This window comes from Pithys albifrons, chromosome 5, assembly GCF_047495875.1.
Source record: "Pithys albifrons albifrons isolate INPA30051 chromosome 5, PitAlb_v1, whole genome shotgun sequence".
Classification (NCBI taxonomy): domain Eukaryota; kingdom Metazoa; phylum Chordata; class Aves; order Passeriformes; family Thamnophilidae; genus Pithys; species Pithys albifrons.
The window spans coordinates 33,870,500-34,447,215 of NC_092462.1; the positions used below are offsets into that span (position 1 = coordinate 33,870,500).

A 576,716-nucleotide genomic window follows, 5' to 3' on the forward strand; every position below is an offset into this window, starting at 1 on the left:
ACTAATTATCTCAGGCAATGCTGTTTACACAACCTGATAACTCACTGGTACAGCTGTATATCTAAAATAAAATTTACTCTTCAGTCCCCCTAAAAGTGCAGATTTCTTTTCAATAATTGGTGGTTATTCTTGACGTTCTTCCCTGAACTCATTATTTTTGCCCTTCTCCTCCGAGTCTTCCTCTATTGTGGAGTCGGTCACAGTGAAACACTCTCAATGTGGCACAAGTGAAAAGGTTCTCAACTGCTGGACATCTCACATCTCTTTGAGTAGTAAATATTCATGTACAAAATTAATTTTCTCTCTCTTTTACCTCATATTCTCCACCTTGTAGTTTTCTTAATTTGGCTGAAATCGGGACTTTTAGATTCAGTTAACCCTGTGCTTTTCTCTGTTTAACAACTGTATTCACAGGAATTTCAATTCATATTTATGGGTCATTACAGCTGAATAATATTTAAATACGTCTTTTTTTTTTTTTTTCAATTCCTATATGTTCTACATTTTAGTTGCTTAAGATGAAGACCAAAATGCAAAGGACAAGCTGATGAGATGTGAAGAGGACTTTCTCCACATTAAACTGTTTCCTTTGAAAGGATGACCTGTAGTGACATGAGCTCCTCTACCTCAAATTGATTATCAAGGTAGCAAATATTTTTATTCCAGTACTGAAGCATATTACAAATGCCCAGAACAGTTTTATTTGAAAACTGAGACCAAGGATACATTGAAGTGTCACATTTGGACATAGAGCAGTAAGAGATTTTGTCTACAATGACTTTCTCAAGTCCTCTGTTTCTCTGCCAAAGATATTTTTTTACATATTTTGAAATGAGCACTTACCTTTGCATATGTCATCCTGTGCAAATTCTATTATCAGCTTGGGATATCCTCAAAGCTAAGAAAATTGTTCCAGATTTCAAAATGAGAACACCCTTGATTTAAATGGATGTTGAGAGCTAAGGATTGCAAGTGACAAAACATATTACTTCTTGAGTTTTGCTCAGGCCGTATTTCAGCCCAACATTAATACTTGCAGGTTTACATTTAAATACCTGCTGTACAAGCTCAGTGAGAAACTTAAACAAATCAAGTTTACTATTGTTCCCATCCCCAAGTCAGAATCATAGACTCCCAAGAAAAGTCAGGTTTGAAGGGCAGTTTGTAGGTCTCTAGTCCAACCCCCTACTTAAAGCCAGTTCAGCTACAATTTAGATGGGCACAATCAAGATAGGTGTTGAAAAACTCCAAGGATGGAGACTGCACAGACACTCTGAGCAACCTGCTCCCATGCTAGACTGTCATCACAGTTTTTCCTTATATTCAGCTTGAAAGTCTTGATTTAATTTATGCTGTTGTGTCTTGATTTTCTGCTATGCACAAACTATGAAGAATCTACCTCCGTCTCTTTTATAACATCCTGTGGGTAAGGGCAGGCTGCTGTTAGGCCTCCTTGAAGACGTATTCTCTCTGGGCTAAAAAAGCCCCTTTATGTCAGTTGTCCTCATTGGACTGCTAGGAAAAAAAAAACAAACCCAAACCAAAACCAAAGAACAACAACAAACCAAACCTGAGGTTCCAGCTCTTTCCCTTGTTCAAATTAAAGGTTTCAGTCAGGTCATCTGTATTTGAGAAAGCGGAACTTCAACTGTAACAGCGAGGAAAGCAAATATGGTGAACAAATATTTGTCTGACTTAACTGAAAATAATGGTGAGAAGTTGTGACCATTGTTTACATACACAGTCTGGATAATATTATCAAAGAAGGAGAATTATTGGAGGCAATTATGCCAGAACAAATTACATCATCATGAATAAAATTATGCTGGAAACTTTTACTGTTTTAACACAGAACTCAGTAAACGTTTGAAGGATTTTATAAACAAATATGAGAAAGAAGTTTGTGATAACTGTCCCATAAAATCTGGTATTTTACAAAGATGTTTTACAAATGTATTTGAAGATGTCCTCTTTCTTTTATTTTAAAATAGCTGCAGGAAGAGTCAGAGAAGGCTTTCTCCCTTTTTCTACTCTTGTCCAGGATACAGCATAACCTGGAATCTGTTGACTTTTAAGATGTTTTCAAAGTATTGGTCATGCATAAGACTGCTTGATAGAATGACTAGTAGGATAAGGAGAATAAGTGAAAATGCTAGTTAATGTAATTTTGAATTCTTGTAGTATTCACTAGGTATGTTCCTGTAGCAACTGATTGATACATTTTTCCAGAAGTTCTTAAAATGTACTACAGGTGTTCACTTCAAAACACCATGAAAAGGAGAAAAATTAGTACATATGGCTGGTATTTGTATCAAAGTTTTAATATTTTGTAGAAATAATTGAAGGCTACCAATTTATTTAGAAAATATCCTGCGAAGTATTTTGCTACCAGTCTTCTATTAAGTAAAAACAAATGTCTCACTTAAGCTCACGATGCTGTTTCAGTTCAAATCAAACTGAGTATCCTGTGGCAAGTAGGAAGAATTATGTAATGCTGTTCTTGTCTAATGATACATTCATAATTTGCAATTCTATAATATATATTTCAGAATATTTAATTTCTAACTGAAATGCAGACATTACCTTGATGTAACAAACCAGTTGTTCAACAACACAAAGAAATACCACATTCAAGCTCAGAAGATTCTGTTAATTGGAAGCAGTTGAAACTGCTGATAAAGAGTACCTACTTAAAATCTAAATAATACTATGATAGTCTTAAATGACCACAAACCTTTTAACCTGTATTTAATAAACAGCCTTATCTAATGACATGGTGTTAGTGAAAGGCTCCATAAAAAACTCAGAGTTCATTCAGTTGTTTAATTAGCAATATCTCTCTCAATTTGATATGATAAACCAAGCAGATGGAAAGTATACGAATGGAGAGAGATGAAAATATTCTGGGCCACATGAATAAAAAGAAAAATTGCAAGATAATATTTTGAAATAAAAATTTCTCCTAGTTTATAAAAGAGACATTTAAAAAAAACCCTTCAAACCTATAATGCTATAGCTCTGTTTTTAACATCTTATGTATTGACTGATATACATATAGTAGTACAGCAAATAACTAGCTGCTTATCCATAGAGAACATTATTTTAGAAAATACCTTTGGGCATGAACTATTAAAAATATCTACTACCAAACTGAAAGGAAAACTAGCATATTTTTTTTTACTTTGGTACTACTGTTTCTTTCCTTTGGTGACTCTTAAAATAGCCTGAGAGAGCCTTTTCTCCATGTCTCATAAATAATACAGATTTTAAAATACCTTAGGAAAAGCAGTTCTACCATTACAATCCATGGTGAAGAGCACTTGTCTTGTCCTCACAAGGTTTTCTCATACTTTTTCATGTACAGAAACAGACGACAGAACTTTATCGTCACGTACACTTGGCTTCTTCCATCACAATTCCATTATCCTCCACTATTTTTCTCTAATGTATTTCTGCAAGGAAATTCTAAGTCTTGAAAATTTGTAACAGCTTGTGAAAAAAAGTGTTTACCACAGATTAAGGCATTTGTTGCCTCTGTTTCCAATAGCAATTAGGAAAGATAGAATTCAAAATCAACTGCTGTTACATTGAATAATGGAAAATTGGAAACAGTGAAGACAGTGTTTGATTTTTCATTATTCAGTGGGATCAAACCACTTGTATACACCAGAAACCTACTAAAGTTCCAAACAATGGGAAGGACAAACTGCAATCTTGAGCTATTATATTGGATTAGCTAAGCAAAATACTGGGAACTGGTAATAGTCCTTTACCAAACTGCTTTAGCTAAAGTCCGAGATATTCTTGGGTTGGGAATAGAGAAATTGGTTTCAATCAAGAATTCTAAGCTGATTGATATACTAATTACTATGATGTTATTGACACAGTCAACTCTGTGGAGTTTACAATTAGATATTTTGGTCTCCCGTTTCTCATAATAAGCAACATAGTTTATTCAAGTTTTAAAATAGCTTCAGTTGCCAAACATTGCTAAGAGACAAGAATAAGATGCTACCAAAACTGACAAATGAGTTCATCTTCGATACAGGTTGGAAGAGATCACATACAGCATGGGACAAATTTCATTATGAGGGATCATTGTGGAATTCAATTTTTATCTTTGATGTTTAAAGGTCAGGAGAGGGCACAGTAAGTGTAGAATCCACCTACACTTGGAAGACCAGACAGGGAGTTGCTTAGCTGCGCTACTGGAGCACAAGCTTCTTGGTTTGGTCTTGTATGTTGGTACAACTTCCAGACTAGAGGTTTATAGCTCCAGAGGCTAGACTTGAGAATAGACATCTGTCTACATTCTAATCACTCAGTGCCTAATTAAGTAATAGAATCATAGAATGGTTAGACTTGGAATGGACCTGCTGGTCATGCCTCTTTTGATGCAGCCCAGGTTGCAGTTGGATTTCTGGGCTGAAAGCACAAATTACCAAGTCATATTGAGATTTTCAACCACAAACACACCCAAGTCTTTCTTCCTATGGCTAGTCTCAATACATTCTTCTCCCAGGCTATGCTTGTGCTAACAAATGAGCTGTAATTTGTAGCAGCCAAATGAAACTTCCAGTTAGTTAAGCTTTTCTAAAACGTTGGGTTGTTTTTTTCCCCCACATTGCATATATATAGAGATACATGATATATATCTTTTGATATATGTATATAATACACACTTTCAAATAAAGTCTGTTTACTTGCCACTTCTTTGTGGCTATATTGGACCATTCACCCAAGTCAGGACTCTTTAAAATTTATGGGGTTTATTCTCCTTTTGTCAAGCATTTTCTACATACAGAACATTCACATGGTTTAAATTACAGAACAAAAAATGCATGAGACACTACTGCAATTAAGTGAGTAACAGACAATTTACATGATTCTTGTTTGTTCACAATGGAGAAGAGCTGATAGAAAGGAAAACAGATTCAGTAGCTAGAAATGTAAGCAAACTTTTATCTCAGTTAAATCTACCTACCAGGAGGTTTGCTTGAGCTAGAAAGAAATCTACTGTACCACACAGGGCAGGATGCTAAATGCACACAAGAGTACAATGCTAAAAATTTCCAGATTTCTAAGCAATTTTACACAATCTAAATTGCAGTAAAATTTTGTTTAAAAAAAGATTTTTTTTTTCTGATTGCCTTCAGTAAATGGAGGTCAGTTTAAGAGCTTATAAGCATTCTTTAGCAAAAACTTAATAAAAATAAAAATACTCCCAAACTTCTAAGTCATTGCTCTGAGTCTGGATAGCTGTTTACTGTTGGCTTTCTGATTTGTTATTCTACTTTTGAGAATCTTATTTTTCCCATTTACATGTTTACCAGTGTTAATATTAGATTTTCAAGTAAACAAACTATAAAAAATACGAAGTTATTTTTGTCTGGGTTTTTTGCACTAATTCAATTGGCTGCATGGAATAGAAACCCCGTTGAGCTAACCAAATGGTTTAAAAAATATGAATCAATGGTACAATGAATAAGGAAAAATGTTATCTAGTGGTTGTAGACTTCAGTTCTTTGTCTTTTCGGGTTTTTTAAAATGCATTTTCTTTAGTTTTAATTAACAATTTCCCTGACAATATGAATGCTGTTTTGTGATGCCAGGTTTTTAGAACACAGTTTACTCTGAAAGGATGTGAGATATTTCTCTTCAGTACACCTGAAAGTCCTGGTGATGCAACCCTGTGATAGCTCAAAAACCTAACATATTTTTTTTTCTAAAAAAAGGTTAAGCTTCTGCAAGCAGCTCTCTCAACTAGGACTCACCATAAAAATAAACTCCAAAAGGCAGTGATCAGAAAACACTGCAAATATAATTTCTCTTTTTCTTTTTTTTTTATTCTCCATGTATGTTGCACAACTTGAGACTAGAAATTTGATACCAAAACCTTCTTTCCAATAATACGCAATCCTGTAGCAACAGTGGGAATAAATTTCATAATTTCTATGTTTATCTTTCATGTGAGACTTTCGCTTCAAGGCACAAAAAGATTTAACAGTGGACTAGACAAAACAGGACATAAAATTTTGGTCTAAGGAGTCAAAGGTTGTACAACAGCTCTTATTTTGTGTCTGAAGCAAACAAAACCAAAATTTGAATAATATTAAGTCTTTAATTTACAAATGCAAAGTATCGTATTAAATTTTCAGAACCTTTTTTTGGGGTGGTTTTTTCCTACTTCCTTTGAAATAATTTATTATACTTACCACCAGTTTCACTATTTAGTAATTTGAGACAAACAACACAATCTCAGCTGATAATTAATAAGGAGTACAATTTTCAAATAGCCACTGTTTTACTAACTTTTATGTGGAAGTTGATTCAAATTGTGTTCAAGTCAAAGAAATAACAGGTGTAGAAAGGTCTAACAATTTAAAATTAAAATGGTGTAAGTTTGAAAAATGGTGTAATTTAAGTGCAATGTACTGTAAAACTATTAATTTGGTAAATATCTAACACAGAACCTTATGCTTCTCCAACCCAAATTACTGTGTTGCCTCTCTCAACCTCAGTGATTTCACAATTTAACTTATTGAGTCGTCCATCCAGGATAAAGAGAGATTCCTTGGAAGGGGTCATGAGATACTGACCAAAAAGGCCACTGTCTTTTATAAGACGGTTCTTACTGTTCCAAGGCCATTCATCTGCCTTGATGGGCTCCTTCAGACTCTTCACCATCTTAACCTTGCCAGAGGAGAGCTCCATGAAGAGAACATCCGTCTGTGTGCTGGAGCTACAGTAGACATTGTATTGATGAGCTTCAGTGAATGACGGCTGAAAAGCTACATCAGATATGTGCAAATTAGTGTGAATGTCAAATGCATCCTGTATTTCTCCTCTCATCGTTATGGACTGGATCCTCATGAGACCTTTTGCATCATCAATGCTGACAAGGTAGTGTCCATCTGGAGAGATATGTGGTGTGCCTGTAACGTCGCCATTGTATCCAATCACGGAATCAGTAACACTATCCACTATAAGCTGCGGTAGGACAGCCCCAGTAGTATCAGGCTTACAACAGATAAAAAGATAACCTCCAAGATGGGTATAAGCCAGTGACTGAGGAATGCAATTGTAATCCTTTAAACTAATTGCCTTGATGTACAACATTGTTTCTAGATCAATTTTCTGGAGGGTGGGCTCATTCTTATGAAGAATATATCCAAACCTGAAAGGAAAAACACAAAACAAAAGAAAGTCAGAGCTACTGTGTGCTTTAGATACAAATGGGGAAAGCCACTGTAAGCAAAGGAGATGAATTAATATGTGCAGCAATGTATTGCTGTGTGTCTCTCAGTTTCACATGTTCCAAATATTTAATTTTTACTGTTTTGCAATTTACAGAGCACCAAATGAAACATTTAAAATTCATCTATCTGTTTAATGGGTAAAATTCTTCTTTGCTATTGACATAGGGGGAAAGATACACATTACTCTTAGCATATCTATTCACTTCTAACTTTTACAAAAGCAAGGAAGGGAAAAAAAAATAAATATCAATAGATAGTATATACAACATATTTGAATCCACTTCATACAGTTTTTCAACATTCTTGGGAACATAAGCTTAACCCAGTAGTCATTGTTATTCACATAATTATCTGAATCTTTCTTATTTTTATTCAGTAGAAATGAATATAATAAAAAGATTTAGGTTTATGCCTCCTAACTATGCAAACACCGTATTTCATACAATTTAAAAGACTCTTTATGCTTTTCTATACATTGAACATGAATAATGTGGTTAAACTTTAAAATTCTAGAGCTGATTGTTTATAACCTTTTAAATATAAACTATATAACTACTCTTTAATGTGTATGTATAAGGTCTAATGCACAATAATTTGACTATATCTATATGCAAAAAATCCCCATGCATCTAAGTATTATGGAGTCATGTATATAAGTTTTTCTTATCTACGTAGCTTTCATAGCATTTTTCCCCAAAATCTGTTTTCCTTTGGCACATTCTTGACATTTTCCTCTGAATCTTTGATCCTGAAAGTTGAATGCCTGTATATATAATCTAAAACCAGCTTTCATATTCTGTTGCTATAAAACCCTATGACAGCCAGAATATTCCAACAATGGAGATGACAATGAACACAAAATTTTCATGCTATACTTGCAACTCCAGTATCTTTACTAATCAGTGAATCACAAAAGTAACAGGCAAAAAAGGTTTTATGACATTGTTCTGTCAGTTCCTCCAACATAAGACAAAGTGAATTACCTTTGCACTTCCTGCTGCATTGATGTTAGAAGACTTTCAATTTTAGCCTCACCCTTCATACTGCTTCAGCATCATAGAAGAACAGAACTACTGAATTATTTCTACTGGAATGGACCTCAGGAGTTCATTTGGTCCAAATACTGCCCAAGGAACGGCCTGTGTGAACCAGACTGCCCGTAATTGCAAGTTGAGCTGATTGTGAGATCATTTTTGTCTTTGATTGTTCTGCCACTTATAAATATATGTAATCTGAATTCAATCATCTTGCTTAGAAAATGTGAGCCTTTTTTGAAAGTTATGTCAATATAACTTTACAATTCCTTTCACTTTTCTATTAATGAGGTCTGCTGTTCTGTCACAGAGAAAGACTAGGATCATCAGGCAGAAATTGATTTTTAGTTTTTTGGCCACCCTTTGTAAATTTTTTAGGGTACCTATAAGGTCACTGATTCCCAATTCCATCATTAATTAGTAAGCATTTTTCAGTTATAAGAAACAGACTTGTGTTGTATTATGTACAGAATCATCTGGTAAGAGAAAAGGTTAATTAACACAAACTGACATTTCAAACATCTCCATGTTAAATAACCAAGGCTACACACATAAGCAGTAGCTACAAAATGACAGTAGAATTGGTTTATTGATTATCTTTTGCATAACACTCTCCATTGTAGAGCATCAATCAGTGAGCTGACCATGGGCTTTCATAATAGGAAAAAGGGAAAATATCTAATTTTAAGTCATTATGCTGAAAGGTACTGAATAACTTTATTTGAAGCTATTAAATTAGTATTTAATCTATTTTAATGTAAGTACACAGCACAGACATTTTGCTTTAAATACTTTTGATCTCAATTTCAGTAGCAAACACACATAACATTTTTTGTGTTCGAGTTGGTTAAACTGACTGGTTTTGAAAATATTATTTTTCTCTTTCAGTGTATCAATATATAGTAATGGGAAATCTTATTTAAAAAAGAAAGAAAAGGATCTGAAAGAGTTGGGTTTAGCTTACATAGGCACTAAAACATAGACTAATATCCAAGTGAAATTTTCCAATATACAAAAACATACACAAAATCAAAACTGTGATATTGAAAATCTCATCAGGCATCATCTACATGATTAAATATATAGTTTTAAATATACAGTTTTAAAAGTCTGGCCTATTGTTTTCAGAAACTGTATTAAACATAGTTATAAACAGTTACATGCAATAAATCTGTAATTTAAAATTTTAATATATTTGATACATTTTATTGTGCATATGTGTCCTTCATATTTCATGGTACCTTTATTAAGCTATAAAAAAAGACTTAAAATTTCACTGTTTGTTTTGAGTTGCACTCTACTCTCCATCCCACTTGAGATAGAACACAAGTAATCTGTTTTTTTTTTTAAATTAATGAATTTTAAACCATTTTCTACCACAAAACAAATTTAACAATCTAAATAAACATATTTTAAATTCGTGAAACCCTAAAACAATTGTTTTCATTTATCATGTCATTTGGACAAGCAAAGACAAAGGCATCTTTATGCTGTCTGCCTTTTTTTTTTTTTTTTTAAGATTATTTCAGCCCATAGAAGTGACCCTTTTTTCTGGAGTAAAATACAAATGCAAAACAAGATTAACATCAATTATCTAAATTAGCAAATCTTACTTGCTGATTTAAATTGTGATTTAAAGGATGGATTTAAATCAATTTGAATCAAATAAATCTGCCTTGCTTGTGATTATTTGATTAAGCAGTCTTAATGATCAAGTTATGTGATATTTTTGCATTCAAATGTTACTCATTTCAAGAGGAATATATAATTTATTAATCTTTGCTTCTCAAATATTATTACCAGAATATATGTTTTTGAACCACAGGTACACTCAGCTTACATTAACTTTGATTACATAAACCCCTTGATGACTGGAACTGAATGTGCTCTCTGAAGCGAAAGAAAAAGTCTTGTACACCTTCCCTAAGAGTGATGTCAGTTGAAGGTGATGTCACAGTTGACATCTGGCTTTCTCCATGGAGGAGAATGCAGCCACTGTTTTTAATCCAGCTTCCCTTTACCTGGTGGTACCTTCTGCCAGACAAATGCCCTAAACTCTGCCAGTTAAGAAGTTTGAACAAGCATTCCACAATGCATGCCATTAAGATTAATTTAATTACTGTAGAATCATTTAAGTGCCTCAAATGTTTTTTGTTGAATAACCTAGTTGGTGTGAATGAATCGTTTAGGAGCCACAGAAGAGTATACGTATAAACCTTCCCGCTACCACAGGTAGATCTTTTAAAAAGGAAGTTTATCCACATCAAGGGATTACAGATCCCTCTAGTTAATCACATCCTTATTGTAAACCTAATCAGCAAATAAATCAGCCGATAACCTATCCTGTCTCAAGCATTTCAATCAAAACCTAAGTATTCTAGTTTCTTGTGCAGCTTTGTCTATCTCTTTGCAGCATTTAGTTTACAGTTCAAAGAGCCACAAGTAAGAAGCTTAAAGTATCTTGAGCAGATTTTTCCTACAATGTAAACAGTGGCTTCAGCTTTGGTAATTGAATTTAATTGAAACTGGCTTCAAGATTCATACCATCTTATCCTGATGCTGTATTTATTGCACTTAGGAGGTCTACTGCCCCTTGCTCTGAAGCTATTAAGAAACTTGATTTTATATGCTGCAGCAGCTAATCATGTATATTCTGATAAGCAGTTATACCTGAATACCCATTTACAATGTATCTTACCATTAAAGTGTACAAGGAGCAGTTTAATACATTTTTTTTGCTGTGATTGTTTATTTCTAAATTTGTACACTTAAAATTATTTACATCTATCCATGCTATTCATTGTTTTCTACATTTTCTTAATTGGAAAGAGGCTTGTGAGATATGCTCTTCCTTCTTTCCTTAGAGCATCAACTTCTCTACCCCTGAGAAAATATAATTCTATTTTCTTGTAACGTTAACACACAAAAGACTTTTTGCTTTATAATGTTTTCTAGTTCAAGCTTTAAAAAAGTCACTTTTTTGGACACAGATGTAAGGTTAGCCTAGAAGGGAATGTTTTTGGAGCTGAGTACACTAGAAGATCAGCTATGTGAGCAGCATAAAATGTTGAACTTAAGTAGCAGTTTCTACTTGACAAAGCACTGTACAGATATTACAACAAGTAAAGCAAGCTGAATGACTGGCCTAAGGCTATATAATCCACTGACAAAGTCTGGGTAAAAATAGAGGTTTTCTAAGACCCTACATGGTTTCTAACCTATCATGCTACAGGCTACCACTGCAACTGAGTTCCTAAACAAATAGATGTAAGAAAGTATATACAACAAAAATATATAATTTTGAATAAGAGCATAAGAAATCAACCTGTCAAAATAGTACTTTTGAATATTAAAAATAGACAGAACTTTGGACCTGAGAGGAAGACAAGACCCAAAGCAGGAAGCTGATACACCTACGTGAAGGATCTGCCCTTCCCAAAACCAGAAGTATGGCTGGCCTAAAGGAATTTATTAGAACTAATAGGATTTTATCAATATTATCATTTAAACAATTCTTTCTCGACTGTCATACTGTCGGTAACATTTAAGTGCTTCAATTAAAATTCAATAATGCTGGACAGAGGCTTATAAATACCCAAACACCCAAAAAATACAGATAAAAAGAATTGGGGGGGGGAATCATTTCAAAGCTGCCAGTCTTCTTGGATGTAAAAGGATTTGGCAAGCTGTGTGTTTGATATGTTTGTCTGCCTGTCAGTGAGAGCTGTGTGGCTGGAGTTTTGAGAAGCTGAACAAATTACTAGAGGTCTTTTCATGTGCCTGTGAGGTTTGTGTGACTGATTCTTAGTCTCCAAGAATTGCTAGGAAGAGGTGTAAGGATGGAAAAAGTAATGAAGTTCTAGAGGGAAGATACAGAAGGGAAAGGGGGAAGTGAAGAAAGCTGATAAGGAAAGCTAAGGATTCCATGTCTGATATAGTTAAAAAAACAAACAGAAACAAACAAAAAAATACCAAAACCCACACACCAAAGAATGAGAAAATATGCTTTTGATACCCAAAGATGAGAAAGTACTTTCCAAGCCACTAGCAACTGAGGAAGGTGATAAACAGATGTTTTATAGGAACATATATCTGTCAGGTTAGATAACTTGTTCCTAATAATTTTGAAAGAGTTGACTAGCTCTTAACATCTCAATAAATCTCAGAAATAAAAGGAAAATTTGAAAAGTCTTAAAAAAAAGATTGTTGAAATATTCATAAGTCAAAGCCAGGTAACCCAGGTATGCTGAATAGCTTGATGCGTATCCAAGGGAAATAATAAAATAGATGATATGAGAATGAGCTACAGAAAATCATGAATATAATGCAGTCGACATGGGTTTATGAAAAAAATGAACTTTGTCAGAAAAAACTAATCTAATTTCTTTATTAGAAAAATTTCTGAAGGTAACCGAATATTAGGAGGGCATACCTGTCTTGGAATAAAAACTGATACCTGACGAGAAAATAGTTTATTTGCAATAAAATGTAGTTGTCAATGCAGAATCATAATTTTGCAGGGAACTTTTGCTTCTGCTTGGTACAAACACTGATACTTCATAAAATTTTCACTGACGATTTTGATGTAAATATATGTCCATGACACTAAGGATGCAAATAATGACAGAAAAATCATTATTATAGTCAGTTCTTTGTTTAAGTAAATGTATTCAAAGGTAGCCAAGTGTAAAGCTGAGCAACTTGACATGTGGATAAAGAATGCAGGACTTGCACATAGAATGACATTCTAAAAATTAGTGAATATGAAAGGATTTAAGGATGACAGCAGACATGCAGATCAATTTGAAATCTCAGTCTAATGAGTCAAATAATTGAAGAATCAAAACCTCTTGTAAAGTCCTTGGAGATATATAGAGAGATAGTGAGTAAGAACAATGCAACAGACTCATATCTGTATTCTACTTTGGGGAGATGAGACTAAGAATACTTTTTGTAGTTTCATTTCTGCCCTTTAAAAAAAAGAATATTAAAAAATTAGGGAAAAGGAAAAATTTGAAAATTATTTGAGGAATGAAGACTGTGGGAAAATGCTTAAATGGACCTCTGAGGATGATGACACTGAAGACCAGTGCAGACCAGACCAGCCACAAACATGAGAGACTTGGTTGTGGGAGTTTGAAAGTTATGCATTTTACTGTAGGTTCCAGTTCAAAAGGTTTTATTGTCACTCCCCCCACCCTCCCCTTCCCGCAGTGTATTCCCCCAGTGGGCATTCCCCTCCCCGTGATGTCAATGCAGCCACCGCTGAGGCTGCTGCTGCTGCCGAAAGGCAGCAGCCATGACCTGCCAGGGCTATTCAGCAGGTTGGGCTGGGGTGGCTCCATTTCGGAATCTCTCTGCCTTGAGTTGCCAATGTAGCTGCCGGTGCCACGCCCACCCCTCCTATCGGTTTCTGACTCTGTCTTAACCCAATTGGTCATCTCACCAATCTATCCCAAATCCCTTGGTTCCTATTGGGTTTGATCCTTCCATTTCCCCTATTGGCTAGCTAAGTGCCCAAGTCACTCCCTTCTGGAGCCCTTACCAATCATGTCCAAGTTCCAGCACCTTCTCCTCAGAATCCTATAAAAGTCTCGTGATTGTGCAATAAAAGGTTTTTGTCACGAGTCTCTCTGAGTGAACAGAACCATCTCCTACCCCTCAATGTATAGAAGAAAATTATTTTGTGCAAAAGTCTGAGTCCAGCATAATAATGATTGCAGACTGAAATCAAATAAATTTAAATTAGGAATAGGCAATTTTTTCTACCAATTTGGACAATAAAAACTTGCAATAAACTGCCAAAAAATGTGGAATATTCTGTGGTGAGGATCTCCAGGTAAATTTCATTAATTGCTTGTAATGTTACAACTATACAACTGTAACAGCTATAATTTCCACTTGGGATGAAAGATGTTCTAAGCCTGGGATGGTCATTCTTTTGAGGTTTGTTGATCTAAATGTAGATCACAGTAGATAGGTTGGAGGAACAGCAATAGATCATGGAGACTGCCTCAAAACAGTTGTTTACACATAGCAGTGAGTTGCAAATAAATTTTAGCCCACTGTCCAATAACCTAATTGCTGCCTTCTAATCAATAGGTGAATCTGTCTGTACTTCCCTTCTGTGTAGTATCTGGAATCTTAGAATTCCAGTGCCAGATTATTAACTCTGCTGTCACTGCCAGATTTGCCTTCATCTTTCTGATGAAGAGGCAAGAGCAACTGTAAAAAAACCTAGTACTTAGCAAATTTGTCAGAAAACAGTATTGCAAGTCATTAAGGTGACAGTTGTGGATTGCACAGGTGGGGAATGCACAGTTTGGGGAATGCAAACAAGCTGTATTTAACAAAAAAGGGTAAGAAAATGTTTCCTCCAGTGGTGTTTATAGACCAAGTAAAATAGGGCCATTTCACAAAAGTGGTATTAGTGAGAGTTTGGTGTGAGGTCTCAGTAAACAAATCAGTAAGTGCATGTGCTGAGCTTTCACTATCCTAAGAGTTATTTTTCCATTCAAAGTAAAGCAAAGCTATTAAATCTGAGAAAAGAAGTGTTTACTACTACTCTGTCTTCTATAGGCAGCGGAACTCAACTTCAAGTTTCTATAATATTCTAACTTTCCAAAGCACTCAGCTATCCAAAAGGATTAAAAAAATACTTCTATTCATAATCATGTGATGAAATTGTGCCTGTGACCTACGTGAAAACAAGTAGTGACAGCTGAGGGTACCTTCACTTTTCCTGAATGTTTATAGATAGTTGATGGAATATTTAATGCAAAGTTTCCTCTCACGTGGATTGATATGTAGAAGCCGCCCACTATTCGCTAATCCCTAATTAATATTTATGAGACTCTCAACCCTCATGTCTCTTCTATGCAGTGAAATCATGCACAATATCAGACAGCACATAAAGGCGTTTGTCACAGTGCGTATTGAAATCCTACGTTATGTAATCCTGCCAGACACGAGAGCAAATCTTCACATTTCCAATAATTTAGTTTACAGTTAATGCAAGTGGGAATCTATAGACTGGGGGCATATCACTCTAAGTGGAGCAAATGCTAGAGCTGTTACATCTGTGATGGTTTCTTTCTTCACTTATTCCATATGCATAAATAAAGATTTTAATCCCAGATTTTCACAATTTTCAACCACATGTTGTGACAAGCAGTTAACTAGGAAAAATAATAATAATTAGCAACTCTACAGAACTTTCTGTAAGAGTAGTATACTGGATTTGGCTGGAATGGCATTAATTTTTATCATACCAGCCCATATGGTGCTGTAAATTTGTGAAAAAAGTGTTGCTAAGCTATCAATATTTTAGCTCCTGTTAAGTATTGTAAGCACATAATCAAGGCCTTCTCTGTTTCTTACTCTGCCTTCCCCCCAAGTAGGCTGAGGATTTAAAAGAGATTGGGAGGTGACACAGATGGCTAACCAAAGGGATATTCCATGCCATGTAACATTATGTTCAACCATAAAACTTCTTCCAGAGTAGTTGTTCGTCTGCTAGGTGGGGGCTCAGCTGCTGGCTGTGGACAACCCACCACAGGGTCATTAGTTTTCCATAATGAGCTTTACAGTACCCAGACAAAGAGAAACTGAAGTAACAAAAAATTTTACTTGTCCAAATCAACTTAAAAGAGACAGGGAAAATATCCTAAAAGTTGTTAAATGCAAAATGCAGTTAAAAAAAAAAAAAAAAGCAAGGCTCATATGGATGACTGCCCTATTTTTCTAATTTTAATGAAAAATCTCACCCACATACTTACAAGTAGCATAATTACAGTGTTAACAACAGGTTATAAATTATTACTTCTGTTATTGTCTCACAAAATATTCACGGGCAGACTTAAAGTATTTTTAAAGCACTTTTAGAGTATTTAAAATATGGGGTTTTGTTCCTAGTTTTACAGAACTTTAAGCCTCTGTGTAACACAAGAAAAGGGAACATCAAACCCAGAAATTGCACTATTCTTTTCCCAAAATAATTATCACAATTACCACTATCCTATTTCCCTAATTACAAAACTGCCAAACTATTAACCTGAACACTCACATTGTCAAGATGAAAAAGTAAGCCATAGAGTAAGTCAGATTAATATTCTACAAAAACTACTCCTCTCTCTCTCACCAGAGTATCAAATGTCTCAGACTAGAGGAAATCTTTCAATAAGTGGAATAATGTACTCACAGGAACTTGCCCATCACTGAGAAGTACCTTATGACATTAGGCACAAATATCAAACATATTTTTAAAGGTATTAATTTTGGACAACTTGCTAGGTGATATTGTTATGCATTCAGATTACCAGTTTTCACAAGTCTTACTCTCTTCTCTTTTTCATATCCAATTTTCACATTTTTATCCCTCCACAAAATTTCCATTGCCTTAAGTTCCATTGTTTCCAACAGGTATAAAGTGTAAAACCAGATTTTCTTTTCCTTACCTTTTATACAAGTTTCACTTTTAAAAAAATGTGAAACTGCAGATTATCACAGCACAACAGGAATTATATAGCTGGCTTCCTTTCACTGTCCAGAATTAAATATTCAATCACTGTGCTTTAAGGAGATGAGCTAGTTTCAAACCAGATTGAAACCTGAAACTGTTACTATAGCAAAATAGTTTATTATGGTTTTGAAAAAGTAATATTGGTTTTATACAAATTCCTGTCAAGTTCTTTATCCAGTCTGCTCTGCCTAAGTAGCTTTGACTATTGCATAGCTCAATGGGAATATTTTACTTTTGAGGAATGATCATAATTTTCCTCTCAAAAATCTTACATATCTGTTACATAATTACTCCTATTTAGACTAAAAATGCTTTGAATGTGATTAAACAATTTAAAATGTTTACATCTTCCTGTTCTGGTTTTTTTTGTGGTTTGTTCCATAAAAAAAGCTAGATTTCAATACATTAATTACAAAATGTATTGTAAAAATATCATTGATAGAAAGTGTTATGTAGTACTAGTGGTAAATGAACCTGAAAGATAGAAATTTGGCTGAAATCTTTAGTGTCTCACCCAGTTCTGTGGGAGTTTTCCTGGTTACAGGATGTTGGTCACATTTATGTGCACAACTCCCCACTAGTACCTTTTTTCCTATTTTCTAGTATTGAGAAAAGGTTTAATAAGAAACTTATTCCTAGAAAGTCAGTAATTATTGCCTGAACTTCAGCACTGCACTGCACTGCATCCCACTGCAACATCCCAATATTCATTTCCATAGCTGAAAAGGGTTGACATTGTTTTCAAACCAAAATACATAACCATTGCACAAGTAGATTATATATTGTCAAGACTTTTCCAAATTCAGTTGATATAGTCACAGGGTAAACACTCATCTTGGGAGTTGGTGTATTCCAGACTGACAAGGATTTTTCCATCATTTTGTTATGACTGTGTATAAGTGTGCAGCAAAAGATCCTTAAATATCTGTGATTTCTCCTATCTTCAGATCCTTCTTCTGTCATATAAATTCTACCGGACAAAGGGAAGAATAAAAGGGGAAAAAACTCACACTGATTTCAGTGCTGAAACTGCATGAAATAACACTCCCTGCAAGTTTACTTACTTCCAGTCTGAAGAGTTTTAATGGAGGTGTGTATTATCTGATGTAAAAAGAGCATGTGTTATGCAACATAAACATGCATACCTGCATATGTGTATGTATAGCAGGTGTAATACCTCAGCCTGCAGTTGAAGTGTAGGGAGAAAACCATGAACTAGGGCATCCCTCTTTTGACTGTTTTTACTGCTGATACCAGATGTATGAATGTATGGCTTGGCTTCGTGAACCAAGATTTGGGCAGGGCTCTCCCCACGTGGGTGTGCCCTTCCAGCCTGCGCAGTGGATTTTTTAGGTGAGGCACAGCATGTGCAGAACTGTCGCCACCCTTTAACTCTGAGCGAGCTTGGATGGTGATAGTGAAGTTCTTAGGACTAGAACTTACAGCCCCCAGTATTGCCAGGAGGTCTCCGATCTAAGTACTAAACCGGGGCTGACCCTGCTTAGCTTCCAAGATCTGGCAGGATCAGAAGTCAGGGAGGCATTTAACTGAAGTGAAAGAGTAAAATCCACTTTTTTCTTACGTATTCTGATTTCAGTCCTAAGGTTCTGAATGTTTCACTGCTTCTTTCTGCACAATCCTTATCTTCCAGATTTGCCTATGAGGTGTGCACTGATGTCATTTGAGGTCAAATGGTAGTACCCTTGAAAATAATGACCTTTCCTTGACCTCTCAAGGGACAAGCATGCTCTCTCCCCCTAGGATTAAACATAAACATTTTCCTTACACAGAAGATGAATTGGATAGTTGAATGCCTGTATAGCACTATCATACATAATTTAGGGACAACAGTGCTAGATCTCAAGTGTCACAGAGTACTGATGTGGTTCTGAGTGGTTCTGATAAAGATTTCAAGTAATACACTTTAAAATTAAAAAATGTGTACTTTAGATTAAGTGAGCATCCAAAATGAATGAATTGCCACAATGGCCAGTTTAATTTGAAATACTGTATTTTTTTATAATCTGGTCTTTTCATCAGTTTATTAAAAATTGATATATGAACCAGGAAATAAAAAAATCTACAAAACAATACATCTCTTAACTGTATCTCTTTCAGAGTACATAAACATATCAATTTGTTTATATTTACATCCTAACTGCTTTGAAATAAACAAGATTAAATGTATTTCTGCAGTCCTATTTAAACACAGCTGCTTCCCTCCTCTTTGATCACATCCACAGTCAATTAGGAGGTTGAAGAATTGCCATTTTGAATGTGCAGCTTTACTGCAGCTCCTCACTACCAAAATCATTCTCTATGGATAGCATTTCTTTCCTGTAGACACCTACATTTCTATGCATAAATATGCATGTCTGCATATGAGTTAAACATCTAAGTTGCTATTTTGACAGCAGAAATCTAGTCTATACAGTCAAGAGAGTCTCAAAAGTTTGCTAAGATGACCAGTACTAGAGGCCTGTAGGAGGTGAGAAAAATTGCCTCTGAACTCCGCTATCTGTAGAGACTAGATCTCCATTACAGCAGAAGACAGACAGCTGACTCCCATGGATACGCTGTATTTTCACACCTAAATCTAGGTGCCTACAACCTGAACCTCACATTGAACATAAGCACCCTATCAGCGTGAAAACATAATATTGAAATATAGTCTTATAAAGCTTATTTGGAAAATTGAAGTTTAAATGACTGACTCTATATCAGGATGTGACTAAGATAAACAATTATGTTTGAAATGTTAATGTCTGTTTCTCTGAGTCATAATAATAACTTCAGGTATCATATAGCTGTAAAGGCTGTTAAAGCTGCCCTTTGTGGTCAGAAATTTAAATGACAGCTTAGACAAACAGATTTCACTACTGCAAGTACCTGGATAGAAAGAAGAATGTCATATAATTCTCCATGCAAAAGAGCCCAAAGACCAGAGGGGTCCCTCACAGAATTTTCAGGGATTTCTGAAGATGGTTTTCACATCCCTAAGGATAGCTCTAACAGAAAACTCTTCATTCACTTCATTTTCCATAAAAAGTGTATTTTTCCAACTGTAACAATCAACTTCAGTATTTTCTCAAGGCTAGAGAGTCATCAGACAAAAATTCTTCAGTCTGCCTTGCATTTTTATATTTTTAGGGTTTTTCAGAGCTCTGAGAAGTGCATGGAAATCTCATATATGAATTTTCCCAAAGCAACTTTTTATCACATTATCTTAGTGAACTACATTTTCATGTCACTATTAAAATATTTGACATAGTCTGTTAGAACTGATGCCATAGCTACTGCAAGATATCAAGATGGAATCAGGTTGGAACACTGAATTTGCAAATGATAACCAATATTTTTCAAGAAATACTAAATATAATGGAATGTGGCTAGTAACCATGCTATATCTACCCATTTTAAAAGTTTAGAAAATTTTCTGCTTTTCAAAGAATATTTCTAAGTGTTTTTGTGACAGGAATTATAAAAGCTGTTCAAGGGAATTTTACACCATCTATGTTACCCAATTTTTCCCATTCTAAAGTATGGGTTCCAATGGATAATACAGGAAGAAATTCAAGCCTACTGAGGCACTATTATTTGAAGTAACTATACCCCTGCTAGGCCCAAATTGTCTTACCTTTATGTACTGTGTTTATAATGCAATGAGATGTATACTAGGTTATTGAGCAAAGCCTACTAAAGCAAAGGTCACAAGTGAAAAAAAATCATGAAGCAAGTCAAGGCAGGACTTAGACCAGTCCTGTATGAACAAAGTTTATTTAATTTGCTACATTTGAAAACCTTTCAATTCATCCTATGATAATATTACATCTTCAGCAGTTTTTCAAACTGAAGGATAAGACTGGGACAAGTATCTAAAAAAAATAGTGAGGACGCAGTCTTACTTTGATGGGATCCTCTAGCCAATCAAAATATGAATTAATAATTAACTGTATATTCTATACAAATTGACAAAACCATGTGAATTCTAACATTGCTTCATCGAAATTGTTTTTACAAGATTATCTTTTTTCCCATCCTTCAGATAGAGCAAGTTATTTTGCATCTCCTGTGCACAAAGAATAGCCAAGCAAGATACTAGTGTGGAGCTGCCAACAAGCAGCAAATTAACAAGCTGCCTTCCATTACACTATTTCCTTTCGTTAGACAAGCAATATATATTGCTTACCATTGCAACTGCACTCACCATAAAGAGGAAATATCTAAGCACTGGTTAAAAAGATAAAATAGATGAAAGCTTAGGAAAATTGTACCTTGAAATAAAAATAAATTTCATTTTATTTTTTAATGAATATATTAACATAAAACTGTATTTATTATTGAATTCAGGAAGATCAGCAGTATAGAATATGATAATGATGTAAAAACTGATGTCTTCTTTCCTTTTAGATTTTGGCCCTACACCCACAGATTACCCTCATGAAGTCAGAAGACATTTTTAAAATCTGAAATCAAACACTTCAGGAAAATCATGCTCTCAAATCCAGAAAGCAAATAAAAGGAAAGATCTTTAAATCGGCAACAACCAAAAATCAACTGTACAAGAAGAAAACAGCAGTATTGTTGTACAAAAGCGAATTTATATAACCTGAATAGTTTAATGCAAGAAAAAAAAAACCAAACAAGAAATATTATCTACTTTATCCTGAGTGAATAAAAATTGTGCTTAAAGTCATTCTACATTCTATGCATTAGACACATTTTTTTTCAAAATTTATGCAAAAAGTCAACCCAGGAAGATAAAATTCTATTATTAAAAATTTTTTTCAAATCTACTAACCAAGGATTTTCTGGGACTCAAAAGTAAATGCCATTAAATGCCCAAGAACAGTACCTTAGGTGTTCAGAGTCCACCATGATCCTATAAAAACTTCTAATCAGCCAGCATGGGAAACTACTGCCATTTAAGCAAAATTCTGAAATGGAAGCGTGTTATATATCAAATATTTTTTTTCTGTTGAAGTTATCCACAGTAGCACTGGAGAAGAAAATATTTACAATGAAGGAAAGGAAAAAAAAGGAAAATTGTTGTACAAACTGTTTACTTAGCTGTATAGCTCAATTACTGTCATTGGTGCTTTGTGCTTCTGCCATCAGGATAACTAAGGATTTTCTTAGAACTCAACATACTTAACATACAACACTGCAACCATTATTTACTTTATTAAAATTACCTTTCAATTTACACACAGGTGATTCTTAGGAACACTGCTCACACTGGTTTATTTTACTTCCAATGGCTTGCATTCACACCATTCAAATCATCACACAATTATTTTTTCTTATTTAAAGTGATTTTAAAATACACAACTTTTTACTGTCATCTTCTGTTACAATTACTGTAGTATAATGTAGAAATAAAATATTTACCTCAAGATAAAAACCACATTTTTCATTTTGGAATGTTTCTGATTTCAAAAACTGAGCACTGCAAGGGAAGGACACCAGATAGGCTAGAGACAAAAGTGCCATGAAAGACCTTCTGTGCTACACAGAGATTAATGACTGCTAACACCATCTGAGAGATCTGAATGAAAGGGAAGTGAACCTTAAAAGTAAGTATTCCAAGATTTCAGAGATCGATATGCACATATTTGTTCTGAAGATTTTACTCTTTTTTGATACTGCTTTTTATACACTTCATAGAAGTGAACATGGTTTATGTATTTCCACTCTCAGTTGGGGAGTTCAACGTGGAGAGGATTAAATAGGATGGCTGAGACTCCACAGTCAATGATGGCCAAACATACTAAAAGGATTCTTTCTTTATTTCTTTCTTTCACTCTCTAAGCACATACTGACCATTATTTTGAAAAATAAGAACATCAAGGACTTCAAGACAGGCATGTAAGACAGAAGGGAAGAAATATTTCCACAAAGAGCTTGACAGAATCCTGACAAGTACTATTTTCTTACAATGAAGGCATCTCATCAAGTTAAGCTTTGTGATCAGAGCTTGAATAGAAAAAAATATCCATTCCTAGATAATAAGCAACAGAGATAGGAATGAATAATATAAAATAAATAGGTTTTGGGCATTAGTAAGCTTTCAGCTTCCAAATTTATCTTACATCATATTTAATAAGATAAGCTCTGGACTAAAAAATGAGCACCACAAATTTAATACTGTTGAGCAAAAGCAAATGACATTGTAAGGACCATCAGCAAAATCCTCTTTATTATTGTGATAGTTTTCACATGGGTGGAAAAATCACAAGTGATACAATCTTTCAAGCATTATTTGTGGGAAAGTCTCAATGTAAGTTGTCTTCTGTAACTCAGCTGGATAAATCATGTAAATGCTTACAAGAGAAAAGCAAAAATTTCTTAACTAATTTCCCAATTTCATAACAAAAATAGTATATTCCCTAAAATACTATTAAAATTATATTAACATGTTCTATTTATTTTTCCTTTTATTTTTATTTTATTTTATTACTATTTCAGTTTACAATTTTTTTTGCAGAGCATTTAAATTATATCTCACTAGGGATCCAGAGAAGGAAACAGACTATCATCCCAAATATATTCAGATTACCCATGTGTAAAGAACAACCTGAAAATTTCCCCACAGCTGGCCAGATACTATCGTGGCTTCTTCAGTCATTTTTTTTAGATCCTGCGGGAAGAGCTAATTTGTTTTAACATTTTGCACAGAGCCCAGGACTTCTGGCTCACATTTACTGCTCATTTGCATAGGGTAGGGTTAAATCCTGAATTTTTAGGGTACTATTCATGCAGGACTGCTAGTTTTCTGAGGTCCGTCTTGTGAAGTACTTGTAAGATGTGTGTATACAATACACTTTTAATTATTGCAAATTGTTGTTCCATGATAACAAGGCTGACAAGAAATAAAACCGGAAATTCTAGGACAAAAGGAAATACCCAAACTTTTACATTTTTAGAATATAGGAATGTTCATGTTAAATCATAAAAGAACCCACACAGCAAAAATTTATTTTTAGTGTTGGCAGCAAATGTGTTTTTCTTGCTTGTACCTTCTAGGGAAGGATAGCTAGCAATTTAATAAAAAACCATCTCACTTCATTTTTAAAGCAATAAAAGTCAAATAAAGGGCTAGCTCTACAGACACAATGAACAAAATACATTCTGAAGATGCTCCTAAATGTCAGTACAAGGTAGAATAGGATTAAGAGGGTCTGGCTCTTCAGAAAATGTGGTAACATCAAGGTGGGCAGATGTCATATGGAATACACAGCCAAATTTATATATGTCAAAAGAAATAGTCAGCACTAGTACAGAATAAATAATGAGATAGAGATAGGGACTACAAAGGTGATAAATTACATATATCAAAACAGTCTCAAAAGATCTTTTTCTTCATTTTAAAAATGAAGTTCACATACGGTTGTAGCTGGGGATATGCAAATATTCTTAACAAATACTGAACTTTAGCAAAATTCCTTTCTCTCTTTTTTTTAAAACAATGACACCCTCCCCCCCAAAAAAAAAGACTGAATTAAAAAAAGATATTTTTTGGAAATAACTTTTTTTGGAAAAAAATATGATTAAATATTATTTGTGCATATAAAAGCATCAGATACAGCATTTGACTTAAAATATAAGATTGTCATAGGCAAAAATTATCAGGCACATTGTGGCAAGGTATGTTCTAACATGTAGATAATACAGGGAGTGGGGGTTGATTGGGGTGGATCTGTTAAATGGAAGTTTGGGAATTTTATTCACCATAGGAACCCATGGAAAGAGCTCAGACAAAACAGTCTTTATTAACAAACATATTTAAAAAATGGTTAATTACATCATTTTAAGATTGCCTCCAAGTTAATAGATGATTGTTTACAATTTGGGTTTGGGGTTGGGTTTTTTCTTTGTTTGACTGTTTTGTTGGTTTTTTTTTTTAATGAGTAATTAAGGCAGCACTAGAACAACTTCTAAGCACTGGCTACAACAAATTATGCACCATAATTGCAGTGAATATTTTCCTCTTATGGTTGATTACATTTTTATCCATTTCATTGTTTTGTGTATTTTCACACACCAATGGATGCTGAACATTTAAAAGCAAGTAGGTAGTAGGAGACAGGTGCAACATTTATTTACAGTAATTATTTGGCCTCTTCAGATGGATGGATGATACTATCCCAAAGGTAAATATTCCCATAATGACTTCTGCTAAAAAGGAAAAAAACAACTTGCAGTTGGAAAACAACACAGAGTTTAGCAAAACTGTAGTAGACTGACTAGACTTAAGCCAAGTTCTAGGCATTTTGTGAGCTTGATGCCTTATCTCGCGTAACCCTGTAAATACAGACACACGGAAGACAAGTTAATGGAGAAAGATAATAGGGTTTTATTATGTAGAAGCTTTCACGATCAAACCCATGGGGTTTGACTACTACGTCAGGAAGTCTCGGGGTTATTATACCCCTCATTAACATCCAATCAGAACTTTCATTTCTCCTTAATGCTCACTCAAAAGTTCTGTCAATCTACCCCCCTCATCATGGGGGGGCAGTTGGGCCTTCTCCTGTTATCTTGCAGGTGTCTGTTCAAAACATCTCGGCCTTGACAAGGCCTGAAATCAGCTTCTAACTTGTGAGAAAGGCACTTAATATTCCTTAAAAATCAGAGTAACCCAGCAGAGACTATATGATTCTAAAACCTTCTAAAATTACATTAAATTCTTAGGCATCAAGATAATGGGGAAAGAAAAGTAGAACACAAGGCAATTTTTCTTTTTACTAATGCTATAATTTTATAACACTACAAAGGCTTCTGCAATCTCTTAGGTAACATTTGAAGAGAAGTTTCATTTCTAAATAGCTACACTGAAGTGGAAACAGGTTTTGATACAATCTTTTTTTTATTAACAGCTCAAATTTTGGTTTGAGAGCTTTGTGAAGTTTTACTCAAGCTACCTAAGAGGAAAAGATTTGGGCATGAGTTAAATAAATTGGTCAAGCAATATTATGTATTGAATTGTCAGCTGACATGGGAAAAGGCAATGCAGAATAACTGATTCCAGAAACAAGATAGCTTTCCAAACTGATTTCTTCTATGTGTGTGTCTATGTGTGCATGCATACATATACTTTGAAAGGTTAGAAACACTCACAGATTCCAGGGCATTATAAAAATGCACTGAATAAAAATATTAAAATATTTGCATATTAGCTACATTTAAATGTGAAATTTATTATTAATTAAATTTCAAAACACTGAATTGAAAAAATAACTTTTAAATTAAAAATATTTCCTTCATGAATACCAAAATGCCTTGAACTAAGAAATGTTATGAACATCTCAGAACATTGTTTCAGTGACAGCAAATCTTGTGGGAAGATGACAGTTGCCTCATAATTTTTGTAGATGCTTTCCCACAGACACCATTGGGAATCCTTACTGCCTAGCACATTTTAAAGCCTGCAAACACTGGTCCTTGTCAGTTAGAATACAGGAGTAGAGCAGAAGGAGGATACAGGTGAATTGTTAATTTGGGTACAGGATATATCTTACCTAAAGCACTGGGAGTTCCCCAGTTTAAAGGTATACAGTGGCTACATTTATGGATTCCTAGCCATTTGGGGAAGGACATGTGAACAGAGGAGAACTGAAGTACAGAATACAGGTTTGACACCCTAAAGAGTACCTACACATTATTAAAAGGGTACTTTCAATAGTCGTTGCTGTTGTCAGTGATGGTAGTTAGGCAAAGTAAGTTTGAATGCTTTAAAGCTGCTTGAACAGAATGTCTCATTCTTCATAGTCCCTCTGGCATAAAGATGCTCTAAAATCTACTATTTAAAGCAAAAAAAGATTCAGAAAAAGATGTTTTACTGTCTTCTTTCCATCTTTCCCAAAAGATCCTATGAGTTTCTTTATTAAAAGGCACACATTCATGGAACAGAAGTGTCCTTCTTTCAGGGGGCAAATATATACAGAGAGGAGAAAAAATGATTGCAAGGTTTTCATTTAGCACTACTCTCACTAAGACAGAGTGGGAGACTGTGGAGTGAACCCCTGACTCAGCTGGACCTTTTCTGTGTGCTATGACACCATGTAGGATTCACTGACAGATTCACAATCAGCATTAGAAATTGCAGATAACTTTCTAGATATTTTCTCCTTGCCCTGGTACTACTGAGCTTTCTCTGATTCATCAAGCTTTCAAGCTATTTCCTTATTTTCCCTGTAGCATTATATATGTTTAAGGCTTGATGACTAAGAGCTGTCTCAAAACTTTATGCTCCCCTAATATGCATTGTTAACTGAGTTTGTAAAATATTAAATTCTCCCTTATCTTTGCACTAATTCATACCGTTTACATGAAAAAGTCAACCCTAAATTAAATCTACCTCTTTTGTTCATGTTTTGTCTAATTGATCCAGCATTTAACTCTTCCATGGTTTCACTCATGAACCACTGAATAGAAAGTTTTTTTTCTGATTAGGTAGGATTTTTCAAGAAAAAAATAATATTTTCTGTTTGCTTACTTGCACAGAAATACAGAAAATGCTCTCACACCCCTTCAGCTACTTCACACCTCTGCAGGGGCTTAAACTCTGGAATGAAATGTGAATATACTGATTCACTTCCTCACATGGATTTCGTTTAAAAAGGTTCACAGGAATGCATTGACAGTACATCCAATTACCACTCATAGAAAAGCTTAGTTTTTGGACTGTTTGTTACAAGGGAATAAGTACAATTTTAGAAAGACTGCTTCCCCTTACCAAACACAACAGAGACATAAAAGAGAGAAAAAGCTCAAACTGAGCAAATGTTAACTCTATTCAGATACCGAGCCAACTCACCGGTGAGTTGATTGCTCATTCTTCTACTTGTTAGGTCAGGTAACTGTATGACATTTAAAATACATGCTAAAAGATTAAAACATCTAAAAAGTTAGAGTTACTCTATTACAGTGAGTTCATTTAATTCTGCTTTTGAAACATTTTAGAGCAGTGTAGTGACAGACATTAATTTATTCCAATTATCTCTTGTTCATTCCAATTTACGAACAGTGGGGCTGAAATAATCAGCCCTTTTGCTCTTTAGACTTCCAAGAATAAATTTTCATGAGTATTGTACAAGTCATCTTTCTGCAACCATCACACATACTAATTGCAAATGTCTCTTTTTACGATAAGGAGTGGCATTAGTAGACAATTAAGGACAAGATCATTTGTTGTGCTGAACTGCTTTGGCAGAGAAATAACAATAAAATAAAACTGAATAAAAATAAAAAATAAAACTTAAAATTTTCTACTTAGTAATTGTATAAGGCAAAATATTGAAAATATATACTCAGTTCTTATAAGGTGCATCTACAAAAGGAAAACGCTTCAGTAATAACTGAAAAAAAAACACCTTAGGATTTGAACCATTTATTACAGAGTAACAGATCTCCTCCTACCTACTTTAGTGGCCCCAGTGCGTGATAATTTTTCAACAGAGCTAGAGGGACAGTTTTTTTCCAAGCTGTGTGCACTGAAAATATGGGCATGACAGTGCGCATGAAAAACAGTGCTTTATATTCATTCATTCTCTTGGTATAATTCAACGTATATTGACAGTGGGTGCACTTATCAGAGGTAAAACACAGCCAATGATAACAGCAGGACATGCTATTTTTTAAGATATGCAAGGAGAATATACAATTTCTGCCCTTCAGATCTTCAGATTTCCAACAGCAAGACTAAGCAAATTTTTTTGAGGACTCCTTCTAATAATAATCATTTCTGTTTTGTGTCATAGCCTCTTTTCTGTCACTGATTGTGCATTATACTACAACTAGCTGGCACAAGAAACTCATGAAGAGTTAAGGGAAACTGACTTTCTCTAAACTCTAAGAGTGCTTAGTGAGAAAAAGAAGGAATTTTATTTCCATCATGAAGGAATGCTTAAAGGCATGAGACAACCCCTCTCTCAGAGTCAGCAAGTGAACTAGTCTTGTCAAAAATCTACTCAGAAATTCTGAAATTAAGTCACCTGTATTTTTAGAGCATTATCATGGGGTGCCAACCACATCTATCTGCAGTTAAGGCTCTGTGTGCAAGTAAGGATTTGCTATCTGGAAACATCAGTGAAGTTTTCTACACATTACTAGGGAGACAATTGGTAGATTTTCCCTAAAACTAATAGATATTTTCTTTTCTTTATAAACACACACACACACACACACACACACATATAAATGATTAGCATATACAAAAGGATCACAGCCAAAATGTAGTTTGATTCCTAAAATGGTGTTTGCACAAAACTATTTCTCCTTCATCTCAGTAGTGGAAGGAAAAAGTATGACTCGAACATAAAAGAGAGGAAGACACCTTTCTAACATCCCAAAACTACTTGATGGTAGAGAACATTCCAAATTTTTCTTATCAAAATGATAGAATTTGTTTTGTTGTCCTCTTCTGTACACATATCAACTATACATCAATTAAAAAGAGGGTTCAAAGATAACAGAATTGGTCTATTCTTCCTCTACTTCTTTTGACTCATGCCTACTTTGTCTAGCTGATGCTTTGTTGGTGCATCACAATTGTTCAAAGTATGATGGTTATGCTTTCTGGCTATAAAACCAAAAGGTTATTTGCCCTGACTCCTACTATGTAATAAATGTAACATTACCTCATTCTGTGAAAGGTAAAATTTGGGAAAATATTTTTTTCATTGGGATAATTACTGTTTAACTCAGACCAAACATTATAATATCTTTTAAAATGTCTGATCTGTGGGAATTATCTGATGCTGAAGAGAGAAGTAGAATGTGTGTTTTCTATTTTTACAATGGGCAGCCTATTTGCATTTTCATATATAAAAATAACTCACCTAAGTAAAGCAAATCAATAGTTCCATCACTTCCTAAATAAAATTATTTTGTAATAAGTTTTAAATACTTAGATATGTACTACCAGCAATTACTGGTTTAGCTATTATTAAAAATAAAAAAACATAATGACCCCCTATATCTTTAAATTATTCTCCCTTACTTCTATTCCTAGATGTACGCAAGCCAACCTATCTTTACCTTCTATCCCCTGTTCTTTAGAGTGATTAAAGAATAACTGATTGGACAGAATGCACAGGAGACAGTAAACACTATAGATGGTAGTAAATGATTTGTGTTAACTATGTTACAAAACTTCATTCTTTTAAGTATTATGTCTTTTTTTTTTTGCTTAGAACTGCAAATTTCAGACAGTAGGTTTGGTGCTGGATGCTAATTTGGTAAGCCATACATACTGTCTTTTGCTTCATCATTCAAAATTTTAGTTTACAGGTGACAAATGCAACTAGCTACAGAAAGTTTTCATTTTTCTGGGAGGGACTGGTATTGCATGGTCAAAGGGAACTGATTTCTAAGAAACAGTAAATAGGTCCCTCGGGCAATTAACTGTGCCAATTAGCTTAGTCAGTGGGGTTATTTCTCTCATAGCTGTTTTTGCCAATTCACACTCATAAATTACTCCCCTGTTGGTATATACTCCAAATAATAATAAGCTGAAGCTTTTATGTTTGTTGCCTAACATCCTTAAGAAACACATGCTGTTATTGAACGGGATTTTTTGTTGTCTGGTGATGTTAAATTCAATAGACATTTTTTTCTACTTCACTACTAATTTGATGAATACAGTTAATTTAAAACCTTTCCTGACACACTGTTCACACAGTTCATTTTTAAAACAAAACAAAACAAAAAAACCCCAAACTACTTGCAGTTCAGACATTTTATGGAAGGCAAATTCTTTCACAACTGACTAACGTAAATCACTCTTGAAAGAATAAATGAAAAAATTAAAATACAAATTGTGTGTTAAAGAAATGTTAGGGTTTTTTTGTCTTTTCTAGAAAAGGCACTCAGAATTAAATAGCATTTCAAGTAAGCTCATGAATCAGTAAAAACAGTTTAGTGCTCCTGAATTGATTTTGTTCATTAAAACACCCAAATCTGTGGTTTTATCATTGGACAAAGTACTTTAGAAATTTTATTTTGATCTTTATCTGGCATGTGAATGCCAAAAAAAAAAAAGGAAAAAAAAGAAAAAAGAAAAATTAAAAATAGCAACAATGCTACAAGGCTTGAACGGATGTACATGTTTATTATATATCTGCAGTCACTTATCCAGTTTTACTCTTTCAGTATTTAAATGAATTTCGGATTACTTTTATTATTTCTGTGCATTCTCTTTTATTCTTTCATTCTCTTTTCTCTTAAGTTGCATATAGAAGGGGTGAAGTGACTCATCAGCAGAAGGTAGCTGTGACTCAATATGCAAAGCAGAAAGTGCCTACTTGACCAATTTGGGCAAAATACCAACTTAAAATAGTTTGAGTTAAACGAGTTCAACACTAGCTTTTGGATGACCTTATTTTTCTTTTCCCAGTCCTTATTCCCCTCCTTGTGTAATGTTTATCCCTATCCAAGTTTTTATTTTCCTATCTACATGAAAATTCAAGTATCTAAATGGAAGTTTTGTTGGAGTACCTCTACTACTTGCTAATTTATGAAGAAGTAACTTTTGTTCTCACAATGCATACCTGTTCCAAATGCAGCAGAAATATTTAATGTTTTTCTAACATTGAGTGTGATGCGTTTATGTACTCAATTCAACAAATGTGGTATTAATTGTACTTAAGTTCAATTTGTTATTCAGCTATATTAATTCACATATTTCTTTTTATATTGCTTATGGCTGATTGAGAATTTACTCTTTATTTCAGAGTTTGTAGAAAATTTAAAATAAAATATCTTTCATCAACAACACCTTTAGGAGAAGTGAAATGTTCTTTGATACGGAAGACTAGATTCTTCTAAGGCAAGTATAAAGTAAATTCTGAAATCAATTGTAAAATCATCGTAAATTGCATGTTTTGATATTTAAAAAAACTACCACTCACTATAATCAGAAATTATATCCTTTTTAATGAACATGCATATTTTTGTGATTTGAGATTTTTTGCTAAAAGTCAATGATGACATAGCACAGTTAAGAACATTTAATGAAAGCATTTCTTTAGATACTTGACCTTGGAATATCAGAATAAACAATGGAGTTAGTTGTTGGCAGAAGTGTTTTGAGACAAAATGGGTCTGTGTCAGCTTGCCAAGAAACTTAAGAGTACTAAACATACAAAGTGCTAACACACATTAATGCAATACTCAGATATACAAATCCTAGACTGCAGAAATATTCAATCCCTACAGGTAAAAATGAAAAGAAAAGAAAAAGAAAAGAAAAGAAAAGAAAAGAAAAGAAAAGAAAAGAAAAGAAAAGAAAAGAAAAGAAAAGAAAAGAAAAGAAAAGAAAAGAAAAGAAAAGAAAAGAAAAGAAAAGAAAAGAAAAGAAAAGAAAAGAAAAGAAAAGAAAAGAAGAAAAGAAAAAAGAAAAAGAAAGAAAAGAAAAAAGAAAGAAAAGAAAAGAAAAGAAAAGAAAAAAAAAGAAAAAAAGAAAAGAAGAAAAGAAAAGAAAAGAAAAGAAAAGAAAAGAAAAGAAAAGAAAAGAAAAGAAAAGAAAAGAAAAGAAAAGAAAAGAAAAGAAAAGAAAAGAAGAAAAGAAGAAAAGAAGAAAAGAGAAAGAAAAAATGAAAAGAAAAGAAAATTATGTATCACATTGTTGCTAATGCATTTTAAGGAAGAAAAATAGATTTTCATTTAAGAAGTCTTGGTGAGAGCTCTAGTTTATTCCTTTTTAAGTGTTGCCCTGTTTTCCTCACACTCTCTTTCTCTGTATCATTTTATTGTGTCTGGCAGGCACTGTTTATTTTCCCATAGCAGCACTCATAGCTGTCTCTTAAAATCCGGCTGGTCAATTTTTTCAATTCTTCCATACTTAGGGTACTTCTACCAAAGCCAAAACCTGTCTGTTCTTTGGCCAAACAAAGACAATCCTACATTCACTGAGAAAAACAATTAAAAGGTCCCAAGAATTTACAGTGTTCTCTGACATGTCTACAGCATGAGCCATTTTAACATCATATACTCAGCACCCATGAAATAAGACCAGTTCTATTTGTGCATTTTAACATAGTTCATGTAACATCTTCAGTCACATTTTGTTTTAAAAACAGAGAGCCTGATTGAAAAAAAAACCAAACAAAAACAACAAACAGGTAAAAAGAACTGAATGAGCAAGAGAGTAAGTTCATCAAGAGCTAAGTTATGTTGTATCACAATTCCATTTAAAACTCCAAAAGTGGTTTGGTTCTTTTATATTTGGTTGGGGTTTTTCTGTTTATTTTTGCTGTCTTTTTGGTTCCTTAATGAAGAGAATAACTCTAATAAAATATATATGTAATACAATGTGATAAATACTATATATGGCAACTGCTCTGAGCAGTAGAAGAAATTAACATGTATTATTTAGAAAATAAGATTTATGAAACTAAATTGAAGAATTATCTAAATGTTACAGTTATCAAATCATCAAGAAAATACCAGGTGATATTGTAATTCATTTTTACTATGTAGAGCAGCATAACTTTTTAACATTTGGTGAGATATGGAAGAAAACTGCTAATAAATGTATATATTCTGGTATCTAGCTTGTTCCAACGCAATACTGATGTAGGCGGCATGATCTCACACATTCAAGTTTTTAATTATTTTTTTTAAGAAAATATTTTAATTCATTTGAAAGTTAAGTATAATTTGGCTGACACTTACCTTATATGAGTGATGATGAGGGTTGTAGCTGGAATAAAAAAGTCATCCACTCTGTCAAATTGCTTTCCCACTGGCTGAGTATGGATTGTGTGATGAGAAACACTCCCACTGGCTTGTGTTATCACCTATATAAAGAAACATTGTTATAAGCTATAAAAATACACTTTCAAAATTTAATTGCTACCCAAAGTAATTAATACAGTTTTGCCTCTGTATTCCTTCTCTTGTATTATCTTTCAGTTACCAAGAAAATGAATGCAAATGATAGTGAATAAGGCTGATCATCATTACAGATGTCAAAGAACTCTTACACACCTGACCACTTGACCTTCATATTTACTTCTCCCCTCCCTCTTTTTTATCACCCTTGTATCTATATTTATTCATTTACATTACTAAAGCCTCCAGCAGTTTTTAGTTCAAGCTAAATTTTTTGTTGTGCTTTTTTACTTTTTTAACACTAGATCCTAGAGTGAAACTAAATTTCTTAAGCACATCAGCCAGAGTGAAAAGGTAAGATTCTATCAACTGATCCTCTGGAACATATGGCTATGCCAACTCCCAACTCTTGTAAACCATGAGGTAATTCAACATGGCACAGACATATTTCAGAAGAGCAAGTTGAGCTGAGTTTACATATTCCTTCCATTGTTATGGACCCATTTGCATTGAATCCCAAAATTTTGGACCTTCTCTGAGGTAAATGCTCATAGGTGAATAAAAGATAATTCCATATAATAGCCCTGATGGTATTCACACACATGCACTTGTGTGGATATTTTTAAAAAAAGAAAATAATCTATCATCTATAGTATAAGAAAAAAATAAGGGTGAGGATGATCAGTCACTTTAAAATATGGTAAGACTGACTCAATTATCAGCTCTGGGGAGGAGTGACAACTGAACTCCCACAAATTACTTTGCATGCTCAAAGCTACTAAGAATATGTAGGTGCTAAAAAAGTGTTTTCAAGTGTTACTAATCTTGCTGTTTTAATTTCTCTTTTTTTCTTACATAGAAATACATATTAAATATATAAGGATTTCATTAACTTCTGAAGAAAATGAAAACAAAGGGAAACAAAAATGAGTTTTTAAAGTATGATATAAAGACGATCATCATATTCTCAGGAGATTATTTTGAATAAGGAAGAGAAATTAAAGAAATAAAGTAATATAAGTAGAGCTTCTTGAGATGTTTCTTTACTGACTATTCCTAGGCTTATCACTGCTCAGAGGCATGGGAAAAGTAAAGATACTTTACAACTGAAAAAAACCCAATAAAGATGAAGCTTGACATCTCCAGAACATCAGTATAACATTAGTGACATAGAAATATGTCTAAAGTCCAGTTATCCTCTAATTAGGGACAAAACCATCATAAACAGCAAGAGTTTGCTCTCAAAAGACTGGCAGTTACAGGAAATGCTGCTGCTTTCAGCTATGTTCCTTATCCTTCTATCAGTTTGCCATTGTAATTTCTGACTAAGGGTGTTGAAAATTACAAAATAGCAAAGCCAAAGCCAGTTGTCTGACTTGTTTTCTGGTTACCTGAAATCATTTTGCTGCCCCTGCTGAAGCTCATGGTAATAATGGTTAAAGCAAAACATACAGTACATTGCAATTACACAAAGGTTCAGCTTGTCTAAATTTCCTTACATATAATGATTCTGATCACCTCACCTGCAAAGTTGGTGAATTCTTTTCCATGTTTCCCCAGCTCAGCAGCCAGACTTGATCATGTGATTTATCATAGTGTAGTTTCACTGGAACGGGATCTGTACTTACTGCCTAAAGCATAATAAAAATAGAAACCCTTAGTATCTGTCACATTTTCAAAGGAAAAATAATATATATTCTTGAATTAAAATGATGAGTAGACATGTATTTCCTGATGTTTTCAGGTTGTATTTAAAAATTATGTTGTCAATTGTTGAAACAGCCCTCTGATTAATTCAGAGTTCCTGCATTGCTGAAAATGTGGGGTTTATTCATTATATGCTCTAACACTTGGCATCAAAATTACATTATACTGAAGCTATTAGGATGCTGAAAACAAAGGTTTTAAATCAAGCAAATAAGTACTTATCTTCCTTCCCTGCCGTCACTCTCACTTTATACATATTGGTTGAAAAACTACATCAATTACTGGAAAATGGTTAAAAAGGGAAGCAAATTCTCAAACCACATACTGAAATCAATGGAAGGTGTTACTGCTTAAAATAAACACTATGTTACTGCACCTAAAGCCAAAAAGGGTTTATTTTACTGAAGTTGGAAAGATTGTTTTCATATGTTTTCCAATTACAGTTGCTACTTTTCGTAGACTTGTAATCACAACCAAATTGTTTTCCCTACAGCCTTGCCACTGTCTTGAGACATATGAACGAACCCTTTAGACAGTTGAGCTCTAAACTTCCTTTGTTATGTGAACTGAAGACTTCAGAGGTATGGAACAGGAGGATAATGCATTTGATTAAGAGATGTTTTGTACAAGGTAAACAACTGGGGGGATTACTTTTTTATTTTCATCATTAAAGACAAAAATAGGTGGAAATTGTTTTTTAGTCTTACCATTATGGAACTGTAAAGCACAGCTTGTTTATCAGTGTGTCAAGGAGAGTACCAGCTGGCTAATTAAGTGAATCTAATTTAAACTAATGATGTAGATCCTCAAGATAATGCACTAATGGCTGTCTGAGATTGCTGATGATACTTAACAGTACTCCTGAGGTGTTGCAAGCGACCGCTTCATCTAAGCAGAATTTGTTTTTCCTTTTGAAAATGGAAAATGAAGGCAGGTTGCTTACTGGCTCATTTAAAATCAGAAGTTACCCCTTGAAAGAGGTCATGTGTATTTGATAACATTTTTCTGCTGCACACTAGAAGTCAACTTGTTTAAAATAATACTTGGGATGTTATATAGCTAATTTGTTCAGGCATGTCAAATTTCCTTTTGGCTTTCCCAGACAAAGGTCTGACCCAAACATGTTCTTCCAAAGGACTGTAGGCTGCGTTCAGGCTCGGGGTCAAGGCACAGCTTGGAGGAGCATAAAGAATTGCCTGCAGGGTCAGGCACAGGTAGAAAAGCTCCCAGGAGAGGAGCCAGCTGCAAAAAAGAGCTAAGCAGCTCAGAAGTGGGCTTTCACAGCTAACCAGGCTGATCTGCCAGCAGCACACTATGGACTGAAGGATAATGACTGTTTACTTCAGCAAGCCTCTAAGTCATCCAAGTCAGTGATTTGCTGCTATACAGTACTGGACAACTGCAGGTGACAGGGCTTGCTTTCAAGAATTTACAAATTAAAGTAAATGCTTCTCTTAACTTTATAATGAGAATTACCTGGATAAGTATAAAACAGTCTCTCTCTATATATATGTCTCTAAAGATACACTATCCATGTCTGCAATACATTTTCATTTACTCTGCGCTAGAATCCTCTAAATTATTTATTTTGATAAATACAGCTGTCATAAAAATAAAACATCCTCAAATCTAGTTGTTACATATGTGCACACATCTCTTACATTAATTTTCATAGTAGAAAACAGTAAGTATAACATATATATATATATATACATATATATATATATTTACACAGAAAACAGCATAGTTACAGGACTTAAAGCCCTTTCAAATACATTTTGTTTTATTTACGTTTTTTTTGTGCAGTGACAGACATTTCATTAGAGTGCTGCTCACTTTCAAAGTACAGAATTATCACCACATTTGTTCCTACTATCATATGTGTTTTTTAAAAACTTGCATTTACAGAGCAAACGTGTTTTGTTATGTAGACTAAAAATAGTTACATGTACATCTATGTAATTAATAGCTTCTGTATTAACATGACACTGAGAAAAAAAGCAATCTAACAGGAAAAATGCTCTCCTTTCTGAACAGTTGATATTTTGAAAAAAATCATTTTTGTCCCTCCCCTGTGCTAGGCAGTACTGTAAGTAATGGAAATAGATTGATCTGACCAAAAAATTAAATTCCCTTCTGTGCCTCCTGCTTGTGCAAGTGTTTGTTTATGTGCATACCATATGAGTAAAACAACATTTACTGGCTAGAAAATGCTTGCTGCTTGCAAAAAATAAAACAAAAAAATAAACACATTGTTAAGACAGGACCATGGTCATTATAAGAAAAGCTGAAGAAACTATCTCTTGACTTGTCACTAAATTCCACATTAGCTGCACTTCACTTCCAAAAGCCATCTGAGATTTAGCAGTAGTTCTACTTTTTACAGTAGTTTTGCTTGTTTGTTTGTTACTTTTCAAAGTTTATTTTGAATAATGGCATAGTTAAGCTGGACACAGAGCAAGTCCCCTTGTATTTTTTCCATGTATTTGGCTAAGTCTATCATAGGAAACAATGTTCAGATTAGTAAAATATAGCAGAAATTCTGCTCAGGTGTCTAAAAGGGATAATAACATACTTGGTTTAATTTATTTATCTGGTTCATCTGTTCTCTGTGAGTTATACTGTCTTACCAAATGTTAGTGTTAAGTATTGTGAAATGGAAAGATAATTTATTATGAATACTCAGATGCCTAGAACCATCAAAACAGAGACTCTCATTCCTGCAAAAGGTTTCCACAGAGGGGATAAATTTTATTCTATACATTCCTATGTTCATAATATGGATATTACTAAAGTAGTGGAAAAGCAATGTTATTCTATCCCTCAAAATAAAATTCTTTTGAAAGTCCTTACCCCCTGGACTAGCATGAAAGCTTGTGGAGTACTCAGGTTTTAGCTCAATATATTCACTAAATAGCACAGACTTAGTGCACACAGCTCTATGTAACCTATTGACTCTGTTTAGCTCATTACAGAAATTTGAATCTGTCTAACTTGATCAAAAAACTGGACAATATCTTTATATATTTCTGGGGAAGAGTTGGTCTTTTAATTAGTGGTTAATTTACTGAATTTTACTTCTTAATTAACATAGATCATTGTGGTAAGCATCTCTAAACATTCAGATAATGGCAAAGCAATATATTTTTATACATATTTAAAATAATAACTAATGTAACTGAAGACAAATTAGAGTCTACCAATCAAACTATTTCAAAAAACCTAAATTTAAAAGAATCTTCAATTTCTCTACTATATTTCAGGGTGCTTTTTTTCACTGAAGTTTAAATGCTAATCAATGCAATTACATTGGTATTTCATCTCTCATCTGTAGAAAAGAAAGCTGGGACCTGAATGCCAGTCAGACACCATGGAAAACATTGCCAGACATTCTAGTCTTTCAAACCTGTGGATTGTACTATGACTACGGGTTTTTCGTCTCTCTTCTTGAAGAAATATATTGAATTGGTTTTAGAAAAAAGTGTTGTTTTCAAAAAAAAAAAAAAGCAGCGACAATATCTTCAACAAGGTTAGGTTGCTCAGAGCTCTAGCTAGCCTGACTTTGAATATTTCCAGGGATGGGGCATTTACCACCTCTCTGGGCAACCTCTGCCAGTGTATCACAAACCTGAATGTACAAAAAATTCTTGCTTGTCTCTATTCTGCATCTACTGCCTTTGAGTTTAAAACCATTACCTCTTTCCCTATTGCTACAGCCTCTTTCAAAAAATCTGTCTCCAACTTTCTTATAAGTTCCCTTCAAGTACTGAAAGGCCACAGTGTGGACTTCCTGGAGCCTAATACATCATGTATAATCCATACATTAAAGATTTTCATTAATTTATCACTGAAAAATAAAATGTCATGAAAGAAAGCTTTATTTAAATGGGTTTTTATTAAAAATTAGTTAGATTTCTGACTAAATTAAAAAAAATCCATGTTTTATTTAGCTAAAGAACACCTGTTTCCTGTGAATATGATGATACTAAAAGTAACCCTGTTTATATAATTTGAAACAGAATACTCAAGGTAGGGTCAAAACCTGTTTGTCAGTTTCATATACAAGTGTAATTTCTTCTAAGAATCAGAGCAGGATTGTTAAAAAGTTGTTAACTAGCTTCCGAACTCTTTGCCCAGGAAATAATTTTATTTCAGAAAAAAGGAACTACCCACCTTTAAAGAAAATGTCAATATTTAAGTGTACTTACCAAAAAAAAAAAAAGAGAGTTTAAATCTTCTCAATATGCAGAAATTAAGTTTTTAGAATTTATTGAGTTTATGGCTGTTATTTTCTAAGTTAATTTTCACATCTTTAACAGTTTCACAAAATAAAATCTGTCCCCATGCAAATCCGATATTTAACCTTCCAGTACAATATCATAGATAACACTGGATATATAAGTAATGAGAAAGAAACAAGAGTACAGTAGTTATAGCATTTAATTTGAGTAGCGGCAAAGAAATATCAAATTTTTACTCTATTCCAGTAAGACTACTAACCATTTGAAGCATATTGTGAGTCACTCAGGCCCTTCAGTTGTACCTGTATGGTTCAAAACCCCTCATATTCCTTTTAGCACTGCCTTATATCTTAGTGTGTTGGGTTTGCATGGCAACTTTTGGGTAGCAGAGGAACTATGTAGGTGGCTTCTCTGAGAAGCTGCTAGAAACTTTTCCCATGTCCAACAGAGACAATGCCAGCTTTCTCCAAGACAGACCAACTGCTGGCTGGCCACAACTGAGTCAATCAGGATGGTGGTAGAGCCTCTGGGATTACATAGTTAAGGAGGAAAACAATGTTATTGCTGAGAAGTAATTGTGGACAGATGAACAAGGAGTGAGAATGAGAGAAGTAGCTCTGCAGACATCCAGGTTAGTGAGAAAGAAGAGGCAGGAGCTGCTCCAGAAGCTAGTGCAAAGATTCCACTACAGCCTTTAGTGCAGACTGTAGTGAGGACAGGCTGTGCCCCAGTAGTCATGGAGGACCATGGGGGAACAGAGATCCACCTGCAGTCTGTGGAGGACCCCACACTGGAGCAGGTGGATGCCTGAAGGAAGCTCTGAATCCATGGGAAACCCACGCTGGAGTAGGGCCCTGGCAGGACTTGTGACCCCATAGGGGACCCAAGCTGTAGCAGTCTGTTCCTGAAGGACTATACCTCACGGAAAGGGACCCACACTAGAACAGTTTGTGAACAACTGTAGCCCATGGGAAAGACTCACGCTGGAAAAGTTTATATAGGACTGTCTCCCAGAGGAGTGACCATATGAGAGAGCAGGGAAAGGACTCATTTCCCTGGGGAAGAAGCAGCAGCAGAAATTACATGAAATTAACTGACCACAACCCCCAATCTCCATCTCCCTTTACTGCTAGTGGGAGAGGAGTAGAGATTCAGGAATAAAGTTAAGGCTGGGAAGGAGAGAAGTCTGGGGGAAAGGTGTTTTTAGGATTTGTTTTACTCCCCATTGCTCTGCTCTGATTTTGATAGGGAAATTTGTTGAATTTATTATCAAAGTCAAGTCTTTTTTGCCTGTTGTGGTAATCGGTGAGTGATCTTTCCTTGCCCTTACCTCAACCCTCAAGACTTTTTTCACCCCTGTCCAGTTCTGGAGGGCACTGACAAAGCTGCTTTCATGGGTATCTGACCTCCAACCAGGGTCAACCCACCACACCTGGTCTTCCACAACCGCTATGACTGCATTAATCCCTGTACTATAGCACTGATTTCTCTCTTTTACTCACTGAATTCTTTTCGTGAAGCAGAGTACCTCCAGCATCCCCGAGACCAAGAAAGAGGAGTAGAGAAAAAGTTTGAATGCATAGTCTCCAGTCTTGGCTAAAGGTTGTCTTTATTTATACAGTTTCAGTAATTTCTCTGTCTAAAAGCTTATAGAGTAACAGTCCTCCACCTTCTGTAGCTGAATCTGACCTTTCCTGTCAAAACTGGAAACACATGCTTGTGTAAAGACTCTATTTTAACTAATTCTCATTTTGAAGTAAAAAGTACCTCAAACCAGAAACTTCCTAAAGAAATCACTTCCTTGACTCCTTGATGAATATTTTAAAGAGCTGTTTTCATTTTATCTCCCTCCCAATTGAGAAGAACAGTCACTAAATGGAAACTGCTGCTGAATGTTGAAAGTGGATGAACTTTTTTCCAAATTATGTATTTACTATCAAGCTAATTGTATTTTTGTTTCTGAAATATGAAGGCAAATCTTAAGTTCTTGCATCCAAACTAGATTAACTTTTTTTAAAAAAGGAGAGGAATAAATACCTGTACAACTTTCTGAGACTGTACATCAACAATAAGAACTCTATCAAGTGTAGGCTGAGTTACGTAAATGAACTTGTCTTTTACATTCACAGCAGTTGCCCATACACATCGTTGAACAGGATCACCATCTGCTTTGGGACAAACTTCATCCTATAATTCAATAGAAACAGGGTCTGTTTAAGAATCAAAACAGTCAACAATACAACAGAAAGAGAAATTATACTGTTCTTTTTTAACTGTAAGATAAAATCTCAGAAAATGTAGGGAAGGAAGGACAGTTGACATTTGGATTTAAACTCATGTTAGCCAAATCACATGTCGTAAAGCGTCACACAACTCACAAGCACTTTAATGTAAACCATACACCAAATTTGTGGGATGTTTTCTAGAAATTCAAAAATTAGCACTGTTGGCCTGAGAAAGAATTCAATTTGAAACAGCAACATATGCAGAAATAAAGTGACCAAGATCCACGAGGCCTTAAAACAGAAAACCAAATTAGACACAAATGCTTTGTTACTGGGCAGTGATTATCAGCTCTCCTTGTGCACTATCACAGAGCCTTGGAAAGGAAGGTAGTGCAAGACATGGTAGCTGAGAACACAGCAGTAAGCCAGGCAAGTACATAACTGGGGAGATGACAATGCAGAAATGGAGAGAAAGAGGAGGTGTAGTGCATAGAGGCAAAGCAGCAGGAGTTGGATAAGACTGCTCTTTCAGTCACATGTATTACTGCTATGTTGCTTCAAAGATCAAGAAGTTTGGCTGCTTCTACCATAAGACATTCTCATGGCCTATTTTACTAGTGTTAAACCCAGTAGAACTCAAATGGCATCTTACTATCATTCCTTCCCTCTCTGCCCTGCAAAAAGATGAATTTGGAAAAAAAATAAAATTCTAGTTGACTTTGGAGAATTCATATTTCATAATTTTTATAACTATACACTATCACTCAAAATAACTAACTGTAGTTACATGTTCACTATTCATATTTCATATAACTACATGGCAATCATCACGTATGTATACACATATATATATTTATCTACCTATTTGTGAATATTTGCTTCCAGTGAAAGTTTGGGGTTTTTTTCAAAATAAAAAGTTACTTGGTCAAATATGTTAATGTTTGATTAGCTCAATTAGTTAAACCATGGTGCTAATAACACCAAGGTTGTGGATTGGACACCCTTATGAGATATTCACTTAAGAGCTGGACTTGATGACCTGTGTGGGTCCCTTCCAGGTCAGAATATTCTGTGAAACAGCGTGATTTTTTTTCCCTATAATGGACATTATATAAAAGCAAGGACCTTGAAAACACTCTGCTTGGAGAAGTACAGCATGAGTCAAGCTTTTTTATTTTCCTGACCTTTTGTTCTTTTTCCTCTTATTTTAAATTCCTTGCATCACAACGGACAATTTCGCAAAATCATAAGTATTCTTTCTTTTTGCCACTTTGCTGCTAATTCCTGATTTAGAATGCTCTGCCTTATACATTATAACTGGTTGCTGTGAAAATAATTATGATATGTCAGCAGATGATGACTTCAATGTAAAATGAGCAGCAAGAGCTGATGAGGTCTTAAGAATTCTAAGCATCAGGCTCCTTTTAAAAGGAATGGGAAAATTATGTGACAAAACATATCTGGCACTAAGCAATGCTCTTCAAAATGATGCATTTAAACATTAACTTTTCTGTATCATCAACACTATTTGCCTGCTGTGTCTCTATGTTTTAGAAAAGACTCTCAATCTTTTTATGTCAAAATAAAAAAATAAATCAATTTCCAGCTTTAACGGGGGAGTTTCTTTACAGAACATCAAAACCCATTGCTTGCTCCTATGTAGCTCTTAAACCTCAACAAAGGAAAGCCCTTTCAGAAATCACATCCTACTAAACTCAGATACCATGGGATAGCATATCATCAGGAACTTCAGCAAAACTGAGAAACAAGTAACAAACTAAGAATTTACTTTGCACTGATAACTGCATCTAGGCTGTTTTACACAGTCCTCTTTATTCCCCAGAGAGAACACCTTCTTCAAAAACTGTGTCTGTGAATGTTTGTAACAGGTCTATACAGTGCCATTTTTTTTCAGTCATCTCTCAGGGACTTGGTTTACACCAGTTTTGGGGACTGAATTCTACAAGGGCACATTCAATATATTATTCAAAAACAACACCAAGTACTGCTGAAGGAATCTGGGTTTGTCTCAAATGGCATCATGTGGATTAGTGTAAATGATTGTTCCAATAATACCTTCCCTTGAGGGAAGTAGAACAGCAAAATACTCTAACTTAAGCACTTATAACTATACTCGGAGATAAGCTACCTCCTTGTAGATAAGCTACATTTTCCTGAATCTGAGTCTAAAATACTGACTGACATGTATTTCTAAAGATTATTTCATCATAAAACCATATACAAATATAGCCTTTCATGTATATATATATATATATACATATATATAATCGCACTTATATTAGAATATAGAGGACATGATTCTGAATAAGCATATGAGTCACAGAACTTGCTCCTCATGTTCCACTTTAAATACAGCAAGCAGAAAGCATTCAAAAAAATTGAAAAAATAAAATAAAAGCAAAAAAATTGCTTTTCTAAAGTAACAGTAAAAATTATGCACCAAAATTCTCATATCCAAAATAGAGTAACTTTTCCCGGCATGAATTGGTTTACGCAGTTGTTCTCTAGTTATTCAAACCTACATTTATCTGAAGCTGTTTCAACAGACCTGAAAACCTGCTTTTGAAAACTTAATATTTTTATGATTAGACAGTTTAGTTTTCTTTTACTTTACAGGCAGTAATTCTGAGGCTCCATATTAATTTCCTCAGTGGTTGAGTAATGGGTTAAAATAATTTCTCCTTAAAATATATACATAAACCCACCATTTTCTTCTTCTAATTAATATGTGAACAATTTACTTTTTCCTAATTTATTCTCTCTGAAAAAAGAGGAACATCTGATAAAACCTTAATTTATTTCATAGTTGTATTCCCCCCAGACTTTTTAATCAAAAAGTGACTTGCCCTGTAACAAGTCAGCAGATGGAGGAAAGTAAATCCTTAGAGAAAGTTTTTCAAGATAGTCTGGGGCAAGAAAATCTCAACAGGAAACTTGTACTTGTAGATTTATATGTGCAAATTCTATGTTTATTAACTTACTGCAAGAGTCCTCAGTGTTTTAACAAGATCTGAGGCAAACTGCTTAAAAAGTACAATGAAATATCTATACTACGGCTGTCTAAGAGTAAGATGATACCAGCAGGTTATAACAGTGCATATTTTAAGACCTGAATTCACCCATTTTGTATTAAGTTCCTGCTTATTTGACATTCTGTACTAAAAATCAGACTGTGGACTTTTTTTTCCTGTTTTCAAACAAACATTAGTATTTACTACACTTTCAGTACTGTAAGAGTGTAAACCAAAGCAATTTCTGTGGACTGACAGGTATGTTTCAAGCTAATTTCCTATGGAAATTTTCTCTGCCATGTAGTCACATTATTTTGAAATTAAGTATTTTGCTCATCCCTCACATGTTCAAATGTGAGATGTCATAGTTCCCTGAAATATGGCCATTATGTGCTAGGCCTTGTAATGAAGAGGAAAAAAGGTTTATGTTAGAATGAAAAGGATTTTTTCATTAGTGTCACAAAAGGCATCTGTTTCAATTGCTTTTTTTCCAGTCTCCTGAAATAATTTTTCTAATTGGGATTCATTTTAAAGGGTAAAAATTAAAAAATATTACATAAGAATTAGCATTTAAGGGCTTTGAATAATATTAATTTGCAGAAGATAAATAGAGGTTTCATGTTACCAAGGAAAATGTCCCAGGCAGCTCCAAATGATGGAACATTTAACAGGTGAAAGACTCTACTTGAACCATGGTTAAGAATCTATTTGACAAGTTAAACAAACAGCTGTTGAAGCTGGTCTACCTAAGCAATACCCTGCAACAGAAAACAGAAATTGTTTTTGCCCCTATGCATCTAGAATTGCCACTATTGGACTAATAAATTTCTACTTTCACTTGATATTTTTTGGAAGACTCAAGTAATTTAGGAGATCCTGGGAAGGAGGGGAAGAGGATCTTTACAATTTCCTGTAAACCGTGATGATCCAGTAAAGCACTAAATCTTTTGCTTCACTTTAAACAAGTCTAATTGATTCACATGTTAGACACCCACTAAAGTGCTTTGCTGTATTGACACTCAGGTAAGTAAGAGGAAATTAAATATTTAGATAAGAGTTCTCAAGCATATAGTTAGTAAATTACATTTACCTTTAGCGAAATTAACATACCTAAATATGTACATGTATAAGTACTGCAACATTGTTCACAATACAGTGCAATGCCATGTAGAAATACCTGAGTTCATTCTTTTAGGGAAGCTCAGCTAAAGGTAACTAATTTGTGGATAGGCAAAGAGGAAACCCGGGGAGGAATACTGGAGTACCATGTGCGATATCCAGACATTTTCTGTGACACTTCCAGTGCCTCAACTGCACTGCAGTATTTAGAAATGTTCCTACACTTTAGCAAATGTCTGGCACTGAATCATGTATTCTGGGGTTTTACTTATCACTGGAACAGCTAATTCAGAAAAGTGTAAAGAAATGGGAGAGGTTTAAGCAAGGACATATTTCCTCTAAAGGTAATATGTTAAGAGATAAGTCATGGAGATGCCCTGATGTGAAAGGCTATGTAAAGCCACCTCAAAACATGCAGTACACCACAATGTCTGATTCATAAACGTATCTGACAGAGTCAAAGAGAATTACAAATGAGCAAATGAACTCATTCCAGTAGATGAACACATGCTGAACTTGATAAAAATATGATCCTGGGACAGAACTGGGTTATTATTTTTGTTTAGAGGAAACAGATTTTCCAAAGAGGTTTTAAGAATATATGATATTCTTCTAGGAAGAAATACTGTCTAAAGCTTTGAAGTCAATGTAATTTTTCAAGATTATACTACTGATGTTATAGTATTAGCAGTATATGCAAGGAATTTTAGTATTTTTTTTCATCCTGCTTCTAGGAAGAAAGTAATCTTAAAGGGCTTTTTCAAATTATTTTACTGAAAACTACTTTTCAATTTTTGTTTTTTTGGGGGTTTTTTGTTTGTTTGCTTTTTTAATGCAGAGTGAAAAACAATGTCACTGAGTAGGAAAATGTAAGGATATATTTTCCAAATATTTCTAATTCCTCTTAAGAATGCAATTTATTAACCACCATATATGAGAGAAGATGTTTTCAGTATTTAGGGGAATAAGTAGAAATATATTGAATTTAGTGGGCAAAATGACAAGAATGTAGGTATATATATATATATTTTTTCTTTTACCAAGAGGACATAAGTATTATGTTAATCTATGCCTGAGATGTTCAAAAAGGAAAAGGTTTTACTTATCCACTCTGATTATTACCATATTTCAATAAAAATACACCTCAAATCTAGGCTGCACTTTAGACCAATAAAATTTTTGCAGACTTCTTAAATAATCAGCTTTTGAATTTAACAGACATTAAAAAACCCCTTTTGGGCTTATTTTTGGCTGTGTCAACCTAATTTTACTTATGCAGTACAAATCAAGGTATGATTAGCTGTTCAAAGCATAATTATTCACACTAAAAAAAATCTTGTTCCAGAGTACAGCAGCCTTTGACATCAATAATGATAACTGAAGAGACAAATTCCATTGAGACAGTTCTGCTGTGTGCTTCAGACATTAAAGAAAAAAAAACCTAGAGAAAAAATCTCAAAGCGTACAACACATGGGATAGTATGTATTTCAAGGTCACTCATTCAAATCTAAGTGAGAAAAAGTTACTATTTTTGACAGGTGATAGATTACACAGAGTAAGTCTTAATGTAATGACTAGTACCAAGTGTTCCCATGAGAATATGCAAGATATCAGCTAGCAATTTGGTTAGCAGTAAAGGAAAAGCATTATGATATTCTATGGAAATAGAGAATACACTAGTGGTTTTGTGTATCCTACACATGGATATGGTGAAATCAGCTATAAATATGTTAACAATAAAGTTATTGAAACTACTTATATGAAAAGTTAGAGTCAAATCATCGATCATCTCTACTAACTTCAGTGGATCTGTGAGAGTGCTTATCAGTAAAGGGATTTGCTGCACACTAGCAGACAGCTTAATATAGACAAAACATCCAGTGGAGCAAAAGAAACCTTTAAAAATATTAACCTTAGATCTTATATTTAATAGAGAGAGAATCAATCCCTGATTCACAGCGATGAACTGAACTTGTGTGTTGTGGGTTGGGGAATAAAAAATAACAAGAACAAATTCAGAAATAAAGAGTAGAGAGCTGTTAAAGGACTGGGAAAGGAGAAAGACAGCCAAGGAAAATAAAGGGTTTGAAGAGTATACAAGGAATATTCAATCTAAAAGACAGACTGAAAGTTTGAATTTAATCTAGGAAAATACAGGAAACTTCCGGTTCACTGTTATAAGCTATTTATTAATTGAGAAGACATGAATTTATCAAGCATAAAACACTAAACTAGTAATAATAAATTCTTATCTAAAGAAAATTATAATTGATAAAACACTACAAATAAATTTTTAAAAATAACTTGCCTGAAAACCGAGGAGTTTTTCACTAGGCTTAATATGTCTCTGAAATTCACATTCCACTGGTTGTATTACTTTGATGCCATCTTCATAAAAAACATAAAACATGTTCCCAATTCCCAGACCTTAGGAACAAAAACACATTGAAATGTATAAAATTAAATAATAGCAAAAAAAAGAAAATTCTTGTTGAACCAAAAACCTAATCACAATTTTGGTATGAGATCAATTTGTTAATGAGGTAGTGTACCTTTTGTTGTAAATCTACAAAAAAACCTGTTACATTATTCAGAATTTCACGTAGTTTTCTCCATTGGCAAGACAGTGTCTTTATGAATACAGATCTAGAAATACTCAGTTTGATATCTGCAGTAATAAAGTGATCTTGTGAAATCATCTACACTGAAATCAAATTAATATAACATTTCCTTTTTCTTTTTTTTTTTTTTTCTGAGGGATGGAAGAGTTAACATAATTTCTGTATAACATTGAAAGAGAAGATCTGAATCTTTGTTATAAACCCTGATTTGATACTTCTTTCAGTCAGAAAAGGAAATATTCTTTATTCTATTCTATTGGAACAACAGAGTTGGGCAGATATTCATTCCAAGGTTGAAGGGCCACAAGTGTTTACAGAACTATTCGACCTTTCTACCACAATACTGCTGAATGAGAAGTATTGAGGAGCAGAAGGGAACCAGATCTATAGAATGAAGTCTCATAATATTTGTGATCACAGTCATGACCGCAGAAAAGAATAGTTTCCTTAGTTTACTGTGTGTCAACATAAGGCAACAGTTGTTTATTTGCTGTGTGGATGATTAGTTACTATTTTTAAAATTCCATGAAAAAAATCACAGTACTCATAAAATTATCTCTATAACCACTCTGACAGCTAAACTGTGGGCTACAATGATAAAATGTACATGTATCCTGGGTACAGAGCCTAAGCTTCCACTTGACATAATATTTGGTATATGAACACAGGGAAGTGAAACCTAGGAAAAAGATATTTGAGTCTGAAATTCTGCTTATCCTAAATTCTGAAGGAAAAATTACATTAGTATAGAAAGAACATGACTGAATATAAAATGAAATAATGAGAAAAATAGGAGCCGGTGGGGGGAAGTTTGTATTTGTGTATGGTATGGATTTGTGTATGTACACACTCATATAAAAGTTTCTGGTCCTATTAAGAATCACATAGCTAATACAGTCACTTAAAAGACAGTGACATGCAGAAGATTGTCAGGTTATACCCAGAACAGGCAAGTTCAATTATGCTTGAGAAATCTTCTGTAATAATTTCCCATTTCTGACCAAGTTTTCCCAAAAAGAAAGAAAGGAATCTCCAAGCAAGGTTTTCTCTTCCACTGATATCAAATCAATCTATTAATAGGTTACAAAAAGTGAGAGAGAAATGTGTCTGTGTTGCATTTGGTGTAGCATAGAATCAGGCTCAGGTTCATGGAAAACTCAGCAATCATATCTATTGAGGGCAAAAGGTGCACTCAAGGCAATACACTCGCTCTGGCCAATGGGCACGTTTGCATGCATTTGCAGGTAAATCATACAGGAGAAAATATGTTAAGGTCTTTCTATAGAAAATGCCTGACATTGTATCCTGTAGGGACAGTCTAAATTTGTAGGTAAACCTGGCTGAGATTAAGGTTTCCCTACTAGTGAATACAGTGTAGCTGAGCAACCAGCTTATTGTGTCTTGATGATGAGTATGTGAAGCTGGCTGGGGACAAAACAGGGTTTTCTTTTTGCCTTCACCTCATTGACTAAAGTATATAATAGTCATTAGCTGGATAAGTAATACCAGAACATGAGGAAGTAAATCAGATGACAGCCCTAGGTAATTCAGACATTAATAAAAAGGCTCCTAAAACTTCCTGCTCAGTTGCCAATACTCCAAGGCAGGCTTTCCAATGTACAGATAATATTTGTGTATAGTAGCCCATTCCAAACTTTTCAGGCTTTATTTCCAAAGTCTGGATAGTAATTTAATTCTAATTTATTATGACTCAAAACTCTTAATTTCAGTGAATGGCTACAAATACCTGCCCAAATATCTAATCACCTAGACAAGGCACTTCGTCACATCAAAAGCTCTTCCTGTAAACACTTAATTTTGCAACCCTCCACCACCAAATACAACCCAGTACATGTATAATACAGTGACAGAAGCAATAACAATAAATGCAAGTACATTTGCTTCATTTAGACTAAATGGATGTTTAAAATTGGTATTAAGATGGATTTAATAAAAAAAGTCACAGAGAAATTTGAATGTCTTTACCATAAGCACTCTGGTGAGCTATTATCCTTAACTGGTCTTTTTTGTCACAGACTTTAAGTTTTCCTAAGTGCTTTCTAACCTCTGAAAGCAACAGAGGACTTGACTTGAAAGAGGTGAGAACACCATACATTTGAAAACTTTGCTGTTAGAACTTGTTGCACATGAGTTTAATTATCAACAGTGGAATTGTATGAAACTGAACAGATAATTTATACTCTGCAAGACCAAAGGAACAGGAGGATCACAGCTGAGCTCCACTATAATCAGGGAACTAATTACTTATACCAGCTGAGCAACTGGTAAAACAGGAGTAAAAAGCCCCCAACAAACTAGTTCATATTTATAAACACACCCGGAATGCCAAAGGTTACTATGCAATTAAGCAAATTAAATACCAGATTTCTGAATATTTAAATAAATTTAAAACAAATTTTTAAGAAATATGCTGAAATACCATTTGTAGCATGAATTCATGGCTAAGCCTGATCTACTTAGTGCATTCTCAATCTTCCAATGAAAAAAAAATTAAACAATTTCTTACTCCTGAACTATATTAATTCTTAAACTGCAACTTTGAGTGAAGAACAGGTTACTTAGAGCAACAAAATGGGACCTCATAACACTTAGATTATGGTATTTTTCTGGATTATGAGATTAATCAATGAAATTATGTCACATATACAAGAATTAAAACCTATCTTTTCTATGTTAATACACCTGACTATGTCTGTATTTATATTTATCCTTCAGTTTATCACAAATCACAAGCATCCATTCCCCCTCCCAACATTTATGGATAAACCCTTCCTGAGTATAAGAATAAAATGTTTGTTTCATTAAACAACATCAGGTGTCTAAATTTTAATTAAACTGCTTAAGGTTTTGTCAAACAATATTGATTCATATGAGAAGATCAAACAGCACATAGGCTAACTGGTTGGAGGCTTTATCATGTCAACAAACAGAAGTTTAAGGTCTACATTTTAATTCTGAGTTTCTCATTGTATATTTTTGAGTAATTGTGTGAAAATTTTGAACAGCTTATTTCCTTCTCTTTCCCCAAAAGGAAAAATAGTTCATAAAGGTATGAGCATTTAAAGGATTATTTTCCACTTTGATTTTTATTTAAATGAAATCCCTCTAATATTGCAAGGGGGAAGGTGATTACTGTAACTGCAGAGTACAAACAAACACAAGAGTAACAATACATGAGTAATTCATCATAGTATAGAAAATATGAACAAAAGTAATCTCTATTAGTACCTTGCTCTCGCCACAATATGTTTGCGACTGCAGCATGTAAGAGAGAGAAAGAACAGAAAACATAAATGAACAAGAAGAAAACATGAACGATATATCAATTCTTAAATAATTATGATGCTTTAACCTCTGGTTCAGTAAAATACTTCTACAGATAAATCAATGAAAACAGTGAATTAAAAATAGTCCTCTATATCACATGGCGAAATTGTGATTAGCCATAATAGTTACTGGAGATGGGGTAAACCCCACATTTTCCCCAGGTTAACTCCATTAGCCATTATCAATAGTGTGTTTCATAGTCCATTACAAAAAGCATGTGCAATTTGCATACACATAAATTATGTATATTAATGACAGGTGATGAAATTTTCATCGCTTCCTTTAAGCATTGGACTTCAAAGATATTGAGTTAGGACATAGTTTGAGAGAAACGTGCAAAATCAAAATGCACAATAGATATTCTTCTGTATGGCTGTACTATCACACTACCAAAGTTTTCATGCTGTATAATGTTTGCCATTATCTTTGGAAGACCAAGATAGAAACTATAAGATGGTATGGTAACCAACTAAATATTTAAGTTGTTTTTCCATAAAAAAAATAAGCTTTTGTTTGGCCATCTTGTTTACAATTGAATTTCAAACCTTTGAGGCCAACAAAAATTGTATTTCCTAATATTGTTTTTCCTGCTTGAGAGAAAAAAAAAAGAAAGCAAATATAATTTTGCAAATGTTAAACATTTAGAGCTCAGCATGCCACAAAATAAAATTTTTAATACACCATCACTGAAAACTAAAACAAATTGTAATGACCTTGGCAAACCATAATAATAAAAAAAAAAAAAGGAAAGGGATAAACCACAGAAAATACATATATGTCACATATAGACATAATGAAATTGTGATGTTCATTAAAACATAGTGTTGCAAAAGCTAAAACATTAGTGTGCTTTACAAAAAAGCTTGGAAAAATTAATGAAAGATATAATTTTTAAAAGTATGTTGGTACATGAAAGTCCGTAAACTGCTGACACTTGAAGGCTGAGAGTGAAAACAGGCACAACTATCACTTCAGAAAAGACCTGGGTTTTATGATTTTCGCAGACATCTTTTACTGGGCATTACTGAAGACAGGATGAAGATGGGCTTTTTCTCATTCTTGAGCTCTGAAACAATATATAGAGTCCCAAACATGTACAAGGGTCTTTGGAAAAAGCACCAATCTACTTTCTGACAAGCTCATGATTCAGAGGCTTGGGATAACAGAACTACTTGGCTTTCTTTTTTTGTCTCCTACTATTTTTTGTCATCTGATTTTTTTCTTTTTTTTTCTTTGTCACAAATTGTCTTAATTTGTGAGCTACCTCATTATATGACCTTAGACACAATATTTAAACAGTCATTAAAGTGTCCTTTGACAAAATGAAGATGATTATTACTTCTTACCCTCAGGGTTTTGGAGTCTACAAATGAGACATCTCCAGAAAGCAGCAGCAATACTGAACATTAGAATAAAAATTTTCCTTTTTCCCAACACAGAACATCTGTGGAATTTTCAAACATGCTCAGTCTGTGTTTTATTACCATTAAAATTTTAAAATTAAAAAAAATAAAATAAAAGCTTTATTCTCTGGACTATTGTGCATGCATTATTTTTAAACACAATCCTTGGCTTTCCCATAAAATCTGAACAGTCAAAAGCCAGGATTAATCTTGTCACTTACTCAGCAAGTAAACTTTTATATCAGGAGGCAAAATTTCTGTTGAACTGCTGCTAAGATCAAAATGGAGTCAACAGGTTTTAACTATTTCTCAATCATCTGCCATTATATATGTCCTTTGGACTTAAAGTTGTTACTTTCAGAAAAGATTAGCTTTGAACTACATCTTGACTGTGTTGGCTGAGCATGCGTCCTCCAGACATCCAGCTGCTCTAAAAGAAAGTTCTTGTTGACTAAATTGCTAACACCAGTATGACTCTTAGAGTGATACGCAGTGCTGGCAGCATAACAGGGATTTGATTTTCAATGGCAGACATGAAAATAGTATTTAACAAGACTCTTCTAAATGACATTTGGCTGCTTATGTTCAAAATGTTTGTTTATTTTAAGCTAGACCTCTGACCATAAATTACATTCATGAGGCAGAATATGATCTTTTATTGACAGCTATTATTTTTTGAATAAAGACCTAATCATGGACTGAAAGTTTTGAGATATTGAATTATTTAAATTTAGGTAAGAAGCAAAAGTTGTTGATTTTCATAAAAAGAAACTTAATGAGGGATCTCTATCCTTCTGGCTTTAGAAATAAAGAAAGTAATTTTTTTCACTGCAGACTGGAAGCAACTGAAGGCATCCTTAAGATATTCTATGACCAAATGGAGAAGAAATTTGGACAATTTAGTAATGTTCTTCCTGTGAACTAAATATGACACCTGCTTTGCAACCACTATGCAGTCAAGTCTTTCTGTATAAAAAATGACAACTTCAAAGAGGGCACGCTAAGGTGCTTATGTTTTTTTTTCCCTTTGCAGAAGTGTTAATCAGTCATCTGTTCTTGGACACATGGGAGAGGTAAGGAAACGGCCCTGGGGTATGACACAGTTGACTTGTCTCTGTGTGGAACTGGTGCCACAGTCTTTGGGTCTAGTAGTACTGCCAGTTTTTGATTCAACCCCTTCTTTGCATCCAGCCTGTACTTCAGTTTGTCTTTGATGTCATGGGAGACAGTGTCCAAAAGATCCCTAAGGACAAGCTAAACCACAGCCACTGCTCCCCACATTCACCCTGTCTGGCTGCCAACGGCAGAAGTCTTTCAGGCTGACCAGGCATTAGTTCCTCATTGTAAATCCATGCTGATTCCTCTTAAGCACCTTTTTGGGTTTTTTGTGTGTCTGGCAAGGGTTTCCAGGGTAATTTGCTCCATCTCCATTCCAGGAATCAAGGTGGGGCTCATGCATCTATTGTGCCTTAGATTCTCCTTGACCTTCTTGAAAAGTAACACTAGCTTTCTTACAGTCTTCAGAAAGCTCACTGATCACCATGATCCTTCACAGATTTCCAAAAGTGGCCTAACAATGCCATAGGCAACCACACCCAGTGCTTGCGGCTGCATCCTATCCAGGCTCTTTGACCTGTGAATGTCCAATTTGTTTAAATAGTCTCAATCAGATCCTTGCACCATGGCTAAGGCTTCCTTACCAGAGAATGAATTCCTTCCCAAACTTTCTCACTGGCGTCACATTCCTGAAGACAGTTTTGCCAGTAAAGACTGATGTAAAGGAGACCTTCAGTACATCTTGGCCCCTTCCATGTGCATTGCAACCAGGTCCCCATCCTGCTCAGCAGCAGGGCCACATTTGCCCTAGCCCTAATTTTGGCTGCTGGTTCCTCACCAGACTCAGCTCCAGGTGGGTTCTGGAACATTCAAATTTATCCCTGAATGCCCAGACAGCAGCTCTAGATGCAGATCACAGTTCTGTTTGTATATATTATCTTACACAGTCTTTTTTATGTAGTACTGCAAATTAATTTCCACAGGGCAACCTGGAGGATTTTCTTTAAAATTATTTTTTTCTTCACATTGTGAGGAAATACCCATGTAATATATGGCACTTGAGATCCCATAAATTCAGCCATAAAGTTCTATTTTTTATCAGTCTTTTTTCTAAGGGTGACATAGGAAAGAAAATAAAAAGTAATTACAATTAGGTAACTGTGTGGAACTGCACAGCATCAAATGAAACTATTTAAGATGCTAAGTACAGGATACATTAATTTGTGTTAATGCAAATTATATGTATGATTTTGAGCTTTGCTCAAAAAAAAAAGGGCAGGATAAAAAAAAGTGCTTTAAAAGCCCAACATGCATTAATTTTAAAATTAATAAATCAATTAGAAAAAAATAGAGACATAACTTGAGTCCAATATAAAATCATAAGCACCAGCCTCACCTAACACAGATCAAGAAATCTCATTTATTTTTCTTAATGAGTCCTATAACTTCTGTTCAGGAAACATATCAAGTCTTGACAGAAAAAGTTCAATGCTGGAACAAATACATTTGTAGATAGAAAGTATGCTAAGGAACATATTTTTTGCCTTCCTTTTTGGTTAAGCAAAATTAATATTTTCAGCCACACCCTACACTCAATTCACAAACACACATGAACGTCAAAATGTAAGAATGCATAATTATTGATAGATCTCAGTAAAATTTTCTGGCTTCAAGACAGAATACCATCTTCTCCTGTGTCCTGTTTCTGCAGTTATTAAATAGCATCAGGAGATGTACCGGGAGCCTTGCAGAAGACGATGTATTCAAGAAATTTGTGACCTTGAGCAGACTCTGTTGGGCCTTGTACTTATGGCTTGGGAAGCCTGCACATTAGCATGGGGAGCTGCTGCAAGGGTATGTGCTGGAATGCCCATAAAAGCCTGTGCTGCACCCTTGGGCGTCTTGCGACAAATACAACAGTGCAACCTGTCAGAAGATATATGGGGCTTTTTGTTACTCCACATAAAAACCTCCACGGTATGGGAGGGAGAGGGAACCTCATCATGGACAGGATCTCTGCAACTTGCTATGGGAAAATCCACCCAAAATTAATACCATCTGCATAAATGCAAGATGCCCAGCATGTGAATGGATGTGAGATTTACTCCCTATCTATATTCCTCTTCCTAATATATCTCATTAAAGCAGCTATTTTATTACATCATTTGTTGTTGGGCCTTTTATATTGTCATCGAAAAGATCCCTGTATTGTGCCTCTCCCTCTTAGCAGTGCAGAACAGGGGAGAATCCATGTTTTCCTGAAAGAGGTTTTCTTTCTTTGTCTTTTTTTTTTTTTTTAAGCACAATTACAGCTCCATAAAAATCTCTCTTCTTGGTCCTTACATAGCTATTCTATGGTTCTGCGCTCAGCCCCAGCCTTTGATTACAGGTAGATAACATAACATCTAAAAGACTACTCTTCATCTTTGTTATTCATTGTTTATGGGCTGAATGGTAATAGGCTGCACATTTTTCACTAAACTCTGCCTTAGTACTTCATGAAATTCTGCAGCAGACTAACAGCAGTATAAATTCTTATCCACTTTGGATGGAACAACGGCAAAAATCCATGATATTTCTATTACTTAATGAATGAGGGTATTACAATATGACTTTCCAAATAAATCCTATATCCTTCTCTTTCTTATCACATTGGTAATAAATGTCATTACATTTTCTGTCTCAACAGACAATTTCAAAGATTTCAGCTACAGTGTTCTTCCCTGTTTACTTTTTTCCAAACATTTAAGGCACTTTGGAAATAAAGTGTGTGGGTGTGGGTGTGTGTATACATAAGACTGACGTTCAGTGAGTTTGTAGACCAAATGCTTCGGCTTACTTTCGGCTTTATAATTACCTGTTCAAATTTTCAGTAATCAGCACACAATACTGTATACCCAGATAAAAATAAGATGAGGGAAATAATTAAAAAACCCAAACAACTCCTTATTGAAGAACAATACTTTGTTTTCTTCCAGAAACAGTTTTCCTCATTCTATTGAATACTTTAGTGGTCCTTATCCAAGAAAACGCTCAATGGGATTTTAAAATTTGCAGTGACACTCAAAAGCTGTCTGAAAAATTTCTTTGTTTACTGCACTAAGAGAACAATGCAGCTTTCAATGTCTTGAAAAACAGGGGAAAGTAGCAAAAAGACACTTATGTGCATTATATATTATTCCAATAAACAGGAAATGTGAATAATCATTGTTCATGAATGTTAATTCCATGTTTTGTCAAAACACAAGGTTTGTATTCAAAATTCCTTAAATATTTTACCTGAATTTTTATCAGAACTTAACAGCTGATAAATAAAAAACAAGTTTCATATTAGCTGATTGTGCTAGCTTTGCAGCACCAGATAGAAAACCACTGTTCTTTTTCCATGCCTTCAATTCCATGATGGCAAGAGGTCACAAGTAGATATAATAGAAAATATGAAAATTAGGAAGATGCAACAAGGTCATATGACAAAAAGGTGTAGTTCAACATTATTTTTCTGAATTGTCCTGTCATAAACTGCTGTACTTTCAGTTGCATTAAAAAATAATTTCAAGATGTTTGAAGGGATATTTTCTGGTTCCTTCACTTATAGCCACCACAATTGTCAACTATTCTGATTAATCATACACACAGTGTAAAGAGAGTGTATCTGTTATCTTATTCTCTCATATCTCTAATGAATAAACATGTGCCCTTATGTTACATGGTAAATCTATGCCATCATTACTATCTGTTTGCTAAGCCACACAAGTTTTTAATTATTATTTGCACATTCAAAATAATTGCATTCAAAGTGAAGATGTGGTTAAGGTGAATTACTTTTTGCTCAGCTCCCACAATAGAACAGAAAAACCTTATGCATGTATCAGCTTTTAATTTTATTCTTATTTTATAAGAAATTCACATTTGTTGGTTTTATATACAAATGTAAGTATATAAAAACTAATCTATTTGTGAAGCTTTTTTTCCCCCCAAATATCTATTACTTGCTTCCTTCAAGTATTTTCAAAAATATTATGCCATTAAAAATTATATCAAAATTCTGTTCTGTTTTTGTGTAACATACATTTCAATTTTGTTTCAGGTTAGGTAACACAATAAACAAATATATTTTTAATGTGTATTAAATTATTATTTATCAGTTAGAAGTCAAGAGTTGACACTTTTTTTTTTGGTCAAATTTGAACATGTTAGCTGAATTTTGTATATTTTCTATAAATCTTTATAATGAATAATTTAAATCCTTTCCCATAACACATCGAGTTAATCCACTCCACATTAACAGGAAGAAAAAACAGTTCATGAGCTGAATTACTTGCAAGTTTGAAATGAAGTCTTGCCTACAATGCTGTCAACAAGTATAAACTTGTTTAGCTCTGCCATAAAATAAAATGCCAGCATAAATTATGTCTGAGGAAATTAGGTAAATAGGTACCATTCAGTATCTGATGTGACAGGGAGATTCTATTAAAATTGCATAAAGCCTTTCAGAGAGAATTTAGGCCATAAATCACCATCAAAAGGCTTTTAGTTTCATTCCCAGCTCAAGACAGTGGAGATGCCTCGTTGCTCATGATAGCCATAAACCTGTCAAGTCAGTAGCATTCCGACCACATAATCTCTTGTTAGGTGATAGGACTATGATATTACGTAAAAAAGGTACAGTTAGAGATAGATCTACTCAGTGGCATGGAACAGGTATATTATTTTTTAAATTTAGTCCTAAGACAGCATATAAGGCAGAGAACTTCTGTCCTGCTTTTTGTGATAAGGTGAAAGAATCTGTAGGATAAATTACTTTGCCATATATGATGATGTCATAGTGGGTGAATAGAGTAACACAAGAGTCTATGATTAATGATCAAAAATAAAAGCTACTAAATATTAAAATATCATCAAGTACTGTCAAATCATTCTCAAAAATGTCTTAATAACATTACTTGTTAACTCTCTATAGTGACAGGTATCTCCCCAAGGTGCATACATGTCTCAATAAAATTTAGAGAAACATCTAAATCATATTAATCAATGGCAAACTGAACTGCATTTTATAAAATGAATTTTTGAAAATCATTAATAGAAATGAAAATATTTCTAAAAAATAGAAAATAACAACCAACACACAAAACTATTTCACTTTAAAGGGAATATGTGTTTACATTATCTATGACTCAGGTTTGATAGGATTATGCTAAACTGAAGCAGAAAACAAACTGAAGCACAGCCAAGGTACTTGTTAAACTCATCAAAAACCAAAAAAAGTAAATGGATTTTTAAAGTTTTTTTACTTCAAAATACTTTACTAATAGCTAAAATAAGAATTCTAAGTACCTGAAAAATACCATTGAAAATATTCCCTTTTCCCTGATGATGAACATTTTTTATTTTCCTGTTGTCTATACTGTCAGATTTTCGACTTTAGAAAGAAATACCTATAGCCAGTGTGATCTGATATTCTATGTGTCTCAGATTACATGGGTTATTCTACTCCATTGTTTCCACTAAATATTCCTCTACTAGTCTAAGTCTTTCTTCCTATATTTTTTCTAAGTTAACAACATGAGTGTGTGTGGTATATTTATTTATGTATTATATTCCATATTCAGTTCATTTTGTCCTAATACTACCTGAATGGAACCTAATAAATTAATCCCACACATGAAAGTTGTAATTTCTTTCTCTATTTGTCATTATTCTTGCACTTTGTGTCAACAAAAAAGGCAATGACATGTTGTCTTCTACACCTTTCTCATTAATATATTGTTAAGATACACTGTCAAATTATCTTAGTCTTATATTTAATTTCTTCAGTTTTCACACAGTGTTTCTACGAGAGTAAGCTGATGACTGGTTTGCCTTATGGTTCCTAGGAGTTGGGCTGATCCAATCTGTGTTTGTGACTATCAAAGGGAGCCATCAACATTAATCTACAGTGCAGCTGTCAGTTTGTGTGTCATTGCTTTAAAAGATGCTAAATCCAGCAGTATGGAAGAGAAAGCTATCCATTAATAAAAGATTTGAGAGGTCCTTAAAATGCATCTGCACGTGCTACAAGCTTAGAAAATGAAAAGCCATCTTTGTCAGTTGCTGCAGAGATGCTGGGATACTAAAAGAGAAAGAAATAGGAACACTTAAGAAAAGAAGTAGTCTCATTTACAATGAACACCTCATTTTCCTGCTAACAGAAGTTCCAGGAATTTGATAGTCCTTTTCATCATTGCAGCAGCAAAGGCCCTGAAAATCATCACAGATAGTTGCTAAAGGTAGAAAAAATCACTGTTATATCAGAGCTATTCAAGGTTTAAATTGTACAGTTATGAACCAGTTTGGGGGGGAGGGTTTAATGTTCTATTGACAATATTCTTCTATAAATATTTTTGTCCTGCATTTGAACAGGAGCAGGATAATAATTGAAGTTGATTAAATATTTTCTACTGTAAAAAGGAACAAAAAAGGAAGTAAAACTATGTGTAGCCAAGACAAACATTTAAAATAACCACTCCAAATACAGTGCATAAAAATACTCACTAAAGTTGGTTCAAGTGTTTAGTCCAGTGCTATTAGTTTTGGATAAATTTCAGAATATATAATAAATTTTAAGACTGCCAAAAAGTATCACTACATATGCCCCCACTCCCTGCAACTTAATAACTCAACTAGCTGTAGGCTAGTTAGACTGGGGTATATATCCCAGACAGAAGAATAGGCACTTGCACAGAATTAAATTCATTAAGAAATCAAAGGACAAGAATATAATTATAAGTCAGCTAATAGGTTCTAAGGGAGACCAGGTCTTCCCATACTAACCTGATTATATTCTTTGATGTGATTTGTTGTTTGGTAGTGTAAAAATTCATGAAGTTGTAATCAAGAATTTTGCTAAACATCTAATTTGTTAACACGGAATATTCTGGTTAAATATTAGAATTATACAATAGTCATAAAGTATATGTTAATTGAATTAAAAACTGCCAAAGTGATAAACCTGAAAACAGTTTTCATTGTTAAATCATTAGTAAACCGTGAAGTTCACTTTCATCAATGATGTGTAAACAAAGTAATTTCCTAAGAAGTCTGTGAATTACCTGTAATGATACGGAACAGTTCTAAAAAGTTGGTTGAATTACTTTGTCAAATAAACTGTAAATTTAATTATATTTTGTCATAGCCAAATGCAAATCTAGAACCCATGGAAAGCACAAGACAGACTATGCCTAACTGGACAGGTGAAAAAGAACAGCATTTGAAAAGTGAGATCTGATAGGATATAGGGCATATGGGAGATAAACATATAAACATAAACTTTCATTGCTGATACTAGTGGAAAAAAAGGACAAACAATCAGTGGATGTGGAAAAAACCACATTATCAAATATATACTTCTCTATCCAGAACATTCAAGAAAAAGATAATACATTTGCTTCTGCAAATAGCTGTTCCCATTTTTTGAGAACTGTACCAAACCCAATTAGAATCCTCAAGGCAAAAACTGAGTACTATGGTAACTGTCTTATTAAGAGAAACGTACATCTACTGTGTGAGAAAAAAATAATATTCATATATTCATAGGGCAAGAAATCTTAGGAGGTCCTTTTAGTGGGGGGAGTGGACAAAGGTGGAAACTGAAAGAAAAACTGACTTCAGAATGGAAACTAAGCATTATTTTGAATTAGTGATTGTAATGGTTTGACCCATGGCTTCCTCAGTAACCATTGTATCTAAGGAAGTTACAAGTATTCCACACGTGTCTTCCACGTAGCAGTGGGGGAGTGGTTGTTCCTTCTTCCGGTCCTCCTCCGGTGCCTGGTGGTTCTCCTGTCCTGGGTGAGATTGTTTCATTCTTGTTCCCCTTCCTTGAGGTTTTTAATTGTGTTTCTTTTGATTCATTCAGTTTCTTTAGGTTGGGTTGGTGTCTTCCCTATCTCCCAGCTAATCAATCCCCTTTTCTCCCTTCCCCTCTCCCCTGGGGGGTGGGATCCTACGTATTGTGTATACAGTGTGGTTTGTAAATGTTAGTAAATATAATTTATTCTTTTTATCCAGTTCAGTTTCTTTAGAGTGCGTTTCTTTTCAGTTTTTTTTCCCTTTCCTTTGCTGGGAAAGTTCTGAGAGGGGGAAGGGGGGCCAGTCCAGGGTTGGCAACAGCCAGGACAAACCTGCGACAGTGATACTGATTAATAAGAAAAGAAAAATACCAAGAGAAATGAGGGATTTTTTGACCCTGCATGTCTGACTGAGGTAGATGCATATCTGTGAGGAGACACTTCAGGCAAACAAAACATTAGAACTGTGTTCAGGCAGAACGGGATGCAATTTAATATCTTATGAAATGGAGAAGATAGAATGGTTAGATAAAATGGCTCCATCATGCTTAAATCTATGAATCCATGAAATACCTGTTCTGAAAAACACGTTGGAATGCAACTAAACCCAGGTTTTAAACTACTATTTGTATTTACAAATGAGATTATGCCAAAGATTCCTTCAAACACAGCCGAGCTCTCTCAAGTATTATTAGAGGATCATGACAGTAGGGGAGACTCTTCTGTCTTCAATGAGATTTAGACCACGTCGTTAATCCCCAGAATGTTTTTACCAGTCACTGCAGGGGTTATTCAGCTATCACCCAGACCAGCTATCTCATTCTTGATGGTTTTAACTGCAAGCTTGAGGAAAAATGTAATTCACTGAAAAAGAAAAAAATCCAGTCTCTAGAGAATCAAACCAGCACAGTTCTTGCACTCAGAAATACTTTAGGTGGTACTATTGCTGTCAATATCAGAGGAATTAAAAAGGATCTAATAATAAAGAGCAGCAGACATTTATTGCCAGTACTTATAAGAGACATTTATACATGTAATATAAAAAAAATCCATTTCAACTTCAAATATCTAGCAAAAAATACCCATGTGTTGAAACTCAGTTGCTAAGTACATAAAATTTCAGCTACAGAATGAGTTAATTGGTAAAAGACATATCTAAAGTCAAGATATCTTAAAGAAAATAATTTCATTCCTCTCACCTAAAGCAATGTTAAAATGAAAGTGTATTTTAAGAAGTCTTATATTTAGTGAACATTGAAAAAGACTAAGAGGTGGTCAAACTATTCTTGAGACTGTCATCCACTATTCAAATATTTGTCTATGTGTGACAGAACAATGGTTCCATGTTCAGTGCTGGCATTTCATGATCTGGATGACAAAGGATTTTCATAGTTTTTTCCATTCACTTCCATCTCAGACTACCATCTTGAACCATTATCATCAAAATACATTGACTTTTCTTGGTAACTGGGTTTCAAATTTCTGAAACTGAAAACTATAAAATAAGTAGAGCCCTGGGAGAACCCTAAGTCATCCTCTGCATTTATATTTTTTTTGCTACTAGCATCACACTTCCCCCAATTCAGAATAGGCTTGCCATTCATTAAATTTCCTTTCTATTTATAATACAGACACATGCACTGCATGCATCTCTAACTTATCCTGTGTACTTTGAAAACATTGAAATCTGACAGCATTTTTGGGGCACACCAGTGAAGGAAAGATTTGCCTATTAATTATTCATAATAGTTTGGGCTTTAATGTAGTCAGAGGTGCCAGGAAATATATTTTCTCTTAGGAGCTGTTTACATGACCCATTCACAAAAAAATGAACAAGCTGTGCCCTTTTTGCCACATATATTAATTTTTGTCAAAGCAGTGAACTGAGTTTTGCATAATTTTTGGATATGATGAAAGTAAGATTCCACAGAAAAATAATAAAAATGTAGTTTATTATGCAAAATAGCACTAAACCCCAAAAGTTTTCATGTGTACATAAACAATGGGTCAGATAAGTACAAAAGTGAACATTTACTTTGACTATTAGACTTTTTAGGAAATAAAATACATGCACTGGTAATAATGGAATCATGTTCTGTATTCCTGATGTGGCTTATAAAATTACTGTTATGCTCAAGGCAGTGCAATTGTACTTCATATTTTAGAGCTTAACTATAAAGTTCTCACTAACCTCTAAATAGCAAATCAACTCCATGTTCAGAATGCCTTTATTTTGCTTTGATTTTTACCTTATGTGACATTACAAAGGAGAAAAGCTCAGACCAACTGACAAGCTAGTGAGAATTTTTTTCTAATTTTATTCAAAACAATATCCTAAAATCTTCCAAAGAGAGCTGTCCACTAAGGAAAAAGGGGAAAAAAAAAAGAGGTATTGGAAAAGCAAATGTGTCTGCTTTACTCTCTTAAAGGAGGATAAAAGGAAATTTATAAAAATGTCGTCAATGACAGATATAGTTTATATCAGATCATAGGGAATCACATTTCTATTCACCAGAGATTATCTTTAGAATGTGACTTGTGACCTAATCAGCAGACTTAAAGTAGCAGTAGCATTGTGTTTAATATGTTTGCTTGTAGATACTAAATTATTTCTTGCCAGCAGTGATCATTGCATGACATTGATTTTACAAATCCTGTGAAGTTAGCTGACTCGAAATTATACATCATATACAAGTCCTGAAAAAGTATTTTGCATAGGTGAGGATATCTCTAGAAGATCACAGCAGATCAGGTCTTCAGAAGACAAAATTAGGTAACTAAAACACTCGAAAACTAGACAGCTGGATATAAATATTTTGTTATAAGGCCAAACAAGTTATAACTAAACATCAACAAAGTAGAGTTTACAAGGGTTATGTAATTTGGCAACATCCACAACATTTTTCACACAATGCAAAAGGCAAACAGAAGTGTCCAAGCTACTTCATATCACCAGACTACCAGAAACTCAGCATGATCAAACAACTTATTTATCCTCAGCTGCCTTCTCAGAAATGTCTGAGCAGTCATTTTCACACTTAAAAAACCCCATTAAGACTTTTGAAAAGACAATTAGTGTTACTGAAGGCAGCTAAGTAAGATATTACCATTTGGATTATAAAATTTTCCTGCATAGACTTCCTCTGAAACATTTTAAGAATTATACATCTATGCGTAGCTGAACTCAATGCCCTGTGACTTGAAAGCGGCAGGCAGACTTGCATTGCTGCTAATCCTGCCTCTAGTGTCCTGTCGAGTACTTGGTACTGCTGAAAAAGCTTTTAGATAAACAGGAATACCCTAAAGTAAATGCAATCAGACTCACTAGTAAAAAAACTACCATTTTACTAGATGCATTTCAAATCTAACATTAAAGTAACAGAAGGGGAGAAGGGAAAATGGAAGCGAGAGGGGAGGAGAGGGGAGGGCAGGAGAGGGGAAGGGAGGGGAGAGGAGGGAAGCATAAACTCAGAAATGGATTCTTCTAAGCAGAGGAAAGTAATGGGAGAGGGAAGTATCAAGGTAGAAAAATAATCGGTAAACAGTTTATAAATCCCATTAGCATTTAGCAGAGGATGAAGAAACCACCCTTTGGTAGTAAGAGAGAGTTCTTTGGCACATTGAACTCCCAACCTGACAAGTGGATGTGACCACTGTTGCTCCGCATTTCTGAAGAGCCACTGTTATCCATGCACAAGACAGCATGGGCAGGCTAGAACTGATCTGGACTTACTGAGCACTCCAGCAGGTGAGACTGAGTCTTGTAATTACTTTCATGTCATGAGGGCCAATTTTGACACTTGGAATATCTTAGGAACATACAGGAAGAAAGACTGGGAAAGGTCTCCCCCCACACTCCCATCAACTCCCAGAAACCACACTAATATTTTGCCTTTCCCTTCACATTCCCTTCATACGCAACAAATCCATCATGAGGAAATATCAAAAATTTAACAGCAACCTGACAAATACGTTGATTCACAGAATGAATCGAAGAATTCATTCTGCTTCTAAATAAACTTCAGATTACACACTCTGCCTTCAGTGACTTTTAAAAAGCATTATTTAAGCTTCTTTTTTTTTTTAAATTAGCTATCCACACAAGATCATTTTAATTTATTTATTGTTTTACAGTTTTCATACCAATTAAATGTTTAAATCATGGCTATATGTATTTTTCTATTTCGCATAATACTTACGGGTCTTTCGAGCAGAATCTTCCACAAAAAGAGAAGAAATATCTTCATCCACCCCTCCTGCATTCTTTGCAATGCAAGTATATGCTCCTGTATCTTCATAGCGCACATTGCTAATGTGAACCTCACTACCATTTGCTGAAAGGAGAGGAAAAAAATCAACATGCAGATATGCAACATTGCTTTCAGATTATAAATTCAAAAGGGTTTCTCTGCTCATACTAATTAAACCATTTTCATTCCTGAGTTCATGACTTGGAGACATGCCAAATTAGTCCAAAGGTATTTAACTGGTTAGTGAATTACATGCACTATTATTCATCTCACAGATATCCAGAGTACCTCAGCCGATTTTGCACTTCAGAGCCAAATATCAGTCAGAGGTTTTATGAATGTTTAAATGACTATGACTGTTTCTACAATTGTGTAATTATTAGGTTTTTATTATGTTGCATTTGGTCACTTGACAACATCATTGGCTTTACACAAAATAACCCATGTTTCCATGGAACATAATGGGCTAAAATTTCTGTGTAAATAATTATTTTAATAAAATTATTTGTTTCTTGTAACCAGAGGCATCTAGGTTTCTTTTTGTATGACTGCAGTGCAACAGCAGGAAAATAGGCACATCGCAATTTTACATCTACATCAATGTAGGAGCTTATGGAAACTACTTCAGGAAGTGTACATCAGCTTGTGTAGGAATGTCAGCAAACAGTCCAGAGTTCACAGGCAAAGGTCTTTCAAATAATGTGATGTGACTAACAATGTGTACAGTGGTTTATTACATTTTAAGAACAGTATACTTGTTCAACTGGAGGAACTATACAAAAACCAGCTTTATAGTTTATTCTAAAGTACGGAGTAGCGGGGGCACTGGGTTATGATGTAATATCCCTCCTAGCTTGAAGCTAATGCATAGATAGTTTAACCCAGGAAAATTTGTGGGAAAATGTAATGAGATTTTCAGAATTTAAATTCAAATAAGTGCATGCAAAAAATTGACTTAAATGTTTTTGCTTAGAGTATAATCCTTTTTAAAATTTATTTATCATAAATATATGAAACAGAAGAACCCTTTTTATTTATTTATCATAAATATACAAAACAGAGATGGATGGGAAAAAAACCCATACACTCAAATCCCTATGGGAGAAATTAACAGCATTATGCTATGGAAGAGGAGTCCATCACTTTCAACTCATAGTGCAAAGTGTTTCTGCAAGGCAATTTTTCACAAATATCCAGGAGAGTTGTCCATGAAAAAAAACCAAAAAACCACAGAAAACTATGACACCTGCAGTGAAGGTAACTCTTTAGAGAAGCATTCACCATTCCTGTCCCACTGCTTCTTACAGTGCTGGCTGAGTGTTGTGCTATCCTAACTGCACATTCCAGTTTTGTAGATGAATGAGACAAGGTTTTGAAGGGAACGCTAATAGCATGAGGGTTTTGTGTATTTTTTTTCTATGGCTGATCAAAAACCACCAGAAGCACTGAAGAAGCATGAAGATTTTGTGCTGGACAGGTCCACTGATTTTGCTGAGTCCTGAAGATTCACAGATTAACTGTTGATTAATGTTAACTGTTGATTAGTTAAAGGTAAGAGTTTCCTATAGTTTGGGGTTTTGGTTTGCTTCTGGTTTTGTTGGTTTGTTTGTTTTGCAGGGGGCAGGGTGCATTTGTGTGGGGGTGTGGGGGTGTGTGCGGCGTGCTCACGCACAGTGTCTTTGTACACCCTTAAAGGTATGCTGATACCCCTCAGAAAACAGGAATCCATTTCAGCTATTTCTCCTCCTGTCCTGTCCTGTCCTGTCCATCAGGTCCCCAATTCTCACTAAGATTCAACTGATCTACAAAAAAGGTAAAGTTTGATCCATATTCTGATCTAAATTTATCAAAAATAATTAGATTGATATCAGTGTATTAGAACAAATATCTACAAAGAAAAACAATGACTGCCAATTTCATTATTAGTGTTGAATACCTATTGAATGGCATTAATATAGTTGTACTGACAAATTATGGCTGGTACTGGTTCTTGGGCTGCTTGCTCTACACAGATGTCACACATTTTTGAATAGAGAAGAGCATATTGGAATTTACTGGCAATCCTGTCAGTAAGTACATTCATTATTCCAACAAAGAGAAAGCAGAGACAATATCTGTCTTGGAGAGTAACTGGATAATATCTTTCAAAACATTTTAGTTTAGACTTCAACCCTTGATTAAAACTATGCAAGAAGGGCAACTAGTATACAAAGAATGCACTGATAAAGCATTAGCAATCTGCAGAAATCAGTAAATATGTCCCTTTACCTTGAAGAGTTAGCTGTTTGGACAACTTTGGAGTGATATCAATTCCATTCTTCAGCCACCCAAGCTGTGGATTGGGAATACCTTCAGCATGGCACCGAAGGCTAGCTGTCACACCTGGCTCCCTTGCCTGGCTCTCTGGATAGACTCGGATAACTGGTGGAACTGAAGACAGAAAACAATTATAATTTAGTGAAGTGCATTATATTAATTTTAAGAAAAATAATTATAAGCAATTCTAAAGGCTCCTGGAGCTATATAAAAAAACCACACAGATGTGTTATTAGTCAGTGACATTCAATGTGGAACTTTGTCACAGAAAATTTATGAAGCAGAAAGAATGTTGTCTGAGCCAAACCTGGTTTTGCTGCCTGTAGTATTAATGGCAAAAGTCCCAAGTCTAGTTCAATAGTTTGTGGTTGAGAAATAAGATTTTTATTTTTCTTTAAATTTCTTTATAAAATATGAGTAATGTTCAACATGCAAGTCATTATATGATGTAGAGAGATTGTAACCGTCCTGTTTCACAAACCTTAACACTTCAACTCTGCCTGTCCCCTCCCTCCAAAACACATATCATCAGTGCATTTTACCTGTATAAAACCTGTTCAAACAGGACCTTCTGGGCCCAGGATACCATTTGTCTTTATGTCTCAGTTTGAGAAAATTTGGAGGGGCAGAGACTTTGGAAAGAAGCCTCCTCCCTTGTATTCAATACCCATGGTTTCTCTGATACAGAGAGAGACCAAATACGTCTGGATGTAAGTGCAAAAAACCCCAGAACAACTCTTTACCAGGAAGAAGAACGCTAATAACAATACTAATAAACTGGGTTAAACCAATCGATGAGGATAAGTCCTGCCTACTGCACCAAACTGACATGGCAGCTGTCCTCCCCCACCTGGAAAAAACACATGTTGGCTACAGGACAGAGACAAGACAGCTGCCCTCCCATGTGGTTTGCCTCCCTCATGCCTGGAAAACTTGTCAGCAACAGTTCAAGAAGTATTTGGGTAATGGTCTCAAACACACTTCTTGGGACGTCCTACATAGGGCCAGGAATTGGACTTGAAGATCCTGATGGGATCCTTTGAATTCAGCAGATTCTATAACTGTGTGATTCTACAATTCTGTGATTCCATGTACATGATTAGTCTTCTGAGTCTATTAGGAAAATATAAGAATTGTTGACATCACTTTTTCAAGGTTTGAAAACTTGCTGAAGGATATGCTTGCCAACTGAAAATCTGCTACATACCGTAAACCATTATTGGCAGAGAGAGAAGATATGATATCACGATGGACATAATTCTATTGATAATGAGTGATTAAGCAAGATTTTAAAATCCCACTATGTATTTTTTAGATTTATAACTACATCTTTTTAATTATTTATAGACAGAATTTGCTTGAGGTTGTTTCTAACAATAAAAAAATTAACTGCAATAAGGTAAAAAACACATATTTCCTATTCTCCAAAATTTTGTTCAATGCAGCACTAAAGATGTGTATACTTAGGTTGTGTCACATAACACAGCAGGGTGGAAGATAAAGTATCAGCTGATGATGAAAGAAGATAAGATTAAAAATTAACTGTGTCTATTTTGGCATGAGATTAAATACTATACAGCTATTACCAAGAAATGTCTCCACATGCTGTCCTATTAGAACACAGAGATTCCTTAGATTTCTACATTACAAGAAATACACAAATGTATTCTACCTCAGATAGGATGAAACACTCAGTAGGTTTCAGGGATATTTTAATGTAGTTAAAGAGGAGGGTCTTTTCAAATAATGTATACAGAAAATTGCGCATAACCACAATATGCAGACTGTGAAAATATAATAAAATAACATAGAAGAAGGTTAAAAATTAGAAAATTATGGCTGCTAGTTTCTTAAACTACCAGCTGTGAGGAAAAGCATGTAAAAATCACAGATTTAAGGTTTTCATTGAGTTTCTGGAAGGGACTTTGCTTTCATGCATGGATCTTTACTTTTCATCTCAAGCCTGACATTCCTACTCCTGTTATCCCTTCTTCCCTGTTCTATTCTCCTCTCACCTAGCATCTGTGTGTTCCATACTGAGACCTTGCCTTCCCCACTATGTTCCTCAGACTGAGCCTTACTCAACGGCACAGTCAACGATCAGAACTTCTTTTGGCACTTCAGGTCCCAGTCTTGCTCCACCTCACTTCCTAAGGTCCAATTTTATGTTTGTCCTGTTAAGCATTTCTTGACACAAGGTCCTTTAGGCAGCCTACCTCATGTTGTAGATTTCCCACTGCAGCAAAGCCAAATAGCTTATTCCTCCATCTTGTCTCTAGAAAAACAAGGAGCTCCATCTCCTTAGAAACAGAATTGCCATCACTGAACACTCTCAAGCATCTCAGCAACAGAAACAACTTTTAGGACCAATAGTAGAGCATTGCCATTAATTGCATTCTGACTACCTATGACAGAATATTACTTGTCCTTTTTTTTGGTCAGTGAAATATTCTTATTACATATAAAACCTTATGGATATTTAACTACCCTAGCTTGAAAGATTTCTACTGAGCACTTGAGAAGAGATATTTTTAATGGTCCAGTTTCAAAGAATTGAATAGAAAGAGGAATGTATTAGTTTCATTTGGACAAAAGACAGGTGATATTTTTGGGACAACATTGTTGTAAAGAAACTTTTAGAAAATATTATAACTGAAATCAAATACTTCCTAAATAAAGAAACACAATCCCACCCTGCATGACAAGATGCTATTGTGGCTAAATTAAATACTCAGGTGTTGTTAGGAGATGTGAAAGTGAGGACCTGCTCAAGCAAAAGCATGTCTGAGGTTTTTTTTTACCATCTCTTATTTCTGTAGTAGATCCTGCTTCTTTTCACAGTTTTCCCAGCCATAGAGGTTCTTGCATGACAGTAGAGTTCATTTCTTGCCCTGTCTTTCCTCCTTTTGCTTCCATTTCCCATTTTCCTCAGGAAATCTGTGCCTATTACAGCTAGAGAAGTATTTCAACACTTGTTTTCCATTATAATTTTTATTTCATATTACCCTGAAGTCTACCTGTAATATAACATGAAGAAAGAACTGTGCGACTGAGGCACACACAGACAAATGAAATATTACTGCAGTTGTGGACTTTCAAAGAGATATATTCTAACATCATAATCTAACTCAAACTACTTTATGAGGGAGATATAATTACATAGGTTAAAAAGGGAGGGGAGACACCGCATGTTGGTATTTAGCAGAGTAATGTATAACACATAACTGAGTGAATCCTATATCCCTTATCTTTCAGTTAAAAAATCCATGTGAGACTGTTGGTTCTAAATACGGCACATATGTAACCATTCAATAAATCTTACATTTCCTAGAAACTTCCTGAATATTATTTCATTTGGGTCTGATGAGGGGATGGCGGAGGGAGAAAGGATAAAAAAGTCTGTTCAAGCTGTCTTGAATCCAGAGAGAATGTATATGTTCAAGAAAGAAATGGGTAATATATAGGGTAGGTTCTTGTGCTGCTGTATGTAATAATACTTCTCTTTTATTTAACTGAGATACCTTGGACTGGGGACTCCTTTCTTTACCTTAAGGTACCCAAGCCTTTTGTCTTGAAACCGAGGTGTGGAAAATTCTTGTCACCTATCTGCCAAGAACTCGACTTGTAAATCAATGTGAAATCTCAGAGAGTAGGATATTATTGTTAATACAGAAACTGAAAGAAAAAAGTGAAGTTGGTGCTACATATTTATTGCTTTGTAATATACACCATAAATCCGTACTATTTTTAGAGCAAGTTTGAATTTGAAGTCAGTCTTCCTTTTTGTTTATAATGTGACTAATGACACTTTGCTTGTCTGTCTAGAAACATCCTTCCAAATGTGAAATTCCTCAATTTTACACTTCAAAAAAACCTAAGCTAGTCCCTGTATATGCTTGCAAAATAGAAAAACTTGAATTATGCAAAAGATATTTAAAGTCATCTAGGTATCATGTCTATATTTGTCAATGTGATCAATGATATTAACATTTCTGGTTATGGACAGCATGGATCCATAACGGAATAAACATTGAGTTAATGAGAAAACTTCAAATTTCTAGGTATTTCAGCTCTTTCAGTATGCATTTTTAAGGCTTTGCGGGGTGGGTGGAGTGGAGGGGAAGGGGATGGGGAACAGGTATAGAGATCACATTCATGTAATCCTGAGAATGCTAATAACAAGAAAGAGTAATAACATTTAATAATCTTTTTATAACACATTAATATAAGCAATAACAAAAACATAAGGGAAAAAATTGTTGTATTAAGAAACTTCTGCTTTTTCACTTAATGCATATATTTCTGTTGTATTAAACAGTTGAACATTTATATACAGAGTGGTTAGCTGAATTTATTAATACCATCAAAGGGCGTTTTAGAGACAGGTGGTCCCACACCAAATACAAAAACACCTATTACAAGAATATCTTTGAGTTTGTTTCAGAATTCTTTTTTTTTCTGAGCACTGTTTTACTAATTTGTTTAGAAGAATTTTACCAGCATTTACCAGCATTCCCTATCAACTTTCAAATGACTGCTGTGGAAAAAACACAAAGGCTAATAAACCAGCACAAGGGAGATGATACAAATCCTTCTGAAACACGAATTAAGTAAAGACAGTTTTGAACTAATAAATTATGGAGTTGATATTATAAGCACTTTATAAGATTGAATTACAGAGCTCCTCTTTGTCTTCAGTGATAGTAAGACCATTACATATGACTCTCTCTGTCTAACAACAGACTTTCTAATCAATGGGATTTATGTCATGTGATGTCAAAAATAATAAAGGAAAAATACCTGATGGAATTAATTTAAGTATCAGTGAAATATTAGAAGAAAATTAAAAATAAAACTGACAGACTCAGATTAATACAGTCATATAGTCTCAGTCATATAACCTCAAAATTGTACACATTGAAAGTTTTAAGTATTATTTAAATGTTAATAATTAGGATTATTTTATGAACAGTTACTCATGTCCCATTAAAAATTTGTATTTTGGGCTTCTTTATAGTTTATATGAAAATTGTTAAATATCAACATTATAATATTGCTTACTATATTTACCATATTATGTGTATAAAAGTAGACTGATTATTTCACTATAAAACAAGTCTTTTACAATGCTCAGTAACTATTTTTAAGGTTCCAAAGGAAGCTCTTTATTCTTTGCTACTGTAGCAGATAATTCAAAACTAAAAAAAGTCTTAAAGATTTTAATCTTAAAAGTAAATCAGATATATCATATTTGCATATTAGTCAATGTAAAATAGGCATATTTATTTCTAAAAATATATGGCTGTACATAAATGGAAATCAAGAAAGGGTTTAAAATCTAATTACATTGTTTTCGTTGAACCTTCACATTATATCTTTGTGATCAATGAAGCCTTATTATCCCATTAACCTTTTGACTGACTCTCCAGTTAATACAAGTATCATTAGATTAATTAGTCATTATCACAGCCACAAGTACTGACCATCATTCCTGCACTTAAGAAGATTATTGTTTAGAAGTAGAGATCTAAACTGTGGAAGAGCTGTTCATTTGACCTTTAATCCCAATGGATTTACCTCCTTTAATCCACAACATGCACAGGAAATGATCCTATTGCTCAAAGGCCTCCTTTTCCTATTCCTTACGCCCCAAAATACCAACCAAAATCATGTTGGAACATACTATTCCAGTGCCAGCTTTAGGAACAGCAGGTTTACAGTGTTTTCCAGATTAAAAAGCAAAAAAACAAAAAAACAATTTCCTGACAGATCAGGAAAATCTACAGTTGTGCTCTCTCAAAATATATTTCTTAATTCTCTAGTTCAGCAGAAAACCTTCAGCTTCAGTGAAGTTTTGTCTCATTGTGTGCTGAACTGAGCCATTCATGAGGAATTCTAGTATTTTAACTGTTGCAATGCAGCTCTGCAGGATTATTTACACATCGGGATAGATAAGGAATGTCTTGACAGGAACATAATTTTGTTAATAAGTTAGAGTAAACCAAAACTCATAGAACAGAGGATGAATGTTGCTCAAGGACCTTCTAATGTGTTCAACTCATGAATAACACAACTATGTCTGCAAAAATTAAAATATGAATGAACTGCACTTCAATTTTCTCACTAGTTTAGCCACTATTTGCTACCTGGCTTTTCAAATGACAGAAAATAATCCCCAAAGAAAAGCTGAGGGAGTAAAAAAAGTTGATGCCATTTATTAGCTCAGGGAGGACACTCCATGTACAAAGTGTTGTGGGTCAGGAGTGAAAGAAGTTGGAAAAAAATATTTTAAAAAATATTAAAAATTATGAATAGATAAATATAAGCCAGCTTCCTGGTTAAACATAACTGTAAAGAAAACATGTTTACAAAACCAGAAACTAGCACTAAATGTCAAAGTCATTTAAAGTGTGAAGGATATTAACAATAGAAAAGGGGGAAAATGCTATTAAAAGAAAAATTAATCATATGAAAAACCAAAAAAATCTTGGAAGCTATATTTCATGTGCCTATCAATGAAAGATAAGAATAACAAAATATTTTAACATTCTTGAATGACATGTCAGGAAAAGTCAGTTATAATAAGGGTTTATGTAACTGAGCAAACACTAACAGAATAAAGAATTATGGCAATAGCCATGGCCAGGAAACTGGGACTATTGTATGCTTCAGGACAGAAATAGAGACTGTTAATGTGAAATAAATTTGGAGAAGATTGCAGTCAAACATGATTCTGGATAGGATTAAGTAGTAACATGAATGACAAACACTGGTAGTTTACTGTAGAAAGGGAGACTTAAGAGTCAAAGATAAATACGAATTGAAATAAGATGAAACCACGGGGTCATTCAAACATAACAAAAGACATTAAACCTCACATTAAACCACAGCAGTGGAGAAGAAAAACTTCTTGAAATAGTTCAGGAAAGAAACTTCATATAGGAAAAACAGTTAGAAGAGTGTACAGCATCTCTAGAGAAGGTAAAGGCCTGTCTTCAGGGAACTAGTAACAATGCGGTTAAGTTTACTCCAAGTGCAGAGTTCAACAAAGTGCTCCCTAGAACTTGAACAGATGGAGGAAAATATAAAGATCAAGGCTTCAAATCAAGGTGCCTGAAGTTAGTCTAATGAACTCATGGTTAGATTTCAAAATCATAAATGTGAATTTAGAAGCCTCCATCAGTTACAAAACCTTATGGAACTGCATTTTTTTTTATTCTTATATTAAACGAACCATTCTTAACACACTTCCCAGTGTGTTCTCCAGAATTTATAAATTAATACCAAAGCCTACTTTATCTATGTATATCTACATGTATATATAAAGCCACTTATTATTCTGCATATCATCACAGGTGCAAAGCAAGTTCCCTGGACTATCTTTGCACCTTTTAATAGCTATTATTCCTATGAAAGTAATAAATTAGAATATTTTATTGTTTTTAAAGGTTATTTAAGGGCAAAAAATGAAACATATATATTTTTTTTCTGTTAAGCTGTAACATAATACAAAAAACTAAAACAGCAACAGCAGATCTGCTTTAAAAATCCCAAACTGAAGTAACTTATGACTTGGTAATTAGAACACTTTTCCTTACCAGTAACTTGAAGAATATGTGTTTGATAGAGCTTATCATAGCCATCAGCATAGCAGGTGTAATTTCCCATATGAGTTGTGGTAACCTTAGTGATGTACAAGGACCCGTCATCTCCAAAATCCTACCAGGAAAGATTAAAAACAAAGTTATCACAATTAAGCCTGCATCTCTACAGTAATTATGTTCATCATCATCTTGGTAATAAAGCTGTGATGCAAATACCAAACATGAGAAATTTTAAATGAGGATATCTGTAATTCAAATATTATATTTGTGAATGGTGGTGTTGTTTAATCTTGCCACATATATTGTGACTGGAAAAGAAAATACAATTTTTCTTTTATCAACTAGTTAAACTCTGCAGAAGCAATATGTTTACTTAGCTATGATAGTTATTTGCAGAAGAAAAGCTAGGATTGGATCTGATCAGCGAGAAAAAATAAATCTCTGCAAAAATTAACAAGATAATTGACATCTTTTGAAAGTGTTGCCATCCTTTGAAATGAGCAGATACACACACACACACAGAAGAAAAATCCTAGGTTTCTTCAATTGTTCCATTAGATTCAGTGACACATTACAGAAGAACTACTGTTGTAAACTGATTTCAGGGATCTGAGATTCCTGAAAGCCAGTGTTTCTGATCAAGACCATGGCAAAGGAAGCTTTCAGTACATCAGCCAGCCTCTTATACATTTGGCACCAGGTCCTATGACCAGCTCATTAACAGGTCTATATTTTCTCTAGTCTTCCTTTTGCTGCTGCTGTCATCCTGAAACTCTGTAGACCTTTACATCCCTCATCAGATTCACTTCCAGAATGGCTTTGTCTTTCCTAAACCACACATTCAAATAGTGTCCCCACATTCTCCTTGGGTCACTTGTCCTTCCTTACACCTTTCGTCCTTTCATTTGAATTCTGTCAAAAGCTCTTTGTTCATTAATACAGGCCTTGTTCTTGAGCACAGCGAAGGTGATCCTTGAAAATCAACCATGTCTCTTAGACCCATTTTCTTTTCAATATAATCTCCTATGAGATTCTTCCAAGCACATCCTTGAACAGGCTGAAGTCTGCTGTCCTGAAGTACATGGTTGCACTCCAGCTTTTTGCCCTGCTGCCTCCTCTGAGGCTCCTTAACTTTACCATCTCATGGTCACCTCAGCCAAGGGACCTTTTTATTCCTAATCAGGTCTTCCTTATTTGTTTCTTCACAAGCTTTGTAACATTCTCTATAAATTCCTCAAATTCATAGAAGACTCTGTCCAAAGCTTGTAAAAACAAAAACCTCCGCTACAATCCTTCATTCAGGAAGTCTAAGTTCAACACTAAAAGAATTTTGACAGAAAAATATTACTACATGCTGCCTTATTCTTACATTTTATTCTTTGGACATTATCAATGACAAAATACTGGGCTACATTAACCCCTGGCTCATTATGACTATTCTTAAATTCTCACCTACAACTTTCCCAATTTACTGGGAATATTTTTTCAGTCCTGACTTTCCAGAAAGTATAATCTCAATGCTTTTATGTGCATATTTCCTTCAAGATTACTTTCACTATAACATCTTGAGTCTTCTTGTAGACTGAAATTTAAACATGAAAACTGAAATCTCTATGAAATTTCCTTTTTCAGTTTTCTTTCTTTAAATACACTTAAAATGTTATTCAGAAAGTATATGTCTCACTGCATTTCATCATTCAAATGTGAAAATCTAAACTTTACATTGAAAAACTCTATGCTTCAGATGATTCTGCTAGTTTTTCATTGGTAGAGGAAAATAGCACACCTAAAAATTAACCCATCTTATAATAATATAAAAAACTTGCCTTTCTCAAGGTAACTAGCTTTCTGTTTTAGCACTTTGGTTACACAGACAATATTTCTACAAAATCTTCAATATACCATTACATGTTAACACCACAAACACTGAAAAAGAACTCTAAGATTTAATTTTTTACTTTGATAATATGAACCGATACAACTGGATTTCCCTTCAAAATAATCCACCTGGCTAACTTCAACAAGCTTCTTAGTTGGATGTTTTGATCTTTATTTCTAAGTGTATGAAGCAGAAGTTCAATTTACCTTTTCCCCTGATTAGCTAAACACACATTTTCAAAGTGTTGATCTTCACCAGCATTATCAGAGGAAGATGAAAGAACAGCTGTTCCAAAGAGCCACACTACAGGTACTCATGTTTTATATAGAAAATGGCTATTATTGCTGTCTAAAATCTTCATCCTAATCTCTGCCAAAGAATTTGTGAACAAAATAGGACATAGCATGGAGGACATAGCTGCTACAGTGCAGTCTGGAGACTAGTTTAATTTAATGTTCCTTATGCTAAATTATTAGATACTGCTTGAAAGCACTTACCTTTTCCAGCCCTTTGACTGATTCACTATGGCATATAACATCGTTAGGTACCATAGCTATTTTTTAAGTAAATGAATGTCTGTGTTATGGCTTCTCCCTTCTTTCTCTTAGAAACCGCGGATAAAACATCCTTGTGGTTATTTTACTGAGACATCATTTTTTCAATAAGATTCACACCTGACATTGTTTAATCATTCAGAGACTGAATTTTATGGATGGCTTTTTTTTTTTTTTTGGTTGGTAGTAGTGGGTTTTGTCTAGTTGTTTGGTTTGGGTTTCTTATACAACCACAAAATAAATATCCCTAGTTTATTGTTCTAGCAAATTCAATGTTTGTTTTGTTAATTAAAGCACACTACTCAAAGAGAACCTGATGTTCTAAGCAGCATTTGAAAAGGGATGGCGAAGTGTAAACACAGCTATTTGACACTGTATGTTGGCAAATATTCAGTGTTTTATTGACTAGCTCCCAAGCTAAGTCACTGAAAACCCCTACATCTATGCTGACAGACACAGACATAGTTGAAAAGGAGCCTTCAAACATCAACAACAATAAATGCCAAACAGGGATTTTCTACCTATTGGAAAAAGAAAAAAAAATGATGTAAAACAAGCTCATTGTTTTTTTCAGTCTCCTACTGTTCAAAATAAAATGGCAAGGTACTTCTAGAATTACATTGAGAAACTCTAATTATTTTTGTCATACATAAAAAGAGAATTGAACAACTATTTTAACAAGGATTCCACTGGAACTCTGTTCTGTTGAAGAACTTGACATTTTAAGAATCCTGATATGTGTCATGAATAATGAGTACAATAATACATGAAGAAAACTTTAATTTGATAGTGAATCTTTGGTGTCTTAGTGTTCATACAATAGAAATCGAAAGGTGATTTTTGTTTTTAAATCAACAATTGCTTCCTTCAGTTTTATAACTTGCTTTCACATGTTATAACTTTGCATATGAGAGAGTTTATGATCATTTCCCTGCACTTCTTCATCAACAGCTCTACAAAGACTCTTCCCAGCTTCTCCCCACAGGAGAATACACAATGAAGAAGACTGCTTGAATTTATTTATCACAGAAACTAGTATTGAATTTGGATTGGTTTGTGGGATTTTTTTCCGGCATTATTTACCAATATATTTCTCTCTGAAATAACTTTTTGGGGATTTTTACTTTGTATAAAACCCTTCTGTACATAAAAACTTTAAGTATTCTCTCATATAGAGATCAAAACCTTCCCCTCATAAAGCATCTCCCCCAAACAAACAATATCATGTCTTTATGTTCCTTTACACTCAATCCATTCACACTGTTCACTGCCCAAATCTCACTTGTAACACATAACTGAGAATTCATTTTAGAGAACTTAAGTAGTTCAGGGAAACAGATCAGAAATGCAGATTTAGGTGCTCTGAAACCATTATACCCAAAAGCGCAGAAGACTTTTCTTAGTGTTTTTTGTTTTGTTTTGTTTTCCTTTGGTTGGGTTTTTTTGTTGTTTCTCTTTTGTTATTTGTGTTTGGGTTTTTTTTAAATCAGTAAACATTATTGTTGTAGAAAAGAAAGTCTAATTCTCTCACAAAATAACTTTAGATCTAAAATATTGGTATATAGTAGCCAAATCATTAATGTACAAAATTCAAACCAGGGATTAGTGTCTGTGTTTTCCACATTCTGAGTGACTGAGTGATCTAAAGAGTTAATCTCAAACTCAAAAAATGTGATATATTTTCTTTCTGGTTTATAAGTAGTTTTGTTTAGTTTGCCTGATTTGGTTTTTGGGTTTTTTGGTTGGTTGGTTGGTTTTGGGGTTTGGGTTTTTTTTGGTTTGTTTTTTGCTGTTGTTGATTTTTCTTTTTTTTTTTTTTTTAAAGAGAGCTATGAACTGGTTAAGGATATTTTAAAAATCTTCTCCTGTAAGCTCCATTTCAGGCAACTGATTCCATGTGTGTTTCCTGGAACTCCAGCAAGCACCAGTACCTCTACAAAGATACATAGTAAAAAAAGTGATTTTCATGCACCAAAGTTTACACTTATACACCTTCACAGTACTGATTTTATGGCACCCCTCTTGTGTAGGTCAGAAAAAACAACACAATCTTACGGTCTATAGTTTTTCAAGGTCTAAAGAACTTCAAAACTCCATATATTGAGGAAGGGAAGAAAAAATAAAAAATGAAACAATAAAGAAAATAATACAGGCTATGTGAACTGGAGATGTGAATTCTTACTTACATTATACTCAAACAGAAAAAAAAAGCTTACTGGGCCCTTAATAAATGAAATTAGAAAGCACAACATCATAGCTCTTAGATTTCATATAACCTGTATTTCTATTTGCAGTCTTAAAAAAAGAAAAATTACATGGCTTGAGTTCCTTTTAATGATGATTCACAATGTATACAGTGTAACACAGCTATAATCATGCAGTGAAAATGATAACACACTTTGGGTGCAGGTGTTTCCTTCCTTTTTAAAGGCAAAAATTATTTTTCTTAAGAGAAAAGTAAAAATCATTGTCTGCCTCTGAACTGAACAAGATAAAAATTTGAAGCTAAGGACTAAAATTTTGCATTGGTTTGCAATTCTGCATCAATAATTTCAGCTAACCAGATATTTTTGAAACAAAAGTTGTTTTCTAGTAAAAGCCAGTATACATAATTCCCTTTATTTTCTACACTTCCCTCCAAGCTTTCTCTTGGAAAGGAAGGTATCTCTAACTTCCTTTATTACAAGGACACAGAGAGTAGATAACCTTTTGAGGGTTAACTGGAAACAGTTTTAAAAATAATTATTTATGTATGCTTGGTTTGCCAGATAAACTCAGCTCAGGCTTTTCATGCCAATGTCAATGTTACAATTCCTATTTTCCAAGTAATCAGTTTTTCTGTTCACATTGGCAAAGTAATGCAACTCTGCAGTTTGTTGCTGCCTGTCAGAAAGAAATTAAATTCCACAAAGTAATCTGAAAATAATTGCATTTGGCACAAATCCAAGAGGTGTTTTTTTTTCAGTTTTCCTTCTGGCTTAAGAGGAAAACCAAAACCTAAATGTCGTAGGCACAAATTTTGCATACCTTCTCTCAGCTTCTTATTTTAAATCTGCAATAAGAACTAATCGGGAATCTAGTATAAATCCACTAGTTGAAGAACCAGCCTGTCAGAGAATTGTAAATCATGTCAAAGCCTAAAGAAGGAAAATACACAGTCTAAAATAGGCACTAGTATAGTATATACAGTAGAAAGTGACAGAATCTTAAAGCAAACCCTATGCTGAAGAATGTAACACCAGACAACAGTTCATGGCTATTAATGCAGACTAGCTTTAGTCAAGGGAAATTAATCTTTCTAAGCTTCTTTTACAGTCAGTTGAGACAGCTAAAGGTAGCAAAATCCTTTCATGGGACAGCTCAGTGGATCCTTCATTACTCACCGCTTTAGTTACCACCTCCCTCTCTCTGCTGACCATGGAAACAAACTTCCTAGCTACAATCAGACATTCTAAGCATTTAATTGGTCCCTCTGTTTCTTGACACTGGGGAGATTGTAAAGAAAAAACTAAATCACAAGTGAATTTTACAAAGGCTGTTTTTCATCACATCAGCTTTACCAGCTTTAGTAAAGTAAAATAGCTTTACTAGCATTATTCTACTGCTGCCTGGTAAACAGGTGATCATCTGGCGAGTAATTCAGAACATCTAACTAAATATCTGATGTTGAGAAAGTCTTTGTACATACCTTACAAAGATTGCATTTCAAATAATCAACAAAGAGATCACTCTCTATTCTCTCTTCCTAAAACAACACTTTGTAATGCATGAGCCCACGCCATTAGTTGAGCTGAACAGGATTTGTCTGTATTCAGCAAATCCGAGAAAAAGATTATTTCTCTGACTCTAAATGAACAGAATAACACTGTACCAGTTTAAATAATTAATTAGAGATGTATGATTTTCCCTTTAATCTCTCAGATACAGTAAGGACTGCAGTTTCACTTCATGAGGAAACAGTAACAGTTAGCAAATGGTAACATCCATTATTCCACAGAAAACATACAACTGCTTAGTGCTTTTCAAAAAAATATCAGTTGATTAAAATATGGTTTTGCTATTTTGAAATGTTACAAGCTTCCTAAGAACCTGAAGAGGGATGACACAAAAAAGCACCATAAAATCCCTCTCTACTAGTTTGCCAGTGAGAATAATTACTTCATTTTATAGGTAGATGTGTAAAGACAATTTGGATTTTTTTCTTGTTTATGGGAGGCACTAGGCACAAATGACAGCTTTGCCAAAGTACTAGAGCTCTTGAGGCTAGCCATAAAACATCACTAACCTTTTACTTCCCCCAAAACTCTGCAACTTTATGGTATCTTGCTATGAATCTGTAATAATGACTGATAATTTATTTAGACGTTCAAAATCTCCAACTGAGTAGATGAAGTTTATTTTAAATGAAAATTTTAGCATGCTCTGATACAGCTGTCTTTTTTATTGCTTCATGTTACACAGAGATCTTTAGAATGACTCATATACCATTCAACTTTTACTCCTTTTTAACAAAACAAATTGTTATGTAACCAGATTTAATCAGATAAAGTATTTGACATTAATTTCTCATACATTTTCCAAGCTAACCTCATAACCAGTGACAGGAATTTATAATAATTATCCAATTACAAAGGTTTATTATCAGTCCCTCAAATTATTCTATTTTCTTTTTTTTCCTTTTTTTTTTAATCATCCTTAATTGTAGATGCATTTATTATTACACTTCAACCTGGCTCTGCAAAGAGAAACTAGATTTGCACTGTGCAATGTACTTGGATCACATGCCAAAGTAGTATCTAAATGCTAGGAGGCCCCAGAGAAGCAGTACTGATGCAATTTATGCTTTAAGGAAATTCAGTTTAGGGGCAGATTTGTGGAATGAGCTAAGCAAGAGCATCTCCATTTTAAAGACTTTATTTTTGTAGGATTACTTCAAAGAAATAACTGAATACTTCCTAAATTTTCCTGATTCTAAAAGTATCAGCTCTTCATAATTACACTGTGATAAGATTTAATCAGTTTTCAAATACTTAGATTACAAGCACTTTAGCTTTAAATTTATTAAGTTTATTGGAGTTTTTGATCTTCCTATTTCAAAAAATTCTGGATTTCAGATTTAGTTTCATGAGTTCATACTCCTTTTTTATGTTGACAATAATTCATGTCTTTCTTTCCTGAAGTGTATTCATCTTACACTAAAAGAAGTCTTTTTATTTCATAGAAACAAATTTCTCCAGATGTTTCTCTAACAAAGTCAAGAGAATTTACAAAAAAAAATTAAAAAATCCCCAAACCCACAACCCTCAGACTTTTGTATTACTAAAATTTTCATCCAGGTTTCATCAAGTCCATCCCATGTATTTCTGAACTCTCCAGGAGTGAGACAGACACACATGCAGGTAGAGTGGCTTCAAGCTTCATGCAGCCTGAAAAAGGCCTGTGGGATAAATTGTGGCTTATCACAAAATCCTTTTATACAAGTGATAAGCCAACAAAAAGGAAAAAAAAAAACCTTTTCAAACACATATAACTTTCAAATACCATGCAGGCAAAACTGCCTAAAGAAAATAAAAACAGAGATTAGTTAGGAATCCCCTATTATGTGGTAGCTGAAGTGAAGATACAGAGGTAAGAAAAAAGGAAAAAAAAAACCTATTACTTTAAAATCTGATATAAGAATGATTAACTTTAGCTCATTCTTAATGTACAAGAGAGAAAAAATCATATTGCAACTCAAATAGTTTTCTTTGAGTTGATATCTTGTTTTATATGCAGCATTTATGTATGATCTACAAACAACAGTACAGAAAAACAGGGCTGGTCACACATTACTTGGATTAGTAATACAGTGTCCCTTTTGCCAGTTTGTTATCAAGTATCTTATATATGAAATGACCACATACATGGTTACAAAGATTTTGAACTGAATTCCTATATGAAAGACTGCTTTAAAATATACAGCTGAATACATACAACAAAGCCATTGATATCTGTTCATTGCCATCTTTTGCTCTTCATTTATAAAATGAAAATATTGGCAGTTTGAAAGCCAGCACAGCAGCTTCACTTAACAAGGGTCTAGTCCACACTGACAGGGTCAATACTTCAAAAATATTTTTCTTAGAGCCTTTTTAATAAACAGCAAATCCTATTCAACCTGAACTAAGCACTCAGTATGAGCAGGAGTACTACAAATATATGCTGAATATATACTAGGAAAAAACTAAAATCTGAGATAATCTGCATTTAATACCAATCTTAGTTATCTGAGTGGCACACACACACTGCCTTTGCTCAAACCACTAAGATAACATTCCATGTCCATCCTGGAATGGACTAATAGTCAAATCTTTTATTACAAAAAAAGTTTTACTAGGCAAGATCAATTCCTTGACATCAATGAAAGAAAAGACAATTCAGGGTCATTTTCAGCCACCTTTCACTGTTACCATGGAAACCAGTTGTGTAGGAACAATTATTTTGGTTTTGTTTAGGTTTAGATTTGGGGGGGATTTTGTTTGTTTATTTGGAGGTTTTGTTTGTTTGTTTTCTTTACCCTCCCTACAGATATTTTTTAGTGATAGCCTTTGTATTGCTTGGTTATAGTTTCTGGTCAGGTAAACTGTAAGCCACTGGAAGAACATCCTGGTATAAAACAAGTCAAATTACAGTGTTCAGAAAATTGTGTGGGAAAAAAAATCCAGAAAAAATTCAGCAGGTGCTGTCACTGACAAACATATTTTCTAGAATTTTGCCAAGTATGACTTCTGTTCTTTTACTAATACAAAGCCAAGATGTTATGATAAGCCTACAAGTATCATATATTTTGATAGCTGTTCATACACAAAGACAATAGTATAATACTGAATTTAAAAAAAAAACATTATTTTCTACACATTATGAACAATAACTTATTTCTGTTTCTTCTTTCTGTTACATATGTGTCTGTTAGATCTAGTCTGTGTTCAAGACACAGAAATGAAGCTGGAAATTTCTCATTTCCCAAAGGGATTGTGAATAGTGGTCATAAATATTTTCTGCCTGCTATTAACAAAGTAAAGAAATCTTGCTGATATTTAAAAGCTTTGTTCCTATTAACCACTCACATTTGTTATGCATGTAAAGTTTACCATATTCTGCCACTTGTAGGATAAATTGCGTATCATTTAAGACCAAAATGCCTAATTGAGGTACATGTGTTTCCTACGCATTAAAACAGTTAAACAAACAAACAAACAAATCACAAGAAATTTGAATTGCTCAGTTACAAATAAGACCATAAACCCCAGTTAAACAAAATACATATACAAAAGATTTATTTGCATCTCAGAATATCACAGTTAGTCATGACCATATTCTGGTGCTCTGTAACAGGTTCTCTCTTTTGTGATATATCCATTGCTTCAATTTTACTACTGCTTTGCCAATCACAGTAAGCAGTTCTCTTCTGTTGCAACAATAGCTAACCCTCTGTTAACATGATTCAACCTTCTACAAGATATACCAAAATAATTTTACTACTCAGTACACTGCTTTTACTTATATTTGTCTCCTGTAATTAATGTTTGCTTCTCTAAGTACTGTTTCCTGTACTAGACTCAAAATTTCTTTAAAGTACAAGTCCTTTATGAAGCAGGAAGCTATATATACTATATCTTCTCCTTTTTCACCATTTTCCTATGTTTTCATGTTAAAGAATGGGACAGCACCATTCATTGGAAAGCTTCTATGCTACTGTCACCATGTACAACTGTATTAAATGCAGCCATATTTTTGTTTTCTTATATACGGTACAGACTTTGCAAGACTGAAATGTATAGAAGTTCTTTTTCTATTACTGATCCCTCTAGCTAAGCCTTGGCTTCAATTATCTTTTATTCCAATTATTACTCTATCATTAACTGTTGCCAACAATATGCTCACAGAAGTCGTGTCAGAAACAAGGTCTTTATTAATCCATAGGAGGGGAAGAAAAGGCAGTTTTTTTCTTTGCCTTCCTTTTGCTATAATTTAAAATGTTAATTGTTTAACATTCACAGGTTAAACTTCAAAGCCTTTTTCATTAATGAATTTCTTGTCCGATGTTAAAACTAATGCATATCATGTCAAAAACATGAAGGCAAAACAGGATTTTGTCATCTTTTATGAACTATAAATGACAATAGAAGGAATTTTACAGAATTTCTAACATTTGCCAAATTGCTGTACAAAATTAAAAATATCTCATAGACAAAATTGTCATGGAATTGATACTTTACTGTGCCAGGGTATGGCAATTCTATTTTATTTCTCATTAACAGAAAGAGAGACAGACATTTTCCTGGAAGGAGCCCAAATGCTACAAAGGAAGTCATAGTCTCCTCTCAATTAACTAACAGGACAATTAGAAATGAAATGCATAAAAATTGCTGTTATTAATATTCTTAAGAGTAAATGGACACACAATTCTGTTTTAAAACCAGACAAGATAACATAATTAGCATGATAGTGGGTAAGTATGTATTCTCTTATTAAGGTACTCAGAAATCTATTTTCAATTTTTAAAAAAATATTCTTTTTCTATATTTCAATAAAGTGTCTAAATGCAAAGACATAATTTGAAAACATTAATATATATCCCTTAGAAAGTTCTAGAACAAAGGTTTTAATCACCAGCAAAATCAAAATATAATTAGTAAGTATTTTTGGGTAACTGTAAAAAAGCCACCTCTGTCTCGTATCTGCAAAAGTATATTAAAGAATACAGATTTATTGATTCTCTGTACATTCATCTGAATTTTCCTTATTTGAGGGTAGAAGAGTTTTTTATACCAAACCAAGCTAGGTATTATTTAGAAGCACTGTTTCAACTTCTGGTTGTAGTTTGAAGTGCTACAATAGCCAGGCATACATGAAAGGAGAAACAGATGGATGTCATTATTGCATCTATTCCCCAATTCATACTAAATTTAGAAAAACCTTTAGTTTGTCTCTCCTTTTTAACAGAACATATATACAAATGCTCTTTGTACACAAACAGAAGTAGTTCTGCATGTAGATTTTTGAAAAAGAAGCTCTAGATTATCAAGATACCTATGTAAAATCAGTGTAAAAATGGTATAAACATGAAAAAGAAAGGAAGACTACACATGAACAAGATAAAATTAGCACATGTCATTGGTGTGAAAGAGAAATCAGTCTGATCAAAAGTAGATCTTCAATAAAATTTAGATATGAATGGATGCTGAGGCTCTCATGTGCGTGGGTAGATAGATCACTGACCATTTTTATCAAAATAAATCTTAAATACCATCATTTGAAAATCATGGCAGACATATCCTTTCTCTTTTTACCCAGTCTTAGCCAACAAACTAATCAAGCTTGATCTAGACAAGTAATTTGCCCCATGTTCACTTTCACAAGCAGTGGTATCGATTATTTTTCAGGTGGGTAGCAATTTTCATTCTGAGTCAGTATAGGGTAAATACCTTGGTATTCTTCTGCAGTGGTTTTGTTTTCTGGGGGGTTTGGTTTTTTTTTTTCTTTGTTTCATTTTTTTTAAAATTATTATTACTTTTTAAAATATATAAATTTCAGTTGAGCTGAACTCCCAATATGTAATTATACCCTACCTATCCTAATTTTAGTACCTGGGCTGCTTGTGAGGAAGGGGAAGAAAGGGTTTCTTTTTTTTTTCTTTTTCATGTTTAAGTAATTGTGCCTCTCTGTTCAATGAAAGAGACTCCTGGATATCAAAGCACTTTTATTACTGGTGACATTGCCCTCCTATTTAATGTACTATAGCAATGATTTGAAAGTCAGGGCTGTGAACAACAGGAGGCCATTATTAAAAAAGCATCTTTCTCATGCTTTTAAGAAGGATTGACCTTTACTGCTAGCTCTAGCCTACTCCAGGTTGCTTTTGCAAGACTTTTCTAAAATAATAACCTGAAAAGCTTAATATTCTTTTTGTGTATTATAAAGCCTTTTTCTCATTACCAGAGTCTAGTAGGATAGCAAAAGTACTGCAAAATGACCTGGACAAGTTGAAGAAATAACTATGCAATTAGTAAAAAAAATTATACAGAAATTTAGCTGGTTTTCACCCAGTTGACAGACTGTATAAAGCAAAAAAAGTAAGATAGGTCTAAATCTTTACATAAAAATCGAACTGCAATTTTTTTCATGAAGTAATCAGATATTAAAAGCACAAAGTGAATTTGCTAGTAATAGCAATATTGATTTCAGACATAACCTGCTTCTCTATCCAGAAAAGAACAGATAAAACAGCAATTTTGAATTGAAAAAAAAAAGGATGAAAAAGTGATGCTTACAAAAATTTTGAAGTCAGCTTATAACACAAAGTATTAAATTTTCCACTAATTTTTAAATACAGGGAAGATGGGCAAGAGTGAAAAGAAAGTAGGGGTGATAAAAGTTCTGATGTCTCGGAAAAACGAAAAAGTAGAGGTTACTATAGCAGTAGGACAATAAGAAAGTATTTGAATAAATAATATGGCAGAAAACTCATGATAATCTAAATGCTTGCTGAAAGGAATACATTAATATAAATGAAATTGTTAGCTCTTAAATACCATAAAATATTTTCATGTTTCTACAGAGTCTGCTATATAGTATTTACTATAGAAAAGTCAGAACAGGCAGGGTGGATATAATTATGTTGTACAATGACAACAGTAATAAGTTGGTATTTTCTGTCTTTATATTCTAAATTTTCTTTTAAAAATTGAAAGAAAAAAAAAGTCTCTGATATATTTTGAAATTCCCAGTGAAACTGGACAGAATCAACTGCATTTTCCAAGAAGATATATCTATGAAGAACATCATAACAGTGTTCTGGACATCTTTGGTACTCATATATTTCAGCTCACACAGAAGGTCCTCTTAAACAACTAGTTACCATTTCAGCTACTCTTCTAACAATGTGTTCAATGTGTTAAGAATAAAAAAATTTAAAAATCCACAGTGTCCCTTTGACTTTTATTTTATTAACTGTTTCTGTCTGTAAATGTCAGAAATGTATAGCACTGCCTTTGAGGTAGTTTTATAATGGCTTGCCTAGAGTTATTTACAAGGATTTTTTCATGGTAAGGGTGAATGGATGGACATGTTTTATCAACACCTTTCACTGCCACAAGGGCTTTAATTTTGAAATTCAAAGAACCAAACAGGAAATACTAACAGATTCAGCTGCTTTGGATATAATCAGTAGAAACAGTTCTAGAATTCTGAATTGTTAGTAGTGCAAGACAAGGGACTCAGCTCTGCAGGAAACAATTACTTTGCCCCACTTTCTGATAGGGAAATGACCAGATCCTGATCTCAGTTTCACTGCTGAAAGTATGAGAGTAGATGATGGTCCACAGAACATAACTGTTCACCTCTGAAGCAAAGACTTTCATTTGTTATAAAGATAAAATGAAGTGCACTGATCGAGCACAAGAAAAGAGAAAGCCTATGAAGATCTTAATACACCTGCATAAAGAGAATCATCAGCTGGCTCAAAGTTAAAATAGTCCCCACCATAAAAAAATGCACATATTAAGCTGCAACATAAAGTTCTGAAGTATTAATAACTTCAGTTAAGCTAGATTTATGGCACTGGCATATCTAAATTATTTTAATGGGAATCAATACTGTGAATGAAATCTTGTTCCAATCTTTTTCACAGTATTTCAGTAACAATGAAGGCTACAGATCAATTTGGGTACCTGATTTAAATGTGTCTTTACAGTGTCATGAAAACATAATGTAGAGTCTAAAGGAGCATTCATCATGCCATCACTAAATATTAAAATAATCTCAGTATTCAAAATAAAACATACCAAATTCTAAAAATCACACGTGTGATTCATCCGAGTGCTAAAGAATTAAGTAGGCCTCAAAATCAAATTCAAAAAAAAGTGAAGAGAAAAAGGATGGAAGGGGAGTGAACAAAATGGTTGCACTGGTCATCAAGACTTTTGGTATAACTTAGAAGGAAATAAAAAAGCATTAGATATTTGACAAAGCTTATTGGCATTTTTGACAATAACTGTTTTCACTTTATTTTTTAAAATAAAATAAAGACACCAGAAAACAAAGATAGTATTCAACCCATTCAATAGAAAAGATAATTATGCATACTACTTAAAAGAAAAACTGTGTAAAAGATAACAGGCAATTCAATATAGGTAAAAATAGAAATGTGCTGACTTTGATGAGTCTCTGTTACTCAAATCTAACTACCTCATTAAAAAATCAGTAGAAAAGATATGAGAAAGATGTAACAGATGTGTCTAAGAGGTGCCATAAGCATAACATATAGGGAAAACCTACAGCTAGCCTTTTAGACAAACTTCACCTATCCTGTATGTAACACACAGAATACCACTGGACCCCACAGAAGATCTAACACTCCAATTGCTGCAGTACAATTTACAAATGAAAGCTCAAAATAAACTGCTCAGGATCCAGATTTTTTATTGAACAAGACTGCTAGCTTTTTGCTATGGTACTATGACTGAACAGTTTGATTTGCTCATTGTTGGACAAAAGGAGGAGCATCACTTCTGAAGGGAAGAAGGTTCTGGGGTTCCTTTCACATCACAGGACCCTTACACTTTCTCTCACACAAAGGTGAGAGTCTGACAGCAAAGACTGCAAGCGAAGAGAGACAGTGGGCAAAATTTAAGGGAGGAGGAAAACCTTCTGAGGAATGAAGCAAGACCACCCAAATAAGAAAGTCACTGCATTGACTAAACAATCCCTGCAAGCAGCTATTCCTTTTTTAGGACACTCGCAAAACAAGAAATTAGTTTACACGAATTTTGAATATGTATTTATCATGGTTTAGGAATGCTATTCCCCAGTTTAGCTTCCCACTGAAACCTTCCAAACCATGCAATGCTCAATCACTCCTTCTCCTCCTTCCCCTGTGGTGTGCTGAAGGGGAGAATTGGAGGCACAAAAGCTAAAGATTATGGATTGAGATAAGAACAATATACTGGAAATAGCAATGAAACAAGACAATGAACAGCAACAGCTACAACAGTAATGACAGATTGTACAAGTAAAAAATAGGCAAACAATTCACACATGATTCACCCAACACTCTCTCTGTCAGGCTACCTGACCAGGAATGGCTCCCTTCCCCCGTCCCCAGAAAACAAGTGAGGTGGTATAGAATAGCCTCTAGGTCCTAGACATGCCCCCATCTTGCTGCTGGATAAACTATCCCTGTGCTGGACAGAATCAGGACATTATTCTATTTTGATTATTATTCTTCACTTTCTTTAAGTTTAAGTCCTCTAGTTTATATCCTAATAATTTTTGGTTGGTTGGTTGGTTTGGTTTTAGTTGTTTGGTTTTTTTTTTGTCAGTTTTTTTTTGTTTGTTTGTTTTTGTTTTACTTTTAAGAGTTTTTAGCTTTGGGGAGCAGTTGAAAAACATCAAAGAAAATTCCCTGACATTTATGGTTCACTTGGGATTCTGTCAGAAGTACAAATACACACAAACACAAAAGTTCTTGGCAGATAGGGCATTTATATTTCTGACCATTGCCCTAAAGTCATAACTGTGCTGTATTAGGAACAATTTAACCATGCCTAAAAAGAAGCTTGTATGTAGGTCCATACCCTCCCATGGGAGAAAACAATGTTGAAGGGAATAATTCATGAGGTTCTCCTGAGATTTTCCTTAAGAATAATAAAAGGGAAAATAAAAGGTGAGAAGTTGGAAGAAAAAGAAGAGGTCAGATGTCAGAAATCCTTTCTATTAAATGTGCTTACTCTTTTGGACAATCTGGAAACCTTTCTATCATCAATTGCTGAGCAGAATTCTACAAAATAGAAGCTATTACCTTCTTTAGAGGACATTAACTTTTAGTGGTATTCTCCATTATGATATTTTGGGTTTGGTTTTACTGGTTTTTTTTTGTTTTTTGCTGGGCAAAGGAGAAATACGTCAATAAGGGAACACTGACTGTTGAGTGAGACCAAAAAAGTGACAGGTGTAATGTGGAAATCAATTCCAACAACACGAACAACAGAGAGGTTTTGAGAAAATGTAACCTACATTTAACTTCAAGAACCTCAAATGGAAATATTACATGCTTTCCATGAAAGCTGCCTAAAGAAAGATATGAGTTTTTATCAAAAAGGAAAAGTTGAACTACAATCCTTTGAAGTTACTGTTAAACTTTGCATGTGGACAAATCATCTCAGTAGATCTTGAATAAATATAAGAACAAAGGGCCTTCTTACAAGTCTGATTTCTCACATGTATAGGGAAGAACTTGAAGGCAAAAATGGAGGAAAATATCAGGAAATCAATAAAATAAAATAAGATACAAAAACTTTTAAAAGTGAATGAATTCATATTTTAAAAAGTAGTATGTATTGCATTTAGGAAATATAACTACTATTTTTCATATATTGGAATTATTTCTCTAATAAATAGGTTACACAAAACATATTCCAAGAGGTAAGTGGAAAGACAAATATTAAATTTAAGATGCAGGATAATAGAAAGGGAAAAAAAGCCTTTCTACATGTGTACTAAAATATCAGTAAAATGTCCTGTGATATCAGTTTTCTAGTGAGTCACAGACCAATTATATTACAATTTAGGTAAAGTAAAATTTGCAGAGGCATATAATTTTTCATAATTTCACTCAGATGGATGTTCATTATCCCTGACTCCCATCAGCTTCAGCAAAAGAAAGATTACTATTTGTGGAACTATAGCATCTTGCTACTAAGTACCATAAGAAAGGCTGAGGAGTATTAAGCACTTTTAAAACTATCAACTGGATATTAGCAGTTTACATTATTAATATCTGACCCCACACTTAATAGAAAATTTTGAAATGCACTCCTTAAATACAAATTTCTATTATCGTCTTTTGAAACAGTATTTCTTAATATTTCTTTAAAATGTCTTGGAGTATATAAAACATTACTCAAGATTCACTCTTAGCCATTTCAGACCTGACAGCTTTAGATATATATCCTGTATACTTTCATTGGATGTATAGAATATTTTTAAAAAAATAAAAAGTAGAAATTCAACTATCAATTTCAGTTTAGACTTGGACTCCTTTCCTCCTTCTTGTTGCATTTTTCCTTTTGGCAAAACCGTAGGACATCGTGTTGTTCTGAGTTTGTCCCTCCTTGAAGCAAATAACTTAACTGAGAACTGGAGAGTGCAAGAACTTAATTTCTAAGTATGAGCTTTTGCTATGATTTACAAAATCACATCATCTCTACTGCTTAGTCTGATTCATTTCTGTATAAGTGCTGACTTCCACTTATGCTGATCTTTGACGCATTTTGCCGAGAAAAAAAAAAACAACAAAACCCCAAACTTCTTCCCAGGTCACTGTTTTGTTATTTTCACAAAATGTACTACTGTTTACACAACATTATTACTCTTGAGATGCACAGATGGGGTTCCTGTATAACTGAGTAAATTAAGAATTCCCAGGTTAGACAAAACAGCATTGTAGTTTATAATATAGCCATAGTAAAGCCTTGAATACGCTGCCTCTGGGGTCATCTTAAATTATACAAGGATTTAGGGGGTTTGAACGTTTAAAATTGCTTGAATAAATACAACGCATTCTTTGGTGATTAAATAGTGACATACAATGGTGCACACCTTGTTTCTCTCTGCATTTGTTCCTTTGAAACAATATTTATTTAAGTATTAAATTCATTTTCCGTAGTGAAATATAAGGCACCACTCTTTTTTTGTTCAATTATTTTTTTCCCCCAAGGTTTTATTTTTATTACACTGCCTGAAATCATACTAAATTATAGCTATATAACAATCTTTAAGCAAATAGGGAACTGTAAGAACCAAAAACGTGAATATATGATGAACAGATTCAGAAAGATATGGAACAACCAAAGAAATATGGGGAAAAAAGGAATAAATCATGGGAAGATCTAGCAATAAATATATAGAGATCAAATCAATGGAAACACTGAGTCAGAAAATAAATTTTGAAGAAAAGAAACTCTGGGGACCAATTTAACTCAATGTCTTTATGTCTGCTCTTCTATTTTTTTTTTTAATCCAGACTTCCCTAATTCTTTATTCCTTCCTTTTGAGTTTACCTACAAAGAGCTATTAGTTTAATATCACATATATATATTTGAGTTCTATTAATTTTATTGTCTCACTCCATTGATATTGGACCTCACCTTGTTTTTCTATATTTGAATCAAAATTAAACTGCTAATATTAAGGCACTGAACTATAACATAATTTTTGCTTTAAAAGATTTCCAAGCTAACAAATAAGTTATGAATACTGAGATCTTCAGAACTATACAATCCTGTCACTGCAAGCTTTTATTCTCTTAAAAGTTCTCTTGGTAACTGTACACAAAATGCACACACTGACATAATCCTGGCACTCAGGTAACATTTTATAGACTTTCATTTTAATGTTTGTGGGTTATCACTCCAGTACACTGTCACGCATTTCCCCTGTCCTACTAAATATAAATAAATCTGGGCAATTATACCAATTTCAACTTTGCTTTGAGTGTCTGATCACCACTGCAACCTCGCTTCAAATTAGGCATCCCATGAGTCTTCAAAATTTCAGACTCAACTTTCTTCTAGCTGTGATAAGTACTTCAGAAGTGTGTTCTGGCTAATACCCAAACTTCCACTCAGCTGTTCTCTTACTCATTCCCCACCCATCCCCCACAGAGGGAGAAAATAAGAGTAATGTGAATGGGAAAGCTCATGTGTTCAGGTAAAGACAGGGAGGTTGCTGAATAATTACCATAGTGGGCAAAACAAGCCTGACCTTGGGAAATTTAGAGAATTGCTTCCCTTGACCTGCTCGCCACTCCTCTTTTGATGCAGCCCAGGTTGGCCTTCTGGGCTGTGAGTGCACACTGTTGGCTCATGTACAGCCTCCCATCCACCCGCACTCCCAGTCCTTCTCGGCTGCTTTCAATGACTTCTTCCAGTTGTTCTCATATCTGGGATTGCTCTGACCCTGGTGCAGCACCCTGCACTTAGATTTGTCGAACCTCACAAAGTTCTTGTGGGTCCACTTCTAAGGTTTGTCCAAGTTCCCCTGGATGACATCCCCATCTTTCAGGTGTGTCAACTCCACTGCTCAGCTTCATGTCAACTGTAAACTTGCCAAGGGTGTACTCAATCTCACTGTCTATGTCATTGATACAGATTTTGAAGCACCAGTCCCAAGACAGAGTACTGAGGGACAGCACTCATCACCAGACTCTACCTAGACAGAGAATCATTGACCACAACTCTATGGCTACGTCCATCCATCCAATTCACCTCTCTCGAATTGGAAATAAGGATGCTGTGTGGGAAATAAGGATGTTGTGTGGGACCATACCAAAGGCTTTGCAGAAGCCTAGAGAGATGACATCTGTTGGTCTTCCCTCATCAGCTGCTGCTGTCACTCAATCATAGAAGGTCACCAGACTGCTCAGGAAATAGGTCAAGTCCTTTAAGATAAACCTGCTCCAGTGTGGCTGTTGGGGATATCTGCTTCATCACCATGGAGCACCTCCTGCTCCTCCAGCCTTGGACTTACCCCTGTTGTTTCTCACTCTGTTCTGTACCCTATTCTTTCTCTCTCTCTCTTTGGTGTTTTATGCCCTTTTTAGAATGTATTCTCAGAAGAGTCACAAGTGTGCCTGAGGGGCTCAGCTGTGTCCTGCCAATGGTCCATTGGGACTAGCTGTGTATACCATGAGACAGGCCCTGTCCTTTTCACTCAGAGGTCATGGCTGCAGCCCATGCTGACAACACCCAGGCACCTGCACCTGGCAGAAGAAGTTCCTCTGTTTGATTTTGGCTGTTTTGGTTTCTGATTGGCTTTTTTTCATACTCAAAACATTTGTATCAAGCTTAGACAACACTTGATCTTTTCATGTCTGCAAAAAACTGTTCAGTTTGAGCTGTTAGCTTCATTATTTCCATTCAACATTTGCCTTCTATTTCTCTGTGTTCAGATGCATCTTCCTGTTCCTTCTCCAGCTTATGCCTCTTATTACACTTAGAGATAATTAGCTAGAACTCCATAACATTGTGGAACACCATGCACATTTACAGGAAGGTAACAAATATTGCAGAAAGGAGCTTGTGAACATGGGAAAGACACTTTTGAATGTCAGTCATATGATTAACATCAAACTAACAAAAGCAATTCTTATTTAATGGAGTTTTCAGATGATGCTGGGTTTATCCTAAGCCTCTCAAGTGACTTCAAGCTACCACTCAAGCAAGATGAGCTTTGAAATTGTCCCTTACATTACAAAGCAGCACACTGAGGAAGCTCAGGTTACTAAGAAAACTAACAAAAACAGAAACAAAACAAAACTGATGTGAAAGAAAAATTGCCACCTTAGAAATAAAATGTTAATTGAAAAAAAAAAAGAAATAAAAATAGACAAACTGGATGTTTGATTGTAACGATATCCCAGACACATATAACAGTTTGGGAATTTCAGACTTGCTTGGGTCAAACAGAAAGCACAACTTCCAATGTATCAATTTGTCCACGTTTATAACTTAGTTAATATAAAATGGTCAAAGCAAATAAGCATACTCACAAGCACGCAAAATACAGCTCCTGAAAGCCTGTTTTTAGAATTCTCTCAGGAGATGTAGTTATGTTTCTCATTTTCTATTTTACTCTATATTTTTGAGGTCTTGGCAAAGTTAGGTGGCAGATACTTGCCTTCCTAAAAAATATTTATAAACTATATTAATATTCCCCTTTTTGTTCTCTGAGAGGTACCATACACACTGTTGAGCATTTGGAGGAATAAGTAAAGGAATTAATATTATTATGAAATACTTATTTTGGAAAAAAACAAACAAACAAAACATTTCTATTGAACTGTTAGAAGAAAAGGTTGTTGTTATTATGATCTATTTGTACTAACCTGGCGTGCATTTCTTGAAATGTTAATTTCATAGATTTCTCTTTTTTTCTAGATTTTTTAAGACTGTATAATCCTGAATGTATATTGTTGACTGTATTTGGGCTGCAATTTAGTCCTCACATGATTTTATTGCTAAATTTATTATTTTAAATGATCAGTCTGTGAAACATCGTTTTTCTATATTTAACAACAAGGGCTCAAACACATAACAAAATAAAAACAAAAATTGGCAGGCATATAATTTCCATTTCTTTTCATTGAAACAGCAGGAGTATGGAGACTATTATATATTACTTTTCTACTATTTATGAAAAGTTTGATAATAAGCTGTTAAAAAAAGCTTTCTGTTACTTACACTGATATCTTCCAAGTCTAATCTATTCAGTATGACATTGTTTCTCTTCCAGATGATGGGAGGTCTCAGTGTTCCCTGGATGGCACAACTTAAGACAGCACTTTGTCCCACTGTTGCTGCAGTGGTACTCATTTTTTGATCTTCAGGCAGACTCAGCTGAACTACATCTGCAAATGACATATTGTTTGTAAGATCAATTAGCAGGCAGTTTCATATGGTTAATTAGCATGCATTTTTTTGTACACTGATAATTTAAGGATTTTAAATGGAATGAAAATAAAAAGAATTTCCAAAAACCCCAGGATGTTCAGAGGATTTCAAATAAAGGTCAGCGTGACATTTCAATTACATTGACTGACAAGTATCATGCTGTAAGAAGAAGCACTTAACATGAAAATGAATTTCAGAGGTAAGACTGTAATACACATGACGGTGTATCCAAAGTCAGACACTGGGTTATCTGACAGTTAATGCCAGTGCAGTGGAGCAGTCAGAACCTTCATTCTATTTTCTTTAATTTTAACTAACAGTTCATCATTATTCAATCTTTAAAAAATCATTAAAAAATTTAGACATGTGCAGGAGTTCAGACCTTGAATCTTTTTTACTCATCTATGTACTAAATAGCTCCAATATTAAAAGAAGGCCACTTCACTTCTTTGTCCCAGAACTCATTGGGATACTTGCATAAAAAAGGAGTGATATGCATCAAAATGATGGCACTGTATACACCCTTCCCTCTTTGTGTAACTGCCTTAGATTACAGGCTGATCAGCTGAGAGTTGGCTTTGTCACTTGGGATGTGCCCAACTAAAGACAAGATATCAAAATTTCATATTTGTAAGGATTTTCTCGTATTAGACAAAAGAACCATATAGGAAATGAAGATCATCCCAAATAGCAATTTTGCCATTCAGCTGATAAAGCACGAAAAATCTCCATATTTTTTATCTTTCATTCTTTAAGTAAACTACAAAAGACATCACATATCTATTATTTTTTAACTATCAAAATACTTACATATAAGAGAGATATTAATCCGTTCATTATAGCAAAGCAGGAATCTATAAGGAAGCTAAGATCCTCTATAGGTTCTTTTTAGCCTCATAAAAGCAACAGTGCATAACATTTCCCTTCAAAGTGCAAGCATTAGAAACGCATATTAATATCCTCAGGAAAATAAGCTTTGCTGTTCAATAATTAAACTCAACTGTTCAAAAATGTGATTAAAAATAATAAACATTGTATTTAGATCCAAAGAGATCCCACTCTGATTCTTTTCTCTTCTAGAAGGAATGTTCTGTGACTGAAAATGAAAGTGACAGTGCCCACCAGACATGCTCAAATGAGATTGACCTTTTTTTAACTAGATGAATTACCTGACAAAACGTGTTGCACTAAGAAAAGGAATAGTATTCATTAAATTGACTATTCTGCTATTTACTATAGGTTTTTAAACCTACTGTATCCTCAGGAGCACTTCTGTGTTACAGGAGATGGTTCTTCAGTGACACTATTATGCAGACTTATTGAGAGAGAACTGCATGGTTACTGAATGATTCAAAACTGGTAGCTAAGTAATAGTACACATATTTTGCCTCTTTACAGAGTTCACTATGCAAAGATCTAAAAAAAGTAAATAAATATTCTGCTATTCCATTAATAAAGTGGCAATTATCTGTATTTTTCTAAGTCACTATTCGGTTCTAAGAAAGCATGAAGTAGTGATCATGAAATCAGCTGGTCTTGCAAGGCCCTCTATGAAAACTGCTATGCTTCCCATGATAAACTGATACAGACAACTTAAATTCTGCAAGATTTCAAAGTCAATGATGACGATGATGATGCATAACAACACTCATTTTGCCACAGGAATTTCCTAAGAATTTCTTTACAAATTCTCAGCTTTCAATACAATATATTTACATGACATTTCCAGCTGCTATCTCATGCTTATAGTGTAACCAACCAGACAAATGCAAAATTTTGCAAAAGGAAGAAACAGTTGTACCACCTAGAACTGGTCAATGCACTGAGGTTGCATATTACTTAAAAGTTATGAAAAAATCCTACACAAATAAATGCACTAGAATCATTGCTTTCTTGCAAAATACTGAACAACATTTATGTAAAAAACCTTCATCTATTATAAAATTACATATATTTTAAGTTACTAATTCAGAGGAAAAAAGTTATATGTTACATTATATCTTTTCTTATTTTGTAAAGGGGAAGCTATCATATATGTTTTCTTCTTATTGGGGAAAAAAAAAGTACCACCCAACTCAAAAAGCCCTAAGCTTACAAGGTAGTACCTGGTGCTTTGTGACAGGTCACTCCCTGAAAATCCCTGTCCATTAACTGTCAACACCAATGGTGAAAGAGGCAAACGCTGGGGAGGAAGGGTGTGGTCTATGCAAAAAGCTCTCATATGCACAGAGCATCACCTCTCTCAGATCCAGGCTCCACGACATTCCATTGGAAACACTCAAGATAGGCCCAGGAACTACGTGATTCACTGACCATCTCTTTTTTCCTTCTTGAAAGAAATAAACCTGGTTATAAAAGCAAATAATTTTTTGACGGACAATGATGTCATGTCACTGAGAGATACCCCCAACTAGGATGACTCATAGCTTTGTATCCATTTTCCCTTTGTAAACCAATCATAATTATTTGAAGCTTATTCACGCATTTTTTTCACTTAATTTTAAATGAAAAAGGAGAGTAAAGTCTTAGAAAAATTGCAAGTGAAATTAATTCTGTTTACTGATGCCACCAAAAAGCAATAAGTTAAATGTGGATATTGTTGGTTACAGAGCAGTAATATTATGTATAAGTAGCCAGTCGATATTACCTTTTATAGTTTGCCATTATCAGCAGTGTGAATGCTCTACTATGGTATGCTGAATTAGTGAGCTTGTTTGTAACTCTTCCAGATGCAATATCAATCTGACATGGATCCCTGGTTCTTAATTACAAAAGTACTGGATACATTCTTTCAGATAAAGGAGAGAAATGCAAACAAAAAAACCCCAAACAACCCCATCATTTAAATAAAAGTTAGAAGTACAGTTAGGAGATGTAGACAGCAGAGAGCTGTGTAAAAATATCTGGTTGGAAATAACATAAAATGAAGCATAAAATAGGACAAAAGGGGTGAAAGCTATTGGGAAGACATTTTAAAACATTAACGCTGACCAGGGAAAAGGAACTCTTTCTGAAGAGACTCAAAAGTATCCAAGATTTTAAAAAATAAACCCACAAAAAAAAAAAACTCACCAAAACCACCCAGCTAAAACAAAAACCACAAACAAACAAAACCCAAACAAAACTCACAAAACAAGCAAACAAACAAAGAAACAAAATAAGTAAACCAAACCAAAAGTAATTATTTAAATATAAGACATTTCTGCATTGGCTGAGGAATGCGTATTATATGGTTGAAAGGGTTTGACAAATTCCCTGGCTGTTGCAAACATTCGACAAACTCCCCTACCCTTCATCCTGCTTAATGGGCCTGAGTCAAGTGCTGCTTCCTCCCACCATGTTTTTTATTACTGAAGTTATCACTATATTTGATCCAGCTTAAATTCAACACATTAAAACACATGAGAGAAAACTGTACACAATATTTAGCATTAATGAAGTGCAGTGTGTCAACTAATCCATATCTTTTCCTGCAGGACTTCAGTCAATAAGTCTGTAGAATGCAATTGCCATTTTCACACTGATCTCATCTGGTTCCTCACCATTGCCCTTTGAATGACAGGTCCACACAACTTTCTTCTAATCTGCTCTTTGTAGTGGATTACTTCTTGGTTTAAAGTATACTTTCTTACTATTAACCAAGTAAAATATCTTGTACTTTGCAGAATTAACTTTCATATCACGTTTAATGCGTCAGGCTTCAAGGTTATCCAGGTCCAAGCATTAAATAAGTTTGTTTTCCAGGTGGTCTCTGGAGAACTTCAATAATAACTCCTTCTTAAAGTGGTATCTTCCCATTTCATTGAACCCATATCTTCTCCCTATCAGCCAGCTCCTTATTCATTTTGTCATTACTAACTCCCAGGATTTTAGTTGATTAAACAGATTCTAATGTGTAATCATACCTAGTGCTTTACTGAAAATTATGAAAGCACTTCTGTTCTCATTACTTCTCTTTAGTTATCTAGAATCTATGTCATAGACCTACTTTTGCATATCCTTCAGTTAAAATTAGACCAAATTAAGAACAGTTTTTCTATTACAAATATCTTAATACTTTCTAACTTAAATATATTTCTAGTCTATTTCTAAAATATCTTAGTTACTGAAATAAAATGCAAAATGACATCAAATGAACTAACAAATGAAATTAGTAATTATCAGACACCTTCTGGTTTTGGAGGTATGCTTTGTTTTGAAAAGTCACATCATCACTACTATATACACCATTGATACTTTTGTTTTTAAGCTTAAAGTATTGGTTCATCTCAGTTACATGTCCCATAGACAGGCATTTTTGGAAGATATAGACAATGTATTCAGACAGGTTTCCCTAAATAGCTTGCAATCTAAAAGACGTGAAGACAAACACAGTGAGTGTGTTCACATATAAAGCTTTTAGCTCCACACTCAGGTTTCTTTAGAAAATGTTTTAAAATTTATTGACCAATTCAATGAAAAGCAACTAAGCAGAAATAACTTTGAGGAAGGTATTACAATGCTGCAAATTATGATCAATTAGCATAGAGCATAAGTGCTTTAATTTTCTCAGTTTGACCAATGTATAGTAATTAAATTGAGAAAGGCAGGCAAAAGAAGTTTTCAAAGCTGACATTTTGCAAAAATATCCATACAGCAATAGGAATAAATCAATAATGGAACTTTAATTTAAGAATTACTTTTTCAAGAGTCATACATCTTGGGTTGTCATTCTAAGTTAAGCTATATCGATATTCTTGTAAGTCAAGAGACAAAATGATACTATTGCACTTTTAAAACATAGCAGGGGGGTAAGGTTCTGTTAGGCAAAAGACGGTGTTAGCTGTACAGTTTGACAATCTTTCTGTTTCCTTAATCCTAAGTACTTTCAATGTACCTAATGCAAAACATTTTGATGCTTTAAATTTAGCACATTTACGAAAAGAGTTGTTATACTTGGATTTGAGTTTTCTGAAGAAGTTAAAAGAATAGACAGTAGAAGCTGGGCTGTTTCACTTCTTTCCCTATACATGAAAAAGTCTAATATCCAACTCCTTTAATGGCCCAGAATAGTGTGTAGGGGTCTGAACACATTCATAAAACTAATTTGTGATCTTAGAATACCAAAGCAGGGTACTAGAAAGAGAAACACTGAGGCATATGAAACTCCTTGAGACAAAGCTGTTCCTTACTGTATCAGGATGAGTAAAGAAGACCCATAATATCACTCTGACTAAAAGGTTTGGAAGCATGAGGAGATGTCACATTTGTAGTTTGTGCATCACTTTATAACTGATTATATTTTAAAGGAGGAAGGTCTTATTCAAATATAGACTACCTTGGTTAAATTAATCCCATTAACATATGGGCAATTTGAACCATCTTATTTACTTTTATAACTTCTATGTATTTATTCATAGCAGCCACAAAACACTCTTCGGAGTCTATACCATTGAATATTATGCCAAATGATACCCACTATTTAAATTAAGACATCAAGCTTATATTTACATCATTTGCCTATTTCAAACCTAATTTAAAATAAAACATCTCTAAAACCATGCAAAGAAGCCTTTTGTTCATGAACTACAGTAAGATCTGTACTTAATGGATGACATTACTTGGTGGCTTGAAATAGCTGAAATGAAACTAGGTAATGTGCCTTTTCCTCTTCTGGCATCGATCCCACTTTCCTCAAATTGACATAACAAAGCTTTTTCATCAGTGTCATTTTACTGTTCTTTTACAGCAATTTTAAAATCAGCACACATCACCATTAGCATGACTAATTTTGTCACTTTCTGGTTTATCTTCTGCTTTGAACTTGTAAACATATTATTCACATATTTAGTAGAATATTTCAGTATAAAAAGTAACAGAACATGGTTCATGAGTGGTTGCTCTCTAGGTTCTTATGCCAGTAAAGAGGGCCTTCTGTTCCCTAAATCATTTAACAGAACAAAGATAAACAAGGATAAAAAGAATAAAAAAGGCATAAATAACTTTTTCACAAGTCCTTAATGTTTTAGCTGCAGAGCTTGGATTAAAATTCAAGTCTTATTTTCAGCGTTATGCTCATAGCAGCAGAGGATTCTAGCTCTGTATTACAGCAATATGATTGTTACTCAAAACTGAAAGCTCTTACTGTTATAATTATCAGTTATTCATCTTTTGGTTTTGCTGACAAGAAACTGGAAAAAACATTTTTTGTTGAAAATATAGCATTGTAATATCTCATGTTTTTAGAAAGGCCTGTACTAACTAGTTTCACAAGAAAATTATCAGAACCCATGAAAGAAAACATAATCATTTTTGCCTTTATTTAATGTACTAATCAACGAGATTTAATGAAGAAGGATTGGTAGGTCATCCTAGAAAATGTTTATTTTATGAGTGAACTTACAGCTTTTCTGAAAGACAAATGTGAAGCGAACATGGTTTCTGTTTCCACTAATAAGCATAGAGTATTTTTTATTCAAATAACTAGAAACACTAAGAATGCTTCAGGTTTTAAAAGTAGAAAGTAGAATATGTCAGCTGACCTCTTGCTTCAGTGAACTTGATATCAAATTCTTTTATTATTGAAACAGCTTTCATCTTTGATTTTCTTAGGGCCAAAAATTACTACATAAGCAAATATCTTCTAAGAAAGTTCTTAAAAAATCATCTGAAGTAAATCAAATTACTAAATAAATTATAGATGATTATATCTAACAAAGGTTTCTAGATGTGTGCACTAATAAAATTCCTACCATTAAAGCAAAGTCTACATGATTTAATGGTTCTTTGAAGTAGTAAGAAGTACTTCTTAGGCTGTAAGAAGTAGCTCAGGGACTTTATGAGACTGAGAACTCGAGCAATAAAATGGTAGATAAATTAAACAGGAGGGAAAAGCATTAAACAACAGCAAAAGCAATCCTTTGAATCTAGATCAATGAGCTATAAGTTGAGTTGTCCGGAGAGAAACAGCAGAGTTTGATAAGAAACTTTATCAACTCCATCCTCTCTAGCAGAGAAAAGTTCAAATCAATGACTAGTAATTCTTTAGAAAGGAACTAAAAGCAAACAAAAACCCACATAATTTTGCTCTATGATTTGTCCACATGAATACCAAATACAGCTCTGTGTCCTCTCTGCCAAATAGGTAAAAGCACAGAGGAAAAACAAGCATGACAAGGGTATGAAGCAGTTTAAATACAAAAGAACTATCAGATGGGTTGCAATTCTTATTTTACAAAACAAGTTATGCAGAGAACTTTGGCAGAAGTCAACCAAATCATGGCTGTCATGGAAATGCTGGAAAATGTATTGATACCTTATTGTTTCCTCTAAGACTGGAAAGCCATCAAAATGACTAAGTGGGAGGCTAAGTTTTCAATGAAGGACAGTAATTTTCATATTTGAGGTGACACATCTGAAAAAAATCCTTTCCAAAGGCTTTTGTGGATTCCAGAATCTTACATGTACGTGAAGAGATTACACAAATGCTTGTGAGAGTAAGAACAAATTATAAGGTTATGATTCTTATGCTTCTTTAGATATCAACTTCATTTCATGTGGAGAGAAAGCACTGGACTAGCTGGACCTGGGGCCAATACAATTTTTATAGTGTTAAGGCATGTTTCTTAATTTTACGTGGAAATCCTCCAGTAAATGTGATTTCTAAGTCTTTAAAGAAAGAAAGCTTAAGTTCATTAAATACATTAAGGGAACATAATTTAGGGTATTTTAACATTTTTCATGAAAAAAGTAAATTAACTACAATGCAGTTAAATTAACAAACAGTGTGTACTACCTGAAAATAATTTGACCCTTCTGGTACTTTTAATTGCTTTTAATAGGATTTCTCTGAATGTCATTGCTCACATACTACAAGTGTGTTAGGTTTTTTTAAATGTTAATGATGGCAATCATTATAAAAAGTCAGTGATAATCACTTTCTTTTAATTTCAAATTCACAAACTGAAAGAGCTAAGCAAAATCTCAGAGTTTATTATGTTTTAAATTTAATTCTTTTTTCAATTAAATTAATCTCACTTGCTATGTCCATTCAATCAAACTCCTCCCCAAGACCTTATGCTTCTCACAAATCTGCACAGCCCAAAGCACTCAACAGGACTCAAGTTATAAAGGAGTGCAAAATGCCCTACTTTGATTCACTGAAATCTTTAGAAAAGTCAATAAAACATATACTTTCACTTGCTTTTCAGGGTACTAAGATCATTAAAAATAGTTCAGAAGTACAGTTCATGGACATTTGAGGAGTTGTCAATTCTTTAAGTCTTCCTTATCATTAAATACAGAAAAATGAAATGTTTCCATGAAGCTGTGGGCTGCATCTCATTTGAGATCAGAATTACCAGAAGTGCAGTATTAGAAGCACTGACTGAAAATCCAAATACATTCGTGGAGCTTCTCAAATGACAACTGTATCATGATTACTTTGTATCAAACCTGAACCAGATCAGACAGCTGAAGAATTACTTAATGGACAGGAAATATATGGAATAAGAAACCTGTAAAGATATGTCACTCAAGTCTGGCTAAAGTCACTTTAGAAAATATAAAGAAATCTCTATATGTATTAGTTTTTGCCAAATATTCTTGTATCAGTACTACAGGAATACGAGGTAAACCTGAGACTGTTTTGAAAAGTATCACTACGATATATGTTAACAATATGTACAGTAGTGCAGATAAAGAGTTCACTCTACAGACTGTGTTGTTATGAGAACCCTTTGAAGTTGCAGAGACCATTCAATTGTTATGAGAACTCTTTCAGCCTAGAGGAAAACATAGGCCAAGAAAGTCAACTCCTGATCTATATGACTTCAAAGTCTTCTGTTGCAGAGAAAAAATCAGTAATCTACTCCCATAATGTCAACAGCCTGTTTCTCACAGACAATATATTAGGGATAAACAAAACAACACAAACATTGCATGTCTTGATTGACAGACTAGTTTTTTCTCCTTATGAAAAAGAATGGAATTCCAGCTTTTATGCACCTACATCTCTTGAAGAGACGGTAAACAAAGTACTAAATAATAAGTTTCTCTCCCTCTTGTTTTTACCATCATCTCAGCAGACTGAAACTGCCTGCCCAACCTTAACATATCCTCTCAGTATGTTCTGTAACTGATTTCATGCTCCATTCAGTGAATCCTAAGGGAAATTTCAAAGTTCTTGTGGTGGGTTAACATTTGATTTGATGCATGTTACTGGAATTGCTGATCTGAAAACAGTCAGGTATGGATTCTTAGTGTATATATAAACTCACAATTTTTATAGACTCAATATTCCAAGTTAGACAACAATATATTTCTAGCCAATAAAATTGGTGCAAAAGTTAAAAGTATGTTTAGAAGGGAATTTCAGAGTAAATGAAGAATTAATATCCCAATAACCTACTGCCATTTTTAGACTTAGATCCCATTCTAAAATAACAGAAACCACAGCAGTCCAGAAACTATGAAAAGTCCAAATGACCTATTCCAATAATATCTGTCCTGATATGTGATGATATCTCACCCACAGCTAGGACATCTTACATGTCTGATCATTTGTATGGGCACATATGGATAATGACTGGGCATCCATAGCATTACAATCTTTCCTGATAAATTTTCTTAAACAGAGCTGTTCTTACTTTTTAAAAATCCGTTAAGTTTTTTTTTTATTATTTTATTTTAAGTTAAAAGAAGAGCATGTGTTAAAAAATGACCTGTGCAAAAATAAAGCAAAAATGAGAATCTAGCAGATTAGAGAGCAATATAATCATATAGACTTCAAAAGAGATTAATTAGAATTTCAAAAAAGCTCATAGACTCACAACCAATTTTCTCATTTAGTGTTCGAAACAACACTTTGCACTTGTATCCTCTGTCAACTTAGCAGAGAAGGAGTGGCTTTGTTCAGAATATGGAGAATTAAGATGACTCTCTGCAACACTGACAATGTCAGGAAAAAATACTGGGTGCCCTTGAGCTTCAGATGTTTTCTTTGAAATAGGAAAACAGTTCTTGCTATGCCGATATATTGTTAATAACTGTTGCAGAATTGGACTGAAACGTGTCAGTTTTTAAAGAACAATAACAGCAGAAAGCAATATTATCTAGTATTCATGCAACATTGATGGATGTTAAATTTAGTCTCAGAACTTTTTTATGGAATTTTCATTTTCTGAAGTTAATATTTTTAGATGCACATTACTGAACTTCAGATCTTTCAAAATTGCTGTGCCATGTCTTTGTAATGGTGGTGAGAAAAGTATTTAAGAAAGATGTACAAAAGAGAAAAAAATAGAAGAGGGATTGAAAAGGCATATTAAAAAAAATGATACTAACTGAAAAATTTTGGAAGTTACTTAGGTTGAAAGAAATTTTCCATGTCATTATTTACATGGCTTATCCTATTTCTTCTTGGGAAGGAACATTGTTCATTTTTGCAAAATGTAATGCAGCATCTCCAGACCTTTCTAGTTTTGTTATAACATCACATTAACACCAACTTATGCACATCACCAAGTTTCTGAAAACTGATACTTATATGCATCCTGTCAGCTTCTGTGCATTTCAACTCTCTCGTGACACATTTTTATACACTCGAAATTATCTACACCAGAGCGATATATTTTAAAATATATTTCAACAATTTTTCTTGTAGATTCTGAAGTGACAGAACATATGGGATAAAGTAAAGAAAGGTACGCTTACTTTCCACAATCCCTGTAAATATATTCATTACACTTTGAAAAAACAGAGAAAGGTACCTGAAGCCCTAAGCTGAGTATGCATTGATCTTGCATCACAAGCATATATGTGATTGCACAAATATCCCTCTCTTCAGATTATAATTATATTTAGTTAGTAGGGCAGAAAATGTTTAAGTGAAAGTCTTTGTTTTTTTTTGGTTTCTTACGTTTCTTCAGTTAAATATAAGTGTTCTTTCATTTGTTCAAGAAAATAAAAAGAATTACTAACAAAATTGCATTTATTCATTTGAGTTTTGGGTTATTTATAAATTAGTAGATTACTTTTCACTTTTGAAATTATGTAGACAGAAAAAAAAGGATTCTCCTGAAGAAAGCACTGGATGTTGCTCTGCTATACCAGAATCTGTAATAACCAGCAACAAAAACCTCAGAGAAGAGTGAGGAAGAAATGCAAAGAGGCCAGATCAAGATAGAGATTTCCACAACTGGGATGCACTGGCAGATGTGAGCAGCCTAAGCAATGGTTCTAAATAGTCCAACTAAAGTGGAATTCATCCAGGTAGATAAAACTCTTAAAACCAAGATACTTTTCCCCATGAAAATGCTTCAAAAATACTTATTATTTGATGGCATCTCTTCCACTCAAAAGACAAAAGGATTACTTTTCAATAATACCTTCAAAAAGCATTTCTCTTCAGGAAAAGAAGAGAAAGAATACATAAAAATGACAATTCATAGAAAGAAAACAAGGAAGATGGTATTCCATGACCACCGTGTTTATCTGCAAATCAATAATCACACAAAAAATGCTCATTCTATTTATACATATACACAACCTTACACAGATTGTTAGATTTAAAATTTTAAAATTATATTTTAAATTATATTTTGGCAGCTTCTCTGACTTACTTGCATTTAAAAACTGTTAATAAATCTTTGCTTTTTCTTCTAGCTGCTTTCCCTGCAGAAAATCGCTACATGGAATCTCAGATGCATTTAGAATAGCCTCTGCTTTTTTCTTTCCCTCTCCCCACTCTTTCCTTTCATCTCTTCTTATTCTCATCTGCTTTTATTTCTCCTAACCCTTCTTCCCCTTTTGCTTCTCTATATCACTACTCATATCCACTGATTTTGTTAGTTCTTCTTGTCCCTTCTTAAAAATATTCAGATATACTACTTATGCCATAGCTTTAGATACTGCAATGAGCATCAGCTGGTTTCTGTTACATCTGATAGTACCTTATTTGGCTTCCTCACTGGGGGAGCTGAGATGGGGAGGGTTCATGGTTATGCCATGGCTTGGTAGCCAAATTGAGGCACAATTTAGTGTGTTAACATGTCAGAATTTGCAGGAATGCACCCTTACCACATCCCGCATCAATTCTGGGCAAGTTGCTTCTATTCCTAAATGCACATCTCTTCATATATGGGAAGATGGGAGCTGTAATATTCCAGGAAGTGTGCTAGTCTGAACAACAGGGAAATCATGCCAGTGAGCACTTTATTTTGCATCCAACAACTTATCTCAGATATTTTGTTAAGATTTAGATCTTAATCTAAACAGTAAGACACTCTTTACACACCAGACTATAATTTGCTCTCAGAATAGCAGAAGTGTATACAATTAAGGATGGAAATATTAACCAGATTGTCTTCTACTGCTACTGACCTTTCAATTTTTTCCAAGATAAGAAAACAGTTGTTTTTCAAATCACTAATCAAAATACACTAGCCAATATAAATTAATACTAAAAACTACTCAGAATTTTTCATTGGTGTATCAAGCATATCAATATTTTTGTTAGGTCTCTCCATGTGTATCCTGTATAGGTCATCTGCTATGGACCCAGACCCTGGTCTTCTAAACTTCTATAAAACAAAGATTCTAGAAATCACTTCTTACATCACTCTTTTCTGATCTTTCTGTGTAGCTTTCTGCCAAGATCTGGAATGGCATTCTGCTGTCTACAGTGTCAAATCCTGACATCTCTGGAACAGTCCCTTAGCTGATATATGAGCTTTCCCAGCATCCCATCAAAGACTGTGCAGTTTCACAGTTTTATCTTCTCAGTCATGCATAAAACAAGCCAATGCATATTGCAGATTAAGATTTAAACTTTAAAATAAAGTTTTCAGAAATTGCTAGAAAAGTTCTCTTTCTTTCAACTTCACAGGACATCACCATTTGCATTAGGCTTTTGTCAGCCTTCACCTTTCTGGGAAAGATTCCTTCTCTAGGTCCCCTGTTACTCATCTGACAAACAGAAGACCAAGCATTTTCCACAAGCTATATCAGCAGTGAAATTTAAACTAAAGTTCTGCCAAAAATTCAGTCACTAAAAAACCTAGTTTGTATTCAGTTTCTACCTTGGATACTTTTGACAGCTTTTAATTTCCAGGACCCGACAAAATTGCAGCTGTTGTGAAAGCTGCTGAATAGTGAGCATAAACTACTGGTAACAGACTTTCTTTTCTTAATGTTCACAAACAATTCAGTCATGATTTTGCCCTTACATTCTATATTAATGAGGAATAACTGAATTTCATGTAGTAAATATGGCTCTAGCTAAATATTAATAGGGCTAAAAGGTGATGCTGAAAAAACCCAAGAATTAAATAAACAATCTGATATTCAGGATTAATGCAACTCTAAAAGACACCTTCTCACAGTGACACTTCAATTATCAGCTATATTCATTGACTGAACCACTTATGGTACTTTTCTTTAAAACATCTGAAAAACTTTAAGACAGATAGAAATACTAAACCATGATGACTACTTTCAAACAAACACTTTTCAATTTGAAGAATGCACAAAAGGCTGATAAGTACCATTAAACATATGAGAGGATTATATAATACATTTTCTAAATCCTCACAGGGTATCTAATGAGGAATAAAGTTGATAATGATTCATTTGAATGTTTAGCACCACCAGCACAAGGTTCACCCAGTACTACAAATCAGAAATTTTCAAGAAGGAATGCCATGAAGTTGAAAATAATGTTTTCCATTAAAACAGTGGCACGCATAGTATTTATGAATGGTGCTATATGATAAAACTATATGTTAATTTTTTGAACTTTGAATAAATACATTCAAAGTATACACCCCATGATCATGGTAAATTTAAATACAGTCTGGTAATGAATGAATAATAGTTTCATAAAAAGGTTTTAAAAATACAACAACATCAACAAATTTTCAGGCTGCAAAGACCGATGCAGACTACATTAACATCAGAGGACTTCCTAGAGAGTATGTATATGTATGCATGGCCAAACTTCGCGAACGAAGATTTGGGAAGGGCTTTCCTCAGGTGGGGGTGTGCCCTTCGAGCCTGCACAGTGGATTTTTTAGGTGAGGCACAGTGTGCGCAGAACTGGCCCCACCGTTTGAGTCCTGAGGTCCATCTGCCATGGCCGAGCAAGCTTGGACAGTGACAGTGAAGTCCTCAGGACTGTCACAGCACCTGGTACTAACTGGGGCTGACCCTGCTGAGCATCTGAGATCTGACAGGACTGGATGGCAAAGAGGCATTGAACTGCCTGGTACGGTCTCCACTGAGACTTGAACTCATGACGTGATCCAGAGTACGGAGTGCTCACCATTACACCAAGGGACCGCCTCTAGAGAGTATGTAAGGAACATTTTGCATGGTATACACATGAATTAAAGCCTGAAGTAGCTTCTTATGAAATGATAAGCAGTATGGTTAAAAAAAACAGTGAAGAACATCACCTTCTTTGACCATGGTTTTGATTCAGTCACTCACAAGACTGTTGGGGCCCAGCTAGGGAAGTGTGGATAGCATGAGTGTAATTTAAGTATTTTAGCATACCTTCAGGTTCAGAGGGCCATGGTCAGTGTTTTACAGATTAAGGGTCAGCTCACCACAATTTGGTTTCAATACTGGGCTGATACTGTTTTCATTGGCGACTTGGATGACAGGACAAAACGCACCTTCAGAAACCTTGCAGCTGGCACCAAATTCGCCGGATCAGGAAGCATACCTCTGCAAGACTGCCCTTCAGAGAGGTCTTTATAAGCAGACAGTATGGGCTGACAAACTGTGAAATTCTTCCAAGACAAATGACAGAGTAAATCCATGTAAAAATACATGGTCAGAAACCAGCTTTGCAAACATGGATTCAGGTAGACCACAATTTGAACATGAATAAAGGAGCTTGGCCAAGTGCCTGCCAGAATTCCCCTCTGACATGTTCTGAATTACTAATAGTAGCGGTAAAGGTTGCAAAAGGCAAAGGTGATCCAGTTCATTTAGCCCAGCGGGATTTCTGAAAAGCTCTTAACAGTATCGCTCAAGTCTTCATCGAGCTTTGAAGGGACAGCTACATGTTTTACAAACTCTGACAGCGTGACTTCATGTCTCAGTGTGAGTCTAGGGAGCAATAATACTGACATCACAGAAAAAGGGTATGGAAAGTCAGGCAAAGAAAGGTTAAATTGTCCAAAGTGTTCAAGAGGCCTAGGGTCCCAACATGGTACTGCTCTTTATCTGGATATCATTTCATTTGTTCAAAGTAGACTTTCAGTTTACTTCAACTGCATCTAAAGAGTACTCAGAACATCTGCAAATGTATGCTTTATCCTGAATATTGGAAATATGCAACTACGTCCAGATAAACAATTAATCTACATTGAATGAATTATTAGTTTGATACATTACACTAGATAGGAGTTTTGATGCAAAAGCAAAGGCAATTTTTCCACTTAAAAACCCACATTTGTTTACCATTAGTTTTCTCTTTTTTCCTACTGTAATTATCTGTCTTGTTCACTAAACACCTTTCAGCACCAATGATAAAAGATGCAAAAGTTTTAACAGACAAAAGATATTTTTGCACTATATTTATGATTCATTCTCCATTCTCTTTATCAAATAAGAAAGAACACCAAGGCATATGGGTAAATATAATTAAGATTTGCTTCATAATGCAGTAACAAAAAGCCAAGCAAAGTTGAAATAAATTTCTTTTATTAACTTAATTATATTAAAGGGATGATGTCAATAAAAAGCCACCATCTAGAAGTACTGAAAGTCCAGTTTACATGGATTTAGATCTTCAGAGTGTACAAATCTCCAAACTGATCTAAGAAACTGTAGGCCTAAGAGTTGAGATAGCCTCTTGTCTTTCTACAAGCATCGTTCACTACTTCTGCAGTGGACTCCACAATTAATTGGTGGCAGCCAAGACCAAGAATCAAGGATCACGGCTTTCAGTTTTAGATTCTGAGGGAGTGTTTGCCAATTACAGACTTCTACATCTTTCTGCTTAGAAAATTTCTTTCACCCTCTAACCATCTATTAAACTCACCCTCTATTAAACTGCTTCTTTGTGTACTTTGTCTGTTCAGCAACTCTTGTCACCAGTGTGATCATTTACCTACTTTCTAGTTACTGTCAGTGTAATCAATTGAAATTAATGGCTGCTTCACTGAATAACACAGAATTCTCAGAAAAACTTAGTAGCCAAATGCTCAAAGTGGGTTCACTGTGGAGTCTAAAGATATCCAGAATGGCTTGTTTAGTTAGGAGTAGCCTTTCCTGCTGCAGATTGCTTTGCATTAGATCATGTGAACAATGTATTGTGCTGCCAAAACCTCAACTTTTTTATCTAAAATAGTTAGTTTAAAAATAACTCACTTATTTTTAATTAACACACAGCATAAATATCCAATGCTTGACTGATAAAGTATCCAAAGTGCTATGAATTTTTGCCATTCCTTATTTCTGTAGAATGTCTTAAAACACTATGAACCAGAGGACATAATGCTTCAACTATTATCAAATATGCTCTTTTCAGTAGTCTGCAAAAATTTTGCTTCAAATACAAATATTCCATCATTGCAGAAGTTTGGCATATTCCAAAGTACCTTATGATAAACATCAGAGAATGCTTCCTTATTCTGTTTTTCAGATTGACAATTGAATAGTTAAAACAAACCTCAAAACATCTGTAAATCTAGGCCATCTGTTTGTAATGCAGTCATAATGATGAAAAAATTAAAACAACCATAACACTATATTATTCAAAAATAGGCACAGAACCAATTTTTTATGAGCTATTTTTTATTGTATATTGCAAACTGCATATATGATAATAAATTAATAAAAATGGTATTTGTGTAAGAACAATCAGTAATGTGAATCAGGAATAACACAAAATTAAAAATATATCTATTTCATTACTCCTAATGCTTTCTGTTTTTCTCTTGAAAACAAATTTCACAGGAAGTGAAGTTAGGTGTTAAATATATCTTTCCTACCTAGAGAATGTGGAAGTGTTAATTCAGTGAAGTAACAGTGATAATTGGTTTTGACCTTATGTGTTGTAGAATATGTTGTTGAATTTGTCTAAACAAAAAAAAGAAAAAAGAAATTTATGCAAAAATCAATTTATTTATGTTTGCTGTATTTGCACATGACTGGTTCAAGTAAAAACATTTTATCAAAATGCTAGGAGTTAGCATAAATATTTTCAAGTAATTTTACTCGTATAGATCCAAATTTAATGCTCTTGCTTATTGCAAATACAGATTATGAACATCAATATTGCATACTTGCAGTTACCTCAAATGAAACATTTAAAATGTCGTGGTTCAACCTAGGAAGTATTTCTGGAACTAATCAATAATGAAATGGGAATTTTAAGAGGAGAGTTGACAGCCCTGGTAATTCACAGTTTTATGCATGAAGCTTTCAGTTTATAAATATAATAGTTTACCAATTTTATTTACTGTGCACCTCCATTTCCCTTTCAAATTTCAAAGCTTTTTTTCCCCAGAACGGTAATAGAATTTCTAAACATTTAGGATCTCTGGATTTGTCCTGAGTTTATAAAACCTCATTTTGTAAAAACTCACCCAATTCCATCAGAACAAGAGGAAAGTATTCTAAAATAGTAGTTTAGGATTAAATTAGCTGAACATCAAAGGTAGTTAGAAAGTTCAAATCATTGCAGAACTACCATAGTTACACACACACGCACAAAAAAAAAAAAAAAAGTGTCCATGCAACTGTTATTCAAGATTTCCCTAAAATCTGCAGACCACAGTTACAAAACAGCTCCTCACACAAATCTTTAACATACATGTAAGTAGAAATCAGGGTAGTTTTAGTATTACAGATTCTGAAAAAAATCTATCAATTGGCTGAAGTGACTATTGACATTTAGAGGGAAAGAGAAAGCAAGCAGAACTGATGGTAGGCTCAATTACTTGACTGTATAGAGGCTTCTAACTTTCACTATTTGCTGAGCAGTGCTTTGCTCTTCCTAAGAATAGATGTTCATGCAAAGGTCCATAACTTTGTTTTGAACATGGTGACATATTCCTAGAATAAAGGCTGTGGGTATTCTGCCCTCAGCTTTGCGTACTTGGTATGTTTCTTTAAGATCAAAGCAGTGGGCTGTGCATATAAGAAGATCAGCACAAAGGTTAAAGGACAACCTAAAGACTGACTGGATTAAGCTATGACTCAGCACTTTGGTCTTGTATACTACAGTCTTAATCAAAGTATTTTCTGATCTATCTTTGCGCTAAAAATGGGCATCAGACCTTGTCACAGACTGTGAAATTATCTTCTTTCACTTTGAAATAATGTCTCTTCTTCAGTTCTCTTTTGAAAGAAAAGTCACCAGTTCCACCTGGTCATTCACTGGAACTCACATGTTCAATTACTTGTTCAATATCATTCAGACATGGAAAGAAAATAAAGTGATAAAATGTTCTGGGATAGAATTTATGCGAAACAATCAGGAAGTTTAGGTGGCAAACATAATAGCTGGTTTATTTGAAGACCTTACTTGTGATACTGGTATATCAAATTCAATATACTTAATTCAGTATTCAAAATGTTACATGAAGGAAACAATAAAAAAAGTGCCAAATCTTGTTTACAGAGTGATGGACTTTAAACTAGTTATCACTGTTTAGGTAAGAGACCTCTAGAGTGTAATTTGCAGTTTTATGAAAACATGTACTCAGTCCTGAAAATATATGACAATAAAAGGAATTATTAAGCAAAGACTGTTACTCAAAAAGAAAAGCATTACTATGCCACTGTATAAATCCATGTTGCATGGGTAACGTGACTGCTTTTTGTCCCTTCCTCCATAAAAAAACTTGTAGTAAAACTTGGGAAAAAAAAAAAAAAAACAACAAACACAAACATTAAAACACAAAGATGTGGGAGCTTTTCCATGCAAGAAACTGCTAAATGATTGTGGTTTGATGACTACAAAGGTATGTCATCAACTTAAGGAAAAAAAAGTGTTTCAGAGACTAGAAATATAGAACTGTTTCTTATTCTGCAAGAATTAAATGAACTATCAAGAAGGTGTGCACAAAGAAGGAAAAAAAAAACAACATAGCAATTGTGTCCAGGACTCATTACACTGTGAATGTCTGTGAAACAGAATTACATTAATTTCACATGGGTTAAAGTATCAAATCTATGAGTGAAGCGTTCATCAAGAGCTATTAAAGACAAGCAGTCTCTGAGACAAACATCACTAAAGAAAAAGTATATTAGAGGAATCTTACATGATTATGCTTCTTTTGCAATCTTCCCTAAGCACTCTAAGACCAAAGATTCTGCACTAGATGTACATTTGTTCTAACCCACAGAAGTTGTTCACACATATATGCTGTTACTCAAACTAGACATTAGCTCAACAACTCATAAGCAAGAACACATTAATCTTTGTTTAGCATCAATTATTTCTTAAATAGAGTGTTCAGCAAGTTTTAAAACACTGTAACTATTCCCTTCAACAAATACATCTCTGCCACATGTCTCAGTGAGGAAGAATTATAATCCTAATGCAAAACAAATTTTTAAAAAATGGCACTTTCTCCAGTCATTTATTCATGGCAGAGTGGTAACCAGATGAATTGTTTGGATCCCTACCATCTTAGGCAATCAGGTTCTCAATTCTTACTAAATAACTACATAGAGAAGGCTTATGTGGTTTTGCTCTCCTCCAGGTTTTCACTGTTTTGCATCTTTTTTAAACACGTTTTGACACAATATTGCACTATGTATACCTCTGCTTCATAGGCTTTGCATGACACCTTCTTTTTTATTGCAGCAAAGTTTCCTCAGGATTTAAGTTTGCAGTTCTTCCAATAGGTTGGGGTTTTTTTTAAATATTCCAAATATTTTATTATTTAAATCTAAAAATAAACCATTTACTTCAACATGTAGTAATGGTCTTATTTTATTAAATAGATTTTAATTTGGTGCTCTCAGCTACATAGAAAATATAACAACTATCTAGGCACATAAGGAAATAACCTGAGACACAGGTTTGAACATTGCACCCATCTCTTGAATTCAGACTAAATACATTCTTTTGTAAGAGAAAAAGGATTTTCCATGTTGTTTTCTAAAGAAATCAAATACTAAATATTATTTGAGTTATTTTTAAAGGAAGATAACTGACAATGAGACAATGTAATAATAATTTTGAAAAAATAGTTTAGAAATTATGCCTAAATGAATTGTTGAAATTGGTGACCAATTTTACCTATGAAATCCAGACAAAAAGAGGTCATGCCATGGGTAAAAAGAAAATGAGTTTCTTGCTAAATAATATTTTATGAGCCTATTAGTTTTCATGATAGTTCCCAATGAGTAATTCTGCCTTGAAGTAGAGATACTTAAAGTTCTTACTTTTGCATTAGCCAGCAATTGTCTCCTATAATGCCCAGTCATCACTCCTTATGTACTAGTAGTATTTTTTCTTTCTTCCCTCTGCCCCACTGCCTTAACGGAAAAGAGAGCTTCCTTTAAAATAGTAAAGGAAACTAATTATAAATTATTATTTTAATGTTGTCTTGAAATTTTCCTTACAATTTCTGCAGAAAGAAGTTTGTGGATGTGTGGACATCAGTCATAGACTAATCTTACAGGTACACTGCTTTGCAGAGATGAAAAGATTCTCAGAATTAGCAATATACGAAAACAGTTGCAACAATATCATAACTCACCACAGATACCCGATTCCTGTGAAATAATAGATCAGTTATTGTAGGACTTTGCTAACCGTAGTGGGATAGGTGTAATTTTTTAGCATTTATCTTTCCCTCAACATTCTGTGTCATTCTCCATAGCATTGAAATAAGCTCATTGAAAGACATGTAAGACTTCATTTTCAGGCATTTTGAGCCAGTAACAAATGTTATGCAAGTCAGTCTCTACCAGTCCTTTTGTTTGAAACAAAACTACTATAACTAAGGTGTTTGGTTCCAGTCTTCATCCTCTGCAATCCTGTATTTCACAGTGCTATCTCTAGCAACCTACATCACTGAACCAGGCAAAACCTCCCAAGTAAACACACTGATGGGATTAAAGATCAGCAGAACTCAAGGTTCATAAACAAAATCTCCTAATTTCTTTAGCATGTTCTGATACCCAAACATCCTGTGAAATATTACTTTCATTTACTCATGCAAACCTATTGTGGCTTTAAATTTGTTACTTGATTCCCTCAAAACAAGAAGAAACATCTTTTGGCATCTGGTCTTAGCCAAAGCTCAAATTCTAAATTTAAAGAAATCTAATTAATTTATTTAGCATCACCATGTATTTATGTTTTATTAGTGTTTCCATTCTAATTATATGTCCTTAGGAAAAAGCAGTTTTTTCACAATTAAGTGATTGGTTGATTTTGATAATTTTTATCTAGTTTTTAAATTACCCAAGTCAGCACAAATATTCTATTTCCTAAGAGAGACAATAACAGGGCTACATAAAGTGATGAATATCATAATTCATGAGAGCTTCATGACAATCATCTAAAATACTTGATCTTGCAGTACTGTGATAAAATATTTCGGTTTGTGTTTATCCAGAAGGAAGGCAGAAACCAGCTAAAATTTGAAAAGAATAAAAATCTTCAGCTGCATGATAGTACTTAATTATTATCAAATGTTTTCAATGTATGCTATAAAGAAAGTGTGTTAAAATCAATTATCTCCTACTTCAATCTAGCTCTGAACAGGCAGACTACATCAACACCTTAGCATTTCTCAGAGGACTTGTACACTGCAAAACAGCAACAGTTAAGTTGTTGGTTTGGGTGGAGTTTTTTGCTTGTTTTAAAGGTCCTTTTTTACTCAGAGACTTTTAAGTAAACAAACAAACAAAAAATGTTTCTGAAAAATACTCCAAAACAAACCACCACCACCACAAAACCCCAAACCCACGAAAAACCTCACACAGTCTTGCTAGGGAAGCATCAAATAAACACATTTATCATCATTTGAAAATTATTTGGCATCAAAATGAATTGACTTAGTGGCATGGGAGAAATTTCAGGCACATTACTTCAATTCATGAAACCATATTTAAAACCTCAATTGCTTCTAATGACCAGTTTAAAGCTCTGCCCACTCAATAGAATTTCAGCTGAGATTCTCTAGACTGAAAATTCATATAGCACAGGTAAGAATTTGAAAGATAGATTAGGTTGAGCTAAAAAACATTACCATGAAGTCCAATAGCTCCTTCTCAGTATTATGTTAACTGTTATTTTTAGAGGTTAGTGGTGAAATATAACACCCTTTGTAACAGTCTAATACACACAAGTTGTTGCTGAAAATGAATTAATGGCAGCAGGAGACAGAATAATACCTCTTCCTCTCTCAGAAAATGTTTCCTCTACTATTTTTTAATATGTTTTACTATTGATGACTCCTCATAGCTATAAAGTTCTGACTCAGATTCAATACTGAAGACATATTTGGGACCACATATTGAATTAATTGGAAGTATAGATTCCATAAGTATTTTTTGAGTTAGGTTTTGTGAATTGGAGAATAACTTGAAGAATGCAGTGGGAAGTCTCATTTCATTGAGTAATTCAGTATAGTTTGCTGGGTTTTTTGTTTGTTTGTTTTTTTAATTTAGCTTTTCTTGTCAGTGTTTTTTAAGTTCTGGTCTATTTTGCTTTAGGAACAAAGATAGACATTGCAAAAAAAGATTTCTGAATATGCACCTGCAATAATTGAATTTGAAAAAATAAAATAGAAGCTACTATAATGAAAGTGATGTTTTAGAATATTTGTTTCAAGATTGAGACAATGTAATAACTAGGCATATGTGATCAGAATGAGCTCTGTATTTATGGAGACTTCTTGCTGCTTGCCTTTCCACATGATTCAAGACACAACAAAGCACTGAGTTTGACAGTCATAATAGGCACTGGCCTTCCATCTCCTTCTAAAATGTGAGCCCAAAGACAAACTCTGTAATTTCAGGCAAGATCTAAAACTTCTGTAATAGCTGCTGTTACTGGAGTTTTATAAATCAATTAATAACAAATACTTCAGTAATAAGGATTGCTTGAAATCCCAATCTGATACCTCTGACCTGAAGGGCATTTCAAAACTCAATGTACTTATATATATAGAAAGCAATAGCACACACAGTAGCATCATGCATGATCCTGATTAACATCTGCACAACAGATTAGATATTGTTAATAGTGTTGAGTTGTGCTTGAAAGCACAAGTAATTCCACTGAAACTATAAAGCACGTTTAAATAGAAGTAGGGACTATATAATTGTCATATTTTGTTTTGTCTAGATAATTCCTTCTGACAATTTCTTGCACATTCAGGTGTAATTTTTACAGGCAAGTCCTCAGCTTGAGGACCATATTCCCTTTTCTGAGCATAAGATAACATCAAAATAAGTTCTACACTAACAATAGAAAATTATTCTGAAAGACATTTTAATTTTTTATTTCATTTTATGCAGAATATCAATTCTTACATAGAGCAGCTAGTTTGATTATGTACAATAAATTTGTTATTTATATTAATTATATTCACTCAGTTTTATTCATAAATGTCTAAATTAGTGTAATTTTTTCTAATGAAATCACAAAGGGAAGTGCCTACATATATATCTGCATCTGCTGAGCAATCAAACAAAATAATTTATTCCTATTTACTTGCTTCTGGTTTGCCTTGAGATATTGTAAACCACCATGAAGACCACCTGAAGTACCTGCTCTGAAATGTTATTTTAGATAACACTTGAAAGGAGGAAAACATGTAAGATTATTTATTTTATAAAAAGAGCACTGGAAAAAAAACAAAACAAAACAAAAAGTGATAACATTTACAGCTAACACAAAATTATCTTGTTGCCATAGGAGACATTAACCAAAGAAAGAAAACCCTTGAAAAATAAAGGAAGCACAGTGGTTGAGATTTAGTTCATAGATGATAATGCTTTCAAGTAATTGTGTTACTTCCTTCTTTTTAGCTTTTGTTCGGCTCCTTCATCTTAGGACTTCACCTGACTTTTCAGAGAAGTTGAATATATCTTTCCCTGTCTAAAAAAAAAACCATTTGCTGATACAAAGTCCTTTATCTTGGGGCTGGTTGAGGGAAGAAAATAAAATCAAAACAAAATACTAACATGGAGCTGGATTACTTTTAGGATATAATTTTACATGATGTGGCCAAAGAAGTGAAGGACTGAAGCAGCTGATTCCTTCAGTCGTCAGCTTCCAAAACCTGACTAACCTTCCTAGTTTATGTTCTTATGTTAAAGGACACAATTTTTTCAGGTTCCTCCCTCCATACACTATTGATCTTGATAAACTGTTATGACATATAGTAGACAAATAACTCAGAGATACATGCTGTAACACCAAAAGCTTGCCCTCGTGGTATGACTGAAAATGGCCCATAGCCAGAAAACCCCAGGTGTCTTGCCAATATGTAAAACCCTACAGAAGCCAGTAGTCATCTTCATCTGCTTGCAATATTCTGTGAACCTGAACTTGACACAAAACTTCAAGGCAGAGCACACCCTCTCAGGCATTTTCTTTCTGTATTACTACCTCAGCATCTGACCTTCTGAAGGGGGAAGGGATTTTTATTCCATTGCATATAGTTATCTATATTTGGTTGCCCTGTTTATTGTGAACTAATTTTATGAGATAAAATGAGACTATAAAAGTAAATCACAGAATATGAGCAAGCATGTATATGTATGTATTTATGTACATAGGTATAGATTTATGTGCATGTTAATATCTTAAAATAAGCAATGATTAATCTTTGCCCTTAAGTTGGTTCCTTTTCTGCTGCCAGAGTTAAAAATAGAATTGCTGGTATTTGTGAGGAAAATTTCTAAGTATGCCAATGAAAAAAAAAAAAATACCTGCAGGTGTTAATGAAACAGACAGATTTCTGCTACAAAAAACCAAACCAAACCAAAAAAGTACAAACACCTCATTTGAATTCTGTGAAGAAGTTTTGAATAGGATCTATTTCTGCAATACTGCAAAGACACATTTTCCCCACTGCCATTCTGAAGGAATAAAACATCAGTAACACTGGTGAACAAACTTCAGTGAGGAGAAGTTGACATTTCTCAAATCCACCACTCCACTACAGTTAGGGACAGAGGCAAATCCACTGGGAATAGCAGGTACAGGAGGACTGAGATTAGATTGCACAGGCACATGAAAATGGTGGACATACAGAAATGAAAAAGCCACTAAAAACAACAAGTTCCATTAGCAGGAGACTGTTCAAGTATTTTTTATGTATAGTAACAGCTATGTCTTTTAAATGTTTTTAAATGACACCACCATAATACTTTAGAAGATGATTCCCTAGAATCACTATTATTCAGTTATGTTTGAAATGTCCAAGCTGGTGAAAAATAATCTTTCCCCCACTGTAAAAAGGGACAATCTCAAAATTATCATATATAATCAAATACAATGTATTATTATTATTACTTATAATAATGTCTTTACAATATAATAAAATGGAATGCACAGTTGAAATTATTATGCTTTTAAAGAAAATTCTGGAAAAAATCAGGTTCATTTTTCTTTGGAATAAATATTTTCCATATTTCTCTGTCACTTGATTGAAGAAAATTAAAATGCTTAATTCTGTTGTAAGTGGATGTTTAATTAAGGAGATACTTGCGTGTGGACTAGTGTGTAGAAGATGTGCCATGAGTGCTTCTTGCATATATCTTCACATATGGATTTGGTTCCCTGTCTATATCAATTCCCTGTACCCTGGTAAATCCAGACTTGCAATTACTACTAACAGCTCACAAGCTTTGCCGCAAGCAACCAACGCAGGCCTCTGGACAGGGGCTGTCATACTCACTTTACCTTGGCTTAGTGTGGAGAGCTTGGTTTCAGCTTTGAGTCAGCTTGTTTAGCCATAGGAGAAGTAGTCAAATGACAGGATGGCTCATTTTATTTGTTTCAGTTTTGCTTAGCTTAGAATACTTTTATAGTGTTATATACTTTTTGTTAATGCTGATGAAGTAGGTCAAACTGACTGAATTGAAACTGTCTTGAGACCAAATGCAATGGAACCAGAGTTAATCCTCAAATTTATTTCAAGATCAATTAGTTTATCTTAATTACCGAGATAACATTATGTCACTTTTTTTGGCTTTTGGGGAAACCTACAATAAATTGCACCCCTTTTTTAGTTTGGTTTTTTTTTTTTTTAACAATGCAGTGAATATGCACACATTTTGTTAACTACATAGAAGAATGAATCTTGCTCTAGAAAATATCTTCTAAGATATCCTTATAATTTTAGATAGGGTCTTCTCTACTAGTATATTTCAACAAAGAAACCTAAATGATTCCTAATCTTACATAATCTAATGTTTTCATTATAATTCATAAGGCAATGCTTAACATAACATATGGAAATTATTTTCATTATTCAAAAGTTCATTAAAAATACATAACAAAAAGCTATTTTTACATCTAAAGTTTTACAGCAATACAAAATAGTCCCTCAGAGACACATCAAAGTCTTATTTGGAAGAACAATGTTATGCTTCCAATAAAACAAGGTTTCAGTGTTTGTAAAAAGCACACTAATGGTTGAAACATGTCTTTAACCTTCTTAGATTGCTATATGTGTTAAATGCTTCCACATAAATTTCTACATTTATGCATATAATCAAGACCTAGAAGCACAACACCTAGTCTTGTTACCATAGATACTGTGTGGGTGTGTTCTATAGATGCTGTATAATTCTAGCATTTTGAAAGCCAAACTTGTAACAAAACTCTAAATAAGAAAACAGGATATTTCTAGTGTTTTGCTGCTACAGATGAATTAATGTATCTCACTGTCACAATGTCCTAACATCTTCCACTTTCTCCGTACCCCTTCCCCTGACCCTTATTTCTTTGTTGTTCACTCACTTCTTTTGCATGAGTCGTGGTCTGACCCTTCATTTAATCAATTCAGGTCACTCAGCAGGATTGGGGTTGGGATATGGATGGCGAATATTTTTCTGCTGACTTAGTAAGTGACTCAGAGGAGACACTCTGAGTGTCAGGACAATGCAAAAAAGGCAGTCAGATAACCTCAGGAGCAGGATCAAGTTATTTTTAGGAGTTACAAGCCATTCATTCAGCTATACAGTATCAAAAAATCACTTTCTGAAAAACTTTCAGGGAAATAAATGGTCCAATGCTATACAATGGTCAAAATTAGGAAACTTTCAGGCAGTCTGTCTTGAATATCCATTTCATATTTATTATTCTTGTCATGCAACCATTTATTTTTTTCTTCCCCTCAGATCAGTTCATTTCTCTTTAGTTTTAAACTCCATAAGTAGTTTCAGATCTTTCTTTCATTTGACATCACCTAAAGTGGCTGAGAGCTCTCATCTGCTCAAAGATAAAGTACAAAAAGACTAAAGTAACAGGCTATAATGACTCTATGAACATACATCAATGTATAATCAAACTATAATTATAGAAAGAATGAGCAGAAACTTCATCTACACTGCCAGGTTTCTGAAGTTGGAGCAATAGCTATTGAAACTAAAGTCAAATTTGAAACTTCAGTCTTAGATTTGACGTAGATAAGAGTGAAAAATCATCAGTTCTGATCTGGATGTAACAAAATATATGGATATTGCTTTTAGCATGCTGTAGAAAAGCTCTCAATATCTTTATTCTTTCTGCTACTCACTACCATGTTGACCCTTACCCCAGTGGTTTTCATCAAGGTGTTTTTTAAGACTATCCACAATTGCCCCAATACTCTTTTGGCACTGAGAGAAAAAATACCTTGCAAAACTACACCACAAATCTTTATTTCCTACCAAGTCCTGTGAAAATATAAGGCACTTAATAGAAGTCTCACATTTGTTGCTGGATTTGTCAGGAATGGTCTTATCAGGAGTCATAAGTACAGGGTGTGGAGAAATATTTCAGTTCCACTGATTATGTCTTGAGCACACTACTTGCCACTTGTATGCAACACAGACTTATCAATACATGTTGACCTTAAGCAAGATTATTTATGACTTCTCTATTACCAAAAACCCCCATATATCTGAAGGGTTTGATAGTGCATATCATTGATTTCTGCTAAAAAGTTCTCTGCTATATCATGACTGTTAAGCTGTACTCACATTGAAGTACAGCACCCAAATGTATCAAGATTATAAAACACTATTTCACAAACACAAAGCAAGAAAGAGAAAAGAAAACTGAATGAGTAGGCAAGTCTTGGTACTTACAAAAAGCTCTATAGAACTCTTCCAGGGCTAGGTGCTTGTCACTGTTATAATCATCATATTTCAGCAAATCGAACACAGAGCAGTCAGACGGTTCCTTGCCAAGCTCATCCCGTTTTATTACCTGACAAGAAAATTATAACCATGAAATTACATTTGAGCTCTTAGAGTTCTCTGGTATAATTAATTGTTTCTAATAATCATTTAATAGATCATTTTAAGGTTGCTGTGGGGCAATGCACTACAACTGTGTAAAGTCAAGGATTTCCAGTTACTTTGTAATTATTTATTACAGTTTTAAAAGTTAATACCTTTAGGAGAGACTCTCTGAAACTACAGAAAAGTTCTTAGATTATACAGAGAATATATATACTGGGGATAGACAGAAGCTTTGTAAAGAAATTAAGAATTTTAAAGCTGAATTTGCTTTTTATATATAAAGGAAGAATGATTAAGAAACACTCAAATATACTTGAATAATTACCCAAGTACAAAAGGCAAAATATCTTTTTCTTCTTAGCCTAATTCCTAACCACATAAACCAAATACAGACACTTTCAAAACCAACTATTTTAAACTCTTATTATCCTACTAATTGCATCAGCTTCTTACAGGCTTTGGACAAGCCTATTATCTCCCCAAAGGCCTGTTATATAAGTAGCTGACCTGAAAAGGCTTCAGTTTCTCAATGAGCATACATACAAATTGTAAATAGATCATAATTAACAGCTATTATGTTTTTAGCTTCAATTAACTTACCCCAGAGAAATGTTCTTTATTATGTTCACCATTTTGATTTAAGTTAATATGTTGTAGACATAGTTAGATCTGACAAATTTTTAAGATGCTCTTAGTGATTCAAAGTTGTAATTTTACATGAAGCTTGTATTAAAAGTACTGTTATATAACAAAGAACCAAAACTAGTGCAACTCTTTGTTGTAATAGGGCACAGTTTACAGTTTTGTACCAGGCATAGAAAAAAAGGAATATTACTATAGCTAATTCCTAGGTAGAATAATTCTTCCAATCCTCTACCTGTCTCCCAAAATAATTGTAGAAACATCATCTTTGTATTAACATAGGATAACTTCTGGAAAACAGGGCATACAGGAGCTTTTGTGTTTCGGTTGCTCTGCAAAGGAATTAGTTCAGTTTCTATTCATATAAATACAAAATAGCTAAAAGAATAATAGAGAACAATAGGCACAGTAATGAGAAAATTCATGAACATTTTATGCTACCAGAAGTAATTTCCTATATATTAATATAAAAACATTATAAAAGATAATCACCTTGTTTGTACATTAGAGAGTATGAAGACCATTCACAAAGATAAGAAAAATCACCACAAAGCCACCCTTTGCTATTATTAATTAAAAATACCTATGTTGCTACCTGAATATTGTGTTAGCTACTCCTCACACTTTAAAAGCCCGTTTATTGAGTTCACATTAAACTGAATTAAGAAAAAATAAAATCGTGTAGATCATGCAGCTGGCACATAAAGGACAAAAACATAGGCTGGGGGAAAAACTTAGTAACTCTAAGTCCATTATAGTTATACTAGAACTACTAAATATGCAACTGTGTGTATTGAAAACTTTAGCAGAAATCACTGAGATTTCAAGGCCTTGAAATGTGTTCAAAATCCTAGCTGGTTCATGGACAAGGAACATTTAGGATGAGAAGAGTTGTTCCTTTTGTTGTTTGAAATTGTTTTAAACACCTACTTTCCCTAGCTTGAATTGCACAAATAAGGACGAAACTTTACACCTAAGGTGTAAGAAAAGCTTTCTCAAGCTCCAAAACACCTGTCCCTATAAGTATTACATTTTAAATTGCAAATTGGTGTTCTCAGTTTCTATTCTTTGAGTGGAAACTTGTCTCACAATAGTTTTCATTTATACTGGGTGAATTTATCTAAAATAATAACAACTTTGAAATATATTAGGTAGAATGAACGTGCTATTTTCAATAACGATACTACAGACACATTTATCATCCTAGCAATTATTTTGGTTTTGTCCTCAGTAAACCTCTCATTTTGATTATAGATGTAAGATTCAACGTTTGTTTATGTATAGACAACTTTATGCTGGGGATATACTTGGGGGTTCTTTGGGAAATACACACTCTATTGTTAAATTCTCCAAACATGCCTGTGAGAGCAGGTTTTAAAAGTTACAGGAGTGATTTCATATCATGATTAATCTTAATTATTTGCGATTTGCTGCTGAAAGAGCTGTTCCTTTCAGAATTCTTTTGTGCGGGACCTAGCCATCTCCCAGCTCTGCAATGGGATCTGTGGATCAGATCAACTCTGTGATCAAAGCAAAATTAACCCTTGTGGTGCTTTTGATGAGTTGGCTGGCTTTTCCTTCTGAAGGGTGGGAGATTAATATCTGATCATATGAGAAATGACTCAGAACCAGGTACAACTTCAAGGTATGGAAGCCTGGATTTTGAAAAATTGCCTGTTTCTAAAGCAACTTGGAGATCAATTGTGATATAAAGTTACAACCCACATGAGACTCTAGCAGAGCAAATATGACTGGCAACCAGGTCTTTAGCCAACAGAGAAGTCTTTTAGCAACTTACATAGGCATCAAGTGGTTTAGGATCAAGCTGCCTGTTCACAAGAATCCCTAAATCACCAGCTGAGGAGACCTTTTTCTTGTTGATGTTACCTTTCAATAGATCTTCACATACCAATGAAATTCCATAAAAAGCATATATAATGATACAGTGCAAGTATTCAAACAGACCAAAAAAATTTCTTAGTTCTGATTCAAGAAATAGTGGAATTCACAAATTAAGACTGTGAATGTTTTTTTTTTTTATTTCTAAATGCTGTCACAGCAGGATATTTTAATATTATCTAGTAAATACAGCCTGTCAGACACCCCCATTTTTCATTTTCTTCTACCTATGTAAGAGAAATAATTTACAAAGGCAGCTTGCTAAATATAATATGTTCTTGTAGGTATTTAGAATGTCACACACTACATAATCACAAGATAAAAATACTATGCAGTACCAATAAGGCATACAGTGCATGAATAATAACATCAGTAATTGAAAACTTGAAGAAACAGATGTCAGTAAAGAATCATGAATGGCTAAAACAATCCAAGTAAGAAAAAAGTTAGATGGTATGTACTCTTGAGGTGAATATAATGAGGACAAGACAGAATACGAAATTAAATTGATCATATGGTAGAATGTTTTCATAGAAAGTACCTGTGTTTTTGCACAATGTAATATAAGATCATTCATAAAGGTCAACTAGAAACCTCACAAAAACCTAATGTAAGAACCTCATATTTTAATGAAGATTAATAGGCTCTGTAGATCATTTTATCTGGAAGAAAAAAAGGCATGACTTCCTGGGGATAGGGAAGTCTTCTAAGTTCCAGGATCATTCTGTAGCCTGACCAAGTAATACTGTTTTTCTGAAGTGTAACAATGTAACAAGGGTTAGAAAGGCAATAGTGGGACTGATATTGAAACCCAACCTTCAGTTTTGGCTTGAACAGATTAAAATTTCATGTTGAGGAACTAGAAAGGAATTTACCAAGCTCAAAAGCATCTATAAAAGAAAACCAAAATCTGCTGAGACATTTTACCTTAAGAGAGCTGAGAAAAATCAGTCTTTATGGGTTTGAGGGAGGCGGAGAAGTTTGTTAGGGGTTTTGTTTGTTATTTTTTTTTTAAATGCAGACTTAGAATTGACTCTATCACATTTCATAGGTAATTTCACAAGGAAAAATAATATTTCAATTTGAAAAAAAAAACATTAATAGGGAAGGAAAAAAATGGATAACATTTATAAAACTGGAACCGAAAAGTTACAGGAACAATGAAACTTTTACGTTCTCCTTGATGTTTCAAATCAAGGCTGTACACTTCCTTATGGACTGGGGTTTTTTTCAACACATATTTTTTTAATTAAAAGTGTATGTTAAATAGAATAAATTTCATGTATATGGTACACCATAATCTGATCAAACTTGTCGGTCATAGATGATCAAACAATGTGCCTTAAATTTTAAGTTCCATTAGTGTACTAATCTCTGTCCATGAAGGAGAGAAGAGTAAAATTCAAGGAAACTGTCTTGAGCCAATTCATTTAACACAGCCTGTCTACTCCTTGGTTAAAATAGAGAGACAATAATTCATTAGGGAGAGAGAACAGAAACTTTAGTAATTTCTAAAATAGAAATTTTAGTAAGTCTAGAAACAAAATACTTATTATAACGATTAAAATCTCTTTAGGATTATCTGCACAATTTTATGATTGTGCCACACAAGTTAAACATGAATGATTTGATTTCAAATGTCTAAGTTGAAAATTCATACCAAAAAATGTTCACAACTATTTATACTCATAGTATTTATTTTACATTTCCTTAAATACAGTGAAGGATTTACTTTCCATATCATCAACCAGTAAAAGGAAAAATATATGGCAAAACTACTGCTCTGTTCGTAGGTTGTTGTTAAAAACCATAAATACTGATAAAAACTTATTTAGATTTTCAAATTAAATATTGTTTTTTAAAAATATGAAGCTTGTTCTTGAGAATTTAACACTCTTTGAAACATGACAGAAGGATTTGCATTATTTGGAAAATATTGCGCTTCTCAAAGGTATAGCAAACCATTCCCTGTTTCCCATGAAACAGCATACTATTAGCTAAGTTTGGAACCTCTCAGGAATTTACTTAGTATAACTCCAAATTTTAGGAGACTGAAAAAGACAATGTGATTAAAAATAACAAACTACACATCAGAATAGATTGTTTCATTCATTTCAATTTGATTTCTGACAGTCACAGTGAAAAAGCTGCAGATGCTATGAAAATACATCACAAATAACATAACATTTCCTTTACCAGTCCACCTTATCTGAAGTGTTATCAATAAGTGTTTTTTCCTTGCCTGTGATTGATGGTCTTTACATACCTCTCCAAAGAAAATGCTACAGAAATACAACTACAAACAAAACCTTCCTTTAAATCAAGTGTAGTCATTCTGTTAAAGTATGTTCATCTTTCCTAAAACCAATTATCTCATCACAACAAAATGACTCAGTGCTTGATAAAACACCAAGTACATCAAACACCGAACACTAAGAATTGTGCTAAAAATTAATTCCAATCTGCACAGGGTGGGTTCAATTACTTGTTCCAGCACCTTCCACAGCAACATAACTTTGTATAAATTGAAAGAATTGATCATTTTTGAAACCAAATTGATAAAAAAGTTTGGTAATTTTTTTTCCTTGCTTTAGCATCCCTTAATCTAGGTTAAATCAAGATTTATTTTCTGTAGGGTAACAACACCATCCTGTATTTGAAGCCTATAGTAGAGGGTTACCTTTGGGAATTTGATGTAAAGTGAGTAAAAATACAGGACTTGTGCATCATAAAATGGGTCATGACAAAGAGATTCCCAAGCAAACAGATATCTCAGCTGCCAAGACCCCATGAAGTGGCACATAAAGGGATGGACTCAATTTCATTTAAAGGTATTATCTCAATACTCAATCTAATATCTATGCTAATCAAGTTATGCAGTTCAGATACGAGTTTTCTTTCCACAAACTCTCCAATCAAAGGCATGTTTCCCTGTCTTTCCAATTCTGCGATTCACGGGGGGAAGACCTAATCTGACTCAGAAGATGTGTGTCCTTAGGTGTCTGCAAATATAATGCTGAAGTTACAAATGCCTGGCTCACAATACAGGGCCAGAATAGGTCGACCCTGAGATTACCACAGTTGGTTAAAACTTGGTTATAAAAATGCCAAGGTCATGGGTTCAATCCCCTATGTAGGCCATTGATTTCCGAGTTGGACTCGATGATCCTTGTGGGTCCCTTCCAACTCAGAATAGTCTGTGATTCTGTATTAGGACCATATAAATGGCATGAGTAAAATTCTGCACCTCAGAATTAAACACAGCCCAACCAGCATTCTGAGACTGTGTATTTGGATTTAATCAAGAGAAAACGATGAGTGCAAACAAAATTATGTTCCATACACCATTACACTTTGTGTCCACTTCCAGATGGCAGCAGTCCTTGAACCTACCCAGGAAACGAAGCTTAGTCCTGCTTCCTTCACAGCCTGTTGCTGTTTTTCAAAGGACACTTTCACAGGTCACAATTTAGGAATTATTAAATCAGAGAGAAGTAACTGAAGAAGCAAAACTGCTTTGCCTAACCTTGTGGTCAATGGCTAGAGAAAGGGAATATCCTAGGTAATCCCAGGTTCAGAAACTGTTTCTTCTGTCTTTCAATCACTAGGAGTGCCCAGAAAATCTGATGTCTAAAGATCCTTTAAAAAAAAAAATTAAATATACATGCATATATATTCTCAAACTTTAGGCATGGACTTCACCCTTAGTCAGAAAATGAGAAACTCAGAGCTGCAATATCACTTATAATTTAAATTTTGCAATGCTTACATAGCTCTGAGAATTATAAAGGCTCCGTTTGGACTGACAAAAATTCTTCAGGCTGTCTACCTAGGTATGTGAAATACTCATATGTTGAAAATATAGATGTGAAGCTATAGATCTAATGCTTAGATTTAGGATAGAATAAATCTCATTTTAAAAGCCATTAGTAGCTTCCCCCTCTCCACCCCCTTTCTTACATGCCTTTCCAGTAGATAAATAACTAATTTCCGGTCCAGTAGTATAACTCCACCATCCATTATGCAAGAATATAATGGAAAGTGCTTCTGCTTGATAAAAGCAAAGGCATCAAATGGAGACCAAGATCCCAGAGCTTAGTATGATGATCAGTGTTTGCAAACTTTATCTCGTTATTATACCCTAAAAAAGTCTCTCTTAATTTCACCCAGTCTTAAGCTTACGTAGAATTCTTATTTTTATTTTGAATGTAGAATTGAATATAGCACATGTTCAATTTTTCTTTTATTACTGATAGAAAAAATAGATAATGCAGTCTAAATTACAAGATATCCCTAATTAATAGGCAGAAAATAAATAGAACTATAGCTTAACAGGCAAAATAGTCTTCTGCCTATGCCTATCTAAAGTTGATTAAAACCCAAAGAGAAGGCAGACTCATTAACCCTTCTCTAAGTTCCAAGTCCTTCAAGTAACACCTAATAGCATCACTAATTAGATGCAAAATAAAAATTCATGAAGGTAAAAATTTAAATGCACAGTCCAACAAAGTATTTGGATCTGAGTTTGAGAAAACAATGCTGACAGAAAGATGCAATTTATATTAGTTCTGTCTGTGAGAACAAGTGGCAGGAAGTATTGGCTGATATAAAGGACAACATTATTATCATTATTACAGAAATAAAACCAACATAAAGGTGTTTGTTTGGTGTTTTTCCATTTTGTTGGGGATTTTTTGATTTGGTTTTTTTGGTTGGTTTTGGGTATTTTGGTTTTTTGGGGGTTTTTTTTGATTGTTTGGTTTGGTTTTTTTGGTTGTTTTTCATATCTTAGTGGCATGACATAAGGAACACAGTTTAGCAATCTTAATCTTGAAAGGAAAAGATGGAGCCATTATTCAGGTCAAGTTGTTTCATATAAAAGGACACATCTGTTCTCAATCCAAAAACAAGCAAGAGTTTATTACCAAATAGAGTAACTGACAGTGACTGACGCAAATCTGAGAAAAAAAGAAGTTAAAGAATAAACAACAGAAAGAAACCAATTAAAATGTTAACTATACAATTGGCAGGATTTAATGCTGTATTAAACAAACCAATTAAATACATAAGTGTTTCAGGTTACAATTTTTTAGGTTACTATATAGTAACTAAATAATTTATATATGCATCTCTGCTCATCTACAGAGAGTATACTTCTAAGGTATGGCACATTCCAGTGTACACATACCTATACACATTCATAAAGACAATAATACTTAACTTTCTACTTAAAATTGGTTTCTTTTTTAGTACATTTTATATTGGACTTTTGAATTGATGTTTTATGTAAGGATGATTTATATCCATACACGCACCTACACCCCAATCTTTTGTATTTATCTACAAACACACATGGATCCATAACACTATTCGCAGCTTCATAATGTTTTATGAGAAATCTGAATGTTTGATGTTACCTGCAACTAAAGGATATTAAACTGGTATCTGAATATGGCACACTCAATCTTACAGTAGTTCCCATAACTTCCACTTTTCTTTCCTTGAAACAATGATGAACTTGGTACATCTCCTAAAAGTGAGGGGTTCTTTTCTCTGTTTCTTAAGTGATTTTATTCGGTTTCACTCACTGGAATTAAATAACACTGAGAAAACTAAAAAAAAAAGGCAGAAGTGAGGATGAGATTTTATGAAACTGTAATGTATTTTCATTTGTCCTACGTTAACCTGGTAAATAAAAGAAAGATATTCAGGTATTTATATTATAGATACTAGTTCATAAATAAGGATGTTAAATTCTTTCTTTGATTCTAAAATGCAGATCGTTAAAAAGAGGGAAAGGAAGACGAAAATTTATTATTGTGATTATATACTCAACTTGCTTTTAGGCTATGTCACTTCCCTTTTCTATAAAATTTTGCTTTCTTAGTTCACTAGTGTATGAAGCAAACAGAAGAAAAGTAACTCTAAGTCTAATCAACTACAGATTATTTCACTTCACACACAGAAGGGACTTGAATTTCACTATTGAGCAAGATGAAGTGTTCTTAGAACATATGCATCTTTCTGTGATGGCAACCAGAAAAGTCTTACTCTTTTTAAAAAGGCAACTCCACCATACAGGAATAACTACATTCATCACTGAAAAAAATGCATTTTATTCCCATGGCTACACATAACATTTCTGTTGGGTTTTTTTCCTCTTTTATATAGCAAAACCAGTTCAGAGTAATCAAGTAGTATACAGAAATAGAAGCACTAGTATTTCATTTACAACTTTCTATTAAATTCCAGTTTGGTTTTGCATAAGATAAAATAGCTAAACAAATTAGTCTGTTAACAACTGAATATTCGTAGCTAAGTGGAAGATTCAACTATCTTCCATTATTTTGGATTCGTTTACATTTTTTCAAGGTGCTTTAAAAACAAAACAAACCTTTCACAGGCAGATACGTTAACCAGAGCTGACAAAGATGATGAAAATCCTGCCTATTTCACAGTCTGCACTTTTGAAAGGATATATACTCTTTCTGATTAGCATCTACTTCTCCAAATAGAGTGGTCTAAAAGGTTCATTTTACCAGTAAGTCCTTTCAAAATCAAGCTACATCTCACTTGCCAAGATAGGATTTGGAAATAAAGCATTAAATTATTTAGGCTCAACAATGAAAGCACTCAAGGCAGAGAAGAATTTATATGTAAAAAAAATGTTCATTTAGTCTGCATGGAGCTACATAATCCCAACGTTTTTCTATTACATTTACACTGTGTAATGGAGTTAAAATTACTTTTAACTGCAATTCTGTATTAGATTGCAAAGCCATGAGAAATATTACATGCAGACACTAGAATTGCTTGAATAGAGGGAAAAAATAGTGTGCCAATTTTAACTTATTTCTATAATACTTGAAGTTTACTTTAAAAAACAAAAACCTTTCTCACTATTTGAAATAGCTGTTTGGTGATTTTTTTTTTTAATAAAATACTACTCTTGTCTTTTCTGGACAGACATATTCCCTTCTTTTGCATGAAGACGCAAATTGAAGAACAGTATGACTTCTGATCCAAAACACTTCAATAAAAATTGTAGTGTTACTGCCACCATTTCCAATCTCCAATTTATTCATTTCAATTTTACATTAGATAAGATAACTATATGGACACCTACTAGATAATAAATGCAATCCAAGAGCCTGATTACACAGCAAGATCAAAGAGACATCAAATTTAAGATGCACTAAAACCTGAAGTGAATATAAATTAACTTCAGGAGTCCTTGTTTTCTACAACAAATTTGTTGCTATTCATATCTCCTTAATATGATTACATTTAAAATGTAGGCAGGCGCTATAATTTATAACTGCAGATTTCAAAATTTTGACTGCATTATGAGCACACTTAGAGGAATTCTCCTAATCCTGAAAACATTTTCTAGAGTACAGTAATGTCTCCCTGTTGATGGTTGACTCTAGCTGGTGCCAGGTGCCCATCAAAGCATCTCTTCTCAGCTGGATAGGGATGAAGAAATATAATGCAAGGCTTGTGGGCCAAGTTAAAGTTAGGAAGAGATCACTCAGCAATTACCAACATGGGCAAAGCAATCACAACTTGGAGGTAAATTACTGAATTCATTACTAATCAACAAGAGTAGAAAAAAAATGAGAAATAATCCCAAATACTAAAACACCTTTCCCTCATCCCTCCTTTCTTCCTGGACTCAGCTTCACCCATGATATTCTCTACCTTCTCCCTTCCCAGTAGTGCAGGGAGATGGGGAATGGGGCTGCAGTCCGTTCATCACACATTGTCTTTTCCAGTCCATCCTCCTCAGAGGGAAGACTCCTCACACTCTTCCCCTCTCACAGGAGACAGTCCTCCATGAACTGCTCCAACATGAGTCCTTCCCATGGGATGTAGTTCTTCATGACCTGCTATAGCGTGGATCCCTTCCAAAGGGATGCAGTCCTTCAGGAACAGAATGGTTCCTCACAGGATTTGTGCCTCTTTTTAAAGCTTACAGTATCAAACCACATGGCACTAACAATGAATTTATTTGCCATTAATCTTTAAAATGAATATTTTGATGTTTCTGCAATGAACTTTAGCAAAGCCACAAAGCACCCTGTCTGGGTTTTGAGACTGTTTGACCTGTTGCCATGCTTGTGGAAAAACGCTACAATTGCCGTTATAAATTGATTTTTATAGAAAAAAAAAGTATGTGGGGAAAAGTATGTATACAAAGTTTGAAAATACCATAATTGAAGAATTTTATAGTATTTTAAAACTATGTTTGATGCACAAAAAGAAAAAAGAAAAGTATACATGTAATAACTGAATAGAGAAGCAATAAATATAGTTTGCACATCTATTTATGTGATTCCTATGTATGTTACATGTGCATATAGTATATTCAGAAAAAAAATACTGTTTTTTGAGAAATATACAGGCACCAAACTTTCTTGAGAGCTGAAGTTCTGAAAGAGTCTAAAAAGCAGCAGGAAAATCCAATCTTATGAAAGTACAGAAAACTATTATTTTTAAATTAGTCTTTTCAAACAGGCAATTTATTAGTAGTTGACATGGTACCTACATTTGAAATCAGCCTCTGATCCTGGAAATTGACACTAAAATTTTAAAAGTTAGCTGTATGGAAATGATAACTCCAATCTAACACTTTGAGCATCATATATTCACTCATAAATATTTCTTAACACTGCCACACAACTTAAAATATAGGATAAAGGTCAACAGTCACATCTAACAAATCTTAATTTTCTTAGATTTGTAGTAGGTGCCTGGTATTAGACCCATTAATGCAGTTTAGCCCTAACTTAAATGAAATAATAACACACTTTTAGTATTACAGGAGTGATTTACCACACCATTTTAATTGTTTACTACTTCTACAATACACCTGTACAGCTGGAATGTATGGTAGTGTGCTGTGGATAATAAAACAACTCATGATCACAACAGCCAAGAGTGTTCTAACCCACTGCAGTATATTCCAAAGCGTTATATTCAAATATCCAAGGAATCACTGCATAATTTCTGAATCCTTCAGCGATTCAAAAATTCTCAAATGAAGTTTTCCATCTCAGAGACTCACAAACATTTTCTAAATTCAAGCATCCCAAGATATTCCATGTGTGTTTGTCCTAGCAAAGACAACTGAATAGCTACAGTGCTAATGGAAATAAAATCTAAATCTTACCTGAGATAATTCATTAGTGTCCACAAGTCCATTGTTGTCTGTATCAAAATAATTGAACATTTGATCTACAAGAATTTTCTTTAAAGCCATTTTCTCATCAATGATTTTATCTTTTGATTGTGCAATATATCTCTGATTTTGTAGATCCAGTAACATGTTTTTCACTTCAGTGTATTCAGTAGGTTTGCATTTATCCCCTGGGAAAAAAATACACAAAATAAGACTACTTTGAATTTTATTTCCTAATAAGAGTTAAAAGACAAAAAATACTAATAATTAAAAAATAAATGAGAAAGCAAAGGGTATTAAGTTCTTATAATAATACCAACAGGATTACTTTTAGAGATAAAGTATTCATTCTGTAGTAGTGTGATCCATGCCATTTCCTCTCCTGGCCTTCAGATTAAGGCAAAATATTTATTGCACTTTTAGATACTTAGACAAAATTTTCTGTGTATAGAAACTGAGGAAGGTTGTATCAATTTCCAAGCTTTCTCTTTTTTCATTTAGACCTTTCTAGAAAGGGTCACCTGAAGTGTTACCTTTGGTAAAGTATTTTGTATAAATGTAGAAACGTAATACATACAGGAAATTGTGCAAATATAGAAAACGAAACACTATATATTTCATAATAATATTTTACTTCAGAAAGCAGAAATTATGCTTGAGGGCTCATAAGCTAGCTCTACCTTTTCATTTACTGACCATACCAAACTTATTTGAACAAGAAAAGGTGGGATTGTCAGAGGAAGAGAAAGGATATCTTTGACAAGATCTGCTTTATTCTTTTCATTATCAAGTCTTCTATAAAGCGGAAATTGCTACAGCAAATGCCCTCCATACAGAGATTACAGACAGTACTTACTCTAAACTGAAGCACAAAATGTGTATGCCTGATATTCTCTAAGATGAGTTGCTGCATATTTTAAATTGAATAGAGAAACAATTTAGAAGGGTTTTGTTTTGTTGTTTTTTTTATTTTATTTTATTAAGATAACCTTAGGATTTCAAATAAGTTTTTTATAAGATGAGATATGTAAATGTGTACCAGAAAAATACCAAGTATATTTGTTGTAAGTATATATTTAGAGTTAACTACTACTTCAAGTAGTAAATTTAATGCTAGAGCAATACACTGATTAGCAAAGAAAGCTATTTGCATTCTTCTCTGTAGACACTATGCTGAAGATATAAGTATTAATGACAAACAGCTATTTATCTCACCAAAACTGCTTAGACAGTTGTTTTGTTTTGCAACTGGATCCCATTTAAGTAATGTCTAACTTATATGTATGAGACTGGAATTTATTATTTTAGTATATTTAATGGTATATGCATTATTATGGTGACTGTATCATTATGAACACCTCCATAACCATTTCACAAGGTAGAGAGAGAAGGAGTTCCTAAATGCTTCTCACTACCCTAGTGAAACTCATATCTAGAAAGAAAGTTTTATGATAGAAATTAAATCATGGAAGCAGACAAAATGTTTTTAAGAATCAAAAGCACTCTAGCCTTTTTGTTTGTTTGTTTCTTCTAAAAGCCACCACTGTTATGCAGCTATCCAAGCAACAGAACTAAACATACCCAAGTTGTATTTAACTGACAGATTAAGCTACAAAGAATATTTGCAAATTTGTCCTCACCTGCCAGAGGCATGAAGATTGAGGCCATACCATTTGTAAGAGTTGAGTTCTACATGACTGCTTTTCAGGACTCTAATGCAGAAATGCTCAGTAGGGAAACGTTTATTCCTCAGGCATTCTGAAGCTGCAGAGAGCAAACCTTTCTATCTGAATGCATGCAGGCTCCAGGTGGTGGGGAGGGAAAAGAGCACTTAACTTTAGCATACTCCAATTCATTTGAGTGATCTCCAAAAGACTGGGACAGAAACCAAGTATCATCTTTTTCCCCCCTAAACAACTTCTCTGGCCAAGCTACCCTCAGACAGACAGTTTGGCTTCACTCTGCTCCAGCTGATGGATAACACCATTTTACCTACCGTCCTGGCAGGGCCCGGGATGGTGGGGGAGACAAGACAAATCCTATTAGATAGTATACTGCTCAGACCTAGTTATCACATTCAGATTTTATCCCCTCTAAACTATTGTTCAAAGAATTTCATTCTGCAATTCTAAAACTGGAAAGAGCTTGTTCTGCCCTGGAGATACACAACATAAATAAAGCAGTTTATTTCTTAATAATATCTATTAAATCATGGATTTGTTAGAGTAGGATTGATGAGTCTCTACATGTCTGTGTTCAAAAAAGAAATGGAAAATTAAAAAGGTCACACAGATTTTTTTTTCTTTGAGAATTATGACACTTACTTTAATGATTGATCAAGAATTTAAAATAGGTTCTCATCTCTACAAAGGTAACAATGATGCTAATTTTCATTAGAATATTGAGGATCATTTATTTCATTTAATTATTTTGAACAACTCTTGCATGAATTGTGCAAAGATTTCCATGAGTGAATGTACATGTATACATAGAGAAAAAAATGAATTTATGTATCACATGATCATGAAAAACATTGTAATAATAGTTGCTTTTCCTACTTTTAACACAAAGCAGAATATGTGGAAAAAAATTTTGAAGGATTTCTACCACAGTCCATAAACACATTTTAATGCACTTTAGACATTCACTTTAAAATTAAAGCTTAAGGAAAAATGAACCAATGTATTACCTCACAATGCCTGTTCAGAGAAAGGAGAATACAGACAACATGTTTTCTACAACACTTCTTTTTCTGTACACTTAGCATTGCACCGCAGAAACTTCTGGAATTAGCATAAAAGTCACATAAGACTTACATGTTTATCAACTATTTTTCTGTATTTTCAGAAGGGAAAAATATTTGTACCATTTTTGTAATATAAAACATAAAAGCTGCCTCATATAAAATAATCTGAGAGATTGCCATTGCCACAAGTTTGAGTACTTCTTGTAGAAAAACTTTCATAAATTAAAAACAGAAGGATGTTAAGCATTTAGTCACATACTCTACCTAGTAAAGCTGTGTCAACAAAATTTCTTAAATTACATAGCATTAGTGTCTATAAGGTTTATATTTACCTCATCAACCAAAAAAATGCAATTTCCTGAGAACAAGCTGCTAAAATCTGTCCACAGGTGTTCTACACAAATATAATTTTTCATTTTTATTTTTCCTGTTCCTGTTATGTCCTCTGGAAGTATTTTTAACCTGCAAAGTAGCTCAAACTTAGCAATATATTGTATTAACTCTTAACAAAAATATTCATGTTTCTACTATTAATGAAAATATAATTAAAGGAAGATTATATTTAATTATCTAAAATGTAGTGCTTTTTATAGCTGCTGAAATATTAATCATAATGACAGTTTGCTGAAGAGCAGCTGCGAATAAGGTGAATAAGTTCACAAAATTTCATGTCTCTACAACCCATCTTCAGCAGATCATTTTACACTTAACAGTGGTGTCTATCCTCGGTATGGGGTTCCTTCTACCATGTCTGTAAGATAACAGCTATAATTGCTCTCAGTGTGTACCTGCCTGTTCTACAGATCAACCTGTCTAATTACAGTCCCAACCATAACTATCCATTGGCTTCTAATATGGAAGGTTTATGTTTGCTAGAGCCCAGTGTGATTCTCTTAGTGCTTTTAACTTGTTTGAAAGCTAATCCTCATGATAAAAACACTAATACCTTGATAATCTGAAGTGGAAAATAATAACCTACGATAATAACTTGAATTACTTTTCCTTCCAAGACAGTGTAAAAGTTATCCATTTGATAAATCTTGGGAGAAGCACAGATGTTTGCGGGTCTGGGTAGACGCAGGGGACATGATGCATACAAGGAATGGTTAGCTACCTTTCCTGTTCCTCTGCCTTAACATACTGATAGAGAATATCAAACTTTAATGTTTGCCATAAAAACTAGCTGAGATCTTCAGCTGTTATAAATGTAAGTAAAAGTTGCTATCACTTGCAAACATGATTTTTTTAGGAAAATGGTGAGATTTTTTTTTAATTGAAGCAAAATGAAAAAGAGACTATAGAGAAATGCACTGTCTGTTACTTCTGATACGTATACTTACCTAAGTTCTGGTAACTTACAATTCTTAAAAGGAGCCTAAACACAGTATAGCAATTCTACCCCAACATCTACATCCATTATTTTTTTCCTATTACAGATTTAGTTTTCATTGAGTTCAGCAAAGTAAGCTGTTGCAACAGAATTGCTATATTATTTATATTTTGATCTAGTACCCACCTTTCAAATACTAGTATGCATTCTGACCCTACACTTCAGGCTGGTGAGAGATGAACCTTCAGTTTATGATCTATGATATTTACAGTTAAGGTAAACCAGGTTTCCACCGCTATACTACATAAAAACATTTTCATTTTATACATAATTGATAGTAGTCTTTACACTAACATTTTGAACATAAGAACAAACATGATCAATGGATGCTACTGACAGATAAGGGAATTACAAGGAAACAATGAGACACTTCTAATAAACATAATGCACAGTTTCATTAACAAATCACCCTCTTATCTCATTGTCATGACTGCCTTTTATTGCAATATTTGAGGAAATGTGAAACAGATGTTTAAACAAGAGTGAGGCTCTCTTTACAGAAGATCTCCCCCAGGCTGGAGTAGTAGCACAGGGAAAAACTCACTTGGTTTATTTGTGTTCTAATTTAGTAAGCATTAGTAGTGAAATAGGTTTCTCCATGACACACAAATGGCAAATGGGGATTAAGTATGTCAACATTTATAGTGAGGAAAAGTAATTTATGCTTAACAAAACTGAGAAAGAAACTACTGAGAACACACTATGATTCCAAAAAGACCTGCTAAATTCTATATAATCACCTACATACATGAAATAGTAACCAACAGACTGTGCACAATTTACTAACTTGACTCAGTTTTCTAGCATTTTTTCTTCCATTTTTGAACTAGGCTTCCTACAAAAACCAATAGATAATTTTTGAAAAATTACTAAAAAGCAATTATAGCTTAAGAAAAAACAAGATTTCCTTTTATGCTTATTTCATTAATGGAAAAGACCAATTCTACTATGCAGAATTTTTTGTAAAAAAAAAAAAAAACAAACTAAGACAAAACATCTGCTAGGATTTATTTCACAAGTTTTCTGATATTGTTAATCTTAGATGATGTGCAGAAACCTAAAAGTGACAAAATAAACAGGCCAGAATCAATGTGCAATTCTCTCATCCCATACCTTGCAATTTCTGATGCAGTGATATTCCTAGCATTTACTTAATTCAAACTCAAAAATAGTAGAAAAGTGGAAACATTTGCTGTTTCCTTCTATTCAGTACAACAGTTTTGCAGATGTATCTCTGTTACCTAGGAAACAGCTGAATGATTTTATGTGCTGTTGTCCTTCTAGACAGTCTTGAATAGATGGTATCTGCCCATAACAGTAAGAAAGTTCTGTTTGACAACTAAAGTTTTACTTAATTTTCAAGGGAAAGGTATATATCAAAACTGACTAGTTGTTTACAAAAACATGCTAAGTGAATATACATATTCTTAGAAAAGTCTTAAAGAATCAGCTAAGATAATAGTTTCTGGAACACTCTTGATATCCAAAGTCAGACATCAGATTCTTGTATTTTGTAGTTTTTATAAAAATGCTAATATACATGGCAAAGAGTGAACACACAGTTTAAAAAACACAGTAAATAGGTTGTCAGTTCTTTCACCACATTCGTGGTGAATACAAAAACTTTAAACTTTCGTTTCCGGAGTATCATCATTTACATGGCAGAAACAGTTTTTACATCAGAGAGCTATTGAATCATTAATATTCATGGCATGTCTGTCTCCACAAAAGTCATCAGCTGCTGAGATAAAGCTGGATTCTGAGATAGTTATGATTTTGAGCTATGTTTCATCTATATAGCACAAATGGTTTCCACAAAGAATTTTTTCTCTTAAAATAAAAATAACTTTGGATCTACCAGAAATTGCACCCAGCATTCAGTGGACCATAACACATATGAATAGTTTAAGGTAATTCACAACCAATATATAAACATTAATCATATTTCTGGAAATGGAATAGACCTGATAAGGAGCAAGCCAACTTTTAATTTTCCACACGCATCGAACAAATTTAGAATAATCTAATTAGCCAAAACAATTAACTGCAAAATTACAAAATATATTTCATGGAGCAAAATTGAGACATTAATCACAGATAACATACATATCTATACATACACACATATATAAACTAATATAGATATGTACATATACACTTCCATACAAAGGATGATGAAATAACTCCAGATATGATCTGTTACCGATTCAATTTCAAATATAACACAAGAGACAACTTGAAGGTCTTCATCCATTTAGCTATTTTTCAAGATCTATTTATAGATGAAGCATGAAAGTTGTAATCTTACTTGTAGTCCTAACAAATAAAGGCACATCTTGAAACCAAAATAGCTTGGGTTTATCTGAAAGAAACCTTAAGTTCAGATATTATTTCAAAGGATCTTATTTTCCTATATCAAACTCTTATTTTCCAAATCTCAAGCACAGGAGTTTTGACCCTTATTCTCTGGTCTCCGCACTGAAGCTCTAGAACTACATTTGAAGAGAAACAATCTCATCTGTCCATAGACCTAACTTTTGACCTATCGCCCAGTGCTTGAGGCAGGTGGAGAGGAAAGCTTTACACTCAAACCAGTTAAACAAGGATTAACATCAAAACTTTTCCCTGTTGCAGCTTGTTTTAAATAAAAGATGAGAGTTTTCTACCATTTCCTTAAAAATATGAGAGTTCAGGGCTACAAATTTTGTCCCTTCTACTGCTCAGGTTTACATATGTAGAATGCCTAACTAAAAAGAAAACAAAAAGGAAAAAAAGGAGGAGAAAAAAAGAGAGAGAAAATTAAATTTTGATTCTCCCCGAGTTTGTCTTCTGGGTTTTGGGAGGGGCTTAGCAAACTTACTACAACACTCTATCAGCAGATGTGCTGCTTTTTGTCTTATTGTGTAGCATCCATACTTTCCAATGACATGTACAATCATCTAAATTCAGCATCACTGTCAAAGCTAGATACTTGGGTGTTACGAACTTCAATGATCCAACTCTTTTGTAAAAATAGGTTTAAGGAGATACAGGAATTGCTAAGAACATTCAACAGTGTTGTCTGGTTTTAAATGACTCATGTATCAAAATACCTCCCACATAAACAAACACCCAACTATCCAGAGATGGCACAGAAATACAAAATTTTAAAGTTTTGTCTGTCACTGTACTTCGGAAAATACTTCTTAATGAATACCATACTTGGTATAAAGAACAGAAATAAAGCTCGCTTATAAAAACCTTGGTTGCACTTTGCATATAAGGAATAATGCTATCCCTTGCTCAAATATTACCAATTAAAATGCTCTTAATCATTCTGAGTTTTAAAAATTAAAAATCATAAGACAGAAGTAATCATTTTACTTGATTACACATAATCACACAAGTCTGGTGTCCAGTCTTATCTAGAGACATATATAAACAGCTTTTCAGTGCTTTAACAATTAATAGATCAGATAAACTATTCAGATTTTCCTAACAGAAATAACACTTAGGTTAAACAACAGTAGAAGCTGAATAAATTTGCATGAAGAAAATAGAAAAATAGGTAACACTACTCAAAATTTTTTCAGGACTAGTTAAAGCAAACATTATATGAAGTGAGAAAGATTAAAATCAGAAAAGTAACCACAAAATGAAGAAAAGTACCAAAATCAGGATTTGGGGTAGTACTGTGTGTTGAACATCTAGTGTTTAATGCAAAGTCTTTGCCATACCATAGATGTCTTGTCAGAAGAGAATAGGTCATATAAACTTTCACCTTCAAGATGACATTTGAAAACTGTAACAGGTACACAATAATGAGCAAAACATAATTTTCTACAGCTGAGAAAACATTGGATGTTTGGGTTGCATATTAGCATTACAAACACCATAAGCAGTGACAGTTTGTAATTGGCAAACACAAGACTCTTCTACAGGATTCAGCCTGTCTTGAATCAGCTTATAAAACCACACTGCTATCAATAAATGATATCACTTCTCAGAATATCTTGCTGTCTTGAATGCTTACTTCAGGGTATTATACCATGAAAAAGGAGAGATGGGAATTATTTTCTTGTATCCAGCACAAACTTTCATATTAGTTTTTCTACTTGTTTCATACAACTTCAAAAAAACCCAAACACTTTCCATTTCATAAGTAAACACAAATGTATAATAACATTAATAAAATAATCTCTGCTTCCTTTTCCTTTTGAAAATAAAAGCTGAGAGACAAAAAGAGAAAAGCACTGTCTGAAAGGAAGTTGAAGGTTGAGATAGAAGTTTAATGCAGAATCTTAATCTCCCCTCTAGTGGAGTCAACCCAACCATTGCTGTTAAGTCTTCCTCCCATAAGGCTTAAATGATTTTTGTCTTGTGTATCTAAAGTGATATTCTGAAAGCTATGAAATGCTATATGCTTATATTAAAAAAAAAAAAAAGTATTCCAAATCCAGCAGGGATGCACTTATGGGATGTAAGCCTAGCCAGGAAATCTATTCAGTATATGTATGGAAACAAAAAATTATTATTGTAATCCAATTCATATTTTAAGTCTCTCAGTCCAATTTAGTTAACTATTTCAGAAAAGCCTTAATTACACAGATAAAATTTCTTCAAAAATCTTATTAGCATCCCTTGAAATATTTATCTTATGCTTACACTTGCTATTTTTATCTAGGTACTAAGGTTTGGATCTTTTCTTCAGGAAGAGGGACAAGAAGATAGAGTGAGAAGTTCTTCCTACTCAGTCTGCCCATGGCTTAGTTTTATAAGTTTCATTATTAGAATCTGCTTCTTTTGAAGAACAATGTTAAATATGAAAATGGACAAATCAACCCTCTGTTGACATGCAAGGATATTATTTGCTAAGGGTAAATTATATTCTGCATAATTTCGGGGTGGACTGGAAGTTGATCATTCTCGCAGTCATAGTCCTCCAGCTCAGGGTACTGAGACTGCCTTGGTCTGTAATCCATGTTAAAGACAGAGGCAAAGAAGGTGTTAACCACCTCTGCCTTGTCTGTATTCCTGTTTGTGAGGTGAGCATTCTCATCCTCTAACAGGCTAATTATATTTCAATACTGTCTATTTCCATTAATAAATTTGAAAAAAAAAAACCTCCTTTTATTGTCCCCCACATTTCTGGCAACTTCAACTCCAGTTGAGCTTTGGCTGTATTAATTTTCTCCCTATAGGGCCAAGTAGCATCTTTGAGTTCTTTCCATGTCACTTGACCAAGCTTCCACTGAGCATACAACTTCTTTTTTCCCTTATTTCCAAGAGAAGATCCTGCTCAGCAAAGCTGGCCTTCAGCCTCGCCTGCTTCATTTCCAACATTTGGGAAGTGCCTGCTTCTGTGCCCATAGGAGGTCATGTTTAAAAGATGACTGGGCATGATTTCAGTGAAATCAGAAATCTTGTCAAAAGTTGTATGCAGTCCCATTACTGTTACCAGATAAGCTACTATACTTTGAGTTTGTACATGCTTAACTAATTCACTGTTCCAGAAAATAAAATGTGCTGTAGGAAAAGGCAGAATTTTACTGTAGGTACCTGTATCTCCATTAGCTATGCATAAAGGGCTTAAACATTGTAAGAATGAATGCTAGCATTTTATAATTAGGTTAAGTCAGACTAGGTGATCTTAGAGGTCTTTTCCTACCTAAACAATTCAAGAAATCTGTCTGATCACAGGTCTTGCAATATTATGAGATGATGGATGAGGCAAAGCCGAAGTATTGTAAAAATTATACATTGGTACTACCTATTGTGGAGGTTTTATATTAAAACTATATTCTTTTAATGACAATTTAGCATTGCACACATTTGTGGCTGAATTCCTTCTCATACTAATACTTGAAGTTAAAGTTGTGCAAAACAATGCAAGAGAAAGGCTAGACCTACATAAGCTGACTTTAATTTCCTTTAAGAGGGTCAGTTTGAACATTGCATTAGTTCAAGTTCTTGGATTAGTTCCAAGTTCTTGGAGTATACACAAATGTATTTTGACCAATCATCCCTAAACAGTCTTTTGATCATTTTCTTTCACATTTAGTCACAGAAAAGGTTACCTAGAGAGAAGAGATGAATAATTTTATTCAGAATGCCTATAAAGAAATACATGTTTTAGTAGAGACATTTTTCATCTGTGGTTTGATGCAGAAAGATGTTAAAAAACATTAGACTCTAGATTTTCACCAGTTCAACGAAATTCATAGCCTTGTTTGCCTACAGCTGAAGCTTTGTTTCCATGTGTCTTGTTCAGCACTTGATCTTCAGCAGAAAATGTCCTTAATCACAGAGACATAGTGATTTAAAAGTAATTTAATTTCTCTTTGGTTTCATATTAATTCTGGATTTCTATATACAATCTTTCACACACTTCAAAAAGAAATGTCTACTGATTATGACTAAATTATGACACTGTCTTAAATTGGGGACCATTTATTCAAAGTGAACTCTGACAAAATTTAAACAAGAAACTAAAGCTATCTTGCCATTACTGTTTAGGCAAGAAGTGCTATAAAGTTTAGAAAAGGCTTACTTTAAGAACAATAGTTTGGTTCTTAAGAAACAAACAAACAAAAACAGACAAGAAAACCCAGAAACAAAATACCACTACTTCCCACCCCCCTGCCTCAAGACCCAAAACCCCACCAGAACACAATCAACAACACTCAGAGGAAGTAAAGATGAAATTTAACTGAAACTTCAGCGTTTTATAGTTGTATGTAGAGTAAGGCTAAAGCCCAAAATTTAAATTCCCAGCTTTCTATCACACTGTATTTCTAACGTTTCTAACCTATCACAATTTAAAAGTCCAGCAAGAATTAAATAGAAATGGATTTCTTGCAAAATACTTGTAGCAAGCTTAAAAATAGGACATATAGAGAACACAAAATTTCTACAGAGAAGTATATACACACATACATACAGAAACACCAACCAGATGTACATAGCCAACAACAGAAAACTATATATTCAATTTAAGATTTATATTTTTCCATTAAAGAAAATGTTGGAAATTTAGGCCAGAAAACTGCTGAAATTTAGTGTCACACAGATCTTACTCAGTGGGGGGTTTTTTTGTGTGTGTTTTTTGGGTTTTTTTTCCAAATATAATATAATGCTTGTTTAGAGAAGAATGAAGGGAATTTTTTTTTAATTCCTAATTCCAGTTTCAGTTTATTGTAACCTTTTCATTTTCTCTCTGTAACTGTTGGGATAGTGTTTTGTTACTAGTTAATGCAGATGCCTTCCAAGTCCAATGATGGCTGTCTTCTAACTATAATTCCCAGACAAACCAAGATGTCTAAACAAAGGGTAGAAGATGTGCATCAATCATTGCGATTAACATGTCAAAAGTTATATGCAGGTCAGCTTTTACACCTGAACTAAAGAAAACATTTTTAAATAGGGCATTTCAACATTAACTTTATTTTGCTTCTAAATTCTATTATCAGGCACTGCACACCCCAAGCAGATGTAGCTTTTTAAGTAAGGGTATAATGAATTTAGCATTTAAATAGTTTTAATGATTCTATAACCATATGCTTTTCCTCAAACAGTACTTTTTGTTTTGTTTTCACCATTTTTGAAACAGCAAAAGTAACTTTCAATTTATTTATACTAAGACTTTAGAAAATAAGTTATTTAAAAAAATCAAAAGGACAAAAGCTGGCTTGAAAGACCATTTGTGAATGAAAATACCATGTAACAACTTTTATCACAATTATTAGATCTTAAAAACTTTTTCCAGATATGTATTATAGTGGAAAGCTTTCATGAAGATTTTATTGCTCTCCCAATCAAATAAAACATTTCTTTGATAATGCTAAAATTTATTTGTGTTTGAGTTGCATAAGTAAGTGTTAGTGAATCACTGAGCTAAGTCCTAAGAGCCTGGGCAAGTTTGTCTTTGTACTACATAACACATACATTTCTTCCTGAACAGGTACTTATACTTACTACATTTTGTATAAAGACTCTGAAATATGGTGGTCTGGATTTATCTATATAAATTTACAGTGGTCACAAGATAACATCTAACACTTTAAAATATGGACTTTCAACCTGTAACTAATATGGGCCACAAAGCAATTTTGGGTACTTCTACTCTGGCACAACATACCCTGTAAACTGACAGCTGTCATTCTATAAATCTCTTCTTTACAAATAAATGAAGGGAGAAGATGTAAGATTTCAAAATATGGAATCTGTAAAATGGATACAATTCTTGTCTATTTATAGAAGAATTACACCCATGTCTTCCATTTTTTTTCTCCTCCTTTCAAAGTCTGACTTTAAATTAAATAGGCTCCCATTCTCTAAAATCAAATACTGAATGAGAAAAGGGCAACACAATAGGCTGCCCTTTGGGGTATTTTTCCTTAGAGGGATTCTAATTTCAAACCACATTAAAAGGCTCTGCTCCACTATGCATTTTGTAAAACTTCTGCCTGATTTTTAAACCATACAGGCTCAGCTGGCATAGGAAGAAGGAGCAACGTTCTTCCTCCAAGGTTTACCTACCCAGAGCACAAATGCCAAGGGTACAGCAAGAGCAGAGACTCTTTCAGTGACTGAATTAAACTAACATCTGCAGAGACCCTTAACTGTGAAAGAAAATTATATATTAAGAAAAAAAAATTGTTTAATAAGAGCACTTAATATATCTAATAAAACTCACAAATAATAAATAAGGAAAAACAAAGGTCAATTTTCCCTCAAAATTATTGAAGCAATCATTAAATTCAAATTCTTTTCAAAATACCGTACTTTATCATCAAATTTCATATACTAACCTAGACTAAAATCAATTCCAGTTTCAAATGTAATATTCCAGTTACTCCTGTTCAAGGACAGTAGCAGAAGTGTTGGTTAAGAGAACTACAACAGCAGGAAAGTAAGGCAAGATGAGAAGCTTGGACAACATAGAACCACCACATAAAAAAGTGTTGTGAACACTCAGTTTGTTTCCTTTTTCAGACTGCTAAATAAAGGTGCAGATGTCAAACAAGTTCAAAAATGAGATTAGACACAATAAACATTAAATACTATTAAAAAGTCACCCCCTGACACACAATATTGCTGTTACAGATCCATAGAAAATATGATGCTGGCAAATTATGTCAAAAAGAGCATGTATAGAAATAGGTATACTTATGTGTACTAAAAATAATAAAGTAACATCTGAGTTCAATTGTAAATAAGATAGCATGTAAGTATTTGTTCAAAGCATTTAGTCTTTTGAAAGGTATCAATTATCCAGTTAAGAACAAGAAAAATGTACCTGCATAATTCTGCTTACAATAACAACATGCATAGCAGATCAATTTTGGCTGCTATTATATTTTAGCATTACAGAAAAACAGGAATACAGTGTGAACACTACAATAAAGAACTAGCAGTACTAGCATAGAAATAATTATGGCTAGGGTTGTAAACAACACTTATCAGCAGATTTTTTTTTTTGGACTAAATAGCAATTAACTGTGGAAATTCATTTAAAAAAACTCTACAAAGTTTCTATAAATTTCATTCTTGGTTGGTTGCTTGAAATAACAGGCATGGATTTTATTTAGATAAAGTTCCCTCTATTTTAATTTCTTATACCTGAATAAATTTAAAATAAAGTAATAAAATAAAAAATAATATTTTGAAAAAGATATTGCCTTTTCATACATCAGAAAAAAAATACGGGAATACAATTGTACTACTACTTAGTGGATTTGGTCAAATTCTATTCTATTCTTCTCCATTCTATTTTTGCAAACTCATCCTAATTTAAAATTAAAGTAAAAAGAATTCACAGAAAACTCATATACTGACTGAAAACATAATTTGTATGCACTGAAAAGTGGTGACAAAATCTCTTGTGGTTCAATGTGACTGGATTCTGCATACTAGTACCAGACTTTTTTTATTGTCACTAATTAGACATGCAAAGTAGATGTTCAAAAATCCCTGACTGGAAATAAAAAGCATGTATTACTTACTATAAACTCTAGTATCTATAGGCATACAAAACAGATTTTCAAGACTGAAGTCTTTAGGAAAAGCAGTACCTTGGAAAGAAAATTGGAAAGACATGTAACCCCACTGTGTGAATGGATGACACACTTATCTTAAGGAGTTGTAAATTTGCACAGGTTTAACTTAAATTTAACTCTAGATCTTCACTGAAGAGGAAAGAAGAGGTAAAAAGGTGGAAAAAAGCTTCATATTACCCCAATTCCAAGATTATTTTTAAGTTAGTTAGTTTTCAGAGCTTTCTATCAGTGACCGGCAACCCAGACTTAGTCTGTTATTTAATTTGGAGATTGAATTCTCTCATTTACAAACAAGGGGTACCACAACATTAATGTAATAGAGGCAAGAAATAATATTTTGGTTGTTATTATTACTACTATTGCTATTACTGTTCCTATTACTGTTCCTGTGTTTAGAAAAGAGGGACTAAAGCACTATATAGATTTGCTTTGCAAGAGTAACTTTGTTTACAAGACAGTTCTGGTTGCTTCCTGAAAAATCTGGATTTTTTTCTTGTTCTCCAAACTAACTAATATATTGCAGGCTTTCCAGACGGATTTACTCTGTAAATAATGGTGAGAATGAAAATTAATCTTTCTCTTCTTTTTTCTACTTTTGCTATCTAGTTAAGGGGGAGTGGGGAGAATAGATATAAAATTGTCTTTTAGAAATGAAAAAAAATGACACTTATATTGTATGAATATGAGGGTGTTAAAAGATAATTGCAATATTGCTTTGTTCCTTTTTCTAGAGTTGTAAGTATGGATGTTCTTCACAGCTGGGTTGACAGAGGGATGTTCCTGGATTATGTTTTGCTTTAAAGGGAAATAGAAAACCAAGAATTCTCACTTCCATACTTCTCAAAAATTCATTATTCTCCCATTAGATGCATTGACAGGAAATAAAATGAACTGCATTAAGATACAGATTTTCACCTTTATAAGTTAATACTCTTATTTTACCTTTTAACTTTGCCTGCTCTGTTGTCAGAAGAGATAGTCAAGTTCCTTTCCCAAATACTCAAAATATATTTTTGATGTCTCAAACAGATAGTAAATGTGAAGAAAATTTAGTTACTAGAATTCTCCAAGATGCCATGTCCACACGTGCATTTATATTTTGTGGCTGCAACAAGTTAAGAAATATTTTCAGCCTTGTAATAAATGGACCAATATATCTGTATGCAAATTGGATCACAGCCCCTTGGGCACATACTGCATATAATATAAAACTGGACGGGATTGAATAGGAAAAGAATGGAAAGCAAGGACACATCATATGCTGTTCTTTAATAGCATCTTTTTTGTGAGATTGATGTTTCTTTAAAACTCTAAGGCACTGCCACCATAACAATTCAAAACTTTAGTGACTCCCTAGTAAGTCCTTCATGGGAATAACAATATGGATTAAAGCCTGTTAACCATAGCTAATTCAGGAAGGATACACAGCTGTGTGAGTAAACAGAAACTGCAAGAAACCATGTCACAAGTCTCCAAGAAAGGGGTGTTCTAGTTACATCTATAGGTCAGCTGAAGTGTGTTCAAGGCAGTTCCATCCTTTTTGACTTGTAAGAATTTACAAAAATCTACCAAGACAAATGGTCAAGAATTTTGGGCCTGCATTAGAGATCAAACACCTGATACAAGGCCACCTTCATAGCACCACAAGTCCTTCTGAAAAAAAGGATCAGTAATATGAGAAGACACTACTGAAGGTGAAAACTGGTTACTAAATATAAACCTAATAAATTGGCCAGACACAGTGTTTCCATTTATTCTCAAGAGATGGGGATGTGAAGAGGTCTTTTCTGAAAGACCTCTCAAGTTCAAGAATAACCTAAATAACCTTTTTTAATCCTCTTGAATAATGCTTTAAAATTATTTGGATGTGGTATGTATCACCAGAGACAGGAACACTGTACTCAAATTCAAGCCTATGCCAAGCTACAGAGAAATGATCTCATTAAAAAGGGAATATTTTGCCTTAATGGACTTAATTCTCACGTTCAGTAAATTAGGGTGTGTCAGCCAAGTGAATTACAGTTTATTCTGAGTCTGCAGTCCTGAAAATAAAACTGATCTGACCTTAAAGAAGGTGGGGACAGCCTTCCTGTACCTGAATGAGTGCCCAGGCTTCAGAGATATCCCTGAGGCACCTTGGCAGGCTCAGTCTCAGATACTGAATAGGTGCCAGAGGGCACCAAGAATTTGAAGAAAAGGAACTGGCAAAGATTTAAATGTGAGAGGCCTGACAGTAAAGCATAGTGTGAAAAGCAAGATCACCTCACCAAGTCATGTTCCTTACCACGGTAGTGGGTAACGATCATGGAATGGCACTGACATTTCTGCTGCTAAAGACCTCTTACTCCATTTGTTGGATCAGATCAACCCCCTTTGTCTCCGCAGTGCAAGATTCTAATTATAAGCCATGATGTTGGGTGCATTTCAGGTGCTGAGAGCAGACATTATGGCTACAAAATGAGAAACCAATCTATGTCTTAACTGGGCATAAACATCTAGATACCAATTTTCTTACAGTCATAAGGGACTACAAAAAAGACAGATTAAATAGCCTTAGCAGAATAAATTTAAAATGTGACAGGTGTGTTATGAACAATTGTCGGAGGAGACCCAGGGTTTATACAGTGGCAAAAATACTACAAGAGATGGATAGACGAGGATGCCGAAGTCCAGGAACCCAACTCCCCGAATATGGAAGCTCTGCGAGAGATTTATAAGGACTCTAATAAGTTTACACCCTATATTGATGTTTCCCCAGTTTGAATGTTGTACCCTTAATGTGGCTACCCTGGTTATTTTTCTCTTGGTCGTTCCTTATCCAAGATTCCTCTTCTCACAAAACCCTCTGGGTCGCAGCCTCCTGTCCTGGCCCGACCCGGCCATGGGGGCGGTTGCCGGCGGGGCCGCCCACGAGGCGCTGCTGGAGCCCGGGCGGGGGCTGTCCCTGCCTCAGAGTGCCGGAAGCCCTACGGTAGAATTTCCCCGCCCATCTCATTCTCCATTGGTCCTTTTACCGCTCCTCCCCTCCCTCCTTCCCTTCGTTTGCATGCACCCAATGAACTGTGTTACTCCGCCCCGTCTCCGCCCCTCTTCCCCGCCTACATCCGGGGAATTCCCATGCTCTCCTCAAAAGCCAGCGCGCGGCAATAAACTTGGCTTTTCCTCGTGGACTCCTGGCAAGTGTGGGCTTGTTCCGTTCAGGGCAGTTGCCAGGCCGAGGGCGGGAGGAACCGACCTCGCTTCTAAGGGGCCCGATCCTAGGGGAGCCCTGCTTGCCTCTTTCCTAGCCTTGCTCCTGGAAGCAGAAACCTCTCCACCGTATCGGTAGGCTATTTACAATCCGCTGATAAACAATACACCAAGAAATTCCAGAGCTCTGAAGGTCACGGGCTGGTTAAAAAATTTGTTATTCTATTTTCATCCAAGGGGAAAGAGACCACACACCCAAAAAGAAAATCATGATGGCAAGGACAAATATTTTAAAAATTAAGTAGGTTTGATTGAAAAAAAAAAAACAAAAAACAAACAAACAAACAAAAGCCTAAACAAACCATCAACAAATCACCTTTTTTTTTCCTTTGTAACAAATATTTTAAATCAGGACAGGAAGAGAAAATGAAGGATGTGGCTGGACGTACCAACATCTTTATCCAAGCATGAGCACAGAATACCCTTAATAGATACTGTTGAAGGCAAAACACATACTAATAACAAATATTTCTGACATCTACCAATTGAACATATACATTAAAAGTAAGTATATACTGCAATTCATGCTGAACAAAACACTTGCTGCTTTGCTGCAAAGCTTCTTGCAAAGGGTCAGATATAGGAATCTAAATTCCATTCTGAGCACTAACTTCATGTTGCATAACTCACAAAAAGAGCTAAAGAAAACTCAAAAACTTCTCAGTAGAAAATGTTCCAGTTTAGCATTCACAAGTGGGTATATATTTAGCTACTTATTAGTCTTCTTTTATCTCATCCTTAACACATGCTGTTATGGTATGAACAGAATCTACACTAAATATATTTTTCTTCAAAGCTTTTTCTCATCTCACGATACTCATGGAGACGTTTTTTGCCAAAGGTAGGCATCTAAGTAGAATTTCATCATGCATATATAATATAATCATTTCTTGGCATGTATAAAGATATTGTCAAATATGAAGAAAAAATATTTTGTCAGAGCAGAAATATTTGGTCAGCAACAAGAACAGACTGTTTAAAGAGCAGCTCTCAAAACAGATGTGCTTTCTATTATTGACGTTTTGCCATCTCACACTAAAATCAGCTCCAGTTTATTTAGGTTATTATTTTTTCAATGCTAAAATTATGTCATGCTCAGCAAATATAAATGTTATCTGTTCAGAAGGACTTATATTCTAAGGCAAATTCACAAAATATGATCACACACCTCTTTTCTTTACCCCATTCTATTTCTCTTCCACCAAATTTTCCTTGATTTGTTGAATGAGTTGGTTTACTCGGTAAGGTAGAATTCATTATATTAAAAGCAAGGGATCTTGCACTCTCACATTAGCTGAATTTCTGGACTATCAGAATATTTATTTCCTCAATTATGCAATGAATTAATATGCAAAGATTCAAAAGCATGAACTGAATATTTCCACATGTTACTGCAGCTCTAGATTATCTTCTCCCTACCCCTAAAGCAGAGAGTGATAAAAGCCTCGATGTGCTTTCCCTGTGGACATAATGTTTCTATCAAACAGATGGGTGGATTTCTTCAATCTTTCTAACAAGAATTAATGGAAATTAAAAAAAAGGATTTATTGACTGGCAGCAGATGGTTGAAGGATTTTGCTTAGGTACGACTCATGTAAATTACAAAAAAAGCAAATTCAACCTCTTGCTGTGGACAAGAGGTTACTTCTGCATTAAATTAGGAGCATTCAGATGTTAAAAGGAGGTAAACAGTTTTTTTTTAATACTTTGTCAGACATGACTACACTAAGATATCAAGACCTTAATGGTCTCTTAATCATCATACATAGTGCAGGCCTGCTTTGCATTCTTGGGAAGAAGCCCATAGAAATACTCATGATAAAAGACATTGTGCTCAGATTTGAAATAGCTGCTGCATATGTATGTACTTGAAATGGTCTCCTGCAGTCCCAGCTCCTCACAAGCTATAGCCTCCTTGTCTGCTAAAAGGTTCCTTTTGCTTGTGTTCCTTACGAGCAAAAATAAGGTAAAAACAGCTAGAATGAAACACAAATAGCAGAGCTTTTTGCTGCAGTGTTGCTGCATTAGGCCAAATTAGCTCAGTTGGTTAAAACTTGGTTGTAATAATGCTAAGGTCATGGGTTCAATCCCCTGTGTGGGCCATTGACCTAAGGGTTGGACTCGATCCTTGTGGGTCCCTTCCAACTCAGAAGTCTGCGTGTGATTCTGTGATCTTCCCCAGTTATGAACTCATATTAGTACACATCATACTGGAACGGTTATTGACAAATCTAGAAAAAAACTGACGTGCTATCTGAAGATAATGAAGAGTCATCACTTCCCTTTTTACAGCCAAGTTTGGATATTAGTAGATCAATGGAATTGTCTGCCAAGGATATATCTTGCTTGTTCTGAAGCTTTAATTCCATCAGCAACTGTAAGGCTATGCAAAACCACTCAGGAAAATACCTGTTGGCCAGCACAATCAATACAAATGGCAGAATACTGCAGGAAAGTATTCATCAGCCTTGTAGACATGTAGAGTCCTCTGTCCTACAATTTCCTCACTGTTGACAGCTTTTTGACACTGCTTTCTTCAGGACAGGCATAATACAGGGGATTCTTAATAGTCACATCACTTTTCTAAGAAATGTCAAAACACAGGTTGCTGAATTATCTTCTGTACAAGACAGGTATAATATTAGCAGCAAATATTCAGCTCAGTATTTCAGCTCACAGTTGAGCATTGTTTATTCCAAAAGTCATATGCTTGGGAACACTGGGTCAAGGGAATATGAAATTTGCTTTGTATTTCACAGAATCACTGAATGGATAAGACTGAAAGGATGAGAGTGGGTCATCTGGTCCAACTTCTCTGCTCAAGCAGAGTTGTCCTAGAGCACATGGCACAGAACTGTGTCCAGAGAGTTCTTGAATATCTCCAGTGAAGAAGACTCTACAGCCTCTATGGGAAATCTGCTCCAGTGCATGGACACACACAGAGTAAAGAATTTCTTTCTCATGTTCATGTGGAACTTGCTGTGCATCAGTTTCTACCTGTTGCCTCTTGTCCTATTTCTTGGCACCACTGAGAAGAGTCTGGCCCCATCCTTCTGACATCCTCCCTTCAAATACTTAGCGATATTGATGAGATCCTCTCAATCATCTCTTCTTGAGGCTCAACAGGCACAGCATCTTCAGCCTTTCCTTGTAAGTGATCATCTTTGTTTCCCCCCACTGGATCTGCTCCAGAAACTCCATGTCTCTCTTTTCCTGAGGAGCCCAGAACTAGAACACAGCACTGCAGATGTGGCCTTACCAGGGCTGAGTAGAGTGGCAGGATCACCTCCCTCAACCTGCTGACAATGCTCTTTCTAATGCATCGCAGGATACCATTGGCCTTCTTGGCCACAAGGACACACTGCTGGCTCATGGACAGCTTGCTGTCCACCAGGACACTCAGCTCCTTATTTGCAGAGTTACTTTTCCATGCCTCTGTAAAATCGAGCAGCTCTGGGTCTAAAAATGCTGGGACTGAAATTTTCGAATGCAGTTCAATTTTTATGTGTTCAGAATATTTTATTACTATGCAAAAAATGATTTCTCCTTTGATAAAAATTATGTATTGAAAGAAAATATTATCTCTGCAAAGATTATTTATATGCCCAGAATCAATTTAAGTAGATTCTATTAAATATCACGATAATAACAACATTTTTTGTTCTCATCAACAAAGGTCCTTATAACCTAATATAATATTAAGTTACAAGCTCTGAAGCCTCAGAAATAATACATTAAAAAGAAAATCATTTATTTATAGGTCCCATTAAATGTTTATGTTTCTCGAGTTAAAAAAGGAACACTTCCATTTTATGTTGTTGTAATTACAGAAAATAATGAGAGAGTTAATCCCTGTTTCTGGTAAAACAATAAACCAACTAAAATATCTTCTGTCAAGAGATAATAGTATTTAACCAATATCTGCATTTAAATAAAATTTATCTTTTAATATTTTTCTGATTTTCTGATCCATTTAATTTTTGAAAGCACACTGGAAACAGGTTAAGGTGTGTTTGGGCACTGTTTTACTGCTTGCCTTTTTTTAACCCTCCAGAACCATAGCTTAGATATTTGTGTAGTCTATACGGAATTTGTTCTCTTACTAAGAAAAAACTTCTATGTAAACAGTTATAATTATTAATATAAAATGGGGTATTTCAGCTTTATCTAGATAATAACACTAGTTGCAATTCCAAAATGTTAATGGATTTTCATGTTCTAGACTTTAGATGAAGCTTTCCTTAATCAGCCTTACTTGAGGCAAATTGCAAAACTACTCTTAAAGTGAAATCTAAGAATTGTTACTGCATCATACAATATAATTTCTGCTAAATTTTCCAAACTAACAAACCTGTTCCCAAATCGTACTTGTTCCCATAATTATTAACGTTGTTATACTATCAAACCTATCCAAATCTATTCAGCAATTTAAAAAACAGCATATGGATTGTATGATTTGCTGGTAGATGAGTACATTCTGAAGAAAAGTGTTCAGTTTTGGAAACAGTTTCCCTTATTTCATGTGTAATGCGTACTCAGAAATAGTTTTCTTTAGTAATGCAATACAGATACTTGAAGAGCTTGAATGCCTATACACAGAGATCAATTAAAGGTTTGACCCATCACACATTTATTAAAAACAAAATTCATCCAGTTCAGTCAATGATAATATTGATGCTCTGCTGAAAACAGGAGCAGTTTTGCTTTGCATGTTTGGTCTAAAAATCCAACAGGAATGTAATAACTTCATGAAAAGGCAATTAAACTGAGAAGAAATACAACCCTATTTTTTACTTATCATGTTAAATTATTGTAATGCAAACAGGCACACACAAGAATTTTAGCTTTGGCATAAACCACACACTTCTACAAACTTAGTCAACCAAATGAACAATCAGTTTACAGAATTCCTTTCAATTCTTAATGACTCCATGGAGGAAACCCAATTAGTGAAGTCAATAACTTGTCACATGCTTATTGCTGGTAGGTTTCAAAGCTGTCTCCCACGTCCTGTTCTTAGCCCATAGTGAGAGCTACGTTATTAGAAAAGTTGGTTTGTGGAAAACAGAGATAGAAATTTAAGAATTAAATCCCACTAATATGATGCAAAGATATGTGTTCCTTATCCCAGGTCTAATTGCATTTCAAGTTAAATGCTAAATAATTTAACTCAAAAAATCTGGATTTTTCTGCTACCTTTTAAGTACAGCTAAAAGCAAGTTATACCTTTTATTTTGTATTTACTATGGGTTTCAGTGATTCAATAATTAAGAAAGTGGGAAGTGAAGCAGTTGAAATATTTAATGCTTAATTGGACTTAATGAACTTTAAATGAGTTTTTGAACAAGTGTGTGTGGGATGAAAGCCTGAATTCTACTCCATGCTAAAAATATATTTTTATAGAAAATTCATGCTGAATACACCTAACTTATCTTTGGAAAGCTGTGTTGGCATTCTAATGATTTTTCACTGCAATAATTGAAATAGATTACTTTTTTCACTTGAATGTTTGCATTCAAAAAAGTCATGTCCTTCTGTAATCTACTATTATAAAATGTTATTGTTAATTATATTAAATTGTGATTAGTCTAAACAAGACAAAAATTACATCTAGATTCCTTCCATAAGATAGAATTCTACAAAAGTGCAAAAGTAAGATGAAATACTAATTTATTTTTTCAAGGTAGAGTAAAATTATTATTGCACAAGCCAATTCTGTCTCATTTATATACAAAAAACTTTGATTTTTTTTAAAAATCAATAAATTCACAAATCACACTTTTATCAATAGAGCAAGCCTGCATATTGATTCTTTGGAGCAGATCAGTTTATGAGCAAGTCATTGACCATGAAGTTAAACATAGAAGTCTAGCACAATGACACAAGGGAACAAAATGATATAAATATTAAAATATTTATATTTTTAATATAAACGAGGAGAATGTGATATGAGTTTCTTGAAACCATTCAGTCAAACAACTTGATGTTAGCAAAAGCAAACAACAATTAACTAAAGTTGCATATAACTCCTAATTAAATTTAATTGTTAAATTGAAAAAAAATATCAACATAACAGTTTTCAGTTAAGCTCTGCCAGGAAGAACTAAAGGGTGTAGTTATTTCAAGAAACAAATATGACAGCATTTATGGGGAAAAGTAATTTATTTTGCACTGAATCCTCAGCAAAAATACTCTGGAAATATTTCTGCATGCACAGCAATATCCTTTGAACTTTTTTCAGAACTTCCAAACCACCTGAAAATATATTTTCATTTTCTTTTCCATTCTCATCTCATTTCTCTAGTATTTTGTATTCTTCCTATTATGCCAAGTAACATATTCCTCCTTCTTTCTATCTTTATATTGCACTTATACATTGGAATTAAAGTGTCCACAGTATGTCTTAAAGAACATTTTGCATTGCATATGCAGTTTCCTCATAAATCAAACCCTTAGCTTGAAAGTCACAATGAGAGTAGATGGATTAGTTAAAAAATTCACATGGATGGAAAAGTTAATCTAGACTGTGCTATTTCAGCTGCTGAAGGAGATACACGTGCTGTTACAAAGAAGGGGCACACTAGCTTGGTCTGTTTTTTCTGTCCCTTTCCCACACTGGTGGTTGAAATGCTTTGTCCCTGTACTTACACAAAGTTTGCTAAAAGATTCTTGTGGCTTCTATACTATTGCCACTTTTCTTTCCAACAACTAAGTGTAGATCTAGGTGGACCTTTGGACAGTCAGCCTTGAAAGCTGCCCTACATGTAGTAGATGTGTGGTCTTGCACTCCAGAAATGCCTCAAGTAATATACATGGACTGCTTAAAATTTTCAGGCATGCTAAGAAAAGAATACTCAAGGGAACTTGTCATTGTCATGAAGATTAAGACTATTTGGTACACTGATTATCTGAACATTTCAAATCAACCTTAAAATATCTTCAAATTCTAGAACTGGATCATATAATTATTAAAGTGATGGCTGAAGTTAGTTTCCTGGCATCCCAGACAATGAGGTTAAGTGCTTTTTTTTCCCCTTATTTGTTACTCCATAGCTATAGAATTCCTGCACTATATAGAAAGTAACTCAAAAATAGAAAACACTAGACAAGCTAACACAGAATCAAAACCTCCCAAAATTCTTCCTTCCCGGGGCCATTTTTAAGGGAGATAAGATCTCTCACTTTTAACCTTTCCTGACACTGATATTATTTTGTTTCAAGTATCACAGTAATGTTTGCAGTTCAGGAAAATGGGCTCTGAATAATTTACCATTTTTAATTTTCTTGGGTTTAATTCTGTAGTCCAAAAGATTTGAGGTACCAATGTTGAGTCAAATAAAATTCTTATGACTACAAAAAATGATGGGTTTAATCTATCTAGATTGCTAGCTACAAAAATTAAGAACAGCAAAACACCTCTATTCATTGATTCAGATCAATGTGCGCAGCCCACAATTTTGTCTCTTTGAGACAAACTGGTTATCACTTAAATCGAAAAAAGGCTAAGGGGACAAAAATATATTTTCTTCTATCTCTCAGCCTCTACTTATTCACAGATGTATGTCTAACAACATTGCATCCGTCTTTCCCTTGTCCAATCTACTCTGCAATGGGTCTTTCCAGTCACAGTCTGGGTGGAAGCAGTTTCACACCTGCTGCCCAGAAATGTTCAAGTACAATTCCAGAATTAATATGCTGGAACTTGGCAGAACTAATGGAGAAGACTTAGTTAATGACACTCTATGTATCTGCAGTGATATGTCAGACAGATGCATCAGAATGTAGCCTGATTTCTGACAATTGCATGCTCTGAAGAAGTTGGTGTTTTAATCAGTTCCTATTCATTTTATAAAGCTAAATGGAACAATTACAAAAAGGAGACACACTTTGATTCAACAACTACAACCAAATCTTGACCAGATAGTCAAAATTTCCTCTCCCCTCCAAAATGCTTTTAAAATTAGGAAGCCCATTATAATGGGCAGCTTGTAATAAAATGCTACATTTTGGTATTATGGGATAACAGACTGATATTTATGAAAAAAATGGATTTTTGGAAGAATATGATGCAATAATTCAAGTATTTAGAATTTGCCAAAGCAAGGTATTCTCAGAGACAAATGAATCATAATAGAGCATTTAAAAGGCTACCACAAGAATGTTGTAAGGCAACTGAGCAGAATACAGTGTCCACAAACACAGAACACCACAGTGAAGAACTCAGAAAAATGTCACAAGGCCTGATGAGACCTACCAACCAGGGGCTTAAAAAAAAAAAAAAAGGCAAGCAGAAATTATGTCCCTTTTCCAAAGTTAAAAGGCTTCAGCATATTATGCTTAGCATGGCCAAAAAAGATAAGAAAATTTTATTGACTAAGAGGAAAGAACAACACTCAAGTGGAGTACAAGCAAGCTACCAACCACTGAATAACTAGCTATTCCACAGCCTGTAAACTAAACTCAAGAGAGAAAGCCAGTATGGTTCTGAAATCATCAATAGTACTGGGAAATACACTACACAGGGGTAGCTGTGCAAGAACATCTAAAGTAATATGATTGTTACTGGAGAAAGAAAATGTGACACTCATTGTAGCATAAGAGTAAGAAACTCATTTAACTAGCAGTCTTTTTCTAACTTGACTGTATGACTGATCACAGAGTGTTTATTACCAAAAAAAGTCAGGACAATCCTGGCTCCCTGAGCCTATTTTCAGCTGTAAGGATACAAATTTAATACTTTTTCACCTGCTGAAATGGATAAGAAATCAATCTTATCTGTACTTAAGACTGTAAGACTAGAAAACTGTACCAGTGAAACACACATTGTCACCTGCAGACATTTTACTCAAAAAAAAAAAAAGGAAAGAAAAGGGAAAAAAGAAAAGAAAAGAAACATAAAAAAGTCAACAAGTATGTTTGCACTGGTTGAAACTAATGTCAATGCCACTGTGGACCTGTAGGGAGATTAAAAAGCAACAGATATGCTGAGAGAAGAAAACCTACATGTGATTTTGGGTTTAGGAACTGCCATTTCTTTCTGAAATTTGTATAAACTGAGGGAGCTGCATGTTACAAATGTATAGGAAGCATCTTTCCAGAGAGATAAAAATATTTTTCTCTGAACCAAATAAAATATTTTTTGGTCTATTTCATTAGGTCCAGATGCACTGTGACATCATGAGTGCTCAGCAAAATTTATGAATAAATCATACCGTGCCAACAGCAGTCCTGATAACTCAGCAAGATCTGCATATCACTTTGGCATATGAAAAGACCAGCTCAATGTCCAATATTCTCAATATTCAATTCAGTTATATTTTTATGAATTACTTCATATTCTGTATTGTGCTACTTTAAATGCCTATGATGAGTGTGTTCAAAGGCTTTAGCATGAAATAGAATAACTGAAACTCTGCAGGATCAGCAATAGGAAAAAGGACACAAACTTCATTACTTTCTTCTATAGTTATAATAGAAAAAATTTGAAGCAATACTACTAGAAGGAACCAACAGTTGGAAGATAAATTTTAGGAAGAAAAGCCCACACACACTTACAATATGCAAATTATTCAGTATCTGAATTGCTTGTTAATTATATTATGAGGCCTCTCTGTTCAACAGTGCTGACAGTATTTGTGTCCTCTTTTGCAATTTTGTCTTACAACAGAAGTGAACTGCATAGCTTTGGGCTGACAGGCTGTGCTCAGGATCCTAAAGTGCCTGGTAGTTTCATTGTTCCAGAAGAATGCGGTTCTTATGGGAGGGCATAGCCATGTACTGAAAGGGACGGTCTCCCTCAATTCAGACTAATGCTGTGAATGGCTTTGATGGTTAAAACCTAGACCTTGAATTTCAATTTATATTCAAGCTGTGAGTTGGTGTAGCAAAGCGCAGTCTGACAGAGGAGAGGCAATAGTGCTGCCTACTGTCATTAACTAGGCTGTTCAATTCTAAACATGTTGAAACATTTTGCAGAGTTGAGACTTTTGTTTCTATGTACAGTTATCAATAATTGATCTTGAAGCATTGTTAATTAACTTCACAGCCTTATGTTACAAGATATTTCACGTTTTTTTTTTTTCCTCCCTTTTTAACTTTAAGCAGACATAACGATGTGGTTAGTAGTGTCACTGAGGATTCCAGAAATGTCCTGAAGTCTTAGTAACAAAAAGACAGGAAATGTTTGATGAATAGAAACCTTAGAGATATAGGTAGTTCTACTAAATGTTGTGGGGCTTTGTATCTTTCCTGGAGCTTTGACCTTTCTTTCATTGTTCAGCTTTAATTTCCTGCTAACGCTCCAAAAGCCAAGATCTTTCAGCCACTGAGACTGAAGTTGTTAGGGACTTATGGATTCGAATATATCAGTAAATAGGTATCATTCAAGTTATGTGAGTGAAAAAATAAGTGGCATTTCCAGGACATTTTAAACACCGTCAAGATGAATATTTTTCAGGCAAAGTTGCAAAGAGTAATTCCCAGAACTATAAATAATAGAATTAGCAAGACTTAAAAAGCCAGAGCAGTACTTTCTATTATTCCAAATGCATGTCAGGTACATCTGTTGATACAGCATGGGAACATATTCCTAAGGAATAAAGTTGGAAATTCAAATGAGAAATATCTCATGAAGCATGCAGAGTGTGAACTTATTTAACTTCCTTTTTTTTTTCCTATTTTGAAATGTTACAAGTTTGAAAACAGATTTAAAAAAAAACACAATGCAGTTACAAGTTCCCAGGAAAAGATGTCTCACACACATCAAAGCAGAAAACTACTGCAATAGCAGGGGGACCTAACAGCAGGACTGTTACAATAAGAAGCACCTTGTTATACAGACAACATCTGTGTTTCCTAAATGGCAAAGTAACTGAACATAATGGTTAGTACCCTGTATTCACATTTTGCCACCTGCACGTGCATGGCAATATACTGAGTAATCAAATCAGAAAACATGCACACAAGAATTTCCTGTACCTGTCTTTCCACCTTCCTTGAACACTGATATGAAATGTGTTTATATGCAGCAAAACAATACACCAAATTTAAGAGATAACCCAACCAACAACAGTCAATGCTATTAGTTGTAATAAGATCAGGACATAATAAGCAATGCAACTTCATAACTTGTCAAGATGAAATGAAAATGTTGGAGTAGGTGCTACTTGCTTGTACTACTCTGTAGTTTTATAAATGTAATCATGAAGTAATGCTAGAAATTTCAGTTAAGCAGTTTCCGAAAGCATACACTTCTGGGACTTTGTATCCAAAACTCCCTCAACTATTATCCTGCAAGCCCCAAAACCTTCAAATAACTTTTTAGGACCAGACCTGTTGACTTGTACATCTATCAGTACTTTGAAGCCATATAATATTTAAATAAATATTCAATAAAAGATGTTTCCAGCTATTGTGAGAAGCTAAGGTTTCTATATGAAGGACTGCAAACCCTTTTGTTGAGGGGAGAAAGTCATCTTTCTTTGGAAATGGCAGCCCTTAAAATTTAAGACTCGGATTTCTGTTAAGAACAAATAAAAGAAATGCACAATACTCTTTCCAAGAGATCTGCTTCTTTCTAAGATGAGATTCTGTGTGCAGTTGAAGTTACGTAAACCTCATTCTTAAAAAATATTTTCATTCTATTCCATGGTATGCCAGGACTTTGGAAATAGTTGTCTGCATTTTATGTGAGCCAGTATGATTCAAACCCATGTTGCATCAGTTATCCTAGAGAATGGTGGAGTTGCAATGACTCAGTCTTCCTGCTGAATTACTAGAGCAAATCACTGAACCTCACTGCTCCTCAGTGGGACAAACAAGTCTGTTATTAAAACTACTTGAAGTAGTTAGTTATCAATATATGGACATTCCTTAATCTTGCTTAATCTTTAATTAGTAAAATTTATTCTTATAAACAACATTTAGAACAAAGGTATGTTTTTTTTTAAAAAAAGTTATTAATAGTTTTAGTTGGGTTTGAGGTTTTTTAATTAGCTTTTGTCTTTACATGGTTTTAAAGTTTTCTAAGTATTATGAATAGTCTCTAAATCATAATGTTACAGCAACCATTTCACTTTCCTGACCTTAAAGAAATATGATATGAGAGCACTTTGTTACATCAGGTGGGAGGTTCAAGACTGTTCATCCCAAAGAAATTCAAATGTGGTTCCTCCTTATAATTGGTGTCAGGACTTCTATAAGTCTAAGATAATCAGAATCCAAAAGACATCAAGTATGTGTTCTATATTTATTCTATAAATGCTGACACCATGCCCAAGGAAGTGAAACAGCTATATAGCAAATGTCTGTTTCCCTCCACAAACAAATTTAAATAAAGTTTTGCTGGAATAAAATTACTACCAAAACTACAGTGCTATGCATGGTAGAAATTTTAAGGTCCCCCATATCTTGCAAACCTCAATGTTTGCAGTAACCAGTAAAGAATCATTTTATGCACATTCGAAAACACTTAGTGGGCATTCCAATCCTAAGTGTGGCCAGGACTTGCTGGGCATCTAAAAATTCCATAAACATATATGCACATGTATTACCTATAGTAGACTAATTTATAATAAAATTGAGATTGGCAAAATACTGGAAACAGTACAGCTAGAGGTAATTAGCCCAGCTGGAAATGCATTGAGAAGGCTTTGATGTGAGGTGATATGAGGTAAATATTTGTTTTCAAACAGAGTACAGTGCAAACAAGGAACTATCAGAAATAGTAGGCCGAATTTTTTATAACTGAGTTAAAACATTGCTTGCAAAATGTGCATATAGCATTATTGTTTAATTAGCTACAAATGTATGTTCTTCCATATTAACAAAAATATGTTCTTTTATAAATTCTCTTAAAATTTCTCTGCACAGACTAACTTCCTTTTAAAATATTAGAAAGAGATTGAGGTCAGAATGAAGGAAAATCTACAAGGAAGGTTTAATTCAATTTTTTACCCATGTTCTGACTAAGTTTTTAATGAAGGTATCCCCATAAATGAGAAAATTAGGAATTCCTGTGGTTTGAATTTTGCAGAAAATAAGTGAGGGTGTGGAGAGATCTTTGTTTTCAGTACACATCAATGCTTTATCTAACTCTCTAGTGTACAATACCTTACCAACAAATCTTTCCTGTAATGTAAAGCATGTGCTGGTTCAAAACAATAAAAAGATATTTTATTTCAATTATTTTTTAAATGTGTCATTCTTTGCTTCAGATGGTTTAGGCATGAGGTGCTTGCTCTTAATTACTCAAGATTCTGTCCTTTATAATAGCTCTGTACTATTATGAACAACTGGCAGTTTTTCCTTTTTAATTTTCATTTTTCTCTCAACATTTCCAAAAAGTAGCTGAAACAAACTTTTTAAATATTTCACTGAAACACTTGGCAAAATATGAGCCCATATAATATATTATAATACATAACATTATATTGATTTAATTAAGGTAATTCATATGTGGGAGTTTAAGCCTATAGCTTTTTGTGTGAATTTAATTATCAAGTTTCACTAAATATATTACATATATATGTGTGTGTGTTTGTGTGTGTTGGAATCTTTTTGATATGTAAAAAATAATCACTAAAATCTTATTGAAATGATCTCTGACCCTTTGCAAATACATAAGACATTTCAAAACAAAATTATTAAGCAGAGCTTTGTTGACTTTTCACAAGCAAATAATACTGACTAGAAACTAGCTTTAGTAGTGAGGAACTGCAAGGGTCTCTAAGACAAACAACCACTTTACCTTTTACCTCCACATACTCTCTCTTATTTAAGACAGTCTGTACAGGCATGTAATGTTTTCCTATCAGCCTTCAAAGGACTACACAACTGCTGTTGATATAAAATTATACATACTTCTTAAATTTTATTTTGTGCACGTGAATGTCTTATGAGTGCTCTCTACTCATTTTTTTTCAGAAATACCATCAGGATTAGCATTGAAACAAAACAAAATATAAATGGATTCTCCTTAGAACTTGGAAACAAACGTGACCTCAGAACTCACAACTAAACTTTAAATTTCTTATCTCTTTAAGCTAGTATAGTGGTTCACTAAACACAGTTGGATTACAAAAGCCTTACTGCAGTCAATATCCCAGTGCACTAGTAGGTATGTTGTAAGAACATTGTTTTGAATTTCATCTGCTCTGATCATTAACTTATCATGTGGTGAAAGGATATCTCAAAGTGACTGTAGTGCCAAGACATATTGCAAAAAGCTTAAGAAAATTACTCAAGCAAGAACCAACAACAGATTTTGTTTACAATGAGGGACTAAGGAAAAAATCATTAACACACTACAGTGTTTCAGAAGACAGATGGCAGAACACTAGACTTAAACACAGCCATACAACTGAAATTATATAGTACATGGAGGAAGAAAGCACACTTTGAAAACTTGAATATAGTTTCTTTTTCTGGTACAAACACATACATGGGGTTTTGGGGGCTTTTTTGGCTGGGTCTTTTTTTTTCTTTTGGTTGGTTAGTTGGTTGATTTTTTTTGAATTCTAGAGTATTTACATTATTAAAAGCATAAAGAGTTGGCCTATGACTTGGAGATGAGTGATAATTTTCTAAGAACTTGCTTCTGTATTACTCTTTTTTAACTGAAATTTGCCTCTATAAAATTCATACTAAGCCCATCACAAAACTGTCATATTGAATTTCAGGGCATGCACTAAGCAACAGAAATTACATGACATGCACCTTTTTGTGGATGTATCTTCATCAAAAGATGCATGAAGTGGAATGACATACTTCACTAGCATTCTTTCTTCCTAGCAAGTATGTCTGCTGTCATATATATTTATCTCTTGCTAGAGAAAGAACTGTTCAAGAAAAGTGCCAAATATTAGAGCAGAACACAGCCACATTTCCATAGATCCTGACAGAGTTCAATTTACAGTTTTGATCAGGCCTCCAAACAGAACTGCTTCCTGTATACCTAAGACTGCCTCATCATTCTTTTTAAATTACTTTTTGCTTGAGGGAGAGCTGGGAGTCTTGCTTTCCACCTGAGATCATTAGGTAGCCAGTTATGAATTAAGGATATATAATAGACTGAAGCAAAATTTTGACTCTGGATTTTAGTATATACTCAAGTTTCCCACTTAAAATCATATTCCAAAATGTGACAACTAAACTTTAAAGAAAACCATGTCAAACTTAATTATTTGGGCAGAGGGGAGCAATCCTTGCTGCTTAGATAAAAGTATATTCTTTGACTCAAAGCCATCCAATAGCAACATCCCTGAAGAATCTTGAATTGTTCTATTCATAACTATATAATTGTATTGTCCCGCACACCAAAGTAAGTCTTCACTGACTGATATATATATATATATATATGTATATAATCCTTTCAATCTTTAATTTACTAGCTTTCAGTTTTACTCAGAGCCAATTTGAACAACTTGAAAAACAATTACAAAGCTTGGACTATTTTTTTTTTTTTTTGTAACATGCAGTGTTTCCATTGACCAATGAATTGTAACATTTGGGTTGAGGAAAAGATTTAAACTGGCTGGCTTTTGTGGATTCAGATGGACAAAGATGTACAATATAACTGATTAGGTTAATACTAACAACTGACATGATATATAGGTCTTTTAAAACAGACTCAATAATTTGCCTTGAATAGAAAATGAGCTGAGATACTGGGTTAACTTCAGTGGAGACAAAGGGATAAAGTTCTCTGACGTGTCACAGAGCCTTGATAGAAGCATTTTTAGCTACTGTACAAATAATCAGATCCCACAAGTACTGGACTGCAAATCATATTTGATGGCTACTCAAGTGGCCTGTGGTTACGCTCCTCAAACACACACACACAGATTTTGCTAACCCTGCAATCTCACCCACTCTCAGTGTTGGGATGTATAATTAAATTTCTGCTGAGACTAGCAGGGCTAGAGACACTGCAGTGCTGTACTGCACTGTCATCTCTCTTACACTCATCACTCCATGTTTGACATCACCCATGACCACCACCATACACAACCTGCTCAACAGCTTCAGTGCCATGAAGCAGCAAAAAGGCTGCCATCGTGTGCAGCAGCTGCCCATTTACTGCTTAACAGTGCCCTGTATTCAAAGCAGCCTGGATGATAGGCTCAGTCCAGCAATGCCACAGGTTCCTTCCTCCTTCCATAATGTCAGGCATGGTATCTCACAATGGGAGACAGAGTACACCTCAGGTCTGAAAGGCCAGTTGGATTCAGCTAGCAATGCAGGAAAAGCTTTTGGTACTGTTTTATACATTTTTGTCTCTTATTTTGAGCAGCACTTCCTAACAAACTAAACTGCAAAAATCTAATTCAACAGCATTTCTTATGGTTCCCAGTGTCTTCTTTAAAATAGATTTCTTCCTGAGTTTACCAAAGCCATGTATTAAAACAAGAAAAACACATTATGGGGTTTTTTGACCTCCTCGTCTGGCTATTACAGTAAGTGGCTTGAAGACAGAGTTTACACATTTCTAGGGAACATGTAATTTTCCACTGAAAAGGATTCTCCCACCATCTTTGATGAACCTAAGAAGAATCAGGAAGTTATCATAAGATATAGAAGAGAGTTTTGTTTTGCTGGGCTTTCTTAAATGTTAGTTCAAGAAAGGAAGGTTCTTTATCAAATATTTTAGGAACTGGCCTCAATATGGAAGTCAAGGCTGTAAGAGTGGGTAACAGCATGGACAAGATGGACAAGCATACATATAATGAGAAGAAGAAGATGGTGACTGGTATGACTCCATTCATAAGAAAAATGGAAAATTTTTCAACAATGACCTATTTGCTACAGAGGCACAACAAGTACTTAAGCGAGAAGGAAAAATACTAGTTTTGAAACTGGACAAAAAGAAATCTGACATAGTCTCAAACCTGTGTTTATGATTAAACCACAGTCAAAGCTTACGATATAAACAACTTATGTCTCCTTTTTGTTCCTATTTTTACTCTCACATCTTCTTTAAAAACCCACTATTGGTGCTTTCAAAAAGGTAAAAATTAAGTTCACATGACAAGGAGATATTGTAATATCAAATAATAAAGCAGTAACAGCAAGACTTTTTTTTAAAAATCACCCCAGCACTCTAAGAGGAGAACATCTAGAAATAAGTCTTTGATCTCCAGTTTGATGCAGCAGCAGATAGATCAAATATCAAGAATTATTCTTATTGTAAAAACAGGTTATAAGCTGTCAGCAGAGGATAATTCACAATAATAAAAGAATAAGAAAAAGCAATGTACTAAGTCTCTGCCTACAGTGTTACAGTGTCCAAGAGATGAAAGAAAGGATTTTTTTTCCACTTGAGTGTTTCACTGGCTAAGAGAAGTTCAAATTCAATGCAAGGTTATTTTGATTTCTTTTTGAGAAAACACAGTTAGACAGAGTAAATGAATACTACTAAGTTTAATGATCTTCCTCACTAGGACACTTTTTCTCAGTTCCCTCCTCTTGGAAAAACCTTTATACAATACTCTTCATTGTTCAATTTTGTAACACTTCACAGAGGAAACAAGATATAATTTTCCTTCAATTTACAGAGAGAAAAACTAAATGGAAAGCCCAATACAGCTTTGAAGAGAGATTCTCAAGGTTGGAATCACCTAAGAATTTTCAAACAGGGTTCTAGTGCTGATGACTAACTCCTATAACCCTAAAGACTTGCAAAATCTCAACTTGCTTTTTCTAGATGTCCATGGAGACCAATGGAAGAGTCCCTACCTTTCTCAGGAGTCCCTGGAACTAGGGCTTCTGAAAAACTATTAATTTCCAGTTTTACCTAAGCTCAATTCAGAAACATGGTAAACAAAGCTACATTTCAGAAGAGGGAGAATGATGGTCTAGCAAGTCTGAAAAGGTAGAACTCGTGGATTTTCAAACACTCATTTGACAGGCATTTATAACAGAACTAATGAGACTATTGAGGGGTTCCATTCTATAATCTCATAACCGAATCAACATTTTTAAGACAAAAGTTTCTGAACAAAAATCTTGAAGGGCAGATCACTGAGATCCAAATCAGACCACCAAATACAAACCATCAAAATAAATTACAGAAAAATCTTGACTGAGATCTTCTATTTCTATTTGATACTCCAATAGCACTTAAATCTAATCATAAGTATTTACTAAAAGTGGAGCTTTTATGTTGCTAACACATCTATCTTTTAATACTATATGAGTTGAATACCAAAAACATAACTGCAGCATTCTGGGGAGAAAAGTAAAAAAAAAAAAAAAAAAAGAGCTTAAGTTTCCAGTTCTTTTATGCCTCATTTCTTTAATACAAATGGACTCCATTTCCACTTAAAGAATCTCATTGATTTACAGAATATTAATAGCTGTGTTACATTTCTGAAATACAATGCGATTAGTAATTATGCTCAGACACAGAAAATGTGCTCACATTGCTCAGGCTTTCACATGATCTGGAAATCATTATTGCACTATTTAAAAACAGGTTTGGAATGTGTTACAATATAGCAAACAGTAACTAGAAAAGGCAAGACCGTTAAGAAAGTTTTTAAACTCCTGGCATAGAATTGGCTTCTTCTCATCAGTTCTCCCAGTTTAAAAAAACCCAAACAAATAACAAAAAACCCCACAAAACACAAACAAAGAAACAAAAAAAAAAAAAAACAAAACAAAAAACCTCCCAACCCACTTTGAGAAAACTTTATGAGTTTCCAGGAAACATTTCTGATCATATAAGATTATTACATGCTCTCCAGCTTCTCCATGGTTCAGAAATCGAGTATTATTTGTATTATCCAGCTTTATGTAGCTAGGCTTGTTTATCCTCTGCCACTTCTCTGGTATGCTGTACAGAAGCTCTGTTTTCTTAAAACTGTGGGGTTTTTTTAAAGTAATATTTCACAGTAACTATGGCACAGATGTAGAAGGAAGAACTTCAAAAAGGTAAAGGTGCCATTTCTTCAGCTATTTATGTCAACACAAGTCCAAACTGCTGCAAAAAGTTGTATTTCCCTGTTCCTCCCACCTAGTCAATGCGTTTCCTCCTACTATTTGTCAGTATTCAATTTCTAATACCCTGAAAGCAAATTGAAATAACTATCTTTAAATGTTTGAATTGTTACCGCTCAATTTTTATTTCAATTTATAATGTTTCTACTAGAGTTGATCTGATTTGGCTAGAATTTCACCCAGGTTCCTGCAGCTATACTGGATTATGGCTAACAAGCTAGTGAATGTAAATCACAAAAACAATTTCTATCTCAGAAATTTGTATAAGAGAGCTTTCTACCTTTGATAAAGAACTCAGTTCATGAGATATTAGTACAGGGTATTAGTACCAGGATAACAGCTTCTCAGAACTAAAGCCAGATGTATTTAGCTTTTTATGGTCTGGCTCAGGTGATGCAGCCATTTTACTTGCTCCAAAGAAAAACACAAGAATAATAAATAAATAAATAAAACCCAACAACAACAAAAAACCCCCCAAACAAACAAAAACTAAAAACAATTAAAAACACAGAAAACCCACAAACCACAAAGAAAAACCCCAACAACCAGCAAGTTATCTCCTTTGCTCTCTTTAGATTTTTATCCTTTAATTTGCAAATTTCCCACTCTCTATTCCCCAAAACTCTTAAACTGATTTTCCATGAGAGGACAGAGTTAGCTGGGAAATATGAATGTTTTTCTCTTCTTGTTCTTGAGCTTTTGCTCTGCAAAGATTGTGTGATGCTTGTTAAGGACTTGGTTCCATGGCTCCACAGTTTGAGCAACTGTGATATGGGAACTGAACACAATTAATCCATCATTGTAAGGTATCCATACACTGGTTTCTAACAAGAAACACACATAAATTGCTATCATTTTTTGTAATGTCAAAATTGCAATGGGAATGTATATACTTTGGGGCACTTCTCCTGTAAAAGAAAAATCTCTGCAGCTCCACCAACTTTAGTGGACCTACAGTGTTTATATTGTTAAAAGACATGATCAACTATAATTTGAGACTCAAACACCAAGATATAATAAAATTTAATGTAACTAGGGAAGGTTCTATTCTAGAAACAGCTTGTAAGCATCAGATAATTACCCTCTTCAGACAGTTACAAGGGTGGATTAATTTTGCATCTTGCTCATTTCCATTTAGTATGATGCAGATGAATCAATGCTATAAGAGGAAAAAATGCAGGAATGTTTATCAAAATGTGTAAACATGTTTACAGTCTTTTGCTGTATGTTCATTCAATCTCATTTTTACTTACTTACAGATATTCTTGAGTAGCAATGAAGAAAGCTTCTGAAGCAATCCCCCTTCCTATTGAACTATAAAAGTATTAAAAAAAAATGGCAAAAAGCCTAGTTCTTCCATAGGGACTAACTCTCTAAAGGTCAGTGCTGATCTCATGAGGGTATCTATCCCTGTTGTTTTTTTTCTTGTTATATAAATAGGTTTATTTTTAAAAGATCTTTGAGAGTTGCATTACTTTGAATGGTGAAAAAAAATTAAGGAATTTGTAAGACACACACCACTGAGAGAGGAGACACAAAGGAAAAATTTCTTCAGTTTCCAAAACCCTGAATTATAGTTTCATTTTATGGAAACTGTACTATGACACATCTGTCCTACTGGTTAGAAGGAGGCAACGGTACAAACATTTTGTATTCTCCAGTTTTCCCCTTCTGAAAATGTTTCTGCTTCTAGTCATGCTCTTTTTATAATCAGAACGAGATAGTTCTATCAGACTGAAGCAACTCTTTCTAGATCTCTTTTCCCTTGTAATGGGTTCTTCACTCAGTCCTAAGACAAAATGTAAAGTAGTTTGAGAGCTTTAGATGAGAATTGTTTTCCCCTCTACAAAATTATTAAATAGGTACAGTACTTTGAAAACATTAATTGCTATATAAGAGCTACCTACTATTGCCATTACTTCATTGCCAAGGAACAGGTTCTATTAAGGTTGCTCTCTGCAGAATTATTAATTCAGCATTTTCCATGACACACTGTGTTGGGTTGAGCTGGCAAAATACCAACTGCTCAATACAGAGTCAGAGTCAGAGCCCGTGCCAGCCCTGAGGGGGAAAAAAACACCCTAGTACTAACACTAAAAATGGCAAGCTTTTTATATTTACACAGAAGAGAGAAAGTTAGTAACAGAATACAATATAACACACAGATATACAAATATGAAAAGGAATAACAGCAACTCCACCAAGTCTCCCCCGTGAGCTGAGAAACACCCAGCAACAGAGAGAGGAAGGAAAACAACAACAGCAAAAAAACCCAATGACAGAAATGTTTACTTCCCAAACCGACCATCTGTGAAGTGGTGGCAAGGCCTAACCCTTCCAGCACAGTGGTAGAAGGTCTGTTCAGCACCTGGCCATGAAGGGGAGAGAGGGGTAAGCACCTCCTTCACCTCCTTTTATATTTGAGATGATGTTGGAATATGGTATGGAACACCATTGGCCAGTAGCAGTCAGGGCTGTCAACTGGCCTGACCCAGCTCCAGTCAGCTGATAATCCAAAGCCTGCTCTAAAACTAAACCCTGCTTTACATTATTCTAACTATGCCAAAAATTAAGCATTTGGACTGTAATATTGTTTGCAATTTTTCTACTTTAAAAACTTAACAATGACCATTTGATGCTTCATATAATAATATATGCAAAATCCTGTTTTTTAAAGGTTTCATCTTTCCTGTAATTTCTGGAGCAATTTTGTGCCCATAATTACAAAGACTGCCTCCAGCACACTCACTTGAAAATCTGACTGAGAATACAGCATTCCTTCTGCAACTACAAAGGTACATTTTCCTGTCAATAATTCTACCAGCATTACTCAATGTATAAATAAAAAAATTAATATATTCAACATAGATTTTATTGATTCTGGTGGCTAAATAACAAGATTGCCATTTCAACAAGCATACCTCATAGCCAGGGAAACTATACACCACAAAGGGATTAATCCCTTCCCATTCTCCATTGTTTTTTCTAAAAGACAAAGGACATTATGGGAAGAGACCAAGCAACAAGTTGTAATCCCATGGCAGATGTCACTTCAGTGTTTTCTTGCCCAGACGTAATAACAGAGAAAGTATCCTACTGGCAAGACAAAAGAGTAAGGGGAGCTACAATGGAAATATGAGGACAGTGGCAGCTTTGATCAGCTGAGAATTGAGCAATAGACTGGCATTGTTGCACCCAGCTGAGATACTGCTACATAAGGACTGTGTGTGATAGAAGCAGACCAGAAAAGGTAAAATGTGAAGAGTCTTTGGAGTCATTCCTTTGACATTCTAGGACACAACAACCAAACTTATGGATAAGTATGCACTTTCTTCTTTCTAAGTGAGAGCGTGACAGGGTTATATTGCACTATTATTGTTGCTCTCTTGGACTATGCAGAGAAATGTCCTTCATGCACCTGGGAACTCCAGCCCAACTACGTAGGAACAACACAGTAGGACATATTTCTTAAAAAGAAATAAAATGTTTAAAATATTAAAGAAATAGAAAACTATAAATCATGCCGTAAAGTTTAAGAAAGTGTAAGCTGATGTTGGTTAGTTCAAACTTTAATTTGGCATCAGTGTACATACCCAGACCAATACAGCATTAAAGGAAAAGTGCTTAACCCATGTCATTAAGTCTACTATACAGACAGAGCTCAGGATAAAAATGCTCAGGCTCAAATAAATGATCAGCACCTCTGCCTCAGTAAAATATATTAAAGAGTTTAATATGTTCAGATAAAAATCAAAACATTGTACTTGGAAGGCATTTTATACGGTGTGTTCCTTTCCTGAGGTGGCTTTTTACTTCAGTATTGCCTGCTTTTCTACCTATCCTCACAAAAGGTTGAAGAATTAGGTTGAAGAGGGGGGCACAGAGAAAAAGTAAACCCATTCTCACAGCACAGTGTCCAAGTAGAAATTTCTGTGCTAGATTGCCCACTTACCTATACCCAAACATCTTACATTGATGGAAAATGACAATATTCTCAATAAAAGACTACTTTGGCCCTTGAAAACTGTATTCTGCATATTATGAGAGGGGACACACCACACTGGTTAGAGAGGAAAAATGTTCATGTTTTATTTTTCTAGAACTGGTGTAAGGATATGCTTGTTCTCTTTACAGAATTAGATCTATAAAATATGTTGGATCATTTGTATCTAAAGCAGCCTAGCAGTCTCCATTAATAATGTGAGAAAATAGTATTAGAAAACAATGTCAAAAGTTAAATTTAAAATGGAGGGCAAAAAAAGTGTCAGTCCACAGAAATGAAGACAATCATTTATTTTGAAATACAATTTCAGACTGAATTTCATAGTTATTTAGAAAAACACAAAGGAAAACAACTATCTAATCAATGAAACCTATTGCTGTTTCAGTGAGTGATTTAGCAGAGTCACAAGGTTAACTCATACTTAGTAGAATTCATAAGGCAAGAAAATGTTAATAATCCACACTCAACAGTTTTTAAGACATGGTGTTTATTGAAAAATGAAAGGTTCCATCTAGGATGATATATAGAACTTTACTAGGCCTAGTACTCAACATTTTTAGTAATGACCTAGAAGATTCAATAAGTAGTCAACTGGAGAAATACATAAATCATACCAGAGATAAAGCAATATCAATGAGGCAAAGATTTTCAAAACATAATCTCAAAATAATTGAATTGTATTAGACTGGGAAAAATAATTTGGAACAGTTTTTGAAGAAAAAGAAGACATTGGCAGTGCAACACCACACCAGGGGAGTTAAGACAGAAAACAATATATTCCATTGGTGTAAACTGGTAGTAAGAAAGCTTTTGCTGCATTAGCCTGTGCATCTCAAAAGCTACACGCAACAGTGTTTGAGTACTTGGTACCCTGCACTTCCACAGCTGTTTCTGGAACAGCATGTTCAGTTCTGGGCATATGACCAGAAAATTATTGTCAAATTAGAACAGACTTGAACAGTGAAGATCTCAAATGCCTGAGGGAATTTTATGTTACAAGATTTAGGTGAACTATATATGAACTGCTTGCCTCAGCAAGGACCAAAACAAACCACCAAAATAGAGATGTAATTATAAGGTTAAATAATATTGTTGGAGAGGATTTAGTTGTCATATGAAACTTTTTTTTAAAAAAAGGTAATTATATACATTTATTAAAAAAAGAAAATAAATGCTTAACTAGCTGGACAAATATTCTAGGACTCAATTTAAAGTACTGGGTGCTGTAACACTGGGAAAAGCTCCTCTGGCAAATTTAAAACCAGGATAGTCCAAAGAGAAGCCCAGAGGCACTCAGGGCAGGGAGAAGATAGGATATAGCGGAAAATAGCAAAGGTTTAATGCCTGAGAAAAGGAAACCAATGAAACAAGCAGAGAGAGCCTATGAATACCAGAAACTCCCAAAGCACTGAGAGATGGTACGTGAGGACTTCTCCTGTTCAGTAGTTTTTATCTGTAGCACCTATTACTATGCAATATGTTTTTCAGTTGCTAGTGTATATTTGAGGGTATTCTGACTGGAAATTTTACTATCAGTTATAGCAAATATTTATTATAACTATAAATGAGAACTGAACTGAGTAATCCAATTCAAAATCAAAGCCTAACTTTCTTACAAACTGAATCTACCTTACTCTGAAAGTAATTAGCTAATCCAGATTCAACTATACAGGTACAAAAGACTTCAGAGAGAGTTGACTTAAACAAGAACTTTCCATGAAAAGAAAAAAAGAAACCTCTACTGCAGAATAAAATAAGCAAAAAAATCATTCTAATATGCTCTCACTTCAAGGACCTCTCAGGCATGAAAGATGAGAATTTTAAAAAGGTTAATTTCAGCTCCCAGGTATGATTGACTAAAGGTAGGCTACAATAAGAAATTGCTTTAATTATGGAAAGCCAGTTAAAGTTTTTAGGTCTAACAGTTGTAGTTACGGAATTTTGAGACATTCTGTCATAACCACCATATTTGGAACCAAATCTTGCCCTTAGTTACACCATTTCATATCAGTATTGAACTCTACCAATTAATGTAGATTATGCTTACAAAAGTATTTAGACACAAAAAGTAACCAGAAACAGAGAGTGGCTTTAATAATTAAAATAGTGGGGATATTTCTTACAATTGAGACATTAACAGAAAAAACAAACAAACAAACAAACCCAAAAAAACCAAAAAAATCAAAACAACAAAACCAACTAACTGACATTTTCTTTAGACAAATTATTCTTTTTCAGATACCATGTCTTCAGGAAGGTTCTTCAGCTATGACAATATCATGAAAAATCTACCTATTCATCTCTTCAATTGAACTTCCACTACAATTGAGCTTAAAACTGTAACTGGAATAAGGAGGAGGGCTTGATCCCCCCATATTAGTGCTTCAACTAGCAAGCTAGAGACTATTTCCCCCCATTGACTGGTGCAATGACTTTGTAAAACTCTTTAAATAAGATTAGACCAACTCTTAAAATTACTTACTGTTGTTGTGAGCTACAATTCTTGAGTTATTCTCCACCCCAAAATAAGCTGAAGTGGCATCTGATTCTTGTTTCCCATACCATCACATAAGAAATGAAAGAGGGACATCAACACCTCCATTTCAATGAGCTTTATTTCTGTTTCAACAGAGCTCAGCATAAAACTAGCACAATGAGTCCCTACAGGTAAAATACATAGAAAAACAAAATTCTGACTCTGTGCCAGACAGATTCCAAGCAATTTAGCTCAGGATATTTGTGACAGTCACATACTTTGGCAGCAACAAGCTCTTGGGTTCTTTTCTAAAGAAACATGTACACTTGGCTTTGGCACCAAATGTTAAACTAAGATTTCAGAGGGACAGTGAAATAAAGCAAACAAACATTTCATTTAATGTGTATTCTCTAAGGGACTGGGGTGGACTTGGCCAGGATTGGAGGAAATATTTGGTTACAATGAGAGTTACTATGCAATTGTCTCTTTCTCATTTGGACTACCTATGTCATATAGCTGGAGAATTTTATGAGTGTCATGCCTTATCAATAAATTTTCTTCTACCATTATTTGTTTAAATGAATATTTCCAACCCATTTCTTCTGCTAACACAATATATTTTTCATCTCATACTAATTTCCAATGAAGTTTAAATGTAATTTCCCACAACTACTTATAGAAAGCTAACTAAACACCAAAATAAACACCAGAACCAAAATCATACAAGATTGACATTTCTCCATTAGGAAATAGAATTAGGAAATTTCCTTTGGAAATTGCCACATTCATTGCCTGAGTACCATAGATTTTGATATGCTGAAGCTAATGTACTACATAACACTGTATTAATAAAAAAAAATAGAGAACGGCAACAATGAGACAAGTAAGATAGATTTCAATAAGCTATATTCTCAAATGATAATTTCCAGTATATCTTACAACATATATTAAGGACAATTTGCCAGAGAAGTCGTATTTCACTAGTTTGAAAATCCCAGACTTGTTTGTAGCGATGCGGAGTATAGCCATACCATGAATTATCTGTCTCACTCAAACAGTGGGATTGAAAATTAATTTTCTAAAAAGTAGATTTCAATCACTAAAGCAAGATCTTTTTGTATATGGCACGGTTCAACAGAAGAATTCAATTCCTTCTTACACTAGGTTTCCTAAAATAAAATTATAAATTGGATTAACTGCAGAACAGGCGAGCGGGGAGCTCTGAGTCCTTAAATTTCTGGTTACCAGAATCTGAGGCATTCTGATACCTAGAGAGAGTAACTATATCTATTGTCTATTTCTTGCTTTTTTTTGGAAGTATCTACTACTGGCTGTCGTAAAAACCAGGGTATCAAATGAGGCACATATATAGCCTGACTTAACTGCTCTTACTATATTATATGCAGTGTAAAGAATGATGCTCATATTTCCTCTACAGGAAGATGGTGAGGTATGTGCCTTACCATAGCACCCACACATGGAGCAGAATAGCTAACCATGGAGTAATATTAAAAACAAAGACATTTAAAAGACTGTGCTTTCCCAGACTCAGCAACCAGGGTTTTTTTGTTTCTCAGAGCTGAGGACTCACTGATACTTTAGATTATATTCAGATACAAAAAAACCCTGAATGATATTAAACCAAATGAAAAAGAAAAAACTACAGAAGGATGAAAGTTAACTGGAAAAGAGCAAATTACAGATAAAAGTTTCTTAATAAAGTACCTTTTTCATTAATGACTAATGTAAAACTGAATGGACAAAGCAATGTGCAAGGGAAATGAATAAGAATTTATCATAAAGGAAAAAGATAAACAGACAAGAAGACTAATTGTGTAGGTGCATAGAGGAATAAAACCAATCTCTTCTCTCCCTCAGTATACAGTATTAATTTGAAAAATAGCACTAATATTTAATACTCACATAAAAGCAAAGGAGAGCTATAAATGACAACAACTGAGTAGGTTGCTTGGAATTTCAAGAAACATAGTTATGAATGCCTGTGTGAGAGAGAATTAAAAATGTGATTATAAAAGCTAATTTCCCAGTTGCTATCCTTAAATTTCTGTGTAAAATTATAACAAGTAACTTAATGCCTTTTGCAACTGGATAACGACACAAGTGTGTACTAAGAAAGTATCAGAAGCCTAGGTCATATGGCAGCTTTGAGAGGGGTGGTTGTGAGCTGAAGTAAGCACTATCTCAATATTTGCTATGCAAGATTTGACATTTAAAATTGTTGAAGCAAAACAACATTCTACTTTTAGTTATCTTTTAGTCTGAGTACAGATAGGAATATAATAACTTCAAATAAGATGAAAAAGATAAATTTCTAGCAAAATATATTCTTGATAACTCCCAAGAGGTTTTCCTGCTGTTTCATTTTTTTAAATAAAATTAAGTATTGAATTCAGTGTCAATGAGCATTTTAATGATCATAAGCCAAAAGTGAAACAAGATGATTGTTCCATTGTGCCAAATCTAAAGAAGTTCTCTGTTCCAAAGAATTTACTATTTCAATACATTCAACATCTACCTACAATGTTGCTACAAATAACAAGTAATGTTTTTTTGACAAAAACTCTAGTCAAAATGAACTGAAAAAAATCCAAGCCATACACAAGTTATTCAGAGGGTAACTTCCTTGTACATTTCACAAAGCTATTGGCATTGCTTTATTTGCAAGAGTCTTCTACACCAGTATCAACTAAGAAGTTAGTAAATAATATTTTTCTTCACTCTCACAAAAATCCTTGCCCCCAAGACCATAGTCTCTGCCCAGAAAATACCCAATAATTTCAAACAGGTTTCGTCTAAGAGGGGATATTAGATTTAAATTATAAAAATCTAATCTAAGCTCCTATAAAGTGATGATGTAAGGTAAGGACATAGAATACATTAAGTACTTCTTATAAAGTGATGTCAATTGACACTGAAACAAGTGATGTGATACATAGTATTACTTTGCCTCCTTATGACTTCTTTCCTTCCTTTGTGATGAAATTTACTGGCCATAACAAAGCCAAGGAGGAAATACTGAGCTGAGTCAGCTTTTTGGGACTTCTGCTGTCAGCCAAGAGTCAGAGTGAAAAGACTATTAAATCTCACTGCAGTGACAGGTCTGTCATAGGAGAGATTCAGAAACACTTTTGAGAACCCAAAAATCTCTTAATAATATCTACATATCTGAAACAGAAAACCTATCATCTACTGTCTAAAAATGCAAAAATCACCAGGCACTTTGAGTAAGGAATTTACACGCTTTACATGGAATTTACAGGAATTTTCATGTCTGTTGAGGAAGATGATTGTCCCATTCTGCTCTGCACTGGTGCAGCCTCACCTTGAACATTGTGTGCAGTTTTGGTCACTGCAATATAAAAAGACATTAGAGAGCATCCAAGGGAGGTCAATGAAGATGATGAAGGGCTTTGAGGGGAAGCTTTATGACGAGTGAGTGAGGTCACCTGGTTTGTTCAGCTTAGAGAAGAGAAGACTGAGAGGAACCTCGTCACAGTCTACAACTTCCTCATGAGAAGAAGCAGAGTGGCAGGCACTGATCTCTTCTCTGTGGTGACCAGTGACAGGACCTGAAGTTGCGTCAGGTGAGGTTTAGGTTCGATATTAGAAAAAGGCTTTACACCCAGAAGATGGCTGAGCACTGGAACAGGTTCCCCAGAGAAGTGTCACAGCACCCAGTCTGACAGAGTTCAAGAAACATTTGGACAATGCTTTCAGACACAATGTGATTCTTGGGGTGTACTGCACAGGGCCAGGAGTTGGACTTTGGCAACCCTTGTGGTTCACTTCCAACTCAACAGATTCTGTGATTCTGTGTTTAGGACCAGATTGGATGGGGCCCTGAGAAACTGGGTCTAATGCATGGTATACCTGCCTATGGAACTAGATGATCTTAAAATCCCTTCCAACACAAATATTCTATAATTCTCTTTTGCTGTGAGTAGTGTTTTCTAGTCTACATAAATTTCAGCAGGAACACAATAACAAAATAGATCTCTGTGCAAACCTTCTATCTCTGGACTTGAGCACATTCAGATCAGATTAAATCTTTGGAGATTATTTTCTGCCAACTTCCACAGAGCATGCAGCAGTGCAAGTTAATCAACAGCTTCAGCCAAAATTGATTGAATTTTTGAAAAGTACATGAAAAAGTGAAGTAGGCAGACAAAATTCAAAGCTTTCTCTCTAAAGCATAAAAATGACAGACAACATTTCTAACAATGCGTCTGATACAGTAAGGCATGTTGTTAAGCAGAAAAGCAGAATTAAATCTTCCTGTGCAATACTATTCCTACTGTTACCTGCAAACACATTTTATAATAATTCTTCATTACATCATCACAAAAATCAATGCATATTCATTTTCCACTGGTCTTTACTGTCATTAAATCTTCCATGATCAAAAAGTATATTCCATACGGAAACACCATCAATGTAATACTCTTCAGATCATAAACCACTAAGCAAGCAAAATCCAAACATTTGATCACCAATTCAAGTCAAATAATAGCTTAACAAAACTTCAGCCAACTCTTTATGGATATTTTCAGATTACTAACTATTTAGAAATAATGAGAATCATTAATCCAAAGTCCAAGAGTTAACTCAGTTTAACCTTGCATAATGTACATAAAATACAAAGAATATATTGGCAAAACATACTTTGCGTATATTGCACTTATTAGTCAAGTATTTGTCTACTTCCTGAAAATCAAGTCTAAACACATTTTTCCATATATAACATTATAAAACTTACAAGGAAGGTCAGCCTACTATTTTTTTATGTTTGAATGGTGCTAGATTCCATATAAAAATTATTCAACAAAATAATTAAGACTGAGTATGACCATACCTAATCCTCACTTGTCTAAATTGCAATGAAAAGCATAAAAAAGAAATCACATTCCATTTTCAAAGTTCGTTTTGCCATCCACCATCAAATTCAAACCAGCATTGCACAGAACCACACTATGCTGTCAGAAATTATTAATGTTAGATGCAGTAGGAACTCAAGGGAGTTTTATCTAATTAATTTATTGGAAGAATCACTTCCACATAAAACACAAATTCAGCTAAAATATTATGGTAGTATACAGAGTGACTGGTTATTCAATTAAAGATCTCATGTAGTTTTTCTGCAATATTTTTTTCTCTTGGGTCTTATATTCATTGATCTGCCAAGGGACATCTTAGATGCTTCCATGACTATTACTCTCAATTACTTACTCAAAATAGCATTTGCTCCTTGCTGTTGAAAAATGACATAATGGATTCAGAGCTCAGAAACGGATCTTTTAAAAATCTGTTTTAAGTATAGAACAACACTGTATATCAATCACAAGGTGTATTGTAAGGCAACTTCTGTCTTGAGATTCAAATGCCTTTCCCTGCTCAAGGCTTGGATCTATCTGCATTTACAAAATAAACTGTGTTGGAAGTTGCAACCAGCATATTCAAAATAATTTTCTTCATGACTTCTTACTTATTTTTTCTAGGTTTAATTTTTTTCTTTCATTTTTTCCCCCCATATTATTTACAGAGATACATTATTTTACAACTACTTGCATTGGAATTTCCTGAGTCACTGTTTTACTCATTCCCCCTGATTATACTTCTTAAAGAATTTTTCCATTCATCCATCACTGATACCCATTCTCAGACTTTATTTTCAGTCTTTCTTTCCCCCTGCTGGACATTGTTCTCAGTATGGCTAGAGAGAACACAGAACATGCAAGTACTCTACTCTGCTGAGTACCTTTCTTATCAAAAACCGTTCCTAACTCAGGGTTGGGTTGGTTTGGTTTGTTTTGAGTTTTTTGCGGTTTTTTGTTTGTTTGCTTTTCTTTTCTTTTTCAATGACTACTGATTTACCATTGTAAATCCACAAATCATCTACTAGTTCACCATGAGAATTCCATATTGTGCACAGTTAAACTGATTTATTGTGCACACTTCTTCAAACCACTTCAGATACTTAATTTGACTTATTAGGATGCATTTAAATATGACACTTTTAAGCCCCACTCTGGAAAGTACATGTAGGTATAAACAAAGACACTTGGTGGCCTCGTGTTCACTTTATGGAGGTGGCAGGTTGCTGCTATCTGGTCAAGTAAGACTATCCTTCAGCAGTGGAGTTTGCAGTGTATAAATAAAGTGTGTTCCACAGAGTGACAGAACAGAGTCAGATCCGCTAAATCAGGTACATTATGCCTGTCTGCAATAAGAAGTGTGCAAGGTCATGCTGGATGGAGCTTGGAGTAACCCAGTCCAGTGTGTAGCACCCCTGCCCACGGCAGGAGGATTGGAACTAGAAGACCTTTAAGTTCCCTTCTAACCCAAACCATTCTACAGTTCTATGATAAAAGGGAGAGAGGGAGAGGAAGAGAAAGGAAGTGTGAGTATACACACACACAGACACACCAGTGTGACCCTTATCCAACAACTTTGCCTTCAGTTGGATAGGCCATATGCCTCTTCTATTGATTACTAATAATTAACTATACCAGATAAGTACAATTTCCACTATTCTGTATATTAACCAATAAGGTAGAACAGACACGTAACAATGATGTTACTTCAGGCATGGTGTTACTTCAGGCAGACCATTGCACACAGTTCATATTCCCAGTGGAGGAAATAGAGTTTAAAGTACTGTTATACCGTCAACAAAATTACATTAATTATTGTGCATTGGCAAATGCAAATGGTTCTGTTTTCATGATACAGCAGCAGTTTTTGACAGAGCTTATCTATCGCCTGACTCTTGGTACACAATGACCAGCTCAATCCTAGATATTCACAAACTGATGATATGACAAACAGTTAACACAGTCACTTAAACTGGTCAGCATTTTTAGTTGTTATTTATCACTATGTTGAGTTGGTTGAGTACCTACCGAAGTCAGTTGAAAGAGCCACTCGTGATTTTGGTATTAGGCCTTAAGTCAAAAATACCACACAGTCCTGTCCTTCCTGTAAACAGTGCTGCATGAGTACCCACGTTATATCTATAAGCAAACTTTGTGGTACTTTAGCCAGAGATATTTTGTTACTTTTACATAACAGGTAATTTACCAGGAACATTTTTTTCTTTTATATTTTCTTTATTTAAACACAATTAAAATGAAAACATTTTTGGATTTACATCCGAAAGCAAATTATTGTGCATTCCTAAGTCAGCTAAAGGCTCATGGATACGAAGACAAGTTTTAAGAATTATCATATAAAACCATGTCTGGAAGACTGTTCAAAGGCACTGTTTTCAAACTGTGAATTAAGGAAATAACTGTGTATTTATTATACTGGCTGAATTGCTATGACTGTCATAACAGTATGAGGTGCATTTGAGAGTTAATACTGGATGTCAGAGAAGGAAATTGAAAATAGTTCAATTGATAAGTTTCTACCTTTAAGAGGTTTCTTTTCTATTAAGAAAATGGTGCTATTGCCTCTAAATGCAGTTAAAATGCTATTAAATGCCTGTACTTTGAAATACATCCAAAAACTATTCAATGTCTCTTCCTGCATCTTATTAGAAGTCAAGAAAATTCAGATCACCAAAACATTTAAAAATGCTGCCCAGAGCAGACCAATTTTTATTGTGAGCAGAGATTATCGGGTAATCAAGAAGCTTTTTTCCATAGGCAAGTCTGAACTGGTCATTTAGTGTTCATACTGATGAAAATACTCCCTGTAGAGATTCAAAACAGAGACGAAAACTCAATCTTAGCAGCACAATGAAAAGCTATCAAGGCTCCTTTAAATATATCCTTCCTTTGGAAGGTTATTTTTGTAACAAATGGGTACCTACTAAAAGGAAGTGGTATAACATGGCAACTTCTGGACAATGAGACCAGTAGAGTCAGAAGGAATGAGACAATTTTCATTTTTCCTTTAAGAACTTCAAGAACTTCTGAGATTTATCTTTCATCCATGTATAACCTAAAATGTTCTTTTCCTCTTTAAGTACTTGAAACATTTCATTTCTATTAGTTGTCACTCTGGATTAAAAAAAAAAAACCAAAACACATAAATAACAATGGTAAATCATCCTTCTCTGAAGACACAATTTCACAGCCAATAGGTTTTTTAAACATACTGATATGTATACACAAACGTAAATTTAGTATTATTTATTGGTTTGCATATACCAACAATAATCCATGTGGTTTAATTTACCTTAAAAACTAAGAATTTTCTGCAGCAGTTATACACACTGACACAAAGCAGCTGGCTAGATAACCTGGGCTGCAGCAACTACTGCACTATAAACAGTGATACAGAATAAAACCTAACTATTTACACAACAAAGTCAGTTCACTCTGTCCTGATTTTGGCTGAGATTGAGTTAATTTTCTCAACACCTGTCTGTGATGTTTAGCTGCCTGCAGGTTAAAGCACAATGGTTGAAATCTCAGGGCATTACAATTCTTTCTCCAGCCATAGAGACTCTGCTGGAGATGAGAAAGAAATGTTCAGTCTTAGAAGAAACATCTACTGAGCACACTTCAAGACAGACCAAGCAGATCCTGAATACTAAATAAGAGAACACTGAGGTGACTGCAATTTGCCTCAACTGTCACACCTGTCATATAAGAAAGGGAAAAAACTCAGTGATGCAGTATTCAAAAATGCAAAACAAAGCAGAACAACAAAATTCTCAGAATCAGTGAATATCTCTGCTGTATTTTATTCCCTAAAATATAAAGAAAGATGGAGGTTTCACATAATAAATGTGTATCCTCTGCAGGAGAGAAAGTAAATCCCTCCAAATCATTCATGAAGAAAAATTCTTCAACTTAGGACTGTCCCACAGGGAACAAAACCCACAAAATACACCAGTAGACTTGGTTTTTTTCTGGACTGAGACATATGAAGTCTGTCAACAGGAAACGGAATTCCTCACGAAACCTGTCCCTGTATTCTGTTCCATCACAAACCAGTATTAGCTTTACTTGACCCTTAAAAGACCTACACACTCTGATGAATATCACTATTCCTCAATTACCAATAATCAAATGAATTTAAAAAGAAGAACACGATTCACTTCTCTGGCAATTTCAATAGAGTCTACATTTCAGAAGCCTGAGACATTACTCCCAGAGTAACAATTTAGGAACATTTAACAAGTGCACACACTAAAAGTTTAATGTTAGGAATGTCCTAATCTGAACTTCAAAACATAGTGATTTGTTGAAACAAGCATACCAAATTGTGCATAGCATCATCTCAGCATTCAGAAATACGTTTTAGAGCACAGCTCATTCTGAAAACTCTAATAATCTATGAAAGGCATTTCATCAAGTTAAGAGAACCTTCTTACATTCCTGAATTTAGGAAAGCAGTGAGAAATGCAGGAAAAATTATTATTAGATAATTGTGCAGCATTTTACATGCACACAGATAACTTTCTCCTTTCCCAACAGCTCATATCAGAAGAGAAACTACTGCTCAAAGACACCAATGGGTCTCCCACTGCTCCTGTGAAGATAGTTAAAAGAATCCAAAACGAAGAAAAAGAAAAACTCAAGGAAGGAGCAAACTGCCCATTTTCACCCCTCGGAGAGTATCATTACCTAGCTCAATTTTGTATATCAAGGAAAAGATTAAAGAGGTGACAACAATCATAGTCTGTGAATACTTGTGCTACTGTAAGTCTTCTGTTTCCAGGGTGCTTTTTAATCTTATAATCTGGTACTCAGATAAACCACCTTTAAACTGACATTGGTGGTTCATTCCAGGCCACATTCTAGACTGACTGAGTACCACTGATCTCTGAGAGAAAAAAGAGAACAAGGCCAGCCAACTCACAAACTGGAATAGCCAACATTTTTATGCCAAGGCAAATTGTGAAATGCCTGTAGGATCAGTTTTTGAGAATTTATTTTAACAGGAATTTTATCATGACAGCTTCTTTGCTTTATATGGTGTTCTTTTGTTGTGGGGGGTTTTTTTGGTTGGTTGATTGGTTTTGATTTTTTTTTTTATTTAAGGGTTATGACTCTACTCTTATTTCCATTTCAGTATCTCAGAATAAGTATGATAAGTAAATTTAAACTGATGCCATTTATGGGGATTTATTAGGCCTTATTCTGCTTGTTCTGTCAATTGATCATCCCGGCCTTGTAGTATTGCATCTCCTCAGATGGATAAAGGTTCTATAGAGCTGCTTCCTGTCACCATTGAAATTAAAAAAAAAAAAAAGGGAAAAAGCCAACCTGTGTTTTAAAATACTTTTTAAAGTGAAAATGGCAAGAATTTTCCAAGAATATTCCTGCTAATTTTTATTTCTGCACAAGTAATTTCTGTAAAATTGGCATTCAACTTCTTGCAAAGTGAACCTCCTCTTCCCCATCAGTTCCATAAGCAAATAAAAAGGCGTATATATTAAAATGTCTCACTTTCTCTTACAAGAGAAAGAGAATAAAGTTCCTTTATTCTTTGATTTATCCTCTGGCTTTTAGAAACAATAATATCCCACTCAGTCTTCTGCACTGAAAACTCAAGTCCTTTAATTATGCATTATAAAAGAACATTTAAATACTGCAAATACAGAACCGCTCATTGGGTGAACTCTGCATGAATTTTTCATGTTATCAGATTATCATTTCAGAGTCCCATTCTTTTTCTCTAAATGGAAATAAAGCACTGTCTGAAGCTTAACAAAAACAAGCACAAAATTAGAAATATATCTGTGCCACCATTCACTTTTCATTTCAAAAATTCCTTTAACTTCAAGCTACGCCCAGAATGTTTGGTAAAAAATTCATATACAACTGAGGAAAATAGTATGTGTAGACTGAAAATGTATCTACAATGCACAATAGCATCCCAATCCTTTCATCATCTAAATAACAGCATTGCTCAGGAAAACAGCCCTTTTTAGTTTATGCATCCAGGCTTTCATCTTCCAGAAGCAAGTAGGCAAAGTGGACACAAGAGACTGGTCCTATCCATAGATCATTCATGGTAAGAAATAGAAATGTTGAGATGCACATCCAGGCCCCATGAGGCTGAAAGTTTCTTTGTTGCCACCATCACCGTTAATACTTGCAATTAGAGTAAAACAACTAACAAAAAGAAGGAAATTTTTTTAAACACTTTTTAAAAGCGAAGTGGAAGATATTTTAACTGATCTCAACCTAATATATGGATGTACATGGTGCTACAAAGAGAATATCAAGACAATTCTCATGGCTACACATATTGTGTCCAGACATATGTTCATTTATCTATAAACTAAAGGAATGAATAAAGGCTATGAGTTATTATAACTATTTCAGTTGAACTCCTGGGTCTTCCTATCAGCTGTTAACTCAGGACTTAACCCAGTAATATCTTTCTATCATTGGTCTACATAGACTTCCTTCTGCCTACGAACAGTACTATACCTTATTGTAAGTCCATAGAGAGCAAAGGATTAATGGAAATGCCTCTATTTACTTTATTTCCAAGGTTATTTCCTAGTCTAACCTAAACAGAATTAAATAAAAACTAAAAAAAAAAATCTCAAAAAAAATAAACTAACCCCCCAAACCACCTCAAGAACATGAAATGTCATTAAAAATCCTTCTAATGTCTCCTTTTGTTTGTTTTTCAACTATCCTCAACAAATGTTGGCCATAAACAGAGGAATTCTAACTTCATTTTTTAAAAGCATCAACATTTCCAGAATGCTTTTAAACTTTTTAGCACTTTAAAGGAGTCATATAAGAAAATTTTAACAAGCCAGTAAACTGTAAATATTTATAAATATTTAAATTAAAGGTAAATTTCCAAAATATAGATTAAGTAAACCATATCCAGTATAAATGAGAAACTGCCACCAACTGTGGTATTTATTGAGTCCATAACCTTTCAGAGAAAGACAGTTTAACAAAATACTGCACCATTTCACTATGCCTATGTCTACAACAGTGAAGCTGGGAGCTCTTCATGGGTTCTGGGTCTGGATTTACATTTCAGGCAAATCCTAAGGTCATTTCAGAACAGCATTCAATTTATTAACTTGTGTCCTTTTCCTTAATCCTTACTTTCTGTGGAACATGTTAAGCAAATAAAGGAGAAATCAGGAGATGGTTCCTGCATCATTAAGGATGATGATCCTAAGGCATACCAACAGGAAAAGTGCCAGCTCAGCAGCATGATACATTAACTTGGGAGCCTTATTATCAGCTCTCTGCTACTTTTTGTCAGTGAGATACCTAAAACTAATTTTCCATGTGAAAAATTGTTTTGAAAATTGAGTACTCATTTTTGTTTTGATATTACACACATCCAACCTCTCTGTAAACAGTCTAGGGATCCTAATTTATCACTGGAACAGCCATGCAGCAGGATATGAGGCAGCTTTATGAAAAGCCTAGGCTACAGCTTCCTTTTGAAGCTTAGTGCCCAAACTATGACGATCTTTGAAAGGCTATTTAAAATCTTCAGTGTTTCCCCTTACTGCTGTTCTTTCCTGTTGTTCTGTATCTTCCATTTGAGTACTAAAATTATCAAACAAGACAAGTGGGCAGCTTAAAACTCAGACTTGGCCTGAGATGCATGACAGGCAAACAGACTTCAGAACATCAACTTCATTTTGTATAGAACAGCAAATTTCACATGATTGGTACAAACAGTGTGCTTTTAATAGTTTCTTGTTTGTTTGGGGGTGGAGGGTGTGTTGTATATTGTTTTGGGGTGGGATTTGTCTGGGTTTTATAAAGACTTATTTATTTCAAACTTCTAACAGAGTATTTTATCCTTTTACATCTTTTCACATCTTTCATGCGTGTAAAATAATTTCTTCAACTAACAGACTTCTGTGAACCTAATCTTCATTAGCCTCAGTAGGAAGGCTTGAATTAGATCCAGAGTTCACTCAAATGACTGTATCAGAGAAATCCACACCAACTAAAAGGTTTGCCCCATCCTACAGTAATCCTTAGTATTTCAAGGCTTTTTGTAAACAGAAATCTGAAACATGTTTTTAATTTCTTAAAAAAATACTTAAAGTACTGCAAAAATTAAAGAAATCATTAGCATTCTTATATATTGTATGTGTCACTTATTTTCAGTCAAGGATCTAATCTATATCAACTTCATGTACTCAGTACTATTAGTGACTTTGAAATCTTTTACCAGTTTTTTCTTATAAGATTTACCAGAAAAATATGTTTTCCCAACTATCATAGCTAAAAAGCCTGCTTTAAAATTTCATTATAGAGTAAAAAAGATAGATATATTCCCAGTGTAGCCATTCACCACCTGCTTAAGCAAATACACTTAAAGATGCTTCTACAAATCTAAGAGCACATAGAGCACATATTCTAAAATGATGATTGTACAACAATAGTTGGCATCATTAGAGACCAATAAAAATCTTTATGTTCCTTTTGAACAGCAAGGACCTTTATCAAAGAGAAGATGGGATATGACAAAAACAAAGAACTGATCCATTCAGTAGTTCTATTAAATTTAGAAGCAATAATGAAACAACTCCTGTAACATAATTAGTATTTAACAATGTAAAGATTTTTTTTCTACTTGCAGATTTTTTTATTTTTACTGATATACCAGGCTTGCCATTTTACTAGGTTAAGGAGTACTTTTTTCTCATTTTCCAGGTGGGATTAAGAAAATGGAATTTACTTCTGCTCATGATTAACAACAGTTCTGTTACTCTCTGTGCATTTAGATTTTTATTCTTCTAATTATCAAAGTGACTTGAAAGTGCTGATTCATACCTTCCTCCTTCACAGTTAAATATCCAAACAAAGACTGAATAGTAATTAAAACTTGCAATTTTATTCATCAACAGCACTTTTCCTATTCAGTATTACTAACATTATTAGATTGATATCAAATCTATATTAAAACACTGCTAATAGCAAAACTTCAATACACTGCCTATTTACCAGGAGTCTAAGTAATAAATCTCCAGAGAATTCAGCTAAGAATTCTACTGATTTAATGCCAACATCAGCATTTTTCTTTGGCAAAAATACTTTTTCTTGTTGAGATTCAGCAGACTTGGTCTCTAAATCATGAAAAGTAAAAATCTCCACCATCTGTTCCAGCCCTGAGGGAAACAAACTTTCCTGGCAATACATAGTTCAGGTTTTAATTGTACCCAAAGCCAATGCAAGCACATACAAAAATATAAAACATCATTCTTAGCAAGGGGAAGTTTTGTATAATTTTACTTAACTTATTTCTTTGGGCTACAGTCTAACTTACTTTTGCTACAATCTGTTTTCCTTTATTTCTGTTGCTTGCTTTCAACAATTTTAAATTAAAGCCTTGTTATCATTCCACATAAAGAGAAAACTAAAGGATCAAATTGGATTTCATCACCTGATTTATCAAATTTTATTTACTCTGTGCTTGAGTATAAGGAAAAGTACATTTGCTAAGGCCAATGAGAGCAGGCTAGTTTCTTCATGAAAATGAAAACTTCAAATAATATAAATTTTGCTAATTTTATAGAAATTATTTGTAAATAATTAGTAACAAAGCTCTGTTTTCAATGATAGCAAAAGGGAGAAGTTCAGAGTCAAACAGAGAACTAAATTAGACAGGTAAAAATTAACTATTTTGAATTCCTGAAATTAATCCTTTAAAATCAGTTTTAGCTGGAGGACTGTTTTGGCAATTCCATATAAACTTCAACATGAGCCATGTCTGTTTTGCAGTCTATGTCCAAAGGAGTATTGTGTGGTATCAACAACTCCATACCAAATAAAATGCTGTCATTGAATCACTTACTACAAATCTCTGTCAAAGTTTATATTATTGTCTTTTGCTTGCAATGCTTTCTGTTACGGTAGTAAAAGTATGAACACTGGCTACAGCGGTATAAATATTTTTTGAACTAAGGTAATACATTCAATTTTTTCTGGTTAATTCTAACAGTTTTTCATGACATGACTTTAAAAATTTAAAGCATAGCAACCTGGTAGCTGCTATCACAAGTACGGCAGCAGGAAGTTGATTTTGTCCTTTAATGTGTTCTAGTCAAAAGATGAGACAAATGAAAGGAAAAAAAAACAGAAATCATCAATCTACTAAGAATTTGAATTTGGAAGCACCTTGCTCTTGCATCTCATTACTTAAATTGTGCCCTTTCCATTAGATTCCAAGAAAATTGAAAAAAAACCAAACCAACATTTAGGGATATTGACAGAATTTGCTTAAACTAGGTGCTGTCAAATGAGTAGATCAAGTTTCCTTGAACCCGTGTTCCATTTCTCAAGCTCCTTTACGGTGATACACATTAAAAACAAACAATGCTGAAAAGGTAACATTAGTTTCCTAGTTTTAGTTTATGGTAAACCCACAAATATTTCTATTTCCCTATTAAAAGAGAGCAAACAGCAATCCACAAGAGAAAACTTTTAACATATGGGTTTTATTCACTGTAGATTTACTTACTCTTTCCATTATTAGCTACTAGACACAGAAATGGAAATTAAAAATCATTTCTGCATGGCTGCTTCTCTTCAGGGTTTGTAAAAGATGCTATGGCTTTTTTTTAAGTTGGTATATCACATACCAGCCAACTTGAATTACAAATATCATGCCAATGCCTTGTATACGTATCCAATTGCTAATGAATTTTAAAAGCCAACAGTATGTTCCATCAGAAAAAAAATCCCACAAGACCTAATGACAATTCCGACATTATTAAAATAAAACTTTTTCAAGTTTACATTAGGCAAGCCACTGTGCAATAGCTTAATACTGTGCTTACTCTAAACCAAAAAATTATGCATATCTGCCTAAAGACTTCCATTATTATAAATTTATGACAAAACACTTCAAATTTCATTTGATTTACTGTGTTGAGAATGCATTAAAAGAATTTGTGTGGTGGTTTTACTGCCTTTTCCTAAACCTTTTTATAAAGGTCATTTGAGCACAGAAATTGAGGATGTAGAGATGATTTGAACCATACTTGTACAATCCTTGTACTGCTAGCAATGTGTCAGCATTTATGACAGTACCAAAAAAGCAGGAAAAGAGGAAACCATATCTGTCCTGTGAGCAGCATTATCCTGGCTGCAGGCCAAAGGTTAAAAGTGAGGGCATAAGTAGGACTCTAATGCTACCTCTCCACTGATCACATTTTGCCACAGCTCTACTTCTGTTTCTCTTCCTCTGATCTCTCAATGCTTCCTCAACAGTACCAGAAAATATTAGCTGAATTTTAGCACAGTGTGCTAAATTCTGCTTCTTCAAAACCAGGCTAAAGACACATAAGTAAGGATGCTTCTCAAGATGCTTGTGCACAGAATGGTTGAGGTTGAAAGGGACCTTGAGAAATCACCTGGTGCTACAACATCATTACTGGAAGCATTTAAATTTTAAAATTTGCTACCACTCAAAATCTATGATGTCTGTAGACACATCTCTGTGTAATATCAAACAGCGGTGGTGACCTTACAAAAAATTTTACACTTTATTAAGTTTTGTACAGCTATTATCTAGAGAACACTAATTCCTTAACAATATATGAATGCAGAATATATAACAGGTTAGAACTTATTAATACACTTATTTGAATATTGAAGGAACTGATATGAAAAGATTGGGACTGCTCTAGACACTGAAAATATGGGATGTCTTTACAGTGCATCTTTAGCCAGTCAAAAAACCCCAAGCACATATTCATAAGGTTTGAGGCTTGCCATTGCCCCATCCTACATTTTAAGCTTAAGAATTTAATTCAAAGGTGAAAAGAAAGAGTAGAGGTCACAACTTTAGCTGCAAAGTGGTACAACATGATCAGGGTCTGCTGAATGTTTATTTCTTAAATTAAGCTTGTTATATGCAAGTTCTCACAAATATCTTGAAGCTCTTTTCACTCTGCAGCTTTAGTAGCAGATATTACATATGTAGGCCTTGCATGCCAGTTACTTTATGCAATATATGATAACTGTGGGGAATTTAAGAGAGTTATTTTTGACAATTGCACAGATGTTGAAGGAAAAACAAGAGATTTTCAAATCTCATGAGCAATGCAAGTCAATAAAATGAAGCATGTGAGGACAGTAGTCTACAGTAACAGTGCTAAAATGTAGCATGGTTTCAAAGAACATCAAAAAACCCCTTTTTACCATCGGTTAGTTCATAACTGTTCAATACAGTACTAAAAGAAGAGGTACACATGACATTAACAGTGATTTTTATTGGTCTGTGAATGTGCAATTACTAATGTTAACAGTCAAAAACATAGAATACCTGTATGAATTCAGTGTTTAAGACTAATATCTTAAGTGTTGGATTAAAGTGAACATATGAGATCATCAGCTGAAATACTAATCCAAGTCAAACTCCTATGCTCTATTAAACTTCAAGATCAAGCAGAATCCTTCTTACTTCTCAGTCTTCTGACAGGGCTCTGAAAGAGTTGGGGTTTTTTTTCACAATCCAGTCTATGCTGAACATACATCTTGAGTGATAGCTGAAGCTTGACAGTTTATCGGCAGCAGCCTTAAGGGTGTATGCTATCTGCAGGAATTCAAGCCTCCAGAAAGAGTGCAATAATGATGTTTTTGAGAACTTCAACAGAGAAGCCAAGTGATAATCAAAGTAAGAAAGCAAATACACATTATAAAAAAGTTCTTTTGCAATGAAAATACTGCAGCATGATGTTATTCACATTATCATACATTTCTTTTGAAATACTGGCTAATTATCAACGTTAAATGACTGTTCAAGATTTCTATTTAAGAGATGAAATATTTCCTGAAGTGAAACTAGAGACTTGCTTTTGAAGCATATGAGCATCAAATGAGATTAAATAAATCTCAGTACTTTTAAATTAATGTGTCAACACTTCAAGAGCCAGTCTAAGACCACACTCACCTAGAACACAAATCACACACAAACCCCCTAAAATCTTTGAACTAATCTATTGAAGTCACAGTAGAGGCTAGACCAGTGTTCTAGATCTTTTCTGTGAGCTACTGTAGGGATTTAGTTCAACTCACTTCCCCCAGCCTTTTTTCAAAAGGAAAAGCCTACAGCCTTTCCTCTAGTACTTAGAGTCTGCTTCTGAAATTCTAGGTTGCTTTTACTCATGAGCTTTGCTGTATATAAAACACCAAAGCTTGTTTTGAACCTGTTCCTGCTTACTTATTTGATGATTTTTTTTTTATTGGAATACAAGGCAGACTACTCATGTCTACTCTTAGCATGCCCTGATGATTTTTAAAGATACCTTCATATACCCTTTAAGCTATTTACTACTTTTAGTCATTCCTGCTAATGTCTTCTGAACTTTTTCCAGTCGGCCCATACTTATTTTGAACTTTTCCATAGTCGGCTCTTATCCTCACTCCTCTGAACAACTTGGTCACAGGAAAAAACTCTCTTACCTAAGCTTCTACTTTCTCTTTTGTGAACAGTCTGAAAAGCAAATGTTATAGCACTCTTCAGAAATCCAGACATTTTAGTAATTGTAGTAAGAAATCTGAAGCTCACAGACTGTTTAATAAAGTATTGGCCAAATGAAAAACAAGACAGAAATAGAAAGTGAAGAATTTAAAATATTGTTGACATCATAAGGATGCTGCATAAGCTACTATAAGTAAAAAGCTTACATATGAGGTAAACTTTACTCCAGAGATATTCTATAAATTTCATATTACATAGGAATATTTGTTGCATTCCTGAGGATTCCAAACAAATTGCCATCTGTCATAATGACTGAGTGCATCACTGTGTGCAAATAAATATAATGTAAAATATAGAAACAGCTCAGGGTGCAAAGAAAACACAAGACAAAGTTTGTGATGGGGTAAGGTTTTAGTCTCTTATTTCAATTTACTGTCCTGGGTTTAAGAAGGTGAAACCAAGAATGAATATAAAAATGAAAATATAACTGAAGATTATTTGACATCTAGACTGTGATATCTGGTGATAAATAATCTAAAATAAAAGGCTAAGACACACAATTCTCAGTGATGCTGATGGAGTTTCAATATATAAGCCAAAGATCTCTTTCATTTAGGAAGTCAATCCTTTAACTCCACTTATCATGTAAGTATTTAAAAGGGCAATTTTCAAACCATTAAGTAGATTTCATGATGTTTGAGATCAACCATAAATCATTCAGCTACAAGATGCATTATTTAAATAATTTAGCTACCTAGCTGCTATTGTAATGTTAATTGGGTATATGGAACATTTGCTTATAAAATTTTATTCTCCAGACACAGAATACTAAAGTGTTTTCTGGTAAGCTTACCCATTAAAATGAGATGTATCGCTTGGCATCTCTGATCTTGAACTGCATACCCAAACTAAACCCTAAAATTTATTCATAAAGAAATATTTCTGCCTGAAAAGGGAAAAGAGGGGAAAGAGGGAATCAACTCAATATGAGAATTTGAAACCCAAAAGCCCCAAAGCATGACCTTGTAAGAGGTAAAGTTTAGAACACATAAAATACAGCAGTTTGATCTGAAAATCAATTATTAGCAATGAATCAGAAAACAAAAATACTTATCTGCTGTCATAATATAGTCATTGTTGACAGTGACTACTCTATCATCTAACAGAAACTTGTAAGCATTCTGGTAGGAACATCTTTCCCCTCCCATCCTGCCCGAGGTCAGATTAGCCTTTATTGAAGAATTTTGAGAAAGCATCCACAGCCTTCCAAGACGACTTGTTCCAGTGGCTTACCCTCCTCACAGTAAATAATTTATTCCCAATATCTAACCTAAATTTCTCTTCTTTCAATTTGTACCCATTACTCCATGTCCTAACCCTACAGTTTCGGAAAAAGAATTCCTCTCTGGCTTCTTTGCAGTCCCCCTTTAGATACTGGAAGGCTTCTATCAAGTCTCAATGCGACCTCTTTTCCCAAGTGAACAGCCTCAACATTATTAGCCTGTCTCTGTTGGGGAGGTGCTTCCTCTTATAACTTCATGGCCTCTGTACTTGCTCCAACAGTTCCATGTCCTTCCCATGTTGGGGACACCAGAACTGAATGCAATACTCCAGGTGGGCTCTCACAAGAGCACAAAAGAGGGGCAGAATCACCTCCTTTGACCTGCTGGCCTCGTCCTTTTGATGCAGCCCAAGATTTGATTGGCTTTCTGGATTATGAGCATACACTGCCAGCTTATGGTGAGTTTTTCTTTAACCATCATCCCCAAGTTCCTCTCCACAGGGTTTCTCTCAATCACTTCTCAACTCAATCTATAGGTGTGTCTGGGATGGCCGTGATCCCAGTAACAGTGCCTCATACTTCACTTTGTTGAACTTAATGAGGTTTTCACTGTCCCACCTCTCAGGCTTGCCAAGGTGCCTATGGATAGCATCCCTTCTCTTCAATGTGTTGGCTGCATCATACAGCTTAGTGCCACCAGCAAATTTGCTGAGAGGGCACTTGATCCCACTACGTAGCAATGTCACTGACAAAGATGTTGAACAGTATCTGCCCCAGTACTGACTCCTGAGGGACATCACTTCCACTGGTCTCCACATGGACAATGAGCTGCATAGGTGCATAGGAGTTTGGATTTGGAAAAAAAAAAAAAAAAAAAAGCCCAACTCTTCATTGAAAGAGCAATTTCTTGATGATACATGTAGTGAAAAAATCAACTTTTAAAATTTTAAAAATAGCTTCATTTGAATAACCTTTTTCTAGAATTTTAACCAGAATTTACAAGATTGTATTCAAGTAAAACTAGATTGTTTCCTACAAAATCAATTTAACAGAACTATTTTAGTAGACTTCTTTCTGTGATGCTCGTAGTTATTAGTTGCTATTACCCAGAGTGCAAATATATTCACAGCATATAAGAATGTTAACAAAAATAGGACAGTCTTTAAAAAGAATATGAATCAATTTAAATCCTAGGTAGACTAATAAAAAAGTGCCTTATTTAAAAACATTTCCCCTACCCCCCCAAATCATCCACCTGTTTTGACAAGTAAAAGCATGCTGCAAATCTGTCAAAGTACTCATGAACACTTTTTAATCAAGGTCTGGATTGGCAAAATTGCAGAAACCTGCAATGTGTCCTCAAATTACACACACACAAAAAAAAAAAACAAAACAAAAAACACAAAACCCAACCAACCAACCAAACGAACAGAAAACCCAAAACAACAATAAAAGCACAAATGACTATAGTTGATATCTTCAGCATAAAATGCTTACTATAAGGTGTATCTCTCAGCATTCAGAAGACTTAAAAGTAACCAAATTTGTATGCTTTCATAAACTTTTCACTGTCCAAATTCAAAGCAAGGAAGACCCATTTAGCCATGAACAAGCTGATGGTCTATCAACTTCAATACTCAAGTCCTGCAACCTTCCAAAACCCCTCTGAAATACTAAATTCTGTTTTTCCTGTAACAAAGATTAACATCCTTCTGGCTTTGGGACTGTAGGTACATTCAGATGAATGAAGTCAGCAACAACATTTCTAAGGTAAGCTGCCATAGATTAATTTCCAAGAGACAACTGGTTTATTCAAGTTAAAAAGGGGTGATTGCCCAGAGCACTGAGCATAAATAAAAGGAAAAAAAAAATCCATAAGATATCTCTGGAGTGCAATACTTACTGTATTAACTTCAAGTCATTTATTCACTGTACACTCAGTGCAGACTCCAGAGATTTAACTGAACTGCTTGAAAACACATACTTGATAGCAATATTCCAGGTATTGTTCAGTCACGCTTACCTTTAAAGAAACAATCTTCATTGTGTACAATGGTGATCTTTTGCTTTTTCAGACAGGCAGCCCTGTGCACTTCACAGTGGTTTTCATAGAATTCTCCATCAGAACCACACACAGGCTTGTAGTGTGGCTTGCAGTGCTCCATGCACAGACACTCAGCTTGACCAGTCTTCCCATTCACAACACAGTGTCTACCCAGACCACAGTACTTGTTTTCACAGGATCCAAAGTGGCCATCATGACCAAGATATCCTTAAAAAAAAACAAAAAACATCTTGATTGTTGACATTTTTCTTATTTGCATGTAAGATACAAACCAGATTGAATTGTGTAAATAAAGTGAGACTGTCTTTTGTTACATCCTGCACTAATGTTTAACATAGGTCAGCCAGAAATGAAACAAATTTAATCTCTTTACCATGACTTTTATACTTTTAGTCATTGTCATAGACTAACTGAAATTAAGAGTAAGATCTAGTAACAAGTTTAATTCTTAATTAAAAAATTCATAGAAAATCTTGTCTCTTTAAATATATATTGAAATTTTTCATCCAAGATTGCTATACTATTGCATGTAATAGAACAATGCATTCTCTAGAATTTGGATCATAGTTGGATGGTACTCAGAAGGATCATTGAGCCCAACTCTATGCTCCTCACAGGACAACCTAAAACTAAACCATATGACTAAAAGCATCATCCAGAATATCCACAAATTTTGACAGGCAAATAAGATACACTTTCACACATTGAGAATGATACATGAGAATAACTTGAGCTGAGTCAAGGCTCTTGAACAACATCAAGTATTAAAAAACCCTAAAAACCTAAAACCCAACAAAACTATGGTGTCTATAGAAAGACATTTCAGGAAACAGAGCATGGATGAGCAGGACATTCAAGAGAATACTGGCTAGGAGTCAAATGAGGCCCTACTGGTATTTCAAAGAGGACAAATATTATTTGGATAGCAAATAGAGCTTTAAGAGTGCTGCAGTAGAGAGTAAGGAGTTTCTACTGGCCATAACTTGCAGTTTCTTCTGCTCCTAAAACATGGAAATGGGTTGTCTACATTAGGCTACTATAGCCACGTGTCTGCTTTCTATCCCATCTGTGCTGCTGTCATGATGTAAGATGATTACTGTTTGTCAGGAGCAGATCTCTTGTGGAAAGGGAAAGTTCAGTGCACAGTAATATTTCCTTATTGTATCTTCAATTTTCATTTTAACTGCCATAGAACTATGGCTTCTTGGTGAGGGAAAGTGTATGATATGAAAATGGAAACAGAATTGTCAATTGCAATTACTAACACTTCAATTACATAGATGTTCTGATAATATAATTGTGTCTAAAATAAGCATAAAAATACTAAAATGTCTCCAAATGTGGCAATAGACAGTGCCCTTCACAGTTACTTCATTTTATTCTCCTGCTCCACATTCCTAATCTGCAGAACAAACATCTAGCATTTTAAATCTATGAAATACTTTCCATATCCTCACACTCTAGCTGAATAATACTTGGCAAACCCACATAAAAATAATGTGAACAAACAAATTTCAAGTCATAATTTGGTAGTAATTTGGTCATATCAGATTAATTTCCTGTACTGAAGTGCTAACACATCAATACCATGGTTTGACACACATTTCTTGTAACAGGGAGAATTTATGTTCTTCGCTTTAGTGGCAGAAATAAAATCTTACCACTTTTTCTTGTTAAGCTTTCATTAGACAACCATGCTTTGATTTCTTGCTTTCTCATACGGCACAAATTTTCTAGACAAATGTACTATAGAAAGCACACAACCATAAAATTTTGACTAATGACATCCTTTCATTGTATTACTTAATTTCAGCATAGAGTTAAGAGGACTACATATTTGCATATGGCTGATACAACTGCACTACAGTGATTTTTATTCACATGTATAGACCAGACTGATGGTGGGTTAAGCACTCTTGAACCAAAGTGACTTGAAACAGGCAAACTCAATTCAACATTAAAAATTTCCCAAAACTTTTTGAAAATACTTCTCCTTATGCCAATGTATCACCACTATGTACAAGTAACAGACATTGACTGACAGAAATTAATGTAAACCCAATTTCCTTCTGTTAGTATCAGCCTCAAGTTATGTCTTGCAATGTCCAAGAGTACTTTACCACATAGGTTATATACACATATTACTGACTTTAAGAACAACTTTGAAGTGATGGAATTATTAGTTTGAGACCCAAGTCAATAGATAATTATTGTTTCTTCTTTCTGAATAAAAAATAGAGATCTCAGTCTGAAAGCTTCTCTGAATTATTGACAAATGTATGGTGACTCAAAATGCACTGTGTTGCATATTACTATGAAAACAGAACTGATTTAAGACTTCACTTGGGACTTCATTTTATTGCTATAATTGAATCTGATGACTGAATGCAAAAGAGCTTCTTTCAGATAAGGAAGAATGATTTACATAATGTATATATATAAATTTATAATATTGGTATAGGTCAACATAGGCTAATTGTGTACAGCAATAAACAAACAAGATTTTAGCTCTAACGAAAAACTATATTTGTTATTAAATCTTTTATAAATGCTTCAGTTTCACACCATTAACTATTCCAAATCAATACCTATATTTGCATACATCACTGCATATGCTACTCCTTCAGCTGAAGTCTGTGGTAAAATTCCCATTGACCTCAATAAAAGAAGGATGCTTTTTCCAGACATAGTCTGAAGAATTTATAGCCTTAAGTCTAGCAGGTTAAACAAGTACATTTCTGTGCTGAAAAGGAGACCCTATGTAGTGTTTAAAGTGGTTTATAACACATATGGTACATATTTAAGAAGAAACAGTTTAAAAGTGTACTCTCAAATAGTCTGCCAACCAGTGGTTAGCAGATTATCACACCACTCATAGGAAAAAAAAAAGTAAAATCAGTGCAATTACAAATGAGGTGACAAAATGCTAACAAACATAAATTTGAACTAAAGTGCACCCGATTCTGAAAATGTAAACAAACTAATAAATAATAAATAGCTACTGTAGGATACTAATAAATGGGTTTAGACAGCAATAAAAATCCAAACCAAACAAAAAACCCTCAGCTTAAATAAAACCAACTTCTGCAATTTTTCACTGCTCCAACACAACTTGCAAGAATCATTTGACAAATCCTTCTTTTTAATTTATGTTTCTAAAAAAGAATTTCCATAATTTTTATCAGAAAATAGAACTGCTACAAAGTTACAGGAATTTTGTCTTTAGCAATACCTCCCCATATTTTCAGTCAATGTGAGCTGCGATTCACAGGCCGTTCATGAAACATCGGAGTATTTCAGTGACTCTCAGGAAATCTACACTATTACTCTTCCTTCCTGGAATTATTATTAATGGAGGTATACTTTTGATGGTGTGACAACTGAAAAGGCACTATTTTTTCCTTCAGTTTGTTGGGGGTTTTTAGGTGGTCTTTTTGGTTGTTTAGTTGGGTGATTTGAATGCCAGTGTAAATAAGCGTCCTGGGATAAAATTGCTTAGGATGCAGCACCCACTAAGGAGACTATCACCATCTCAAACACCAATTTTTTCAGAAGGCTGTTCATCTATCTAAGCATTTAAATTTAGAAAGTGAAATAGTGTGAGATGAACTTAAATTTCTATATTTAGATACAATTCAATAATTTAGTAAAGAAGCCAAGCAGTCCAGCATTTTCAATATTAAGAGACTAAAAACAAGTAAGTCAGGATGACAAATAATCTAACCATGAATGCTAATATTTTTTCAGCAATTTGGTATTGTTTATGTGGTGATCAGCAAGTCAAGTACCACAACACAAAAATAGGAAAATGTATACCCATATTAGCAATGAACTCTGAATTTTCAGTCAAATAACTATAATATCTATGCATTCTGAGATGATCTACAGTACTATGGGGGAAAACATGTTTTGTTCCATCTCAATGTAGAAAGATTTAAGCCAAAGCAATCCCATAGCTTTTCACATTCTCTTGAACTTTAAAACTCTAAACAGCCATAAAATGAAAGAATATTAAAGAAAGAGTTTTTCTTTTTTAAAAAGTAGAGAAAGTGAAATTGTTTTAGCTTTTAAGGAAAAAAAGAGAGAAAAAAAGAAAAAACAAGCAAACAAACAAAACGGTTTCAAGTTGTCAGTTAGGATTTCTTTTACAGTTTTCCTATTTAAAAGCTAGTTCAACAGCACCAAGAATTCAGCAAATTGTAGGTCACACATCATCTACACTTGGGAATGTAGGGTATGCTATAGCATGCAAAAGGCTCACAGAAATACATACTTTTTCCTTTTAACTAATCAGTTTAAAGAGATATTCCACATGGAAACTTTTGAAATTTGTAATAGAATGAATCACCACGTTATACAGTTGGAACACACACACAGGCCTTCTGTGTGTTGAGCCCTCTCTCACAGACTCACTGTTTTTTGTATTTCTCTAACAACATAATTTGCATTCATGGCTTCTACCATAGCTTACTGCCTTACCTACATGTCATGCAAAACAAAGTGGCAGGTATTTTTGGATATAATGCATTGATATCTTGGGTACAAATAACTGATGGTTATTTCTGGTGTCCCATTGCTCCCTCTTGTTTAAAACAATTCTGTAAATGACCATTTCAATTCTACATTTACATCTTTGTTTAATACACAATCTATGCAAGGCTCAACCAAGACTGTAATCCTTATTTTGTTAGTGTTCACTGTAGTCTCAAGATTCAAACAAAGCAGAAATATCTCAGGAACATCAGTGGGGAGAAAAAAGGGCAGTAAAAAGAAAAAGAAGCAAATAAGATTGATCAACACCGGTAGGGCATTAACACTGAGCATGACAGTATGGAACTGTACCTGCTCATAAATATTAAAGCTCTAGATCTTTTCTAATCTTAAACTATAGTATTTTTTGCATCAGTTCCTCAACAAATTTTAATTTAACTAGCAAGACCAGCTTGTAATTAAATGGACTGAGCATGACACTGAATCTGCATTACTCATAACCCAGCACTCTTCATACTAGAAAATCTTCAATAATTTAGCAATTTTAAATTGTGATTAAGAATATTTAGGGCAGGGACCAAAATATATATCTATATAAAGTGGATTATTTTAGAGTAAATGAAAAAATGTTTGAAATTTTTCAAAATAATGCTTATAGCAATAAATTTCCACCACGTAACTAACAGAACATACATTTTTTTTAAAAAAAGATAAAGGATTTCAAATTCTCCTTACCAATCTGTTTTCCAAATATGGTGACTGAGGACCTCACCTCATCTGATGTCTTGACTTTGAACTATGGGATCTTTGGTTAATTGGTTGTTGTGTGAGCTGATATTGTAACTAACAATACTGTTTTAACAACTGAATACTAATTTATCCACATTCCAAACTCTACACAAACTTTTGGATGCACTGGTAGGAATTTATATTTCATTCATTCTTTTGAAGACACTGTCAAGACGCTTTGTCAAGCAATTCTGTGTCATGTACTCTTTTCCTAAACTGCTATTCCTAGCTGTCATTGAAAACAGCAATTTATGTCTCCTTCAATGTCTTCCAGAGTCAGAGACAAAACTGAAGAGTTCATCAGCTGCAATAGTGGCTCAAGGATAGAAGGGTGGAAAATGAGGGCAAACAAAAGCACCATATGCAGGGGTAGGATGAGCACCTGCAGCTTCAGCCCACGGCCCTCAAGGACAGCCCCTTGCAGGTCACAGCCCTCAGGCCTGCTCCCCCCGTAGGAGTGAAAGAAAATCTTACACATAGCTGACCATCAGCTTGCTGTGTCACGGTTTTCTTTCAGCATCAGCCAAGCAAGGTGGAGTGCTTTATACAATAGTTTACTTTGCCTGTGTATAAAATCAGTTTTTGGCTGGGTCTGTTACTGTCCTCTCCTCTCTTCTTCCCTGTATGACCCTTCCACACTCACACACACAAAAAAAAGCACCATGACCCCCTTCTTTCTCCCTCACCCCCACTTTCTTGCAAGAGGATCGGAAGCACTGTAAAGATTTGTACCTCCCTATAATTTGATTGAAAACTTCTGTTGTGCTTAATATTTATTGATTAGGACTAATTAACAGAAATAGACACAGACTGTACACATTTTTTTCAACGTCAAAATTCAAGGCTAAATACACTTAGGAGAATGGTGATCCATATTCAAATAATTTAACTTTCTTATTCTCCTGTAAAGGTAAGATGGGAAAAATTAGGTGAAAGTGCCACACTTACAAAGAAAATAATATGCAACACTAGAGTGAAAAAAAAGGATAAGAAAATAATAGGAACTAATTCCAAGGTCTGTAAGTGTTGAATACCCAGCTATTAACCTGAAATATTGAAACCTGCCCCCCCCCCAGTTGCATCTCTTAGCCAGAAACAACCAGTTTAGCATTTTCATTCATGTGAATCCATTACTCTTACCAGAACTTAGAAGTCATCTTCAGCAAAATTCACAGAATTTAGTTTCCTCAGAAAACATAAAAATAAAACATACCCCTTCTACTTGAATCAAAATGAAAACAGGGAGCAAAAACACCACATAAGAAAATGAGGGAAAACTACAATGCAACAAGAAACACACAAAAAATATATTTTGCTTTATAAACTGAAACTTTTCCCACCTGCCAGAGCCTTTACATACTCCTCCCTCTTCCTGGTAGCACTCCCTTTATGGGCTTGCTCTGCTCCAGGTGACCATATCAGGAGGGGCTCAGCAGCTGTCTGGCCTCCTGCAATTAAAAAGGTTTTCTGCAGGTTTCTGCCTCTGTAAACTTTTCTTTCTCTCAGGGCTGTTGAACAACTGATTTGATATTAGAGCATAATAAATTACTATAACAACTCCACTGCACAACCTGTCCTCCAGTGAGGTGTACCCTTCAGCTTTCTGTCTTTACCAAAATCAACTTCACCACTGAAGTGCTGCTGTGCAACCTCATAGCCCAGGGGTCTGCTAGTTCCCTCAGGTGACGTTACTGTCCTAGCAAGCACAGTTCATGTGCCTGTGGAAACCAAGAAAGTGTTGCCCAATTCCCTTTTGCTGCTAGGAGGAAATCCTTGGGCACAATACTAAGTCTTGTAAAAATCCCTTTCATTAATCACCCTCCTTACATTTGACCAGAGACCATGAAATTGGTAAAATGATCTCTGGGCTCCAGACATGCTACTTGCCTTACACAGGAGAATGGAAAAGGCATACAGGTCTGACACAAACAGCTGAATAGATTTGGAATAAGAGTACCGCCGGCTCTATGTGCAAAAGTAGAGTGATGCCCTTTGGCCAGTGTCAAGCCAGCAATTCGTTACTTTCAATTAAATCCTTACCTGTACCTAGCATTACTGTGTTTGTCTTTCTCACATATTATCTTTATCTTTGGAAAAACATTTATTATTGATTTAACATCAAACCAGGGGCAAAAAAGAGTTTCTTTAAAACAAATCAGGAAACAAATTACAGGTTTGCCTCATCACAGATACATGGACCTTTATTCAAATGGTTGATTGCTTTTCAATTGCAGCACAGCAGGCAATCCTCTATTCTGCCAAACACATTACCCTATGTCACCAAGAGCAGGAAATGTGCATCACAGTGACAGCAGTTTTGAAAAGGTCATAGTCTGAGAAACCTTTCACACATTTTAAAGTCTATTTGAAGTAAAGCTTGATGAATATCACAAAGGGCTAGCTCAGTACTCAGTCAGACAAAACAACCTGAGTCTTTATCACTTGCTATTCAAAAAAAAAAAAAAAAGAAAAAGAAAAAATTATTTGTTTTAACAACAATGATCAAAATACACAAAAGTTTCAGTTAAATTGTCAACTGGAATTTTCCTTTTACTTAGTTAAAGATTAGAAAGGCTGTTAGAATTTAGTTTCAAGAACCAAGGTCATAGCTGCTGAATCACACAATAATATCAACTGTTCCTCTTTGGTGATTTTTCACATAAGGAACAGATTTGTCCATTTTGACTTAATAGTACAGCAAAAGACTACTGTTTCCTCCATATGCATATGTGGCTTTCCCTGGAATTAAATATGCTTCTATATGAAACAATATTATAAAGAGAAAATTCATTCCCTCATCAAGTAGTTACTTAAAAAGGTCATTCATTTATCTGTGGTACAAAATAGCATACCATAATACAGATATAAGTAATTCCTGTGTTAGACATTGAAACAACACTGTTTTGTCAGAGTTTTTCAGTTCTAAGCCCTCCTTGCAGAAAAGAGCTGTGATGTCTTTCTCCTACCTTCCCCAGGGACCTCTACTAGAAAAAGTAGCACAGATATTGAGCAGCATTTAAACCATATGGTTAAAGTGCGGCATAATTACTGTTCAAGGAAAGCTTAAAAAGAAATGTCAAGTATTTTCAGTTTTACTGATGTGAAACATTTGCTCCTAGTAAATTTTACATTGTCCATTTTTTTTCTAGTTGTTACTAAGGATCTGTGATGGGTTGACCCTGAATAGCAGGTAACTGCCCAGGCAGTCACTTGCTCACTCTCCCAGGAATTCAGAAGGAATTCAGTAAGGAATTTATTCACTAGTTTCCATGGGCATCTTTTGGAAACCAGCACAAGTAACAGGGCCATGTCTTAACCACCAATATCCTCCCTGTCCTCCTCCTTTTGCCCGGCTATTATTGTTGATCAGAACATCATATGGCATTATATGGTCTGGGATATCCTTTGGACCAGTTTTACCAGCCATGTCCTCACCCAACTTCTTGTGTTGAGGGGGGCAGAGTGGGAAAAAGAAAAGGCCTTTATGCTATCCAATAATGTTCAGTGACAGATGAAACTCAGCACTGCCTTGGTAACCAATGAGATTGCTATGTGGGCTGCTGTGAAGAAAATTAACTTCATCCCAGACAAACCCAATACAGGAACACTGTGGGAGCTTTGAGAGCTTCTCAGGTATTAGTAAATCTGAGAAAGAAACTGTGGGGAGTGTGCTATAATCCAAACCATTAATCAGTGGAACTTTTTAGGAAAAAAATATATTTAGAAGAATAACATAATAATTTTGATATATGGAATTTCTAATTCCATTTCTTTTACAAAAGTAGTAAGATTCTAAAATTTTCCATGTCCTTTGCTTGTGTGGAACACAAACACTAAGACCATAACCCACCTTAATAACACACTATTAAATTTCATTTGTTTATATTCCACAAACTTTTACACCAATAGGGATTTCTGAAAATGAAAACAAACAAACAAACAGACAAGAATGGACCAAATAATTTAAAAACCTAACAAAAAACTACAACACACCCACCACCACCACCAAAAAAAAACCATAACAACCTATAGAAGGTTACTATTTTAGAGACAGTAAGAGGGAGCCTTGGTTTTATAAAGAACATATGTCTGCATGGTGAAGCAATACCATTTCCCTCTGGACTTTGCTAAAAAAATAAATTTCAAATATGCTTGAACTTTCATGACTTCATTCTGTCATTTTAAGTAAGCTAAAAGAGGTGCATAGCATAATGCACTGTATATAGACCTATTTTTTTTCAGAGCAGGACTGATCCTATCTGCTTCATATATTCAGCAAAGTTGTGTGTTTTTTTTTTTTGAAAGTATTAGGAGTTAACTCACTTCATGAAAATTAGAAATACTTGGGAAAGTGAAGTATCAAAAAATGATCATCTTGACATATGAGAATATTTCTTTTTCATAAATTTATAAAACCAAGAACCTACATAAACAGTCCCTTTAAAAAAATTCTATGTATCGGTCCATTGAAAAATACCTGATAAACCAGACATATCTACTCAAATAAATATAAAAACAATATGAGCACTGAAAAATTTTTCTCCTTCTTTGCTTAGACTAAAGATATTTTCTTTGAAATATAATCCCTAAAAAAAAAAAAATTAGTTTTACTCTAAACCACAGAAATACAGTTTCAGTTTTATATCTGGTAGTCTTTGTAGAAATAGTTCACTATAGAATTGATTATTCTTGTCTAATAAATATGCAAAAGGAAACTGAAGTCAAAATACAAAGTCCTATCTCCTACATCATGGAAAATCAATCTTTTGAGAAAAGTGTATATATCTTTATGAATGAGAAAGCATTTAGCTTTCCACAGAAAGAAAAATTCTGGTCAGAGAGTCAAACTGTCATGATTTTTGTATTAGTTGATATAACTTCTGTCTAGTGACAAATTGCCCCTACAAACATGGAAAAAAATAGTACTTTTTTGATAATATTAGAATTTGATGAATCCCACTGGCATTGCTACATGAGGATTAATCTAGGGCTATAGTAATAGATCATCCTTAAGCATTTCAGAAGTACAAGTTACAGAAGGAATTATACAAAAACATAAGACGATTTTAAACTACTCTTCAAGAGAGTGCTGTCTACAAAAACATTTACAGTGATTTGTAACTCACACATCTGGTTCAGCTGTTGCATTTCTTCCCATCAGAAATGGCAGAAAATTAAACTGAAGCCTATGGTCAAACAGAGGTCAAGTCCCTGTCAATTGTTTCAATAGCTTAGCTAGAAGTGGAGAAATGTTTCAAATGAATGAAACTGAAAATCCTGTTATATTTGTTGTAATATTTGTTGTATATGGAATTTCCAAAAGGCCGACTAACTTTCATACCCATCAATATAGTTTGTTATATGTCATACTTTCTCAAGTGATTTCAAGTAATTTATGAAATTAGACATGTAGATGTAAATTTACTTTTTGTAACTAGAGAAATAAATTTTGCCATGGGAATAACCATTTTCAGCTAATTATTTTTTTTTATATTTTATTGAATTGAAAATTATTTCAGGTCAACAAATGTTTATGGAGCAACCTTAAAACATTAATTTCAGTAAAAATAAATATTTCATCACAAGTCCTCTTAAAATAGCAGTGCCTTTGTAACTAAATTTTTACAATTTTTTTTTTTATCATAAGTAGTTTAGCTAAATGACTGCAAATATAATCTATAATATTTTTTCTCTGTGCTTACCGGATGCCTTTAGAGCAAAAAAATCTATGTGAAAGATAATTTAAATTAATTAATATTTAGGTTAAAGTTCCTGGAATGATACGTTGACAGTATACATTTATCCTTACACACAAGCATAACTAAATTGGAACTGTATTGTTTTCTTTCTTTAACTGCATCGTAGGGTAACATTCATGTCATGGCAGAACTTATTTTACTGTCCTAGTTTCATATTGTATGCAGATGAAGTAGCACAGTACTACAGTATAGGAAAAAAAAAGTAAATACAAATAAGAATGACTTTTAAAGCAATTTAATCCATAAATTGCCATAGTTATTTCTGAAGAATTTGGACATCAGTATACTTCCAGTCATGCTGGTCAACACAAACTTATTGTTGTGTCTTTAAACCTATTCATTATTTCATACAGAATTTAACATGCTTCACTTTGTGAATGTATAATTACATCTAAAAGACAATTTAATAGTATTGTTATGCATGTATTCATAAAACACTAGTAACAGTAGTTAGCACTACAATTTCTAGAAAAGAGCAATATGATGGATAAAGTATTTGTGTGTAAAGGTCTCTGCAGCTCTTTTATACCTTTCTTGAAAAAGAGTTGGAAAGCCCATCACCTAGAAAGAATGTTTTCTATTTCCTTAATAGTTATTCTCAATTTTCCTTCTGAATTTAATAGCCAGTTTAAAAAATATTTATCTATATATATGGCCTATTATTTTTCAACATAAGTTTATTGCAGTAGAATGATTTTGTCTGAGTACGTATGCTTGACTATGTGCAAGTACTGAACTTATGTTTTTCTCTCTTCCTCAATCCCACAAGAATTATACGCCTTTCCTTCTCAATTTTCCCTTCTCAAAGAACTTTTCTGAGCAGACAATGGTCTTGACAGTAATTTTCTACTCACAGGAGCACCACAAGAGCACCAAAAATTAACTCAGAAAGAAAAAATAATATGAAAGTTCTGTTGATTCTGCATCTGTCAAGCCAAACTAATCTTTTCCAATAGAAAGAGGCACACTTTCCTGTGACTTGGTACCTGTTTGCTATGGTAAAACAGATGCTGATTTCCAAAGCAATGATGCCAGCTGAAACAGATAAAAATGTGCAAAGGATTGAGAAAAGTGCATTGTTTGAAGTTGTGTCAGTATCACGATATTCCTGCAGCTAACACAGAAAGCATACCAAGTGCTAATGACTAAACTCATCAGACTTTCAAGGTCTGAGTTTTATTTGGTTTGGGGTTTTTTTTCTGGAAATGGACTATTTGCCATTTTAATTTGGTATTTCCTTAAGTTGAGTACTGTAAAAATGGGAAGTTATGATGTATGGGGCTTTTGTACCTCTATAACTTCTCTTTAGTAAAATCAAGGAAATATCATTTTGTGGTAGAGATATTAACAAATTGCTCATGATCCTTCCTAGTTTGTTTGATCTACACTGATATGAAAGTATAGTGAATTAATTGTGTCCTTTGAATTCATGCATGGTGAACAACAGATTTTTTAAAACAGCACTGAGAGGGAGGTAAGTTCATACTGAACAAATATATGAATAGCAAAACAATTGACAAAAAGTGTTTAGTAAATAGAATGATTTCTCTAACCCTATTCTTATCTGTTAATATTATGTTTTAACAAGAAAGAAAACATGTATTTTGACAGTTCCTCAGAGAGTATTTAGTGCTTTTGATTGTAAAATAATGTGCATTCTCATGAGGATATACAATGGACCCCTATTAACGATGAAACATGTCACAAGAAACAGCAGATGAAGAAAGCATTACTTTTTTCCCAATTTTCTATTTAGTCCCTAGAATCTAATGGTCAACAGCAAGGCCATACTCCTATTTCTCACTTCTGAATTCTGACTCAAGGTCATTCTGGCTACCTTAAGTTTATTTTCTTTATTCTACTTAGTAGGAGGGAGGAAGAACCTTCAGTTTAGAATTCCTGAGAGATAACTACCACCCTGGAAAACAAAGTCAATTTAATACTTTTAAAAATCAATTTGGCATAGAATCATTGAAGTATTAAGGTTGTAAAAGATCTTTAAGATCATCTTTAAGATCATCAAGTCCAACCATTAAGCCAGCACTGCCAGGTCCACTAAAAATCCATGTCCCCAAGTGCCATATCTACACATTTTTTTTGAACATTTCCAGGGATGGTGACTCCCCCATTTCCCTGGAAAGCTTGTTCCAATTCCTGGCCACCCTTTCAGTGAAGTAATTTTTCCTAGTATCCAATCTAACATACACATCAATACAACTTGAGGCCTGTCCTATCGCTTGTTACTTGGCCGAGATCAATACCCACCTCTCTACAACCTCCTTTCAGGTAGTTGTAGAGAGCAATAAGGTCACCCCTGAGCCTCCTTTTCTCCAGTATAGACAATCCCAGCTTCTTCAGCTGCTCCTCGTAAGACTTGTGCTTCATTGCCCTTCACCAGCTCCATTGCCCTTCTCTGGACACACTTCCTTCTCTGGACACTCTTCCTTCTCTGGACACTCAATGTCTTTCTTGTAGTGAGAGGCCCAAAACTAAACACAGAATTCCATGTGCAGCCCCACTAGTGCTGAGTACAGAGGAACAATCACTTCCCTAATCCTGCTGGCCACACTATTGCTGATACAGGCCAAGATGTCACTGGTCTTCTCGGCCACCTGGGCACACTGTTGGTTCATGTTCAGCTGCTGTTGATCAGTACCCTCAGGTACTTGTGGAAGACACAAAGATAGAAAAAAAAAATTAATGAAAGATCCTAAGCATGCAATTTTAGTTCCTAAGTCCACATCTAAAGAAATACAGAAAACACAGCTAAAAAAATAGTAAAACATCAGATTCCATTTGTATATTTGATTCAGCCAAAGAAGTTAGACATGTCTTTATTATGATTTCCAATGTGTTAATCATCTACACATCCACCATGACTTATTTTCAATACAAAGTTATTTGAAGTATTTTTAAGTGGTAAGAATATCCTTCTATTCATATGACATACCATTCCATTGCCAATAACATACAGAGAAAAAGGGGAAAATATGAAAGACCCAACCAGCAACCATTCATATTTTAACCTGCTGTTATTTGAAACATTTATCTGTCAGAGTTCTATTGAATACTCCACTTTGGTCTGTGATATTCAAAGATTCTGTGGACTTGATTGAAGCATTCAGTGACCCAATTATGCAAAGAAAATGAGGGAACTAAACAAAGTAACTGTTTTACAAAACAAAATAAAACTCAGAAGCCATGTATTGAACTGTATGGTTTTCCCACCTTAGTGCCAAAAAAATTTAAAAATTTCCAATGTAAAGTAGAGCAAGGATTTTTGTGTACTGCCCTTTTTACAGTTATGTTTCTTACCTCTCCTGATTTCCCTAAAATTTTTTGTGAAAAAAACAATGTTGCATTAATTCAGTCAGTTATAAATTCTTGGCCTTGAATAGGCAGAATTTCTACAACAAATTAAAAAAAGTAATCATAAGAGACTTGGGGATAGCAGTAGGAATTGTTTCTTGAGATTATGAAATTTTGTGAGCAAGACAAATTCCCTCAAGCGTGGTAGTTTTTGAGAAAAACACTAGTGAAAAGGATTGGAATGTGCAAAATAATACAATTTCTACAGTCCCTCTAGAGTAAGAGGAACATTAGGAAATAAAGATTTGTCTAAAGAAACTCAGTGTTTCTTTTCAGTTACTATTGTTAAGCTATTCTAAAACAATGTAGTTTTCCTGAATAACAGTTGCGGCAAAAACAAAGAAAAAAAGCTAAATGTTAAAGGCCTGTGAAGAAATGGGAGGAAAATACAAGGTCTATAAACACTAAGCTGAAGTAGAAAACAGTAGAATACCCAAAGGCCATGACAATTCCGGTTTTAAATAAAACTATGAAATGAAGTAAAATTACATCTAAAGTGAAATCTACTCTCTAGAAGACATCATTAAGAGTATGCAAGAAATAATGCATAAATCATCTTATATAATATCTCATAAAATGAACTCAAGAAGTATTAAACACTAGGTTTACCTTAGTGCTAGTGCAGACAGACCTTCAAAAATAAATATCTACAAAATCTGAGACTAAACTGAAAAAAATGCATTTTATGAACAGCTCTGGTAACATCTCTCATCAGGCATATAACTATCTCTATGATACAACAGATATCTAACCATTCTATAAATTGCAAATTTAAAGCTATAACACAACTGAATTCATGGAATATTGACATGCCCTATTTTCTGAGTACACAAAACATAGCAATGCATGTAATTCCAAGAAAGAAAAACAAAGGAAAGTAAAATGTGAAGTAAAAAGAGCTGTTATTGACAGCTATTTGCCAAGAATTTTATAATTCACATAGCTTGTGCATAAATGGGGAAGCACGAAGGGCAAAAAGCACTGGTATTTTTCTCTGTATAATAGAAAGAAGAAGGTGTTATTCCAAAACTCTTTGTTTCCTTTTCTTAATACTGCTATACTTTCTGGAAAATAAAATGGAAATGTAACCAGGTAAAAAGAAATTATCTCCCTCTCACTCATCAAGAAAAAGCAGCTTTATTGCTGTGACTCTAACCCATTCTTCTAGTTGAAAAAAATAACTAGTGGCTCTTTTTGGGGTAATAAGGTGCTCCAGTCTAACATTTCCTTTTTCTTACCTCCAAAAAGCTTCTTTCCTTTCTATTATCTTCTCCTTTTTTCTGATGACAGAAAAATGAAATAGCCTTCTTTCTGGGAACTACAATTAACAAGCTACACCTTTTTGCTCAGTCAGTCAAAACTCAATGTGAAAAACTTTGGGAGACAGCTTTGTTATTCTGTATTTCTTTCCTTTTACATTTTTGATAGTGCAATAATGAAATCCATCATTATGTGATTCTAGAAGTTGTGATAGAAAGTCATACCTCTATTTGAGTCTACCTAGATCAATCTGTCTGACTTGAACTCTTACAAACAATGCTTGATCATATGAATTTTGTAATACATTTTGTATTGCTGCTATGTGAGAGACAAATAGTTTGTAAATAACATATTTAAAAGAATCATATAGAGAGGAGAAACAGACTATCACAATTCTACAAATTAAAAAGTGATGACTAACAAAGTAGAATGCTTATGGCTGTGTTTCAAAAAGAATAGCTTCAGAATGAGCTTCTGACGATCTGGAGGCAAGTCAAAGTCTCCGTTCATAGAGAAGAGGAAACAGGATGAAGTTTAATAAAAATTTCTATTCTCTGTACAAAACTAATTGTAAAACTATGCATATATATGGCTAAATTGCAGTCAATGACTCAGTTTCAAGTAGAATATTTCTGCCACATCAAAAGGAAAAATGCAAAAGAACATCCAGAACAGACTGATGTCAACAGCTAACAAAGAACAAAACACTGATCATTAAATAGTGAGCTGCCTTTTTTCCTAAGAATTAAGACGATTTTAAAGATACAGAACACAGAGGTCCCTTCAAGAAGCTAGTAAGAAAATTTTGTGTAAACAAGAATCCTTGTTACTGTCAAAGGGACACAAATATGGGGGGAAGATGTCATTGCTCATCTATTCCAGTTCAAGAAGAAAGGTCAGTCAGTTGCCAAAATTCCTCCAGAAAAATCTCATATGAGATACCAGGAGAATGCATCCACCACACATATCTTCCTGCTGCAGACCCAGTTCATTTTCTTTCCACCAATAGCATTTGAATTTTGATCAAAAGATCATCCTAATTAAATCATCATTCTGAAATCAAAATATTAGACTAAATTGAGACAAATAGACTTGTGGGTATATTAAAAGCATTTCATTCACTGCATAGAGGATCTAAAATCTTTTTCATATTTTGGCTTAATGAATCCTGAATTCCAGCACTTTGTGCTTGGATACAAAATGCTGTTCTATCTTTGTGAGGTAACAAAACTAGAGGAAAAAATGTTAATTGATATTTTAGCACTAAAAACCCCAGACAAACCTAATAATATTTAAATTATCATTGTGAACAATAAGGCCTACTACTCATTATTAAGTCGATCTTTTTTGACAGTACTTGACATATTCTTATACATTCTTTTTTAAATCCTAAATGAGAAAACACACATATTTCACCAACTTTTATTAGTTGGCATATTCATCAGAAAAATCAAATCTCTGAATTACAGTGTCTTTTATGGTGCTTTCAAGAGAGGAACATGACAGAAGCAACTAGTATTTGAAGATTAAATAATTAAATAAGTAAAATAATTGCAAATTATCTACAAGGTATTGCTCAGGGCCTAGATTCTTTTTTCCATGCTCCATCATACATGGTAATTGTGAACAATTCTATGCTTTAAAGATAAATTTTAGGAAAATTTCTAAAAAAAAATAGTAACTGTTCTTTTCAATCCTGTCTATATGATATCTCAAAAGTGATTCCACAAAAACAAAACTGAACTTGTAATGAAGATACCTGGTGTACTTAGCAACACGAAGGAATAACCACACTCTTCCTTTTCATAAGGATTCTAGCAAAGAACACTGTAAAAATCATCATGATCTTTCATGCTTTTTTGTAGTACTTTATAAAATCAAAGGAAATTAGCTAACTAAATTATTAAGGAATAAATAATCCTGGTGAACAAATAAGGATAAATATAATTTTCTGCTAGAGCGAAATATAAGTTCAGATTTTCAATTCACATTGCAAATTTTTCTGCATGTGCTAAAATCACAAAATACAGTGAAAGTCACATCAGTTGCTTTCTTTACTATCCAACACACTTCAGGGTCCCAGAAGAGCTTAAAACACACTAGGAAGAATTTTGATGGTAAGGACACTGAGAAAATAATGATGATATGGAAGGAAGCTGACTGGAAACACTGTTCTTGCCAGAACCAGATAGTGGTTTTCATTTACATAGATTTTTATTAGCAAACATAAATTTGTTGAAAAACATACTCCATGGGAAGATATTTACTTGAAAAAATTGACCAGATACAGTGGTTGAGACTGCAATAAACAGTAGCCTCATTTTTGCTGAAGGCACAGGATGTGAAAACAGCTCATATTTAAAATACTTCGACAAATTTGCTGAGAGTAAAAAGCCCCTTGGGCTCTGAAAAAATCCAATTAATTATGAGAAGTCTCAATTCACTGTCATCATAGAATTTTGATTCATTTCTGAAGCAAGAGGACCAGCAACTCCAAAAAAATTTTGTCCAAGCCTGAGTATACTTTCAATTTTCCCAATATTACTAAAGTTTTTACCATTTGTCTCTGATATAGTGCAGTACTGTACTGGTAAGCAATTCCTGTTCCCTTCACAACTTGATTTCCATTAATACCACTCAAATTAATGGGACTCAGTAGTATAAAGCTTCTTTATGGAGGGCACAACTAAGTTTAGGCTTTAACTCTATAAAAATCTAGCAACAGATAACAGAGTACAGAAATCTTACAATCTGTTCAGGAACCTCATCTCTTCCATCCTCTTGTAGTGAAATGAGTATTCTCTCTAGTGTCTTTTCAGAAAAGAAAAATAATGAATACTGCTCATTCTACACTAATACACATGCACACCTCTCTTCTTTGCCTTTGCAATACTTTAGAACAGCATTTTGTCACATTACTTCAAAAGTACAGAATTTAGGACTTCTTTCTTTTATTTTTTCCCATTTCTACTACTCCAGATTTAAATAACCATATCTTCTGAATGCCTCCTGCTATTCCTTCTGAGATAAAGTTTTTTAAACATGCAAAAAATCCTCACCCACTTAAAGATAATATTCATATTCATTTGCTGAATTCTAGTAAAGGTAAGAAGAAGGAATCATAATAATGTAATACTCCAATAGAATACTGTAACTACTGTAGCTGTTTTGGCACAGTAATGCTCATTTAAACAACTTACTAACATCACGGAATAATACTGACACTTCATAAACAATATAGTGTTATTAGAAAGACATCATATGCAAACTGATACTGGATGGTTTTCTATAAAATTCATTTAAGATCCGCAAGCTTCATTTAATACAAATCAGTCAGAAGGTAGATTTAAGATGCATTAATACTTAGTTCTCTAAACACTAGACACTCTCCTGGTCACTGCAGTAAAACAAAGCAGTTCACACTCCTTTGCGTATCAACAGCAAACTGTTCATGTAGGTCACCCATTCCTCCAAGGAAGAGGTGGAAGCCAAAGAGGAAAGACAGACATATTACCTCCTGTTGCCTAATGACTTATCTGGATCAGGTACTCAAAGCACACATTATTCAGCTCTGAGATACATGAACAAAAATGAGTATGAAGATGCACGTATCTGCTTTCATAAGGATTAAGATTCAGTGTTTCAAAAACTTTTCTGTTTAAATCCTGAGAACATCCTCTCTGAGGTGTTCTCTGTGGAAGGCACTCAGACCTCCCTTTACAGGAAAATGAAGTTTATGGTCCAGTTTCCTTTTTTCCATCACTCTTATAAACTTACATCATTTTATTAGTAAGGAAATGACAATTTGGATACATCTAAGAAGGATTAAAACTAAAGGCTGTAGATTGGTCTTTGAGCCATCAGCCTATTGAAACTTTGCTCACAGGTTGTCTTCTATCTCTCAGGTCTGCCTTTACTTTTTACTTTTTCTTGCTCCAAAATTCTTTCCTTTTTCACTCTAAATTCATGTTTTCTATAACATGCTAGCAGATAATAGTCAGAGTACATGATGAGTAGACAAAAATATAAACCAAATGGCATGTCAGCATGTGTCTAGTGGTTGGCCTGACACTGCTCACGTGCAGCACATATTGAAAACATCTTCTTTCCTCTTTGCAAGATACTAATTTGGTAGTTCATTTTGTAAAGTTGTTGATTAGGACAAACATGGTAGAATGTGTTTCTACCTCTACAATTTCTGTTTCCAAGTTGACTCAACCTGATCAATAAAAGGTGACTGACAGGAGAAAATAGAAAAAGAGACAAAAAGGAAAATATTGCTCTAAAAGCTTCCTGTTCTAAAGAATCAGAACATAAAAGAAGGAAAAGAAAAAACTTTAGGAACCTGATGGTAGCTAATAAGTAGTTAACTATATACTGACTAGGAAATAACTAACTTTCCTTTGGACCGAGCTGATAATTAAGGCAAAAAACCCCAACCTATAGGAAGTAGAATAACCATCAAGAGCTTTATTAAAGAGTGAAAGGGTTTCAAAACAATTTTATTGTTACCTAAAAATCATCCAGCAGTTACACTTCTTGTGCTAGTCTGTAAGATGTCTTGTAAGTAAACACGTTCCTAATGTTAATAAGTAGTTTCAGTAGTGATCAAGGGCAGTCATTACCTTTTGAATTAAAGATAAGTTCATTTGTTGCCACTAAATTTGTTTGCCTGTCATTGCTGGCTGTATTCGCTAGTGCATAATTTTGCTTGTCATTTTTCTTAAGGTTCAATTACCTGCAACATCTTTTAAATAGTCCTAAGTTCCATTTTAAAAATAAAGTCTGAAATTATATAGAAGTTTGTACAAGACATATCTGTTGCTCCCTGCAAGTGTGAGAAGGTCAGAGCTATAAAAATAGAATTATATGCAATTCTCTTAAAATTAATTTCTCTCTGTAACTTGTACTTGAATCACAGATGACTTCTGTGTCAATGTTCTTGTCACATATGTTAATATGGCAGTAGAAGGACACAAACAGTTCATGTTCTCAACACTGATATTAAACTTTTGAAGTCTCAAATTGCAGGTAGGTTAAATTTGTGGAAAGCTGTACTAAAAGTCATGTGTCAGCCTGAAATTTCCTTCATCCAATCTTCATATTTCTCAGCACATCAACATAAAACCTTCCCAATCTTTGCAGTTTTTCCTCAGGGTTAGAAGTGTTCCTTTTTCTCTGTGATATCATCATAATCAGGCTTAGGGCTGTACCTCTGCTCTCTAATCACAGTGGAATTGATACCCTGCTTACGTACAGACACAAAAGCAAATTGAGAGGTATCAGGGTAAACGACAGAACAGAGAGGTTACCGGTAAAAAATATTGCTTCAGAGAAATGAAAGAATGAGAATTCCTTTGTGTTTCCTTATTTGTCTTTTTTCATTTTTTTCTTCAGAGCCTAGAAGATTTGGTAGCAGATAGAGCTTTCAGACCGCTGCCTGTAGTTGTGAGATGCATAAGAGTTCACTGAACACTGAGTAAATCAACATCAACACTACCACAATGTTACTACAATGTTAGCTCTTTTTGTTCCTAATAATGATGTATTCCTGATGCATGGCTCAGTGGATTTCAGAAATTAAAACATTTCCTTTGTTAAGTCACAATTTCTTATTTTAAATGCCTTAACTACAAATACAGACCTCATGCTGTATGTTGAAAACTCACCTAAAAATGTCCCAGCATGTATTAAGCAAGCTCCAGTTCTCATTTTCAGAATTTAAATATAAATCTAAATTATTTTCTGCAATATGGAGATAATGTGAAAATATAACTTTTTCTTCTTTTGTGCTTTATCTCATTCAGTTTTAAGCATATGTACTTTTCATGATAGAGTTTACTTCCATGTGCAGTGAAAAAAAGGCCAAAGAGAAATCTTCTACAAAGAAAAAAACAGCACCAATATTCAAGGAATACACCTCTCAAAAATGTTGTCTTCTGTGGACAGGGTAGATAGATATGGGTTGGAAAGGAAGTGACTGCTAGCATAGCAGATAAAGCATAAATTCCTATTAACTACAAAATGTGTCACAGAAAGATTGTTTCCTATTGTGGTAAATAATGTGACCAGTCCCCAGAAAAAAAAGGGAGTTAGTACCACATAAAAATACATTACCTATTGAATTTAAAGTTGTTTTTATTTGCCTAACACCCAATGCAATTTTATCTAAAAGAAATTATATAAAATGCAATTTTGGAAAGAAAAGGGAAACGCTATTTTCAGATGTTCAACATTTCCCATTGTTTTTCAAGATACTAATATTTCTAATAGCTATAGTATAGATATAATTCTGAAACCACATTGTCTAAGGTATGATACACTGGACTTGAGGTCTGATGACTTAATGTATTTATACCTAAATCTTGGAGACTAGCTAATTTAAATTTTGGTGTTGTTCTGGTTTTACTTGCTTGTTGTTTTTTCTGAATTGTTTAAAAATATGCTCAAGGTGTACAGATAATGTTGACCAGAATTAAGACAACAGGAGCATATCCTCCAATGTTCTTATATGTTTTGTATTAAATAATCCAACATATGTTACAAATGTGTTCTGAAAATAATTGTTTTTCAATTCTTATGGCTGTCTCCCTAAAGTCAAGAACATAATGATAAATTGCTAGAAATGTAGTAACATTTACAATCCTTGAGATGAAACACAAATATTGAAAATATAAGTTCCTTATTATTAGACTCTTGGCAATACTCTGCGTCTATGTCACCAATACAAGTTAGGAGCATTCCTTTAATTTTCTTAGTCTTCCCTCCCCTACCTGTATTCTGTGTTGCAGCTGTCAGTTGTGGGGTTCTTTTGTTTTGGTATATAAATGCACCTTATACACAGAACTAAACTCTCTTTAAAAGAGAGAGGCTGAGACTGAGTGTTGTTGTCTGATTGTTAGTAGAGAAGTTCCCATCAGAATCTGACCAGTGATCTGCCTGAGTTCTGTTGTCTTTCAGGTAGAATTCCAATTTTAACCTGAGATGGTCCGGAGAGACATAAAAGTTGTCTCTCCTCTAGATAGAGTGTCTTATCCCAGAACAATAGAAATATTGAAATAGAATCCTGCTACTGAAGTGAAAAATAAACAAATATGAGATTCATTTCTTCAAGTTGAAGCCTGTTTGTCATGTTAGGCAACCTCAACATGAATACGATCATCTCCCTGCCTATAGACATAAGTCTAGTTCTTTTGCACATTCCCCTGTAGATTACACACTAAATTCAGTGAAAATGTCATACTTTAAGCATGTAGTCTTGATTATGTAAATTTTTTAATGTCTGTTGTCCATGTTTCTAAATTTCCAGCATTTTTCTCATGCAAAAATTAGCGATTCCCAAGTAGACTTACACATAATATCATGAAGTAAAATAAAGTTTTACCATTCACAGACATGTTAAGCTGTAATATAAATGTTCAACAATAGCACAGCCATTTTCTGTTGTAATTAGACATTTCAGCCATGTCCACCTGAGTCAAGAAAGACAAAATTAAGTAATGGAAGATGTCTTCTTTGAGGTGAAATCTAGATTTTCTTAAATTGCTTTTTGGTATTTGTTTTACTTCTGAATGATAAGCATGAGACCACACCAACTTTAGACTCCTTCTGGGTTCACTCATGCTAGTTTGATTTTTTAATCATTAATTTCTATCTTGTATACTGTTTTTGTTCTGTGTATCTTAACAGTGTCCAAATAAGGAAATATCAAACAGAATTACTACCCAGTAGATTTGCCCTAGATAAACAATAGAAAATCCCAGAACAGATTAGTGGTTTGCAAATATTTTAATGGTTTCCTCTGAGACAAGTCTGGACTCCTTTAATGTAAGCAGAGATTACAAATGTAATCCCACACTGGGGCTAGCTCTTCAGCTCAAAAATTCTGTTACCAAACCAGCAAAATATCCATTAGGTACAGAAGATTATGACTTGTGATCCACGTAGTGTTTATGTCAGTAGGGTAATTTTGTATATTCTAGGGTAGAGAAGCACCATGAGAAAAGCTGACAGAAAACCACTACAGAATAAGCCTTCAGATTAAAGCTCTTGAGGACATTACAGAAGTACAGACAAGATCTATGCGGATATACAATTTTTCCAGAGATGCGAGATTTTTCCTTGAAAATCTGTTTCTGATGTGTTGCATGTGCAATGTGTACTGTCATTTACTGCCAAAAATAAAGACATAGAAAGTCTGTAGCTTTACTAGGGCCCTTGGAGCGTGAACTGACTACAAGATTCCTGCATGGGCTAAACTAATTTCTGCATTTTAGATTACTGGATTCCAATATCATCCATACTTGAGGGAATCTTCAATACCAAGATGTATGTGGAATGCTTTAACTTCAAATAGCACTTCCATCATCTAGATGAGCATTCAAGAGCATATTGCACTACAGTAATTAAATTAATTATGGTAGCTCATATATACAAAGAAATGTCAGTGGTTGTTCTTTCATGCTATTTTTCTAAGAGTACAGGATGGCAGCCACAAAACCACAAAATATTAGCACCTGCTTCGTGAATTCAACATCGTAAACTTTAGCTTAAGTTCTGGTAAACCTTTTTGACACGTAAAAGCCATCTAAGGATTAAAATAAATAAATTATCTGATAACCTAGAGGGTCAAATTCTTTCTCACAGAATTTCCCTCTTACTGATCTGTATTATGATTTTACTTCAATAGTAAAACCAGTAGGATCTGACTCAAATTCAGATCTTTCACATCTTAGAAGAGCATATTAACCTCTACATGACAAACATAACAACATAGTCTTCATTTCAGACACTGACTCCTACCCAATGTTGTTCAGCGGTGGGGGTGGCAAGTCCTGAGTAAACTACTCAAAACCTGTAGCTCTAGCCATTTATAGGCTCTAGTTTATTTTTTTTCTGACCAGACTATATAATTGTATCACTAAGAATATATTTTCGGCCAGATTCACCAAATGTTACATATTTGTGGATGATTTACAATTCTCACTGGCACTCATCTATCTCACTGATATTTTATCTTGTCAGATATTTTTGGTCTCTCATTGCTCCTTCTAAACTGGCTGCTATATTTTAACATCATAAGTCAAAGATAATTTAGTATTTCAAGTCCAGCCTACTGAAAAGGTTTATCACTCAACTATGGTAGTGAAAAAAGATAGTATTTTTCCAAATACCCTAAAATAACTGTAATGACTACTTGCTCTCCTATTGTAATTTAAAGTAATTCATAACTCAAGGTCTATTTTTAAGGATATATAATAAATCTCTAATTCAATTTATAATCTGCTACTAGTATCTACCACAATTTCCATCCACACACATTTTCAGCTCATGGACAATATAGCTTTTGATATTAGATCTTTTCTGGAAGTCTTTGAAAAGTTACACTACACAAGGCAGAAAAATTGATCTAAAGCAAATTATTTGCTCAGTGATGTTATGGAGATTTTAAAAAATGAGTGGTACAGATAAAATTCCATTGGGCACCATTAATGACTTCCCCCCCCCCCCCCCCCCACTAATTTAGATCATAATTTTTGCTTTTGAAATCTTGTACCATATGAAGCTATGTTCTTATTCTGTGTAGGTTTTACATACAAAGAATATGAACATAAGGTTAACCCGTAAGTAGATGCTTGAAAATCTGTGTGCACAGAAGTTTTCCTTAGAAAGCTTGCATAGGCATCTGAATTCTATCTCCCATGTAAATGCTTGAACATTTACAGGATGATGCCTTTTGCTTAAGTTCCCTAAGGAATGCAATCCTGTAAATTTGGGCTCATCTATTAAAAATCATGTTATTGACTGAAGTAAAAAAAAACTGTTTCCATGTCATTTAGCCTATTTTAGATTTGTAACATGTTAGAAGCTTAGACAGTACGCAACTGTCTTTTCAGTAGTGACAATAGGGGATGTAAGTTCATCAGTCATTTAGCATATCAAAAGTAACTTTTACATACACTAAGCTCTCTTTAAAAAGTTTACCATTCCCTTAATGGTGAAATGATTTTACGTGATATAAAATTTATGTCTCCCAACAATAAGCTCGGGAAACCAAATTACAATAATTAAACAAATTCAAATGCATTGTTTCCCTATCTTCAACATCTTTTCAAACACTTATTTTGTCAGTCATCAGTTATAGTTAACAGTCAAAAATTTTTAAGTTTTCATAATTGTTAAAAATTGTATAAAAAAAAGAAATGTTTTCTAGCTTTATGGCATTCAACACAAATCATGGCTTGGATTTGCTGGCTTTTAATCAATTATTGTTAACAGAATGTTCACAGCACTGCTCAAAACTTGAAAACCTTTTTAAAAAGGGAATTGAAGAAAAGGAAAGAAAAACAAGGTTTGCTCATCTGGCATATAATTGTGAGGTTTTGTATTTCCTATTGTACAAATTCTTCACTGCAATGGACCAATTTTCTTTTATATTTAGTTTTTGTTGTATTTTAGTTTAATAAAATCATTTCCTATATAGGAAAAAATACAAATCTATCAAAAAGATAGAAGTGCTACAGACTTTAGCTCACAGGTTCATCCAGAAAATGTGTGTGTCACTTGGATTAAGCTGCAAACCATTTTGGCAATAAAGTTACTTTTGAGGTTCTAAAAACATACATGAAATGTTAACAACAAGTACAGCATATATATTTGCTGTACTGTGTGTTTTATGCCAAATATCTTTAATATGATAACACAATGCAAAAGCTCAGTCAACAATTCTAGCACATCTTGAAATTCACAGCTAAAGCCCACACAACGCATTGCCTTAAACACAATAACTACAAAAGAGAAAGTCAAGCATTCGGCATCCCCTTACAACATTTCTGTGTAAATTTGCATGCCAATCACAAGGCTTTCTGTCAAAACTGCATATGATGATTTGCGCAAACTGGAATCAAAGTAGTACTAATTTTGTAAATATTAATTATTACTGAAAAGGTAGGCAGTATTATAGCACCTATTAACTACTACAGCTCTCATTAAAATACAAGCAGTAAATATATTTTTCATACCAAGAAATTAGCCAATACAGTTATATCTTTGAAGAAATCCCAGTGACAATTCAGACTACCATTTGTGCTGTACTCAAAGACTTTTACTCCAATGATGGCCAAAAAAAAACTTTGATTTTTTTGAACACCTATTTTGCAACATAAATATTTCCAGTTTTAGAAGTGAGAAGATAAAACATATTCTGCTAAACCTTGTAGCTGTACTATTAAAGCAAAAAAACCCAGATCAAATCCAAATGTATGGCACATTTTCTGTTATCTGAATAATGTAAAACCTACAAACTAGTTATCAATTTTTCAGATAACATAAAATAGAATGGTTTATTTTTTCATTATTTGAATTTCATTATTTAGCAGAAGAAAATGACTACTCCATTATTTATCATTTGCTGTTTATTTATTTAATATAAGGGTAGCCAAACATTTTCGACCCAACAGCCAACAAGTCAGTGTGATATTGTTCAAGATGACATTCTTTCTAACTCCAGAAAAACATGTCAAAATGTAAAAGGTGAACAAAAACCAAGCAAGACATATCCTGTTCTCCTTCTCCCAGAACAACAAAGCAAAGTCAACCAAAAAGAAACCCATATGGAAAAAACATTTACAAAACTATGGGATATTTAACAGTGAGAAAATTGTAATGAAAATAAATATACCAAGAGTAAGGCACTTCTGTGTGCTTCGTAAATCTGAGTGGTAAAATTATACACATCTAGAACGTTTCTGATTTTTCCATTGTGAACCTGGCCTTCAGTTTCTGTTTTATAAGACGTGGAAAAATTTCAGAAATAAACTGATAAGCACTGGCATTTAAATGAATACAATGTGTATTTCAAGCTCTTCATCATGTATCTCTATGGAAGGACTAGCAGACTCAAGGCAGTAACAACTTCAGCTCATATAATATGGACTTCAGTTCCTGTTTCTTAAAGGCCTACCTTATCTCATGGAATTCTTGGGAATAAAAGAACCACTCATAACTGAAGGCATACAGATACTGCAGATAAAGGTAATTTTCTAGTAGCTGGATGGATTGCATATATGCTCCATAACCTTCACAAAACCAAATATTAATATGAGACTGTTGCAAAGGATGAAATGGACATCACACGAAGATCAGTATGATCAAGTAAATGCCCCTTATTCGGCTCACTCAAGTGCCTATTATAACCCAAAGCATTGTTCATGTGCCCTGTTTCTTATGAAGATTGGCTAAAGGAATATGTTCACGTGACAGGATAACACTTCTTATTGGTTACACCGAAAATCCACGTGCACATTGTTTTTGTTAAACCCCTAAAAGCATTCAGATTTTGCTTATTTTAATGCTGTTCTTTGCCATCGCAAACCGCAGGTGTCCTGTTTCAGCTTATCTCTCCACCAGCTACACAGGATACAAACAGAATGGATTGCTCACATACAAGAAATTTTCCTACATGACATGAGTATTCCTTCAAATTAGAGGATGTACATCATATAGACAGTTTTAAATTTCATCTTATCCTTGCATCTTCTGCAGTTCTATGTCATGGCTGAAAAACTGCTACTGTTTTCTTTTTATTTGGAAAATAATAGCATATTTAGCCCCTAGATTGTCCCATTCACTGACTTCCCCCTCTGTCCATTTTTTCATTAGAAAATCTAACATTGACAAAACAACATCACCACAATCCACTCCATGACTAAATTCAGTTTTCCTGAGCCTCTATCAGATGTTATAGAACATTCTGGAAAAAATAAAAACTTTGAGTCTGTTTGCTTTCTTTGAGTGCATGATGTGATCCACACAGTCAATGTAAAGCTCACTAGAACTCACAAGTCCTAAGTCATACACCAAGAAACATTAAGACACAATTAACTAAATTGGTTGACTTGTATTCAAATTTTCCCTCTTATTTTGAGAATGGGGCCAGAAAAAGTACCCAGGTCTCCCTCTTTCTACCTTAAAGAACTTCTGTGGTCACTCCGATGTCCAGCTCCATCTGCTACAGATGGCATCTTCAATGATCAGAGGCACAATCAGATTGGCTGGTCAAAATTATGTTCAACAGAGGATTCCCTACAAAAGAAAACTTAAAATGCACAGTTTCCATCTTTTGGAAGATGGTTGTTGGTACAGAAAATCAAGGGTGAGCTATTCAGATCTATATGAGACCCTGTGAGACTGAAAGCAACGAAGAATAAACAAAGTCACAGCTGCTGTGCTGAGCTTTGGAGGAGAAATCTTTCCCTGGGAGTTCTAAGCAACTCCCTAGAGTTTTCTCATGAGAACTCCTCAGGTTTCTCACAGCACACTGGATGCGTTTCTGAAAACAGAGAGAATGAGTTCACCAAAACATTGGACTTGTGAGATACAGATTATAACCTATTAGAGTTTGCAGTTAGGTGGTGTGAGGTTCAATTTAGTTAAATGAACATAGCCTTAACCCTACATAAATCATGTACAGTGTGAAATAAATGGCATTCACTTGATCACAATGATCTGTGTGTGGTGTCCATATGTTTCTGCTGGTATTTATTGTTTACTTTAGATGGCAGGATTTTTTTGGTCACTATTTTTTTGCTAAACACAGCCCACCTCTTTTACCTCAACTTAATGAAAGGAGCAATTTTCTGTGCAAAAAAAGCAAGAGCACTTAAATGAACGGATTCACTCTGAAAAGAGCTACAAATTTTTAAATGACTGATCTCTATCCAATATTTTCAAAAGCATAAGGGAGTAAGTTTGGAAATTTATTGCTGAAATACTTGTATGGTGCTCTGAAAAGGATTTTTTTTTCCTGTGCCCTAAATCTTTCAGAATTATGTGCTCTGATTTAAGTCTCTGCCATCAAAATCAAACACACCTGCAGAATCCCACTGAAGTCAATAATGCTCAGTATATGCATATAAGACTCTACTGATGGAGAACACCTCTATGGCCTGCAAAACACAATTGCACACCAGTTAAAAAATCCTCATATTCATATTAGTTTCCTTTAATTCCATCAATTAGCTAAATTTTAGACCCTTTAAATCTAGTATTCTATTTTGCAATACTGTTTGCAGGTAAATCAGTGTTTCTCAGCAACTGGTGCAATTCAAAAGTTTTTGAAAAAGTGATAGACATATAAAACATGAACTAAATTGGCTTCTCTGTGTACACTTAACATTCTGTGAATTAAAGCAGTTTTTGACATTTTTCTTAAAACTGTCCTTCCAGTGCCCTAGCTGAAATTAAAGAACATCAAATTCTAAGCCTGTTTAATTTAGAATAGCAATTAATTAATCCTAATAATGAAATAACTTCATACAACACTGTCTTTGAATCATTAGAGGATTTGCAGATAGTATCTTGTGAATGCAAACAAGATAATCATATAAGCACAGATACCAAATAACTCTTCTTCAAACACTGGTGGCAATGCATATTCAACAAAATGCAAATATTGACTTTTCTGATAGCAACTAGATCAGGTTGCTAAAGTGTCTGATGGGATACTGCAATCCCAGTGTGGGAAACAGGACTGACCTTCATGCTCCATATGGCAAGCATGGAGTTTGTTTGCATTTATGATTCCCCTAAACTCTAAGCATTTCCACAACTTGAAGAATAAAGTAGACATGTGGAAAAGGGCACTCTCAGTCAGTACAGAAAAGCTTGAAAGAAAGTAAACAGGCTTCATGTCTCATAATAGATCTCTGGAGAGACAAGGAAAGGAAGAAATGGCATGTGCAATTGACCACTTATAAAGATAAGTGGGTACATGAAAAGACTTCTTTTTCTTAATGACCAAGGAAAGAGAATCATAACAGGTCACACACTTTGCACATTCAGCAATCAGTATGTCCAGCAAGTATGTTAGAATACAGACCTACAAAAAGGTTAATGTTTTAAAGAGCACTGATCCAGAACAAGTGCACAGTCAGGCATTCACATGGCATGCTTTACCAAAAATCTTCCCAAACACTCTTAAAAGGCAAACTTAAAAGAAGAAACATCTATACTACTGGTTACTTCAACTTCTATGTTTTAATCTTGAGCTATTTACAATTCCTAATCTTGCCTAATCCAACACTTCAGTTTCGTGTGGAAATACAGAAATTGATGGCAGAAGGGTCAGGATTTCCTGCTCTTTTTATTACACTTGCAGGAGATGATGTGATACCTTCAAATGGATGTTTGGAATATGTATTTAAACACAATTAGAGAATCACAAGAAATGCTTTTTTTTAATATTCTTTGTTCTGAGTAGAGGATCTTTTTCTACAGATTTTTTTCATTTATGTCAGTCGTCACATTTCCTGTGTACATCTGTGAACAAATACACATATTTCTATCAGTTTATTAATATATATTTACAAACGAGCATGTTGAACCACTCTAGAAAGACTTTGTTTAAGCAATATAAATACACGCTCTTTAGCTTTTGTCATTCTGTGTGACTTCTGCCAATTTTATTTCATTAATTATACTCATTACTCTATGTATTGCTTTTATTTTAAGATGTCAGTTACAATTATAAAGACTAATAAGATTTTTAAAATGTTTCTGGGGAAAGAAAGTCAGATTGCTCTTAATTAGATGAGAGCACAAGCTACATACATCGTCCTTCAAATATAGAATTTCTGATTATGCTACCCAAATATTTTTATTGGGTTCCCCCCCCATTTGTAATGCATTTTTAGTGGGCAATTATCCTTAAAGCTACAAAATCACAGCACCTACAATACAAATGGGATTTTTCTATGCCATTCTATTTAATAAAATTCTTTAATCTTTCCTTCCTTCCTTCTAAGAGCCTTCATTTAATCAGTTCTGTGCAGGACTTCATAAAGCTAAGAAAGTTGCTTCCTTCAATACTCTTGGATTTATTTATTTCTGAGAAATAATGAAACTTTTTTCTTAAATTTCAATTAAAGCAATGCCATCATTGATTTTTACGTTGCTTTAAAAGAACACCATGAAGATTTGACTGATTATTGCTAGTGGGTCAACATTCACAATTGTATGTGTCTTCTGTGTGCATAATTTAAATAGAAAGTTATTTGAACCTTATTATTGCAGATTTTTATATTGAGATCCTGACAGCATATCAATCTAAGCCTATGCTTAGGTTAAGTTTAGACAGGATGCGAAATGATAGAAAACCAAAATTATATAGCCTGGGCACCATATGTGCAAATAAATTCAATGTGTCACAAAGTCCAGTAAGTGTGAAGAGAAGAAAGAATCCTACTCTATCCCTTTGCTTTTAATACAAACACACTTGCTTATAGAATGATATTTAGATGTGTAATCATTTGTGTCAAATCTTCTAGATTATTTAACCATCAATCAGCCATTACTTTATCAACCATGGATTTACCTTTTAACCAAGTCCTGTGTGAGAAAATTCTGGTACATGTATGAAATAAACCTGACTTACTGTATTTGTTTTCCAGGCTGGAAAACTATGATAAACACCTTTTTGATCAACAACTGTTTTCTAAACAGCCAAAGGCCTTCACTGATGTAGTTATGCAGGGCCACACAGAATTACAATTTCTTATTGTCATTGCAATGATATCATATAGCTAAATTTTCAATAGCTGAACAAAACAAACTTTGGCAAACCTTAATGCCAGCTATTACAATTCTGAAAGAAAAGCTTTTTCTGACTATTATCTATATATCATACACACAAAAAAACCCAAAAACATAAGAATCAGTCAGAATTTATCCTACTACGATTTTAGATAATAATTTCATCACAATTAATGAAATTTAATTCTTTCTTGAAGTTTCATCAGACCCTCCATGGTGATAGAAACATAGGTCAAGTTCCGAAAAATATGCCTGTAAAGACATGATCCAAAGTGAGTGTTCACCTTATCTGTTTTTACTCACACTGTCCCATAAAGTCCACTCTTCTTTGGGGCATGAAATTGAATGCCATATGTCTTATGACTATGAAAAAATCTAGGAGTTACTTCAAGTACTTGATCTCTAAAAAGCTTTGAAAGTTCAAAGGCATATCCTACCCTTGGATATTCAAGGAAGGTTGCATTTTAAGTCTTACACATGTTCCTCTTTGAGAACACAGATTACTTTCTGCCATGTCAAATCATCAAAGATATGAATGGCTAGTATGAAAAAAGGTGACAGAGGTTATACAAAATATGGCAAAGGTGGGAAGGAACATGGAAAAAGAATGTATTATGGCAAATTACCCAGGTCATGGCTGCACAAATAGAGTAATGGAAAGTGAAGGAAAAAGCTCAGAGATTTTTATTGTAACCCAAATGACACATATTACTTTGCCCTATAAACAGAACACTTGAGATTAGCCTTTCAGAGAAGTGCAGTCTTGCTTCAGTTTAAAGAAGAGGCTGAGTGGCTCCTTGTACCATCTCTTTCAGGCAGTTTCCAGAGGTTTTCCTTTCTTTAGTGCCTCACTTTTCATGAACTCAAACAAATTTGCGTTCAGGCAAAGCACCAAGTTTCCTCCTTAATTTCACAGAACCAAGGAAATTCTTCTTGAAAGAGGTTCCATTACATTTTTAATTTATCATTTCCACACAATCACACATAGCATTTTTAATATTGTACCAATTCATGCAAAGAGGAATAAACTGCACACAGAGAAAGGTGTGGTTACATGTTTCTATTTTAAAATAATCTAGCTAACTTTTCATTTCAGGACTTCCATGCTCTTTTCAAGCATTCTTACCAACATACTTTCAGGTATTCCATTCTGCTAGGAAAAACAAACCGTGTTCTTGAGTTTTATTTCCAAAATACTGGCTGTATCACTAGAGTAGCCCTTCTCTGTATTTGCTACTGATTAAATTAAATTCAATCTAAAATATGAACATTCAGACATAGATACATTATGTCAGGTGAGGTTTAAGTAGTGTCATATATAATGATTTTTATTATTTCTTTGTCTTTTCTAGGAAATAATTTCTCAATATGTTATGAACATCTAGGGGTTTATGACATTTTGGTTACTGAAGTTATCATACAGTTGATAAATCTTTTCTTTTTCCCCTTTGTTTTTTCCTGATTATAGCAAAAAGTGTCTTGTAATTTGTGTCATCATATCTAATCTTATTATAAACCTCAGGATCATTCAATTACTTCAGTAATATATGTGGATCTATATCTTAGTAACTCTGTTGGCAACTTCATACCAAAAGTATTCTCATTTTTCTTCACAGGATACTGTTATTTTTGTTAATTTATGTGTATTTAAAGAAAAAAACAAAACAAAACACTTTTTTAATATATAATCACAAATTCATTTTTTTCTTTTCAGCAAACCTTTAAAATGCTATTTAGGAAAATGGCCAGAATTTTTATTATTAGGAAGAAAACATAGAAATTTGTGTTCACTTGCTAATGGTGTATGCAACTGCATAATCACTTGAATAGCTGCAATATAAGCAGAATTTTAATTTGACTCTAGAGTATTAAACTTTAAGCCATATCTATCCATTGTCTTAATAGAATTAACATCTTTAATTTAAATAGTTCGGTTGCTCGTACTTCTAATTTTTGTCATGTAGGAATATATAAGGATAGGTCTGGTTTTAATATTTGATGCAGTTTAGTTTACAGCTCAGTATACTTGGAGAGCTACTTTAAATTCAACAATTAAAAACTGGATGGGATTTATAAAAGAAATCTAATTTCTATATTTGTAAATTAAGAAGAAGAAAAACATTTGAGTGACTGCAACCTCTGGTTTGGATCCCTTCAGAATAAGGTCTAATAATTGTTCACATTTCAACTGCTAGTTAAAATGGATGCATTCATTCCTTGCAAAGTTTCCTTAGAAACATTAGACTTTTAAGCATAATCAAAACAGACAGCTAGATCCACCCTTTATGATAATGTGACATGCAGCTTTATTAATCTGACCTTAGGAAACAAATGAGAAATTTGATACTGCCCCACCATAATTATTAGTGGCAGGCATTTTAACAGTCTTTAATTTACAATTCACTGCAATACCTGCTTCCAGTTATGATGCAAACATTAACAGGATGTGACATTGTTAATCGTATTCAAGTGTCTGAAGCAAGTGGCAAATGAGTGTGCTTGGAGTAAACTAGAACATGACCTCAATGATAATGAAATGCATCAATTCTTGCTATTCAAAGACTAAAGCAAAAAATGAATACTGTAATTGTTTCAATAGGAATCCAAGTGATATAGAGTATTGCAATAATTGGGAGTGAGGGTTGAGGGGGAAATCATGTTCAATAGACTCATTTTTCAACTTCTGATTGTCCTTTAAGTTGCTTGCAAGAGAGATCTGATATGAGAAAATATGTTCTTAATATAAAAGAAATAGTATTCTGAAGAATTCAAAATGAATGCAAAAAGTCATTCTGTTTTACATAATCATGAGTTTGGAACTTTCTCCTGTGTAAAACAAATGGGTCAGTTTTTCTCTGCATAAGTGTTCTTAAAAGTTTATAGCCTATAATCAGCACAGAAAACCTATATGCAAGTTACGTTATAAACATACAAGAAAAACCAGTGGCATGGTACCTGAGTTAAAAAAATACCTATTTACAAGTATTTCATTTAAAAGAATATAAAATAAATAGAATTTATTTCTGAAATACAAGTATGTATGACAGATCTTTTGCTTCTGAATGTTATGTATCCCTTCCGCACTTCACTTTTTCTTTCAGGACAACCCTTTCTCAACTTTAAACACTCCTTTAAGAACAGTCTAATTAAACTATTGCCTAAATAGCATTTTAAGTTCATATTAAAAAAAAATATTGTAGAGCTTGTAAAGATCTCTGTGGATTTTTAAAAGTCTCTATGTATATCTTATTCAGCGGTATAAATATCCCAGCCTCCTTTGTGCTCAGTAACAAGGTATCACAGCAGAATATCTTAGATAAGCTTATACTGAGGTAATGCTTACATCTACTGATAAAGAAAATGTTATAGACAAATAAAAACAAATAACACGAGTTGCTTTCCCAAAAATACTAACATGGATTTTTTAGCTATTACATTGTATGCTTATTTACAAATACAGTGTAAGTTTCTAGCATAACAGCATTAGGATAGTTTCGGATATTCATTTTTTTCTTTTAAATCTATTCTAAAAGGAAAACTTCAAGTTGTTAATACAGGAAGAGTATTTTGCTTCAGCAGTCTGTTAGACCAAACATGAGTTTCACTTTCTATCATTCTCTTTTAATTATTTTTGGTCATAACAATTGCCTTCTACATCACAAGTACTGTGAAATAGCCTGCCCCAGCCTGGCTGTTATATGCCAAGCTTAACTAAGATACCTATGGTGCAGAAGCAAATCATATTTCACTCTTCATTTCAAGAATGAAAGTTGTGCAAAGGGCAGGGTACACAGAAGAGGTAGATAACACTTTAAACCACATAAGCTTCATGGAGAATGAATGAACCTGTTTTACATTTAGATTTCTATTGTTAGTGTAATCAAATGAATATTTACTACATGTGAGAAACATCATATATGTAGCCTACAGACACTTCACTAATGTGTATATATACGTATATTAAAGGATCCAAGTATACTTTCACATGCATTGCATTCTCTCTCTGAATTTAGTACAAGTTTTCAGTGCTCAAAAGCAAACTCAAATTAGTCACCTGTAGTTTGGGTACCTCTTTTAAGATGAAAGAAGGAGGTAAAACCAAGCTATTATTGAAAATACGTATTGTCTTAAGAATAAATAAGAATCTTAATATATTAAATTAGAAAGATTTTAGCATTAGTTTTAACTTTAAAACTTCAACATTGTTAATACTAAGAGAATAGAGTAACTTCAAGATATATTCATTAACTTAGCCTACTTCTGAAACAATACAAGAAACTATCCAAAATATTTCCAATAATGTTCAAGTTAAACAGTAGCTGCTTTTACACAGAAGCTTTAAAATCAAACATGTTAAAAAATTTTAAAAAATCAAACTGTGCTGCTATTCTAAATCTTTTATGGGTCACATATATTAAAACATCATTCAGACTACTAATACATTTACATATAAATTTAAATATACATTCATCCTCTGAGTGACTTCTTTAAAGCTACAAAAGTCTTAATAGGAATGAATATATATTCCAGTCAGGATTCACCATTCCCCACCCCTGCCAGTGCTAAATGTCATCTCTGCTGAATCTGTTCAAATTAAGTGTTTGTGCACTACAGAGAAAACTTCACCAATACCATTGAATGCAGTCTCTCTAGTCAAGGTCACAATAATCACTTTGAAATGGATTTAACAATTTAACAGAATGTCACCTAAATTTTAGGAGGACATTGATGATTTTTTTTTTTAATGCTAGATAAGGATACCATTGTCTTATGTTACCTCTACCATGCTAATACATACAGAAATAATTATTATAGCTTTTGTTAGTATAGATACATCATTTTGCAGAAGAGTTCTTGCCTGGAATTTTGACACAGGTCACACATATAAGAAGAAAAATAAATGCCCATTTCTCTGCCATAAATAAAATCCAGAGAAGAAAGATATTCTTTGTATAATTCCTAAAGCTGCTAACAAGTTAAACACCTCTCACATGAATTTCAATCTTTCATTAATGCAATAAAATACATTAGAATATTTTTGCCTTCATATTTGCTCCATTATTATTATATATACAATATATATGTATATGATAGTATATGTAATAAATATCACTAGTTATCTCTTTAGTGGTCATAAGATTATGTGTGATCCCCTTACACAGTTCTAATTAGTGGCAGAAATAATGGACATAATTAAGAAAAACTACAGACACATCCTGTTATTCCAATTCCTCTGTTGAATATACACTCACAGCTGTGAATTTTTGTGTCATTTACAAAAACATTTTAGACTCTTTCTGACTCTTTTGGGTTTTAGTTACTATCTTTTTATTATATATATGTGTGCTTATAGCAAAAATGAACTTAGAAACTTTGAAACCAAACAACATAAAATTGGAAATAACTCTTATGCAGAAATGCAGTCATAATTTGTAACATAACACTCAAGAAATTCCCTATGATGCTGTTCTTGCTGTGACACTACCATGCTAAAACTGCAGACAATTTTTCACTCGTATGGAATATATGTCTGGAATTTATGGAATGTCCGGAAGGTAAATGCTGCAATTCTGTAAAATATTTGCATCATGTTGTATTCACTTTATTACTTTTAATTACTTTCTTGACTAAGATAAAATACATTTACCTCATGGCAACAACTGGTGAGTCAAATATATTTATGCCATTTACACTGTTTATCTCTTTGGCATTACACTGGTAGCAAGCCTAACTAGATTACTATACAAATACTGTGCTCTGTTGACATATAGGTATCAAAACTGGAATTCAGTCACATCAGATAATGCTTTGTTTAAAAGAAATAGATAACCTTTCACAAAGTTGTATAGTACAGCACAGATCTTGCTCTTAATGTGTACTTTCTATGTCTGGGTAATCCCATTGTTATGAGAGATATTACTTTAGAATTGATATCTGGCACTGACCCATACACTTTGCTTTCTCACAATGACCTTCAGGTCTGTTAAAAATAATATTAAGATTAACTTTTATGTGAAAAATATTTTCCCACATAAAAAGGTTTGTTTCTCTTCAGTGCATTTCATAATCTGACTGTGAATTGATTCAGAACCTAGAGGGGGAAAAAAGGCATTTTTTATAATTATTAATCATGCTAAAGCCATTTCAAGATAAGAATAAATAAAGAAAACCCCAACAATATTCAGTTAATAACATTGTGTCTGTAGGTCTTTTGTATAAGTACTGAAACAAAAAGGAAAGGAGAATTGTTCAGGTGGAAAACAGAATTGCATGTCTTACGGCAATTCTTAAGTGACAGAAGAGATTTGAGTTTCAGTTGACTAGGCTTTGGAGGGGACTGGAACAGCATAGAGGGGATAGTATTTGGCACACTTCATTCAAACAATCCTCATACCAGTGCTTAAAAGATTATTCACCCAAGTAAGCTGGAATGTAATAACAAAGAAAAAAAACTTCATTACAAAGAATTCTGTAGTCAGATTATTTAGTGGCTGCATTTCAATGAAAACAGCATTCTTGGACATACATTTACTGACCTGATTGCTGTTATACATATTCTCTAAAATGCTACGTTTTATTCTGAAATGTACTGCTCTAGTAGAGAGGGATTATTACAGTGTTACAAACTAAAACATTAATCAATTCAATCCAGAACGACTGCAGTTCATATTCTAACAATACACAATACAGATCTGATGAAATACACATTTAGAATAATTTGACTGAGCAGACATAATGAATCACTGGATACATTACAGAAAGTAATAAAGTATATTTTTTGCCACAGCCAATTGGCTTAACATGGCAAAGTACAATGATGTCATGTATTCTACATCAGAATAGACATAGCTTTGTCCATTATCAAAAGTAGTAGCAGCCAGCCATATTACAGGACAGTTCTAACAGTTTGTTCACCCACTGACATTTGAGGGTATCTCCCGATACAATTTCATTTTTGCAAGTTATTGCTTTAATTAACACCTGTCTGGTTTTCTACCTTAAATTCTTTCAATATTGAACTACTTTAATTTTTTCTTATTCCTCCTTACATTTATTGTACAGGAAAAGATTACACCAATTCCAGACAGGGCCACAAGTATTGTGCAGGTACACTAACTTTTTAAGAAGTAAAAAGCAAGTAAGATATGCAAGTAATGCCCACATGGTTTCCTCTTTAATTTCGATAAAGATTATAAAAGGAACAGATGTTTGTTAATGATATCAGAAAAGTCTGGCAATGTGTACATAATCACAGAGAATTATGTTTTTGAAACTAATCTGTGAGTCAACAGTGGGTTTACATTCAGATTACTAAGGTAAGCATAAAATGAGAACTACTGAGTACAAATGGAAACTCAGGTTGTAATTAAAGTTATGTCAGTCAGAATTCTCTAAACTGTAAAGTTTTGAGTGTTAATGGAATTTAAAGCTCACATCAATAGTAGCTAGCAAACATTTTAACAGCTTACCATGCAGTGGGTATCTAAAGTGCACTTTAAAGCAAAAGTCTTCAACTTACTATCTTAAAAATAATTTGCATGCACATTTGAGAAGTGCATCTTTTCCAAATCTTAGCTGGAGCACTTTCGAGATCTTTCCCTAAGTGTTCTTTACCTTGCTAAAATAAACAGCCAAAGTAACACAACTTGCATACATTATAATATCATTGTTCAATATCAACAAAACAATCACCTTACTCTCAGCATAAATTCAGAATTAGTTTTCTCTGATTTTACTGGGGTTTGGAGGTTTTTTTAAAGTATATTACACACTGCTTATCTATACTAAAATTCATTTCTAAATGCTCAGAAATTATTATCTTGTAATTCAAACTGTGAGTTTAGGAACTGATCATCTGAAATATTTCGCTACCCTTTAACTGAAGTACTTTGTGGCTTATTATTGCCCATGTGCCGGTACTTTTTCTGGTCAAAGGACTTGAGATGCCTCTCAAGTCTGGCAAATAGTTGATATGTTTCACAAGTCAACCTTTTGGTACCTCAGAAATGAAAGTTTTCTTGAATAATATTGTAGAAATTATGTCCACCTTAAAGTCTATAATGTTCTTTACTAAAAGTACATTAATGTTTCCAAAGTCAAATATAGGCTGTGAAGAAAATTTTTCACATTGCTTAAATGCAATACAATTTCTGATATTTTAAATTCATTTTAAAAAAAAAATCTTTATCTTCCACTATATGTTTGGAATGAAATTGATTTTTTTTTTTTTGTCTGAATGAGTTAATACTAGAAAAGAGAGTTAAGGAAGGTCTGATTGTGACTCCAAGTCAGTGAGTAAAATTTTTCAAAGTTGAGTTGGTGATTGTTTGCTTTGTTATTTCTTTCATATTACAGAAGTGTTATAAAACTAATTAATTTATATTTTGCAGTGGTGATAATCATTTTCATGCACAAATAATTCTCAGAAGTATAAGGAAGTTTGCCAGACTACACTAAAACTGCAAAATGTTAACATATTATTTTACATAAAAGCAGTATTGCTTTTATCAAACAGTGTACAAAAAGAGCTATTATTTGTTAAATAAAGCAATAAAAATAATATCATAGACCAGAGAGAGATGGGATTAGTGACAGAACAGGGTATGTTTGAGTATTGGCTTCTCTTCTGGTGTGATTGACTTAGAGGCTGACAGCAGAAATAACAGGGACAAGCAAGTGGGTCAGAAAAAATGTCAGGAGAAAAACCAATCACTACAGAACAATAAAAATATCTTTACTAAAATTTAAATAGTAATTAGATTTGATTTATAGAAATAAAGAAAAAAGGAAAAAAATACTAGGCATTTATAATAAAATGAGATAGAATAGTTCTTGTTAATAATATCTTGATCCTGCCGAAGTCAAAAGGCATTCAACTTCAATTTTGCTGCAACATCTTCCCCTCATAAAAATACAATCTAGCTAAATTATTAACAAAAATTAGATGCTGAAATACTGGTATCAGTGGAAGGTATGAGGCACAACAGACTCCAGTGTTTCATTTGGTGGGGATGAACTTTAATTTTCTTCTGAATTAAGAAGACGACACTGGTTCTGAAATTGTCAGAGCAGTCACAGAACCACAGAAAACATTGTGTCCTTTTACCATATAGAGTGACTGCAATACACTGAGTGCAAGAGACAGTGTTAGAACCTTGTCCTGAGGACCTAAGGATAGTTTACCTATCTCACAAGACCACAATGCAGAGCAAAAAACATTGATATATTGCATGTGAAGGGTAGTTGCTCATTGAAAACACACAAATGTTTATGCTGACACATTTAATCTTGTTCAATCCAAATAGGCAGAAAGAGTTTTAAGATCTTATATGCTGTAAGTTACATGTGAAATAAAAATATCTTTCTGAAACTTTGAGTGGAAAAAAACCCCTTGAACAAACCACAAATTAAAAGATTGTGAAAAGAGGAGACCAAAAAAAAGAAAAAGGGCAATCATAAAACCACCCCAAAAAAGCATTATGGCATAAAGTGTATCTGTAGATATGCATATATGTTCCAAATCCCACTCTGGGCATGAATAATCTTCCAGACCACTGAAATCTTCCAAGTCCAATTAGCAGTTTAGGCAGAGGCATGCATATTACGTAGGATGTTACAGATATAATCACAATAAATTTTGTGCAACTGTGCACCAATTTCACTGCCTGTGTGGAGGTAATGAGTATCTCCCTCCAAGTGGAGTTTACCGCATTCTTTTGGCTGCAGTTCTGGGCAATATTTTATAAGCTTTTGAAAATTGTTTCTGTGGTTAATTAACTAAACTAACAGCTAATGAATAAGATGGGCACTCCCACTTAGGTCATTAGTTTGCTCCTATTTTTTCTTATTGCTCACACACATACCATGATGACCACCTGGCAAAAGGATACGGTGGGATATGGGAGAAACATTGCCAAATGTCATAATATAACTGAAATAAATCATAAAATACCACAAAGTGGCCCACTTCAGGGTCCTTCTTTGTAGACAGTTGCTTAAAGTTTGTAATTTTGAATATTTAATTTTAGAGCAAATACCTTATTTCTGTAATCTCATCTGAGTTTTCAGTCTTTTTCATAATTTGTATCAAGCCATAAGACATGAAAGTTTTTTAAATACATTGTGGATATACTTACAACACATAGAGATGATTCAACTTTATATTGTATTACCTTAGAAAATTATAAATCACAAATTGGTTAAAATTGAAGGCTATTTTTTTAATCAGTTATTTTTTCCCATGCACACTTCTGAAATGATGATGCAAATTATCACAGCATCATGAAGAATGTGATTGTTCTTACACAATGCCAATCAACCATCAACTTTAGTTTGTCTTTAGATGCTTGTGTGTAACCTTAGTGTGAGGGGAAAAGAAGTAAATTGAGATAAATGAGTACTGCAGTACATAAATAACCAAATTAAGAACAGCTAACTCAGGTGATTTGTTTACTCATTGCTTCCTACGGCAATAAAAGAGATACAGGATCAGGTTTTTGCACATAATTCTCTCCTCTCCTTGTAACATTTAACTGGTGTTCTTTCTTTCACTTTCCCTCTCTTTTCCCTTTTAAACTATCTTGTATCTTACCTCTATAAACTACAAACATCAAGACAAAAATCTTTGCCACTATTGGCAGTTTTGTCTTTCATTGGTTGCTTAGCAAACTTTTAACAAAGAGATTTTGATGTTCTGTCTCTCATCAGACTTTTTATTAGAAAAAGAAGCATGAAATCCATAATTCGGGTTTCTGAAGTCTTAATTTTCTTTATGTGAGGCTGTATCTTTAACCTGGATATTCTATTTCACATAGTGCTTAGCCACTGGCACAGAGTAAGGTGCAATACACAAAAAGCATCCACGAACAGTCATTTTGCAAGGCAGCCTATTAAGAACATGATTAATTTGTGCATAATTTGGAATCATATCCAGTTACATATTTAATGAATGCAAAAGAAGAAGCTAAATTGATGGTACCAATGTTTTATTGAAATACAGTAAGCATCCATAGTCAAGGACAAACTTACTGAGAAACTGTGCAGCACATCCCACCCAGAGTACAGTTCAACTCAGAGTCCCCAAAACAGTAGCTAATACATTTACTTTCTACATTTCGATCCCTTTCCTGGATATATTTTTGTCATTTTAAATACAAAAATTCTCAGCAAACTATACATCTGGATATTTTTTGGCAGTAATGAATGTTAGGTTTGTTATAATTATAATGTTGACATTTTGAAAATAATTGTCACTTACCTTTATTTCTTGAGCTTTCCTGATTCTTCTCCTGCTGCAATTAAAAGCAGAAAAATATATTATTTCCAAAATCGGTTATCACAAAAATCATGAAATCATACAAATACAGATCCAAATGAGACAGTGCAGTTCATCTTCATTCCTGCTCCAAGGTAAAATCAGCACTTTTTTTTTTTTAAATCCCCTTTTGTCTTGGTGGGGTTTTTTTCCACACTGACTTTGATTAAGTGTTGGAACATATTATCCAAAGAAGCCATGTAGTCTCTGTCACATTACCTCTATCTTGGGAGACATTCATCATTCAACTGCACAATTCCCTGTAAAACCTGATGTGATTTTGAGGAATGATGATTTACACAAGGCAATAATGAGTTCCCAAAATTTAAAACCTTGATTTTACACAATATTTGCTCAAAATTATGATCTTTGTTGTGCGTATGGCAGTTCTTCTAGTATTGCCTGCTTTATAAGTTTATGTCAGTAAAAATAGCATTGGGAATGAGCTAAATGCATAACATTTCTATTTTTTTCCTATTAAAAGATAGATTTTTTCTTTTATAATTAAAAAAGAGGAAACTAGATAATTTTTTCTTTTTTTTCAAGTTTTAAGACATATTTTTAACACGCTATAATCCACTGATAGCAAAGAGAGTGTACTTATTACCTTTCAGTACTACTTGTACTGGTTTATTTTATCTATATAATACACCAAGGATTTGTTATTACTGTACTTATAACTGGTTTGTTTAGTCTTAAATGCATCTAGATTATACACATAAATCTATAGAAGGAAGTTAATACTTATACACTGATACACATCTTTTAATAGTATATCTTTTTGATAGCATTTTGCCACTTACAGTTCAAATAATTTCAGAATAAGACTTACTACCTCTTTTTGTCTGTGTAACATAGAAAGTATCACATGAAAACTCATTCTGTGCAGTCACATAGCTGTCTAAATTCTACCAAGGAAATTTGAAACTGATCTGAAAAATAAAGCTGTAATTAATAATGCAAATATATTTACTAATTTACAGGGACATAGAAATATTTAGCTCCCATTAACTTAAGTAATGAGGCCATCTAATCTACAAATAACTAAAATATATGGTTTCAACTTTTCTTATTTTTGAAATAATATGGGTGGTGATGAAATATTTGTGTTTTTCCCAGAAACCCAATCTAACAAATCTCAATCAATGACTCTTCTTTTGCCTTTTCAAAACAAATAACTATGTCAAGACCTGTACCTATGTGGAAAGTATGTTTCAAACTTCTCAAGGTCAGGGAGTGAAACTTAGACTTTAATAGGCAAGTGTAAAAGCAGAGGTATCTCATTTATGATAAGTTTGTACTTATTAAAATACCAACCAACCACCCACCACCATTTACAGTCAAGATGTAACCAAGTTATGTTAGCACTCAGATACTGAAATTTATATGCTTCACAGACACTGTTGAGTCCTACAAAACTCATCAGTTTTTTTCAATAGTTTGAAATCAGAAGAATGGATCTTTTTCCCCAACAAATCTGCAAGTTTATAATGTCTGCTCCTTACTCTATGATAAATAGATCCTGAGGACTTAATCCAAGAATTGATTACTAGGTCAGAGATGCTTGCAGGAAGGCAATATTAAAAATCAAATATTGGTATCAAAGGAGAAGAGAAACAGTAGAATGGATGAGAATTAATTTTAGGGAACACAGAGTACAACAAGCTTGGCAAACTTTGAAGAAGAAAGAAAATAGATGAAATTTTACAATTTAAAAAAAGTGTTTGGAGATTTTTAAAATGGAATAGGATAAGATTTCAAGGAAAGGAGATATTAGATGAAAATATCTTTTCAGAGCTTGTTTTTTCTAATATCTTTTTATTCTTTAATTTCAGCTAAAGATTTTTTCTTGTGTTTTTCATGGCTTAGTTTTCTCAAAAGAATCAAATGTTAATTTTAAGCTGCTATTAAAACTAATATGCAAAAACTCTGTTAGTAGATCCCAGACCAGCCTCCATGTGATATTTCTTGGGCCAGCATGATGCTTGAAACAGAGAAGTGTATCCAGAAAGAAAGAAAAGTCTATAATCCGCAAGTTACTTGAAAAGTAACCAGTCATTAGACTGGGTGTAGCACCTGTAAACACAGAAATTAAGTTTCTGCCTAGAGAAACCCTATTATATTAGGCTTTTCAACAGAAAACACAACAGTTAAAAAATGCAGAAAATGTTATACTGAAGGTGCATTAATTACAGATTCTTCCTTATTATTGAAAGATAAAGTATGTGAATTAATTTCTGTAGAGTAAATGGTATAAGCTCCTATAACTTAGGAAACTTAATTTCAGATTCTCAGGGGAATAGGAATTGCTTATCCTGATGGGAAACACACACACACACACACACACACACAAAAAAAAAAAAAAAAAAAAAACCAAAAAAAAACTTCTTAGAGTCCTGGAATGTGAGAGAGATAAACAAACAATTTTTCATCATGACATTTATTTCCACCTTCATCTGTGCAGAGAGCTAAGGTTTTGATGCCAGTTGTTCTAAAAATAAAAATAAATCTACCTATACACCATTAGAAAGTATATAAATGTGTAAACATCATTGTATTAAGTAAAATATAGTAATTTTGTATAAACATGGTGGAGGATTCTATAGACCCACTTTTACACATATTTCTGCTATTGTTACAAATCGTTAAGTTATAAACTATTTGCAATATATATCAAACAAGACTCTGCAAAGAAACTGATTTAAATATACAAAAATATTTGTCTGAGTTATAAATTCTTTTCTGATGCTATTTCCTCTTTTTGTCTTAACACACAAATACTATCAACATCTCTTAAAACTTCCTAACACTTTGACATCATCATTGCTCAGAAATTATACATTCCCTAAACAAGGCTGGCATAGTATCAAGATTTATTTAGAAGGACTTCATATTAGTTATAAGGACTTAAGAGAAGGATGGCCACTTGGACTCTTAATGTACAGAGAATCCCAAGAAGGTACAAAGCTATTTAGTAAGACCAGACCTGATCTGTAAAGGTAGATGTCATTCTAGAACTGACAAAATACACCAGTAATTTTAGAAACAGTAAAGCTCATTTCTTAGCCACATTTAAATATGTCATGTGTATTCTGTGCTTTTTAAAAGACAAACTACACAGTTGTATTGCATCTAGAACACCACTTGTTTCTCTGCCTGAATCTTCTGCTGAAGATTTGAGTATGTGTCTGCCATAGCAGGCTACTTATAAAGAAGGGTAGCCTTATTTCTTCTTTGCAAAACTCAGTCTCCTTTTCCATGCTGCCTCTATTTTAAAAGTAGCTGCAGAATTAATGGCATATTTGAAGTAAACAAAGTACTAATTAGTGTAAAACATATGGTAGATTATCCTTGATATGTGACAAAAATTTAAATAATTTAATAAACATAAACCACTAATTGCAGAAACTCTGTTGAAAAAGGGAGTGTAAAGTTATTTGCTTGATTAACATTTTATAATGAAAAATTATCATTAGTCATACCATACCATAAAATATATTGAAAATGTCCAAAATATGTTTTGTGTTCATTACCCTTAATGCTAATTCTGCAGTAGAGGTACTTTGTTACTATAAAGTAACTAAAAATAATAACAACTAATTTTTTAAAATAATTGTTATTAAAGAAAATATTTCACTGAGATATCAAGATAGTTGTTTTTATCATGTTAAAGAATACACAAGGCTAAAGTAGTTGAACAACAATATATTGCCTTATACAATAACTTTAAATACAAAAAATATGAATTACACACCTACAGAACCTGTTTATTCATGGGTGAAATAGCATCATGGTCACAGCCACAGAGTATAAGTGCATATACAGCACAAGGCAATCTGGTAAACTATTCTCAGAACCAACTTGATCAATGCCATTAGGCTGAACATTTGTCTTTCAAAGAAGTTTCACAGAATCAGACTTCATCAGACTTTTAGCAACTGCAGTACAATTGCAATTTAAACTAAAAATGTATGCAAAGCAGAAGCAATGACATTTACATTTGTAAAGATATTCTGTTAAGCAGCAGTAAACAAGGCCTTGCTTACTATGGTAAGGAAGAAAGAATGTGCAAAAAGTGGACCATTTTCCTGTTGCTCTTGTCAGAACACTATTTCTGCATAGAGTTTTTTAGTTTAATGTTTGCAGCAGGATTCTTGTGCTGGTATTTTACATACACAGCACAGTCTTCCTAGAGATTGCCACCATTTATAGCAGCAAATTCTGGGAAAATAATATGCCACAGGTTGTTCTTATATTGATTGAGGCGTCACATGAATATAAAATTGTGTGAAGGAAATAAGATGTAGAACAAGGTTGCTAGGCAAAAATAAGATAATATATAAAGCTGTTAGAAGTTTTCAGAATTAATCACATTCCCAGGAGTAGGTATTACTAGATAATATAGTCTTAGAGTAAGTCTTACAGGTCTCTGGAGAAAATCTGATGAAGTCTTGAATTCGTGAACCCATATGAAAGGAAGCCAATGGTATTTGGGAAGCCAAGATACATGAGATTTGTATCACTAAACCCAAAACCAAACCAAAAAACCCAACCACAGACGTGATGGGGAAGCTGAGAAATGTGCTTGGTTTGGTTCTTGGTTTGCTGATTTAGATCCCTGAGGAACACAAAGCACAATTATGGTAGAACCAGGAAGGTGCATGTGAAGCAGCTGTTCCTCTTTGCCTGCAGCAATTTATAATCCCTTAAAAGCAAATTGGAAGCAGAGAAGAAAGAAAGATATGAAAAATTTCAAAATCAACTTGTCTGTGCCCACATACTTTGAAGGAAAACTATCTCTAGACCAGGCTTCAACAAACTGTGCACCTTCTATAGATGGAAAATGCACAGAAGTTCTACACAAGGGCTAAAACTATTCAGGCCTGTCTGACTTAAAAGCAAATCACCTAGATGGCTTCAAGGACACATACTTGTCTTAAAGGCAGCCTTGCACCACGTAAAGCAGAGCAGACAAAGCCTTTGCCAACAAGGTGAAATAACTGTTCTGGGCTAAAGTTACAGTCTAAATCCCAATGTTCTTCAGTACCAATTGAATTGAAGTAGCTTCCTCCTAAAGACACATTAACATTGTTTACACCAAATGTATACACCATGTGTTGCATTGTACAAAATAACATTTCTTTTTCAAAATAGGCAGAGGCACATTAATGCATGTTAAAAGCAGCAATTCCTTCTGAGAGGCTTGTTCATGATTCATATGGACACATTTCTTAAAACTGCTGCCTAGTAAAAAGAGCTGTGTGCAGCAGGCTGCAAGGATGCTCCCAAGAGAAATAGGTAGCCTAGTCAGAGCCATGAGTCTTAATAACTAGTGCCATTGAAAAGAAGCTGAGAAGTAGTTTTGGTTTTTACCTTATGTTTAAATTCAATGATTCTGATTTCACTAAATCTTTTTTCTTTCATTTTTTTTTAGTAGGACACTATTTTCTATTGTGGGGTTTTTTTATTTATAATGTAAGACCTTGTTCTAGAGCAACCCTAATGATTCTACACACCCGAATACAGTCTTTCCTTAATTTTACTGAAACAGGGAAAGGCCCGTTTTCCAAATATTGCCATTTTTCAACAATGAAAAAAACAAAAATCTAATAACATCTTCATGCTCACTTTAAGGATACTTTTTTTCCATTGGCTATTATCCATTATAATAAAATCAGGACTTCACTGGGACAGTTGCCCTAGAAAAAAAAAGCCTGAGTTGAATAGGGAAAAAAAAATAGTCAGGAGAACTGATGAAGCTTACCCTGGGTAAATATCTTAGGCAGCTCACTCTTTTAGAAATACAGTGTAATTATAGCTTCTTAAATGTAATGTCTTTGTATTTTTTTTCTTTGATGACAGATCAAATACATACAAAAGTTATAAGCAGTTCCATAGCACATGACAAAAAAGTTCTACCAATTTTATATTACTCTGCAATGTTGCTTGTTTTATAACACTTTAATCATTAAAATGCTTAATGCATGGTTTAAGCAGTTGAAGAAGCATGCATGTCTGCATTAAAACGTGTATCCTTATGATGAAAACGGTTTATACACTAAAGATTGTATAAGCCAATTTATGTAGTCAAATCCAGGCTACAGCTCTCCTTAGCTAAATTGAAGGAGCTATGAGTGCTACGTAAATAATGACTTTGCAGAAGTAATTACTGCTATTTGTGCATAGTTTGCATTAAACTTTAAATGCTCAGACATTCAGTGTAGAATTACTTTTCCATGCATAGACTGCAAAAGATGTACTTTCTTCCAGCCAACCAAGAAAGAAATGTAATAACACAGGGCAGTTGATGAGGTGCTGTAGATGAATATATTTATCTCTTATAGCTCATAAACTACCTGTATTCAGGATATATATTTATCTTTAAATTATCTGAGAACACTCCAGATTTGAGTGGGCAAAGAAGGAGGGAAAAGATCTCCAATAGGCAATGTTTTAGCATACTGAATTATCACTGGAAATTCTAGGAGATGGTATTTAATGGATATTCTTATTATCTTCTCCCTTATGTGAGCTCCTAAACTCCAGGTACCCTCATACTTACTGAAAAGTAGCATATTTCCGAACAATATAGTGCTATTTTGTTTCAAAAAAAACCCACAAAAACCCCAACACCCAGTACAGATGGATCTTAGCTGCACAATTCCCAATGACATTAATGGGAGTAATTTGCCTAAAACCCCTATTCGTTTTTCTTTTTAAATTTCAGAGATGGTTTTTAAGTGTAATTTTCTAAAACCTACATAATGTGCATTGCATTTATTATTCAGTCTGTCAGGTTCATTCAGATCTTATTTTTCCTCTTTGAAAATTTTTGTCCAGACAGAAGAAAATCTGCAGGAAGAATGAAAGTTAGAGACTATAGGTACGAGCATAAACATTAATTACCTTCTTACAATGCAGGAATGCAACTAATATTTAGTCTGCATTAAGACATAATTATGAATAAAAATATTATCAATCTACCAGTATTGATTAAAACCAATATGCTGGGACATTTCTAGGAAAAATTGTTTGTTTCTACCATTCATCTTACAAAGATAGATAAGGTAGTGCTTCAAAGGAAAAGAGAATTTAATTATATGAATATTAATTGATTGCACCTGCCCTTTTGTAAAGTGTTCAACTCTATATTTGAGCAATACATTCATTTAAACCAGAGATTTGATGAAAAGTTGAATCACATTATCCACTGTGTTAATTTAGGAAACTACAAAGTAAAATTAAAACCTTTTTTTCCTCTACTGAATCTTAGAAAAGTCAAAAAACCTCAGGATTTGATTATTGCATTTCAACTATTTTTTTCAAAATTAGTTATGAAATACAGCTATATACACTATGGATATATTAAAAATTGGTTAGTTTCCCTACTGTGAAGTAGGCAATGTACTGCAAAGCTTTTAGTCATTTTCTCTTGGAATTCATGTTGGAAAGAAGTAGTTAAAAAAAAAAATGTGTGCAGAGAGCTGAAAAAACAATTCAGTAAATATCTGAAATTCTAATCTAAGAGATAATAGTGTATTTCCCAATTCCAGTCCCTTCTTTAAATAAATATCTATATGAAGACATCTATTTTTGTTCCCTGCCTTAGACTGATACCAATAGACACAAATAAAATAGGGCTTGTTATGATTATTGTATCCCATATAATGGTGGAGTAGATATTCACAAAACAGTTACTGGAAAAAGAAGAAAGATGTATCCCAATGGTAAACTCTGTTCTTTACTAATTGCTAATAACAAACCATCAAAAGAAATTATTTGAAAATATTAAAGTATAGAAAACTTTTGAAGAACCAGTAATTTCTTTGAAAGGCGTGTTTTACTCATGTCCCACTTAGAGGAAGAATGAAGGAATAAAGAAATAAATGAGTGACCTTTATATGAAAAGTCAGACTGGCCAATGTAATGGTTTCTAAGACCTTAAAAAAACCAACCAAACAAACAAACAAAAAACCCCACAAACTATCAGATGCAATGGGATTAGTCTTCCACAATTTTTAGGATCAGCTTACAGTACTTACTATTAATTTCAGAATCATAACATCAAATGATGTGACACCAAATAATGTTAGATATACCAACAAGCTGAATAAATTCTATTAAGATAATGTAATACTAATGCTTTAATACTTGCATTGATGTATGCAAATAATCCTCAGGTAAGAGTAATAGAACATAATGGCATTTTCACAAAACACTAGTGAATTGAAAATTGTGCTGATGCCTCTAGAGAGTGATAGACCTTCCTTCTCCCTAGAAAATAAGCTTGAATTATAGACTGTTTATTCCAAGTTACATAACCAGAGTTATAACCAATACATTAAACAAATTACTAATTACTAATACTTTTTGTTACATTTTTCTTACTTCAAATTAGTGTTTTCTTACAATGCACTGAGCAGGGGAATTCAATTGTGCAAGGTTATGTGATAGAATTAACAATGAACATTAAGCAGTTGCTATTAATATTATGGAATGTTAAAGAAATATTTATTGCAATTATACTTAGTTCATACAAATGTACTGTTTATGCATTATGTGTTCATTTATATGCATAGTATAAATGCAGTTTTGCAGTTAATGAAGTACATTAAATGAAAACTTAAAAATTACAAAAAACTAAGAAGATATGTCAAGGGAAACAAAATTTCTTACTCCTCTCTTAAATCTCCTGAGACCCCACCTGGAGTACTGTGTTTAGCTCTGGGATTTCCAGCATCAGAAGTACATGGACCTACTGGAGCAAGTTCAGGAGAGGGCCACAAAGATCCTCAGATGACTGAAGCACCTCTCCTATGAAGACAAAGCTGAGAGATTTGGGGTTCTTCAGCCTAGAGAAGAGAAGCCTCTGGGGAGACCTTATAGTGGCCTTCCAAAACTTAAAGAGGGCTTATAATAAAGCCAGAAGAACTTTTCACAAGGACATGTAGTGACACAACAAGGGGCAATGGCTTCAAATTGAAAGAGAGTAGGTTTAGTGTCAATATTAGGAAGAAATTCTTCATTATGAGGATCATGAGCCATTGGAACAGGTTGCCCAGAGCAGCTATAGATGGCCTGGCCCTAAAAGTGTTCAAGGCTAGGTTGGATGGGGCTTTGAGCAACCTAGTCTAGGGAAAGGTGTCCCTATACATGGCAAGGGTGTCAGGACTAGATGATCTTTAAGACACCTTCTAGCCCAAACCTTTCTGTGACCACTTTGAATGAGGCCAAATAGCAACATTTTCTCTATTAGTAAAGTTTGAGAGAACTTTCTTTTGAGTTTTACTTTGGGCATTAACCTCCCATGTTATTAAAGGCATTTAAGCATAATTGTATCAAAGCATAATAATAATTAAGAAGAGTTAATTAAGATATCTTTCAATTAGGTTGTCATTAAACTCTCCATTGTCTTTGTGTTAGGCCTAAACATAGCTACCAAAACTTTTAATGCTTTCAATGGCTTCTTAATGTTTATCCTCATTATTTGAAAGGATTTTTTTTAAAGATTTTTTGTTGTTGTTGCTGATGCTGCTGTTTGGGGTGTTTTTTCATATGGGAAATAAATCAAACTGAAAGTCATCCAATTCCCTTAGCTCTTAGTTGAAGGAATTTAAGCATACTGATGGATGTGTGTTCTTGTCTGGTATGATTTACCATGGAATCAGTTATCAGGAACAAATAAATTGCCCTGACCTGGACTACTTATATGATCCCACCAGCAATTATAAAAGAGGAAAAGTAAAAATAAGATGCTATGACAAATACAGTAATCTAGGAGTCAGCCTTCCCAGAACTGAAGGCATTTTAAAGTAAACATAGACTACTTCAGTAAGCCCACAAGGTAAGAAGACAGAAGTCTATGAGATGTTCTTATTGATATTTTGCTTTATAAACAATGGAGATAAAGTCACAGGGGTTTCCAGTTACAAAACCCTCATAAGGAAAGGCTGCTGAAGAAATAGAAATCAAATATACCTAAACCTAATATACATAAACACAGGCCAATGTTTCTTACCACAGCTCTTTGCAAAGCTTTCAAGTGAAAAAATTTAAACTTAGCAGGAAAATAAATGCTAAAGAAATAGCTTACATAACGTGAGAGCAAATATTTGGTACTATAAGATAAACTGTGAAATCCATGAAGTACAGATAGGTTGTTCAACTTGACATCTTGATAACACAAAATCAGAACAGTGGATAATGTAAAGGGAAATAAAAGTACAGAATCATTTCATCAAATAAGGTTTTATCTTAAAAATACTCAATTTATGCTTCCACTGCATATTAAGCTCCTAGTAAAATTATCACAGTTCAAAATTACTGCTGAAAACATAATAGAACAAAGTAAGCAATAAAGAAGAAAGAGTTAAAACTAATAAGATATTTTCCTGCTTCTAAAAAGAGATAATTTCTTCTGAACTTTTTTTTCTACCACTAAAAGAATAGGAATGAAATTATTAAGGATGTTTTAAAATATAGATATTGAAAAGAAACATGTATGTAAGACCTAATCTTTAGCCAATCTGAGGCCAGTTTAGACAGAGTCTAATAGTACACAAATATTCTGCTTTAATTTTATACTAAAGACCAATGTAACAAACAGTTCTCTTTAAAAACATTATTGCTGTATACCAATGTTACATTTCCGCATTTTGGAATACATCACTGTATAGACACACAGTATACTAATGTTTAAAACTGTAGTCAGTTGGCCCTGGCTCGGTGCCAGGCACCCAGCAAAACTGTTCTATCACTCCCCTCCACAAGTGGAGAAAATATAAGGAAAGGTTCATGACTTGAAATAACAACTGGGAGAGATCACTCATCAAATACCATCACAGACAAAACAGACTCATCTTGGGGCTAATAATAAAATTTACTACTAACAAAATCAGAGCAGGATAATGAGAAGTACAGTAAATCTTAAAAACACCTTCCCCTCACCACTCTCTCCTTCTCAAGCTCTACCTCTTTCCCCCAGGTGGCACAGGGAGACATTCCTGCTGCTGCTCAGGAAGAGTCTTTCCCCTGCTCCAGTGTGGGGTACCTCCCACAGGAGACAGTCCTCCATGAACTTCTCCAGCATGAGTCCATCCCACATGCAACAGCTCTCCATTAACTGCTGCAACCTGAGTCCTTTTTCCATGGGATGCAGCCCTTCAGGCACAGTCTGCTCCAACGTGGGTCCCCCACAGAGTCACAAGTCCTACCAGCAAATCTTTTCCAGTATGGGCTCCTTCCCCACAGTTCAGCAGGTCCCTACCAGGTACCTGCCCCAGTAGGTGTTTCCAGTGGGTTCATAGTCCTCTTTTGAGCATTTGCCTGCTCAAGTGTGGGTCTCCTCCATCGGCTGCAGGTGGATCTCTGCATGCCTGTGCCCCTCCAAAGGCTGGAGGGACACCAATGCCTCACCATGGCCTTCACCATGGGCTGCAAGGTAATCTGCCCAGGAGCACCTCCTCCTATATACAGAGTAGTCTTCAGGACTTGAAGAGTAAAAGACAGCAAGGAAGGCATGGAAAAGTGCCTGTTCTCATAAACACAAATTTCAAGTACCTGGTCTCTTTCATGACCTTAGAAATCCAAACTGCACAAATTTGGAAAGGAGCAAATCATCCTATGTAATGCATCAAACAAGTTGATTGATTCCCAAAAATCAGAAAAGTTAAAAAGCCTATTGTCTTCTCTATTCAGAGGCTAACTGGAAATCCTTTTCCTAGAAAGCAATATGAGAAGACCAAGATAAGTACTGGAGAAGATAGTCACACTACCTCCATATACCACTACTTTGTAATTTATTTTTTATTGCAAACCTGCGATGTAAAATAATAACAACATCACAATGTTAATCAAAAGGTAGATGATAGATGTGAATCTTGTAATTTCTTAACATTAATCATTTCCATAGTGATGATGTTCAGTAATAGGAACAAAAAATATAGGTTCAGTAAGAGGTTCAGTGCAACAGTAGGATGCACCTTTGTTCCCTCATTAGCTCCATTTATTTAAATAAAACTTTACAGATCAGTGTTGCTAGTGAGTACCAGCAGGCAGCTTGAAATGAGGATTTCATACTTGCCTTAATTCCAAAATGTGATACTCCACCCTTCAATGACTGACTGACTAGTTGAAAGAAGGACTACTGAAGAAGTTTTACAGGAACATATTAGAAGCAACTTTCCTAAGACTTTTTTTAAAAGTGTTCCTAGCTTGTAGTGAGAGGGAGCAAAAATAACATGTTTAATTGATATTAGCTTATTAATGTACAATGATTGTAATGGGACTTAAAAAAAAAAAAAAAGAAAAAATTACCCATGCATTTTGAATGCTATTGCCCACAGGAAAAAAACAAATTAAAATTCAGAATTCTCTCCCTCTCCTAATAAAAGCAAAATAAAATACTAAAAAATAATTCAGAAAACTTTCTCAATACACTTCAACAAGTGGTCAAGGGGGAGAAAAAAAAGTCAGCCTTGTTACTTAAAATACTGGAATTTTCATAGGACATAAAATACTGTGTTTAGGGAATGTCAGAAGGAAGAAAATTCTCTCGTTACTTCAGAGCCGAGAGTAGCATTGACAGGACCAGGAAAAGCTCTGTTCTTAGTCCTCAGAAGTCACTGCTAGTCTTACTACAATGGGCTTTTTCCCTTCACTGTCTCTAGGGCAGAGAATTTTAGATGATCAAATTTTAGGACTTCTCAGATCCTTTAAGCAAACATTTTCCAGATAGACACTGTGAACTAGAAAACCTCAGGTTGTTTGGAGACCAGACCATGCAGGGAAAGCTCAGTTTTGAATCCTGAAGTACTACTTTCTGTGCATTTCTTTCTTGGCCATGACACCCTAAATGAGAATAAAATCACTGAAAGCACAGTCTGTCTACATCTCACAGGAGTTTCACTGTGCTGCTAGTTGAGGGATAATATTTTGTAATCATCAGGGGGAAAAAGGCAAAACATGTTTTCTGTGCTTTTTGCTTATACATTCCAATTTTTCTTTAATAAACTGGGAGAGATGTTTATGTTTCTTTCTTGTTTTGATTCATTCAAAGTCCTGATTGTCTAAACACCTCTAAGTCAGACCTAATTCTAATATAACCTAAACCCTCCTAAACTGACCTAATCCTGGAGCATAAACTAATGAGAATCAGGATTGAACCAATGCATTCAGCAGCAAACAGTAATAATAAGAAGAAAAACAGACAATAAAGGGAGAGGCAGTTTTTTTCATAGGAATTTAATATTTTAGTATGTAGAAATACCACAGGCAAGAGCAAGGCCTGCCCATCTGACTCAGTTCCCAATAGCCCTTTGGTAAACAAGACAAAATTAGGACAAGACTGGAAACAGTTTGAATCAACGTGGCAAAACCAGTTGTTAGCAGATGTCCATGAAAGCTGGTAAAAGCAAAGCATGTCCTCTTTGCTGTGCCCCCTACCCTGCCTGCTCAGAGGGACAACAACATACCTTTCCTGATGGAGGGTCCTACACAGGCCCAGGCCCAGGCCCAGGCCGGGCTGTCTGCCCTCCATTCTCTCCTCCCTCTGTTCCCAGGTTCCCCCGATCCTACCCCTGGCCATGCCACCAAGGCAGAGCTTGCTCTCAGTGAGGCACTACAGCCCTGACTACTGTGACTGCAATGGCCCTCACTCCATAAATTCAGAACTGGGCCTACGTAAAAGGAGCCCAGGGGACAATGGCTAAATTAGCACCTTCACCGACTGTCTCAACATTGAGCAGCTCCTCACCCATGATGAGATCATTAATGAGTCACTATTGCCGGTGGTACTGCCTGCTAAACCATGTGAATCACCTCGCTTGCCAAGGAGAGCTGTGCATGCACATGTTAGATATGCAGAGCTGGCAGGCTCTGGAGTATACATATGGATGTACAGGCTAGATTCCATGTTTCTTAGACCCTGACAGGGAATCAGCAGCTAACACTTAGCTTTCTGTTGGCTGCCACATGCCTGTTTATACCTGGAAATCTCAGAGCATACACTTTTTCACTGCAAATGTTGGTGTCAGATGCATGCAAATGACATGAAAAAAATTCATTAGGATGCTAGAAATACTTCTAATGATACCAGGTGGGAATGTAAGTATTAACAAATTGCTTACAATACTTCAGCAGCAGCAATGCAAGAAGACTCCCCAATGGAAAGTACCTTACAAACTTTTCCAGTGTTTTGACAAATGAAGAAGCAGTGATTACCTGGCTTAACAAGAAATTCACATGCTGTTCAGACACAGCCTAGTATTTTCCAGCATAACCATGAAAGTGCAAGCCATGGCAGTTTTACAAACGAAAGGGACTGAAAAGAAAACTTTCAGAAGTGCTTTGTAATATTATTTCTCAGTTCTGACTCAAGACAACTCATCTCTTCCTGGTTTTGAATATTTCATATATAAACAATGCAGTCAAACATTTGATCATCATTGCCATTTGTAGGGGATTGACCTTCGCTGGATGCCAGCTATCCACTAAAGCTGCTCTCTCACTCCCCTCTGCAACTGGATAGAGGAGAAAAAATACAACAGAGTTCATGAGATAAGAGCTGGGAGAGGTCACTTATTACTCACCACCAAGGGCAAAACAAACTCAAAATGGGGATATTAATTAAATTTCTTACTAACAGGATCAAAGCAGAAAGAGTAAGAAGTAAGAGAATCGTAAAAACAGCTTCCCCCACCCCTCCACCCCTACAAGTTCTACCACCTTCCCCCCAGTGGTGCGGGGAGATGGGGAATGAGGATTACAGTCAGTTGTTTCTGTCACTGTTCAAGGAGAGGAGTCCTTCCCCTGCTCCACGTGGGATCACTCCTACAGGAGAGAGTCCTTCACAAACCTCTCTGGTGTGAGTCCATCCCACATTGGCTCTACCAGACATTGGGAGAAGCTTCTGGCAGCTTCTCACAGAAGCCAGTCCTGTAGCCTCCCTGCCACCAAAACCGAGACACAGAGACCCAGTGCACCATTGCAATGGCCATGATAAAGAATATCATTATAATTATACTTTGGGTCATAGTTATAATTTAGGCATTGAACTGCTTCAAGTTCTTAGACCTATATTTCATAAATTATTGCAGATTTCTGTTGGAAAATACCAAGAAAAATAAAACTAGTATTTTCAAGTCAGTAGCCCATCTTAGGTACTGGATATTAAAAATTCTACTGTAATGCTAGAATAGTTCCAACTAATATATATTAAAATTAGAAAATCTTTTCATTAATACAGCATATCATAAATTAGAAAGTCTGTGGAAGAATAGTCTATAATTCCTACAGATCAAGTTAAACACACAAAAGAAATACATTTCTACACAGTAAGAAATGGCTGCATATTTAAAGGATATGAAGAACAAAGTTGGGAAATCAGTAGTATCCACCTCACTAGATTTTGGTTAGTGTCAAAACATGGATATTTCATGTAGTGTCAGACAGCTCTGATATTAGCCAAGGAAACATTGCAGTCCACACTCAGAAATTAGGATACTTAAAGCGTATTCTATTATCACTTTCTTCACAGCTTTAACAACAGCAAAAACAAGTAATATTGGAGACTGAAATATAGTGCTTTCAGTTACCAATGAAAATACTGGTTTCTTAAGGGCAGCACAGTTATCTTCTAAGGAAAACAACTGGATGAAGGCTCTCACACAATGCAGCACTGAATATTTCTATCAATAAAACCAATTTTCCTAGTTATTTCCACCACTGAAGAAGAATATGAGTTTTGTACAACTGTGCTATGAGAAATAATTCAGATGCATATTCTATTCTATTTTAAATAGCATGAGCTATTACCATGTAATTGTTCAAATATCTGTCCTCATGTTTAATTTATTATAAATAACCTAAAAATCATCCCAAAAATCTACAGGAACCACCAACACAGATGATGTGATCTGACAAGGAGGATAATGATATATCTCAATATTCTGTTACTGGAAAAAAGTATGTTCATAGTTCTTTTCTGAATGCAGCATAGGTACACACTGAAAGCCAAAAAGTCATGAAAGCAATTCCTTAAGTAGAAGGTTCTCTAATTTCTAAATTGGATCTTTAGTTAATTTTTTAGAACTCTGATGGCGAAGGGTTTTTTGATTTTTAGAATTTCACATTTTGTACACTTTAGGAACACAGTAGCAGTAGCTGTAGATTTTTAGTGAGTTCATATTTCTAACAGTTTAAGTTTAATGTCTTTCTATTGCTACCCCTGTCCCAGAACAGGAAGTTCAAATTCTTTTAGCTGTTTAGGCTCTCTTCAAGGCAGAAAAGTTGAAGACTATCAGAAAGGCCTGCAGAACAAGACCAAACATAAGCCAACAACCTTGAGTCTAAGAATAATGCAAGAATTCCAGGAGCCCAAGGAAGAGGAGCTGATGAAGACGGAGGGTCTCATCGACCCCCTAGACCCAATTCCTGGGGGTGGAACCAGGGGCAGGACTGGGGCTGGACTGAGAAATGGGTAATGATTGGGTGCACCATATTATAAAAACCTTAGAAACCAGTGTTCGAGGAGCACGTGCATGTCATTGTGTATTCCTGTGGGCCTTTGGCCTGATATTAAAGGACTTTACTTTTTATCTTATCCTACACTAACTAGGCTCAGAGTCCTGCTTTGTTGGGGGGGCTGTCACGGCATCAACTCCCTAAAAGGCCAGGTGCCTTACCTGGCAAAATGTGATGGAACTTTAGAGTGATTTACTTGCATGGCTTGCTTTCCTCTGCAAATCAGGACATGAGGATCCACACAGACTCACCAAACTACCACTTTGGTCATAAAATTAATTAAAAGCTATACACTAAATAGTCTTGTATTAGAACAGGGGGGTGCAGATGTGGATAAATTATGTAAAAAACAGTTAATAAAACCTAATAAGTACAGAATCTTCTGAGTTGGAAGGGGTCCACAAGGATCATCAGGTCCAACTCTTGTATGAATGGTCCATACAGAGATCAAAACCACAACCTTGGTATAATTAGAACTATGCTCTAACTGACTGAGCTAAATTGTCTCTGCTGGTCCTGTGAAGCAGATTAAACTTGTCAGCCATCTCAAGTTATGAAAATTGGATTATTTTCTGCATCACACATTTTAATATCAATCAATTGAAGCAGTGGATTAAGGAATATTGTATATTGTTCACTACAATGGCATTTACATTTTCTAAAAACATTTTGCAAATCTCTTTGAAAAGATTTTGCTAAAACTTTTTTTTAAAAATCTTTTGTCAAAGATTGGAAAACCTCCTTGAACCTCTTTAGGTTTCATCAACAAAATCCCCAACTATTAGGCCGACTATATAAATTGATTAAAAAAACTTAATTATATTTTATTTTATGTACTTGTTAACTATGTATTATCATGAAGCACAGAATCAAAGAATGTTTGAGGTTAGAAAGGACCTCTGGAGGTCACCCTGTTCAACCTTCCTGCTCAAGCATGGTCACCTACAACAGGTTGCCTGGGACCATGGCTAGACAGTTTTGAAATATCTGCAGGGATGAAGATTTGACAAGCTCACTAGGCAATCTATTTCAGTGCTAAGTCACTCTCACAGTAAAATGTTTTCTTATGCATAAAGATTTTCTCTATTTATAAAGCTTTTTCCTTATGAATGCTTTTCTTATGTGTTCAGATTATCATAAATACAGACTAAATGCCTACTTGTAATTTCTGTGCATAAGAAGCTGAATTTGCTCATAATCCCTTTTAAAACAACAAAAGCTTTAGGATATGAATGCCTGTTCTCACCATGAACGCAATTATTATTTCAAGATAATACCTAAGTACCAACAGGATTGCTTTTCCCTGCAGTCTGACATTTGGAGTTGCTCTGGTTGGACTATCATCCAAGTCAGATAAATTCTCCTTTATTAGAGCAAGAATGATTACTCTTTCTTTTTTTTTTTTAATCTTCACACATATAAACTTGCATACATATTGCTTGATCAAAGCAAATATGACTCTGCTGATATTCATTATCATCTGTTTGTAGTAAGTATTCTACTCGCATAACTTAATCTAAGCACTTGATTTATTAAGTGCTTGATTGAAGCAGAAAGTCTTCTTTACCATGTTTTGAATATGTGTATCTGTGACAAAGTTGATTTTAAAAATTGACTTTAGAAAAGTTTTGCATTCCTAGATTTTTTATGCTAACCCATATCCCTAATAATAAAATCTGAACTATATACTAAACCATTTTTTTTCTTCTAGACATATTGCCTTTGAAAAAACCCACCATATTTGCTTTCTTTTTCAAAAAAAAAATTATTTTGAGTTTTCAATATTCTTTGTTTGCATATGTATATGTGTGATCCCCCCAATATTAACATTGAAATGTTTATGATGGCCTATTCCAAGTATTATATGAGCATTATCAGTGGATTAGAAGTATTAAGAAAAAACAACAGATTATTAGTTCCATATATATTCATTGCATTCAGAGTACATCTAAATCACAGAAAAGATGCTCATTTTGCCCAACATTCTGTTATTCATTCTCACAGTCAACATGGGTTTGTTTTTGTAGGGTTTTGTACATGCGATTTCTCTCTCACATGATACATTTCATGATTTCATTACTAGTCTCTCTCTTTCCTTCTAGATTTCAAAGTATTTTTCTTGTGTTATTTTATTTTGCTTAAAGCTGACAAAGGGAGGTTAACCAATGAGAAAAAGTTTTGAAAAATACCCAGCTTAAAAACCTGTGTGCTTATACAGTTTTGTATTTCCTTGGGTGTGGCCTGATTCACTCTTTATTCTGATTGAACAACATTCCCCAGAGGATGCACAACTGCATAATAAAACTTAAATTCTATTTTTTTCCATCTGTTAGAAATTTTTTTTATATTTAATCTACATACTAAACAATAATCAGCTAATAGGCAAATATTTTATTCATTTAAGAACTCAGTTATCAGTTCCTCCACCTTACATAATGAGACAGAATCACACGGTAACAGGTCTTTTTTTATTAAACTGAGGACTAAGACTAAATGTTTTTCATATTTTATAAAAAGTATTGAAATATAACTAGCCAGATCTAGACACATTTACAGAAAGTAACATTTAGAGTTTCTGGCTATAATTCAAAATTTTAGTTGAAGCATACAGATTCAGAATGGTGAAAAGAAGGTTTTTTAGCACCTTTGTTGGCCTGACAGTAGGCCTTAAGGCTCCTCAGATGTTCCTCCCATGACTACTACCGTGCCAAGAAGAATTAAGTTGATCAGATCTGCTAGTTCTAGGCAGTCAATGGAAATATTACAGCCCTTTATCCTTGTTTTACAGAACCACTACAGAAGTTTCCCTTTCAGGTACCAGAAGGGGAGCAAGATTTGCTAGTTGAGAACTGTTTTGGGAGTCCTGGATTCATGACAATGGAATGTCAGGTGGGCAAAATTTGAATTCAACCATTATTGCTTGCATATGGGAATCCTGTATCTCTGGAAACATCTGCACTATGCCATGGTCCAAAACTCCTACATCCAGCAAGCACTGGGAACATCTACCTTAATCAAACAAGTTTTTATTAATCAGTAATCTTCAACACCTTACTTCTTTGATGGGCAGTTCCCATGTTTGCTGCTTGGTCTGAATTCAGTGGGGACTGGGAAAAGCCATTGCTTTAAGCAGAGACTAAGAGTTTCTCTAAGAGATAGCCTCTCCTGGCTTTGTCTCTCTGAATTTCTGTTGATACACATAAACTCTAGTTTGTAAAACTAAAACAGATCATAGCTCACCCTCTTTGAAAGTTTTCAGGCCTTTCAAGTCAAAATATCTCCTGTTTACTTGTTAAATCTAGTATATGTTTTTGCAGGCATTGTTATTGAAAAGGTTGATTTCTGAAAATGACTCCAAGAAACACAAGCTAGATAAGTCTGAAGTGTAATTTTATCCCTTGATCACAGAAGAAAGGCAAGAAGTTTTAGAGAATAATCCGTACCTTGTGACGTAATCTTACTAGGGGCTGATAGGGCCTAAAGTCGTATCCTTCCTTGATCGGCCACCCGTCTGCTCCCAGCAAAATGCATCCAAGAAGTAAAACAGTGGACCACCACATAAACATCTTTACAGGTCTGTTTCTGTCAAAATAAAATGTAACAGTTCAGTGGTGCAATATTATTTTGGCATAAGCCATATAATAAAATTTTACAATAGTGATATTCCATTTGTGGACTTGAATAAATATAGCAGATACAGGACAATCCATCTGTCACAACAGCAAAGAGAAAAAATGGTAGTAATACTTGGGATGACAATATTAATTTGGTTGTGCTGAACTAAGCATTTTCTTATTGCTATTCAATACTCATATGAGAGAGTCACCGAGGAAACAATCAGAAAAAATCATAGAAAAAACCCTAAACATAATAGAAAGCCATGCTGAAAAATGCAAAACTTTTTCTCAGATGAGGGAAAAAATGATCATTGATCACACATTCGTCAACTTTTTCTATTAAATATAGTCTCTTGTGATACACTGTTCACAACCTAAAAGCCTATAACAATCATACTCACAGATTTATAGACACATATGGCATTAGAGTTTCTTTATATGGTTCCTAATGGACCTACAAATGTGCATTTCATAAGTGGTTTCAGAATCTATTAGAAACATGCAACATTTGTTATTGACATTCTGCATTTTTATTGAAACTATCATGTTAAACAGACAACACAGCCAACTGATCCTCATCACTTCAAGACACTCCCAAGTCAGTTTGCTTAGGCTACATTATTTAGTCCTGCAATATGGGACAGAGATGAACAACTTTCATGCAGGCTGACTTATGCATAGGTGTTTTGGGTTTCTTTCTTTTTCTACCTTGCTTTTAGTTCACTTACCATGCCAATGTAGAAATCTCTGATAAGAATAAAGATATACAGGAATAAGTACAAAACATCATAAGTGTGCCCTGGAAGCAAAGAGTGTGTACAGAATGTTAAAGTCTTGCCTGACATTTTCTTTTCTATGGGAAATCAGCTGAGCATAAAATGTGAACAAATTGGGGATCACTTATTATCCTGTATCATTTACAGTCATGCTCCTGGCAATACTGTTACACAAACTGGATTTGATTCCTATCATTCTTCACAGTCACCTGAAGGCAGACACTGCATAGAATTAGTTCCTGTGCAGATATTAAAGGTAGTAAATGGACTTTAGTCTTACCCCTATTGACTGTCTCAGTAACAGGATCCTACATAAGTCTGCTATCCTTCTTTGGAGACTACTCTACCAAATGGAAAAAACACATAAAGGTTGCTCTCTGTTTCATTCTCATTCCAGCTGAATTTTTACCAGTCTGTCTTACTTCCACACTTGTGATCAAACAAAAGTTTGACATTTGTACACTATACTACTTTGATATCACTTACCTTTTGTTCCACCAAACCCCATCTAATTCTGTGTCTCCTTATTAACCAAATTTAACATTTCCTCTCATTTATCATTGCTTATTCCACCAGTTCTCAGTTTAATTACCCTTTCTTGGTGCTGCAGCTTTTCTATTATACATACTAGAAGTATCTCTCCTAGAAGAGCTCACACAGAATAAATAAGCAGAGAATAATGTAAAACACAGAAAACAAGCTCTGTTACAGAGAGGTACTTTACATAAATAACTTGAGGCTTGTTCTTTAATACTTGTTCAGTAACTGGATATTATAGTGAAGATAGGAAATGACACAGCAAATATGTTTTCATGTGTTGCTGTCATACTTCCACCTAAACAGAGCTTCCAATCAGATGTTTCAGTGGACCTTTAGTATGGGTTTATTGCAACAATAAAATCACTGCTTTGAAACACCAAAAAGGATTATTTCAGAACTCTGAGTATTCGAGAACAATGTGGTATGGCATTTTCCTTCTCTATTTCTGTGTTAGTTCTCACTATGATTGCTATTAGACCAATAAATCCATAAAAGGAAAAAAAAATAAAAGAAGAAAAATCAGAATCTTGACATTTAATCTCAAAGAAAACATCCCCTTATTTGCGTTTGTTAAAAAAAACTTTGAAAATAGTTTATTTCTGACTTTCAAGGTCAGAATCAGATTGCTTTAGCACTTGTGCATGCTAAAACTAGCTATGTACAGTTGAACCTTTGTCCACTTTATGCACTTGTGGAATATCTCTACGCACAATGAAAATTTGGTTGGAGAACAGTAATTTCACAGAAAATGGTAAGGGCAACCACATTCCACCATCCTCCCATCTAAACTGTACATATTTTAGCCTCATGTGGTATAAAAGAATAAAGCCCTTATAGTTTTCAAAATTGTCTGACCTTGAAAGGCTTGTTTTTTGTACTGGTATAGAGGAAGAGAAAATTACTACATGCTCAGTTTCTGACTTCATTGCCTGTTACTTAGTTGAACATTTATGACTAAAATTTAAAAAGTCAGCTTTTTGGACAGATGCCACCTAAAATACCCAAAGTATACAGGGTGTTTAGAGTTATTATCTGACTTTTTAGAAACAAACAAAAAAAAATTTCACCTTTTTTCAAAGTACTATAAATTGAATTTATTGCATACCTTTTAAAACTGCTATCAAAACCACAGTTCTCCTTAAAACAGTTCTATTACTAAGTCTTTCTTTTAAAAAATATGATCTGTAATTAAAGACCTACATTTTTAAGGAGTTGAACTAAAGAGCAGGAATAAAAATTATTTTTCAAGGCTTCTCTACAACTCCAGATTTTGTTGCTGCACACAGGCAAATAGAAAGAAATAGGTTATATTCCTGTTACCTACAATTACTTCCTTCTTATTTCTCTTGGAGGTACAGCACAAGTGATAAGTAAAGGATTTTTGTACTTTTCTTTCAATGCTATAATATCAATGGATCAGAAATTGTGTTTTCAAAGGATGGTTATACCATGCTTTTTGGGGAAAAATGACATATTTCTGAACTCAAATTTGCATTAGTTATCTAGATCCTGTTTACTCATTAATCATAATCTGACAGAATTTGATGTTTCAGTGTTTACATAACACTCTTCTGTATTTTTAACTTACTTACATATTTATAAAGCAGTTGCCTTGATTTTTTTATTATATGACTATTTTTATCTTCACTATCTTTTAGCTTGTTTCGAGTCATGGTGGACATACTGAGTTTAAGCTGTCAAAATTTTCACATCATTAAACCTGAATATGTGAATGACTACAGTTACTTAGTATGCTTTTATTAAGTGCACAGGTTATATAAAGTAGTATATCTTTCACTAGAATTAGAGATAAGTGGGCTTAAGGAATTTCAGAGTCAAACAAATGATTAATGCAATTAAATGTTAGAATCAAAACTATGTTTCACAGGAAAAATGCTGAAAATAAAAGATTTTAGGCATCGTTAATACAGATTTAATAAATATTTTGAAACATAAGGCTCTTGAGTATGAGCAACTTAGGTTTTTGTATTTTTCTGCTATTACTGCTTGGAAAACTGGAAGAAAGAGTTCTACTTTAATTTTCCAGACAGTATATATATTATATAGAACTTTGGAAGGAACGTGGGCTATGTGTGTGCCTTAGTCAAAGATTAGTAAGGCATTAATCTCATTTTCTGTCTCCCAGGGGACTTGGCACAGACTGAAATTTAGGATCTGAATTAAGTAAAAGCACAACCACAGAAGAAGGCCACAAAGAGACTAGCTTTGAAAGAAACATTCCAAGAAATAAGTAAATGTTATTCAATTATGTTTGACAATCTCTTCTGAGTATGTGATGCTGCTGACACTTCACCCTGAAAGCAATGTAATGTGTTTGGTTTTGCTGTGAAAGTTGTGAAATCAGACTGTCAGGCAGATATATTTCAATCTTCACCATTTTTTCTACTGATGTGTTTCTTCATGCAACATACTTAGGAAAATATAAGCTCTACACATTGCAGTACATCTCCTAAATACCTGTAAGAATTTCAGGATAAGACAAGAAAACAACTTACATTTTGATTAATATAACTATTAATAGCCTGCTGTTTTCTACACAATTCTGAAATTATTTAAGTTATTTCTAAGGCCTTACAGAAGTAAGAAGCAATTCTATCCCATGTTTTTAACACTGTAGCGTTTAAAAGGTCAATATCCTGTATATTTATTTTACCTTTCACCAACTTCACCAGGCTCTGTTTTTAAACAGCTATAAGTCAAATTGTATCTTATTGTTTCCATAAATCTTGCTCCAATTCTTTCTTTGTACTAATCACTGATGTGATACTGGAAACTGAGGCAAATACTGTTTAATAACTACTTATTATTAAATTAGTGGCCAATGGTAGATGCTTAAAGGAAGTAAAGACACAGAGTTAAGGTAGTATATTCCCTCGAGTCCTTTTATTGCCTGGGCCAGAAACAGCAGCTCACCAGTTTGTCTAATATTCACTGATGGGGACTTCAGGTTCTTAAGTTTCCTTCCTTTTTTTAATGTATATTTTTATTTCCATAACTTTATGTGGGTGTGAAGAGTGTTGTTTTGTTATATTCATATAACCATGTTTAGAAATCTGATTAATTTAATTGATTTACTCCCTTTTTTTTAGAAATACCAATTGCTACCTCTGCATTTTCCTATTTCTTTCTCCACACGTTCCTCATTTATAATATAGCTTATAGGCTACAATGTAGAGAGAAATAAATAATATTCCAGTATGTCTTCTAATACACACATTATTTATCTGCCACTGACATTCTTAAACAACTAATATCAGTAACTCCATATCTTCCATTCTATGAATGCAAACAGCTAATTTACAGCTACTCATTACACATAAATAATTAGGGTGTGGGTGTTTGTTCCCCATCATTGCACGCAAACATTTATGGTGCTGGGTTTCTTTCCTTATGTGCATTAATTCTCATATTAACAATGAGTTTAATGTGCTATTTTAGCATTAACCTGATCTATGTTGTAGGAGCTTTTTGTGTTGCTCATTGTCAGCCTTTGATTTGCCTTAAAATCTGAGGAGGAATAAAGTGAAGGATGTGGTACAGATAATGGTTATTTCTTTACTTCGCACTGTACAGTAAGTTCTTCAGTATCAAATTTATATTTTCCTTTCTGATTCTCAGAAAGCTCTGTCATCTCACTTTTTAGCACATTTCCAGAGCATTCACGAATCTGATGCACTCTGCAGTTTTCTCTCTACTGACTGCTCTCTATTTCAATTACTGCTGAAACTTTGATAAGTTATTATCTATAAGGGGATTCTTTTATTCTGTGACAATTTTTTTCCTTAAAACTCTTTGGGTGAGGAGCATTGTTGGGAGAGCTATAACTTACAAAGTGACAGAAGAAACACCTTAGGGCATCTCACTTACCTCATTTAGGCAAGGAAACTGGGACCCTCAAATATTTTTCAGTGATTTTTTTTAAGCAAAGGAAACTACATGAAAGGTTCAAAGAATGTCCTCCATTATCCCTGATTATCAGCTAGACACCCCTGAGTTGGAGACAATTTTTTTTTAATTCTTGAGAAAATGCAATGCAAACCTGTATCTCCCTTTTCTCTCCTGCTAGTGCTTTTCACCCTTGCAAGTTCAGTATTTTGTGGAAAACAAAATAAATCCCAGTTTTGACACCTTACTTAGGAATATCTAATAATGATTAATAAATTTTACAATATCATAGGGAGTGGTTCCTCTCAAAGTTATTATGATTTCTAATCTTCTCAGCAGTTCATTGGTAATGTAAATTTTGCTCTCTGGCTGGCTCTTCCTTGTTGGACTAGGAGAAAGGTTGTTACTATGACAGTTTATCAAGTACATACTAAGTGTAGTCTTCACAAAAAAGATTGAAAAAGTATGTTATACAAAACCAGTTCCAAACATGATAATGTATATTTACACAGAGTATTAAAAAAAAATCTACGTAATGTAAGCTGTCTTTGCCAGAGTTAATATGAAGAGTGAAAATATGTACAAATTATGAGAATGCCCTATTTTTAAATGTATACATATTTAAATCTAATAAATTTCCCATTTTCAAAGATTTTTTTCAGAATTTCTCAGCTATTATACTCTGTTCTAGGTTAATAAATGGTGACTAGGCAGGATATTTGGCATTAAGAACAGATATAAATCTTAAGTACTAGTTTGATCACTACCTTCCTCCTACCTTTGAAAGAGAAGACACATCAGATATTAACCTGGCATTATTTAAAAGGTCACTTTAACATATCAAGGAGTACTACTGTATATTCTCAGGACATGTCAGTCTCTGTCTTTTCCATGCTACTAATCTGGAAAAAAAAAAAAAGAAATTAATTGTCTATTTTGTGCTGATCAGAAAAAGACCATAAGCTCTGTCACCATATTCAGTGTTATTAATAGGTTTATAATACAACTACAGCAATAAATACAAACCATGCTTCATTGCTTTTGACTTTGAGGATTTCATTGCATATAATGATGGATGCAAATAACTGTCCATGAAATGCACAGCCACCATTCCTTAAAAATCTTTTATCTGCTCTTAGGGTTTCATGGTGGAAAAGCATCTCCAAACAATTTTTTTTGTCTAAATAGGCACTATTATCTTGCAGTAACTTTGAATAAGGAGCGTAAGTTTTAGTTAAAAGCCTGTCTTTTCTCATTAGCCTGCCTCAACTGTACCCTAGTGCCCCACATCTTTCACACAGCCTGTGTCATCCAAAACCTTACAGCAGATAACATCACACCAAAAAAGGGCTTCTTACAAAGCAATCACAGTATCATATTCTCTTTGTGAATGTCAACCCATATCTAGCAAAGTTTGTCCTTGTCAAAATGCTATGTGGAAAGCAGATCACAGTGTCGTGACGGCAGCTCTCACCCCTAGGACTTGCTGACAGCTTTTGCACACTGCATACCTCATGCTGTCACCCTCGAGTTCTCCTCCAGAAGCGGCAGCCGCACTGAACCAGACCTATTAGGTCACCTTAACTCTGTATATGAGGCTTAACGTTTGCAACAGTGAAGTGCAGCACTGCCTCAGCAGCCAACAGTTCGTGCATCTGTGTACCAATCTGTTCTGTCTCTCAGCTGCTACTTTATGTGGCTACAGCCACTGACTGCGCAGGCACATGCTCTTCATCCTTCACCCACCAAAAGAGGCTGGCACAGTCATTTTGGAGCAGTCAGCGATGCTGCTGACAGCACATGTGCTGGAACACGCATGCAAAGAAATATTTTTTTAAAATCTCACAAAAAGCACTCTCCATGCCAGATGAAGCCTACCTTCTGTTGACTCCTGCCCATCCCTCCCTCACTCCTTTCCCGATTTAAAATGGAAAACCATCATACTGCACAAGCAGCAGATGGACTGCAGATCCACGCACTCTTAGTCCTGTATTACCGTACTTGGCCTCTGTGAAGATGTTACAAACATGCCAGGTGGCTCCAAGGCAGGTGCCTCAAGGCACCTTTGTGGTGAGCAGCAGCACAAGCACCATATTTCCCTGCCTTTCACACTTACTCTCTCTCTGCCCTCACACCACTTGCACTGCCAGGTGGGGAACAGCAGATGCCAAGGCAGCAAAGTGTCTGGGGCAGAGAGGGATGCAAACAGGATTCATTCACCCAGGGCTTTTCTAGAAGAGCATCTTTGGACTTGGCCTTAAATGCTTACAGTGGCTCCCATGAGCCTGTACACAGGAGGGCCTAAGTGTGCCAGTGGCATTTGTGAAAAGTCAAAACACCTAAAACACAAATGCAGCAAAGTGACTTATTAGGTCAAATCTTTGCTGCTAACTTCATGATCTAATTTGATCTTACCATTTTCAGCACACTTATTTATTTAAAGGATGGCACCCAGATGTCTTATAGTTAGTGACCCAGGTTTCAATGAATTACAATGAAAAGAGGAATGGCCAATTTAAAGCTTTCTTATCATGTTCTTCACATGGTTTCATAATTTCTTTAGTATTACAGAAAGAGCAAAATGAGAGTAGTACATTTCACATATCTCAGAGGAACCTTTTTTCAATGGATCTTAGTTGTGTGCATTGATCTAATTTTTTCCTAAGACTTCGGTATCAGGATGGTTTTAGCTTCACTGGTATATGCAAATGCCAGTTTGTGGAAGTTGTACTGTTAGCAAGGTGGTCTCATTCTTCCCTCATTAAGCAAACTTGTCACAGCTAGTTTCTCAATATCATAGAGAATTAATGTTTGCCATCATGGCCATATCTAAACTGATGGGAATTCAAATGCGTTATATTATAAAATCAAAAATAGAAAATCTGCCAGTTTAGAACTCAGTTGAATAGTTTGATACTGCTAATATTTTACAAAATTTGTAAATTAACACCTAATATGCTGTTGTGCATCTGTGTACTTTGCACATGCTAGAAAAGATAAATATTTTGGTTTTCAAGTTTTTAACTTTGTCTTCTTGAATAACATGCTGCTGACATTAATTAAATGTAAGAAGAAACAACAGCTGTTGACACTTCCATAGTAAATTGGTAAGTGTATTTTTGAGAAGTTATCCTAGAAAAGGCAAAATGACCATTTAAGATACATCTTTTCTAAACAGGCAAGCTGCTAAATTAAAGACCAAAAATCTCTATATTTGCTATAGTGTGCTAATCTACCACCTCTACTCCCTTTTGTTATTCAAGAAAATGTTGGCATTTGGTAAAACAGTAGTTGCCAACAAAACCATTGAAACCTTTGTGTTCCTGAACTCCCTAAATAAATGCTAAACCACGATATGTCTATCATTAATTCAAACAGCCATCATAATTTTGAGAATCTCTTTCTGCTAAGTACTCTGGTTAATGTTATGATTTTATCCTTCTACATCTATGAAACTCACTCCATTGAAGTGCTCTAGTCAAGAGACATGGATCTCATATTTTTCACCCAGTGAAACCAGCTGGTTCAAAGTCAGCCCATCTGGAGATTGTTGCTCAAGACCACCACAGAAATAGCAAAGACTGGGATAGATGGGTTTGGGTTTTTTACCTCTAACTGGATTGGAAGTAACAAAAGAATTATGAAGTATTAAAAAAGGAAACCAAGTGTTAAAACACGAAAATGTAAAGACAGAAAGTAGCTAGGGGCAGGGGAAATAGTGTTTCAGCAGCCTTCACAGGATGGGAAAAAACCTAGAGTGCATATCAGAGAGAGATGTGATATGGGAAAGTCTATGCAAGAAATCATGAGCTTCTCAGACACAAGACGTACACGCACTGTGGTGTGACAGAAAGGAGCATACACAACAGTGCAAACACTGATAGGAAATATGAAATTATCAAACTGCAGAGAATAAACATGCTTGTGGATTTTGGTATAATTGGATTGAATCACAGTTCAATCAGTAACCACAATGACTGATGAATGTTGCAGCTATTTAAATAAGCAAGGACCATTTGTAGCCAAGGGCAGTTTGTCCTTATCAGGATTGAACCAAAAATACATTTGCCCTCCAGTATTCTCCCCTAGGATCCACATTAATATAATTAAGTTAATTACAGATGAAATTCTGACCTAATTAGCAACAAAAAAACAACTCTAAAATCCACATGTAATATGTTGGGTCCAAAATTTTACCCTATTTAGAGGATTTAGTGGCAGGGAGTATTTACAAGGATTAAAACAAAACTTTAAAATAACTGTTAACTAAAGGAAAGAAATGCAAAGTTGCTTGTGATTATCTTAAAAAAATATCTATATCTATTCATATAGTTTCCCAGAAACATATAAATAGAGGGAAGTGTTCTGTACTTGAAAGGCCAAAATAGTTATAGGTATTTTCTTTTTTTCAATTTAACTGCCGTAGAGTTTTTCACCTCTCTTCTCTCCGGCTTTGTGGTGTCTTAACTCTCTTTCTTCTTTACAGCCACAAAGGTCAACTTTCTTTAAGAGCCTGATTTCAGAACAATCAGAAAGAAATACAGAAAACTGCACTTGTTCTGCCAGTCATAAAGCTGGCATGAGTTCCCCATGCAATGTGCTTGGACGTTACAGTCCAAGTGAATAAAAGGATCTCTCCTTATGTAAAATGAAATTAATGGGCTGAGTATAATAGGAAGGAAATACATACAGGTCTGAAATTTTATAGAACAAAAACCCTCACCCTATCATACTTGATGAAAAAAAAAAAAAAGAAAATATTTGACCATGACAGCATATTTTTTGTTATGCAGATAAGATTTTCTGCAAGCCACAAAAGAGAAAGCTATCAAAACAGAGAAAGAGGTTTTTGATTTATTTTGAAGGAGATTATATATACAAAAAGAAATTTTAAAAAAGGTTTTGATCTGGTTCAGCAACATGTAATGTAATCTGAAAACTATCTACAGTCTTGCAGTTCTTATGTGACTACTAAGCAGTGGCAAAAACTTTAATGGAAGCTGACCAGATCACTTTAATTAATCCCTTTCACATTAATCAGTTTCATATAATCATTTATGTATTCTGAAAATCTCACATTTTGGCTTCTAGTGAAATATCAGGATTACCCTGCCTACATAGAGGGAGAAAATCCACCTTTCTTTCTCATCTTAAGTGTCTTAAAGATGCATAAATGAGGCAATCTGCACATTCAATGAAGAGAGGGATAACAATTTCTATCCTCCAGAGTAAGACATTACACAGATCATCTCAAACCATAGCTCGATAGAAAAACCAAGTCAAACCTTCTCTCTCTGCCTCCTCCAAAAATAAGGCCTTGGATACTATCCTCTATGAATAGAAAGTTCCAGCAGGAAGAAAAGGAGAGTGTCAAAGGATAAAGGCAGTAAATGTAGGGGACCAAACTGATGCACCAGGTTCACTGTTCATCTTATTGTCATGTGCAGGAGGAGAGGGAAAAGGGGATGAATCTAAGGAAGTAGCAGGGGTATCCCATGTAGCAGTCCATAATGCTTACATTCCCTAATTTCTCACTTAATAAAAAATGCCAACACTCAGTGCTGACACTGCACCCAGTGGCTGCAATTTCCATGTTGAACACTTGGAAACACAAGAGCAGGGCCATTGCTGCTCTCTCCCAAAGCTCACTGCTTTGGGCAGTCTCCTATGCTTAAAGCCAGCTCCATCAACAACACAAGCTCCAATGTGAGAGGCACTGCTAAGTACTACTCCCTATTCATGATCCGTAATAGTACTGCAGCCTCCAAGCCCCACACAGTTCTGAGCGACCAAGATAAAACACTGTCTTAGTTTGAGGGGAAAAAAAGCCAAAATGTTTACCAAAAAGCAGAGGAGAGGATTCCTCCACAATAAGCACATCACTCCTTATTAAGTTTAAGAAAAAGGAACTTTAATTGGAAAACGGATATAAGAAGGATAACTGTTAACTACTATATATCTACATATATATGTGGATATAGATATAACTGTAAACAGACCAGAGCAAACTACTCCCCCAGCACCAAAAGTAAAAAAACAAAAGAGAACAACCCCCAAAATGGTAGATTCCTCCGGGAGCAGTTATATTTATGGACAGTGTCAGTGTCACACCTTGGCTGGCTGTGAGGTGAGTTCTGTCTTTTCCCAGCAAGCCAGAGATAAGGGATGAACTCACGCGGACTCTCTCTCTCTCTCTCCTTGTCCTCTGTTCCAATTGAAGAAGGAAAAGTTGGGAGTGGAGGAAATGGTGACAATTCCCAGGAATCTCCTTGCAGAACAAAATCAGTCCCCAGGAATAGGGGGAAAAAAAGGTCTGCAGTGTACTGAAACAGCTGTGTCTCTCCTCTCTTCTCTCTCTCTGAACTCAGAGTGCCCAGAGATGGAGGGGGAAAAGCAAAGAGCAGAGCCAGAAAAAGAGAGCTCACCAGCAAGCAGTGGCTCCTTTTCTGGAGCTGCCCAAAGAAAACCCCCAAAAAAGTCAAACCAGCACACACAGAACATAGAAATAAAAACTTCTCCCCAGCCCCAGGTGCTGGGGTTCTGTTTTCTCATCTCCACCCCCACTAAGCTTGAATCTGAAAGTCATCAGCTATCTTTTTTCCTCAGTCCTGGGACTCCAAGCCTAAACCTTTTGTGTTGGTATGATGAGAAAAATTCTCTCAGGGGGTTCCTCCCAACACCACCTTCCTGTGTGTGAACCTTTTACAGACACAATATATACTGAGGAGAAAAATAGTAAGTCCCATTAAAATTATCTAAAATTATCCCTTATTTCAAAAGTTACTTGATTTCTTTGGTCACCCATAACACACTAGTTCAAATTAGTTTTTTACATCATTTTCATGGAAGCTGGCTTGTTTCATGATAGCTTAAAATTATTTTCAGCCACGATACTCCACATGATAGGTGAAGCACAGTGGAGGAAAAGATTAATTTCCAACCAGATAAGCTCCCTAGTCCAGTTCACCGCTCATATTCACATCATTGGCCAAAGGTGGAAGAAAAGGAAAGGCTGGGAATGATAGCAGTGGCCTTAGCACAGTTCAATTAATACTATTAATCTATTTAGAAAAAAACCCCCTACAAATCATATTCTCTGAATATGGCTTTATTTGCTGAATTATGTCAAACTGAACACAATAAACTTTTAATCAACATACCTAAAATATAACTGAAAGGCTGCTTAAGCAAGCTTAGTACATTGGTATTGTCTTACATTGTGGTGACAATAAACATCCAGAATCCCACAGCAAAATAAAAGACTTTTTTGATATTGGGACTCTCAATTATCTATTATTTTATCTATTGTAAACATCCATTCTAGAGCAGCATTCTAGGATTCTTTTTAGGATGGGGGGTTTTGGTTGGTTGGTTGGTTGGTTGGTTGGTTGGTTGGTTTTTTTTGTTTGTTTCATTACAAAACAAAACAAAAAATTGACATTATGGACCATAACAACCCTTTGTGACCATGCAGTAATTTAAGAGTCTTCTCTAGTAGTACAGATTTTTACCATTAATTGATTTTCTCACGCTCTCTAATTTTATAATATTTCCTGCATAAGGGAGAAATAAAATGGACGCAAGGATAAAAAGAGGAAGCAAATTTCAAAACAATGCCATGATCTTATTTACAGAAGTGGTCTTCTAGTAATGAAGTGTGGAGCTGCACATGTGGTGCCTGATTTATCCTTATATTTTCACTAATGAGATCTGCTATGATAACATTAACGTAAATGTAACCATACCACTTTTCAGTCAGTCTGCAAGCACAGAAAAGCCAATTGTTTTGTTCTCTCTTTCCACTAGTAATTCCACATTTTTCTTTCCCATTAGAAACCGGTAGCAAGAAAAGTAGCTGCAATGTCACAAGTTTAGCAATTGCAGACTTCTCTCCTTTGTGTATTTAAGGGAAGTAGCTACTTCATAATTTAATTCTCTTTTGGTGGATCATGACTTATGTTCTTCTGATTTAGGATGATTTCATCAATGTTTTTCCTCCCAGTAGATGCTATGATATTCAGCAAACAAGAATAATTTCTCTAGAGAAATAGGGCAAAAGCTTCTGCCCCCTGCCTAAATATTTTGCTCTAAAATTTACTTCCTGCTGAAGAGAAAAAATGACACTGTCTCTGAATATGGAGGAAGAGAAAAAATATTTCTCAGTCCATAATGCACTTCCCTCTAAGACTGTTTAAGAGCACATTCTAAAGTTTTTATTAATTTATATGCTCAATTTCTAGATTTTTGTCTTCGCTTTCCACTCTGTGTTTAAGCCCAGATCTGCCAAATTAAGAGCCTTCAATTTTGAGTAGTTACGAGACTTTTCCTGGGCATAAATGTATATTAGTACAAGCCAAAAGGAGCAGAAGGATTCTTATTGTCCAGCTCCTAGAAAACATAGCCTTTTTATTTTCTGTACTCCATTTCTTGATAATCTTTAGAGACTAAGTAAACTCAGAAATGTCCTAAACTAGAAATTTATGAGCAACACTTCTTAAAAGTTTTTCATGTTCAAAAATTCATAGATCAAATTTCCATATAGGGTTAAAACCAGCTTTTTTACCCCTGGGTTTGTACAAAGTATAATTAAATTGTAAAAGATAGTTACTGTGGAAAAGCCTTGCTCTGGGTTGTTTCTTCTCCTGTTGTACTTATTAACAAACTTCAGATTCATATCTTTACTAGATGCATCATTTTTCTTCAGGAAACTTCAACTCTAAAGCTTCACTTTTATCGCTCATCTTTGTAAATTAGCTGAACCTTCGTTATAAACTGCATATTCCTTTAGATTTGCATTGTATGCTGACTGAAAGAAGTTTGACTCTTTTCAGTAGCACATTTCTATTTCTCTGTTCCTCAGTTGAAGTTAGTTATGGAGGTGTTTTAACTTGTGAATTCTTACAAGTTGATGTTTCATGCAAGGCTACATGATGAACAGTTACCTATTGTTATAGATAATTAAATATATAATCTTAAACACAAAAAAAGGCTGATTTTCTGAGGTCAAGAGGCTATTTGTGAAACAGATGACTATCAAAAATAGCAAGGAAAAAAAACAATTTGAAAGATAACACAAGAAAAACAAAGCACGTAATTACTGTCGGACATAAATACCAGAAACAGAAGAAGGTTAGAATGGATTACATCTGTCCCACACATAATTCTGATGTAGTTATTACAGGATTATAATAGAATTCATCCCTCAGACACTAGTCAAAACCAATGAATAATTTATTGGCTTACAAACCTACTCTTAAGGCAAAACAAAGAGTTTGCTGAGATGCTACTTGTCCTAAAATATTCACTGACTAGAGTGTAGCAATAAACTCTTTTCAGCAAGTGGTGTTCCTTCTTGAATTCCCATAATAGCTGTGGCTTGTAAATTGATTGACTTTAGCAACAGTCACCTCAGAATCCAGTTCTAGTGAGAAACAGCTAACCAATGCTTAAGAACCTCACAAATTACCAAATCCTTTCCCTCCTTAGAAACATCAGACTGGGTCTTATGGGGTTGTGGATGGACACAAAACAATATGCCACAGCATCGTTCTGCTGCACAAAAGGATAAGAAAATTGATGTTGAAAATAAAAATAATAATCTGAGACTTTGTTATGAGTTTGGCCAGATGGGCCTAAATTTAAGTTTTAAAAGTTCAGCTAGGCCTGAGAATTGTCAGCTGACTTGAGCTGGACTGAGCTAGCTAACACCTGACTTCTTCTAGCCAATAATATTGTATTCCATACCATATTGCATCATCTCAAAAGGGGTAAGAGCTGGTGTGTGGGTGTGGCTTAGTTCAGTTGCTTCACAGCTGTGGTGCCAGCAAGACACTCTGCTGTCCCAGGAGGGATGGGGAGGCCCAAGCCCAGAGCACCGGCTTAACATCATGTTATCTGAGGGAAGTAAAATGTTTGTTCTTAGCTTTTCTCTCTGCTTAAGTCTGTCTCTGAAGAACCAACTTCTCTAGAATGATTTGTAGTTAAAATGGTAGAATTTGTGTTTACTGGGAAGTGGGAAGTTATTTCTTGTTATACATAACTTGTGTAAGTGTGTGTTATATTGTAGTATCCTCTTAATTTTCTCTTTTCTGCATAAATACATGTAGTTAGTTTTAACATAGACCTGGCTTTGGAAGTTTTTTTTTCCTCTCTCCCTCTTCTTTTCCCCTTAGCTGATTGGGGGGAGGAGGAACCCTTTTCACTCTGTCTTGGACAGTTGGCATTTTGCCAGCTCAACCCAAGACAGACTTTAAAAATTCCAGATTTATGAGAATTTTAAAATAAGTCTTTACTTTGAATCGTTGAAAAACAAAAACAAAAACAAAAATTATTAATGGGTTTTACAAAACATTGCAACTCTTTCTGTAGCTCTTTTTGGCAGACCCCAAATTGAATAGAGTCATAGATCTTTAATTGTTGGAAAAGACCTCTAAGATCATTGCATCCAATTGGTAGCTCAGCATTGCCATGTTCAGCACTAAAAAGTGTCCCCAAGTGTCACATCCTTATGTTTCCTGAATACTTCCAGGGGTGGTGGGTGGCTCAATCACGCTGTTAGTGAAGACATTTTTCTTAATGGAAATATTTAATACTTAATACTTAAATAACGCATTTTAAAATTCAGAATTTTCACGCATGTATACAATCTACTGTTCACTTTCTTCATTAGGTAAAAAGAACAAAGGTGCAAGACTCTCTGCTTATTGTTTTAACCATTCAGAGCTTCATCAGCAGCTCTTTAGGCTTTCTTCCAACATTTAGGAGCTCTAGGAGCATACCAAGTTTATCAAAAATACAAGACTAACTCACTGAAATTGGACTTTTTGTATCTCAAAAGGAAAACAGAGAATAATAAAGCCAAAATTATTAGCCATAATATTTCACACTGCTCATAGCGGAGTCAGATGCAGGACATAAATTAATAAAAGCACTCTAAATCATTACAGTCAGCAAATTATATCACTAAATTTCATTTATATCTCTTTATTAATGTGAGAGCTGTTCTAGCTCAGAAATCATAACAATGGGGGGTGTTATTTTTTTATATTGATGTCTGAGACTTTGGAAATATAAATCAAATTTTCCAGTGTAGATTTATTAAGGTTTTATGTGTATATAATATATATTTTTACAAAGACAAGCATAGCAGCTCTTTTAAAAGTTTACTTATGCATGAAAGAGATTACTGAGAGCCTAGAGCAGTAGATGAAAATAAGTATTACACAGAAAATATATAAAGGATGTGAATATATTAAAATATTTGATATTTGGTCTTTTGGGGACACCAATTTTAAGATCTGATGCTTGAAGCACTCTACTAATGTTTCAAATGAAACCCCTAAGGTGCAACTAACCTCCCCCCACCCTGCTGACTGCAACACAAGCATACAAATGCAGAGTGTGCTGAAATATTTCTGTGACAATAATTCTCCAAGCATAAAATAAGAGAATCAGACTATTATTAGACAGTAGGCTAAAATGCAATTATAGCTAAGCAAGATAGTTTAAATTCACTTGAAAAACTGTCTTCAGTTCAAAAAATAATTAGGATAATACAAAAGTTAAATCCCACAAGTGATGTTAATTATGTTTTTTCTTTCAGTGTCCCAAGGAAAGAAATAAAGCAGTCTATGTACATCAATGTGTAGGAATTTTTTTCAAGAATATTAGTGTATATCAAAAGCAACCTTGAGCAAAAAATTGTAAAATCTAAAAAATAAATATAATTTTTGTGTTGAAATACTACCATAGCACTAATTACTTCTGGGTTTCTGAATTACACGAGAACATAAAGGTAGTATAAATGAAAGACAGAAAAACAAAATGTATGTTAGGGGACCAACAAATTTTTAAAAAAGGATATTTTTAACTCTCCACTATACTAGCTGAGATTTATTCACCTTAAAAGCATAGGAAATAAATGAGAAATATAATCAGTCTTCAAACTATCTTAATCTGGTGATATGTGTCTTGTAGTTTATTTTAAATAAGAATTACCTCTGTCAAAGTACTTGATGATATGGAAGAACAGCAATGGGATGAACTGTATTTCAACTTAAAAATCAGCCCTCAAGATTAAAAACATCGATTTCTCGCTGAAGCCGAGGTTATGGCTAACCTTGGCTGTTGCAAGGAGAGGGAGGACCCATGCAACTTAATTCCATTTTACAAGGACAAACCAAAAGCACTGGCGTGAAGAGTATCTCTTCTTTCTCTGTGGCCTTTCCACTGCAAAAATGGATGATGAGCTGAACTTATGCTTCTGTCTTGAAACAGAGTAGGGAGAAAAGAAGGGCTCACTGTCAAAATAAGATGCTGCTTTTTAATAAATAACTAAATTAAATTTAAATTTTATTAATTTAAATTATTTCTCTATACAAGAGATAAATTGATTTGGTGGGTGGACCACTCTGTGGATAAGGAACTGGCTGGATGGTCACACTCAGAGTTGTGGTCAATAGCTTGATATCCCAGTGGAGACCAGCGACAAGTGGCATTCCTCAGCGGTTTATATTGTGACTGGCACTACTTAAAATCCTGGTCAGTGACATGGACAGTGGAACTGAGTACAACATCAGCAAGTTTGGCAACAACTCTAAGGTGTGTGGTGCATTTGACACACTGGAGGGAAGGGATGCCATAAAGATAGACCTTGACAGGCTTGAGAGGTGGGCCTGTGCAAACTTCTTGAAATTCAACAAGGCCAAGTGCAAGATCCTGCACCTGGGTCAGGACAACACCAAGCACAAATATAGGCTGGGTGGAGAATACACCAACATAATGTGGTTGCCTTGTTGAAGCAAGTCCAGATGAAGGCTACCAAGGTGATAAGAGGGCTGGAGCACCTCTCCCGTGAAACAATTTCCCAGGCTCAGAGAGTGGGTGTTGTTCAATCTGGAGAAGAGAAGGTTCTGGGAGGACTACATTGTGGCCTTCCAGTACCTAAAAGTACAAGAAAGATGCAGAGGTACTTTTTACAAGGGCATACAGCTTTAAACTGAAAGAAAGCATGTTTATAGTATGTATTAGGAGGAAATTCTTTACTATGAGGATGGTGAAGCACTGGAGCAGGTTGCCCAGAGAAGTTGTGGGTGCTCCAGCCCTGGAGGTGTTCAAGGCCAGATTAGATGGACTTTGAGCAACTGGTCTAGTGGAAGGTGTCCCTGCCCATGGCACGGCATTAGAACTAGACGATCTTTAAGATCCCTTTCAACCCAAAGCATTCTTTCTTTCATAATATCAGAGTTTGCTCTCCTCTGAATACTGCAGGGATAACTGAGCAGATGTTTGGAAATAGTACTGACATTCACATCTCAGACGTGAGGACCTGGAAAATATTGAGAAAACCTGCCTTAACCAAAGGTACCTGGTCTCAGATTTCTTTCTACAGGTTCAACAATCTCAAATCTTTCATAAAAAGTGAATAGTAACTAAGATGTGGTACAAACTTTATGTCTTATAAAAGTTTCTGTAATTTTTTTTTCATGTCTTATAAAAGCTTATGCTGACTTAAGACTCAAAACAGGCCCTTAGAAGGAAAAAATTAGACCCTGATAGAAAAAAGGATGATGCAGAAGAGAGAAAAACATCTCCAAAAAGGGGCCAAAAAAAAATTTCTTCTCTTAAGGCATATCTTCAAAAAGCATTTTTCAAAACTAACATGGTGCATATTGTCTTTTACTTAAGTACAAGAGGTTATTTTCTACTGTATTAAAAAGTTGGACTGCTGCAGCTCTAAACGACAGGCATTTGTGAACTGGTCATTCATTCATGTGCATTTACCTTTCCATTACACTAGAGTTTGTTCTCAGATACCAGCCTTTTTCATTTATATACTAAACGTGTTTGAATATTCCATGTATCTTGTTGTCATTGGAAGTGCATACCTGTCACTAAATGCAGTCCTCAGTTATTTGTATAACTGCAATATTATTGCACTATATTCAGTCTGTAGCGGAATCAAAAGTTGTACTTACTGTTTTGACTGCCTTTGCATATGAATTAAGATTTTCATTGATCTACCAAAATGATGTGAAAGTGCTTTTTTTCTTCTTTCCTAGCAATTATGTTTGAAAAATTTAACAAAATCCACAAGTAACATACATTATCAATTATGCACTGTTTTACATAAAGTTTATGGAAGAAAACGTATTAAAAAAATAAATTTCAAAGGCTGAACTTTGAAGCATGCCATAATCTGCAAGCTCTTTGAAAACAAAGTTTATTTCCAACTACCCATCATGTAAGAATTTTCTACCTGTTTTTGTTTCATTGCTCATTCATTTGTTTAAATGTGATTAGAAGTATTATGATTTGCATATTTAGGAAGACAGAAGTCTGTTATAAAAATGAGAATACATACAGTTCAGAGTTACAACTCAGAAAGTCTCTAAAATATGTTGTTTCCTAATGGAAACAAAAGTATGTAATGTAATAATCTAGAAGTTCCTATTATTTAATAAAAAATATTTTTAGTAATGAGTATTTTCTGTGATTAAAGTTACGAGCTGTTTTCAGATTATTTCTTTTTGTAGATATTAAGATTTTTTTTTATGAAGGAACTAAAAATACTTTCTGAAAGTTTTTAATATGCTGATCTAAAAGTGATCGTGGCTTTTACCACAAGACCGCCTATTCAGTGGTAAAAATATTTCAGATTACAATAAGCCTCACTTGGAGTAAAATGAGAAAAAAGCTCTCTCTGTCAGGAAAAGAAAGAAGTATTTTAAATATCCTTCATTTTCCATCTAACATTTTCAAGAACTTTATTACACAAAAAAGTCTTTCTGAAGTCTGCTCTGAAAAGCACTGCTGGACACCATCCTCAGTTAATTCAAATGCAAATAAACTGTGAACTTCAACCTACTTCAAGCAGTCAGTGCAATCTTTGCCAACTCTTCCCTCATTTAACTCTTTAGAACATCTTATTTTCTTGATTTGCACAATTCAGCAATGTAGTCAAATAATTCACCACTAATTTCACATAGTGTATGATAAAAAGGTTGATTAATTGAATAGACTTATTATAACCACTTCTGGGGTAGTATGGGTAAATACCTGCATAAGCTCTGTTATCAAACAAAGCTAAAAATAGATTAAAATGCATATTTTCAAGTCATTGCCAAACCCACTTAGGAATCATGTCTGTCTAGACCACAGCAACCTCTCTTGGCCAGTATATTCAGCCAATACTAACAGAAGTAACAACAGCATAGAAGAAATGAGAGATAGTTGCAATTAGGGAGCATTTTGACAGTAGTTCTGCCACAGTAACTGTGCAAAAAATTCTTGATCTGCACTGGCCCATCCAAATTAAGACATATCTGTTAATAAATCCAGCTGCTGGAAAGGAACCCAAGATACCTTCCAGGAGATAAAATTTTGTAACCAGAGGTTACTTGGCTAACCCAATACCTGAAAAAAGAACTTGTAAAATAGCAGAGAAGAGAATGAGACTGTGGGTTTGCTTTCTCTTGACTATTTTTCCTGGGCATTGGCAATCCCTGATATTGAAGGAGTTAGAGGAAGTTTGACACAACAATATTTTCGAAGATAGTGGTCAGCCACAACTCTTGGTCAATTCACAGCCTTCTCAATGTCTCTTTACTACAGAGAAAAATTTCAACTTATTTCTCTTCCAATAACATAAATATGTTCTTTGTCTTTTCTGTCTACCAAGAGGCAAGGAAAGGCAAGCTGTATTAAGTATGTATAATATCTTATGCAAATAATTTTCCAGTCTTCATTTGCTGACAGCTATTTCCTATACTTTAGAAGAGGGGGAAAAAAATCTTGAAGTAAGGAATGGGATTAAACAGATTTAAAAACAAACTTGCTTTTCAATTTATTTTACTTTAAAATTACATATGTTAATAGGCCAAGCTCACTGAATAATTAATGATTATTGTCCCTCTTTTGCTTAGAAAGTCTGAAGAACAAAGTCAAGAGTGGCGTTTGATTCATTGCTTCTCCTTTAGGCAGTAATTCACTCCTGTGGCATTTAATGTCCGGATTTGTCCCATATTTGCCAGATTGGAGAAAATATTCAGAACTGACTTCCTAAATTTCATTTGACCAGTTATCTTTGAGATATCAAAGGCAAGTTCAGATCCCTTAAAAGGCAGAACTACTCCTATTGGAGCCCCACCTTTAGGTTCATAACTGACAGAATCAAGCAGAGCCTTGCTTTCATTGTTGCTTTACAGTCTGTAAAAGTCAGAGAAGAATAACACAAAATGTACATTTTCTAAAACGTTATGTACAGCTACAGTTTAGAACAGCATGCATATATCTAAGGAAAATAAAAGTCTGGTATTTATTAAAGACATAACTTATTTGACTTTAACTACTTTTCTTCTAGAATTGAATATATTTGCTGTTTTAAACAAATACTGAGGATTATGGGATAAACTCAGAATGACAAACTGATATACTTAGTCAGGTCTAGAACACACCTAGAACTGAGCAACCACACCATTTGGGCACTGATTACCATTTGCTGTCAAAGGCCATAACCCAGCAAATAACCAAGTGATCCACTGTCAAAAGTAAGCCTTGGCCTGATAGGTTGTGCATATTTTGATATTTTCAATAGGTACAGATACATTCCCTCACATGCACATCTTAGTGTGTTGGTTAGTGTAAGCAGGGTCTATAAAGCAGCTCTTTAAACCGGGATTTTCCCTGAATTCTGTTTTTATAACAGAACTCCTCCCCGATTTTGCATTATTTCTGCACTCAGCTGTTTGGTCAAGTCCTTAACATCCGGTTTTCTTCAGCTATTGCATGGTGGTGGAACTGCACGTTATACAAAATCATATCCTTAAAAGTTTACAAATATGCTTGAAGAAGGTTTATTACTGAAAACAGATTTTTCCTATTTAGTACCAGTGAGCAAGATGGCTATGGATCACTCTTGTATATGTATATTTAAAACATAATTTTGTTGGAAAACAGCAGTGCCATTTTGCTTCCTTCTGAATCTACTTATCATTTCAAATCTCAATTTTTAAACATGATGTATAAAAATAGCAACCTAATATGAATGAAGGAAAACATTACATAAAAAATAAAATCAGATATAAGACATAAATTTAAAAGCACAGGATTAATGTCTTAACATCAAAGTTTATCATCTGGTTGATGCTGGTAAAATGACTGATCTCAGCAAGGTCAATGGCTTTTAATTATGTAATAATGGAGACAGGTTTTTTTCCATTTAATAGGACTATGTATTCGAATAAAGACTACTCAAGTGAATAAAGATCTGCAGGTTCAGGCCCTGTATAAAGATCAAAAGTTCAACCATACAATAATGGGTTGCTCTGTTCTGTTGGGGTTTTTCCCTCCGTTACTGTACAGTGTACACTACGTGGCTCAAAATAACTTTTTCAAAACTATCTGTGCTGCCTACTTTAGAAAGTAAGCATCCTGAATCTCCACACCTTAAAAAGCATAATTTAAAATTATATCAAAATACTTCAAAGTAAATCAATATTCATGTAAATGAGATATGATTAGAGCTGTCCTAACTTATAGGTAGACTATTAACAGAGGTTTGCAAACAGTGCAAGTGCTGTATAATACACTTTCTTTCCCTAATCTTGAGAGAGGAAGGAAATAGCAGGTTTATGACTGGGGAGAGGGGGAGGGGTTGAGGGACAGAACAATAAAACATATATCCTTATTCTACCCAAATGTAATGAAAGCCCTGGCAACCTAAACAACTTTCTCCTTATTTAGCTTGCTTTCAATTTTACTCATCAGTAGCTCTGTACTGCTGCCTGATGGTTATCTTTATACTCTAGCTGATAAAAACATTCAGTAAAATGATGCATCTGAACATTAAATAAATGATGCAGAAGCTAAAAAATTACTATGAAACAACCTGCTTTCATCAGCTTCATCTCATCAGCAAAAGTTACATTATGCTGAGAGTTACTACAATTGCTAGCACTTGTGCAGGAAAACTGTGTGGAGAAATACTTGTGGTTTAGGTCCCAGATCCTAAGAAAATTTATCACAGACAAAAAAGTATGAAGTGCTACATAATCCTAAAAAATACAAGGTAGGGGCCTCATTTGCCTGCTCATTCTGTTCAGTCATCACAGCAGCACTAGCTACCAGCAACAGCCTACTCCTTCTGGAAACAGCCTTAATCTCAGACAGAAATCCCTGCATGGCGCTCAGCTCCGGGTGTGCAGAAATCCCTGTGTGGCATTAAGCTCTGCATGTGCACAACTCTGACAACTCACAGAAAAAGCAGCAGCAAACTCCTCAGCAAGGTACAGCTCCCTACCAAGCTTGTGAGAGGTTAAACAATGCTGAAAGACCAAAACATTGTGTCTGCCTATGTTTCTCAGTTTAAATCAATTACCGACAACAGCAGTTCTATAAATGCAACATAATACAGTATTATTAAACACAGGATTCACATTTACACCTAGGTGCATCCTGGAAGCAGGCCTCATGTTCAACCAGCATCAAAGGAAAAAACCCCACAACTTTCATAGACACACACACAGCACACTGACCTTGTAAGCAGAGGTGGTGATGATCCCTTTCATAAAGGTGCTGTTTCGCAAGTTCACAGTGTTACAGGGCTGAATCGTTTGTCAAGTAACAAGGTATCACTGTCCTTCTGTTATACACGCATACAGGCACGCACAAGAACCCAGAGCAACATGGGGCTATGCTTTTAAATCCTCTTTAATTCCTACTTTACTTGCTACTTCCCAGAATGACCTCGCATATCCCCTCTTCCTCCAGACAGAATCAACCAGAGCTTTTCTAGTACCCCTAAACCGGTGTTCACACAAAGAAGGTTCTGTAATGCCTTTTGAAATAATTTTATAAAATTCAAAATTTCTAATATAAAATATTTTAAAATACTTACACATTATCCGGGCAGCCAGTTTTCAATAAAAATAAGCCTCTTAACTTCTCATTCAGATTCATCTTTTGTTTCCAGAGCCCTGTTCACTGAAAACTGCACCACTTTTCCAAGCCTTGCCCCTACACCAACCTATGGGCTACCAAGCTTCCAAGTTTGCTCTGGCTTTAATTGCCAGCGTCTCTATCCCATCCAGCACCCCACCACCATTCATCCGAAATAGATATGGATATACATATATATTGGTATTGCTGCTTACCTCGTCCCAGAGTGACTAAAATCCGCAAAAGGAAGACCAGAAAAAAAAACAGCTCTCCGGGTCCCCGCGAAAATCGCAAAGAGAGGAACACTTTTTTCTTTAACAAAGCCAAAAGCGGGCCCGCCGCGATTCAGGAACGGAGCCACCGGTCCGGAGAAAACTCGCAGCAGTTCCCAGCACGGCGCTTCCCAGCGGGAGCAGGCGCGGAGAGCAGCTCCAGCCCGAGGCGCCGCGGGAGGCGGCGCGGGGCGCCCGCCCTTCAGCACCGCCGCGCCCGGACAGCACCGACCGCGCTGCCGCCGCCGCCGAGCCCGAGAGCCGCCCCGCTGCACGGCCCCGCCGCCGCTCCGCTCCGCCTCGCACCGCCCCCGCACCGCCCACAGGGCTGCCGGCGTCTCCCTACGTGCCACAAAACTTGCTCGCGACTACCGCCTCCCCTGTTCTCTTTTTTAATTCTATTTTTCTGTGGGACAGGGAAATACAGCGCCTCGTGTTTCCCCACCCCTTCTCGCCGGAGGGCTGCTCCCTGCCCACGCGGAGGGCTATTGCCACGGCAGAGTTCACCGTCTCCCTCTTTCGGCTCCCTCTCCTTAGGGACATCGCCCCTCTCCCTTTGCCCGGGTGCCCCTCCTCCCCCGGTGCCCACTGAGCCGTGTCCCCGGAGGCACTCAACGTCCCGGGCGGGCAGCAGCGCGGGCGCCGGCAGGGAGAAGAGCAACTGCTGAGAAACTGCGAGTAATTCCTCGCTGAAGCACGGAGAGTTGTTGTGCTTGCATGCTTCAAGTAGGGTGGTTGTTATGCAATATTTATAAGCTTTAATATATCAACGGGCTATCTGAAAGCTCAAGTATGCTGGAGGCTTTGCACAGCCTGTACGGGCAATCCCTGACATCCATAGCAAATTTCACTGCTTCAGTGTCAAGGTAGAGTTCACTGGTAACCCAAGCCAGAAACAGTAACATATTACTGGGAATCACATTCAGTTATGGAAAACATAGAGGGAAAAGAATCACCTTGAGATAAGACCATTAATTGCATACTCTGATTATAAGCAGGAAAGGAGATTCTGTTAGATGAACAGAAACAAGAAAACAAAAAATCCAAGTGGAAGCTAATGGTTTGAAAAATTAGAAACACGCTTATGTGAAGTCAAGCAAAGAAACAGGAGTTTGAAGTCTTACTTGAATCTGATTTATCATGAGGCAACAGGTTATCTGATTTATTACTTTGAAATTAATTTACTATCCATTCCACCACTATTAAAGAGTGGCTACTTCATCTTCAATATGAAATCATTATGAAAATTAAGTATCTACTCATTATAGGTTACCTGTTTCGTGCCTTTTGGGAAAATACGTTACAGATTAAAGTATTAAACTGTCTGTAAATCACCCATGACTATGGTAAAGCCAGACAGAGGTCAGCTGCTCTGACGTACATCAGCTTTCTAGGTTAATTACACTTGTGTCGACATGTGGAATAAACCTGTAGTGAGAAACAAAACTAGGTAAATGCCATACCTAAAAAACTGAACTAGTTAACACAGGAAATAAGATAAGTTGAATTGCATTAGCTTATTACTTTTTTGTGAGGGAATTCTTACTTGACTGCTAATTAGGTCATGGCACTGCAAGAAGAAAGACGATTAACTTTGACACACAGACTGTAGAATATAAAGCCAAATAAACCAGACTTTCATTGACCCAACCCCTTATAATTGCTGGTTATCATGAAGGCAGCTTGGCTGAAATCTGGGTAACATTTCTGACTGCCTATTACTCTACTTCCCCCCTCTTTTTTCTCTTAAGCCTTCTCAGATTCTTTGCAAAGTACAGACCAAATAAAAGCGCACAACCCAATGACAATTTTTGCAGTACAAAACATACTAAGTCTCCTATCACAGCTACACCAGAAACTCTCCTGGGACAGAGGTAAACCCAAAACCAATTTGTTCAAAAGTAAGACGAAATCGAAGCACTGTGAGGGTGAACAGGGATCTTGCTCATCCATTCTCCTTTGCCATTATGAAAGTACATGAAACAAAAAATCAAAATTACATAAATATTTTATATAACTCAATTAACAAAGTAGTCATAAAATCTGTAAAATATTGCAAGGTATGACATACCATAACTTACTGCTTGTCTTTGCAAATTAGTAGACAAAGAGGCTCAACAAATTTCTGAAAATCTCTAACTTGGGAGGCCTTGCACTCCTAAATTTGAGTGTAAATAATGATGCAATATCCTGGCATTCCTGAATTTTTGAGTGTGTTTATCTGATCATGCTTTCTTCTTTGTACATTCACCGAGATATTCAATTTAAAACTTCATATTTAATTAAACTTACTTTGATGTATTTGTAGCACTTTTTTTTCTTAATTTTTCCTCTAATTTATATCTGTATCAGCTATCATAGGTCATAGTTGGATAATAAACTTTGCCTATTTGTATGCTGACAGCTGTCTTCTGGTCAATGGATATTATTTACAAGCTCCATTTTGTACATTGTTGGCTCCATTGTTACACACACACACAGACAAAATATGTGAATTAATTAATTTTTATTTTTATTTGTGATTCTTACATTACCTCATCACTTTTTGCAGTTCAAACATTTTCATCCCCAGAGTATTACACTGCGATATTCACCTGATGCAATGCAAACCAATATACACTACTTCAATGAAGAATTTGCTCTGTATTTAGCAATTAATTGTTAGTCCAGAGAGACTGTTGATGCTTAGCAGTATGTTGTTCCTGGTTTCCATAACTTTAATTTGGATACTTTATGATAGTACCTTACAGATCCCATATAGTATGCCACACAATTTTCAGAGTTTGATATACTTGAGTCCCATGTACTTGACAATCAGTTATGCTTGGGTTTTATTTTTCTACCCCAGTTACCATATTTGAAGCATTTGCCATTGGGCAAAGGAGAACACTTGCAGCAAGTATTAATGTTTTCTTGTAAAGATGAGAAACACAGAGGAACTTCAAAGTTGGTTTATTTTTGTTTAGACTATAGGTATAAATGATAAAGATGTAAATTTTGTATTTATGAGAAGCTGCTTTGTATAAGATACAATACAGCAGAAAATTTTATGTGAGACAAATAGAAGACCAAAGTCTCAATATGTTGAAAGGAAGTTAATGCAAATAAGACATGGTAAAAGTTGTTTAGCAATCCATTCAGTATTTGTCCATGCTGTGATTTAACTTCAGCTAGCAGTCTAAAACCAAGACAATCCAAAACATTTTCTCTCATACTAGTAACAGTCACTTTCTTTGACTAATTTATATCTCCTTTTCTACTGCCAATAATTCTGGAGAAGGGGTTACATTCCTTGTAAACATGGAATTTTGCATGCAAAATAAATGCAGAATTAGAATAAGCATAAAGTTTCAGAAATGTCTATTTTTCTTCTCTCGGCTCTTCTACTGCTAGCACTTCTAAAGCTTTTTATTTACTTATTTACTTATTATTTTTAATTTGTCCTTGGGATTTTGTACTATCAGTAAGGGGAAAAACAGGCACTTCTGAAACTTGCACTGTTACTCACTCTTCAAATTATTCCAGTGACTTCCATGGGGCTTGGTACCCCTCACCACTTTCAAGTTCAATTTGTGTTTCTGTGATATATCTTTAAATGTTCAAACTGGCCAAAACAATTCTATGAATACTTACCAAAGAATTCAGTTATTGTGATCTGATACTACCAGGTATTAATTAATTTGTTGTCCCAATTAACCTAACAGTTACAATGCAGTAAACAAGACTTTAAAAACCGAGAAAATTATTTTTTTCTTTGAATCAAAATATGCAGAACTTTAAACACACTTGCATTTGTATCTTAATACTAAAAATAATTTTAGGCACTGATAGATTCAGGAGTAATGAAATCTTATTTCAAAATATACAATCCAAAGTACTGCCATTTTCAGGATTTAATTTCCACTTAACAAATTATTCCTCCTTTTTTTTTTTTTTAAGACAGCAGCTGCCCCTTCAGTGCAGCTGTTAATGGTGAAGATCATTCATTAGCTGGAAGTCAATGACAGCAAAGGAACTCTCAGCGTGCTCTGATATGGGGTAGCATGAATAATCTTCCAAATCTCTCTCTCTTGCACACACACAGCATGAAGTTTGGACACATACATCTTTCCCTCATTTTCCACTCATCCAATTCACTCAATATCTGTTCAATATTTTAATGAAAGATGAACATGCATCCACTATAAACTCTGTCCTGAACAATAGCACAAGAAATGTACTTAGACCTGGACCAGTGCTTTTATTACAGCAGGGCATCATAAGCACCAGAATGACAGACACTGGCAAATGACATAGAAGAAAATTAGCTGACTTGTGGCTTGGAGAAATGTTGTGCCAACCATCTGTCACAGAAGATCTCCCAAATGACAAAAAGGATCAGAAAGGCACGTTAAGATTTTCCCCCATATCTCCTCAAAGCCAGTTCTCACAAAGAGACTCAAATTGTACCAGCCTTAGCTCAGTTGGTTAGTCTGTGATAAAAGGAATATGCAACATTGTTCATACATAAGAAAACTGTCTTTGAAATTCATCAAAATAATTCAAATTTATACCACAAAAAACAACAGGTGTAAACTCTGGGATGGTGAGGCAGGCAGGTAAGCCTAGGCTCTAAGGTTAGATCTGCAGATGTTTCCATTATTTATAATCAAATAAATGCCATAAGTTCATGTCAGTGTGGAGCAGCTTTGCAGTGATAGTGATTCTGACAAGATGATGTTGTCCCCATTCTCATCTTGTGAATATAAAGTAACAACTGATTAAACAGTAAAGAGATAATACACTACTGAATTAATATCCACATTAAATATTAGTATTGAAAAATAATTAGGCAATAAGGATAAATAATTTCTTATCATTCAGCTTTTTTCGACTTCATTTGGGATCAAATAATTTCATTATTCATTATCACTGAAATCTGAAAGCATAATGCCACTCGATAGTAGATAATACAGTTTCTATTTTAAAAACTTCACACAAAGAGAAAGCTGCAGATACTCAATTTCAGTGCTTAGTCATTATGTTTATAAGAGATCTCTTAGGGCATCTACTGGGGAACGTTAGCATTGCATGTCCAAGAAAGGAGCCGGGAAAAAAGAGTAAGAAAGAAGGAACAAGGTCTCTCTCTCTCTCTCTTTTTTTTTTTTTTGTATCACAATTAAACTAAACATTAATTCAAACTTTTATTTTCCTCTTCTGAACAGTCACCCTCCTTCCATTGACTGGAGGACTTAAAGCAAATAATTAAATAAGAAAATTTTGCAGCTGAAAATATTCACTGATGCAAATGAAAGAATACTCCACATTCCAGACTTTGGCAGCTCATTCAATCTTGAGTATTTAAATGTGTATTAAGTTAAATATATCATACTGTGGTTTTCTAGAAAAAAATTTTGTATCGAAAAGTTTACTAAAACCATAATGAACATTTAATTTAGAGGAATTATATATAAACAAAAATGTTGAAATTTCTGTGGTAGTGATCCTGAAATCCATATGTCTTTACTATGATTTTTTCTGTCCACTAAGACAAAATATTCTCTATTATGAAGCTCATTTCCTCAAAGTCTCACATATGTGATTTCTAGAGCCATATGTCATGTAGCTAGGAGTTTAACTTAGTCTTTGATAGAATAGAGAACAGTTGTTTAACATTTTACAGCAAGGACAGCTTTTGAAATTTTATCAATAAAGTAGCAAAAAGTCTATATCAGCCTTGTAATGCTAAATTTATTTTTAAGCAAAAGTTCCACAAGGGCCTCTCTCTCTTCTCTTAACACACTTTTGTGTTTTCCAAGAGATAATGATCTGTAACAGTCACATAAAAACTCTAGGGATATCTGCCTGATACCTTGGTTAAAAACACACCACCACCAAACCCAAAACAACAACTCACCTAACCTGATGCTGAGGCCCACTGGTAAATTGCTAACATCTATTACTGCAGTTTACATAACCTATTCCCAAACAATAAAAATCCCCTTGAGCAGCAATTAATAAGTATCATCCTTTTGTATATTTTATGCATTATTATAGCAATTAAACTTCACAAAAAAATTTAAAAAGTCATGCACACTTCTGTGGCAGTGCTCAAACATCAGGTGTGCTCAGTTGTCTGATCACTACATTTGTCCTAAATCTGTTTGATGGAGATGAAGCATGATTTCTTGTGGGTTTTGCTAGGAAATAAGTCAGTCAAAATACTGATGGCAAGTCTGGAACAAGAGTTTAAATTAATATACACTGATGTGTAGCCTAATTCTCTCCTAGCCATGTATCATCATATATCCAATTCCTACCCAAGCTGTACTAATATAAAGGAACCAATTCTTCAAAGAATGCCCTTGCTCACTTTGAAGCAAGTGGGTCTGTGAACTCTGATATCTGCACAGGGTAAGAGTCATTTTCCTACAGTTCTAGAGAACAAGAGGAGAATATAATAAGTCTCATAGGCACATGTCATCTTGCCTCTCCTTGAGAGTGATCAGCTTGTCCCAGAAGAGCACAAGGAATATTAAATGGAGCAGGTATCCTGGCTTATTGTTTTTGTGACTTTGATATTGTAGAATTTTTCACTTCTTTAGGAGATAAATTTCATCAAAGATTCATACTGATATTACAACTAGATATGGTAAAGAATGCAGGGAACTTTTCAGCTGGGAGACAGTGTCATAATTCCACACATCAGTTAGTTCTCAGCTCTACTCAGCCAGAATCCTCCTTTGTCTTTCCAGAAAAGATTATAACAATTTCAATCATAAAAAAAAACCAAATAAAAACCCAAAACACAAACAAAAAACCCAAAGAAACCAAATCAAATAAAAAACAAAACCCCAACAAAAATCAAACCAACAAAGAAAAAGTCAAATTTTGTCCGTTGCATCCTAATCTCTTCTTTTGCCCTTGCAATTAATTTCTAACAATTTTACCTTTGCTTCTGCACAGAGGAATGATGTGATGTAAAAGGGATAATGTGACAGCTTCACGTTGGCAAATCCTAATGCAAAAAAAAAAAAAGAGAGAAAAAAGATATCTTCATATTTCTTACTTAGAATGTCGCTCCTGTGACAAAATTAAAGCTGTAGTCTTATATTCTGCACAAATTTTATTTCATTTTCCTTTTTCAAAGGTCACTCTTGAGACTCTGACACTCACAAGAAACCCACTTGCTCCGCCAGTAATATGGTGAGAAGTGTTAATAGGCACACAATTCTTAAATAATGTTGGAGATGTTAAATGGCTACTTGAAACTCTTCATTTCTTGTACATCTCAATGAACTCAATTCAGGACTCAGCTCTACTCCAAAACTTAGCTAATTTAAACTGATGGATCTTTAATTACATATGACATACTATCCAATTAAATGTAGAAAATCTATTTTCACCAGTACAGTAATATTTTAAAAGTTGAGATTTGCCAAAAAATCAGATTTCCTCCAAGTCCTTTACTCAAGAAGAAAAACTTAAAGAAAAGTATTATAATCTGTTAAATATTCAGTTAAAAGACCTTTTCTTTTTTTTTTTTTTGTAGTTATCATACCCTTCATGCCATTTCTATTGGAGTCAAAAACAGGTCAAGTAGGTTCTTGTTCTTAATTTCTGTAAATTTATAGAAACGTGTTTGAAAAGGATAACCCAGTCACATACAAATATAATGAAATTTGGAAGAATAATGCAAGGAGAAAATAAGGTCTTATTTTGTTTCTAAAAGCAATTACAAAGAAGTTGTTGAAATTCATGATAAAAGAAATTTCTGTGTTTATCCTTAAAACATCTGATTAATTTACTCATTTACAGGAGACATTGCTCCTGCATATTTCCAGAAGAAAACACAAATGCCTTCTTTTTGTTTAAATGGGAAAAAGAATATTAAGAGCCTAAGCTGTTTAAGCAGTCACAAAAGAAATCTGGGGCACTGCTGGGAACAGAAGTTTCCCATTTCTTATTCATTCTTAATCACTTGATAATTCTGCCTTATCAATCAACATTTCAATTTAAAAGCAGTGATTACAAGTCATCAGTAGTGATGATCTAATATTTTAGTATAATCGAAAAACACACACAACTGAACTTAAAGAGACTTCAGAAAAATCACAGCATGCACACCTCTTAGCATAAATGGTGCTGCTTGCCTGATATAATCCAATACTATTGATTCAGGAGACTATTTATAGTCACTGTGAAATACGTCTGCTGTGCTCACTTGCTCAGTCTGTGCTACAGAATATACAGGCACTGTATTATTTCACTAAAAAGTTCAAAGATACATATAGTACAGTAATACTGTCAACATTTTGAAGCAGGATCAAAATACATGTCACACTTCCATAGTTTTATCTCTGCTAAATCATTTACTTTTTTTCAAGCTGGAGGCCAACATCATTCTAAAGTGTGAGAACTGAGAGATTTACACAGTTCATAGTGCACGTTATGAAAATATATTAGGTGCTACTTGTATGGAGAGATGTTTAAAATATCAGGTGATGTTCACATAAAGTTACATTAGAAAGCTTTAATAAAAGACTAATAAGTTGCTAAATAAATGCCTAGGTTTGAAACACAGGTGCAATACGCATAGCTAATTTGCACATTTCTGTAAGCATCTATATGCTATAACAATTTCTTTTTGCCCACACCACAACTGGTTTTAGGCAGAAGCTCTTCATTCAGAGAATAAATATGGATGAGATAATTTCTACTTGAAAAAGCTATTTTCTTCAGACACATGTAATTGCTAGTCACCTATGAGATGTTTTTTTTAGTGATTTACTAAGCACCAAAGAGGCAGAAGTCAAGTTTCAAGGCAGGAACCAGGTGGATAAACCCAGAAAGCCTGCCCTCACTCCACCTAGAATCATGCACAATATAAATTTAGTCTTCTGCAACTATTAACATCTTTTCTATGGGAAGGATTTTACTCACAACATATTGGTGTCTTTCAGAATCTTGAGGGGTGATAGAAAAATAAAAATAAAAAAAAAACAAAACCACACGAAGTTGTAGCCTAGACAGAAAGGTGTGGATTAGACAAAGTGACTTACAACCAATATTAAATTAATAATACTAAAAACAGCGGCAGAAGACCTGGGGCTGAAGCGCAGAAACATAGAACTCAGTATTATATTTCTAGGAAAGGGTATTTCCTGAGAGAAATACCAGTAGAACAACCAAAGAGGTTAAATGGTGAGACAAGATCACAGAAAAGTGATTCTCCAGACAGCTTAATACAGGAATTAGAAATAACAAGAAGTGATTTAAGAGACAAAAGAAAGACTTGAGAGATTAAAAAAACAAACAACAACAGAATTAAATTTCTGGAACAAGTGGAAGGGGTAGAGATAGAGATAAGAAAACCCAGTACGTATGATACTGAAGAATAGAAAAGAGTCACATAGAGATCAGTTATGTTTAACCTGTTTTTTGCTTTTTTGTTTTGTTTTTCTGAAAGGCACCCAGCCAGCAAGATTTTGTTCCAAATTAAGAAAGAAGTAGAGCAGAAATTCTGAGAGACGAATCATGAATGGTTCCATGAATAGTTCCATCCAGCAAATAGGAAACTGTCATCAAAAACTGCCACCTTCAATTTAGTATCTGTTTAAAAATAACAATTTCCAAGTCATGTTAGAATGTCTGTATCTATTGCAGAACAGAATAAACCCAACATGAATTGGTAATCTCAATAATCTTCTATTAAAATTGTCTATAGATGAAGATTTATTCACCTAATAATTTCCCACATAAGTTCGAAAAATGGACTTATTTGAGAACAAGTAATTTGGCAAATACAGGAATGGCAAAATTAATCAGTTATTCATGCAATATATTTGCTCAGTTAGGTTAGGCAGTGCTCAAAAAATGCAGGGGAAAGAAATCAGCAGGAGAATGCATTTGTTCAAATGCATTCCAGTACTACACACTATGTATAGGTTTTACTGGACATTATGTAGCTTATAGGGGAATTAGCAAGAATGAACAGATAATGGATAATTACCCAAAGATCTTCAAAATACGTTCATGTTGCATTCAAACCCGTGTTAGGTGCTAGGCTGTACAAAGACCTATTAGGAGGATTACTTAGACCAGCCATAAAAGCATAGCAAAATTATCATCTTATTTAAAACTGCTATTCATGTAGGACAGTATTTTAGCCTAAGTGTCTGTGGGTGCAAGAAAAATTTAATAAATGTGACATTTTATCTGTCCCAACTGTGGCTGCTAACCCCATCACGCAACACAGAAATACCTCAGTAGGTAGTTTAACACTAGATTAGGCACAGGTGTCACAGCATCACAGAATTGTTAGGGTTGGAAAGGACTTCTAGAGATCATCTAGTCCAACCTCCTGCCAAGCCAGGGCTGTAGAAGCAAAGCAGATGAAGATAATATACATCATATGCAGATTTATTTAATGTAAACACTTTTTTGAAACAGTTTTAAAATAAAACATCATATTAAACCATGTGGATTATGCTTTCACTCTTTTCTAATTTGGTGGCACAGCCTCACTTGAAAACAAAATACGCAAAAACAAAGCCAAGTTCATCACTCTGTGAATATAGTAATGCATTCCAAGGGTATCATAAGAAGACAAAGAGTTAAACAAACAGTTCAGAAAAATGAAATGGTGCAACATATTTATTTTCAAATATTAAAGCACTATTATAGCAAGTGATTTGATTTGCTGCCTGTGGATCTATTCAACTAAGTTTGCAGTTGGTCCAGTGGATCAATTTGGCTATGTATGAAACAGTGTGTGACCACATATAAAGCAGAGTGATGGCTGCAAAATTGAATCATAACCAGAAAAGCATGAAAAAGTGCATTTTCATATTAAAAAAAAAGTAGCAAAGTGATTTAGATTATTTAGATATATTTTGGTGTATGGATCTCATTTCTGTCCAGTTCTGTGGAATATTTACCAAGTTCAGTTTACTCAAAGACTAACCCTTCATATTAGGATGTAGAAGCGTCATTTCAAATTTATAAGCAATGACAGTTTAGTAAACCTCACATGAATGTATGGCCAACCTACTTAAAATGCTATCCTAAACTTCATATCTTGCCTTCAAACCCCTCATTCATTATCCATCTAAAATATCAGTTGTAATTAAACTAAAAACAAGGTCACTACAAAACTTGCACTTATTCATTATACATATATATACCCAACAGGTCTTCTTAACGTACTAATGACCAGTCTGCAGGTAGTATTGGTTCAGTTCATACAGCCTGGTTTGGATAAGCAAATTTTTGTGTGGTATTACCAAAAGCATCATAAGGCACACTTCAGTTTATACTGATTCTTACCGTGTGGTGTCTTTAAAGGAATTAAGTAATACTGATCCAAGCTGTAATTGATTTTTCCAACTGATTCCATCTTGCACTGATTTAGAACTCAACTATATGCAGCATACAGATATGTCTGTATCAACCAAACATTTCTCTTTTTACGAATAACCATTATTTTATATTTCTAATACAGTCTTCCAAATCTCCTAAAAAGGACAATTCTAGTGACTTTAAAGGTAAGGCAAGTGGTTTTATTTATCATATGACTGAGACTATTCTTATGTTATTTCCTTCAATGAACCCTAAAGCAATGAGGCAATTATTTTGATATACTCCCTTAGAGTTTAACTGAAGATTTAGATACCTAATTTTAAGCATCAAGGCTTGAAGAATAATAATTTTTGTTCTACTTGAGCTTTTCCAGCAGTGTTTGTATTGATTAGATAAACATAAAATAATTAGAAAACTGTCAGTATAAATGTTTTGTTGTATTTTTGGCACACCTTACTATACTCTATTTTCTCATGCCCTATACAGCTCAAAATTTCATGCTGGCATTAGCAGCTGTGCTTTTTGTTTCCATTATATTTTGTGCCTTTTTCATCAAACATGAAACAGGAGAAACTCTTTGGTGTGCTATATCATATCTGTCACATGCAGTGTTCTGAAGAGTAAATGTAGAACTGTAATCTATGTTATTGAAAAAAATTAACAAGTGGAGCCATCTGTAGAACATTAAACATTTTCTCTGTATCGCTTTCCTCCTTTCCTTGCAAGTTTACATGACTCAGAATGTGAATAGCATGCATAAAATGATCTTACGGACAGCTATGAACTCCACTGCACAATAGAGATCAGAATTTTAAGAAAAGAAAGAATTCTCCTGAGAGATGTGGGCATTTCAAATTTCATCCTTAATCCCAACTGAGATGAAAAAATGAAGTTGTGTTCTTTTTAGAATTTGCCATGTACTTAAAATGAAGACTAATCACATATTCTTTCCTTCCAGGAGATGAATAATCCTTCTTATTTTGTGGACTGCAGCTAATGGAAGAATTAAAGAAGTTTTCAATATATTGCTGTACAGCTATGTTAAAATAAACAGTGTTATAAAACTCACTATTAACACTGAAGGTGTCTTGATAAGATTAATGAAATTATTAAAAATTTAATAAACGTACAAAGATTAAAGGCATCACATTTTTATAAAAAAAGAAAAACAACCATTGATACAGTCTTTGGTTGTATAGTCTTTATTTTGCTTTATATTTTTTTATTATATTTTTTTTTATTTTTCATTTTATTTTAGGTGCATGATTCCCCCCACACACACACATTCAATATATAAATCTCAAAATCATACCTCCACTGCTTTCACCTTCTTAATTTCCAGGTCTTGATCCCTTTTATAAGGGCCAAATTTCAATGTGCTTTTGAGTTTTGTCAAATAATAAGCATCTTGCATTTTTCCAGGTGTTTTAAAGCTGCTGTCCTGGTATCATCTTCCTCATAGAGGTACACTGGGCATTATTTCTTTAGGCTTCACCCGTATCACTGAGGTTTCACAGGGTTTCTTTTCTAGGGAACAAGCTTACATGAATTCTGCTGTAGCACCTATTCCAAAGAACATCAAACTTTTTTAGTAGAACATCAGTATGTGCAGTACTTGAGGCAGAATTCCTAATTTCTTGAAAACAAAGATTTTCCATTAAGAATCTGATTATCACTAATTAAATTTCTTATTACATACTTTAAACTGTTCTTGATTGATTTACTTTGTGTGGCGTTTTAGTCAAATTATACCCAACAAAAGGAAGGTATAAAAATTCAATATAATGAAGATTTGCTTCACAGTCAGGGTCAAAAATTGTAGGAGATAAATGCCAACCAGCATTCAAACTAACCCAGAATGACCATGGCTAAAATGTCCATGACATTGTCACTTGTGACTTTTGGTCACTTTCGGCCTGCTATTCTATTTCTTACAAAGAGGTATACAGAAAATTTTAAGCATGTTTTATATCTGAATTGAGAACAAAGTACCTGTGAAAACTCTTGAACACAGTTTTACAGAAACATGCATGATAATAATTCTACCCTTTTTCTTACCCATATTCTTCAACAATAGCTGATGTTTCTGAAGTGTCAGTGGTTTAACACAAAGACTGTGAAGTGTGTCTAGCAGCCAAAGGTATAAATATTAATATTTTTGAAATACCTTAAAAGAAAATATACATTCTGTGGTGGCATAAGTTCCTGTATCCTGATGTAGAAACTGTCAAAATTACATGTAATCACTAAATGATAGTTTTAACTATTCAGAGTTGTGCCCTTTTGTTTCATTGGCTAGTCTACTGTTTCCTAGTTAAGCTAACTGAGGTACTGTTGCAATGACCTAAGGTCTGTTTATTACTGTGTTATTGCACTAGCTGGAGACCATATCAAAAAACAGTCCCTTTCCTTCCTCACATTAGTCCCTGCTGTAGCAACACTGAAAAGGCAAAGGCCTTAGAAAGGCAGCAGAAGAATCAGAGCACTGAGAAGGCCACTAATTGGCTCAACAAGCAGGACAAGTAATGTAATACTTCCAAAAATGATAATGCAATCTACTGAACTTATCCATCTTGCTCGTATGAGAAAACAATTTCTTTGCCACCTCAAACCTGCCTGTGATATCACAACTCCCTGGTGAAAACCCAGCTTCCAAATGCAGAGCAGCCTGAGTCTTTGATAATCAATTCTTCCTTATGAAAAACTTTCTCTGGTGTCAAATTGATTTAAGAGTGATACTTTTTGTAACCTTCTGGTTTTTAGTGCAGCTACCTGGGGAACTAATTTGGGAAAGAAACAGAACACTTTAATTTTGTATGAGAACTCTTTCAATCTGTAGATTACGTAAGTTGCTCTAAATTTGCTAATGTTTAAATGACTCAAGCAAATTAATTTTAGCGTTAATACATGGAAACTTCCATCAGCTAAGAGTATTATACAAGACCAGGTTTGCAATCTCCCAGCTTCATTAATACCATTCATTTTCCTCATCCTGCTCAGAGTATTTGGTGTCTCATAGCAAAATCATTAAATCAACAAAAATGTGGAAAAATAGTTTTTCCATATCTCAGCCTGGGAAAAACCAGAACTACACTTGTAGGTTTTGATTGTTTGATTGGTTTTTACTATTTTTCTTACTTAAATGCTTAATCATGCTTTAATATGATAAATCATTAGATGCAAAGTTATTATACTGTGGACATTTAAATTATAAACTTACAAGCATTGTACAAACCATTTATTTTTGCTAGGTTTATTTGTTATCTTACATCTAGATCAATCATTTCTTGTCTTACATGAATGCTTACAAAGTAGCTGCTTTGAGCACCTCTGTCAGTCTCCCCCTCTAAGCTTTCTGCAAAATAGTTATGCATCTCTTATTTTTATCTCATATTTTTTAACTCTTTTCAATCTTATTAAATCCTGTACAATACAATGTAATGGCCAGATGATTCAGTGGTTCCCATCTGTACAGGAAAAGCTCTGGTAGCGTCAGTGAGGATTTTTATGTAAAATCCTCTCATCTGGGCAACATTATTGTGCAGTCTATTCCGGAGATTTTATGAAATCATAATTCTTTCAAATTCAGAGGAAAATAAATACCACACATTCAAGAGGATAGGATTTTACCCATTCTGAAGCTTGTCCTGCCTTTCTTGTGAAATAAGGATCTTCTAATACAAAAGGTATAATTTGCAGAGTTTTTAAAAATAAGAATTTTTTTTTCATTTTCTAATCCTACCTCTCTAAAGAAGTACAATAAATTGAGATTCTAGGTATTTGTACCAAAAGGGCATATTTTGACAATTTTCTGTCCTTTATTTCTATTATTCTTCTGAAGCATTCACTTGATATGCCTTGAATGCAATTTACGATGAGTGAGATTGCTCCTTTATTTCTCTTTATTTTGTTGGCTTTATTTTAAGACTGTGGACCACAAAACAAGACAGCTCCTACAGAATTCTCATACTTTTCAACACATTGCTATTCATCAGATTAAAAGCTACCACTTCAGATCATCATGTTTTCTCTTTCCATCATGACTTTTAGATCTCCAAGGACCTATCTTTGTTTTTCTTATATGTGCTTCACATGGTATTATTTGTGTTCAAAAAATAAATAAAAAACCATGCTACAAGAACCATGACTAGGCTAGTGTTTTTCAGCCTTCAGGCAGTTTTGACTAAAAATAAGAACTGTGCTTCTTGGATACCTGAAAATGAGTACTGCTTCTTTGATTTGGTCTTATACATTACCTTGGCTCTGGAAGACGAAGAAATAAACAGTGATTTACTCCTATCAGTTCACCTCCCCTTGGAACACATTTAAGAACTAGACATTATAAACTTGAAATACAGCACATTTTAACACTGAGGTTTTACCTTGATGCCCCCACATGATTTTCAACATTCTCTATGGTATCATAGGATGCATCTTTCAGACCTGAGGCCCAGCAGAAGACAACTCTCTCCTCAGTTGTGCTTACCTGTGCTCATGCTCAGACACTCACAATCTGTACCCTTCTCCCAGAGTCTCCTTCCCTCAAAAAAAAACAGTACTCAATCTTAGATAGGTAGAGATAGACTCGTTTCAAATTTTTCACCCTTCCAGATTTTATTTCTCCTTTGGCATTGGGGATTTTTTCTGAGCTAGAGATTGTGTTGTTGAAGCAGACACTCTTGATACAACAGAAACAAAACAAACAAACAAAAAAAAAAGACAAAAAAGTCTTACTGAGAGACAATTTGAGAAGAGAAAGCCACATTTCAACTGGGGAGATAAAACAGTAAATTAAGGTCCTACAGAAAACAATGTAGTTGATAATGTCTCAAAGAGAGAAAATACCAGTGTAGAATGATGCAAAATTAAATCTAGCAGAAGAGTACAGTTTCAGTGGTAAGCACTAGTTAAATATAAGAATGAACTAAGCTTATTCAGCAAGCAAAATAGATCAAGGGGCATAGTTATACTCAGTTGCTTCTTACTTAATGACACATTGAAACTGATGGAAGATTAAAATGCAAGATTTGAAGTGGGGGAAAGTGAGCTATAATCACTTTTTGTGGTTTTGTTTTGTTATTTTCTTCACAAATTGGGAGATACTGCACTAATACCTCTTACAACATCAAACTGTAAAAATAGTGTTTTTTTAGTGTCATAACTTCTGCTTATTTCTCCTTGATTGAAAGCAAATTCTTGAAATATTTTCAATATCAAGTCACTGATTAAGTCAAATCTAGTTAAATGAGTTAGCTAATTTTACACATGTATATCTAGATCATCAATGCCTATACGAATGTTACTTTCACATCCAAAACTGTAGTGTAAATGTGATGAGTGCATCTCATAACCAGCCATGCCAGCTTTAATAGCACTCCTGGCATCACAGCTGAAAGTCTTCTCTGTGAAGAGAAACACCCACAGGCCTGAGCTTGCCATCTCGCATACACACAAACAGATACACAATGACAACAGGCCCATTGCCACGCAGCTATTCTTGTACATTTAGTCTTGCTTTACAGTAGCACAAGAACAAAAATACTTTATTCAACTGAATATGGAATATCAGAAAATAACACAGAGGAAGAAAAGGCCAGCTGGGTAACCCAGACACACATATATATTGTTTTTATAATGGCTTTTACAACAGTAAAAATCTTTTTAGCAATATTGAAGCTTTAGAGTCCTGCAAAAATTTTAGCATTTGCTTAAGGCACACAAATACAAAATAAAAACACAGGTTGCCATGATTCAGAGCTGTTCTGATCCTGAGCGTTTTGTGGGCAATAAAGATTATGCATGTATGTGTCACAAATGACTAATTTCTTTCACATAAAAAAAATAAAAATCGGTATTTGTAAGCCAATTTGATGCATTTTAAAAGTATTTTTAGAGACCCCACAAATTGATATTAAAGGTTCCTAAGCATACTCTTATTCATTACTGCTAATGTTTTTAAAATTACTGTCAAAAATTTGAATAGAGATGTTTCAAAACCAACAAAAGTTTCTAGAAAAACAAATTCTTACATAAAAACAGTATCAAGATCAAAAAGCTATTTTGCACAAATACCAGCCCTTACTATATCTGCCTATGTACATATGTAGAGTAGATATATAGACATATACACTGCATACATCTGTCTTCATACAAGAGTCTACATCAATATCAATACAAGGTAAAAATTATAAAATTTAAACATGGGATATAAATTTTTCTTGCTAGAATTTTCTAATATTAATGTGTTATTTGTATTTTTCTTGATGACAATCCATTTTTTTTCATATCACAGTAATTATCTCTTTAAAAAAAGATAAGATAAATTTGTATTTAGGGACAAATACTAAGATATATTTTTTGCTTGATTCTAATTTCTGTATTTGCAGAAGTTAGAAGTTGTTAACACTTATAGAACTCTCAGTCAAATAAAATCTTATTTTGACCCTTTTAAAGAGTAGGGCTCTCACAAGAAAGAAATCTTGCTTAAAATGATGGTGTTTGACTTATGAGTACATAAGAAGAAAGCATATTTCCCCCAAATTAAATAGCTATGCAATAGTCAGTGTAATCATAGAAACCATTCCACAGAAATACTTCTCTTTTTAATCTGGTTACTGTGTTGTGCAAAAAACTTTGCAAACCACTGACTTTTAGCTGCCAGTGTGGTTTCTGGGAGTCAGTGGGATGCCAGTAGGGCTGTCGTGCTTCAAGATTGCACAAGAAAAATGGACTCACCTAGAAGTTGCTTCTGCATCAGCTCTGTGCCACCAGAGGATTTGTCAGGTACTGGCTGACTCTCCTCACAGCTATGGACAGAAGTTTGCCTATGATGCACATCAATATCCATAGCTCAGGCTGCCATTCCATTACCACACAAGCATTTTTAATAAATTCCTGAGAATTTCACTTTACCTAACACATTTCTTCCTCCTTTTCATCATATTTTTCTTCATAACTCCATACATAATAGTAATGAATGGCACAGGACTGACTTGACAGGGAGGTAGCTATCACAGCCTTAACAAACAGCAATACTCAAGTATCTCAGAGCACTTAAACTCTGCATATTTTCCTTTGTTAAGTATGTTTTAGTTTGTGGGGTTTTTGAAAAAAGACAATATTTTATACTTTTCCAAGCTTATCAATTTTTATCAAGAGACTGAGGATAATTTGAATCAATATCTACAACCTTAGTCTTGCTCCAGTTAAAATTTCCCAGTGTTTTTCTTTTGACTTGAAAATTATTTAACTAAGCAATGTGTAAATAATGATATATAAATACGACTGAGGGTAAAGTCTGCTTATTTTTTCTATTGGTAACTGTAAAGAAACACGAATGAAAAAGTTGTGCATGCTTTTATTTGTAAGAAAAAAGTTGGATTTTTGATTCATGACTGTTCCTCATTTACTTACTATTACCTTTTAACAGATGGATGAGAGGGTCAGAGCAGTTGCCCATGAAGAAAAAGCAGAAGAACAGAAGAAAGATGAAGAAAAACAAAACTAAAAGACATATTCCTGTTTCATAGGATCTCCTTTATCCCTTGGTTGTCCAATCAATATCTGCTTTTGTGATATAATATTTTTATAAATGCTTTCATAATATATTTCTCCATTAAACAAGCTACTTTCCTCTGAAAAATCTGACACAATTAATTAGGCAGTTTATTAAGGCCAATGCCTACTTATTTTCCTATAATCCAGAGTAACGCTCCAGTTTCATCTCTCTGTACCTTTTCTGCTTCCCATTAACACCTGCATGCACTCATGCCATCCCATGCCCTCGGAGCATATTGTTAAAAAATGAAACAATCTAAAAGAATCACACACTCAAGGAGAAGACAGAAGATATTCAAAAACTAACCAAAAAATCTCCATTAAATGACAGGTCACAAAATAAAAATAATGTCTTGAGCCAAACCACACTTATCAGTTCAAATACTGCCCTTCACTTAACTTTATCTGAAAAATTTTCATTAAAAATAAGTAATATAAAATTAGTATAGAAAACACCATTTGAAATATGGGGTGTTTTTATATGACTTCAAAGGCATTTCTGCATCAGAGTAATTTATTTAAAAGCAAACAACAAAACAAAAGAAACAACAACACACACCCACAAAAGTACTAATTTTCACTGGTAATTCTGATCTTCCTTAGCTTAATACTCATTTGTGCACATATCCAAAGGTTTCCAATCAAATATAGCACACCACATCAATTTTGTTTTGCTTTCAGAAGTGATGGATGACTTAACTGTTCAAGAACATGAAGATCTACAAGTTTTCTTTGAAAGAAACTTAGATGCAAGACCACAGTACTTTTGTTTTACACGTAGGATATAACTCCCAGTCAGTGATAAATTTCCTGTCTTTTCATTCTCATGCAGACTTGATTGCTCTTCAAGTTTCTACATAATTTCTTAAGTGTTACTTCCATCTTCAGATCTCTAAAGTTTCTTTTATTAAAAGGGAAAAAAAATTGAAAATTGACTAGATATATATGTTGTTTGACTAAAAGAAAAAACAGCTTTGCAAAATATTAATGATACCTTGTTCCTTTCAAATGATCAAATACATACTTACTAAATACTTTCAAGTATCCCATTTGTCTAAATAATAAACTATTTTTAATTCTAAATATGTGTAGACCTTTCTATTGGAAATCAGTAGGGAAGACTGTCTCTCCCATGGAGAGTAAGAGTTCAAGGAGGGCTCAGCAGGAGCAGCAGCAAGGAACTGGGAATCCAAAGCTCCTGCACAGTCCTAGAAATAGTGTGTTAAAAAATGTAAAGAAAAATTCAAATTGCCTATTTTGCTAATAAAGCCAATCATTTGAGTTTAGCCACCTTTTTGAGACTCCTAGAAAAAGAACTGCACATACTCTAATGCTGTCTGTCTCTAGCACTAACTTTGTCTCTCTTTAGCCCTAACCTAAAGAATAACACTAGAAAAAGGTTAAGAGCAAGTAGAAAAATAAATGCTTTGGTGTTAAATAAAATATTATACACAACAAATTTTATACAATATTCTGAAAGAACTTGTGAGAGGTATTTGGGGACCCATGTGCATGGAAAGTAAAAGTAAATGTAAATGAAAGTGAGACAAAGGCCTGAAGAAAGTACCAGTGCGTGATATTCTTGTGCCGTATATTTCTGGAACAAAGCAGGAAACTACAGCTTCCGAGTGGAAATAAGTTTAGCTCTACACACAAACCCCCAGTCAGTAGCACACACAGGCTCACATGAAGACTGTATAATCACTTGTTTTCAAGGAAGATGAATTCAGACTACAACTGAAGCAAATAAATGAATCCTAGGTTGGGGACTAGGCAGGCCCAAGGGTTAAAGGAGAGGATCTTGGCTTGTTTACCTTTGCAAAAAACGAGACCAACTGGGAAAATAACTCAAGTTTATAAAATAAGCCTTATGTGAAAAACAAAGCAAGCAATATTCTATTTCCATATTAAAAGAAAGATAATACTGGCATAAACACAAACAGTATAGACTTGTCTACAGATTCAGGCCAAATAAAGCCTCAGTCCTGCAATTCAATCAGGAGTAACACTGAATGCATACTTAGATTGAGAAGGCCTCCTCAACCCCATCTATTTGGAAATGTTATTTGGTTGCCCTATGGAAGGAATAATTAGATGCCTTTTAGTAATCTATTAAGGAATTTTCTTCTTTTATTCCTGTATTCTCATTTCCTGTTGTTCTGTGCCAGTTTTTAGGTAATTTCAATAAAAACAAACAACTTTAACTTTTAGGAAGCTTGTAGAATTTCCTTGAAAACAACGAAATGTGAGAAGCATGGAGTGCTGCACTCCAGATGCCTGGAATGCCTGGATAATCAAAGAACAATATTAGAAGAAAACTTCTTAAGAAGACATATATCACAGTCTTGAGCAGGTCAAATAGGCCTTGTGTGTAAGGGAGCAATGAAAAGTCAGGCTGGAAAACCACCTGTGGTATGACTGGGCAGAGAGCTTATCTTGTGACTGAAAACAGTCACATCCCATGTGGATGTTTGGCCTCATAGCTCAGATTGGTATCTATATGGGATAAATATAGAAGTACAACAGTTTGCCTGCTTGCACTACAGAAGCCTGCCCTCAGCATTTTTCTCAGCTGCTGAAATGAAACAATGTTTAATGCAACTTCTGCTTCATGGGATGAAAACTTGAAAAGAGTAAGTATTTCAGCCTTAGACGCATGTGCAGGATAAAGCTGTTGTAGGAAAGGGAATGTTCTATATTTTAGGTCACATAAGACAGTGAAATTCTGCAATACTGAACTATACAACAAATTAAAATTCATCTATTTTTCCCCTTTTCTTTGTTTCTACTTCATCTACTTCTGCCATTGAAAGGCAGCATCAGAGTAATAACTAGATGGACTGTACTCAGGCAGGTCACAATTCTCTCAAAAAAAACAGGTGGAAGACTGTCACTACTGTCATACCCTATCAGACCTCTGCAAGGAGAGGCTGAGAGAGATCTGAGGTCAGAAGTCCAGGGGATATCTAATTACTACTTCTGTTTGCCTAATAGAGATCTGGAGAGAAGACAGACCTAGCCTCTTCCAGAAGTGCTCAGTGGAATGAGAAGAAACAAATAGAAATTGCAGCAGGAGAAACTTCAGCTACTTGCTAGACCACAGTGAGAGGAGTCAAACATTGAAACAGGTTGTCCAGAGGGTTTGGAGACCATCTTTGGGGTTATCAAATCATAAAAAATAACAAAATATCAAAATCTGGAAGTTATGACATATGTATTTTAAATTTATACCTTTCTGATTATATTTACAGATCATATTAAAAACATTTTACAATTTATATTAACCAATTAGGTGAAGAATACTATTGAAAAAAGTAATACAATCTTATTCATAAACTCCAGATAACATATAAACCACAACAGGTCTGTGGGCTGATTTTACAGAGACTTAGAAATACAAATGTTTTGCAGGTATAAATACTGATGTGCTGGATCCTCAGGGTAGTGGTAAGTCTTCACACTAGGGGTTTTGAACAGCTACAGATTTTTAATAGAAATGTTGTCAATCAACATTTTTATGCCTTCATAAAAAGAAACAAAAAACCAAGAAAACAAACATTGTTTAACATTCATAAAGTAATTTTTAAATATTGAAATAAGTGAAAGTTATTTCCCCTAAACATTAGCTACCACTGTTATGCATGCCAACAGCAAAATGATGTGAAAGAGTATAATAAATGGGACCTTCTTAACATAACTACCTGAAAGTCTGACAATTTATTCTGAATAGAAACCTGCATAGTTCAGTTGGTGTTAGTGTTTGGACTGACTACAAATAATGTACTCTTTCTTCATGCAATTAAAATAAGATGTAAATACCTAATCAAAATACACACTTGCGCCTAATAACAGCATTGTTCAGATTTGTCCTATCAGAAGCAAATTAACAACATAGTATATGTGTAGCACTGTGGTCTACACAGTATTTCCAGCAGTGGTAGTAGGTCACATATTTCCTACTGAGTTGGCAGACTTCTGGATTAAGGCTTATCAGAGTTTGTTTGCTTTGAACTTGGCTTTACCTGCCTCAAACTTTCTTCTTTGCTTTGTTTAGCTATCAAGGAATTTGTTACCAACCAGATGGGCATGCTTAAATTGGTTTATATGTACTCATCCTGGTATGATATACATATATAAATAAACATAATATATCACTATGTATATATGTGTGTGTGTGTATATATGTATATATATGTGTGTGTGTGTGTATATATATATATATATACACAGTAGCAGCAAGTAGTTATTCTGTGTAGAGTGGGGTAGTTATGCCTTTAATAGAGACCTGGCATGACAGCAGAGGCCTTTAGAAATGTCAGTGCCGGATACAGGATGGAAGTGCACCTGCCACGAATAGGGACATTGGCTGGCAAAGGAAATTCCTGGGTTTACAAACTAATTGTCAGTTAAAGAAGCAATATCCCAATTTCAGACAAAACTGGGTTCTGTACCTAACAAATGTATGAATTAACAGCTATCTAACATAGATAAAATGCACCACAGGACACACTTGAAGAACATTGAAGAAACTAGGTGCAAAGATGTCCTAGCACACGTATAAGAATAACTGAAGTTTTGCGCTCCAGGGCAAGGAAGAAGAAAATTTCTTGAAGTAAAAGGATGTTGACAACTTCCCATATTTGCCTCCTTTCTTCCTCCTCACTACTTCTTGCTGCACTGAAATATTAAGAACTCCTAGAAGGAATGTGTAACTGTATTATTTAATTTTATTAGGTCTTATTCCTGTACTAGTATTCACTTTATTATTGTTTCTCTTCCTGTAATAATTAAATATGGACTGCTAAAGATAATTCTTAGATTAATCTGTTAAGATTTCAATTAAGAAAATAACAAATTCTCAGTTTCCTTACAAGGCATTTCTTTTTTTTACCTGTAACATGGCTATGAGCATAACATTTGCTTTTTCTTTCTTATATGTCACAAAAATAACAAGATCACCGACACCAGTTGAGTTATGCCTAGAACACTATTTAATTACTATTTAAATATTCATCTAGATAATAATCAAAATAATGGTAGTCAGTAAAGAGTGCTTCTATTCTACTTAAGCAATATTTAAGCACTTCAGTTCTAGGTGAACGTTGCCATCTCCTACCCATTTTCATTGGTTTTTCTTTTGTTTCACAATAGCAGACAACATTAAGGTAAGAAAATTAGCCTTTCTTCTTCTTCTTTCATGCAAGCTCACAAAAAATCCCCCAAGATTATTAGTTGTTCTGGAAATCAGACTTAAATTTTCAGCCATCTATACCTATAGAATTGTACGAAAGCAGAAGTATACTTTATGTCTAAATTTTTATTTGAATCAAAAACATCAAATACATTCCCTTCGCTCCACTCCCAGAGAATATTTGATGAGTATGTCATGGGGTTGTTCACTACATATGAACTAAGAAAACTCTTCCAAAGATATTCTCTTTGTATAATATGCACTCAGAGAGGGGGGGGGGGGGGGGGGAAGAGAGAGAGAAAAAAGTTGTTTGTCGTTTTTTTTTATTCTGATTGCCTCTGTTTTCAGTCATTGCAGGTTTTAGTGATTCTGCACATGGCATTTTTTAATGTAACCCACACTACACAAACTAAGTCCCTTGCCCTTCTCAAATACCTCCGCTCAACCCCTCTCACTCCACTGAGTTCCTTCTTAACTGAATTTGGCTATGCACTAATTAGCACAGAATGAAATATATATACACCCAACAGGGAGTACTACAGATTTGGCCTGCAAAATCTAACAGCCCAGCTTAAGCATACCAGAGTGTTGGAAGATTTCATTTTGTCTTCAGTATGCAGAAACTTATGCTTTCTATCAAAAATTATAAAGCACTATAATGCTACACGTTTCTGAAAGGCTCTTTTGCAGCATCTCCAGAGGTGACTGAATAAAGAACATTTTAATATACATTGAGCTCATTAAAGTATTTCTTCCCTAGAGTTCTGTTTCAACACAGTTTCTAGAATAGATGGCTTTTAAGGTTGAGGGAAAACTTTTGTTTGCCTCCATACAGAACGTCTAGAAGTGTCAGAAGACAGTCAATTTATTGAATGTTAATTGTATAATTGGGAGCAAGATCGATTTGGAGAGACTGTGGTCACAGCAGGTACATTGTACAATTGGACCTCAGAGATTCTAAACTAAAAAATCTTGTGTTATTTTGATCAGATTTCTTTTTTTTTTTTAAGCTGTAATTTGACATCTTAGAAATCCTTACTCTAAAAACACAATATTTGCATCATTTCTGTTTCTGTTTGAAATACAGGAAGGCTATAAGAAACTAATAATGAATCTTTCTTATATTGTCACAACCAAATGAAAAGTGACTTTCATGATGTTAGCTACAAACTTCTGAAGTTCAGTGACTGCTCAAGCAACCTTTGCTGAAGTTTGCACTGTGCATACTTATTTTCATATACAGAAACATGAGCCTGTTCCTATAAAATGCATGATGTGTTAAGGTTCAAATACAACAATATACTTGCTGAACTCTTTGGCTTAAAACAAGGTTTCAATCTGAAAGGGTTCAAAAAGGCTCAAATCCAATTTCATGTATCTATTCTGACAGCTGCAAAGTTCTGAGCTAAATCATTTAATGAAGACCTGAGCATAAGCTCAGACAGCACAGGAATGGTTTCAGACAGCAGCAATTTCAGATCTTTAACCTCAACATGTTCCACTGGCCTAGTTAGTGGGTTTGATTTTACAGGTGCATTGAAAGCTGCTAATACCTGGGCTGAGGCTACACTAGGATGCTATCCAAGACAAGCAGACAAACCAGGCAGAAGGAAGAGCCTCGCTGCAGCTCTGGAGATCATTTCCAAGATGATAAATTATTCTGTGCAGAATAATTCTTAATGAAGCTGGTATACAGAGTGGACCCAAGAGGCTTCACTGCATAAAACTGCATGCAGTCAAATCAAATATCTGCACATAAAATATTACCCTATGTACAAAAATTATAATAATCAAATAATTTCTCTTAGTCCTAATATGCTTTGATTAAGATCGCATTAGATATACCAGTGATTGGAAGTGGACAAGAAATCTTCAGATTTAAAAACAAGGTGTCTACTGGCAAAATATAGTAGGCACTGTTTATTTTATGGTTTAATTTGCATTTGGCTGTTTGGTGGCCCTTTTATACTGTAATGTAAATAATGATAATTTGGTCTGGCATTAGCAAATATCACTGTTGACATTTTCTCTAGGAGAAAAGCAAAGCCACACACACATACATACTCTCCTCAAAATCACAAAAAACCCCAACAATATTCCAGTAAATTACAGTATATATTCAGTTTGCATTTCAAATTATTTTATGCAAAAATATGGGATTTAAATAAAGATTCCTTAATCGCTTATGAATCATTTTTCTGCACAACTTAATCACATTTCTTCTGCTGCATTCACTGAAAACAATGTTAGTGAAGCAGATATTGAAGTTTATCTGAAACCACACCATGAAAATAATTTATAAAATATTAATAGACACCTTTGCATATCACTGAAAAATCAGTACAAACTTCCAAACCCCTGGAACTGCATACCTACATCATTTGGCTCTATTTCTCATCTCTTATTAAAGATTACACCTTTGTCCCACCAAGCAAGGCAAACCCACATTCAAATGCTTGATCGAAGATGATGGCAGGGACCAGTTGAAATAGCGCAATAAAAAAGACACACATATCCCTGCATACCTAAAGAATGTTTTTGTCTTATCTTTGTTTTCTCTCTGTCCAAAGAAAATGTTCCCAACTAAGGGCTAAATGATTTTACTCTTCAGAAATATCTCAGAAAAAAATAGCAGAAAACCAGTGGTGTAACTTTAAGAATTTTAGACTATTATAGTTAATGGAAATGAAGGAACACAGAAAAATCTGTTTAGCTCAATTGAGGCTTACTGAAGAAAAAGCCACACATGCTCAGACCTCATGTATTTCCTCTGAATGGACTGTCCACTCTAGTATTAATAGTTAAAAAAACCTGAGGCTTCTGTATTTATGACTAGAAAGCTATAACTATGAAATTTTGTCAAAAATTATAGCTACCCTGTCTTTTCCCCAACTGTTCTCAAAGTGCTACGTAAGTGGAAGATCCCTACTGAAGACAGCAAGCACCACAAGAGATCACTGAGGGTCTCCTGAAAGGAGGATAAGGACCTGGCAGAACCCAGCAATCTAAACAATAATAAAGAGAAAGGGGCTTATATGCAAAACCTGATCAAGAGACAAGTCCAAATTTGCAACCAACAATACAGTAACATCTAATAAGAACTTATAAAATCAATTTCATACACCACAAAGGCACTGTCACCTTAAATGTGGAACCACTGCTTGTTAGATACCTTTGTTTCCTATCACAGTCTCTGGCAGGTAGACACTGATGAGCTTTTTTATCTATTTAATATATCCATGGATGAAGATTTTACATCCTCTCTAATGATGTTTTCAGCCTTGCTTAATGATGTACAGCTTGTTTTAGACCAGAGAGTAACTAAAAGTTAAGCATCACTTCAACTGTGTAAAAAGATACCTACATTAGCCCATAATTTACAGGGTATTTACATTACACCTCATTAGGAAATGTTCAGTCAGTGTTTAATCTGCTACTACTTATAATAGTTTATCTAAGCAGATTTTTTTTTACACAAGTTCTATGAAATGATAGTTCAAGAAAATCCTTCTCAAAGGATGTTTTTTGTACTGAAACCTCACACTTGAGAGGGGTGAGAAGGTTATTTTGTTGTTATTGCTGAGTCTATAACTGTTTTATGTCAAGCATTCAGGCTCCAAGGAATACTCCTTGAAGTCAGAAGTACTTGAATGTCTTAAATGAGTATTACTTTCATCTGGGATATCTCTTTTTTCTTAGCTGCCACGATTTTAATTTTAGGTTCATGGAAAATTTAGACCATGACAGTATTCCCTCCCTTTTCTCCATACTCCAATCACTATTTTTGCAGTGCTAATTGCTCAGCACTTCCTTTTTGGGTACAATAATTAATTATATTGAAAATTGTCTAGTCATTGCCCTGTCACCACAAGTGACACTCACAGAACATCAGCACCACCATATTCTCTCAGAAGGAACAGGAAAAAACTATATCAGAAGAAGGATAATTCTGTCCTTGTCTTAATATCTTCTCAAGTACCAAAAGATATCAGTCTTTATGATCCTTTCTTCTGTAGGAAGAATTATTTTACCTCAGGTGGAGAAGAGTGACTCAGTTGCAAGAAGAACATAATATGCATAAACTATAAAGGAATGCTAGTCAAAATGCTCAAGAACCTTTAGAATTACCCTTGAGAAAAATTTACATTTCAGTTCCAACATTATCTTTGTAAATTAGAGGCAATTCTGTAATCTTTCAGTAAATAAAACTGAATGTTTTTAAGCAATACCACACCTACATTTGTGTGTGTGTGAAAGAAAGACTTTTTACATTTAAATTACTGTTGGAATTGCAACTTCCTGTGTATCATTCATCACCTTCCTCTCACAAACATCCAAATAAGGTCTCTATTTGTAATGACTGTGTTCTCTAGCTCATTTTAGTGGTAGTCTGATTATTCTGTCTAAAAGTATAAATAATTTTCATACAAATATATTTAGATTTTATTTCACAACTTCAATTATTTATTCAGGCCGTACACAGTTACACGCTCTCAGCAATTTATATATTAATCAGGAAAAAGTATAGCTAAAAGAAGTATTAAAAATAAGACACAAATCACTTCTTATAACGATACATATACAACTAGTTCTTTGAATGTTGTATGTCAGCATATCCACTGGGCTCAGATCAATAACTAAAATTTCATAGACTCTTAGGCTGACAGAGGCCAGGCAAACCTCAGTGTGTGAGGTGACTCCGCAATTCTGCCTGCAAAACATTGTGGGTGAAACAAAGATATGACTGAAGAGTGATTCAACAACCCACTCAGCAAATCAGCCCATGACTCAGACACCTGAAATAATACAATGTGCACAGAAGCACAAAGAAAAAAAATGTAATGCAGATCCTTACTTTCTGCCTCGTTATTCCCCAGGCAAACTGCACTGGCAGCCCTTGTAAAGCACAGGGTGCTGAGCTGTAGCATTTGACTGAACATATCCAGCTTTTTTTGAATGGCAGAAGAAAAAAAAAAGTAAAATGATAAAAGTGAAATATGAAAAATATGCTTTTTTTTTTTTTTTTTGCTTTGGAGTTGGAATAAGAATTTTTAATCTAACATCTCATCTAGTAGCTTAAGACACAAACCCAAAACAAATACATGTCATTTCCCCTAAAATGGGACAGCATAAAGAGTGCAACATTTTGCACTCAGTTCAAAAATTTAATCACTTTATGAATATGCTTTAAAGTGCTAGCACTGACATTTTTCTTAGCCTTTCACCTTAACTATGCTGCTGGAAGCAAGAGGGGTAGAAGTATACTCTTCAAGTCCTGTGACTTATCTACCCCGGTAAAAATTATAAATACATAAGGCAACTTGGTTGATGAGAAATCTGGTGGAAGACACATCAAAATCAAACCCTTGTTTGGAAAATTAAGTAGTACATCACTGACATCTGACAGCTGCTTCATCTTTTACTTACATGGGGTTTTCAAAACACTTCTTAAAATGTTTATGTAAATAGAACATAAGAAAACAAGCTAATTTTAGTCTTCAAGATATAGATAACTGTTAGCTTGAGTTAGGTGTTAAAAGAGACAAATATTGTGTTATACATTAACAGAAAAGAAACAACATAGACCATTTATCTAACTCCTTAACAAGAATGCTGTGAAAATATAGTATGACAGGAAATATTTGTTAGATTCCACTGTTTGCAAAAAATTGAAAAAGAAGGTATTGATCACTAAAATAGTGAGAAAATAAATAGTAATTTAAGATATTTGTTAAAGATATTAACAATAAAGAATGAGAGAATTTATTTAACAGATGACTGATAAAATTGCATCTTCCTAACCTTAAGACTGTGGTATTTTGACATTTAAACTGGAGAGAGTCTGGGTATATAAAAAATATTTTGTGTTAATTAGAGTTACATATTAGGATTATCATGAACATGAACAGTGCATGAAAGTTTAATTAAGAGTCCACTAAATTATTCATATTTAATGGAACTGCCAGAAATTCTAAAGAGAAGTTCAACAACATTTATCATATCATTACACTAATGAACTTCTTTCTAGCTAATGAATAAAAGTCTGTAAGAATAATTAGAAATTTCTTGAACATCGATATATCTTCAGATGTATAAGAAAAAGCACACCTAAACAAGCTCCCACAGATTAAAAAAAAAATGAACTTTAAGAAAATATTCATGAAAGCAATACAGTGAACAAGTCTTGTACTTTTGATGGAAAATGGGTCAGATGTGGTATAATTAAGAGTATTTTCAGAAGAGTATACAAAAAATACAGTATGTAAAAAGATACTAACAACAGGAGATACAGATGAACTAGGAAGAGCCATTAAAAAGGAGGAAAAGTAAGAACTGAAAATTAAATTATCCCATAACTGATAAAAAACATACAAAAATGTAGTTAATAGGATAGAAAGGATACAAGCTCTTGGCCTTCACCATTACAAATAAACTAAGCAAAGTAAAACAGTGAATATATCTTCATCTTTCAAGCAACTATTGAGTGCACTGACTGACATCCAAAAAGTGATGGAAGTAGTCACTCAAAATAGTAGTAGTTCAAAGAGGATTAACATTTGTTACTGTGGTAGGCATATCACAGCATTAGCAGAATTTATTCCTTCTTGGTCCTAAACAAATCTAACCACTGAGAATATGAGAAACAGTTTTGAAACTGTTATAGCACTTCTGGTCCCCACAGTAAGTTCTGCTAAGCCACATGGAAGTACTGTACTCCTGCAGAAGTGCTTCTGCTTGAGAAATTCTCCTGTGTTTGTTCAGAACAGCAGTTAAAAGAAAACTAGCTAGAAACCCACACACGCCTAGTCCTCTTTCACTACAATGCAAGGTAAACAAGGAATGGACAAAATCACAGGGCAACTACTAGAGGAAGAGAACATCTTGCTCATATTTTCCCCACATGCAGTTGTACCATTGCAACCTACTGACATGTTGAACAACCATACCATTCTTTTTTCACTCTAAATGTGAAGCTTAAATCATAGAATTGTGAAGACTGGAGATGCTTAAACAAGACAGAATAACCTCAGATTCTCAGTATCACTGGAGCACAACATAAAGAAAAATTTCATTTCTGAGAACACAAGTGGTATTTTACATTGCACTATTTAGTGGAACACATCTTGTGCTGAGCTGTAGTTAAACCAAAATCACCAATGTTAATACAAAGCTGCTCTCCAACTTAGTCTTTCAGGAGGCCTACCTTGTCATGGTGTAAAGGTTTATAAAGATTATCTTTCCAAAAGTTTTGCATTAACCTGAAATACTGTAGGGTGGGGAGCATTTAATTGAAAAAACACATCACATTCAGAAAAGGCTGCCTGCCACTGTCAAAAACAAGGTACTTCGTTCAGAAAAAAAATCTGATCAGGCTCTAGATAATCATCCTTATTTTAAACTATTCTGTGACTCATCCTCAAACAAAAACCATAAATAGGCATAGCAGAAACTTCATTTTATTTCCAATACAACGACTAGCCTGACATTGCTTTAGATTAAAAAAAAAGCTGTTAATCATCTCTCTCCAAAATCCATGCTCCTCCTTCCACCCTGTAGCAAGATCAAGCACCTGTTCCCAGTAGGCACACACACATAGAGTGCATGTGTACACATACGCAGGCCACAGCACAGAATGCTAACACATCTTTGTACATGTGAATCGGCATCTTAGCCTGTCTTACCGATCACTTTAGGTTTGCACATCCAAGACAAACCTTTTCTTCCACTGAAGTCTGATCAAGAAACCTTCATTCTTTTTTCCCAACATCTCCCTGCATCACGTTAACCAATATAAATTTTATTTTCAAGAATTGATTAAAATTGATTGTTATTTTCCACCAAGGTATTTGATGGGGCAGATAAATATTCTGTTTAACCCATCCAACTCCAGCTCTGAAAGTTCTCTTCGAACAAGTCAGTGGAAGCATAAGTCCTGAACTGAAAAATTTATCCTAAAACATTGGTAAAATATACCATTATGCTGTGTTTTACCACTTCAGTTACAAATATATATTATTCACATTCAGGTCTCTGCAAGCAAGAATGTTTAAGTCTATTTCTGCAGCTCTTAGCAAACTGTTTTATAGCTCTATACAAATAAATAAAAGCAACAGTTTTTATACCAGGTATTAACCCAAATCTGAGCTGCTACAAAATCTCATCTAATATTCCCATTCTAGAGGGAGAGGTAGGGTGACATAAGCATGAGAGTCTTAAGCCTATCCCCTAATTAATGATGTCAGTAGAGCTAAATCCTTTCTTTTCTACTTTAGAAACATCACAATTGATTGTGTTTGCCCTTCTCATCACCATGAGTTTTGTTTTCTGTTTATTGTTGCTATTACTGAAGATACGAAAAGCAATTAAAAATTATAGGGCAGGGATGCATAGGTCATTTAGATGAAAAATTAATTCCAATAGAAAGCAGTAGTTATGATTTTCTCTAAATGCTAGCACTTCTGAATTTCTGTCACTGCTTTGCCACAATCTGCTTTGTTTGAAAGCCAAAACAACTGTCACTATAAGGAATGAGTTATGCATAAATAAAATATTGTTGCCAAGGATGTGAGATTTTGAAAGCACTCACCAAATGTGTGGTTAAGACAGTTATTGTATGTGACTCCCTGCAATGCTAGAGCAGCTTCAAAACTGCAATTATCTAGCCTTAGATAATTTTTTTTAAGCAAGCATTTATTTGAATGTTTTCTTTTTAACTCCTCAATCTTGCCTAGGAGCTAATGTAATTCTTAAGAAAGTATGAAATAGGAAAAGCTGTGAGGATAGATGAGCATGAGCTTATAGGCAAGGGAGGAAAGAAAAAAAATAATGTTAAGATTAGGCCTAACAAAAGCTTAAGTTGGAGGACATATGAGGAAAGGGAAGGATCTCAAACTCACTTCTGTCCAATTTGTATGCATATACATTAAGCACAGGCATAGTAATAGCTGAAAACCATATCCTAAATTTCTTACTGACCTCTAATAAAAATTTGGAATTTGATACATGAGGAAGGATAATAATTCCTCTAAACAACTTTAATAGGATATAGAGTCATGTTTCACCTCCTAACTCTCTTAAATAGCAGAAACCTGAGAAACCTGGTAAATTACAAAAAGTATTCTTTTGTCATCTGAAGTCTCCCTGTGCATTTTTTGACCCCTGAAGTTTGAATTGTAATTATTTTTTGTCATAAGTCATAGCATAGTCTTTTCTTGGTGAAAAAATCTCAACATAAATTACTAAACTAACTTACAGTTACACCTTATATAACAAATCAAGTCTTTAAAAAAGAGGCAGTTCATTATCAAAAAAGACATTACAAGAAACAGGCAAAATTTAAAACCAGCACTTAAAAACCATAAAGTTTTCATATTCAACTATAATCAATAGAAAAAAAAAATAAAGAACTTACCAGCAAATCTCAAAAAATATTTAATTATTTAATAGTTAATTAGTTACTCATTTACTATTTAATTATTAGCAATGAAAATAGTACTGAAAAAGCAAAAACATTTCATCAAAAGTTACTTCAGAATTGTGAAACATTCTTTCCAAGGCAGCAATAACTTTGTAGTTTTCCTTTACATTTTTCTGATTGCTCAAAATATATACATTAAATCTTCCTGCACACCTTCCTTATCAGCAAATCTTTAAGTATTTAAGCTGTTTTTGTCTAATTACAGAAAGCAGAAGGGTATTTCAATGCTTGCATTAGTTTCGCAAACTGTGAAACTAACGCTGAGAGGATTTTATTTATTAATAAAGACGCAGCACTTACAGATGACTTTCCAAGTTGCAAGTCTATATGTATACACCGGTGCTCAACGAAACAGCAATATTCTACTTGGTACTCACAAGTTGAAGAGCTGTAAAGTAACTCAAGCAGAACACTTCTAAAATATTTTCAATCCTTTGGAAAAACATCAGGAATGGAAAAAAGCAGCATATTGTGCCCTGGGAGAAGAAACTTCCTTTCTTGATTGGGTGCAGGCAACAGGGAGGAGCAGCAGCAGGTGCCTCTAACAATAATTATCAGGTTCTGAGACCATCAGGGATTACTCCAGTAGTCAACTACTCTGCATTAGCTCTCTGGCCCTAGGCTGTTTGTGCAACCATATCCATTCCCTCCAGAAGAGAGCTGAGTGTTTGGGCAGCCCACTGGCTGCTGCTCGAGGGTCTCCTGCCATCCTACCTATATAACCCATATGCCTCAGGTGCCAGCACACCATGACAGGCTGGCAGTATGTGTAGGTAGAAAGTAACATAGAAGCTCATAGTGTTACCTCTTCATGTTTCTCCCTGTGGGCCACCAAAAATAAGTACTTCGCACTGCTTCATATATTTAAATACAGAAATTAAATGAGAATTTAAGGACAGCTGAATAAAACTGTCATAAGTTGGCTTACCACATATGAGGCCTTTCCCAGACTGTTAAAGCAAACAAAACAACAAAACCAGTTCCTTATTCACAATGTAAAACAACTTTGATTGTGTGCTAGTGTTGTTGCCATAATCAAAAGACATGAATACTAACTAGTTCTGAAAGCATTATATACATATGTAGACCTAATGTCATCTAGTCTATCTTTGTAGAGTCAACTACTCAACCAGTGACTCTATGACAGAAATATACATCAAATATGTGCGAAGAGGTTGTGTTAAGAAAACTCTTTTTACATTATTAGGACACTACATTTCCACTGAGGAAAATAAAATGTGACCCCAGCAGGGGACGCCAGCAGTACAAGCGCAAACTGATCACAGAGACCCTGCGATAACAAATCTTTAAGGGTCAGTTAGTTGTTGCTAGAGGGATACAGTCTTGGTAGCAGGAGGAAAAGTTACTTTCAGGGTAACAGAAAGATAAAAAGAGCAGTTATCCACCAAAAATGAAACATCCCATAGGTTGTAAGACTTGGACATCACATGGAATTTGCAGAATAATGAAGAAAGAACAAGTAGACTCTGTTAGAAGATGCATAAAGGTAAAAAGCCAGCTGCACCACAAGAGTGAGGAGGAAAAACCCTCCAGATCAATCACTTTTGGTCAAGATGTCTCTTCACTTGCCAGCTCTGTTAACTAAGTAGGATAACAATCAATTTATGGCTCTGCGAGTAGGTGCATTTCTTTAGCACACATCCATTTCCTGTGATTTTTGGCTTCATGTCCTACCCTAGTTACTTGTTAGCAATATTTTTCCATCATACTATAGAGAACCTCATGAAATTGTAAACCAGACAAGCCCAAATTTGTAAAGCTGTAATTCACTACCAGTTTGACTTTAAGAGTCCAGCCCATTTTGGGAAAAATTAGGTTCAACTACAGCTAATCAGCAGAAAAATGCAGCTTCTTCTGTGGTGATGAAAATTAACACTTTTTACCATTACAGAATTAGACATGAGTAATTTTCATTCACATAAAGTCATTTATTTTTTTTCCAAGAGACCTTATATTCTCCTGCCACTGTATATATGGTTTTCATTCTGTTTTAAGTTTAAATGAACTTTTTCGCTTCCCTGCCTTTGTTACAGTCTTGGTTTATTATTTCTTTTGTCTAACTCTGTTCAAATGTTTACCATAACATTTCCAATACTATTTTAAGAGAATACTGCATTCAGAATGGTTGTGTTTTGTTTGAGATGTGATTCTCCAATGACATATCTCAGCAGCAAATGCTGAACAGCTGGAAACTACCTAATTAGAACAGGGAGGAAAAAAGGAAAAGGATATTTGAGATGAATAATAATCACATCCATCACACTCATAGTTTTTCTTTCTTATATAGCATACACCTGTGTTTAATTGGCAATGAAAATGATTGTAGGATGAAACACTGGGCTGGCCTTTTATCATATTTTTCCTTCGGTGAGGTTTAAAGAGATTTTGTATGTTACTTTAATTATATAGTAGATTTGTTTACTAAACTATTCATGTTAAAACTCGTTTCATGCAAAGGGCAAATTACATTTTTAATTATGTTTCTTTGGGAGGGCTACATAGTTAAGATGATTTGCTGTCTGCTATTCTCTACAGACGATAATCATAGCAACTCAGTGCAAAACACCTCCAGTTGCATTAAGTTTTTATACAGTATATATGTACACATTTTTAAAGCTGTATCAGTTGTTGTCTTGGTTTGAGATAAGCAACTGCCAACCCCCCCAAGCACAGAGAGAAAAGCCTCCCTCCTAACACCAGGGAAAGGGAGGAAAAGAGAGGGGAAAGGAAAAAAAAACACTTCAAACCACGTTTATACTAAATCTACATATATTTCTACAGAAAGAAAGAGACAATTAGAAGAGAGTACAAATATACACTCACACAAGTCTGCAATAACATATTTCCCACTTCTTAGTGAACACACAAACTCTACTGTCCTAACTACACATTACTTAAGAAGAAGCTTATTCCCCAGGGAGACAAACTCAAGCAGAAAGGAGAGACCCAGAACAACACATTTTACTTTCCTGAGATACCCTGTGAGCCAGTGCTGGGCCTGGTCCTCTCCATCCCCCCTGGGACAGCATCGTGCATCCTCCCAAGAGGAAGGCTGAGAAGCGACTGCCTTAACCACTTCCACACTGGCTCCTACTTCCCTGGAGATGATGTCATAATGTGGTATGGAATACAAAATTACTGGCTAGAAGAGGTCAGCTGTTAGCTCAGCCCAGCTCAAGTCAGCTGACAGCTTTGGCCTAGTCCAAACTTCAGAGCCCAAATCTAGGTCCACCTAGGTGAACCCATAACAGTTGTATTAGGGTTTTCAAAGACACCTGCATTAGTGACTCATCTACATCTTTAGGTAACAAAAAGATTTATAAAACTCCAACTGGTTATCCAGAGAAGCTGTGGAAGCCCCATCCCTGGAGGTGTTCAAGGCCAGGAGGGATGGGCTCTGAGCAACCTGGACTAGTTGAAGGTGTCCTTGCACACATCAGATAGATTGGAACTAGATGATCTTCAAAGTTCCTTTAAACCTTAACCATTCTACTAATGTGTAAGGATTTTAGTGTATGTGACAGCCCTAGTCATGGGTGTGCATGTGTGGGCCTGTGAATGTGTGTCAGACCTTGGGTGTGCGCCTTGAAAGCTTTCAATAAAGGTACTCCATCTATCTTTCTCCATTAATATTGTTTGTGTGTGTCTATTTTCACAGGAATTTAGGCATCAGGCAACACTACGATTCTATGAAATAGGGTCCTCAGATCCTAAACTAAAGCACAGCAAAATTTCTATTGAAAAACTGCATTTGAAAGATTTCTATTACCTTCAGAGAAACTCCCTCAAGCAGAGCTAACTTGTGTGCATAATATTAAACAAATAGAGAAATAGAAATTATAAATACCTTATGAATCTTCTGCACTTTTTTGTTAACATCTTAAATTTCCTTTCTTAATTTATTTTAGTGTAAACTCTCTCATGATTAGAGAATAAACCTTGGAATTGTTTCTGAGCATATTAAGGGCCCATACCTAAACTGCAGGAGCAAAAATCACCCAGATTAATTAAAATGTACTCAGACACAATTAAGTGCTAATAACTGTTTCAAATAAACTAGTTAGCTAGGAGACAAGTATTGCCTTAATGGATATAAACCATTCAGTTACTTTGAAAATAGCAAAACAAAAACAGAAAACTGAAAAGGGAGGTGTAGTGAATAGACAGAGAAACAAGACATGACGTAGAACAGAGGGTTGTCTTTCAAGTGTAGCTCCTATTTTGAAGAACTAGATATGTCACAAATTTTAAATATCCACTTCTCTGATGATATTGTAAAATTTGGGAGCATGAGCAGTGGTGTTCACTTTATTCACCAATACACACTGCAATATTGTGGGAATTAAAAAGTGTTTGAGCTCAGTATTTGACCCTTTCTGAGAAATAATAGTACATGTTTGTACATGTACATCTCTTAAATGTTAACTGAAACTTTCTGCCATATTTATATTCCACACTCTTATGACAACTGAAGTTTCCAATGGCAAAAAAATCCAAACCTTTTTCAATTTTGTGAGGGGGATTGCCACTTGGGATTTTTTTTGCCAGCTTTTCAGAGCCTTAAACATTAGTTTGTAAAATTTTGCTCTGCTTCTAGCAGAAGCACATGCAATTCAATTGCTGTAGTTATTTTCGGTGATAGAGTTTCATATGCACTTCAACTTTTTGATTAAATCTAGAAGGATGTAATCAGGTAATTACTATCCCCTTGCAGAGCTTTCTTGATTTCCTATGATACCTACCATTCAAATCTCATTTTCACTTTTGTCAAGTGAATAAGCCTCTCTTAATCAGTTCACTTTCTTATAATATTAAAGCTTCATTCCATATATCTTACCAAGAATAGTCAAGGGCAATATTGTACATTATTTAGGTTGTACTGCATGAATTGTATAACTTGGAGATGTTTGCTTTAGTTGGGGAGTGAGGTTGTGATGTTTTTATTGGTTTTGGATTTTTTTCCCTATTTAATTTAATGAATTACTCAAATAGAAATTGACATCCTGTCAAGAATTTCTCCTTTAAACAAATGTAAAAAAACAAAACAAAACAAAACAAAACCAACCAAACAAAAACAACAGTATCACAAAGAGTTGAGGTAACACATCAGTTCATTCACATCTGTCTTACTGATTTTATTAAGGGTACAGAACACATCAGATTTGCAGAACTGTCAATAAGTTTCCTAATTATTACCAAGCACTAATTTCAATAAAGCAAAACAGTAAGTAAAGTCACTCATCAAATGTTTGTGTTGCATATGACTTTGAGGAGCTCTTTCTGTTCAACTTTGTAACTCTTGACGGAATGAAAATAGTCATACAGCAAATTCTGTCTGCCATTATTTTCCTGCTCCTTAGTCACAGAAGACATAATTTTAAAGAAATGGTTTTTTACTAACTGTAATACTTGCAGGTGTCACTTCCAGCTTAATCATACTCTGAAAAATACTGCTTGTCTTTATGCTGGAAGAAACACAGCTGCCAGTGTTTTAATTTGACACAATAGGTAGATATATTTTTCTGTCTTAAAATGCCCGCAGTCTTTCAAGTAGCTGCCTGCTACTTGAATATTTATTTCAATTATTATTTTTTTTATTAAGTTTCTGTTTGCTTACTGTTCATAAACTCTGAGCTGTTAATTGCTGAAAGGCTCTTTGTGGTATCTGCCTCTTTAAAAGTTTCATATTATTACACAATTCAATCAAACATTTTGGCCTTGAATATTGGTAGTGGTAACTGAAAGGCTGGTGCTAAACTTCTCTGGCACTGTGTCTGTGTACATCAACACATAAACCCAAGTCATGATTCAGATTCTGAATATTATATAATCCCCAAACTGAATCCACAAACCCCTTCTCAGCCTTTGCCTCCCAGTCTAAGGGTGCTTTAATTTGCAATACAGTTCTTTATTGAGCTCAAAAACCTTCTGGGTGTGCAGTTTTTATGTCTTCCCACAATCAGAACATCTGTAGTCTAAACAGTCAGGAAAATTTGCCAAACTCTTTAACATGGAGGATTTGAGCACTGAGACAGTGCTCTAGGTTCCATTTCTTAACAGGCAAGAGAGTCCTAATGAGCAGTTTATATGCCAAATCACACTGCTAACCTCTGGCTTTCTCTGGGAGAGAAATATTAATGGAGCCAAAATCATAGCAAAAAGATGATCTGAAGTTTATGCATTTGAAACCAAGGATTCCTAATTCAGAGGAAAATTTCATCTCTTTGATCCTAAAATGTAAAATGGAAAAAAGAAAATCTAGGAGCAAAAGCAAGACCATCCTACAACTTCTTTCCTGTCTGATAAAATTTACTCAGTTGCACAATCCAGTAGAGAGTACTTTAGCTTTTAATTAGGCCACTAGGATACTTTGCTAGGAGATATGACATTACACCTTCCAGCAAAAAATGGTACAACATGCAGATTTAACTGTTTACCACATGAATTCTGTATAAAGTTGTGATGTAAAAGATGGCAATTGCAGCATTTAAAGTTGATATAATTTAAACAAAAATTCTAGACATATGCACTAATGTGCTTGTGAGATACCTCAGGCAGAAGCCTCTTTTATCATTTCTGGCTCCATTTCTTCTAATGAGGAACAGATAACTAAAAATATGCATTATTTGGTCACAGTTTCTTCCTTCCCCAACATTTAGAGCTAGGTAAAATGAATATTTGGAATTCCAGATTGCTCTAGCAGTCTTTGTTTTGAATTCCACAATGTTTTGCTTGTCACAAGAAGTGTTACATCATGGTTCTAAATTTTGGTGCCAGTGATTCGTATTTGATACTAAAAAATGCATCAATATGTAGATGAGATTTAGAAGTAATAGCAGGAAAGACTAAAAGAGGAAAAGCAGCAATCAAAGCACTCAGCAATAAAATAACATCCCTGTTAATTGTTTGTTATCTTGAACCTTTGCCTATTTTCTCTACCCCTGTGCAGAAATGCAAAAGCATAACTTAAAAGCCAGAGATTTGAAGGTGGTTGTGTCTTTCGGATTCACTCAGGTACCAGAGAATTTTTGTATTGAGTACAGTGGGACTTTCACACTTAACTGGGTATGTTTCCTTTATATAGTGCAAAACTGATACCAGTATATGCAAATTCCTTTACAGCTTTTATCACAAGATGATAGAGATGATACTGTACTCATCTGACCATGAGAAAGTCTTCTATAGTGTATAAAGGGAAAGCAAGAACATAGCTTCTAACCTTTTCCTGACATTTTAACTTCTCAACAGTGTGAAAAGATTAATTTAAAAACTTGAAAAAAATCTATTTTCCACAGAACCCATGAAGAATATGTGTGTAATGCAAAATTATCTACTTTATCTGAATCCGCCAGGTGAGATGCATCAGGATGAAAGATCAGAGTCAAAAATTTTGGGTAATAATGATGCAATCCTCACTTCTTTCTCTCTCTTATCTCAAAAAAAAAAAAAAAAAAGGAAGAGAAGGGGAAGAAGCATCACATTTCAGATGACGAATTAGCAACTACATATTTAAGCTTGCATCTTTATGACAACTAATTATGTTACTGTCACATAGTGACTGCAGGACTGATTCCCATTTTTTTTGAAAGTCAAATAAGTTAGAATTCACTCTACAGCTACTGTTTAGGAAGAGAGCTGTTAAAGGATACATTTTCAAAGCTACGTGTGAGTTACAGCAAAGGTAAGGCTGGCCATGACAGCATCTTTCACAACTGTTGATGTTGTACCTCTTTCTATTCAATATTAATAAACATTAAAAAATATTAACAAATTCCTCATGCAATTAGAACCATTTATTCCTGTCCTTCAAGTAATTATACCTTGTGAGGAGCTGGACCTTTTTAATTGCCTTAAAACATTGGATACCATAGTGAGCTGTGCAAAGACAGGAGAGTGAAGATAAAGGCTGAGAGGCAGAGGCCGCAGCTCACCAATTGGAAACTTTGTGAAGGCCTGGAGTGACTCTGTGTGTGTGATGCCTACACAAAGGACACCAGTGTCACTCTCTGGGTGTGTGATGTTAACGTCCTATGAATCTGGCCATGTCAGAGGAGGACCCTGTGTGCTCACACCCACCACTATATCCAGGAGAAGGCTTCCCTCTCAGCAGTGGTGCATCTGAAGCATCGCTCCCCTCCCTAGCCCTAAATGACTTTGCAAAAACAGATTAACTGCAAAACACCTCCCTTGCCACACACACAGGGGAGGCACTAGGAGGGTTTCAGATGGTATATAAGGTCACCGAATTTTGTGTTTCATGGGCTTCTTTCCCCTACCACTCAGTGAAGGATTAAGACACCAGCGACAATAACAGCAACCAAGTTCACCAGAGACCCTTGGGTGGTAACTATAAACACTTATTCTTTTCTCTCACTTCCCTCCTCTCTTTTCCCTCTAACTCTTATACTTTTTACTGTCTCTTTATTCCTCTCTTTTGCCTTGTACATTTTTTTTCCTGGGTGATACCTTTATGCTGTTACCTTGCTATATTACACCACAATGGCTAAATCCCTGGTGAATAAATAAGTACCTGTGCAATACTCTCAGACTTTTAGAAGTTAGAAAAACTCAAAATCATTATAACCAAAACTGAACTCTCAAAGTAATTTCTATTCTATTTTTCATCTCTGTAACATGTCATATTGTTAAAGAAGAATATTATATAAGATCCAACAACAAACCAATAAGACTGAGGAACAAATTCAGGTAACCTAACCACAGAGATTACTAAAACTGAGTTGTCTATAGGCATCTGATCAGCTAAGGAGAGTAAGAGGTAATGTCTTTGGGGAAACATGGCTCTACTTATACAGGTGCAAGGATAGTGACATGAAGAAAAGGCAAGCTGGGAGATAGAAATCAGTGGAAGAACTTTTATAAGTAACTTCTTTCCATCACTTATGTGTTTTCTTATTGCAGTCAATTATGTGTTTTCTTATTACAGCTCACTTATTTGTCCTATAATTTTTGATATATCAATAATGTGCATTACAATTAAGCAAGAGGATTTCACACTAATTTCCTAGAAAAATAATTTGAGCAACTGCTTATTAGTCTGGCTTGAAAAGTGTGAGGTTACATTGAAGTATGAAAGAAATCATATTTTGATAATTGCAAACTGTTTCAGATGAAGAATAAAGATTAACTATATGACTCCTCAATACAAGTAACCTTGAAGGGTCATCACATTGCTACAAAGAGGTGGTAAAGCAGCTTCTTCAGTTACTGTTTTGTGAAGTCTTTTAGGTTTCATCAGCTTCACTTCCAAATATTATTCTGGTTCACTTGACTGAATTAAGCCATTATTAACTTTGTTCCACGTAACTGTTAACAATAAACATTTGCATTCAAAATTACAGCTTTGATTGAGATACATTTCCATTTATTTATAGATGATATTTAAGTTCATTTGCATATTATTTTCCCAACTTACATGTGCAATCATTTAAGAGCAATGAAGCTTATAAAGCTGCAATTTGCTTTCAAAGTTGCTAGATAGGTTACCATCCCTGGAAAGTTACATTCTCAACTCCTGTGAATGTTTTTTCGTGACCTAAAGATTTACTCAAACAGGAAACAAACCAGATTAACACCTTCTTATTTTTAGTTTTCAAAACTTTAAGAAAAATGAAATTTTACAAATAGTAATTCTCTCCAAAGAGTTAAATACTATGTAATATGTCTGTATAGTAGTTTTTCTATAAAGTAAGCTATGTAAAGCACTAAAATAAGACCATCTATTATTCAGAGTGGATTGTTCATATGTCTTATTCAGAGGCTGTGCCATCCACTAAGAAACAGATCTGCCATTCTGTTCACTGCTCAAAGACATTATACCTCATCTTTAACTTGGAGGAATATTTTTCTATGATATGATTTCTCTCGTTGAACATTTTGTCTGTTCCTTATTCTGTCACATTTATTCTGGTAATTTTCTTTGCCTTAAAAAAATGTATCTTCATGCAAGAAAGAGTAACCTCATTACGTGGCAATTAACAAGCACTTTTAATTTGTAATTCAGTCCAAATTTTTATACTTACAGTTTCAGGACTGTGCACTAAAGTCCTGTTAGTAACAAATAGTTAGTTAAATTTTCTCTCATGAAAAATTATGACATATGTAATTTAACCTCTTGAAATATGTTTTTCAAATAATCAATAAATTATTTCTCCAAGTCAGAAGTGGTTTTTTCTTACATCTTTAAAATGTGTTTATAGCTAAAGAAAAGTTCCAGACTGACAACTCTAATGAGTAACACACCCCATTCATTTCCAGATTCAATTTTTTTCAGTCAAAATTCAAAGTAATCCTCCTCTTTTTTCTGTGTTCTTTACACTCCTATTTCAAGAAGCTGATTGAGTACCTGCATGCTACTACTGATAGAAGACAGGTTCCCCAATTCTAAGAGAGCAAATACAGGATAATAAATGAAAGTGAAACACTCTGAATTATTCTGAAGATGTATGTCAGTCCTCACCTAGAAATAAATTTCCCAGCATTATTACTACTCATTCCTTGGTCTCTAGGTTGAAATTAATGCTGGGGATCTGGAAAAGGAGAGCTAATTTCCTAAGTCACTTTGATATTTTGTCTAGTTTTTTTTTTTCATTTGAAACTCAAGACTTGTGTGTAATCCAAGGCATCCAAAAATTCCAAGATCCAGTTTACAAATAAATTTTAGTATGGATTTGAAGAAAATTGCAGTTCAAATCTGAGGTCTAATTTAGCATAAATCAAGTAGACATATATCCTGGGATTAAAAGACACTAGAGAATCTGAGGTATTAAGCAGGTTTTTTGAAGAATAAATAACTTAGTAATTTCACCTTTGTTTGATCACCTTTTACCCTTCCTTTCTTCAACAGTTAAACCATTCTATCAATGAAGGAGAAGTTCAAAGATAACAAGAACACAAAATGCTTCTCATGGGCTATTCATGGTACTGGCAAAAGGACACCCCATATTTTTACAGTTTGAGCACATTAGAGTTTCTAGCTTTCACTGTTGCTCACAAAGCTCTTTATTAGCAGAAGTAACTCATTTTGATATAGGTGACCAAGTCATTGAGTTTACTCTTCTCATTCACAGCTACAATATATACACTAGCTTGGGATAGACAAACTTTTTCCAGATTTATGAGTTTTGGCACTTGACCAAAAGTGAAGTAATTTCTGTCCATTTGTATAGTCTATTTTCCATGCCTGATCACTGGGACTTTAATGCATCACTGTTCTTATGCAGACACTGATGTAGGAGCTGTGCAGTCAGCATTGCACCATTACTTCACTAAGTAAATCTAAGCAGACAATGCTGCTCTAATACATCTTGACTAGTCTATCTGGCTAAAGGAACAGGACCCCAGGGTTGAAGGAGGCTCTTACATTTCTACAGGTTAGAGTTCATTTATTCTAGAGATGTTACTGCAGAATTAAAGAGGTATGTATTCTGACCCACAACAAATATGAGAACAATATACATCTTCATCCCAGCTGTATTCATCCAACCGTGTAATAATACAATTTAATAGGATTCCTGCCCGTTGAATTGTTAGGTCAGAGATTAAGGCTGTAATGCTCTTCAGCTGGTGCAGCATTTTATGCAAATGGAACTGTATGCAGTAAGAGTCTGAAGCCATGTGCACCCAGGAAGCAGCTGATCAACAATTTCACTATCTTAGTGTCTTGATTTTTAATCTTTATCAACAAACATTTAAAGACATTCTGTCAACTTGTCTTTTCCATATCTAAGCATGTTTGTGAAAGTAGAAATAAAGGATATTCAAATATTAATCAGACCTTTTCAATTTTTTTTCCTTCACCAAAATCACACACTGAGATGGAATATACTTAATCTAAAAAATTTTAAGGGTAAGCTTTCATGCTTTTCTCAGGGTATCCCAGGTTCTCAACATGGCCACAGAAACACAGAATATCTTGAGTTGGAAGGGACCCATAGATGCTATAAAAATAAAAATAAATAATAATAAATACAGTAGAAGTGGGAATGATAAAGTTAATTTTAGCACATAGAAAAAACCATTGTTTCTGGATAGATTTAATATAAATTTTTTGTTCTTGTTCAACTTTCCTTCTCTTTCTCACATAATGACAAAAGAAAATATTTGGAATAAATGCAAATATTTTGAAACAGAAAAAATAGGTCAGCTTAACAGCATTTAGAAAGATGTTTTACATTTATTTGACTCCAGTTATGAGCAAGGATTTGATCATCAATCATCCTAATCCCACCTGGGATGTTAAAGGTTGCCCTGTGGTGAATCTGACAGTACAGCAGCAGCAAGTGTCCCCCTAATAACTTTTATTGCCTGCACACAATAGGAAAGTATGGGAACCATTTTATGTTTTCCTTTCATTGGTGATGTACATCTTTTGACTGAAGAAGAAAATACAAATAGGCTTTCAACAACGAAACATCTAAAGACATCTCCTTCTTCATGGAATACACACAAAGCATTTACACATAACTTATGAGAGCTGATTTTTTAACAGAGATTTAGCTTAGGCTTTCACAAACATCCAGGTTATCACAGACCTTTAATACTGATCTCAAATCGTCCACTTCCTAAGGTTCATCTTGATTTTTTCTAGGTTTACCTCGATCTTAGTGCTGCCTCTCACTGCAAGTGACATTTAGCAGAGATTCTGAGATTGTGTGATCTCTACTGAGAAGATTTGCTTGACAACACTAGATAGAAATATTTCCCTACAAACACCAAATAACTTGTCCTACTATTTCATAACAGAATTACCTGGCAAGAACCTACTGGTATTCATAACCAGAATTCATTCCTAGAACAAATAAAAACATTTTTCCATTCTCAGCAACCAGGTGCTTCAAGCAGAAAAAACAGACAGCACAAATTTAAGAAAAATTGTTGATAGCCTAATTATATACATAGAACCAGAGGAAAATCCTCATGCTGCTGACTGACCTTCCAGGTATTGAATGAGAGAGTATCTGGTATAAGAAGTAAACTAGTGGACTGATGAAGATAAAGCACCACAATTTTTTTTGTTCCGTGCCCTCTGCGTAATCTGTTGAGCACATGTAAATGCAGCAGAGATTACTCCTTAGAAAACCCTTTTTCTTTATAGCTCTGTCACAGTAAATTAAGACATAAACATGTCTACTGAACAAATCAAAGATGCTAAATCTCAATTTAATATACATGCTATTAAGGTTAGAATAAAAGGTTCATTCCCTTTATGTTAATTTATGTCCAACTTCATAGACAAAAGTTTTACTGGTAACTTTAAAATTTCCTATCCTGAAACGTTTTTGTATTGAGATGCATCCTGTAGATTTCAACAACAGACATAGATAAGAAATTGCTTAGTGTCACAATATAAATGCAGTCGTAAACAATTATCAAAAGCATTATTAAGCACTGCTATCTGTGCAAGCCAGGGAATAATTTCATGCACCATCTCTGAATTCCCTGTCTATAAATATTTCTAATCCTCTACCTGTAGCTGTTAAAACAATTTAATATTTAATTGGTCTTTGAAATAAAATAAGCATTTAAATAAAGCAACTGGTAACATGGCTACATGGCTTCCTTTTGCCTTTTTTTTTAAAAACAAACAAACCACAGAACTTAGACTAAACATGGTCACCATCAGAGGTGATTTCAAAAGGATCTTCTACCATGAACAATAGCATCTTGGAAAAAGCCAGAGGAAAATTTGTTATTAGAATATAAGAATTTGAGAATATTTTATATTTTAATATGTTTACTTATCAGCACTAACTTTATCATCACGCTCTTTGAAAGAATTGCTACCACAAAAAATTTTTCATTACATATGCTCCAAGGAAGTATGTGGTTAAAAATAGACAGTTATGACAGAATTGACCAAAAATTCTATGTCATATTTAGGAACATAATACTATAATTAGAATATGGTGCATGCTGTCATTTAATTAACGTAGTTATGAGCACGAATCTTTCCAACCAGAAACACTGTTTCTAGTTAAACAGAATGTTGAAAATACTTGCTACTACAAAACAATTCTACTCCCTACTCAGTTTACTGATTAACTCACTTAATAAGCATCACTGACTCGCTCAGAATCCAACAGAAGTTACACCTCTTGGCAATCCAGGCAGTGTCACTTGGGCTTAATTTTGAGTAACATCTGGGCTCAATTCAAAGATTTCTTCCTTGCTCCATCTCCAATTACCTCCATGTCTGACTTGCCTTGATCTGAAATGGTAGCAGCTTCCTTCGCTTTCTTCTAAATAAAGGAAAGCATGGCATACCTCAGAACTGTTTTATCAAAACAGGAAAATTTCTTCAACAAGGAGCAAGTTTTGCCCCTACCACTATTCCTAAAAAGAAAGCACTAGAAAATAAAAAACCCAGACCAACTCCGCTCAAACAAAACAAAAAATTCCCCCAACCCCCCAAAAGCCAAACACCTAGAGATAACTTTGCCTCTAGTAATCTTTACTGAAGTTTATCAAAATATTTAAAAGCAGTAGTGAATGGAACTACAAAAACTATTACACTAGCTTATTTGAACATTAGACCAAGAACATGTGCATATACTTAAAAAGACACTTTCACTACATATGTGAATTCAGTGTCCTAAAGACACAAAATATCCTTAACTGTGAACATGTAACTTTAGTTGAGGCTTCATAATACGTAGAAATAAAAGCATGTCATTCTGTCTGTATAACGTTGCTGTAAGATTATATAATGAATCAGAAATTACTACAATGGGGTGTTCTGAGAACGTATTAGAAGAACATGTCCATTATCAATATGAATGGACAAAACTCATTTACACAAGAAGAGATCCAAAACTCTTTAGGAACCCTTCGGGAAGCCTGGTTACCTGGATAAAGTAATAACTTCCTGTGAAGCTGAAGTCAGATTAATTGGTTTGGGGTTTTTAACAAGTTTTTCATGACGACACAGAGATTCAGTCCCTCTGGAAAAAATTGATCTTACCAGAAGAAAATGAAATTCAAAGTGGCCTTCAGTGACAGCAGGCAAAGTAACTCTGTGCTTTTTTTTCCCCCGTACTTCATTTTTCTCACCCAGAAAATGGGGGAATGTTCATAAGACAGATAGAATGACCATTTTGTTTTGTTTAGGGGGTTTTTTGAGATAGTAATGAAATGAGCATTAAAAACAAAATAAAGCTAAGAACTTAACCAAACCCTCAAACAAAAAGCCAGTTAGTATTTCTACAGAGATATATGGAGCAAATGATTTGTGATTTTTTTAAAGACAGAGACATGGCAAGTCTATTTTGATAACTCTTTTGTCTCTTAGGTACTCAGGCAAATACAAGAAACCTCAGAAAGATCCATAGCTAGGGTAAACCAAGCTAACACTTCCAAATCCTTTCAGTTCTGGAAGGTGAAAGAAAGAATTTCCTAGCTCGAAAAAGAATGAGAAAAAGTGAGTGGTATCCATCCTACCATAAACTTTTGTCCAAACCACTGGTTTTTCTCTAAAAAAAAAAAAAGGAAAATAAAAATGGAAAGGGGAAAGGGGGGGCAGGGTGGAAAAGGTATCCTGGAACTGGGAATGACAGAAAACCCCAGAAAATGGGTTAGAAACCTTTCAAAAGAGACCTATGAAAGTCTATCATAAGACATTTTTCTGCTTAACCAGAACTATTTTGACTCTAGTGTGGCAGGCAGGCACGTGTCACGTGCAAAGACATAGCATATACAAAAATACAGACAGGAGAGCTAAGAAGTTGTTTCCTTGGCACCACATGAAAGAAAAGACAAAACAAATGTTAAAGGCTGTGTACCAGAATGACAAGCATCTTAAACTAATATGTGTGTGGAACAGAGATAAAAACCGTGTCCCAACAAGAGCCATATTTGTAATTCATGTAGGTACTTATTTGACAGGACACCTATTCAAGCTGGCTTTTTGTTCTACCCTCAAAGCAGAAAGAAAAAAAATACAAAAAAGCATTGTTATATTCTAAGTACTCTCCAACTGCTTCATGCTCTTTCCTACCACATCTCTCAAAATAATTTTGTTTCCTCCTTTTCTTTCCTCAGAGATTATAATTTTTAGTTCAGACTATTGAATTGTGATTGTGGAAGTCCCAGCAGAATAAGAACAAATTTTTAACTATTCAGTGTTATATTTTTTTTTTCATAATTTCTCCCACAATAAATGCTCTCATTTAAGTGTGACAAATACATCCATTGGGTCTACCATTTTAGGACATACACAAATATTCTTTTCTGCTACTAAAACAGCTCAAAATTTGTTGGCCATCTGTAATTACATACTTATGGAGCAGCCCAAGGATACCTTCTGCTTTAAGTGACATTTTAAAATTATCAAAGAGAAGAATAAATACAAGCCAAGTGTTTTTCCATCCATACAAACAGCTTCTCTTCTTGCTTGTGTAAGTCAAACCTTAACCCAAGCTATAATACAGTTCATTACACTTTTTACATGCATGGATAAGCCAGTTACTTCTGCTTTTACTCCCAAGTAGCAGATGTGCAGGAGTGTGGCCTTAGCAATAACTCTCATTAGAGTCAGGAATGCCACAGAAAGTTCATTCCTCTATACATCACTCTGAAGTGGAAAAATTCAAAAGGTTCAAATTTCAAGGGGATATCTAATAATCGAAAACCCAAATGTACTCAGAGAATGTTTCTGCACAGCTTGTGCGTATTCAGGACAGTATGACTATACTTCTCCATTAGGATTATGTTTATAATTATATGACATCAAAAGATAGCTGACTTTTCTTACTTGTATATTGAACAGAATATTCAAAAGGCTAGAAACATTATTGACATATCACTAAATCCTTTAGGGACACTCATTTCCCAAAAGATCAGGTAATGTAATGTGATTGACAGTATGAGAAATTAATCTACTAAAATTCTCAATTTTTTTTCTTGTTTTTACTATATTGCTGTTAACTGCACATTTTCTTTTCACTGCTGTTGAGGAAAGGACCATTATTTCTGTGTCAAGTAGTTTTATATGGCTTTTAAAAAGCTTTTAGACACAGTAGCTACATTTATGTTGGAATGTTTTTCAAGTGTTTTCTGCAGATGGAGAAAAGTCAGCAAGAGATGTTGCTTGTTTCCTTTTGTAAAACATGTAAATAATGACTGCCTAAAGAAGATTTGCATAAAGCATATTGTGAATTCCAATAACTAATCATAATGAAAATTAAAGGGTTAGGGAACATATTTCCCACAATAAACAAAAGAAAGAAGGTTTACAAAGTAGAGAATTTCTGTATGACATCACTATCGGTAACACTACATCAAAAGAATACCAAAAAAATCAATGATACCTTTCTTTCCCTCAATAAAAAAGAGCAGCTGAAATAAGCTAATTGCAGCAATTACGGTCTTACGTCTAGGACTTGGCTTTGAATTTTTTTCTCCCTTAACCTTCTCTTAGTTCCTCAGTAATCACAGCTACCAAAATGAAGCCCATCCAAGTCTGATTAAGCAAGAATATGATTTTAAATAATGAAGGGAGCAATCACAAAGAACAACAATGGTTTTTACATACACTTCGAAAGGGATTTGGGTGCCTAAAAAAAAAAGAAAAGGAAAATTAAAAAAATTACTTTCAATATCTTTACTTGGCAATCAATCCATCAATCAATGTTGTAAAAGTGAACAACTGTTATAGAACTGTTTTTCTTCCATGGCCCAACTTGGGAAAACATTATATTCCAAAATGATAATATAGGAATTTTATTACCCAAGATAATTTCATTGACTTCACAGAGGTGCAAATAACTAATAAGCATGACTGGATGCTCTCCAAAGAGCCTACACTTCTGCACACAGCACAGAAAAGCAGGAAGAACTGAAGTCTGCACACAGTTGCAGTTTTACAACTTCAATGGGACAACAGCTGAGTATTGGGACAACTTACAGGCTTGGAGTGCTGCTGTAAAGGAGACAGGCTTTCTAAAAATGACAGGCCTGTTAGGTGTGGAGGGTCACCCTTTGCATGAGAGCAGCAGGAACCTATGGAACTAAGCTGAAACAATGAACCAGACAAGAGCTGATGGGTCAGGATTGGTATGAGTACAGAGGTACCACTGTATGGGGAGGATGTCTGCTATAGGCTATCTCCTCAGGGTGAAGAAGTAAATGAGGCCTTTTTAAACAAATAGGAGAAATCTAATGTTCATGGGCTTTTGCTATCATGTGGGACTTGAACCACCACTGTCTTCTAGAGAACACAGCAGGCATAGGCAAGGGCACAAGTTTCCAAGTGATACAGAAGTCAATATGGGAGGATGCTTCACTAAACTTCATATTTAGAAACAAGAAAGCCTTGGCTCCAATGATAATGAGGTAATGGAGATCAAGGCACTGAGAAGACAAAATAAGGCAAACAGTGGCTTTAAGAGAGCAGATTTTGACCTGCTGGAATACCATGGGAAATAGTCAAAGAGAGGGGACCAAGAGACTCAGTTGGTTTTCAAGAATTGCCTCTTCCAAGCTCAAAACCAGTCCATCTTAATGAGCAGGAAATCAAGCAAAGGTGGCAGAGGATATGCATGGAAGAAAAATGAGTTCCTGATAAAAAAATAGATATAAAAATGAAGCGTACAGGAGGTGGAAGCAAGGACAAGTGACCCAGGAGGAATATAGATACTGACTGAGTGTGTAGGATTAAGAAAGGTAAAGTTCTTTCGCATCTGTATCTGGCAGATTTGATATTTGTACATACCACAGGTGTGAACCTGTGCCATACTTACATCTAGTTGATGTCTGTCACCATCATGTTTAGGAGATGACATATCTTCAATCAGTACTGCCTTTCAGTGTACCCTTGGTGCAACTGCATTACTGATTAGTATTGATATTCCATCCCTAAAATCACTTGTGATCCCACTACCTCCTACTTACCAAAACCAGAAATTGCAGAGGGTAGAGGTATTGTCTTAACTAAAATAGCCACATTTTGCAGTGATATCTACTCTCCTGACCTATGCAAAGAGAATTAAGTGGGGGAACTCATGAATCTTAAACTTGAATCTGAATACATATGGTGTGCAAATTTGTGTGGTATTGGCAATCAGAAAGGCAGTACTTTATGCGCAGATAGTCTTACTTTAAAAAAAAAGGTACATCCCATATAATTCTTCTCCTTTTATTGTTCATCCATCAGCAAGGTAGAAATATATAGAACAGGTGTGCTTCTATTTCTGATGCTAATAGTAGAGAAACCACAATCAGTTGCAGTTGACTACTGCAATTTGTGGCTTTCTACAAAGATTTAAGGGGCATTCCTTTATTTTTCTACATGTGATAGACAACATTTCATGATGCAAAGTTAGAATGTCTCTTTCTTAGTAGGCTTTTTGTAGAGGTATTTTTCATTATGTAAGTTAGATCTGTCTGGATCAAAATAATGTAAAACAAGATCTATAGCTCTAAATTTCACCCCTTGCCTGGTGAAGATTCATCAGGCTACATAATAATCACACTCTTCTTTGCATGTGTTCTACAAAGAGAGCACAGTTTTCAAAAGATGGTATTATGATTTGCAATATTCATTAGATGATCATTCTCTATTTCTCAGAGTCTGTGTAATAATTCACTAAGTTACTTTTATATTTCCTCTTATCTTTTTAACTCATAACAAAAAAATAATCATACTTTGCATACTTTGCATAATCATCTAGGCAGAAAGACTCGAAAATATTTTACCTGTAAGACTGCAAGATTATCTGTTGTGGGTACAGGACATTTTACAACTGGACCATCTATTATGCAGCAGAGTGTAAAATATGAAATTAAGTGACGTAGAGCTCAACTTACTGGCAATATAGGCAATGAATAAAAATCACAGAACAGTTTACCAATGTTAGTATTGAATTTCCACATGGAAGCCACAAGGATGGGCTGCTATTATATCTTACATATTACCATAGCATGCCTGCATACATGAACTTAATTTTTTGTCTGTCAGCTTATTGACCCTCAGATTCATTCACTGCAATCACACTCTTGAGGTTTGATAGGTTCTCATCAAGTACTTATTAAACTTTATGAGTATTTCCTCTCTGGTTTTTGTTGCTGAAATTCATTTTACACAGTGCTTGTGCTAGATTTGTGTTGCAATTTTCAATTTTCAAGAAATTAAGTATGATTTTGGAGGAACACTTAAGGATCTAAATCTCATTGGCTAAAAAAATAATTGCAAAAGTGCTAACTAGAGAAGGTTGGTTTATTTATTTTTCCTAAACAAGTGGAACAGGCAATGCTTGAAATTTAATATATACAGATACCATTATTTCTCATTCAGCTCCATTCTGAATAATTCCTCTCTGTAATTCCTACCATGTTGTAATAGAACATCAATTCCTTTTTGCAGCATTAAATCTCTTCCTTCCTTTAATGTCTTATGAAAACATGTCTTAAATAATAAATGGTAGATGTCTAGGGAGAAATAAAGTCCATAAGGTATAATAAATACAGTTAACAAAAAAAGGTTTGGGGTGGTTGTTAGGTGTTTTGTTGTTATTTTTAAGTAAAATAGGCCTATCTGTTATCAGTAATGGTTTCTATGATGACAAAGTTACTAGAGTCTTCCCTTATTAAAACAAATAACTTCAGTTCTCAGACTTTATGGTTCCAGTAAAACATTTTTCTAACAGCAAGGGAAGTGGATACAGTACAAAACATCCATCAACAGCACCACTCATGGCCATATAACCAGCTTTTCCATCACTGTATACAAGAAATGGCAATTGTCTTTCTGCATCAATAGGAACAAACTGAGACACATTTTAGGGCAAAAGAGAATCTATTATTTCTTTTGTCTCATTATCTGGTGATTCAAACTACTAATGTTTCTAGCAATTCTTGTAAGCTTCCCTGCTGGAAACATTCTACTTAGCAGATATGTACATTAAATAAATAAAGGAGGGCTACCTTGCAAAGCTTTGTGCTGACTTACTAAAAGAAAAAATTCAGTTCTGAGTAAGTATGACAATTGACTGAACATGAAAAGCAGAAGTGGAAAACACTTGAATTTATGTAAACACATAAAGCATGACCATGATGGAATAGTGAAGGAATACAAAAACATTTTGAAGGTACAAACACAAAAGGTAGTATTTCATGATTCAGATTTATCAATTCAGATGCCTTTCAAGAAAATAATTATAAGGTATTAAAGCTCATGATATTTTATAAAAGGAGCTAAAAACCTATAGGAATATTATATTAAAAACGGGACGGTATTTGGAGAACTGAGTTTGGCCCATTTCCTGCTTCATACTATGAAATATTAACTTCAAAACTTCCACCACCAGTGCAGAGCCAGACTTGATGAAAGAAGTAGGGACACATCAGCATAATTATTGGCATAAATAATTTTCAGTATCATGAATTATGAACAGTGTTCACATCAAATTATCCAAAGCTTGTACAGTAGTTGTTTCTATAACGAGTGCTGTTTTCTCATGGGTCAATATTCTTGACAAACTAGTTAGCTGGAATGGCTTTCTTACAAAAAATAAACAAGAAAATAGTACTTCCTCAGCTAACTCTGAGAAACAGCACTTACACAATAGGTAAATTTTGGCATGTTTATTGAAAACTTGTCCCCTTCCAAGCTGACTTCATTAGTTTGAAGCCAGAATAATTACTTCTTATAGTACCTACAGGAAAAATACTGGAAGCAAAATGAGCTCAGTGGAACATCTGGTCTTCTTTTAATAGTATTCATAATTTAAAGAAGTGACTTTATGGGTATAGCACCCTCATTCTTACCAATCCTTAACTATAACTTTGAATATATGGTTTATTGGGCAATAGGAATATTTTTATTTAGCCATTGAGATTATAATTTTGGCCCCACGGTTACTGCATTGCCTAGCAAAGTTAAGGGATTTGGTCTTACTAATACTACTAAAAATAGTGCCAAAAACTAAACACTGAAACAGAAGGAAAAAAAAATCCCCAACATCCACAACTTTAGGACAGGCAAAAGCCTTTGCAATTTGGTGCTATAAGACCATGTGCTTTAGCAGGAAGCATAGACAAACAAGAGATCAGCATATTTGAATAAATGGGTTGAGAATGTACTACTCACATTGGAAAAATTTTATAGGTTATTTCAAGTAGCTCCAGTATGGCTCAAGGGACCAATTGCCCACTGAAGGCTGATGTGCATTAAAGCATACTCTTGTAAAGCACCTGTAATTTAGTTTTGTCTGAGAGTATTCCAGTTCAAGTACTAATAAACTTCTCCACACTATCAACCAAAGCACAGAAAGCAAAACAACCAGGCTATTCACAAGAAAAACAGACTTCTATTCAAAACTAAATGACTAATGTTCACCATACTGAGACATCATATTGAGGTGCTACTAGATATATCAGACTTTTTCATAAAGTGGAATTCATCAATGTTCATCTGATAACAAGCAGATTTGTTAAGGGATAATGATCTTGCTACTGATTTTAAGAAACATAAAGCAAAGGGGAACATTAACCAGGAGCAAGTAAACGTTAGGATGGACAGGGGATTCAATCCAGCCAGCATGGGTTTAGGAAGGGCAGGTCCTGTCTGACCAACCTGATCTCAGGTGACCAGATGAGGGGAAGGCTGTGGATGTGGTCTATCTAGACACTGTTTCCCATAAGGTACTCATGGAAAAGCTGGTAGCCCATGGCTTGGACAAGTGTACCCTTTGCTGGATTAGGAGCTGGCTGGAGGGTCTGACCCAGAGAGTGCTGGTGAACAGAGCTGCATCCAGCTGGCGGCCAGTCACCAGTGGTGTTCCCCAGGGATCTGTGCTAGGTCCATCTTTATTGTTCTGTGGTCTATCTTTCTTGATGATTTAGATGAGGGGATTGAGTCCATCATCAGCAAATTTGCTGATGACACCAAGCTGGGAGGGAGTGTCAACCTGCTGGAAGGCAGGAGGGCTCTGCAGAGGGATCTGGACAGACTTGAGAGATGGGCTGATTCCAATGGGATGAAGTTCAACAAGGCCAAGTGCCAGGTCCTGCACTTTGGCCACAACAACCTCCTGCAGCACTACAGGCTGGGCACAGAGTGGCTGGAAAGCAGCCAGGCAGAAAGGGACCTTGGGGTACTAATTGACAGGAAGCTCAACGTGAGCCTACAGAGTGCCCAGGTGGCCAAAAAGGCCAATGAGATCCTGTCCTGTATCAAAAATAGCGTGGCCAGCAGGACCAGGGAAGTGATCCTTCCCCTGTTACTCTGCTCTGGTGAGGCCACACCCTGAGTACTGTGTTCAGTTATGGGCCCCTCAGTTCAGGAAAGATATTGAGGTGCTGGAGCAGGTCCAGAGAAGAGCAACAAGGCTGATGAAGGGACTGGAGCATAAGCCCTATCAGTAGAGGCTGAGGGAGTTGGAGTTGTTTAGTCTGGAGAAGAGGAGGCTTAGAAGTGACCTCATCACTGTCTATAACTTCCTGAAAGGAAGCTATAAGCCAAGTGGGGGTTGGTCTCTTCTCCCAGGCACTCAGCAATAGGACAAGGGGGCACGGGCTCAAGCTTTGCCAGGGGAAATTTAAGATGGAGATGAGGAAAAATTTCTTTACAGAGAGTAATCAGGCATTGGAATGGCCTGCCCAGAGAGAGGGTGGATTCACCATCCCTGGAGGTTTTTAAACTGAGATTGGACATGGCACTGAGTGCCATGATCTAGTAAATGGACTGGAGTTGGACCAAGGGTTGGACTTGATGATCTCGGAGGCCTTTTCCAACCCAATTGATTCTATGAGTCTATAAAACTTTCAACATGGAATCAGAAAAGAAAATATTCTTATTCATAGTACAAGGTAGCTATTCTTGCAAACCATAGTCATCTTTATCAGACAGATAATAATTGGCTGAATCTCAGTTTTAAATCTCTACAAATATCAGTGTGCAAACTGAGCATTCCTGACTCAAGTTATGTCTTGCTGTCAGTGATTTTGACAAGACTTTCAGCTTGAATTCACCCTGTCTTCAATTTATAATTTAATGGCCTTTTTCTTTAATTCCTTTTTCTTCAGCTAAGGAATATAAATGATGGAAGACTCAATGACATCTGTTACGACAGTTACATATCAATACTTATGGATAGGTAGCTACATCTAAACAGGAACAGAGTGAACCCTAATGTAAATAGGGAGCTTTGGACCTCACATATATAATGCATTTGATTACATGTCCCTAAGAGAGGGAACAGGGCAGCCTATTAAATCTTCTTTTAAGTACATGAGTAGATCAAAAGCCTCACAGTTAGCATCTTGGGAAAATTTTTGATGATGAATGGTCCTGTAAACACAGTGATTAACAAGAACAACTGATAGATGATCTCTAAAAGGCTAGAAAATGACACTAACATAAAATGCTCATTTGTTAGAGATATTTACCTTACACAAGTTTTACTAGAAATTGAAAAGATTTATATGTAGTCTTAAACAAATGAAGGAATAGAGGAGGGCATAAGGAGAAGATAGGGTATGGAACAATTTGGCTGCCTTCTGAAATATGCCAAATTAAACTGCAATTTCAAATCATGCATTTCTTTGGACAAAAAGTGTTTTAAGCTCCACAGATTAAATTCTATCTGGTAGAAAATTAATGTAATTAGTTGCTGTTTTGAGGAGATCACTGAAATCAGTAGAGTACCTCTTTGTAATTAGTCCCAGAACTCAAAGCTATTAAGTTGCCCTTATTCAGCAAAACACATATATGTGCACTTTAATGCCTGGTAAGATGTTTTACAGAATAGAATTTCTAAAGTGTAGCTCATATTCCCCATGAAATGTGTTTCCATGAAATTACCCACCCTTGTCAATGCCAAAACCTCCAGTTCCAATCTGAAAATGGGAAACAATTGTACCATGCTAGTGAGATGGCAGGAAATACAGAAACCCACATGGTCAAACAGAACATTTCCATAAATTTGTGTTCCAAATCTTTCAATTTCCTGAAGCATTCCAAACCACAACTGGTATTGTCCTTTTTGATACTGAGCTATAAAACGTAGCTCCATGATATTTACATCATCATTAAAGTGCACTACACAGCACAGTTTTAAGTAAGAGGGTAAGACAGAAGAGGATTTTATGTCTTTAGCCAGCAATGGTTGCATGTCTTCCTGGTTTTACAGAGCTGGTGGATATTACTGCTCCAAGATTCTATATACCAGTCAGCAAAGCAACTTTCAGTATTGTACATAGCTGATAAGTCCACACTCTTTAAAGGTTACTATCACCATCTAGTGGCAATCTGAAGGAGTTTAGAGAGCACATTCTTCAGTCTGGTGGGGGGTTTATAATGAAATAATATATTCAGATATTTTTTACTCGTATTGCACTCATTTAAGCCCATCAGCTTCATATTTGGCTAGCATTTTAATTCAGAATCTAATTGTCATTCAGGCAATTGATAGCTTCATAATATTTGTTAAAAACTAAAAGTCACCTTTCCTTACTGTTTGCTATTCCTTTTTAAATAGACCCTTTCACATAACTCTTGAAGCCAGACACAGGTCTGCCCACAATATTTAGTATAGATCTATAAAATTCTTACATTTTTAATTCATATATTTTGCAGAATAAATTAAATAACTGCCTACAGTTATTACTGTACTGGTTTGGTTTGGGTTTTTTCAGTATATGTGAGATTTACAGTCTCACAGAGATTGCTGTGTAACACTGTTTTAAGGATAGACTGCTCTCAAGGTGAAATATCTTTATCTGTGGTTAAGAAACAAAATCTTTTCAATAGCACTGTTCCAATGTTGTATCTATTACCTTCCCAAGCCACCCGTTTTCTTCTGCTCTCCCCATTTTCCTATATGCAATATATTGTTTAAAAAGAATAAAAGCTTTTATTATATGGTAATCTGCAGTAATGACATGTTCCCGAAAACAAACATGTGCCTCTAGTAAATGCCAGTTCTCAAAGTTACTATGTAGCAGTAAAATCACTGGACTTCACTAAACACTTTTCACAGAATAGGAATATCAGCATTTGCTGTTCTGGTATAGTACTACTACTACTATTCCTTTTCAAGTATAATACATCAATACTGATAATTTGTCTTAATAACTCATTTTCTTTGACAATTCAAGAAAGTTAGTTTTTACTATTTGAATAAGAACACAGAAACCATCATACCAATCATACCCATAAAACTTCAGAATAAATAACTTAAAATCTAATGCATCTACCACAATTCTCTAAAACTTCTGCTTCCCATGTAGTCCAATATAGTCTTTTCTTCATTTTATTCATGACACTTCTTACTCTTTTGATGTTTTATTGATGTCAAGAGAAGAATACTCAGTATTGCTCAAAGGAAATGTGGTTCAATTTTCCCTCTTGATGAAAAGCCTCTACCTCAATTCTCTGGAGGAATTTCAACATCTTGCTCCATAAAATAATTCTTTCCTTTGCACAACTGCCTTTTTTTCCCAAAAAAAAGTATCTGTCTTCTCCTTTTCCTCTGGGTTTCTATATATTTGTTTGATTTGATTTTTTGGATTTGATGTTCGGGGTTTTTTTGTGTACACAAAATATTCCATTTAAACTTTATGTTTCCAGCAGGTACTATACAATAGAGATTAATACTGCCCCCACCAAACGATTAAATTCCTTCTTTCTTCGGTGCCCATTTTGTATACTTTACAAACCACAACATTCTATCATTATTAACTTGGAATGTATAGAACACCTATAAATGCTTTAGACTCTGAAAAGTTACCGAATAGGATGGCAGGTTTTATTATAGAGTCTCCCCTCTCCAGTATATAAATTTTACAGTTTATGACCGTAGACTGACCAATCTCTTTTAAGAGCCAGAAACATAGGCAGCCCATGAAGTATTCCAACAAGAGCCAGTGAAAAAAGAATATATCATATATTATAATGGAACAGCTAAAAGCCAACTGCAATAAGTACATGAACCTCTCAGATAGGAAAAGAAGACATTAAGGAGCTGAAAGAAGCAGCATTCTCTCCATTTTCTTGGAAGGGTGTGATATTCAGGTTAAAGGGATAGGTGAAGTCTCCATTCTGTTACAGACCATGAGTCTCAAAGGTTTTAGCATCTATACTTCAGTCCACCATCAACGTTAGGGAGATTCTAAATTACTAGGCATAGTCACTTAGCAAGTGTAAGCATATGATCCATGGAAAAGTCAGCTGGCAAGGATATAAGAGGTTTGGGGTTTTTTATATTTCATTTTTTGAAAACCAGCAAATGTGTAAAAGTACAAAAAGTACATTTATTTGCAACCCCAGCCCACCAGAAACAAAAAACCCTCAAAGCCCAATAAGCTTATTTGTAAATGTTTGCAAACTGAAGTCTATCACATATGTTTTAAAAGACGTAATGAATTATGTAATAGACTCAAAAAAATGAAAATTATGGATGTCACTAATTCAGGTCCTTGTGGGTTGCCAAAAATACTCAGATAATACAAATTACCAGCAACCTATGATTCAACAGTGATCATAACTAAACAGTACAATTCGCTGTCATAATCAGCAATGGATACCATTTGGCCAACACCACAGTATGTCATTGCAACAAACAGTATATTTTACCAACACTTCAGGTATAGCAGCAACAGGACATTCGGACATTCAGCAATGCATATGAAGCACGTAATTTTTTAAATTATTATCTACAGACTGCCAGAAAGGGGTAGGACAGAAGGATTTCAAGCCCATATTCCATAAAACATAATTTTTCAACTCAAAAAGTAAGAGAGAGAGACTGCCTTAATGACATGGAAAGTGAGGCATCTTTGGAAAATATGTGAGGCTTTTTTGAACTCCCCACTATCTGAAATACTTTAGTAAACAGTACATAAATGCAGAGGGGTTTTTTCCACCATCTTATTTTGGAAACTAATCCATAATGAAGAGAAATTATATAATCAGTTTGGTTTAATCTTATGATTTCTTGTGACTATTGTAATGGTTTTCAAACAGCATAGAATGAAATTTGTTTAATTCTGGGTTGGAAGAAAGCAGAAAATAATAAGGTTGTCATGACTATGTGTGTGTGTGTATGTATGTATGTATGGCCAGACTTCGCAAATGAAGATTTGAGAAGGGCTCTCCCCATGCGGGTGTGCCCTTCCAGCCTGCGCAGTGGATTTTTTAGGTGAGGCACAGCGTGCGCAGAACTGGCCCCACCGTTTAAGTCCTAAGGTCCATCTGCCACGATCGAGCAAGCTTGGACAGTGACAGTGAGAGGTCCTCAGGACTGTCTACAGCACCCAGGGGCTGACCCTACTTGGTGTGGTGGTGGTCGTGGTGCCATGACTAATTTTGGAACAAACTAAAATAGAAAGAAAAATAATGTTTTGGCTCAGAAAAGGAACTTATTTCAAGAGGAATATGCTAAGATTGACACCAAAGTTTCAATTACCTGAAAAAAACAACATCTTAATTACCTAAAATAGGTTCTGAAAGAGAAAAAAAAATCATAAATTAGTTTTTGACCACAGGCAGCTACAATTTATTGGAAAATACAAATAGCAAGCAGAAAAAAATTATTTTCATTAGGAGACAAAAATATATCTGCCATGCTGTAGAGAAGCACTTTCTGACACTTCTTAAATCAAAGATACAAAAATCTACTGGGAAAATAAACAATAGCAAATATAACAGAGTTTGTCAGAGGAAAATACTGTCATTTTCCAATAACTGCCTCACAGATTGTGTATATTTATTCACCACTTCTTTCCTATTGTGTTTGCACACGTACACATTTATGGAAAAAAACAAACAGAGAAAAAAAAAAAGAAAGCACAAATCATCATATGGAGTAATGCAAGGTATTACCCAGGGACGTTTAGAAAAAGATGCTAAAATCATTGGTGCCTAACAGATTTTGCATGTGCTCTTGATCTTACCCAAACTGAAGGTCTGAAAAATACTAACTGGATAGTGGTTTGACAAAACAGATTTCTAATCTTTTGTAAACAAGACACTTTATACATATGGAAAACATGTTTGACATACTTGGAAGTAAAGGGAGGAATTACATCATTGCTTATATCCTAGCTGAAGGTTGATATTTTAGTCAGCAGACCATTTGTAACAGTGAGTTAAACAGAATTCATTCAAACAGCAAGCTTTCATTTAAATAGCAAACTTGGAGAAGACTCCTTCTACTGTCTAGGTGATGATCTTCATCAGATATGCCTTAGACAACTTTCCCTTCTGGTATATCTACCCTCCTCAGAGCACATTGCATTTCAAGGAGGTACTGTTCACTCAGACACTGAACTCTCCCAGGAATGCTAATTATATGAATTGCTTGTAGAGAAAATGACATGTCCCACTGGATATAACTAATAACTTCATGGTTCATCAAAGCAGGAAATATTAAACAGCCTAGAAATAGCTTTATGGGAGAGTTTCAGAAAAACAACTGGGGAAAACAAAGAGCAAAAAGGCAACCTGATTCCTTTGTAGAGCTGATGCATTTTACTGCAGTTAATGAGAAGCACAGTTGTAACCTGCTGTGACAAATTCACTATTTGAAATACCCTTTTATACCACAAGTATGAAGAGAATATTTTTCATACAACACAACAAGACCCAGGCCTTGATTGTGGGTTTATGTGATAACATGCCCAAGAAAATTTTACTAGCTGAACTACTCTACTATTAATATAACTCTTTTAGATCTCATTTGGAAATAATTATCAGCATCATTATAAAATATATATATATTTGAATTTTTTTATGCAAACCCTCACATGCACCTTTTCATTTGTATACATATATCCTCTCGGTTTCATGTCTTAGGTTTATGTTTTATAGTTTTCCTAGTATTTCTCAGTCATTGGACGGCTTATTCTTCTATAAATTTCACAAATGTCTGTGCACACAAGAAAAAACATCTGTATCAGCTACTATCTACACAATGGATGTCAGAATTCTTTCATTCCATTCTCAACACTTTGTTCTTATTCTCATGAGTTCCTTCCTCTATGTACATTGTAACTTTGGTTTTTACTTTCTAAACCATTTCAGAGACTGATTTAGAGTGTGCTATTCCACTACCTACCCTTCTCCCTGCCCTCAGTAACTCAATTCTTTCTGTTGACAATTCTTTTATTATAGAATTTTCAATGTATTTTTCATCCCCATCTAGAGAGGGATGAGAGAAAGCTGTGAGGAGTGAACGTCTAGTATAGATCATCTTCTGAACTGTAATGAGAAGAGGTGAGACCAAAGGCCACAGTGGCCTGTTGTGACTTCCTGAGGGTTAGTGGCAGGGTTCCTGGTAATTTCTCTGTGCCTAGAGAGGCCTCTGATCAAGCCCAGGAAGGAATTGTACTGAGAGCGCACAGATACTCTTCCTTCAGTTCACACTGAAGGGCTTGTGGTATATTGGCCAACATTTCACAGGAGATGAAGGGGAGGAGTAACCATAACAGAGGGAAGTTAATGAATGTTCACACTGCTTTAAGTAGCCCAAGTTACTTTTTAGGGGAAAGAAAGTAGAATTAACATATAACACAGCAGGTTTACTATAAAGGAAAGGGGACCAGGAATATTTGAATATTTGGGTCTGAATTAAGCACAGTCAGGAAGCAAATTAATAACTTTTTTTACACACAGAAAAAAGACCAGATATAAAGGATCATGACCTAGTGCTACTATCAGTGAATACTGTAGTCATGCAGTGGTTTAGAAAAGGCAAATTTAACTGTTAGTCATCGATGAACAAAACAGTACACCATTTATTCAGTACCTTATTAGAACTACATGAGTTTTTCACATATTGCATACATTAACCTTTACACTGAAAGACTGAGTTAGTTTTACACAAGAATAATCTTGTTATAACAACTGTTTGACTAAATTTAAATTTGGCTCATCCCTGTGTGTGATTAAAGGGTTTAAATCTCTATCATTAAAGAATTTTTTTGGTCAGTGACTTTAATACCTTTTCAAATAGCATGGGATAAATGTTTAGAAAAAGATGGACATGAAAGGTTACCACCGTATTCTGCATTTCTGAAGCCACATGATGACCAGCCTTCATTAAAATAAATTCTAGAAGGTCATATGACACCAAAAAAAATGCAGAACCAGTAGCATCACTGGAGCTAATGAAAATGCATAATACGTTGTGTACAATTTTAACTAGTATATAAAAAGAAATAATCAGAATTTTAATTTCTGCATTATTTACTGTAAATTAAGAATCTGAAACTATCTACCAAAAGCGTAAGACTTCACATGAAAGCTACTAGTCATCTCTTTTCCTAATGACAATGAATCTTACCTTGACTGGGCATCAGGTAAGGACAGGGGAAGAGAAGCGGAAAACAGCTAATGGGGACATGTTTAGGCTACTGGTTTGGGCTTCCTAATTCTTATAGAAAGGTCTTTACTACAAACCAGACTACAAAATTATTCTGAGACAAACCAATGAAATACAATAAATAATGTACAGATTTTTGTGACTTAGAGCAATAATCTTTGATGTGTAAATTCAATTAACAGTCTCATATAAACAGTCTCGGCTTTCAAAACTAAGCAGAAAAGAGAAGAAATTTTAAAAAATAGAAGTTTGAATGGCATAGAAACGATATGGGAAATAAAGAGAAGGACAAATATTACACTGGTTTTGTTGATTACTAAAGCTGAAGAGTTAGATACACACTATATACATCAAAGAGAAAACAATGGAAAGCCAATAGCAGATGCATCTGGATGGAGAAATCTGAAAATTTTGGCATTTAATTTATCACTAAAGATGGCAACAAAGAAAGAACTTTGCATTTGTTATCTTTTTTTTCTGAATTATATTCTGCAAATCAGATTCTTTTTTAAGAAAATATGTATATTACTTGAAAAAGTGGATTCTAGAAAAGTCACTCTTCAACAATAAAGTTTAGATCAGATACTGTAACTATCTTAAATAAAATTAAAAGCAATTGGTAAACCAGTGCTTCTAGTAATTTCATTTCTTGTATCCATCCTGAATGTTGTTATAGTTTAGGTTTCTACTCCTCCCTCCAATTTACTCTTTTAGGCCCTTTGACTTTGACTTATCTATAGATTTTTATTCTAAATTTTTGGAAGATGTCAATGTCACAATGTACCTTAGAATTCAAGAGATGGATCATAAACATGTTGGGGTGTTAAGGAAACTTAACGAAACTCTCTGGCAGTCACACTCCCAAAGCCAGAGACTTTTAACTGCTGGGACCGAAACCCTTTCACAGCAGGCAGTTCCAGTGACCCAACAGGAGCCCCGTTTGACTCCCTACAGATCCCACACTCACAATCAGACCAGGTTTCCTTACTGGTTCGACCTGAGGCTTCCCATAGAAGATGGAAAGTTCCATAAGTTTAAGTTCTTAGATGTCTAGCTCCATAAAGCAATCTATTCATGGTGCAGTAACAGAAACAGCCCAAGCTAGTGCCTCTGAGGAGCACCTCAACAAAGGAACCCCTGGTCTTTTAAACCTTCACAGTCTAGACCCACACAACTCCCGCTCTTTCCTTTGCCTCCCTCAGAGTCTTCGGCTTCTGCTGCATCTGCCAATGTTCACTCATTTGGCTGACACCACCCGTCTTTGTGTCACTTGCTACCTAAAGAGTTGACAGGTCACTGCCTCTTGCCTTTCTAGGGTCCCAGACAGAGCTCAATCTGCATCTGAAACTGTAACTTGCAAACCAGACTACCAGCACCAGATGTATTCCTCAAAGGGAGGGGTGTGGGGGCGAGTCCCTTAGAAAGCAATTCCTGCACAGCTTTCATTTGCTAAGAGTGAAAGGTATGATATGAATTACATAAACAGTACTATGAAGAATATATACTTAGTAATTTCCCATACTAGCACCTAAGGGGTCTTCCTCCTCTAAGAGCTATGCTAGAAGTCAGCAGTTTTCAGACCTACATTTTCTGTGTCAAAAAAACAGGTTTTAGATTTATATATATATTACTGTTGCTCATACTCCACCTGTACCTTAAAAAGAACAGAATATTTACATATAAAATAAGGCTTAGTGAAGGTCTATGTAAAACAAGGTAATTGCTGTTCTTTGCTTAAAAGGATTCTTTAAACATTTTTATTAACAGCAATTAAAGTGAAGGACAAAAAGACACTGAACAATGTTTTCACCACAAACCACAAGATAGCAGTAAAGGATAAAAGGACAGAAGATTTAAAAAGTAACCAGTAAAGGCCACTGGGCAGAGGGAAGAAATAAACACAGAATCTTGACAATATTGATGGATCCCTCACAAGCTAATTATGTACACATAGATACAAGGATGTTTAATTTGGCGTAAATTACATATTAATCATGAAGAAAAGCTATGTTTGTCTGGGTGTGATTTCAACATATTCAGATGCAGTACTCCTTTTCTTGGCACATATTCAGTTTCAACCTTCCTTTCTGTTTGGCAGCCTAGCTAAGAGGGAGTCTGTTCAGGAGACAGATCATCTTTTTTTTTGTGGTCAGGATTGACCAAATTAAGAATGTTTATTTGCTGCATTTTGGTGGATTTCCATCTTCCAGCCCCCTCCCCAAATTGCATTCATTATGTCTACCATAACCAATATCAGCTATTCAGAGTAAACAAAACAAGATGAAGACCTCACAGAAATCAGAACATTTTTTGCCCTCACTTAACATTTGCCTGGAGTCAATAAAGGCAACCCTCAACACCTGAACATCCCCATCCTTCACCTTTGAATTGCACTGCACATTTAGACACCAGATGGCAGATACTCCCCATCAGACTAACATATAGTATTAAGATTCAAAAATATTTACTATGTTAAATAAGTTTCTAAGATTTACCAACTCTGTTATTGTAGGTATCTTTTGTTAAGCACACTCTTCTGTCTATGTCAAATAATATTCTGTCTGATAGGGGAAAGAAAATATTTTCAAGATCTTTGCAAATGAAACTTTGTAGTATTTTTGCTCTTGCTCTCAATACCTTTGGTCAAAATGATTTTTCTAGATCAATGTGTGTCATAACATTGACTCATCAACATGAGTGTATGTAGGAGCAGTGACAGGAGTTCCTTGACTAAAGCAAGAAGAAATGCTAGGTGTTGACATTGGTAGTGCTCAAAGTCAACTAAAATGATTTAAGAAGCCTATGCTCATGTGGGTTTTTTGTTTGTTTGTTTCATGGTCTATCATTTCTTAAGTAAACCACAATTTCTAGCTTCTAGTACTGTGTGCATAATCTAGCCTGCAGTACAAATGTGAATCCTTCTCTGAGGTGATTGCTCACTTATGGCTGTTTTGTTAAAGATGGGAATATGAATTTGGTGATGATTATGAAATTTGAGATGCAAAGATGCATCATCTGCCATAGGTTTTCTAATTAAACATATATTCATTTTCTCAACATCACACTGCATGGCTATACCCCTCTATTATTATTTCTGCAAATCTATCTTATGCCGGTGGGAACCTAAATCACAGTAATACATGAAGTTTCTTGTGGAAACTGCTGCAGGTATATCAAAGGTATATATATATATAAACTTGCAGCATGATTTTTTTTTATAATAGAATTATTTTCTTCACCATGTTCAGTTTTCCTAGTGATTTCACAGATAGCTGTTATTATGACATCACAGTTGTCAAAGAGAAGCATTCTGGTCAAGCAGGCAAGCAAATCTGTTCTTCCAAATGAAAATGGGCCTGGCAAATAAATCACAACAGACCAGAGACAAATGAATAAAACAGTATTTTCCTCCTCCTCATCAATGCTGTTCGAACTTCTGTGACATATGTCTTTCGGGATACTTTTCTCCAAAGTTTAAACTCTGCTTTGTACCAGGTAAAGACTGCCAAAATAACTTTTTTTTTTTGGGGGGGGGGTGGGGGGAGGAAAAAAAAAGAGCATCCAACACTTGTTGGAGACACTATGAGCCAGAATTCTCACTACTCTATTTCATTCCTGTTTTCCACACTATGCCAAGTGAAATTCTTCACTGACATCCTGCACAGTGAAACAATCAAGATAACAAGTATGTGAACTGCCTTACAAGGATTTCTAAAAAATAGGGGAAATATATATGCTTTTGTACGATTTTTGGTTTTTTCTTGAAAATTCAGAAAAAATGTGAGCCTTATAAAACTATGTCTACTACAGTCACATGAGGTCATGATTTTTCAATGCTCACAAAAGTATGAAAGAAAGCAGAAATCCCCTATTCACAAAGTATGGATACAAAATACATAAGGATTCAGTGTCAATTTATTTACCATTTAGTTATTTCTTCTTGAAGTTTCATGCAAATTTTGAATTTAAAAAACCCATAAGGGAATAAAGATGTGTACTTTAATTTTTCCTACCAGAACTTGAACAACTTTTAGCTGCAGTGTGTTAGGAACCTTTTCATAGCAACTATTTAATATTTATTATTCATGGTAAGGATAGCTGGAAGGTTTATGACTAATACATAATTGAAGAATTTTTCACTGGTATTAGTTAAATTATTTACTTCGAAGTCTTTTTTTCCTAACATTTGTCTTACTCTAAATTGTGGCATATATTTTAAATGGAAGGAATTGATTGAAACAACCAGTGGGGGTCAAACTTAGCAGGTTAGTTGCCCTTTAGGTAACCAAACTGAATTCATCTCTTGATGCCTGTAAGGGACTAAGACCATCTCAATCATTAAAGAAATGATGAATATTGCACTACTATGTCTCTTAACAGCTCAATTCACCAAAACCTATCATCTCAAACTTATTGGGATGAGAATGCAGTAAATTGCCTTTGCAGTTAGTCTGGGGCAAGAATCAATCAGGAGCATAACATTTAGATGTTTACATCTAGCATGTTTGATCATGTGCAATTTTATACACAACAGAAAGTTCACAGAGGAAGACCTTTCATCACCAACAATTCTCTTGAAAGTTAGGATACAGTTTTACCCTTTGTTGAACCAAGAAATTGTTATCTAGATATATCACAAATTCTGTCAAAGTCTTGCTTATAATTCCAGGTGAGTGATACATTCCTGAGTTCATTTAAAAGGTTGCCAAATTATTTTCTGAAATATCTAGATGTAAATATACATCAGAAAAGAATATATTTTCCTGGACTTCCTGAAGGTTTCTAAGGAAGCTTTTGCAATAAAATCCAACATATGCATAAACCAGGATAAGAAATGGCTCTCTCTCAGAGAACAGTCTGAGATAACATACTCTGGAGAATAGAATCTCCAGATAAGTTCATTAAGAAGTTATCCATGCCAGTTAATTTTTTTCCACTCATGTTTTTTTCATAAGAAACATTAATGTGGTGTCAATTTGAAAGTTGCTTTCACATAGTTTATTTAAATTTTACTTAATCTGGCACAGTTGAAGACTTGTTTTGAAGGTAAGTGACTAATACATCTCATTTCCTGTGTGAAATTCAGCAACTGGAACACTTACTGGAATAGAAAATTGATTTCTTAGCAAGTGTCTAACTTCCTGTTATGTTTTGCAAAATTTTTGAAGGGCAGGAGTACATGTCCTTACAGAAATCATCCAGGGCAGGGTATGGAAACTAAGTAAGAAAATACACCTAGATATCAAGAGTTCAAAATCTATTATCTCATTTGGGACATCAAAGGTGATGAGATTAGGTCCCTTCCCTGTAGAATATCCTAATTCCACTCACATTGGGCTTGGACAGAAATAGATTCAGAAATTCCAGAGAGTCAGCAAATTTGAAGGTGTTGTAGCATCTTAGGAACACGTGGCCTCATCCATATGTGCTGTTCTTGCAACTCTCTCCAGAGTCCCACGTCAATGGCTTTCTAAAATACCTTTTTTTTTAAGATAGAAATAGGCCAAAATAGAAATGCCTGGATAAACGTATCTCTGAAATTAAAAGTACTTTCAACATATCCTATTATTTGTAAAACTACACATTGAAAGCACAAATTGACACTGCTGGGTTTGAGAGCACAAATTAAAAATTGCCATCCAGGTGTTTGTTTGAATATTCCTGAAAAATATGACCCCCAGAGATGAAAGTAATTATGTGTAACTATGCAAATTTTACAAAAGCTTTCCTTTTCTTTCAGACAATATATGACCAGATTTTAAAAGAAAATAAGTTTTTAGGTTTCTATCAAGTATTGCATTAAAAATTCTGAAATGACAGATGTAATAGTAGCACCACTAAACTGATTTTTTTACCCTTTTTTTTTAAATGAACAGCAATCAGATTGTCTCAATTTTCAGTCATTACAGGTTGAGCTGGCCTAGCCTTGCTTCAACAAAATTTATACCAATCTTCTAAAGGATCTTGCCGTGTCGAGCTTCTGCTTTTCAGCTAGGTATTATTCACAACATCAATCCTCCTCAGTGCTGAGCCTGATCCCCGTGTATAACTACCCAGAAAATTATCTGCTTTTACAGAACTGACACTTTATCTTTCTCTTAGTGCCATTCTCTTATGGATAAAGCACATAATGAGAATACACCCAGAAAATCATTCAATTTGAGAAAGCATATCTGATATTTTGTGTAGCAAGGATGATAAAATTAAATCAGAGGGCAATTTTTAAAGCTAGAAGTCAGCCTAATTTAACCTTCTCATCTCACTAGCATTTTTAAATGAACGAGTCAGAATTTTAAGGGCACTCAGCACCTAATATATCCTTTAAAATTATGAATAGTTCTGAATACCTTGGGGGGGGGGGGGTGGGTAGAAATCAAACCATTGATTTACAAAGTTTGGTTTACAAACTTAAGTGCAAGTACCTATCATTTAAAATTCTCCTTAGCCTTCTTAAAACACATGCTTACATGAAGTGTTATTTTTTTTCCTTTCACCTAGGGGAAAAACACCCCAAATCTTCTTGACTCCAGATGCATCCCTCCACCATGCTTAAAATGGATGGTAGAAACTGTCCAAATGCAGCATTACTTACATAGCCCAGCAAACCCATTGTCTTGAAAATGCAGGCACAAAACAGCCAGACCTCAAATGCATTGACAAAGAAAGTCCTTTCAGAGACAGAAGACAGGCTTTTAAACATGTACCAGGCATATCTCCCAAACACAGAATCAGTCCATTTCCAATGGCTCCATCCAAACAAACAAGAGAGCATCTGCATCAGGCAAATGCTATTGAACTCATCCATTCACACAGAGAAAAAACCTATAAAACCACTAAGTCATTTTAAATTCAATTTCAATACCAATGGCTGCTTTGCAATTCTCACCATCTGTCACACCAGGCTACATAATTTTTGCCCACAATGTAATATTCTCATTCTGCCAAATAAAAATACTTGTTTTCATCATAGAAACTGCATGCATTTTGCTTCAAAACAGGAAAAATAATGGCAACATAGCATTGACATTTAATAGGTTTTGAGACACAAGCTATACATATAAACTAACACAACTTCAGGCACAAGTACACATCCCTTCAGTTTCATTTTAAAAACAGCAAAGTTGTATTTATGCCATTTGCATATATATATATATTTTTTTTTAAAGACAGTTTGTTTTCTTCATATTTAGTGATATCAGCAAGTGTTGAAATGCTATTCTGGAGCACAAATCACCACAGTTTTTCTAATAAAATTGTTTGCATTAATTTATTTCTGTGACAAGTTAAAATCCATTCTGATAAATGCATCTCCCAAGAACTCATAAAAAAAAAGTTAAAAAGTTGGATGTGGAGGTAGTCTCTCATAAAATCCTGGAAGGGACTTGCTATTTTCTTCTTCTCTTTGAAAGTCTAAAACTAAACCAGTTGTAAAAATGTTCTGAGTTTAATCATAATATGAACATTGGAGAATGGCTCAGATAAAACAAAGTGATTTGGAGTTTGTTTGTTGGGCTTTCTTCTCCAGTAAGTGCTACAGAGAAATGAAAGTGAAAATAAAATGGTAATAAAACACATTGTGATATATCTATGGGCTTTTGAACCTATTGGCACCCTTTCTTACTCCCACCAACCACAAGCCTACAATTGCCTCATAATACATTTCACAGTAGCTGTGGAATCTAAAAAGAGTCAGATATTTTTCTGTTTTCCCCACTAGAACTACTTTTCCCTGCACTTTCTGGTCACTTAGTTTTCCCTAGGTAATGCATCCAAAACAGACTACCAGTTCTTCAAAACACCAGGCCACTTCTCATATCCTCAAGAACCACGAGGCTCTGATTTGTAAAAGGCACATATTTTCTGGTCACTGCAGATTTGCTCAACCAACGTAAGAGCGGGGGAAGATGGAAATAACCTGCTTCACAGGAGACTGCTTGATACCAGAGAATGCCAAAGCCACTTTTAAGTCTATGTGTTCTTTCATTATATCATTGATGTAATGATGCAAAAACTGGCTGTAGTAACAAAGAAAAAAATACTTTTTGTTAAGGCATCAGTGGTAACAAATATTATCATAATATTCAATATTTAGAGTCTCAGGGTTTCCTCACAGGTCTTGGACACTCAGAGTTCACATCAATTGTGAACTCCACAAAAAACCCCAACAAACAAACCCACACACAACCAACACAACATTTCTTTGTCCTCCTGCTCCCCACCCTGTATCAGGTTACAGACTTCTGATTCCATGGTAACAACTTAAGCCTCCTCAGACCCTGACATTTATCTTAATGAATATGGTCAACACTTTGATGTTTACCAGCAAATCTGCACTAACTCACTTGCTCACGTCTTCATAACCATCTTCTGAAGTACTAAGTGAACACAAACCTTAAAGCTTTAAGCTAGATTTTGGCCAGGATTTCAGTTCTTAGACTGAATCATCTACTCATCTAGAGTGCATACAGACACAGGTATCTCCTGGTCTTTCATCAAACAATTAACATCTTCAGTCATTCTTTGGAAGTCAACAACATGACTTTAGGACAGTTCTATTGTACTCAGTTCTTTCAGACAATAATTATGAATACCATCATGCTTTTGTGCTTTTATGTTATTGGCACAACTGCTAGAATATAATAATTTTAAAACTTAAAAGAAATTTTAATATTCCTGTCCCTGTTAAGAAAAGTGTCACTATACCAGCTATAGAAAGAACTAATTTATGGTGTTATGATATCTAATGCTCTGCAGCATAGTGCATAAAAAAATAAACCATGCAATGAATATTAAATTGACTTTAAAAAACAGGTGGAATGCACTTCCTTAGCAGAGGCTGGTTTGAAGATATTTCGAAGTCATTTTTAGTTAGAAAAGTGAATTTCTGAAAACTTAAAATCATGTCAAAAACAAACTCGGGGGGGGGAGGGGAAGGGGAGAGGAGGAAATAAAATAAAAAAGATAAAAAACACACAAAGACCCCAGCACTTTACAAGGAAAGAGACACACTGAAATTATAACCAATTGAAAAGGCATTCTTTTATGGAAAAAAAGACAGGCACTAACCTTGCATTTCCTCAATATGATATTATTTACTTTTAAATACCTTGGACTATTTTCTTGTTTATATTTTCCCTCTTAAACCACACAAGAACACAAAGGATTTGATTTCTGTTGATACTGATTAAAGAAAAGCTGTCAAAATATCTCAGAAGTTGTTTGCAGCCTACTGTTTGAGCTACCATGATAGTGATACTGTGGGGCTTCCACCAGAGAAGCAGCATTTCACAGGCCTTCCTTAAAATAATTCTGTGTATCCACAGTGAAAAATTTTCTAATTTCTGCATATAAAGCAAATGGGCAAAAAGCCCCCACATCCAAAAAAAACCAAACCAACAACAACAACAAGAAAACCAAAGAAAAAAATTCCAACCACGAAAAAATTGCCAACCAACCAACAAACGAAATCCAAACAATCCAACACCAGAACATGCATGCTGCTTTCATACATACAGCTGGGGGGTGGGGGAGGACCCCAGCAAAAAAAGCCCCAAACACACACAGAAAACAATTCTGGTACTGTTTAATATAATTTTTCAAGGTACAGTCCTCTGGCGCGCATCTGCTTTATCAGTTTAATGTTTCTGTCTCAATTTGTCACAATTCTGACATGGTGCGTTTTTGCAGTAGAGCCTACTGCAGAGCTGAGCTGTGTGAATAATGGATTTTTTTATTGTACTGTCTGAACCACAAGAAAAGATCTCTGACCAAGTGAAATATTTCATTTGCTGTTTGTTTGGAAGTTTATTGCCAGACCTCCCCCTTTATTAAACAAGTTTCTGAATAGATTTTTTCCATTTTTTTTTTGTAAGTTATCAAAACATGAGTACTTTTGTTTAAATAAAAATTGCAGTGCTCACTCCTCAAAATATTTAATGCATTAGTTAGAAAGTTATATTAATAAGAGTTTTGCCTAGTTTTATTGCTGAGAAAGCTTCTCCTTTCTTCATGCCATTTGATTGAGCTCTGGGCATGAACAAAGACAAGTACTGATCTTTTAGCATTGTTGCTGTAAGATACCATTTTTTTGACAACTTTCATGAGATAAGTATTTTTGTTTCCTTGTTTTATGTGTTATCCAACACAAATAAGTTTTGCAGATTTAGTTTTCCAATTGGTTTTGTTAAAGCATTATTCACTTTTAAATTTAGCACACGATTGTCAGGCCAGATTACATCTTGGTGAAATAAGATAGTAGAATACATTGTCTTGACAAAATTAAGTAAAGCAACAAGAAAAATCTGTCAAACGCATTCTCCATACTTTCTCGAAGCAATTTAGGAAGGCTGTTATCCAGCCTTGGCCACTTCATACTAATTACATGGAGAATAACTGATTTTTTTTCATATGTTGACTGAATTGCAAATACAGAGTTTAAACCATGAGATTAGAATGCAATGTCGTCTTTCCCACAACCTTCTTTCTTTCTCTGACATCTCAAGAGATGGAAAAAGAGGAAGTGAGTGATATCAGGAATAGAATTAAGTATTTCTGTCAAAGTATTCTTTGCAGACTTTTTTTTCCAATTGCCTTAGTAAAATTAAGCCCTCAAAAAATCAGCATCTATAGAATTTTTCACAACCAAAAATAAAAAAGATTCATGACAATTCTTATTTTAGATTAAATTAATTCAAACCCCCTCTTTGAAGGATAAAAATGAAGAACATATATTAACACTATATTTATGGGTGCATAACCATTTTCAGCCACACTGCAGCGAATGAGCTGCCAGAAACCTCACCCCTACTGAGCAGGCAATGTGGAATCTTCCCAAATAAGCTTTATTCCCTGAAGTGAAATAAGAAGTGAGATTAGAAGAGAATCATCTCAATGACAGAGTCCCTCTGAGTCCTCAGAATGTTAATTTATTTTACTCTCTTCTCCCTATCATCCTCATTTTTGTCTTGTCTGCAGTGGTGGACATAACCTGCCTGTGTCCATCATGGATGAGTTTGTTCTGAGACACTCAGGGCAATTCAGTGCAAGAGGTATCAAGTTTTAAGTCAAATCATATCCAGTGTAAGTAGCATATTTTAAGATAAATCAAGTTTATACTTTTATATATGTATATATACACACAAAAAACCCCCACAAAGAAACAAACAAAACAAGCACTCCACTGAGCAATGAAAGTTTAAATTCACCTCATCCTAACAAGGTATACATTTTGAGACACTGCAGATTCTGCAGAGTCACCCTCTATTAAATACATCATTTCTGTGTTTGTTATGGAGACTAAGTGCCTTAAGCAACTAGAATTGACAGCCAGCAAAACATGCTAAGCATCTTAAAATATAACCTTGCTTTTAGGAAACTTATCTGTTGGCAAAATAGATCTATAAACAACTCTGCATTCTAAGATGTTAAAAATTCCCTTAAAAATGCAGCTATCTTCAAGTTTGCCCACGTACCATTTTGTGCTTGCTCCCCTTTCCCATGTCTCTCAGAATACAAAGTTTTTCAGGGAGAGAGGATATTCAAACCACTGGACCTTGACTCTGAGCAGAAGCTCTTAGAACTACTGCTGCCTGGATTATCCATTATACCAAAGCTATTAAGCAGCAGTGACTCAGGTTTAGAGAAATGACCACAATAGCTGCGGCAGAGTGACTGGCTGAGAGCTCTGTAGGAAAGAGAGAGGTGTGTTTGTTAGAACCAAGCCCATACAGCATGCTCTACGTCTTCACTGGAAAAGACTGACAGCTATATTTAAGAAGCACATAGGGAGTTCAGAAAAAGAGATAAAGCAAGTGTCCTTTTGGAGCAAGATTAGTTTAGATCCTCTAATTTTTTTTTAAATAAAAACATTTTTCTGTGTAAATATTAAAATGCATACACACCCTAAAACTATTTTCTCACAGCCTTTGCTATTCTTGTGATCTGGAAGGATTATGTAAGTAATACTATAACATTTAAACTTTTGCTACTTCAAATTTCATCCTCGTTCTCTGAAACTTTTTCACTCACAGCACAAGTTGAGTTGGATTGGTATTTTATCTTGCTTAAAAATCATCTGCATTCTTTGCTCTCCAAGTCAAAGCTAAATCTCAAATTCTGTTTCAGAAATAGAAATCAAAACTTCCAGTATGGACAATATTTTATTCTTATTGGACAAGGATCAGTCTATGGAACATTTAAACAAATGGAACTTTTCCCTGGGCCCTGGATTGAAATTCTCATGTTCTCAACTTCACGTTAATATTTCTGATGTGTTCAATGCAGAAGAAGAGTTATCTGCCAAACCATGAACTCTTCAGGTTTGGAGATTCAACTGATGTAACTGGTAAAAAGGAGAGGAGCTTTTACCTTAGAGTTTGCACAATTATTCAAAATCTTGATGAAACATAACAAAAAAAAGTAAACTAACCAACAACAACAGAAAAAAAAAAGGTAAAAAAAGCACTATAGAAGAGAACTTTACAATATTTTGGATATTCATCACAAGCACAGGGAAATTCCTTCACTTTTGCCAAACAAAGAAATCTTACCTTTGCAACTTGTCAAGAAGCATGGGTATAATGACAATATTTTCAGTAGGCTGCTACAGACTTATATCACAATAACTTTCATTTTATACTCAGTTGAGCAGAAGGAGGAATTTAAAACCAGATTTAGTCAACCCAAGAACATTTCTTTAAAGGAAGCTCCCAGGAAGTGATACTTTTGTAAGACAGCTTGTGTTTGTGTCTAGAAATCTGCCTACAGAAATAGCTTCCCCTGAAGGCTACAGGAATGCTGAATTCACAAATTTATTTGAAGTCAGCCTTCACCATAGCAGGACCTGGGAAGTTATCTGCACCTTCAGTCAAATCTGTGGGGTTTAAAGAATCTCTGGAGGACAAGACACTTTTTAGATTATCTACTGATAGGAACAACACCAAACTAAACAATATTATGGACTTAAGCCTTTGTGTTTGTTTGCTACATCAGAGAATGATTGCTTATTGCCATACTGCTTTGTCTGTTTACATTTAGTATTTCAAGCAACTGAAACTGACCTTATTTTATGGCAATCCTCTAACCCATTACATTTAATTATCAGAATGTAACTTATCTAATTTAGTTCTGTATCAGCATAGGAGCAGTCAATTTTAGCATTTTGTCTCTTTAGTTCATTTGATAAACTTTAAATGCTTATGTAATGATCTACTCAAGTTCAAGAAAAATAAATTTGTTTCCTATGTTCAGCCAATCCAGTTAACTTTTTATAACATCGTCATTGCATTGGTTTGCTTCTGAGTAACTTTCATATTCCGTGGTTCATGAGAATAAAAGCACTTCCATTTTTTTCTCAAAATTCTTAAGATCCTGACATATATTTAAGTTCCTACTACTGAGAATTTGTCTTACTGAGTTAAGGAACAAGAGTAAACAGGAAATAAAAACCTATGTGCAAGCACAGGCAAAGCACCGTATTAAATTCACAATCATTAACAGAAATTTCCTCTACTTATCTCCAAGATTTTGCTTATTGAAAATAAAGGCACAAAGAAGCCTTCAAATAGAAGATTCCAAACCAGAAACTCCACAAAATAAGTCAAATACCAATCCCAAATGCAAAATCAGACAATTGGTCCTAGTTCTAAGTCCAGGAGAGAGATAAGTGTTTCTCAGCTCTCCTGACTTGACAAACAGAAAGAACATCACTTACAAAGGGATAAAATTGAACTCTGAAGAAGATATGAAAGTATCTTAGGGGCAAATGAAGAAATAACTATATAAATATTTTTTTAAAAAAATACCCCAAAAATACAACAAAGTCTTTCTTGTCTATTATCAATAAACATGGAACCAAGTAACCAATCATAAGTCTATCTGTTACTCCAGAAGAGTTCCATGCAGGTCTACAGAACCATAAAGTGCACCTGACTTAGAGAGCCCCATGACATTTTTAGTTTATAATTCATAGTATAGCCTTTATGTTTATTTCTGTGGAATTCCATCAAACATGAAGTGCTGTATTGAACGAGGAAGGAGAATATCCCTCACTGCTGAATTAAAACACATGTAACAAAGGTCAATGAGCTAAATAACACTATTCAGAAGAGAAGTCTATAGTTCATGATTCTGTAAAAATGACCAGTCAAGCATTAGGAGAAATGAGAAGAAAAACAAAACATGAAGTTGCAAAGAAAATGAGGAACCTCCCCCATGTTACTTTCCTGTGTTAAAATTCTGTGCACAATTTAATATAGCTAGAAGAGACACAGAAAAAAAATCAAGAAGGATGCAGTAACTCTGTTTTTAAAAGTCATGTCCAAATATATTTGGGCACAGACTTAAATTTGATAAAGGGCTACAAATTAGGAATAGTTAACAGGAAGTGATCACTTATTTTAACTCCAAGTACAAGAAAACAATATGCAAGGTCAACACAGGAAGTAATAAAAACATCTCTCCACATAATGTGCAATTAGCCTAGAAATCTCTTGCTGCAGAATACTGTGGATGCTAATAATTTATAAAATTTCAAGAAGTCATTGTACAGTTTCAGAGTAATGAGAGGTCTGCATTGTAAAACAAACATGCTCTCTAAGCAAGAGTTGAGCCACAAATGTTGGAAGGTTGGAAGGAAATACCGGAATTAATATATGATTACTCTTTCCTGCACACCTTCTCATGGCTGCAGTCAGAGGTGTTCCTGGCTAAATTAACTTTTGGGTTGATCACCAGTTTTTATGAAACTCTTTGCTGCCTTTGTAGCAAATCTGCTTTGCTGTTCAGGGATGTAAAAGAGGATGGCAGTGGCTCAAATCACAACCGTCCTTAATGCTCCAACCTGAGAAATCTGTGTGAAACTGGACTCCACAAGACAACCCCTCCAGCATGAGCCAGTATCCTTATGTACATCAAGATCCAAGCAAATGTAAGAAAGACAGATTTAGTCCATATTGTACATGGTCCAAATGTTTCAGTTTACTACACACAGGAAACTATCTTTAGCTTAGGAGTCGTAGAGCCTTAAATAGTTCTTACACAGTAATAAAAAAATAATCTCTTATGCACTAATATTTATAGTTCATTATAACATACTAATTAGTCATTCAAAAACATGTCAATGCAGTGTTTATGAATTCTTTGGGAAGCAAAACATAGCTTATATGCTTTTCTGTTTCAGTAAAATAGGTAACAGGTTGAATAATTTTGTCTAGTTAACTACAGAGAGCAGTTGTTTCTCAAGTCCAAAAATCACTAAATTTTGCTGAATTAAAATTTACTTTTGGCTGTAGCTGGGAGAGAATTCAGAGGCACAGCAAAAAAGTCAAGCTGAAGTTCTCTTGGGAAAGTGCCAGAAGTAGCCAGCCAACCAACCAATTGAACAGGCTTTTCAAGTGATAGGAAGCCACCTATTTCCATTTAATCATTAACACATACTTTTTTTGTCTGGTTCTTTTGGTTTGGTCTTGCAGTTTTGGTTTGGTTTGCCTTTTTTCCCCTTTTAGCAGTACTCAGTGTTAAAAGATGGTACTAATGGGAAAACACTTCAACCCCTTCAAGTTCTGGTGAAATTAATTTGGTCTGCAAGTATTCAGAATGAAGGTGTAGCTCCTGGGAAAGAAAAAAGAAAGGCTTTAATAAAGAAACTCATATGCTGTGTGCTGGCAGTAATTGAAGCAATTCAAGTACAATACTGAACATTTTTAGAGCATATAAACAGTTTCTTCAAATTGCCTTTTTGTTTTTAGCAACATGCTGACAAGCAATTGAAACAGTGGGGGAAATAATCTGCACTAAAATCCAAGGTCTAGAAAAATACTTTTTCTCTAAAAAAAAAATTATGTTTGGGAATTACTTGATTAAAGGATAGATTTATTCCCACTACCTTCCCTAAAAAGCCCACACTGCCACCACCAAGCTCTCTTTCTTAGTAAAAGTTATTGGAGCAGACTCCAGGAAAAACAAACACAAGACAACAATATCAGTCTTCACACAGCCTCAGGAAGGTAGGTGTTCTTGCTACTCAGTCATGTGCATTTTAATATTGTTGCATTTATTTGCTTACAGACATTATTTGATCTTATGCACTAATTTCTAGTCCCTTAAAAAAATCATACACTTCTGATACCACTTTTCTATCCCCATTCTGTCTTCCATTTTTTAAGGTAAATGAGTAGGTAAAAAAAAAAAATTAAAAAATTTAAAAAAACAACCAACAACAACAACAAAAAACCAACACCCAAGTCACAGGACTAAGTATCCTGAAAACATGCTAACATATTAACAATATTGCAGTTTTCTCAGAAAATCCATTTTGACTTTTGAATCTCTTACTTTTCAGACTTTTCTCCCAGCCCCATATACTCTGAGCATGGAGAAAATAATGTCCATGTATTGAAGGTTAAAAAATAAAAATAAGACTTCATAAGCTTGTGTTTAATGTCTTCAATATGAACTCTAAAACTACAGAAAGACATTGTAATATACCAGGCTGGCAGATAAGATGCAGTCTCCATACCATAACAGAACCATTTCAGATTCCATACATTGTCACAACTATTTTCGATAATGTTGAGATAAAAAGGAACAGGTCTAATTTATTGTTAATGACTCACTATTAATCAAATTTAGTCTACATGTGTAATTATTATGATGCCTTACTTCATTCATATACCTGTCTTAATTGTTATGATGCATGACTACATCCATTTACCAATCTTTGAAGAGCACACATCTGTTAAATGACTGAGAAAAGATATCCCTATAATATATTGCTATAGACTTTGTACTGCTGAAGTATATTAGGTATTTAGGAGCTAGAATGTGCCAGATTACAGGAAGTAATTTAAATTTAAATTAAAGTAGACCTTTTCCTTTTTTGGAAGGAAGATATAATAGTCTCATTCTGAGGCCATTTTGAAGGAAAAAACCAAGCAAGTCTGTCAGGAAGGTAACTCGTACTCCAGTTTCCACAATTCCCAAGGGAAAAACAGGGAGAAGAATCTGCTGTAAAATCTCTCAATATCGTACTAGCCTTGGAACACTGAGTATAGACAGGTGTTATTCTCAATAAGGTTAGAAATTACAAACATCAGAGCAGTCCATTTAGGCCTCTGACTTCATCCTTAGAGGATACAGATGGAGTTTCTTGAGTCTTTTCATCTCTACCAGTAAATTAGTTTCTAGGAAGAGTTTCAGTTTGTTTGTTGAATATCACACTATTTCAGCTAACAATATAAACCAATCAAAGACCATAAGAAACCCAACACCTGTCTTCACCCATCTGAGTAACATTATTTCACTCTTTGCTGTATAGAAAGAGATGTTGAATTCAAGTGTTCTCTGTAATTCACAATACAATATATACTTTGTTCAATTATTTTTTGTTGTATATGGATAAGAGATAACATCCCATCCTTCTTAAGACTGTTGAAACAGGACGAAAGACGGAGCAGTAAGGTTTTGTCTGTATATTCTTGAGAATGAAGTAGGAATGGAAAGTGACCTTACCTGCTGATATTAGCTCCAAATTTCAAAAGAGCCATGAAAATCTGAGATAGAAATTACAGATGTGAAATTGTAAAGCCACAACATAGGATATAAGAGTGTTGTTCTCCATTACAGAAACCTTTTCCAGCCGTGACAAAGTTAACTCTTTTGCCACAACTAAATATGTGGATAAGAATAATGAAATATAGATTCTAGAGATATATGCAAGGCATCAGAGCAGGGAAGGAAGAACAACTTTTAACTCAACTTTTCATTTCATATACCTTTATACTGAATCTTCTGTTCTTTACATGTATTGTTTTCTAATTGCCTATTGCCTTTAATTCTTCATGCATTATGGTTAAGACTCAGCATACCTTTCATCACAGGTATGTCAAGGTAGATACAGCAAAGCATCAGACTTCTATCTTCCTCACATCCACCCCAGGGGTTACCCTATGGGTAAATGCAGTCACTCCTTATCAGTCAAAAGGAAAAAGTATGCAAGAACTGCAGAGGTGAAGGAAGGACTGCCAATGATGTCTGTTTCTTCTCCTGCCTTCCATAACTTGAGAATGTGTGTGTGTCTGAAGACAAAAGAGGGAAGAAAGCAGCAAGCACCATAGAAACAGAAATAGCAGAAATAGTCATGGGTTTAAACCTGATTGCTTCCTTATTAACTTAACACAAATAAACCGAGAAATGTTTTATATTGAGCACTGGCTGAAGCTTTCTCTGCTAACAGCTTGAAATTTCTATCTTTATCAATTTGTACTGTGCTCAGAGCAACATGATTTCACACATAATTCTATTGAAAACTGCTTTTTACAAAGACATAAAACTCTGTCACCTTCTCCTGCTGATTTAAACAGCCCTCAAAACCACTCCAGAAAACTTTCACTTTTGTTGGAGTTTTTTGTTTGATTTTGTAATTGTTGTGTTTGCTAAGAGTGGGGAAAAATACATCCTTAAGATGGCAACCAGTGCAGTCTTTGACTCCATTCACACTGAAGACTAGACACTTCACAGCAGAAGGTAATCAATGTGTCTTCTGACTCCTGTCAACCCAGGTTTCCCTTCAACCTTTAGGAGGATGGAGCCTGTGGAGTGGGAAGGCTAATGCACAGTCAGGTCTCACACCAAGAGAGTATCATAACAAAACTATAGCAAAATAAGGTATACGTTAAAATAAAACAAGGAGAACCAGAAAGAAAACACCCTCAAGTCCTGATGTTTAAACCTTGTAAGCCACTTTTAATTCAGTTTTATGATTTGTTGTTTTCATATTAAGAAATTCATGGAAAACTGGAAGCTTTGGGAAGTTCCCAGTGACTTAGCTCTAAAAAGTAGTATCAGCTGCTTTTTCCTTTCCTGATAGTACTGAGAGAATGTATCTACAGAAACTCAATTAACTCTGAGCATTAGTAATCCACAGTAAGATTCAGGAGCATGGCTAGATGTTAAATCAGTACTGACTTTACATACAACAATAAATCTGGCCAGCTGTGTGTTCTTCTGAGTACATGTTGAAAAATGCAGTGCAACAGCACAGCACAAAGTCTGCTCATCTTAACGAAATTGACTTGCCACAATTTCTGCTGAATTCTGTTCAAAAAGCACATGATGAGGCTCACTGGACAGCTAGGGGAAAGTAACAGTTGCCCAGAACAGCATATTTGGAACCTGAATAATGTCAATAAAAAAAATGAGAGATGAAATCAAGGATTGCAAAAACTTGCATGTGCTTCAAAGTGATCCTTCCAAACATTTTAAAACGATTAATGCACACTTTGTTTCTCCTAAAAGGATTCTGGCAAAATCCTAGAGCGCCACAATCAGTGTCCTGATTTTGACTGATATAGAGTTAGTTTTCTTCCTATTAGCTGATACTGTGCTGTGGTTTTTGATTTAAGATGAGAATAATGTTGCTTATACACTGACGTTTTCATTGTTGCTAAGCCATATTTGCACAAAGGCGAGGCCTTTACTGCTTCTCTCCTCGCCCCACCAGCAAAGAATCTGAGGGTCACAAGAAGCTGAGAGGAGAACAGTCAGGACAGTTGACCCAAACTGGCCAAATGGATATTCCATACCATAGGGCATCATGCTGAACATATACACTTGGGGGAAAAGTTGGCCTGGGGCTGCTGCTCAGGAACAAGCTGGGCATCACTTGGCAAGCAATTGCACTGTGCACCACTTGCTTGGTATATTCTAACTCTTTTTTCATGCTCAGTATTATTATTTCCGCTTCCCTTTCTGACCTGTTAAAATGTCCTTACCTCAACCCATCAATTTTACCTTTTATTTTTTCCCTACAATTCTCTCCCCCATCCCACCAAGGGAGATAGAGCAGAGCAGAGGGAATGAGTAAGCAGCTCCATGGTATTTACCCACCTACCAGCTTAAACCAGGGCAATCAGAAGTAACTGAGCATCCAGTCTACTATACATCCTGTTGTGCAGGCATACAAGTTGGAAAAGAGAAAGAGAAAACCTAATGGATTCTAAATTATTATGTCAAATAAGTAATATAATTTGTAAATGTCGTACAGATATATCAGAGACTCGCAGATGGTGACAGAGGAGATAATCTGCCTCCTTTTCTCAACTTTAAATTCAGAAAAACATAAATAAACCAGCATATAGTCCAGCAGACAGAGAGGATGGTATCCTAATACCTTAACAATAAATGACAGAGTAGAGCACTACCCAACTCTGTTGTATCGCCCATCTCAACACTACAGAACACTGAATCATCACATTTTATAAACTTTTCTGTCATACAGGAACAGAATTAGGAGGGCAGGCTTGTTTCTTTTGTAAAGCCATTTCCAACACTGGCTCTTCTCCCACTGTCATTACAGAATATTGCTAATAGTATACCTCTCTATTAAAAACAGGAAAAATCCAAGTCAAAAGCCACCAGCTGTACAATTCTCATAGATTTAAAAGAACCTTTGAAAAACTGTTCTCAAACCTTCAGGAGGAGAATAGTGGGAAAAAAAATAATAAAAATTCTACTGGTTCATCAGAGCAGAAAGAAGGTTTACGTTGTAGAAGGAATTCAAATCACTTCTCTATATGCAGAAGCATTGACAATTTCACACATTTTCCAAATTTCATACAATTCTGTTTCAGATTCTCCCATTCTGTGGTTACATTGCCATGATTCACAAGTTACATAACTCTAGTCATACAGCTCTGCAGTGTTTCTTCTCCATTTAACAAAACAGAAATAAAAGCTGTCAGAAAAGGGTTTTTAAGTGACTGTCTTCAGTTTCAATTGAAAACTAAGGAAATTCTGTGCTCCAAATGGATCAGAAAGAGGACTTGTGCCCAAACTTAAGACATAGGTACACAAGCTCTGAGCTAGCATAGCACTATTACAACACTGAAAAGAAACACATTAGAGAAGACATTTGACAATGGCACAACTGGCACTAGATTACACTTTCTGAGGAGGAAGTTCAAAATGAAGGTTTTCAAGTATTTATTTGTCTCTAAATTTAACTTCACAAATCAATTAACATATTTCTGAAATTCAGTTTAAACTTGAATACATTATCAGTCATCTCAACATTATAACTTTTAGTATTAGCTGACAAGGTAATTTGTTAAAACAGTACCTGAAACTCAGACAAAAGAAATGCTCTGACTTCAATTATAGCACACAACACAGCAGAACACAAACAAACAAAAAAAAAGGAGACAGAGACTCAAGAAGGAACAAAAATCAAAATAATAATTCCACATTTCCACATGCAATTATCACAACACATTTTCATGGGTGTTGTCATTCCTGGTATAGGGAAAAATACACAAATTAAGCACCTATTTAAAAAAAAAAGCATAACAATGACACCACCCTTCAAGTTACTTTAAGCTATCCTGCAAGTTCCAATAATATTCTGAAAATTGAAACATATTCTTAAATTCTATTTCATACATGAAAATTACTGAACATTTCATTTTCATTCAAACCAAGAAAAGCATTCAGGTTTTCAAGATATGAGAAAATGAAAGCATTTTAAATCCTGGATTGTCACTGAAACCTCTAATCAACCTGAGTTGGTACGAATCACAAGAATAAGATGTTATTCCCCTTATTTTTCAATATCCATTCTATATATCAAATATGATTATTTTTATCATGAAAAACTCATTTTCACAAAATTACTTTCTTCTTTGTCATTGTTATTTAACCAAGACCACAGTATATGTAGTGAGTGAGTAACAAATGGCACTTAATGTGACAGGCAGTTACTCTATTTATACAGTCCCCAGGCAAGAGAAATAACTTTCCTTATAGACTCCCATTTCACTCAATTTTGGTATTCGACATTCTCCATACACATTTGTTTTCCCCCCAACCATAACATTAACTAGTTTAAAGCCTGACTTGCAGATGAGCTTCAAATAGTATTATCTCCAAGGGTACTAATTGGATCCTTGTTGCAATATTAGAGGTATTTCATCTACTGCACAAACCATGTGATCAAAATTTTGTGACTATATTTTGTTATGTTTAAAGTTTTCCCACCACTTTTTCAAGCTAAAGCACACTATTCCAGACACAAGGTTAAGGTAAAGCTACAGTGATTTTCTCCCATTGTCACCTCAACCTACTAAACGATTCCTGATCTGATTGCATAAGTGGTTAGAAAAACAGATGGGTCCAAGTTTAGAAATACTGTTCAAAAATGTGTATTTAGAAATGCCATTCATTATGTGGAAGGCATACTTCCTCCACCCCCATGTTTTTTCAGTAACAGATCTTCCCAGAAATACAAGAACATGAGAAACAAATTAAACATTTGTAGAAGCATTTTATCAAAACAGAACAGACAGATTTATTACTTTTTAAAAGTTTCTTAAAATACATTATATTACCAGGAAAAAAGACTGAAGCACAGGAAAGACCTTCCCTACCGCTATCTTGATCCACAGTAGCTCTCTTCTGCTGGCATCTGCAGCAGCAAGTATCTGTCTAGGATGAGATAACACTGACCTCATGGCTTTGAGGCACAGACAAGGCATGCCCTGCCCGAGGCAACAAGTGGCACCAGAAATGTGGGACTCTAAAGGGGTAATTCAGACAGCCATTTTACTTCAGCTTCCCCTCTGGAAACAGAATTTAACTCTTAAAAGCTTTGATATTGGATCTGATAAATATAGCCTCCTTCAAGGCTCATTTCTCTGATGATTAAGAAAAAAGAAAAACCAAAACACAAAACAACCAAGACCAAACAGCAAAACAACCCAGTGTGTGTTAACTCTTGTAGTCAAAGGCCATTTTCAGAACAATACAGAACTCTGGCACAAATAGATAGTCCTGTCACCTTTCTACATAAGTAGACAAGTTAACATCCTGCGAAGTGACACAGTGACAACAGATCCCTAGACTTTCTTGCCAAAATCCTTTTTCCTTCTCTATTAATTAGCAGGAGGTAATCTGGAAGTATGCTGTGCTTCTTGCTGTTTCTCAGATCCTTCACAAAAGTGGAGATCTAATACACTGAATTGAATTTATATGCTTGTCTGAAAGTTTTCTCTGTCTCCCCCAAAGACCACTCAAACCTTTCCAGGAAACTACAAAGCAGATATTGTGTGCTAATAGGAAAAAAATGATGGCATCCATACAGTTTCATGGAAACCTACACAGAAAAACACAAGGTCTGGAAAAACATGGTCTGTTTCAAGAAAAATTGAACCAGCAAAACCGTATACAGTTTTATTCAAACTATTATTTATTCTACTTGTGAAGTTGCTATAACTATATTTATCCCTTTTAGAAAACAGAAAAAAATGCTAGAAGACAGCACATTATCATTTCTCTTCCACATCTCTGCACTGCTAGTTACACAAAGAAATTGATAATGCTTCAGTAAAATCCACCACAATAAGCATATGTCACATTAACATATCAGTTCTGATATACTCATTCTGTTCCTCACTCGCCTATAAATGAAGTTATTCTCATTGGTAATTAAATGGGACATACACATATTGTTCTGTACAATATAATTAGGCATAGTTTTGGTTTAATTTTGCTTCCCCACAAAGCTAGTTGTTAGATAAAGTACTCGTCCAGAAATCTAATTTCAGCCACTCCGGTGGAAAACTGCTTCCTGGAATTCATCTAAATTTTTTCTCACTATACAGAAGATTCATTACTTCCCCACCCCCCTTTCAAACCAAATTAGAAGATATTAATGACTGAGTTAAAAATAAATAAAAAAAACATTGAAAAGGAAAAATATTCATCTCATTACAGAAAAAAAAAATTGATTTACCTTGAGACCACGATCTGACAAATTTTCTGTTGACACTATTTAATTTCACAAATATTGACTGACTGGGAAAAAATCTTTGCCAAAATGTAATTGATTCAATGAAACCCTTCTAGGAACAGTTTGAGTTTTTTTTTTCCTTTCAGAGAACATTCTACTGAAGATCAGGGAAGGAAAGTCTTAAATAGTTTCACAGAGAAGTGCAGGTTTCACCACATCACGGGTGAGGTTTATAAACACACAGCCAGTACCAAACCTTCAAAGGGAATTCTTCAAGCATTATAGGAGAATAGAGTTGATGTTTGCTAAATAATCTATCGGTTTAGAAATCATCCCTCAAACAAGTTGTATTGATCAGCAGGATCACATGGATGTGGATGACATGATCACATTGTGGGTTCACACAAATAGAAACACTGAGACAAAGCATTTAAAGGATATCCAATTTGATATTGAAATCCCTTGTCAGAGATTTGAAAGGCTCTGTAGAGCCTTTTGCCATGACTGTGCAAGATATTTAATTTCTCCACCATCTCAAAGAGATATCCCAGTGGCTAGAGTTACCACCTAACCTACAGATGCTCCTAAAAATGCTTCACAAATATGACTTGTCCTAAGACAGTATGAAAGCCCAAGAAAAGCAATTATCAAAAATATTCAACTCTTTGCCAGAGCCAACTTAAGCTTTAGCATGTTTTGTATTACTACTTAAATTGAAAAATATAATTTACTACTATTATAATGGAGAAAAACAAATAAATTATTAATTAAGTTAGATTTCATTTCATGTGGTTATGAAAAGCTCTGTATCTCTTTGCATATTTGTATAAACATTGTAAGAGAAAAATGCTTCTATTCATTGGTAGCATTCCAATTAATGTTTTGTATTTGAAATGTTCTTGTGAATACAAAAGTGATATTGAATAAAGTGGGAAAAGATTTAGTACCCTAGTCTGAGAAAGAGTGCTTTCACAAGTCAAACATGATTGTTTAAGCAAATAAATGCTCCATCATTCAGATATAATCACTAAATTATTTTAATTTTTTTTCAGTCCATCTTTTTCCTGCTGTCATAACTTAATCTCAGCCAAAATAACACACAGCCATTCACTTGCCAGCAGGACATGGAGAAAGAGAATAAAAAGGGTAAAAGTCAAACCTCATGGGTTTACATGAGATCAGTTAAATTAATGTAAAAAAGTAATGAAAAGGAACATTTAATTAAAAACGAGAAACAAAACAATTGTTCACCACCACCTGACCAATGCCCAGCAGTTCTGGAGCTGTGGTCCACAGCCAACTTTCCCCTGTCTTTATGGTGCTGAGCATAAACACCTATGCTATGGAATATCCCTTTGGTTAAGGGAGTCAGCTGTCCCAGTGTGTCCTCTTCCAATTTCTTGTGCACCCCCAGCCTGCTTGCTGGTAAAGTAGGGTGAGAAGCAGAAGAGGCAGTAACTAAACCATCTCTGTCAATAAAAATTAACTCTACCCCAGCCAAAATCAACACACTTGAAAATTATTATTCACAATACTACTTTTTCCCCCCACAAGAAATAGAACATTTCTCCCTCTAGAGAGCTAAAGGCTTTGTAATTTAGGTTTCTGTTCAGAAATACTTTAAGGCAAATTCAGTAGACAGAGATATTTTCCTGGACTGGTGCATCCACTCATAACTTTATTCAATATTTTGCCTTCTCCCTCTCTTCTCTTGAGAAACTTTATCTTAAAAAAACCCCACAACTTATATTAACCCTTCAAAGCTTTTGTTAAAATGAGGAAGAGTTAACTGGAAAAAAACCCGATGGCTGAGAGACGATGGTGACTCTGGCAAGGATTTGTGGTTCACCTTGTGTAGGAGTGATGCTGAATGGTATTGAGCTGATTATCACCACTGAAAAGTGAAGAGTTTCAAAACTCTGGCTGAGGGATAAGCCATTTATTCACATGCAAACTGTGTTCCTTGTTCTATTTCTGAAGTTTTTTCAAGTAAATTATTTGAACATTGTCAATTGATAAGAGTGTATGAGTATTGTAATAACCACAATGCACATTAATTTGGGAATACTAAGGTCTTTCACTCAGGATATTGCATATATTCTTCTATGGAATGTGAAAGGCCCAGCCTACCTAAGTTATAGGAGTAAGTACAGGTTTGAAACAGAGGAGCATGGCAAGCTGGTATGGAAATCTGTAAAAGGAAAATGTCTGGTTTTATAAAAATAATAATTGTACAGCAGAATTCAGGGGACTTCCAGAGATTTCACCAGATCCTTCTTTATATGCTACTGACAAGTGTCTGAGCTATGCAATGGATGTTCTTTAGAGAAAGATCATTTTTACAAAAACTCATATTCAGGGCATATGGATATGCAAAGAATCAGCTACTTTGATTTAAAATAGCAGTGTTCTTAGAGGGGGAAAAAATAAAGAATAGTGTATGTCTCTTTTTTTCTCTCTACATCTGTGTCCCCATTCTGTCAAATTCAGCTTACAAAATTCTGCAGGATTCAAATGGCATGTAGGTTACCAGTGAAATGAAATGAACTGTTGTGAAAATTTGGAAGGGTGGAGAAGAAAGGAAAGGAGGAGAAGGAAAGGAAGAAAGTAAAGTTTCAATTCATTTAGTGACATAGGTAGAAAATGTTTTACCTTTTAAAGATTATGTCTTCAGTCTTACTGATGGCACTGATCACTATTTTTTTATCATTGTTCATCTCAGATTGATTTTAAGAGGTGCATTTTGATAGCATGAACTTATACAGCCCAATAAGAAAGACAGTTTTCCTCATAGGATGCATTTAGATTTTAGATAAAGCACCTTTTAAATTACCGTTTAGGAATCTAAGTATGTAACTATAATTATCTACTCTTTCTAAGGTATAGAAATCAAAGAATTCTTACAAACTTCACTTGCTGGCACTTGTAAAAAAATATGGCTTTCTATATATGAGTGAAATAGCATGTGCTCAAGTACTGAAAACTCCTCAACTTTTTCTTGTACCAAAATCCATAACCATCTTTTCATCATTTCAGTTTAGCTGCTGTGCATTTGTTTTGCCAAATTTGAAAGTAAGATAAACTTTCACAAATATGGGGGGGGGGGGGGGGGGGGATTTCATGCAGTAGAAATATTTGTGTTTCTTATCTATCCTTAGCAAAAATTATTCTAAATCACTGACAATTTCTGTCAAATCCTATATGCACCTTTTACACAATAAAAAGACATTCAGAAAAATCTTTTTCAGCATTTCAAGAACAATTCACAAGATTCCATAATGTTAAAAATAAACATGAGTTAAGAAGACAGAGTGATGGTTTTGTGTTACCATAGTTACCTTATATTTTTCATCAATGATCATCATCATGATGGCCAGGCTTTGCAAGCAAAGATTTGGGAAAGGCTCTACCCATGTGGGTGTGCCCTTCCAGCCTGCGCAGTGGATTTTTTAGGTGAGGCACAGCGTGCACAGAACTGGCCCCACCGTTTAACTCCTAAGGTTCATCTGCCATGGCCGAGCGAGGTTGGACAGTGACAGTGAAGTCCTCAGGACTAGAACCTACAGCCCTTGGTATTCCCAGGAGGTCTCCCATCCAAGTACTAACCAGGCCTAAGCCTGCTGAGCTTCTGAGGTCTGATGGGATCAGGTGCCAGGGTGCCATGGCCATAATTATCATCAATGATAAAATCACATCAAAAGACATAATGGCTGTCAAGGAAAGTTGTCTTCTGATAACACATTCTCCTATTATTAGACACCCCTACTAAAGGCAATGTAAGAAAAAAAAAGTTCTTTACAAGAACTTCCAAACTACCAGTTATGAACAACTCCCTCACTTCACCAAAGTAGAGAAGCATTCATAGAGCACAACTCAGTAACTTCGTATATGATGTGTATGACCACGTGATCACTTCCCAGACATTTGGAAGGCAAGACCTTAGCTTTAATTGTTAATTCAAAGTGGTACTGATACATTATGTATTATGGATAGCCTTTCTGTAACAACAAACAGCCCTGTTTATTTTTTCAGTGCATGTGCTCATTTCATCATGTGCATACCCATAAATATGGTGCTTTTTTTAGAATCTTAAAAAGCTCACATCTATCTGTTTAGTTTTATCTCTGACCCTATAAATACAAAGCCACTGAGTTCTGCTTATGTGGCAATACTTTAAACAGGATGTCATAGTGCTTCAAAAGACTGGAAGTGTTAGAACCTGCTTAAAATTAGCGAACTCTAAGGAGCACCCAACTCAAGATATTGCAGTCTGCTTCAGCTTCCTCTTCAGACCATTTAGGCGCCTTTACAGTACCATGAGTAACAGCATCAGTTTATCCTGCTTATATCCTGTATCCCTCAGTAGCTTACACCCTTAGCTACTGTCCTCAACACTGCATCCTACACTGCTAGGATACACTTCCTACATTCAGAATTGTTGTTACAGATGCAGTGGGAGATAGAAAACAAGAAAAAAAATAGGGCAGATAATGGAAGAAATTTTTTTTTGTCTTTTGCAATCTGAGAAAAATGCCACAGAGAAAAAATTTAGATGCAAGAGATAAGGCTTCTATTGGCATTTTTTTTCAGGGTGTACTGTGTGAACAAATGAGAAACCCAGATTCAGAGAGATAGCAAGGTTTCATTAGAATGGAACACTAATTAGCTGGCCATGAATTATTCAGTATAATTTAAATGAGTACATTGAAGGGTCCCAAAAACTCTGCACATATCACACAAGGATGGTTTACTGTGCTATGTTCCACTCTGTGCTTTCAACAGGCAACAGGGCACTATATCAGCATGAAATTACCTGACACAACAACTTTTAATTATTTTGGTTGCAGCTGCTTGCAAGCTCTGCAAAGTAGGCATATTATTACTGAATTTTGCAACAGATAAATTGTTATTCCAATTGTGTGTTCATACACTTAAAAAAATTCCTTTTTCATGAACCTCACTACCAGCTATACCTCAGAATCAGACTGAAAGGGAATAGATGAAGTCACCAATCACTTCATCTTGCTAACAGGGTGACACTAGCTACAAATCTAAGCCACTTCTTAATGTTCCTTAACAGAAAGAAAAGTTATGTAGATCAAGTCATCTCTACAAATCAATCAACATGGCTAGCCATTGCACAAAAATCTCAAGACTTTTGAATTTTAGAATATCATTATTATGCTTCTCATTTGATTGAGATGAACAGGTTAACCTGGTGGGTAACACAGTGCTATGAATAGAACCAAATAATTACCCCCTAAAACCAACAATTTCATTTCCAAATTAGTCTGCTGTTAGCTTAACAGTTCTGCTGTTAGTAAAGCTGTGTGCCAACACAGGAGGAATCACAGAATCTTCTGTGTTGGAAGGGACCCTCAAGGATCATCAGGTCCCACTCTTAAGTGAATGGCCTATACGAGGATCAAACCTACAACATCACGGCATTATTAGTGCCAACTTCAACCAACTGAGATAAAGCCATTTTGTTCAATCTATAGTCTTTATACAGTTCACTTCTTGTTTGTCACCGTCAGTATAAGGGAAAAATGTAATTTTGTGCTCCATTTGGAAAGCAGAATGTGGCCTGATCACATGCTGTTTTTCGGATGAAACACTCATTTCACATTCCTGGTTCCTGGAAATCTTGGCCAAAGTTCCAGGTAAGATGTAAATGCTAAACATAAGGCATACCATAACACAAACACTCAAAAGTCCAAACACAAATGACACAGTATTTAAAAATTGAAGGTAATGAAATAATTATTGGAAACAGTCCACATTACTTTTATTGCTCCATATATACTTAGATGCTAAATAAAAAGAAGTCTATTGGAAGAGTTTATATCAATGTACTCTTCAAAGACTGCCATGTTTAAAAGAATAGTATTACTTATTCCATCTATAAACAGCTGATAAAGTTCAGCATTTTCAAGTTTGAGATTTATCATTTTTTCTTGAAGAAATATCTTGACATCTCATATACACACTCCAATTCTTGTCTCAAATATATAAATGAAAGCCCAAGATAAAATATGAAAATGCAGCAGTGCTATCCTATGCTCTACTGCATTTGCAGTAGAAGTGCGACTGTTGATGAGCATTTCTTTGTGGTTATTGCTGATATGCCATTACAGAGATATATGAGCCAAGAAGCCATTTAGCCACATCAGCAGACAGCAGTGATGAAGTCTGGCTTGGCTCTAGACTTCTATTACACCAGGACAGTGCCATACTAATGCCTTCAAGATGGGAAATGGGCCATGAGCTAGTGGAAAGCCAGTACACAGGGTCCGTATCTGTGAGCCGAAGGCGGCCAACATTCCATATTTATATTTTTCCTGTAGGGAAGAATATGACAAACCATCTTTCACTGATGCTTTCAACATAGTTGATAATAGCTGAAATCAAAAGGCTTTTTTCTCTTACGCTTAGGCAATTACAAAAGCTTTTAGAGTTCTTATCCTCAGAGTGCACACTATGCTGTAAACCAGTACCTGCTAAACATCAAGTCTTAAAGTCTTATAGTCTAATACATAGTAGCAAGATGAGGCAGGCATGAAAGAGAAAGCAGAACAGTCAAGATAATGATTAATATCTTAATTATTTGCAGGCAAAGTCCATAAAGTATGGAGTGCTTTAATTAGTCTGTAGCAGAAAAGGGGAGCATCCATTGAGAAAACTCCCACTATGTAGTTCTGTAGCATCCAAATAAATCTGATCTCTCTCTTCAATGGTTCTAGCTCTAAGGGTGTATGTGTTTATATATATATATCCAGATCATTTCTGCTTGAACAAATATTGATTTTTTGCTGTACACTGAAAGTCACTCACAGTAGAGACTCTGCAGAGAATGGTGCATTTACAGTTCCTGGCAAGCTGGAGGTAGAATAATTATATCCTGTTTCTTACCACAGCATTATCTCTTTCACCAAATGTAACTGCTTGGGAACCTTTGTCAAGCTGTTATTGAATAAGTACTTCTAATGAAGGAATCACAAATAAGTTTACACAAACACTGTTGCCATATTTCTTTCTTCTACAAGGCAAAGAATATATTTTACAATCAAATTATCACATAGACATGACTGGACAAGCAGAAGGAACGGCATTTTACCCACGCCTTTGTAGAAGTCAAAGGATTGACATAACTGCACCAGCAAAGCAAGGGTCATGGCAAAGCTCTTATGTGAAACAATGTGGATAAATAGCATGACAGCTCTGGGTATTTCTCTTCTGTAGCTGAAGTTGCTTTTGTCATGGAAAATAGTAGGAAACAGATGACAGAAGAGAAAGTTTAGGAAACATCAAAAATTAGGTCAGGTGTGCCTGGTAGCATTCAGGTCTCTGTTAATTTTACCTTCATTAAATGAAGGCATAACACCCAAACACACGAATTTTCTATTTTGTTGGAAATATAAACCAAAAATACAGGCCTTTCCTCAATTAACATAATTAACAAAAACAATTTTAGAACAGAGGATATTCTACTTTTTCAGGTTTGTAAAGTATTAAGAATAATCTTTTTTCATTTAGAACAGTCAGTATGTATCTGGAACAACGAGCATTCAGTGAACATGATGTTATTGTGTGGTATTTAGTTGGTATGTTCCTCCAAAAAAAAAAAGCTGTACTTTCACATGGATGCTCTGGAAATGTCAATTATTTCTAATTTCATAACACTTCAATGATTAAAATTTTATTTGTCTCTCTGTTCTTTCAGTAATCTTTCCTCAGCTTTTACCAGCATCTTTCTGGCCTTGTAAAACAAAATTAAATGTATTTTATAAAGAAGTTGACTGCAAATGCCCAAAAAAAAGAGTAAAAAATGTTTAATTTCTTTACAATACTGACTCTTGAACTTTATTATATTCTATTGATAAGTAACTCTGGGATTTTCTATACACTCTGTTTTTTGTGGTAAAAAAAGACTTTCAATGCTGAACTGTCTAACCACTTCATGCAATTTTCTGAAAGAAACATGAACCTCCCGGTGAGTTATGCTAAAGAAAAAAGGCAACTGAATAAAATCATTGAAAATAAAATCTGTTTTACTCTCATTTTGCTGACGCTAATGTGCTATAGAGTCTGTAATGCAAGATTTAATAATATAAGGGAACAAAAAAACAAAGGAAAAAAATCAAGTATTTTCATAAATATGGCTGAAGAGAACTCCTCTATATGTGAGATCCTAAAGGAAAAGTCTTTTTGTTTATTTACTACATTAGCATATCTGTCAGCTTTAAGCTTTCTAAAGCTCCCTGGCTAAAATATTATCCAATTGTGCTGCATGGAAATGTATGGCAGCTTTTAAAAATTAAACTATTACTGTTCAGTTTCTCCCAAATGACTGAATAGTCGAATTCTAACCTCAGTGTTGCGGGGTGAGATGGGGGGAAATATCTGTTTGTAGCAACTGCTACATTTCAGTATTTAGCCAAGCATTTTTTCCCCAGGATAAGATAGGCATTTTTAGAAATTACATAAAAATGGATGCCATGCATTCTGTGGATCAGTTCAAGCTCTATTTTGATAGCTTATTAAAAATTATTTTATATCTAGATTTAAAAAAATCAAATGGTAATAGTAGTAATCACCAGCTTCTATTCACTTCCCACTGTGCAGATTAAGAATTACCATATTTAAGGTGGGGGATGGAAGGGGGGAAGTATCTTCAGTCTGAATAGAATATGATCCTCAGTGGAATGAGAACATACAGGAACAGCATTCACCTCTCTCCCAAAGCCATCATAATTTCAAGATTCATATCAGGACTACATGAAAGGACTGTGGCAACAACAGCTTATCAGATGCAATAATGTGCCTACACAATGGAAAGCACCAAAGCAAACCACAGAAGAATAAGCAAAAGATCAAGCCTCCAACAAATTGATCATCATAATGGAGAAACACAAATTCTTCGCAAGAGGTTCAACAATCAGTGATGGAAAATGTACCTGCTTAAATGGAATTTCTTTGACTTTTCTCATTAAACTGTTTCAGAGCTCAAAACCCTTTGAGCATTTATTTGTGAATCATCACCATCCAGTCATTGAACACTACATGATTTTCCACGTTCAGCTCACACATGTGGGGGTGATTCACCCCAGGCAGAGTCCCTTCCAAGAGTGCTGTGCTAGCTTATAGTGCCTGTTGTCCCTCCTCAAGTGACTGCTACACTCAGTCTTTCTTTTCCTTGGGATTCCCTGACTATTTGGCACGTCACTAGGCAATCCTAACTGTTCCTGGTTATATTAATGAAAATGAGTAGGGCAGCATGATGTGACAAAGTTGTAGCTCCTACCCTACCTTACAGTGTAATTAGTCAGGATGAGAGATTTGGTACAGGTGTTTCTTCTTCCACCTTCAGCAGCCACGTTGGGAATCCTCCTCTTGTTTAGTAAAGAATAAACTGATTAAGTTATGGATAGATTCAAAGATACAACAGATTCATTCCTCACCTCTTACTAGGAAGAACTGCAAATTACTATATTATTTTTTTGCTTCCATAACTATAACAATTCAAGAAATAAAAAAATCCTCAGCCCTTTATATTTACAGTACAACCAAAATGGGTACCCAGGTTTCAAAGAGGATTACCAAAACAAGATGGATAGGTGAAGAGCCATGGTTGGCCAGTGAATATTTGAGAATGCCTCCCTAAAAATTCTCAAAAACTTTAGTGAAATTGATGCTGTGCATTTTTGCGTACATCACTGTTCTACACTGTGAAAGGGCAAGGCAGGATTGCCAAAAACTGTCTTTTCCAGAATTTTGGCCCCAGATATAATTCTGCTAAAGACAGAAGACAGGGAAACCCACAGATTGAAAGTTTTGGGTGAGGTGGCCCCTGGGAGCTTAACTCACAAAAGAAACACTGCTTTCCTTGAAGGTTAGCAAAGTGTGTTTGAAAAATAGATATTCTTGAGGAATTGTACAAGGATGGATACAAAAGAGAGGTTAGATGCATCTGAAAGACTGAAGATGTGAGGAAAGATATGCTTTGCAATCTGTAGCAATCCCTTCATTAAATTTCAAGTGCTTGGGTCATTCTTCACACATCTTGAAACCACATGTTCCCACATGCTTAGATCTTGATTATAAATATAACTTTCACATTTTCTTAATATTGAGTAGCTATTGCTTTAGGCAAAGTAGTACTTAACAGCATTCTTGAGTGTGTGAAATTTATGGTAAGGGGAAAAATCATCTCAATTTTTTTTAAATTTCCAGCCCTGTTTAGGGTAAACATCAGTTGTCTCATCAGCTGCTATTATGAGAAAGAACCTACTCCAAGTGCACAGATGCAGATCCTGGAAACAAATTAGGCCTAAAAGATTTTTTTTCTTCTTTTCATAAAATGAAGAAAGCTGAATTATGCACTTATTTTAATAATGAACAATATTGCATGTCATTTTTCACTTGACAAAGTGGAATTTTTTCCCAATTGTTATTATTGTAGCCTGAGGGTTTTTTTCAAAAGCATTAACCCATTAGGAACGTCTACATCTTCAGGCTGAATTAAAGTGCAAGGGAACATAAATCTGACTTGATGGAATGTAAAGTACTGCTATCTCCCCTCTGAGGAATTTAAAAATACTGGAATTCTTAAAAGTCTATTCTGCAGATAATTGATTTGCTGTGACCTGAACTCTACAGAGGAAAAGGAAGTGCTATAGATCACCTTAAAACCTTATATATATTGTCAGCTGGATACCACAGACCAACAGGGATGTCTTCTCTAAGCCAATGATTTTTTTCTGAATGAGCTTAAGATATTGCTTAATTCTGAGACTATGGCCAACATTGTTTTCTGCACATAGGAAAATACAATATTTATACACAGTATAACAGGTGCAAAAAATTTACACAAATTGAACTTTTTTCCATTTTTGTCCAGGAAGATTTAGCCAATCCTTCCCTTCTCTCTCACCTTCAGTTGCTCTACTGTATCAGCCACCTAAAAGTAACAGAAATTCAGAGACTGGTTCATGAAAAAACCCACAAGTTTGCCACTTCTACTCAGATTAATCTCTGGGAGTCAAACAGTGGGGGTTCTTCATATTGAAGCATGTGGCCTGTATCAGGGATATCAAAGCTTACAGATAACATTGTTCTGTATGCAAAATCTGCATAAGAAGTTTATCTCTGAGCAATGTTTGAAAAGAGAAACAATCTGATCAAAATTCTGATTGATACCACATAAAAGCAAGTAATAGTGATGAGGGGAAAATAAATAGCGGGAACAGAAGATGGGGGGGGAGGGAAATTAAATGCAAGTACATCCCAACCTGAAGCTCCTAAATTTGCAAGTTGGCAATCTTATAATATAATGAGATTAATATTTGATTAGTATTTTCATAAATTAATTACAAATATTGATCTTCATTTCTCTCAATATCACAGAAACAAACCTATTCCTAAAGCACTTTTTTTTAAAATTACCTTTTTTTTTTAAAAATGAGCTATTCTTATGCCTTTTTCTATGACAAATATACTTGCATTCAAAAGAGAGCTTCTTACTAAGAAAAAACAGGAAGTCATTCTTTGTCCTCCTGTTTTGCTTGAATTTGGATACAATGGATGAATGAATGCATTTTCATGAATAGTTACCTACTGTTTGACTATAAGACAGCTGTATTCATAATGCTAAAGTAATTTATAAATTATATAAAGATCATTATATAAAGATATCTATATAATTCTGTGAATTATAAAAACTTTAAGCATGAAAAGAATTTTCACACTCTAGCTATTGCAGTTCCTGTTACTGTATCTCAATTCCCATAACAAGGAGTGTAAGATATCCTGTAAGCATAATATTTTAAATATGTCTCGTTCTAAAGTAAGATGCAGCCACTGGGGCTTTTGGTTTTGATTTTTTTTTTTAATCAGTTCACAAAAAAAAAAAAGAAAAATCTCTTAATATTTTTCTATGTTACTTAAGTATTTCTTTTTTACACAGTCCTTTCTCAAGTAAAACACAGGTAAGACTATTACCATTTAAAAAAAAAAACATTGCTCCCAACATTAGACATGGTTTCTCTAAGCAGCGTGCTTCTATACCTTTGCTTCTCTAGAGTTCAGAATATTCTGAATATTCTGTCTAACCAGGTGTTGACTTGCAAAAATGGATGAAACCCATCTCTGCTTATTACCCCTAGGAGAATTTTGGGCCCTTGGAGAAGTCATTGTATCAAGAATTCTTGTAATGAAAACTCATATTTTGGATTATTTTTCATGTTTTAGTGAGATATAGCACAGTCCTTATGTGTTCTTTTTAGTCATTTTGTAGCAGTATTTGCAAAGCACAAAGCTTTTCCGCTATGTGAAAAATCTGTCCTTAATTCTTAATTCAGAACTCACACTACAAAAAGCATTCTTGCTCTGCCTGATAAAGTTGTGTTTTATACCAGTAACTTAAAAATAATAAAATACAATCATTTCTTAGCTAGTATCATTAAGGACCAACTATAATAACCACAATTACTTTGAGTTCTGGTAGATTGCTTTAAAAATGGTGCATTACGAAACTTTAGCTAAAAGCTCCATTTATTTCTTTTTTCCCTCAGAATGTGCAAGACAAACATTTTCTTGAGAGTTTGGAACTCCAAGTATTATGCCATTCTTAAGGCTTCTACAGGACCAGAATGAAGCTGTCCTCCCCAGTCACCAAACACAAAGGGCTGTCCTGCTGAGAGGTGCTTAACTACAGGGTTTGCCATTTTAGGGAGCAGCTGTGTTTTTCATTGGTTCTTTTTCTGCAAAATGTTTCAGAAAATAACAGTGAGCAAGGAACAAAACCCATGTGACTTTGAAACCCAAAAATACTAATGTATTCTTGACCTTTGCCCATATCAGATAAGCATATACATATTACAAAAAAAGCATATATTGGTAAATGTTTGCAGTGTATATGGGTAAATGTATATACATTTTAACCCTCTTAAAATCTAGAACAATAAATAGTTGCTAACAAAATAATTTATGGACTGCTATAATAGAAACTGGGTTTGGCAAACTTCATTTAAACTAGAGCTTGGATATCCTGAATTTAAATTTTATGAGTTTGAATAAATTAGCTTCAGTTTCAAAAAATCTCACTGAAAAAAGTTAAATCAGTGGAGCTCTTCCAAGTTCAAGCTCACAGCTTTCTCATTCCTCTGTAATGAAGCATAAGTTTACCTAAATAATGAGAAAAATTCTAGTATAACCTACTCTAAACTTAGGAAGCCCCCATTAAAGAAGAAAGAACTGGAAATGTCAAAAGTCATAGCATTTTAGTTTTACCAGACTCACAAATCTTTAAATGTTTATCCTAACAAAAGCAAAACCCCATAAACTTTCGAGTGTGGAAATATACCAGTGAAACTACCATAAAGAAATAACATTTTTTTTCACAACAGGGTTCTTTTTAAATTAAGAACCTCTAGCAGTACAATTCAATTAGAGCATTCTAAGCCCAGATTATAATAGCTTGTTATTTTACTGCAGAAAAAAACTATGGCACTTTCAAAACTTAAATAGAACCCTGACAACCCCAGTTAAACTTACTACAAATAACTACTAGTCCAAATTTAAAAAAGAAAATAGAAATTGAAACAAAAAAAAAAAGAAGAGATGCAAATAGCTAATGTGCTGGTGAAGAATTTCTGTCCTTCCTTTACCTCACACAGATGCTGAAAGCCTGTAAAAACTGTTAGTGTTGGTCATTCCTGTTTCTCAGTAAGTCAGACCCTGTGAACAGCCACATCATCATCTAATTTTTTTTTCCTTTTATGTTGAGGATATCTTGGCTGTTGCATGGACTTGAAGATACATTAACTAGAAGCTGTGACACTTCAAAACAAGACAAGTAAGGAACTGGAGGTGTCCAGGGGAATGGAGCCAATGACAGGTCACCCCCAAAATAGTTCTTTGGTCTTTCTGCTCATAAAAAGCAGATCTGATGAACGTTTATCAGACCTAGGACAAGGTTACTAATAGCACCTTTGGTCACCAAGAAGTTAAGGCAAGAAACAGATGTAGGAGCTAAGCCAGCCACCCATAATACTTGAGTAGCCAGAAACCCATTACACTTCAGGGGATATGTTTAGGCCAAAAGAAGGCAGATTCCAGGAAAAGAGATGACAAATCTAGTGCAAGACTGGGCAGTTACTCGGGAGCAGAAATAGGGGTAAAGTCAGCAGAAGCAAGAAATAAAAATGGAGCAACTAACAAGCAGCAAGTGGAGGAAACCACAGTAACACCTTTTTGATAAAGACTGCACATCATTACCTCAAAACAGGAATAGAGGATTAGCTTGATCAAAACTATCATCTAGTAGAAAGATCATATAGTTCAGACTCATTCTTTCCCCCCTTCCCCCGTCCCCTGCAATTGAAGGAAAATGATTACTCGGAGAACTAGAATATATTAAAATGTAGATCTTGTAAGTTAGCAACAAACTCAACACCCCCAACCTCCCTCCCCCCAAAAAAACCCCAAACTATAAGTGCTTGGAACTACAAAAGAGCAGTACTTGAAGCACATGAGCTAGGCATGATCCCATTGGTTTTGTATATTAGGTGTCAGTCTATCTTTACCACAAACTGTTAGAAGTAATTTGCTTGCACAATTGCTATTGAGTCAAAGTCTGCCCACAGTTTAAAAAAAATGTAAAGTGCACAAGTCATCATTCCCAGCATGTGTAAATCAACCCATATATGATAAGTATTCATTTATCTCATTTATCTCACATTCTGCAAAAAATATTTTGAACTGGTGGAAGCCTGCTGCTTAGGTTAAATAGTAAATGTCAAGCTGAATTTCCTTTAGCAAAAACTTGAATTTAAATTTGGCTCTGAACTGACAGACCTCTGGAGAGTTTATCCAACTGAAATTATTCTTTGATTTAAATAATGTTCTTCGTGTTTCTTGCTTAAGTCAGCTTGAGGATGATTCATTGAAGAATTTGTTATGAGATCAGTTTTGATTTAGTAAGGCTATCTATTTAAAATGTTACATGTTGGAAAACAAGACAAACTTCAAGGCCTTTTTGGTTTTTTTAAAAGACATAATGTTAAATATTTCAGGTCATTAGTTAAAAAACAACAAAGGCTTTAAACCAGCATGATGAAATATCTAATATTTTACTTTAACACTAAGAATAGACAGTACAAAATACTACAAGGAAAAACAGTTTATGTGATAAATAAAAACATATTGACACCAGTTTGAGATACACTAATGCGTATTTTGGTGTAATATAAATTACATAAATTCGTTAGAGACTTCTAGAATCTTGGAGAAAACCAGCAAACATGCTTTCCTTCTGACGTCTATGTGAGGTATTTTAATGGATATGAACTAATAAATAACTTCTCAGTGTAGAGGCACAGAGTATCAAAATGTCGAAATACAAAGTTTAAAACTTCTAACCTGAAGATAATTGATGTAGTTATTTCTCACACCAAAAATAAGACTGAATTTGCCATCACATCTAAACTTCTTTATGGATTAAAAATAAAACCAGCCAAAATTTATACGGTTTTATGCAATTTGGTAAAAAACAAACCAAATACCACAACAATACAAACTAACACCCCCCCCCCCCCCAAAAAAAAACAAACACCAAAAAAAACCCTTAAAACCAAGCTTGAGAAATAGTTACCTTGACTAGAAAAACTGAAATGTGTGGAGTCTTTTATAAAATGTAGTTTTATTTATTAGAAACCAAGAAAAAAATTAAGTACTTTACAGGTTTTCAAGTCTTTATGAAAAATGCAAAGTATATTTCATCAAGTGTCAAAAGCTTTTCGTCAGAAGCAATACCCATATGATCACAGGATAATGGAGGCTGAAAACCTCAGGAGAGCCCTATTCTATCCTTATGCTCAAAACACACATAAAAATATTTTAAGTATCACATTAAATTGTAGATCATGTAAGGATACTGGTAGTATTCAAAATCCAGTTGCAAAAATATGTACTGAGGGGAATGGGTCTTCAGCTTAAAGCTTATTCTGCAGCTGCAGATCTATGCCAAGAAAAGCAATAGTTTAATGCCGCTCATAATAATCAAGTTGTCAAGTCACTCTAGAAAGGGGGTAGAGGAGAAAGAAAACAGGAACCTTGGATGTTCTTAATACAACTCTGTGGGCTTGTTACTAAAACTTCAAAAGTAAGTCAGCCTAGCTAAACCTGAGAACTGTACATATTTACACACAACTCAGCTATATAGAAGGACATGAATCTTAGTGCCTCAGACTCAGAAGTATCTTATGAAGTTCCCCATATGAAGCTTAATTCTCACAGTGTTTCTGCAATTCAACTGCACTTCATTCCAATTGCTAAGTTACAATTCTGAGGTATTTTGTTTAACAGCATTATTTTCTCTTCCACAAAGAAAATCTCCATAGCACATTATGTAAATATAGATATTTTAATTTTTCATTTTCAAAGGTTGTGTGCATATCACAAGAGAAGACAAGGTATTTCAAAAGGTAAGTTTTTTCAAGTCTGCAACTTCTCTTTGTGCAGCATTTCCCACTGTGCTTATGTTGCACACTTCTCTCAAGTAATTATCTGAGCCCAGTATTTTGATTATTTATAAAGAAACTGGTCACCAGAGGAAAGAGTAAAGACATGAAAGCTCCAGCATTATAAAGACTTAGTCCAAAAACTGTGACATGGATTTACAGTTTCCTTTTTCAATGCTTAAGAAGCAACAGGACAAAATATCTTTCAAATACAAGTACAGTTTAAAGAATTCCTATTTACTTATTTCCAGGAAATTAATATTCCTTTCAAATCTGTAGCATTTTCTCATTAAAAACCCCTTTACATTTTACTCTTTCTTCCTGTTTTCCTGCATTGTAGTTTTGCATTAAACTCATACAAGATAGGCACTTTCAGCCCACTTTAGTGTAGGATAAAAAAAGGCAATGGAATGACACTTTCTCTGAGAAATCATTTTTATTTTATTTTGAGTCTGGCCTGCTTTAATATTTCTACCATCTCAATTCCCTGAAGACAGATAAAAAAGAGAAGGTAAATTTAAGATAAGGAACTACCTCACCTGAAATTTCTTTTTAAGTGATTGAATAAAAAGAGTTGAAAAGAAATGAAACTCAACAGAATACTTTTCTTACTTTCATGAACTAGTTAAGATTATTGACATACACACTGCTACAAATTATGACCATATCAAGAACCAAGAAACAGTCCATTCTCTGGAAAAAAACAATGAACCCCAAGAACAAGCATGTTCCCTCTTCCTAAGATGAAACTCACCTAGGGGAAAGCTGCTATTAGTCACAACCTGATCACACAAGCATGATCTTTCTGCTGGACATAGCTGAGGAAACATAGCTCCTGGCCTCTTAATAATATTATCTTCCTTCTCCCCCGTTAGTCTCCAAGTAGCTTCACATTCTTGTTCTTAATCTCCTCTTCAAATCTTTCAAAAAAAAGTCTTAACTCACTACTTACCTCTCCATGAGGATTAAGCAGGACAGAACCTGAATCCCTAGGATGCTGCACCTTCAGCCAAGATGACTCAAGTGAATCTCCATTATATATAACTACCACCACGAGCACCTGGGAAGAGGCTGCCATAAATACTGTCAGCTGCATTAAGTAGGAGGGCTCAGTATGGCTCTTGAAAGAGAATCTGGGGTCTATGGTCAAAGCCTGGCAGCTATTTGACCCAAGGAAGGGCTAACAGGCCATTTGATAGCCAGGTGGGAAAAGACAGGGTAGAATCTATAAGACTGACTCAAGCAGCCAATCATTTAATACTAACACCTGGAACCCATCAAAATGGTTCCAAAGGGCGTGGGGGTTTTGGTGCTATTTTCATTGTTTTGGTAAGGTGCTTGGGTCACAGTCATGTAGGTCTTTCTCCTTATTGTTTGTCTCTTGCTGAGGGTCAACTACTGTACGGTGACCTTGTGGTCCCTAGTGCTGCAGGACCTCTTGCTGAATTTTTCCCCTGGTTGTCTGAAGTAGGGTTGTCTTATTGTGGTGCCAGAAAACACTTCATCTAAGGATCCTTAACAGGCAATGCAGCTCTGAGCATGCTGACAGCATATAATAGAAAATATAGATGAAAACAGCACCACAAGAAAAAAGGTGGTATATAGATTTATTGTTCTAAAAGAGATGGCAATCTATACAGCAGATGGCAAGCAAATTGGGTGTAAGCTGATGCAATTTTTAGAGTGATATACCTAAAATATTCCAAGTTTATTTAAGGTCCCCTAAGGGGAAAACATGCACACCCAGAACTCAGAGAAGCTATATGGGCTTTTGTTTGGGAAGATGAATGAAATCTGCCATGTTGTCAGGGTAGCATGATAGATCTTGTTACAGTGCCTCTGACAGTGCATTCATAGAGTATTTTGGTTAGAGCTAGATTGCAGTATCTTGTGCATGAGTTTAAAAGTACAATTTAAAATCTTTCTCTTACATTCTAGGCAAACTTGATTTTATGACTGTACAGTGTTGTCTCCTACATTGGAAAAGAGATACATTCCCTGAAGGAGGAGATGATTACACACATGAGCCATTACAATATGAAACAGGAGGGGGATATAGTCTGAAAAACAGCAGAAGGCAAGCTGCTGTCAGCATTGTCCAAGGGTGACCCTCCCTCTGGAGGGAAGATCCTTAATAACCATAATTTGAAAAAATGTTCCTTCATGAATAAAGCATGAAAGAATATAAGAATTCTAATTTCTTGAATTATTAAAGAGTATTTCCACTTCAACATTTTAGGAGATTTAGAGCCATATATTACACAGAGAATAGAATATTATTTTTTACTATGATAACAAAATATTGTCAACAGCTTAGATAATAAGCAAAGCAATTTGAGAGTACTCTGAAAGGAAAGAATCAGCATGCACAAACTAAAGACAAGCTGAATGATTTTTTAAAAACATGATCATTATTCTAGGTTCACAATAAATCCAAAGCTGAGGAAAAGAAAATTCAGCCAAAAAAATAGGATTTAATTATAATAATGAAAAGATAGACTTAAACTTTTTTTAGCAGTTTTCTGGGGACCTGCATTCTGGGGACAAGCACAAATCTCTGGCATTATTACACCGAATGACTAATTCTCTTTTATACTGATTATACTGATTTTTCAGAAAAGGGTAGCTTTCTGCTGACCATATTCTCAAGCCTACTGACTTCCAAGGCATAGGATTTTGATGCATCAGATGGTCAGAACAGTATTGAACCTGTAACTATTATCACTAAACCCACATTCAAAAGTCAGTCATGACCGAATCATTTACTGAGACCCACTTCTCTTTCTTAGCATCTTTTATTTCCACAACTGCTATTGCACTTGGCTGCTATTTTCCTCTACAGCACTGATTAAAAAAAAGTGATATCTAGGGGCTGAAAGAAAAGAGAAGAAAAGCAGATGTATTTGAAAATTAAAGGGTAGCTTATAAAAATCAGACAAGACAAGCAGTATTGGGGGGGGAAAGTATTGAGTTTAAAAGAGGAATCTATGACTTCAAAGAATCTAGAGAAAGGGTCACTAAATTATTACAAATAAGAATTAACATAAAGGAACAGCTGAAATTAATCAGATGAACCATTCTAATGATCTGCACAATAATAGGATTTGCTATCACTTTAGGTGTCTCAGTTGAAAATTAAATTTCATTACAATACATTCTCAGATTAGAAGTCTAATCAACTTCAATTAGTGTTTTTATAGTAATTTTTAACGTGGTTCTAATAATGCTGAGGTCATGGGTTCAATCCCCTGATTGGGCCACTGACTTCAGAGTTGGACTCGATGATCCTTATGGGTCCCTTCCAACTCAGCATAGTCTGTGAGTCTGTGACAAATGTTGTATTACTTTTTCCAGACCTTTCTACAGAAAGAAATTGTTTATTTTTTCCTAAGGAAAAGCAAATTAATGTTTAAGGATTTCAGCAACTAAGATAAAAGTTAATTTTTTTTTTCAGAAAAAGAAATCTTCTAATTCACTTTATAATTTCATTTGCTTCACATTCAGCCTCTGAGTTTTGCAAGTTTGAACTGTGGTTTTAGGACAAAAGTGTTAAGGAAGGATATGTAATATCTTGCAGCATCAAATGACAAATTATATTTTTCCTTTTATTAGTACAACTTTCAAATAAGTCATTTTTAGTGTGCAGTGTTGATCTGAAGTTTTAAAATGCTTTGAGTACTCCTGCTGTCTAACCAGCTGTACTTGTAGTATGACTCAAAAGCTGGATACTATTGAGGCATTTTCCTACTCTGAAATCATTCACTAGATGACACTCTTGTATCATAATAAGTTCTCTTAGAATGCAAGACATCAGACTGACTCCTTGTAACTGAGAACACAAATTTTAATGAAATAATTAGAGGCAATGCTTTATAATGTCATTAAGTGCTTTTGTAGGGAACAGTTCATACTTATAAGCTAATGTGAAACTAAATTTTAAAAATATTTTAGTACAGCAACTACTACTGGAAAGCTGTTAAGCATAATAAAACAGTCCAGCAATTGTACAGTCATCTGAAGTTGAGCTGTTGTGCTCAACACAAGATAAACAAATGAGAGTTTTACTTCTTTTTTTTTCCCATTAAATTACTACATACATTGCTTTGTAGGTTCAAAGTACAGCAACAGGTTCTACAAGAGTGAGTTGCTATTTTTGTATGTGGCCTGAAGTAAAAAGCAATGAACAAATTACAAAATACAACCATGGACATTTCTTTCACCTAATTAAATTGGGAGAGTAAAGTAATGAATCCTGTTACTTTTTTTTTTCCCAGTGCTACCCTGAGAATTTGGGTCTCAAAGGATTTGTCCAGTAACTTACAAGAACTTCTTCAACTGAAATAAGCAATAAAGGCCTATAGCCTTTATTTCTCCTGTTGCTTTTCCAGTCTCCCACCAGGCCACTAGATTTGAGCACATGTGAAAACTGTAGAACAGATTCATGATACTTTATTTCCTCACATGAAGAAAGGTTGTGAAAACAGGAACAGCCAGTACTCTTTGTGTGATATTAGAATACGTGACAATATAGCAGCTCTCTTAAATTTACAGCATGTGTATAATCTGTACAAAAGTTTCACATGAATTATCTGTGTTTTATACCTAGTCTAGCATGGACAGTGAAAGTGGTCTACCCTAGAATCTACTAGATTGAGTTATTGTGTCTCAGTAAGAAACATCAGAAATTATGTAACTATAGGAATACTGTCACCTCTGTACAGTGCTCTTAGTCTTGGAGTTTAATATAGTATATTTTATTCTTTTAAATACATCTGTTATAAAATTTCCTTTCTGATTGTGGTAAACATTTAGACTGGTTTTCTTTGTAGAACGTTTGTATTTGTAAGAATTACATGAGCATAATTTTTGGTACTGTAATTCTTTCTTTATAACAAGTATGTGCAATGCCTCTGTGTTCTCAGGGTGGCTGAAGTATTTCAAAAAAGTCATTTACGTCTATGCTTCTATGAAGATTTGAGTTCTTATTTGCACTAGAATATACCTGGTTTTCAAACACAAAAAGACATCCTTAGGGTAGAAATAATTTTAGTTGATCAAGTTGCAACAAGTTTTCAGCTCAATGGGTTTCCTGAACTTGATACTTTTATTTCATAGGAACCCTCTCAGTGGTTCTCCCTTGCCCAGTCTCATCTTGATCTATGGCAAGGATAAAGCATATTTCTGACACGATGCATGTCTATAAATATTCTCATTTGCAAAACATGCAAAGAAATCTTTGACATACTAAGTAATTTTAGGAATCCTACCACAATGTTTAAGCTTAATGAAGTGTTCGATGTGTAGTCCTACATGCAAAACTCATGTTTATAGTGTGTGAGGACAAAATGATTTTCAACAGAACTAAAGGTAGTATATAATTGAAATAACAAAAGGAAACAGGCACAGGATTTGGTTGAAACATGACTCTAGCTTAATTCGTGTTATGCAAGTCTCTTTCCAATATATTAGAAGGAATGCAAATATATGGAAATTAGAACAATATAGAATAATTAAATCTTTTAAACACTGATTCTTTGCACTGAAGAAAGAGGAGTCCCTGTTTAAATATGGGAGGATGGTATTCCATTTATGGTCAAAAAATCTGTTTTCTTTGGTGTCAGGAAAGGCTTTTAGGTAAATCTAACAACCACTTTCTAATATTAATTGATTCAGGATGAGTTATACGTTGCCTAGTTAGAAATACAGTTAAATAAAGATTGGATTCAGTGCCTTAAAATATCTACATTTCTTAAAACACAGATAAATATTTGAAACAAAATAAATTCATATTATTAGTGATTTCCAGTCAATAAAGCCCCAATTCCAATTCCTAATCCATATTGAACTTATTTTTATCTTTCTAAATAGTCTAGGGGTTTCTTTTTCCCTTTTAAGTATGCCATCCACCATGCCTATTACCTGCACATTTGCAGATCAGTTGTCAACACTGTTGCTGAAACTCTTCAAAATATTTTTGCACCTATTGAAAACTGGTCCTCTTATTCTTCATTCTTGGTGGACAATTACATAGTGTCAAAAATAAAGCAGAGAAACCTGTGGTCATCTTCAGCAGACAGGTATCTGACACTTGTGTGGTAAAACTGAAAACATTACATGCAGTAAAAGCAGAGATACAGATGGCAGGAGAAATTGCTGAAATCATGATCAATTTCTCCTGCTAAATTTAGGTCAATTAGTTTATGTGAGTATATGCCAAGTAACTGGCTTTTTGTTCTGACCCTGTGCCACTTGCAGTGAACCATCTTTCTCTAAGCTAGTTAATGAAACATGTCAAGGATGTATGATTTTAAAGACAGCTCTCAGGCTGGTAGTGTGAGCAGCTGTCTCAAACAGTGATTCACAAACACAAAAAATGTTGCTAATAACTAGGCACTAGAAATGAATCTGCTATTAAAATGAGAGTCTGTAGCACCAAATTGTGGAAAGAAAAGCTGATTTACATTTACATTTATCCAAAGCAGGAGGACAGAAACAGGAATAGCCTAAAGCTATTAAAAAAAAAAATAGGGGGGGGGGGGGAGGGGGAAGATGCTAACCCAGGTATCTAATCTTAAATTTCATTAGATTTCATTGTCTGTAGCAAGAGTGAGCCATTTGAGACAAAACCCCAAATGACAGCTCTCATACTGAGTTTTGGTTTTTTGTGTTAAACTGTTCTATTCTATAAAGAGTTGATTGTTCAGAAATAGTCTTCTATCTAAGACCGAGTAATTTCCTAATTACAATTCTCCCACAGTGGTGCACACTTAAGCAGCAGGAGAAAGAGCAGCCAAACACACATGAATAATCATAGACATCTTCACAATTAAAGCATACACCAGTAATTTATTGTACCTGCAAGCATGAAATGTCATCTCTTGTAATGACAGTTGTAGTCAATGCTGTGAAGTTTAGGTGCTGCGGGATGATAAATACCATTAGAAAGATGGAGTTCTTACAAGAGCACAGTGACAGGACAAGGGGAAATGGCTTCAAACTGAAAGAGAGCAGGTTTAGATTAGATTAGATATGAAGGAGAAGTTCTTTCCTGTGAGTGAGAGTGGTGAGTCCCTGGAATAGATTGCCCAGAGAAGCTGTGGATGCACCATCCCTGAAAGTATTCAAGGCCAGGTTGGATGGAGCTCTGAGAAACCTGGTCTAGTGAAAGGTGTCCCCATCCATAGCACAGGGATTGGAACTAGGTGATCTTTAATGTTCCTTCCAATCCAGGCCATTCTATGTTTCTATGATGATTCTATGACAAAATTCCTACCAACACATTTCCCATTGAATTATGTTTTCCATAGAATTCAAACACAATTTATCTATTAATTGGTGTTCATTCCTTAGTTATGTCATGGCTTGTTTCTTTTGGAGTTCTTTCCTAGACTAATTACTTGTAATAGTACTGAACATTGTTCAGGGTTTTTTATTTCATTCCAGATTTGGGGTGTTATGATGCTTTGTTTCTTTTAAATCAATTATCATCCAAGAATAAATTTGATGGTGTTGCTGTAACAATTACTCTGTGAGCCCAGAAAAAGTATCAATTATTATTAAAAGTGCATGGGCACTCAAATGATTTTAAAGTAGCCTTCAGTCTCCTCTTGAGGATTACAATTATGAAGTCTGGGTTTATTAACATTGTCTTTGCCAGTTTATTCTTCACTGGGGGATCGACAATGATCTGGTTTCACCAGAAGTTGTCCAGTGCAAGATGCTAAGAGGTGTTTGGAAAGGGATATTTCTTATCACATGGTAGAGGACATGAGATTTTCTGTACAGTTCTTGCCATTGGATTTGCAAATTATGAATTTAAAATGACTTTATTTTAAGATAATCTCACCACTAATACTAAATTTATGATGTTGCAAACATAAAGGATGAGACAGTTTTAGAAAGCTGACTTGGAACACTAGGCTATGATGGACTAGTGGAATATTCAACATGTAGAAGCAGGATGGTCATTTATTCTTTCATATTGCTTAATTCAACAGGGACCTAATATGCACAATGATCTGGCAACCCTTGTTTTAAAATTGAAGGCAAGTTTCATATTTACACAGGCACTCCAGAGAGTATGATGCTATACAGCATTATGATTCAGAATTCCCCTGATCCAAAGAGTCATGTATTTTCAAAACGCTATGAGGCAAAACAGTGCCCTTGAGGTAAATCTTCTTTGATTTACTGACAACATGGTATTTAAAAGTACCTGCATAGTTTTTTAGTATCTGCAGCAGTCTATGAGAGATGCATAGTTGCATAGATGAGCTGAAATGCTATGCTGTAGTGTCTTAATTTTAGGTAAATAATTTACAATCTGCAGGGTTCCTCAGAGTCTGTATACAGACTTTGTTATTCTTCACTTTACAAAATACATGATTAATTACTATTTCAAAAGCTGAGAATGATCAACAGGGAAGTAACTTAGGCATGAGATGTTACCTTTTTATTTTAACTGTCTTAATATTGCAACACTATATTTCAGCCTAGATGATTCTTTTCCTGTTTTTCATTTTTTCACCAAGGGAATTATACAGAACAATGTAAAAATATTTCTACACTTAGCAGTTTAAACAAATTGGGATCAGGAGAATGGGCATAAAAATATTTTATTAACATACTGAGACCTCCTACCTCTTCTAAAGAGAGTGAAACAGGAGAGAGGGAAGAAAAAAAAGACTAAAAAAACTAAAAACCTTCAAGTACGTCCTCCCTGAGTAACACTTGAGGCATTGAAAAGTGTCCCGAGAAAAACAAACAAGCAAACAAACAAGCAAACAAACAAATAGGACTATTAAATGAGGGTTTACAATTTTTATCTCAGTAGAGTTTCTGTATTTAAAAAACCTGAATAATGATATGGAATTGAATCCATAATGCTTGAATTCTACAACAGCATTGCAGAGGTAACTCTGTGTGTGTTCGGAACCACATGCATTTAGTTTCTATGTTTGCATAGTCAACTATGAGATGAAAATGGAAAAGAGCCCATATAGTATTTTTCTGGAGTGGTGCACTGACCCCTAATTCTGCCAGCCTTGAAGTCAGCTACACTTTAAGTAGTAATGAGAAATTCCCTTTGTGAATTCTTAGGCAGCTCTGAAGTAGTAAGAAGTGGAGGGAGCTGTCACTTGCATCAGGTGCATGTTCTGCTCTTTTCACCTCACCTTTCTATCCAATGTGTGCAAATTTCTCCCACTCCTTTGATCCAGCTCAGGAGAAGACAAGGAGAATTCATAGAATCATAGAATCGATTGGGTTGGAAAAGACCTCCAAGATCATCGAGTCCAACCCTTGGTCCAACTCCAGTCCATTTACTAGATCATGGCACCCAGCGCCACGTCCAATCTGCATTTAAAAATCTCTAGGGACGGTGAATCCACCACCTCTCCGGGCAGCCCATTCCAATGCCTGATTACTCTCTCTGGAAAGAATTTTTTTCTGATATCCAACTTAAATTTCCTCTGGCAGAGCTTAAGCCCATGCCCCCTTGTCCTATTGCTGAGTGCCTGGGAGAAGAGACCAGCCCCCACCTGGCTAGAACTTCCCTTCAGGTAGTTATAGACAGTGATGAGGTCACCTCTGAGCCTCCTCTTCTCCAGGCTAAACAACCCCAGCTCCCTCAGCCTCTCCCCATAGGACTTGTGCTCCAGTCCCTTCACCAGCCTTGTTGCTCTTCTCTGGACTTGCTCCAGCACCTCAATATCCTTTCTGAACTGAGGGGCCCAGAACTGAACACAGTACTCAAGGTGTGGCCTCACCAGTGCAGAGTACAGGGGAAGGATCACTTCCCTGGTCCTGCTGGCCACACCATTTTTGATACAGGACAGGATTCCATTGGCCTTCTTGGCCACCTGGGCACACTGTTGGCTCATGTTGAGCTTCCTGTCAATTAGTACCTCAAGGTCCCTTTCCGCCTGGCTGCTCTCCAGCCACTCTGTGCCCAGCTTGTAGCACTGCAGGGGGTTGTTGTGGCCAAAGTGCAGGACCTGGCACTTGGCCTTATTGAACTTCATCCCATTGGAATCAGCCCATCTCTCAAGTCTATCTAGATCCCTCTGCAGAGCCCTCCTGCCTTCCAGCAGATCGACACTCCCTCCCAACTTGGGGTCATCAGCAAATTTGCTGATGATGGACTCAATCCCCTCATCTAAATCATCAATAAAGATGTTAAACAGGACTGGACCCAATACAGACCCCTGGGGAACACCACTGGTGACTGGCCGCCAGCTGGATGCAGCTCTGTTCACCAGCACTCTCTGGGCCCGACCCTCCAGCCAGCTCTTAATCCAGGAGAGGGTACACTTGTCCAGGCCATGGGCTACCAGCTTTTCCAGGAGGATATTATGGGAGACAGTATCAAAGGCCTTGCTGAAGTCCAGATAGACCACATCCACAGCCTTCCCCTCATCCACCAGGTGGGTCACCTGATCGTAAAAAGAGATCAGGTTGGTCAGACAGGACCTGCCCCTCCTAAACCCATGCTGGCTGGGTCTAATCCCTTGTCCACCCTGAAGGTGCTGTGTGATTGCACTCAGGATGAACTGCTCCATAACCCTGCCAGGCACGGAGGTCAGACTGACAGGTCTGTAGTTGCCAGGGTCCTGCTTGCAGCCCTTTTTGTGGATTGGGGTGACATTGGCCAACCTCCAATCATCTGGGACCTCCCCAGAGAGCCAGGACTGTTGGAAGATGATGGAGAGCAGTTTGGCAAGCTCTTCTGCCAGCTCCTTCATCACCCTGGGATGGATCCCCTCTGGTCCCATAGACTTGTTAGGATCCAGCTGGCTCAGTAAGTCGGCCACTATTTCCTCCTGGAATACAGGAGGGCTGTTCAGCTCCCTCTCCCTGTCCACCAGCTCCAGAGGCCAGTTGTCTTGAGAGCCACCTGTCTTACTGGTGAAAACTGAGGCAAAGTAGGTGTTAAGTACCTCAGCCTTCTCCTCATCTTCCTTAACTATATTTCCCTCCAAGTCCAACAGAGAATGGAGGTTTTCCTTGCCCCTCCTTTTGTTATTAATGTATTTCTAAAAGGACTTTTTGTTATCTCTAACTGAAATAGCCAAATTTACTTCAAATTCCACTTTTCTTTCCCTAATATTTTTCCTGCATGACCTAGCAGGACGTAGTAGCAGGATGCTGCAGAGCAAGATACAGATCACTAACCTTATAGAGAGGAGATCACAGCATTAGGAAGATGCAGTCCTACTCCTTGTTGCACTCCACAGCTTTCCAGAGCAGTTTTGCTGAATCCAGACCCATGTGTAAAAAGGGAGTCTGCACTTTACCACAGTCTGCATCCAAATGCCATATTTAAATTGTTGTTTATAACAGCACACAACAACAAACCAAGAACAGCAAAATAACAAGAACCAAAACATTTTCTACCAGAAATTCCAAGAAAAGTAACAAGGGAAATGCATGAGTGGTGATCAGAGGTGCTTTTCGGATTATCAATAAAGTAATGTAAGATATTTGAAATCCTGTTTCACTGGGCTTTTTTCTGCAAACCTTGTTGAATTTTTGTTTAAGAAAACTTTTTATATGCAAAGTAAAATTAAAAAATAAGTGAATAATAGAACAAAGTAAAATATAAAATGACATATCTAGTATTCTTGAGCATGTGGATATATTACTTGCAACATGGTATTATCTTACAATCAAAAAATTCTCAGTTTCAGCATCCATCATCATAGTGCCTATACCTCTACTACAATAAGTTATATGCTTATTTTTTGTTTTAATGGAATACTTAACTGATATTTGTCGAAAGTCATAAGTATGAGGGAAAACACATTATAACAAAACTTTTTGTAGCAATGATTTTTCCAAGGGTATTTGAAAAATAACCCTCAAATATATTTATAGAAAAATTTATAGAAACTCAAAGATCATCATTTGATCACTTTCACAAATGGTCACTGTTTTTTCCTTTCTTTTGCAAGAAAAGAAATTGTGAAGGATTGTTCTTTGCCTTTTCCCTTTCGCACTATTTGAATTATCAGTTAAAAAAAAAAAACCTAACACAAGAAAACAAAACCAAAAAACCCAAACAAAAAAAAAAGTAAGAAAGTAATTTTTAGCAAATCCAGAAGAGTACCTTGAATGGCATTATTATATATCATTTGAAAAAGACAATTTGATGATATGTAATCCATTCCAATATCACCAATATTAGTAGTTTCTCTTCAGTCTTGAAAAATAGTAACTCTCTCTACTATCTTTATTCTCAGATAATCAATAAAGTAATGAAATCCATTTGAAATCCTTTTCCACTGAAATACAGACATTATAGCAAGTGAATTAGATCACCACATCCAAAAGGAAAATTTTACTGAAATAAAATTTCAGAAGAGTAATGTTGATCCAGAAAATCACAAAATCATGCCAATAGGTTCTATTAATATTTTCAGCTTTTTGGAAAAACAGAGAGACATTTAGTGCTTGAGAATTTTGAGTTACACAAGTCTCTTGATTAGGGAATACTCGTTTTATACAGAGGAACTTGTAATTATTTGAAAAACAAAGCACATGATATTAGTTTAGTTGGGATGTGTAGACTCAATCCCAGCACTAGTTTAGCACTGGGTATTTTGATAAGTCACTTGCAAAGCTAAGTTGTAATTACATAACCATGGTACCACTGTTGATGTAGAATTTATGTAAATATAAAAGATTGATCTGTAAAGGCAGTAAGAATTTGGCTGCTGCTGTACTAATTATTACGTTAGGAAACATCTGAAAAAATATATTTATAATAAGACAAAATGTTTATTTAAGGAAATGAATGCTTAGAGCTCTTATTTTTCTCTGGGAAGTGACTCGCTGACCTTCCCTTTCAGCCATATGAACCTGTGAGTTTTAAATACCTGAAAACACAACTAGCTAAATCTCGCATTCTTAGTTTTCCCTATTTAAATCTGAAACTAATCTGTCCAATTGTATATTTTGTAACCTGCTTGAGGGGAGAAAGTAGAGAAAATGGGAAGGGGGGGGAAACAAAAAAGGGGGAAACTCAATTTTTCTTCCTGAAGTCTCTTGCAGGTAGATGGATCTCACTACCATCGTCATGAAAAGCAGATTTGAACCTTCAGAAAATGCACTCAGACAAAAATTTTGGAATGCCAGGAAAAACAATTAACAACTAACAGCAACAAGCTAAAAAGAGAAACAACAAACTCTGGTTGAAGTCAACATTAAGAGAAAGAACCTCTTTGTATGATTTTTGTTTATTATTCTTTGTACAGAAGCAGCAACCAACTATTAATACTTAGCTGTTCCAACTGAAAATATTCCAGATTTAGTTAAAGTCAAAAGATGTTTAAACACCTAAGAATTAACACCATAGTTCATCATTTACTCACTTACTTGTTAGCAAACCCGACTAAAAAATATTAGAAAGAGTTTATTGGAATTTGGAGTATGTTTCCTCATTGTAAAAATGTTCTTTATAGCTGGAACAAGAAACATCTAGATTTGCTATACAGAGCTGCTTTAGTAACTTTTAGTACTCGCACTCCACGTGACATTTCAATTATAATAACATATGGTAGAAAGAGAGAAATAAATAACTAAAGCAATTCACAAGCAATTTTATAAAACACATAAAGGAGAAGCTCCTAATTACACAACTCACATCTGAATATTTTCTTCACTTCAGAGAACATGCGCTCATGTTCAAGACTTTTTGGCCCCTATTCCTGTCACTACTTACATGAGTCAGAAGAAAATAACAGTAAGTTCTGTCTTGAAGGCCACTGATAATCAAAGAAGAAATATGCAGATGACAAAAGGAATAATTCAACAAAATACATGGTCAGAGTTTGATTCTGCCGTGTGTGCATTCAACAGCCATATACCTGCTGCTTTAAAATAGGCTATTATAGCTTAGACATGGCTGAATATAAGACAGATGAGTTGTACATAATTATAAACTAATCATAGGACTTTGTAAATCAAGACACTTATTTGGTGGCCATCTCATCTCCTCTGTGTAATGCTGCAGAGCAACCAATCTGAATGGAGGCATGCAGCTGCCAACCATTTTTAAGGTAAATATGTTAAAATCTTTTTAAGGAACTCCTTATTTTGTCTGGAAGATCCAAAAGGATGCCTTATTCTCAGTCTGTTTTTTTCATTACTATACGTCTCATGGAGAACCCACCCCACTGTGATACATACAACACAAAGAGCACAGTAAGAGGTGACATTCTAAGAAACCTGCTGAATCATCTTTATTTGGTGCATAATATGTACAAATTATTTACTGCTCCAAGCATACTTATATATAGGATATCTGCCTTATACAGAGTTGAATATTGACTGACTTTGAAACTGGGGTATGTCTTGACAGTACAGGAAGTACTCTCTTGTAAAATTACATCAAAAATTAATACTTTTTTCTTATAAAAATATATATTTGCCTATGACCAAGTATCTGGCATGTGTTTCAATGTTAAAAATACTACAAAGGCAACACATTTGTTAAATCACACTTTTTGATTCACAAAGAATAAAAAGATAGAACTACAATGTGAAATGCTCCAAACAACCTGGGAAGTGCTCCAAGACTTTTTATGCTTTTTCCCCTTAAGTGCTAAAAGGTTCTTTTTCCTTTGTGAATGTAATTTCAGAGAGGTATAATATACATGAATTAACATAAAAACAGGTGGTTCAGTGTTCATGATTCTCCTAAAATCTGCTCTTTAAATCTAGTGCTGAATATACCCTTTAATATCTGATTCGACATCAACTGAATGTTTATTATTCTTTTCAGGAACAGTACTTAAGATTTAAGCAATCTATCAGATGAAACCTGGCACCCTAACAAGGTCTCACCTTGAAGATAGATGTGAGGAATGGTGTTGAATAATTCTCCTTTGGAAAGGCTCTGATCACAGAGTTTGTAAGTTTATCATGCCCAAACTACCAGCTGCATTTTAAAGGAACCGTTTCTGTTTGTTTCCTTAGTTATGTTAACTTTAACCAGAATTGTTGGCCAAACCGATTTCAGCGCACAGCTACACAAAGCTTGTGCAAGGAGAAGAAAAGTCATGCCACAGAAGTGGGACTCAGCCAATAAGTGCTTCTTTTAGCTGCAGTATACACTCTAGGCTGCTTTAGAGGTGTCCAAGTAGCCCGCCCAAATTAACACTCATCATTCTGAAGTAGAAATCATCTAAAAACCCCTATTTTCTTGGACAGTAGTTCCATTATCTCCAAGGCAGAAGTGAAGCAGCACCAGGACTGTAAATGCCTGTCACAGATTGCTGCCTGCCCTGCAGATTGCTGATCTACATAGCAAGCTAGAGAGAGGATAGACAGAACGGAGCATATTTCAGCGCTCCAGCAGGCCCCGCTCCCTGCAGGGGGAAATGGCAAGGGTCTTCCAACACATTGCCAAGTATGCAACTGCAGTGGAAGTGCTAAGTAAACTGTTTGAAATACAAATAAGCTTCAGGTTTTTAATCAGGCTCTGCTGGAGTCTAAAACTAAGGGCAGCTGGATGGTTATTAGATGGTAAAAAAAGAAACTGTGTTTTGCCACAGTTATTGTGAATATGTACTTGGGATGCCTATAGCTTTCAAGAATATTCTTTAATTGGGACAGTGAGTGAGGTGCTAATGAAGTCATATCACTTAAGTAAAGTTGTTTTGGATTATATAAGAATAATTCTCCAAAGTTATTATTAATTTCTAATAAACAAGACTTGATTAAGAAAACAAAACACAAGAGTTAATATGGCATAGCTCATAAAAAGTAATAACTCTTAGTGAAATAGTGTTAGCAAAAGGCACCTACAGTTGAATATATATATATGTATGCTTTATTAGCAAAAACTGCCTGAATCAGGAAAAGCTAAACATACTACCAGAATGACATTGCATGTATATCCTGTTATGGAAGTATCGACTAAAATCAAGTCTTGCAAGGTATTGTATAGAGCTCTCAAAATTTCACCAGCCTTATGATATAGATTATTGCAAATTCAATGTACAACATGGTTAGGATATTCCTAATAAGTGAAAACATTGTAGAATCCTAAGATATTCAGTCTTCTCTATCATTTGACTGTTAAACAAGAACAATGATAATGGCTACTCTGAGATACATCAAAGAGAGTCAGTAATTTTATACTCTTATGTTAGTATTAGGCTATCTTTGAAAAAAAAATGTTCTGACAGGCATTTCTGTTGGAACAGAAACCTTACTTGAAAAAAACCCCAATGCTGAGTATCAGTATAGCAAAATGCAAACACCAGTGACACAGTATTTCCACTGAACTGTGATGACATAAAATGAGAAGAATCCTTTTTTTTGTGCTGTACAGGCTTACCATATCGCAGGTGGAAAATGAGCTACTTCATCCAAAAAAGCCAGCCAAATACTGATTTGCATGATTACACAGAATTGCCTCATTAAAGCATCAGTGCCCAGACTATCAAGGCTCTTTTCCCTCTCTTGTGTTTTTGGCATAGAATACATATGTGACTCGAATCATTTAAAGTCTAAAGAATCCAGTTTGGAACATCTGATGGAAACTCTTTTCTTTAAGATCAGCACAGTTCAAAGCTATACTTCATCTAATAACCAGTTTTTCAAACATTCAGAATGCAGAGGTTAAGAGTGGCAACAGGACTTCCAAAAGACTTCAGTGTGAAGAGACTGAGGGAGAGAAGAATTCATCAATAAAAGACAGTACCAAACTTGCTCTGTGTAGTGTTAGAGATCAATTGTCACTCACAAAGACATACTTTAAGAAAATGGGGTTACAAGAGATTTGAGAAAATATAAATATGCTTTAACTGAACAATCATCTCACAAAAACAATTAAAGCAGCAAAAATGAGAGAAACCAAAGTATTCATATTTCTGTTGTTTCAAGTAATTTTCTAGTCATATTTATAGTGTGTTCTATCAATATCTTCCAGACCTATAATTTCTATCATAAGAGAGAACATCACTGATTCTATCACTGTTAAATTGCCTTGCATGACTGTCTTGACTTGATGATGGAGTTATCTACGCTATGATGAATTTCTGACTGCCCTTTAAGTGAAAAAGCCTTTTATTGTGTTACACAAATGTTTACTAATGCAACAGGTACTTCAAATGTAGATCTTCCTAAAGTAAAGTGAAGACCTCTGTGGATTCAACCATACTTACCCATGTTAGATGTTCCCTCTAAAAACTGAAATGCCAACCCACTTCTTCAGCTTTGATGCAGAGAAGGAATCAGTCATATTCTTCAGTGCTTACTGTAAACAGATCTATTTAAATCATCAGACAACCTATTCATGCAAGAAGTTTGCTTAGTATGCAGAGATGCCATCACCAAAGTCCTAAATAAGAACAAGTTAACTGTATATGCAAATTAATGAAATATGGTCATTATTAATACCAGTACTTTTACTGACAATTTTCCAAACACTTACCATAAAAATTAATTTGGATAAAATCTATCACAGAATCACAGAATATCCTGAGTTGAAAGGAACCCACAAGGATAACCTAGTCCAACTCCTGGCCCTGCACAAGACCATCCCTGAGAACCACACCATGTGCCTGAGAACATTGTCCAAATGCTTCTTGACTTCTGTCAGGCTTGGTGCTGTGACCACTTCCCTGGGGAGCCTGTTGCAGCGTCCGATGACTCTCTGTGTGAAAAGCCTTTTTGAATATTCAGCCTAAACCTCTGCTGATACAACTTCAGGCCATTCCCTCAGGTCACCACAGAGCAGAGATCAGTGCCTGTCCCTCTTCCACTCATGAGGAAGTTGTAGGCTGCAGAGAGCTTCCAGGTTGTGCCGAGGCTCAGGGGCTGCTGCACATTCCTGAACTCTGGAAATCACCTGTACAGCTGTCTCTCAGCCTCTGATCATCCCTTCAGTCAGGGCAGCTGGAGCCTCACTGTCTGAGGGTTTGTTCAGGTCTTAGCATGTTTAAATCCCTGGAAGTAAAGCTCTAGAGATGACAGGGATGCTTGCAGCTCCCCCTGATCTGTTATTAGGGAACAAAACACAATAAAGAGAAATGATTCTCTTCACCTTGGAGTTGTAGACAAAACCCACTTTCTCCCCCAAGGGCTTTTGGGAAAAAACTCTGTATAGTTTGCTGGCACAGATCATCACAGATGAATTACCTCATACGAAGGATTTTAAAAATATCCACACTGTAAAAGTAACATATTTTTTTGCTTTGACCACCTTATGTATAAACCAGCATCCTCCTATAAACTGCATAATACAGTCACAGGAAATTAATGTTCCATTTTATCATCCATGAATGTGTATTTTTAATAAGTCTACATGGAATAAATACAGATTTATGCTTGGAAAAGAACACAAATAGTAAAATTAATCTTTTTTTATTATTAAACATTTTTGTCTAGTCATTTAAAAAGAAAAGAAACACATGCACTTCCAAAAGCAAAGCTTCCATTATTATTGCATTGAAAATAGAGTTGTTCAGCATAATGTTACAGGAATAACTATGACTACTGAATACAAGTATACTGGAAAAATGGAATTTCTTGTTTTATAATCCAGTTTCACAGATTTTAAATAGAAATTTGTATCCCTTAAAGTCAATTAATGGATATTTTAAATGTCCAGAAAGCACATGAGGTTCTCATCCTTTTTGCACAAGCATCAGAATGATAAGTAACGCTGAACTCATGAAATTAGAATTGACTCAAGGAAAGGGACTACTTACATGGTACTCCAAATATCGGGCGGTACCGTGGTGTAATGGTGAGCACTCCGGACTCTGATCACAAGGTCATGAGTTCGAGTCTCAGTGGAGACCGTACCAGGCAGTTAAATGCCTCCCTGCCATCCCGATCCCGTCAGATCTCGGATGCTCAGCAGGGTCAGCCCCGGTTAGTACCGGGTGCTGTAGGTTCTAGTCCTGAGGACTTCACTGTCACTGTCCAAGCTCGCTTGGCCATGGCAGATGGACCTTGGGACTTAAAACGGTGGGGACAGTTCTGCGCACGCTGAGCCTCACCTAAAAAATCCATTGCGCAGGCTCGAAGGGCACATCCCCATCTGGGGAGAGCCCTTCCCAGATCTTCGTTCGCGAAGTTTGGCCATACATACTCCAAATATGAGAACTACTAAGGAGTAAGATCCTTATTGTAAAGAGCTATTGGAGAATTGGCACTGAGGAAGTGGGAAAAGACCACTCTATAAAATATATATACTGTAAACACATATGAGTAAAGCAACATGGCTTTGATATACTCTCAATCACTATACTTTGGAAGCATATCCTTTAAAGAACCTCTTTGCATAAATTTTATAGACTGCTATTTTGTTTCTTAATTCTTCCTCTTCAATTTCAGGATAGTTTTTTTTTTAAGAAAATTAAAAAAAAAGGGGGGGGCGGAGGGGGCAGCAAAATGCTTTTCAAACATAGTGTTATTCCTGAAGCTCTAAAGTTCTAAAACAAGAAAAGGAGAATACAAAATTTAAATATAAAATTTAGTACTTTCCACAGGAAATCAGTCCTATTTTCTGAACAAATTTAAATGTGAGAATTATTGCTTTCATAATGCTTTTACAAATCAGGATCTTTCCAAAAATCATTTATTTTGCATACACTTAAAGACAATTTTCTCTATACTAACTGGCATATTAGATTAAGTTACCCTGATTATTCATCTGCAAAATGGATGACTTTCTTTTCAAACTATTTTTCTTACATTAGCAATACATGTTACTTACAACTTAAATAGCTCTATTAAAAAAAAAAAAAGAGTATGGCCTGTATACATTTTTCAAGATAAAGAAGAATAAGCATAACACTAATTTTTATAGCAAATCAGTTTAAAATGTGTATCTAGAATATGAGTAAACTTCTGATTTCTCCATTCAACCCAGCTAATTTACTTACATATTTGTTCAAACAGGCTGAATAGATCAGTGTCTTGGGTTGTGCTGGCAAAATGCCAGCTCAATTAATAAAATATCTGATCAAAGCTAGATGCATGTAATATAATATTTTCTGAACCCAACAGTGTGAAAGTCACTCAAACCAACTTTAAGTTGATTATGGAAACTGACCAAATACATCAATAAATTTTAAGAAGTAGAACTAGATAACCATTGTCAACACTGAGTATTGCTCTACTGGTAAAGAACTTTCATTCATATTCATGTTTTCTCATAAAAAAATTAAATGCATATTTATCATAAACCACATTTTTTGTATGAATTTTTTACTTTGAAGGACTTATTTTTAGGAGAACTTAAAATTGTAAGTTCTTCAAACATTTGAGATACTTACTTTGGCATATGTGTTGAAGTTTTGTTTGGGATCTTTTTCCCAACTACTTTCTGAAAGGTTTTTATAGTGTGCAGGTCTGAAGTTCTTCATATTTCTTACATCAGAGCTTTCTCTGACATCATGAGAAAAACTATTGAAAGTCAGCCACAGGAGAAATGCAATTGGGAACTGAATCCTTTCCCTCTCCAGTCAGCTAGATATCGTTCTGCTAAGTGTTACACAATGAAGAGCCTATAGTCTGGATTTAGATAAAGAAAAAAGAGACAGCATATTTCTCATTACAGCAGGGTATTGGATGATGTTGTTGATGATGATGAGAATAGTATCATAATGTTCTTGAGACGTCCTAGATTTCCACAGAAGGAGGTCTTCAAAACTGAATTTCCCCTTCTTCTAATTTTTTGTTCTGAAAATACAAATACACTGATTTTATGTCTCTTTGTTCTCTAAATCCTGTATGATTTTAGTATTTTTCCCCATCTCAAATAGGACTGCCTTTCTTCCCATCACTCAATTCTCCCTCTTTACTTCCTTTCCCATCTCTTCTTCCTAACATAACCTCATAGTCAAGGCAGAATGGCTTGTTAGGTTATAAAATATACATCATAGAAATACAGGTATATAAAGGAGTCATCTGGTACTGTGAGACACACTCTCTTTGGTAAAAAGGATTATGAAACCTCACCCTGGCTGCTCCAGGTGTGAAGCATGTTTCTTTCAATTTTTTTCTTTATTATAAGTAGAAATTTTTGTGAAAGTCAAGAGAAAAAAAAATTAAAAAACAAACAAACAAGCAAACAAAAGGACCCCAACCAAAAGTCAATACACTCACCCCCCAAAACTCAACAAAAAAACCCCACAACAATATGTTCAACTATGCAAATTTCTCCCTTAGAGAGAACAAGAGAGATTCTAAGATGTGTTTTTAGTCACTTTGATGAGTGAACACCACAGAAAGTGTTCAGATAATAATGTCACAAACTTTAACACAGCAAATTTAAAGAAGTTAAAAGGTATCTGCACATTTTCAATGCTACCTGGGAATGAGCTTCCCACAGTCCTTTTTATTTTACCTACAGACGCATTTTTATGAAGTTTAATTATTTTGTGAATTATTTTATGAACAATAGATGAGAAGGTTTCAATTAAGAAATGTTGCTGAATGGAATACAAAACTTGAAAATATACATAATAATGGCTGCTAATGACTAAATCAGAATAGAACCATAAAACAGCCTGAGCTGTAATTAACCCTTGAAGATCACTGAGTCCAGCTCCAGCCTGCGCACAGAGAAAGTTAAATAAAATATCTAAGAGCTTTGTCCAAAAGCTTACAGAACAGTGGCTTGGTGCCATGATCACTTCTCTGGGGAACTTGTTCCAATGCTTCACCACCATCTCAGTGAAAATCTTTTTTCCTAATATCCAGTCTGAAATTTCCCTGACATATTTAAGACATTTCCTCGCATCCTATCACCAGACTACAGAAAGGAATCAGCACCAATCTGTGCCCTCCCCTCGAACTAAAGTTGCAGACAGCAATTTCTAAATACTGTGACCTATTTCTGGATTTGGGTTGGTTTTGGTTGGTTGTTTTTTGGAGTTATTTTTTTACAAATTCTACTTATTTTTACTCCAAACTGTGGAAGGTCAGATTCGTTTTAACTTGCAGAGCACTACACTGATTTCTAATTTTGCATTTTAGAGAAATACATAATGTTCAGGGACTGGTTGAAATTGATGTCATGGAAGAATAAGAAATTGAGAACAGAAGGGTCACATTTGCCAGCATTAATCAACTATTGAATAAATAAGGAGTTGTTCATAATGTTATTAAAAACCTTCTAAATATCTTGGGATTTTTATCTGTTTTGTAAATGATTGCTAACAGTTAACTTGGCTGTGGGCATTAGTAAGATTTTTTGTTTTTATAAAACTGTGACACTCTGTTTTCATGACAACCAATAATAATAATTTATTATTTTGACTCCAAGATAAGTCTAAACACATAAACACAAGTTTAAATCCAGACCTCCATGTCATGTATCCGCCAGCATTAATCTTGGGACTCTGTTCCTGAATTTAGAATGCAGAAGGTTAATTTAAAAAGAAACCTTTAAGAAACAAAATAGTTTCCTAAGTGAAAGACAGACATGCCTGAGAAGATCAAAGAGCAGAAGAGAAGTGAAAAAAATATATAAAATTTGCATTTCATTTTACCAAAATTTCAGTGTACTGTATTTAGATTAAGAAATTTCGCACATGCCTTAGCTAGGAAATTTATTATTCATCAGCATTAAAGACTTTTTAATGCAATGTGGCTGTTCATTGCTTGAAACAGAATCACATTGTTTTAATGATAAATATCTTTAAAGCAAAAGTTCAGTACAAATCATTAAATGATCCTAGGTCACTGCAAAAATAGACCATTCAAACCCTGGTAAGAAGTGAGACATTTACAAGAATTAAAAAACATAATTATTCTTTCTTTTTTTTTTTTTTTTAAGAGGGGGATGAATTTTGATTTCTTACACAACCCATGAAGGTCTGTCAACCTTCATAATGAGAAAAATAGTCTTGTTTAAGGTCCTTATGCCCAGGAGCAGAGAACTTTTGTTACATCCTGAAATTTCTCCTGTCTGTCTGGATTTAGATTTTTTTTTTTTAAATTTGAACAAAAATATGGAATGAAACACAAAAAGTGTTTTATCTCATTAGGTACTCTAATTAAAATAGGTAGACTATTCTAGCTTTCATAGTCTATAAGAATAATCATTTACTTTTCACAAAAACAAACAAACAAACGATTGCCAAGTTTTTCTCTCACCTAGGTTAGGCAGATTTCCCCACTAAGAGTGTGGCCCACTCCTCTTACCAAATCCCATTTCTAACTTCCTCTCTTCTGGCACTTGTCCTTCCTTGGATGTAGGTCTGGAAGGATATATTAAAATACTTTTAAGGCTGGGTTACTTCACAATTGCATGAGTGCCCATACAAAGAAACTAATTTTTAATGAAATTCAAGTTTAACCAAGTTGGTACCACATTGTTTTCTGGAAACAATCCAGGTGTTTTGTGGGGGACAAGGGGGAAGGGGGAAGTGTAGCTATTATTCCTGTGTTCAGCTTAACAAGTTACAAGAATATTTGATTAAGGAAGAGAGAGAACAAGATTGGAAGACAGCACAATAGGCTTTATGTATTTCCTCTAACACATATTCCTACTGATTTCTTCCATATACAAGAGTCCTTATGCAGTCTATATTTATCATTCTAAACTGTCAAGTGAATTACTTCCATCTTTTCATAAAAGAATTGAAACACCTTTTATCTTCTCCCTTTCAAAATCTGTAAGAATATAAAATGAATAAGTACTACCCTCATTAAGAAAAGTAAGTCCTAAAAAATCGTATTGCAGATGGAAAGAAAAATGTTTCTAGGACATGTTCTAGAAACTGTTAAACCACTTATTTTTGTAATGCTTTGGCAGATGGATAAGATGATTGAAAACTTTGGAACCAATTAGGACTTCCTTGATGCACAAATTGCCGTATTAATTATTGAATGTGCTGTGTACAAGAACTTTTTCTTTTATTAATTTGTTGATGGGTCTCAAAAGGTAAAGGTTTTCTCATTAGTCTCAAATGATGATACATTATCAAAGCTCAAACCATGTGACTGGAGAATTATTTTTCATCTGTTCTTAACGTGATGTTTTTGCACTTCTTGAAAATAAGTCAAAAAGTGCATTTTTTTACATCTGGGCAGGTCCATGATCTAAAGTGAGCAGGCATATAGAAAATCAGGCTTTTTATGAGAATAAATTTTCAATTTCTTCTGAAAAAGAATCTATCATGCATAGATAGACCAACACGTAGCTATAGGATGTGACTTTCAGTCATAATCAAAACAAGGATGCTTCAAGAGTTATTTCCTTAGAAGATCTGCCAAGTTTTTTGGTTTTTCGTTTTTTTGGTTTTTAATGAGTCAATCTCATTACATGATGCTTCACATTTGGTACTTGAAAAAGCATCTCTGTTCTTAATTTTATGAATTATAGTTAAGGTGTCTAATAGTCCCCTTCCTGATCTATATAAAATCATTGCTCATTATAAAAGTGCAAATTCCTTTTTTCTCAAGTGCAGGGATTGTACCCCAGTCAGCAGCTGAACACCCACACAGCTACTTACTCACTCCCCTCCATTCCAGCAGGACAAGAGAAATAAAAACAAAGATCAAAAGTGAGCAAACTTGTAGATGAAATTACAAACAGTTTAATAGATCAAGGAAGCAAAAAAAATATTTAAAAAGCAAACTAAAGGAGCTTGTTCACCAGCTCCCATAGGTGTACCAATATCCAGTCGTTCTCTGAAAAATACCCACCTCTGAAATAAAAAAATTCTCTTCTTTTTCTTCCACTAAGATAGTTTTTATTACTGAGCATGTTATGCAACATGGAATACTCTTTGCTCAGTTTGGGTCAGTGGTCCTGGCAGTGCCTCCCCCTACATTCTCAGTCACCCCCAGCCTACTTTCTGGATGAGAAAAAGGATGAGAAAAAGAAAAACCTCGAGGGTGTGCAAGCCATGTTCAGCATCAGCCAAATGCTAGTATGTCATCAACACTATTTTAGCCATAAATCTAAAACACAGCACCTTAAGAGAGGCTATAAAGAAAGTTAACTGCTTCCCAGTCAGATCTAGTTTCATTAATGGAATTATTTGACCTTACTCTCACACTTCTGATCTATACAGAGGATATAAAACAAATGACTGAAAAATCATATGTTTAAAAAACCCCCGACAGCTCTAGCATTTTTCATTACCATTCTTTTATGGTGGTGATGACATGAGCATAATCTGTTCATTTTGTGATTCTCACTTTGCCCCAGACACAATCGTTAGTGTTTAGCAGTGATCCTGATTATCACTTACATTTGCAGTCCTTATCCTTGGCAAAGAGCAAATCCATTTCTTGAGCTAGTTCTACCATGGGTGCTTAAAACATTCATTCTATGCATCTTTCAGCAACACCGAACACATCAGTTAGCACACTGTGGGGAGGTCCATAAGCACTAGAGGCTCCTGTATTTGTAGTCTGCTGAACCTGCATAGACACTGTTAAGGAAACTTTGCTGTCTGACCACCCAGAAGCCACTCTGGCACTCACACATCACCTCAGCTGGGACCAAAGCCCCTTCTCAGCTACACACTGACACACAGCAGAGTCAGGCAAGGTTCCCTACCTGGCGCGACACCAGGTTTCCCAGAGTAGAGTCTCAAACATCTCAATACTTAAAATAACACCTTGGTGCAATAACAAAATAACAGCTGGAGCTGTTTCCTCCGAGGAAGGATCCCAAACAAAGGAACTCCTGGGCTTCTATACCCTCACAGTCTGGGTGCACCAAAGTCTGGCGGTCATGGGCTCTTGCCATGCCAATGAGTGTCACCTGGCTGGACCACAGGTCCCAGCGCCACTTGTTTTGCAAGGGGTCGGCACTTCAGCTCTGCACACCCAAGGCTTAACCTGCAGTTCTCACTGCAGCTGCACACTGAGCTCTCTGCACTACATGTATTCCTCAAAAACTCTTTTACAGAGTTTAGGAAAGGCCCTTCTCCAGGTGCTGCCAAAATAAGTGGACTTAATGCTGTGCTTCCACTGAAACCAGACTTGACTTAAATTGTTACTCGTACACTCTGTGTTCCTTCACAGTGACCTGATTCAGCCACTTTCTCTCATGTTCCAGAACGTAAAGGAAATAAGGATTGTCCTTTAAAGTAAAGAATGGATCATCATGCACTTGAACTAAACAAAGAACTATCCTTTTAGATGTGATGTAGGTGCACATAATTTCTGCACATTTTCTTATAAGTTCATGTAACAGGAATGTATATGAATACGACAGACACCAACCTTTTTCTTTTAAAATAATGGACATTATGATTAATCCATTTACCTTCTGCTCTCAAGACTGATATCTCAGGAAGTTGTACTGAAATTATTTTCTATTAAAAGATTAAATAAATGAGATAGTATCAAGGATATTTGTCATAACAATTTTCAAAGTTTAGTAAAGTGAATTCTATTTGTTGTGTAAATATTCGCCACACTAACTCATACCCAGAACAATGTGTGGTAGACACAAGACTTAAGCCTAATGCATGCATATCAAGACACTAAAAAGAGACCAACATAACCTGAGGAGGGGGTGAGGAATATTGCTGAAATAGCTGAACAATTACATTGTTCCTTAAGAATATATGCTGTATGCCAATCACAGCATTCTTCTTACCTAAGCCATCAATAAAATATGTGTAAGATATCCATGACTGAAAACTGCAAAAACAAACAGTGCAACACTGTAGTAACAGTAAAAATGAGACAAAACTGAACAGCACCAGTAGGGAAAGATGTCTTAAGATAATATTTTACAAAGACTATATTTAAAAGATATATCTAAGTAATTAAGGGAGTATGGAAGGGGGCTATGATTGCAGCTCTTCCAGGTTGGTTGCACTTTTATATCAGACAAATTTACTACCTGCAGTTTTACTGTCAAGAACATATTTCCTCTGACTTTAATGCATTGCTTAAATTTTATACTTTCAGGATTGTTCACAATAAGACATTACATCTGATAGAGAATACATACTATCTGATTTTTATTAAATTTTCTACCTAATTTTCATTAGTTTACCATAGTTAGGGTTGCTCTTGACCATTCTAATAAAGTCTACTTGGATACCTTGATATCACTTAAGTTGAATATTTCTCAAACCTCAGATATACTTTATTGTCTGGGCTCTGAGGTACTGGTATGCATGGTAACATTCTCCTTAATATGAATAAATTTCCCAGAATCTAAAACATTCAAAACACTCTGAAACATTTTTGGATGCTGTTCTGCTATCCATTTCCTGCCTACATTCATAAATACTGCTTTATGTGACTGTTGGATGTGAGGTAATATTCAAAGAAAGTCATTAGTAGCATAGTCTGGCCACAGGCTGACATCTCTACAGGGATATAATCCTAAATAAAATTAATTGGTGACTCATAAGACCTATTTTGTAGCCAAGATTTTATGGTGTACTTAAGGGTCTACGAAATTTTTTAAAAAAACAACAGTGATTCAGATCTCTAACATTTTTTAGGCTCTAGTGTTTGCTAACAGATTTCTATTGATCTCTCACTGAGGATCAGATAATGAAAAACATCCCTAGCAGTGACTACCAAGCCATTTGATGAAGTACATGTTGGCCCACGGCATAATTTGTCTGTGTGGCAGCAGAGCTTATCTTGTTGCCAATTTGTAACATGCACTAGAAGCTTTGGCACCTGTTCAGACCTGTCGTTATGCAAACAGCACAGGGAGTCTGCAGAGTGCTGTGGGAAGTCAAGAAAAGAAGCTTATAAACTGAACAGTCTGCTTGTCTCCCCACCTTTTTCTCAGTTGCAGTTTCTAAGCCAGGACAAAGGTCATGGGACTCTGCCATCTGTTTATCTAACCCAAGGAGCAAAAGATGAGAGTGTGTGCAACTAGACTCACTGCTGCTGGGCAAATAGCCTGGAAACTAACTGGGGATAGATCCACTGGGTACAATGGGACTGTCTGAACTAACATCTGCATTGCAGAGCACAAAAGTTAGCCAAAACCATATTCATATTATGATGTCTTGCTAAAATAGCCATTAGAAAGTCCTATGTCTTAATTTCAACATAGGAGGTAAACAAAGACCACTTTCTCTCTGACTGAAACCCCTGAATTCTCTGGAGACAATAATAAAACCAGACTGGTCTCCCAATTATCCAGTAGGTCAAGTATTAAACCAATACATTAAACATTCGCCAAAAACTCCTAGTCCGCTTTCCTAGGTAGACATCCCAATCACTAGGTGTGATTTTCTTGCTAATTCTTGAATTTACTTAGTTTGTGTAGAAAGAAGCAGTTTCCTTATGAAGAACAGAAAATATCCGCCCCTCTCCCAGAATATAATTTGACTTAGCATTAGGGCTCATTCCTCTAAATAGGAGCTGTGGGTTCAAAATCCAGGAAAGTAAGCTTGCATGTCTCAAAAGTGGGTAAGTAGTAAGGCAGCACTACAAGGAGTTTTAAGGGGGGGTGCTTTTTTAATAAATCTATTGTTTTAATGCTGAACTAGCAGTTGTGTTTTGGGGACATAGATCACAGAACTACTTGGAGTTTGGAAGTCCATTTTCTATTCAGGATTGGAAACTTTTTGTTCTTAATTGTTTTGTCAGGTTTAGCTGGTTTACAAATTTTGAATGAAGCCATGTACTGTGCTACTTGTAATATCTATTTCTTTACATAGCCATCCCTTATGCTTTTCCTTTTCTGTCTGTTTTCATATTAGAAGACCTTACATTATAGATACAAGACTTCCTGCTACTTTAGATTTATTTTGTATTTTCTGAATAGCATCAAAATACTCTTGAATAAAAGGGACATGAGCTTAGATAAAATAACTTTGTCAGAACTAGAATTCTTTTGCCTTCCAGTCTTTCAAACAATTCAAATAACCTGTATTTCCCCTTGCATTTAGTTTTACCTCCTGGTAAAATTTATTCTTTATAGTATTTCACTCTTCATAGAGTAGAAAAAAAACCCTGAATTTTTAGCATATAAAAAAAAGGAAAAACAATCTTAAAATGTATTAAAATGCAACAAACCCCTCCTCCCCCTCCTTTATCACTTCAGACCTATCTTGAAGAAAAGGATTTAACCATGCAATTTTCATTTCGGGCCAGCACCATCACCTGTGAAAGCCTTGAGATTGTCAAACACATATAAATTAGATCTGAATCATTTTTTTCTCCATAGTAAATGTACTATGTATGTCATTAACTGCTGTGCATCATCAACCATACCAGCAATTTGTAACTGTTCCCTCAAATGAGGTAAGAAGCAGTAGGGTAGTTTATATCATTGATGTCAATGACTAACTTGGTTTCTTCTGTAATTCTGTCAGCTATGTCATGTCAGGTTTTGAATCAATCCTCAGCTATAATTAACTGGCTTCCTAGAGTGAAATCAGTTTTAGTCAATATTGCTTAATTTTAAGCAATAGCTTTTGAATTCTATATGGCACCTGTCACTGTTTCATCTTTGAAATGCTTAACAAAGGTGCTCAGTCTTTTTCAACAGCCATTACCATGAAAAGCCAGCGTAGGTGGTAGCCTGTATTATCATATTCCAGCTAATTGCCTTTCTGTATACAATTTTCTTCCTAGCTGTTTTGCATGCAATTATTATGAAACCATTGCATTCTGATAGCACCCAGATGCTCAAATTCAAATCACAAATCCTTTTGTTAAGAGAGTGTACAAAATATTCCTAAACTCATTCCTATCCTCAAAAGTTTGGACTCTAAAAGCACAAAGCAGACAAACAAGCTCATATAAATGGAAAAATAGCCTCACATTGAAGAGAAAGGTAATTTCAAATATTGTACTTGATAATAATCACAATGCTCAGCACTAACTCATTTCAGTATTGACTCCTACATCCTGACCTTACTAATGAGAACATTTCAATGATAGTTAATGAGAATTTTGCCACTAATTCAAAGAGATTAGAATTTTACCCTATGAATCCAGATTCTGTGGGAATCAAATGATGTTTACATTTTAAATGCCAACTCTAATTTTCCTAAAGCATTACTTCACAGACTACATAGAAAAGTGTACAATATATGGCTTTAATCCCAGTTCTTCATTTCTTGTTTTCTTCTTCACATCTTCTGTGATATCAACTGAAATTAAATATAACACTAATTCCCTTCAATAATTATCTTTAAAAGCAAAACAGGTTATTGATTATGCCATCATGCTTCAAGGCATATTGAATAATCATACCTGATGATTGTAAACAAATTTTATCTGACAACACAATATATTCAGTATCTTTAGGAAAAGAGCTTTCTATCTTATGAGTCTGATACCAGTTGATGGCTCATCCTCACACAAACAAAAGAAAGAAAAAGCATCCCTACCTTAACAACCATTGAAAATTCAGTGAAAAAAAAAAAAAAAACAAAACAAAAAACCAAACCAAACAAAAACAAAACAAAAAAACCCACACAAACTGTTACTTTCTATTTTCAAAAGTGTAAGCAGCATATTTGAATGTTGACACAGTCCTATCTTCTAGTCACTTTTGACACTTAAATTACAATAGATTTTTCACAATAATAAAGATTACAATTTTTTTTCAATCCACTTAAAGATGTATCAAGCCCTGTAAATATCTAGAAAAAAGCAAGCTGTTTAATATATACATGTTTTAAAAGTAATTGAGTGCATTCTACATGAAAGATCTTGGAAAAGCAGAGTTCTTAATAGTGGGTATGTTTTATATCTAAAACACAGATAGAAAAAATTATACTGTACTGTCTCATTATGTAGAGAGACTATAAATTGTCCTTTGCAAGATGTATTCAAGTATGTTTATTTGTAGCACTAAAAATTACTCCAGAGACAGTTTATCAAATAGAGAATTCAATGGATGATATGAGAAATAAATCAACTATCCATCTTGAGATTACTATCTGAAGAACTGAAGCATTATTTTTTTAAGATACTTCTCCTAAATTATGGTTACTGTTTATTTGCCAATCCACTGAATAAAATTTGAAAAAAACTTCTGGTGATTACTCATTTTGGAAGTACATCTCCTTGAATAAATGTTCCTATCCAGATTTTTGTTCTTATTCACTGGACATTCCTTTTTTTTCTCCAGTTTTGCTATGCTTTAGAACTTCAGTAAGGCTTTAGCATATGTAGAGCTGCCTTCCTGAACAAAGACTCATTTGTAATGATTTATTGACCTAGAATCTTTAATAGAAACCACCATTAATTTATCCAGCAGAAATATATGCAAAAGCAATAAAGCACCCATCAAAATGAATCATTATCATGTTTAATGTCCTAAAGGGCTGCAGGAAGAAAATGAGAATCTGCTTCCCAAAACTATGCAGGGTGGCTTTTACTTGACATTAGCAACCAGTCACAGCTGTTTTCTGATGGAATGCTTTAACTGTCTTTGTTTGCCTTTTAGTGCCAAATATGGGATAACACCTAGATTTACTATAACTTTATATTAATACTGTCTCTGTTTAAGGTAAACTAATTGAAAAGGAATTGCTTCCCTGTATGTGTCAATATAAGATTATTAAAACTTTTTGTATTAGATTTATTTAGTTTATTTGACTTCATTTTACCTTCTTATTTTAAATATATTTATTAATAAAAAATTTTACTAAAAATAAAAATATTTTCTGTGTCTCTGACATAATGTGCCATAAATCATAGCATTTGCTCCTCACTGAAACAAAACATTTCAAAGGTATAATTTCAAAATACCCTATTCAAAGATTCTAGAGTGAGTCTTTGCCTGTCACTATGGAATAGATTTTTTTCTATTTCCCCAGATTTTTAGCATAAATTATATCTTTATGCACAGTCAGTACTGAGGATGGAGGGAATGTGAACTTATTTTCCATAAAATCAGGGAGCAAGGAATATAGAGCTATGATAATTCAAATTCCTGTTTTAATGATAGCTATAAAAACGTGCATTCATGTCTGGAATACCACACTAATTTGATCTTTACAGGATGTGATTTTATGTCTATGAATGAATTAATGGAAAACCCACTTATTGGTAGGGGTTAGGAGTTGTGGCATTTGCTTGATTTGCTTTTGGAAGAACACAGTGATTTTGACATGCCATATAGCTAATTAAGAGCATGGGACATTTGAATGTGGGAGATCTTAGATACATAAAACTGCTTTTGTGTGATGTTTACTCATTTTTATCTATCTTATTTCGTTAAAACCGACACACAGAACAAGTGACTGCAGATTTGATGACTCCTGAAACTCTGGTATTTGAAACTGCCATGACAATTTTGCACTTTACCTGGTTGAAAACCAGCACTGTAATAGTAGGTACATTGATTTTCTAAAAGTAATATAAACAAGATTAGGAATGTTAAGACAACTACAACCAGGCAATTCTCAGTATCAATACAGGCTGGAGGATGAGCAGATTGAGAGCAGCACTGCTGAGAAGGACTTGGGGGTGCTGGTGGCTGAGGGGCTGGTCATAAGCAGGCCATGTGCACTTCAACCCAGAAAGCCAATTGTATCCTGGGATGCATCAAAAGCAGCACAGTCAGCAGGTTGAGGGAGAGGATCTGCCTCTCCCCTCTGCTTTGGTGAGACGCCACTTGGAGTGCTGCATCCATTTCTTGGGTCCCCAGCACCAGAGGGTTACAGTGAGTCCAGAGGAGGGCCATAAGATGAGCAACATTCCTATGAAGATAGACTCAGAGTGCCAGGCTTGTACAGCCTGGAGAACAGAAGGCTCCTGGGAGATCTTATAGCAGATTTTGCAGTAGAATGAGGAGTAATGGGAGTAATCCCTTGGAGCCTCTGACTGGCTACAGCACCCCTCACTGTGGCCAGGAGAGCATTGAGTTGTCAGTGAGCCAGATGTCCCACCTAGGAGGGATGGCAGCAGGGGCCAGGGCCTATAAATATAGTCACCAAGAGGCTCTATTTTTTTCTGCCTTTCTTTCCTGAGACCTGCCACCACGTGGCTATTGGCAGTAACTATTTTTCTCTCTTCTTTCTTCTTCTCTTTTTCTTTACTTCTTTTAATCTCTTTTATTCTTGTCTTAATCTCTTGTGGGTAACTTAAAACTGATAAATGGTATTTTACCAGGTTGTATTTCTACTAATTTGTGGGTTGATGTTTGCTGGGTGCTTTAGTGTAATCCATCTCCTTGGTTGTTTTTTATGCCTGTGAACCTTTTGCCAAAATATTTTTTTCACTAAATTAAAAGAAGTCTCTCGGGAAATGCTTGTGGCGTGTTCTCTTTACCTTTCAAGGTATCAAAGAATTTAAAGGCTCTTCAAAATTTCAGTGGGTGAGCTCCTGGAGTCTTAATGAAAGTAATAATTCCAGTAAAGCTTGAGGCTTCGGAACCAGGGTGTTACAACAGGGCTCTGAGCATCCTGGTCTAGTTGATGATGCTCCTGCTCTTTGCAGAGGCCATGGACTTGAAGACGTTTAAAAGGCCCCTTCCAACACAAACTATTTTATGATTCTGTGACAACTACAGAAAGGTGTGTTGAGATCTTCATATTATACAGCGTAAAATATGACAACCTTCCCACTCAGAAATACAATATGTGGGGGGAAAAAATAATTTAACCTCTAGCCAAAAAAAATGCAAGTTATAAACAACATCAACCCTAAAGCTGTTTAAGGCAGGAAATCCTCACAAAATGAGAAGGAGAACCAAGCCCATTCTCAGTAGAGATGCATCACTACTCTAGATTTCAAAACTCTGTGTGAAGTCTGCAGATTTGCAAATCAAAAGACAAAACCCCACTGATTTAGTTTGTTATGCTCCATATCACAGGTCATTAGATCTCAATCATGTATCCCTGTGTTCAGCTGAAGTAATTGGTGTTTAATTAAGGGAAAATTTTGATAAAGCAATCCAATTTGGCTTTGGCACATTTACTACAAGAAGAATGGAGAAGACAGTAGCATCCTCCTCCTCCTCCCCCAACCAGCAGTATTTCAGCTGGAAGAATTGCAGAATATCCTACATTATAACTCTTTCCAGCCCTGCTGAGGACTTTAAAGATGGCAAATTTAGCAATCCTATAGTAATTTGCTCCAGCATTTAATTATCATCATTGTTAAAAAGCTGTCCCAAATTTCTGATGCAAATGTCTGTGGCTCAGTTACCAGTCACTAATTATGTCTTTCTCTACTGAATTTAAGTGGTTTTTATTAACCACTATATACTCATATGTTGCAATCAAGAGACATCCTAATTTTATTTTGGATTAAGTAAACAGATTGAGCTCAGTTCCTTACCGTAAAATAATTTCTAATCTTGGGAACATGTCAATAGCTCTTTTCTTAATCTGCCCCATTTTTCAACATTCTTTAAAAATTATGGATTTCATGAGGAGTTTCTTAATGTTATATACAAAGATCTAAGACTTCTCTTTCTTATCAACACCTTTTTTTAAAAGATTCCAAGATTTCATTCTTGCTCTTTTTTCTACCAGACTGAACTGTGGGAAAGAATTAAGAACAAGTTCTACCCTGTTCTGAAAAAAAAAAAATAAATAAAAAAAAAAAATTCAGTGTGGAGATAAGTGAAAAAACATTCTGCAAATTCAGCAGGGTAATAGCCAATTATAGACAACTCAAGAGTCAATCACCAGAATTAGCCAATGTACTAAATGTCATTAAATGTCATTCAGTATCAATTCTTGATTGAAAACCATGTCTTCCCAGAGTATACTTCTCAGCACCAACAACAGTGTTACAGAAGGAATACTACAACCAATTTCCACTGTTAGAGCACAGGTTACATTATAGAATCATAGAATGTTCTGAGCTGGAAGGAACACAGAAAGATCATCAAGTCCAACTCCTGGCCCTGCACAGGATACCTCCAAGAGTCACACCACGTGCCTGAGAGCATCATCCAAACACTTGAAGTCTTTCAGATTTGGGGCTGTGACCACTTCTCTGGGGAACCTGTTCTAGTGTCCAACCATCCTCAGAGAACCTTTTCCTAATATCCAACCTCTGTCTTTCCTGACCAAGTTTCAGGCCATTCCTTCAGGTTCTACCAATGGTCACCACAGAGAAGAGATCAGTGCCTGCCTCTCCACTTTTCCTTATGAAGCAGCACTTTAAATGCTTAGATGTTTTTCTGAGGTCCTTCTGATTTCTTATCCAGGTTATTGTAAACACAATATTTTGTATCATCATCTTTATACTTTTTCATTTACTTTTTCCTTTACTAATCACAGTGAAGTTTCAAATGTCAGTAGGTTGTTACTGCATTTTATGAATCACAAAGTCCTGGGTCTGGAAAGGAACACAGGAGACTTACTAGTCAATAAACCCCCCAAAAGGCAGGATGTATTGAAAATAACCCTGCAAGAGCATAGACAACACATTTATTTAACCTTTATTATGGACTATCATAAGGATCGAACAGATTTGCTGGAAAGTCCTGCTGTCTTATCTGCCTGTACTCAAAATGAAAATGCCTAGAACTAAGCTATTACAACTACATAGTTAAAGCTAGCTAGAGGCACTTCAGCATCCTTGTGAACTCAGCACTACTGAGAGTTACAAAGCATTTTGCAGCTGTCCGTGAGTTTTTCATCTGCATCAACCTTTCTCTGACCTTTCCCTGAAGAAGGCTGGCAAAAACTTTATTTTTCCCGAGAAGTAGATATATTGTATCATTTACCTTTGCCTGATAAAATCAGATTATGACTTATGGCCTCCAAATGAAACTTATATAAGCAAAAATGTCCTGACCAAGAAAAGATTTTAAAAAAGAAAATCTAAACATACATCCTGAAGACAAAAAATGTAAGCTAATTCTGTGGGGTTTGTTTTCTTTTGTGGTTTGTTTTTTTTTTTCCGGGGGGTGTAGGAATGGGGTTGTTTTAAATTTCAATTGTTGATCCAAACTTAAGAACTGGTTCAGAAATAATATAGCATATGAAATTAATTTTGACTTATCACCTGTCCCTCCCAAAGGCAGACTGCTGGTATCATCAGTATTAGTTCTGAGGTATTGTTCTTTTTTCAAGACAGATGTTTTTCTCTGACCTTGTTTTGTCAAGCTCTATGGAGGAAAATATCTAACATGACTTTAGAAATTTTAATTGGAGAATTAGATCTTATTAGTTTTCTATTTTTGAAATTTGAAGACGTATATTCATATAGCTCATAAGATCACAGTTTAGCTATATTTTGTATTGGTAAATAAGATTTAGTTCTGTATAAACTTGAATACACTTAACTCAGGAGTCTCTGAATTTGCGCATAATTGTTTAGCAGAAAACCAACAGAGGTATCCATCTGTGTACATCATGTTTGTAACATAAAGAGTAATGACACAAAAAAGAAACTTATGGCTACTCTACAAAGTATCTTCAAAGGATTTTTGTATGGCTTAGATACATATGAATGTAAAAGTTGTATTACATTCAGAAGGGATGACTTCCCACCACTCAGCAATGATCTTGATTTGCTATCAGTGAAGTCAGAATGTTAATTTCCAGACAGTGGAAAGTTGTCTGGATTTTCTGGTAAGAAAACCTGAGTAAAACAGCTTCAATTACCTTGAATAACATAACAATGTTATGAAGCTGCAAAAAGTGAAAACATTTGATGACACATTTTTTCTGTGTCATTAATATCATAGATGTCATTCTCATACCACTCACATAGAGCAGAGGGCTTACAGGTACAGCGCACACCTGGGAAAGGGTTGCACAGAGATAATTTGACAGATGGTAGAGAATCCTCTAACCTCGCTAGCAAGGTTGAGATTAGACAAAGACTCCTAATAAGGAGTCAATTGCCAGAATTTGAAATTGAATACAGATTCCTTCTGAAAAGCCTTTAAAATGGGACTAGATATCTTTCTGAAAGATGAATTTCATTTTCATCAGTGCCATGTTTGAACCTTGCAGCAGAAATTTTGCTGTATAAGAAGTCAGCAAATAATATTATAGAGACAACTTATGACCTTAAAATATGCAGCCCTTGGCCATTCCTCTGAAACAGCAGAGATGGTAACAGGATGTCTAGCTACAAAAAAGCTTCTCTTCCAAGAGAATGCATGTATATACCACAAAGAAAAAAATGACAAAACAAAACACCAAACAAAACCAACACAGCAAAAAAATTTCCACAAGCGAAATATATACGTGTGTGTGTGTAGATAAGCACATAACAGGCATGTATGAATGCATATTGACACAGAAAGAAAAACATGTAACAGGAAATCTCTGGGTATGTTTTCCTCCTGAATTCCTTTTACTGCAAGAAAGAGAAAAATGTAACCTCAAAAAAGCATTGTAAAGGAAGGAAGGAGTCAGAAAGCCTATGCAGTACACTAAATATTATTATGAAATTCATGAACTAAAAGGGAACATGATTGTTAGCATGGGTTTGAATTTCTTTATTTGAAAGGTACATTGATAGTCCTGTGGGATAGTCTGTGGTACAGAATGCCTCATGGGCCAAAATGAATCCTAAAATTGAGAGTATCTTGTGCAAACATTTCAGATGGGTTTTGCCAGCATGTGTAACTTGTTTCTAACCCATTCTTTATAATATTTATTTCCTTCATTTTGTTGAGTACTAGTTTAATGGACAAGATTTTTTTATTCTTTTCTGGAATGTATATAAATGAAAAGATATATGATATTGTTGTGGAACAGATGAATGTTCACCAATACATTTTTCTCCTTTTAGCCATTTTAACCCAAAATAACTGCTCAGTTTTACCAGTCCCCATTAAAAATATATTTCTGCATCTGGTATGAAAGCTATTGACTTATCAATTCTTTATTACTAACAGAGACTTGTTAATATCAATATGGAAACATGAGTAAATTGTCAGCAAAAGGAATTCTTCTTTGCATGGCAGATGAGACTGTCTTTACTCTTCCTTAGCACATGTGGGTTTCTGTCAAAGGCAACCAAGCAGTAGGTGCTGAGTCAGGACCAATGATCTGGTGCTGCAGGGAGAGGGTCAAGGGTTGATATGAACACATGATGTGGATAAATGGAAAAGACCAGTGTCTCAAGCACTTGTGATTGAATTGTCAGCTGCTCCTGAAATTAAGCTAATACTGATAGGCACTAATGTAATTAAGAGTCAGAGGCAAGAAAAGGAAAGGACTGAGAAAACGAAAGCTTTTGCTAGCACACGAGCAACAGAAACAGAGATCTCTCCTCTGAAATGATGGTGACATTAAGAATGGCTGTGTGTTTCAATAACCACATGAAATGAGGTAGCACACTGCAGGGAAGGTCACTTTCACCTTGATCTCTATAGGAACTTTTCTATAATTAGCATAATAAACTACAGTAAGTCAACCTCCAAGCAACTTTGCAAGGTCTTTCAACTTACTGCATTTAAAAAAAACCTGACCAATGTTTAGTTAAGTTTCAGTTAGTGACACTTTAATTCAAACAGGTTCTTTGAAGAATTTCCTTCTTGTTTTGATACATATTTGAAGTATTTCATTAAAAAGCTCTCAGGGAGCTTATGTCATGTTAACTGCAAAATAAAAGAAGTTACTTGGCAATGTCAAATCACACAATTTTTTTTAAATTCATTTTTAAACACTAGGGAAACAAAGGCAACAGAATAAAACCAAATCCTAATACTTTAAAGGAGCAATTAAAGTTGTCACAATATGCTTAATTTCCAGTATTCGTTTACTATGTGTAGTCCTTTCTCTTATGAGCTCTGTCACACATATGAACACACAGAATTTGAAACCATATCACTTTTCCACATATAGTAACAATATCTTTCATATTTTCTACTTAAAGATTTTTATGGTCTTCATTACTGTTGCATTGCAATGATGAATACTTTTTAATCAAGTGAGGTAGTGAAACCTTAAGAAGCAATTCATCTTACTTGTCACTCATTTTCTTACCAGGTATATTGTGGCCATTTTCACTATCCTGAACATATCTAGGGCTAATATCTACCCAACTACAATGTTTAATGCTAAAAGTTCCATAATGATTTACTTTCATAACTTGTTCATCTAAATTCTGCATGTCTATAATGCCCTGTTTTATACTGCTCAGCTCATCATCTGATCAATCAGCTAATCGGTAAAAGCCATGTCAAACCCAACACCATTAAAAAGGCAATAAGACCTGCTGACTCCCATAAAATCCAGGAATCCTTGCACATTTCTCTGGGTCTCAGTGGAGCAGTAGCATGAGAGATTTACACTACTTATAAGTCATGGAAATGTATTCAGCTGGACTGAGCTGTGCAAATAGAAAAAACAGGAAAACATAAATATTTTTCACCTGCTTTCAGCTTCCCCAGCCAATGGACAGGAGAAACTATATGACATGATTTCACACACTTTCTAGAAGTCTGTTGCTAGACTAAATCAAACTTGCAGGGTTACTGAGGATACCACCTATCTGTGAGCACTTATCTCAGCTTTCTGCCTTTGTGACTGGCCTTTACAGGCATTTGCTGCTGCAAAGCTTTTGAGATGCTAAGAAAATTCTTGTCTGATCTCAAAGAGAATGTGAAGTTCAGTAAATTCCCCAAACCCCACTTCCCTGTGAGCCTACGTCAAAATAAAGCAAACTTTTCACAGAGAGCTACATTACTTGAAGTGTGAGGGAGATTTACAGGAGAGCCTCTTAAACTGCAGGCATTGACAGGTGTATATATAAAAGATGGGACAGAACCGCTAAATACCTCTTTAGTTTAACTAAATTACTTAATCTAAATACCTTTTAATTTAAGAGCATACTCTTCCTGGCAATTGCATTTTGTTATCTTTTCTCCTCCAACAGCAATTTCTTCCAGGAGTAAAAGTAGCCCCTGAGGAGCTTGCTTAATATAATCTTGTCTTTTTTGAACTTCATGCCTATCCTTTTCCCCCAGTCCCTCAACTCTGTTTCCTAGAGACCAGAGGAAGGAGTTCTACAAACAGGAAGGCATCGCAGCACTGAAAATAAGTTGTAATCACAGCATTTTTGGCAGCAGGACTATGAAAGAGGAATGGAGATAACATACATTCATACAAAACTCTGCAGGAATTGCATCTGAGGGAAAATGAGAAAAGATCACATATCCCTCACAGTGATCATGTCAGAAACTCCTGGGATCTCAGACTTCCTTAGAAAACTGTAGCTTTCAACATTTGCTGTGTGTGGGCATCCATTACTGCCACGTACCATGCTTGTTGAAATGTGAAGCCTGACTGCAAAGTGTCTATGACACCTGACACTGTTAAGACACTAAGAATGGAGAGTTCATAAAAAGGATTTAATAAAAGGATTGCATCTCTCACACTTTGCATATATGTGAGTCCTGTGAAGCTAGGTTTGTTTTTTCACAACTGGGGACAGCTTTAAGCTCTCATGGCTATGGGAAGAATGCTTCTGCTCTATGAGTTCTGTTTCCTTACTAGTAATTTTTAGTTTAGTGGCCAATCATCTTCAAATGTTATAGAATATTTAACACTGAACCTGTAAATTTGCCTATTAAGAAATAAAGGGAACATCTTTCATAAAATTTGAAAGAGGAGAAATCTGTCACTCACTTTCATTTCCTTTGGAATAAATTTAGGGTAAATCAAGCTATGATAAAGCTTCACTCTCTAAGTCAGTAAGCTGATAATTTACAAAACCTTTTCATGTTTCTTTCCAAACAGTCTTTTTTACCCCTCATACAATATACTGCAGCATTCATTTAGAAGAGAACTCATGTTCCACAAAAATGTCAAAGTTGTAAGTATCACATTTTTCCTTTGTTCCCCTTTGTATTGTAAAGACATTTTAATATTGCCTGTCTTGTCTTTGCTTTCAAATGTAACTCATTTATAAATCTATTCTGTTGTTTATTATGGATTAGTTAATTTTTTGCATAGTAACACACTTTGTTCATACCAGTAGCTACTGTTTAGAAATAAAGAAACCACTGAAAATAGAGCTATTGAGTACATCTACTGGTAAAAGACAGGAAAGTATCATCTTTCCCAATCATATAAACTGAAAAAATGCAGTAAATACAATTTTATATATAAATCTTTAATAGTCACATTGAAAATGCTGTTCCACTTTCAAAATTATTTTTTTAACCAATTGGAGGTATTATTTTTAGTGTCTCACAATCTACGGGTCTAATTGATCCAACCAATGATAGTCACAGCCCATCTGCTTCCTTCAAATTCCCTTTCAAGGGTATTAGCACACTTCAGCTGCACTATGCCACAGTTACTAAGGCAACCAGTGTGCGAAGCAGGCAGAAACTGTTTATTCACCTTAAAACATTATCCTGTCAGAAAAACCCTACAAAATTATGTATCTCAAAAGCTATGCTTTTGCACACAAAGGACATATATAAAAGGACACTGGGAGTGTGGGGGAATATATGTCCTATTTTTCTTTCTTTTCTTTCTTTTAAAAATTCTTGTATGTTTGTGGAATAAGGAAATAAATGTTTCATAACTGCTGTGATGAAGGATGGCATGAGATAAATAGGAACTATTAGGGGAAAAGTATGAACGTATCCAAGTCTGCAGTAGACATAGAAGTTGCTTCCTCCAAGTGTCTGCTGTGCACAGTCTGAACCAACAAAAGAGATGTGTGTCCATGTGTAAAGTTTCTCACATACTCCCTGGATGATGCCAGTTTGGACTGCCCTGTAACTGTCAGGCTACTTTGTATTGTGTGACCTGGGACTCCTTACCCAAATCCCAGGTCTGTGTGTGCTGTGTCTTACATGACTAAGTTTGGGAAAAGAAAATCCCCATCCTCTTCCTCATGCTCATCTTTCCTCAGAAAAGCAAGGCCAGCACTTTTTATCAAAATATTTCACCATTTTGCTAACACTAAAGATATTTCAGAAGTTATATTCTTTTGAAAAGACAAAAAATACAATGTTTTTGAAGGGCTTGAGAGGCTACTGGATAGAATGAGAAGATTAACCAAACACAAAACCAATTCTATGTCTTTCAGCAATATTTGCAAAACATTCTACCCTGATCTCTAATTTATTTCAATATTACAAGTATAAAACTTGTCCCTGCCTTACTGCTTTCACCAAGTGCAAAACCAATTAGAACTCTGTGGAGGAATAGAGCCTCTGAGGTTATTGCAGGTGAATAATATGTTCTGATGAATTAGCTAAAATATTAATGCAGCAAAAATAATCACATTGCATGCTGAAGACTGAGACACTAATTTTGTCTCACATCTTTACATGCAGCTGACACTATTTAAAAAGGCAAATAGCATGGCTCTGGGGAGGCAAAAGCCTTTACTGGGAAAACAGGAAAACTTCGCCCCTCATCCCAGAGGTGGTGCCTGACATCTCCTGAACATATATTAATTCATTGAATTCTGTGGTTTGTGGGATCCTGACCAGTAAGAAGACCAGAAGAACTGGACCAATGGAATGCCACTGGGTTACACAGAGTGGTGATACATTTTCTAGTTTAATCTCTCTATGTCAATGTCTTTCTTCCTTTCCTGCCCCACCCTCTGCCTTCTTTTCCTATTTCTTTCTCTTTCTCCATCTCACATTTACCATTAAATTAAACCTATAATATTGACTTTGGCATCTGGTCTAGTTTGTACCTTAGCTTGGCCAGAAGTATTTCTAATATTTTTAGTCACTGGACCATAACACATCCCAAGGTTTAATAACTCCATGATCACATTAACCCACTAACTGTACACAGTCAGTTGTGCCTCAAAACATTTCTTCCCTTGGAAAGGTAATCTAATCCAGACTTGAGTACAAGTGTCCACATTATTTGGGCCAGAATCAGAAATTATTTCAATGTAAAAGAAAAAGGAAAATCACATTTTCCCAAAGATAACTAAGGAACCCCATGGATGTACCTATTCTGTTACTAGGTGTTGCAACACTTCATAAGCATGGAGATGCAACATGAAAGAACAGCTAATTTCTAACACCTAGTGTAACTTTTCCATGATGTGTACTGTTAGGAGATTCACAGAAAATAGGTGTTTATTTGCTGCCATGTGGAAGATTTGCTTGCTCTGTGCTTTCAGTGCCCACTTCTCATGTGAATTCTGCTCATATCAAACAGATTCCTCTGAAAACTCTTTGCGTGATTCACTCCTTAGCATTCCAGACATTTTGAAAGTGAGCTAGGGTGAGACTACTTTAAATACTTTAAGTTGCAAAGCTGAAGGTATAAATACATTTTTCTTAAATCATATTGTAGACTGATACACAGTCTTGATTAACACAGCCACAAGAGTGCAGTTTATTTGCACTTAGGGCATTGATATACCACGCTCTTAGCAAAGACTCTGGTTGAGTCATCAGATGTCTGCCACAGACTAATAAAGGAAATAAATGAGATATTGTCACCAAACTAATGGCATTTTGGCATTTGACACAGCTATGCTAGCTGTGGAGGAGCTGTCCCAGAAGTATTGTTGCTCAGCATATAGCAGATTAATACCAAGCAGCTGCCTTACCATTGTCAAGCTCAGAAGGACAGAAAGGTGGCAGAAAGTTCTCTCTAAGTCAAGTTGATTTCTGACACAGCAAAGTTGCTAGTCCACAATAATTTCAATACGTGAATTCAAACTTAGAGGCTGAAATGTCCAAAAGCAATGAATACTCTGTAGCTTACCTGCGTGAAACAGATGAAAGCATTTAGAGCTCCAAAATTCATGGTGGTTGGTGTTGTACTATAATGTCACCTTACAACTGCAAATGATAGAACTGGAAATGTTTGTACTGCAACATGTCTCGTGTGCTGCAAGTAGTAGGTACAGAGGTTAAGATGACCCTGCTGCCTCTTACATCAGTGATTTCATTTGAGACAGCTGCTTACTTAAACTGGAGAAAAAAGTGAATCTGTTCTGCAACATGAGAGTACATCAATAGCAATAGTACAAAAGTAAAAGAAACCAGAGTGAAAACAATGCAAGCAGTAATACCTGTAGGAGAGCATTTTTCTTCTAAGGAGTTTAAAAATGTAGAAGATAATAATTTGCCATAGGGACACATGTTGGAATGTAATTTGTATTTTTGTACAAGTATTATAATTAGTGCTATATATTGCACACAAGCTTGGTGGGCATCCCATAATTATCTCCTTAAAATATAAACAAATACCTGGTAAGATGCATCTGCAGCCCTTTAAGTTTCTATAAATACTCTAATGGCTGCAGAAGTTAATTTAAATGAATATAGCTGGCTATCTGCAGTTACTGTTGTTCCAAAGCTTTCATTGTGGAAACACACTTCAAAAGTTACCCACCCACATGCATAGACTGAAAACACAGCCATTATATGCAATAAGAATAGATTTGATTTTTGAATATTCCTAAGGAATATTTCAAATAAACAAAAAAGGCTAAGAATCATTTCATAAACCAGACTGAGTCTGTGCTTTAGGCTTTACATGAGACTGACTAGTTGCTATGCCCAAATCCTTTAAGAAATGTTTTTGATTCATAGTTGCTCTTCTTCCACAGCACGTCTCTCGCTCCTAAGATAATATATTTCCCCAGAGGTAAATAATTTTCCCTTTGATGATGTACTTCCACTTTTCAATGTATTCCACATGTGGATCCAAGTCTTTCTATTCCTTAGCATCTCTCCCTCTTTTAACTAAAACGCTATACGTGACCCTGAGGGCTGCAGGTTTAAGATGTCATTGCAATGGCTCCCATTACTTATTAGTCAGAAACAGCACTGGAAAAGCCACACTGACATTAGACTCCTTGGAGTCAGAGAAATTTGTGGGTAACACTGATCCATTGTAAAGAGAGCAGTTGTACAAGATGTGCAACATGAAATAAAAGTAAGAAATTAGCAATCTTGTTATATAGTCAAAGAAAAAGGAAGTTACTTCATATAACTTCAAGTGATAGCCAATGGCCTTAGTTGCGTAACTACAGGGTGATTTTGAAAAGCATAAAAATGTTCATGCTTATTTGCTTTTTTGATTCATATCTGTGAAGAGCAAGTTTGATGACTCACTGTTCCCACACAGTGAAATCAATGCTCTCTATGCCTCTGACTTACTGCACATACCCAATCAGCTAACACATACCGAGCCGATCATGGAAGCATCAATCTGTTTCTCTCTATCTAAAAGTGATCTGCATGTATCAAGTGGCTATTTGTCCAAGATTTCCAGGTGTCATTTAGTACCTCAGGAGATCTCAGATAAATGGCTAAATTTTTTTCCCTCCAGTGTCCAGAAAACATTCAACAGCTTGTATTAACTAAGTAATGTTTCTGTGACAAAGACAGATAAGAAATGTTGCAACTTACTTGCATAATGCCTGGAACACTAATTATAAGAAAATTTCAAAAAGAAATAAAAAATTAACAGCTTAGGAGTTAGAAATATTTTTTCTTACTCTTATTTTTGTTATATATCCCAAAATAGCACAATAATGAATCACAATGATTCTTTAGCTATTCCAAGATATAGACAATTTAATAAGCACCATAATATCCCACATGACTTTAGCTATTCTCCCAAAGGATCTCCTTCTCCAGGTCTCAAGACAAAGGTTTAACTGTTCTCCATTAACTGTCAGGGCAATTATCATAGATTTATAGGTTTGACTCATAAGTACATCTTAGTCCTTTCTGGTTTTTTTATTTTGTTTTTAAATGGACCTTCAAACATGTCCTTCATACCCAGATGATATCTGAATTAGAGGCATTCCACGTGGTAATATGGCTATGTATTTTTTATGAATTTCCCAGTTCAGACCTACTATATAGCTTTTCACATTCAAAAACTGTTATAAAATGAACAAAAAGGAGACCAAATCCAAACTCGATGAAAAAAGAGATTTAGTGGGAAAAAAAAAATCAGCAATAAAAAAAAAAAAAAAAAAAACAGAACTAGAGAAATAATACAGTTCTGAAGTTTGACAGTTTCCTGGGAGGGGTGGGGGGACCCCAAACCACTCAAACAAACAAACCAATCTAAAATTATTGGGGGTCCTTTATAACTATATTTTTAACTAATGAAGTTCATTAAAGTGACATTTTGGTAAACTTTCTAGGTCATTACAAAATTACTGATTCAACCCCCAAAAAAATTCTGTTCATTTTATATTTGGGGAAAAATCTTTATTGCATATTACATTTCAGATCAAATCATGTCAAGCAAAGTGTTAAGGTACTTTGATTTAAACACTTCTAAAATATAAACTGGATGTGTGGGGACAATTTGATATCTTTACAGCCAAAACAATATTGCAGTGTTGACATGAATTCACTAAATATTTTACTTGACACAAATCTTTCCATCAAAATAATATGTACTTTTGAATCTAAAAAAGATCCTTTTGACCAAGGAAAAATGCTTGATCTTCATGACATGATCTATAACATGTCAAAACCCAAAACATGATGATGTAAGACTTTTTTGTTTCCTAGTAAGACATCATTCTCATTGAATTCTTAGAAACTGCAAATCACAGACATAGCAGACATATTGACCTCATCATAGCAATCTTGCTTGGAATTGAAAATAACGTGTATTCTGACCTAGAGCATACCCTAGAAAATGCTTCAGGGCTGACAGGCAAGTCTATCTCATAGTCCAGCAATAAAAATTAGCTTCAGACTTTTAATCAAACCAAAATGACAAGTTCTGATAAGATACAATATTAGAAATAAAAATGGAGGCTCAGTCTGTGAAGTTTGCTTTGGTTTAGCATCTAAAAATATCTAAAATGGATCTGGATACTGGAGAATGTTTTCAAACTTTTCTATGAAAAGCTAACTATATTTCTTATGCAAAATTATCAGGGAAACAACCACACAAGTGTACAATACAGAAAAACTAATTGCCAGATTTATCAAGATTTTTCATAATAACCCCAGTAGAAAAAAGGGCAGATGAATGACAGAAAAAAAAAACAACCAACAAAAAACCTCAGAAGATAGAGAACTGAATATACTAGTTTCAACTGACAATTCCTGCTTTGGTTTAGTTTCTTACAGTAATGATTTTAAAAGAGTTACCTTTATCTCAAGGGTTAGAGAATATTTTGGCGTCATTACTGCATGGCTAGACTTTGCTGTCATTTCACAGTTAGAGTTTATAATGCTAAAAATCTATTATCTCAATTTGTACTACATCACAATTTATTATTACAAATTTTCTACTAGAGATCAAGGAAACATATATAACAATGAAGGGGTTCAGAGGAACTATATATGTATACATATATATATACACACACACACATATATACACATACACATACACACACATATATCTATATATACTTATATAGATATACACACATGTATATATCTCAAATGCTTCCATGTTATTTTATTTTCTGTCCTAGACAAATTGGAAGATGATTATCTTCCTAAGAAATGTATATTATTAAGTCAGAATATATTTCAGGCAGTGTCAGCAACTCTTTCATACAAATAGAATTTCAAGTCCTGGAAGAATTGCATCTGACACCAGGGTTTCTTTCAGAGACGGAACTGAAAGCAAATTTCCAGATATAATTAAGGGCAGATGGACTTGAAGCTGTTTAAAAATCAATTGCTACAATTACTTTATTAACCTTATATTAACCCTATAAATTAAAAGAAATAATTAACACATTAGAAATAAAGCGAGTAACATGATCATGAAATACATCTCTCTGATTATCTCTGTAATTTACAGACTCTGCAACTGTATATATAAAATATATCCAGTTTCTAGAGGAAAAAAATGATAATTTTTGAAAAGGAATAAGCCATAACTTCTTCCCTCATTACAGCCTGACTTCTATTGTGGGTTTGCTTGCAAATACTTGTATAAGGCATAATTTTATCAAAATGTTTTTACGGGAGGGATCAATTCTACATTCAGCTTACTAAAATTTAGTAGTTCTTTAGTTTACGACACATATCATAATAATATTCATTATTGCTTTTGAATACAACCTGTCATAGACTATGGTCATCTCTATGCATCAATAAGCAGAAGTGAATGCTCAGTAGAAGGTATTTAATAACTTGCAGTAATATTTATTGCTCTCCAAAAGAGACCTATTTCCTATTAGATCCATGCATATTTTCATAACTGAACTGGCATAAATGTATGCAAATCCATTCAAAATAATTTAAACAGACTGAGGATCAGGTTCCCTCATTGGCAAAGAGCCTGGTCCTCTAATAAGAGCTGCTAAGTGAGCATCTAAAGCATCTTTATGCTTATGTCATTGTCCCTCACTTCAGTAATGAGGGTCTCCTCTCTACTGCTGAAGGAGAAGTAGCACCTCTATAGCAATTCCTTTTATGTAGGAGTCACACCTTTCAAAAAATCTGAAAAAACAGAAAATTCAGTATGTGTGTGCTGTTAGAGCCCATCAGAGTGCTCTATTCTCTAGCTCTTCTCTGGGTAAGGATTTGGCTCAATCTACAGTTTGTTTTACAGTGTATGTGTTGAGTTTCAAAATCTGTGTTTATGACCTTTCAAAATAACACTGCAAAATTGAACCAAAAATTTTTCTCTAGTCCATGGGATCTAAAATTAGAAAAAAATAATAAATAATGTTAAGAACAAAGTCAATGCAATAAGTATCACAAGAACAATCACTGAAAAAAATCCACTTTCTGGAAAAAGCATAAATTTGCATAAGCTATTTCAACTATTTCTTTTGGAAGTTAAGTGAGAAGAGAGATTTTTACATTGTTTCTATTTTAAGTACATGAGAGGAAACCAAGTGTAGAATGACCTGAATGACTCAATATCTCCATAGGCAGACAACTCCTGGTAAAATTCGCATGGTTTTCATCTAGGAGTCATATGGTTAAACGTTTTGCTAAATCTCACTACACATTCACCAGCTAGTTTGATTAAAACCAGCCAATACATACGTTTCCCCATGTGTTTGTAAAGTATTCTCTGGCACTTTCAAGCTCTCACATGAAAGTGAAGGAAAAGGTGAAGAAAAAAAGTGCTGGTAAACCTTGTGTAACTCACACGCTAACCAGAGAAAAATACCAAAATTGCTGACACTCTTTATACACCGTAAGTGAAGGTACAGGAGAAGTATTAAGGACAAATGGAAACAGCTTCCCCAGAAAAATTGCATTTAAAACTATTGCTAGTCCTGCCACTAAGAAATATGAGCCCCAGTGTCATTTGTGTCATAAACAACTGCAGGCTTGTTTAATGGCAGCATGTTTGTAGCACTGTTTGGAGTCTCTGCAATGACTTTTTGCATGGCACCTCACACCTCTGTCACTGTGTTCCTTAGGCATGCTGGGAATCAATATGGTTAATAATAGACATCACAATAAATGTGCATTATGAGTAATATTTTACTGTCAAAAGAATAAAGAGTCATAATTTGTGCTTGCGTTAATTATACTTCCACTATGACTGTCAGATAACTAGGTCAGAAAAATAGTCTGCAGCCTGTATTTTATGAGCCAAATCAATTTAAATTCTGTTATTCCCCACAGAATGCAAAGGAGAGATTATGGTGGGAGCATCTTTTGGCACATATTTCCCTGTGAAGTTTTAGGCCAAACTGGAGGAAAGACAAAGTGTTTTGAATGAGTCTGAAGATGCTTGGAAGTGCCTCAGGTAAGGATGCTCAAAGAGAAGCAGCTCTTTCAAGGACTTCCTGCAGGTACAGTTTTGAAACAGCTGTCAAAACCAGCATGCATACAGTCAGGAAGAAATACACTCCTACAGCTGCATTTACATTTCCTTACAAAGTAGCTATCAGCTGTTACTTTCAGACAGTTAATTATTCAAAAAGAGACTTAAAAAAGGATACTGGAGTAGAAACTGGTGGTATGATAAATTAAAAAAAAAAATTCTTATGTGCAATTTTGTTCTGTATACATATCTATATGAATATGTGCATTTGGATTCATTGCACATTTGCAAATTATCATACAAATAATAGTGTACATGTATCCATACGTGATACACAGGCATGTCACTTGGCAGTTAAAAAATGCCCACAGGAATTTTTGCCTAAATGATATTCCTTGGAAAAAGAGTTAGGCTTGACTACAGTCCTATTCTTCTGTCAGAACAAATTCTTTTAACTTAAGGATTATTTCAGTTCAACAAAAAGTGCTAGCATTATAATCTTGCCACTTGACTGATACATGGGAAAGACCGAGCTTGACCATAACAGTGACAATCCTCTAACCTTCCCATGCCTCCTATCAGTTAACTACTGTAGATCCAGACCTCAGAGACTGGAAGTGTAGTTCATCAGCAAGGAACAAACTTTGCACTTTCTCTGCATAAGTTTCTCTGCTGTTGCTTGGCCCACAATACCATTATTAAGAGAAGTCTTTAGTATAACTTTGTACTTACACTGCATGTTGTCTTTCAATGAACTCATATGTAAAAGCAATGATAGATTACACGCTCTAATTTTCTTTAAATTACTAGCTCCTGATTTCTGTAGCTTGTGAACACAGCTTCTCTGACAATAAAAGCAGTCAAGGTAGCAAGACATGTTAAATTTAAACATTGAGGGAAACCTTGGCAGTCCATGCAAGTACTGAGGGATGGTACGTTAAACTGGTAAAAAATATTATTTTTGTGAAGCAGCTACTATAAACCTGAGAAGCACATATGTTTCAAAACAATAGAATAGAGAGGAAAAGACAAAAGAAGAAAGAAAAAGGAAATTCAAGGGTTCAGAACTACCTGTTCTGAGCATGGAGAGCAAGGAAAACATTTAAAAATAACAGTGTCTACAATAAAGTGGAATATCCAAAAAGCATGAAGCAGAATATCCACAAAGTGGTCAAATTGCATTCAGTAGCTGTTGACAAAACCTTATGGGGGCAAAAAGACACCTAAAACTTTTTTCAGTTTCCTGATTGGAGATGGAAGTAACTGGTTTAAATGGAGGTTTTTCAAGGCTGGGTGGAAAGATTAAAATGTGAGTTCAAGGAAATACCCTTACTGCTTTAAGGACAAGCATCTTGCTCTCTAATTCTTCACTTTTTTACTTTAACACAAAACCTGAGAATATCATTGCTTTAATAATATAGCAAGAGAAAATGTACACAGAGGTATTCCTCTTTTCCTCTTTTTTTTTTTTTTTTTTGGAATCACACCTGTGAGAGACAGATATATTTGGCTAAGGAGGATAATTTGTTTCCAAAAATACTTCTGAGCCTTGTTAATCAACTACCAGCTTTTGGCAGCAAAGAGAAGGCAATAGAAGAGTGTGAGTTGATACTGAATTTTATAACATTAAAAACTGCTTTTTATGTATGAGTTAAAGATGAAAACTAGTATCTAAAATTCCCACAGAAAAAGGAATAGAAACTGGAAGTTCAGGGCAATAAGTAAATTTGTTTAGACTAGTTCTCGATGGAATAACATTTGTTTTGGGCAGGAGATCTACTTCTTGCCCCTGACTCTGAATATCCCAGATTTCCAGCAGCTGGGAAAGGCTGGGTCATTTGCCACACACAATTGTTCAAGAGCCTGAAGGAGCTGAACCAGCCATGGCTGTGAGGGCTGTTCAGCAGCAGAGCTCCCGGAGCCCCGAGGATTTACAACATTGTCTCCCCGCCATGACAAAAGGATACATCCAAGGCAGAATTCATGAATTTCTAAGCTTCTACCTTTGTGAGAGGAAAAACATGCAAAATATGCCACAGGTAGCTCCACTTTAACCAGCAGAGCTGGCTAGTGAAAATTACCTCTGAGAAGCTCTACGCTGTCATTGCCAACTGCAGTCCCACAGCGATATATCACTTATTTACTGCTTGACAGACACCTCCTTTCCCTTTCTGCCTCCTGCTTTAGCTTGAATGCATGAGGAGGCATGTTCCCCAGACTTTCTTGGAACTTCCTCAGACTCCATCCCGAAGTAGCTTATTAAGTACATCTTTCAATATAAGAATATATGGAAATCTGAACAAAGACCTGCATATACACCTTCTTCTGGGAATCACAAAGCAGACAGAGTAACAAAACAAGTAAACACCTTGGATACTGTAGAAAAAGACATGATTCATGAACATAATTAAGTGCATCTCTTAAATAGTTATTTCCTATTATTTAAAAAAGGAAAACATCTTGGCTGATAGCCTTCTATAGAAAAATAATTGTAATATGTATGGAACAGAGATGAGGGTAAGGACAAAAGGAAAACCAACTAGATGTCTATATATGCCCAGCAGTTCATGGAAAACTAAATTTTTGTCTGTATTTGACTATATTGCTTTGCTGTCAAATATTTCACCAGAAACACAAAATTTTCTTTCTCTTTTATTTTTTTCCTCTCTAATTGAACAATACTATTTTATTAAAACATAATGACGGGGGAATATGACCATGGCCAGAGACCCCAGACAATGCAAATGTTGTAACTAAACCCCCATTAAGCAGAAAAAGAGTAAGTTCATTTTGATCAAAATATCAGACCTAGGAGGAAGGTTAGCAAAAGACTTTATACCTTCTATGTAGCACAATAGTAGTAAATTCTTTATAAGCATTACTATCTCCAGTGTACTGTTTTAAAGGTAAACTGGCAGGAGAAATGAACCCAACTGAAAAAGATGTTACAATAAATACAATGATATAGAGAAAAACTGTTTTTAACCCACAAAAACCAGATGTATAACCCAGCAACTCAGGGCACAAACAGAATGGTGTTCATTAGCCCCTGTGCTGAGCCCCACATGATCCCCTTAAGCACAAAGTAAAAGGAAAGGAAAACCTGCTGGTGAGGATGATGGTCACAGTCTGGTCGAGAGTAGCAGTCTCAGTCCTGTTGAGGTTCTGCTCCCAAACTACAAGATGATATATGCTCAGGTTCAGGTGGGAATGCCCAGTACCTCCCCCAGGGCGGGGAGTTCCACAATGGGTGATCTAACTCTGTCAGTCATGGGATATTTTTAGAATTCTTAACGGCCCATTAGCAGATATGGCCCCTCAGGCTGGGTGTGCAGGTGCTATTGCCTCCCTGGAGGGGAGTTACCACACCTGAGTCACTGGTCTGAAACCCCTATCTCACAAGGTTCTCTAACACCTAGCTTGTAGCCTGAGGAGTCAGGTGTGCCCTGGGAAGCTGCTGCAAATGATCTCTTTTTAACAGTTTGTTAGAAATTACATAGAGGGTGTAAAATACACACTTTTGGTTACACCCACACAGTAATAAGCTGGTCCCAGCCACTCTAACTAGGACATTCAGAGACTGGGAAGGGGTATAAATGTTTCTCAAACAGTTTGCTATGCAGTAAAATATATTTTTAATCAAACTAAGGTAATGTCTAAAATCAACTAAATAAATATAGAATCACAGAAAGTTTTTGTTTGGAAGGGACCTTAAAAGTTCACCTAGTTCCAGCCCCCTTCCATAGCTAGGGACATTTTCCACTAGACCAGGTTGCTCAGTGCCCCATCCAACCTGCCCTTGAATGCCTCCAATGATAGTGCATCTACTACCTCTACTTGCAAACTGTTCCAGTGCCTCACCACAATCTTAGTAAAGATTTTCTGATATACAGTTTTAAAGCAGATACTTCATAGAGCTACCTGAAAAGATCTGTCTGAACTTCAAGAGGCTAAAGGGGCTGAGACCTGAGACACAATGTTCCCAGAATGAAAATATGTACTGACAGCAGCCATCCTAGTATTTCAAGGGAGATCTTCATCCCATGTAGCAAATCTATCCACTCCAGGGTTCTTGTGCAGTTCTCAAAGCTGAGAGGAGAGGAAAAGGGAAAGGCAGCTAAACAAAAGACTTCAAAAGACAGAAAGATAGGTTGCCCTCAGAATTTGTTGTATTTTAAAAACACTTTATCAAACTGATGATTTTGCTGTAAGCAATTTCAGCCTCCATGAATGAACATTTAAAGATTTTTACTGTTCCACTAGTGAAGTGTTGACTGGTTTAGATTGGTGAAAATCTTTTATGCTAATATGCTTAACTTTACCCTCTATAGAAACCTAGCTTTTGAAGGGTATATTGTGGCTAAAACAAAACCCCCCAAACCCCAAAAGCTCTCACATGATCTGTCCATTGTAAGCAATTAGAGGGAGCATATGGCAGTTCACCTTTAAAATCTTCACAAAGGAATTAATGCAAACACTTCTTCACCTGTAGTATCTCTGCTCTCCCCCAGCATCCCAGTGCAGCAGATGGTCTAGCTCAGTTAAGTACATATAGCAAATACATCTTCAAATTCCCCTGCCTTTAGTTAAGTTATCTTTAGTTGAACAGTTGCCAGGAATATACCATCATATTGCAAATGTAGGTCTAGTTTCTGTCCTTGTGTCCTCTGAAGACTCCATCGACATCACGGAGCATGAAGCAGATTGTAATCATTTTCTGCTCTAGTAAACCTGTTTATTTAGGAATTGAGATTGATTTCGGACTACGAAGATCCAGAGCCTGCTATATAACAGTATGAGGTGGCATCAGGCACAAAGGAATTTGATGTTTTGTAGCAGCTGTTGTGAGCTGCAGCGCTGGCAGCTTCAGGAACAAAATGTGAACATGTTGCTCAGAGGGATGAGACATCTTCCTTTACACTATACAACCAAGATGTTCTTGATAGGTACTTCTACCTGTTTCAATGAGTATTTTTGCTATTTTTTTCTGTCTTGTTTGTAGTTTTATTGGTTTGATTAGAATGATTTTGGGATTTGCGTCTGCCAGATATGCTTAGTAAATGTTTTTGGTACTCGTAGAAGCCATTATAAAAAACAAAGTGGAACACTTACTCTGGCTCTTTCCATTTGCAAGACAGGTCAGAAGAATAGTAACTGCATCATTAAATCAAGAAGGCATTAGCGGAATAGTTCAAGTTAATTTTCTCCTATGCCAAGAGAAAGAAATTACTTCTTACTCTGATTGTTGTGCATTTCCTTTAAGTATCAGTGAACATTCTAGACATAACACAGAACAGAATATATTTCATCTACCTTTTATTAAGGCTGATCTTTCCACCGGTTTATATAAAGTATGCAGTTAATGTTTTATATCAGTGACTTTTCAGAAAACTCTTTCATTATAGAGATTTTAGGATATTTGAGACAGTCATAAGGCCTTGTATTCTGTTTCTTGACTTGACAAGTCCATAAAAGGTTCCCCCTAATGATGAGACAAGTAAGACACAATAGGCTAATTCCCAGCTCATAGTAAGGTACATCTGGAGGAATACAGTTAACTTATCAAAAAGACATCTGCATTACACCTGTAGGAACAGTGACATATAATGAAAGAGGTAGGAAATTTTTTTTAGTAAACAGAAAAATGTATTAACAGGAACTAATAACTCACGCAATGAAAACTGGAAGTCTATGGACTGATAGTTTGAACAAGCAAAGCACTTTGAGCAAACTAAGGAAGAGATGTTGTATCTGATGACTAATGAAAAAAAATGCAGTTGCATAAACTTTCACATTTAAAATGTAACTGTGAACTCTGTAGGGAGTTCCTTTACAAATATATTGTATAATACACTTCATCTGAATAACGATGACCCAAATCAAGTAACCATTGGATTCTGTCTTTATGACCTGTTTGCTTTTAAAAACTGCTGATAAGGATATAATTTTGATTTTGTAGACTGAAATCTATTGCAATAAATGTAAATCTTTCTATTCCTGGAAAAAATATCTTCTTGCACTTTATTGCTACTAGGCAGTACTTGTTAGGTCAAGACCACTGTAACTTGCCTTCACAAAACAAGAAAAAGAGGTTCTTTTGCTAACCTGGTTTTCATTCTCCTTACATGAAATTACTTAATAAGTTCCCTATTATCTCATAACTGTATGTTGATTAATGGTATAATTTATTTGCAATTTGCACAAATGTGGGAGCTCACACTTTGGAAATTATCCAGATATAATTTCTGTGACTGTTAGGATAACATATGTACGTATGATTATTCTAAGATATGAAGTCAATCTGAATTATAAGGAGAGATGGAGACAGTAATTCTACAATGGGAAAATAAAAGAATCAATCAGGAGCATAGAAATCCAATCTTAAATCAAGCATCAATGGTCATGCAAGAGTGATCATGTTTAATTTCCAAGATTGCTTGAAGAAATAACCCTGTATAGATTTTTCAGTGCCATTAAATGAGTAATGTTTGTCATTATGTGATACATATGACCATATGAGGTCTCTCAGAAGATTTTGGTACCAAGAATAACAGGACATTTCTCAGAGAACATAAATATTCTTTATGCCTGAAGAGAAAATTTCAGCCCACTCATTAAAGAAACCAGTTAAGGCAATAGTATTCCGATGTGTGAGATGGAATAAAATCATATTACAAACAATAAGAACCTCCCACAGGTATTGGGGGATTTCGACTGTAGTTTTACATATGGTTTTTCTTCTACTAATTAGTATGTGTATATTTTAAACTTCAAACTGTTTAAGCCAGTGAGAGTCTGATATGACTCTTCTCAAACTATCTCTTATCACCAAGATTTATGAGGGATTATAGGTTAGTCTTATGCATAGCATTTGAGTAAAGCATCTTTCCATACATTCTACATCCCATTTTTAAATATTTCAAACCTGTCTGGCATTATTGTTTGGAATTTTGATTAAAATACATCAGATTATTTTTATTTGCAGATTGAATACATAAATTTGGTCTTTGAGAGTTGTATAAACCTATCGGATCTTATTTCCAAAACAAGGAGTTTTTGATAGAGTTCATCAATTCATAAATACAATTTCATAGAAAGAAATCAACACCTGAATGTTGGGGATTAAATTAAGTTTACTTATAAAGCATTAAAAATTCATCGTGTAGGTTTAAGTGCAATGAAGTAACATGTTTGTAGCTTAGCATTAATGGGTTTTTCTCAAAGCTTGGCATAGGTGAACTTTAAATGAACTCAGTTTGTTAGCACAAAAGGCTGAGTAGAGGAGTAAACACAGAAAGACTGAATATCTTCAGATAAGGGTTCAGATCCTGGAAGGCCCCCAAGGCTGGCCCAAGCTGGAATATAAGAACAATTAATGGTCTGCCCACGTGGACATGGAAAAAGAATCTAAAAGAGGTGTTAGAAGTTCCCAGATAACAAATCACCATGGACCAAGAGGCACATGCAGGGTACATGAAGCTCAGGTGCACATACAGTGAGGATATAAAGACCTAGGGATTTCTTTGTTCAGGGAACCTCTCTGAAGGCAACCATCTTGAGATGGGTTGTAATTAAACATTACCCTACACAATTAATTTCTGATATTTGATAAAAAATTTCATTTCATCCACAATGCCTAATCAAAAATCAATGATCCTTTTATAGAGTAACAGTTAGTCTTTAAATGCTCAGAAGAGGCATTTTCTCCTCTTAGTGCTTGGAGAGGCAATCAAGAGCTTCTTTTCCACTTTAATTACTGTCTTTTCATCCTTTCCAGGAACACATAATTGGGAAAATGTTTATATCCTATTGAAGCAATGAGACAAATTATTTTCCACATGCTAGACTATTTTGACCTTAGATACAATGCCTGTATCATCTCCAAGGAAACACTAAGTTCAAATCTATACTTTAATTAAAATTATATTTGAGGGTAATTATTGAGGCCACAAAATATAATTTGCTTTATCACTGGTCACTCCTCTTTCAAAACTGTAGTTACTGTGACCTCAATCAAAACCTCCTTGGGTAATTGCCTTGCTTTGTAGCTCTAGCTGGATGAATAGTTTTCATTTCCTGCTATGTTGTAATTGTGTTCAGCTTTTCTGCTTTAGTTTCCACTGGCAGAGGGCAATTCACTCTAAAAGTACATCTATTTCAATGTACTTCTGGTTGCAAACTAAGGCTCTTTGGCAATCCCATGCCTCGAAAAGTTTTATTTAAATGTCACACTCCAATTATTTTTTGAAATGTACTTTAGAAAGGCCTTTTATTGCCAATAAAAATACTAAATATTAGTCACATGCTAAAATGCTTGCTACCCTTTAATATTTTTTTATGAATAAAAATATACATTAAAAATACCTTGAATTTTCTAAAGCATCTAGTACATGACATGCAGACCTACCAGGTGCTAATGCTTAAACCTGTTACTAGAAATAACTATGTTTTCACAGAAGACCCTTATATTTTTCTGGACTGCTGGAGCCAGTCATTCAAATACCATAATTAAACCACTGATAGTAACCCCACTAGCTTGTGAGGGAGAAACATTGTTATTTCTGTTTTAGCCACCAGATAAAGATGGGGAATATCAATGTGTTTTCTGCACTCCATTCTTCAGCTCAAAGCATAAGGTACAGAGCCTTTTACTCCTTCTCTCTTCTAAGAAAACTGTGCAAGTGAACAAATTATAGCTACAGAGCAAGACATCACTACAAGAGGTTTGTTAAAAAGTGTCTGACCCAAAGAACAACAACTGAACTTGAGCACAAGTACTATAAAGGCCCAAGGGGACCTCTGATCTGCTTGTGAAGCTATGGCCCAAAGAGACACCTGTTGGTGTGTTTGTGAAAGGAATAGAGTTTCGTTTTGGAGTCTCTAAAAGTGAGCCATGTTGCAATTCCACGTGGTCTTTTTGTTGCAAAAAAGTGGCATTATTTACAAGACTCATGCTCAGGGATTTGACAGAAGTGTGTAAAGAAGGTTTCAGATAACAACATTTGAAGGGATAGTAGGGAGGGACTGTAGAAGGCAGAAAACAAAAACCCAGTAGTGGCTTATCAGGAGGAGTTCATGCTCGAGAAAGCTAGCAGGAATACCCCAAAACTATCAATTTGCAATGCAAACAAGATTCAGAGCCTAAGTTTAGTCCCTATCTTTCCTATTAGTGCCTTTGTCACAGAGGCTTATCCTGGGAGTTTAATAGGATGCTGTAAATATAGCAGTAGATAAATGCTGTATTTATAGTAGAAATGAATTCTGATGTGAGATCAAGGTGTTCACACTGCGTAATAACTCAGAAAAAAACTTGGCAAGTCATTGTTCCTTCTGCTTCTCTGCCTAGGCTTCCTAGAAGAAAAAAAAATACTTAAGACTTGTGCTACTGTGCTTCAACAGGATGGCAAATGATTATTTTTCTACCCAGAAATAACCTATTAGGTTACTCAGTAGTTAGTGTTGTTCTAAAAACAGTGTTTTCTCATACAGTAATCAGGCAATCGATAGAAATCTATGGAAAAGACATGGATCTATTAGAGCACATCCAGAGGAAGATGCTCAGGGCCTGGGGCACCTCTCCTAGGAAGGCAGGCTGAGTGGACTGTCCTTGTTCAGTCTGGAGAAGAACAGGCTTATTGCAGCCTTCCAGTGCCTAAAAGTGGTGTGTAAAAAAAATGGGGACAAACATTTAGCAAGGCCTGTTGCAACAGGACAAGTGGTGATGGTTTGAAACTAAAGGAGGGGTAGATTCCAAATAGATATAAGGAAGAAGTTTTTTAAGCTAACAGTGGCAAAACACTGGAACAGGTTGCCCAATGAGGTGGTGGACACCCCATCCCTGACAATTTTCAAGGTCAAGTTCAATGGGCTCTGAGCAACCTGATCTAACTGATGATATCTCTGCTCATGACAGGCAGGTTGGACTAAGTGAACTTTAAAGGTTTCTTCCAAACCAAATTATTCTATCATTCTATGACACATTATGGCTCTAGAAAGCCACTGTAACACCAAAAAAAAAAAAAACCCAAAAAAATAAGGGAAAAATAAGAACGTCACTTAAAGAAAGTGAAAATTTACATGGCATATTTCCAGAAATGAATATATTGTTCATATGGGAAATGCCCTTAGTGGTATAGCTAAGATGCTTATTTTAACAGTCTGGCCCCTAAAGACATTCTGGTGCTGTGAAAGAAAACTTTTTAATTTAATGTGTGGCACTCTTACTTATATTACACTAGTATAATACTGGGGAAAGTGCTTCACCCTAGAGGAATGCTAAGGCTGAAATACCATATGAGAACCATGTTACCTCTAACAGAAAATATTTGCTGGGAAAACCAGATTTACAGCTGAACTTGCTATGCTTAGCTGGAGGGAATTCTTGAATCTGATTTTTTTGAGGCGTGTATGGCTCTACTTGCAAGTGTTGACTAGGGGAGAGACAGATCCTCTGCATTTTGTAAGTTCAATTTTCTAGTTTCTAGGAAAAATCTATTTTCTAGGAAAAAATCTTTTTTTTCCTTCAGGCATTTCTCATTTCTTCAGCATTCCTCTAAAACTCTATTCAAAAGCTAAGTGGTATATGTATGATCTATTCTCTGAAGGGTTTTAAAAGAAACACCATTTTTTACCACTTGGGCAGGGGTTTGAGTTGGTTGGGGGTTTTCTTTGGGTTTTTTGGATTTTTTTTTCTTGGGGTTTTTGATGTTTTGTTGTTGTTTTAGTTTGTTTACTTGAAAGAACAACTTTAGCAGAGCAAAAGCTTCATGACTATCTCTGCATAAGACTGCTACCAAACAACAACATAGCAACTATTTATAACTACTTAAGGTCACTTTTCAAAAGTAAGTAGAGATACCAATATGTAATGTATAGAGAGTAGGTTGTTAGACAGAAGGCAGTTCCTAACCCAGTCTCTCAAAATATCCCAGATTACAAAGTACATTTTTCAGTACTTTTCCTCCTTGTTCACTGTGCTCCAATATAATTGACCTGTGTCCACCCTAGAAGGCTCTCTCTTGGTTGTATATAAACTAATTTTCATCTAAAATTGGTACAATATTTAGCAAGAACTACAGTAAATCATTATCTACATCAGAAATATCACAGGAGAAAAATGTTCACAATATCTTATTAAACATGTCCAAAAACATTAGTTCAAAATCACCTCGTTTGGCAAATAAAAATGCTTGCATATCCAGTCTCCCACTTCACCAAGCTGGAGGGGGGAAGTGAGAGGAAAGGTGTAGAAGAGTGGGGAGAGAGGGAAATACACATACCCCTATTAAAAAACAACCAAACAGCCAAACAATAAAACCTTGGGGGGGAAATGTGACTGGAAAAAATAATAAACAAGGTTTGAAAGGGAACAGTTTCATTTTAACAATAGGATATTTAGTCATCTCATCATGTTAGTCCACTGGAGCTATACCAAAAATATCCATGAATATTTAGTTTCATATTAATTATTTCATTTATAGGTATAGCTACTTAAAGAATGTTTTCAAACACCAGACTTTGTCCACCTGGCACATTTTGATAGATTCAAATAAAGGATAATATTAGAATAGCCTTATTTCTTCAAGAAAATGTTTGAAGTTGCAGTAATATAATATACTAATAAAATAATAGATAATGAACAGTATTTTTCAGATGATAACATGAAGTTCTCTAGGTCCCACAAATGCTGGTACAAAATATATTAAAAAGAAAACAAAAAACAACCACAAAACCACCAACCTAATAAAAACCTCTCAGGCAGGTAATTTGTCTAACTTCTGTGCAACCTGGTCTAGTGGAAGGTGTCCCTGACTCCAGCAGGGATATTGGAACTAAATGATCTTTAAAATCCCTTCTAACAGAAACCATTCTACAGTTCTATGATTTAAGGTTGATGGGGTATCTTTTTTAAATAAAAAGTGATATGCCCAAACAGAAATACCATCTAATTTCAGGTGTGCGTGGTTTCTGCAGTGACAAGCCTTGTCGGAACTTTGTGTGAGTAGCACAAATTGCCAGCACCAAAAACAAAAGGCTAAAACAGAAAACAAAACTGCACAAGAAGATATTTTATATTCATCTCTCTTATACAATCTTCACAATTCTCTGCAGTTAGATCACTCTCATTCAATACTACTATGAAGAACAATATGAAAAACAGAGAGATTTCAAGCACGACAACCTGCCTTAATCTCACCCTCCATCCCAGCTTGCCTTCTCTTGTAAAGCAGTCTATGTCTGCTGGTCCCTGATATATTAAGTGCATATACAATTTTTGGAACAGCTGGAAGAATTATTTTAGCAAATGGTTGTTAAAATGCAGAGTACCTTCCTCCTCTACACACATTTATCTCTCTATTCTTTGCTCTTTCCTCTGTTCCAGTTTGAGCATGAACTTCCTACTAACACAAAGGTACCTTAAAAAGCCAAAACACAGACTGGCGCTTGTGTTTTCATGGTGGCACTGTATAGGACAATAACTTCTAGAGTGCAGTCATCATTCAGTCACACTGACCTTCAGTTACACAATGAACTACAAGCATCTTCCATTTTTAATATTAAAAAAAAAGCTTTTAAAGTAATCATGTAGCTGCACATTACAAAATCATTTTAGCATTTAGAAGTTTTATGTTTTTCTCTCTAAGAGGTTAAGTGATGGGAATATAACTCAAACCACCATTTAGATAGTGCTTATGCTGCAGAATAGCATGCTGTAATGGGAATGGAGTTGTTTTGCAATTTATATTACAATCCAGAAAACAAATTTAATTGTATGGGGTAGAATTATGCAGACAAAAATACTGTGATCAGTTTACATAGACATACATATATGTGCATGAATGTGCATCATATGACAAAAACTTGCCTCCAAAAAGTTTGACTTCAATTTCAAAAGTAATTTCAACTTTCCCTGAGAAAATGACAATACTCATTTTGCACTATAATCACTTAATATTTTAATAATTTAACACCTTTCAAGCAACAATCAGGCACCATAGGACTTTAGAAAATAAAGAAACAAATTAAATAGATCAGAAGAAAGGATGGAAAAGCTAAAATTGTAAAGGAAACAACTGCAATGTTGGACATGTAAGTCAAACATCCATAGGGTTTTTTTCCAGTCATTCATGTATGGCCTGCTGTGTATGACCTGCATTATCATCTCACGTGACAGTACTATTTGACTTATTCATCAATGACTTGGTTGAAGGGGAAGGTGTGGGCCCCTAAGTCAGTTGAATCACCCTGGAATCCAGCAGGGCTGTTCAGAGAAGGGTCTCCATAACAGGACACTGACAGACTACAAGAGCACAAGGTTCTAGGCTTTCCTGGGGCACTGGCAGACAAATAAATTACAAGGAGTTGAGGAAATCTTCCCTTTTCATGTGACACTCCCTGTGATCCCTTCCAACCTTACCCATTCTGTGACTCTGTGAAATCTTTCTTTATCACATGTTCTTACATGAGTTATTCCTCACATATAGATGGTTTTGGACATGTATACACACACACACCTGAGTAAATTAAATGTATGTAATTCACTCATTCATTATAGAATATACATGGGCAACATATGTGTGTTTACACACATTCACTATTCCTTTTATTATATAGAACAAAGGGTTGATAACTACCCTATCATCTCTGATGTAACATTTTTAAAAATCTCAGTGGTGCTTTTTATTTTTCCAGAAGTATATGAAATGGTCATTTCACTGTAACTAACAGAAGATCAAACTATGACATATTTTCAGCACGCAAGACATGCCTGCCTTTGGACAGGCCTTAAAAATTTGGCATTTCTGAAACAATTACTGAACATTTTTGCCAGTAATATGTAAATATGTCTCTATCACTTTAGGAAGCCTTTTGTATTTTTGTTAGCTCCTTCAGATGACTCAGAGGTAAAATGTCTGTCTTTTTCTGATCTTAACAGGTTCAGAATAGCCAAGACAAAGAGCTGATAAAGAAAGAGCTGAACATACTTACCTTTTAGGTGTGTTTGTTAGTCATTCATGATGTGAATACAAAACTCTCAGTATGCAAGCAAGCAAGAAATAATTTTTTCAATACTACCTTTATAAATTTATTTGTATATTTTTACAAATTTTATATGTGTAGGGAAAAGTTTGGTTATACAGATATTTTTAATTACATCAAAGTGTTAACAGATTCATTCTTGATTAGCTGAGATGTGTAGTTATACATAAACTCTTAGTCATCTGAGAGTAGGCCATGTGTCCTACAAGGGGCCAGGATTCCACTAAAGCCAGGAAGATCCTTGAGTCCTTCAGCAGAGACACAGAGACACATGTTCCCAGCTGTCACAAAATAAGCCTAGGCTGCACAATTTAGTAGGTAATCTCCCCATTTTGTAGTGCCACTTTTGAATTTTAATACCTCTCTGTTGTAGTTTGGGATTATTATGTAAATTCTCTCCCCTGCCACTTAACTGCCCAGGCCAGTAGTTAACAAAAGAAGCAGTTAACTGTGATCGCTGGGGTGGGGGCAGGTTTGTCTCTTTTGGTTTTTTTTTTTTGGATATTCTCCGGAGTCTTGGCTCGGCGGAAGGGGGGAGTGGGGGCTCCAAGGAGGCAGGCTGCCCTGCTGGTTACTGCTGGGGTTTTCCCTGGCTGTCTTGCCGCTGCCTACTTCGGACGGCTGTTTTCCTGCCGTGCTGCTGCCTGCCTTGGATTTGCTGCTGATTGCTCGTACCTTTCTGCTTCTTGGACGGGGAACACAGGGAGAAGAGACTGAGTCCATCTGAAAGCCCACTGCTCGTCTGTTTCGCTGGAGAGGGACTGAAACTCACTCTGCAGCCAGCTGGGTTGTGACAAAGACACTTAAGTATAACCTTTTCTCCCGGAGGAAAACCTGCTGGGTTTTGTTGTTGTTTTTTTTTCTCTTATGGTGTTGGGGAAGTGGGTTGCACTAGTCTGTTTACATATATATATATATATATAGCAGTTATCCTTCTTGTATTAAAATTCCTTTTCTTAAATTTAATAAAGAGTGGTGTGATTATTGTGGAGGAGGCCCCTCCCCTGCTTGTGGGTAAAACATTTTGGTTTTTCCCCTCAAACCAAGACATTTCTTGGCGCCCAAAGTGGGGCTTGTAAACAAAGAAGAATAACTGCTATTTTGTGGCACCATGTGGGTCTTGAGCTTAAGGTTCATCAGGACCATCCTGTATAATATATTAGCTTTTTGTTAGTACAAATTCATGCCAAAAGGAGCGGCAGGTTTAAGTCTTATCAACAAATCAATGAGCAAAACTCAAATAGCCGCAATTATTATTGAGTTCTTACTCTGGATTTATGGTGCCATGAATTCGATGCCTTTGGATGTCATGTGGGTGGTGCTCTCCAGGCTGTTTTCCTGCCGCAACCTAAGCTGCTACCTCTGGGGATTCAGTGATAATAGTACGGACCCTTGGGAAGGAACAAAGGGGAATCTCTTCTCCCAACCCTTTGTTCATTCCCCATTCAAGTCTGCTACAACAGCTTTTGAGATGTTCAAATTCTCCCTGGATGCCAGAGATATCTTGCTCTTTATGGTTTTTCTGCAGGGTTGTATCCCTGCAGCTTACAGAATGTTTGAAAGTAGGGCCAAGGTTTTTCCAGAATGCATTCAGAAACCTAGCCCAGTGAAGGGGGAAAAGCGAGAGAATAAAACCCCTGATGCCACAGTGAAGGGAGAAAAGGATGAGGCTAAACCAGGAGGACAGGCCAAGCCTATGGAAGTTGCCCCTATTCAGAAAAGGAAATATAAGACCAAATTAGACCATCCAGCAGACGATGAGGGGGCTGCTGCACCTCCACAGCAAGCAGACCCAGAGCCTGAGATCATCACTGAGTCACTGTCATTTGATAATCTCCGTAGTTTGCGGAAAGACATTGCTCGACACCCGGGTGAGCCCATCCTGACTTGGTTGATCCGAGTTTGGGACCTTATGGGTGAAACCTTACAACTGGATGGTGCTGAAGCCAGGTTTTTGGGGGCTCTGGCCCAGGATGTGGCTATTGAACAGGTGTTCGTGAGGGAATCAAAGCCCCTTTCACTCTGGGCACGACTTCTAACGAGTGTAAGAGAGAAGTTTGTTTATAGAGAAATCCTGCAGGAACATCATATTAAGAAGACTTGGAAGACGATGGAAGAAGGAATTTTACGTCTGAGGGAGATGGCAATGATGGACGTGCTTTTTGAAAGAGGTGGGCAAGCCAATAATGACCCTGACAAGGTCAGATGCACACCACATATGTGGTGGGACCTTTCACGCTCGGGGCCAGCTGAATACACCGATTTCCTGGCATCCATGTATAGGGAAAAGAACCATGAAACAGTGGGCGCAGTAGCAAATAAGCTCCGGATATATGAAGGCATGACCCACAGCCCAATGCAGGCCCGTATTTCTGCTGTAGAGACATTGGTTGAGAGTCTCAAGACGCTGCCTGCAGAAGTAAAAGCGATCAGAGAGGAAATTAGGGAAAGTCTCCAAGTGGCACCAGTGCGAATGAGAACCTCTGAAGTCAGAGCCAGACGCCCCCCAGCCAGAGGAAGTGGACAGACCTCACGAACTGAGATGTGGTACTTCCTGGCCAAACATGGAGAAGACATGAGACGGTGGGATGGGAAACCCACCCGTGCCCTTGCAGCCCGAGTACAAGAACTGAAGGAGAATGGAAGAAGGTCAGTAAGAGTAAGTGCAGTCCCAGTTTCCCACGGGCAAGAATCTGACCCACAGGAGGGCACCTCCCAGGTGTACTCATCGAGAAAAGGTTCTGACCGCTATGACCAGGATCAGTGTTAGAGGGGCCCTGCCTCTAGCCAGGTAGAGGCACGGGACAACCGTGTCTATTGGACTGTGTAGATTCGATGGCCTAGTACATCAGACCCACAAAAGTATAAGGCTTTAGTTGATACTGGCGCTCAATGCACATTAATGCCATCAGGACATGTGGGCTCAGAAACTATTTCTATTTCTGGGGTGACAGGGGGATCTCAAGAGTTGACTGTGCTAGAAGCTGAAGTGAGCTTGACAGGGAGAGATTGGCAGAAACACCCCATTGTGACTGGTCCAGCCGCCCCATGTATCCTGGGCATTGACTACCTCAGGAATGGATATTTTAAGGACCCAAAGGGACATAGATAGGCTTTTGAAATAGCCACTGTACAGACAGAAGGGATTGAACAATTGAACTCATTGCCAAGTCTCTCAGAAAGTCCTTCTGCTGTTGGACTGTTGAAAGTTGAGGAACAGCAAGTGCCAATTGCCACCACGACAGTGCACCGTCGGCAATACCGAACGAACCGTGATGCTGTGATCCCCATCCATAAGATGATCCGTGAACTGGAGAGCCAAGGGGTGGTCAGCAAAACCCACTCACCCTTCAACAGCCTCATCTGGCCTGTGCATAAGTCTGATGGAGAATGGAGATTGACTGTGGACTATCGTGGCTTGAATGAAGTTACCCCACCGCTGAGTGCCGCTGTGCCGGACATGCTGGAGCTCCAGTATGAACTGGAGTCCAGGGCAGCAAAGTGGTATGCCACTACTGACATTGCTAATGCGTTCTTCTCCATTCCTCTGGCACCAGAGTGCAGGCCACAGTTTGCTTTCACCTGGAGGGGCGTGCAGTACACCTGGAACCGACTACCCCAGGGGTGGAAACACAGTCCCACCATCTGTCATGGACTGATCCAGACTGCACTGGAGAAGGGTGAGGCTCCAGAACACCTGCAATACATTGATGACATCATTGTGTGGGGGAACACAGCAGAAGAGGTTTTTCAGAAAGGAGAGAAAATCATCCAGATCCTTTTGGGAGCTGGCTTTGCCATCAAACGGAGTAAGGTTAAGGGACCAGCCCAAGAGATCCAGTTCCTGGGAGTGAAGTGGCAGGATAGACGCCGTCAGATTCCAACAGAAGTCATCAATAAGATCACAGCAATGTCTCCACCTACCAGCAAAAAAGAAACACAAGCCTTCCTGAGTGCCATAGGGTTCTGGAGGATGCATATCCCAGCATACAGTCAGATCGTAAGCCCTCTCTACTTGGTAACCCGTAAGAAGAATGATTTCCACTGGGGCCCTGAGCAGCAACAAGCCTTTGACCAGATCAAGCATGAAATTGCTCAGGCTGTAGCCCTTGGACCAGTCAGGACAAGACCAGACGTACAGAACATGCTCTACTCTGCCGCCGGGAATAATGGCCTGTCTTGGAGCCTTTGGCAGAAGGTGCCTGGTAAGACTCGAGGCCGACCACTTGGATTCTGGAGCCGAGGCTACAGAAGATCTGAAGCCAACTATACCCCCACAGAAAAAGAGATCCTAGCCGCCTATGAAGGAGTCCAAGCCGCCTCAGAGGTGATTGGCACAGAAGCACAGCTGTTTCTGGCACCTCGACTACCAGTGCTGAAGTAGATGTTGTCAAGACAGGCTGCCTCTACACATCACGCCACTGATGCTACCTGGAGCAAGTGGATTGCCCTGATTACGCAGCGCGCCCGTATAGGAAAATCAAATCGCCCTGGGATCCTGAAAATCATCACAAACTAGCCTGAAGGTGAAAATTTTGGTCTAGCAGATGAAGAGGAAGAGCAAGTGACACGTGCAGAAGAAGCTCCACCATACAATCAATTGCCAAAAGAGGAAATACGCTACGCCCTCTTCACCGATGACTCCTGTCGCATTGTAGAGACTAATCGCAAATGGAAAGCAGCTGTATGGAGTCCCACACGACAAGTTGCAAAAGCTACTGAAGGAGAAGGTGGGTCGAGTCAGTTTACAGAGCTTAAAGCCGTGCAGTTGGCCCTAGACATTGCTGAACGAGAGAAATGGCCAAAGCTTTACCTCTACACCGACTCATGGATGGTGGCCAATGCTCTCTGGGGATGGTTAGACCGATGAAAGAAAACCAATTGAAAACGCAGAGGGAAACCCATCTGGGCTGCCGATATATGGCAAAATATTGCCACCCGAGTAGAGAAGCTGATTGTGAAAGTCCGCCACGTAGACGCACACGTGCCCAAAAATCGGGCCAATGAAGAACATCTCAACAACCAACAGGCAGACCGAGCTGCGCAAGTGAAAGTATCACAGACAGATCTGGATTGGCAGCACAAGGGAGAGCTGTTCTTGGCTCGATGGGCCCATGATGCCTCGGGCCATCAGGGCAGAGATGCCACTTATAAATAGGCACGAGACCGAGGGGTGGATTTAACCATGGACATTATCTCTCAGGTTATCCACAACTGCGAGACATGTGCTGCCATTAAGCAGGCTAAGAGAGTGAAGCCCCTGTGGTATGGTAGACGCTGGGATAAGTATAAGTACGGGGAGGCCTGGCAAGTTGACTACATCACACTGCCACAGACCCGCCAAGGCAAGCGCTATGTGCTCACCATGGTAGAAGCAACCACAGGGTGGCTGGAGACACACCCAGTGCCTCACGCCACTGCTCGGAACACCATCCTAGGCCTGGAAAAACAAGTGCTGTGGCGACATGGCACCCCAGAACGAATTGAGTCAAATAATGGAACTCATTTCAAAAACAGCTTAGTTGCTACCTGGGCGAGAGAACATGGCATTGAGTGGGTGTATCATATCCCCTACCATGCACCAGCTGCCGGGAAAGTTGAGCGGTGTAATGGACTGTTGAAAACCACTTTGAAGGCGTTAGGTGGAGGGACTTTCAAACACTGGGATCAACACTTAGCAAAGGCTACATGGCTAGTCAACACTAGAAGCTCTGTCAATCGAGTCGGCCCTGCCCAATCAGAACCCCTTCACACTGTAAATGGAGACAAAGTCCCTGTAATACACCTGAGAGGTATGCTAGGGAAAACAGTCTGGATCAACCCTGCCTCAGGCAAAGGCAAACCCATTCATGGGGTTGTCTTTGCTCAAGGATCTAGTTCCACCTGGTGGGTGATGCAGGAAGATGAAGAGACACGATGTATACCTAAAGGGGAACTTATCTCTGGGTAAACGACTCATATTACTGTATTTGTAAACACGTAATTATTTGAAAGAAAATTTAAGTTTAATGTAGAGTATCGGCATGGAAGAGAATTTAGGGGTGGATAATGTTGTAGTTTGGGATTATTATGTAAATTCTCTCCCCTGCCACTTAACTGCCCAGGCCAGTAGTTAACAAAAGAAGCAGTTAACTGTGATCGCTGGGGTGGGGGCAGGTTTGTCTCTTTTGGTTTTTTTTTTTGGATATTCTCCGGAGTCTTGGCTCGGCGGACGGGGGGAGTGAGGGCTCCAAGGAGGCAGGCTGCCCTGCTGGTTACTGCTGGGGTTTTCCCTGGCTGTCTTGCCGCTGCCTACTTCGGACGGCTGTTTTCCTGCCGTGCTGCTGCCTGCCTTGGATTTGCTGCTGGTTGCTCGTACCTTTCTGCTTCTTGGACGGGGAACACAGGGAGAAGAGACTGAGTCCATCTGAAAGCCCACTGCTCGTCTGTTTCGCTGGAGAGGAACTGAAACTCACTCTGCAGCCAGCTGGGTTGTGACAAAGACACTTAAGTATAACCTTTTCTCCCAGAGGAAAACCTGCTGGGTTTTGTTGTTGTTTATTTTTCTCTTATGGTGTTGGGGAAGTGGGTTGCACTAGTCTGTTTACATATATATATATATATATATAGCAGTTATCCTTCTTGTATTAAAATTCCTTTTCTTAAATTTAATAAAGAGTGGTGTGATTATTGTAGAGGAGGCCCCTCCCCTGCTTGTGGGTAAAACATTTTGGTTTTTCCCCTCAAACCAAGACACTCTCTCACTTTGCAGCAAGGAGTGTGTTTTGCAGCTGACTTCCCCCAAAAGAAGAGTACCTGCAGTATCAGCCCAATGTCAAACAGTGCAGTGTTATGAGCCTGCAGAGGGTTCTCTCTGGCCAGTTTAAACAAGAAAGCATAGAGAAGAAATGTTGGTGGGAAAGATTTTTAGTTAGGCAGACTTTTAAGATAAGTAACTTGTGCAATGACCACACATTTTTTGATTATCTGTGTTGCACAGAAAGTGAGACCAAGTCCTTCATAGGGCAGCAGTGCCACCTGCCCTGTCATTTCACTCTTGAGCTCCCAGGCCTCTTGGGCATGCCCCAAGCAGCTCCTTCACTCTCTATCTGTGCTTCTTAGCTAACCCCAGGGTGCCAGTTTGTCAGCCAAATGATCATGCCAAGGAAACTCTACTGAGAAAGGTCTGCATAGCCACACCTTAACCTGACAGACTTAAGTCTCATGGAAATCCACTAATCTCTACTACCCGCCCTGATATACCTCCGGCACTTATTGCTCGCTCTTTTGAACTTAAGCTTCCCTTGGCACTGTGTCAGCATCCCAAATTTTGGCAAAAAACTGCCACAGTGTTTCTGAGCTCCAGAGAGAATGCTGAGTGCCTGGAAAGCAAACACACTAAGGTCATTGACTTCCTAGGTCAGCTGTTCCTCTGCTAACTTACTCGAGAGGGGGTAAATTTTAACAATGGAGGGCAAAATCAGCTTTCCCACACGTATCAGTTCAAAAATACTTCCTTGCTAAAATATCATGTTATGAATTGATTAAAGGAGTTAATGACCCAGAAAATTTTAATTTATTTTGGAGACCTATAAGAGAACAAGTGTACTAGAATGTATTTGAGATTGAGATTTACTGTTTTATAAATAGTTTGAAATATTGATGCATTTACTCAAAGAACTACTTGTAATTTGGCTATTATAGAAACCATTTCTTATCAGTGGCAGAACATAATTTATGCTTTTTAATATAAAGGGACATACATAATTTATATTTATGTGCATTTAAATTACCTGTTCATAATATGACATGAAGTTTTTGAAGTGACTAATGTTCTTTGATTCTAGTGCAATGTCTTTCACGTTGGTTCATTCAGAATGTACTGTTGGGTTATTAAATTTTACTGTAGTATTAGAAATAGATGAGGGGATTTTACATCAAGTAATTAAAATGAATTTTTAAGTGCTAGCTATTTTAACTAGAATGGTTGCACATTATTATTCAAATATTTTCTTTTGTACAAGTCTGAGACAAGTCTGAACTGTTGCATTTGTAACATAAATTAAACAAAATTAAATTCCTTAGAGTTCAGCTTAAAATGAAAATCATTTTGCAATCAGACAAATACAGCATAGCTCTCATTCCAGTGTTTCAACTGAATAACATTTTTCTGCTGTCGATGCAACTTTGGTTATGGCACAGATTTAAAATAAAAGCTGAAATTGCTTTTTCTTCATTTGGAGCATGTACAAATGCAGAGTAGACAGGCTCTGGCTCTAGAAGAGTCTGTGTATATATTGCACATATTTTAGCCTCAAAGCTTATTCAGTGAATATGAGACAGAAATGAGTGTACAGGATTGCTGTTGTGGTGCCATTCTCTGCACATTTCTTCATTTTACACCACACATATGGGCAAGAAATTATGGTTAAAGAAAGCACAAAACAGATAGTAGACATGCATGCTTCTCAGGAGATCTTCTTGGCCAATAAAAGTACAGTAAATCAAAAATAGTCAGTTTAATCAAATTTCTCCTTCATGTCAATTTAAAGAGAAAGTTATGACTCTTTAAGCAATAAAAATCCCCTGTTCAATAGTAACAAATAATCACAGATGGGAATGGTTGCTTTTCCATTTAGTACAATCACCTGGGAAAGATCTAGTCATTGCAAAATACTGTGCACCATCTAAAGCTAGTAAGACTTTTCTAATGAGGCAATGTGGATGCCAGATGGAATATGCAAGTATAACATGCTAGAAGAATATTTATCAGTTCTATAAACCCTGGAAAGCCTAGAAAATAAATGCATTGGACATATCAATGCTCTTCTCAAATCTTCTATATTCAAAAAATAACTGGTTAGATGCACAAGATATTTAAATTTATATTAGATAAATGTACTTTTCATTACTCGTGAGCAAAATATCTTTTTCTGGGATTATTGCCTTTCACCATTTCTTATTAACTTGATTGCAAACATGCTGTATGTTTGACCCCAGGGTGTTCATATTTACTTCTTCAATGTATGAGAAAATTTGAAACCAACAAAATAATCTAATGTTAAGATGAAGAGATAATTGTTTACTATCAAATGTTTGTAACTTCCAATTTTACATCCTACAATAATAAATAACATTTTTATGACTGTAAGGGACATAACTTCTTAAGGAGGAAAATAATTTTCCATTTATTATTTTATGTCTAGAATTACAAGATTTTAAAACAAATTTAAAACATAACTTCTATATTTCAAGGGAAAGAGCACTTGCATTTTCACACTGCATGCCTCTTTAATGCTGGTACATAATTCTCTGAGCTTTCATAAACAAGAATCCAAGCTTTTACTAATGAAGCTTACAGAAAATAAAGATGTTTCTTAGGGCAAAAAGCTATCCAAAAGTTTCGGATCTGAGATCGTACCTCTTGGGTTCTTTAGCAAATGATTTGACAGGAGGAAAATAATACCAAAGGGGAACTATTCTTATTCAAACTGGAATTAAACTTGGAGTTTCACTCTTTGTACCAGGTTAAAAATCTTTCCCAGCAGGACAGGGTTACAGATTTTAATTGCCTTCTTCCCTAGAAACAGACTACTAGTAAATTCCTTTTTAAAATATCAAAATTAAAAAATAATTTATTACTTAAAAAAACAGATTTAAACCCAAAAGAAATTGCAAATACAATCTAGAAGTATCCTTATGACCCTCATAATGCAGAAAGTTGATCTGACAAATCCCAAGAGCCATATTCTTAGTTTGGGTGTCTGTGTGTGATGGGATGAATAAATGTCACTTAATTCAAGCCATTGCCCATGTGCATGGCGCACCACAGGGATCAGATTTATAGTACACATGGTACTAAAGTACCTCACTGCTACAATGGACCTCTTCAGACCAATAGTGATGTGAAATACTCAGGTCAATGTTCTGGTTAATTTTTTTCACTCTTATTTTTCTACTGTGGCTACCACCAAGCAACTGTTAATTTGGTATCCGTAGAAATTATTAAAAAAAACCCAAACAAACAAACAAACAAAACACACACACACACACACACACACACAAACCCCAGGGCTTTTAACCTTGCCCTAAAATTACCAGGACTACTGAAGGAAGAAACAAGAGTCTTGATTAAAGAATATAAAGTATTAACATTCCTGACTATTACAGCTTGTCATACCACAGTATTATCAAGCTGTCATCTTTTTGTTAGATCACACTGCTAAAATTGCTGTAAATGGTTATGGCATTTTTAATTGAATGATTTAATGAACAGTGTGATGTCATGATGCAGAGATCTCAACTACTGCTTTTTGTGTATTTTAAATGTTAAGCTACTGAAGTTGTGCCAGCACACTTCTAATTCCTTTAAGTAAAATTTATTATTCTCTGAGTATTTCAAGTTTAAGGGATAGGGGGAGACTCCTGAAAGAGTAAGAAATTAACAGAATAAGGAACACATTTTTGAGAGAGTAAATATTTACAAACATTAGATTTGTACACAGTTTCTGAATTCAAACAAGAAAAAGTCAAATAGGACAAGATTTTTCTGTGGCACAAAACTTGGAATACATAGAATTCTCTACAGTGGGTAAGTCCTTGTAATTTTCCCCTTTTAAAGTCAAAGATTTATATTTTAAATGTGTTAGCATATGTTGAAGACACACATCAGTGAAGTACAACTCAAAATCAACCACAATACCTTGAGGCTTACCAACTGGATGTGCTTTAAGAATGGAATTAAATAAAGTCAAAAGTAACCAGTGCAGTTGTACTAAAAACTAAAGTCAAAAGAAGCAATGCCAGCTTGCTAATGTTGCATGGCTCCTCAGCTTTGAACCTGACATGTCATATTCAGTGCATTCTGCTTCTTTATCCCCGAGTGGTTGTTCATATTTACACTAACTTCATGCAAAAAATCTAATCATGCACAACTGAGACAGCTGCTCCATGCTTGTTTTCTTCTTAATCTACCACTGCAAGCATCACATATAGAAAGATGCTAAAATACTACAGAAAATTGATCTATCGTTACAAATGGATGAATGACATGTTCTGAAAGAGTATAAGCTATTCACTCTATTGCTTGATCTGCAGTAGCATTACTGGCATCAATGAGAAAATGGACTCAGCTGGGTTTCTCACTATTTCTAACATTTTTCTCCAACAGTTCAAAGAGTAGAAAGAACAGTAGTTAAGATTGAATCTAACATTTTCAATCGAGAAGGGAGTGGGCCGTACATTAAAGCACAACTTCAAATAACATCGTAAAAAACTTTACAACCTTGAGTTTGGAGGAGGGCAAATTTTGCATCCTGCCCCGAAATCTTACCTCATGGCTGACCTGTTTTTCAAGGAAAGCTGGATGTACTGGGAATGGACACAGATATTTGATGTTTGGCACTTCCTAGCAAGGTGAATACAAAATGCCTGGAGAATACAGATGAAAAGAACAACAAAGTAGAAGTTGAATACCAGAATAGAGTAGAAATCTGGTTATAAAATAGATTTTAAAAATTACATAATTCAGAACTCTGGACCAACTTTGTAGGTGGCCTCAGAGACAGCAATATGAGGTAAATATAATTTGACCTAGGTTTTTATGACACTAATAAATTGTGACAACTATAGTTAAGAAAAGGTGATTGAGGTTGGGGGCAGGAGGATGTTGGATTTTTTCCATACCTAAAAGGAAGCTTCTAAAGCTTCATTGTCCTTTTTTAGACCCTTGCAAATTGCAGCCAACAGGCTTTAGATTCCCAGGTTTGTACTATAACTGTAGCTGGCTTCTATCCATGCTCTAACTTGTTCTTTTATCATTGAGTCAGGGCAAATAATCAAGAAGGTCATAAAGCCAGAGCATCTGTCATTATCACAGAGTTCAGCAAGATGACAGGCAAGGCTAGGGAATTATTTTTAAGCATCAAGGTCATAAATATTTAAATTTGGTAGATTTATACTTTTAGAAGAAAAGACCATTAGAAATTATGCTGTTGGGGAGATTGGTTTTCTTTTTTTTTGCTTCATGCAGCTTGATTTCATTACACAGCCTACTGATTTATTTTACATCTGAATGTATTTCAATAAAACATCTGGAAAATGCCTCTATACTTCATTAAAATCTGTATTTGTATTTCCCCAGGAGTCCTTTGAAAGAAATTTCAAGAAATCTGTCCTGCTTTTCAGTTGAGCATGCATCTCAGGTTCTTCTGTGTTAGTCTAACACTTTATGATAGGACACGGCAATAAATAATCTAAGAACATTATTTCTAAGGCTTTTTTTTTCTTTAACTTCTCTATCATTAGTTTCTGGGTTTTCATTTTTAATTAAGTTTAGAAATTTTCAGTTATTGATATGCATATTTCTTCATTTAAATTTAATTCAATTTGGTATTTAGTATGCACTTACTATTCCTAATTATTTTTAGTCACCAGTTTATATTTCTCTAATATCTTGACCTCACATATACTGTTTCCACACAGGTACTGCTGCTTACTGTTTACTGCTTACTGCTGCTTAATGCAATGTAGCACAAAGTTTTGCAACATGGCAGCAACAAGTGAGTTCACAAAATCACAGAATATGCTGAGTTAGTTTCCTGTAGAACAGCTCCAAGAAATAGTTTTGCACAGATTAATTAGATTGACCCAATTAGAGATTAGAAGATAATTCTCAGACATTGATGGTAAAACATTAGATGTACAACTGTAGCAGTTAGAGACAGAGGTTTGCCTTTTGTGATAAGGGGTCCTTCAATGGGATACTGTTTAGCAGAATCTGATAATGAACAAATATCCTTGTAAAATAGCCTTAAACTTGTAAGCACACCAAATTCGGGTGTTCTGGATGTTTCTGCTCCCTAGTCATTATAGACAATGATCTGTAACATTTTTTTCCTAAGGTATTTTTTCCTTTAGAATTTTTACTCAGAATTAGCTGGATTTCCCATCTATACTACATCAAGGGAGTGTTCATTTAGAACCAATATACTTTATCATCTTTTCAGACCCTTTTAATACTACAGATGCCAACACTAAAACAATACTTGAAGTATTTCTCATTCTTAGTAACTTCCTTATCAAGACAAGGAAAAGTCGACTAAAAAAGGTCTGCATTACTGTCCATACGTACATAACAAACATGTCTGGATATTTCTTAGAATGTCTAAGGAGTCTATATATATAAATATATCTGACATATACAGTATTGTATCCTTGATTGCATAATGTCTGAGTACCTCACACTGTTTACATGCAATGAGGTCATCCATCTTGGGAACTCTCTGATACAGACGAAGAGCTGGAAAACAAGGGGGAAAAGCTGATTTGCCTACAAATCTAGTTTAGGTAAAAGTAATCAAAATAAGTTTTATATCCCAGTGTCGCATTTTAGTTAGTGAACCATCATCCTTTGAAAGATGAGCAATTTTTCTGTTCTTTGCACATCTTCTTATGGAAAAGCAAAATAATGAACTAAAACCCCCAAACACCTATGACCCCTTCTGTTTAGTAATATCTTGTCTTTCAAAACATAAAACACAATGTTTCAGTGCAAGAGCTCAGACTTTGATTCTTAAAACTGCTGACAAAAGAACAAACTTCTGCTGTTAGTAGGTACACCTGAAATATAACCAGAGACTAGAGCAAAGCACAAAATTTTGTCTCTACAGTGCCATAATGAATAGAGAAAAAAATTAAACCCACCGACATCTAAAATAACAAGGTGTAAGTCAAGTTGTTCTGATTGTGAAACTTTGTGATGGCTTGAAGCAACACATAAAAATCAGCTCTGTACCAGTGGTACACTTTTAGTACTTGGCATATCAGAGAGGAACCAGCATGCTTTTGATTACTTACTTGTCCCCACACAATCTCTTTGTTTCTTATGTTTTCAAAGGCTGTGCCTGCTCATCTGCATGCAGCTGCTATTGCCTGAGTTGTTCCAGCTTCAAGCTTCAATTTTTGCTCTCCTGCTCACAAGTCCATAGTCTTGGTGTGAGGCAGTTCCCTCAAAATGAGTGCAGATCACTCATGAGTACATAAATGGAGTTGGTGGAAGAACTGTGAACTGGGAAAAAAAAATAAACTGCACAAAGGAGAAAACATGCTCCTATGCCTTGGAAAATATGTTAGCTATAAGCACATTGGAATAAAATTAACTTTGAAACCTAGGTAGAACTGTAAAGGCATCGTGTTCACAAATTATCTCAGAAAATACAAACACACTAACTGTTGGTTCATCTTATTTAGGTGAGCAAATGGGTTGTTTTGTTTTTCTTTTTAAGAAACAGTGTATCCTTCCACCACTGATTCTGAAATAATTGTACAATTTAACACCTGACAAGATTGTGTAAAATTAAGACTGTTTATCATACCTGTCTCAGGTTAAAAGTCTGATAGCTCAAGAGCTGCTGTGCTGCAAACAAAGGTTTTTCCTGTTAAGAATGGTCTTTCAGGGAGCCTTTGGTTTCTGTTTTGAAGCAGTACATGTAATCAGGTCATTTGGTACAAACAGCGCTTCCTCCACAGCTTCTGTCACATGAAACTGTACTTCTGTCTCTCGTCCAAGCCATGCACTTACACATAATTTTGGAATTTCATTCTTTCTTTGAAACACTTTTCCAATTGCCTTGTAATCTCTTTCAATGTTGTTATTTATACTTCAAAATATTAATTTTAATTCTCTTAAATACTACAGAGCAGGTTTTTTTGCTAGTGAAATTTACTACAGGTTACTAAAATCAGTAGCTAATTCTCTTGATTTAATTGAGTTCTTAATTAGGCTTTCAGCTATGTAAAAGCCACAATACACTCAGGATCCTTTTGGTCCTCCAGAATTTAATTGGCATGGTTTGGTACACATGTAAACAGAAGGCACTCATCAGTTTTCAGTTGTCATGACCTGAATAAAATCCCAGTATCAGATATTTCAGTTTATTACCTTTCAGATTGTATCCCCCCCAAAAAAATCAAAGAATTTTTTCAAATTTTTAATAAATTGAGATAGTAAAGGACATAAAATCATCAAATATAGGTCAATAGATTGTGTTGATGACTACTACCAACATCAAACCAGGCCCTAAATGAAAAAGCTCTTGGTTAACAGCTTTCAAGAGAAAGATTTGAAGATGACAAGTGTCAAACAACTACTAAAGATATATTGACTCCTTCTTAAATCTTTTACACAATCACACTTTTTTTTCTGACTAGTGAACACAGGGCAAAAATAGCCTGGCTGAAAACACAGAGCTGCTAATCTCCCAGAAAAGCTGGCACCTCCTCTCCAGGACTAAGAGTGTTGCTGGGATGATTAAGGAAGCCTGCCCTACTAACACTGCAGATACAGCAAAAGTTGCCCTTATCAGAGTAATGCAAGACTTACAGCTGCAATAAATCGAGTTCTCCTATAGTGTGTCTTAACTTCAGTAGGCAGCTAAGCATCACACAATATCCACAAATAGATTTGATATCATGAGTTTAGCTTTTGGAATAATACCCATGAAAGGTTGAGATAGAACAGACCAAAGCTTGGTAGACATGAAAATAAATGTTAAAAATATTTTAAAAATTTGAAAGACTTTTTTGGTAGAAAAGTATGATTCCAGAGTTAAACTTAACAGCAGTGAATCAGTAAATGAGTGAAGCAGAATCAGTGTGACATGACATCCCTAATTCCAGTCAAATGTGCAGTGTATTTTCTCCAGGTATTTGCAAAATGATTTAACTGGAATTTAAAGAGTTACAAAGTTAAAAAAGTTACTTAGTTCATACTAAGTAATCAAAACAAAACTGAATAGCAAAACATGACAATATCAGGTGATATACTTAAAATAGTGTCACTGAACATGAGCTCTATAAAGGCATGCATTCTTTTTGCGGAAGGCTTAGACAAGATATATGAAAGGAAATAAATAAATATAATTGCTTTGGACTTTCAAATTTCTTTTGACAGAAGAATTGGAAGAAAAAAAGGGGGGGTTTTGGAAAAAAAGGTTTTAAAAAAAGTATTGACAGCCATACAATAAGAAGTATGATTTAAGATGGATCACAAATCAGTAAGGGAAAAAAAAATAATAAATGGCAGTATGAAAAGAAAGAATAGCATTCTGTACCAGAGATGAAGACTAAAGTAGTATGGTTCAAGATTTTTAAGACATGAATATACAAGAGAATAAATTTATTAGTTGATTAGGTTGAAAACCAACACCTAATATTGTTAACCATTCCAAAAAGACTTAATTCAACAACACAGTTGATAGTATAAGAAATTCAATTTAATTTAACTTATAAAAGAAAAACTTATAATACATAAAACAAAAATAGTTTTGCAATGATTGTAGATGAAGTATCACAAACTGTGATGGAAACATTTAAAAGCTATATAGATCTAGAGCAATATTTTAAGACTGTGTTATCAAAGATGCTCCAGTATCCTGGGCACTGGAAATATTACCTTCCTACATTGTGTCCTTTTTTTGGGTAAAATTCTTCCAAAGCTGCAGAGGAAGAAGGAACAGTTTTTCAATCCACTGCAGTGAGAAAGTTTACAGTTTAAATTTTAAATTCTTAGCCTGAGGAAATTGTATCTCTTTTTTTCAGTGTTGTGTACTAAGATTTATTCTACATTAATACTGCTATGCCTTCTGATGTACTGAATCTTGGAACACTTGATGCATGACTGTCTTGAAAAAAGAATGGCATAGATCACAATAAAGTAGGATACTCTGAAGTTTATCTAAACACTCACAGGTTTGTGTCTTTGTTTATTTCTTCATCTCATCTTTAATATGCCTTAAAAGCATTGAAGGAAATGTAATCAAAACTATGTGAATACAAGGTGAGGTTACAGGACAACAGCAGGAAACTACAGTTCCCACAGCATTGTAATTCAGAGTCCTCTGTCCAGGTCTGCCTCCTCCTTAATGTCCTTTGAACAGGAGAAAATAAGAAACTCAGATAATGCATTTCTTGGCACAGCACATTTGTTTCTCCAGGGCACCATAACTTTACATTTACATTTCATTAAAAAGTTTTATTCTCAGGGTTCAATTCTAATTAATTAAATGTGGGAAAATCCAGGTGACTTTCATCCCTTCAACTGCAGCTTGAATTTAACCCTTTAAAAGCAAGTATAAACATCAAGCCTAAAATACAATTGTTCGACTAGGAAAAGCTAAGATCAACACAATGACCCCCCAGCCTAAATAACCTTGAAAGCACAGGGTGAAATTTAAGTCTTAGTGCAACAACGTGCATGAGTAAGCAGTCTCAACTTTTTCTGCTTTTCAAATTATTTTTCATCTTCCCCTTTTGAAGCAAAACAAATCTCCAGGACGGCAATCTCTGAAGATTCAGTTTTCTCTGAAGATTTTCATCCATGACAAAAGATTTCATAAAGTACAATAATTCAGAGTTAAACAAGTGTAGTGTTTTCCATTCTTTACTTATAAAATAGTAATAGAAAAGTTTTCCACTACTCAATTCCTGGAGTGTATCTTTCTTTGTTACAAGAAATGGCAAGGCTACAGCTGTTCCTTATCATGAGACTGTGCTATGGTGGCATCCTTAGCAGGTGCTCTTTCTTTATTACAGCAGTTATTGATACCAATTAATCATATGTGAAACATTGATTAAAAAATGGAACTTGACAAAGACGTGTGTTCCACAGAAGCTTTGATGTTTGATATACTTTTCATAAGGTAGGTTAAAAGCCCCACAGAAAAAAACCCCAAACATTTTTTTCCAGGTACAGGCTGGCTACTATGCAATAATGATGCTTCTCTGCCAAAGTGAGGTGAACGTCTGATTCTGCAGACTTGTTCAGTGAAGGTAGAAGTTATCATAAACATAATAAAACAGTGTTATGTCACTTAAAATTGAGTTTTTCCATCACACTTTTCTCGTGGAGGTCTTTTATGGAACAAACTTTCTAGTCAGTGCATTAACTGTTGAACTTAACTATCAGCTTTAGCCTCTGCTGGCAAAATGTTTCCATGTTAACAACATCCATTGCATTTTAATTCAGTACACCATTACACAGAGGCCAGCATTTTGTCACACATATATATTCAGCTTCAAGTTCAGATACTTACTTTTGAGTTATCAGAGAAAATAAAGGTTTTCTACAGTATTTTTACATAGCTTGTCTTTAAAACTTAGGTGTTCCATATACTCCTTTTTCATCTGGTGGGACCCAGTCCCCTTCCTGCATCAAAGCACATACTCAATTCTCTAAAGTACCATGCAACTTTCATGTACTTCGGGGAAGGATGTTGTTGTTGTACTATACCACAGGTATACTCATCTGTTCTCAGGGTGTTTCATTAGAGCATTCTATCTTTGAAATGCCACTAAGCTGCTTACCTGTAAGCAAAGGAAAGTGTGCTATGACTCAAAATCATGGGTCTCAAAAATACAGCTAGTTTCCAATACATTTGCATGCACCAGAGACAGGGACAGGATTCTGTGACTTATAAAGCCTATCCAGTCCTACACTCTGATTCTGTTGTTAAAAGTGAATGATGCAGCAAATATTTTCTATACATCTCTCAAAAATTACCTGCAGGAATATTGCCTTTTGCAGTCACATCCTTTGGCATTTCTGCATAATCCATCCAAGGATGAAATCTGTTTACACAGAATTTATTTTTACTGTTACTCAAGGTCAAAACTGCAGAAAATATACTTTATATTACATTTCAAAATTTGTGAATCTGACAGAGGCAATCTGAGTACATAACACTGTTGAAATGCATAACAAAATTTGGTAAATAAAACTTTATATCTTCTTTAAACTAGATATCATTTTTATTGATGTTGGAGGAAAAAATCCCCCCCCCCCCCCCCCCCCAATGAGACTGTACAGGAATAGAAAAATGAAAAAAAATTGTGTGGAAAGAATCTCTTGGCTTTTATAAAGTATATTGATTTATAAATTTGCTCTATGAAGTTTGCCCATATTCTCTTAATTATAAACCTTCAAATCTTTATAAAAGAAATAACTATAACCACAAATGTACCTTCTACTATTTGAAAATTAATTAACCTACACATATAAGTTGTCTAAGGTATGACAAGCGCGTGCAGATCTAAAGAAACCTTCCATGGCATGCCGCAAAACGCATGTTATTTTATAATTTTTTTAGTTTTCATATATAGTCACAAATACATTCAGATTATTAGTAAACACATGTCTATCAGGACACTAATAAAGTTAACAATTGCTCAAGATCACTTTTATTTGAAAATTTCTTTTTTTTCTTAGAGTTCCAAATTGTGTGGGCACTTTTCATGCAAACTTCACAACTTCTACTCTCCAGAAGGACCTTCCCTGAAATACTATGTCACATTATAAAATCAGAACATACTAGAGATGAAACCTGGAGCACGAGAACAGATTTCAGCTTGTTTGTATCAGTTTGGTCCTTCAGGCAGTAACATCCAAAGAGGAGCCTAAATCAGGAAAACACAAAGCAGCCAAATTCAATTCACAAAATGCTGCACCTAGGTAAGTGCAGTCTTCTATTAGGTCTGGTTATCTAATGCTTAAAGTCTTCACAAGCAGCAATAAATAATTATCTGTATTTAATACAGATTTAATTCACATCTGCAATAAGATGGATAGCAGCATTCTGCCCCCTTTGACTTTTGGAAGGTGAATATATATCTTACTCAAAGTCAATTTACAATGTAAACATATACATGGCTGAAATTGTTCTCAAGTGTTCCATGCCTGTTAGTTCAACTTATTGATTTTTCAAGTTAAGATAGAAAAGTTTTTTTTCACTGTTAAAACAAAAAAAAAAAAAAAGGAATTGTTCAACTGACAGGTTTTGTTCTTCATTTCAGAATATTGATTATGCATATATTAGAAAAATCAGCAAAGGCTTACTTTTTGATAATCTTGAGCAGAATGAGAATACTTCAGTCTTTCAGGAGTAATAAAAATAAAAATTCAGTCAGAGGTAAGGTTTGTGCAGCAATGAACAATTCATAGCTATCTGGACTGCTTTTCTTTTCCAGTGAGCGTCCCTAAAAATCAAAGGAAACACATTGCCTACAACAAATACTCTACCTAATGCTTCTAACTGTGAGGTGTAAGACTGTATACCAAAATGCACTCATGTAAACTGTGTGCATTGTGGGATATATGAATTACAAAAAATTTGGCAGGATCCTTTTGTTTGTTAGTAGTTAATCCACAGGCTCAAAGAACTGACTCGAAATCCAACATCAGCAATGGGGTTAATTTTTCAAATAAAATTTCTACATATTGAGTATGCAGTTTTGCCATGAATAGAATACAGATCAAAGAAACCCACTGGGGTGAGACTGGCATAAAAACATACCACATTCAAGGATAAAAATACTTCACAGAATGGGTAACCCTTGAAATAAATCTTCTCAATTGCAGTTCAGGCTTGTAAGGGAAAATTATGTTTCTAACATACCTATTTTAAAGTACACAGAATAATTGTACTATAGCAAGGATACATCTTCTGTTATTTTTAAATGTTTATCAGCTTTAAAAGTTTAACATGTGAAGGCTTTTTAACAATGAAATACTGCCATTATTATTAATGATTTGAGTTTATTTCTCTGTCAATTTTTCTATTAAAGGATAAAATAGCTAAAGCATGAGCAAGCTTTGTGCATAACAACTTTAATTGTTTCTATAAGGAAAACAATCATAATCCTCTTTCTCTTTCATTGGAGTTAAGACTTCTAAAAATATTAGCCAAAGCTTTCCCCGAAAGGTCAACGGAAGAAGCAGCTAGAAAAGACAAGGGATATAGTTTGCTTTCTGCTTATGCCCTAAGTCCTTTTTGTTATTTCTGTCACTCAAGAACAGAACCTCACAGCAGGTCTTTTAAAATCACCGGATGAAATTTAGTAGTGCGACTTTATTTGGCCTGGTCCATGTGGAGAGCTGATTGACAACCACTGTATGTGTCCTGCAAAGCAGGTGGCAAAAGCCATTAGTGCCTGCTTTTCTTCAGGCTGCCTTTCAGCAGCAGGTCTGCTGGCTTGTGCCTACAATTACTCCATAAATAAATTATTGATCTGTCACACTGTTCTCTAGCCTTAGAACTACATAGTTTTCAAATATGTTCAAGGGATTACTAAACTTGTAGAGTAACAAAAAAAAAAAAGTTATGCATCTGAAAACAGAAGGACATTTTTAAAAACCTGTATCAGTTAGGCACGCTCCTGTCCAGAACTAGACTAAGAGATTACTTAGCAGTTTTAAATGAAATGTATTTCCTGCCTCTTGAGAAAGGAGTTACAAACAATAGAGAGAAGTATATAGATCACAGTTGTGCAAACACACATGATGAACTTTTATTTGCCTATATCAACCACCTTTACCTTCTTCATACCTACAGAAACATCACAATATCGACTTGGCTAAGAAAAAACTACAACAATCTAGGTAAGAATCACTTTTAAAGTAACTAATTTGAAACAGTTACTTTAACTGGGCCCAGGAAGGTCCCAAAACAGGGACAAGAGAGCCTGATTAAAGTAAAATATAGCTGGATAAATGACTTCAAATTACAGCTGAAATATCTGTGTATGTAACATATATATAGGAGAATTATATCTCTATACATTATTGTATCTAATTTCCATCTATATTATTACATTAATATTTAAAAATACAGAGAAAAATGTATATGGAAAAATATATGTGGTCTGTATATAGAAATATGCATTTAGAAAATAGTTACAGAACTATAACAACAGAGATGTCATGTCTAGGAATATATATAAAATCATATTTCTGAATATAGAGAAACTATAAACAGTAATCAGAAAGAAAAACAATGGAAAAGAAAATAGTGCAAAACAGAAAACTGAAAAGTAAACATCATCAGGTAATACAGAAGTACAAAAAGGGACACAAAACAGACTGCACTGCTACAGTATCACAGATCAAAGTTACTCTGGAAACCTCTCCAGCTTTCCAGATGAAGGAACAAAATACCTTTTTGACTTGCCTTGTAACTTCTATAATTTTCCATCATTCCAGGGGTTTTTAGTACTCTTCCTTTCCTTTTTCACTTCTAATAGAGCAAACAACATCATGTTCTTTCCTATTCTGTTTTTTTTTTTAGTACATGACTTGGTTTTTAAGTAAGGTCATCATACTTCAATTACTTTTAATTTTTTAATACTTTATATTTAATTTTGCTGGGTAAAAAACTCTACATAGTTATTCTTTTTATATTTGGTGAAATGTAATTAAAAAATCCTACCATCAGTCTTGACCAATTTAATGTTCCTTAGAGCACTTCTGGGCATTAGAAATACCCTATAAAATTTATTCATTAGGATTTACCTGCCTTCTCCAACTCTCTCTTCTTTCATTTTGCATGACTTAACTATTTTCATAATAAATGTAAATATTCAAAATCCTTTTATTATTGTTTTTCATTTTCTTTTTTCTTTCTGAAGTAATCTTTTTCTAGAATCTACAACACTGTGCAAAAATGAACTAAAATTTTCTATCATTTCCACCTGCTCAAGCTGTAGTTTGCTACTTTTCATTATTATTATTTCAGTGGGTTTTGTAAGTATTTGAGCAGCCTGACAGCAGCATTTATAGTTGGATCTTTTTCGTTAGAGTATATCATGCCATATGATCAATTTTGCATAAAATTTTTTTTCCATTAAAATAAATCAACAAGAAGCTACTACTTGAAAAAGATACTGCTTGAAATATCCCAGCGCTTTGCAATTAAAAGTGCCTGTCATCTTTTGTTCTTCAGAGCCAAAATATTAAACATTTATTCAAGTCATTAACAGAGACTACTGGCATTCTCTAGATACAGCTGGCTTCCCCCAATTTTGAACTTTTTTGAACACATTCAAACTTAATAAAAGCTGTGTTTTTTCTCAGTATTCTGATTGTAAACAACTTCTGATGAGTCTTTCAATAGTCCACCACTTTTAAGAGTCAGATCACTCTTTTAGTTTTTCCTCAGGCTACTCTTTCTATAGTGCCTGCCGTAGAAATGCCAACTGTAACAGACTACGAGCTTCTGAAGAAAGTAGAAGCAAAGCAAGATGGTGAACATCACTCTTGGTAACCACTGATAGGGGAACAGAATGAAGATATAAAGTTAGACTGTCATACAAGGATATACATCAGGAGTATGGAATGTGAGGAGGAAGAAAGCACAAGGCTGATGTCCTTATTTGAAAGGAGGAAAGAAAACGTGAAACTGCTAGGAAAAGGGAAATAGGAGAAAGGCATATGTCTGTCTGTGATGACATAAAACCAACCCATTCCCTAGAACACTGCTCATTCATACCAATGGTGCCTTAAAAAAACCCCAAAACCAAAACCAGAAAAAAATGAGGCTTGTGATCATCTGAGTTAAAGCTTACTAGAGTTCTCTTTTCCCTTTTTTATTCACCCTGTCAACATTTTCTCCTGGTCACAAAATATACTGGAAACCTGTAAAATTGTACCTAATCAAATATTTGTGATCTTAGGGTTCAACTGCATTGTACTCCATTTATAGCACATCTCAGTGCTCTTCAGATCATTCAGGAACAAAATGATAATTCTTTTCACATCAAAATGCAAAACTATCAAGTTCTAAGGAGACAGAAACTCCTATTTTTGGCCAGCACTACTAAATGTTTGGTTTAAACATAGTTGTAATCTTGTACAGAGAACCTACACTACTTCTGAAGCCAGGGCTTAGTTATATGACTTAAATGGGATCAAAGTGGACTTGAATTTAACTATAATTTGGAAGCAAAATTAGAAGCCTGAGCCTCAGTAATCATTTGCTCAAACTGGGAGGCCACAGGACAAAGTATTACTTTCTCTTTTGTTTGAACTATAAGAATAATTTTTGCACTCAATCCATCAGGAATAGTTCATTTTTTAAAAACACAGCAATAAAGACTAGGTAATTTTCTCCTATGATGGCATAACTTCAAAATTCTGTGTTGGTTTTTAAATGCAGAATTACTACAGCCATGATTGTTGTAAATTCATCTTTCAGTCTCATTAAATGGTAGCTATAGTAACACAGTTCTGAAATTATCAATTCTGAGCGCATAGTCTATCTAAATAAATAATTATCTGCCTTAAGTCTTTAGTCACATATGCACAATTAGGAGCTAATCACAACAATTTTAAAGGGATCTTTGCATTATTGAATTTTTAATCATGTAATAGTATTGATATTTAGGTACGTGTTTAAGTGCAGGCTGATGGCACATTGCTAGCAGATAATTGTCTCAGTTGGAACATGCACTACAAAAGTTTCACCTACTGGGAGGAAGATGAGCCTTTGAAAATTACTTCAGCTTTGGTTAGGTATATTTATGAGAGGTGAGGAAGAAAGGTAACACAGGTTTCATTACTCTGCAAAATCAAATACAAGTTTGTAAAGTGGTCAGGTGGGAAAGAGCTCTATTAGTTGCAGTATTTAACAGGCTAATTATGGCAACACTGTGATATTTTAAGTTATTAACAATGCCTTAGCCTACTAGTTAAAAAATTTTATACTAGTCAAGAACATATTGAACATTGGTGTTACAAGCAAAATTTTTACCTTTCAGAATATATCTATTGTATCCAAATTCTCATGCCTGTATCTGAAATTTTATTTCAACTTCTATTTGTGACTGCATGACCTTGCTCATTTATTGTGCTGGAATCTATAAAAAGCTCCATAGAGTGAAAAATGCAAATTTCTCATTAAGTTTTCAAAGATATCTTCCAATCTGTGATATGTAGAAGTATTTTTTTAAATCTCTCTATTTCCTCAATTCATCACTTGTAGCCCTGTAAATATTTTTAATACCCAGCAGGATAAATGTCAGCACATAAAAATACTACTGTAGTCTTGTGCCTTAAGTAAAACAAAATTAAAAATTATCACAGGTAAACCTTAAAAGATTATCACTTAATAGGGCATTGCTTTATAGAGAGTAAAAAAAACATTTGATTTGAATATTTTGAGTTCTCAATTGTGCCTTAGAGAAAAATAGAATTTCTGTGTTGTCTGTTTCTCAGCTGCTCTAGTAGATGCCAAAACCAGAATAACAAAAGCCAAAGTTAACATGTGTGGTATGTTCTAAAGTTACAAGTCTATATTACATACAATCCCAAGCTAACTTTAACCATCCTAGCTTGGATACTAAAAGGAATATAGATGTGGTACCAGAGCTTCAAAATTACTTCCACAAACATGTTCAGCTAAAGTTCTCATCACCTACACTAAAACCAAACTTAAGGTATAATTTTAAAGCTGATCCTCTTTTAAACCAGAGCTTTCTGTTTTATCTACACTGTGTTCATATCTGTCCATTCAGTTACACATTGAGGAAGAAAACTACATTAACAAAAACAAGTGCTATTCAGTAACCCTTGAACATTTTCGCTTCAAGCAAATACCATTGATTTGCTTCCTTCCTGTCTGACACATTGTGAAATTTAGGATAACACACACAACAGGACAGGCACAGTTATTAGCAGTGCTTATCCATACATGCTGTTACAGAGATAATAGGCCTTTTGAGTGGTTTAGATACATTGGCTCACTGAAGAATACTGCCCCTTTCGCTGCTGAAATGCAATGACTGCTCACGGCACCGCTGAGAACACTGTTGAGCTGAGCAAATGACTAACACCCAGTGGCTTATGACACAACTCTTCCTTTCAGAAAGATGTCCAGTTGTTAGAAAATAAATTCACCTTACATTTTAATTGCTAATATTACCCTTTGTGGCTTGCAATGGAACCTAGAAAATGGCCATGAGTGATTGTTAAGGAATTGTAAGCCTTCTGTTTTGAGTCAGGTAAGCTTAGTTAAACACACAGAACATGAAAGCTTTACACAAGAATGGAAAACATCCAGCCAGACAGAAAATTTGAAAATGTCTTTGATAAAGTAATCATTCAAATAATGGTTGTTAAGACATGACTGCACCATTTATTCTTAAAGTCATTCAATTTCCAGCCCACTATTACAGCTGAAAGTAGTCATTTCACAGTATACAGTATTACTGTATAATACATGCTGCATTATACACAAATGCTGCCATATCACTAACTAGCTGGACAATTTCAAGGTAAGGACATCATCATAATTAAAGCTCATGAGCTTCAGAGCAATTCACCTAAAGAAATACTGCTCCAAAAGTAATTGGATGAACACTGCATCTACATCTGCAGATTCGTTAGAGAGCCCCATGACATTTCTAGTGTGTTGAAAATCTTTCAGTTATGATCACTAGCTTTATTCCCAGTGAATTTTTATTCATTATTTCCCAACTTTCATTTAGAGTTCCTTGATGTTCTACTTGATATTAATATTAAGCAATCAGCATAGCTCTAGAGAACATTAAAACAAAACACAACAAACAAACAAAAACCCAAAACCCCAACAGGATTATCTAGACTCTTACTTGCACATCTTTTTTAATCTAGCCTTGGTTTCTTTCACACCTGTTTTGCAATACGTTTTTCTTTTAATCTTCAAGGTGAAGGGGCTTTCACAAGACAAAGGAAAAAATTCTGGATTCCTTTTTGTGTTGTGATGTATGAATTATACATTAGTGATAATATTCAGAGAGCATTAGCAAAATAATTAGACAAAATTAATTAATCTTTATTATTATTAGCTAAAATTAAATAAATGTATTTGAAGAAGCATCACCTGGTAATGTTCTCCTTAGTCCTTCAGATTCCCAAACAGTTACAAAACCAACTCTGCTTTACTTCCAACACTTTCTTTATGAGAAATATAGACACATCAAATGCATTTGCACCACAGTTATTGCCTGCAGTGACTCAAGAGCTAATTTTAAATACTAAGCCTCAAATACATTAGACAGTTTTAGATAATTCAAATGCCCCCTTTTGTGTTATTTTAAACCATTTTATCACTCATTGCAAAGCATTAGAAGAAATAATAGCAATTTCCAGATGACAAAGACTATGCCTGAGGGCTTTTATGTGCAATTGACTTTACTGTCATTAGTTTCTCTTTCAGGCACAGACAGTAAACACAGTACAACAAACTGATGCCTTTTTAAGAACTATAACTGCCATAACTGCTTTTTTATGGTAAATAATCTAAACCAAATATTTATTTTATCATTAAATGTGTACTGTAACTCAACACCACATAGAAATGTATTCATAGAATTTAGGACCAGACATTAATTTCTCCCACATAAACACAATTAGGAATCAAGCTAAAATAACCAATATGTTTTAACTAGGAGAAGCTTTGAGAAGTCTTCCTAAAGATAGATAGCAATGAAAAACTGGCAAAAGGTTAATTAAAAATTCAGTCATATCAAAACAGTGAACTTTGGTTATGAAGAGTGAATATTTTGTGTATGTGAGATTAAGAGGGAGGGGAATTAACACACTCAGGACATTGCTGAGAATTCAGATCCCTAAAATGCCCTTCTCAGTACCCTACAGACACTTCACTAATCTTCCCTTTCCTGCTCTTCTATTGGCCAGAAAATACAATGAAAGATTTTGTGTATGCTATGAAACTATCCATTTGTGAGAGGAGTATGAGATATAAGAAAGACTTTTTGATTCCTTCCAAATTTTGTCTTGTGCAATTTAATGTCATGTATGATTAAACTTTACACATATTGATGTAATTTATTTGCATGGGCAGAAGTTTCATGGCCCCATAATTTCAGTTTCATTTGTACCCAGACCTTTTACATTCATTGCTCATTTTGGTACACACTATTTCGTTCAAATACAGATTTTACGATTTCTGAAGCAAATAAATAAAAAAACATTGTATAGATCCTTTTATTTCCTCTGTTCAACTCCAGCAAGTTGCTATAGGATGAGGATAATCCAGAGCAACTTTTTAATGACTGAAAATTTCACCATTTTTCCAGTCAAGTGAGAAGTATAGAGAAACAGAAGAATACAGAGAAAAATCAAGAAAAACACTGTCACCAATTAGCCAAGTCTGTACCACACAGTATCTCTTGCTGTTCAAAAGAATACTAAATGGAATTAGTGCAATTTGTTACAGGTAATTTGGTTATCATAGGCAGTCTATTTCAGTAGAAAGGAAAAATTATTTGCTGTTTCTTTCAGCTTTTAAAATTGTGAGAACTCTTTCTATGTTAACAAAGCATCAGTAATTATATAAAAAGCTCAATCTGAACTTTCCGCTCAGAAAGTTATCTCTGTTTAACTGATTAAACAATGTTCATGTCGACCCTAAATCTTCTTATTACAGATGGCTTTCTGACTGTCAATTACAGGCTCTCACAAACTATTACATTATTATTTTTCTGATCCCAGAACACTTAAAAAAGAATGGAGGTTCAACACAAAATCATACCTTAAATCTGCTCTGAAAAAGTTTCAGCATCACTTATTTCCAGAAGCCCACTATGAATGCATTTTCATTTTGTTTTGAGAAAATATATTAATGCAATTCATGTCTTTCTTCTCTCAAAAAACCAAATATTTTTTAAAGTAGTCACATTATGAAGGGGGGCGGGGGGGGAGGGGGAGGGAATAGATAAACAGAAACAATTTACCCCATTGACATATATTCACCTGTACTAGGTGCTATCCTCCCCCTGTGAAAAGACTGAATGTGTGTAAAGGCTGATCTGTAGCTGAAAAAGAATCTGTAACATGTTACAGATTTCTAGCTGAAACAGGAAGTTGGGGTATAATTTGGGGATGGGGGTATTTCTTTTGAAGCATATAAAACCATGAGAAAAGATTAGTGTCCTCGGTGCTACAGACTGAAGATAAAATTCAAAACATTTACATTCTAATGAAGGTTTTATGAAGAAGGAACAAAAAGGAAGCTAACTGATTTGAAAAATACTGTCCCTACGCTCTTCGATATTTTATATGGGTGCCTAGCACAGAATTTTATTGAAAACTAGATATTTAAAAACCACTGAGAAATGGGGCTTAAGTGCCTACTTCCCTCATTATTCCCACTTGTCTTTTTTAAGTAAGAACTGCAGAGACCTGACCTCCCTCTTTTAGTGTTTGTTTTCTGTTGGTTGGTTTGCTTTTTAACGTAATTCCAACAATTTTTAATTCAGATCAGTGGAGACCTGACCTCCTTATTTTAGGGTTTTTTTAGAGCAAGATCTCCAACAATTTTTAGTTCTGGACTATGAAAAGCAGTAATTGCTATTTCCATATGTATTATTTATTAAGCTTCAATGGTGGGTGTATAAATTCCCTCCACTCTTAATTGTTACACATCTCTGAAGAAGTGCTCTAACTACTTATTAACCTCAGGATCTACATGCTTGCACACTGCTTAAACTGAGTGCCCTGACTGCTTATTAATAGATCCAGCTCCTGCAATAACATGGGAACCCCTGAGAGCATTTCTTGGCTTGCCTTTGGCCAGCTACTCCTTCTTCCTCCAGGACAGCGTGGCTGCTTGTGCTTTCCTATTGCCCAGGAAGTCTCCTAGCACCCTCCAGGACCTTGAGCAAGCCACCGTCTTCCTGTCAATCTTACTTACTCATGGCTGGAAGCAAGTTGGCAGAACTTAAAAGATGAGGATGCTGGGAATGGAGATGTGGTATTGGAGAATTACAGAAAAATTATTCTGTCCAAGCTGTCTTATTCTAAAGCAGGTTGACAACTGCCTTAAGGTGAAAGAAAGATCTTTATTTAAGCTGAACATGAAGACTGTGTCCAGAGAGTCTGATAATTTCTGAAGTTTGTTATACTTTCAAAGTCCAACAAAATTGGAGTTAAGGCAAAGCTTTGGTTACACAGGATTAGCTTTCATGTCCTTAAGACACACGTACACAGAGTAAAGCTTTATAAAGATCTTACAGTTTTCTTAACAGCAAAGCAATACCTTTCTTTCTCCATCACATTGTAAAATATGGGCAGTTATTTAGGTTTATTTATTCTTGATATAAAATATGTGGCCTTGCTCACATTAATCATAATTTAAAACACACCATCATTTAATCTGTAATTTCTATAGATGATGAAAATATTTTAGGAGTTATTATTTTTATTAGAAAAACATCATTTTATATTGCAGTCAAGTAAACATATGTTGTTGTATCACATTCCATTTTTGCACTGCACCATTAATATATTACCTATGGAATATATTCTAAAAGTGAAGTCTCTAAAAATAGGTACAACTGGAAAAAATCATCATCACTATGAGGAGTTAAGTAAGATTACACTGCTGCATATGACAGTTTCTGCGCTGTACGTTTACTCCATGAAGTTCACCGCACAACACTGAAGACTTTGGTGTATCCAAAGCAGAACTGTTATTTACAAGTAAATGCAATCCAGAAAAGAATTGAGTTATATTTACTGGCCATATACTACATGAATTTCAGACAATTCTTTCAAATTTCCTTTAGAAGAGTAAAAAGAGCATTAGCTGGTAAGACATCAATATACCTGAAAATTGAGAAAAATGAATACACCTAGACCAAGAAATACCCTTCTGTGCACCAGAAATTGAGAGTCACTGTTTGAAATGTTCATGATAATTGCATTACTATATGAGCATATCTTTTAATTGGAATTTAACTTTGCAGTATGGGAGCTCTGGCAGAAAATCTAGGGTCGAAGCTAAGTGAAACTGAGGAGAACTAAGTATTTTACCGCTCTGTAAGCACACTCATTTTCTAAATTTCTTAAGTGTAAAAGCACACTGATTATGGTGTTAAGATTGCCCTCTATTGCATGAAGACTGCTACAGATACTTAGCATCACAATTTTAACACTTTACTGACAGCAAGATGACAAAAAGGAATTCAGTGAAATGTCAAGCCAATTGTTCTAAAAATACTCTAGGATATATAAATAAGTAATCTACAAATGTGTAATTGATATCCTACATAGATGCAATGAATTGTATTCTGCAGATGATGGAAAGGACAATAAAATTTTAATAGAGTCATGAATGTGCTGAATTGGAAGAGACCCACCAGGACCACTGAGTCCAGCTCTTGGCCCTGCACATGAAACCCCACGAGTCACAACATGTGCCTGAGAGTGTTGTCCAAAGCTTCTTGAACTCAGGCTTCATGCTCTGACTATTTCCCTGGGGACTCTGTTCCAGCACAAAATGCTATTTGCAGAGAAATATTGTAAAAAGAAAATATATACAAAAGTCTGAAATTCTGTTTTGTGAAGCAACTTGGCCAATAGAGGAAGAAAGTTATTATTTCACAACCTTAGTGAGGAGGTTTAAAGATTTTTAAAAATAGGAGAATCTACTACATAGAAAACTACAATAAAGGAAACTATTTGAACAGCATACCCAAAAGTGGGTTTGTTACACTTAAACGTGTAACATAATCAAGTTTAAGGAATTTTTTTTTCCAAGAAGAAAGTACATTTCTAATCTCAAGTAGTGATCAAAGCTGCTGAGTAAGAAGATTCTAGAGAAATTATGTCAGAACAAAGACTGTGTTGGAAGATTTGCATATATAAAATGCAGGGAAACTAAGTGATTTTTCTTCAACAAATTAGCACTATGATAGATATAAAAGTTGAAATCACCACTTCTCACCTGCCAAAAAAGATAAATTTGCAGTTGCCACAAAAGAGTTTTTAAAATGTGGAGGGAAAACCTAAAACTGTTTTGTTAGCATTCCATTTCTATAATGGCCACTGCAGAAGAAAGGTAGTTATTGTAGTAAGGCATAAAAAACTGGCTCTATTAGATATAGCAGTTGTTGCACTTTCATTTTTCCTAAACTGTGCAATACCAAATAATAACAGATATGGGATACTAATTTGGAAATGCATCTGTGGAGTACTAGTTTTCACAGTTTAGTTTCCCCTTTTTGAAGGTTGTATGTTATCTTAACATTCTTCTCAAGCTTAGATATGACCATTGTTTCATAAGAGCCTGAAACATAACAAACCTATAACATTATTCTTTGAAGAAGTTTGGTTCTCAGCATCTCTTCATAAGCAGTAATGAGCTACAACCCAATCCCAAATGCATATCCTCACAACTCTCAGTTCACAGAGCAGCAATGAAAATCAGATGTTGTTTTAAAAGTTGTTATTCAAAGGTACCAGGAGATTCAGCAATGATTCACAAACTTGTAGGACTTGAGTCTATTGAGTAGATCCCAGATATAATAAGTTTGGAGTTCTTAAAAATACCCAAGGAATTGACTGCAAATAGCTGATTAATGAAGAAGAAAAAATCATCTACTAGAAAGGTAAGTACTTTAGCACTAAACTGAATAGAAACAAAAAGACCTCTATAACAATAATCTGACAAACTCACAAACAAAAATTGACTTTATCTCTCATGCAACAGTATAAAGTCCACCAAAGTAAGGATTTTTGAATGAGTAAAAAATCTAAATGAATGCCTGGTAAGCATCTCACAAAGCAATATTCATAACTTTAAAATAAACAAAAAGGGACAATAAAAAAGAGAACTTGGCTACAGGTTGAACAGACCTGCGTGTAACAACTGAAATTAGAAAGTTCATTGCTATGAATGACAATATGTGAAATTTCCTTGTTGTATACATCAAACAGCAGAAAAACACGGTGTGCCATATATTTTTCTGATTAGGAATATAGAAAAAAAGCTAAATAGATATCCAGCAGCATCTAAAGTAAGATTACTTGGAATGGGGCCATTAAAAATACTAAATTCTCTTGATTGATGGAAGAATCTCTTAAATACTCTCTAAATGTTTCTCTCTAACAGATTAAGTTCTGAAGTTGTTAAATTCAATAATATGACTTTTAAGGGGCACTGGAGAGGTCAAACATGGTTTTAATTTACTCTAGATCTTATAAAAAATTTGTTTTCTACTTTTTTCAACAGAGGACAAAACTTAATTAGCTGACTACATTTTCTGATTATCATGAAATGGCATATGCTCCAGTCTTCAAGTAACATTTAAATCTCCAAAGAGCTTCCTCAGAGGATGTAAAGCTTAAATTTATAATTGTTGTCTTTATACTGAGTATTTCAAATTCCTCGTTCTTCCCAACCACACTGTACCCCTATTTGGTGTGTTAGTATCAGTTCTGCAATTTTAAGAATTTTTTTAAACTACACATTTATCACTTGGAATATTTGCATCTATTTAACTGGAATTGAGGGGGGTTTGTACCATTTACATGTCATCTACGCCATCTTTAACTTATACAGATTTAGAAATATGATATTGCATAAGTTATTACCTGCTGACATGAGGTTTGTGTTTGAATGCTGCATTTAAATTGGGGCTTAATTTATAACTGTTTAGATGCATCACTGTTTGTTAATATAACTTAATTGTATAATTACTATATAATAATTTTGATATATAAAATATAATTCCAATAAAAGCATAATAATTAATATACAATAATAACTACATAATATAAATAATAATTATATAGGTAATTGTTTCTTTTCTCCTGCAGGTTGCACTGACAGTACCTGGTCCAAGAACGAAGTGTCCAAATACATTTTACGCAGCATGAGCCAGGGCACGTTTTTCTGTAGCAACAGCCGTCATTACCCCACATAAAAAACTGGGCTCATATGTGGCATGATCCTACTCTTTAGCTGTGCTCTCTCATGAGATAAAAGTAGTACCTTAATTACAAGAAATGAACATCAATAATAAAATAGGGTAAAAAAAATAGTAACAGTAAGCACTAAACCTTATTACTAGTCTTGAAAGAATCACTCAAAAATCACAGGAAGAGGCACCTTGTGTCTTCAGTGCTGCATTTCACTCAGGCTTCCGCAGGCCACATGAGTTACCAGAAGGGCCCATGGTGATTCACAGAAAAATGGAAGTTTGTCAAATTGTAGCTAAATCAAAATGTTTGAGTAGCAGATTCTAGTTATGGGGATTTGAAAATCTGCATTTAGCACTCTCAGCCTGTAATAGTCAGGATTTGAATCCTGGCTCATATTTTCATAGCTCTGGGAGTACATGGGCTTTACATATATCTGTTCTTCCTCTGATAATAAATTTTCAATATTTAATGAACTGTGCTATACCCGAATTTATGTATGAAAACTGACAATTTACATCTGGGCAATTTGCCCAAATCTTCCTTCAGCTGTTGCCATCCTGGTACACAATATTTTCCTCTATACATTGAAATACGGTACACATTAAAACAAAACTATTCAGTGATCATACAAATATTGTTTGTGAAAATGTGACATTTTAGTGATGTACTTACAACGATTCTGTCCTTTCTTAAAACTGGCATGGTAGACATTTTTGTAACCTGTATAAAAGCACTGGGAAGAACAATTGTTTCACCAGTTTCAAATTATTTGGGTCAAGATTTTATATTGTAGCATATCAACAATAACAATTTGTCATACTGACCCTCATGGGTAAGCCCACACCCAACCAACCTCTCAAATGCTGAACTGGTTTACCAGTAGTCATTTACTCAGCCTGAAATCTTCCTTTTTCCCAGCACCATCTGATATGACAAATTCTCATCAATATCATTCACATAATGGAATTCAGCAGTTCATTTTACCTCTTTGATTTTCTTACCACTTGCAACAGGTAGCTTGAAGACTATATCCAAACTGCTTATGAAAAGAGAAACCCTGGCTACAGACAAGCTGTCTACAATGTTCTCACTCAGAACTAGTAATCTGTGGAGACAACTGATGAAAAAACAATGCATAGCACTTTGGCCTACTGTCCTCAAGGTTTTGCGCAATATCATTACAGCCCCAAAACAGGAGGATTTTTTTTTCCTCAAAAGTATCTAAAATTATATCTAGAGAGCACTGCATTTACTGTCACACTTCAGAGGAAACAGTGTGTCCTTGAGAGGACACTGGATTATATTAAGATGTTCCGTAACAAGTAGGAAGCCTTCCTGGTCAAAGGAAACCATGTTGTGCACTGCCTGGGACAGACCTTGCAGCAAACTATCCCATCAAGACAATCTATTGCAGCTCCATGTCGAAAAGAACTATTTGGTTCACATCAGGAGGAATGAGGAGGCACAAATGCAGTGCAGACAAGGACTCTGAAATGATCTTATCAAAATGTTGATGTATAAGTCAAATGTTTCTTTAGGCTGCAATTAATAAGATTTCATGCACTAAAACATATAAAATATGATATAGATGCATATCCAGAGTTGACTGAAATGATAAACATTCATTTTCAGTCTTCATCCAAGATGCAAATAGACAGACATTTATGGTACTGGAAAAGTGTGGTACATACAGTCTCCCAAGACTTTCTATGAGGAAAATTCTAATAAAATAGGTCACAGAGCAGTTTAAAAGTAGAATTATAGAGGCTTAAACAGACTAACTACCAGAGCCATTAGGTGCTGCCATTCTACAATATTTCAATTTTCCCATTCTGGTATTTTAACAGTAACTTGAAAGGAAAAAAAGAAATTACTAAGATGACAGCTCAATTGTGCAGCAAAACTAAGTCTTATTATACAAAGGCATCCAATCTCTTTTTATCACTGAGTTTTTTTCCTTTATAATCTAAACATATGGCTTGCCTTGATGCCAAGGAACAGTCAATAAAAAGAAGCTTTTGATCTTGAACAGCACCCTTTGTTCTTCCCAAGCCTTAGCAACCTTTCATGGATGTAGTAAGGGCAGAATAAGGGGAAAGAATTAGTATGGAAGCATTCTTTATTGTTTACCTGAGTCCACCTGTAGTCTCATAATCTGGCACTAACTCACAGTGCTAAAACTGTTAAATACTACTCCTAGTGGCAAAACCTCTAAGAGGAAAAAGAACCTCCCCTTTTTTGCACTTGATTTCAGACCACATCTCTTGACCTGAGCACTGCCCAACATGACCATTTTCTGCAAGTGTGAAAGACATAAATTTTTAAATGTATTTATTGTTGTCAGCAAGCTCTGTTAAGTAACTTGATCAAATATAGAATCTGAAACTTCCTTGACAGATTTTTATTGAGCACAAACAGTACTACTCCACTTAAGCAATTCATACTCTGACTGGAACACTGTGCTCTAACAGCCACAGCTGAGGATGGCACCTGATGACATTTCTCGGTTCTCAGGTCTGGGTATCATTGTTGCCCTATCCGAACAGCATATCAGATCAAAACACAGAAAAATAAATTCACCCATTCACAATAGATTGCTGGTGTGAAAAATCTGAACCAGAAGTCATGGAATACTTCAAGGACAAGGCAGAGGATAGAGAAAGTGGAGGTGACAGCCATAGAAAACATCTGCCACAGAGCCAATCATGGTGTGTTAGAGCTTTTTATATTTTCCTCGCCATACTTTAGCATGAAAGTTTGGGTTTGTGCCTCACAGACACTTATGTTTTGACTATTTGTCCATCAGATTTTTTTTAACACAAATCTACTTTTGACAAAATCGGTTAAACACAAAAAAACCACCAAAATTATTTGGATTGCAAGGATGAAGCACATGTTTAAATTAAGGTAATTTGACAATGAAACAAGTGTTGATGGAAGCTGATTCTTCATTACTTGAGATTTTTGCATGAAAACCAGATATTTTATATGGCTGTGTCAAAGCTTATAGCCATTGTTAGTCTATGTGGAAATGCTTTAAAAAATGGCTCTACTCTGTGTGATACCATAAATCACAGCAGAAGCTAAATAAGAGGCTTTTCATGTTTCAAAGCACTTGATTTAATCATGCAACATGAAATCTTAATTAGCTGTTTATAAGACAGGTTCTCAATAATTTCTCAGAAAAAGACTACAATCTTGTCATTCTTTTATTTTGTCAATCTTTTTTTTTTCTTTTCCTTCTTTCTTTTTAAATTAGCTGAGAAGATTTCAAATTATGTGACCTTTGGTTCCAAGAAATTGCTCTGTTTTGTTCCTGTAGATAAATTATTTCCTTCTCTCTCTCATTTCATGACAGTATAGTGATTTTCTTCTATTGGTACAATTTCAGCAATAATGAACTTGTTTTACTTAGGTTGAATGGGAATATTAAATTCAAGTTTATCAACAATCCACTTAGCTTGCCATAATAAACTCTTTGATTACTAGAAATACTGAGGGTATCTGATATGTTTTCAGTTCATCAGCTAGATAATACAAAAATAATGCTGGTTAAGATTACTTAGGATTTTAGATGTAATGTTGAAGACACTAATCCTCTTCTACACATAAGAATTGGTATTTAAATCAGTGTTTCTTAATTTTATCAATTTCTATATGATCTCAGCTATGGTACAGTCAATGCCTGAAAGCTTCAGACTTAGTTTTGATGTTTCCAATAGAAAGAGTTATTTTAAATGACACCAAGGAGATTAAGAAGCCAATTCATAGCCTTCAAGGAGAAAAATCTACTTACACTGGTCTTACACAGCTTTAGATCAGACCTGTAGTTTTAGATATGTACTGAGGCTCCAAAAAATGTCTCATTTTTAAGAAGGTACTCATTTTAGTTCCATGAAGACCACAGGGATATAACATACACAACACTATGAATCACTTAATTTTTAGGTAACCTTTTTAAACAACTGTGTTTTTTCTCTCATGAAAATTTAGATTAAAGATACAGCCATGTCCATTATTGATTATAACCGGAAATTCCACAAAAGCATTGCAACAGAATCCCCAGCTGCTGAATTATTTCGCTATGAATCTAGCTTTAGGTTTGTTTTTTTTTTTTTAATATGAAATTATGCTTCTTCCTGAAAGCACCTTATATTTGCAAGCAACAGATTCCTGTTCAGATCAGACTATGGTTGAGAAAAGGCTCATAAAAAACAAGGTGGCATCAGCTGAGCACCATTCAGAGTCCTAAAGGAAACAACAGGAAAGACAGGTCTGGACGTACCATTTTTGGTAACCTTTTATTTTACTACTAAAACATCTTTCAAGCACAGAAACACATAATTCTGCTCCATTACTAGTTACACTGCCAGTGTAACTGTTGATATGCACTGCAGTGGATTTTGGAAACACATATTATGACAGAAGATATTGTTCTCCTCTGGCAAGCACCCAGCTTCTGTGCAATTATATCACTTCCGTTTCAAGGCTCTGGGCTACAAAAGGAAAGAAGCAGCTTGGGTCGTGTTTCATAACTTTAGCATGCATATAAGCAGGTCACCCACCCACATCATCTCTGACTGTAAAGGCTGCACAATCAAACCTCTCCCTACCATACAGTGCTACTCCCACACCTCATCTGTCCAGCCTGCAGCCCTCCATCCCAGCTCTCCATCATGGGATGCGTTCGACCACATGCCTTCAATACTGATGATCCATCAATTGGGAACTGACCAAAACTTCAAGTTCATCCTGTTTCTCATGTTACATGTGTTGGTGCAATATGTTCCCAGGAATGCTCACATGTTGGTGATGTTCAGGTCTGCTCCTCAACCAGAAAAACAAAAAAAAAAGACAATATTAAGTTTTGCTGGCATTTAAATCTCTCATAGTGATCATCAATCTTGCTGATTGTCTGCAGTTGCCTCAGAAATGGATCCTTAGGAAAGACTATGAAATAACTTACAAAACCAAAATTTCTCACATCTTACTTTATGAAAAGCATTTTGTTTTCTATATGATTTCTCTTTGCTCTTAAATTATTAATGGTTTAACTGTTAACTATTTTTATTAGTGTTGAACCACCCCTCTGCAGTTGAATCAGGGTAAAATGTGTAGAAAAACTTTTATGTCATGATTCATGACCTATTTTTAACGGTTCATGAAATCATGTTCACTGTTGCTAAATCACAAACTGTCTGAAATAAGCCTACAGGAGTTTTATGAGCAGAAGGTTTAGACTATTGAGGCAATGTTTATAGAAAGATTGATGTCTTTTTGAAAAACTGGTATTTGGCTTCTCCTTTTCAGGAACAGAAGGGAAACTGTTGGAGACCAAAAAATGTTTGGGTTTCACTACTTACTTTTTGGTCCTGTGAGATCACAGGGTTAAGAAAATATTTAGAAAAACCTTTACAGATATGTTCACCTGCAAAACTAAGAACAGACTAGCTGACATCTTCCAAGAGCAATTTCTTGTCCAAGGATCGAGTGTCTGAACCTACTGGGGTTTGACTTTTATGCTATAGATAGAAGATCAAGTGTCTCAAATTGAAGCAGCTTTTTTTTATTTCTGGCTCAATATAGGGTAGCATATTAGAATTATTGTTCCTATGCACTTGGATTTGGATTTAGTGCCATTCATAATATCATGTAAATTGTGATCCACTATTCTACAAGCTGAATAAACGCAAAATAAATGCCAGTTCCTGTGAAGATGATACAATTTAAAAGACAAGTAGTAAAAAATGATGCAGAATTGAGTAGAAATGGGGCACAATGACTAAACTGTTCTCAGACAGCCTCAACTGCTTTGATCAACACTAATGACTAGTTAAGAAATCACACACATTCCTTCATGAAAAAAAAGCAAGGTCTAATCATGTACACTTCAAACCAAACACTGCAATATTTGCCAGAGATTAATGAGGGGTAATGAATGAAGCATCCAGAAAGCCAGAAAATTCCATTTTCTGCTCCTGAGAAAGTGCTTGTAAAAACACAAGTGAACTTAAAAAAAACCCCAATCATGTCTTGAATTTATGATATTGTGCTATATTTTCCAACTATTTTCTAACTGTGCTGAATCAACACCTGCACAGCAGCAGCAAGAGGGGAAATACCGGCACTTATGGCTCAAGTCAGCAAGAGTCAGGTAGCTTGGTGACAATGGTGCAGGTAATTTTAAAATTTCATCCATTTAATTCCTCAGAGAGAGAATTCTTAGTTAGCTAAGGTTACTGATAAAAGTGATAGCTCAGCACCTACAGTCACTGTTCAATTTAAAACCATAATAAAAAAATTCAGAATTATTAAAAGCAATACAACTTCAGAAAAAATATTGCTTTTCAGTTGTTGTTGTTATGATTACTTAGATTTTCAGGTTAGCACTGAATACTTGTTACCTAGAAGACTCCAGCAGAGATTATTTCTACAGTACTGTTTTCCTGAATTCTAATCTTAGTTAAGGATAGCTTTCAATTCCTTACTATTTCCTTGAAAAATTGACATTTCAGTAGAAGGAGAAAAATAAGAACCACTAACAAACACAAAAATATCCCACAGCAGTTCTCAAAGAATCTGTCAGGAAACAGCTTGAGTTTTAATTTTCAAGTCTATTAACTTACACACTTACAAATATGATACAATCTATGAATAGAATGGTTTACAATGTACAAGATATAATGCATGATCGTTTATAAAGACAGTCAATGGTATCAACAGTTCTTGTCAGGTGTCATTGGACATCAGTGACAAGTGGTGTCCCTCTGGGGTCTGTAGAGGGACCAGTGTTATTTAACATCTTCATTAAGGGATTGAGTTCACCCTCATCAAATTTGCTGATGACTCCAAGGTGAGTAGTACAGCTGACACACTTGAAGGCTGGGATGCCATCCAGAGGGATCTGGACAAGCTCGAGAAGCGGGCTTATGGGACTCTCATGCACTTTAATGTTAAAGACCAAGTGCAAGGTGCTGCACCTGGGTCGGGGCAACCTCTGATATCAGCACAGGCTGGGAGATGAACAGAGCAAGAGTAGCCCTGCTGAGAAGGACTTGGGGGTGTTGGGTCAAGGATTGGAGGCTGAACATAGAATCACAGAGAATGCTAAGAGGCTGGAATGGATCTTAAAGATCATCTAGTCCCAACATTCCCTGCCATGGGCAGGGACACCTTCCACTAGACCAGGTTGCTCAAGGCCTTATCCAACTGTGGTTGGGGCATGCACAGTCTCCCTGGGCAACGTGTTCTGGGGTCTCGCCACCCTCACAAGAAAGAACTTCTTCCCAATATCTAACCTAAATTTCTCCTCTTTCAATTTGTATCCAGTACTTCTTGTCCTGTCACTACAGTACCTGATGAAAAATCCCCCTCCAGCTTCCCTGTAGGCTGCCTTCAGATACGGGAAGGTTGCTACGAGATCTCCAAACGCTATTCTCCAGCATGAACAGCCCCAGCTTTCTCAGTCTGTCTTAGCAGGGGTCAAGTGCTCCAGTCCTCTTAGGAATTTCGTGGGCCTCCTCTTTACTTGATCCAACAGTTCCATGTCTTTCTTATATTGGGAACACTAGAACTGTACCCAGCACTCCAGGTGGGATCTCACCAGAGTGCAGTAGAAGGACAGAATCAGCTGCTTCAACCTGCTGGCCACAATTCTTTTGATGCGACCCTGAACACAGTTGGCTTCCATAGCCTTGCCCCTGTCATCCCATACAATTTCCCTGTATTCCTCCCAGGCCATTTGTCATTGTTTCCACTTCCTGAAAGCTTCCTGAAATACATGAGCCAGCAATGTGTGCTTGCAGCCCAGAAAAGCCAACGGTGTCCTGGGCTGCATCAAAAGCAGTGTGTCCAATAAGTCGAGGGAGGGGATTCTGCCCCTCTACTATGTTTTAGTGAGACCCCCATCTGGAGTGCTGCATCGAGCTCTGGGGTCCCCAGTGCAGGTAAAACAAGAACCTGTTAGACTAAGTCTTGATGAGGGCCACAAAGTTGACTAGAGGAATGAAGCACTTCCACTATAAGGAAAGGCTAAGAAAATTCAGTCTCTTCAGCCTGGAAAAGAGAAAGCTTTGGGGTGACCTAATTGCGACCTTCCAGGACCTGAAGGAAGCCTACCAGGAAGAAGGAGAGGGCATTCTCACAGGAGTATGTAGTGATAGGACAAGGGGGAATGGCTTCAAACTGAAAGAGAGCAGGTTTAGATTAAATATTGTGAAAAATTCTTCAGTGTGAGGGTATTAAGACACTGGAACAGGTTGCCCAGAGTTCTGCATGCCCCATCCCTAGAAGTGTCTAAGGCCAAGTTGGATGGAGCTCTGAGCAACCTGGTCTAGTGGAAAGTATCCCTGCACATGGCAGGCAGGTTGGAACTAGATGATCCTTAAGATCCCTTCCAACCCAGATCATTCTACGTTTTATGCAGTCTTGCAAGTAGTTAAGAAATTGCAAATAGTCTAGAGACCACACATACCAGAAAAATGTTAAAAATAACATTTATACTGAGTTTTATTGCTGAAGTTTGAGTGGCACTAATAGCGCATTGCAACATGCAATTATACTTACATGCTCATGTTCAAAAGTCCAGAAATTTAACTTTATGATTATCACTTGTATTTGCTTTCATTACTTTAACAATACTTTTTCAGTCTACAGATTCCTAACAACAACATCTTGCACACTTTTACTGAGCTGAGAGCAAAAGGTGTCTGAAGGAACATTTTTCTGCCCATCTGCTTTAAAGACAAATCCTTTCTGCCCCTTCCCACAAGCGGCATCCATGAAAAAGAATGAAAGAAGAGCAACAGCTGAACTCTGAGGGGTAGTGGAGAGAAAGGAACCATTCCAGCCTTCCTATGCACTCTTCTCCAAATTGTGCAAAACCCCCTTTAGTTCATAAGCAGAAACCTCTAGTTTTTCTCTGCATTAACATTCCAGGTACAAAGATGATGAAAGGACAAGCTCTTTCTTGAAAACAGCTGAAATTGTTGACAGAGCTGGAGATTCTTGTTATTGAGAAAGCCACCAACTCGAGTCAGAGTAATTCAACTCACAAATACTTTGGGAACTGTCAACTTGCTGGTACCACTTAAAGGAAGTGTACTTTGGGAACTTAGGGCTTATGAACAAACAGTATGAATAATGTTGTTGGCACTCTAACAGAGATCAAATTCCAATGAATCAACCAGGTGGGAACCAATATCACAGTGACAGCCACTTCAGAACTACATAATAAAGCCTCTTTTGTAAATATGATGGGTTAAATCTTAGCCCTATTGAAATGAAAAAAAAATCAAAGAACAGAATAGCATGGCCTCTAGGGAAATAAATTGTTCAAAGGCTCATCTTCCCAGCAGTATTAGGCTGCTTCTCACACCGTCCTCTGCCTCTGACCTGCTGTGCAACCCTGAACAATTCACTCACCTCTCATCTCCATGCTGTGAACCCTCTCTCAGACTGAAGCTGTGCTTTAAGAGGAGAATAGGTTGCTTCTTACAACCTAATGCAGGTCAGCAGCTGCTAGGTACCCAAACGCTGCTGCTGTCTTACATCTAACTGTAACAGAAAGTATACTGTATCTATTCTATCTTCAGAGAGATAAAAATTCTGTTGCTGTTGTAGTCCTTTAAACACCATCTTTTTTCCAGTCAGGAATCGAGGCAATATAAAACTGAAATTGCCTAACAAAACAAAAGCCATGAAAGGACTGATAAATCTAACTACCAGGATGACAGCATGTCCCAAAATGAAGTAATGCATTCTGAATTACAAAAGAAAAACAGAAAATTAAAGATAAAAGTATCACCAAGGCTTGCCAAGAATAATTGCTATTTGGAATCATCTCAGCCTCCAAAAAGGCAATAAATTAATCTCTACAAAAATCAGATAAAGGCCATAAAGTTGACAGTTTCAGCTTCCAGCACCAAACATACAATCTACGTGCTCTTCAAACAATGCTAATTTCATATAAGCAGCCAAGCAGTAACAAATATAATTTAAAAATACACAAGCTACTGACCAAGCATGGAAGACTCAGAAGAGAGAATGGAGCCAGGCTCTTCTCAGTGGTACCAAGCAACATGACAAGAGGCAATGGGCAGAAAACGATGTAGAGGAAGTTCCACCTGAATATGAGGAAGAACTTCTTTACTATGCAACTGACCACACACTGGAACTGGTTGCCCAGAGAGGTTGTGGAGTCTCCCTCACTGGAAATATTCAAGAATTGTTGGGATGCAATCCTGTGCCAGGTGTTCTAGAATGACCCTGCATGAGCAGGGAGGTTGGACCAGAGGAGCCCCTGTGGTCCCTTCCAATCTTACCCATTTTGTGAAGGCAATTTCAAGAATGCATAAATCGTAATAACAACACATGGAAAAGAGATAACATATTTTAAAACACTTATATCACTGATCCTCTACCACTACAATTACATCTTGAGACATTTAAGGCTGTGGAAGAATTCAGCTCAAATGGGTATGAGACAGACTGGTATTCCTGTATTTATCACACGTATGACACCACAGTGAACTCCTGACAAGAAACGACACGCTATTGTTTCACAGATTGTCTTCACAGTCATCAGTTAGAAACTAGTCTTCTTTAGCCAGATCTTCTTCATGATCTACATAGCAGTCATTATGAAATGTTTCTCATGCCTAAATCCGATGTCTTCTTTAACATAAAGACACTCAGAAAGGAAAATTGAGCAACTGATTTTTGGAAAATAAGCACAACATACTACATGGTAGTTACAGTCCAAAGGAGAATAAAAAAAATCTGTATATTTGTCCTAAATCAGATTAGCATGAGCTATAAAGAGGGAGATTATTTTCAGCAATAGGGCACCAGTCTAACAACTGATTTTTCTACAACAGTCCATCCAAACACATGGCAATGATCATTTGTTTATGTCCTTGAAGGTAGCACAGTAAAACATATATATGTACACAAAGTTTCAGTTCATAAACTTATAGATAAGCTTGCATATCAGGATGTTGTTTGCATAGCAAGCATTATTAAACAACAAAAAAAAATTAGACCTGGGAAAGGACTGGGGAGGAATTACCTCACTAGAATTAAAAATTTATCTCAGAGCAGTATATCTATATTATTAACTTTTTTCAAATCCATTATGGATTAAGCTTATTAACACAAATTTGCTTTTTAAACCATTTTCTCAGAAAGCAACCTCCTCTGGCAAAGTCTCAAGACTTGATCACTGTAATGAGAACCATCCTAAACCATAAAAATGTACAATATTTATGGCTGGTCCTTAAAATTATTTCTCTAATAACTTCTCAAGGTATCATTTTTTTCTGGAAAGTAGCTGAAATTATTAAGCACATGATTATGTTTAGTTGCTGGCTGTACAGTTTTATCAAATACTTGCATGGTGTGCAGCTCCTCTTCTGTAAATGCCCAGGAGCAGCTTATTTAGTGCCAGCCAGCTTCTCCTTATTTTTAAAAATTATTCTAACATCTCTTTTCAGCTGTGCAAGGTGCCAAATTAATTTTTTCTTACCTTTTCCTTTTCATCTATTTAACTACAGCACAATACAATGACTGCTTTTCAGGTCCTTGTCTTCTCAAGAAAGGCTTCTACCAATTTTTTTTTCCTTTAAGGGTTCTCTTCAGCCTTCTGGTCTGCTTTGTCCCTTTCATCTTTTGCTTGTTTTACATCTTCAGATGTCTTTCATAGGCAGGAGGGTTTGGTTTTTTCTGTGGAGGGTTGTTCCTCAGCTTTCGTTTAACTGACAAAGATCTTCTCTGAGATCACCAATCTATGCATCTCATTGCTGTAAATGACACCATTTCCAAACTGATTAAGCAAGATATTATTTCTTTACTTTCACTCCATTTACAAAGGTAAGTATAAAATACGCTCATTTTTCAAATAAATTTTACTTTTACTAAAAATAAAGACAACGCATTTTTTAAAACCATCAGAGTACAGACTATTCTCAACAAAACTCAAATTGATATGTCTTGCAATAACACCAGAGGAGTATGGACTGCATTCTTAGCTATCATTTGATTTCAACAAAGAATAAGCAACAGTAAATAAAAATGTGTATTATGAACAGACATTGCCTTACAGCTTAGAGCATTATCATAAGATAATAAGGTAAAAAGTACAACTCAAATATTGCTTGAAAACTTCAAAGGTATTTAAGCAAGCAGGAAGTAGTAGTTTATTTTCTTTGTTTTCTTCTGGACATTAATATCCACCCCCCAGTCTGGTGGTTTGGTTCTCCTTAATAGATACTTGCCTTTGGATATGATCACCGAATACGACAGGAACAATAGATTTCAACATATATTTTGAAAAATGTATTTTTCCTTTAATCCAGTTGTTCTTCTCTTCCTATCACTTGAAGCAACATGGTTCCCAGTCCTTTCTGTATGAAGCAGTAGAGCTAACACTTTTTCTACTACACTTAGTAGATTTTCAGCTGTATTACTCCCTGTAGTTGAGAGCTAATATGCAAACACAGTTCTTTTGCAGTAGAAAGTAACATTACATATTGTGTCAGGCATATTACACAATATAATTGTTTTTCTAAATGAGATAATAATAAAAATAAGATTATAATTTTTCTTCCACAATGAAGAATACTAATAATAACAATGCATGCAATCTTATTTCCCAGAAGTCCATACCTACAACCAAAGATATAGTTCTGAGTATAGAAATCCCCAAAGCTGTCACTCCAGAGAACCATATGTCAAGATAAAAAATCTGGTCTGTTTTCATTACTTCTTACCTCCTCTCCTGACTCTCATGGTCCTCTGTGGTTTCTCTAGCTCTAACCCTATATGAGTTAATGTCTTCTTGATTTACTCCTTGCTCTATGCTAAGGCAGAACAAGCATTGGTAGACTTAAGCCTAAATCAGAATGGGGCACTAATGAAGCAGGAAAAAGATATCTAGCAGAAGAAAATAGGGAGCATGCAACACTAAACTCCAAAAGATATAGGCCAAATTTCATCCTAGAAGAGTGCCTGAGGGGTTTGTTTTGAAAGGGTTTTCTGGTGGGTTTTGGTTGGTTAGCTGGTTTGGTTATTTTGTTTTTATGGTTTTCTTTGTTGTTTTGGGTTTGGTTGGCTTTTTTTTAATTTAGACCAAAATCTTACCTATAAGCCTTTTCAAGCTTACCTATACTTACAGTGTCTTCTTTTTCAGCTGTTAGCACTGTAATCATTTTTAATCTGAGTCACTTTGTTCAGCAACTTCTACCAGGTGCCAAGAGACTCCATAAATCAAGGATATATAAAGTTCAGAAGTACAGAGCAGTTATTTACTCATGAATACACATGAGAAATGCCTAGGTGTACTGAGCAGTAGCTAGAAGTTAATATGCACTCCACTCTCATGGCAGTCATCACTCAGTGGAAAACAACCAATCTCCTCAGAATGGGATAATCCTCAACCTTTAAGAGTCATCAAGTTCTAATACCCTGCTTTTTCTCTTACTATTTAATAACTTTTCTTATCAGTCCTTTTCCTCTTCAGTTCTTCCAGGATTAAAATAACTCACATTTTAATAATTTTCAGAATAGAGTTAAGACAACATCCCATTGTTCTGCAGCACCAAACCACTTCAACCACAATCAGGGCCCCAGCTAGGAGCTGGGGTATCTGTTGTTCAAGTGATCTCAAGACCTACCACAGGTGCTTCTTCTGCCTAAGATGAAACCGAAATGTGTTACAAAGTTCCCACAAGTAACTCTCATCCACTCTTATGCACCTGGCTGAATTTTAATCTCAGCACAAGCAGACAATGCATACCACCTCCAAATTATTCCGGCCTCCATGGCGCTGATGCCTTTTGCAGTGTGGAAGAACTCTTTCTTCCATGTAACTAAGTGCCAGTGCTGGCAAGAAAGAGGGCAGCAGTCACACACAGGGACAACCTTGCAGAAATCCAGCACAAGCAAAGCCTGTCAAACTAGTGGGCAGAATATTCCAGTAATTTTTCAAAAATTCCCTCAACCAGAATTTTCCAACTATCAACACTGAAAATCATTGCATAAACTTCCTGGACCTTTAATGGAGCCAGGTAACTTTGTCACACAGATTTCTTAGTGCCTGCAACCTCCTCTGCCTCACTCTTGGCCTCGTAATGAAGCCTGAGCAGCAAACACGGTTTTTGGAGCTTCAAAGCTCTGATGCAGGAAGCGTTAAGGCATCACTCTCTTTCAGAATATTGCCCCAGGAATTTCTCTAATTGATACTCTTTCAATAGACACTTCCATTTTGACAAGTGGTATTTTTAGATACACAACAGCAATCTCCACTTTTAAATACACATTTCAAATGTAAGATTTGATACATATTTCAGATACATATTTTATATATGTGTTATATTTAGATATATATTTTACATATCTAACAAAAAATATATATGTAGGGTTTTCAGATACATAAAGCGGATGTTTCCTCTACCTAAAAACAAACTTTGGCATCCTTGCAAATCAAAAATAAGTTTTTGTGTGTGTGCACATATGTATGTGAATGTGACTAAGTACTACCTAACATAAATTTTCTAGTCATAACTCAGGCTTTTAAACATTTTTGAAAGACAATCAGACCACAGTTTTCAAACATAAAGGCAAAGTATATCTCACATATATGAGAGACAAATGGTGAAATGCTACAAGAAATAGAGCATTTGAAGTTGCAAGACTGTACACACTGAATTTTGCTGGCCAAGGTTATTGCCTACATTAGGGACTTCATATTATTCCCCTCTCTCCCTGAGGGCCACAAATAACACCTCTGTGCAATGTCTTCCTACCTGAAGAGCCGCATAGATATACCCCACTTTCTTCTATAATCTTCTCTCCTCCATTTTTACGATTTGTCCAAGACGCTTATATCCAAGGTATCTTCTTTTTTGGAGATTTTAGAGTCTTTTCAAATTCTCATGTGATTACAGACTTACACCTGTGCATGTTTTTACATTATCTCCACTGAAGGCTAAGTATTTACTGTTGACTCATTGCACTAGAAAACCCGTGGAAAAATTGTTAACACATTTTGCCATCAGGAGGTGATCTTGCTCATCGCGCTGGTTCTGGCCTGTACTCTTCACTTCTTGTGTCCACACAAGTTCTAAGTAATAAACTGGACAACTGAGTTTATCAATCTAAAAGCAAATACCTTCCCAGTATGAACACCTGTCTACCTAATGAAAATCCAGCTCAGATGTTATTTCTGCTTGACAGTTTTTTCATTACAGAACAGTGGTCCACACATATTTGAAGTGGACTGCAGTTAAGGTACTTTTTTCAGCATATTGCATAACTCTGGTGACATTGTGAAGCCTTTTCACTTTCCAAAGGGTTATTTCTTCTGATTCTGAACCAAAAGGTACTAAATTGTAATTATTCAGCCCACTAAAGTGGAAAGCAGAGGTAAGCAAACATAAATGAGAGGGTTTACTAGAATACAAGCCCTATAATACATGAAAACTAAAAGGATAATTTTTATAATTGTAAACCATGTGACCAATTTTCTATGCATCATTTTTTCAGCAAAGTGTAACTTGTAATGACCATAAAATGATGATGCTTCCAAGTTTCCCCTTGAGAGATGAAGGTGATCTGTAGCCACTGTATTTAAAGGCTATCAGTGACAGTAGTCTGTCATTCTGCTCTAAGGAACCACATTGCTTTCTGTTTAGACAAATCAAAACTGCTCTGGACTAAGCCTTAAAAGCTAGATCCCATTAGATACTTGGAGCATTTGTGAGTATAAACAGAAGATTTAAAACCTCAGTGTTGCATGATGGTTATTGTGCTTGTGGCTGACTAACTAGCTCTTTAATGTACTCCATTCAAAGCTCATTTCCACTTTCTTGTCTTCTGCAAAAGACATAAGACATTTGCATACAGAACATTTGTAGTGTATCACTATTTATTAGTCTACACAAATAAGAATTCAGGTGGTACTACCAAAGATTATTCACGTTTAAATTTTGTCAGTTGCTTTTTATTTTATTCAAAGAAGTACAAAGGGATTGTTTAGTCTGGAGAAGCAGAAGCTCAGGAGTGACGTCATCACTCTCTACAACTACCTGAAAGGAAGTTGTAGCCAGGTGGGGGTTGGTCTCTTCTCCCAGGCAACCAGCAGTAGAACACGAAGGCACCAGGTTAAGCTCTGCCACAGGAGGTTTAGGTCGGATATTAGAAATTCTTTATAGAGACAGTAATCAGGCATTGGAATGGCCTGCCCAGAGAGGCGGTGGATTCTCCATCCTTGGAGGTTCTTAAGATGAGACTGCATGTGGCACTTAGTGCCATGATCTAGTAATCACAGTGGCATTGGAACAAGGGTTGGGCTTGATCTCCACCTATTTTTTTCCTTTCTTTACCTTTTCCTTATACATTTCCTTGGGTGATATTTGTATGCCTTAATACTGCTATATTCTTTATACATTTCCTTAAATACTATTTTTATGCTGTAATATTGCTGTATTACTATAGATGATAACACTCAAAATGGCAACATACCTGTTTACCTTAGAAACAAAATTGTTCTAAAATAAATCCTACATATATGTTTTCAAACACCGATTATTCATTGTCCTTTCACTCTAATCCACCCCAAACCTGGGTTATCCTTCCCTTCAACTTCCTTAGGCCTTTCTCAGAAAAACGGTATACAATTTTTTTTTTATTTTTTTTTGGATTGGATGCAAGTAGAGACATCTTTTTTTTCTCTTTTTACCTCACATACTATTATTTCAAAAAATTATTTCCATACCAGAGGAGTGAGGAAGAAGGACTTCTTTAATGAAAAAAAACACTCAAGTTTGATTCTAATTCTGTTGCATACAAAGAAAATTCTAATAAATATTAAGGGATACAAAATTTCATGCTAAGTAATGAGCAACATAAAGAAAATGGGGGTTTGGGTTTGAGATTGGGTTTTCTGGGGGTATTTGGAGGTATTTTTGGAGGGGGGAGGGGAGGGGTTCAAATAAAATTTGTGTCCTTTCCTTGTTAAAATTTTGAAGCGCATTACTTACTTGTCATGAAGTATCTGTTTTACTTACTGTCTTTGGCTTCTGCATGATAACCTAAGTGAAGATAAGAAAATACTTTTCAAATGGTGCCTTTTAAAAATTAAGACTACTTGATCATCAAGAGGTACTGTAATTATATATGGAAGTTATTACATTGCTTCTCGAGTTTAAAAAACACTATTCTCTTTTACAATCACAACTTGAATGAATTTGAAATGCAATAATACATGCCAAAGGAATTGAATTTAGGAAACAAGTTATGACAGAGGAATTAAATTAATCACTTCAAAGGTGTAGCCATAAGGTTAAAGCTCCAGATTATTAATTTTTTAACCATTGACATTTGACAGTGCTAGTGATCTGAAAAAGAAATATATTTAGTACAAGGAAGTTGTACTTTCATCATAAAGATATGTAGATGTTGAAGCTTTCCAAAAAAATACAGGAGACCATCCACTTTCATAGAATCATAAAATGGTCTGGGTTATAAAGGACCTTTAAAGGTCATCTAGTCCTACTCCTCTGCCATAGGCAGGGACATCTTCAACTAGAACAGGTTTCCAAGAGACCCATCCAATCTGCCCTTGAATGTTTCCAGCAACAGGGAATCCACAACTCTGGGCAACCTGTTCCAGTGTTTCACTGCCCTCATCATAAAACATTCCTTCTTATATTTAGTCTGCATCTACCTTCTTTTACTTTAAAACCCTTCCCCCTTGTCTTATTGCTATACTAAACAGTCTCCATCTTTCTTTTAGGCCCCCTTCAGGTACTGGAAGGCTGCAATAAGGTCTCCCTGGAGCCTTTGCTTCTCCTGATTGAACCATACAAAGTGTCTGAGTCTGTCTTCATAGGAGAGGTGTTCCAGCACTCTGATCATTCTTCTCTCCCCTCTGGACCCACTCCAACAGATCACTGCCTTTCAAGACAGTATGGTCAGTTACATTGCTCCTGAAACCTTCAGTCTTACTATTAAGCTTGCTCTTCAGCTGAGTTAGAAAACTGATCCCATTGAAAGCTGACCACTGTTATTCTTAAAAGAAACAGACAGTAAAATAAGAGAGAGGTCAGGGCCACGTTTTAAGCGTATTTTCACAAGCACTTAACCCCTCATTAAATCCTACCCTGAAAACTAAAAAATAAAATTAAAATGCAATCAGGCAGAGCTCCCATATGACAGCAAAGCCCTGATCTGACAACATACCACATGGAGCGAAACAGTGAATTACCTTAGAAAGTGACTTGAGAGGACCATGTATTCCACCATTCAGTCAAGGCATAGGGAAAATAGAGCACAACCATCTGAGCATCACAGGTAAGGTGAGGAAAATGCTAACAGATTTTCCCCCCAAAAAAAGAAGTCTTTTCTCTTTCTCAAGGGATAAGTTAACGTTTTACTCTATATATTGCAATGGAATAAGAGCATTAACCTGCTCAATTGCTTTGATTCAGAAGCCTTCCAGTAACTTGTTAAGTAGCACTAACAAAAATTTTCTGTCTGCTGCCACAAAACTTAGCATGAAGCAGCTGTTATATTAGTTCAGCATAACTAACAAATATTTCATTATGCATACACACTCACATATATAATTATTAATGATAATTTAATATTTACATGGCAAAGTGAATGTAAATTATAATTACATATATGTGCACACATTTCTTTATATTGATGCTACAACTGTTTCCTGAAAACTTTAGATGTTACCAAAGACCAACCATCTAAAAAAAATTCTTCCTTGATTAAAAGGGGATTTACTTCCCAAAATTAATTCTGAAAATTGGAATCCAAACAAGATAAAACATAGCTTCAAAGAATTTCTATCTTCTGTTATATTACAAGCTAGCTCAGAGACATGACTACTGTTTACTCACATCCTCTATTCTTAGGCTGCAAGAGAACATCACACCCTAACTGGATTAGCAATTGATCACCTGTAAAAACTAACACTTCTGTAGGTTTTTGGCTCTAAAGAAAAAAGGCTAAAGATTACAAAATAAAATCACCAAAAAAAAATTGCTAAGTAAAAGTATTTTTACACTCGTTTCTATGCTAGCCTTACATGATACAGATAAATAAAGATGGGTCTTTGAAAAGTTCCTCAGATAGTTTAGGTTCATGAGCCTGGGACAAGAGAGACTTAATGTCTGTCTCAGAGTTCTCTCTGAAACGCAAATTAAATTCCTCTCAGGATCCAATCTTTAATGTTTTCCAGACATCTATACCAGACGGATTGATCCTGCCTGAAATTGCTTTTAAATGGAATCTCCAAACCAGATATAGGGCACAGGAGACACTGGCTTGATTCAAACTGAACTAGAATCATCTCTTCTCTTAAAAGGACACTTTCTCTATGATTCACTATAATAAAAATCATCATCCAGTGTGCCATATATTCCACTAAAATTAGTTTGAACTTAATAGAAAATAATTTGCGTAGGAATCCAAATCTTGAAAAACTCCAAAGCTTTCTGCTAGTTTTCCCCTCCTGCTTCTTCAATGGAAGAAATAGTTCGTTTGATTTAGAGACTCACGGTGACAATAAAATGATCCAAATGCCCTATGCTGACACATCCAGATGCCTCAGTTTTGGGAGGGTATTATAATCCTTTTCCTGCTCAGATCATTAAGGTTTTTTCTTTCATTACACCGCTATTGTAAAACAATCAGCAAACAGGATTTTCTGTTCACAGATAAAAGAGCATTATGACCTACATAACTTACACAGGGCTGTATTTTTCTCTAGGGTACAGTAATTGTTTCCATCTCACACTCTGATATCACCACTTCATCACCTTATGTTGAAGGGATGAAACTTTAATGTTCAAGCAATTTCAAGGTCAGAACTGCATCGAGCAAAAATTGGGTATACTGTAAAGAGAACATAGTGCTTATGTAACAGATACAGGGCAAGGGAAAAGACAGCCAGTCACCCAAAGCAGAATTTTAATGTATGTGGTGCTGTACCTCTTTTTGATATAACAGTGGAGGAGATGAGTGTTGTAGAGTGACAAGAAGTAGGAAAAATGCAATATATCCATGCGTTCTCTACACTGCAGAATGTGTTAACCAAGACCAAAGGTCAAGTACATCACTACACGGCAAAATAAAGATGTGGAGATTGAAGACTGCAGGGTATCATAAAGAAATGTAAAACTATCAATGAATTAAACACATTACACTGAAGAATGTAACCAAGCAATGCTGACCATGATTTTCTGAGAAAAATGCTCTCAAAAATGCCTCTTCATTTCAAATTTAATAGTTTTCTTGGATATAAGGGGGCGTAATTTTATACAGGACAGTCCAGGACTGGTGGAACCAAAAGTGTGTAAAAGATCAAGTAGACAAGTTAAACAGGTCTTTATAATCCACATATAAATTTCACTTGCAAATTGAATACTGTAGAAAGTCTACCTTAGGTCAAACGTTCACATCAAGGAATTAACTGAAATCTCACAAAATATGCTATCTTTTCTTGGGTCTAGGTTGAAGAAAATACTTCATTATTTACAGATCTCATGTGCATGCACTTCTCACAAACCAGATTTAAGACCATACAATGTACATATTAAAAATTGAGTAAATACTAGTAAATGAATATAGGTAGTGACATTTTTCTTCTCTTTAAAGAATATATTACCTGTATCACTTCTTCCCAAAGACAGACCCTCATGACAATTTTGTCTGCTATCAAGTAGCAGTTAATTCTTGATGATTTAGAACTTCCTAGATTTTTGCTTCTTTCCTCCCACAGCAGGAAACTTGCAGAGTAAAATCTTCCTGTTTAGAACATAATGCAAACAAAAGTCTTTGAAACTTAATATAAACAAACTTAGATACTTCATAACCATAACTGCTCACATAGTTGTTTCAGCATTTAATGGAGCAAGTTATTTTATGCCCATGTACTCATGCTACTCAGGTGGGCACAGAAAAAAAGTCAGAGAAAATTCTGTTTCCAAGTTCAAAGCTACAATGTGTGTGACAATTGCTCAGTCTTGTCTCTATGTATTGATGGCTGGCTTTTTGCTAATAAATAGCAAGCATTGTACATTAAGAAAGATCGAATGGGCCTCTGAGCAACCTGGTCTATTGGAAGGTGTCACTGCCCACTGCAGAGGTTGGAACTAGATGGTCTTTAAGGTACCTTCCAATCCAAATGATTCTACAACTCAATTTCCATTGATTTTAGATATCAGAAGTCAATTAATAAATTTTAATAAAGGATTTTCACAAATATTACTTAAAAAATACAGAGCATCAAATTCGCGGGAAAATCAACAATAATAATCTATTACAATCATAGAATCATAGAATCAGCTGGGTCGGAAGAGACCTCTGAGATCATCAAGCTCAAGCCTTGATCCAACCTCACTTTGAATAATAGATCATGGCACTAAATGCCACATCTAGTCTCATCCAGGGATGGTGAATACACTACCTCTCTGGGCAGGCCATTCCAATGCCTGATTACTCTCTCTGGAAAGAACTTTCTTTTGATATCCCACCTAAAGAATTTTCTTCTGATATCCAACCTAAACCTCCCGTGGCAGAGCTTAAGTCCATGCCTTCTTGTTCTACTGCTGGTTGCCTGGGAGAAGAGACCAATCCCCACCTGGCTACAACATCCTTTCAGGTAGTTGTAGAGAGTGATGAGGTCACCTCTGAGCCTCCTCTTCTCCAGGGTAAGCAACCCCAGGTCCATCACACTCTCCTCATAGCATTTGTGCTCAAGCCCCTTCACCAGCCTCATTGGCCTTCTCTGGACCCGCTCCAGCACCTCAATATCTTTCCTGAACTGAGGGGCCCAGAACTGAACACAATTCTCGAGGTGTGGCCTCAAGTACAGGGGAAGGATCACTTCCCTGGTCCTGCTAGCCACACTATTCTTGATACAGGGCAGGATGTCATTGGCCTTCTTGGCCACCTGGGCACATTGCTGGCTCATGTTCAGCTTCCTGTTACAACAGATTTCATTTATGACAAACGAAGACTACTCCACATTCAATGTCTGAGTAAAATTTCAAGTGATTGAGATAAAGAACATTATTCATGCTTTCCAGAATTATGTATTTGCCCTGAAAGTTGAGCTGTTCTCTAAAAGCCTTGTCATCCTTGTCAGTGCTTTTATATTTTCACCTGTCAACATAACAAACCTGTCACCAACCATTTTGTGCAGATTCATCAATCCTTTAAATCAGATTATGTGCATCACTAAATTCATCAGACAGGAATAACTGACTATATCTTTGATTTGCAAAAAAATAGAAAAAGGAACCTGGAAACATGTAAGTATAACCTACAAAAAAAAAAAAACCCTGCTTATTTTTTTTTCATTTGCGTGGTACTAATATGCATTCTGGTATGAGTGCCTGACATTACTAAATAGGTCTTCACTAAGGCAAAATCTCTACTTTAGTGAGCATTCGTTAAAAATAATTCTCAGGGGGTTTTTTTGTGTTTTGTTGCATTTTTAAAATACATTTTGGATACTGTTATTCATTACATCATTCTCAAAATAGATAGTACAATATGGAATATTTTACCCCCTAAGGGAAAATGACAGCAACCGAGACTCTCATTAGCTTTTAATTTCCAAACAACTAATAAGGGAAAAATTCTTCAACTCATCTTACATCCAGTGAAATGGAAGCAGTCTTTATCTACCACAGCAAGTCAAACTTTTAGCACAGCATGGATATTTTACATATAAAAATCTATAGTATAATGAAAGAGCACAATAGCATAAATTAAAAGCTAGGTTTCCTGAACACCAGGAATTCAGGCCAGGCTATTCATGCCTTTTAGCATCTACACACCAAAGAAATCCCTGGTGAGAAGACAGAACTCCAGAAGAATGACAGCAATGACAAGAATAGTTTAGATTGGGATGGCTTTCAGAGTGCCTGGTCCACTTCTCCAATCAGAGCAAGACTAACTTTGACATTACATCATACAGGCCCTTGTCCAAAGCCAAATTCTGAATCCCTCCAAGACTGTTAGGTTCCATCGTCTCCCAGAGCAAACTGTGGCAGTATTTGCTTCTCTGATCCTTACTTGTCAGAATTTTCCTTTAAGAAACTTGTTTTTCCTTTTGTTGTTCACCCCCAAGAGAAGTTCATCCCCTTCCTGCTGCTGACTTGTCTAAACTGGAGTTAAAGGACAGCAAATGTATCACTGTTGCTTGTTTCTAAATTTAAGGGGACTGTTGTCAGCTGTGATTACAGTTTTTCATTTCCATGTTACCACAGTTACAGTTCATACAGTCCAATAGTTTACTGCATCCATACTTCTATTTGTAAACCCTAGCCTTTTGAAAAACTATCCAATCTTTCCCTAAGCTTTTTTTTTCCTTGAGTCTCATCCCATACCTTCAGCTTTCTCTGGAAAGCAGCCCACGAAGAAATGGAAAATTTCCCCAAAAAAGGGAATAACTAACAATGTTACAGAAGTGATAGGGCTCTACTGCAGCTTTCGAAGCCAAATGTGAAAAGAAACAAGTCAGAAATAGAGAAATGCTGAACTACTATAAAATATTACTTAAGAATTACAGCTGATGCAGCCCAGCCCAGTGCCTAGCAATCCCTTCTACTTTTGGCACAGATGAAAGGCTGGTGGGACTCAAGTCTGAAAATTGTCCTGGACATTTCTGATTGTTTAAATTGCTTTATGCACCCTTAAGGGGAACAAGTGAAAATAAAATGAGAAATGCTCTTTCAGTTTGAGCCTTTTGGACTTCCCAGCTATACCTCACGGAATGAAAGCAAACATTCCCAATGATTTAGTAAATTCTAAATCCTAACAATTCAGTAAATAGGTGGAAGTTAGTAAAAATGCCATAGTAGTACTCCTACACCAAATACATTTATTTGGAAAAATCAGTCAGTATTCAGACATAAGTAGTGAATTAGGTTGATTAATTGAAGGTACTCAAATTCACAGGTGCAGCTGCTCTACTTTTCCTTGTTTGTTTGTGGGGTTTTGTATTGAGTGGAATTTTTTCGCTTTCAGTTTTTTTGGGGGGAGGAGAAGAAGGGAGCTAGATGGCTTTGTTTTTAAACAAAACATATCAGATATATTCCAATTATTTTACTCAATAAAACATTAGCTTCAACATACTTTCTGGTATCAATGTACTAATGCAGCATCCTACCAACTACTGAGACATAGTGAAATACTTAGTAAAAAGGACTTTTGCTGGTATCTTGAACTGGCATCAGGATTGAACACTATCAATAGCCACAACAGATATTTTTAAGTCCTTCTGCCTGAATCAGAAACATTAACTACATTAGTGCCGAAGCAGTATCTACAAAAAAAATAACGCTAAATGCTAAAATTACACATAGTAATGTGTGGACCAGCTAGAGAAGATATACAGAGAAAATGTTGATGCTGAGGACATGATATTTGCACAATTCACATTTCATTGTTTCTATTTTCTGGCTGGTTGGCTGTTTTAATTTGGAGTATCCCTAGAGAAGGTGCATTACACACCAAATTATTTCAGAATAAAAAGATCAGCCTGCTCTAAAGTAGCACTGATCAAGAATTGAGCTAGTGTGCATTACAGATCAATTTCCAGCAACGGAAAAAAAAGGAGTAAGTTTTAAGTGCTTCATTTGGCAAGTTGTCCTTGTGTCTAGGATGGAACTGGTATCCCAGACATGAGAGCAGTTCAGCAGTTACTGTAATCCTACTAAAACATATTGCTCTAACACACTAATGTAGTAACATGTTTGACATATAAGGTAGGAACAGAGATTTCTATAAAACATCTTGACTTAAAAATAACTGAGGCCAAACAAAACTAGCTATTCTTGCCACTAAAACTACAAGGCCAGTTTTCCCAAGTTTACAGCTTAGGCTTTAATGTCGTGTAGAGAGAGCAGGACATTTACCAAAGAGTTGAAGATACAAAAGTATTTCTACTGCCTTTACTTTTTCTGTCAAGCATAGAGTTTTATTTTCCCTCTCCAAAGAACTGAACTTGCCAGAACCTCAGGTCCCAATATCACAATTTGACTGCAAGTTCATACCACTTTCTCCATAGCAAGCATCCAGCTTGCTGACATTCTCTGTGCAACACCACTGACACAAGATACCTTAGACAATACATTTCTGTCAAACTACATTCTGCAATTTATGTTGGGTTTTGTCACTTGCAAACCATTGCTATGGAAAAGGAGAACATACCTTACTTTAAGAGAAATCTTAACATCTTAATGAATTATTCTTTAGTCCAGATCAAACTACTGCAGAAAAACATGAATATCACTATAAAAAAAGTTGCAATAGTAGTAATAGTAATTAAGATTGTTGTACCTGCACTTCCTAGTATGTCACTCCTTTTCTTGATATTACACTTACCCTTCAACCACCTCTTTGGATTTTGAGGCTGATGATGTCTCTTCATGCCAGCAACACACAGCAAGACATTGGCATCCCAAGTCCAAGTATGATGTTCAGTTTTTTCCTCCTTAATGTATTATGGACTCAGCCTCACTTTTATATTTGACAACTCACTTTTAATGTCTTGCTTATTCTTCATCTGTCAGCATGTTCATAGTTACATCTGATTTTATTGTGGATGGTGCATTTTACACAGTACATACTTCTCCTCTCTGTATAATCAAAACACATTTTAAACTAGAATGAGGGTTGCTCTTGTTCAATCAACATGTGTAGGGAGGCGTTTGCAACCCAGGTTTCCAGTGCCAATCCTCCACACTTGACATCCCAGGTACTCCTACTCTTCTACACTGTATCCTGCACTGCCACTCTATGTCAGGTCTCTCTTCCTCTACACTATCGTATCCAATTAAACCCAAAAATACCCCATCTACACAGATGCCTACATGCCCCTACCATCTATGCAGAAACCTGTGTGTATACTATGGAAAAAAAAATATGTAAAACCAATTCATCATAGCCCCCTGGTCCTTAACAAACTGCTGTTATTGCTAAACAGAGTAAAAAGAAACCTCCAGGTGAATCAAGCAAAGCTTAGATAAATCAAGTCCACAAAGCCAGTCATGAGGATGTACTGACTTTACTGACACCTGTGACTTGTCACTGGGATTGGTAATAGCTGGGTTACATCTTAAATAGCCAGAAATTCATTCTCTTTTCCTTCCCCCAAAACTTAAACGTTTCCAACAGACTAGAATTGAACCTTTTTACCACAAAAATCTGCAGGAACAGAGTTAAACATAGAATGGAACACTGCTGACATCTACACAACCTTCTCCATTCCACACCTATGAAACATTAGTTCTAGATATATCAATATTATTACTTAGAAATATTACAGGAAACTGGAAAGTCTGAAATTAAATTCTAATCCCAGGAGCACTATCTTGACAAGACAGTCCCTCCCTCTGTGTACCAAAATTTTGCTTAATTCTTAAGCTATTTGGAATTAAAGTCTAAGCAACACCAGCACAGCTTACTTGGCCTTTAATTATATATTCAAAATAATGAGGTCAAAATTAGCTCGAGAATAGAAATACAGTGTGCATTTCTACCAATTCTGTTCAGTGGTTCAAAGTGACTGAATTGTTAATGATTTGAAAATCATCTCATATAGTAAAGACTATTCAAAGGAAAAACAATCTTCAAAATCTGTCCTGCAACTACTTTTTTCTTCTCCTTTTAAAATATTTGTGAAGCGTTGAGGTCTTCCTTCCTAGCTAGAGTGGCTTCCACAGAGACTAATAGGGACTGAACCTTTGGAAATGTGCAGGTTTTTCAAAGTGGTCCTTGGTTGAGGATTTCACCTTCTTCCTAGAAATGAGCTGAAAGAACTGATGAACCTTGCAATTTCTGAAGAGACAGTTTTACTGTAAGAACATACAAACAGCAATCTAGTACTATCTGCATTTATAAATTTCAACAAGGTAATTATGAAATTATATGCTCTCCCTGACAGATCTGATGACTTCTTCCCAGAAAGGCTGACTGTGTACTCTAGTAGTATCTATGGGCATTTCTATGATAGGAGTAAAGACAAACTAGAGAAATTATGCTCTTTTTAAATTCTACATTAAATGCAAGCCATCTCATTAATAGGTTGATCTTCCACAACCATTATAGTACACTAAACCTGACACAGTAGTTCAGCTACTAGTCCAGTTTCAGATATAGCTACTCCAGACACTTTAAAAAAAACTCACCTAGATCCAATCTTTTAGTAAATAAGAAATTAATGAACTATTAAAAGTTGGAGAACAGTTTTTGCCTTATATAAGTAGTGGCAAACCTAGCTTAAAATTTGGATGGCAGATTTTTAGTTCTCATGCTAGTAGGTTTTAAAATTTGCAGCAACTGAGAAATACAGTTTAGCATAGCAATACATGACCATTCTTAAAATACTAAAATACTATCTATGTGACACATACTATTTGACAGTATTTATATAAACTCTTAAATTACGAAATAATTTCCATCACTACATACCAGTCTCCAAACAGTTTTTATTTCTAATTCCAGAACAGTAGATACTATAAAAATAAACCATGTAATATTCAGGTATTTTACCATATTATAATTTCCTTTTTTTAAACAGAAAACATATGTAGAAAAAATAATTTTCTATGGATGTCCCACAAAATTCTGCATTTGTTCTACTGCTCCAGTGAAAAAAAGTATCTCCAAAATAAGGGAATACAGTCCTGACAGGCTGTTCTTCCTCCCTGTATACTGCAATGCTCTGTATGTATATTTGTGGAAACTTAGTAAGGCCTGAACTGGGAAGGATGGCTATCTGGAGGAGGTGGAGGCAATTGTGGTGGAGGTGGTAAAAGCGGGTGTGAAGAATTACACACGTTTGGGCCTGTCCAAATCATATTCATATTGGAAGGTGGCCGATGCACGTCGCTGACAGAACCAAAAACCGGAGGTGGGAAGGGATATTGCTGCATCGGATACTCTTTTCTATGAGGCTGTGGAATCCCTGGCGATTCCTGGTTCATCCACTTGTTTGAAGAGTACAGCTGTGGTGGTCTTACTTGGGGTGGTCTTCCTTGTGGTCTCGAAAACCCTCGGGGGTCTGAAGGAGGAGGAAATGAACCCCTGGAAAACCCTCTGCCACGGTATCCCCTTGAGTAAGTTGAAGCAGGCTGTTGTATTGACTGATGAGGTCCTTTATTGTCACCTAAAAACCAACCAAACAAAAAAAAACCACAAACACAGTTGTAGTTATTATTTTGGAAAAGTTCAAGTTTAGTCCTCATAAATCTCCCAAGCTGAAGTCAAGCAAATTTGAAAAGCATTCTTATCAACAAAAAAGACTTCCAACTAATACATAAAGAACAAAATAATACTGGCAAGTCTACAGTTTAGTAACTCATCTTGATTGATTAGAGAACATAAAAAAGATGATCCTGAGGGCTGCAAATTCAGTCATTAAAAAAGAAATGTCACATTCTTTCCCTCCAGGCTTTTCATTTGTATAAATGAATCACAGAAACAGTCAAATTTTGAGTATTTTGGAAGCTTTCATTTAAAACAAGATTTAAAAGCAACACATTTTAAAACTAAAGATAAATCAACACTGCATTACCCTGAAGGGGTATACAGCTTTCGGTCCTGGCTTGGTATTACAGCACAAGCACAGGGCACAAATGGCTTGAAATTATTCCCACTCAAATTAATAAAATTAACTTACTCCACCAGCGAAAGAGCAGCCTGTACCTTCAGCCAATTAGTTTTCAGCATTTATCTTTCTAGGATGATTTTTTTCCCTTTACAGGTCATTGTAAGCATGTATTTAAGGTTCCTAAAAAATGTAGTGCCCCTTTATATAAATATCATACAAGATTTCACGGGAGAAGGGCTATAAAATAAAGACCACCAAAATATTGCAAATGTTCCAAAGAGCTGCTAAGATACTCAAAAAGTTGCAGAATTTAAATGGAAATGCAAGGGCTGGAAGCAACAAGGTATTCAGGGATATACCACCACATAAAATCACTGAAATTTAAAAACCTGTGTGAACCTCATCCTTGGCACTGGACTACATAGGAACATTTTCACCTTTGAAAAGCTAAGCCTGGAAAGGCAGCTGGATACCAAAATTCCTACTAATTTTCATGGGGGTTTAGGACTTAAGACTCCTTTGGTACAAGCAGGCCTCTTGGAAGCACTGAAGTGAAAGTATTTGAATGAGTCCTTTTGTTCTTCTCTTATGAAATACTATTGTTTTTGATTATCTCTTACCAAATACTATTCTCTCATTAGACAATTTTAATATATTCAGAGTTTTATGAAGATGCAACCAAGTAAAACTCCATCTGAGACTGAGTTTGTGTCTCAATTTATTACATATCCTTGTTATTTAATTCTATAGCCACAGCAAATTGCACACAATTTCAATTTATACCATTATTTACAAAAAAAACCCCAACAAATCATAACCCATTTCCCTTGACAGTCCAACAGTTCTTCCTGTTATGTTCTTAGTTATGGAACATAGTTCAGCAACATCCTCAGCAAGTCCTAGACAAAGACAGGTCTGCAATAAACTAGAAGGACAAGGATGTGGCGGAAAACATGCCACATGCTAGACAACCAAAAACCAGGAGAAAATAACCATCAGCAACTAAGAGAAAGTACAGCACAATTCAGATTCTTAAGGGAAAACCATCAAAACCATAGGGCAAAAGCCCTAAATAAAGTTCTTTTAAAGTCTTTAAATAAAGATTGTAGCTTTATTTAAATGACAAAAAGGAGACTGTACTGTAACAAAAGGCATTAAAGGACAGTTTTTGATTTCCCAGATAAGAAGAGGGTTTGAGTGGGGTGAAGTGTAAAATCAGCTTTACAATGGAAGAGCAGCAAACTCACAGAAGGGGGCTGTCCTAGAAAATCAATGGGAGAAGCACCACGCTGCAGATGGTTGAAGGAATCTGATACGTAAGCAGTGGAAGAAGAGGGTAAGGGTTGAGAGTATTTAAAGCCAGTGGTCCAAAAAGCATGCAACAGAAGCAGACCAGTGAGAAGTGAAAATGAGGGATGCAACATAAATTGTTCAACCAAAATGGCAAATAAAAACCAAAAATTCTTGTAAGTAGAGAGGCACGAGAGAAAATATGGGAAAATTTGGTTATTGCAAAGAGAACACAGATACAAGCACACACCTGGAACAGGTATGGCAACAGCAAGAGATAGGAAGGGAAAGAAGGCTATTCATATTATGAAAAACTATACATAGGTTTGTTTATCTAATGACTGCAGCAGTTGAACAAAGAGGTTCTCAGTAAGCTACATGAGTAAATTTTTTTAGAAGAGTATTTAAATGTCACAGGTGAGGAAGAGCTTCTTTTTCAGACGGAGTAATAAATTCTTCATCTAAGACTTGTGTCTCCTTCCATACTCCTAAAAGAATTCTTTCTAAAATTTGCACATGGACTTCCCCTATCTTCTCACTGCACTAAAAGGCTTAAGGTGAACTTGGGCCCAAACAACCCCTGTAAGAAGCAAACTCTAAACTCCAAATGGTGACACATCTGTTCTGTATCCTTACTGTGTGTCTGACACTGTTCCAAGAGCCTTTGACTCTCTCTAACAGATGTTTCTGATGCTATACCACTTCCCTTCCACAGGATTTCTGTTTCAACAGAAACTAACTTGCTTTTTTCTTCTAAAAAAAATATGGAACGTAGCTACAAATTCACAAATACATCAAAAAGCACAGAAATACTGATTAATTGAAAGAAAAAATCAATCATTAACATTCGAAACTCAGTTGAACAGACAGAAAGCATCCTCCCGTAACATGAACTCACTTGACAGAATTGTTTCTGATTTGTGTTTCTTCCTTTCTTGACTTTGAGGCTTCTTTTTCTTCTGTTTTGCTTCTCTTTCTTTTTCATCATCACTAAAATCCAAGGCCTGATTAAAAACAAAAGAAATCAGCTGGCTTCTCAATACAAGAAAAAACTTGGCACTCTGAAAATTTCTCGTAAGACAATACAAGACAGTTTTATGAATTTTTCTGAAAAGAGAAACATTCAAGTACTGAACACAAATTTTTGATTGCCTAGATGTTAGTAAGAAAGAAATTGGGATCTCTAAAGGAACTGGCTAGTCACTGGCAAGAAAAAGCTTTTGAAGAGCAAACTGCAGATTAGGTGAATTAAAATAAGAATTTTTAAAATAAGTAAAAATTAACTTGGCAACCAATACATAACTCAGCACAGTTAAACTACATTAAAAAAATATCTCTAGTCTAAAACAGTCACTAAACCGGAATTTTCTGTAGTATATTTAATAACACCATTCCTGTTAAACTTGCAATAGCAATGTTATTTCCAAGGAATTTTCAGCTTTGAGGAATGTTGTCATTTACAACAGATTTAATGTCACTGCAACTTCTTCTTCCTACCTTTTAAATCCTAGTTTACATTTAGAATGAGGAAGTTACCAGTGACAGGCAAGAAATCTGTCAGAATTAATGAGTGCCCAAAAAACACACCTCGCTCATAAGACTTAAAAGGTGTAGGATTTGCTCCCACCTCCCTCTTCCCAATTCTGAAATTAGGGGGTTTGCTGCTTACTTATATATCATCACAGTATACACAGAGTATGGGTCTCAAAAACACTGCAGCAGAACAATACTAAAAAAAAGCCACAGAAAACTAAATTCTGAATGCAATTATTTTCTCTTCTATTTTTTACTGGATTACATACTCAAAAACAGCCACAAGTAATACAGCAAGATGATAGATACCATGACACGAAATCTTTCATTAACCCCTGCTTTTTTCTAAGGACTTCAATATACCACACTTCAGTAGAGGAGAAACAATGAACAGCAATAGGTACCATTTATTGCTACCTAATTTCCATGTAATAGTCCATAAAAGCTGCGTCACAGAAAAACTGCAGTTGTCTGCTCCTGGCTGGCATTGCAGCCTACAGACCACACTTTGTCATCCCATGATCCCAGAGACAAGGCTGGGAGAGACTGTATTAGTGAGTTAACACTTAAGCTGGGCTAATTAAGAGCCTGTCAGAACAGGAATGCTTATCATATACTTTAAAGCTGCAAGTAAGAAAGGCCTAATGCGGGTTAATTTAACAATCATACAAAAATAAAGTTTCACAGTACCATAAAAAGAAGCAATTTGAGAAATTGCACACAGTTTACCATAGGGGCTGGCCAGAAAAGTTATAGAATCAGCTGCAAGCTGAGATGTCTAAAAGAGTCTGGCTGTAATAGACAATTTCAAGCATCAGTAGTGTAAAATTCAATCTGCACCCTTGTCAACAGCTATTACCTTTGCTGCAAAAGCTACTTTCTATCAGCTCATCAACTGTCACAGTTTGGATAGCCTGGTGTACACTCCAACTGCTAGAACTAACCAGATTATTCTAATTGGGAATTACAAGATGTTAGATGTGTTTTTTTCCAAAACAGAGCACACACACAGATCAGAAAATCAGAACAGCCACAAAAACAAAGATGTCATAAAAAACAAGTTTTTCCACCCTTGCTGTCACTGATTTTATTCAAGCTTTCTTCCTTCCTATAGTGAAGTACAGCAAACCTGAAGTTCCCCTTTACTTTCAGATTCTAACCTAAAGGTAACAGTGTTATAAGTAAAATTAAGAAAAATCATTTAACCAAAGTTTAGAAAAAGCAACTAATTTGTATCTGCAGAAGACTCAACTGTTACATTGTATCTAGCCAAATTTTAAAGTTTCTTGGATTCCTGCAAACTCAAATCACACATTTAAAAGCTTATCTCCTGAACAGCTTTTAAAACACGACAAAGAAAGAACAAAAGAGCTCACCATTAGCCAGTAAGTAGACTTTGTATCATTACCACTAGAAAACTGTTGAATGAAAGAAAGCTAAGACTAGGGAAAAGTTTCTAAGCACACAGCCCTTCAAAGCTCTACTGATCCCACACATACAGTCCAATTCTTAAGCAACACTTCTAATTCTCAAAGTATGATTCTCTGTGAGATGATGTCTCAGCAAGAAAGGAAGGCAATTTATAGTCAGAACTGACAGACAAGCATTCTTTGAGAGAATTCAACACTGTTCAGTTCAGTTCCGTTTGTGGGATGAAAAAATGGTATTTCAAAATCCATCATTCTCACTACAGTGGAAAAAGCAATGTTCTGGGTTGATAGACTGATATGTTATTATAGAACCTATCTTTGAGCACAGAAAATTTCATGTCACAATATCCCTCCTTCAAGCCAGAACAACCAGCCTCAGATAGGACTGTAAAAGAAAATTTGATAACTGCCCCTCACAGCATCCTTCTGGATAAATTGTCCAACTGTGGGATGAGCAGGGGGTGTACTGGGAAATGTTGACATTTTTTGGTCTGTTTTTGGCCGGCCATCTGGACGAAGTTTATGCTTTTCCTACCAGACTACTGGTAACAAGCATTAATAAGGAAGAAACTTCGCCCTTGAAGACAGAGCTCCCTGTAAACTAAAGATAATTGGTCTTCTCTGATTCACTAACTGCATTTAGAGGTCATTTGGAGGAGAAAGTGAAGAGGAAGGAGAGGAAGGCTGCCCCCAGATTCATAGAATTTCTAGATATAGCTTGTGTAATCAAAAACAATGAACACAAAAAATTCACTATACTTACTTCAGGTGGTGGTTCTTGATCATGTTTCCAAGATGCATCTGAACCTTTTTCCCTAAAAGAAAAAAACAACCCAAAACACAGATTAGATAATCCACATGAAGAAAGAGTAATACTTTCAAGGTATCAGATCTCCTACACCAAGAGTTTCCTGTTTTCAGAGGCATTTGTTTCTTAGCATTGTTTCTAAATGAATAGTAGTATATGTGTCAACTTAGGACTTCACTTGAAAAAACTTCCTACTTTGAGTGATAACTGAGCACTTCATGCAGCTAATATTAAGCTTTGATCAATAATTCTCTTAACAAATCCTTTTGAACCTAAGTTATTCTGAATCTGAATTGAGGCTACAATGACTGCCAAATTTAAAACTTGTAAGTTCACACAACTTATCTCATTCTCCCAAAGCAGCCTTCCCCATTTCAACAAAACACAAACGACTTTTCATGCTACAAAGAACTTAGTAATCTTCTGTAAAGAGCAATATAATATTTCGTTGACTTCTGCAGTCAGGTATTTCTGAAGTAAGATCTGCAAGTCTAACAAAAGGTGACTCAGAAGAATCATAAAAGAACATGAGCTTATCTACTTCTGGTAACAAATTGTTTTGCATTCAGTAAGTTTTACACTACACTTGATTTTTCTATGAAGTGTAAGATTTATTCATAGCATTGCAACTTTGGACAATGCAAGCAGATTGCATTTCACATTTCACAAAAAGCGTCAAACTGAATGTTTCTTTCAGATCTTTATCTTCATTCCTTTCATTTTCAAAGTACCACCACAGTTTGCAGCAGCAGCTTTAACACTTTAAGCCTTTAATACTCCACAATCTGGCCTGCACACAATCAAAATAATAAAAGCAGAAAATAAAAACTATTGGCCATCAAATTTGCAATCTGCTAAAATCGAAAAACCTTCTTGTGAAGCACTGACCAAAGCTTAACTTTTCTACTATCCATGCCATCTTGGTTTTGTCATATAATTACAACACAAGCCAGAAATCATAAAATTTTTATCCATTTTTAATGATACCTACTTTGTGAAAAGGCATCTTCAACAAATAGTACCAAATGCCTCACAAGAGCTTAAGAAAATTAGATTGAAAAAAAACAGAAATAAAATAGTTTCAGTGAAATATAACTTCAGTCACACTACTCAGAAATTATGGGCCATGTCAGATTAGATGGGTGTTCACACTGCTCATTTTAATTGAGGCAAGAAACAATGTCTGATGCACTGCTTAGTTGTGTTGTTAAGCCACTGAAGACTTAGGTATCTTGCCCAGTGTTCAATTTTTTACCACATACGACAATGAAATACTACCAAAAGACAAATGGTTTCCAAAACTACTCCCAAAGCATGCAACAAACTGAAGTATGTCTCCCATCTCAGATGCCGAGTACAGCACAGTTATTGGTGCAACAAGCAGATGATTGAAGTCTGTGCAGTTACTGTGCTAAGCAACAGTTTAATAGCACAAATCAAAGACCAGCTGGCTTCAAAATGCTGCAGAAAAACAAACAAGCATCAGAGCAAAAAAGTGATCTATTTTAGTCTTCACTGAAAGGAAAAAAGTATGCTTCTTGCCCACAAAGAAATGAGACATTTAAAAAAAAAGACTCCTGCAAGGCCTGAATAAGGAAAAAAAAATCATTCAGTATGAAAATGAGTACAGTTCTAATTAATTCAGACAATTAACTAACCCAGGTCACGTGAGAAACTGAGAACTAATCCTAATAAACAGAGACTAAGTAATTTATACAACAAAGTATTTTAACCTGCAGTTATTTCAGAAAATTATTCATCAATAATTGGAACATTAAAACCTAGCTGTCACTTATTATGCTTTATTTCTTAGTCTGCGTTTCTGAATACACTTCCCTTTAAATGGCCTCAAGTCATATTTTTACATACTACTATCCTAAGGCAGGCTGGGATACACAAACAGGACTCAGAAGTTTCTGAACATCACACTACATTGCCAATCGAATTCCTTCTCTCTCCTCCAAATTTACACTAGGTAATTTTTATCTAGAATTTTACCCTCTAACTATATAACAGATTATTGATAATTACATTCCTTTTCTGGCCTTGTAACATGAAATGAAAATAGAAAATAAATACAAACCTGTTCAGAATGTAAACAAGTTTATTATCAGTTCTGAAACTAAAGAAGAAACCAAAGAACAACAAAATGCAGACAGTTTGGCTTGCAAAACTGTTTTATGTGTATGTGTGTCAGGGGGCGTGGGGAAAGTATCAATGAACTTTTTTCTGGCTCTGATATTTTAGGTAACACAGCAGCATAAAAAAGAGTAAGTTTAATATATTAAATTGCATAAGAAGCTAAAACGAAGTAATTATAGCACTTTAAAAGCTTGAAATTTACAGCTATTCTGTAGTGTTCTGAAAGGCAAAACAACATAATCTTGTGATTACAACAGAGCTGAGAATATCTAAAGGAAATAAACAGTTTAGTATCAATCTCACTCAAGACTAAACTTCAATCCAATATTTTTAGCTATATTAAAAAACACATTATAACCAGAATAGAAAAGAAATCAGACTCACTGTTTTAGTCTCTCTGCAAATATGTACTGGGTGAAGTCCTTCACTGATGGAGCAAAGTACATGCTATCTTGCACATTAATACCTTTTTCTTTGATATGCTCAGAGCTGTTAAATCTTAACACATAAAAAGGATGCAAAACGGGACCAAATATTTCAAATATCTGAAAGAAACAAAAATTAAAATGTTTAAATAAACAACCACAAACAGATAGCCAATTTCATTGCAGACAACAGTATTTAAGAAATTTAGTATATTTTCAAATGCCACATCAAAGAAAGTTCCTTTAATGCTTTAATTTTATTACCAATATTTTGTTGGACAGTGTATTTCCCCAGCTACTGTTTGTCATAACGTGGAATGCTTTCTCTTGTAAAATCTCTATTCTTCTGTGTCCATTATGCTTCCAAATTTCACCTGGAACAATCTCCTGATCATTGTTTCCTCAAAGTTAATCTTTATAAGATGCCTTTACATCAGTTACCACTTGTTCCCCAATTCCAGGGAGAGCAGAGAATTTTGCCATGTTGTACAGAGCATCCACAATTTGGGCTGAGTTTGTTTCACTCATATACAGGGATATTATAGTAGTAACCATTGTAAATTATGGCTTTCCTTCCACAGAAAACATAGAAAATTTAACATCCCTCTCAGCAAACATTCTTCACTGGCCTTAAACTAGAACAGCAAAGCACAGATCTGCAAACATTCCCCATTTTTCATGAAACTTCTCTTTAACCTTTGCTCCTACATGGCAGTAAGAGTTCAGCCTGTTACTCCAAGATATCATACATCCGAAAGCAAACTCTAGCTCTCCATAAGCACCCTCATCAAAAACTGGGAACTCACTAGACACTGTTCATTCTGTAAGGATGCAATGTATTCCAGGAATTGTAGAGACTGAAAAAATACTTGAATATAGCAAGAATCCAAAGCACAAAACCCCCTTACATATCAAGGACACATTATCTTTCACTTAGTCGACTTCAGCTCTAGAAAACACTCTCCATTTTGTATTAGAGTAACAGGTTTTTACTTTACACACACCTTTCCTGCTGCTTGTCGATCTTCTTTAAAAATTATGCTCTCCTCATTTACTGGAGGTAGGCCTCTCAGTGATTCAATTATTACTAAAATGGAAAGAAAAAATCAATTAGAACTTTATGTTTCAATAGCATATAGTTAATTGTAGAAAAACTTAAACCACACCATTATTTGTGTACTAAGTTCATAGTGCTGCAACCAAAAATTCTTGCACACACACAAAGTTACTTAAAATCACACACCCCTTCTCCAGAGACATGTGAATGGCAATATTCACATTGTTTACAAAATCATTGTTCTCTGGGATAAAGAAAGGACATCAGATGATAGGTACAAAAGAGAAGTCTTAGATAAGCATGTGCGAGATACCCTTTGTATTTACCCAGGATGTTTCTTAAGGAAATGCATAGCAGAAAAATTCTGAGGGGTTTTTGAGTGCAGATGCAGGTCTATATTCTGTGTTCTTACTATTCCAAATCAAATTCTCCTCAAAAAAAAAGAACTGAGACTTCTGTTTATTATAGCTTTCCCTAGTAAGTCCTAAGAATCAGAACCAGAACATAAAAGCTGTCTGGCAGTTAAGTCACAGTAGCAACCGATGGTGTTGTTTACATACGCACATACACAATCTGAAACACATTTCTGCAATTTCATGTCATGCAAGTCTCATACTGCACTTGGGCCTAATGAATGTTTAATGACGGTATGAATGGTCAGAGCAAGCACATCATTCTAGAGCTCAAAATATGAAATCTCAACACTTAGTGGAATTAAATACTTCTAAAGGGACAAACAGGCATATTCTTCCTCCATTAAATACATGATTTGATACACAGGCTTTTTAGGTTTTCCAGATTCAGAAATATAAAGAGCTTATTCTTTACTGAAATCTTTATAGTAGAGTGCACTCTTCTTTGGTAGTAGCCCACATTTGTTGCCTTAGGCTACAAAAATACCAGTTCTTCCTTTATATTCAGGAGGAACTGTGGTTAAAGCTGTCAAAATAAAGGCCGAGCAGCATTTACACTCAGAAATTCTGATTCTGAAGGTACATTTCCCTATGTGTGAAACAACAGAATGCTTAATTAAGCATTCTCAGTGCCTCTCAATCAGCAAATAGTCACTAAAGCACTTAGTGTCACTCAGACTCAACAAAAACTAACAAGATCATCACTGCTAAACTTGAGTAACAGGACTTTAAGCAGTCAACATCATCAACCTAAAAATCAAGCTTTGCCACTACTGCAATTGGCAAAAACCTTTTCACATGCCAAACTATTATGTGACAATGCTACGGCTTAATAGGTCACTAAATTTCAAGAAAATTTGGGAAATCAACTTCTTGTGTGCCTACCTGTAAGATAAAACATACAGTGAAAGAACGCAATGTGTTGTTTAAACCTCACGAGAAATACACTTTAGGAAAAAAAAAACCAAAAACACACACAAAAACCTCCAACAAACAAACAAAAAAATGAAAACACGCGCACACAAAAAACCCTAACAAAACAAAAAAAACACACCAAAACCTCTCAGAAAATGTTCTCAACTTGATTCATCAGACATAGCTTCCAGTCTTCAGCAGGCTAAGGAAAATATTCTGAAAATCTAAGTCATGCCAGTCCCATGAAATCCAGAAGAAGCATTACCACCTACAGCATATACGACGTTACACTTTCCCCTACCCCAACCCACCCTAAATCTTTAGCTTCTACTCGTGCAGGACCCCAAAGAGCAGCCCCTGGGTATGTTTTTCATAGAAACCAAAGCTGTTTACTTTCTAGGCTACAATCCACACAGCACATTTTTCTCTTAAGTACCCTGAAGCAAAACACAGCAAAAGTCCTGCTAAATTCTGATACACTGAGCAGAAGTTCACAGAAAATACTGTTATCTTGCATTTAGCTATTGCAGAGTAATCATGAACCCGTATTGTTCTAGCCTCAAGTTTACCTCACAGTATGAAATACCCAACAAGTATCACTCACTGCAGACTGATGAAATTGGAAGCTTGCTACAGAGAACAGCAGAGATTTCTGAGATACATCAAAGGGACATAGAAAGTTCAGAATACTGACTGTTGCACCCCAGAACTGTTATTTATTCCAAATGAGACCTCAACTCCCTTCACCCTAGATACAAACCTGGTATATAGAAGTACCAATTTAGTTCAAAAATCAAAAAACAACCCCCAATTAGCTGGTAGGGTCCCTAATATGGCCATAAATCAATTAAAATTGAGGACATTCAGACATCTGTTTTCAGAAAAAATGAAAATAAATCAAAATATATAGAAAGAGAAGTCATAAAGAAATATTGTAAAAGCATGAAAACAATTGCAAATATCCTGAGGGTTCATGCCATTCTTACGGCTTTATTTCATTATGATCATTAGCTTATTTTTTTTCACCAACAAATCTGAATTCCATACTTTCATACATTTTCATCACATGAAGTAGAATGCAGACTGAAGAATTCACCAGTAAACTGACAGGATTTGAAAAGATTATACTTACCAGTGAGTATTAAAATTAAGGACAGTTTTCAAAACTGAAGTTTTTAAATAGCTTTGTTTATACCTTCACATATTAGACCAAAAATAAGAATAGCAGCAACTATGATTCAACCTTTTTCTTAAACTTGTTTTCCATGTTAGCTGAAGACAGGCCTCCTAAAGTCCCCATTCCTATCAATAAGCAAGAAAGGACAAAGTAGAAGAAAGGAACCCATTATTACCTTCCACACCCTCAAAGCAGCTTCATGCAAATGAATGAAATTAAATCTAACTCCAAATTAACATCACCAATAAAATACTGTACAGGAATTGCCTGTATTACATGAAGTCTTTTACAACAAAAGTAAAATTAATAGCAAATGCTATTTGCTTTTTTTTTGTACTCAATTCAACATAAATACTTAAGCTTCAAAATTGAACTTAATTTCTAATTTTCATAAGCAAATTGCTTTGAAAGCAGTTCAAGCAGAATATAACGCTTGAAATAGCTTAAGTGCAAAAATACTATGGATGTTGTAATAATAGCAGCTTCAGCAAAAATTTGAATTCATATATCAAATAGTGAGGTTCTATGCAGATCCAAAGAGATCCCTAAATGTCTATTGCCTACAGTTAAGTTTACATCTATTGAGTATCTCTATCCCATTAAGCTTACTCTCCAGCACCTACAAATCATGTTAGTTACACTATCCTATGACTGCCGACATGGGCAGCTTTCATCTGATCAAGGTGCCAGAAGTGGGATGAATAAAGATAAAAATAAGTAAAATAAATATAAAACCCTGCACTGCTCAAGATCATCTTTTTCCTGTCATATATTAACGAGCAAGCACTTGGCACTGCATTGTAATGCATCTGTGCTTTCAGTTCCACACCTCCAATATATTCACAGATAATTCAAATATTGCCCACGCAATTGAAAGACTTTCTTAAAATACTTAAAGTGCAATAATTGTTTCCAGAATCAATATAAAAATCATAATACAGTCGTGGAAGAAAGGCTTTTTAATGAAAAAAATTAAACATGAAAGTCACATAGAAACACAAGCATAGTAGTCCTACTATCATGTAAACAAACTAAAAGAGAATTCAACACAAATGTCATTTGCTAGTCCGAGTTCCCATTCAGCAACCCATTAAGCCCAGAAATCCAACGCTGCAGTACTGACACTTTGAAGGAACAGTTAAGTACAAAATTAACGCAGAGTTACACAGAAATTATCTTCATTAAAAACAGAGCAAATGTATTTTGCCTACCTAGCTGTTCAATGATGCTGGAAACTGTCCCAAAGAGCTTCAGTTCAACATCACCTGGCAGATTTACTGATAAGTCTTCAACAGGAGGTAGTTCCTGAAAACATCAAGTCTATGTTCAGAATACATTATCAAACTAAGACATTCATCGTTCCATCACTGCAGAAATTTGACAATTGGGAAAACTATCCTAGCATTTTGAAGATTTTATTCTTAAAACAATCTAGTTTGATTTGCCTCTTTCAGAATCATTCCAAATTAACTCCTCTTGGGGGAAACACCACTTTTGACGACAGAGATGCTTCTTTATCTATTTCCATTACAAGTAGTAGAAGTCAACATCATTTGATCAGAGAAAGGCAACAACTAACAGGTATTTAATTCAATTTTTCAAACTTTCAAGTTAGATACAGTAAACTCAATGTACAGTATAATAATTAAATGATCAGTAATCAAAACAACAATTTGTAATCACATTCAATGCACAGTAGAAGAAAAATGTACACAGCAAGAGATAATATAGCATGAAATACAACAGATGTGAATCATCTGATCTGACAAAATAGTATCTGTCCATTTATACCATGACACTTATAGCAGATGTAAAACTGTACCAAGAAAACCATTTTTAACTACAAGTTGCATTTGGTACAAGAGGATAATCAGAGAAAAAAAAGAGGAAAAAAGCGTCAAACTTCAGATACAAAATGAGTACTATACTTTTCCTCACATGTAAGGACCAAAATGTACCATCAAAGGCTGATTAACGCTGAACTCATCATCTACCTCCAATTTACTCATGAACTAAGATTTGTATGAATATACTACAATGCTGTGAATTCAGTATGGACCATATGGGATACAAAGCAACTACAGTAAGCAGTATCTTCAAATTCAACATCTTATGAATTCAGAGGTAAAGTCCAAATCTTTGCACTGAACTGTACTTTTTTTAACTGCCCGGTACGGTCTCCACTGAGACTCGAACTCATGACCTTGTGATCCAGAGTCCGGAGTGCTCACCATTACACCACGGGACCACCCATCTCGGATGCTCAGCAGGGTCAGCGACCGGGTGCTGTAGACAGTCCTGAGGATTTCACTGTCACTTAAACGGTGGGGCCAGTTCTGCGCACACTGTGCCTCACCTAAAAAATCCACTGCACAGGCTGGAAGGGCACACCCCTACCTGGGGAGAGCCCTGCCCAAATCTTCGTTCGCGAAGTTTGGCCATACATACATACATACTGCACTTTTAATGGCCACTACTAGAAATAAAATCCCACTCAAGGAGAAGAATCTTACCCTGTTTAATCAAAACTTCACCTGATAATCTGCACTTTAACAAAAGTACTTGGCAAAGGCTTATAGAGCAACTCAAAGATCAAAAAGGCCAAGATTTTCCCAGATGTTATAATACATCATTAAACTCAAGACACAAATTCAGATAGAAATACCATACCCTTCTACAGGTGAGTTTTCCTACATTAAAGCAGTTTCATTGCTAAAACTTCACAGGTCACTTTTGTGAGGGCAATTCAAAGGCCAAAGACCAGCAGAAAGGAAATTGTAATTTTCATCCTAAATCTCAAAATGCTAAACTGTACCTTATGCTATACTATATACAGTATCTGCCAATCCTACACTTCAAATCAAGAAGTTTCTAAAACAGTTCCACCATTAACACTCCTTAGTATAAGTTATTAACTGTGGTGGTTTGGGCTGGGGTAAAGTCAATTTTCTTCACAGTCACTAGTATGGGGCTGTGTTCTGCATTTGTGCTGAAAACAGTGCTGATAATATAGAGATGTTTTATTATTGCTGAGCAGTGCTCACAGTATAAAGATATTTTCTGCTTCTCACACCACACCACCAACAAGGAGGCTGGGGGTGCAAAAGGAGTTGGGAGGGGACACAGCTGTGACAGCTGACCTGGACTGACCAAGAGATATTCCATACCTTATGGCATCATGCTCAGCATATAAAGCTGGGGGACGAAGGAGGAAGAAGGGGACATTTGGAGTGATGGCATTTTTATCTCCAAGTAACTATTGTGTGTGATGGAGGCCTGCTTTCCTAAGGATGGTTGAACATCTGCTTGTCCATGGGAAGTGGTGAAATTACTTTATTGTTTTGCTTTGTTTGTGTGTCTTTTTCTTTAGATATTAAACTATCTCTAGCTCAGACTAAGACTTTTCTGATTCCATCCCCATCTTGACATTGTAGGAGTGACTTAAAAATAGATCCTTCAAGTTGGGTTAGTAGAAAAAGGTTTAGAAGATACCAACCACAATGTACTTACATCAATAGGTAGCTCATCTTTTGTTCTAATAAAGCAAGATCGGTTACCCTTCTGATTTGGATGATCATCTTCATCAGACATTAGTAAAACAGAAGAGGAGGATGTAGTAGATGAATTATCTGACTCTGCATCACTGAATAAAATAAAGATGGAAGTTAGAATGCTTACTTCTCAAAGTCACTGTACAATCCCAACATTAGCAAATGCTGAGTGAAAGTCTTGCACAATGAACAGGGAAAAATTCTATTTTTTGCAAATAAAAGGGAGTAGTTCTATAATTCATGGCCTCTCTGAATCTCCCAGTACATAATTCACACGGATTAGTAATTTAGTATTTCTGATACATGTGTAAGAGACGTTTGTCATCTTGGACTCTTCATATTTCAAGTGAAGAGCACGGTAAGAAACCAGCCCTTATTCATGTCCACATGTTCCTTTTAGCAAAGGTCTAAGTTCTTCACGAGCTGGTGGAAAAAATAAGCGTGTGGAGCAACTGAACCCGAACAAAAAAACACAAACCTTACAGAAAAATACATTATGACAAGCAAACTTTTATAAAATATCCTTTGTTACCTATCTAGCCGTTAACAAAGCAGCATTGAGAAACAAAGAGAGAAGTAAAATACAAAAAATATATTCCCTTCTAGATTCTTGTAATACCAGTCTCCTTCAAAAGCAAAAGGATCCCTTTCAATTACCTGTTGCCATGTTCTTTATTCCAACAAATGCGCATAGTAATCACAAAAAAGAAGAGCATCTCTCCAAATAACCATTTTGAAAAAGCCACATCTGGACTTCCTGGAGCAAAATCAGTATCGCAGAAGATACACACACAAAAAAAAAAAAAAAGAGTCTGCCAGAGACCAATCAGTGGAGGCAGGGGAAAAAAAAAAGGCTGAGACATACAGACAGCTAGGTTAAAGCAATCAAAATTCATCTTTAATGGTCCATCAGCGCAACAAGTTTTGGAAGTAGAAAACACTACATACAGGTCAAGCCCATGAAGTCAGGAATTTCACTCTCATCACTTCAGGATATTCAAGGAAAACTGCGAGCCAAGCGAAGTATTTCTAAAGTCAAACTTTAACCAACTACCTGTTAATGAAGCTTTGTATCTTTAAGAGAAGATTTTTAGAATTTACTTCAGCTTCCACTTAAAAGGAGCACATACACTTCTTGCTGCACAGGCCAAAGAAGAAAACACAAAACTCCTTGAAATTGCGGAGGTGTACAGGCTTCTAACACTCCAACAGAGCTCACATCAAACCAAAGGTACCTTTCACCAACTATAATGAACATCAAAGCATTGATTCAGGTAGAAGATGGAACTCTTTATAAAGAACGTACAGGTTGAGAATCAGCTTTCCCAATGAGAAGCCAACAGCAGAGCACGAGGTATGGTCCACAGACGCTTCACCCCATTCAGTAACACCGCAGGTGAGTTGACCCACGTGCCGCAGGAGATTCCCTGGGGAGCACGTCCTGCCAGACTCACACGGGCACGCTGGCCCAGGTCACTCTACAGGCCGTTTGCAGTAAATCCTACACCCTTATAGGCACCGTTTTGGAGGCCTAATGCAGCAGTAAGATTACCGGAGAAATGTAATTGAAAATGCCGTCTTTAATAGGAAAGACAACGCTACAGAGGCTGAAGCAGCGAGGCGGGGAAGGTGACGGGCCCGGACAGCCCCAGCGGCCCGGCCTAACCGAGCGGCGAGCGACCCGCGGGGAGCGCCGGGGATGAACCCACCTGTCCGAGTCCGACGACTGCACGGCGACATCGGGCGCGGCGGCGGGATCGGGCGCGGCGGCGACATCGGGCGCGGCGGCGGGATCGGGCGCGGCGGCGGGATCGGGCGCGGCGGCGGGATCGGGCGCGGCGGCGGGATCGGGCACGGCGGCGGGATCGGGCACGGCGGCAGGATTGGGCGGCGGCGAGCGGGGTGCTCCCGAGGACGGGGGCAGCGGGACCTGGGTTTCCCCACCGCCCTCCAGAGGCGCTGGTGCCTCCTCCGTGCCCGCCGGCCGCTCCCCGCCCGGGACTGTGCCGGCGGGGCCGGGCCCCACCGCGAGGCTCTCCAGCCTCTCCACCACCTCCCGCTGCGCCTCCATGCCCGCGCTCGCGGCACGCGCCCCGGCTGCCCCACGCGGCCCGCGGCCCCGCCCCCGTCGCGCGCCACTTCCGGCCGGCCGCGCGGGCAGCGCGCGTGCGCCGCTGGCTGAGGGCGGGGTGGGGCGCGGGGTTGTTTGGGGTGCTGGTGAAGTGGCGTCTGAATACTCAGTAAACTTCGTGGGTCATTTAAACGGAACACCGAGGTGTTGTGTTTATGAGGCTTGCTTGAGCAACAAAGCTAGGCGTCACAGCTGCTCTCGCTGCTTGGGGTCGATCTGTTCTGGTGTTTTATTAATATGGTGACAACGTCTTGAAGATTCATGTAATTAAAGCTAAAATAAAAAGATTAAGACAAGCTGTATAATATCAAATTACTGTAGTAATAGTAAATTGTAGCACCCCGGTGTAGTGACCACATAAGAATACTTACTATATAATAAGTAAAGGGCCTATGATAATGCCAAGCTCTCCAACTCCTTCAAAACATAAATGTCCATTTAGGTTCTGCATTCACCATAAATATAGTTTTGGAGCCGAGTGTGTTTTGGTGTCTGTCTCACACAATTCGGTGGGGGGGAGCCTCTTGTCTTTTCTTGGTGTGCTGGAATCTGGCACGTGATGTGTCCTGTCCTGTGGGAGAGAAGGGAGAAATTCCCCCTGTCCTCCCCCAGTGTGTTGGCAGTCTTAAAGCTCTTCCTCAGGAGAGTAACATGGGAGAAAAAACCAATATCTTCTCTCGAACACAATTTACCCTTAGAAATCCCAAAAGATGTGCAAAAGACATGCAAGGTTACAGTGATGGTGAGCCTACAGACCAGTCTCTTTAGTCCAAAGTGAAACCTGACGACTGTGCTCCTGTGCCAGCACTGGGCTGCTGACACCACAGAGCTGCCCCTCACTGTCCTTTGGACACACTTCCAAATGAAGAGCTGGGCTGTCTTCACTACCAGGTAACAAGGGTGAGCTGCAGAGTGCAGTATAGACGTGAGGGGGAACCCCATAAATGAATACGTGAAACAGTTACATGCAATAAAGCTGAAAGTGCCAAAGATGACTGGGACTTGAATATCTGATGATAGCAGAGAGAAAAATGTTTTCCATTAAATAAACTCCCTCCAGCTGTGAGAGAACTGTGTGCCCCACAGCCCAAAGGGCACTCAAAACATTTCATTCTTGTCCAGAATGCCCAGGCTGTGCTGAACAAACCATCACAAGATGCTTCACTGCTACCCCATGCAGGCTGAAGGGAGGATCTGAAGGCCAAAGACGTCATTCTCTTGTTGTTCCTTTCTTCATTTCCAACATGGCATAGCAGGTGCAGCCAGCAGAATTTATCTAATAGGAAAATTATACATATCCAAATATGTATATAATATAGTTAATCAGTATATTTTTATGTTTGTCTGCAATTCTGTATCAGTCAAGCACATTACAGGCATTGAAGTAGTTTTTGCACTGTCAAAAGTGAGGAGCCTGTGTAGACTGTATGTGTAAAAAGCAGCAGTAAACTCTCACTGCAGTTACTCAGAACACTTAGGGTAGGAATCATCTTCTCTCCAGTGAAAGTGTTGGGATCCTGAAGTGAGTGTACATGGGAAGCATGGTCTGAATATTCCGCACTGTATGTCAGGCTCTTTAAAAAACGGATCTTTATAAATCCATGCAATTAAATGTCAACAACAATTAGATGTCAATTGCACAGAGATTAAATATTGAATGAATCTCACTGGAAAATATATTTTAATCTCTAAAGAAGTGAAAGAAATTAGATACATATCTAATTAAAGAATGAGTAGAGGCAGAATCCTGCTAAAACCCAGTCCTGCAAAAACAGTTTCTGCAAACCCAGGTTTCATTTTAAAACTAAGCAAGAAGAGTTTATTATTAGTCTGAGGGTTTTTTAATTTATTTAGGTGTGGGGGGGGGGTTGTCAGAAATGGGACTTGAGATGTACCTGAAATGGACCATAATATAAGATCTCTGAATTCATGTGAGAAAGTTGGTCACTGTAATGGGGAAGAGAGTAATTTCCCCAAAGCAGACAAAGCCTTTATATCTCCCAAATCCTTTCCTAACAAAAGATAAAATAATTGATGCCATAATGTAGGATGGAATTAGTTGAATAAAAATTAATTCTACTTGCTAAATATAAATCTCTTATAAATGTAAAATCATATTCAAGTCTCTACCTTGCACTTATGTAAGTGAAAGTCTTAACTGTCTCATGAATCATCTTCCATGTTTCTTAAGGATTTTTGTAATGTTTTGTAGCTGTGCTCTGGCACCTAGATTGTGTTTTAACAGTTTCCTCTGTGTTTGTGCAGAACTGGCAGCATCTTTCAAACAAAAAGATACTTTGTTTCATCTGAATACTGCAGCTTAGCCTTTTGCATGTAATGTAGCATTTCTCGGAGAATGAGGATATCGAAAGTCTTGATGCATAGTAAGCATTGTCATCCATTCAGCCAGGGCATTTGTAAGTAATCTGCAACACAGCAGCATAGGCACGAAGATATTCTAGAAAAGGAAAAGAATAATTTCATAGACGAACACTTGAATTGTTGTAGTTCCAAGGTGTGTTTTCATGTCACTGCTGGAACTGGAATCCACATCATCTGTCAAGGCTAGGATAAAAGTGATTGTAAGCCTGTTTTCTGCATCCAATTCTTTGATGAGCTCTCTGGAGTTGTTATTTTCTACATTTATATTTTCTGTTCCTGCTGGTAAGACAGGTGTGTATAATTGTTCCCATTGTACCTTTAAAGCTAAAATGATGGCACTCAAACTGTTACCACAAGGTTTTATTGAATTTCTTTGGATGCAATAGAAGAATCTGTTGAAAAACATGGTTTCATCTTGATATCTCTCCTGAACTTGATTGTGAAAAATGACTTGGAGATTTCAATGTGCTGCTTAAATTATGCCTTTAGAGGAAAAGGCATGAATAAAAAAAGGAAGTTGTGTGTCTTAATACATTTGAAAAATGAAAACAAATACTATTGTGACATTTATCATTTATACATTTTATGCTTTCATATTCTAAGGACTATACACAGTGATATCAGAAAATACAGGTAGTGTAAGGATAGTGCACTTTAATTAATAGAAGGAACATGGTAAATTTGAAAAATATGCTTCTGAAAGCATTTTTTTCTTAAGTTTCAATTTGGTTTATCAAGGTATTTTACAGTATTTTGTGTGTAACTAATTTCAGTGTTCCATCAGTGCAATCAGCTCATTAGATCCTCCTTGAGATGCTTGTGTAATCTAAGAATTATTTTTAATTTAAAATTACAAGCAAGAAAAAGAATACCCTGGAAATAGTGGCTTAAAGGTGCATAAAAATAGAATCTGCATGAGAGATTTTACAGTGTTCTGATGGTTTCAGTTGCCATATACTCTTCCTTTTCTTATTATAGTGCAATTTAATTTTCACACAACATTGCTGACTGAAGCTGACTGAAGCTGCAGACAGTTTACAGTGACAAGTTGCTCCTCTGAATGTGGTTTCCAGGTACCATGATGTGATAAAACTTCTGGGAAATCTTTTTACACATTCAGAAATGTAGTACTGAATGGATTCACAAAAATCCTTTTTTTTTTCTTCTTATGTAATATCCTGAAGTGGGATCACAGAAAGACTTCAGAAGATTATTTCTTCTTCTGATTACACTATTCCCTGCTTTGTGCCAAGAGGATGTGAATTCTGTTGGTGGTGATTTAGCCTTTTTGTTAGCACTGAGCCGAATAGCATATAGTACTCTTTCATGTGATGTGGGCAGTTATTCAGCTGGTCAACTCCAGTTCAAGGCTGTACCAGTCCTGCTTCTGTACAGAGACAGAACATATGGATTTGATGAGTACTGCAGTAACAGTACTGGAAAAGGCATTTTAAACACACAAAACTGCAATTGCAGCAGGGGTTTTTTGGCCAGCATAGTGGTATCAAAAATGGTATCCCTGTATGCCATTGCAATGCTTCAGTTTTCTAGTAGAGGCTTGCTCCAAGTGACCCAGAGCAAAAAGACTGCACTTCACATCACTCCTCCCTATACTGCCCTTCTAAATTGATGAAGGAAAGGAAATTTCTCTTAGAGTCCACCAAATTGCTTTCATTTTGACATTCAAAAATAGGTAAGTATATGAGCTGAATGTGTGTTCTACAATGACCAACAATGTTACAATGCTATCATATGAATTGTAACTCTAACATCTGAGAACAAATACTCCAAGGAAATGAAAAAATCTAGTTAAAACTTACTTTAAATTGTTGATTCCATTTGCAGACTCAAAAATAATCCCTTCAGAAAACCAGATTTTTCTCTAATGCAAAGTAGCCTTAAACTGCATGTTGGTGCCACTCATTGGGGTGAAACAGTATCGACAGAGACCAGTTTATTATATCCCTCACCAAACATGGTCAGTAACTACCAGAGTTTGTGTTGTATTAGACAATTGTTGGTGACAACCATATTAATATGTCTGTATGCCAATTTGTAGTGAAGACTTTCTCCAAGACTGATGGGACAGTCATATGGTAGGTGGTATAATTCATTATATTTGGTGGTGATGACTGTGGTTTCCCCCAGACATTTTACATTAGTTTTGTTCTTTATATTTAGTCCAGTACTGTGGGTGTCACAAATGAGTAGTTTATGTCAGTTATAGAATCACTGGCAAAGGCATTAGCAAAAGCAGGTTTAATACAAATTTGTAAAAGTGCAACTTAAGAATAAATGGCAAAGTTTATTCTATTCCTTTCTACATGGGTGAAACATACAAAGGAAAATTGAGTTAGAATAGAGCTAGAGTGATTTACACAGAGACCAAATCTTGAACAGAGCAGGGAGACCTTCCAGCTGAGTCACAAGGTCCAGAGTGGTCTCTCCATGCTTTCTAAATTCCTGATAGAGCTTAGCTGTGGTTAAATCCAATTTGAGTCTCAGACCTGGACAATGGATTATATTTAAAGGACTTAGCAGCACTTAATCATTGGATATTTAACATTTTCAAAGGGATTCAATAGGATTAACTACAATCACAACAGTGACTTCATTATAGAGATGATATGGCAACATTCATAGTATACTTCTTATGGAGTATTTAAATCAACTCACACATGCACACACATGGACATGAAGATTAGATAGATAGATAGATAGATAGATAGATAGATAGATAGATAGATAGATAGATAGATAGATAGAGTGCTGGTTTAAAGGTAAACCAGCAGAAAAAATTAATTCAACACAAAAGAGATTATAAATCAGAGTTACAATTTAATAAAAATTTTACAATGAATGCAGTGATACAAAGAGAAATTGGTTTTGCCCCACAAAACACAGAAGTGTAACCCACCACTCTGGGTCACAAACAGAATGGTGTTCATTAGCTCCTGTGCTGGGACCCCCATAGTTCCACTGAGTCCAAAGTAAAAGGAAGGGAAAAACCTGTTGGGGAGTATGATGGTCACAGTCCTGTCAAGGTTCTGGTCCTCCTCTGGATCCAGTGAGTGGTCCCAGAAGTCCTCAAACCTCAAGATTATATACCCTTAGGTTCAGGTGGGACTGCCCAGTACCTCCCCCAGGGCAGGGAGTTCCATAATGGGTGATCTAACTCTGTGAGTCATTAGCAGATATGACCTCTCAGGCTGGGTGTGGAAGTGCTAACGACTTGCTGTAAGGGAGTTATCACAACGCCTATCTCAGAGGCTTCTTTTTAACACCCAGCTTACATCCCAAGGGCACCACAACATAAGGATAAAGCAATTAGGAAGCATACAAAAGAGGGCAACAAAGATGGTGAAGAACCTTGAGGGGAAACAGGCTCCCCAGAGAAGTGGTCACAGCACTAAGGCTGACAGAGTTCAAGAAGCGTGACTCTATGAGAGTGGCTCCGAGGAGGAAGGGAAATTGTACCACCACAAGGAAACTATGAGCTTCAATTTGCAATAGTTTTTAAACTACTGCTCCTATCTCAGAGCCCTTTTTTCACTCATCGGCTGAACTTTTGGAAGCTAAGGTACTCATGGTGAGAAGCAGTGGAAGAGAGTTAAAATCAGATCAACAGAATTTTCTGTATCACTATTGCTAGTCATATTTCATTTCACCCAGAATAATCAATATTGTAGCTTGCACAGATGATATATCTAGTACTGAAACAAGATTAAAATAGCTACAGTACAGAATGTTTTACTCCTTTCAAAGCTTCACATTATTGTACAGAGTTAAATTACACAAATTTCTTAGTTCTTTCTTTGTAGAAAGAGTTGGGCAGTTTATATCTAGATGAAAAGAGAAAATATGACTTCCAAGGGTAAAAAAAATCCCCAAATTATGTTTCTAAATATGAAAAAATACGTAACTTTATCTTATAGTACCATATTCTTATTTTACTTAATTTTCTCAAATATAGCTAGTAATTTTGATGGTTTAGCTGCCTACAGCCAATTTCATTGATAACAATCCAAATCCCTTCACAGATCAATGGAGAGGTTCAGTCCAATACAGTGAGTTACACTAATATAATCATAATTTGGTTAGTTATAAAACAAGTTGCATGTATAAACATGGTATGTATAAACAGCTCAGAAATTTCAATTTACACAGCTGAAGTCAGTATGTTGGAGTTTGTAGGGAGTTACATTTGGAGAGAGTAATATGCTCTGGAAAACTGAGCATGGTTTCCCTGTAATGACCCTGTAATTCTTTTTTTGTGGAGTAATGTTTTGTTGTTGATGGGCTCTTTGAGAATCAAGGACAAGAGTCATGGAAGAGACATGGCTCATTGTATCCAGTCTCCTGCAATCTCAGATAATCATGTGAATCATGTTTGGTCCAGAAGGACTAGAAAAATATTCACTCTCCACATTACAAAATGGAAAATATTTCTTTTTTTTGATGAACTGTACAGTAAGATGAAAAGCAGTGCTACTACAGTGCTTCAGAAAGAAAGTAAAACGGACCTCATGAAATGATCAAAACCTCTTTCTCTATAGCACTGAGTGGCCATTTGTTACAGAAATTGCCTCAGTTTTGACCAGGCAAGAGGAGAGGTATGGTGCAAATAGGATCCACAGTGCCAATGTTGAGTCTCCACTTATTTAAAGCAGAAAAAAGTTGTTGTTGTTATTATCATTATTATTGTTGTTGTTTTGTTGCTATTGTTGTTGTTACTGTTGTTGTTATTGTTATTATTATTATTTATTATCCTGAATTATGTGACCTGAAACTCTGTGAAAGCCTTGGAATTTGGGTCTCTGATCTACTGCTGATTAATTTTAAGAAGTGAGTTTTGAATCTGTGGAAGTGCTGCACTGCTTAGCCTGCCTGTGACACTTCTAAGATTGAATGGACATAGTAGAACTGGAAGAAGTGTAGGGAAGATTCTGTACTAAACAGAAAACCTTCTTCACCCTGCAAAAAGACAATCCCCATGTACTGTCAGAGACATTTATGATGGCTATATATAAGAAACAACACTTGGCAATAACAAGAGGCTTAAAGCAATTACAGTAAAACATTAAAACCTTCATGTGGCAGGTCAAAATCAAAAACATGAGAAAAAGGTGGTCCTTCACACAGCATGTAAGACTGAGGTCTGGAACTCCTTTTCACAGAATGCTTTGGATGCCAGAAATTTTTATTAATTGTAAAGATAACATTGCTGCCTCAGAAAATTTCTGACCCATACACTGCTGCAGGCTAGGAGCAGATATGCTAACTTTGTTATTTATGTTTTTCTTTCAGATAAGCACCATTATCTATTGCTGCAGACATATATTCTGCTAGATGTGTCTTTGTCTTAAACAGAGATGTTTTTGTGCTTTCTCAGAGTAGTAGTTCCTGAGTGCCTGGTTCCCGTGAGACATCCTAACATCCAGGACTCCTGAAGCACTGGCTACTGCACAGAACTCTGCCTGATCTGCTTGGGTACACTTAAGTCACATGCAGAAGAATGCTCTGAGTTGTTGCACACATTCAAAGACTTATCAGTCAACTTTTTAATACATACATAACTGGCTTGACATTGCCTAAAAGAAAGACATAATACATGTGTCTGTATGGTCTAGGTACTCTTATTTCTGTGCAGAATTTTTCTGAGATGCATACAGAAATCTTAGCCAACAATAAAATTAAATTAATCCTTTTAAGAGATGGTTTACTTTTCCTAGTCAAAAGGTTAATTTCAATTATAGTGTGGCACTCGAAGCACAAAACAATTTTATTGAAAAAAGGAATGTAGCATCTGCATTCCAAGTTGTATTTTATTATTTTATTTAGTGGATGATCCTCACTTAAAAAAAAAAAAAAAAAAAAAAAGGTGTGCTACAAAACACATCATCCAGTACATTCAGATTTCATTTCAGTTTATTTCTAGAATTATTGTTTATCTCTTATTTCTTTTATTGCTTATGGTAATTAAATTATCTCAAAATTCCATTTGTCAATCAGTATTTGAGGTTTGCTTTATTAATTTTGGAGACATGCCATAGACAAATTGATTTTGCTGTTCAAGATGGATTCAGAGAAAATGGAGAAATATTGGTTGCTTTACTGATTAAGCTAAGAGAAAAGGTCATATACTGCAAAAGTTACAGTTGAACAGATTTATCCTCATTTACCATCTATATGCAATCAATACGGGTGGAAACTTAGGCCACCACTTTTTTCTTGATTCTGTCTTCTATCAAGCTGTTATTGTGAGCATAGAAGTTTTGGGACTTTCTCTTCCATATGGATGTCAGAAGTACCTTATTTTATGGATAAAACCCTCTGTATAGGCTGGCATACTTCCAACATAATTCTGAGACAGTATGGAAAAAGAAGCAAAGCTTCACTAGAAGATCAGTGCCTCCCAGTGAAAAGTAGAGTCAAACCAATGTGTACTGCCCCTATCCAAGATCATACTTTCCTAGATTTTAGAAACCAAACCACTTTCCTTTTTCCTCTTTTCTTTGGGGGTAAGAAGACAAAGAAGTGAGGAAGAAGGTGCTCCAAAAGCAGATTGCTATAAGAAACAAAAAAATTGGAGTAGAGGAAGAAAATATTAGCAAAACATTAGAGAGACAGGACATCTGATTTCGCACTCTGTGATGAACTCCTTGATAAATAATTAGATCTTCATTGGATCAGTGAGAAAGACTTCCTTCATCTTGTGGCCAGAAGGTTACATGGCTCTCTCTGGTAGAAGACTGGATTGCCTACTCAGATAACATATGCAAAGGAAATACAATCCAGAGATGCTCATTTGTTTTCCATTCATTTGGGTCAGCCTGTTTGTTGTGAATGATTTAGCTTCTTATTACTGCAAAGCTGAAGGCATATATACACCAAATACATGGACACACAGAAAGGTAAGGCAGATGTGTGTCCCTGCCTTTTAGCCTTCTTAGGTAACCATCTCATTTGTTCAGTGTCAGAGTGGAGGAAGAAGTTTCAGTTGCAGATGAAAAGGAAAAGAAACTTCAGAATGCAAATGTATAAATGAAGCCATTTCCTCAGACTCGCTTCCTTGTATCTTCACCCTAGGAATATTGAGATAAACTAAAGAGTGAAAGGGCAATTATTTCCACAGAGAAAAACACTGGACTTGTGGTGCTAGAACAGCAGAACAAGTTAATGCCCATGGTAGCAAGGGGAAATCTTACTACTGGTAAAGGCTCAAAGAGAAGCAGCAATTGTGAATAAGAAGGTCATTTAGAAGCATTAGACTATGACATTGTGATGTATGTCACAATGACACATGAAACCCCAATTTGTGGACAAACTAACTTTAAGCTACCTAATAAATTATTTGGGGAAAGATAGTATAAAAGAGCAGAGCAGAGCAATATTAAAGTGTTTAGGGAGGTAATGATCAAGTAATAGAATATTTTTAGTGGTTCCCGTAGCCATAACTTTGACAAATTTAAAAAATTTAAGCTAGCCTGAAGACAGTAAATTTCATATAAGAAGATAAAGCACAATTTTTGCAGATAGATTATTTGAGTGCTTATATATTTTTTATTTCTCTTATTAAAATCTATTTCTATTGTATTTACTCTTAGCAACTTCTACACAAACAAGAAATTCGAATAAAAAGAACAATTTCTAAAAGAAATCAAAAGCATACTTTTTCTTTGCTTTACTACTTTATTGCCATATGCATCTAATTTTCATTCGGTTCCCTCTTTATAATATGTTGTTACAGAATATAGTAAAACTACTCTGTGATTTGTGTTTATTTGTATATTTGTATTATATTTTTCATTGACCGTTTTTGGGGGCTGGTGTCCTTTGTGAAGCAGACCAGGATCAGTAGTAATAATGAAACACCATGTTGCAAAACAGTTTCTTTACATAATGCAGTGAATATACAGCTAAGTATTCCTAGATGCTTCTTAATTAGAAAATAAGAATACCAAAAATAGAAATAGCTAGGTGTTGTTGTTTTTTTTCTGCAATAAAGAACATTTTGATATTAGTCATGAATCCAAAATAAAAATTATCAAGTAGATAGCAGTAATATCAGTCAATTCAAAACTGGAAATTTGGTATTTCATTAAATTGCTGGTAACTCCAGATGGTACAGTCCTATCTGAAGCATGTTTAGAAGACAAGTCCCCCAATTACAGTTAGTTGTTCTCATTAAAATGTTTTCACAGATAAAGTGTTTCATTTTCTGATCTCCATTTAGTTAACATATATTCTAAACAAATTTCACTAGCTCATCTCCCTCTGAAGAAAGGCAGTGTTTATATATTAATATGCTTGCCAGATTTTTCAAATACTGTGTTTCCTGGACATTTCTGTTGGAGAGAGAAAAAAGCTTGTTGAGAAGTATTAGTGTTGACAAGTCAAAATATATACTTCAGTCACATATTCACTGACATTCATCTGCAAATAAAAGGCCAGGTAATAAGGAAGTTAGGCAAGAAATTCCTAGTCTATTTACAGCCCAGTATGGAGTTGACTTTCAACCAGTTGTGGACTGGAGATTCCATTATCTCATGACCTCTTATATGAACAGGAGATCCACATCCTTCCAGATGTTTTACACTGGCATGGGAGGATTCACTGTTCCTAATGCTTGATTTGCTTTTCAACAGAAAGCTAAAGCATAAGCATAGGCTAAGCATAAATACTAGAAATTGTTACACAAACAGATCAGTAAAATGTTATATTCACTGACATCTATAGAAGTTTTTCTATGTGTTACAGTGAGAAAACTCACATTTTTTTTCTCTTTCTAAGTTCAATATTCCTCTTGCTACTACATCACAGAAGATGGGTTAGAGCAACAACATTAATATCTACTTCCAGTATTTTACATTCTGAGCTCTCAAAGAATGCAACTGGCATCTGGATCTCCATAAACACAATTCTTGATCTGTTTGCCATCAGAAGGGTTGATATTATACTGACTTGACCCCATACCTCGTTTTTTATCTTCCGGAGGATTTGCTGTTTTGTAATGGAATGTGGGTTTTGTTGGTTTCGGTTTTGATTTTTTAAATCTACAGGCCTATTTTCTTGTAATTTATGGATAAAGTTTTTGCAATGGAAGATTTTATTCCAATGCTTCTCAGAATTTGTGACTATTCTCTGTGTATGATCTACTTCAGGTCAGCCATGACCACTCAGTAGGTGAGCTGGCAAATTGGAACAACAGTTCTGAGGCTTTTTTGCAGAGGACATAAACAAGTTTCAGAGTTGATCTTTCTGGCCACTATAGACTCTTGACTGTATTTTATGTAGATGATGTTCCAGCATGCCTCTGAGTTACAGCAGTGCAGAATGTGCTAAGGTGGCTTGGCAGGCATTCATTTTGCAGTGCCACAGGCAGCATTAAATTAATATTCTAGTATTCAAAGTCCAGTAAGTCCACAATACCCCTGTATGTCACGTTTCTATGGGGAACGGAGGAGGTATTTGGGCAGAAAATGCTGGCCTGTCAGACCACAGGGCTGAGTCACTCCAGAGGAGGTGAGTGCTCAGTACCTCGAGAGCACTGAGGTACTTTGGGGAGGCAGAGCCGGGGCTTTGGCGAGAAGGGCTGTGATGTCTCTAGGCAGGGGCTGTTCTGTGGGAAACACTGAGGTCCTTGAGAAGGCTTGGGACAGAAGTGTGAGATTCCAGTGAAGAATTTGTTTGAGGATTTCAGGAGCAAAGAAAGGTTTACCCTCATATGGGCAAAGAAGGGCCTTGGCTAGCTGGGTAGAAGTATTGCAGAAGTGAAGTTTAGGTGGGAAAGGACAGAGTTCCTGGAGTGGACATGAGGGGACTTTAGAAGGGAAATGTTGAGGTAAACTAGCTTAGGACTGTATGGAAAAATGTTGAGCTACCTGAGATTACACGTACAGTAGCAGGAAGAAAGAAAGAAATCTGATTTGGGAAGCAGTAAATTAGCTCTTCAAAAAAAGACTGGAATAAGCTAACACACAGTAACAGAATGGCTACTATGGCAAGGAGAATGAGAATTTAGTGGGAAATTGGTAGTGTTTTTTTAAAAAAGTCTAAAAGGGCCTTCAAAAATACTTATTTCATCCTCAAGAGTTCCACAAGAAAGGCAGACTGACTGTCTGCAAGAAGACCAGAGAAAGGCACAACTGAGAACAAGTTAGAGATTAGGTAGGAAAAGCTGAGATAAGAAAAGGCTAGAAAGTAGAGCAAGTCTATCCCTGTGATAGGAAATGAGGAAACAATTTTGTGCAACAATGTGCTGAAGTAGAAGCAAAGAATAAGTATTTTAGCGGGAAATACTTTAAAAAACCTCTTTGCTTTAGGAATTACTTTTTGCTTACATGGAAAGCTGCCAAAAAGTCAATGGAGAGTCATGAATGCAGGTTTGGAATAGGTTATAAGAAGAAAATGCAATGACACCTACACAAAGAATGACTGAGACAAAAATTGACATAAACAAGGGCAGAAGAAGTAGTCTCAGCAGACGGCTTCAGTCCCATATGAGCATCCCCACGGAGGGTGCCTATTGGTCACCTTTCCTCCCCAAACCTGGATGACCTCCCTGTAAAACCATGAAAATGAAACAAACACCTCCTTTTCATGACCTCTTAGAAAACCTTATTTTAATCCCTTAACTCCCAACATACTTTTAGAGGCTTTAAGTTCAGAAAACGTCTTTCCTAACTTTGCCTAAGTAATAAAAAAAAAATCAAATGTGTGTTTCTCTTTATTTTGATATTAAAATTTAATAGGGAGAGAGGAGGGACATTGGAAGTGGGAGAAGGGAGGAGGTGCACAAGGGTGGTGTCTTATTTGAAACAGGTACAGTGAGCTTTCATGTGATGTCTAATCTGAAACAGTTGTAGATGCTCATCCCCTAAGATTTCCATTTTGCACTGGTTTAGCTGTGTTTGCACAGCTAAATGGCCTAAAGCAATATGGAAAATGAAAACTTAGAGACAGGTAAGAAAGATGCAGCTCTGCTCTTCTTTTGTGAATATGAAAAGGGCATAATTTTGTGGTTTCTATAATATTCATTAGAAGAAACTTAGAATTCTATTTTGTATGTCAGCTTATATTCAGAAGTTAAACCTCACCATTAACATGTTTTCATATCCTAATTCTCACAGTGCAAGAGAAATTAGGGCCCAGTGAATTCTGAAAGAATTCTCAGATAACCATCCACTGCTGTTGGTATAATTTTGACATATCATCCCCTATCCTTCCTCTCATTCCTGGAAATAGTATAATCTGATAGTTTGTGTGCAGTTGCCACAATATATGATTTTAAGCCTTGGCCTTTGCTTCTCATTGTGAAATTTCAAACACTCAAGGCTCTGTAAACAGACCTTGCTGATGGAACTGTGTCCTGATAGAATCACATTGTTGAAGGTGAAAAATCTTTTGATAATATTTTTAACATTGTATAGTACACAGACAGTCTGGACTCATTTAGTAATGGTCAGGTCAGAGAGAAGAAGAAATGAGTGACATTTTAGATACGAGAGAAATGGTATGACTCGTGGAAAGCCCTTGAGAAAAGAACTGATCTTTGATCCTGTAAAAGAGAATATCAGCTTTCTAGTAAAGAAAGCAAGCAAACCAAGTCTTGAAAACAAAAATTTATATAAGTGGAATTCTGAGAATAGTTGACACTGAAATTTCATGTCAGCAACAGATACGTAACACAATGGATAGCTAAATTATACACACTCTTAAGTGAAGCCTGAGATTTATGGCAAATATTATATCCAATAATATTATATTATATTTTCTGATTGTTATACCAGTTTTTAATGTAGTATGATGCAGTCTCATATCACAATCCATTAGCCAAATCTGACCTTAATGATAACATAACCGGAAATGCTGGTTCAGCAGCCACTCGCAGGATGCTTCAGTTAGCTTGACTTTTCGGACTTTCAGGTTTCTTTAAAAACAGAGTTCAACTGGTGATACATAGGTAGCCACTGCAGTGGCCTTGCCTCCCCTTTCATGACATGTGCTGTTGTTGCCCAAATGTGAAATTCTGCTGGCTGCTCCAGCAGTGTGTCAGAGAAGAGCACAGAGGATTTTTGTCTGTTCTGATATTGTTTGCCTTGGCTCCCTCATGGAGCTCAAACAATCAAAAGTAAAGACAGGCTTGAAGTTTCCCTTCCCAATGTTCCCCTCAAAATCATGGTAGACTTACTACCTTACTTTACCTTCTTCTCTCAGTAAGAAGACAAATGTGGTAGTTAAGGGAAAATACCTACAAAAAAACCGAAGACCCCTTCCTCTCCATCTACATGCTCCTGGAGGGAGGCTGTTGCCTCAACTGGCTGTAACAGGATCCATATTATTTAGCTGGTCCTATTTCTGGTTAATTAACAAAATGCAGGTAAGCTAATAGAAGGTTACCTGAGATACTGGGAAAAGGCAAGGAAATGTGGAATGCCATGGATGTCAGGATTTGGCATTTTGGGATGAGGCTCTTATTTTACGTAAGAAACAAAAACATACAATTCAGCTAAGGTAAAAATTTTTAGAGAAATGTTTTGTTATATATTAACCATTATTTTGTATGTGCAGTCATCCATTGTCCTTCTTCTTTTCTGCAGCCTTGGAAATACTTGAAGACAGCATGTGGGTTTTTTCTCTATACATATATTTCATAAATAATCAGTTTTAATTGCTTGCAATAAATGTATATGGGTGAAAAACTTTGAAGCTACATGAGGTTATGTCCGGTGGTAATAATGACAGGAACCATCACAGAAAGCTATGTTCTATTATGGTCTAAATTGAGAGAATACTGTTCCAAAATTTTATTTCTTCCTAGGGATTATAAAATTAATACCAGAGTTATATGAAGCAAATGTTTAATGGATAATTAAATACTGAGCTAAAATTGTTGAATTTTTTTGTTGTAGACAGATTGGGACTTGTGCAGAAAATATGTTTCCTGTTATACAATAATCAGAGAAGCCAAACCTTAAAATATATTGTTTCTTAGTGTTGAAGTTTCTGTATGAAAACACTTGTGTTTTTTCTTATTCCATTTCACATCATCTCAGTGAACCTTCCTATCAGTGCTACAGGAATCTTTATGATAAAAATTCAGCACAGAGAGAATGGGCAAAAAAACCCAAATCCAAGTATGATCCACTTAGTCTTTGAATAGAAATTATCATTACTCTGAAGCTATGCTAGAAAGACAAAATGGGCACTTTGTTACACAAATATAAATGTTTTACACTTGATTTAAATGTTCTTTTTCATGATCAGCAACTAAAGTTTGCAGTGTGTTTTAAAGTGTGAACACAAACTGCCTATTTCAGACACTCCAGACTGAGGTATATTTGTATTACTTTAATCATCAAATGCCTGTCATTCAGTTTTCAGGTTCAAACCATGGCATTCATTCCTACAAATGTCCTTTTAGTTGAAAGGGATGTGTACAAAGCAAGGAAATTCCTTACACATTTCAAATAGGTGAATGCTGAAATAACAATGTGTTGTTTGACCATCAACATTCCTTTTTGAGAGAAAGTAATGGTAGGCAAAATCTGTTCTTCCTCAAAAGTCAGATTTTTAGATTCTTATGAGGATCTATTTCCATCATTTTTTCCTACAGTGTCCACATAAGGCTATTAGAAAAGCATGCACAGATCAGTCATTACAAATAGCAGTGAACTGACTATCTCATTATCCCTGGATGATCAGTGACATCCCATAGAGATCTTTGTGCAAGTCATGAAACTTGAAAAGTATTTTGAAGCATTAATGGAGAGAAATGTTCCACTTCCCAGAGAGACTTAAGCTGCATAACTTTCCAGAATATTTGCCATTATTCAGATGACACATATAATTTAAAGTGATGTCTATTAATTAAGCAGGATTTGGAGACTGTTGAATACCTTTGAATAGAAAGTAATAAGGGTTCTTAATTTCTAGGTTTGGGGAATCCAGGAGATAGACACAAGGGTATTTTTTTTTGATTGCTAAAGATTACTGCTGCACTGCAGATGCCGTAAGGATTAGAGTGATATATTGTCCAAGATTTGAAACATTAGAATTCACAGCTGATATATTCGACAGAATCCAATATTGCTCAGATGTAAGATCTTAAAATTTGTGAGAATCTCTCCAGAAAGATTTTTTGAGAAACTACTCTGTATGGAACACTTCTGCTTTGTTTGGAGAAAAAACATTGCATTGCTTGACACTTGTGATTTATATGACCACAGTCTCATGGGTATGTTATCAGCTCTTCTGGAGGCGTCATTGTTGCAAAATAAGAAGCATATATATTTACAAAAAAAAAAAAAACAACCAAAAAACCTAACCAACCAAACAAACAAAGCCCCCAAAAAGAAAGAAACAAAAAAACCCCAACAAAAACAACAAGACCTATCAATACCTATCACTCATTTTAAGTAATACAGTGCTTTATAACATGTCTTAGTTTGAGGGAAAAACCTAAATGTTTACCAAAAAAAGAAAAACAGAGGAGAGGATTCCTCCACAATAATCATGTCACTCCTTATTAAATTTAAGAAAAAGGAACTTTAATTAGAAAATGGATATAAGAAGGATAACTGTTCTTAACTACTATACATATACATATATATGTAGATATAGATATAACTGTAAACAGGCCAGAGCAAAGTACTCCCCCAGCACCAAATGTAAAAACACAAAAGAAGAACAACCTCCAAACAGTAAATTCCTCCTGGTGCAGTTATATTTATGGACAGTGTCAGTGTCACACCTTGGCTGACTGCAAGGTGAATTCTCAGTCTTTTCCCAGTGAGACAGAGACAAGGGTTGAGCACTCACATGGACTCTCTCTCCCTCATCTTGTCCTTTGTCCCAAACGAAGAAGGAAAAGCTTGGAGTGGAGGGATGGTGATAGTTCCCAAGAAGGAAAGGTCTGCAGCATGTCCCCAAACCAGCTGGGACTCCTCTCTCTCTCTCTCTCTCTCTCTCTCTCTCGTTGCTGCTGCGGCAGGGTGGGCAGCCGCGATGCTGCGGGTGACGGTGAAGCCGGAGCGGCAACTGGGCTCACAATGCCAAACCAGGAGAACAGCAGTGGCAAGAAAAGACCAGCTCACTAAAACAGCAGCAGCAATGAACAGGAGAACGGCTTCTCTCCGACAGCAACACACGCGGCTGCAGTGTTCAGCCGGAGCTGTGTATGTCCCCCAAACCAAAAAAGACAGTGCAAACCCATTCCCCGCCTCACCTTCCCCCAGTCTGCCCCCAACCCAAAATGATCAAGCAGGAATTGGTAGCAGTTGACCACTTCTTTTGTTAACTAATGGCATGGGGAATTAGTGACAAGGACAGAATTTTTCCTTTAACATCCCAAAACTACAACAAACATAACCATAGGAACCATACAGGACAATTTATAGGGGCACATGATGAGAGAGATATCAGTTTAAACAGATGACAATTAATTCCAGTTCTGGAATTTAGCGTTTGGAAGAAATACAGATGGAGGTATCTTAGTCTCTATTCTAGCACTAAGGAATAGCAAGAAACCAGACAACTGCAGTTAAGAGAGTTCTTTTCTGTAGGGAGATTACTATTACTATGCCCAAATCTGGTGCTTTGGCTACACACACTCAACCAGACTATTCCACATGAAATTAGACAAATTTTCTTAGACCAGCTGTTAAAGGTGGATTCCTTTTGAATACATTACTGCAGAATAATGCATGAGATTCCATAATCTTGAAACATTCATATTTGCTGTAGCCACACATCAGAACACCAATAGCTTTTAGAGATACCATATACTTAAAAAACCTAAGTGAAATAAAATAGTATGAGTGATCAGTACCATCCAATTAACAGTGCCATACAGGTAAATATTGCACATAATATTGAAAACTCTTCTACCTTCTACCACTTAGAAGTGCATACCACTTTTTGTTAAAGGCATTTAGCAGAATGAACTAGATATACTGCCATGTTAATCATGAACCCAAAACTTTCAGAAATTATGAGGATAAACTTTTTTAAAAGCAACAGCTTGCTCTCAGAGGTAAGAAAAAAAAACAAAAAACAAACAAACCAAAAAACAAACAAACAAACAAAACCCACAAAACCCCCCAAGTCAACAACAAAACAAAACAACAAAACCTGGATGCTTTTATATTCTTCTGTCTCTGTACTGGTTGTATCAGAGAAGCATGGAGTAGATCCTTTTAAGAAATAAAGGACCTACTTTTAGGAAATCTCGCTTCTGTTTGTAAATTCCAGCAGCTGCAGCATCAGAGGTGAAAAATAACAGAAGCTTGGCAGTGATGAAACCAGCTGGATTCAGGGAATTTATTGAAGTTATAGTCAGTAATGTGTCTTAAATGTCACACCAAATAATCACATTAAAAATAACATGAATAAATTGCAATAATAAATTGAAAGATTCCCAATAAAATACTTTAAAATTAAATTTAAAGGTCTACGTAAGTATTATTTAATATATCATAGCCAGAATCTCAAATTTATCAAGAGAATGAGTTCGAGTTCAGCACAGAACTTCAATTCTGGCAAGTTAGTTGAATTTTAGCATGTTTTCTCCTGAAAACTGCTGAAATCTGCTTGCCTAATGTAACCTACTTCAGTCCAATTAATGGTGTTGAAGCATTCTAAAGGTAAATGACTGAGGCAAGACTGAGATCAAAAGTAGCTCTTATATATGAAAATGCCAAGTCTTGTTTAGAGATTTCCCTCATTTATTTGCATTTATAAAACTTGAGAAGAAATCACTGCAAGTGTCTATATACTACTAGTTGTATTTTTCCTAGAATTATAATGTCAGATAACATTTTTTTTATTTGTTTTAGCACCTGGTGTACACCACAGTTTCTGGAGTCAAAAATATGCAAGTGATGACACAGCCTTAATCCGTGCTGAGCTTCACAACTGCAAGCACAACAGGTAACAGAGCACCACACGATCTTCTTACCTCAAAAATGCCATGTTCACCAGTTCACAGATTGTGAGTCTTACCTGGCAAGGGTGCCATGGCTCCCACGCAGCCTGAACAACATGTGCCTGAGCAGTATGGGCTTGTGCAATATGGCTGGTTATCCCAGACTGTAACGTTTTCAGCAACTGAGTCTGAACTACTGATGTAGGTTAAATTTGGTTTGAACCAAGTTGCTGAAGATCGAAAAGCAAGCTGCCCTTCATGGAACACATGTAGAGTCAGCCTCATGTCCTCACTAGTATATTCACAGACAGCTAAAATCTCATTAAAGCTAGATGGGGGCTGGGCAATTAAATTAAAAACAATTTATAACAGTAAAGACAATTGTTCCCATTTATGTCAGTTAAGTGTGAAGCCATTCTGATATCAAAGCTAGCTCTTTGCAGAAAAAGAAATTATTAAATGGGCAAACTAGTGTAGCTTTTCTTCACAAATGCAACAAAATTGTGCAGCTTTTTGTTTTCCCTAAAGTCTGCAAAGCCAGATATGTAGCCAATGTCACACTGTATTCTGTGAAAATGCTGTAACCTTGAGAATTTACTAGAACTGGCATGTCTCAGTACTGGGTATTGTGCAGGTATCTGAGAGGGCTTATTTCAACACACTAACTGTGCTAGCACTTGGATATACCTAATTATACACCTATAAATAGAATACGGAGCATTGTTAATGCATAGTTACCATTACAATCGCTGATGAAAGAGAATCAAACTCATGCTGTGGATGGTTTCGCTTAAAGCCTTGGATATCTTATGAAGATTTAGATGTCATTAAGAAAAATCCATTGTTTTCAGAATAATTATTTCCCTGCTGAGAAAACATCTCCCAGTCTGCAAAACCAGCATATTAACTTTGCATGAAAAAACAATCTTGTGACATTTATTTCCACTAGGATGCTAGAAACACTAATGAGAAACCAAATGTGCAAAAACATTTATTGATGCGAAAGAACAAAACCTTTTTTTTTTTTAAAGCAACTTATCAGGAGTTTCTTATGATTCCACAAACATGTACTGTTTAACAAGATATTTATGTCCCACTGGAGTTAAAGATAACCTGAAGGCTCCTGGCAGTTATCACTGAGAATTTTTTCTCTTGGCATTACACAAGATTTATATTTGAACAAGACTCTTTGCAAGAGAATACAAGAACCTTGTGCATCTGTGTCAAGGGTGCCTGCTCCTTTCCTGAGATACACTGACTTCCCCAGGCTAATATGTGTTGCTCTGGGCTCATTCTCCTTTGGGCTCTTTTGACCCCTTCTATGTGCAAATAAGAAAAAAATTCTGTGCTAAACTCTACTTTTGGGCTGATGTATGCTGCATTTCAACCCTCTCTGATGATGGCCTATGGGTGTGACACAAAAGGCTACATGTGCTGCATCTTTGAATATTGCTGGGCTGTTATGATCAATTATTCCAAAGAGCAAAGGCTGACATTTAGTTTGGATGGAAAGTGGTTGATTTTCAATAACAGGAGGAATAGTGAAAGTACATAAATGAACTAAATATTTGAAAAATATTTTAGTCCTGGACCTAAATTCTTGTTTTAATTACTAGAACAGGAACATGCAAAAGGTGACACTTCCCATGGAGTCTCTATTCAGATTTCCGTGGGTTGTTGTCTGATTGTCTCTTCAGCTGTGTTGGTTACAGTCCCAGCTGGGGTGATCAGGGAAAACACAGTCTCTGAGCACATAAAATCCTTACTCTTTCTTCTGAAATATTTAGTACTTAGTCTCAATCATAATAGAAACCTTTTTCCTACAGGATTAACAGGAGATTTTTAGGTGCTCAGGGATTTAATCTTTATAGCCTTCAGACCTTGTACCACTTTCATACTTTGTGCTGCATGCTGAAAAAATAATCTTGTCTAGATGTTTCCTTATGTGTGAATTAGTTTGGGTTTAGAAAGCACAAATTTGTCAAGCAGTATCTTCCAGTATAAAGGCAATTAGGTACCTCAGTGAGATGCATGCCAAACTGACTTGAAAAATCTGTATTTCAAAGAGGAAGTAATTTAGAATAATAATAATAATTTCAAATATGAAATGTAATCAAGGAGATGGAAGATAAGATGAATACAATCTATTTATGATGGAGGCAGGTGAGACAGTTATATTATCTGCATAAATTCAGCTTTGTTTTTTTCTGAGTTATTCATTAAAAGTCATAAAGTAGAAAGAAATCCTTGTGGAAGTGCTGGGGATTGAGGTTTTTATTATATTATTGAGAGCATGATTTCCTACCCTTTCCTATCTGAATTTTGGTTATTACTTTAATGAATTTAAAAATTTAAGATTTTGAATTGGAATCTATGTTAAATTTAAATTAATTAGGGAAAATGGTAAAGACAAGCATTGTGGAATCAAAACCCTAATGTCTCTTTAAACTCTGATCAACCATCAATTTGCTATTTTCCATGTATTAGTCATGAGCTACTTTCCCAAAAAACAGCACCACAAAAGGATTTCATGTTACTCAGCCTGCAGTGAATCTCTCATTGCTTTCAATTCAAGGGTTTTGTGAGTATTCATGTATGTTTAAGTATTAAAAGATTTGTGATGAAACTATGTACATTACTATGGTACTCAATAAGAAACAAGAATTCTAACCTTGAAAGAAAAGCAATGTCTATTTTATTTTTATTTAAAAAAAACCCCAGGGTGTCATTCTGACAATGCAAAATATTGATTTTGGCTCTTTTAGTTAGAAAAGTTCCTGGTGTTCATAATCAGATGAATCATTCTTCTCAGTTAAAAAAAAATTGAGTGTCTAAATATTGGCCATTTGAATTCTGCACTCATAAACAGAGAAAATACAATTATTCTCCTAAATGGGGCTGATGGTCTCAAGAAAAATCATTTTCACCACATTCAGCAATCAGCTTTCCTGTTACCTGATGGTATCTGTCAGTGTAATGAAAACTGTAGTGTAATGGAAGAAAAGGAAAACATCACCTGTGGTTCTACAAATAGAGGAGACAAAAGAGAAAAAAACAGTAGGTTGGACATACAGTATTTACTGTCCCTACTAATGCACTGCACACACAGTAGCCAGGGAAACAAAGGAGATGAAGGACCGGCTACATTTATTTATTTTAGTAACTGACAGTTCTGATTGTATAAATACTCATTTAAGTCTGAGCAGAAAGTAATACTGTAAAAATATGTGCTTTCCCGAATTTAATTAGGTGATATATTTATACCTGTTCTTTTTGAGTGCTGATTATGGCATTATTATGGCATATGGATGCCTTCTAGCAGGTCCCTGGCAATTTGATTAGTGCTTGCTGGGTTATATTTTATTAGAGAGCTTGATCTTACAAAATGTTGTAAGATCTGCATTAGAAACAAAGATAAATCACCATTTGCCAGCTTCAGAATTTCAGGAACAGCCTGAAAAGTTCATATTTTGTCCAATCTGTTACATTTCGTTCCCCACACATATACATATTCAGCACAATCTGGTTCTTTCTCCCTCTTTAAAAAACTGAAGAAGAACTTCTGGTATTGTGTCTCATTGACATGAACTACAACATTTATAGTGCTTCATCTAGATTTTTTTCCTTTTCACCTAACAGACAGAAATTAAATTATTGTTAAAGAAAGGAATTTGTTCTCCTTTAGCTACTTTTAATTGCTTCTGGTACTTTTGATTAAACTATTCAATTTATAATAGCCACAGAAATTTGTTCCTACATAAACAGGAAAGGCTCATGTGAAGAGCAAAGAACAACTTTGCTATGGCAGAGGACTTGATACCCCAGGTGTTTTCTTCTAGTATTGTATGCCCCCCAAAAAGAGCCAAGAGGAAAGCACAACAGCTTGGTAAGCTGCATTTTTTGGAATCTTATACTGCAATTTTTGTTGCTATTATTTAACAAATCTAAATGCTAGCAATGGATATGGCTAAAATTAAATGAGATGCATAAACTAACCCGGGGTCTGCAGAACATTTACTCTCCTAAAGGAGTGATATTAATAAAACAATTATTCAGGTTTCAAATTGTTCTTAAGAAGTCTTTATAATGGCAATGTGATCAATCAGACAGTGCACAGCATTGCATTCCAGGGTTATGCATTTATGGTTATTAGACTAAAAGAAAACAAGAAAAAGTCTTCTATAATGTACACATGTATGTATAAGGATACATAAAATCATTCAGTCACCTCTGTTTTACTAATGATTGACGCTTTTGTCCCACCAACAATTAATTCTTACTATGGCTCAGCTTTAAAGCCAGAACATTCATTTATTTCTACATCCTGTCAGTTGCCTTCATCCAACTGAATACTGTATTAAATATCTGAAAGCTTACCAAAAGTCCCATGAACAGTCCCAACAGACTGTCCCAGCTTTCAGTGGATGCGTGTCTTGGGTTGAGCTGGCAAAATGCCAACTGCCCAAGGAATTGAGCTGAGAAAAGGGAGAAAGGGGGAAAAAAACCCTCCAAACTTGGTTTATGCTGAAACTAACTATATGTATTAACACAGAACAGAGAAACTTAGGAGAAAATTACAATATAACACACACTTACACAAGTTAGGTATAACAACAATTTTCTACTTCCCACCAAAACCAGATTCTATCCCTCTGGATCTGTAAGAACCCCAAAAGACACCCAGCAAGAAACAGAAAGAGTAACAATAAAATACTTCTACTTCCCTGAACTCTGACAAAAGGCAAGTAGCGGCAGCAGCAGGAGCAAGGCCTGGCACAGCAAAACAACTCTAGCATGTCTTGCTTGTACTTCGGCCATGGTGGAACAGACCAAGCCATTCCCACACACTGGCCCTTCTGAGATGGTGTCGTAGTATGATATGGAATACAACACTACTGGCTAGAAGAAGTCAGCTGCTAGCTAGCCCAGCCCAGCTCAAGTCAGCTAATTCCAGGCCTAGTCTGAACTTTAAAACCTAAATTTTAGGCCTACCTGGCTAAACCCATAACCCAATCAAGTGATAGCTGTCTTTCTCAATCCACGTAGATTCTCTGAGCCTGCTAATTTGAGGCCTAGCTAAAACCACTACAATGCATTACTACATTCAGTCACATGCCTGAAACTAAGCCATAAGTAGAAAAGTGCATTTTGTTGCTGCAAAGTAAAATCTGTTTTTAAGTATATGCTGAACAAAAGTAATTTAAAGCTTATACAGATGAAGCTAATAAAACTACAGCCAAGAAAGACTGATGGAGTATTATGCATTTATTCTTTCCTATTTCTTCCTCTCATTTTTGCTTCTTGCCCCTACTGGATTTATGAATTAAGCTTGATGTGGTTTGGAGAATTGGGCAGTAAATCAACACTCACTTTTTCCTTCATTGTTTGTATGCTGTATTAATTGAAAAAAAAAGGAAAAAAGAAAAACTGAAATTTACAAACCTTACAATGGCACATGGCGAGTTTAATTTCATTTCCATAGTGACTGCAGCTTATATCTAAGCTTAGTCTTTCTAGAGTAACAAAGCTACCACCCAAAGATCTCTCTGCTTATTCTTCCTCAAGCAAACATTCTAATATGTAGTACCACAGAATAAGTACAGCAGATACTACACTTTGGTGTTTTTGTGAAAAATCACAAAAAAGAGTGTGAACTGTGTGTGTAGTGACAGCGGAAAACTGTACAAAGATAGGAGTCAACTTACTGAAAAGAGAACTGTCATTTGCAAGAGATTCATGAACTTCTCTAGTTTTCATCTTATTTTTTTAAAAAAAGTGAAGATACATGACAATTTTTCTGGGGAGAAAGAAGGTGAAAAGAGAGAGAAGGTGAAAAGTTAAGTTACAGACATTCTGTATCCCTTTCTAATTCTCTGGTCCTGTTCTGCATAGAATTATTGTATAGGGACTTTAGATTATAATAGGATAGCCAGTTATTTAAAGTTTATATGTCACAAAAAATTTCTATAGTAATACAATAGTATGTTAGCATCCATAAACATGGAATGTAGGATAATTCATTAAGAAAAAATATGAAAGAAGAAAAATGGCTTTCATTTACACCAAAAGGGTTGTAATTTACTGTGAAGTCACATGTATCATCTAGAGTGTTATGACAGTGGGTAAGAACTGGAGAAGTGCTATAAGTGTATCTTCATAAAGTAACGACACAACCAAAAAAGTCATTTATTTGGAACAATGTTATTAAAAAATTTGGCTTCTTTCAAATGTATAGGCCATTCAGTTAAGAGTTGGACTTTATGGTCCTTGTGAGTTGCTTCCAACTCAGAATATTCTGATATCTGTGAACTGTGTGAACGAATATAGGTTTTTTCCTGAAGGGAGGAGAGAATTTTAAATGCTTCTTAGATCTTAATTTCTTAGTCTTATAAATATGTTATGTAAAAAAAAAAAAGCTGCAACAACTAGTTTTTGAACATTTAATAGCAGAATGTAATTTTCTTGTTTCACAACAGCATTTTTCATCAAAATTTTTTCAAGATTAAGAGAAAAAATGTTTTAAAAGGTTAAATAAACCCGGGCAGTATAAAAGTATTTTTAAATAAAGTTCAAAAGTGGTATTAACATACAGTCCAAACCACGCATTCTCTTTGTTTTGTTTTTTTTAATCCTAAAAAAAAAGAAGATAGAAAAGATATGCTATTATTTCAACTCCAATTTCAGTGTCCAATGAAGTTGTTACACGTTTTGCTCATCCAGTCACCACACTAGATCTTTGCCAAAGGATTTGCAAGCTCTGTTGCCTCTATTAGCAATCTGGTGCCTATAGGGAGATAGCTGCAAACGTTATTTCTCTCTCTTTTACCCATATTTAAAAAGGACAATGGCACTGAATCAGTAACTTTGTTACCAAAACTACTTTTCTTTTTATCCTCAGTGGTCTATCAGCTTAATATTGATAGCCACTTTTACTGACTTTTGATTTTTTTTTTGCCTTATTTTGGACAGAATCGTCATAATGGGACTTTATGGGTTTACCCTGGCAGATTGACCTTAGTCATCTTACTTGGATGTAAAAGTATTTCTTTCAGGTCCAGGAAGAAAGATTTTCTAAAAAAACTATTACTTTAAAGGCAGACTGTCTGGGTGGATAGTCTTTCCCTTGGAGAACTATTCTGCCCATCAGATAGCATAAATCACCTGTGTATGGAGAGAGCTCCCATCTTGACACTTGCAGTTGTTGCCTGTAAACTCTACCATATTTTGAAGGCTTGCTTCTCAAATTGTACCTTCTGTACTACTTCAAGAACTAGCAGACAGACTGGCAAGATTTCAAGGTTGTAATTAAATCTAGTTACTACACTGTAAGAAAACCACTTTTATTATGCAGTACTCACTATAATGGTTTCCTTGGTCTTCATAATATAAACAATGTTAGTTTATGTCTTAAATTATGAGTTTCTTGGAATTATTCATGCTAACTTTAAGATAACTAATGTGTGTGGTATTAGTGCTGCAACATAGAAAATATGTATAAATAACACAGCGTCTTACCTCAGGCAAATTTGAACTGTTTCAAACCGAGCTGAGATGATTGATTCAAGAACATCATCTTGCCAGCATGGCTACTATCAGTTCTCTGGGAATACATACAATTATACAGTGACCACACAAGACAGAAAAACCTACGAGAATCACTAAAATGCTAGGCTCTTAAGCAGCCTTTAGAGCAGAAGGAATTATCTCTTATCTTTTTCACAGGATTCATCCTTCACAGTTTTGTCTAGAGGAGGGTGCCCAAGTTTCCTTCCAAAACTCTGAATACAGGAATTGGCAGGGCTGTGCACTAATTGTCACTGAAAGGAAGTACCAAAATTCTGAGCAGGCTTCCTGAAGTAATCAGGACACAAAAAAATGTGGGATGCATCATGGAACACAGCTTATATGCAGCAACAGCATGAATGTTTAATGCAGTAAAGAAAGCACGTCTCACATTGCAATGAAAGTTTTTCTCCTGTGGGTTTTTGTAGGCCTCAGAGCAAGGCCTTGTTGTTCAATAGTGGGTCAGTCAAATAACTTAGTATTACGTTTAAAATTCCCAGCATCACAGATTTTAAATTCAAAGCAATTCTAAGAGGTTGCCAAAGGGGATCAGCAGGGAAAAACCTAAGACAATGATATGAATTGCTAGTGATGACAACTGGGCGGATCTTGGGACATCAAGTTATCACACCTGAAATGTAAAGGGGGTTTCATTTCTATTTAAAGACAGCATGGGTATAGAAATGGGTCAGGTCTTTTGTGTATTGACAGAGTTTGTAACCTGGTTATCTTAATTCCCCAGGTGACACCAGACAAATATAGCAGTTCTTATCCAAGTTATCTGAAACATATTTGTAGCACAAATGGGACTGGCCCAAAGACAGGCAAGGTACAGAGCAAGGTAAATACTGTTGTACCTCTTTCTGAACAAGCTCTACCATTTTGAGCTATCCAAATGTTTTATGCTTCTATAGACATACAGGGCACCTAAATACAACTTTTAGTGGTTAAGAAATTGAAGGTGTGATTGCACTTCATGTTGGCTTATTTTACTATAGTTCTCTATGCTTACGACAGTGAGAGTTATATCACATGTTAATACTAATACAAGAAAGATAGGGATTATCTTTGGGAAATGTAGCTGGGTGATTATCCCATGTTTGACATTTTGATCATTTGCCTTCATTAAGCTATCACAAGTACAATAGTCAGAATAATTCAAGGCTAGAGAACAGAGATAAACATGGATTCCAAGATCTTTTCTAATTACATTGGACAGGTTGCTTTCTGCCTCTTTATTTTCATCACTATTATGTTTGTGTAACAAAAAGAATTTGAAACGCATAGGATAGTGCCTTTTAATAGCAGGTGTGTTTTTACTGTATCTCTGAAAGCCAAGCCTTTAGCGTTTCTCGGTTAGCTTTTCTAGTATGCAATCTGACCACAATATGAAACTGAAATGGACCCTGTAGATACTGTAAGCACTGTTAAATAAAGAAAGAACAAAATAAGAACAAAGAACTCAATCCTAAATTCTTTCTGCAAAATATTGATCTATTTCTTTAATTAAAAGTTATGTTATAGCGTCTTGTGTTCATTTCATACATTATATAAATCCGACACAGTTACCTTCCATGGCTGTCATAAAAACTCTGACTTTAGAAAACTAACCATCAAATTCTTTGTATGTTTTAAGTGAGAGAGTTGGTAAGATAATTTGAAGGTCTTGCCATAAAAAAGGAAAGTACTTTTAAAAAAGGAACAGAACAGAAGGAAAATGATGGAACAAACTCCACAGAATAAAATGAGAACACCCAGGAGTATGTCAGTGTTAGCAAACTACCAATAAGCCTGGAACATAAAGCAAAATCAGCACCTCCTACTACCCTTTCCTTTGGCAAAATTCATACTGAACCCAGAGAGGAACTCCATTTTGATCTCTCACATTTTATATCCATTTTATGAACATGAACTTACTGAGAAATAGGCTGTTAGTCAAAATACCAGCCTATAGCAATTTCTTTTTTAGAAGTGTATTTTCAAGTTAGTCACAGAATACACTTTGTCAAAGTCAAGTTATATTTTACTGTGGAACTTCTGAAAAGTCAGGAAGTAACAGTATTCTAAAAACCTCTAGATTTTTATTTCAGCCACTTTATTCAAAGCAATCTTTCCAATACATCTAACAATGGATTTATATGCATTTATTACACATTTACATACAAAAGCTGTAATGTGTAATTCAGATATATTAGCAATTAATTGCTAATACAGTCAGTTAAAAGATCTCCAGGCTGGATATTAATATAATGTGCACACCTTAGGGACCACACTGAACCTCATTTAAACAAATTCACATTTCAGATTTTAGTTATTATATCGCTCTTTCAAGAAAATGCTGCTATTAAAACTTAAATATTTGACACAAATCAGCCTCAGTGAACACAGTAAATAGACTCTTTCATTTTATTAGTATCACATATCACAGTCTCCGAGCACTTTACAAGGGGAGATACAGGCTGAGTCATATATGATTTCATAAGTCAAGCTTAACTCAATCAAGTCAATTCCCTCTAAGTTAGAACTTTGAAAGTGAGTTGAAAATCAAAGTTCACACTGATTCAACACAGTAATTGGTGGTAAAAGTATCCCACATTGATTTAAGCAAGACAGTTTGAACCTGCTGACATACTAAATATGTTTGAAGAAAGCTTAAATATCAGGGTTAGTGGTATTACTTAACCTATTCATGGAATTATAGAATCAATGGAATCTTGACCACAGGAGTTTCCTGAATTCAGTTCTGAGACTCAAAGGTATACCTCTTTATTCCTTGCATGTAGCCCTGCAACAATCTGTCGCTTCCATGCAGTTTCCAGGTGAAGAAAAGGAAAAAAAAAACCAAACAGAAATGCCAGCTGTTGGAATCCAAAGACTCACACCATGGATCACTGCACATGGTTGTAGAAAATGTGTACTTTCACGGTTATTATATTTCCTGGAACAGAATTAACATCTTCTACAGCACAGTGTCCATGAAAGGTGTTTCTGTATGGAAAGGCAGTAACAGTTGTCAGAACACAAAGTTTAAATTCTGAGACAAAAAGAGTGTTCTTCAAAGCAGCAAGCACTCAGACTCTAGATAAAGTTCAACCAAGTCTTTTTGTTTGGCAAAACCAGTTGTTCACACAATGGTGGCCACCCAAAACAGTTGTCCTCATAGCAAGTCAGAGGATGGATTAACAGGTATTTTCCTTATTACAAAGGACATAGTTTGACTACCATCTTTGTGTCACCATGCCAGCATAAGGACTGTGCATTCTCATCCTTAGTCACTAAGTTCTGCCCTTCACATCAGAACAAGCGTTTGTGTAACCAGTTGACAAATGGGACAGACTCCCTTATTAAAATCCCTTCTTTATTGTTGGGTTTATTGTTCTTAAGCTAGATCAATGCTGCAGCTTTGTTTGCCCTTCAGTGTGACAAGTGATTGTGATGTGTAGGCATGGGAAAAGAAAAAGGTGGGGAGAGGGATTGCTTAATCATGTACCATATCTACAAGAGGTCTGTGTGATCCTCATTTCTGTGATTGCAACATTGGCTGCTTACAATGTGAATGCAGAGGGTCAGTGTAAAGAGTGGCAAACATAACACTGAAAGGCAGCAGAGATAGAGCTTCTTAAACCCAGGCTCACTTGAAACTTGTCTTACAATAAGTTTCCTCTTGTTCTGGAAACAGTAATGTATAAAAAGTGTTCCTAAAGAGCATGGTATAAAGAACATGTTTATCTCAGCTTCTATCTAATCAAAGTAGTCTTTTATCTGATCTTGAATTCTGGCTAACTATAGGGCACAGTAGCAGAATAGTTTGATGTCTAATTAAATACTCCTGCTAGCAGGGATCCTCTTCCAAAGAGCGCTGAAAAATCAGCATAGGTTTCAGATTGGGTTGGTATGGGTAGAAGCTTTCAATGAGATTTTTAAAGCATCAAAACTTTCTTTCTGCTACCCTGAACTAAAAGCACAGGTTGTAGAGGTGTTTGATAGAGAGGAGAGATGGTTTATGAAATAACATAAAAATATACCTTCTGAGTAGAGACGTTTTGTCTGGCTCTTTTTATTCTCCTACCTGCAACCACAGTCATCATGAAAACAGCACCACATTTCTATGAAAACCATGCAAGAAACCAAATGGCAATACCCAGTGTGAGAGGGATAGCACCAATTTGTGGTTAAAATGTGTGAATGAAACTTGTGTCTCTATTATAAAGTTAGTAGGATGGCACATATATTCCTCAGAAACACTACTTCTTCTGTAGCTTTTTAAAAACATGTATCATGCCTAGTAAACAAAGTATATTAGAGCAGTCAGAACTCTTGTAAATTCAGCTGGCTTTAGAGTTGCTAAAGAATAATTTGTACTGTCAGCACCTTCATTGAAAAGTTCTCTCTCTAACATAGGAACCAAACTGGATTTTACTATGCAAATAATTGTGAGCTTTATTTAAAAAATGAAAATGCCCCAGACACAAACCTTGACAAACGTATGTACTACAGGTTGTCCTAGTAAATGGTAATTGTCACACATTTCCTACTACACGTTATTCTAAATAACAAAATTAATAACATTTGGATTCTATGTCTCTATGACCTGTTCTCAACCTACAAATTTGCCTCAGCTCTCCTCTCATATTTCCATGCAGACAAATACTGCATTACCACAGCTCTTTGTTGTGCTCCATAACTCTTGGGTCCCACGGTCCTCCTGTCCACGTTGTGCTGCCTAACTCAGACATAAGATGTACTCATTGCCTAGATAATCCTGGCCAGATGGCTGCTGTCAAACATAGCAGAGTGGGTTTTCTATTATTTCCCTTACTCAGGCATTGATAAAAATGCTTTTACCTGCATACCTCCCAAATTTGTAAGAGTACAACTGCACCAATACTGCCTTCAATCTTCACATCCCTGATAAGCTCTTCCTGATAAGCATGAGGTCCACCAGATCATGTCTTCTCATTGATTTCTCTATCATCACTGTCAGGAAATTTCTATTAATGTTCTTCAGGAACATCCTGGATTACTTATGTCCTGCAGATATCAGGGTGGTTAAAGTCCACTGCAAGGATCAGGGCCTGTTAACTTGAGGTTTCATCTACTGCTTCCCTGATCAGGCAGCCTGTAGCAGACACCCTCTAGAGTGTCACCCTTAATGGTTTGTTGTTTGATTCTCTCCCATAAGTTCTCAGCTGGCTCCTCATCCATCCTCTGAAAGGCTCTATGCACTCGTAACTGCTCTCTCACAAAAAAGGCCACTCCACATCTTTGTCACTCCCTGTCCTTCCTAAAGGGCATATATCCCTCCATTGCAACATTCCAGTCATGGGAGCCATCCCACTACATTGCCATGATCCCAATAAGATCATAGTCCTGCAATCCTACCCAGCTCTCTACTTACTCACATTTATTCCCCCTTCTGCACACATTTAGGGTACAGGCACTTTAGAGAGGCACTTCTGAGGGACAGTTCAGTATGTCATTTTCCCAGAAGGGGTCTGGGGATTTTTCCCAAATCGAGGTCTTGTAGGTACTTCCTTACTTACTGTTATGGGTTCACCTAGGTGGGCCTAGATTTGGGCCCTGAAGTCTGGACTAGGCCGAAGCTGTCAGCTGACTTGAGCTGGGCTGAGCTAACAGCTGACCTCTTCTAGCCAGTAATTTTGTATTCCATACCACATTATGACATCATCTCCAGGGAAGGAGGAACCAGTGTGGGAGTGGTTAAGGCAGTCGCTTCTCAGCCCTCCTCTGGAGAGGACACACGATGCTGTCCCAGGGGGGATGGAGAGGACCAGGCCCACCACTGGCTCACAGGGTACCTCAGGAAAGTAAAATGTGTTGTTCTGGGTCTCTCCTTTCTGCTTGGGTTTGTCTCCCTGGGGAATAAGCTTCTTCTTAAGTAATGTGTAGTTAGGACAGTAGAATTTGTGTGTTTGTTAAGAAGTTGACGTGGGGAACTTGTTGTTGTAGACTTGTGTGAGTGTATATTTGTACTCTCTTCTAATTGTCTCTTTCTTTCTGTGAAAAATATATGTAGATTTAGTATAAATGCAGTTTGAAGTGTTTTTTTTTCTTTCCCCTCTCTTTTCCTCCCTTTCCCTGGTGTTAGGAGGGAGGCTTTTCTCTCTGTGCTTGGGGGGGTTGGCAGTTGCTTATCTCAAACCAAGACAGTTACTGGTGCATTGGCCGGGAAACTCGGGAGCGACGGAGGACTTGGCGGGTGTCCCAGGATCTTGGCAGGCTTCCCGGGAGGATTGTTGTAGAAACATAGATTGATAAGTGCCTTGTTTAAGTACATCCAGAACAGAAAATGTAAACAACTCTCCCTTGCTGTTGAATGCTCGTTTTCACTGTTTCACTGTCTTTGTGAGTTCAAACAGCTCGACTGGTGCCTGCTGTGAATGTAGCCACTGCAGAAAAGAGAGAGGGGCCCATGTAGCTGTTCGTGTGTGGCAAGACACGGCTGTTTGAGTTGAATCCCTGAGGACTCATCATGTGAATGCTGATGTGCCCAGGAGCTGATGAGGAGCATCTCACCTGGACTGGCATGGGGAGGAGGTGTTCCTGGCTCGATGAGCCCATCGTGCCTCAGGCCACCTGTAGGTGGATAAAGTCGAGGGGTGGATTTAACCGTGAACACTATTCTTAAGGTTATCCACAGTTGTGAAGCGTGCTTGCCATTGTGAGACCCCAGTGAACGAGGAAAAGAGGTGCTGCGGAGCCCCCTGCAGAGAACCCAACAGATGCGGCACCCAGAACCAGCGCCCGCAGTGCTGAGCGACCCGCAGGAGCCGGAGCTGTCACTGGCAGGGCTGCCACCAGGGCTGCGAGCGAGCCGGGGGAGGCTGCGAGCCGTGAGAGGCTGTGAGCTGTGAGAGGCCACGAGCCGTGAGAGGCTGTGAGCCGTGAGAGGCCACGAGCCATGAGAGGCCACGAGCCGTGAGAGGCTGTGAGCCATGAGAGGCCGCGAGCCATGAGAGGCCGCGAGCCGTGAGAGGCTGCAAGCCGAGCCAGGGCTGCAAGCGAGCCAGGGCTGGCGAGCCGCTGGGGCTGCTCCTGCCTCTGCTGCTTGCTTGTGCTGCTGTCGGGGCTGCTTCCGAGGCTGCCAAAGCTGTTGGGACTGCTGCTAAGGGGGATGGCTCACATGGTGAACTGTAGTACTTCTGTGTGACCAAGGAGAAAGACATGAAGAGAAGCCTGCGTAAGCTGTTGATGTGTGGTGGGACACTGCCGTTTGAGTTGAATCTTTGAAAACCCATCGTGTGAGTGTTGATGTGCCCAAGAGCCGAGCCAATGAAGAACATCACACCCTGGACTGGCTGGGGGAGGGTTGTTCCTGGCTCAGTGGGCCTATGATGCCTCAGACCACCTGTAGGTGGATGAGGCCAAGGGGTGGATCTGACTGTGAACACTATTTTAACCCCAGTGGGAAACTAGAGACTCCTGAAGAGAGGATGGTAACCCTATTGAAAGACATGAACCATCAGATAAGATAACCTGAGATGACCTGCTTTGTTTCCATCTGAAATATCTACCCCATCCTAATGGACTCTTAGCCACATTATGGAGGGGTGGAAATCAGCCCTGAAAAAAATAAGTGTTTAAGCATGAGAACCTAAGATATGAGTGACATAATATGGTATGGAATAAGGGGTGGAGAATGTTATGGGTTCACCTAGGTGGGCCTAGATTTGGGCCCTGAAGTCTGGACTAGGCCGAAGCTGTCAGCTGACTTGAGCTGGGCTGAGCTAACAGCTGACCTCTTCTAGCCAGTAATTTTGTATTCCATACCACATTATGACATCATCTCCAGGGAAGGAGGAACCAGTGTGGGAGTGGTTAAGGCAGTCGCTTCTCAGCCCTCCTCTGGAGAGGACACACGATGCTGTCCCAGGGGGGATGGAGAGGACCAGGCCCACCACTGGCTCACAGGGTACCTCAGGAAAGTAAAATGTGTTGTTCTGGGTCTCTCCTTTCTGCTTGGGTTTGTCTCCCTGGGGAATAAGCTTCTTCTTAAGTAATGTGTAGTTAGGACAGTAGAATTTGTGTGTTTGTTAAGAAGTTGACGTGGGGAACTTGTTGTTGTAGACTTGTGTGAGTGTATATTTGTACTCTCTTCTAATTGTCTCTTTCTTTCTGTGAAAAATATATGTAGATTTAGTATAAATGCAGTTTGAAGTGTTTTTTTTTTCTTTCCCCTCTCTTTTCCTCCCTTTCCCTGGTGTTAGGAGGGAGGCTTTTCTCTCTGTGCTTGGGGGGGTTGGCAGTTGCTTATCTCAAACCAAGACACTTACCTGCAAATGCTTAAGGTGACTTTATTTAAGCTCTTCATTGAGATTTTTGTCTTTGCCTTCACTTCCACCACTCCAGGCCCTTTGCTTGACAGTGCTGTCCCTCATTCCCTCACAGGCTGCTGGTAATATTCTTCGTTTCAAATCACTTCCAGTTTAAAGACCTTCTTAGCAAGTCAGACATCCTGCTGGCAAAGAAACCTTAGCTTCACTTACTGAGGTGGATCCCATGTCTACCAAGCAGGTGATGATCCTCAGACAGGGTCCAATGTTCAGAGAAACCAAACTCCTTTGGCCAAAACAACCTGCACAATCAGCACAGCTGGACAACTGACACCGCTTGGTTTGTTTTTTCTACAAACATGATCTAAACATAAGAACTGTTAAAGGTTTATAGCTTTTTTTATAAATATACAAAATTCACTTGAAATCAGCATTTAAAAATGTTTCTATATGTGGTAGTAAACATATACGTCTATATTCTACTGTGTAGAATACAAGACATCAGATGCTAACACCTGTAACATGTATGTCCTGCTTAAAAGAACAAACTTAAATGACAGGTACTCAGCTTATCCAATACCATTTCACCCTCAGAAAGCAAATCTGTCAGGTCTCAGTGAAAATTACCAAGGAATTTAAAAGCCAAGGTACTTCATTTCCTTATGTTATCCTAATCCTAGGTAAAATAGAATCTATGGGTGTAAAACCCCAATCTGGCAGATGACAAACTGATCTCATTTACCTGCCTCATCCACACCATAACCTTCTGAACAATGTCAGAGATGTTACTGCAGCATTTGACTTATACAAATGAGACCAGGCTCAGGCTTTATAATTTCATGAGGTCACTTGGTTATCTAAATGCATAATTTACACCACAAAAACATTAATATTTGAATTCAAGTTTCTATATTGACTTAAAGGTGCCCTTATCTAATTCAGAAGATAGCTGGTTTTTAAGCAACTACTTGCAGTGGTTTTATTCATGATTGCTGGTGTTTCTGTTGTAGAAGTACCTCTACCAGGTAAATCCACAGCCTGTGGTGCAGGCTGATATACCTTACTGCCCAAAGTGAATTTCAGATGTAAACCAAACTATGCTGTCTGGCTGTTAGTTATCTTCTTAGTTTTGTTTTGTTTTGCTTTGTTTTGTTTTGTTTTCAAAAAGTGAAAAAACAGTAGTAATAATAATAAAGCCCACACTTTTAGTAGTGAAGAATTAGTAGTACCCTCTACATTTTCTGTGAAGCAAATTGGTTTAAATCGGTAAGCCAGATAGCTCAGCAGACACATTTAACTTGTAACTGTCAAGAAAAGACATCAGCGTAAAACTCACAGAAGAACATAAGAGGATAGCCATAGTGTAAGTACAGGCTAAAGATGACTTTTTGATATGCCCCTTGGACTGACATGGATGACTGTGGTGTTTTGTCTCTGCTGAGTGCAATGGGTAGAAAAATGTCACTTCTTATGGCTTGCTGCCCTCTCTAGGAAGCAGATGTCCAGATATATATCTCCCTTTAATGTCACCTGAAACAAGTACCCCATCCAAAACTCACTGAAGTCAATGGGAAGGCTTTAATTAGAATCATAGAATCATAGAATCGATTGGGTTGGAAAAGACCTCCAAGATCATCGAGTCCAACCCTTGGTCCAACTCTAGTCCATTTATCAGATCATGGCACCCAGCGCCACATCCAGTCTGTGTTTAAAAATCTCTAGGGATGGTGAATCCACCACCTCTCTGGGCAGCCCATTCCAATGCCTGATTACTCTCTCTGGAAAGAATTTTTTTCTGATATCCAACTTAAATTTCCCCTGGCAGAGCTTAAGACCGTGCCCCCTTGTCCTACTGCTGAATGCCTGGGAGAAGAGACCAGCCCCCACCTGGCTATAACTTCCCTTCAGGTAGTTCTAGACAGTGATGAGGTCACCTCTGAGCCTCCTCTTCTCCAGGCTAAACAACCCCAGCTCCCTCAGCCTCTCCCCATAGGACTTGTGCTCCAGTCCCTTCACCAGCCTTGTTGCTTTTCTCTGGATCCGCTCCAGCACCTCAATATCCTTTCTGAACTGAGGGGCCCAGAACTGAACACAGCACTCAAGGTGTGGTCTCACCAATGCACAGTACAGGGGAAGGATCACTTCCCTGGTCCTGCTGGTCAGGCTATTTTTGATACAGGACAGGATCCCATTGGCCTTCTTGGCCACCTGGGCACACTGTTGACTCATGTTGAGCTTCCTGTCAATTAGTACTCCAAGGTCCCTTTCTGCCTGGCTGCTCTCCAGCCACTCTGTCCCCAGCCTGTAGCGCTGCAGGGGGTTGTTGTGGCCAAAGTGCAGGACCCAGCACTTGGCCTTGTTGAACTTCATCCCACTGGAATCAGCCCATCTCTCAAGTCTATCCAGATCCCTCTGCAGAGCCCTCCTGCCTTCCAGCAGGTTGACACTCCCTCCCAACTTGGTGTCATCAGCAAATTTGCT

At 35.4% G+C, this 576,716-nt stretch overlaps 2 protein-coding genes, 1 long non-coding RNA gene and 1 pseudogene across 6 annotated transcripts; 1 reads left to right on the forward strand and 3 right to left on the reverse strand.

The window, feature by feature from the left end:
• Positions 1–4,733: 4,733 nt before the first annotated feature.
• FSTL5 (follistatin like 5) lies at positions 4,734–368,837 on the reverse strand. Of its 4 annotated transcripts, XM_071556179.1 has the most exons (17): positions 368,734–368,837; positions 298,191–298,258; positions 266,658–266,796; positions 246,637–246,670; positions 203,080–203,328; positions 138,461–138,657; positions 126,592–126,712; positions 98,113–98,279; positions 76,394–76,514; positions 68,748–68,909; positions 66,429–66,563; positions 51,846–51,872; positions 48,284–48,402; positions 41,636–41,785; positions 35,174–35,281; positions 33,492–33,616; positions 4,734–7,177 (listed from the first exon to the last, which is right to left on the reverse strand). In XM_071556179.1, the coding sequence occupies exons 3-17, from the start codon at positions 266,778–266,780 to the stop codon at positions 6,475–6,477; spliced, it is 2,541 nt and encodes an 846-aa protein (XP_071412280.1). In that variant the 5' UTR covers positions 266,781–266,796; positions 298,191–298,258; positions 368,734–368,837; the 3' UTR covers positions 4,734–6,474. The 4 variants fall into 4 exon arrangements, with proteins under 4 accessions (XP_071412280.1, XP_071412278.1, XP_071412279.1 ...); XM_071556177.1 differs by lacking the exons at positions 298,191–298,258; positions 368,734–368,837 and adding an exon at positions 338,915–338,948; XM_071556178.1 differs by lacking the exons at positions 298,191–298,258; positions 368,734–368,837 and adding an exon at positions 291,205–291,544.
• LOC139672334 (uncharacterized) lies at positions 65,745–68,286 on the forward strand. The gene is made up of 3 exons (XR_011697903.1): positions 65,745–65,977; positions 67,920–68,030; positions 68,175–68,286. It is a non-coding gene; the product is annotated as an uncharacterized lncRNA (long non-coding RNA).
• A 14,684-nt stretch (positions 368,838–383,521) lies between the features above and the next one.
• Positions 383,522–383,637, reverse strand: LOC139672683 (5S ribosomal RNA; annotated as a pseudogene).
• A 137,416-nt stretch (positions 383,638–521,053) lies between these two features.
• On the reverse strand, positions 521,054–539,069 carry NAF1 (nuclear assembly factor 1 ribonucleoprotein). The gene is made up of 8 exons (XM_071556182.1): positions 538,648–539,069; positions 536,898–537,030; positions 534,599–534,692; positions 530,830–530,912; positions 529,785–529,945; positions 527,214–527,265; positions 524,386–524,491; positions 521,054–521,753 (listed from the first exon to the last, which is right to left on the reverse strand). Exons 1-8 carry the CDS (start codon positions 539,007–539,009, stop codon positions 521,332–521,334), a joined length of 1,413 nt encoding a protein of 470 aa, XP_071412283.1. The 5' UTR covers positions 539,010–539,069; the 3' UTR covers positions 521,054–521,331.
• Positions 539,070–576,716: the final 37,647 nt, after the last annotated feature.

What these genes read in the sequence shown, in the direction of transcription:
- FSTL5 (XM_071556177.1), bottom strand. An exon ending in TGAAGATTGTTTCTTTAAAG is followed by an intron (nt 138,658 to 203,079) that starts GTAAGCGTGACT and finishes TTTTTTTCCCAG; the next exon opens with GGGATAAATGCAAACCTACT. An exon ending in TAGACTTGGAAGATATCAGT is followed by an intron (nt 76,515 to 98,112) that starts GTAAGTAACAGA and finishes CTTTCCTGGTAG; the next exon opens with GATTTTGGAGATGACGGGTC.
- NAF1 (XM_071556182.1), bottom strand. Translation starts at nt 539,009, where the DNA reads ATGGAGGCGCAGCGGGAGGTGGTGGAGAGGCTGGAGAGCCTCGCGGTG. An exon ending in CAGCATCATTGAACAGCTAG is followed by an intron (nt 530,913 to 534,598) that starts GTAGGCAAAATA and finishes TTTCCATTTTAG; the next exon opens with TAATAATTGAATCACTGAGA. An exon ending in ATCGACAAGCAGCAGGAAAG is followed by an intron (nt 529,946 to 530,829) that starts GTGTGTGTAAAG and finishes TGTTTCTTTCAG; the next exon opens with ATATTTGAAATATTTGGTCC.